The sequence below is a fragment of the Erithacus rubecula genome (assembly GCF_903797595.1).
Source record: "Erithacus rubecula genome assembly, chromosome: 4".
NCBI lineage: Eukaryota > Metazoa > Chordata > Aves > Passeriformes > Muscicapidae > Erithacus > Erithacus rubecula.
The window spans coordinates 56779582-57315247 of NC_136686.1; the positions used below are offsets into that span (position 1 = coordinate 56779582).

The window sequence follows — 535666 nt, forward strand, 5'->3', positions numbered from 1 at the left end:
TAAATTTGTATAGATAACCATAAAATGTTGTTTCTTCTCTCTATGTAATTTACAATATATATCTAAAGATCTGAAATACTGTTCAGGCCATGCTATGACAATTGTGCATGTATATGCATTTTTTACAAAAAAAAAAGACTGCTAAAAATAAGCCATGCCTGATTCACACAAGTCTTATTTAACATTTCATCCAGCTCTGACTACAGAAGGAGTTCATCACTTTAGCTTTCATAACCCAGCATGCAGTTCACATTTATCCCTCTAATACAGCGTGCACTGTTTATGCATAATATAACTTCAGCTGTAATTTGAACTCATGGTTATGGATTTTCAAAGCTTGGCTGGTGCAGAGGTTCCACAGACCTGACTTTAAGCAGTTTTGTGTATGAATACGTGTAAGTTATGTGCACTTTATGCATAAGTTAGGCTCCATTTGTCCAGAAAAATCAGATTTGTTACCTGGTGAGCAACAAGCCAATAATGATACACTCAAGAGAGACAGTGATTATTTATTTCTGAGCTGCACAAACTTGGGCACTTAGTCATGTTCCAGAAATCAAATATCCTAACTATCAAAACTTTAAAGTATTTATACATCTTTGCAAACAAAGGAGTTCGCATTCACTTCCTACAGGTTACAGAGTTCTCTTATCAATTAGTATTCATTAGCTAATGATTCGCTTTTCATGCTAATTAGTCTGCATGATCAAACCTTCTCTTCTTTTGGGTCTGAGGGTTTCTTGGCTCCTTGGTCACCATCTGCCCCTGCCGGAATTACCTTTTATCCAGCCGGAGCTGATTTAGCACAGTTGGCTTTTAAAGTTTTTTGCTTATCTCGGTTGTTCTGCCAACTGTCCATTGCCAGTGGTGTATCCCTGTTCCCAAGCCTTGTCAACCTCCCCCAGGTCTGAGATCATTTAAATGCCCTAGGCCTTAACACGACGATTCTACCAAATAACTCGTCTTTCCAACACCTCGGCACCACTTAGAGCTTGCTAGCCTTTCTGTTTCACGGATTAATTCTTCTTTCTGGTTGACTGGATTTTGCACTATACAAAGATCAAAGAACACCCCTTCTTAAGAACAGCCTACAAGTTTCGCATTTTGCAACACCCTCACGCCTGTCCCTCTGGGACAAATGCCTCAGCCCTGGGGTTCCCGCAGCAGCACAGTGCCCCGGCGGCTCTCCCATGGGATAACACAGGATATCCTGTGGGATACCCGCTGGGTAAAGCTCACAGTGCCCCGGCGGCTCTCCCTTGGGATAACACAGGATATCCTGTGGGATACCCGCTGGGTAAAGCTCACAGTGCCCCGGCGGCTCTCCCTTGGGATAACACAGGATATCCTGTGGGATACCGGTCGGGTAAGCGGCACAGGATCTTCCCTGGGATAACACAGGATATCCTGTGGGATACCCGCCGGTAAACAGCGGATTCCCCTCACGGCCGTCCCGCCCCAGGCGTGGGCGTGGCCATAGCGCATGCGCGCGGGCCGGGGAGGCGGGGCGGCGGCGGCGCGCGGCGGTGTTGGCGGCGGGAACGGGCGAGTGAGGAGCCGGTGAGAGGAGCCGGTGAGAGGAGTCGCGGCGGCCGGGCGGGCGGGAGGGAGGGAACGAGGGCAGTGAGGAGCAGACGGGGCAGACCTGCTTCTGCTCCGCTTTCCCAGGGGGAATCGGCGCGGGAGCGAAACCCGCCGCGGGCTGGGCCGGGAGCAGCCTCAGCCTCACACGCGTGGCGGGAGGAGCCCTTAGGGAGCTCCATGGAGGCCGGGGGTCGGCATTCCCCCTCGGCCAAGGCACGCTCGTGTCGGCCAGGACGCCTGTAGGGCCTGAGGGGACCCAGAGCCGTGCTAATCTCTTAAACTCAGTCATTTTTGTATGTCATCTTCTATGCTAGAATGTGGGAAGGGTGCCAGCTGTAGGTAATTTAAGACCAGTGAGTTGAGAGAAGTCCTAGTAAATAATGAAGTCCCGCCATGAAGTTTAGCTTGTGCTCCTAACAGAGTTACTCGGTCTCAGCTGCAAAGTGCTTTTTGCACCTTTCTGGTCTGGCTGGAGTCACACGTGCAGCCTTTCCCGGGCTGGAACATCCTGAATTCAGGCTTTGGCTGATACTTATCTTTGTGTTATCCTTGCCATTTAATCTAAGTGAATTGTTCTGTGAACGCGTTGCCCTAAGCACCCTTTCTCCTGTGAGCTCGTGGATGGTTCCCGTTGGAGATTAAAACTGCATAGAGCCAGTAGAGATGCAGGTTTTCATCCAGGGGCTGGGATGTTTGGTGAAAGTTGCATTTGCAGGGGAGTGTGAGAAGCCGACAAGGCAGGAAGGGTGCGATCAGCAGGCGATTTGTGCTTCCCCGGGGGGAAATTTACCTGGGAGTGGCCTTGAAAAGCTGAAGTACTTTATGGCTTTGGATGCATTTAGGATGCAGTCAAGCCCTGTTCTCATGTAGCCAGTGGAGGAAAAGGGCTGGCTGTGTTTTTTTCCTCGTAAATTTACAGAATTTTTTCAGCCTTTTCTAAAACTTTTCCTCACTTGCTTGTCTTTGTTTTTAGAGGCTCCTGTCATATTTTTTCTCTTTTTCATCCTTGGTATACCTAGGTAATTTTTTAGAGAGCAACCTTAATCAAGCTATTTGGGTTTTTGTGTTTTCATTCCGTTTTGAACAGATATCTGAATAGATACAGGGGAGAGACACACAGACCCATTCAAAGCTGGTAAAATGGGCTATTTGTATGATTTTCTATGTAGGAAATAGTTTGCTATAATACATGTAATTGTGGGAGCTTTTTGGCCCCTGATAACAGCATTACTTTGCTTTCCCATGCTTAATATGTGATTGACTTATAAATAAACTTATTTTTCGAATTACTTCAGACTCAGTTTCTTCATATCTAAATGTATTCCTTGTGTGTGATGTGATTATTTTCAAGTAGGTGTAATGCAAGTACTGAATTGCTTGTATTATCAGGGATATCCTTTTCTTCCCCCTCATTAATTCCACTTATTATTCTACAATTAATAATTCTACAATGCCAGCTTTTACCTCAGAAAACATTGAAGGCAAATTGTAAAAATAAAAAATATTTTCTCAAATCTATTTTTGGAAATACTTACGGATATTGGTCCCAAAAGGAACTCTATTTTAAGGTGTTTCCATAAATACCTTTATATTTACAAACCTCCTTGTACCCAGTACAAGTAACTGTCCTGTTATTGCAATCCACTACTGCATTTTTCCTTCAGAAGTTTGTTTTCCCTTTACCTTGCTGTTTCTGATTTCCTTATGCTAACATAATCTTTTTACCTGTGCTGTTGTACTTATAACCAGCATAATGTATTTGTCTGTAAATACTTAATATTTAAAATAGTTGAGAGTGCTTTGTTTATGATCTTTGTCTTGATAACATACAGATAATCATGTCAGTTGATGAGATATCTTTATTGCCTTAATGTAATTTCCAGACTTTCTTTTTGAATGTCTTGTGTTTGACTAAGTCAGAATCCAGCTGTTGAGGTTATTTCATTTGTCTCTGTGTGTTGTCTCTGTCACAACAGGTGAAAGTACCATCTCTGCAGCAGTTCTAGAAGTGCAGACAAATAATATTTTTGACTGAGGTGTTTTCTGTATTCTGTCACTAAAATCCAGCCTTTCCAGTGTTACAGCAATCCAAACCTTTGGTTATCCTTGTCTCATCCTTGTCTAAAAGGTAAATTAGCATTAATATTAGAGTTTTTTGTTACTTGTTTGGACTCCTACTATTTTTAAGGAGTATTTCCAGACTTTACCATCAACTGGATTTTCTTCATATGCCTTGGCTCCTTTCAAGATGAGGTTAGCAATCCTGTTAGCAGCCAGAGATCTATTACTTTGCCATTCTTATCTTTCCTTCTGTCCTACCACTTTCCTGTTGTTTGTAAATCCTTGTTTACTGACTGTTCAGGGAGGTGATCATCTGTGACTAATCTACTTTACTCATTTTTATTCTCTTGCTACTTTCAAATGTATATAAAACCAGAATTAAATGTGTAATTCTTCAGTTAACTAAACTAGGATAATTCTGTTTTGTATTGATTTGCTCATATCCTGTACACCTTTCCATTTTGATTTGCTTTTCTGGATTTTGTCTGGTGTGGAAATATCTGTATAAAGCCTTATATAGTTAAGTCCAATATTGCTGAAGTCTTTTAAGTCTATCATAGTTATACCTTCATCTTGAGCTAGAATATCTGTTTCGATTTTATGTCAATTTCCATTTCTTTTCCTTTTATGTGTATGGCAGCAAATGATAATGAAAACTTTTTATTTTTCAGATCACTTTATTTCTTGTCTCTGCACCTCAAAAGGGACGTGCATGTTTAGGTGACTAACCAGAGGAATATCAAAATGCCTAATCTTGAACATCCAGCATACCCAGCAGCTGACCTGCTTCGCTTGGAGAGTTTGGTGCCTTGTCGAGAGTCCCAGGTGTCCATGTTGCTGTCAATATTTGGCGAGGTGCTGCTCTTTGTATTCTTTGTTTGTATGGAACAAAGGTGTTCTGCTGTCATGGGTGGGGGAGGGGAAGAATAGGAATTTAAGGATGTTTTTGTGATGTCGCTATGAACGTGCTTTGGTTGCCTTTTTGATGAAGTTTTATTTTCTGTTAATCTTTTATCTTTAACATTAATTTTTGGCAGTAGGTTCTAGTATGTTGGAAGGTTGAAAGATGTCTTGCAGCTGGAGGACCTAAACAATCTTAGAGTTATTTGTGTCTTTGTCTCTCTGAACCCTGATTTTGCCACTCCTCTATTCTGTCTCTACCAGTTAGTAGCAGGGAGTTAAGTCTCTTCCTCCCGGACATAAAGTTCTGGGATAATTTTTTTTTTCAGTGTCAGTGTGGAAATTCTGTTTGCTTTTGACCTGTCAATCTAATATCTGAGTTCCTGAATTCTAAGCACATTAAATTGTTCTGATGTTTAGTAATTTTGTGGCTGGTCATAAGAGTGAGAAAGCACTGGCTTGTTAATTGATTCTGTTACTGCTTGACAAATCTGTGGTAAAAAGTAATGGGGATTTTTGTCTGCAAACTTACAAGCAGTTTGCTTGCAGAATGTATGCTTACATCCAGTAACAAACTGGAAGTCAGTATCTGTTTTCTGTCTTTAATTATGGATACTACTAATAATAACAAATTACAGTATTCAGGTTTTATGTATATGTTACAAGCGTAGTGGCAACAACTCTTCTTAAAAATCTTCAATTCTTGATCAATGTACAGATACTCAAACCTGCATGTCTTGCATAAATTGACTATTGTTTTTAATAAAAAGTTGTCAATTTTATTTTTGTATTAATTTTTAAGTCAATATACAAAATTCTTAGAAATGAAAACACAAAGCTGTGTTTTTATTTTCACCTGTGTGAAAACCTGTTCAGAATTGAAAAAAAAAAATCAGTTATTTTTTCTGCATCTTAGACAAATTACATGAAATAAACAGCATCAGGTCCATTAAATAAATAGATACATCGAATATTAGCTTGTGAAAGAAGAGCAAGCTTTACCATCTCCTCCTTCACACCATTTAATTATTTTCTGTTTGGTGCTAATGAAAAGAAGAGCAATTTGTAGTGTTTGCAGAAGCTAAGGGAATGTATGGTTTGCAGTTGTGCTTGCCAAGATTTTGTTTCAGCTAGTTAGCTAATTTGAATGAAGAGCCCACTGCTTTTCTGTATGTGTGTGTTTTTGTTGTTTGTAGTAGCAGTTTCACTGGCAGTTATGTGATACTTGATTCTTGCAACTTACTCTCCCAGCATTTCAGCAGAGATGTAACATAAAACTTGGTCTTGTTGATTTCATAGTAATTGGTGTATTTTACTTTTAGTGCCTCAGTTTAGGAGATAACTTTTCTTTCAGGGAAAAAGTTCATTGTTAAATCTTTTCATCTGTTGAATGAAAAGAAGCAACAACTGTTTTGTTTTTTTTTTTCCCCTTAGCGTCAGCATTTTAGTTTTCCATCCATCTTTATCTATGGACATACATCTAGTGGAAAGACTTATGTGATGCAAACTCTTCTAACTACCTTACAGGTAAGAATGGTCACAAAGGATATTGAATTTACAATTTATAACCGTGGTGCCTCAAAATAGCCTCTACTTTCTCAAAATGGGTTGGTTGTTTCCTCAACCATTTCTGCCTTCTTGATTCTTCTCCTCCACTTACTGTGTCATAAATGCATCACTCTGCTCACTAGGGCACTCAGGATAAAATGAGATAGATATAATATAAATCATAATAACTTTTTAAAGAAAGTTTTAGAAAGATAAAGCCTTGTCTCCATGGTTTAGCCTGAAGTAGCTCCATTGACTCCTTGTTTTAATTTTTTTCTAGAACATGTTTTAAAGTCCTAAGCTGAAGGGTGTCATTACAGAAATTTCTGTCTAGATCTGTTAATATCTCTGTCAGTCATGAAGTTCAGGCATTTAAATCCAATGACAGGCGCTCATTTCATGCCTAAACCATAAATTTCCACTTGCTTGTTTCTATAACCCTGATACTTTTGGCTTGTTCAGAGTGAGCTTATCATTTTATCCACAGGGCTTCAGGATCTGCAGGTTTTATGCAGAAACCCTCTTTATTTAAAGTTCTGCAGAGAAAGAAGAGTAGAAGGCAGAGGTTTGCAATCCTATTCCATGCAGTAGCGTTTCATGCCTTGCTGACAGCACTGTGCTGACCTCTCTCACCATATCTGAAGATGTGGCCAGGCCCTGGGGGCAGCTGGTTTTAGCATCTCTAAACTCTGCAGAACTTCCTTGTGCCATGCATGGATGGGTGCCTCCTGTCCTGTGGTGGTATGAATCACACCTGGGGTACCCAGCTTTCTTTCTGCTATGGAGCTACAGTGCTTTGAATACCTGGTTTTTGGTGATGTAGCCCATTCCTTTTAATGATATTCAAAATCATGAAAAAGCTTTTTATTACATGCTGTGTGAGTGGGTTGCTAGCATGTACCCACGCTTCCCCACATCTGCTGAATCATAGTGTATTTTAAGTAGGGAGACTGGAATGAAGTATTTGGATTTTTTTTTTTTTTTTGTTATAGACAACCACATTCCTACATTCCAGTGACTAATGTTTTCCAGAGGTTTTAATGTTCAGTGTGAAAAAGAGCATCTGCCTTACCAGAGAGTATGGAGTTGTGCAGATAAGCTGTGTCTGAAAAATAGGGTTGCTAGAAAATTCTTTTTTTGCCTTAGGTAGATTTGACTACTGGTGCTGTTTTATAGGTTGTAGTCCTTTCTATTTAAACAAAAACGACCACAGATTTTCAATATTACTAAGTTGATACTTATAATGTATCTCATACTCTGTTTTCTCCACTCACTCTTTGCTTTGGAAAGATCTGGTTTCCTGAAAATGTTCTGTGCAAGCATGCTGATGACATGAGCCTGATACAGAAGCTTACACTTTATCATTTGCTCACCAAATGAATGTCAGAAACATTCACAGTAATTCTGGGGAGTATGCTGGGGAGATTGCTTTCTTTGTAATGTAAGTTTGAGATGTCTGGGTTTTCTAGGTACTGTAATTAATAATGAACCATTTTATGAAATGTCCTACATTTGTCTAAATTTCTTTGACCTAATGCTGTTTGTTTTCTTTTTGTGTGTTGCTCACAATTTTTCAGCATAGTTAATTGATACATTGTGCTTCAGTTTTTGAACATAATTAGAAGGTATACTTCCATTTAGAGATTCATTAGCTCTCTTCAGTTTGTGATACATAATATTTTGACTAGGTACCTAATTGATCCTTTTTTTAACAAGTGTTTTTGGTTCTTGCTCAAGATTCTGTTGGCAGGGTATAGTTTTCTTTGTTTTCTCGTACGGAAAACTCTTTCTGGAGTATTTACACTGAAAAAGCCAAATGCAGTTGTATAATTTTTCTTGTTCTCTTCAGCTTCCTCATGTGTTTGTGAACTGTGTGGAATGCTTTACGTCACGACTTCTTCTAGAAGAAATTCTCATCCAGTTGCAAAACTGTTCTTCTGGCCCAGAGCAGACTTCTCCTGTGCATTGTGATACTTTGAATGACTTTGTTCGTCTGTTTAAACAAGCTGTGGTCAGTCAGGAGCTTCAGGATCAAACAATATACATTGTAAGTAATTTAATTTTAATGCCCAGTCCCATTCCTCCTAAGAGGGTCTGAGTAATGGCTGTTGATAATTTGTATGTGAAATGTGTGCTTTATAGAGCAGTTTGCACAAAATTTCTCCATAGACCTCATTCAGAATCTGTTGACAGATTCTTTCTGTTGTCTTACAGGCTTTAGGTGAGGTTCTCGATTTTTCCTGGTTTTAGAATTTTTTCTATGCAAAAACTGTATAGCATAACTAATAATGAACATAAATTATACCATACATTTAAATTGGGGATGTAATAGTGTTACAAAGTGTTTAAATATAAAGAGTCTGTATTTGTTTAATTATTAGTAAGTCATGCTTGTCTGTTTCCTTGTGAAAAAAGCAGAGGTGGGGAATAGGGCAGAAGGGAAGATGGAGGATGCAAATGACAAGGTTTAGTTGGCTAGTATAGAACTTAATGATAATATTAAGGAACTAAAATGCATAACTTCCTCTGTAAAACTGCTTTTGAGATCTTTCATCTTCAGCTACACTTGTGACTCTCAGATACAGGAGCTGTAGTTTTAAAATTAAGATAAAAAAAGACTGCAATGAAAAAATTGATGATAGGCGTAAGTGGACTAAACAGTAGATTGCATGAAAGATAATCAGAATTTGAGTTGTAGGGATGATTGAATTAGTGTAATACTAGAACATTAGGATTTAGTTTAGATCTTTGGGGTTTTTTTACTGTGGTAATCTTAACTACATAAGAGTCAAAATTTGCAGACTATAAGAGCATTTATTGTGCTGAGAGATGAGCATGGAAACAACTTCCAGTCATACAAGAGGTCTGAAGAAAGGACAATATGAAAGCTGTCATATTAGTGATGTGTAAATATATAAATATATTGTGGACCTGCTGAATATACAGACCAAAATTTTAAGCCAGCAGTAGGAATTAACTTTTTTTAAGAAGAGTTGAAATTGATTATTTAAGAAAACAAGAGTGTGTTTAAGATTGATAGCTGTAAGAAAAATGCAGAGTGACTACACAGGGTCATTAAGCTCTCAATGTGCCCATACTGCTTTGGGGCCTTTTTTTAAAAGTCAAACAGAAGTTCATAATTATACTGAACATTCTTCATTTTGTTTCACAGGCTACAGTTAAATATGCTTTACTCCCATTTAAAAATACTTTGCCACTGGGTTAGATAAACTCATATCATGTTTAGTGGAAACAGTTCTCTCTCGTAGTTTTGTATAGATTACAAGGTTAATAAATTTGACATATTTCTTAGAAGTGGAATGAAGAAAATAATGTATCGACACTTAAAACAGAGAAGAAGTTACAAACAGAGAAGTAGTTTAGCTTACTGTCACAAAAGTGATATTTGCATTCTTTAGCAATTCCATAAGCACAAAATTTATCTCTCAGATTAGTATTTGGATTAAAAACTATTCTACATCAGTAAAAAATTATTCATGTATTCTACAAAAATTGGCATCCCTCAGAAAACTAGGAGGTTCTTGAACAATTGTTGTAGAAAATAAAGCATTAAATGACTGCAAAGGTTCAATTGTATAATGAAAATAGTTGTTGCCTCAGAAGAATTAAATATTAAATCAGTATTTCAGTTACATTCTGCATGGAAACAGACAGGAACGGGAGAAATGAATTCGTGTTTATTAACCTTTGTCATCTGGATTTATTGTAGGGTGGTTTAAATTGAGACTGATGGAAGACTAGCATGCTGCTAACATAAACTGGCAATGCTAACTTATTCTATTTCATTTCAGTAGCAAATAATGTAATATTTCAGCTCAATTAACTCAGAGTAAATTAAGATAAATGTTTACTTTCAAGAAAAGAATTCTAAATGTTTCTCTTAACACAAGCATGGGTGCTGAATGCTTGTGATTATTTATGAAAAATGAATTTATTCATTGTAACTACCTGAAAAATTGGAGTAGATATAACTTGTAGTCATTCATACATTTACAATATTATAGACCTGGGGGAAGGCTGTTTCTGTGAACCACTTGACATTTTCCACAAGCCAGAGTCACGATGTATTTTTTCTGCTACAAGTAGGAACTGTTTTTTCCCATTTAACTAAAAAATGTGATCTTCTTAGGTCAAGACCTTAAAGCTTTGTGTTGGGAGCTGCTTGTCACTGGGTTCAATAAGCAGTATTTTATTAGTAAAAATGCATAGCCACTCTTTGGTCTGTAGTGTAAAGCAGTCTTCATTCCTGAAGTCACTTTGCATGAACCAAATGCAGGTATCGATATAATATATCCATATGTTGTAGTTCTAAATAAATTCCCAAGAAATATGAGATGTTGATGCAGACACGGGTCTTTCAGGTTTTGTGGTGAGATTCTGAAATAATATATTCAGAAAATGTTTGCTTGTCCACATAAAATTCTTTTTCCTTGTTGTGGGCAACAGAAATAATAAATGTCCTAAGATTTTGGTGGAGAGAAGATATATAATAGGATAAAAAAGACAATTTTCTAGGGACCTATAGTTTTTATCTCAACAGCAATAATTCTAAAGAAGTAATGAACTTCAGAATTTAGGTTTATATTGCAAGTAGTAAATAAACCACAGAAGAAATGTGTTTCTATTTCTACTTTCATTCTTGTCAAGATTTTAGGTGTGCTGGGAATACGCATCTTTTACCAAAGGTTAGCCATGCATGTCTTCATGCTTCTGTTTTAATTCTTCAGACTCTAAAATGTTATTATCTTAAGATGCTTCTTGTTAAAGCTGTTCATATGCTATGTATCTGTTACTGCTATGTGAGGTTTGCATACAGTAAATCCTGTAAATTCCTAGGCTGCAAACTGTGGCAAGAAAAATCTCTCTCAAAATTCAATTCAGTGAATTCTAGATGATAGCTAATTTTTTAAAAATAGCAGCTCTTTTTTGTTTCTGAAACATAATTTCATAGTAGGAAAAGATAACTCTCCTAGAGTAAGCATGTAGTTACAGTGCTACTGTGCTAGGTGTAAATCTGAAACATAAGAGGAATTTTGGGGAAAAAATGGGGTTCAGTGGGTGTAAAGGATATCATAACTTTATTCTAATATTCCTGACTGGACCTGTATAATAATTCTTCCTGCCATAAGGCGTGAGAATGTTGCTTGTCTAGGGATTGTGTGCTGTTTTAAATGTAGAGCTCCTTGGGCTTCATGGAAACACATTTGTAGCAATAATCTCTTCAATTCAGTTTCCAGCGGCTAAGAATTGATTTTAAGTCCAAGTGAGAGTAGGAGTTGACTTTGTCTGTATAATACCATTGTTTTGTTAAAAGGTTCTGGATAGAGCAGAACAGCTGAGGGAAATGGAAGCAAACATCCTGCCAGCATTTCTTAGGCTTCAAGAGTTGGTAAGTGTCTGGAAAGAAGTTATTGTCTGTGTCCTGCCTGTTGAAAGTACATGAACATGTGGTACCTTTACATCCAGGCTTGCAGATCAAGATAAGTAATTCTTTGGATAAGAAAATTGCAAAATTAATCCTCACTCCCCCAAAACAGTTGTCAAAACTAGAAACCAAACTAGAATTTAAACATGGGGAGATTTTTATTAGACTCTTTTTTTAAATTTTATTTGTGGTTAATGGTATCTTATTTACATTATCTGATGTGTTGTAGATTCTTTGGAGGCTTGTGTCAGCTATATAGCTATCTTTTCTAGATTATTTGTCTTTTTAAGAATAAGATTTTCAGGAGACTAACAGCTGTTTAATTTGGCTGGAGTTGCACAGCTGAGCAGCTGTGAATGTGCTTTGACTTGCTAGAGAGTTTTCTCACACTTCTCCTGGAACTGTAGATTTCTGATTGGAGTAAACCACAGTGTGCTTTCCTTTCTCACTTCTGAAGCATCAAAGCTTTTGCCTTGAAATGAGAAAAAATGGTACATTCCCTGAAAAGAAACTGAAGACAAAACCAGAAGTTGCTGGTACTTTGAAATGTCTGAACATGTAAATAGCTGAAATTATAGCTGTTATCTCAAAGCTTTTGTGTGATGTTCTTCATCTTCTGGTCACATTGATTTCTCTACTGAATAAAGACTGATTCACAGCTGTGTTCTTAATCCTGGCAGCTGATGCATTTTCTGTCTCTTTTTGTCTGTTCTATCCATGTTCTGGACTAGGCTGCTCCTGAAGCAGAAACAGCCTGTTCTGCAGAGAAGGGAGGCAAACTTAGTCTCTAATTGCTGTTCAGAGATCAAAACCCCATAGATTAAGACTTACATATGGCAGAGGAGCACTCCCAGATTCAAAACTGACCTCCAGATGAGTCTGTTGTCTTGAATGCTGATATTCCAGTTGCTTAAATTCTGGATTCTGGCCTGAGGCTTTCTAAAACAGCTGGTGTTGCAGAGCAATGTTGTAGGAGCAAATGTCTTTTATCTCTTCCTTTCCTGGAGTGAGAGGAGCCCAGAAGTGCCACCAGTAGTAGTGAAGGATATCATGGGACTGGGGGTGGCTGCTGAGGAATAGGTCATGGGTGCTTGATTTCTCTGAGGATTGTGGTCACAAGTACTGAAGTTCTTCATACTGGATGATCAGTCAGGAAGTGAACTAAACATATCTTAGTACTTCCCTCAGCTGAAACACTAGGAATTCTGGGAGAGGAAACCAACTGAAAGAAATGCAAAAAGATACTTTCCTCTTGGAAGGGAAAAAAAGATTTTCTCTACATTTCAGGGAAGGGAATATGATTTCAACATCTTTCAAGTCATCCACAGCACTGTCAATTCAATCAGGTTCCTTTTGTTTGTGAGGTGCCTTAATAGTTTTCAAATGTCTTTCTTGAAGAACCATATTTAAAAGCTACTTTGTTAGGTAGAATTTTTAGTATGGTTACCAAAACCTTTCAAAGAGGGAGAACATCTTCACCAATAGTTTTAGCTTCATATTAAGTAGCTAGTGTTTTGAAGGGTGACCAAAATAAAACCATATTGTTTCTAATATGAAGCTTTTTATTACCTATTGATCAAAATATCCAATCTGAAGCAGATATTTTGTCAATAAGAACTTGGTTACGAAAATATATTACTATGAACAGCCCCATTGTTGTTAACTAGTAAAACAGATAATATTACATTCTTGGTTTGGGATGTGTGTGTGTGTGTTTAAAGACCAGATTCCCTTTAAAATAAGGTACAAGATAGCTTGATTCCAGAGGCACTGAGATTTCTTTTTGCTTTTTTACATTTTCTGTTTGCTCTGAAAGTCTGTGTTTAATTACTAAAGTAAAATGTTCTCTTAATTTTGGGGTGGAATCTACTTGGTATTGTCTATCACCCAACAAAACTTCCATGTCAGTGAAATGGCAAGGGTTGGAGAGAAATATCATATAATTATGAAGATTTGCAAATGTATGAGCTGCTTGATTAGGCCAGCTGAAGCTTTAATGCAAATTACTAGCATAGTAATAAACTGTAAATTTAATGATTTTTGTGAAAAGGAAAAGTCACTATAATAATTTTTCTTGTTGGTGCTCTAACATGCACTTTTATTTCTCTGCCTGTCACTCTCTCATGGAGTTTTTTCTCTTCCCTGTGTAGACTGACAGAAATGTGACAGTTGTTCTGCTCAGTGAAATAGTGTGGGAGCTGTTCCGTCCAAATGTTGGGTGCTTTGAGCCATTCACTATGTATTTTCCAGATTACAGCATAGGTAAGATAATTTTTAATCTGCTTTTCAGAGATTGTATACCATTCTGTCAGAGAGCATTCAAAAGTTTTTTCCAGATTTTTCAGTTTGTCTTTTACAGAAACCAGAATATTTAATAGCTACTGGAATGTAGAAGTCTATAATCATACAACCTATAAAGCTCTTGTATTTTTCCACTTGGCAGAACATCTCAAAGTAATGTGTTGATTCCATTATATTTTCTGGTTCTTCAAAACAGTGTAGGTTTTGGTGGATTTTATTAGGTTTTTTTTAGTGAGGATTATTGAAATGTGGTTGATTTATTAAGTTGCCTTGAGAACAGCAAGATTTATTTTTGTTTAAACAGGACATCTGCAGAAGATCCTGTCACAGAATCATCCTCCAGAATATTCTCCAGATTTCTATGCTGCATATATCAATATTTTGCTTGGTGTCTTCTACATGGTGTGTAGGGACCTGAAAGAACTTCGGCATCTGGTGAGATGAGCTTCTTTAGAGTTGCTGTTTTGTTTTGGGATGTCTTTTTCCAAGTGAAAGTCTAGATTTATTGCTAAATATGGACAAAGAGAAAAATCAGATTATAGAATGGTTTGGGTTGGAAGGAACCTTAAAGGTCTAGTTCCAGCTCCCCTGCAGGGGTGTGGACACCCTGCATTAGACCATTACACCCTCCACTAGATGGCTCAAAGCCTCACCCAGCGTGGCCTTCAACACTTCCAGGGATGGGGCATCCACAGCTTCTCTGGCAGCCTGTTGCAGTGTCTCACCACCTTCATAGTTAAGTTTTCTTTATATGTAATGTAAATTTGCCCTCCCAAGAATGTGTTAGCTTAAAATGTAGTTGCCCTAAAAATCCATAACAAAGATTGCAATTATTTTTGTGGCTGTAAAGGGCTTCCAATGTTGTGTAGTTTTGGTAATAAATTGAAAGTGTTTGGAAAAAGGAGTTTTAACCATGTAATGTAATAGTAAACAACAGAAGAAAATTGAGTTACTTGATGGTAACACTTGCATAAGCTTAATAACCATTAAAAACTAATGTAATTATTATTAAGCTTAATAATAAGCTTAATCTAATAATTATTTAATTAACCATACTGTTTACAAGGAAATTTTACAAGTTTGATATGATCAGTGAACAAATCTGTGCTTGAGAGAGGATCTGAATGTTCTGCTTGTGTTTCCCTTGGGAACATGCTGCTGAGTTTCAGCTGAACTTACCTGTTAACCATACAGGTTTTATATGTAAATGAGATTGCTGGAGACAGAAATAGAAACCAGGGTCACAGTTGTTGCAGATGTGTACTTGAGTGGCTCTGCTTATGAGAATTTCATTAGCTTTGGATCCACTATTTGCTTGTGCAACACTACAAAAATACTTATGTGATCAGATGTTAAATTCTTGATGTGGTTGACAGGTCTATTCCATAGAAGATAGTGACAGACACACACAACTGAATGCAGGCTTCTGAACTCCTTAGTGTCTAATACAAACTCTAAATGTGTATGCTGTTATTATGTGTGATTATTAATAGTACATTCTGGAATTTCATTAGATTTATATTTGGAAGTTACACTCTGTGTAACACTGAGTTTTGTATATTAGCACAGAAATTTATTAAAGTGCAGTAGGACAAAAAGAGAATTAAATCTGAGGATTGGATTTTACAAAATTCTGTGTGATACTGATTTAAACATTTGAGAAGAAAGTCTAGATTATAGTATTGTCTAAAATCTCATTATCTTACTTTAAGCAAAAGGAGTTTGTTTGCATCTGGAATATGATAGCATATTTTGAAAATAAATAATTTATTAATAAATGTATAATTTCTTCTTGTGTTTAAGTTTGCTGAACGTCTCCCAGAATGGAAAGTTTTACCTGAAAATGAAGGGAGTAACAAAAGTTTATGTAAACATTTTTATTGAATTTATAATGATAAATTATGTTAGTTAAAAAAATGCAACCCCCGAGTAAAATAAAGAGATCTTGCTGAGCTCAAAGCCATGTAATCTTTGTTAGATTACTTCTGTTTGTATTTTATGGTGCAGACAGTTTGCCATGTCTGACAGTATAATGTTTGTAAGCAAATGCATAATTTTTGACTGAAAAAGGGTTTGTTGGCTTTGCAAAGGAATGAATTGCCCTGCTAGTTACACTCTAGTAGCTGATTCAGATAGATAGTACTTTAACATGTTCTAATGTTTGCTTTCTGTAGGCAGCGCTCAATTTTGCTAAATACTGTGAACCAGTGGTCAGAGGGGAAGGTAAGGCTGTGTTTTTAATTTGAGAGGGTGTATGAGGGAGCAGGTGCTGTTCAGTGGGTTTGGTTGAAGACTTTGCTCTGATCCCTGTGCTGTGGTGGAAGAGTGGTGGCTCAGGTCACAACAGCAGTGCTTACTTCAGTTGCACCCAGTTATTAGCACTTGCAGCAGAAGCAGCACATGGTGGTGGTGGTTTAGGAAACAAAGATGGAAATACCCTGAAAATTTTTCTGCCTTCTATAAATATTTTTCCTCACTCAAGCATCAGGACTTTGATAAAGTAATGGGATAAGTTACTTCTTTGTCAAAGCTAAGAGAAGATTGAAACCAAGAGGAGAGGTTCTGTCAAACTGGTGCAGATTATCTCAGAACAGACATGGAGAAGCAGCCTTGTGTAGCAGCATGTGTTTGCTGGTTGGATAGTGATGGTGCATCATCCTAAAACAGCATGTCAGAGTCAGGGTGTTAGACTATGTCATGCCTGTGACTGTTTGGGTGTCAGGGATGAGTTTTGGTGTTGTGTGAGTTAAATGTTTAACAGAGTTGATTCTGGCTTGCTGCAGCAAATGAACGTGACACTCGCAAACTCTGGAAAAATATTGAACCTCATTTGAAGAAGGCAATGCAAACTGTTTATCTCCGGGAAATATCCAGGTAATTTGGAGGGCATAGGCTTGTTTGTTTTGTTGAGGTTGCTGTTTTTAACAAACTTCCTCTCCCTGTGTTTCACTGCTAGTGTTTCTTTTTTGCCAGATGTAATCTCTTTTCTTTAATGTGCCTTTCTTTCTTGCCATGCACTGTTAGAAACAGCATATCTCAGGAGGAGATTTAAACAAAATGGTGTTTGTAGCATATAATAGATTCAGTAAGTAAAGCAGTGGCAGCAGGTTTTGTTCTCCTTTTCACTGATGCTAGATCCATTTTCTGTAATGTATGAAACTCCCAAGCGTGGGAATCCATCACCAGAAGATACAGACACAGCTTAAAACACACTGCTGTGGTTGTTACCTCAGCAGATAGTCACTGTACCAAGGATGTGTGCAAGCCACAAAATTCTTGAGACATCACAGATTTTGATTATCTGTGTCTCTTAGCTTGTTTGATAGAGCTAGGTTTGTTTGCTGTCTGTGCTTTCTGATCCCTTATTCTCTTTTCCAAGAGCAAATTTTTTCTTACATGGAATTGCCATTTTTGGCAGCATTAAAATCTGGTGTCCTGTAATACAATTTTTCTTGGTGCTCTTTTAGATTCCTTCTTTATTTTGTAAGCTGCCAGACTGCTAGAAAAAAGAATGGTGGTGTTCATTCACAGTGGTAATAACTGGCTTAGGTTTAATGTTCTCTCTGCCTTTAAGATGAGTGAGTCTTTTGGTACACTATGTAAAGAGAGATCATTCAGTATTGCTTGGTTTCTTTACCTTGGTAAAAACATACTGATTTCTTTCCTTTGAATGCCATTGAGGCTATAGAATATTCTAGTCACAACCTAAATGCGTAGTGGAAGTCTTTGCTAATGTTTTAGAGATGTGATCATTCCTTCAGGAAGAGAATTGATTTTGCTTTGCTCAGGCTAGACTTCACTGTACAATGCAGCATTTTTCTGTTTGACTCAAATATTTATTTATATTCAATATGGTCTTCATTACAGAGTCTACCCGGGATCTTCTGACTTTTTATATTGTGTAATTGCCTACTCTAATTAGGTTGTAATAAAAGATTATGATACAAAATAGCTTGTGGATTTTTTCCAAATAAGTAATTTCCCTCTACAGTTTTCTTTGATTATAAGTTTGAGTTTGACTCGATTTTTGTTATAATTCCAGCTTTCTAACAGTTCTAGGATTTATTTCTGTGCACCAGAAAATGCTTGAGGACTTAAAATCACTATATCACCTTTTCTGGGCATAGAACTATGAATACTCTGTGTTTTTTCTTGACCATGTAATTTATAGCAATACAACTTTACTATCAGCTTTTGTGCTACCTGAACTGAAAGGAAAATTAACCTTTTTTTCTGCCTATAAAATAGACATCGAATAAAACCTTAACTCATTGATGAGTTGTTTTGTCATCCATTGTAATTTAGGTATTACCTGAGCTCCCATTGCACTGTTTTTATAAGTTTTATGGCTTATGGCTGATAAACTCTGTTCATGAGGAACTTCCAAAAAAAAGCCATAAAAATTCCTTCAACAAACTTATCTTTTTGTAATCCCCTTATGGGTTTGGATCATACAAAATGATCTAAAATAGGAAATTGCTAGCAATGTAATTCATTAAGGGAAGTTTTAAAGTGAATTTTTTTACTATTGTTTAGGAAAACACCAAACTTTGGGATAATCCATCTTGATGACTTCCATTGACCTCAAAGTTACATTATGAATTATAATTATAGTGTTGTTCTCAGAAACATAAACAGTTACTAAGCAGATGGAAAAGAGTCAAAAGTATCAGTATTTTTACTGGTTTATGCAATTCTGCATTATTCTTGAAACTTGGAACACTGGATATTTGCTTACTCATGGTGGTTGGATGGGAAGAAATAGGTCTTTTACAATTATATCTTTTATTCCTTAATCTAGCTTTATTTCTTGCTTTTTAAAATCAAATACATAATCTGTAGATTATTAAAATCTATGTGTGAGATACCAAGACCTTGTATTTTTAATTATTCTTTCACTAATTGTATCTTAGCCAGTGTCACAAAATTAAAATATACCAAGCAGGTAGCTTCCTCTAAAAGACTATCAAATTCTACTTCTTTATATATTTGCATTATTTGTCTTTCAGCTCACAGTGGGAGCGTTTGCAGCATGATGGCGGAGAGCCTGGGCAATTGAAAGGTATCAAACAGTAACTGTGTAGGGGCTTGTAATGTGAAATGTGCTTTTCAGATAAGCTACTTGTTAGTATTCAGGTAATCAGTTACAATTCAGGTAATTGTGGTTTTTTTGAGAAGGTGTTCTACAAAGGAATATTCTTCCCCTATCATATATACTGAGAGTAACCTTTCCTAATATCCTTTGCAGGTAAAAGCAGTCTTTACTACATCAGTATTTCTTATACATCGGTATTTGTATTATTTATCATGACAAATAATTCCTTGAGATGAAATCCACTCATCAGAGTGTTATAAACCAGACTATGTTTGGTTTGTAATTGGTGAATTTTCAACATTTTTGACCAAAGGAGTTTGATTCAAACTGTTCTTATTAAATTGTCTCCTAGATAATAATGAAATAGTTGCATCTGACAACCCCATGAAGGGAAACTTAATTTAAAATGCATTTTTGTAGGTATATGTAGTAGGAAAAAATTCTTTTCCCTGTACTCTGGACCCTGAATCATAAGTTTTAAACATGTTTAATTATTTGATCTTTATTTGCTGATACTTGTGGATTAAAGCACAAGGATACTGGTGCTTCACAGAAAAAGAAACTGTTGAAGTAAAAAACTGTAAGCAAAGAGGGCATGAGAAAGACCCTTTAATGATATCTGTAATTAGCCAGCTGATGAAGGGTGATTTGATGATCCTATTCTCATGCATAAGCATGTAAAACAAGAGGAGGGGCCTGTAAAGGTAAAAAATACAAATTGAAAGTACTTTGAGTTCCCCTCAAAAAGGGGGAAGCAAATATTCACTAGACTGTAATTCATGTGGGTTTTAATATGTGTGTTTAATGTTAATGAGGCATATGCATTTACAAGGAAAGAAAACCAACTGGATGAAATTTAAAAATTTTAAAACATTTTCTGTAGGAAATAGAACAGTGGCTAAAAATCATTGATCACAGATCAACTGTTTATTGGAAGTGCAACACTGCTACTTTCTTCACCATGCCAGCCTTTTTCCTGGACAAGCACTTTGATGGTCTGGAGGAGTCTGAAGATTGAGTCTTGAGAAAATTTGCCATTGTATTTAAATATATCCTTTCATCTGCCTTGTTGTCAGGAAAATTCCCTTAAATGAAAGTAGCCTGGAATTATTTTTATCTTTTTCCAGGAAAATTTATGAATCTCTGATGCTTCAAGTACAGTTGCTGAGAGTGAAAAGGTTGCAGAATATTAGCTTTGTTTAGCTTTGTGTAGAGCTCTTTGGTCTTTCCCTGAATTTTTATCTGTGATAATGGGGCTGAGAAAGTCTTACTCATTTAGTGATGGCACTAGAGCAGGAGAGAAGGAAAAGAAAATGAATGCAGGGAAGTCTAATTTGAAATTCGTGGATATTCAGGCTGGGTTTTGGTTAACTTGTAAATTGTTTGTTTATTTTATAGGACTTTCTGCACATACCCATGTGGAACTTCCTTATTACTCCAAATTTCTTCTAATTGCTGCTTACCTTGCCTCCTACAATCCTGTTAGGACAGATAAGAGATTCTTTCTTAAGGTAACAAAATTAATTTCTAAGTGCTGTTAACTGGATTCCTGCATACTGAATTTTCTGGTTTAAAACTCTTCAACTATTTGTATTGAGCTCTGTTTCTGTGTGCACTTCATTTGATTTGATGAACAACTTTTCTGTAGATCACATTCTGTGATTGGTAATGATCACTAAGTGATTTAAATGTCTAATAAACCCAACTTCTTCATGTCAAATTATGCATCAAGCTGTTACATATAAGCACTGTTATGCATGAACACCGTGCTTTGCTTTTCTAAGTTGAGACAGCTTCATTTTGAAAAGATTTAAGTTGAGTGACCACAGTGTCCTTAGTTATAAGCCACTTTAATTTCCAGAGTAAGGCACAAACCACAACTTGGCCTTTTATGAGGTAAAATGACTTAGTGCACTGTTAGATATTTTTTTTTATGAATTTCTAAGTTTTTGGAACAGAAACATAAAAGCAGTTGCTTTTGCCGGATGTGGTTACATTAGCTGATGTGTGTTGTGTTGAAATGGTAGTAATGCATGTTTTAGGATGAATGTATTAATCATTACTACCAACTCCTGGGATAAACATCACTTTCTGTGAGTTCTTGCAATGTCCATGTTGATGGTTTTTTTCTTCCTTTTTCTGTAAGCTAAGTTGTGGTCATACTGCAGACAAGTGCTCTGGTGCCATTGGTTGTTGTATTTCTATTCCTGATCCAGGATCTTCAAGCTCCTCAAGCCTGCCTCATTGCCTCATTTTGAATTATTTGACAAAATGTAGGTAGAAAGGCAGGTATCAGAAAAGTGATCAGGTAGTTGGGCTTTCTGTGCATTTTACCAGCTGTATCAATATGTATTGATATATGTATGTGTGTGTAAGCATGTGGTATTGATGATGGATATAAGCAATTAAAGAAAATGAGGGCAAGACAAATTGTAAAAATATTAATCCCACTTAAAAAAAAATCATAGATACACATTTTGAGAAGTTACTGCAGTTTCTAGTGGTGAAATGTTAGTACATTTTCAGTTTAAACTCTGGTATGATCTTACTGAAAGCTATTGGTGTTTCACCCTTCTATTTAGTGTTTTCCCTGAGTGGAAGGTTACTTGTAGTGAGTGTAAGTAGACAGCTTTTCTTTATGGGCAAGCCTTGTTCTTTGCACTTGGCTGGAGCATTTTCTTTGTTAGAGATTTTTTTGTTGAAGAAATGTGTCTACACAGAAAGAGGAAAGCATGCAAGAGTCAAGTCTGCAGAGCATGTTACCAAAATGTTCCACATCTTCCTTGTGTTCACTGAACAACCTTTTCAATTTAGTTTTTTTCTTTCTCCTTTGTAGTATCTCTGGGGGAGTTTCCACTCTTGCACATGAACCGTATTAAACTTTTGTACAATAAACATGAATTTCTAAGGTTTTTGAAGCAGGGATCAGGAAGCTATTTCTATCAGTGCTGTCAGGTATTTTTTCCAGGAACTTTTTTGCTGCGTGTCATGTGGTATCAGTTGGCCCTTCATTAGGTCTAAAATTGAGCTTCAGAAATAGCTGCTTCTCAAAGTCCAACAAAACCAACATTTTTAAGTTTCAATCTGAGTATTCCTATGAGTTACGTGAACAGTGGAAATAGAATATAATTTTTATCAGGTTTGTAATGATGTTCAGAATAGATCACAGAAAAGTACCTTCTGGAGTGGTTTAACCAAGGACTAAAAGAGGATAAAGGGATGCAAGCAAAAAGATGGCCATTGAGCTGCTCATCTGCACTACTCTGTAGATGCTAGGCTATACTACAGCTAGAAGTAAAGTCACAGTTTGGTGCAGTCTGGAATGCTAACAGCCTGGCAGGGCAGGGAAGTGATAATTGACACCACTGCTATTGGTTATGTGAAATTCAAGAGTTTTGCATTAGATAGAGAGAAAAATATGAATGGTTTGGAAGGAAGTCTTTAAAATAAGAGAGATTATGATTATACATATATGAAGTCTTTATAGAAAACAGCATTAAAAGCTAATTAAAAATTAGCTCTGAATTTCATGGGGTTTTGTGCTGGAACAGAAATAGATACTATATATACCATACCAAGATCCCAGTGTAACCTGTGAAATGCATGAATGCAGTTTGTTGTGATGCATCCAAAGCTTACTGTGTAACCTCAGGCTTGGTCACTTTCCCCTCTGAAAGGTCATGGGTATCACTGCAGTCACTTTTTCAGAGGCATGATAAAATGATTACTTTGCTGTCTCTGATTGTGTTTGATCTGTATTAGCTGAATTAGCTATTTTTAAAATCAGACAAATCATATGAAGTGAACCTAAGCCTCATCTACCATTTATCTCTTCAGAAGTCAGTCAAGCCACGTTTGCCAAGATATTTTTGATATGACTGAATATTGAGGGCCACAAATAATAAGTACAAGATTTCAAACATTCAAATGAAAAAAATAATTATTTGAGTTATTTTTTCTTTGATTCCTTGAGCAGGCTTATAAGGTATATTAATAAGGTATACTTCTTATGGGTGTGGAAGAAGGAAAAACTCATCAGGTGACATTTTGAGAAATAGAACTTAACTGTGTTTAAAAAATATGGCACCTCTTCACTAATTTTATCACTTTCACCTCATCCTTCATGTCTCTTGGATTTTTTTCTTCTTTTTTAACCCATCCATTTGTAACATTGTTTACTATATTTCTGCCCTTGCCCTCACAATTTTAGTTGAGATCTGGAAGCACTTGAATATTGTCTTTTAGTAGTTCTTCCTTTGTTAAGATAACTTTAAATTTTGTGCAGCTTGAAATTACATTTGTTTCTTCAACACCCACCCCTATCCCTTCACTTTCCCCTCCTTTTTCCTTTTGTCATTTAGCTCAAGAACCTTCAACTACCTTTGTGTGGTATTGATTAAATTACTGGTTGTCATTCTGCCAACTTTTGTACCATCCAAATTCTAAAATAGGGTCAATAAAAGGTGAAAATGCTGGTGCATTTTATACATGGATACATTTTAAAAATTATGATAGTCATCATCTGTCTTTTTTATTAGATGATTGAGTATGTGAGGAGGATGGTGGCATGAAGTCATATTACAGACAAATTTTCACTACCTCATCAGTTCCCGATTAGATTTAAAAAAAGATAAAAACTTATGCATGTCACCAACAAATATTAACGTGTTGTGTTTTGGCTTTGCAGCATTTGGGACAAGATGAAGCAAGAAGCTAGGCAAGTGTAGTTTTAGGGCTTATAGTAAGAATGACTGGTATAATATCAAAGGCAAATACTGGAAGTGTAGTAAAGTTGATCTAGAGTTACATGCTACTATTTGTAGTGTATATATTCTTTATGGACTGTTTTAATTCCTTTTGTTCTTCTCTGTTGTTTGCAGCATCATGGGAAAATTAGAAAGACCAACTTCATGAAGAAGCATGAGAAGGTATGTATTTTATCCTTCTAAGCTGAGCTTGGCAGCAAGTGTTTTCTTTCCACTGTACTTGTGGGTTTGTATTTCATTTTGTGTCATTGATTACTGTAGAAATAGCAGAACTGCAGAAATAACTTTTGGAGCATTTGCTTTGTATGCTACAAGTTTCTGTGAGATACAGACATTTTTATTTCATTGAAACTGTAACATAAAATTGTCCCTAAGACCATATTTTTATGTACAACACAACATGTTTATAGAGCTAGTTAAAGGACATCATATGTGGAGTCGCCAAGTATCAGCATTTCTCTCAAAAACAATTTTATATTCTTTAAAGAATTTTTATAGAAAGATTTCTGTAATAAGGGAAATTGAAATATAAGGATAAACAATTTAACAATTAGGGATGTAGTGTTAAAGACTCATTTGCTTCAGCTGTGTGACAGTATATGTCAATATAGCTTTGCCTAGAAAAGCTTGTCTAAAGACTGATTTACAGATCAGATTCACCTAACTCTAGTGGCTGCCTGCATCTAAACCAGCTTATAGCCCATGCAGACTCAATGCAATCATTGCAGTGTAGGGTGTGATTTGGCTCATATTAAAGTAGATTCCATGTTCAGGCAGATGAATTGCACCACAAATTGTATTGATTAGATTTCTACTGGCTATACTTGGAACTGAGGAAACTGGTTTGGCTGTCTGTACCTGCTTGGCAGGGAGCTGACATTGGATGAAATAAATCCTTCCTTAAAAGTTCAGATATATCAAGACTAAAAATCTATTTTGTGATTCTTAACTGTGTCAGTCCAGAGGCTCTGGGTTTTTTTTAATTAGAAAAAAATTAATCTTGTGAATGAGGGGAAGAAACTGAGTTACCATTCTAGTAGTTGCCCTGTTGTTGATAAAAGCAGAATTTGTTTGGTTTCTTTGCATTGTTGGCCTGGAACAGTGCTTTTCCAGTTTAGTGACAAGTGAGAGATCTTCCTGGTGAATTTGTTTCTGCAGATGAAACTTTTTCACTTGTCTCTGTCAGAAGATCAAATGTGCTGGTGTGTTTTTTATTGAAAATGAGTTTATCTTATATATCTGCTTCTGTTTCAGCTTCAGTCTAGGATTTGTTTTGTATCAGAATTTATAGCTTACAGCCTAACATGCTTCATTTATAGAGTGACCAGAGAAGTTTGAAAGTGCTGTCTGCATTACAAAAAAATGAAGACATATCCTTCAGTCTTTAGGTACATGTTATAAAGATTAAAAATTCAGTCAGTCATGGTTAAGGAATTTCTTCTTTTTGTCCAGATAATTGAATTTGGGTTAAGCTTGTGTTCTGTAAAGAACTTTTGGGTTCTCATTGTTGTTGGTGAAATTTTGGATTGTGAATACACAGCTTGCAGTTCTGGGTTGGTTGGGGTGGTGAAAAGCTTAGTGATGGTGATAGAGAAGCTAAACAGAGGGAATATGAAATTGTCACTGCAGATAAAAAAGCATGAGCACACAGTGGCAACTGGGGAAAAGTCTTTCTGAACAATGAATGTTTTGCCTTGGTGAAAAGGTGATAGGGGGCATACAGAGTTGATTTGTTGGTTATAAAACATTCTGATTAGGTTTTCTGACTCTGGAAGATATCTTTGTTTTTGTTGTTGAATCCCTTGCATTTTTATAAATACTGTCCTGTGTAGCATTCTGCCTTATCTCCTTGCAGAAGATTGTAAAATTCTAATTCCTAACCATGTTACATTTGAAGAAATTTCTAAACCACTGTTATTCTTTCAAGAAGTTATTCTCTTAGAGTTAATTCTTCTGCTTTTTCTAGAGGGAAGATTTCTTTTAGATAACTTGAAAGTTTCAAACAGTCATCTGTCTAAATAGAGAAGAAATTTCTGAAGTAACTGTATATACTAAACAGAACTTCAGAGATAATTCCATGCTAACTGCATTTGTTAGCTGCTTGGAGGGCACTGATTTTAATTATTCTGCTTGTTGACACTAAAGAATAGGCATTACTGAACTGGCATGTGTGGAAGCAGAAGGGCAGGTAATCACCTACAGTTCATAACTTAGACCAATCTGCATTCTGACTGAAGATGCCATGCTAAAGTATTGGCTATGTGTTTCCATGATTTTTCACAGTGCTTGCTTTGTTAGCCAAGAGGTAGCTTTGGGAACACCTCCTGGATATGCAAAGTTAAAACATGTATTGGAAATAAATTTTGGTTTTGCAGAAGAAATGAGTGGTTGTGTTTTACTGATGACTAGTGCCACAGAGGTGCTGGTGTTGTATTTGAGGTGTTCTTTCCCAGAAGCATTTTGAAACAAAGTTTCCCTTAAAAATCCTCTTTAATCTTGGCTGCTCTGCTAGTAAGAATAAATCAATGTACACTGCAAAAAGGCAACTGGATGTCAAGTAGAGAGAATTAAATGCAAACTAAAAATAAAACAAGTATTTCCCTTGTAAAAACTTCTGGATGTGTGGGCCATAAATCTCTGTAGTCCTAACTGTGCTGCCTGAATTGGAATGCTGCCCAGTTCTGCCTTATAAACTGTACATCTCCTTTTTGCAGAATTGGTTATTTTGAAATACTTAGCATTGAACAATCAAGACTTTGCATTTCTTTGAATTCAAGTGAATGCAATGTTACTACATACAATAATCCATAATGCCTAAAATGGCCATTGGTGTCAGCTGAGGTGTGGGGTGTGCATGATACAAAAGAGCTCTGTAGATGTGAAGGAGAGCAAATCTGCTGTTCTGATAACACAGTTGCCTGTAGCTGAGCTGGTAGCTCATACAGCAGCTCCTCCCAGCCAAGAAGCAGACCTTGGGCTCAGCCATCTGAACTCTATTTTAGGCAGCTAAACTTGTGAGAGGCATGTGCACTCTGAGTCTTATACTCAGCACTCTTTGCATTGCCTCTGGAATACTTTGTCCAGTTTTGTCCTTCTTTGGAAGAAATCTTGAAGTTCCCTAGCAGCACAAGCCATTCTGTGGTTCTCTGAATGACATAAAACATGGCCTTTCCTCTTTATTCCTGAAACTGGGGCAAGGTCATTAGACAAGACAAGTTAATGTGTAAGTCTACTGGCAGGAAATTTGGCCTCTGTTACAACTCAAAAATGTTTCTGTTTATTGTGCAGTTTGAACACTTGTCATGTTAGGTCTTTCTGTATATGTCTTTTTCTTGATCAATAAGCATATATTCAGTATTTTCCATAATGTGTAAGTATGCTGTATGAAAGACTACTGTGAGTCATAGTGCCTTCCCAGAGGCCAAAAAGATAAGAATAGCATCATGTAGTAGTCAAGGCGATTAAAAAGTAGATTAAAAAGTGTTGTTTCTGTTGCAGACCAGCAATCACCTACTTGGGCCAAAGCCATTTCCCCTGGACAGGTTGTTAGCAATATTATATAGTATTGTGGACAACAGAGTTGCTCCTACTGCAAATATATTTTCCCAGGTGAGTGTGTACTTAATTTTCTATTTGCTTTCTAGTGTCTGGAATTCACCAAGTTTTAAATGTATTTTGTAAATCAGAATTCTAATTAAATGTAATGTGAAAACAACCACAACAGGACTAAATTTAAATCTTGCAGAGAAGAGTGAGAATTCTGTTTCACTAGATGGCAGCATAGCTATAGAAGTGAGCAGAATTAAGCCACTCTAATATTTTCTCAAGAGCTCTGGGTTTGTCTGGTGTACATTAACCAATTCTGTATAAGTAAAGATGATTTTCTACTATTAATTTGATTCTTGGATATAATTTCCACCTTAGAAATTCTCAATTTCTTCCTTCTTTCTAGTTGTAATTTACTTTAATTTACTGAAATATTTTCCACCTTTCCTTGTTAGGTATCAAATTTAACCAAGTAATATTTTAATTTATTGTCTGCAGTCATGTAAAGTTCTAGGAATGTATGTGTTTGTTTTTTAGGATGTTAGCTTTGTATTCTCTTACTTTTGGCTATCAAAAGCATTTTGCTGTATACTAGATGTGAATGTAATATATTAACAGTATTTTACGGTATATTTACAAAATTTGCATATTTAGCAGGCATTCCAGGTAAGAGAAACAAATGTCATTATTTGAATGTACAGTTAAGCAGTACTGAAGCCACAATTTGTACATAGTATAGTTCCACTTTAGACTAAATTACAGAATGAGCAAGTTCAGTGAAATGCTTTGTTCTAATTTAGAGTTTGCACTAGGTGGCAGTGTTACCTAAGAATAGTTGTAATTCTTTATTTTCTGAGGATCTGGAGATTAAGCTATAAAGATATTAAAAAATTGTATATAATCTTAGCCAGGTTAGGGCAAACAACTTGAAAAAAAATGAGTTTATACAAGAAATAAATTTTATAAATTTTTTAAAAATATTTTTAGTTATAAAGCAATTTTTACATTAAATCTTGATTTAAAATATTGAAGTGTCAAAATAATAAATACAATAGAGTTTAAAATATGTTAGGAAAGTAGTTTAAATGAGGCATAATATTTAATTGCTTTTCTTTCTTGAATAGTTTTAAACAATTTGCATTTCACCAATTTTTGTCATTGGTTGTTCTGTAAATATATTTTTCAAACAAAGTAAATATTTAGCTGGCTTATTTTGGCAGTATTGATACATTTTACTGTTAGATAACACAATCTTATATTTTTTGGTGTGTTCAGCATGGAAATAATTATAAAATTGCACAGAAGTTTAAAATGTTTATGTCAAATATTTGACTTCTTAATTGATTCATGATTAATTTTATGTACTCTTTAATTTGTAAAATCAAAGGCTGCACATGAACCAAATGCATATTAATTCTCTCCATGTACTATCAGAAAATAGCATGCCTTAGTTTTAAAGTTGATCAACAATCACAGTCAAGATTCAAGAAGGACTAGCAGCTGCTTTAAGATCTCTCACTTGCTGATTTTGTGATATTTCTTATTACTTCTTCTTTTTCTGTATAATTTCTATTCACATGAAAATTTTGGTTATTAGCTTTTCAAAAGTAAAACTTCTATACTAATGAGCAACAAAATTTCATTTTTCCTCTTAATGGTAGGTTTTATTGAGAATGTTCCATTTTGCGAAATAGATTTTCAATTTAAAAATTGAATCTTAATCTTCTGCCTTTTAATATTATACTCTTTAAAATGGTCTCATAGTTTTTTCAAACCAAGAGTTAGCATGCTTGTTTTACAAATGTGATCTTTGCAACCAATACAAAACTAGACAACTTCTGCTGTAACTTCTTCTGTAATTAGGTTACAGGAGACAGAATTTGGCCCATTAATTTTTGGTTTTCCTCACTCATTAGTACAAGAGAGTAGCATGAGAGGGGTGGGGGAAGCAAATTTCCACTTCTGCAAATGACAATTTTTTAATTAAATGTTGAAATTTCTCTTGGGTTTGTGTTCTTTTTAATCAGACTTTTCACACATCCAGTGAGGATTATTTGAGACAAAGTTAATGTAAGGTTCTGGAGATTTTAATTATAACTTCTTGATTTCAGTACATACATTAATTGCTTGTATTCATTTGAGAAGTTCATTTTTCTCCAGAAAATTTACTGGTTTTCTTACTAATTCATCATAATACTGGCTTTTTAACACATTGTGTAGTAGTATAACAGGTTACTGAATTTGTTTAAATTTATTTGCTTATTTTTTAAACCAAGAGGTTGAAGATTAGAGAGCTGTTGATTTCTGGAGCCTTTTGAGAGGACGAGTTCTTAAAATGTTTTTCTTCAGGTACAATTTTTGTGTAATAATTTAACAGATTGAAGATGGTATTGCAGTCACCAGTGGACAGTGCATTCTGTGCTGGGACAGAACTTGCACACTTGATGGTCTCTTTGGATATATAGCTGAGCATGTGGCCAAAGTGTTTTAAAAGGTAAAACATGGAGAAAATGGTGAAAAGATGCAAATGCACTTTCACACACTGCTCAAGACAGTGTGACTCTGGGGTGTGCAGTCTGCATCCTACAATAACAGAGAAGTCTTAGAGTTTCTTTACTTGGTACAGCAGGAACAACCAGGAGTGTTATTTGTGTTCCCATATGGACCTACTGTGCAGAATAGGAAATATTCATTGTGTCCAAGAGCAATTACAACAGAATGGAGGGATACAAAGAAACTTTGTAAGGCCTCCTGAAAGTACATTCTACAAAGGTTCTGAAAGTCTATTCAGTCCTGGTTTATATAAGAGTAGTATTTCATTTTAGACTTCCCACAGAAAATAGACAGAAATACAACATAATGCTCTTCATAAAAATATGCCTTAGTATAGGGCACAAATGAATTTATGCACAAAGCATTGGGTAGGAATTATCAGCACCAGTTTAATTTAAATGAGATCATTTTACATTGAAGAGGACAAGGGCTGTTCTTATCAGAATCAGTGAGCAAGTAGATATTGTTGTTATGGTTTGCAAGCCAAAATGAACCCATGTTTTTTACTCTACCAAAATCATTCAGTAATTGCTTCTTCAAGTCAATTCAGTTCTCCTGACCATTTTTCATTTTCTAGATATTTTATCTTGCTTCTGCTTTCTTGTGAAATAGCTTTTCATAAAGAGGATTGATTAGATCTACTTTTAGTTTTGAGCTATGATGTTATCTAAGCAAAAATGGAATGAAGACCTTTGTCTTGCATATTTTATACGTGGCAATACAACTCTGAATGTTTGGAAAAACATCTAGGATAACTTCTCAGAGTATATAATAGCTCAAAATTACCAAATAGGTAACTAATGTAATTTCAGTTCTGTTTACATTTTTACTCTAATGCACCAAAGTTAGGTCATCCCAGGTTTGGTTTTAATGTTACTCATTATATTTGGCAAATATTTTCAGACAGTTGTATAGCCAGAATTCACTTCTGACTACAGTGCATATGCAATCAGAGATTTCTAGGAAGGCTATTTATGATTATATGGAGGGACATCAGGTATGTTACACAGTCAGTATTTCATTTATTAGATGTTTCTTATCTCTTTGATGCTGGATCTGAGAAAAGCATTTGAATTTTCTTAAGAGTATCACAAATACAGAAGAAATATAGAACTAATTTAGTTATAAATTTGTAAGAATTTGGAATGAAGGTTGACAAACCTTTAATTTTTCAATCTGTTGTGAAAGCTAAATAGCATTGCAAATTGTTGTCCAAAGGGTAAGAAATTTTATCTGAAGTTAAAATAAATGCAGATATGAGATTTTGACTAATGTATTAAGTGCTGATTTGATATGGGATATGAGAAACACATAAACCACTGATGTACATAACATAGCCCCAGCTGGAGGGAGCCAGAGGAATGTAGTTTTCTGTAATTAAGAGAGGAAATAAGTGCCCTTTCTTGTAATGTATGAATTTGGAGAGATTTGTTTTCTTTTTTCTTGCTTTCTTATCTGCCTTACATTAATAGCATAGGAAATATCAAATGTTATTTATGTAAACTGGAACAGTATGAGGCAATTTACCTGAAAGATATATTTCTCTCTGTTGTGTTGGAAGCATACTTTGAGACTTTCTTTTTCAGATGACAATTTGATGTTTAAATTTTCTTTATTTGTAAATTGATAGCTATGGTAAAACTTCAGTTGCAAGATTGGAAAGATGCCTGGTTTTGTTATCTGCTTACTTGATTTGTATTTTGGCTTATATATGTCACAGCCTTTCTGGACACTAAATATCCACATCCTGGTTATAGTTCTAACTGTTACTGCATTATGTTAGATTCCCTTGATGTAGCAATTTGATAAAAGAGGAATTTGATTCTATGATTCCATAGTTCTGTGATTCAATTCTATGAATACTGTCAACAGTTTTTTTTTTTTTCAAATGTAAAACACTCCTAATACCTGTACAAGCTTACATTGTATTAATGTTTAAAATATGAAGTTTTTCATTCCACATTTGACAACTTTTGACAGAATAAGAATTTCTCATTTTTGCTAGATCAGCTGTATTGTGTTCCAGCTTTCCTTGCTGTTGCAGGGACTGCTCATAGGAACATTTTGTATCTGGTTTTAACACTATTATTGAAGAACGTTTTAAAAGTGAGCAGGTAGGTGAAATTCTACAGAAAAAGGTCTGGTTTAAAAGGTATGTTGTTCTCCACTATTCCCTAAGAGGTCATATTATGAAGCAGAACAAAGATAAGTGGAGCCATTTTTATTTTACCTTATGCAAGGAATACAGAACATATTCTTGTACTATCAGTACAAGATGTTATATGTCAGTAATTAGATTAATTTTGAATTTTTTAAAGATAAGCAAAATGCTGGAAAAAATGAAAGTTCCTGCTGATTCTGTTATACCACCTTTGTTTGTTTTCCTATTACACTCAAATTCCACAAGTGTTGTGCTTGTTCTTTTTTTTTGGCTAAGTGGATAGAGTTATTGCTAAAATTTTACCTGAAATAATTGAGCAGTTCATAGTAGACATTACCTATGTTGGTGTGGGGAGTGACTTTGGAAGAATGTATTTCTATCCTATTCTAAATTGAACTTAGCATTTAGACCTTCATGACCAAAGTTTATATTGCAGTGAGATTTCTTGTTGAATGTTTAAAAAAACCCTTTCTGTCTCATAGAAAATATTGCAGACTAATTCAAGACAAAATTGAAGTGTATAATGCATCTGATTTTGGAGACTAATTTAAGACAAAATTGAAGTGTATAATGCATCTGATTTTGGAGAGTGTCTTTACTGTATATGTCCATTAGGAAGTACTAAGATTTGATAGACTTGAACAGTTGTGGACAGAAATGTTGGTATGTTAGAATAATTTTATACATTGTTGAAAGGTGGAATCATTAAGTAGTGAACATTCAGAAGGGAGATGTTTCTAAAAGTTACATTTCTATTTGAATTGATTGTGTATGTAGATTTTCTCAGATTTGGTTTCTGGAATATAAGCAAATATATCCTCATGTATTTCCCTATTTTTATCACTTCTCGAGTTCTAAAATTACAAGAGAGGATGTTATCAGCCTCTGCTTCTGTCCTATTGATTTAACCTGAAAATGACTGCATTTCACTGTCCTCTTGCTTCAGAGGAAGGTACATAAAATTGCACAGCTTAATCTATTCTGACCACAGGAGTTGTCATCTCTCGAATGATCCTGCTATAATTCCATGCAGGGGGAAGCATTTGGTTTTACAAAAAAAAAAATTAACTATATGGAAAAGGGTCTTAAAAGCTTATTTTTTTCCCCCTTCATGAAAACTGTTTAGAATTATGGTATACCTCTCTATCTGCTCAGTCAGAAGATCTTTAGAGCTTCCCAGTGACAGGAATGAGCAAATAAAAACCGTAGACTCTGGGCTTATCTCATTCCCATTACTGGTCTAAATAAAATTCCCCTCCTCCTTCAGTGTGCAGTGAAGATACATAAGACACATCTTGCCAGCACAGAATGTCTGTTAGTATTCTATAATGTCACATGTCTCACACAGCATTCATATATAATCTGTATATCCCTGCATGTTTATTTTCCAAGTGGGTTTGTAGTACAACCTTTTGGTCCTGTGGCTTCATGGTTGCCCATTCCTAAAAGGTTATTTTTGTATTTTTAGAACATCTCTTTTAGTGGTTGTCAGTTTGTAGCTGTGGAGGATTTTTTAGACAATGTTATATTATTACTGTTGTATTTGGTCCTAACTGGTTTTCATCCTGTATCCTTTTATAGGTATATTATGCATCTGACACACTTTATTTTCCTGGATAGCCTATTGGTTAGAAAGTATAGTAGTCTATTGATCTCATTGTACTGAATTGTATTGATCTCAGTATTCTGTTGATTTTCTGTAGGTTTGGGAAGATGGTGATAAGAGGTAATAAATAACTCCCATTTTCTCATTTTCTGTTATTGGTTACTGGACTAATCTGGCAGAAATTCATGAGCTGAAATGGGAACTTAATGTGATGCACAGCATGGTGACATAGTTAGCACTTTAGCACTGACTATGGCAGCTTGAGAGAGCCTGCTGTTAAGCAAAAAGAAAGGAGAAAACATTACTTTTAACCAAATAGCTGACTAGTTTTTTCAACTCTGAGCATAGCTGTGAATAAAAATAAAAGTATTTTTACTTCATGTAGTACTTTCTAATTAAAGTTGTGAAGAGACTGATATATCTGATTCTTTCTTATTTAAATTGATGCAGAAAAGATCTTTTAGAAAAACTAATAGTGTTTTACCTATATCGTGTTGTTTGACCTAATTTGGTCTTTTTTGGAAATATATTGATAATACAGCTTTACAATTTCTTAGGAGGCTTTCTTTATCAAATTCTATTCTATTCTATTTGAGTTCTTTCTTTACAGTATTTTAAAGCAGAAAACTTACTTCTGTGAAGAGCTTATAATAATAGGTTGCAGCTTGGCACTTACTCTGTCTTAAAAACAGTGTATTTAAGAAGAAAAATTGTTGTGAATTATTGAAAACTAGATTTATGAAATAAATTTTGATTATGACAAGGGAAAGACTATTGAGAGGGAAAGGGGAGTGAGGACTTCAGATGAGATGAAGTTTATCAGGAAGATAAAGTAAATTTCTAAATATCTAAAACAGTTTACTAATTTCTAAACTTCCCTGCTTTTTGATCTTAGATTTTTTACTTGTGTGACATGTCCCTAAGAATTTGCTGACCAGGAAGTAGCTATGTTTAAGGGTTTGTAAAATTGATTTATGATAAATTTGTAATTTTCAGTATATAATTAAATAGAAATTCATTGAGGTAGGTGTGTAAATTTGCTGTGTGATGATGAAGAGTTTATATACTCTATGCATGTGTTAATAGCTTTCACAAAGTATTCTTGTGGCCCTGTGAACATAATGTTATATATTTCCGTGTGCTTTTTCCCATGTCTTGGATTGCATGCTATATAACATAGGGGATGTGTTGTATCAACCAACAGTTTCTTTAACTTCTGTTCTCTCAGCACATTATTTGTAAACAGTATTTGAAGCTTCAAGTCTTAACTTATCTATGAAAATGTGTTAGTATATGTAAAAAGTAAATACGAATTCATGAAAGACAAAACAGAGTTTTCCTCCTTCCAGACTCTGTCCTTGCCATCCATTTCTTTACACACTTACTTAGAAATTGGTTTCATGTACTTACTGGAAGGAACATCATTTAATACTCCAGGAACAAATTTGTGCTGTGTTTACATCAAGCAGTTGCAGCTGAAGCTTGTTAGTGATTGCCTCCCCAATTAAAAAAAATTCTTCACTGTGGTACATGAGCTCCTATTGTTTAGAGATAAATAATCAGCTCATCCCCTCTTTAGGGAAGAACAAAGAACATAATAGTACATCTGGTTCATGTGTTAAGACAGCAAAGATTAATTAAGCAAGTACTGCACAACCTCTCTTGATAATATATATATCTAAAACCAGCCTGTATAAGTTTTTTAATCGCTTTGCTTTAACCATTTAGTGTATGTAGAAAGTCTACCTAGAATCACCAGCTCTTCATGGAAATAAGAGAGGACACAATGCTGAGATAAAGCAAATTAGAGCATTAGGATAGAATTCATTAGTTCCCTCTCAAATCTTTTGTTTTAAGCTGATATGCCTAGAAAGATATGTTCAAGCCCCCAGGTGACATTATTAATACTCTTGGTAAATTCTGTCTTTCTCAGAAGTAATTTAGCTGTTTTCTCTCACCATTTGGAGTATGACCTGTTTGGGACAAAGAAGTTCTTATTGAGCATTTGTGTAGTAGAATCTGGTTAATTGAAATAAAATTTCAACACTAGAACTAAGTCTTGAAGTTAAATAGCTACACTGCATGTCATGTTTCTTCACATCCCTGGTAACTAGAATTAAAGTCTAATTCCAGCTGAAAGGCTGCTAAGGGCCAATTTCACTGCTGTACTTTTTGCTGTTACTGTCTTTTGGCTAAACCAGATTTACCAGCTCTTTGGTGTTCACTTCAGCAGGTTGTAGGGACACAGATATCCTGTCAAGATCCTCATTTGACAATCCTTTGCTTATTTAATATTTTTTACTTTTCTGCTCATACGGTAATGAATGCAATTGCAATTTCAGTAGTGGCAAGAAGCATGGCTCAGATTCACTGGTTGAAGGCTTGACTATGATGTTATATTCTTTCTGTTGATGTGCTCCTTGGACTGGTTATATGGTCCCTTGTCCTCCTGTCCCTGTCTAAAGCACTCTTACATCTTCCTACCTCCAGTTTGTCCTCCTTAGGAGGACACTGTGTGACACTCCTATCACTTCAGTATTAATTATTTTGCTGTATCACGTGTGAAATAAATTTGTAGCATTGTATCTGTTCCTTCTGCTTTTTAATGAGGTTGAAAAGTACTGAGACTGTGTACATCAACAATGTTAGAGCATAAGGCAGCAAAATGGTACATTAAAGAATATGTTGGATCACATTGGTGAATGCTTGTACTGTTTCTGCCCTGCCAGCTGCAGTCAGTTCTAGCTACTGACTTTGTGCTTGACACCCCTCCTCCCCTAAAGACCCTCTGCTGCTGGCTGTGTTCATTTGATAGCAGATAGTGGGGTTTGCTGCAGTATCTTGGACAAAAGAAGCAGCTGCATTGAAAGAGAGGATTTCAAAATATGAAGCTTGCTCACAAAAGAATGCCTCTTGGTAGATGAGGAATAGTTGGGAATTTACATAATCTCTCTTCTCCATCTATGGAAATGAAAACTGGAAAATATTTGGGGGGAGCAATGTGAAAAATTGGTAGCATGATGTGAGTAAATCTCATTTATAGAAAGTTTATATTCTTAGTAAATGTTGCAAATATTGTTCGTTTAAAATACAGAGAATTCCGAAACAAGGTGAGACAAATCCTACAGTAGCATAGAATTGGAAAAGCTGTTATAATGGTGATGATGACAGTGATAATTATTATGGCTAAATATGGTGCTGTATATCTGAAATTGCATAGGTGCTGCAAAAAGTTTCCATCCTTATGGCTGGAGGATGGTGGACAATACTAGAAATTATGTAGTTATTTTAGGTGAGGTTGTTTCTACCTACGTGTGTGTCTGAGCAGTAAAAGTACATCTGAGGTAGTCAGTGTGCTTTTCTAGTTAATGCAGAGAAACAGACGTGCACCCTGATGTTGATGAGCATCTAAACCCACTCTGTTAATGAAAAGTTTAAAAATCTATACTAGGTTTCAATGAGCTGTGTCCTGATGTACTGACTCCTCCATCCTCTAGAAATGGAATCAAGACAGCCTCAGATGCAAACATTTACATTATAGCTATGTAAAGCTATTCTATCCTGAAGGACTAAGAAGGGTTTTCTCAGTTTTCTCATTATTCTGGGTTTCTTATAAAACAGATGGAAAAGCCACCATCGAATATCCCTGCTTGGATGTCATATTCCTTGTCAAAATGTTTGCAGACTGGGGGCAGTGATTGATTTGTTCCCCTTCCCACTCATTCCTCCTGCAGATTAGTTGGGCTGTCACTGCAGTGAGTAGTTGGGAGGAGCATGCCCAGGGTTGCATTGCGTGCCTGGCAAGCTGGTGTTGACCTTGTCATAATTTTTTTGCTGGACTCCTTTTGACTTATTCCTAAGGACAGGGTGCCGAAACTGTCTCTTTCTGATAAAAACTTACTTTGCAGAGTTCTGTGATGATGACTTGTCATTTTACATCCTTCAGCTTGCAATCTGAACCCTACAGCTTTGAACTGTATTTCAGTTACAGCAACTATAGATTAGCTCAGTGTCTTGTGGAAAATGCTCTGAAAGTGATGTTTTTTGATGTGAGAATGCCAAATATGTCAAGAAAGGGTCTTCTACATTTGTTTTGTGAAGTATGAAGTAAAAAAAGGTTAGCTATAACCTCTGCAGTGCAAGTCATAGAAGATTTACCAAAAAAAAAGAAAGACTGATAAGTTATTTAAATTTCAGGAAGTGTTTCAGAGGTGAAATTTAAAAATATTACTGAGATTCAGTGTGGATTTTTGGGCACAGTTTAACTGAAACTAAAATTGAAATATTTGAAGACAGATCTGGTTCATACGAGCAGATGCTGATCTGTAGGTGTGTTTCACTAACATGTGATGGTATAACTTTAACTTCATTCAGATGAACATTCCTTACTCTGCTGTTATCCATGCAGAGAAAGGTGTTTTAAAAAAGAAAACAAACATGAACAAAAACTCAAAACCAAACCCCAAATAAACAGTCAAAAATCTGTTTCGAAAATTCTCTGCTTCCAAACTTATTTTAGGTTGTCTTGTTTTTCTAATTGTAGTTATTTATGAATGCGATTGAATTTATATATGTTGCCATTTCTAACAGAACATGATTCTAGCCTCCATAGCAGTTCTCATAGAATATTGAGAGGTATCTTTCTTGTGTGCATGTTTTTACATACTTCTTTTTTGTTTTTCCCTGCTCACGTTTCATAAATGTTTCCTGAAATAGAATATAAATGAACTGTGGGAGCTTCACCATCCTTTTGTGAACATTCTAAAACATTCCACTATGAGAAATAGAATATACAGACAATATATCTGTGTCTTCTGAAAAGTTCTGAATTCAGACTCTGATTAGTAATGAGTTTAAAAGAACATAGGAGACATGGTAGCTGGGATCCTTTTTGAAAGGCGTAGCTGGAGAATATGAAGAACCAGGTTGGTCTGTTTTAATAATTGAAGAGTGCTGGATGTCTTGTTGACCATCTGTGACCTACATAAAATGAACTAGTGAGTGTTCCATGTTCTAGATATCTGGGCAAGAAATATGAAAGACAATGTAAAAAGACAAAGTAATGAATTATATACATAAAAAAGCCGTGGTGTAGTAGATACAGACAGTAAACAGATTGACTCAAGAGATTACCACACAGACATGAGAAGAAAACTGAAGATTGTTGTTATAAAATGATCTTTTCCAGCCTTTTTTGTTTATTACTAGCATATGGCTTAGGAAGACTTTTTGCAACAGATATCTTCTAGTGTGGAATGGCCTCTAATGGATGTATGACACTGATGGTGTAGAGAAAAGCTTTTTAATAATTTGTGTGACTGTAGTGCTTGTGAAAGATGCTAGACTGACAGTCTAGAAGACTGGGAGTCTGAACAGATCTGTTCTGATTCACTGAACAGGTATAGCAGAGGCATCAATGGCACAAAATCTCTGTATTGCTTTTCAATTATATCCTGAAAAATCTACCTTTTGTTTTGAGCTGGCTGACTCTTAGTTAATAGTGACAGAGACCTACTACTTAGGTCTACTACTTACACCCTACTACTTAGCTCTTACAAATAAGCTTTTGACATAGGGAAGGTTTCTGTTTAATTTAGCAGCTTATGTCATAAAATGTGATGGCTTTCAGTAGAAGTAGTGAAGGGGGAAGGATGGCTAATGGGGAGCACATGGTGACTGGAAATTGCACAGTGGGCTGGTCTGCTGGTCATCATGTCCTTAGCCTGCATTCTTCCTTCCCTCCTAGACAAATTATTGAGACCTCAATGGTTTTAACCTTGTAGTAGACATTTTGTGAGACTAGTCTGTGGAATGCCATTTGACCAGTTGATTTTGTATGTTTTCCAAGCAGTTGTTACCAGAACCAGACCATCTCTTGATGCCTGGGAGAAAAGTTACAGATGGAGATTTGGCATGGCAGAATCTCCTTAGCAGTAAAGAAATCTACTTTTATCCATTATTAGATTAACATTCAAACCAATATCTTCTTTTCCTCTCCCATATCAAAAGTAACCTGAATTTTAATTCTACTCAGCATCTGGAATTCCCTAGTGTGAGCCAGACTCCAGTCCAATTTGTGGTCTCCATCTGGCTCAGGTGAAGCTTTTCTAACTTTACATTGTGCTGGGGCACAGGGGATTGCTCAGTGTGTTGGAGTGATGAGGAAGAAAGGTAGAGAAAGGATAGGGAGCCATCAATATGGCAGGAGATAAGTAATGCTTGAAGTCCTCATGTAATTTTCTTGTGAGTGAAAGTATTTATGCAGATACTAAAAAAGACAAATGCAAAGAAGAAAGGTTAATTATCTTTATTCCAAAAACCAAAGGTATTTCAGACTGATTGCCCAAAATAGATGGTGCCTGAAACCTGGAAAAAGACCCAAACATAAAAATGAGTAATGTAAACAATTTAGGCACTTATATTGTATTTTTAATAAGCAGAAATGCTAGTCTCTAGTGCAGGTAATTTCATTTTTTTTCTGTGATGGTTTGACACGAACAGAGAAGAGATTTGAATCTGATGTTTTATTAAAACTTATTAAAGAAAAAAAATAAACAGAAAAACCTACACATATCAGTGAAAAGTCATGATAAAGTGGTAAATGCAAGCTGGCATGCATAAGTGGATATGACCTGAAATAAAGCTGTTCAGAGAAAGGAAAATAATTGCAAAGCAGTAACACTTAAAAGAAGATGTAGGAATGAAGACTGGCAAAAATTAAAGGCTAGAAGGGAGTGACTTGTGAAGAAAGATTAAAGGAAATGAACACATGTAATTATTACTTATAGCTATCTGTGTGCTTGGTGATGTTCAGATGAAGAGAGATGATCCCTACACTAATTTGGCTAAATAACTACCAGGGGATGATGAAAATGTCTGAAGGTATTTATAGTCTTCAAGTGCCAAGAAAGGATTCATTTAGAAGAGTTCAAAAAAGGTCTAAGTAGGAGTAATGAAATAAGATGAGGGGAATCTTAGCTTTGAATACTATAAAAAACCCTTCTTTTGGAGATGCTAAAGTGTGTGATAGTCTCCCCTGAAGTTTTAGTGCAGTGCCCTGCTGCTGGAGCTATTGCAAATGACAGTAGACAAAGTATTCAAATACAGACTTGAAAGAAGGAAAAAGAGTTTTGCATTGGTGGGAGGAGAGTGAAGATGACTTAGTAGATATTTTCCATCTTTAATTTCTATGGTCTTATATGGTATAAATTAACAAAATAAGACTCATGGTATACTACTAAAACATAATTTATGTAAATTTGCTTAAGAATAGGCATTAACCTTGATCCTGACTTCAGTTCTGCATTAAGCCTTGCCTTTGATACAGTAATCTTAATTAAAACTGAATATTTGATGATTTAACTCCCTCTGCCTCATGAGCAGAACAATACTCTTATCTGTGTTACCTATAAAAGTGCAATCCATATAGAGTATCTATTGCATCAGATGGTAGGTTTGCTTAAGGTCGTTTTCATATGAATAAAAGTATTGACAAAGAGCAGTTTAATTTGTTTAAAAATTATTAAGTCTTATTTTACAACCAAGTGTTAAAAACCTAGTTAAATAATTTTTCATGCATGTTGAATTAGGAAATGTTGACCTAATAAATACTATGTTCTTTTGGAAAAAAACCCAACCTGCAGGAATTAGGAAAAAAGTAAGTATTGGCAGATGTGATGTGTGTCATCATGTAACTGTCAATCACTGTCATCTTCATAATACTTTTAACTGGATTAGGTTAGGTAGTAAGAGAAAAGCTGTTGGTTTTGATGTTAAATCCTAATATGTTCTAAAAGGAACAGGCAGGAATTTGAAATGGGCATGTAAGTTTGCCTGGTTTTTTAATTTTTGGAGGGTTTTTTGTTGTTAATGTTGGGGATTTCATTGTTTGTTTTATGTTTTTTTTGTTATGATGTTAGAACAAATAAAGGCTGTTCTGGATACACACTGGAACTTGCTCTCCTCTCCAGACACATGACCATGTGCACACATGCAAGACATATCCTTAGCCTGGGGGTACTTTGTAGTTGCAGTCACTGACACAGGACAGGTATCTTCAGGCTACTCACTGCTTATAAATATAGAGATTTGTGAAATGGCATTTTCCAGCTTGAAAAGATGGGCTGTTATTTTGTCATAATCTACAGTAGAAGTTCAAGGAAAGAAGATGTAGTATCAGCTGACAACACTTAATAAATTATATATATATATCTTAGTCTTAAAATATAGAAGGCAAGCAAACCTTTGAGTATCCATCTGTTATGAAAAAGGCCATCTTTTTCTGAAATTCTTTAATTCTTTGTTGAATTTAAGGTGTCAGACTAAATACTTTGGATAAAAAAGCAGCTGTGATAAATCTTTATCTGGACTGTTTCTTAACGGAGTGTCTGATTATAGTAATAATTTCATATGTGTCACTGGAATCTTTGGTTATGTGAGATATTTAGTGGACCCAGTGTAAGTCATCAATCTTTTTCTTCCAAATATAACTCTAACCTCTTAGTTGAATAATATTTGCCGGTCTCTGTCGTCATCATTTGAGTGAAAGTTTTTTCTTTGTTGGCTCTAAATATCAAGTTTCAGCTGTGGTACATTGGACATCCATGAAAATTGCATATATACTTATACCAAGAAATATAGCAGTGTGCATTTATTGTGAATAATTGTCATATAAATGAATTGATAGTGTAGTTTTGGGCACAGCAACCTTCTCATCAGTTCATTGCCTTGTTCAATTCAACATTTACAGAGAACCCAGGGAACAAATTTACAAAGTTGAATAAGTTTATTTGCAGGAGGAAAAAATAGAAAGTGAATAGTTGTTAATCTTATTTTTTACATTTCTAGTCTTCCCATTAGATCTTTATAGGAGAATGTAACACCTGATCACACTGAAGAATTTGTAGAACCATTTCCCTGCTTTTTTGCCTGTGTCATCTGGCATTCTCAAGTGCAGCAGGCCACAAAGAACATGGGAACTGTGGCTTCTCTGTGGGTCCCTAGCACCAGAGGATGTTGTGTGGCTGGATCCTGGGAGCCCAAAGGGTTAAATGCAGTTAAGCTTTTCCCCAGCTTTCTGGGAACCTGGCAGTGGCTTTCTTTCAGTTGCTTTGTAACAGGAGGAACAATACCTGAATTCAGCCTTGCGTTGTGTTGGAGAGGGGGAAGGATTCAGGTTATAGTGTCAGAGGCAGCAGTTGCACTTGGGCAGGACCAGCAAGTACTTCACCCTCTGGTTGAAAAAAGGAGAATGTTAACAAGGCAAGTCTCAGATAAGACCATATGTATGTAGGGTTTTGTTGCTTTTTAATCCATTTCTCTCTGCTTGTGGTTTTCTTTCTAGCTAAATTAATCATGCTGTTTTGAATAGGCTGCATTCTGCCACTGGGAACTGTAATTCAGGCTCTGGTTGGTGATGAGCCAGCCTAAAAGCAGGGGGACACAGTTTTTTTTGTGGCTTGCATTCAGGCAGGAGTTTGAGAGTCTTGTCACTTGGAAGAAAATAAGCATTTAGAAACTAAAAGTTGAACCCTAGTTGATCCTAGATGGTGAAAAATAACTGAAAATTCTTACAGTAAGGTATAATTCTATTTATCAACTGAAGGGAAACCATGTTTCTGAATTAATGTTTAACAGTTTATTTGTGAAGGAGGTGGTCCTGAACACATTTATGGCTACTAACTGTATTTCATCCATGATTTCTTCAATGAGCTACTGTTATTAAAGACCACCAAGGTGGTTTAGTCAAAGGAGGTTGCATGGGAATCTCATGATTGTTTCAATTTTCTGGATTTCTAATTTCTTTTAGATGAGAATTTGGATTATATCTCAAGGAATAAGACAAACACAGAATAATATCTCACCAGAAACCAACTTGTTAAAAGGATAGACATGCTGGTGTTTGATTTCTGAGTTACACATTTCTCCATATCCAAACATTGTTTTGTCTGGGACAGGAAGATGCAGCAGGAGTAGTTGAGGAGAGCTCTGTTAAGGCTGCCTCACCCAAGTGCTCAATATGTTTGAATGTGATGAGCCTTAGGACCTAACCAAGGCCCAGGCACAGGATGTGCAGCATCTTAGTCTGAAAAGTGGGGGAGCAGGAAGAGCAGGAGGCATGTAGAGAATAAGGGGATATATTGAGCCACAGCAAGGAGTTACTGCTCTACTCCAAGGCAATAGGCACAAACTGAAATATGGCAGGAACATCAGGAAGTGCTTTTCTTACTGTGACTGGAGTGCTGGCACAGGTTGCCCAGGATGGTGATAAAATCTCCATCCTCAGAGATACTCAAAAGCTGTCTGGCCATGATTCTGGGCAGCCTGGTTGACATGGCCTTGCTTGAGCAGGAGGTTGGACCAGATGACCTCCAGAGATCCCTGCCACCTCAACCAGTCTGTGATTCTCAGTTGTGAGGGAGGTGTAAAAGCTGAGGTTGTAAGGGACATGAAGAGAGGGTGTTAGGGATTTTTGAACTGGGGAAGCCTTCTGAATAGAAGTCTTTCTCACAAGATGATTTCATATTTTAGTCCATTAAAGTTTTAAGATTTTATCACATACGTTTAATTAAGCTAAATATTTTTTAAAAATACTGAACTTTTGTACACCAAAATACACAGCTTTTTAATAGAACAAGATTCAAGGAAGGCTCTGAGGAAGACTTCTGGCCAGAGAGGCTGTTATGTCAGATTCTGTCTCAATTGACAATGTGTATTTTTTTTTTTTTTTGTTTCAAGTCCAGTCATAAGGTTTTCAGAACACACCATAACAGAAAAACATTGCTTTAGCAATGTTTAACAGCATTTTGCAATGTTTCTGGTTTTAATAGCTTTTTTCATGAAGTAGTAACTTTTTTATGCATTTCAGACAAAAAGTGTGATTTGAAGATACAGTACTGCAGTGATTATTATTAATTTGAAATAGAACAAGTTTTAAATAAAGTTTTTCAACTAGCATGTGGTCTAAGGCTTCCTTTGAGCAACTAGCTAACCAGTTCATGTACAGAAAGAATTAACAGCAGCATGATGGCTTTTATTGGGCAAATTTGGCCTGATTATTTAGTGGCTTGTTAAATACTTTATATGTCCTGCTAATTCCAGAATTCTTACTTTTTCTTTAACAAAAACAAGCAAAAATGTCTCCACTGCATCAGTATGATTTTTGGACTGGGAAAAAATGGTTTCCTTACAAAAACTACTGGCAAATGCAAAATCTAAATGATTGTGAAAGGAGACATTATTTATATCACTTCTGCAGTTGTAAGATTCTTGGGATTTACCTGTTCTGGAATTTAACTGCTGTATGGGAAACACATCTCTAGTAGTGTTTGGTTTAGGAACTGAAATCTTGGTACTGATTATTGAGGGCTTCAAGGGAAGGGAGAAGCCACCTAAGAGGCAGCCTTCTTTAAAAACTGTAAGTTTTACCTGTTCAACTACTGGAATTACATTTTTTATCATTGTATATTTGTATATTTTGATATATTATAGTTTTATGTTAGAGCTTCATAGGGAGGTATTAAATAGACTCAGTAGTGTGAGTAGGTGTGTGTGAGTATTTATGAAGAACATACCATTGCAGCCTGTGTTTCAGAAAAAATTCTCTACCAAGGTGAGTTATATTTGGATGATTTGGGGAGTTCCAGTTCCATGAAGAAGATAACTTAGTGACTTAAGATTTTGCACAGCCTGGATTTATATATTTTTATATAAATTATTTCTAGTACCTGAAGATATCTTCTAAGAAATAGCCAAAATAAGCTGCACTTTTCATTGCTGAAATTGGTTGAGTGCAGTTTTGTTTCTATACTTTAACTCTCCAAGTTGTTTAGGACTGCAAATAAACAAAAAAAAAAAAAAAAGCAAGGAAGGTGGTTACAAGATCATCTTTCTAAGCAGCACTTCTAAGTCACTGCTTTAAAGTGATTTTTAAAAGCATGAATTTTATGCATCCCAAACGCATCCTCCAACTGTGAAAACTAGATTAAATTCATTCTTTAACATTTCATACGAGAGAGGCAGATGCACTGCAAATGAAGTAAAAAGATCAAAACTGGAGGTAAAATAATAATTTATCCAGCTAATATGTACATGTGATTAGTTTTATCTCATAGGCTGCAGGATAATACTGTTATTTTTTGTAAAGTAAGAGTTTTGTGAAAATCCTTGGCTGCTTTCCTAAGAATGTGATTTTCTTGACAGAATCACATAAATGTTTGTTGATATCTCTAAGTATCTACATGGTATTTTATTTCTCAGAAAACTTAAGTTTTATATAATACATATTCACTCCTTGAAAAACCTCCCCCACTGCTTCCAAAATGTCAAAGCTGAGTGCAGGGATTTAGCCATACAAGTTCTATTGAGATTAATTGGATTTGTATGGCTAAATCCATGCAGTTCTTCTGAAAATATTGCTGTTCCTTGTATATAAAATAGAAATATATGTTTACAAATACAGTATTACAGGAAATATTTGGACAGAACAGTAAAATCAGGTTTAATTTATGTTTGGAGATGAATAACTTTTGGTTTTCTATAAACTAAGGGTTCCTGTTTAAGTATACTGAGTGAATACTAAGCATGTGCTGTGCTTGCCTTAGGGCTTCATTTTTTTTAAATGCGTGAAGCATTTACATAGGAGTCTTCTGTACTTCACTCAGGAGGGGGAAGAGCATTTCTGATTCATTAATCCCTTTTTCTTTTCCTAAGTAACTGGGTCCTTCACATCATGCACTCAAGAGGTGTAAAATATACAAAGAAGTGGGAGGGACAGGCAAAATGATGCCTGGCTTGCTATAAGGTATAAATTCAAAATCTATTTCTCTTTGCAAGAAGAAAAATAGCAAGGGGGAAAAAAGGGTAGCAGTAAATTTACTGCATGTGCTTGCATGATATGCAGGTTTGGGATAATTATTTTCTCTCTTGTTCAATAAAGTGAGTTGTTACCATGGTAACATTTATATTGCACAGTTTCTGTTATAAAATAAATGAGAACTGTTTTAGAGTTAGAAAAGTCTTTGTGTGGAACGTTTTTTCTTTTCTATATTTTTAAGTGCAGAATTGTATCTTCAAATTTTCTTGAGATGCTGAATTTTGATAAAATTAGTCAGCTTTTAGCAGTACATAGTGCTTCTGCAGGACAAGATGTGCAAGATGTGGTTGTAAAATTGAGCTCAGCCATCAGGCAGATGCAGACTGCCCAGCAGCTCAGAGGAATGGTCTGTTTGGCCTGATCCAATAACCAGCTCCTGGCAGTGTCACCTTGGGCAAGATGTGTTGAGAACTTCTTAAAAAGCAGGTCTGAGTCTTCATTGGCAGAGAGGCAGGTGCCCAGGGTGTGTGTTTAGAACCAGACATACCCTACACAATATTTTGTGCTTGCTGCTGCTTGCAGTTCTCTAACTGAGGAGTAGCAGACTGATAGCACCACTTCCTGACCAGCTGGTTCTTTCTTAGGGCAGGTTTTTAACATTTACTGACTGCAATGAGAGTGTGCCATGGACTTTTTAAAATATTTGTGAGCAATACTTCTGTTTCTGCTTACTGAAGAGATTCCATGAGATAACCATGGGAGCTACTTACCCATTTTGTAAAGCTTATGTGAAAGGCTTCCATGAGGTGGGAAAATGTTCAGATATAACAGTTCATTGGAATGGCAAGTAGCTTTTCACCAGAACCTTATAGTCTTTTGCCAATCATAACTGCTTCTCTTTATTCAGTTTTGTTTTTCTCCTGTATTTTCTCACTACAGTAGGCATTTTAGCATGAGGTGACTTTTTAATCAGTTGAGATCAAAAGATTTCATTGTTAGCTTGATTCTATCCTGTTTTTTCACACCTTTTTATTGATCTCTTGTATGGATTTTTCAGTTTGGTGACCAGTATAGTACTTTTGGGGGATTAAGCTATTTTAAAGTAATTTAATGTTAGTATTCAAAACATCCAGGTTTATCATTACTGAAAATTATTGAAAAGTCTTGACATAATGATTATTCACAAAATAGAGTCACTATCACAACTCTCAACTATCAGCTGCAAAAATAAATAATTTCATTAGTCATGGAAACATGAGAAGTTGTTCCTTGATCCCACTGTATTCCACTGAAACTAGCATAGGTTACCTTGTGGAGGTTCTTTTATCCTTTTCAAATCATAGAATCATTAAACTTGGAAAAGATCTCCAAGTTCCTCATGTCCAAGCTTTGACTGAGCACCACCATGACAACTAAAACATAGCAATAAGTGTTATGTCCAGTCATCTCTTGAACACTTCCAGGGATGGTGACTCAAACACCTCCCTGGCCAGACTGTGAATGGCTGACCAAGAAATTCTTTTTGATGTCCTACCTGAACCTCCCCCTTGGTGCAATGTGAGGCCATTCCCTCTTGTCCTCTCCCTGGTTGCCTGGGAGGAGGTCAGTCCCCTTATGGCTTCAAACTCCTTTCTGGTAGTTGTAGAGAATGAATAAAGGTCCCTGCTGAGACTCAGCAGCCAGGAAGGTGCTGCACTCTCCTGCACAGCTGCCTACAGGAAATGCTGTACAAACTGCCCTGCCATCTCATTCTGCTGTGCCACATCCTGTCTGTCCTGTCCCACCCTTTTTGCTGTGCTGCTGGTCACTTGTGCTCCCCAGAGCTCTTCAGATCTCCCCCAGGTGCTCTGGCATCACCCTCCCCATGTCAGCCTCCCTCACAAGAGCTGCCAGGTGCTGCTGGATCTCTGCTCTCTCTTGGGTTTCCCATGACTCTGGGAAGCCCTTGCCCAGCTCCATGGGGTGTTTTGCAAGTGCTGTCACCACATGCCTTCCCAGCTCCAGTCCTGAATGACATGGAAATTGTCTTGTGCAGCATGGCACTATTTTAGACTCTTCCCCATACATTATTTGCAATTATGTAGGAGCAGTATAGTCAGTGTTTGCTAACTGCACAAATTTTAACACGTGTACATATAGCAAGATGTTTTTAGGACTCCTTGGAGTGGTTGTGTTGAATGTTTCTGTCTATCAAAATAGACAGAATTATCGTTGAATGCTGTAAAGACAGGAGAAATATTAACTGACTGCATGCTATTACTAAGAAATGTTTCCCTTTAGCAGTTATTCCCTTCCCACATATCCTTTGTTTAATGCATTGACCAGCCTTGTTGATGGGTGTGGCAGCACAGTTCATTGGTTGCCCTGGTTGGCTTTTTGTGTGCTTGCCAGACAGGAGTGTCAGAAGATGGTTTTTTCCAGGTTAGAAAAGCTAAGTGCTACGTGGCATAACTAGCAGAATTTCACAGTAGCATTAAAGGGTGATGGAAACTGCATAAAAAACAAGTGTTGTGTTAGAAGAACACAGTTTTTTGATTTACAGTTAATTGCTGACAGATGATGTTTCATGCTGACAGATGATATTTCATGCTCTTTATCTGATAAAGCATAATTGAATAAGAGGTGGAAAACTGGTAGTTTTGACCGCTTTGTAGGACATCTATGCAAGGGATATAAGGATATTTATAGATATCTTTTGAAGTTGCATCTAACATATTTAATGGGTCATTGAACCTAGATTTTTAATATTTTATGACTTTTCAATTCATGGTTGGCTGAAAGCTTTGCTTTCTCTAGAAATGGATGTTATGAATTTACAGCCTCTATTGTAGCACATCTAAACATATCTATTTCCTTAATGAAAACAACACTTCTCACTGTGGATTACAACCATCACCTGCTGTTACAATAGGGCTTGTTTTGTTTGTTTTCAAGCATCTAGAGGGCTGCTTGAGTGACAGTCTTCCCTGATCTTTCCCTTCCTTCTGGTGGGAACCAAATGCCGTAGATATACTGATTAAGAATAGAATATTCTCTATGAGGCTATTTGGTTTTCTGGCAGGCTCAGATAGGGAAGATTCCAGATATATCCATTTCCTACCAGCACAGGGTGACTTTCAGGAGTCCTCTCTTCCCTTGTGCTGCATGGTGACAGTTGGCCAAACTGGAGCTGAAACTTAAATTCATCCTTGGTGTTCAGTGTGCTCTCCTTAAGTGTGCCTGTAATCAAAGGTGCAGGAATATGTTAAATGTCCTGATTTTGTTAGGGAAGTGTTCCAAACAGAAGTGTAACAGTTCATCATCTCAGTTGCTGTTATACAAGAACTTTGTAACTCTTGGTTTATCTAGGCCCTGACATCCCTTACTAAATCAAATTCAAATAATTACTGTCTGATATGAAAGTAAATCAGGTGTTTGGGATTTTTTCTTCCTCTCTTGGATGGCATAAAACCTAGTTGTCAAAAATCAGCAATCTTTTTAGGTCCACTTTGACAATACTAGAGGAGTATGAAATGTCATGTTTCAACAGGTCAGATCCCTGTGTGTGAAGAATTTTATACCTAATTACTGAAGTCTCTGAAGTTAAGAACACTAGGACCCAGTATGTCAGGAAATTTTTCTTCCTTATAATTTTATTATACACTTCCCTAAGCATCCTTTGCTGCTACTTTCAAGAGGCAGCAGATTGAGCCAGGAAGGATGTTTGTTTTGTACCAATATGTTGTACTTGCACACTTAAACAATTAATACAAGTTGTTTCTATTTTTGTTTTTGCTACTATTTATTCCTGTAATAAAACCACTAAAATTTGCAGAGTTTATCTAGTCACAGTGAACGTGGAGTTGATTGCAGTCTTCTGCAATACATCTTGTGAGTAGTTGAGAAGTAGTTGAGACACTGTGGAGTGTCTCTAAAGATATGTTTTAAAAATCCAATGATTTAAAATCAATGTATTTTTAAATTGTTATTTTTCATAGCAGACTCCCATTTGGGACTGCAGTGTATTTTACCATTTTTCTAGTCTTGTGGTTAAAATTCCTAAGATCTGTATTTCAAATGTATTTGAGTCAAACATTCCTGGAGTGGTTATTTTAATTAAAGAATTCTTAATATCTTGTTTCTTTAAATAATATTTGGATCAATACTCTTAAAACAATTACCATAATAATCGAAAGCTATACTGTCCTTAAGACACATTGAATATCTTTATTTTCTTGAAGAAAGCAAGATAGTTTAGACTTAGGAAATACTCCCAAACGTCTGATTCTGAGCATTCTCTTTTAATTTCGTTATTTCTACTCTTGCCAAGTACTAAAGGATTATTTTTATCCTTAGGACAGGTTTGAAATCCTAATTGCTTGAATTAATTTTTAATGCAAAACTGTATTTACAAACAGAACTTCTTCATATAGCAGTAAAAGGCTGGTAACTCTGTGTACACAGTTCTATAATTTACTGAAATAGCATTAAAATTTTAGGGGCCTTCTGTAAATATATCAAGTCTTATCAGTATCACAGGTACTGGGTAGTATTTCTAACAATACTATTTTCCTGTTCTTAATAGAACTTGACTTGCAATATCTTGAAATGTTGCCATTGTGGGAAAGATGTAATAAATGAAGTGGGGGGGAAAAAGCAAAATTTTCTAGATTTGGGGAATTGAAGTTATATATTTAGTCAGTTGCACAAAGTTTGCTTCTGGAAAACAGGCTTTGTGTTGCTTTCTTATCTTCCTTAAAAAAGCCTGCCTGGAACCTGAGGCCTATGATGTAAAAATGAATGAAGGTATGGCAGAAGGATACTTCTGTTGGCTATTGCCTGTGCCTTGAAAAATAGCCAGCCTTTGTCTGGTGTCCACTTTGTGAAGCTACCTGCCTTAAGTAATCAGATTTACTGTAAACATAATTCCCCAAGTGTTCCTTTGACCATCTGTTACCATCTTCGGTTTCTCAGATTTTGGAAGTATGAACTAGAAAGGGGAGTACTTTTGAATTAACTATCTGTAACTTGTATCTGTAGTTCTTCTACTTAGGAGTTATGTGTTTCCTGGTTGTTTGGAGTAAATTAGATGTACACATCTTCAACAGATTGCAGATTCATTCAGATCTTGGGTTTGAATATCAAAATTAGCTCTTGTCATCACTTCCAGAGGTCTTAACAAAATTCTGAAAATATTTCCAAATAATCCTCAGGTACAGAAAATAATTTGATCCTTTCAGAAAACACCCCATTAAGCAAATTTCTAGCCTGCTTTTCATGCCTTTATGAAGTACTTTAATTGATCCTCAAAGTGAGGGAACTGACTCAGAAACACTGATTTATCCATGCATCACTCTGTAGAGTTTTTATACTTCTTTTTAAAGTTGATGAGCAGAGCAAGGCAAAGAGTGTTGTGAACTGCCTTTTATTTTCTTTCTTATTAGGCAAATTGATAAATGCTAAAGTAAATGTGCTGAGAGAGAAAAAAAATTAGCTTCTTCTTAATTTCTATATTGAATAAAAATAATGAAGAGAAAGCAAATTCATTAACACTTTGAAAGATTCCTTTAATAATAGTTCCCAAATGAATAAATTATTGAACTGCATTTAAAAAGTGATGTTACTGTAACAATGAGTGGGCAAGGCTAATCTGTGCAAATGCTTTTGAGATATTAGAAACATTTTCTGGAGATGGTGGGGAAGCAGGATTTTCATCAAGTGGGGTTTTTTGTTTTTACAAAGACTGCAAAGTATGGGGAGAATACAGTAATTCATAGTGAGATAGCTCTTGCCCAAGAGAAGGGTAAAAGGGTAGATGTAGAAGATGCAGATGATATACATTATCTTTGATGAATTCATTAAGTCAGACCGAAAGTGGGCTTACCCACCATTTTATTTCTTAGACAGTAAACTCTCTGACTGCTTCTAAGTAATACCAAATGAGCAGGAAAAAATTAAGACCAGAAAGCAGAGGATGAACATAGTTTGTGCATGTTACAACTTTTTATTAGCTGTGGCTTAAATGCTTGCCACAGAGGTGATGTTGTTTGCATTTAGCAGCCCATGGTTTTATTTGCTTACATGAATGTGGCCCAGTGGCTTTCTAATTCCTCAAAACTCTACCACTGCACTGACTTTTCAGAGACAAAGTGTGTTACAGATTAACTGCAGCTTTGGATGAAGAATACTTCTTTGTGGATTTCTTGTTTGCTTTTTAAAAGTTGCCTTTTTGGTTTCCTGGGATGATTCCTGGATCTCGATTTAGTGCCCCCATTTTAGAAAAAAATATGGTATGTGTTGTTTTTGTTTTGGTTTTTTTTTTTTTTTAATAGCAGTTTTGGGAACAGAATATGTGAGGAGTGGATATAATGAGAAAGTACAGAGGGGAGGTGAAAAGAAGCTGCAGTGATGAGTCAAGATCTGTAGCTAGTCAGTCACTAACCAAACCCTAGAAGACAGACTGCTAATTGAAGAGAAAGTTTTCTAAAATGTGAATAGAGCAAGGTTAGGAAGTGTCTTCTCAAAATAGAAAAATACGTTTACTTCTCTTGAGATGGAAAAGCCCCAGGAGAGGCCAGTTTCAGGAGAGTGGTCTAGTGATAAGGCAGCTTCTAGTATGCAGAAAGGTGTTCTGTGGCCTGAAAGACAGGAGAGAGGGCAGAGTGGTGCAGAAAGAGGAGGAGGAAAGGAAAAAGGCCAAAATATGCACATTTGTCTCTTGATTAAGTGTATGAAATTGGCACTGTTTCTTGTCAGGCATAATTTTGTATAAATGGGACACAAAAAGTGAGACAAGTAGAATTAGGCAGAGGTGGTAAACGGTGTTTATGCATTGTGTGAGAATGGTTCGAATGACCTGTAGAATAAAAACCGGAATAATTTTCTAGTAAAATTCAGTATTGTGTGCCTTGGGCTTAGTAAACTTTTCAGTTCTGAAGAGACCCAAGAAAACTCTTTTAGGTGGTGAGTATGATACAAACTGAATGGGCTTAACAGCAAGAAATTCAAGGTCATGTACTTGAGGGTAAATAAACATTTCTTCTGGATTGTCTTTTAGAGATGAAAGGAAGTTTTGGCTGTGTTAATAAATTACTGAATCACTGATATGATGAAGCTTTGAAAAAGCGAATGGAGTCACTTTTAAAAATCTGTAAATTACATAGATTTGCCTTGAGTGGAGTGAAATCAAGGTCCTGGAGACTCAACACGAAATAATGGAATAATACTTCTGTGACAGAAACATAAAACCCCCAGTCTAATCTGGGACAAAGAAAGGCATTGAATGCAAACATACATAAAAGAAACTGCAGAGCAGCCCAGATCACTGTGCTTGCCCTGCTGCATCCTGCACAGCCACCTACGTGTGTCACCAAGGGAGGGGCACAGGACACTGCCTGTGGAGCAGCACTGAGGCTGTGGCTGCATCTCTTGGTGCCTCTGTTAATGTCAAACATTTTAACTGTGTTCATAATACAGCTTAAAAAGAGAGTTGGATTGCTTTAAGCTGAGATAAAGGTAAAATACCTAGCTGAAGCATGTCATAATGAATGTTTGCTGTTGTATTTTTTTCATGCATTAAATCCTTGTACAAAATGCAATTCAGTATCAAAACCTGATTGTTTTGTATAAACATTCAGAAAAACGTTGATTTTTTTAAAAAATAGTTTTTATAAAGCCAATTTTGATCAATTGCTGTCTTCAATACATCTAGTTGTAATGTTCTATGGTTATCATTCTGTGCGAGCTTTTCAAGCAAGGCTGACATATGAGCATACTCGGGCTACAATTTTCATTGAAAGAATTTTGAGCAGGTTTTTTTATGCTCACATAATTTGTACTAGGGTCATTGAATTTAACTCCAGGACAGTATTGCACAGTAATTTTGACTGAAATGTGTTTTGTAGATGGTACCAGGTGTTCCAAGTGCCTTGTGGCATAGCAGAGGTTTTGCCGTGTGCCCGAGTGTGGCTGCTTGCATGGAAGGTTTTGATCAAGTGCACAGGCTTTGAGAGCCATGGGATGATGGTGCTGCAAAGCACCATTCATGTAACTCTGAAAGAATGTAGTACCCTTGTCTGATGGTGCTGAATATGGAAAGTTCCTAGTTTCTTCATAGGTTTGACATTCAGAATCTGTGTGTGACAGTAAGCCAGACTGAAGAGTTAGAATTAATTTTACATCTTGGGCAAGATAATTGAATATTAGAAACTGTGGAGATGAAAAAAACCACAGAGATCATTTAGTATATTTCTGCTGGTTTGAAATGATTCCTCCTTTCATTAATATTTTTCCAGTCCAGTTGAAAATGTACCCTTGGTGAGATTTCAATCACATCTCTGAGGAAACAGCTTCCCCTCCACCCCAAATAGTCAGCATTACTTTCTGTTTAGTTTTATCCTGTAGATTTGAGATATGTCCCATACATTGTCCAGAGTCTTTCCTAGACAGTCTGTCATTGCTTACCCAAGCTAACCATGCATTTCCCTGTGTCATGGGCTCTAATTCTGCTCATGTTTTACACCTCAGTGAGTATTTTCAGGCTTCTTGTGGTGTCCTTGGGAAGAGCCCGGCCTTTCTCAGCAGAGGCAGACAGCCCTTGCTTCTGGAATCCTTCTCACTTCCACACAGCCATGTGCTCACAAAGCCAGTCTTTGTGTCTGCTTGGGGAATGATGCAAGGCCCATCTGTTAGTCTAGGCTGATAGGAAAAAAGCTGCCTTGAAGGATGGCTTGTGGGTTGTTTGTTTCAATGTCCATGTTTGACCAGTGAATCTCCAGAAGCAATCTGAGCCGTCGTTTCCTCCTGGGAACAATTGTCTGCTGTGCTTTTATGATTATTTTCACGTTGAATCCAGGATTTCAGCAACAGGTTTCTCACACAAATACATTTCAAAGCAAGTTCCATCATCACTTATTTTTAAACATACTGGTAAAACCCATTTCTCTGCATCTTTCAGATCAGTAAGTTGGTTTTTGTTCAGATTTTCTTGTTATTCCTGTAGAAGATTTCATTTTGTTTTTAACTTTTGCCAGTATTAAATCATCACCAATTTAAGTAACTTTGCAAATAATTCTAGAATATTTCTTCCAGCTGTAATTTCTTTTGTTCAAAAGGTTCTCAATAGATAATCTTTCTTATGTCACCCACACAATTTTTTTGGCTTGTTTCTAGTCTGTTCTTGCAAGATGTTTCTTCTCAAGCTTTTTTTTTATAATAAAATGGAGCCACTGTACCCATGATATTAAAAAAAAAAAAAAAAAAAAAATAACCAGGATAAAAAATATTTCAAGAACAGTGGTGTATTTTTGGCTCAGAACTGCAAGTAGTATGGCATTGCATTCATATTTTTCCTGTCTGTGTTTCAAACTTTTGATGTATCTTAATTTAAAAATATGTTGCCTCCAACGTTTTACAGTACATGAACTTTTGAAGTAGTAGTTGTTTTTCAGTGCTTAAGTTATAGGTGACACCTGGAACTTAAGAGTTAACAGGACATGAGTATTGGTGAATTTTAAAATTATGCTACAAATTCACTGTCTTAAACCCAGTTCATTCTACTGTATCCTGTTTTACCAGGTGAATGCCCTAGGTAGACCCAGAGAAACTGCAATTTTATCCAAAATAGCTCAATTTCAGAAGCAGTTAGAGTGCATGTTAGGTCTGGTGATGATTTAATACTGTATATGGCTTTTTCATTCTCCTTCCTTTGCTCCCACCCCAGTTGTCTGTCAGACAGTCAGCAGAGGTGCTCAACCCTCTTGTGTCAGAAGGGATTTGAACCTTCTTTGTCCCAGAAGACTTCGGAACTGTTTGGTAAAGACAGTCACCTTTTATTTATTGGGTCTAGGTTCAGCAAAGAATATTAGAGAAACTTAATAACTCTCCATCTGCCACAATTCAGTCTTTTCTATCAAATTTATTGCTCAAAGTAGGTGTCTTGTCCATTTCTGTGGCTCACAGCAGCAGATTTCTCCTGCTATATTGTATAAAGCAAGAAAAAAATTAAGAAGCTATTGCTTTTTGAGCTCCCTTGCTGGTTTTGATTCTCCCTGAATCCACTGGAAAAGCTGTGCAAATAAAGCTCCAGTCTGCTGCCCCCTTAGCAGACAGGCTTTTGGACTTGTCCTTAGGAGATCTCAGCCTTTCTCCTTGTCCAGACCAGGCATCTGTAACTGCTACATGTTGCATTCTACTCCAAAGACTAACAAGTTTGATATTGTAGCTTCTAACAAATATTTGTCTGTCTGTAGGAAAACTGATCCTTACTTATTCCCCTTAGATAAATGTTTTTTCTCTTTGTCTCTACTGAGCCTCTTTGGAGATGAAACTGTTTCTTGCCTGCATGAATTGAAAATGGCAGTTCTCTCTACAGCTGTCTTTTTAAGTGGTCTCAGGGTCAGGACTTGCTGTTTCTGCACTTGCTCTCCTGTGATGACATTTATTAAGTGTTGTGAAAGAAATAAGTAAAAGGTTGCAGTTTCCTAAGTAAGTTCATTACTCAGATGATCAGTAGATTAATTTATCTTCTAGTATTGTGTACTGAATATTTGAGTTAATTTCTTTAGTCAAGAACATTAATGGAACTTAGTGTCCAGTTCAGATACTGTCTGAGCTTAGCTAGTTCAGATTTCTTGAGTCAGACTTTAGTGAAGAGTTTTACATTGCTGACCTCGTGTTACTCACAGAGCATTTAGTGCTAGCTGGAAAAGAAAATGTACAATTTGTTGAAGTATTGCTGTAGCATTTGTAATGCAGCAGCAGCAAGATCACTTTTACATCCCACATAAAACTGAAATGGGTCTGACTCCAGACTTTTGGCGTTTTCTGTGGTCATAAGGAATTTCAAGGAACCCTCCTACTATTCCTTCTCTGGTGATTTCTGAATGTGAAACCAGCTGCAAGTGTGTAGTGCAAAAGTAATTTGCCATTATTGATGCACCTGGGTGCAATTTTTACAGCAGATTCCTCCATAATGAATATGGACTTTGTTGAATGAAGAATGGAGAAAAATGTACTCTCATGAGTATTTTAAGAATATAAAATCTAACACATTTGTGGTTTACCCCAATCCAGTGATAGCATGCAAAGTGACTAATGAACTGAAATTTCAGCCATTTACCATGCACTGGGTTCAATTTTCTTAAATTTTGTCAATGCTAAAATTTGATAAATCATGTAATTTATAGATCTGAATTAAGTAAATGGAATTTTTCTTTGTGGCTATGTGTAGACCAGCATTCCTTAAACTCCAAAGGCTGCAGAATTTTGGCATCCAAACTATTGTCTCATGCCATATGAAAGTAAGTTAAGTGCAGGCTGTTAAAAAATTGCCTCATTCTTGTGTACCATATTTTTTTTCTATTCTCCACAGGTAGGTGTCTTTTTTTTCTATTATTTTATTCATACCTCCTACAAGCACTGTCACAAATTTGAAAACCAAGTATACTTTCAGCAAAAGAGAGAGGTTATTACTGAGTTAGGATTATTTTTTTATTGATACTGGTAAGAACTTGCTGATGCATTTTATAGCAGTGTGCTTCCTTGAACATTTGAACTGACACTTTCTTTCCTGATACATTTATTCTTGAGAAATTCCTTACTGTCCTATTATCATTACTCAGAAGTAGGTCATAGTTGGCTGGTTTTTTGAAAACGAAACCTGTGGCCAGATACCAGTTTTTCACAGAATGTAACCTCATTGCCCTGAATTGTCAGTGGTGTCTATTGCAAAGGCTGGGTAAAAATTTTCCTTTCTGCTTTTACCTCTTTCTTTCCTTGGTATGTGGGAGGAGATAAGGAGACAATGGAATCACTACCGTGTCTCTTCTTATCTGAGTCAGAATGGGCTGGCTGTTTTCAATGGTGACACCCTGTGACTGCACTTCAGTGGTACCACAGCCATCACTGGAGGAACAAAGTGAAAAATACGCTGGTGCATTGCTATTTTGGTAAAATAATCAATGGCTCTGTCAAGACACTGTATGTGTGTTTGTAGGCAAATTTCTCTCAACTCGGGCCCTGCTCTTTTTAAGCATACAATCTTCCAGCCTTTTCTTTCCAACCTTCAAATTCCTTTTTATCTGGAGTAGAGTGATACATCCATCTGTTCAAAATGTGATATGATCTGGCACAGGAATATCCAGCTTTGAGTGGTAAAGTTCAATAGGCGATCTCCAGGGATAAAGGAAAAAATTCCTAGTCCTTCTTGATTGTCAGGGAGAGATTTGGAAAACGCTCAGCTCCTGCCTATTATTCCTGTTCCTCTGATCAAAACTCCAGTATAACTTTTGATAAGAAGGATGAAGGTTTATCCTGTGTCTAACACTTCTAGTGCTGATGTAATGGCTAGATTTATGTACATTCCTGGGTTTTCTAGCTGCAGAGCTATGTGGAAGTGAACAAGGAGCAAGTAGGAGTGACTTTCCAGAGAAAAATGGGAATTATGCCAAATGTGAAAAAAACCAATCAGAAAAACCCCAAAACAATAAATTGGCCACTGCTGTTCATGTTAACAGAAATGACTAACATTGGTAGTGTCTCTTGTCCGTAGATCACCTCTCTCGTGACACTGCAGCTGTTATCCCTGGTTGGCCAGAATGACCAGCTTGATGGACCACGATACAAATGTACTGTGTCTCTGGACTTCATCAGAGCTATTGCCCGGTGAGCCTCTTACAGTTCATTTGCTGTTGCATGTGCTGACTTGGGAGAGACTTCAGACCAGGTACTTGCTCAGTTTATAGCTCTTTGCAGGCCAGAATAGAAAACCTGTGGATGTTTTCTAAGAATGACTGGATAAGTCATGTTATTTATGACAGGTGTTGTACCCAAGGTAAGTGTAGTCCATTCCTGTTTTGGAAAAGATTTATGTTACAGTGGCAGTATGTGTTACAGTAACTTACTGTCTTTGTGCTTAATAAAGGTCAGGGACTTCATGTGAAAATACTGCTCTAAAATGTCAGTCCATTTCATTACTGAAAAGCACATTATGATATTTGAATCTGAAATTATATTTGGTTCTTAACAGTGTTGTGTGCATGCTATTAAAAACTACATAGGTTATAAGAATTCTTGCACATGGACTATCTCATGTGATCTGCTATTGATACAAGCTAATTCAGTAAGTGGGTGTAGGTACATCAGCATCTTTGTTTATCCAGAGCCTTCAGTCATGAAGTCTGAGAACAGTTTGAGATCCATCAGGAGAGATGGCAATAATTTGCAGACAGAAATACATGCAATACAAAGGCAACAATCAGGCCTGTGTCTCATATTTTATCTGTTGCTGCCACCTTATTAGCAAGTCTTGGGTAAACAGTCTATAACCAGAACAGAGCCCAGAAATGGCCTGTGTCAAAAGCGAGAAATGTTCTCAAGGCCAGCTCTTCTCTGTAATTGTGGGGCTTCAGAGGAACCTGAGGTGTAGGCTGTATTCCATAACCTCAGTGCACATGTTGCTCTCCTGAGCTATTTAATGTCCGGTAACCTTGTCAGTAAATGCAACAGATAACATTAATTTGAATTTTCAGTTGGACAGGCCATAGAACGAGACTTTGTCTGGCTCAGGTCTGGCCGGGCCACCCTGCCAGGACCTCCACAGCTTTGCTATGTCAGTTTGCTATTCCCGGCAGTAAAGTCACTTGTGAGTGATGCCCTGAGAAAGCTCCCCCTGGAACCAAGCACAGCAGACCATCTGCTCAGCAACATGGATCATTGTGTATACAGTTATACATGTATCCTTGAATTGGGATACTCTGACAGCCCTTTCCTTACAACTTTGACATGCTTAGAAGTATCAATGCCTGCATTAAGGTTGCTGGAAGGTAGAGATGGCCAGAAAACAGGACCAAAATTTGTGCCATGGAACTCACACTTACTGGGGAAAGTAGTCAGAGACACTGTCACTTCAAACCTCAGTGCATGGTACAGTGTTTTAGCTTGCTTTCCTTTAGATCTTATGTGTGTATATGTGTATATATATGTACGTATATACATATATATGTATCCAAACTTCTTTTTCTGCATGTTGTGAGGAAGAAGGCTGTTCTTTTTGCTCCCCCTCCAAGTAGTTTGCAGGTTTTTATTTGCTGTCTAGCTAGGGCTGTTTAAATTTGATAGATAAATAGATTTGAAAGTTGGCCTGTTCTGCTTTATTCCTGTTTTTCCCTCTTTTTAGATCTTGCTTTGTTTCTTTTTTACAATTTTTATTAAAATATACTTTTCAGTCCATAGTATTTATTAAATCTTAAAGGAAGATCATCTGTGAAAAGACAAGGTTTCATGAATTCATTATAAACTACCTTCTCTCTTCTCTGGGTGGGGCTACTAGCTATAGGATCAAGGCTTGATCCTCTGTGCTTTTAAGAAATTTCATTTTCTATCTGTGCAATAGTTTTGGTTGTCTTTGTCACAGAGAAGGAACTACTTTGCAATTCATCCAAAATACATATCAAGTAAGCAGCCCATCTTCGGACTCTTCTTTCCCTGTTACTGCAGCAGTACTAAAATGAGTTTGTTAGTCACTAAAATCTTCAGATAACTCAGCTTTGTTACCATCTCAGCCTTGTTCCTCCAGCATATTTCCTAACGGAAGGCTGAGGAGTGCAAAGAATGGGACAGAAAAGGATGCTCCCTCCCTACCCCCATTCAATCTGTTCAGATTGTCATTTCATTTTCTGTGTTTTTTAAGCAAAAGTGAAATTTGCACTAAAAAACGCCACCTGTTTTTGGAAAAGAGTAAAAAACTTGTGTCTCTTCCTGGTGGCTTTTAACGTGGTAACTGCTGAAGTGCACAATGTCTCTTTATTACTATGAAACCTCATGTCTGGCTCTATTCTGTGGCATATACTCAGTCTTTGTGGAAACAGCTCTTAGTTTTTACTACAGAGTAGTTAAACATTTTGCTGAAAGTAAAGTTAGATGTTTCTTTGTTAGAAATAATTTCTGTTTCAAGGATTTCAAACCTAAGTTTTCATAAATTTTCTCTAACTGAAGTAGGGCTCTCTTAGTGTGTATTGAATATAATGGATCTTTTCAGAGAGTCTGTAATAAACCCAGTTGTTTTGACAGGACAATTCTGTTTCATGTAGTTGATAAGGTCAGCATTTGTTAGTGTGTATGATTTTGTTTCTGTAGAAAGCCTTGTAATTAAAGCACTTCTTGTGAGTGACACCATGTCGTGCAAGTCTAACAGTGGCAGTTAGTGTCTTTAAATTTGTCACTGGATTAATAAATAGACTCCAACAGAGTATTTCCTGTTATGTATCTTGGGGATTTCTAAACTTTTTCTCTGTCCAAAAAGATGTTTTATAAAAACTTTTTGAAAAGTGGGTTACAGGCTGATGCATGAACAGAGAATATTAAATGATTGTAGTCTAACAAATAAGAATTCAGCTAGTTAATCTCACTTAGTATTGTTAGCAGTTATTTTTGCATCATTAAATACTTAAAAGAAACTTTTAATTTTATACTTGTCATTATATGCAGTAATTTGCATTATTTATTCAAACAGTAAACCCTGAAGTCTGAGTGCTAGATTGTATAGAAGAATGAGTTTAGAGAAAAAAAATAATTATACGTTTCATTCTACTGCTGTTTCATTTTGCCTGCTATTAAAGTACAAAAGTGTACATTAAAATCTTCTATCCCATTGATTGGCATTCTTGGATTTTTCAAATTTAGCAATGAACATGGGTCAACTACTGTCAAAACTGAAAGAACACAGGCTCCAAATGAGTACAGATGAAGGAGTTACGTAGTATATGCTAAAACAGGTGGTTTGGGAGATGAACAAAACATTCAATAGCATAAAAGGTTGTTGCTTTGCATCACCAACTAGAACATCAAGTTTGCCATACAAAAATATAATCTTATTAATATTGTTATATTTCTACTGTCTCATTATTGAAATAAGAGTCTTCCTTTCTTTACTAGAAAGTTGCTATATTTCTTTTCTAGAATTTTACAAAGTTTAAATAATAATAAGAGAGGTATTGTAAATAATGAGAGAAATGAAAAATTCATTAATCCTTGCTTGCATTTCTTTTGGGGAATTGCTTGATTTTGATAGTGCAGAATGTCCTGCATGTGCTGTCTCCAAACAGGTTAAAGTCTTAGCACTGTTAAGATGATTGCTCTAATATACTGTGTTTTTGTTTATAGGACCGTGAACTTCGACATAATAAAGTACTTGTACGATTTCTTGTGAAAACAAGCTTCACAGCCATATGGACACTGTGACAATGACTAAGGAAGGCAAGCTGTGTTCATCTCTCTACTTAGCTGGCCAGAAAGAAGAGTATTTTGGCTCTTTTGGATTTGTCCAAACAGGTGCTGGCCCAGCATGGGACCTGATGAAAATACTCTGATTGGTCTGGGTGGATCTGAGCAGAGGACTATTTACCAGGGACCCTGGAGTATTTGGAAGCAATGTGTTAATTATAAACAGCAGGGTTTGAGCACAATCTGTTCTACTCTTAATGATGTTATCTTAACACTGAAATTGCCTGAAACCCATTTACTTAGGACTGCATTTTGCTCTATGAACTCTCCCCAGTGCTTTGAACATGGCAGCAGCCGTTGTTTGTATGCCCAGTCTTTTCACTTCCTCTCCACAGGAATCTTTGCAATTGCCTGCCAAAGCAGCTTTTCCTGAGGCCACCATTTTAGGAGAGTGGAGTAGCAAAGTATAATAAACATAAGAACATATTTAAAAACCAAGCTGGTACAAATTCTTCTTTCTCTTCAGTAGTATGTAGGCAGATTGTTAGTTACCCTGTTATATGGAGATCACGATGATAGGAAGCTCCCAGTTAGTCACCATACTGTCTTTTTCAGACCATTCATAAATGTTGACTCTGAATGTATTTTTACAGAGCTCTGTTTCTAAAAAATAACTGATTTTTAAAGTTCTATCCCTGTGGCAAAATTGAAATGTTTTATTTTTGCTTCAACATTCTATAGTCCTTCTATGCTCATCCAGTTACCTGAAGTGCTAATTAAAATACTGTATGGAATGAATATACTTTTAACATACATGCCATGTAATGGCTTTTGTAACAGCCTCTCTTCTGTAGAGGAGGATGGCACAGCTGCCTTTTTGTCAGAAAGGGAGAAATTCAACAGGTGACAGAGTCTTTCTGCAGCAGTTCCCCAAAAGTGGTGGAACAGTGAGTAACCAATTTGGTATTGTAACATAAAACTTTTTCCTTGGCAATGCCTGATGGAATACACTACAGTTGCAGCTTACAAGTAGAAGATATGCCATCTATGGAGCATTAAAATCCCCTAGTCCAGTTGGAGGTTATTGTCTTCATGAATCTGACTATTTCAGTAACCCTCTTGAAGACTCCAGGTCCCACAGGCTGTTACTCAGATGTTTTACTCTTGAGTACTCACCTTTGTTTGACAGTAAAAGACCACACCAGGTCCTAAGTTGAACATTACAGGTTTTTTTTCAAGGAAAAGTCATCAGTCACTCCCCCTTTCTCTTATATTTGTAATGATCACATACTCTGAACATGTGTTGTCTTTCCTCTTTTTTGTTTCTTTTTTTTTTTTTTCTTTTTGTCTTCTTTTTTTGTTGATTTCTTGTTTTTCCCCAATTGTGGATGTGCAGCCATACTTCTGGATTCAGACCCAAGTGGCAGAAGCATCCTTCTGGCCAAGCTCTGGCTTCCTCTCTCAGGGGAGTGTGACAGGGCAGCAATGACTCATCTCCGTGATCTGTTTTCCTTCCTACCGCTGAGCTGGATCAAGCCCTGCACCTGTCCATGAGGTGGCAACATTTGTCACACTTACTGAAATGCTTGGATGTAAATACATAGCCTGTTTCAAAAATGTTTACTACCTGCTTTTGTTTTTACTTTTAAATATGTCCATAACGTGAACTTTGGGCTAAACTTTACGGTGCCTTTCTCTCTTAGAGCTAGTGCTGGGCTGAGCTCAGCTCTTGTGGGTCTCCTGTATGACTACCTAGGGCTGCAGTTTGTAGTGCAAAGAAGTTTTGAGGTATTTATATGTCAGCTAGTCCATGTGAAACAGGAGCAGTAGATTATAGGGATTTGTAATTTCTGATCCAGATTAGAATTTGATATATGAACCATGATGGGACTGATACTGATTTGTAGGTGCTACTAAACTTGAGTCACTAAATTTCATTTTCAGTAACACAGATCATTTCCACTAAATAGGCCAGACCCTCAAAAGTCTTCAGCTCCAAATTTGGAGCACAAATTAGACATAAAAGAAAGGTCTTAGAAATTAAGCAGTGACAAACTTGGCGCTGCTGATATTTTTTCAATCTGATTTATTCTATACTAGGCTTATGAGTATTGGTGATTATTTCCAGCAAATCCAAAGGCTAAGGATAGTAATTTTTGTGGAATGTAGTTAATTTCACTGAAATGAGGTTAACTAGAGAAGCAGTGACAACTTGAGGATTCATTAGACTGAGCCACTATCCTTACTTTGAAGGCACTTTTTTGACCTTTGTGAAAGACTCCTATCAGTGAAATAAAATTTAAAGCTGAATCAGCAGAGTATGAGAATGAACAAGGTGACTGAAGTGCAGATGATTGATGTAGGCTATAACTATGCTGATGATGAATAGTAGGATTTATTCTGACAAACTAGAAATATTTCTATATAGCCATGTCAATGAGTTTATAAATTACTGCTGAGTTTCTTACTAGATACCTTAGCAATATTCTGTTCGGAGACCCTATTTTCATGCATGAGTCCTCTTTTAGCCTCCCCTGGGCCAGGATTTCACCTCTTCTACAGGTGGTTTTGAGAACTGTGCAAACAGTGTAGAGCAAGGCAACTTAACTAATCAGAAAACCTTCACTACCTTAGTGCTGCAGTATGTATTTTTAAAATAGTCAATTTTTTTCATAATTCCTGAGTCACAAAACTTTATAATAATAAAAAAAATTACGGACTTACAGTACTTGTCTCTAGTGGCTGATCCAAACATTAACAGGAGCTGGGGCTTGTTCTTACAAGGATAAAGAAATGCAGCTATCATCAGTTGTGAGGAGATTAGTGCCCTTGAATAGCTCTGGCTTCAGCAGCAGCTGCATTTTCATGCACATAACATGGAGATTTTATTTTTTTAAGAAGGCTTGTAAAGCTGCATCCACATGTAATGCAGTAGTTGATTCACTCTTTTTGGGCATTTGTCTTACTTTGGTTATCTCAGAACCTGCTGCTTCTACTCTAACAATTCCTGTAGCTATTGACTCCTTTGGGGTGAGATAAAGAAATCCATTGTTTGTTTCAGTACCTTCTGAGTTCTGTACACCATGTAAAAACACATTGATTCTTGCCATTGGTGAAATTTTTCCAGTATTCAGGTCATTTTGACATGACCATTGAGGCACTGTGTTTTCCTCTCATAACTGAAACTTCCAGCCATTCCAGGAGAACAGTGTGAAGGACAGGATTTCCAGCAGGAATATAGGAGATACTACATGTCTGTGACCTGTGGGCAAAATGTACCCAGTAAAGTATCTCAGGATTAGGTATTACCTGTGCACTTGTACTGGCAGAGATGGCAGGGAAGAGTGAGAAATGGCAGGTTCTTGAGTGCTGCCTGGAGGTTGGCAACTGTGTGTTCTGGTCAGCCCAGACAATTGGGGAGCAGATTTACTCCCATCTGGAAGTAAATCCTACCAGAGGTGAAGTAACTTCTCCTGTTTTCTCAATGACAGAGAAGAGCCTCATCATTGCTGGTAAATATGCATTGGGATAAAGATACAGCTCGATTAGCAAGTCTAATCATAGGTAATACAAATTTTTTATGAGTTTGTAGATACTGGAATGGCTCCACTAGAACATTGAATGGGAGATTAATAGCAAAAACTGTGTGTTTTTTATCTCTGTTTCATTGTGAGATCTGCTATGAACAGGCTCATTCAAATGAACGGTACAATACTCAGATAAGGATAACTTTTTGTGCATGTTTAGTAAAGCCATTTAAAGAATAAATCTGAAAACAATACAGAAATTGTTTGTGTATGCCAGCAGAGTTGAAACTGCAGAAGTACAGTCATTATAATGACCATATTCATGTTTTTCTGAAAACTTAATGTCTTTGAAAAGCTACAGCTCAATGGCAGTGTCTGTGCAAAACAAATCCAGAAGAATATTATAGTGCTTGTTATTAGATGTTAGCAATATATCAGCCATGTATTTGAATAACCAAGTGTCCACCCAGGTGTCTGATACCAAGGAGCTCAGAAGTATGGTATTGACTGACACTGTCAAGCAGCCCATGGATGGAGGTGTTTCCATGCTGTTGAGCAAGTAGGTGTCCAGCTGTAAGCAGGGAGTCTTTGCCAGGTAGTTAGGACATCATGCTCCCACTCAGACTTAATGTTTGAAGTATTGTAGTGTGTTGTACTTGGTACTTAGAGCACCTCCTCCTCCACCTGTGACCAATACCCCATTTTTCCAAAGCAGCAGAAGTATCCCTACCTCTTACTTTCATTTGCTTTAAACTCATTTCCACTGGTGTGTAGCAGTTGCCAAAAAGAATTTGTTATTCAGCTCTTCCAAGAGGGTTACCACTAACAGGCAGCAAAATACTGAGAGAAAATACATGTTCACTTCCTCGTGTTTGGGTAGGCAGCTGGGCAACTCCAGTCGGGAAACAGGCTGGGTTTTCATTTGAGATGTTGTGGATGAACTTGCCCTTGTGACAACTTTGATGTTTTGAAGTGTCCAAAACTGTACCAAACTTCTCTGTTTCTTCCTGCACCTTCCCACTGTAATTCTGTGTTATTTTTTGAAATTATTCTTGCAGAGATCTGCACCCGAAGCATAATGAGCCCCTGGGCTTGCCATGCCCCAGGGGATCTCCCACAAGCCAGCAGAGCAGGGGCTGTCTGTGGGCTGCTGTGGCTGTCTGTCCCTCTGTGGTGCAGGTGTGCATTGTTCAACTAACCTGCTGCCACATACTGCCTTCTGGCCTGCCAGGACTTGTTTGGATATTCAGAGAGGGGTCTGTTGTGTACTTGAGGGTGGGTGTTTGGCTTCAGCAAGGTCATTTTCCAAAACCTGGTCTGGTGTGTTGAACCATGAATGCTGTACTGTCATCTTGTACTTGGTGTTCGTATTTCAGTTTTGATGAAATGCTGATGAAAAGCCCGTGTCAGTCTCAGACTGATGTAGCAAATGTGATTTTTCTTAAACAGCACAGCAAAGGTGCAGCTTTGCCTAAATTCATTCAGCACATATGTTCCATTTTCCTGGCACATAGATTTTCTACAGAACAGGATTTCTAATATGCAAATAGTTTCTGCATTCAATTCTTATTCAGGGAAATACATGCTGCGCAATATTTCATGTACTTTTTTCAGATAGTTAAGAGGAATAAAAGGGGGCTGGGAGGGCAGGGAAACTGAGCTTTGCTAGCAGGCTTTCCTGGAGTCTGTGCATTGGTACTTCAGCAGCCGAGCACTTCCTGTGCCTTTTCATAGGTAAAGGGTTTTCACCATGTCAGAGAATAGTTGTGGAGAGAGAATAGCCAAGAGTGATGTAAGTAAACTCTTATTAAAACAACCTTGCCAGATTTCTACAAAATCCAGCAAAAGGAGAATGTACTGAGAGGTGGTGATGGAGAGCAAAGTTGTTTCCCACTCTGATGGCAAAAGCCTTGATATTCCTGCTGTTTGCATAGTTTCTCTTTAGTTAAGGAGTTTTTACTGTATTTATAATGGTGCTGTTTCTCCCTCTACCCCATTTCCATCAGTACAGTCCCAGCTGTGGTTTTTTCCTTCCTCTGCCATTGCACCCTGTGCAGTGAGAGTTCCCACCTGGGCCAGTAGTTTGTGTGGGGAAGTGAATGCCCTGCTCTGTGATGCCACCCTGGATGTGCCAGCCCTGGTGTTGCTATCCTAGAGCAACTGAACATCTCAGGCTTGGCATGGCAACAGCAGAGAGTGGTTGTTTTGTCTTGCAGGGTGTAGGAACTTCAGCAACACCCCTGAAAAAGAAAGACGTGATGTGAATAAGCTAAAACATCTACAAGGGAGGCAAATTATGTTATTTATGTGCAATTACAGCAGTTCCTGAATTCCAGCTGCATGGCTGAATGAATACCCATCCCATTTCCTCACATTTACATTTTTTATGCTGCTTTTGATTATCTCCTAAGGATGCAAATCATTAAGAAATAGCAAATAACTGGGAGTTCTGCTCAAACTTTCTGAGAACAGTGTCATGTTGAGATTTGGGAATTTCAGAGAAAATGAGAACAACCAAAGACAAATACACTACTTCTCTGGTGATGTAAATAAACCTGTAACTCCTGCCTCTTGGGGAGGGGAGCTTCCTCTGTCAGTTCAGACTCTTTCACTTGACGGAGCCTGGGGCTGGGGCATGTGCAGGAACCTTAAATAACTTCTTCAGTGCTACTCTTCACTTTGAGTAAGATAGAACATGTCTGGAGCTATCAGTAAAGAGGTGTGTTTATGTATCCTGAGTGTGTTGCTTTTAATGGCTTAGAATCCTTTACAAAAATCTTAACTAATGTCAAGAGTCAGGAGGGGTCTCTTTAGTTGATTATAGGAAAAGCAAATATGCTGGTTGTGCAAATAATCACAGTTACTTTCTGCAAAGCAATTTGTCCTCAGCAATGCCTCTGTTTTTCACCATCTGGTTTCTTCTTTTAAAGTCAGACTGCTGAAGAGACTGAAGCTGATCTCTCTGATCAATTTGGGTTGTATTTGCAGAAATAAGTAATCTTATTCCTAAAATAAAAAGTGGGGAAGCAGGGGATTAGACTGAAAATTCAAACTGCTCTGTATTGGGTATCCCTCACACTATAGGAGTCAGAAATCCTGATTTCAGAAGGCTACATAAATATGTGGCTGGTTTATATTTTCCTCAGATTGTACAACTTCATTAATTTTTGGTGTGGAAGAGAATTAAATGTGTGACCAGGAGCAGCTGCTTTCCATCAGTAACTGAAGAATAGCTCATCCATCAGAAAAGACAGCACTGTCTTTGCATGTACACAGCAAAAGAGATACAAAGATAGTGGAGGAAGTCAGGTGGTGCTGCTGTTTCCTTCTCAATTTCCCTTCCTGGGGAAGTGAGGGTGGTGAAAGCACAGTAAGATCATGAATATCAAATGATACTCTTGGTAAGACATGGATCACCACAGGTTTCTGATGATCCAAGGTGTGTGGCTACAGGCTGCCTTTACAGCTGGTGGATTCTCTTTGGGGATGCCTTCTTTGATGCTCCTCAAACTGCTGAACCAGTCAGAGGAGAGAGGGAGGACAGCTTTTCCTGCCTTGGTGCCAAGCTGCTGCTGTTGCACTTCTCAGCTGAGAAGGACGTGAAGTTTGGAGCAGACTTGGGCACACGTGTTTGGACAAGGAGATCTTCTAGAATGGCTACATGGATCATTGTGTGGAAGAGATCTACTCCTCATTCAGCTTGTTTAAATCACAAAAGAGAACAGTCTCAAAAGAGATTGGGCTAATACTTTTTCCTGTTTGTGTCAAACAGTCCTCACTCATTAAAAGCTGGAATTTCTTTTTGCATGAAACGAGTAAGTCAGGAAAGGCTGCTAACCCAATTCCAACTCTGACTGCTGAGAAAGTCACTCTTTTATTTTTAGCAGGTTTAAGGACCATCATCTATGCTAACTCTTTTTCTTTTGAATTCTTTTCTACAGATGCCTTCCAGAAATCTTTGGATGTTCGATATGTTACTATAGATATATAGTAAAATTTTGACAGCTTTCTTATTGCTCAAAACCTGAGGTTCCCTGCAGAGACCTTTTCTTCACTGTAGCCTTATTGCCAAGTTGTCAGAGCATTAATTAAACTAGAAGAATAAGGCATTGCATGTAATTTCCTATACTGGATGCCTTCATGTCAGAGACATATCTCCATGGTAAGAACCTGTATATAAACAAAAAATAAGCCTGGCAACAGTACAAAAGCTCATGCAGGCTTTTAAGTGAGAAATGTGGCAGAAGAAAATACAGAATTTAAAGGAAAGTATTTCTTGGGAAAATTAAGACCGCTAAATACTGCAGTCATTGAAAAGAACAAATGTGATTATTTTGTTTGGCTATTTGGAGTATTCCAGTGCTACTTTTAATCTCCAAATTTTAGGTATTTATTGGCTCAAATCTAAAAAGTTTCTTATTCTAAAGCCCTCTCATTTATTATAGGTAGACAATATTTCTTCATCCCTTAGTGGGATTATGGATTCTCTGTACCAGCACATAAAATTATGGATACTAAAACTTTATTCCCTATAAACTGTTAATAATTTACATACTTTTCATTTTGCTGCATGGATCAAAATCTCTTCATAGACTATACATCACCTCTCAATTTTATGTGCATTTACTCTGCTGTTTAGAAGCCAAAAAATACAGCCCACATGTTGATGTTTTTCCTGCAATAAAATGAATAGATGCTCAAACTATAATTGCAATCCACCGTTTGCTAACCCTGCAGGCAGAGCCAAAGCACTACAGTAAAAGGAGTAGTTTTTTTTCTCACTTTTTCAGGGCTGTAGGCTTTTGAGACTCTTCACAAAGTAAATTTGATCATTTGCTGCCAAACTGAAAGGAAAAAGAATATTTTCAAGAGCTGAAAGGAAAGAAAATTGTGCTTTAGGGATTACAAGATGAACAGGATAAAACTGTCTGGAGGATAAAACTGCTGTGGGTACACAGGGTCTTCCCTTTCTTCTTGGAGCTGTTCCTGAGGGATTACATACAAAGACTCTCCATGCAGGGGAGCACTGCAGCTGTGTGTACCTGGCTCTGCCACTGAGACTTGGGGCAAACAGAGGGACATCCATCACTTACAGGCTTGTTTGTGAGCTTGGCCAAGAGCACAGGAGAGTAAACTCTGCCACTGAAAAGGGACCTGGAGAGCACTGGGAGTGTCTTCCGTCTCAGCCAAACACAAGAGCACTGGCAGTCTCCCACATGTTCTTTGAAGCATTTTCAAGCTTGAAAAGTCCTGGCTGTTGTGAGGAAACTCAGTTTGCTCCATGCATGTTTCTGGGCTGGAGTTGTGTAGCTGCTCTCCATATCAGCCTTCACTCCTCCCCAGGAGCTCCATGTCCAAGGTGGGCAGTGTGGCCAGAGGTCTTGATGACTCTGGCATGACTGTGTTGTTGTAGACAGGTAGATGGAGGGGCTGTGCTGCCAGCAGCAAATGTAGTATGTTCCCCTTTTTTTGATGTCTTCGTACAATCACACTGTGTGCTGAGTTGGAAGGGACCCATCAGGATCATTGAGTCCAACTTCCAGCCCTGCAGAGAACACCCCAAGCGTCACACCCTGTGCCTGAAAGCATTGTCCAAACACTTCTTGAACTCTGTCAGGCTTGGAGCTGTGACCACTTCCCTGGGGACCTTGTTCCTGTACCCAACCACTCTGGTGAAAAGCCTTTTCCTATTAGCCAGCCTAAACCTCCCCTGACACAACTTCAGGCCATGCCCTCAGGTCCTGTCACTGTCACCACAGAGATCAGTGTCTGCCCCTCCTCTTCCCCCCATGAGGAAGCTGTAACTGCAGTGGGGTCTCTCCTCAGGCTGAACAGACCAAGTGCCCTCAGCCACTCCTCACACAGCTTCCCCTTCTTGCCTGTCACTGGTATTCCAGGTGCACATGCAGCAGCACAGCGTGGGTGCCAGTCTCCAAGTTACACTTCAGCAGAGCAGTTTCACACTTGTGCTACTTCAGTCCAGCGCTAAAACTTCCCAATAAATCCTCTAAGACACTGGCTGTTTGCTGGGGAGTCAGTGTCCAGGTATTTTACATCTCAGGCAGTCCAACAGCAATTCAAGCACACCCTGAGGATTTGGGGCCAGCCCTGTAGGGGTGGGTGTGAGGTCTCTTCCTTCAGCTCAAAGTGTCACCCCTTTGGACACTCTGGAGTAGTCAGAAGCTCAATTTAGTGCTGGGCACCCCAGGCACAAGCAGGAAAAGTTAAAGTTCTACAGTGTTGGACCATTCTCACAACCTCTGAAGTGTCAGTGAGAGCATGAGCCTCCTGCTTAGAAGAGGCAGGTTTTCAGCACAGCTTCTGTCACTGGGTGAGTTTCCCTGTGCCTGTCCTTGGAGCTGTGTCTGCCAGCAGGATGCACAGGGGCTTGTGTTCTCTGCAGAGAGCCCACCAAGGTAAGGGACAGTGCTGGGGTATCTCCATGTCCACTGTGAGGCTCCGTGTCCTCCCTAGCTCCTTGCCTGCCATCACCACTGCTAAAGCATCCCCAGCATTTCTCAAGCACTTGGATTTCTCCTCTTCAAAAAGCAGTCTTTAAAAATTATTCTTTAATTTTTTTCTGGTAAATAGAGTTAATCCCCTAAGAGAGGAACACTTTAGGTTGCTTAGCGGTGAGGATCTTTTATTCATGAGCAGCATACGCTATACATTCGCTCCCTCACTCAGGTCTCAAGCATTATTTCAGGCAGAAGAAAGCACATTGTAGGCTTTTGAACAATCTGAAAATGTGTAATGAAATGGCAACACATCTCAGAGACAATAACCTGCTGAAACATTACAAGCCTTTGTAGTCAGCGGGCATTTTAAAGTCCTAACTTGTAACCAACAGAACTTCGTTATTAAATTATTACTTTTATGTACACAGAACTTTTCTCCCTATGTGTATTGAGTGAATCCTATATGATAAACTACATCAGTGCTTTTTCTCATAAACTACTTGGTTTTTAACTTACAAGGTCCTAACATAATTTTCTGTATTACATCCAGTAATTCCCTTTCTTTCCTTTCTGTCCCAAAGAGAGGCATACAAGAGTTCATAAATCTAGTAAAAATTTATAACCTGCTGTTTCCCCTCTCAGATATGTTTTTTTTAAAACACAGGTGAAATACAAAGCCTGGGGAGTGCAAATGTTGGTCTCTTCAGTTAATTTAACAGTTGTCTTTATGGAAAAATAAAGCACAGATGAAAAGTCTATAGGAAAACGTGCTGGTTCAGTCTAACTGCCTGAGTTTGGCTACTAAGCGTTTTTGGTTATCAGGAGGATTAGTTCATTGTTGCTGAAATTTTTGCTTTGATCTCTCAGTATAAGTTTTTTAAATTCTGAGGATTAATTGCATTTGAGGGGAAGATCCAAAGAATTTTTCTGACTCCAGTGGGTTTTGAAGAAAGCCACCTGAGGTAAATGATAGGAGAGCCCATCTCTGCATCTTGATCCCTGGAAATGGAATTGACCTTTTCACAGCTCAATTACAGATCAGTTTATATAAATATATCTTAATGTTCGACCCCAATCTCCTTTGGTGCCCTGGTGCATTTGGCCTGTGAATACTGTGGTCTCCTATCAGCAAAAGGAGACTAGATATTTGTTCAGATGTTCAGAGTCAACAGCCCAGCAGAGGTGGCCCCAGCTGAGGCTCTAACTGGGGCAGGTTGAAAAGCATGGACCAGCTGTGTGGAGCTGAGCGAAGCTTTCTGCTTGTCACCTTTGGTACCCAGCCACCAACACTCCAAATTTTGCATTTAGCAGTATTTCATGGCTGTTCATGATTCAAGGATTTTGAATGTAGTTTCAGCTGTGCCTGGGGCAATCCAGCTCCCGTGGGCACCCTCAGATCCAGCACCCCTGATCCTCATGGGCTGTGTGAGGCTGGAGAGCAAAGCCCCGGCTGAGCATCTCCAAGCCTTCCCCATTACCCACAGAGAAAGGGCTCAGTCCCACAAGACTCAGTGACCTCTCTCCCTTGTCAGTGGGTCCTGTCCCCCCAGCCCTGTGCCCTGGACCCCTGCTGTTTGCTTTGTGCCTGTTTTGGAGCTGATCTCACCCCACTGAGACCCTCAACTAACTCAGCCATAAAAAGGAAAGCTACCTGCCATGTCTCAGGGATGGGTGAGAAGGTCAGACAGGGAAAGGTGTGCTTTGGTAGACACAAGCCATTAGGATCAGCTCAGCTGCTCCCAAAACCAAATCTTAAATGTATATGCAGCCCCTCCTGTTTCCCTACGTGGATGTTCCTTGCCCTTGGCCAGTGGCATAGCTTGGACACTTCTAGCCAGTGGCTATAGATAGAGATTATGATGTTCAAAAGTACTATTTAGGATTAATCACCCCCTTAGTCTTCCAAAGAGGGGACTCTGTATTCATGTTTGTGGTTTCTTATTTAGGAGCTGTGGACAAGCTTATGCTGCCCACATGCTGTACATACGAGACTACTAAACAGACAACACTAAAGCTATTAAACCTGCCCTTTTCATGAACTTCAAATTCATTGGCAACATTTTTTAAAATCACACTCTAAGAGAGCAGAGCCTCTGCTTAGGATGCTGCCCCAAGGAGAACCAGCCACCATACAAGGTGTCCTCTTGATTTATAGCTACATCAGCCTGAATTTCATATAACATGATAATATCCTATAAAGTCTCAGAGCTCTACACTGAGTCCTGCACAGATAACTGGTTGAGCAGTATGTGAAGACAGGATATGATAATAATGTCTTCAGCATGAAACGATGCTGTTTGGGATGCCACACTTCTTGGATGTGGGAGCTGTAATCCTATTATCAGCCATCAACAATAAACGACACCATTGTAGATATTAATTTTCTGGATGTGATAAAGAAGCAGCCTAGCCAGCATGCTGAGGTTTCACCTGCTATTTCCTTGCAGATTTTCTCCTCAGATTTCTGCAGATTTATATATTTTTTTAATCACTGTAAGTAAGAGGACATTTACTTCACTGGTTATTATTTCACACCACCAGTTGTATTTCAGCATTAATTGGGGGAATTCTGTTCCAGGCCTTGGGGCTGTCTCCCACGGCATTCTCCTGCAAGAGACAGGTGCAGAGGGCAGGATGGTTTGTGGATACATTGCTGTCTGCACCTATGGGGATGGGTAACAAAGAATAGCAGTGAAATCTGCCATAAATTACCTGAGAGATCTCAAGAAAGGTAAGCAGGTAACAGCCAGCTGACAGTGCCAAGCAAACAGATGAGTTTTCATCATCTTCATGCCTAGCCCATGCTTTCCAGCTATGGCATACTTTTTGATTACACTATGTTATTTTACAGCTAGTATGAAATATTTAGGGCTTTAAATTTACATAGTCATAAGACACACTGCTTTGCAGTACATCTTATAATTCAAATACAGGAGCTGTATAATTACATACATCCACAAAATTTTATTAGTGGAGAAAACATAATTTTACTCCTGTGCATTGTTGGAAATTATTTCTATAATGAAATCATAGGAAAAATTTCTTTAATTAAGTAGAAGTGTAAATGAACGGATTAGGTTATCCCTCTTTAGACTTCATGTGCTGGAGTTGCAGCTATTTGCTTTCCTGTCTTTAAGGAACCCAGAGCAGCAAAGCAGACTGAGAGGGAAGATGTCAGTGCTCACTATGCTGCCTATCAGGTGCAGATTTATGCACATCCAATTGCTTTGGTCCTTTCTTAGAAACTTGGAAGAACTGCTGCCAAGAACTGTTCATTGCCCTCACAGCATTTCTCGACCATCTACAGGACTCCTAACTGTGCACAGTCCAAGGCACAAGGAAGCTCTTCACAGACACAGCCTCCCCTCCTACTTCACAGCTCTGTGAGTAGGAAGGTTACCTTTTACTTTTCTCCTGGGGATGAGTTACTGCACTGCAAGCATGAGCTTTCCCTGTGACAGGCTGCTGCAGGAGGGTCCCTTCCCATCTGCCCCTCTGTGGTTTTGACCCATTTGCAGTAAGAGGTTCACCTGAATTCACCCAAATTCACTTCTACTCTGTTTTCTTCCCTACCTGCTTATTTTCCCCAAATTCCCCTACCTTCACATATGTACAAATACAAACCTCCAGCACCTAACTCTGGTCATAGATGATATTTTTGGGTCAGTGCCTAAGACGTGCTAGTGCCCATTCCACCTCTTCCACTGAGCACTTCCTCATGTGGGGGGGGATGTGGCAAAGAAAAGTGGATGGTGTTTGTCCAGCATGGAGCTGACCTTGGAGAAGAGCACAGAAAGAAGAGGCTTAGGCAATCTTCCCATGACTAAAGGGAGAGATGGAAACACTATTTCCAATGAGAGAGAGGTCCTGCTGCACTTCTACAGTGCACAGTTTTAGCCTTTTGCACATCCACTATTTCCCCAGCCACTCACCTTTTCTTGCTAATCATTAGCACAGATGTCAGAGAATTGCTCTCTCATTTGGAAGATGAACATTTCACACTCCTCTTGGCTGGGAATCGCAGGAGCTGCAGCTCCTTGCACAGCACCCCATGCCAGCACCTTTGCTGTGGGCTAGTTTACTTTGCTAAACCTTGCACTGGACACCTTACATGTTGACACAATGAATTCCTATACAGAATGGCTTTTTAAAATGGCATGTTTGTAAAATCAACTGTTACCAATCGTTTAAAAACACACATGGGATCAAAGTTCTGTTTATCCCAGGTTTAATAATTACCTTAGAAATGCAATGTTGAGCCCAGTGGCACAATAAAACTTCCTGTCCACTTTGACATCTTGTATGTTGATCTTGACTCATGACTTCAGTCACTGTTTACAAATATTGGCCTGGGATGTCCTTATAGATCAAAATAAATGATATTATCAGGAAAGTGAAAATGGACAAACCCTACAAAACAGGCCTTAATCTGATGAAAATGCCCTCTAAATTAAACAGGTGGTGGAGCTAAGCATCTTTTCCAGGATTTTGCTCCCCTGTGATCTATAGAGGAACAGATTTACATTTATTGGAACCTAAGGATTCATTATGGTACAGTTTTTAAATGCAACCTACAGAGCACTAACAAGAGGTGAAACCAGGGTCACACTTTAACTCATGGATCAATAAATCTTTTCCATCCTTGAACTGTAATGTCAAATGCCATTGCCTAAAAATTCCTCAACCAACACACCAATCTATACCTATTACAGCTCTATTTTCTTTTTTAGGATACAAAGAGTATGCACATCATCTCAGCTACACTTCCCAGATGTTCGTGCAAGTTCTTTTGCTTGCAGGCTAAAGCATATTCTAATTTCAACACCTATAAATAAGTAAATATGTTCTGATTCACATTAAACATCTGTAAGTTTCACACTGACAATGCAGTAATTATTCTCCAACTCTTCCATTTCTTAATAAGAATAAAACCTCCACAGTGACAACACAACGGTAACATCTTTGTAATTCAGATAAGCAAGATCTTCTTTAAGAAATTCAGGGGGAAAATATGCAACCTGACAGAACAGCATGAATCTTCCACATGAGAATCCTAGGAGAAAATGTCTACATATTTTGGAGTAAAATCAAAGGAAGCCATTATAAAAGAGCACATTGTCTAAAATGTGTTGAAATGAGACATGTATTTATTCTCTCCCTGAGGTAAAAGCCTGTACAACTTTGGGTTAACAATCCATAAATTATCAAGTCATTTCTCACTTGTGGCATAAATAGCATCCAAGAGTGTCTGCATCCACACATCAGCTGAAGCTGGAGAAAGCTGAATTTACAAAACATTGAATCAGAAGGTATGTGAGACCCAGTAAACAGCACAAAATTAAGTGACTACAACAAGCAATATTACAGCTAATCATTGGGTTTTTAACTTTTCAAGAGTTTCTGCTGCAGTTCATGGGGTGCTCAGGACCCCTCTGCAGAGCTTGACAGAAGAGAAGACAAAATCAGAGAGGCAGGAGGGTGTAAAGGATGGAGGAGCCAAACAGATTGGCAAGACCCAGCCTGGGCAGCAGCTCTTAGTTCAAACATATTTAATGAGGGATTTTGGGGCCACTAATGAATTTGGGATGGTCACAGCTGGTTGATGCTATTTGAATTCCTGGCTGAGCTGTGCCTTTCCCTCCCAAAGCCCAGCCCCCATCCTGGTCCTGTGTGGATGTAGCTCAGTATTCACCTGCTCCATGAGTCAGTGGTGAGGAGGGTGCTCACCTTCTGCAGAGTCCCAGGCTTAGAAGCTTGATGGTAAAAGCACAAACCAAAGTGTTTCAGTACAGTGTTCAGCAGCCTCAGCCCCCATCCCTTCCAGGTCCTGTCCTCTCTGGCACATTGCTTGGGCAGAGATTCCTGTGTTGGGATGAGCACCCTGCCAGCCAGCCTGCAGGGCACAGAGGGCTTGTGGCTTGCCACAGTGCACATTCAGTGCATATTCACATGGCAGGTCAGAGCACCTCACAGGAGGTGTCTGGCTCCTGCAGAAGCCCAGCCCAGCCTGGTGGTGGTCACAGTTCCCTGGAGCAGGACTGAGATGCTGCCAGGATAGACCCTGGACCTGGAGTGCTCTGACAGCACAGCTGCAGCATCACTGTGGACCAGCCCTGAATTTCAGAGCATGTCAGCAGCTACCTTCTGCCTTCTGATTAATGAACTCCTGGTCTCTCTGCATGTTTTTAGGGACAGGTATCCAGAGGCTGGAGCACAGGGTGAATCCTCCTGGTACTGAAGAAGTGCCCCTGTTGGCAGACTCTGGAGGAACCACAAGCCTGTGGAGGATTAAACGGGACCTCATCCTGCAGCACTCAGAGGGTGAGTGCTGGACCTCTGAGGAGACATGAGCTGGGCCAAGAGCATCAGAGCCAGAGATAAACACGAGTAAACACAGGCAAACAAATTACAGAGGGGAGCAAAAACCGACAAAGATGAATGTGGCAAATGAAATGTAAGCAAGTGTGTTAATGCGGGTCAGACAAAGACTTAAAAAATCTTGTACTCAGGATATTAAAATTGCACTCCCTGGTGTGTACCTACCTGCACCTCTCTCCTAAACATTATTTCTGCTACATTTGCCTTGAATTAAGAAAGAGGTTTTTCATCTTTGAAGCAGTCAGACCTGCAATTACACCGACCCAAGTTTTGCATGAGGTAATATTTTTTCCTGCCTTAAATACAATTTGTACTCAAAATGAACTTGTTAAATAGTCTGTCATCTTGCATTTCCTTCTGTAAAGAGCAGACAACACCTGAATAGTTAATGAACTGCAGTGCAGTTTAATCAGAGTGGGAAAAATACTATTTCAAACAAAGAACAAAATCATCCCCTCCAGTTTCTCCCACTGCCTCCAGCTTCCTGCACTAGTCACTTGGTTGCCAAGTCACTCTGCACATTTTGAGCATGTCCTGAACCAGCTAGCCCAAGCCCCAAGGGTGCATACACATTTTGGGAGGTGATGCTCCCCATCACCTTGCTTCACAAGCAGCTCTTTTCGTCAAGGTGAGGTGAAAAGCCAAGGCAGTGTGCCCCAAGTCATGGAGCAGCAGCCCCAGCCCTGTTCAGGCTGTGCAGCCCCAGTGCTTTAGCCTCCATAGGGGCTTAAAAGGGCTGGATGCTTTATTCACCCAGTAAGTAATTTACTATGACATGTTCATACCAGTATACAAGAGCACTGATGTGCCTCCAGTCATAGTGCTGAACCCAGAAATTTTGCTCGGAGGAGTCATAACCTGCAGGAGGAAACAGCTCTGGAGCTATACACTGGAGTGCATGTTGCAGAGCTCTGCCAAATGTGATATTACCAAAATAGCTTTTGTTCCAATACATTGGGCACATAGAACAAAAAATATTGCCTATTGTCTGGGTTGTAAGTTCCCCTTTGTATAAAATATGAATAACATTTCTTGACTGCGTTTGTGCAATGCTTTGTCCCTGGGCACAGAATCCACATACAGCCACAGCATTGCCGTTATTTATGACTTTCCTTAAGCACCAGGAGTTATGAAGATGTACTTTTACTTTGATCCTTCACAGACCCAGTAGCCTGCAGGAAGAATACAATTCATCAATGGTTTTGTTATGTGTGTCACTGTAACGGAGGGCAGGCATGAGATACAGCATTCCTCTGCCACCTGGGAGCATCCGCTACCCAGCAGCATGAAGGCATCCTCTCAGCAGGTGAACTGCGTGAAAACACAAAGAAATAAAGTGGTGATTGTGGCTGGGAAGTGGCCGTTAAGGAAATTTAATTCAGCTGACTGTGATGAGTAAAGGTGCCATCAATAGTTCCCGCTACTGGCCGGTGACTTATTGGATACGTGATTTCCACAATCTAACTCCCTTAGCACATTGCTATATTAAATCTTTTGTTGCTTTTGTTGTTTCATCCCTATAGAATATGAGAAAGGTGAATTGCTGACTTTCCACAGCTTGCTTTGGCTGCAAATGGAGCTTCAGCTCCTCAGGGCTTCGGCTCATGGGCAGTGAAGCAAACAGCGACGGCAGGTGAAGATGGAGCTGTCTCCCACCTGCCTGCCAGAGGTTACTGCTGCTCTAATGGTGTCAGCAGCAGAAAAAGCTGCCCAAGTCAGCTCAAGCTGGGGCACAAGGGTGGAGCAGCAGAGATGCAGGTGCTGAATCAGCTCTGCTTTGGAGAGCAGAGGGATGTCAGCAGCAGCACAGGTACAGGGCAGGGCAGGGGCCACTGCAGAACTTGTTTAAGCAGCTATGCCAAAGCCCACAATCATATTTCACACTTCTTTCCTCAGGATTATGTTTAGTTGGCCAATAATCTTCAAAAGAGGGAGAAACCCAATATTGTAACCTCACTATTACCCACATTAAAGGTCGTATCTTTCTGAGCCTGATGTTAATTTCATTACTGATGGGGCTGGGCTTTAGTAAGCACAAAATAATACTAAATCAAACAGACGCATCTTGCTTAAAACTCACTATTACACTCAAAAGAAGTAAAATTGCAAAAACTGAATGAAAATATCACAAGGAGTACCAGGAGCAAACTGCAATCCCTCTGGTTCAGTCCATGCATTTTTGGTGTGGGGAGAAGAAAATACAATAGACAATAGGGTGCCATGGGACAGAATAACACAGCCAGGCAGGGTCCCCATGACTCATACCCAGAAGATCTTTCCTCAGGAGTGGGAGTCATAATGATCCACAACAAACTATTGTAACTCGCTGAATGTCTCGAGTGTCTCTGAAGCCACATTAACTTCCCGCAGCGATGATTTTTCTAAATACGTGACATCATGCTTTGTTCTGCTCCCTGCCAAACACATTTAAAAGCACTACCTTGACTCCCCTTTGAGAGGTCTGTCTGAAACACTCATTTCTCTTTGTGTCTCCCCCATCCCCCTCCCCAGCACTGGGCGATGCTCTCTTCACTTCCAGGAGAAATGACAGCAGCATTCTGCTTCTTGGAACAATGTTCTGGTTTATCTCCAGGAGTCAACAGTAGGTGGTTTACTTTCTGGCATTTCTGTCTCTTTTTTGTTACTTTTCTAGGCCATTTGCCAAAGGGAAAAAAAAAAAAAAACAACCCCAAATACTATGCTTTGCATTTCTACATCTTCTTCCATTCAAGGCATCTCAAGTGTTTGACAAAAACCCTTTAATTTTGAGCCAGGCTGCCGGCAGGTGGATGCAGCCACTCTGGCTTCACCTAGGAAATGCTTCTCTGGGCCAGTCCCTGAGCAGGACACAGGTGCTCAGCTGCAGGAGAGCTGCAGATGTGCAGCCCTAACAGGGTAAAGGCAAAGGCAGCTGCAGGCTGAGATGAGTTTTCCCTCCTGCAAGCCAAAGCTGTGCTCATCTCACACTTGGACACAGTGGTGGTGGTTCCTCTGCCAGTAAAAGCCCTGTTGGGGGTCTCCAGGTCAGATGGCCATTGGTCTCTCTCCCTGCCCTGGGTGTAGTGGCTGGTCACTCAGTGAGGAGGGTGGCAGAGTGGACAGGCAGAGCTGGTCACAGTGCAGAGACCACCAGCAGCTCTGGGACAGGGCTGCTCCTGCAGCTGCACCTGCAGCAGTGTGGGAGTGACACCCATGCCTGGAAACACAGGATTTCCAGATCTGCGGTGAGGAATTAAGTCTGTGTGTACAGCTAATAAAGATAACTCCTTTCCTCTTATCTGACTGGAAGGAGGATCAAGAGAAAGGCCAAGAAATTAGCCAGATAGTGTTGCCAGGAGCAGTGCTCCGAGCCCCCTGTGGCAGCTGATAAAGGCTGTTGTGACCACGAACAGCAGAGACCGTGCTGTGCCCCCAGCCCTGCCTGAGAGCAACAGGGGGAGGATATGTGAGTTACCCAGTCTCCCCAGGTCACTTTGGGCACATCACCTGTCTCCTCCTGAGGGACACAAGCTGGTGCCATGTGCTCTTGTGTCACACGTCCTTTCAGAAAGAATTTTGGAGACAAGAAGTCCACACCCCTGAGAATTTCTTCCAAATTACACAAGTGTCTCAGGAGGAAGATCAGGGCACAACAGCCACCTTACAGTTCAGTTGCATGATGCAGGGGCAGGACAGGGCTGTAGGGACACACAGGCACTCAGGCTGATCATGGATTTCATTGTAGAAGGAGCTGCTGTTGGCTGGCAGAAGTTCATATGTGGACATATGAAGCTGAGCAATGGGGCTGCACTGGAGTTACTAAAGTCCTCTGTGAGGGGCTGGGACATCCTGGGGGGGTTCAGATGAACTTTGAGAAAACAGAATAAGTGTAAAGATGAGCAGGGATCTATGGGTACACACTAGGATTTGTTCCAACTCCATAAACACCCTTTAGAAATCTTTAAACCTGTTGCAAGTCAACACACTAGGTGCTGGCAGTGTATTTTAAGACACCACTTTCACAGGTTTCATCCCCTCCCCTCAGTGGCAGCTCTCCAAGAGCCTGCTCAGTTTTATGAGTGTTGTGTGTCTTCACACAATTCTCTCTGTGTCACGCATGAAATGAGAGGCCCCACATCTGTTGGGGATGCTGCTCTCTGAGAAATGCTTTTTGAGGGGTCATCAAGGTGTGGAAGAGAGAGCAGGGAGCTCACTGGACTTAGAGAGCTTGGTCTGCTCAGTTATCAGAGAGACAGATAAGAGGAGACCTCTTCACATCTGATGTGCCTTCACAGGGAGACACCCCTGCTGTGACTCTCTCTTGAAGAGACAGCAGTCGAGTTTCTGGCCAAAAAGCTCTGATCTGGAGCTCAGTGTCCCTGGCAGAGCCCTGTGATCCACCTCATTGTGCCTTGGGACCATGTCAGGAGCCCCTTTGCACCTAAAAATTGTTGAAGCAGACTCCAGCACAGACCACTTCATATCACTGTTGTAGAGGGAGCTTGGCAGCACTGCCATCAGTATCCAGCCCAGTCACACCCTGAGCCTGCTGCCTGTCCTGGGCCAGCTGATACAGTCCCAGTTAGAACTGGAGGAACAGATTTCCCCAAGAGAAGCCTGGGGCACAGATGGGAGCCTGGTAGTTGTCTCACAATGATTGGATCACTCCTTAGCAGTATAACCATAATTCCTCTTGGGGATAAAAGTGCTATGGCCTCTTTTATACTTTATATCATACAATACACTTTCATTGACAATCACTCTGAGCAGATTCTCAGTGACCTCCTTAAAGGGAGCTAGGAGGTATATTTGGCTCCTAAGTGATGAATTTTAGACTTCTTGTGGAGGATTTGGAATAATGAAAAAAAATCTGCTTATTCTATAATATTCTGGTTTATCTTAATACTTTGCTTTGCTGCTAATAAGAATTAAGATTATTTTAAATTAACCTATGAATCTGATTTTCCAACCAGTCTCATTTCGGTTGAAAAAGTCATCTTGTGGTTCACAACTGAAGTGGAAGTTCCATTCTTAACTTTCTTACTGTACTCACATCATCACTGTATGTTGGCCCTGTGCTCTATTGTCATGATGCATTTCTTGGACAATACTTGCTCTGAAAAACAACTAATTTTACAGCTTGAAAACAGATAAAATTAAATAAAAGTAGTATGACTATGCAGCTCTGGGAGTACTATGATGAGATATTTTCAATAAATTAAGTGAGCTGGGAAAAAGTCAGAAGTTACCCACCGGTTTTGTTTTGTTCATGTGTTTTCATCTCAGCATCACCAATTTCACATCACCCATTCCTCGGGTGTGCTGATATCTTCAACCTTGGGCCCACCTGTGTGTGGCTTTAGGGGTTCCTGAAGCAGAGACAGAGGGCCCAGGAGAGCACACACTCACACTCACACTCACACTCACACTCACACATTGTCACAGTCACACACACTCACACTCTCACACTCTCACACTCTCCCTCATCCCGTGTCTCTCTCTTGGTGTTCACCCAGCCTCTGCTGCTGTGCTGCTCCGGGGAGCCCGTTCAGGGCAAAAGCCAGAGCCAGGCTCCCACTCCCACCTCAGAAGATCCTCTTTAAACACAGAAAAAAGAGGAAAAAAAAAGAAAAAGGAAAAGAAAAAGAAAAAAGGACAGACGGTTAAAGTGCATATAAAGTGCAGTGATTCAGTCACTGAGGGTGAGCAGCACATTAACCCCTATGCTGACGGGCAAAGAACAAATCTGAGAATTCGGTGGCCCCTGTGACCGGGTCTCACATAAGTTACGAGCCCTGACACCCCCGTGTCTGTCCCTGCGGCTCAGGGAGCGGGGATGGATCCACCCTCCATCCTCCATCCTCCACCCTCCATCCTCCCCACGCCCCAGCCCGGCTCCCGCCCATCGGGCTCTGCTAAATTCGTGAGTATTTAAACAGCTTTGATGCAACAACCATTCAGCCTTTGCTCAAACTGTGTTTGCAGCTGCAGAGCTTTTGCGGTAGCCAGTAGGCAAACAAAACATATCCTGCAAAATGCTTGTGGTCCCAGGGGCTGCAGTTGTGTGTCTTAGATAAAAGGGTTGAGTCTTGTGTCTGCAGCTCAGGTCCACTGACATGCACTCACACAAACTGTATATTTTAAATACATTTTAAATACAGATAGGATAAAAGAAAGCCCTCTAAACTTGCAGTAAAATGTGTTTCCAGCTCTCTGCAAGTTTAGTGATTGCTAAATGAAAGAGAAGGAATCTATTTTCTGAGGCTCTTAAAGTTTAATGCTCAATAAATAAAGCAAAAGGAATATCTCTTATGGACATCCACAGGATTTACATCCCACTTTTCTTCACAAAGTAAACTATTAAAATGGTCCTGGCCTGTTAGCCCTGTGTACCTTGGGTCTTTGGGGTTACTGAAGTTAGAATACCAAAAGGGAGAGATAAATTAGGCAGTAAAATGGACTAGGAGTTTCTTTTGTGGTCACTGACATTTAAAAAATTCTTCAGATAAAGGCTACCCACGATAAATATTTGCAAGTTAATGAAAGCCTTGGAAACTTCAGTATGCAGATGTAACATGGTCAAATACCCATCATTTCTTCATGGAAAGCCAGAGCAGTCAGTGGATAGTAGGACAGAATACTGGACATGATTACTTGGTGTGGGAGATACCCCTTTATGCCAGATGTGTGTATTTAATGTACACTGAAAATCAGATTCTCAGAACAAGGTCAATTAGAATTGCAAATAATCAGAGCCAAGTTGAATTTCCTTAAATATACTTAGGGATGCTTCTCACAGAGTGCTAATAGGGCACAGCAGCACCATGGATCAGAAACAGGCAAAACTATATTCTTATGCCTGTATTGCATCCAGTGCAGTACATTAAGGGAAACATCATCCAAATTAGGAAAATACCAAAGGAAGAACCATAATGAATGTTGTGTATTTGTCTTCAGCAATTTTTGGTTTTATTCATAATAGATAATGAGATTAATTTTAAGCTCCGAGTCCCTCCTACTACCTACTTTTCTAACCATGAGCAGAGATTTAAATCTCTAGATTTACATCTCTAAAGAAATGCCATAAAATATATAAGATATTGAACACAAAAACTTTCTACTCTTTGAAAGGATTCACCTTTAAATGCTATTATTAAGCTAGACAATAGAAAGTTTTAAATACTTGTTCCCCAGTATGGAGTTATATTTAAATCTTATATTCTTTTTAATGGCTACAAGATCAATAGTAAATTTAAGGGTTTAGGCTCACCTATTTGATAGCATCAACAGTATTTGTAAAGAAATGTGTTTCTGAAAAAGAAAAGCCTTTTAATATTCTCTTTTATATACATACCTCAATAAAGTTAATAAGCAATACAGAAATACAAGTTTAAACCCATTTGAATGAAATGCACTAAAAGAGAGAGAGAAAAATGTGCAAAGTTAAATACTCCATTTTCAGATGAAATCATGAGATGTCAGTTTACAGAACGGTGCATATTGTAGCAGCCCACAGGAAAATGGAGCAGCCAAACAGCTGCTATTGTTCCTACCCTAGAAAAAATTAAGATCTCGTAATAACATAGGCATGGAAGTTGCCTATAATTTCACATTTAGGCCTTTGTTTAGAAATGACTTGGGCACTGCTTAAGAGCAAAGTTCATGAAACTGGCAAGGCAAGACTGCTTTATTATCTGACTGTGACAAGTCCTGTGCACAAAAAAGGGATTCATCCCAAAGGGTTATTTGGCATGGCCAAGGCAACTGCAGAGTGCCAGGCCTCTCTGGTAAATCCCTGCATAAATAGGAGAAGAAATCAAGAAGGCTGCATGAACTGAAGACTTTGTTTTGGAAGAAAAAGCGAGATCAGTTAGCTATTAATTACTTTTAACTTTCCTGTCTAGCATTCACAGGTCAGAGGTTTCCACTTTGCTGAAGCCAAACTTTACTTACACTGAAGCTCCAACTTCACTGATAGACTCAAGACAGGGGGGTCCATCTTACTTTAGCATGGTCAGACCCATCCTCCCATTTATTTTCTTGGCTGGGGTTATAAAGAAGCCCCACACACCTTGGAGAGCTTTCCAGCCTGCAGGAGAAGTGCACTGATGTACTGGCAGCCCACCTGCTGTGGTGGGCAGGAGAGGTCCTGCCCAACAATTTGTTGAGGTCTGCTTTGTGTGTATCTGATTGTCAAGGGGAAACACATACAAAGACAGCACTGAGGGCTGGTATGGATGAGTAGAGAATAAGGACTTGGTGGAAAAATCTGGCTCTGGAAAGTGTCCACTTCATAGCTTCATTAGTGTGAGAAATCAGAAGTGCCCCAGCTTGTTGTCCTGCTTTCAGATGTTACATGCCATACCACAATGGATAAATGATACATGCAATTTGGTGCTCCATGTCCCTTTCTTATTTGCAGCTGATTATGCAGGAACCCTAGGCAGTTTCCTTAAATTTTGTCATAGGAAGCTGCTGAAAGCAGGGGACAAGATTTGCATCAGAACTCTTCTCATGGTGACAGTGACAACAGTGGTTTTCTACATTCTTCCATAAAAGCTTTTGCCCAGACCCAAGGAGCTTGGACTAAGCCTCTTATTGCTCCATGTTACTTGAGAGTTCCCCAACCTGCCCATATCTTTTCAAAATCATCTGCTGTGGCCATGTTAATAAAGCAGCTACTTGACTGCTAATGTTTTTCAATTCTGCTTTTGGGGTGTGAGCTCACTCCCTGAATGAAGTGAGCAGCTCTACTGCCTGAATAATCACTTCCTTAAATTAATATGGACTGCAGCCATGTCCATCTGTGCTGTGATTTCCCACCACCATCCATGCTTGAAAGAGGCCTGTACCTTCTAAGTAATTATTTACATTCCACTATTGCATTCTACATTGCAGACAACAGTCTTTACTCAGGTCTCATCTCAATTTGTTCCTCGTTGTTTTCTGTGTTAAAAAACATATTTCATGAGGGTGAAAGCTCATGGTAACCTCCATCCTGCAGTATTAGGCAGGTCCTGCCTTTAACAGGGAATAGATGTAACTTACAAAAAGATCTTGAATCAGACAAGAGAGAAAATAAAGATTATTATGATTTTTACAAGCTTTTATTCCTATTCCAGTAGGGCTGGTCTTAGACACTCTTCTTAAATAGTTGTTTTGATGTCATTAATAATTACATCTTAGCCTTGCTCTCAGTGGAAGAGGTATGAAAAATTCTGGCCAAAGATGTTTCATAAACCCCTTGCCTTCAAAAATCAGGTACTGTATTTACTCAGAGCAGTGAGGGGATATGAAGCCGATGCAAAATCCCACTGGGAGGAGGCTGGCCCTGTGAGATGGGGCACAGCCTGAAGGGAGGCTCCCCCCATGCTCAGCTGTTGGAGGCTGCTCAGGGGCAGGGGCTGAGCAGGTGGGCTGGTGCTCCAGGTCATGGCAAAATCTTTCACCTCAAGAAAGGATGTGGGGTGATTTATGGGTAAATCATGCTTGTATCAGTGAGATTCTACTGGAGCTGGGCTAGGAGTAAATTTTCCTTTAGGGAAGGACTGGCAGAGTATGGAAGCTTCTTTTCCTTCCTTCCCCCCCAGTGCACAGGGCTTGGTCACAGCTTTGGCTCCATGCAAATGTCTCAGCTAATGTCTTCCTGCTATTGCAAAATCATTGGGTTTGTGGGTTCTGCAGTATCTTGGTTTTTGATGAAGGCCACTACTAGCATCACTCTCCTATGCAAAGATGAGCCTGAGAGAGTTTGGGGAAGCACTTTTGGACCTAGATGTGTAGGGTGTAAGAAAGCAGGTGTCTTGTCTGCACTGAAGGTCCATAACATTATTTCTGGAGGGTGCAGGAAAGGGGCCTTGAGGTCCCAAACAATCCCTTTGAATATCCCTGTGCCCTTGAATATTAGTGATCTGAGGTGTCTGCTGGATTCCCCACCAACAGGGCACGACTGTGGGACTTCCCCATCCTGCTCAGTAAAGAAGAGGTTAGAGATTTTCTGAAAGTGTAAGAAATTAAGGAAAAAGGACAGAGGAAGGGAATAACATAGAGAAATGTAGGATGGAGGTTACCAAGGAGAGGTGCAATGCCTTCAAGGGGAGCTGTTACATTTTCACTTTCTTTTACTGACTGTCCCCTTTTGGTAAGTGACACACATCTCCTAGAAGAAAGAGGTGTGCTGGCTGCACTAACAGTCTGGATACTAAGCTGCTGGAAACAAAGAAAATTGCGTAAAATTCATCAGCACTGACCCTATCCAAATCCCAGTGAGCCCCAAAATCTGCTGGCAGGTTAACTATCCCAGAGTCCCAAGATTATTTAGGGAACTATTTATTGAAGAAAAACAATGAAAAGGCTTTGCTGGAAACTGGTAGAGTAGCATCCTGACAGAGATGGATGGCAACCCCTCCTGCTAGAGCAGTGGGACCCCCTCACCCCCTTTTCCTACCACTTCCTTTTTGTACAAGAGAATTGGCCATGTCTAGCAGCCTCTTCCAGAATGACTGGCCAACTTTCCATGGCTGCAGGGCAGAGTAGGCATGAGCCAGGGTGTGTTTGCTCAGCTGAAGCCCCTCTGGCATGGCCTGGCCTCGCTGGCAAGCCCTTGCTGGAGGGAAGCAGGAGAGGAGGGAGAACACATCCCGTTGGCAGAGGTTTTACCAGTGAGCACACACAGCTTTTGCCTGCATGAGATTTTGGCATGAGAAAATTATATTATTAGTCTGTCACTTTTACAAGCATTTAAATTTATGGAGGAGGCACAGATGTTAAAAAATAACCACCAAAGCAAACAAATACCCGAAGTTGAAAAACAAATAAACAATCCAAAAGGGAAGCCTCAGAGCCAAGCTGACTCCTCACCAACTGCTGTCAGGCCCAGTTTCCACAGCAGTGGCCAGGGACAGCCACCAGCCAGTGGTGGGACAGGTGTTCCACCCCTGCCCCACTGGTGCCTTTTGTCTTTACAGCAAAGGCAGTGCATTTCTCCATCTGAGTTGAGGAGGGGCATCCCCTCCCTCCATCCCCAGAGAGGCACAGCCCAGCACAGGAAACACGGTGAAGTGTTGCTGCTGCTGTGGTGAACTCAGGCTCGGTGCAGAGCCAGAGGAAAAGGCAGGGTGGGCAGATGGCAGGGATGTCCCCAGGCCCCTGAGAGGCTCTCGTCAGCTGGGTGGGAGGTGGGCCAGGGAAGCAGCCTGCACGGAGCCAGGCAGCTGCGTGGTGCCGTCCCTGTGGCTTGCACCTCCGTGAGGGAACCTTTCCCTCTGGCACTGAAACCAATCCAGGAGGGAGCCCCTGGGCCCTGCCAGTTTTGCACTCCAAAAATGCTGGCAGGTAGGCTCTCCTTTCCAATTGCATCATGTCACTGCTGCCCACCCTGGCTGGCTCTGGCTGTTGGGCAGGATCCAGTAGCAGCATGGTGGATGATTTAAACCACTGTGGATTTGCTCCCATCTCCTGATGCCCTCTGTCAGTCCTGCTTTGTTAAAAATTTATGATTTTATGAATTGTTCGACTTGCCAGTGCTTTGTGTACAGTTTCTCATTCCCTTTCTGGTCTCCACTGAGTTTGCCCTTCTTGATGGGATAAAGGGCCTGGACACACACTCTTGGAGAGTTGAAGCCTCCTCCCAGGGACCTGCATTCTCCAGGGACTGACACATTGGCCCCCTCCAGAGCTGCCTGACCCACCTCTGGACTGTGCGTGCATGTGTATCATTTTGAAATGGCAGTGGAGAAGGTTTAAGTAGAAATCTCAGTTTTCCCCAACAGTGGGTGCAGGTTCAGAAGAGGCATGGCTGTGGCTGGGATGTGGACATGGGCAAGGGCAGAAGGGCAGGAATGGGAGCTGAGGCAGAGGGATAAGGGGAAAAAGATAGGGGATGGGCCAGGTGCATAGGAGCAGGGACAGAGGGACAAGAACATGGACAGGGCTAAAGGACACTGGGTAGAGCAGAGGGACAAAAGGATGGATAAAGGGGTAGAAGCAGAGACATTCGGGTTGAGGCTGAGAGACAGGAGCAAGGGAACAAGGAGGGAGCAGGATCAGGGACTCAGGTGTCAGAGTGGGAAGTAAGGGACAGAGACAGGGGCAGGGGCAGGCACAGAGATCAAGGCAAGGGCAGGGGCTGGGACACGGGAGCAGAGCCAGGGCAGAAGCTCCGTCGTGGGCGCAAGGGCAGGGGCAGGGGCAGGGGCAGGGGCAGGGGCAGGGGCAGGGGCAGGGACAGGGACAGGGACAGGGCAGGGACAGGGATAGGGGCAGGGACAGGGACAGGGACAGGGGCAGGGCAGGGGCAGGGACAGGGAGCCGGCGGCAGACAAAGGGCGGGCAGCAGAGCGCAGCTCGCAGCCCCGTGTCCGCGGCGGCAGCACCGCACACCGGCGCGCAGAGCGAGGAGCAGGAGGAGCGGGCGGCGGCGGAGGAGGAGGAGGAGGAGAAGGAGGGGAGGGACCTTCCCCTCCCTCCCACCCCGGCACCGAGGGAAATAAATTATTCCCAGCCCTCGCACTCCCAGCTCCGTGCCCCGCACCCCGGCAGCGGCAGGCGGGGACGGCGCAGACTTAGTCGGGCGCGGAGGGGCCGCCCCTGCCCTCGCCCAGCTCCGCTGCGCTCCCGCCGCCTCCCTCCGAGTCCCGCGGGTCGCGGCGGGGGGCAGCGCCCGCCCCAGCCCGGCCCGCCCCGTCCCGGGAGCGGAGCGGAGCCGAGCCCGGCCCCGCCGTGCCCTGGATGCCCCAGCGGCGCCGGCGGCAGCAGCATGGAGCGGCGGCGGGGCGTCCCCGGGGGCTGGCCCTGCCTGCTGGCCGCCCTGGGTGCCCTGCTGGCGGCGGGTCGGGCGGCTGCCCCCCGGGCCCGCTTCTCGCCCTTCTTCTTCCTCTGCACCCACCACGGCGAGCTGGAGGGCGACGGCGAGCAGGGCGAGGTGCTCATCGCCCTCCACATCGCGGGCAACCCCGCCGCCTACGTGCCTGGCCAGGAGTACCACGGTAGGTGGCGGCGCTCGGCGCTGCTCGTCCCGGGCGGCCCCGGAGTGTCCCGGGAGCGGGGAGAAAAGTGGCGGGGGAAAAGCCCTGGACGGTCTGTGCCGTGTCCCGGGCAGCCCGGGCGGGGCTCGGCGGAGCGCCCCGTCCGTGCGGGACCGTCCCCACCTGTCCGGGTACCGGCACTGCCGCCCGTCCCAGCGCCGCTTGCCCCGGCGCGGCTCTGCCAGGCGCAGCCCGGAGCTGAGGAAATTCCCGGTCCCGCTCCTCAGCCGGCGCCGCGCCGGATCCAGAGCCGCACAAGTTGCTGGCAGCCCGTCCCTTTTCCAGTTCGGCGGCTTTCGGAGCACCGAGCGCCTCACCCTGTCCTGGGGGGCTGCGGTGCCGCAGCTGGCGCTGCCATCGGGTCCCCGCGATGTGTCACCGCGATGTCACCGCGGTGTGCCCGGCACGGACGCGGCACTCGGCCAGCCTGTTGCTCCCTTGCAGGGGCCACGGGCGACAGCCGGGGGTCAGGCACTCACAGGTGGCTTTGGAAATCGAAGGTCGTGCCTAGAATTAATAAAAAATCTGCTTCATTTCAAGCGCCCAGGCGGAGATAATGAATAAGAAAGAATAGACAAAGTTGTTCACAAAGTAGCGTCTCTTCTCGGGGGCTGTACTGGGTGAGCGGCACAGCCCAGGGCTGAGCGGGGCAGGTACACTACTGTGGGGAGCTGCTGCTTTTCGGCTGCACAGTGCCCCTGGACACCAGCACTGTGCGGTGCAGCAGCCTCATCACCATCTCTCTGTATGGAAAACTTCCATGTGTGAAACATTTTTTAGTTCATAACTGTGGGAGACTGCTTAAGGCTATATTCGCTAATCCTTCTCTCTTTGTGTCTGTTTGGAGTTTGCAATGCTACAGAATAATAGCTTATTTAGCTACAGCTAATTCTGCAGTAGGCAATTGGAAATCGGAGAAAATGACAATAGATGTTTATTTAAAGCACCTTGCTCAAAAGCAGATACTTTGTGATAGTCCCTGGCTAAAGATGGAATTAAACTTCTGACTTTGACATGTTCCAATTCAAAATTTAAGTTTCAGGTAAATTATTGGATAGTTGAGTTATGTGAAGATTCTAATCGAATTTTTTACTTTCAAGACATAAACCCCAAACACATCAAATACTCATTTTCACACAATATAAGGCATCCTGAAGTTTTTGTCTATGTGTCAGTTTTAACAGTGTAGTTTTACCAAATTCATGGGAAACTTCTGATTTTAAAACAATAATCTTTCTAAAAACCCACATATGTAAGTTATACGACTTCACCAGACATTTTTTTTTTCCTTAAAACCTTAGATCTTTCAGCCCACAATACACACTCAGGTTATCGCATTCAACCTGCTGAACCACAGATGTGCAGAGAGAAAAAAGAAGCTGGGATTTCCATTTTGCACTATTTTAAATGCTGCATTTTTGAAATTATGTTTCAACCACGTAATTGACAGAGTCACCCCTTTCCTCGCTCCTGCTTTTTCCCCCAAGCCTTCCGCCCGTGTTTAACCCTCTTTGCTGGTTTAGGGATAGAGGATGGGGCGGGCGGGGCTGTCCGTCTGTCCTGCACGGTGAGGAGCAGCGGCAGAGGTTGTTTAAAAGGGTTTTGGATGTTGAAGCACCAGCTTGCGGAGCAGCTCCCCAGCTGCGCGCCCCGGGTGGGTTTTCTGGGTTTCGCGTCTGACCGAGCAGAATGAATGTTCCTGTGCCCTCGTGGGTTTCTCGCTATCGGCTCTCGGGTTTTGCTGCCCCTGCCCCGCCCAGCCCCTCGGGGAGCGGCTCCTGCCGCATCTCGGAGCCGCGGCTCGGCCAAAATCCGCCCGCGGGTCGCGGTCCCGCTGAAGCATCGCTCGGAGCCGCCGACCTGTGCGGGCGTCTCCTAAAGCCACCGCCTGAAGCAAGCCGAAAGAAACCGGACGCGTTCAGAGCACGAGCACAGAAGGACATCCACGAGCCGAACTTGAAAACTAACTTGTTTACACTGTGCAAGGTGTAGGTAAACCTCGGTGTGAGCCAGACTCCTAATTTATGTCAAACTTCCAAAGGTGATTTCCATTCAAATTCGTGCATGATTAAAAACCTACCCGTGCCAAACCGTGTCAAGAGGCACTGTCTATTTGCTATGCAGAGTGCAGCAGACCTATTCTTGAACTAAGCACATTTAATCACTTAGATATTTTGAAATAAGTGAGTATTTTTAAATATAACAATTATCAATGTTAAATACAGCACATGAAAAAAAAAAAAAAAAACCCAGAGTATGCAATCTGAAGAAATAATTTGAAGTAACATGGAATTTTATATAATGCAGTTTAATGATGCTGATAAATGCCAATCTGTACTGGTTGAGAATTTATTATTTGAAAATAAAACTTTAAAGGTGGTATTGCGGGAACACAGAGCATGATTATTGATATGCTGCACAGAAGCACAGGGCAAAGGAGATTTACATATGTACAGTGAAAATTCACCTGCTCAGAGAGTGTATTAAATTGCTCTGAATCTTTGCAAGTTCCAGTGAGGCCCTGTTTTACTGCCCCTTCATTCTACAGGAACAGGTGACAGCAGCATCCCAGAACATCGAGTCAGAGAGGAGGGAATTGGATGAAACCATATGCCAAGGGCTGAATGAGAAGAAATTCTGATTAAAAAAATCAGCCACTGACTTTCTGCTAATTTGTTCAGACGTTTCCTTGGGCGCTAGAGGGGGAGTCAAACCCCTGTGCAGCCAGTGGAGCTGTGGCAGGGGCTCTCAGCCCTCTGCCCAGCTGTCCCTTGTGCTGCCCAGCACAACGGGAGAGCAGCAGCATGTGTGGCAGGAGACACTTGCCTGGGAAGCACAAGACCTTCTGCAAGTGGTTTCTCTGGCACCCTGAATCTGGCATTTTATTCCCTGTGCCTTTGAATTTCATAAGTAAAATAAAGGCAATGATATTCCCTGCTTTGCATAGTTAAATTAGATACATTTAGCACTTCTCCCCTAATACTTAAAATTACTTCAAATTCGACCCTATTCCTGCAAACAGTAAATATTTAATCACTGATTGAATAGGACCAGACCCACGCTGCATACAAATACTCTCTTTTATACAAGAAGACTGACTTGATACATCAGCAAACAATTTTATTACCTTTGGCAGACTTTTATTCCTTGAATTAGCTTATTTAAAATGTAATTAAGTCCTTGAGCTGGCAAAGCACTTATGGGCTTGCTCAAATGCAAACTGACAAAGTGTGCACTGGCTTAATGTAGGCACCTGCTCAGCCTCCTTTCAGCCAAGGGGTGGCTGCGTGTTCGGGGAGCAGCATCAGGGCTCGTGGCTTTCCTGATGGATAGGGATGATCCACTTTTGGTTTTCTCCTGGGTTTTCCTATGTAATATGCAGAGTAGAATATTATTTCTTAAAAAAAAAAAAATCTAGCCCAAACCAATTACAAATTTTTATACAACTCCATTTGGGTTTATTCGAAATCTACAGTTGATTGTTTAATCCATGTCAATTCTCCTTCAGTGCTGAGAACATGTACAATGATTTACGAGCAAATAAGTACATTGGAACTGCATGAAAGAATAAGGATAAACTTGACTGAACATTGAATCTTTACTGACCTTAATCACAGAAAGCTCAAATGAACAGTCAGATTTGTAGTGTTTAAAACATACAAACAGATTATCTTTACTCTGTATTTGTTATTATCCCTTGAGATTTTTTTCTGTCACTGCAAACAGTTCTTTTTCCCAAGGTTTCAAATTTGGATCTTTTAAGAAAAACTTTGAACTGTTTTCCCATGATTGATGCTGAAACTCATCATTCTGCCCTTAAAATAGTTTTCCTTAATGGGACTTGAGTTTCTATTTCACCCTCCATTGTTCCTTTTTTTTTTTTGAGAACAGATTAACCTTCAGTCCCCAAATGTTATCAGTTTCCATCTATGACTGCTACTATTCTTAGATATACTGTATATTGTCTAGAACTGTTGCTGTGATAGGTTGTAAAAAAATAGTTTTCAACTATTTTAAGTGGTATTTGTACACTCTTTAAGCACTGATAAAAAGTTGTTTAAAGTCTGTCCAATTCCACCTTTGTTACTAACCACTGTATTTCAGAAGTACAGGTTGTGACTTAGTACCTATTTTTATTAGGATTACTTATATTTGTCATGGGTACTTTCGCTGTAAGTTCCTATTCTTCAGATCATTAAATACAAACATGTTTGAGTTTGATGTAAAGGAAGGGAAGAAAAAAAAAATCAACCTGAAATTTATATAGTGATGCTGGTTGATATACAATCAGGATTGTAACTGAGTTTCAGAAACTCAGGCATGGCTACTTTCTGTACCAGCTATGCTGAAGTGTAGGAAGCTTTCAGTGAGTCAGTAGAAGTAAATAATGCACAGGAGGTGGTGTTAGTGCAGTGGTAACAAGAGCAGATTTGTGTCTCTGTTTTCCAGCACCAGCCCAAGAACCAAATCAGCTTCTTGAGTCTTTTGCAGGCTATTTCCTCAAAACCTTTTGTCTCACCCACTTACCCCCTCCTCTGATCTCTGGAAGAGTGGAGGCTTCCATCATTTTGTGTTTAAAATTTAAAAAGTGAGGAAAAATTTTTGCTCATGGGAGTCCAGTTAGATGTTTAGAACTATTCTCTTAAGGGACCCTTAAAAACCTGAGTCTGGCCATAGGTAGCAATGGTGAGAGAGTTATTAGGATTGGGGAAGACCCTTGATCTTCAAGTCTTTTCTTTTCTCTGAGGTCCCTAGCAATGTATTGCAGCTGCATAAGGGTTTCATAGCACATAAAAATTTCATCTTGGGTCAGCATTTACTAAAATGCCTTCATCCACCACAGCCTCCAGAGTGCACCCTGACTCTGCTCTGCTGTACTTAGGATTTTCTTACGTTAAGTAAGCTTTGCAAAAGGGAGGTTGATTTTTGAATGCTGTGGCCTGTTTGAATTTCTCAGATCTGAGCCTTACTTAGTGTGCTGTTGAGGCAATATGAGTTTCTAGGTCTTGATGTTGACCAATGCATTGTTTATATTTCTGAAGCTTGTCTGGCCCCAAAGTTCATGTGGTGTGTTTGCAAATTTTAAAGAACTGTGCTTTTAGGATCCCTTGACCAGAAACTGATGAAGGGTGCCAACCTTAAAAGAAAAAGGTAGGCAAGGTCTCAATTTACAGACTGTGTTTTGCTAGGGAAGATGTTAAATTTCAGCGGTTTTGGCTGTCATCATTAATTTGTGGACATCATAAGCATCAGCAGATGGCCCAGCCAAGGATGTAGTCAGGCAGGATTGATGAAAGGAGGAAGAAGGTCCACAAAGGCCTAAATGAGCCTTTCTTGCAAATTTGCAGAAGAGATGTAATCTCCAGTTAAATCCTTTCTCCCCTCATCAGGGGGCTGCTCCCCCCTGCCAAGGAGACTTGATTGCCCCAAATAACAGAAATCAAAGCCAGCATGGCCTGCTGGTGTGACCCACATTTGGGAGGTGACATCTGAGTGTGGCACAGACACGGCATTGTTGGGATTGTGAGTGTAGGGCAGACATGAGAAAATGATCTCTGCCTCAGCCACTCACTGCCCAAGACCTGGAGCTGCCTGGAGGGGCTGGATGTGTGCATGAGCCTTTCTTATGGCATGTCACCCTGCACTGGAGTCAAGGAGTAAAAGAAACCATACTGTTTCAGTGAGAGTGTTGCACATATTTTCAGATTTCTCTGTCCAGAGGTATTTTCTAATATGCATAATTAATCTGTGGAATTCATTGCAAAAATCTGTCCATATAAATGGCTTTTAAGTAGAAATTTCTAACGTGTATTTTTCTTACAAATAATTAATATTTGTAATTGTACATAAATAGGTATATATATATATATATATATATATAAAACAAGAGAAAAATCTTCAAGATGAATGGTACTCAGTACGTGATTTCTAAGTCACTTACTTTGGCATGATGGTGTGTAGGACATTTCTCAATTTCCCACACTGATTATTCCACCAAACCTCTGTTAGTTCATTAAGTAGAACAAGTCAAGACTGTCAGACTGGCATAATTTCTCATTTTCCTTGTTGCTGCCTTGATCTGGATTTTTGGAGGCCACTTCTTTTGAAACTCTGTAGCTTTTTGTGATGGTGCAATACTACAGTATTTGCATCCTGACTGGTTGAAGTATGATTTTCAATGTGATAATAGCTGTGGTGATGCAGCTGGGATGGATTCAGATGCAACCTTTATTTGCATTGTGTGTCTCATGCCCTACAGCTGTGATTTAGATTTGTCATGAGTGTTTGCTGCATGGAGAGGGAAGGAAATGGCACTGTCTTACCTCTGAGAATAAGCAACCTTTCATACCAGCCCTTGTTATGGGAATTTCAATGGTCTCTGATGAAAGGTTCAGTCTTTTTAACATGCTTCCTTTCTTTGTCTTAACATTTCCTGCCTTTTCATTGGGCATGAAAGGTGCACAGAGTGCAATGTGTGTCTGGAATGTTTGTGTAATTCCCACCTTTTTTTCCCCCACCAGCTGGGACTCACCTCTGGGATAAACACAGGACAAACCCTGTAAGTGCAATCTTTGACATCTGCCCAAGCACACTAGCAGATTGCATGGGGAAAGACCTTCCTCGTTGTCAGGACCATGCCTTGCTGTTAGGCAGGTAGTCTTCTTCCATTCCTCCTTCCCTTAGGCCAGTCCTGGAAGCTGAAACCACAGCATGTGCCACACTATTCCTGCTGGGCTCTGCCAGTGGACAGTGGCATAATGGAGAGAGAGATCTGTCAGGTCCACACTCACAAGATCTTCTCCAGGTCCCTTCAGTGCTCAGATGTGTCCCACATTTTACTCTTTTCTTAAAAGGAAGAGAGGGGTCAAGGAAGTGGATTTTTTAAAAGACTGTTTTGTTTTAATGTATCTCTCACTAAACATTTGCCTTAAACAAGACCATGTCAGAGGTGTGCATGTACTGCATGGAGAAAGAGTACTGGGGTCTGTGGGGACATTAAGGTTTGTACCTGTTTATTCTACAGTCCAGGACCAGGCATTACTGTGTCCTTCTGCAGCTGGAGAGGTCCTGTCTGGAGCTGCAGATGGCACCCAGTGGCCAGGCACAGAGCCACAGGCTCCTTGCCATTGTCTCCTGCAGCCATCTGGAGTGGCTGCTGCCTCCATGGCATCAGTGTTTCCTGGGCAGCTTCAGACTGAGCCACCTGTGGGCTTGTGCTTTGTCTCACCAACCTCAGCATCACCTGTGTCACTGCAGACTCCCTGCACTGTGGTTGTTGGCCATTCACCCTTGTCCTGCTGCTGGCAGCATGGCTTGCTGTTTGGGGATGTCTTCCCAGGGAATCAGGACATCACTGACTGCTACCTTTTAGTGTTTCCTCATGTCCTAATGTAAACAATGTCTGTTATGTGAACATCTCAGTCTAGAAAGCAGAATGTGTCCTGGGGGATTGGACATGAGTGACCTGTGAAGTTGCTGGGGAGCAGGAAGGGCATTCAGGCACTTTCCCAAAGGCTTTTATACCAAAGTGAAGACTGTTTGTTGCAGTCTTTATAACACCCCTCTTGCTGTATTTTTCCATCATGGGAACAAAACAGAAGTGGCTGTTCCCTGCTCCTCTCTAGCACTTTGATATTAGTATTGGTTGTGAGAGTTTCACAAGCATCTTCTTTGGAAGGGAAATCGATTTCACTTTTCCAGACTATGTCTATTGAAGTTCAACCTGCAAGAGCCCTGAGTGACAGCAGACAAGGAATCCATCTCCCTTCAAGTGCAAGCTTTACCTCACATTACCCTGTCTTACATCCACCCTCTCCCCACTTTCTTTCAAACATCCACATTGACCTTTCTAAAATTTTGTGTGCTGCAGGTTTCTCTCTGTACTGTGCAAGTGCTTGGGTGCATGCCCAAGTTCTGTCCCAGTTTCCATGTTCTGGGGTGCCAAACATCCCAGTGTCTACCCAGCCCTGCAGAGGGACCCTCCCTGAGGGGATGCTTGCTCTGCTGCCAGCAGGGAGGTGTTGTGCCTGCCTGGGGACAGCCTGTCCCCAGCTCCTTGCTGAAGGGCAGAGGAGTATCAGATGGATGGTGTCTCTGCATGCCACCACTCCCATCACCCTCTCCCTCCTCAGAGGGAGCAGCTCCAAGGGACAGTGCAGAGTATTTGACTGAGATGCCCAGAATAAAATTTGATTTAGTTTTGCTAGATGAGAAGTGTTATTAATAAGCTCAGCCTTTTGGGTGTGACTGGGTGTTGGACACATTTGTGAAGCCGTGTGTAGAAGTGTTGCTGTGTCTCACAGGAGCAGAAGCCCTGGGGCATGCAGCCATGCAGGGTGGTTGCTGTTTCTCTTGCATTTGTAAGGTACAGCAGAGGGAAAGCTGGAGTGCCCTTGGTCTTCTGCAGTAGGGTGAGCAGATTAATCATCTGAGAGGGGGCTGGAGGTCTCTGTGTTCCCCAGAATCCTACTCACATGTACAGGTTTGTGACTGCTTGTTTCCCACAGGAGACAGGGCCCTGCTCACTGGCCTCTGGGAACTGAGCTATAAACCAGACTGAGATGAAATACAAAGAGCTCTTGCACCACACTTAGCAAAATTTTGATTGCCTCAGATTAAACAGTTATTTATTCCTCCCCATGTCTGCTTGAAGGGTACTTTTGTAAACAGGTATGACCCTAGAGAGCTGAGAGAGGAAGAGGGTCTGCCTGCCAGCCCTAGCTCCAGGTGTGTCTGTCCAGCTCTCCACTCCTGGCTGCCATGGATGGCTGGATCTGGCCCCTGTTCCATGTCCCCTTCCAGAGCCTGGCTGCAATGTGGCTGTGCACTCACTGGTCCAGCTGGTGAAAAGCACACAGAATAAGGGATCTCACTGTTTCTCTCTTTCCATCTCTCCAGTGTAATTTTCAAGAGTGCAGTTAGATAATCAAAAGTTGGCAAAGAAAAAATCTCTGTACAGGGAAATCCATCAAGCAAGCTCCCTTTCATGCACAGGCATTCATCCAGAAGCAAATGCTGTTTCCCCTCCTCATCCTGCTGCATCCCATCTGCAGGCAGCTCCTGCTCCATCTTGGACTTGAAGGGATTTTCATATTGGCTGTCCACAAGTGGCATATATCAGTTGCTCCTTGGGAGTGTGTGGGGCAAGTGAAAGTTGACTGTCTGTCCGTGTGCACATGACAGTGAAGAGGAGGGAAGGAAATGGGAAAAGAGAAAGCACACAGCACTCACTGCCCAGACTTGAAGAAATCTTGGAATATGTTTCTTTCAATGGCTCAGAGGTTTGTGGTTATATCATTCAACAAGTCTGGTGGAATATTCTTAAATGAGATAGCCAGGATGCAGAAGATCAGCTTTCCTGGGCAGGAGGCCTGTGTTCTTGCAGAGAAATACTTCATGGGAGAACTGTGTCTTCCCATGTGGATCCTGCCTGGGGGAGCTCTTCCTGTGCTAGAAATGGAAGCAATGGGTGGGTGATCAGCCTTTTTAACATCTGAAAACAGTGGTGTGACCCTCTGTGGCCTCTGCATGTCAGGCCCTGGGATGTGAGAAGTCATTCATCACATCACAGGCTTGGCAAGGTCTCTGCCATTTGCCTTCCACTGTTCCCACTGCTCTCCAAGACAATACAATACATAGGAAAGAACAAGAAATATAGATAATATTTATCTTTCTGGCTAAACAAGCTGTGGTTTCCAGCCCACAATAACCTTTCAGTGTTCCTATCTCACAGGGGAAATGCATTGCTAGAAAAAAACAACACTCTTCCAGAATTAGACACATTCATCTGGACACTGGATGAAATTATTATTATAGCAAGAACAGCAGAGACAAACAAAACAGCCAAACTGGCCAAGGCAAGGATCCTGCTTTAACAAAATGTTGCCCAGCCTTGCAGAGCAGCAGTTTGTGGCTATGCCAGGTGCCAAAATCAAAGAATCAATATTTAAAAGGGCTTTGAAAAAGTAGTTCCTAATATGTTTGGAAAAAAGAATCCCTGGCTAAAATTCAGTGTTAAACATTTTTGTACAGCAATTCTACCGAGTCTGGCCCAAAGCAAGTGTAGTCTTCAGAACCTCACTCAGATTAGTACTAAGATCCAAAACCTCTGGCAAATATTTTTGTGCTTTCCAAGTACTATAGTTCATTTGCTGGTGGCTGATACCCCTGTCAGATAGTTTTTCAAGTTGATAGTATTCTTGCATGAGGAATCCCAAGCACAAACATGGTCTGGGTGGAGAACAGATTTGGAGCAGCCTGGGGAGAAGGGCTTGGGGGTGCTGGTGGGTGAGAGGCTGGATGTGAGCTTGCACTGTGTGCTCACAGCCCAGAAAGCCAAACGTGCCCTGGGCTCATCCAGGGTCAGCAGGGTCATCAGGGTGTTCTGCCCCTCTGCTCTGCTCTCACAAAACCCCACCTAGAGTTCTGTATCCAGATCTGGGGTTCACAACATGAGAAGGACCTGGACATTTTGCAGTGAGTCCAGAGAAGGTCCATGGAGATGATCAGGGGGTTGGAGCACCTCTGCTGGGGAGACAGGCTGAGAAATGGGGGCTGTTCAGCCCAGGGAAGGGAAGGCTCTGAGGGCACCTTAGAGCAGCTTTCTGGTGTCCAAAGGCAGCCAACAAGAGAATGGGAGAGGGATTTTTACAAGGGCACATCAGGACAAGGTGGAATGGCTACAAACTGAAAGAAGGCAGGTTTAGATTAGATATTAAGAATAAAGAATTAATTATTTGCTGTGAGGGTGGTGGAACTCTGGAACAGGTTTCAAGGAAGTTGTGGATGTGCCATCCTTAGAAGTATTCAAGGCCAGGTTGGATGGGGCTTTGAGCAATCTGGTTTAGTGGAAGGTGTCCCTGTCCATGGTAGGGGGGATTGAAACCAGATGATATGTAATGTCCCTTCCAAGCAAAACTATTCTATGATTCTCTGAATTTATTTAGTTGAATTTCCGTGTTCATAGTGAATTAATTTGTAATTTGTTTTTGTCAAAGACAAAAACTGATAATATATTTGAATAGAATTTGGTAAAAGTTTTAATGGAAAATGGGGAGAAGTGAAATATTTGGAATGTATTACAGTTACTTTGAAACCATAGTTCTTACTTGTGTTTTGGAAAAGTATCTTAATTGTGAAACTGACTGTAAAAAAAAAAGTTACATGCATAATCAGAAAATGGAACGAGACTTTTCTGCTTGAACAAAAGTCTTTATCTAATTTTTTTGGGTTCATTGAAGATTTTCATATTGACCTAACTGATATTTTAATTTATTTTTTTGTGCCAGATCCCTCAGTACTTCCTTTATGTTGGCCCAAGCTGATCTCTTTTTCTTTCTTTTTTCTTTTCATTTTGGTCACTGAACCAAAAATGGAACAGTTCTACTTCTGACAAGTTGACCATTTAATTTCCGGCCACTGCACAGATCTGATTCAGACCACTCTCCTTGTGTTTGTTCCCAAAATAAATTGCAGAATCATAGTTCACTCCTTAAGGCAGCAAGAGCAGTTGGTCACAATAATAACATTTCCAAGGTAACAAACTCATGCTTTCTATAATGATACCTGTGGTTGCATTGTGGCTACTAAAGTGTAAGTTGACCACATTTTCTTTACATCTAGTCCTTTTTCAGTTTTCTTTTCTCAGAAATCTTTTCCCTCTTGCAATGTTTGGTAAAAAAGGCTTAGAGGAGATCTCTCACCTGCCTCCTTCTGCATGTCTTACAGTTGAAGGGTACTTCTGCTCTGATCTGGAAAACCTGTTGTAGTGCATCTGCAGAACTGTGGTTCATTGAACTAGACAAAGAGACCTTAATGTCTTAAAATGATCTCTAGTCTTCACAGAATAATATTTGCAGGGCTGTCCACCTCAAACAGAAATGAACTGCTGAGTGCAGGCATAAAAATTGCATTTGAGAAATGCAAGTTTATTTCCTTCAGAGAAGTGATTCCTGTGTTCTTTATTGCCCTGCTTTTCCTTGAACATGTGGCTAACACAGCTATGAAGTATAAAGGGGTTTCAGCAGAGCTGATGTGTGCAGGATTTGCCTCATCCAGCAGAGATGAAAAGGTGTGGGTTTGGCTGGAGCTGGCAGCACAGTCCCTCCCCAGCCTCAGGCAGCCTGGATTGCTCTTGGACCTTTTCACTCACAGAGATGGAAGTTTTGTTTCATCAAGTGGTAGCAGATGTTAGGGAGCCTTTATGCTGCTCATCACTGACAGAATGCCAGTGCAGTGGCATCTGGCTGTTTTCTTAGTACAATTGGTGTTTTTCAGCTCTAAACTGTCTTTGAGCAGTGGCAGTGGTGCATTACACACTGACTACTCTTCTTCTGGGACCTTGCCCAAAACCCCAATGAACAACTTCCCCACAAGTGCCTTTTGCCCAATTAGTGAGATTACAGTAGAGAGCAAATCCTCCTAATTGCAATATTTTCCATTTGAGAAAGCACATTGTAAAATTACTTACATTACAATATTTCTTTCTGCTTAATTTCACTAACTGCTAAGAAGCAGTAGTGAGTGCCTTGCACTGTAACTAGTAGCCTTTCATTCCAGATTTACAAAACCTGCACTTTTTGCAGTTACCAAATATCTTCTACATACAAAAAGTCAGAAAGAGGGAACATTTTGGTTCTGATTGATGTGTTTGCTCTAGAGTATGTAGATTTTTCATGAGGTGCAGAACTGATACAGATGCTAGTAAGCATAGTACCATAAATTTTAAGAATGGTCAAATAGTTGACAAACCAAAATTGCATGTTCTGTCTTGGAGTGTGCCAGCTTTTAGCATTCAGGGAGGTGAGGACTGTCATCACCATGGAAGAGGGTCAGTGCCAGCAAAGCCCACAGCTCCTTGATGCATTGTGTAATGTGAGTGATGAGGAGAAATCTTTGGATAGGAGGACAAGATTTAATTCTGCTCTCCTCTTGATTTACTCCTTGTGCAGCACATCTGGGTGGCAGTTTCCATCCCTCCTGGGGCAGTGCTGCACTGGGGCAAGGCTGACTGTGGCACCCAGGTGCAGGCAGGTGAGGCAGAGGAGATGACTCCATGGGAGTGGGGGTCAGACTTTCAGCTTACAGATTCCCCCCCTCTCTGGTTCTTTGTCAGAATGTTGGGCTTGTTGCTCAGAGATTTAGCATCCACAATTTCCATGTAGTGAGTTCCCCCTGGGAAAACATGCCCTGGTCAAATGATCTGGAAGAGGTTCCAGCTGCATGCCAGTCCAGTTCTCATCCCTTCTGCTGAATTTAACATGTTTTTGTTATGGTTAGCATGCAGAGCACTTGTAATTTGTTTGAATTAGAGGGGAATCATCCTCTGTGCTTTTTTTACATCAAGAACATGCTCTGGTATAAAGAGAGATTGATGCTTTGTAATTAGCTAGGCCAGAATTTGATGGCCCTTTCAATTTTGTATTTTGCTTATGAGTGTCTTGTATAGGTATTTACCTTTAAGACAAATTGGGAATGAATGATAATAACACACTGCATTCTCTCCATTTTTAAAATTAATTTGGAAATGTTTAGGTATAATTAAAGGATAATAATAAATTTCTTTTAATTATACACATAGCAGCATGTCCTATTATATTCTTTGTTAATGCCTATCTTACTGTTTCTTGAGCTTTTCTGTTGCAGGCAATCAGCTTGCTGCTAGAATAAGTAGTTACATGTTGGGTAGCTAAGCATTTAATGTGCTCTTCAGAATCAGAAGAGGTGCCACAAGGAAATATATGTGAGAGACCTTAATATATATTTCAGGGACCTGGGTCTATAGCAGCTGTTTATTATGTTTAATGTATGCACCATGGCAGGTCTAATGCAATGCCTGCCATGTGGCAAAAGATAGCTCTGCTGTCTGGTGTTTTATAATCCCCCTGTAATATCTCCCAGAAAGACCATGTTTCAGTGGCTTAGATCTGGCTCAGGTTTTGTATTGGTGGGGGCACTTTTTATGTGGTACAAAACTGGTAGTATATTGGGCAGGAATTAGGAATTACTAGGAAATCTTCCAATTCTACTTAAAGAACAGAAAAAGGGGAAAACAAAAGTAAAAAAAAAAAGAGTTCTGGGATATGTTTAAACATAAACTTCCTTAAATTTTTACCTAAGGGCTCAGACTCGTTTTTACTTTCCAAGAACACAAAACTTTGAAAGGATGCAAAGATAGTTCAAGTTTTTGTGACCTATTCACTGTAGGAATACCTTTTGTTGAATTTGTAGCCTGCAAAATCCTGTGTTACTTGAAAAGCTACAAACTGGAACATTTCCCTGTGAGAAATGCAAGAAGAAAGAAATGTCTCTCAGATTTAAAGCAGGATTTTTACATATTAACTATAAATATATTGCAACTGAATGCTTTTAAATAAAATAAAGCCGCTTGCTGTCTCTGCAGAAATGAATTGGGCAAAGGGATTTATCCAGGGTATTTCAGTCAGATGAATGGAGAGATATGTCCATCACCACTAACGTGATGGTTATTCCTTCTAAATATAAACTGATAATATTATATATTAAAGGCTTGATTATACCGTTAAGAAGATTAGTACATTTAAACAGAAAATGAAGGCTTATGTGCCCTAAATGTGAAACTAAAAGGAGAGGGTTTTAGATGTGGCACTATCACAACATTCAGTACTTCTGAATAAGGTGTTTTCCCCTTGGAAATACCTGTAAGGAATAATCACTGCATGCTGCCTCTGGGAATAAGTGGGATGCCTTAAGTCTAATCTCTTTCAAAGTGGTAATTTAAATATATGCAGGTAATAATCCTGGCCTGTTTGGGGGTATTTACTGGAGTAAGCATAATAATGGCATGTGATCATGTCCACAAGGCAAGGTTTCTGTCTCATCTGTTTTCTGTAAGTGTTTGGGATATCTTTCAATTGCAGAAACGGTGGCAAATCTATAAAAATACATATTAGAAGGGAAAAATGATTGAGAAGGGAAAGGAGATTGATGATGCCTCTGTGATATTTCTCTGAATCAGATCTATGAATTTAAAATATTTAACACATATTAAAGATTTCAGTGTCTCTTAATATTGTGCTTGACTTACACAGCACTGTCTCTAAGGACATTGTATCTGAATCTTCTGATGGGATTGAATTTATGACAATGAATTTAAGACTTTTGTGCTCATGTCATGAAGCTTGTTAGGTAGTGTTTAACATGTCTGCTTTTTAACTTTAATTTTTTTTTTTAAATTCTTGTTCTTTATAGCATAGTAGCTCTTCTCAGTGAAAGATTTATAGTGATGATGGGGGAAGACTTGCAGTTATCTCCTGATAGATAGCACTCCTTGATTTCCTTTTATGCATCTCTCAAATTAGATATTCTGCACCTTAATCACAACATCATCTTACTTACTTTATCTTTCAAGAGTAAAAGCACTACAATTATAAATTAACTTAGAAATATCATCAGATCTTCTGCCTCGGGGCTTGTCTTTGTTTCTGAGTCAGGCATTGCTCCATGGTCAAGTCCTGTCCAGAGAAAAAAGCTGTTTAATTGAGTCCATGGGGATCGATTTGAATGGGCTGCTCTGTCTGGGGGCAGAGCTGGAGCTGGTGTTAGCCACAGCCCTGTTTCCCTGGGGACTGGACACAGCCTGTGGCTCCACCAGGGGTGCCAGCAAAGGTGCAGGCACCCAGGGTGCTGTGTGGCTCTAGGTTAAATGCTTGTTCTTCAGAGGATTCACTTCTGCAAACCATGGAGTTTCAGACTGCTAGGCATGTTGGCCTCTAGGTCTGTGGCTTTCCCCCTGTTGGTTGCTCAGGATCCCATGTGGAGCAGTGCCAGCCCCCCTGGCCCCTCTGGCTGCTGGCAGCAATCCCCCTGCCCAGCACTGGCAGCGTTTGCACTGCAGGGGGATGTCAGCCTGGCCTGGGCTGAGATCCTTTGAATTTTCTGCCCTACTTCCCCCTGAGCTGGCTGGTGCCAAGGGAAGGGCTGCCTGGCCCCTCCAGGGGGCACAGCTTTGCCTGTCCATCTTTTGAGGCTGGAGGCTGAATATAGAACCTGGCCCTTCCTGGGGCTGGCCAAGCTTTTTGAACTGCCCGTTGGAACTTTTCAAACCCATATTCTCTAAAATACAAAAAGCCCCCGAATTTTGATAGCTTTTACATAGAGCTGCCATCCTTTAAACAGCCAAACCTCCCTTTACTCCCTGTGCTTGTTAGTACCATTGCATAGTAATGTCCCAAATATCAAAATGTCCCTGTATGTATTTTTTGCCTCTGTTGCTTTGGTGCTTTTATTGTTGGCATAACAAGATGTTGAGGAGCAATAAGCCAAATAAATATTCTTTACACTGCTGTGGTGTGGTTGCCTTTTCTGCATGCTTATGCTTGCAAATCAAGATATTTTTCCCTGAAGAAAATGTATGGGCACTTTCTTAGGGTCAGTACACTGTCTGTCCTCCTCCCTTTGGAATGTGTTGGTTAATGTCGGTCGATCAAATGTAACAGGGATACAGGTCTCAGAGATACAAGAGACCTGAAAGCTTGATGGAAATTGGTAGCTAGAAGAGTGAAAGAGTCATGCCATCACCAAAACTGGAGGCAGTCATGCCATCACCAAAACTGGAGGCAGTCAGGTGAGCTCAGCTATTTATTAGCCCTAGGAGAACACACAGAGAGAGGGGGCCCTGCAGATGTCCCAGGCACAGAAACTCTTTGGTAAGTCTCTGCTGTGCCCTACAGACACAGGGAATGCTGCCATGAGGGACTGATCCCCACTGAGAACAGTTTTCATTTGGCTGCTGAAAATAAAAACCATGGCTGTCCTGGGGCTTGCTCCAGGTCAGGATGGCTTGGGGAATGTGTGTCCCTGTCCTGGGTGAGCAGAGGTTGGCAGTGATGGGGACAGGCCTCTCCACATGGACGGGGGTCCCCAGGGTAACAGGGGTGCCCCAGCACCAGCCTCAGCTCCCACCATGGCACCAAAGCCCTGCAGCAGCAGGGTTTGGGCTCCTAGCCATAGATAGGAGATAATTTATTGTTCTGGATGCACCAGTTCTTCTGGTGACCATCAGAGGTCAGTGGCTTTTAAACCAAAGGTTGATCTGGTCCCTAAAGTTTTTCAACTCCTGAATAACGAGGAGCTTTCTGTAAAGGGAAGCTGCAAAGAAAGAGCATAGGGATCCCTGTGGGAATAAATTCTCAGAAGAAGCAGGATGAAGCCAATAGTACAAAGTCTCTGAGCACATGTGGGGCTGACCTGCAGTGGTGTGAGCTGGGTGGAAGGTGGCTGAGGACACTTGTTTGTCCCGTTGCCTGAAGGCAGCCTTGGGGCAAAGCCCTTCTCAGGCACAGCCCTGGCAGAGGCCAGTTCAGGGCCAGGTACAGTGAGACATGGGAGAATCTCAGCCACAAAAAGGCTTCTTTATTACCTTCAGTGAGATTTTTATTGTTATTAGGAAAGCTCTTCCCATGAGATCCCAACTTTTGTGCTGTGCCCTATGCAAGTGTATTTAAATATTAGATGATTTATTTCTGTATTTTCACTTGTCCTCCATGGAAATGACAAGGATTTTAATGTAGTACAGAAAATCCTTTGAGATCTTCAAATTAGAAGAGCTCTACTGGAATAGAGTAATTTTTTAAGCATAAAATTAGGTGTTTGTGATTATAATTGATTATATCCTCATGAATCCCTTGAGTTAAATAAAGTGAATCAGGTAAACAAAGTATTTTGTCTTGCTCAAATGCATTGTTGCAAAAACAAGAATAAAAGACATCTGTAACGTAATTAATTTGAATTTGTTTTACCAAAAAGAAACACTTTTACTGAAATGGCAATATTTTAATTTTGTGCATCATCATGGGATCACTTTAAATTAAATTAAATTAAATTAAATTTCAGTATGATATTTGCATTTGGGTCATGTTCTGTGGAAATGAGATCATTATTCCATTGGGTGAAATGTTACCAAAATGGTCCTGGTGAGTGGAGAATTTGGCCTTGGATTGATTCTAATGCAATTGTAGCAGACTATTTTTAGGTAAAAGCAGTGATGCCAGAGAAACATGCCAGCTTAGGTAATATTTAATACTTGCAGTCCAATGCTGATCAAGAACCACTTTCCAATTTCCCTTCCTGCAATCTGCCTGCCCTCTGCCAAGCACTGGTGTGTGATTAATTGACTGACACGAAGTCTGTTATTTACATTGCAGATATATTGTAAGTAGACTCCAGGTGAAGCTCACAGCATGCTGCATATTTACTGCCATATGTTCAGGAGGTTGTGAACAGAAAGAAGTAAGTCTAAAGCCAGAGGAGGTATTAGAGGACACAATAGAAAAGCTAATTATAAAAGCCTTCAAAAGCAGTCCCTGTTTCACCGTTTGATGTCCCAATATGTAATTACAGAGAACTAGGAAATAAGGGAAGATAATAAAAGAAAGATAATAAAGGGAAGATATAAAAACCAGGGCGTGCTAGTTTGTGAGAGAAGAGGCAAACAGAGCTCCCAATGCATTTCTCCTTGAGCTGTTGGGAGTGAGGGAGGGCTGTGGAGGGAAGATGGAGGGGGCAGGTGTGCTGGATGGGAGATGGGGGCTGTGGGCTCAGGGGCAGTGGCCAACGCTGTCAGAGCTGGGTTTGGGTGTAAACTGGTGTTTCACCCTCCTGAGGGGCCTTGCAGCAGGTGGGATGGCCAGAAAGGAGTGCTGGAGCTGGCAGCTGTGTCATCCCCCTGGGCAAGCAGTAATTTGTTCTCTTTAAGCAAGGACAGCATGGGAGGGAATCACCCCACAGGATGCTGCCCTTGTTTTGAAGCCCATTATGAACTGCCTGTGCAAGAAGAAAATCTTGCTCTGCATCTGTTACTATGTCCCCTACTAATGTATTTATTTTCCTAGCTATTTACATCACTTCTGAGTTAGGCTTCACTATGAGGGTCACAGCATGTCTCCTATTGCTTCACAGAGTGGCTGGTAGGGGTAGTTCAGTGAGGGTTATAAATTTTCATATAATAGAACAAAAACACGTGTCTGAATTAGCTTTAAATCTCCATGTATAGTAATAGTTCAGTATTTCTTAGAAAAACAAAGGTGCTGCCCTGCATTTCTATGAGCTACACATGTAGTAGGAGCTGGGGTCAGGACATTCTCTGGCTGACACAGGAAGGTGTAGGCAACGTGGGGGGCTGGAAATGATAGCTCTGATTTCCTCCAGGGCTGGAGGGAGAATGTTTTCACCCATGCCTCGAAGGGCTTTCCCCAGCACACAGCTCAATTATTTGGATGGTAAGCTGATTAGAGGATTTGAAACCAATCATCCACAAATGGTTGATGCCAGCTCCAGCTGACACATCTTCTCTCAATGAGGGTGGAGATGAGACACATTTCAAATTATAATTTTGTAGAAGGTTTCCAACACCTTCAGAAGGTGTGTTGTAGTGAGCAGGGAGAGCAGGCAGCAAGGGGCTCTCGAACATTCCTTTGTGTCAGTTCTGGTTGGTGCTGGAGGTTTGTGTGATGCCAAGTGGTGCTTGTGTGTCGCTGTAAGGCTAGGAAGCAGCTAAAGAATACAGCAACATGACTCCTCTTCCTAGCAACAAGGAGTGATTTACTGAAAATCCATGGCATTTATGTAAGGGAGATCATGAAAAACAAAGTAGGAAAGACTCATTGGTCAAAGAACGCAACACCTCTTTGAAAACATTCTCTCTGCAAAAAAAAAAAAACGAGACACTCACACGACTCGGTGGTCAACACCAGGTGTCCGTCTGTGTTTTCTTTCTACCTTCCCTTGTTTTGTCTCTGAGAAAGATCCCCCAGCCTGGGAAAGATTCAGGCTGGAATTGAGAAAAGTCAGCAGCCTGGGAAAAAAACAGATTAGGTTTCTCCATGAGCCTTGAGCAGTGTCCACACTTGTGTGCTGTGCCAGTTCCCCAAAGCTCCATGCTGGCAGGCAGCTGGGTTTTGGGGGCACAGGGCTCCCCAAAGCTCCATGCTGGCAGGCAGCTGGGTTTTGGGGGCACAGGGCTCCCCAATGCTCCATGCTGGCAAGCAGCTGGGTTTTGGGGGCACAGGGCTCCCCAATGCTGCCTCTTCTTTGAAGGCAAGAAAGGTGTTTGCTCATGAGCAGAAAATGGAAAAAAGAACTGTGTTGAATGAGAGGACAAGTTGGAAAAGGTGTCAAGAAGATCAGCTGCTTAAAGTATCAACTCCTTGCTCTCCTTCAAAGATCCCCAAAAAATATAAAAATTTCCAAATTCCCTCTTCTTAGCAAAATTTCAGTGTCTTAGCAGATTTGCAGCCTGACTTTGCAACACTGATTTACACAAGTAAGCCTGCACATTTAAGGGGAGCAGTAAGGTTTACATGTGAATGGAAAACCAGAGAAAGTGAACCATAGAAATTACAGGCTTTTAAAAATAGTATTTTGCTATTTATACTTGTCAGATTATTACATACATATTTGTCCATGATCTGTCGACAATTTAGTGTTTAAGACATATTTCCTTACTTTTATCATTCCATTCAGAATTGCAAATTTGTGTTGATAAAATCTTTTTTTAATTATATCCCCAACTGCTTAAATTAATGTACACTTCATTACATTTATTGCACATTAAATTTCAAAAGGCATTTTTCAATTGTTGAAAAAAAAGGAGCTAGAGAAAGCACATAGAATGTCAAAGCTGACAAAGAGACCAGCCCAGCCATGGAGGTGATGGGACAAAGAGCTCCTTTGCTTAGTGCTTGCACAGTGCTGACCACTTCTGCCTTTAGTTATCCTTTTCTGCTTTAACCTTGCTCAAAGCTGTGGCTCAGCTTCCTTTGCTGTTCCTACAGGGACTGCTCTATACTGACATAATTTGAATGTATCTTAAAGTATTTTGTTGTCTGGTGAGATTAAATAGAAGAGCAAAGTCACCCCAATCAAGTGTCCAAGATGTCAGGCTTGATGGGGACTGCCTCAGATTCTAAATGCCTATTGCATGTGCTGATGAGGTATTCTAGGGTTTCCAGCACATATGAGTGCAGAATAATTTAATAGGAATCCTGGTGCTCAAATCTTTGCAAAATTCAGATTTTAGATATTTCTGTATTGATGCTTGAAGACTTAGAGCAAACAGGGAGGGGAATGAAGGGGCATCTGATTTTTTCAGAGGATTTAGAGAAGCAGTAGTTTCCAGATGTTTACCTTTTGGTTGTGTTTAGTTGAAATCAGCTGGTGGGATCAACAGTTAGTGAGAGACATGTTGGGGAAACACACTTGTGATTCTGTTATGCTGTTTTCCATATGGAAATTAGACTTACCCAAATGTTCCTTGCTGGACTGCTTTCTTTGAAATGAGAGGAAGCAGAAAAGGAGAGAAGAAAACTCCTTAAGTTCAGATTCAAAAGGAAGCTGCAAAGGTAGGTAAATAGAATTGCAGGTTTCAAACTGAGTCTGTTCTGATGGAGCACACAGAAAACAAAGGTGGGATAAGGAAAGAGATTCCTGTTATCTGCAAATTACCTTGAAGCCAATAATACAGAAAAAGAGACATTAAGGACATTAATAAAAATTTGTGTCCAGAAGTGTGACAGTTTTACTTGTATATCTCATAGGAGGACACTGACATAATTTGAATGTATTTTTAAGTGTTTTGTTGTCTGGTGAGATTAAATAGAAGAGCAAAGTCACCCCAATCAAATTGCCATGAAAATTTGAGAGTCCAGATAGAAAATCTACCTTCCTCATCCTTTACCATGATGACTTATGCTAATGGAAAGAAATAATAATATTTTACTCAGCTATCAAATGGCCCTGGGCAAGTGGTTGTGTTTTACAGGCCCAGGTGAAGAATACTGAAGAGGAGCAGCTTTTTCATATAAGAAGCAAGATTACAGCCATTGAGGCAAGAGGAGAGAGAAGATGAGAATTTGACCATGTATAATGGCTGTATATATTTAAATGTGTTCCCTGAGATTCCTGTGCCTGTAGAGGCACAGATATATCTAGAAATAAAAATGTGGTTGTAATAGTTTTCCTTCATAGAATAGTGTCTGAGCTACCTGGTGTTTTAAAATCTGTTGAGGCTGTCTTTAGGACATTTTTCCACATCTTATAAAAACTATTTTCTAAGTACTTTTACCAAAGTGCAGATAATTCCACAGCCACTTGAAATACTCTTTCAGTGTGAAACTTTGACAGGGCAGTTTAAATTTAGCACTAACTTCATGATTTTGAAAGACATTTCATCCTTGTAAGTAGTTATACCAGTAAACCAGTTGACTGCAGGTGGTTACATTTGCTAATCAGATGGATAATTATTATACATTGGTAAAAGAAAGACAGCTGCAATTGCTATAGATGATTGTTAGGAGTTTTTTAGCATAACAATGGACTGCAGCACCTGCCATCCCAATAAATTTTACAGTTTTGCTACTGGTATTATTTCCTAGACCCCCCATAGCACAGAAGGATCTACACAGTGCTCTAACTTGAAGACATTTTCATTTCAGATGTGTTGTTGCATTTGCTTATAACTTTGCAACAACCTTACCTTTTAGATCAATGTTTATTAAAGGTTTGGTTTGTTAAAATGGTGCATAGATGTTTGGCAGATTTCTATATTACTATTTTTTATTACTCGCAATTTGAAAAAGATTTTCACTTGAAAAAAAAAAAAAGAAAATCAGGTTTCAGATCAGTAGTTTAAACTTGTGTGGTTCTGCATGTGTGTAACTCAGAGACTGCCTGCTGAGACCTATAGGTTTCCCCCACTTTTTGATGAGATCTGTGGCAAGTTTGAAGGAATTTATTTTGCAAGCAAGAGACTTAGTTATGCATAAATCACTGCAGTAGCTTAGGTATATCTTTGCTGTGCTATGTATGTGGTATTAATTTCCATATTTTTATATATATATGTATAAATCACATTAATCACTTTCCATTCTCCTTTAATTTAATTTCTGCCAATCCCTGCCTTAATATATCCCCTAGATACAGCAATCCAGCCAGGAAAGACTGCTTGTTTCACTCCTCACCCAAAAAGCAACACCCATCAGTATAAATTGGTGAGGATTAGTCTATTTGATAAAGCTGTGCTTTCATTGCTACCTGGATCTGCTTTTACTTCTTATCACTCTTCAGGTCAGTTTGGGAAGGGCACAATGAACCTGCTGTAACATCTGCAATGCTTATCCATGATAAAAGGTAATAAGTCTTTAAAATATCTCCATTTAGCTCTCTGCACCTCACAGAAAGCAGATTCTCCACACTTCTCTACAGTTTATGTGGTGTGATCCATTGCAATATAATTTATTTATGATTGTTGGTTTGGTGAGAGAATCCTAATGCTCACAAAGAACAATTTGCTGCTCCTTGCTTAAATGTAAAATCACTGAGCAGAGGTTCTCCTTTGTCCTTTCAGCTTTTCCACACTAACATTACATACATCTCACACTTGACCTCTACAACCACAGTTCCTATCTTTATTTTCGTTATTATCTTTATTATCTGTAGCTTTTTAGTAACAGTTTGCAAATGGATGGACTGCTGTCTCAAATGCACTGAAATTTTAGCAGCTAAGATTCCCCTGAGATTCAGGGCTTCTGCAGGGCTGAGTGACTCTTTGTCCTTTCTGCTGCCTTTGTGTTTCTGCACAGAGGAGCACAAGAGCACCACTCACAAAGGCCAGGATCTTGAGAAGCTACATCTCAATGCACCTGATTTTTAATATATTACAATATTGTTGTGTTATAAGGGTTTGGTGGGGCTTTTGCCATTCTTAAATCTGAAGAAGGTAGTGGATTATGTAATTCCTTAATTGTCTGAATCTCTTTCTCAAATTTCCATTGCTTTCAATCAAAACCTGTTTTCCTACATTTCAAGGAGACAAGTCATCTCCCCAGCCTTGTCAGCAACATACACAGCCAATTACAGCTTCACCTCTTAGTTTTTTCTCCTACATCTGCTGAAAAAATAGTGATGACCAAACCAGTATCCACTGTCCTTTCATTTGTAGTTCATGTTACATACTGGAAAATTTCCTTTCTCTGATACTGTTCTGCTAGTCCACGTTCACTTGTCTAGGCATGTGTGTTGTTCTATAATAATTTGTTTGGGTTTTTAAAAATTCTTTAATCTCTTTCTCAATGTGATTGCTCATTTGTTTAGGCCTGTGTTAAAGTATCTCTTTCTTAGCTTATTTCAAGTTAGTCCAAATTTTCCTCTGTTCTGTTTTTGGAAGAAATTCAGTCTGTGCAGTCAGGTCAGGCTGGTTAATTGGTTAATTAATTCACTGTTCTGACCTGAAAATTCCCCAAGTCTGCCACAGCTTCTCAGTAAGAATCCCATCTGTCTGTAAGGGACTCCCTGACATTTTTGGCAAAACTCAAATTTTTCTAGAGGTTATATTATGTTTAATAGCTTTTATTCATAATTTTGGTTTGGTTTTAAACTCTTTTGGAACTCTTGGTTGAGGGTCACTTGCATATCTTGTGACTTGTTTATTACTTGCACCTTTTTGAGTCAGTGGTTGTAATGCCCTTCCATTGAAAGCAGATCCATTTCTCAGGATTGTATTAATCACTTGCAGTAAGAAAAGAAATTGGTTTTTCTTTGATTATCTCCTCCTCATTCTAAAGAAGTCTTTCCTTGAATGTATTGGGACATGAGATGATCTCTGAGTGATTTCCTTGAGCAACATGAGAGAGTCTTTTTGGCCATGACAGGCCCTTCCAATCAGCTGAGTAAGTGTTTTGGTCTCACAGCTATGAGATTGTGCCCTTGCAGTTCCTTTCCTGCCTTTTCTCTTAATGTCCCCATATCTTCCTCTCTGTTTTTCATAAAAACACAACTCTTCACAAAGAAATTACCTGCAATAGTTTCATGTGTCTGTTTGCTCTTAGACACTGATGTTCAGCACTGGGAATGAGGGACCCACTCTTGGTTTAACAGGTTCTGTAAAGGACTCTGGCTGCTGCTTATGAGCATCTCACTAGAGGACAGAACCACTGCCAGATTTGGAGTTTTCTTACAGCAGCATTGTGAAATCAGGGAGGGATAATCTCTGGGGCAGGGCTTGTGGAAGATTTGGTTGTTTGAGGTCTCTGGGAGTGTGGGTTAGCAGATTCACAGAGTGGTGCAAGGGCTGAGCTGGGGCATCTCTGTTTCTTTTGCTGCATGTGAGCATTTGTGGCAGATTTGGTTATTAGAAAAGTAATGGTGTTAAAGGATGAGGCTTATGTTTCCTCAAAAACAAATGAATAATAAAGATTTGAGACCCCATCCTGATTGTTGTTGTTGTTGTTGTTTCGGGGGAGGTTTTGTTGAATTTGTTGTTTTAAAAATAACTCATATGGGAGCTATGCTGTGTCTTGGCTAACAACCTAGATATACTGATTTTTATGTGCTGTCTCTTCAATTATGATTGCCATGGTTTTCTTTGAAATTGCCATTCTCTAAACTCAATACCACTGAATACAGTTTTGTGGTCTGCAATGAAAATGCAGGCAAGACCATGCAGAATGAGAGCAGTTTATTGAATGAACAGGCTAAGAGGGGTTCAGGTGTTGCAGGGTCTGAACTCCAAACTGTCAAAGTGCTATGGAAATGAGCACATGTTCATAACAGAGGCTTTATGCTGCTTGTTGTCCTCTTACAATTTCCATCAAATCTCAACAGTGTTATAGGAATCTAGGAATTTTTGAAATAATTTTTACTTCATTCAGAGGTAACAAAGCAGAAAATCTCAGAAATATGTTTACAATCAAAGCAAGCTTTTAAATAATGGAATCAGCATCATATGTGACTCACTGTTTTCTAAAGGTCTTCATGACCTCATTTTTGACTTTAAATATGCTTTTTAACACTGTATTTTAAAGCTACACATACATTAGTATACAGTTCTTGTATTTAAATTTACCATTATTGGCACCAGCAAAAAAAAAAAAAACTATTTCAGAGTGCTTGCTTTTTACAGTGGGGGAATTTGTGGACAGTTAAATATCTCTATCTATATATATTTTTTGCTTACCACAGCTGGTGTTTTGGAGAAGATTTACTTTACTAACACACTAACATTAATATGCTGCAATGTCTAAAATGCCTTTAGCATGTCATTTACACTCATCTGAGAGATTTCACCAAAGTATGATATTAGTAAGCTTTCATGAGTAATCCATCATGCCTAGGAGACTTAATCAGATTGGACATGTACTTACCCCTGGCTTAATAATTGTTACTTGTGTTATTACTGCCCTTATTTCTGTTTCATCTGTGGTAAAAATATTCAGAATTTCAGTTGTAGTTCAATACATTATAATCGTGGTTCTGCACAAAACCTACAGTCACAGTTCTGATTTTATGTGTAGTAAAATCTCTTGCTATTCCTTTTAAAGGGCTATACAAAAGTTTAATATTTCTTCAGGAATGTTGAGGTAGCAGCATTAAATATTAAAGCATTTAAATGTGCAGAACTGATTAATTCAGAATATATCAGAGCTGCTCATAAATGTTTAATATCTGTATTTTGCCTGATTGGTTATAATTTAAGCTATGTGCTTCTTCCAGCACTCTAGGACCAGGTACTCATCTTTTATTTCTAGGAATGGTTTAAACATAATTCCTTTTATTACAGGTTAATATTAATGCCTCAACCTTCGGCTGTTATTGTTCATTCTTTTGCAGAACCTACTTCAAAATTAATCACCTAAAGTCTGAGAGCAGTTGCTGAAGTTCTTTTTAAATGTACCTTTGAAAGAAATACGGTTCAGTTAAAATTTGTACAACCTCTGTAGCACGAAAGCTGAAATTTTGTCTTTGCAACATTTATGCATTTCCTTAGAGAAGCAGAAGTATTTGGGGGAGGATTGAGACTGTGCAAGTCCTGGGTCTAGTCTGAGGTTAAACTTGGACCAGGTTGTAGCTGTGTTGGTTCATAATGAACAAATTACACTAAAAAGCTGAAGAATTAGTGTCAGGATCTCTGGAGGAGAAGGGACTGGCATGTTGGCATGTGGCTGCTGAACCACAAATTAATCAAAACACCCAGCTGCAATGGTGCAAAACACCATTGGCTTATGCCCCAATGCCTGTATAATTTATCTTCACTAATTTACAAAACCAGTGCTGTTAAAACTCCCAACAAACAAATCAGCAAATGCTATGCAGACAAATTCTTAATCATATTTTTGTTCCCCAAAAGCTGCTTACTGCAACAGTACTGTGCCTGGGAGTATTTCCTGCCCTAGAATTGGTACAATGAAGAGGAAGGGATGGATCTCATCTGGGAGGAAAACAAAAGCTCTGTAGGAGCACCTGTCCCAAAGTATATATGGTTTAGCAGCACTCACCAGGAAGCATGCTTAGCACACAGCATTAGCAGTGCTCCATACTAGTTCATTTTCTTGCTTAACACACTTCAAATTGTCTTCATTGCATTTACTGCTTTATCCTGATCTCTCTGAAGTTAATGGTTGAAGCACCATTGCTTGTAATGAGGCCCAGCTGCCTGAGAATGCCTAGAATATAATAAATATATAATAAAAGGACTGCCAAGCAATTTGCTGTGGTCCAAGGTAGAAACCTTGCTCTGATGCAGTGCTTTTCCTGTTTGAAGAGTGCTCCTCCTCAGTACAAAGCAGAATTCTGGTTGCTGCAGAAAGCAAACTTGCAGTTTAATAGAGAAGAGGATGAGCTCAACAATGGTACAGGTTAATTCCCTGTTGTGCATCCAAAAATATCGATTCCAAGAGTGTTTTCTTGACTTAAATGGCTTGAATTTTTTGCTGTCTGACTTTCTGAGGTAGTCAGGTGTAATCTATCTCTGTAGCACGTATTTTTCCTTGTCCTTGGAGACCTGTGGGAATGCAAAGGAGAGGAGGGAGCACACTCTGTCTCATTACAAAGATGTGGGACATGGAAGTTGTCCTTGAGTGAGAAAGTGGAAGCTTAAAACCAGCATATGATGTTATATAATATGACCTTTTTTCCAAGGGATTTTGTAGGTAGATCTCATCTTGAAATCTGAGACAAGTCCTGCAGGTCTCCACTAGTGTGCTCAGAGACACTGCCTAATGACAGCTTGGTTTCTTTTTGACTTTTTTCTTCAAGACTTGAGGAACTGCCAAGTTCTCCCTGTTTTTGACAGGATAATATAAACAGCAAAATGAATACATTGCCCAAACTACTTATGTATGTGAGCTCACAGGAAAACTGTGTTTAGTCATGTTTATTTCAGGGTTAGCAATAAGGAAAAATATGTCAGATGTGAAAGAGAAAAAGAAGTTTTAAGAAGTTTTTACAATACACTCAAGTGTATTTCAAGTGGCCCTTTGCTCTCTAGGAAATGGAATAAAAACAGTTCCAGCAGGAATCATTTATAATAGAAAATGCAGCAGAATGAAAACTTTACTTGGAAAAATACTACAGTTTTTCTTGACTTTTTTTTTTCTTTTTTTTTTTTTTTAATTTTTATTTGGAAAACAAAATTTTGGAAAAGGGGAGTTTGACTCAAATTAAATGGGGTTTTTGTACTTTTACTTTCAAGTTAATTGAACTGAATATGAAATTCACATTGTTCTTTGTCACCTCAAGATTAAATTGTATTTTTTGGTATGTAGTATCATGAAGTCTGTGGTTAGGATTTTACTGTCTTTATTGGAAGTTTGGATGTATTAACTAGATTGTAAAAGTTGGAGCAGAGTGAAGTGCCTCCCCGAAGGTGGAGGGAGCACCTGGCACTAAGTGTTTGGAAAGTACATTAAAATTTTGATTTATATTAAAATAGTGTTTTTTCATTTCAGTTTAACAAAATTAATTTAAATGCTCAATTTCAAGCTGAAATTATACTGGAGAAGATCAAAGTATCTGATTTTCATTGAAAATGGCATAATAAGAATATTGTACTATTTATGAATTTCTAAGCATTTCAGCCTCCTAAAAGCTGTTCATTATTCCCTCTTCTCATATTCAAGATAACAATAAATGTTCAAATACTACTGGCACTGCATTATTTCTATTATTTATTGAAGAGGCTTATTTAGCAAAATTGCAAATTCAAACTTTCTTAAGATTTTCGGTAGGAGAATGCATTTCCTTCTGAGGTAATGCAGTGAAAGATGCACAGAGGTGGATTCCTAAAACACCCTTTGTTGTGTGGCTTTTTAGATGCATTGCTGACTGCTGCCTGTTCTGTATTTTGAAAGTTCAGTGTGCAGTGCATCCCAGCTGATGCACAGACCACACTCATATCCAGACCCATCTTTCTGCACTCTGCTTATTTGATTCTTCTTACTCATTCTCAGTGTGCAGCACTGAGAGGGTTAGATAGATGTCAGAGTCATTCTTTGAATCAACTGTGGGGTTTAAAAGACACAAGTGGAAGAAAATATTGAATATATGTTTCCCCAGAAGCATGCTGCTTATGTTTATTTATGCCTAATTTCTTCATAGCTAGATCTGTATGATGTATGAAGTGGCATGACTTTTATTAGTGTCTGGCCATTCCTCTGTACTTTAATTACTTCATTAGAGGGAGACATTGAAGGTGATGCACAGACTTCTGCCCCTTTTTTTTTAAATGTTTGACATGTCAGAGGATTCAGCATCAAACAGCAGCAGTAAAACCAATGTAGTCTTCTCCTATGTAGAAAGTTTCTCTTATTTTCTCTTATTCAAGGCATTGCAGATTGACAGTGATGCTACTTGTTGAGACAGGAGCTAGAACAGAATGTTAAATGTTCCTCTTCTGTATTTAGGCACATGGTTGCTCAGAATTATTTTTTTTTTTTTTTTTTTTTTTTTTTTTTGTAAGTGTAGGTATCTGCTGATGAGAATACCTGGAGTATTTTCTCCTCCTAGTTATTCTGTGGGAAAGGATGTTGAGGTTTATACCCAACACAACGTACTGGTCTCACTTCTGCCTTGACCTTAGTAATTCCTGAGAGGAATCTGATAGAAGTGTCTGTCTAATTTGGCACTGGAACAGGGGTTGAAAGAAGAACTTCACCATTTAGGTGAGATGTTGACCAGCTGGTACATTTGCATTAATGGCCTATGTCATTATAGGTGTCTGGTGATACTGGGGACTTACTTGGTAACAATATTCATTCAGTGATGTAAAGACATGCCACAGAACAGGAGACAGAATGGCCAACTGAGGTCTATGGATTTTACTGTGTTCCCAGTGTTAGACTGTGCCTTATCCAGTCAGTGGAGTCTGGATTAAATAGTCTTTATTAACTTTGGCACTTGTTTGCTTAATTTGGGTTTTTGGGATTTTGGTTTGGGGTTTTTTTTGTTGTTGTTGTTGTTTTGGTTTGGTTTTTGTGTTTTGTTTATTTTTGTTTATTTTCTTCATTTCACTCTTAAAATTTTCATTGAGAAACTGATGAAGAAATGCTAGGAAGTTGAAAAACCTCTTCATTGTTTTTTTCTGGCAGAGATCTGCTAGTTATCATGGCTCTTGGCTAGCTTGGTCTCTTGCTGAGGATACCAGTACAAGTTATTCTGGAAATTAGTTGAGTTCTTCCTATTGCTAATAACCTCTTGCCTAGGAGAGTGGCTGTGCTGCTTGCACAGCTTAGCTGTCAGGTGACTGACTTTCCCTGCAGAGTAAGTGTGCTTTTTGAGCCTTTATAAATATATTTACCATTTTAGTCCTCTCTCTCTCCTATAATAATATGCAGAACCTCACCTATTGTGGAGGTACTTCTTAGTAATTGTCTCCTGTGGGACATGAAGACCTCTGTGGCACAGCAGTGCACAAGCCAGGGAGCTGCAGGCTTGCAGCAATCCAAGGCAGGCGGCTGTGGGATTTATTTTCCAGGGAGCCAAGTGCCTCTTTTTGTTCTAACAAGAATGAGTCATAGCAGGGACATGGCTGTGAATACTTATCGCTTTCACTGGGATGTGCAGAGCAGAAGGAATTTCAGTATGGAAAAAGGACATGAAGTGATTTGTTAAATACCCTTTATTTGCTAGGGGAATTTGTTCTGGTGTTATCTGGGATAGTTATGCACACCAGGGGCAAGAACCACGCTCTTCCCTTTTTTTTTTAATTTTTTATTTTTAAGGACAGAAAGTGACCACTTGGGAACTTGCTGTATTTATAAAGTATTTAACAAGCAACAAACAGATAATGACAAGTTCAACACAAGTCATTGTGCTGCAGTTGTATTTTTTTCTGTGTGTGCATGGTTTGGCTGGTTACCCAGTCAGAATGTTGGACTCGTTTGGTGAACATTTAAAGGTGGTAAAGTATTTGCTACCAGTCTAGAAACAGAAGTCTAGAGGGAACCTTTTTATATCTTCAGATCCAACCCTTAGCCCAAGCAAAACAGGGAGAAGGCACTTTGAGGATTTTTCCCCAGTCCTGTCACGTTTCATAATCACAATGTGTCCCAGTGCTCTGTGTTTCTTGTTCAGTAGTTGGCCATTATAACAAACCCAACACAAAGAGCCCACAGCTCTTGCTGAAGTGATGTACCTTCAGCCATACCCTTCCTGAGGATCCCAAGGATTCCTTGGGATGCTCAGCCTTTACAAACCACACAGAGAAGAATTACACTGTAAAGAATAAACATGTGTATTGTCTGACTGTCCCCATCTCTGCCTCTGACCCATTTAGCCACATAACCATAAAGATGAGACAAACAGATGCCACTGAGTTTTAATATTGCTCTTACTTTAGGAATTTTATTTCTTAAGTACATTATTTTCATTATTTTGACTCAATTTTCATTAGGTTTTTATACATGTCAGAGGACTAGTGAATGTTTTTCTAATTTTTTCAGATTCTTTTCCATGTTGTTCTGATTTGAACCTTTGGAAAGAGTTATTTTTTATTCATTCAACCTTGCAGTATTAATATAGAATGTGTGGTCAAAGGGCTGTATTAGCATTTGTTATAGCCCAGCCATTCATATGGCAGGATTCAGTACAAATACTGCTTTATATTTAGCATAAACCCCACTATATTTTCCCATATAAATCCTCATTTGATCCATTCTTTAACTTAAAATGTCAATCAATCTCCAGGCTATTTGGTAGTATTGTTCCAGTTTATAGATGGCAATAGAGTAGCTTTTTTTTTTTTTTTTTTTTTTTAATAGCATTCTGCACCAACTAAATGAAGGGCTGTACTTAAGCAGAATTATTTTGTTGCATGAATCATACATACAAAATTAAATCACATTTTTGAACTCGTGTCCGTTCCCATAATAATACAGCATGATGTATTTTGGTCCTCTTCCTTCTGTTCATGGTTCTCAGCAACTTTCAGTGCATTTCAGTCCTCACTTTTCCATGCTAATTTTCTTTATTTTCTCCCTTCTAATCAGAACATTTGTGCACTCTTAGCCCCTTGCTCCCAAGAATCTTTAGCCAGCCCTCCCAGAGCCTGACTTGGTAAAAACTGGGTCTGGACAGACTGCAGCTCAGACTCTGCTGACTGTGCTGGGTACATCTTTTGTACAGAAAGGGCTCTGACATGAGCAGTTTGGGTGAGGAGGATGATGTTTTCTGCATATTCCAGGCAGATAAATCCCAAGCCTGGTCTTAAAAAAATACCTGTGTGTCCCTGGGACAGTTGCTGTATTGGATGCCCAACATATTTAGACTGCAAAGCACCAGGATATTTAAGGTCTCTTATTTCTGCAGTCCATTAAGCAATCTTGTTAAGCTCTGGTTTAAGGAAGACAAGCAAAAATATATTAAAGATAAATGGAGTAATAAACTTTATTGCTCAGTCTTGTTCATGATCTAAACTATAAGATGATGTCAGGTTTCCCTTGAATTATATCACACAAGGAATCCACTCTGAGGAGGGAGGACTGTGGCTGAGGAGGAAGAAGTGTCAGTGTCATGTCTTGGGTGCCTGAAGTTAAAAGTGGTCAAAATGATAATGGGAACTTATTAGGAAGGTAACAGCATCATATACCATGCTGCTCAAAGAAGTAAAATTTAATACTGTATTACTGAAAAATGAAGGTGGTGGTGGGGAACAGAGGCACAAAAATAATGCAGAATATGTGGAACAGGATATTGGGAGTGAATTTCCAAATATATCACCTTGATGCTATGCATGAGTTAAAAAAAATCACCACCTTGAACCTTAGGATTTATGAGAAAAGAAGTGAAAAAACTGGAATAATTTTTACCACTCGGTGTGCAGTACAATGTTATACCCAGATTTCTGTGTCATGGATGAATCTGGTTTCCTCTGCTTTGAAAAAATATAGTAAAACTAGATGATGATGATGATGATAGAGAGAACATCTTCCTGTGTAATAGGAAGCTAAAGTAAGTTTCCTTAATTTTGGAAAAAGGATAGTTGAGAGAACTGTGAAAGTTGAATTCTGCTGATAAAGCCAATGCTTCACTGAAAAGACAAGAATTCAAATAAAGGAGAACTTAAAAATAAGGAAAACTATTTTCATACATTATGTAAATAAATGGTGGAGCTTCTTGTCTCCTGAAGCTATAAAAGTATAAACTGACTGTGAGTTCATTTGATCCCCTCACTCTGGTCATTGATAAAGATATTAAAAAGGAGTGGTCCCAGTAGTGGACCTGGGGAACACCACTTGCAGCTGGCCCCCACTCTTTGAGCTCAGCCATCCAGTTTTTCACCCAGCCAACAATGCACTTTTCTGAGCAATTGGCACCAGATACTTCCTTGTTCTCCAGCATCACTTAAACTTCTGCATTTCATAATATTTATTCATCATAATTCATGTGTCTGTAAGAGGATTTGTGTTATTTTAGCCTGAGGTAAACATGTTCAACAATCTGGGTTTTAGAGGGTGTGCTTCCTTAGCTAGAATTAAGACAAAAGTTCTTGAAAATGCTTAGATATTACTGAGTTATAATAAATTCCTAGTTGATAATTATATTTGCTCTCTTTTCAAGCCAGCCTTCATTTTTCTCTTTTAATGCTATTGTTAATTGTGTACTGAGACCTTGTTTGTCTTTTGAGGACAGCAGAATAAAAGGATTTACCAAACTCTTATGAAAATCTACACAGTGCAGAAATATTCAAACCTTCTAAATAATTTATTGAGAGCACAGCCAACAATATGAAATTTTCATGTATGAGTATCAAACAGGCAACCTCTCATAAAATTGAAAGGCATGAAAAATAAGGTTAGGCTTCAAAACAGGGGTCAATATTCTCAGGCTTAGAGTGATAAAAAGGTAATCGCAATAATGTTTAATCTGTTTTTAAGAAAAAAATTTATGTTGGTGCTTTTCCTATAAGCATGACAACATTTGGCTTCAAAACTTAGTAAGGAGAACAGTGTTTGCTGAATAAGGACACAAAACAATTCCAACATGCACCAGTAACCAGGCTTGTTTCATGCCCTCACCTAGCTGGTGAGGTCATCATCTATTCCCATCTTCTCCTGGCCTTTGAATAAGAAAAATAATATGCTACCATTGACAAAGTATGTGTCACAATTGTTTGATTATAGCCATCATGTAAATACTGTTAAAGCATATTTTACTGGCTGATAACCCTCATGTTTACAATCTTTAGTGCCCAGAGGTGCATTTCAATAAATAATATGATTTGGCTTGTGTTTCTTAAGCTGAAACTATAAATAACTGTCCTCTTCAATGATTACAGGAAATGGTATTTTGATGATTATTCTTGTTCTGGCTATGGCACACAATTTAATTTAGTGTTTAAATTTTTAGAGACATAGCTGATGTACGTTTTAGTGAAACACGTTTTGTTTCATATGCAGGTTATTGTGTTTACTGCTTAAGCTCCATTAATACTATTCAGGCCTGTGTGAATTATCAAATGGAATAAGAGACACTTGCTGATACCCTTTGGAGTGTTTTGGTACTACAAGGGCTTGCTAAGTTGCTAAGCATTAGTGATATGTTTGGCATAACACAAGAAAGAACATAAAGATAGCCATTGTCTCTGATGTCCTCGAGTGAGCTCTGGGTTCTGGGATGTTTAATTCCTGCTCAGTTCCCTCTGATGTGGGCTATAGTTGGACATTTTAATAGAAATTGGATAATTAAATTACTCTCTGTGAATGGCTCTTGGTGGGAATTATCTCAGTTTAGCCATTTTCAGTGTTGACATCTACAGCTGAGCTTTACAGTCTGGGCTCCCTTTATAGTCAGTGAGGAGAATCAGAGACATTTCTGGAGTGTGATTCATCTGGTCTGTTTTAAACATCAACATTAGGGTGAGATTTACAGCCTAAATGGGGTGACATAAATAGATGTGATGTTCTCTGGAGATTTATATAGCAGTAGCACATATTCCCTGGGCCACTGACTGAAACCTCCATCTCCTCTTTCCAAGAAGGCTGCCCCAAAAGAGAGGACGTGCCTCTCTGTGCCAGCTGGTATTCCCTTCTTCCCATACAAAATGCAATGCCTGCAGCTAAGGGACAGTGGCTGGGCCACACAGGCACTGGAGTTCAAAATATTTTAAAACTATATTTTATTGGGAAATTCAGATTTGAATCCTCTTACCCAGGTGAGAGGCTTAATTGCCCATCTGTTGATTATAAGCAGGCAGCTATGACAGCAGCCAGTCTTACCTCTCCTCTCTCAGGTCTCTGGGCTGTGCCAGCGTGCTTGGTGCTGCCAGCTGGAACAAAGCACCTCTGCTCAATCTGGCCAAGTTTCTGGTGGATTTGAATGTGGTCAGAAATGTATTTAAGTTAGGAGTTTTGGTACATCAGAAGTCAGACTCTTGGGTCTCACATTGGAAATCTGTTCACAGGTTTAACAATGGGACTCTTCATTTTTAGTGAGATGAGAGCTTTGAAGCATCTTGGACCATGTAAACAAATATGACCAACTCTTTATAGTTTAGGAATATAAGAATAAACACTTTTTATATTGCTGCTGATCTCATTGTTGCTGTCTTGTTATGAACTTTCAAAAATATAAGTAATGTCTGCAAATAGTTCTTTTACAAGGCTGATAGGTTACTTTTTGCATCAATGAAAAATGATGTCTCTGGATATTATGTTACAAACATCTTGCCACACATCTGCAATCTATTTTCAGTTCTCTGTTGCTCATTACCAATTTAGGAAAGGATTTGAAAAGCTATAAAGACACAAAGATTTGATAGAGCATGGGGCAGAAGAACTGAAACTATCCTGTAACACAAAGCAAGGCTAGATCAGATTTTTAGCTGTCTAGTACAAAGTTCAAAATTTGTGAATTTTCACTCCCCTCCATCCAAGAGTATTTGCTAACTGGAATTACTGGTGAGAGCATCACCGGTTAGAGATGGTGCTGTTCTGTACAAGAACTTCAAGGAAAGCTCACTGGTGTGTTATTGTGAATTAAGTGCTTTGGTTGTGGGCTTCAGATAACCAACACCTAGGTGAGAATGCTTGCAGTTGTAAGGCTGCACGTCTATTTACTTAACCATGCTGAAATGTCTTTTTTCTACTTTCTTCCACCTACTTGGGGAAAATCAAAACAAGTATGAGTAAGAATCCTGTGGGTTTTCTGCTTTTGTTGCTAAATGATGTGTAGACCTGTGATTCATACTGTTCTTGCATGTCTGTCTGGTGTTCATATTTGAAATAGCTTATAATTATGAATTTCTCAATTTTGTTTTCTTTTGAAAGCAGAGTATGTCTGAGAGCCATAAAAATTAGTTTGATGTCAACACGCATTTCAGTAGTCTTTAAAAATTTCTTTTTCAGTCATAAGGCTCTGAATGCAATTCAGTATATACACTTTCTGGATTCTCCTAACAGTGTATTCTCCACCATTCACTTACAAATACATTTATCTGCATATATAGTATTTGGAAAGCATACCTGTAAAGCTCTACCTGAATATTTATAGATTTCTAATCACTGTGGTGTCTTAACAGTTTCCTTTAAATAAGGCATCAGGGTTCTCTTACTAGCAATTTAATCTGCAGAAGGCATTTCAGGAATGGTCTGGTATTTTAAGGATTTGGAATTAGTATTATCTGTGCCCTGAGAGCACTGCATGCCTGGATGGGTCACTTGTCTTTGGCAATGCATGAGGGTGGCAGAAAGGCTCCATTGCCTGAAAAAGGGAACAAACTTGGGAAGGGACAAAGAGCATCTTCCCTGTGTTGAGGAGACTGAGGGGAGATGTAGCAGTCTGCAACCCTCTCAGGAGGGGCAGCAGAGGGGCAGGCACTGATCTCTTCTCTGTGGTGACCAGGGACAGGACCCAAAGGAATGGCCTGAAGTTGTTTTGGGGAGGGTGGTGTTTAGACTGGCTAGTAGGAAAAAGTTTTTCATCAAGGAGGGCGGTTGGGCACTGGAACAGGCTCCCCAGGGCAGTGGTCACAGCTCCAAGCCTGACAGAGCTCAAGAAACTTTTGAAGAATTCTCTCAGGCACAGGGTATGACTCTTGGGGATGGTGTGTGCAGAGCCAGGAGCTGGACTTTGATGGTTCTTGTGGGTCCCTTTCAATTCAACTAACTCTATAAATGTAGTGTGGTGTTCACAGTTTTTGCTTTAGTGATGTTAGTCTGCATTTGTTTTGCAGGATGCTGCAGCACTGTGAAGGGACACAGGCCTCTCTGAGCAGTGCCCTTGCACACCTGACTTGCAGAGACTGGTATATTTTCTTAGGAGTCAAAAGGAGCCAAAAAAAAACCCCAAAAGCATTACTTCAGTGTAAATAATTTATTTCCTAAGAGGATGGTTTCCAGCCATGACTCAGGTGTGTGATGATGCAATATTACAGTGTTATAGGGAACTGGCTTTGACCTTGAGAAGACTCTTAAGAAGTGCCTGTCATTGCTTTGATGCAAGAAAGCCTCATTTCAGGAAGTCCACTGTCTGCAGTGATTCCATGTCACATACTAGAATTATTTTTTGTTTTCTCTATGGTATACAGAAGTGCAGTTTTATACTGTGGCTATGTCTTGACTCACTTAAGAAGAGTGTGGGGCATCAAAGATCTTTGCCTTTTTCAATTCCTTCTTGTGCTCTGTGATTGTCATCAGTAGCAGCTGCAAATTCTGTGGAATTTCTGTAACTTTCAGCCCTCTTAGTGACATTCAGCTGGTGCTGAAGAACAGCCAAAATAAGTAAGACCTGTCAGTAGCAGCTGCCTCCTGAGATGATCCCCTTCCTCCACCTGGCACTTTTTCTACTTTTACAGTTTGGATGCATTGGCTATATTTTGAATATTTTGAACATCAGTTAAAATACAGCCTTTTTGGAGAGTAGATCAGTCCCTCAAGAAAATATAAGGCAATTTTTATGCAGTAACTTACACTGATTAATAGATTTCTATAATATGCAGTATGTGTGGCATATAGCACGGTAAAACAGTGAAAATTATGTTTATAAGAATAACATTAATTTCTTAAAAAGATTTCACTGTAACTACAGTTCAAACCCCATTTTGTCTTTCCTGTTATGCTGCTATCTCCACCTGTGGTATAATTTCAGCAGCATCTTTGCCAGCCTCCTCCTTCCTGACCCGCTTCCTCCTGGAGATGTGTCAGCTCCTGGCACTGCCAGAGGCTCTGCTGTTCCCTGTCCCATGGGAAGCACCAGCACCAGGGCTCTCACAGAAACCTGTCGTGCAAAATTAAAGCCTCTCCAGAAAAGGCTGCTGCATCCCCTGCCTTCCCAAGGAAATAACTCCAAAGCTTCCCAGAGATGGTGGCCTCGGCAGGATGAGGCCAGCCTGTTGTAATGGTTTGAAAGCAAAACCAGTGAGAGACTCCAAGTCAGAAATACAGTTTAATAGGGGGGGGGGAAACAAAAAAAAAAAAAAGAGAGAAAAATAAAATGCATGCAATAGTACAAAAGAAATAACCACTGACAGAGTCAGAATACAACCTGACACTTCACTAGATAGTGGTGATAGCAGGCCAGATGAAGTGGTCTTGTTGAAGCAGTGATGCTGTAGAAAGGTCTGATAACTCTTATCCTCTGGAATCCAGTGGGTAAGGGCTGCTTTGGTGTTCCAAATCTCAGGTTTTATCTAGGTAGGAAAGGCTTGGCTCCTCCCCCTGGCTGGAGCATCTCCCAATGGGATGATGTAATTTTATCTGTCATACAGTGGGACTCAATGGCCCATTAACAGGAAGTATCTTCTTGGGGAAGGATGGGTTGTGTGAAAGATAAAAAACATTGCCCCACCTTTTTAACAGCTGGCCCATTAGCAGAGGATATCTCCCACGGAGATAAGGATCACTGCCCCACCTGGTTTCAGCAGATGGTGATAGAATTAAAACATTTGGGCACATTTTTACATTGTAACCTAGGACTCCGTGCCTACCAAATCTGCATTGTTTGCAACCAAGCACAGCAGCAGATATGTGCTGAGTGTGCAGGGGCTGCAGTCAGAAACTCCCCAGGATTTTGGGTGGAAAACTGAACTGAGGGCTTCATGATTCTCAGAAACACATTTTTTGACCACAGTCATTATACAGAAAGAAGGGTAGGGCAAAACAGCACCAGAGGATACTTCCATGGTGTTTCCCAGCCCCAATATGATTTCTTTTTCATGGAGCCTTTTCCTAGGCCTTTACAAAATAGACTGGAGTTATTCACTAATCCATGTGCTCCTATCCATGTGTTTTATGGACAGGAATGTTTCATATACATAATACGAGCACTGTTCACTTGATTCAGAAGGTGGACTAAGAGGACACAGTGGAATGTTTTTGTGGCTGTTGACCAACATGTGAGGCTGACCCACATTTTGCTGTTGGGTTTTACACCTGGTCTCTCTTCCCAGTTACTGTGTGAGTCCCTCACACTGAACCTTTATAGAGTTTCCAGGCTGCAGGTGCAGATCCCATCTGCTTTCTAGCACTTCTCTTCGCTCCTTTCTCCATCTGTGGTCCCCTCAACCCCATCACCCCTCATCTTTTCTCCAAAAAATTCCCTATTTCCTATACTGGTTCCAGTCCCCACCTTTTCCATCCTAGTTCAGTTTTGCTCTCAGGTCAACTTTTCTGTCTCCTAAGTTTAAGATGCTGGTGATGGTATTGGCCAAACTTTCAGAGAAACATTTTTTTTGTGACATTTTGCACATCTTTAGCATTTTGAGAAGTGGGGTTTTTGATGAATTGATGTCCTCTCACAGAAAGTTTAGACTTTTGATAGAGATCTCTCTCTTGCCCCTTTTTCTCCAACCAGCATATATGACTTCTTACTTTAAAACACTGAGAAACTTTCCAGATCAAAACATCATCAGAAATGGTATCTCCACAAAGCACTTCCACTCCAACAAAGCAGTATAGCTGGATGGAAATATTTTTCATGGGACTTTTTTCAGTGAGTTTTTATTAGTCAGAGAGTGCTCTAAGAGTACTAAGTGAGGACAGAGTCTGCAGAAATATTTAGATACTAAAAATGACAATGTCTCTGTTGAGCATATGTGAACTCTGATTTTTATTTTTTTTTTCTAATGTGTATAAATAGAAAATATAACTTGTCCAAACTTGGAGGAACACTCTCACACTTCAGAGCAGAAGAGTTGATGAAAGCAAAGGACAGTGGAATTTTTTTCATCCAGGGCAACATGTTCTCCTCTAACCTCATCTCAGAAATTAAATGTTTAGACTGAAATTCCTTCTTCCTTAAATAATTAAGTCAGTCTGAGGAAGACACCATGATAAACCAACTCAAGTAATCAAGGGGGTAAAAATTAGCAAGTATTTCAGGAGCTGAAAATAGAAGGAAGTGCTAAGCAGCTCTTGAAGTTGTTACCACCTTTGCCTCTAAAATTTGCAGTGTGATATTGCCTGATCAGTAGGTTGTTCCAAAATACAACCCTCATGCATTTCTTGGGAAGATGTTCTCAGTCCCTCCTACTGGACTGTTTCAAAGCAGTTGAGGCTTCCTGCCTGCATCTGCAGCCTGGGTGGTGTGGGGTGGGGCAGGTGGAGCAGGATCCCTGCCTGTCCCTGTCCCTGTGCAGCAGCAGGGCTGGCACAGGGGCTGCTCTGGGTGGGTCCAGCACAGCCCTGCCCTGGGGACACTCAGTCCCAGTGGCAGCAAGGCCTCCTCAGTGCTCCACTCACCACGTTCTCCTCCCAGAGGAGGGTCTGGTGCATGGAGCAGTGCCTGCTCAGGGTGGATGGCACGGCTGTGCTGTCCCTTGGGTGCCATGGGGCAGCACTGGGGCACTGCCAGAGCCCCCCAGCCTGCCCAGCCCTGGCTGCTCTGTGTCCTTCCTGATGTTTTCCAAAGTCACAGTGAGTCATAGCTTTGGTCCTTGCTTCTGCAGTGCCAGGTATTTGACATCAACTACATCTGACATGAGCCAGTGTAAGGGCACAAACAAAGCCTGGTGGAGGGAAACTTTTTGTTCTTTTGGAAGAGGAATTTAGGACCCCACAGTAAGCCCTAGCCCTTATATAAAATCACAGTCCTATTGCTGGGCTGTGCATTAGCAAACCATCCCTGTTCTCGGTTATTATCACTTGGCATAATGTGTGTTTTCTTTCATTTTGTGGGAATTTGATGTATTTCACTGGTGGGTAGGAAAAAAAAATCATCACTGAGAATGTCGTGATTAATTTTTTTCTCTTGAAGAACTATGGAATTATTCTGAAATGTATGACACGTGTGTAATAACAGCTTTGTGCTCTGTTTTTAAAAAATGTGCTAGAGGCCTTGTGCAGTTTCCCAGAGGCTTAATGAGGGAGCCGTACTGTGTTGGAAATTTTTCAACAATAAAAATGGACCTATTACATGCTTATGTAAAATGAGGGTTGACAATCACACAAATATGTCCAAAGTCAAATACAGGCATTGTGAAATATCACTTCTTTCCCACAGAGAAACTGGTCACCTGTTCACAGTAGGCTTTTGCATTATATCCTATCCAGCAAAGAATAAGATGCTTCCCCACAGGGAAACAAAATGGCAGCAAAGTACTGGCCCAGTGCCCTTCTATCAGTGCTTTTCACTGACTCTTTTGCCAAGTCTTCAAAAATAACACATAGGCATACTTTTCAACATATGTTTTGCCTCTTTGTTGGTTTAAAGGCATAAAAGGAAGAAAAGGTCATGTATTATTCACCACTTCATCATCAAATGCAGAAAAAAATCATTGTTTGCTTATTTGATTTTATTTTACTCTCCCTAATACATCTTTTATTTTTAAAAAAATCTAGAGTTTTTTGCTGTTTTTTTTTACATCTATCAGAAGTAGCCTGTTCTTAAAAATGGAACATATGGCTCTGAACCTGCATCTGAATTCAGGGAAGTGTCTATTGCAAAACACTGAAATTTGGAGTCATGGGAGCAGAAAAGTTGGATTCAGGGCTTATTCAGTGTAGTATTAAATAATCAAAGAAAAGAGAATAATTAAATACAAAATGTTGAAGAATAAATTGAACATGGTAAATGCTGCTCCTCTGCTCAAAGTAAATTAAGCTACTGTCAACATTTTAATGTTTTTTTAAAATATTAAACACTAATTTTAAGCCAAAAGTGTACCACAGAGGAAACACTGACTATGAGGACTTAAGAAAACCATCAGTTTCTCTGTTGAATGTGTATCACCAATGAATGTCCTAGCAATCACCTTGGAGTACCTTGCTTCAATTTCCTGGCCAGTCACTGGCTCATGGTGTCCCCAGCAAAAGAGGGAAATGTAGGGAGGTAGAATGTGATTTAGGACTGGTCAGAGTTTATCAGCAATCCCTGACAAGCACTGCTCTCTCCAAGTTAAGGGAATAGAAAAGATTGAGGTGAAGCAGAATGAGTGTGGTAGCTGAGGTCTGGATGCATCTTCAGTGTAGGAGGCTACAAGTCATGAAACTCTTCTTCAGCAGAGAGAGCTTCTTGTTGTTTTATTGATCTTCATATGGTTGGTGACTGCCCAGCCCTCTGATTTGCTGAGGTCTCTCTGCAGGGCTCTCTGCCTTTGAAGGAGTCAGCAGCTCCCACCTGTTTTGTATCATCTCTGGGCTTGCTCACTATCCCTTCCAGCCCTGTGCCCAAATCGTTTATGAGGATGTGGAAGAGCACAGGATGGAGCCCTAGGGAGCCCCACCAGTGACAGGTCCCCACTCTGATGTCACCCCATCCGCTGTAACCCTTTGTGCCTGACCTATGAGTCAATGATGTGTTTATCCAGCTGTGTGCTGGACATCCTGTCCAGAAGGATCCTGTGAGAGGCAGTACCAAAAGCTCTGCTGAAATCCAAAAAGGTTCTATCAACTGGCTTCCCTTGTGGGTTACCTTGTCAAATGCACCAAAGTAAAAATTTGAAAATTAGTGTGTACAATTGAATAAATATGGCAAGAATTGTCAATTCTAACAAAGAATGCATAGATTCCAATATTGCTTTTAGTTGCTATTTGGATGTTTTCTGCTATTACTTAAGAATCTCTTAAAAATGCATTCCTGAGCTATTTAAATACACACAATGTGTAATGTCTCAGATGCCCATAGAACATCAATGTATAATACTATAACAATGATAACTGTAACTTGGCACTCTATTTAGATCTAGAAAGAACAGTACCATAATCCTGGTTATTTCATTGCTTTAATTTAATGTCTGGACAATTGCTTACAAGCCATATATTCCAGTGCATTATTGTCTAACTCATTGTGCATTTCATGAATACTGTAGTTGATGCTTCTGGCAAAGGCAACTTCCCAAGCACCAACTGAAAGTAAAAGTAGCATAAATATTGGGGGAATTCAGATGATTCACTGGACTGTATGATGGGATCTCATTCAAGAGCAAGAACCTGCTCACAAAACACGTATAGGATCTTAAACATAACATTTACACATATTTTTTTTTTCTCATTTCAGTGACTATTTCGACAAGTACCTTCTTTGATGGCTTACTGGTAACTGGGCTCTACACATCTACCAGTGTTCAGGCTTCCCAGAGTGTTGGTGGTTCCAGTGCTTTTGGATTTGGTAAGTCCAGTGTAATTTACCTTCTGCAACCCAGGGTAATGAGTACTTGATTGTACAGAAGACATCAGTAGCAACACAATTACTGGAACAGGTTAATTTACACTGAGTTATCAATAATACATGGAAGTCAGTGGGAGTCAATGAGATAAGGCTGTGGTTGCTTTTAGGCAGATTTTATTGCTTCTAGTACCACCTTCACCTTTGCTCAGCCCTGATCTTAGTATACTGAATAATATAAATTTTAAGAGAGAAGAGCCTCAACAGATAAATTGTTTTAAACAGCCATTTCCAATTGTGTGACATTTTGTATAAACTGAAGCATTTAGCCTAAAGCCTCTAAGTGTTTCTTGGGCTGAAAACCTGATTTCTTTAAGCTTATGCCAACCTACATTTCCATTCAGTTAATAGCATCTTCCTTAAAACCAGAATGCTAGTCAAGATATTTTATACAACCAAATATTTACCATGCCCAAAAAGCAGAACTGTAGTAAAATGGATACAATCGGCTTTGCAAAATTATGATTTATTCCAGGTTCTGCTGTAGCCTTCAGCAGTAGTAGCTGTGCTAAGGACAAACATTTTTAAAATAGTCCTTTCTAAATTTTTGCAAATAATTGACAGCTATACCTTCTGCAGTTTGTTATTTGGTAGCATTTCTTATGTCCTTACAAATAATTGTGTTTCTTGAGTTGGAGGAACTCAGTGACCCTAACAAGCAATCCATGGTGGAGGTACAAAAACAGGCACCAGTCATGGGGGACACCAACTGCACTGCTCTTGCACTGGCATGTTTAAATGCTAATTTGTCTGCTTGGGCCAAAATTCAGTATTTTCTTCATAATAACCTCTCATGGTGCTTACTTTTGTTATAAAGCATGTAGAACATGAGTGGTCTGGGCATTTGAGTGTCATCCAGCAGGCATACATTGGCTTGTAAATGAAAGAATGTAATGTAAATAGCACATTATTTAAAGCTGTACTGAGGGATAATTTGAGAAGGGCTTTGCTTCTGTGGGTAACACCATGGTTCAACTTCAGACTTTTTGCTCAGCCTTTCAAAGGGAAGAGCATGGCTGGCTCAAGTATTTCATGCTGTGGAAAAGGCACTGAAAAGTTCTGTTTTCTGGAAGAATTTGTTTTGCTGTTACTTCTTTCCCACTGTACTGTTTACAGGATTAATAGAATCAGATGGAGTAAGCAAGACAGAAAGAATTTATCAATGTGGAATTTCTGGGATGATCAAGTCACTGGCAAAATTGCTGTAAAATAAGTGTTTATATCATTGAGAGATCACTGGGCAAAGTATACTGGTCATATTTAATTACAACTAAGTATTTAAGAATAAGAATCAAGCAAAATTTTAAGAATCTAAATACCTCTGTGCATTTTCAAAGAATGTCTGTATTTTTTCCTAAATGTGTGTCTTCATTTGTAGGATAAGGCTGTTCCAGCTGATGTTTTATTAAGACAGATATTAAAGTAACAAGTGATGCATGACAGAAAAAACAATGTGGCCTTCTTTAACTTGCCAAAGGTCCTTCTCTACTCTCTGTGTGTTACTTTGACCATTCTGTCAGGATCTGTTGTAGGATAATCAACAATTAAACTGCTGGCATGTGTGTTCTGTATGCAAAAGAAGCTCCAAGCCTACAGGCTGGAAAAAATGTAAAACCAAAGTGATGCAAAAGCCAAAGTGATGCAAAAACAGTCATGCAGAGTTGGGAGTTACTCCATTTTGCTCATCAGCACAAATTCTCAAATATCATTCCCAGGGAGATCTGATGCTCTGTCTTGAGTGTGCTCCATCTATATTAGATAAAAAGTGCTGCCATCTCTGATTTTTTTATTTAACTTTCTGTGGGTAAATTGTAGGGTCACTTGTGTTACACTATTAGTTTAAAAATATTTTCAATTTTCTGTTTTTCTGTGCTATTTCCTAAGCTTGTATACATACTGGAAAAAGAAAAAAAAATATCTGAATGTTTCATAACAGATGATGCTCTTGTGCTGTGTCTTTGAAGTCACAATAAAAAATAAACAGTGAAGGGAAAATGGCAATGGCTTGCAAAAGCAATGTTATTAAAATGCTCGATCTATGATGTACTGATGGCTCCCAGGAATAAGAGCTACATAAACTTTTCCTATCTCTACTTTGTAGTGAAAGATGAGAAATCTGGCCTCTTCCAAAAAGCATTCAGCATTAAATGATATGCTTTTAAAAATTATTTGGTAGTTTTAAAAAGTAACAGTATTTTTAAATCTACTATTTTCAGTAGAAAAATAGAGCAGTCTCCACAGTATTTAATATGCTGTTTAGTAAAATAGCAGGTGGGACTGACATTGTTTTGCATTCTGAAGAAAACATAAAGCACTTTCTTCAGAAACCCCAGATCCATCTGTTGTGTCATCATTTCCAATCAGCAAAGAAGCAGTTTCTCCTTTGAGGGAAGTGATTGTGATATTCAGGTTTAGCTTGCTGGAAATTATTATGTTTTTAATGTTGAGGACTAGTCAGGTTCAGAGACCTCAATTCAAAGATTTCTGTGGTTTATCATAGATTAGATGGGGGGAGGGCAAAGCTGGGCCTTTAAAACCTGAAGATAGTAATATTCTGAAATTGGGTTGATAGTGGTTGCTTAGGGTGCAGGAAAGAATATTTTTCTCTCCCTTGCAGTATTACCATTGAAATGCTCTTGTCTGTCTCACACAGGAGGTCACACTAGATTATCATAATCTTCCAGACTGCCCAACAATTTGAAGTCTCCCCAATATACATGTATGTTTTTTCTGTGCTGTGAGCTACTGTGTTGTGACTACAATCATCTTTTACCAGTTTAGGGAGTTACTTGATGGAGACACAATCATTGTCAGTTATAACAGTTAACCATGTCAAGAAGCTTTGAAGAAAAAAAGGATAAAATATTTTAATTCTTAGGGTTATGTTTTCTTTCTTCTTCAGTACATATTGTGTAGGCAAAGAAATAGTTCCTGGTTTCCTCTGTGGGATTTCACTGCCATGGAGCACGTTGAAATTTTTATTTGAGAAGCCTTCTAACAATTTCTTGGTGAAAGATGTGTGAGTTTTTTGGTATAAAAGTTAATAGTGATTTTGTCCCAGGCTGAATCAGTTTCTGAGTTCAAATTAAGGTAAAACTAAAATTGTAAAGCTAGAATTAGAACTGGGATCAAATGTAAATGTCTTGAAACTTCACTAAACCAAGCTGGGAAGATCCTTTAGCAAAAAAACTAATCTTTAAAAGTAGCTGTTAAAAAACTTTCTTCTTTTTCTTTCATTAGACCCCCTGATACAACAGATATTCTCATTGCATCATTTCCACTCTCTTTCCTGATCAGTGTGGTGTGTATGGAAATGTTCCCACATCTTTCAGCATCCATGGCTGATGGGCAATCCCACTCTTTGTCCCCTCCTTTCACATGCCACACTGGTAACCCTCAGTTTATTCACACCTGTGTCTGGAGACACAGGACTTCTGTGGGATCTCTTTATCCATCTTTTTCTTTCTTCTGTTTTTTTCTCTGAAGCTTCTTGTTGGTGTTTGGCCTTTTTTTGACTGCTTGGGTCATCTGGCTGTGCTCTGGGATTTATCAGCCCATCAAGGCTAATCTGCCATGCAGTCATCTCAGGGCTCTCACTGCTTGGCTTAGTCCAGATATAAAAGAGGAAAATGGGAGGCAGGAGTCTAATAAAAAAAAAAAATAAAAAAAAAATTAGAAAAAATTAGAAACTACCAGTGTGGTGGTGGGTCTGATGGCAATGATTGCTGGCAAACAAGAGCAAGGATAGATGGTGTGGTGGGTGAGGATAGAGGGTTTGGGTGGGTGAGGATAGAGGGTTTGGGTGGGTTGAACCACTCTGCAGCTTGGCAGAAGCACGAAAATACCACACAGCTCCTCCAAAGCTGTGTGCTCTGGGAGCAGGATATCACTGCTACAATGACAGGAGGAGATTACAGCCTAATCCCTGGGCAGTGATAAGGAGTGCCAGAGCTGAGGACCCCAGTCTGCCTGTTACACAGGACGAGCCTGGTGACAGGCTGGCTGAGCAGGCAGATGTGCAGGGCTGTGCACATCAAAGTGCCTTTCACCTGCCACTCACACTGCACCTCCACACATCCCAGCTCTTCCCAAGGCTTTCTGGCTCCCTGGTAGCTTTTCAGTGATAAATACATGGTAAGTTACATACAAGTTTGGTGTAATTAGTTTTGTACAAGCTACGGTGGGAAACATGAGCCTTTCTAGCTGAACCCCCCAAAACCCTAATTTTAAGCAAAATCATAATGACTGATCTGATGTTGTTTTAACCTTTTAGTAAATGTTAACATTTTAAATAGCAGTTTCATGATAATATTTATATATGCATTAACCTTCCAACCTAAACTGCAAAGGTCCTCTTGCAAGTCCATAGGTTCTATTGCAGCAGAGACTCCAAGCTCTGATTACACTGGAAAGTGTTGCCATAGGCCTAATTGGATTACAGAAATTCTTTGTTTATATTCTGTGTAGGTTTACACAACTTGTAATTTGCAATCTTTTAAAACAGATAACTCCATTCTACTGGAAGGTCATAAACTCCTCATGAAATTTAGGTTTTGTTTAACTGTGTGGGCTACTTTATAAGAAACTAGGAGGGTGATGTTATCTGGAAACATTTTAGTGCCTGAACTTGCATCTTCTAGAAAGCAAAAAATAGAAGATGGAAGATGATATTGAAGTATTTTTTCTTTTGCAATTCTTTGTTTGTATACCATGAGGATGATCATACATATTTTAAGTAATACATTGACTCTGAGATCTAAAAAAATGAATAGTTACAAATATTTGAAATATGGTGAATAATACATTTCTCAGAGGAAATCCTGGAAAGAGCAGATTCAATATAATGACATTTAAATTATCTTATACCCTTTGCTTTTTACTATTCTGTTGCCTTTTGACAGAATTAAAGCAGCCCTCACATAATTCTTCACTGGCTATTTTGGTTACAAGTGTGATTGCATAGCCAACCAAAACTCCTCTCAGTTTATAGGGAAAGGATCATTTTGATCTGGTTCTGCATGGGTTGGGAGCTGGGGAAAAGGAAAGGAGTGGTTTCCAGCTCCTGTATCCCCTTTGGCTCTTAGGGCAGAGCTGCTGTAGGTGATGCATCTGATGCTGGTTTCACCTCCAGAGGAGGAGCATGGAGGGTGCCTGGGTGCTGAGGGACATCCCCAGTGCCATCCCAAGGGGTTCCACGGACAGTGCACCCCAACTCTGCCAGCACATGGTCTGGGAGCTGATCCTGGATGGGGTTTGTGGTTTTGAGCTGTCACAGGCTTGGTTTTGGCATCAGTTCACGCTCAAACACTGATGCTTCTGGGACAATGTTTTGCTTTCAGATTTTGACATAACAAGGAAAATATCCCCCACTAACACTGTGAGATGGGAAAAGGCCAACTGTTGCATTTTCTTGTTAGGTGAGCCTATAAAATTGATCCCCCCTGCTCAGTCTGCCTTTCTGTGCTTGCTCACAGCTCTAAAAAGTAAGGAATAGTCAGTAAATGGCAGCTCTTAAAAAAAGTTTTCAGCTATGTATATGCTACTGATCTTGAAGTGCAGTTTTGTAACTTACAGAAATTGCTGCAGATCCCTGGTTTATTTTGTGACAAGCCAAATGGGCTCCAGGACCCTCCCTTCACACCAGAGATATTTGCCAGAAACCAAACAGATGGTAAACTAGGAAGAAATGACCCTCGGCATTCTCATTAGAACAGTTGGGGAAATTTTAATAGGCCCCCGTTTGCCTTGTGCTGTATCTAATACCCTTTGAACTGCCACTTTTTTTTTTCTTTTTTTTTTTTTTTTGTTACAAGTCAACTACTGCCATGTATATTTTAATAGGGATTATCAAATACAATTTGCCCAGAAGATGTAACAGCCCTCCGCTGCTAATTAGCAAAGTTTAAATAGTCACTGAGTTCTGGAATAATTGGAAAGAAACAGTGATTTTTCTGCCAATGTATAATTACCAATTAACAGGAAGATAAAATATCTGTATAGCAGTCATATCTTGAGGAATTTGTTAACAGTCAATTAAATAGTCAGTTGATGCCAAACTGACATTGGTCAAGAAAGTTTACATTTGAGTTTTAAGATACTTCCACCTACAAATGATATGTAAGGAAACCATAATGATGGCAAAACTTTGAAAGTCTCCTTGTCATGATGTTTAATTACTACTTAATTGTCTTCATGGCCAAAAGTTGACCATTTCTACAAGTGGCTGGCTGTTATATGTGCCTTGTGGAAAGGGCTTTAGCTTTATTAATACAACATATATTCATTATCTTGGCATAGGCAGTAATTACCTGGCAAGGAACTGTCCCCAAGTATTTTAACTGCTGAGGAAGAAAAGTCCCCCCATGTAATTGGATAAGGCAGACCCCAATGCCCCAAGGTTGGAGGAACAAGCTAACTGGAGAGGAAACCTACACAGAAAATACTTAAAGTGGCCTTGTTTTAATCTAGATTCACCCAATCACCTGGGTGAAGATGACTGAAGATATTCATCCTGAATATCTTCATCCTTTTCTGCAACTGCTGCTGGACTTGTCAGGTTTGTCTAACTCCAGCCATGGAAGCAGCAGCAGCTTTTGGACATCAAAATCCAATTGCGCCTAATCTGCTGAGAAACTCTGAGTTGGTCCACAATTTATTTCAAATATCTTTGTAGCATTTAGAAGATGACATTAAAATACTTCAAGCTTTTAACCTTTTAAATATACCTGTGACTCCTGCTGTCATTGGTGTGGTGAGGGCTGAAAAGGAGAATGAGCCTCCTGAGAGGTGTGGCACGTGTGACATTGCCTGTGAGTGAGCTCTGAGTAGTGGGTGCAGGTGAGTGGTTAATTCTACAGGCAACACTTCAGGCTTTGCAGATGAGCTCGGGGTGATGACTGCACTGGAGACACTGAAGAGCATTTTTCATGTGCCAGTGCTTGTAAAGGAGCCCTTGGAGTTTTAAAACTAGAAGATGCCTTTAGAAATACTTTTACACAGCCAAAACCAGAGTGCTAATTGAAGTATTGGGGCCAATTTTGGTCCAATTTAGCAGGTTACATTTATTCAGTAGTGATGTTTTTTTTCAGGTCTTATATAAATTCTTTTTTTTTCCCCCCAGGTGACCAAAAAATGGTATGGGGAAAAGCTAGGGAATAATTTAATTTTAATGTGAATTTTTCAATTGCATCCTAATTTTTTATAAAATACATGTAGCAAAAAAACTGATCCAAAAGTCTGTGATTTGATCAGTGTTTTTGCTATACCTCATACCTCTGAGAATACTCCTGATTCCAATAAGGTAAGGATTTAATTCAAAATATATTAAGATGTTAAATATTCATTGTGACAGATTGGTGATTTTTATTTATACTAATGTTTATTGAAAGTAATTTGAAACACTTTTTTAACTGTGCAAATTGTAGCTCCTTTTAATAATGGAAAATAATATATAAATAGGCACACCCCCCCCATATGTAGACATATGCATTTATTCCTCTCTCTCCTTTTTTCATCCTCATTTCAAGTATCACCTTCAACCAGTGCTCTTTGAGTGCTGTTAACAAACCTATTCCAAATTTTCATATTTTGTACAAAAGCTGATGCCCACTGGAGAGGGATCTGGGGGTGCTGGTCCACAGTCAGCTGAGCATGATGAGTGTGTGCCTGGGTGGCCAAGAAGGCCAGTGGCATCCTGGCTTGTATCAGCAGTAGTGTGGCCAGCAGGACCAGGGCAGTGATTGTCCTGCTGCTCCCAGCAATGGTGAGACCACACCTCAAATCCCATGCTCAGTTTTGAGCCCCTCACTACCAGGAGAACATTGAGGTGCTGGAGTGAGTCCAGGGAAGGGCAATGGAGCTGGGGAAGGGTCTGGAGCACAGGTCTGATGAGGAGCTGGAGGTGTTCAGCCTGGAGAAAAGGAGGCTCAAGGTGACCTTGTCACACTCCACAGCTGCCTGACAGGAGGATGGGGTGAGTGGGAGCCAAACTCTTCTCCCAGGCAACAACTGACAGGAAAAGGAGAAATGGCTTCAAGTTGCACCAGGGGATGTTTAGATTGGCTATTAGGAACAATTTCTTCACTGAAAGGGTGGCTAAGTGTTGAAAAAGTCTCCCCAGGGAAGTGGTGGAGTTACTGTCCCTGGAAGTGTTCAAAAAATTATTAGATGTGTCACTTTGTGATATGGTTTAGTGAGCTTATTAGCATTTGGTTAAAAGTTGGAATTTATTTTGAGACGTTTTCTAACCTTAATGATTTCATGATTCTAAATCTTGCCTTAAAATCCATCTTCTCTGCTTTTTTAATGGGTATATCACTCTTGTTTGCCGTTGATTAGAGAAATGTCAATGTATGACTCAGTTCTCTTTTATAACTGTTTTATTTTCTTAGCAATAACATTTGTCCTATTTGTTCACCAACTAGACTGTGATCTCTCAAGCAAGGACTTTCTTCTTTATTATTCTGTACAGACATGCTGGCACAATACAACCTTACCTTTACTGTTCATTACTGTTATTATAATACAGATAATAGTGCAGAAAAGTCAAGGAAAAACGAATTAAGCCTTCATTGATTGCAATAACAATAACAAAATAACTTTCCAAAAGATGCTGTCATTGTGTTTTGAGAGCTACATTCAGCAAGACTGACAGGCTGGAGTTGCATGGTTACTTGTAGTAACAGAAGGATATCTTTGATAAAATAGGGGAAAAGGCCATCATCTAGAAATTTAGGGCCATCTTAGAATTCTGTCCTCTGTGTGTGTGAATGCCTCAAGAATAGCTCAAGCAGTGGTTCCCATGGCTGCAGGAACTTCTCACTGCCAGTGCCTGCCTGCATCTCTTCTTGTCCAGAGCCTGGTTCTTGATGCCTCACTGTCATGTGCTGTGCTGTGACAGTCAGTCAGAGCCCCTTCTCCTCACTTCCTGGTTTTGCCAGGCCTGTTATTTTCCTTGCATTTTGTGTTTGTCAGGATGTGATAGCACATTCAAGCAGAACTCACTGAGCTCTTGGACTTCATCAATTACGATGCATTGAAGCCTCTTGCAAATGTGAAGCGGTATTGGAAATTGTTTTTGTCACAATTTTGAAGACAAGTTTGTAAACTAATTTCTGGCATATTATGACAAACAAATGTCATCAGACTGCTTCCCCCATATCTGCCAATTTGCCACATTTTGAAGTAGAGTTGATTATAAGTGGTGAAAAATCAGGCTTACAGGAAAATGGAGCCCTCTGTTAAATCCTGATCATCACCTGTCCCTCCAGCTGAATTCACTGTTTGCTTGTCTCTTGTCAGTGTTGTGACTGATAATAATTTGTGTGTTTTCAGAGATGGTTCACAAGAAAAATCTGCTCCAAATCTGTTAAAAGGAATATCTCAATTTTCAAGAATACACCAGTGAAAGGTGACTGCTGTTTGTAGGGAGTGGTTGGTGGGGTTGCATCTTTATGGAGCTTGAGAAGGAGATTCCCAGGCTCATGCTGGCAGTGGGAGCAGGGCCAGCTCCTGCTCTCTTGGGGCACAGGAGGGAAGGGCAGAGTCCCCCCATGCTGCTCCAGCTCAGCTACTGCTGGCACTGTTGGCAGGTGGAGAGAAGGGATTCTGCCTTTGCATGGGCAAGGCCATTCTGACAGCTCAAGGGGTATTTGCTGATCACTGAGCTCAGAAAATGTGGGGTTGGTTTGAAGTGAAATTTGTAAAGTATCAAAAATGCATTTGCTTGTAATTGAGCATCACCTCACAGGAGCCTGTCAGTCCAGTCATTCTTGCTTTAAAATCCCCACAAGGAAAAATTGCAGACTTTCACATGGAGCCCTTGCTCTTAGGAGTAGGGTTGTTCTGCAGTTCTGCTCTGCTGGATTTTATCACTGAATGAAGTCCATAATTCCAGGATGGTCATGTCAGTCTGGGTGTGGCTTTGCACATGACTTTTCAAAGTTCTTGAAAGAGAGGAAGAAAAAAGATGATTTTTAATTTCTATAACAAAATTTGTGTATTGATACTTTAATAGTTCATCTGCTGTTTGAGTTTCATTGTTTATAGTGATATATTAGACATAGTGTCATTTGAACACTGACATTTTCATCTGAAAAGAAAGAAAATATGTCTTTTAGGCAAAACTATAACTTCAAAATATTAAGAAAGCCTTAAGAAACGACTTATTTAAATTTACCAAATGAGTCAATCTACTGTAGTGCAATTATTAAAACTGGTGCAGTTTGTAACCAGAGTAGCTGTATCTTCATAAGGCTTAGCTTGAGATGTTTGAGTGCTTGAAGGAAAATAACCTTTAGAAGAAATCCAGTACATGCACAAGTAGTCAATGCAGGAAAGTAAATATACCTTGCAGTTGTGTGAGAAGTTTGGATTTTTTTTCCAGATAGTATCAAATTAAATAGCTGAATGTTGAAAGATCTTGTGGTGTTTTGGGAAGATGTGATGTTGTACAAAAACACTTTCACTGATCTCTAGTTTATTTAACTAAAACTATTTAAATAATTACTTGACAAGGCTATTCTGGCAGCATTACAGCAGTGATGAAACATTTTACATAGCAGTTTATTAATAAAGTCAATATTTTTCTTCTCTATCACTTTGACATTTGCTATATGTCTGTTTCTGGATAAACTAGTGACACAAATATTTTGTGACACTGGAGTCATACTCCAGTCATATGCCATCATAGTCACCTTGACAGTTTCTGACATGCTGAAAGGATGATGTAATTATTAGAAGGCTGAATCAACAAATGCTGACAGCATCAGCTCTTAAGATGAAGAATATGAGCATTTAAAAAGTCTAGATTAAAGAAAAAAATGATTAAGAGCCATTTCATCATGCAAGTCTTAATTTTTAGAAGGATTAAGTTTAAATTTTTGATTTTTATATGAATAGTGAATTTCCTGAAATATACCATCTTCTTGCTTAGCACATGTATACATTAAGCTTATCATTTTCTCCCTGTAACTGTAATTTTGCTATTTTTAGATTCCATAATGAAGGTCTTTGTAGAGATTTCTCCTTGTTATCTACCGATTTAAATTTATCACTGAATATGTAATAACTAATATCAGAGGCAGTAGTGACCAGCCAGTAGTCATAATTCACTCAAACAGGCAGCTTTGTGATAACCTTTGCTTAAGGAGGGCAAAGATGTAATGAACTCTTTAAGAAAACCTTCAGTCATAATCTGCCAAGAGCTCAGCTAAATAAACTGGAATGTGCTTTAGCTGTGATTTTCCCTGAGACTATCAAAGAGATGTGTGCTAGCTTCTGATGAAAGTTTGGGTAATGATTTAGCATGAGTATGGAATTCAGATTTATTCTGAAGAATTTATCAGATATATATGATAATCTAAAGGACTTTTGCTTAGCATGGGACAAATAAATGTTTATTTGTTCTCCACTTAAATATATTGAGCAGGATATGTAAAAATCTGTAACATAGTCTATCCTGGAAACATTTATGAGAAATTTAGGTACTGATTTTTTTTGTTTTGTTTTAAAACCAGAAAAGTTTAAGGTTTTCTTCTGTGCTTTACTTTCGTTGGATCTCCTCAGCCTGTTTCTGAGCATCCTTGCATCAGGGATTTCATTTTTGCTGTGTATGGCTTGGGGACCTCGGTTGTCTGGCTCAGGCATTCACACACAGCCATGCCTTCAGGTGCCCTGTTTTCCAAGGGCTGAAATGCAAAGTACTTCTGGAGATGCAATTTTCTGATGCTTCAGAGTTCATCCAGAGGAGTTTTGAAAGACATCTGTCATATCCAGTTATGGCAGAGTGTTGTGGTGAGCATTTTACACAAAAAAAACCCCTCTAGATTCAAGGAACTCTTAGGGGTGGGACAGACAGGCTCATGGAGACTGAGGGACTTTGTAAATGAGAATATTTCACTACACAGGGTTTTGATTTAATAGTAGATGAAAGCAGAGGGCTTCCATCTGGTAAATCAATGATCATGGAGTCATCATAGAATGGTCTGGTTTGGAATGGACCCTAAAGATCCAACTGCTCCTGCCATGGGCAGGGACAGCTTCCACTAGACCTGATTGCTCAAATCCCCATCCAGCCTGGCCATGGACATTCCCAGGGGTTGGGCAACCTGTTCCAGTGTCTCACCACTCTCACAGCAAAGAATTTCTTCCTAATGTCTAAACTAAACCTACTCTAAGTTTCAGGCCACTCATCTTTGTCTTGTCACTACATGCTCTTGTAAATATTTTTTCTCCATCTTTCTTACAGGCTCCCTTCAGGTATTGGAAGGCTCCCATAAGAGCTCCCTGGAGCCTTTTCTCTTCTCTAGGCTGAACAGCACCAATTCTTTCAGCATGACTTCATAGGAGAAGTGCTCCAACCCTCTGACTATTATCTGTGTCCCTCCTCTGGACTTGCTGCAGCAGGTCCCTGTCCCCAGAGCTGGGTCAGCACTGCAGGTGGCCTCTCAGCAGAGCAGAGGGGCACAATCCCCTCCCTCCCCTGCTGCCCACACTGCTGGGGTGGCAGCCCAGGACATGTTTGCTTTTCTGGGCTGCAAGTGCACATTATTGGGTCATGTCCAGCTTTTCTCCCTTCAGCCCCCCCAAGTGCTTCTTGGCAGGGCTGCTCTCCATCTGTTCATCCCCCAGCCTGTGCTGATGCTGGGGATTGATTAATTACTTAGTTAATATCCAAAGCATAAACTTACAAATCAGTCAGAAGGAATGGACTGTGGTGCTTGTGCTTTAAGTGAAATTCTGTTAAAACTCTGGGTAAGAGTCCTTCCTGCCCCTTCCTTCCCCACAGAGGAGGTAAGGTCAGCCTGCAGCTGGTTAATTTTCTCTGGCTGATGAGACGTGGAGATTTAATGTCCTAAGGTAGACACATGTCCCATGGCAGGGCTGACCAAGACTCCTCACTCATGCACAGGCACGTCTGCATTGTCTGCACTTGGGGCTGAGTCCCACCCTGGCTGTTCTCAGGCTATTGTCTGGCCTTGGTAACAAACAGCTCCATAGTTCAGCTTTGGGAATAGCTACAGTGCACTGCAGCTACAGAATTCTTTAAACACAGCTTTGAAATTACATGGAGAACTTTTTCTTTTTTAATTTAGTAAGTGAATTTATTTAAGTGAAATTGTATTTAATGTCACCCTATTGGCACAGGGTGAGAAAAATGAGGAAAGGTTACTGTTAACACAATCTGGTTTTATGCTGGCTATGGAATTTGTGCTGTTGCAAGCCCTCTGAAGTACTTTCTAAAAAGCTGGTGTAGAAGTGTCTAGCCAGGACAAGTGGCTTTTCATGCATTGTTTTATTGACTCACATTTGATGGTTTCTCACATGTATTTAAAGGCTGAATTCCAGTCTCTAGGGAATGACTCAGAAAGCATTTTATTTTGAACTGAATTAATTTACAATTTCCAACAGAGGCATCTCTTACCAGTTATGAGAGGGTCTTGGTTCTTCAGCACTACCAATTGTAATCTTGTAGCATGCTTTATTTTGAGTGCTTGCACTAGGTCTTTTATTATAAATAAAATATAAATATCTTCAAAAGCAATGCCAATAATTTTCAAAATCCCACCCAAATATGATAGCATGTTTACAACTTGCTCAGCAGTGCTGGCTTTCATGAGCCATAGTCTAATAAAATTAAGCAAAGATCCTGTTTTATGTTTATTTTCATTGTCTTTTTAATTGAAAAAACTTTCTCCTTGTTTACTAGTAAAGGAAAATGTATCATATTCCTACTACTTTGTTTGTCACAACAACCCCCCTCAAAAAAAAAAACCCCAAAAAAACCCCCCAAAAAACCATCTTGAAGACAAGTACTTGCACCAGAGAAAAAAGACATGAACTCTGGAGTGGTTACAAATGGGATATAGTCAAGTGGATATTTTCAGTGGAAATAATAGCAGGCATGGTTTTATGGTTACATAAACCACATGAACAAGAAACCTTGCCTATGTGAATAATAATTATTATTAATATATTGAATTATATTATTGTTACTAAATTCAAACTGAATTCATTAAACTTACTAATAATTCTAAACATGAAGGAACTTGCACTTTAAATCCCCATCCATCTTATTTGCAGTTTGTTTCTTGAAGTGTTTGGTTTTTTTTTTTAAAGCAGTTCTACAGCTTTCATAACAACAAAGTGAGAAGCTGTCAATCTAATTAGAGCAGGCATTCAAGAAATAGTAGGAAGATATAAGTAGTTTAAAAATTATTCTAATACAAGGGGAAATGGCTTAGACTCTTCTTAAGAAGATTCTGTATTTTTGTGCCCTGAAGACAAATAATAAATCTGAAGGGTTTCAGGAAACCAGTGCAATTAAATGACCTTTTATGATAAACAGAAGGAGTTTGGAAAACAATGTATGGCCATAGCACAGCTACATTGCTATTCAGGCACTGCTTTATCACAAGAAAGGTACTTGCAGCTGGAGTTATTTAAACAAGGCAGGCAGCATTAAGCTGAACCACTGTTAGTGACTTTGTGGCTGAAGCCATGCTTCCTACCCACATAAAGTGCAAGAGAAACGGTAAATATTCTTTTTATATCCAGGTAATTCTTATTTTTGACAGCATGATCTAAATGCTGCCTTTTTGTATATGAACCTTGGTACAAGTCTGCTTAACCATGGCATTTTCAGTGTAATTTGAGCTTTGCTTTGGAAAAAACAAATGAGTGATCAGTTTTTAAAAGTAGATTTCTGACATTAACAGAAAACCTGGAAACAGGGCTGCTTGTAGGGAGATAAAATTTTCTATTTTTTAAGAGAAGGCAAGTTATTAAGATAACCTCAGGGCTCAATTAAAGCATGGTCACAATTTAAGCATGATGTTGGTTTCAGCAGGCCCTGCAGTTTGGGGTGGTTTGGCCATTTAGGTACATGATCCCTGTGGTGCCAGGGAATCATCCCCAGGAGGGAACTTTTCAATTTGGCTCTGGTCCCTGGTGCTGCAGGAGCTGTGACAGTGATGCTGTAGCCTGAATGTGTGTGGATTTAAGCTCCATTTTAAAGCTGGTTATAGTCGTTTATCTCATAAATTCCTCTTGCAAAATTGTTACAATGCTTCATTTGCCTAGTGATTAAAAAGGATCTAAATTAGAGTGAATTTATTCAAGTCCAGTTTCAACCCTTTGTTCTTATACCATGGTTGTCTCTTGGCTTAAACAGCTCCTTTACAGCCCTGTGATATTTAGTGATAGCAGTCATCCTCTCTCTAAACAAGCCCTTTCTGTCTCTTTTTGTGACATATTTTACATTCTTCTCATCATCCTAGTAGTCCTTCTCTGCAGCTGCTCCAGCCTAAGTTAATCTTTTTTGAACACAGGCGTTCATAATTACACACAATAATTGAAGTGATGTCTTAGCAGTCCTTTACCAGCACCATACTAATACTTCCCCCATCGTTACTAGAGATAATTGAGCTGATGAATTCTAGGGCAGTGTTTGTCTTTTTTCACACTGGTAGCTTATTGTCAAACAGTGATTGACTAATGTGAACTGAGCTTTCTCCTCCTCAGTAATTTCTAGCTTAAAACTGAAAGTATTCTTGTTATTATCTAAAGTGCATGACCTTACATGTTCTACAAGAAGTAAAGAATTCACTTTGTGTACTTCTTTTCCCAGTCATTAATCATACTCTGTTTAAAAAATGTGCCTCATTTATAATTTTAATGCTTCTCCTTTGAACTTCCAGGAGCTGTTTCTTGTTGTGTCTTTAGCATTTTATCTAAAAGTCCTTTATTAGGGGATATTTTCTTTACATTAGGGTAATGTATCTACTGAAATCAAATCACTTTTAAAATTCGAGAAATAATTTATAACCAATAGATACTGAACACTGATGTAAGGAATAATTTTTATATCTAAGAAGAAGATATAAGGCAGATTAGCATTTTTTTCCCAGACTTTGGCAATCTTCAACTTTCTTCTAAAATTGTGAACCCCAGCAATATCTGTTCTTGTACCCTCAGTTCATGGAATCATAGAATGGTTTGGATTGGAAGCAGCCTTAAAGATCAGCTGGTTCCAAAGCCCTGCCATGGGGTTTTTTTCCCCTCCTTCCACTAGACAAGGTTGTTCAAAGCCCACCCATGGCCTTGAACACTTGGAGGGATGGGGCAGCCACAGTTTCTCTGGACAACCTGGTTTAGGTCCTCACCACCCTCACAGCAAAGAATTTCATCCTAATATCTGATCTAAACCTACTCTCTTGCTGTTTGATACCATTCCCCCTTTTCCCATCCCTGCATGCCCTTGTGAAAAAATTCCTCTCCATCTCTTTGTAGGCCCCTCTAAGGTTTTGGAATGCCACTTTAAGGTCTCCCTGGAGCCTCTTCTCCAGGCTGAACAATCCTAATTGTGTTTCATGCCTCTAATTAATCATTTTTGTGGCACTCCTCTGGACTCACTCCAGCAGGTCCACGTTCTTGCTTTGATGTGAGCCCCAGATCTGGGTGCAGCACTGCAGCTGGGGTCTCAGCAGGGGCAGAACCCCTCCCTTGATGTGCTGCCCATTCCTTTTGATGCAGCCCAGGTACATTTGCCTTTCTGGGCTGCAGCTGCTCGTTGCTGGGTCATGTTCAGCATCTCACCCAGCAGCAACCCCAGGGCTGCTCTCAATCCACTCTGCCCAGCCTGTGTTTGTCCTTGGAATTGTTCCAGTGCAGGTGCAGGACCTTGCACTTGGTCTTGTTGACCTTCATGAGCAGCTTCATCCTCCAGTTTCCTTAGGCTCCTGGATGCATTTCACCACGTCCCACAGACTTGTGCACTTTCAGGTTCCCTGGAGGGTCTCTACCCTGACTTTCTCCTGCAGCAGGGGGTTCTTTGTTCTGCCCCTCCCTGGCTTTACCTTCTGACACTTGGGCTGTGTGGCTGGAGCCCTTGCTAGTGAAGACCAGGGCTGAGGCACCAGGTGTGGCCTTGGGTGAAGCCTCTTTTTCTTACAAATTTCCTTGTTCCTACAATAGGGCGGATAGGGGATGAGGAAGGGATTGTTTTGATGTTTTTAATGTTGGCTCAATTTACCAAATAGTCTGTTCACCATGTTCCATGTAACTAACCTGACTCACAATTTGTTGCCACCTGGCCAATGTTTATATCATCAAAAACTGTCACAGTTGGTGATTTCAGATCTTCCAGATTTCTGATGAAAATTCTGACTAACATTTCATGCCAATACTCATGAAGGCGCTATTTAGTGATGATTTATAAGGAACAGCTTGCCTAAGTGATTCAAGCACTTTATGCCTTATATTTTGTTATTGTTTAGGACCACTTTTGAATACAGGGATATTGCATTTTTCATTGAAGTGCTTTAGGAAAGACTAAAAATGGTATTCTGAAACTATATTAAAATTGAAGATTAAAATTAAAGTTTCAGAATATTCTGGATACAAAAGTATTCTTTCAGTGAAAACAGATTATATTATTTTTCTGCTCTGCTAATTAACAATGGAGAAGAATAGTTATTATCTGAAATTCCGTCAGTTAAACAAGAATTCACTTGATTAATACATGCAGAATAATACATGTTAGTCAAATACTGTTTTCCTCTGAGATCCCATTAAAAACTTGATCAAAGTTTAATTGCAACATAGGCCAATTATGTTCAGATGACACTGAAAGCAAGCCCTTCAAATAATGGGGATGACACAAAGAGAATCAACAATTGTCATGAGCCAAACTGGAATTCTGCAGATTTCAGCCAAATGGATGAACAACATAGGGGAAGGTGCTCTCTTGGTGACAGCACATTGTAATGAAATGACATTTTTCATTCTTTGTGGGTTGTTTTATTTCCAGAAGTTCCATAAGGATTTGAAAGGTTTGTACAGAAACTCTTGGATTTTGTGAGCATATCATTGTGAGAAAATCAATGACAGAAAATACTATGACCAATATATGCTGTGTTTTGTGAACCCTGGGGGTTTGCCTTGGAATCAGCAGTTTGATATTTACTTAGCTCCACTTCTTCTCAAGAGGGCAGGTGAAGATAGCTCTGTTCTGCTATCCTGTCATAAGGACTGTAATTTGAGAGCTACTTGAGGAAAGAGATGGAAGGGATTGGTTGCAGAGAAAATCTGAACAGGGATGTTTGAGGTCTACACACAGTGTGGAAAGAATGGGATGGTGGAGAGGTTGAGGGGAAGGATCTTTGCTAAAGCAATGGGAGTGAGGGAGAAATAAGCATGAGACCAGAGTAATTGCCTGTTCAAATGAAGCTGTTTAAATCAAAATGTGAGAAATTAGCCCAAGAACTGAGATGTTGAGTTTGGTTTGAGTTTTTACAAAGAGTGTAAAGAGTTTGTAAGTCAGCCTTCAATTCACAGTCAACACTCCTGGAATGTACTGCAATAAGTGGCATAGCTGCATTTTATAATTGAATGCAACACAATCCATTGGTGGCCCTTCAGAAAGGAGAGAAGAATAGGATGTTCTTCCTTTGTGTAGTTATGAGGAAGAGCTGCATAACCATGCCATTAGAGCTCAGTGGAGCTCCATGGGAAAAGCAGAAGCCTCAAAGCTTGGACCCTCTGACCAAAGAAAGGCTTTTCTTCAGGAAATATCCTCTGGACAGAAGTCTCAGAAGCTCTAAAATAAGTTTTTCTATGATATACTGGATTTTAAGATGTATTTTATACACAAAAAATAAGTACTGATGGAACAACAGGAGCTCCAGGAAGGAAGCTGTGATCAAACTGGTGTATTCTCTAGCAGAGATCCAATTCTGACAGGATAAAGATATCTGATACTGAACTAACTGATTCATTTTTCCTGTAAGGTGACCTATACTGATGTGGAGCACACTTACATCTACAACCACACTTGTACAGATGTAGTCATTTAGCTGCTACTTTCTTGTCCAAATGCTCTGAGACATTTTAGGCTCAGCTTTGAATATAGCCATACATTCAATTTTTATGAATAAAACGTCACATTAAAACGATCCCCTTCAGCAGCAAAGATTTGTCTTGAAGGTTATTTTCAAACTTTCTCTACTAATATAGCATCTTTTGTTATCTTCAGGATTTCAAAGCACACCAGAGAGCACCAAAACCAACCTGCCTCACCCACTACTGTTCAGAGATCTATTATGGCCTCTGTCCAATTCAGCCTTTTTGTTAATACAGTAAATCTTACTTTTTTCCCCACTTTAAAAGTAAACCTTATTGAGGTAGCTATCCCTAATGGAATGTTTCTCCTGAAGTAATCTACACATTACATGTCTTTGAAAATTGCCATTTGCACAGTGAGTAGAATTAGTTATAAAAAGGTTTAGAATTCTGAATGCCACATCTGCAGTGAATATTGGGAATTTGTTTCAGCTCACAGGCTGTTATCTCTATCAAGAGTCCTTTTTTGATAGTACAATAAAAGGTGCCTAATAAAAATGCTTATTTCCTTCATTTCTTGGAGTATATTATAGGGCTGACTATGGGGATCACAATCATTTTGGTGCATATATTAAGTTTTTGCTCTCTGTAATCCTTATGATCAAGGAATTCTTGAAAACTGACTGGGACTTAAGCTCTAGGTAGCTTTCTGTGGAGCCCATCAGAAGCACCCATCTGTCCATGATGTTTATAAAAGGACTGTAAATCATTTGCTGTGTGAGGACTGGCTCATTATGCATCCAAAGTTCAAGTGGTCTGGACTCTTCCCGTGGGAGTTATTAGGGGCTCAAGTGTTTACTTAGTCTTTATATAAGTTTTACAATTTTTTAAATTCCTATCAGTAGCTGATGTAAACTGAAATTAGCTGAAAGCTAATTTGGAGCTGCTCACAGGAGTCTAATTATTCAGAAAAGTGATAACCAAACTTAACTATCTCAGGATAGCTGGTTCAAGAGGCATAAGTTGTTGATATGGGTTGAACACATCTGTGCTTATTTCATGCAATGTGAGGATCTGTGTATTTGTGATGAAAAAATACTTTATTTTCTTAATTTGCTATTTTAAAGGATCTCTTAAGTGTATCATTTAGGAATGAACAAGGCAAAAAGAAGCATTCAAAAACTGGAAGATCATATTGCATATTTTTGGTTTTTCCATCATCACTGTGCCTCTATGTCTATCTATTTGAGGCTTAGATGTCGTTTCCAAAGAGCTATCTGCACTTTTTACAACACTGCATAGACCTGTATAAGGGACAATAAAACTGGATATATCACCCCAGAAAAACAGTACACCCATATACACAGTATTGGCAGCCCTGGAGCTTTTGATATATTGCCAGGACAACCTGCAGCTCCAGTTTTGCAGGACTTATATTGCAAAACATTTAAATGAAAAATGGGTGGAAATACAAATATGGAAGTTATTTCAAAGTGAGGGATGGTGATTTGTTGAGATAAATTGCAAGATAAATACCAGGCAGTGTTAGAAGCAGGGAATACATAAATTCATTACAGCCACAATTAGTGATCACTTATGTTCTATGAATATTTTTTGGGGAAGCAGGACAGAGGCATTCCCCACTCCTCCTTGTCTCTTTGTGGACTTGTGGACGTGGAGCTTCTTCCCCAGGTGGCCACCCTGGTGCTGTCTTCAGCTTCCCTCTGGAAAGCCTCTGGCACCCTTTGGATTCACCTGTGTGACATGGCTTCAATCTACCCAAGAAGCAGCTTAAGCCATACAATATCCTTCCTCAGTGAATTTTTGGACACTGCACAAATAACACTCTCTGAGTCAGCTTTAGGATGCCACTTTGTTCCAGATCACACTGTTTGGCATATTTGGCCCATAGCTGATCAACTCCCTCATCTGTGCAGGTTTGGTAAGCATTTATTTACCAGAAATACCCTTTTATATACTATTTTATCAATGAGCAACAGGATCCAGAAGCACTATCTCCATTCATAAATCAGTAGATGCCTTCCAAGATCAGTGCCAGGTTAGAGAATATGTGGAGTGATATTTGTGAGAGCTGATGTTACAGTGTGCAACAGCAAAGTTACAACTGCAAAGTATCTGGAAGTCCCAGAAGAAAAGACCCCAATTAGCATGTGGGGCAGGGCTGCGATTAATGTGAATTAGGAATCTTCTCATTTCCAAACTGCTAATCTGCCTTGAACAAGAAAAAATGCATTTGAAACATTGAGATGTAACATTTAATTTCTCCCTGAGTGAAACACACACTTTTTTTGTTACAAAACAATCATGAAGAGGACAACTTCCCAGTAGGACTTCAGCCCTTCGAGCTATTCTTCTTTTTAAGTGCAGATAAGCACGTCAAAAAGCAGAGCCATGTTTTATCTTTACATTTTTAGCCTTCTCTTTACACATTAATGGAACTGCAGCTCCCTAGTGTAAGTCCCTTGGGTGTTGCTTTGACTTAGCATATTTTTTAAACCCTTTTTAAATCCACAGTAAAATGCTGGAATATTTATCCTACTACAGCCACAGTGGGGGGCACCAGCTGGGAGAGGTGAGCTTTCAGCTAAGTGTTCATTCATGGAACTGAAGCAAGCAAGGTTTAGGATTAAATTCAGGCATCTAGCTGATGCAATAGGAGCACCTGGGATGCTCTGCTCACATTCATATCCCACATCTGGAGTCCAAATATTTTTTTCCATTTCCATCCCAAATTCTAAAATGCAACCCAGACCTTTTTACACGTGATCTTTAGTTTGGTATTGTCCTCATATTTCCATAGGTCTGGATAAAGCTTTCTTCTTCTCAGCAAAACCATTGAGTTGATTCAGAAGTCATGCAGTGTTTATCACTCTTAACTTTCATGCACATTAATACATTGGCTGCTATCACATGAACCTTGATTAGGCTTCAGATGTGAGTGTTGTATTCTGTTTTAATTTTGTTTTCTGTAAGTGCATAGGACACCAAGCACAGGGGCTGCAGCTCCATCAGGTGTGTGTGCCCTGGGGGACCCAGCCCTGCCTCTGGGCCAGCCCAACTCCAGCTACATGGCAGCACTCTTTAAAAACTCAATTTAAGACCCTATATTGAACATGAAATGACTGCAGGAGATCAGCATTCACCATTTGGTCATAAAGTGCTCTTCTGAGGACACAGGCTTCAATAACTGCAGTCTTTTTCCCCAGGAATTTCAGTTAAATTGACTGATAGTTTATAAGGGGGTTACTGTTCTTGTTAGCCAGCTTTTATTTGCTACTCTTGTATCTGATCTGGAAGTTCATTTGCATGTTGAGGATTGATGATGTTTTGTCTAGAAGTAAGTTTCAGGCAAAGGAATGAAATGCAGCATTTTTTTCTTTGCATTCTTGTGACTCTTGACTGACTGTATGTGTTGTGAGATAGAAACAAAACTGCAGTGTTACAATTTTCTGTCTATGGTATGTATGGCTTAATATATACCATATGGCAGGGGGCACTGTATCAGATTTTTTTTTTCATGGCTGATTTTTTTTCACTAGAGTAAAAGTAGTAATGTGAGAATGAATTAGTAAAGTAATTTACTCTACTTCTAAGCTTGCTGGCTGTGATTATTTTTGCTTCTTTTGGTGTGTAAAACTTCTTTTTTTAGGTTTTGTTTCCTGAAAAATTTTTATGTTGTTCGTGTTTGTTAGCTTGCAATATATTTTTTGAGGAGTTTTCTTCTTATGGGTGCCATTCTTCAGTGGGCAGAAGTTCAGCCTGCTGACTGTGCTGCCCTTCCCTTTGTAATGCTCTCAGCACTGTGGTCCATTGCTGACCAGTGGGGGAGAGGCATTATGAAACTGCAAAGAATTGCATCATTGCACTATTTAAGATAACCCAGGAGGCAAAGTAAATTACTACAGATTCATCTCTCCTGCCATCTTTCCAGAGCAGATGGGCTTTTGGGAGGCTCAGCTGCCCCAAAAGCCTCCCAGAGACTGTGGGGCTGGCAGTGCCAGGTCACTTCAGTGTCCCAGCAAGGGCACCTGGGGCTGCAGCAGGGCTCACCTGGGTCACCCTAATGTAGGAATTGCTGAGGCTGCTGCAGCCCAGCTGGGGGAAGGGGATCTTGGGACCTGGAGCACCTCAAGGACTGCTCCTCTCAATGGAAAGTGCCTCTTGTTCCAGCTCTGTGGAGATGTTGCCATTGATCCTGGTGAGGGACAAACCATGGCTTTTGTACACATCATAGTTTTGCCCCAGACTCCAACTACAGGGAGCCACTTTCCAACCCCCTCCCCACTCCATGGGATGGGGAAGAGAATCAGAAAAAGGTAAAACTCATGGGTTTGAGATAAATAATTGAGATAAAGTAAACTATAATAATAATGAAAATTAGGAAAAGGAGAGAGGAATAAAACCTAATGGGGTAAAAACCAAATAGTGCCCAATGCAATTGCTCATCACCCACTGACCAATGCCCCTCCTGTCCCTGAGCAGAAATTGGCAACTTCTGGCCAACTGCCCCCAGTTTATAGACTGGGAATGACATCCTATGGTATGGAATATCCCTTTGTCCAGTTTGGGTCAGCTCTCCTGGCCATGCTCCTCCTGGTTTCTGTGCACCTGCTCCCTGGCAGAGCATGAGACACTGGGAAGACCTTGATTTAGGGTTCAGCACTACTAAGCACCAACAAAAAAATCAGTGTGTTATCAATGTCATTCTCATATTAAATCCCAAACACAGCACTAGGAAGAAAAGAAACTCTATCCCAGCTAACCCAGACCACACAATATGGTTTCAAGTTGACTTTCAGATCATCTGAGATAAGGAATTGGGGGATAAAACAGGATAACTTTCATAACAACATCACTCCAGAACAGGAAGAGATGTCTGCAAATGATAAACACTCCATCTGGAAAGATTTATATGGAAGTCCCTCTGGTTTCATTATGTAGTTATCGTTATTGATTGGTTTGACTGACTTAATTTGCCTTGGAGGAAACTATCAATTTTAAAGCATCAGAGTTCAGCAGTAATGTTGATAACAGAGATGTAAGGAGTAATTAGGGACAGTGCAAGTGCAACCAAGATACGAGGTGCTGAGTGGGTCCTGCAGTGACTGAGGCAGTGACAGCAAATGCAAACGTGGGCAAATGCAAATCATGGCTGCAGGCAAAGGATCAAAATAGAGGAGATGTGTGACAGGGCAGACTGCTGCCAGAAACTATTAAGTTCATTTAAAATAAATTAAAGACAGGCTTAGGATTTTGTAGGTAAAGCCATTATTCTAATTAGTCATGCTAGGCTATAGAAGAGCAAGCAGGATACCAGGAGGTGCTACCAGCAACCACACAGACAAAAAGGGATGTCATCACTGCAAACCACTCAGACCAGCCCAGCTGAAGACTGCTTTATTAAAAAAAAACAAACTTGGTGTTTTGTAGATTCTTTATAGATCCAATCAGGATGCATATGTTTATAGATGAGTGTTGGGCAGTTACATTTTTACTGTTCTCTGCAGTGACTTTCTAGTTATTGCACAGGAATGTGCTGTTTGATATTCCTTGCTCTGGTCAGCAGGGAGGTCTGGTTGGTTCATGGTTTGTTTAGATGAGCAGGTCAGGATGGTGGTGTCAGTCAAGATTGCTGGTTCACAGTTTCACCTCCACTAAAGCAAATTCAGGACAATTCCAGAGGCTGCAGTGCTGCTTTGGTGAATTGTTGCTGCTGCAAGGAGAAGGATGTGGTTACTGCTGGCTCTGGCAATGAGTCTGGTGGGAGCAGATATCTGGTGTGATAACAAAGTGTCCCTTTGTCACATTTGTCACTGGTATAAGCCCTGTCAAGCAAAGTATCTGATGTTTGGCTCATGAGACAAAGATTTATGTTTGCAAAGTAAAAGATGCAGAACAATGCAATATTTTTTGGAAGTTGTACAAGAGCTGCTCATATGGATGAGACACCAGTCAAATACAGTAACAATTAAAAAAAAAGTGGATGCACACCAGGGACAGTTGCTTTCCTTCAACAGAATAAACTGGAATTCTGTGTTAAAATAGAAACTGTGAAAAGTAGAGAATGAAGGTGTTGGTCTAACAGGTCTATGAAGTAATATATATAAGTTATTATCATAAAACATGCTGGGACTATTAGAAAAACATTTTAAATAGATTTTGGCTCAAGCCTTTGGAAATAGAATTTTTTTCTTCTTCTGCATTTCAGCAGTGCAGTAACTTATTAGCATTTTCTATTTATATTACTGCTGGTCCCTGTTTACTGTTGCTAAATCTACTTGCCTTGGAGCACTTAGTGCCATGTTCTCTATGGAGCACTTAGATTCCAGCAGTAAATTGTCTTCTCATCCCTTCTGACAATGGCCTGAAACCACCAACACTCTGCAGACCAGGGTCTCACCTCCCCATTCCCCTGGCTCATGGAGCCAAATCACACATTACACAAGGGACTCATTCTATGTGCTGGGAATTATGCTGCAGAAAGGGGACATTCTCTTCCCCATGCTACACAATTTCCATTTGTGTAGCTCCTGTTAGGTTTAATGAGACTGATACTCATAAATCCCTAAGATGAAATTATAACCCTAAGTGGGTCCTGACAAAAGGCTGCTCAAAAGTTTTGAAAGAATCTCTTTAAAGAAGAACATTAAGAGGGTGATTAAGTAAAAATATATCCCCTCTCTCAGAGCAAATTTTAAAAGATCTGTTCATTAGTGGTTCATTCTTGCAAACCTGTGTTTCTAGTGAAGGGTTTGCTTCAGTAAATATTCACAAATGTGAATATAAAGTGCTTCTCTTGTAAGCAAGAGAAGCACTAAAAAGCTCTAAACTGAACTGTTTCATCCCTGAATCCCAATGTGTGAATATAATTCAAATGTGGACTTGCAATAAATCATTGTTTTCACAACTATAAGGAAAATACATTTAAATTTCACATATGGAGGAAAAGGTTATAAAACCCATGCTTCTTATCTCAAGTGTGAGTCACTTCAGCACAGAGGTAGCCTCTGAAGAATCAGGTTGCTGTATTCAGGCTCTGGCTGTCTCCTGACCACAGAAGGACTTATGGATTTTAGTGATAGAATTTATTAGGCTGTTATACATGTATCTGTTTTTTTTCCCCTGTGTTGTGATTAACATGTGGATGATATTTCCCCCCAGCATTGCAGATAGTGAAAGGATTTATTATTCAATAGTGAAGTTGTAATAATAATAATGAAACAAACACCTGACTTCAAGAAAGATAAAGGTAACATATTGCAGGGTGGAAGAATGTATCTGTCAGTTGCTGGTCTTTTCTTTCTTCATACTGTTTAATAATTTATCAAACCATCCTGACCCTTAATTGATCACAAGGGCTACCAAGTGCTTTAGCAGTCTGTTACACTCTGTCAAATGAGATGTGTTATTTCCTGTGAAGCAGAACAAAATCACCCCCAAAAATCAATCAGCAACAGAGCATTTCAGTTGGGTGGGTGCTGTTCACTTAGGGCCAATTCTGCATTTTTACTCCAGTTGAAAGGAACTTACATGTGTCATTTAGAAACCTTTAGCTGGCTACTTGCTTGGGTAGAAACTTCATAAGCTCATAACTGTACATTTGTGTCCATGCTTTAGAAATTACAGTTACCAGCTCCAGATATTTCTTTATTCCCAATGGTCCCTTTTGACGTGGATTATTGATGTTTTCCTTAAACATGTTTGGGATTTTTTTTTATTTATTTTTTTTTTTAAGACAAAACCCACCAAAACCAGGAAGCAATTAGATATTCTTCCCATCACTAGTTCTAAAATTTTAAGACTTACATTGCAGGGTCCTGGGAGGAGTTCATAACAGCTTAAGGACGTTGCTGAAATATTCTTCCAATAACTAAAACTGTGGCATTATTTCACTTACTGTATCATTCTGTGAAAACATATATTTCATTTTGACATATGTTTACAGGTAAGGCTCAAAAAGGTCCTTTAAACACTGAAGATACACAGCACAAAGGGAGATTCCTACCCCTGAAAGAGTGATCTGAAAGCTGCAGCTTTAGCAGCTGTAAATAGCCTTTTATGTCTACATGCATTCAGATTTTATCCTAAAATTTTCCTTCAGTTCTCCACTTGGCTGTCTGTGATTTCAGGTCTTGCCAGCCACCAGTCCAGCTGTGCTCAGCCTCTGCTGCACCTCAGATAATGTGGGGAGGCAAATGGTTTCCTCTGAGCTTGCAGGACCTTGGTTCTGCAGCAGCCTGCAGACCTGTTGTGCAGGGATTTTCCTGAGGAACCAGGCTCCTTGTTAGAACCCACAAAGTTGTCACTTGTCCCAGCACTCCTGCCTCTGAATGGTGTGTGTTCCATGTGACAGGAGAGGGGGGCACCTCTCTGCATGACTGACCTTCAATCTCATAAAGAGGATGTGCTTCTGGAAAGTAGAGACTGTGGGCATAAGCTCCCTTCAAAAGTGATTAATGGATAAAAATTAAGAAAATAGCTACCAGCATCTTTCCACTTTGGAAAAAAAAAAAAAAAATCATCCTACTTTTCCCCTCAGAACACATCCCTGATGCTGCATAGGGAAAGCAAGTAACAAGCCCTGGTTTGGCCATGGGATTCAGCACAGGAGGTGTTTTCAGGCACAGTCCCTTTTGCATCAGTCCCTGCTTTGTAACACCAGACAGAGCTGTGCTTACCTTGTGGATCACCCTTTGAGATGTAGAGCCTGGATGGAGAATGTAGACCTCCAGCTCTGTTTCCCAAGAGAAAAGATGGTTCCTAGGACTAGGTACTTTGTTTTCACATAATGCAAAATCTAATTTGAAAATGTCTGTTTATGACTCAAATTTATTATCTCCTAATCAGGAATTATTGCTTTCTCAAATATGCCAGAGTTATTTTGTTAAGAGCTTTCTCTTCCTAGAATTTCATCAATATTTTATGTTTGGCATTTTGCTGTCACACATATCTTTGAAAATGGAAACATGTAGCAGATAATCAGTTTAGAAGCAGCAAAAGCCAAAACGTGGTCATTCATTCTACACCTGTATTTAACATTCACTATCTCATTAAATATCATACTCAATTTATGTAATAAATAGGAAATGTCATGCTAACTGCCATCTGGTTCATCACTGGAAATTCTGTTGAGCCTTAGCTTTAATGAAGGATTTACCAAGGACTTTGACATGCAGATGAGCTCCTTGTGTGAAGTTCTGGTTTAGAAAACTGTTTTCTAAGAGGACATGTCATGTTGTAATACAGGAAATGATGCAGTTACAGAACATAGAGTGAAAGTCAGAGGTGTTGCAGATCTGTGTTTCTCAGACTCACAGAGCAGAGAATGATGTGACTCTTTCCTGTACCTGGTATATCTGTACCATTAGATGTTTCCCAAGCTCTAGAAGTAGAAAAGATCATCTTTTGTCTTCCAGGGGCCCAAATGGGAGAGTGGCTGCTATAATATATGGTTCTCCCTTTAGGAGAAGCTACACAAGAAGGTGGAAGCAATAATGAGTTCAGGATCAACACCTGAATTGGGGCATTTCTGGAGCACCATTTTCACATCTCACTCAGCTTTGTGTGTGCCATCTTATAAAAGAAGCAAGATATTTCCCTGAATTGGCTGCTACAGCCTGACTAGTGGTTTTGACTATCAACAATTTTAAAAATTTAAAGATTGAAGTTATGTATTTTTCATCTGACTTTACCTAAGCTTTTCCTTCTAATATTTTTCTCTATCCCTGCATTTCTTGTATTAATTTTATCCATTGAAATTACCTGTCACATAGAAGTTCTTTGATTCAGTCACTATAGATAGTGTATTGAATAGAGCTAAGCATATTTTTTCAGAGTTTACACAATAAAAACAGCTGCTGAGTTCCCTCTTGAGAGGGACTGAGAATGTCTTGTTTCTCTCCTAGCAGTGCTGTTGACAGGTACAAAGCATGTCTGGGATTTGAAAGGTTGTAATGGTTATACTGATTACACTGAGACTCCTAAAGCCTCAGAAATTTTAGGGGATGGAGAATCTAGAAAGTGCAGATGTCTGAATCATGTCATTATGATGAATGCATGCTGTAAAAACCAAGGCAAAAGGGGTTCAGAGAGATGCTAACAGCTTCTTTGCATGCAGCATGTTTTAGAGCTGTGGGCGGGTACCTCTCACAAAACTGAGCATTTCAGTATCCATTAACTCTCATGGAAGCACTTCATTTTTTGATAAAGTGTTTATAGAGTTTTATACAGGAAGATCTTACAATTTTGCTTAAATACTGTCAGTTTGAATTGGACTTGAGTGTGTAGTTTCCCTGGTCACCAGGGTGTGAGGGAGATGCCCATACACAATATTGACCTGAGCTGCTCTGAAAACGTCAGAGGCACTCACAGGATCCAGTTTTGTTCTTGGAGCTGTATAAGCTGTATAATCAAGTTTTTCTCAAAGCCATTTTCATTTTTTATAGCAGAATGTTGTTTCACTTTTGTTCTTTGATTTGCTGAGGGGCAAACACACAGTCTGAGAAGCAGCTTACCAGTTCGGAGAGGGGCTGGAGGGGAAGGGAGGAGTTGCCTTCCATTACAAGGGACAGACAAAAGATGGAAGCAAAAAGATGACATAACGTACTTTGCCCTTAATTTAACAGATTCTTAGTATCAATTGAATTTTCCATTGTTTTTTGCATTTTAATTATTTTTATGTTCAATTTGGAATTTAAGCATCAAAAAGATTTTTAATATTGCTGTCATTCACTGAAGTTTCAGTATTTAATTGTTGTTAAATCTTCTGAAGGCTCTGAACTCCTAACTGGAGTCAATATACTCAGTAAAGGTCCAGCAGATGAGGAGAGTTGTTTTTATTGTAAAAATATAACAATCAATTATTAATAAAATATAAAGATAACATGGGGTGATAAAATTATAAAATTGGGATTTTGAATGACTGTTGTACTATTCATTGACTTTTTCTGGAGAAAAAAATTGAATTACTTGTTTTCTTTCCTCGTTTAGAATTTATTCTAGTAACTGCAGAATTGTTCTTTTTTTAAACTGCAAATCAAAGGAAAAAGAAATTCTCCACAGATGTTATATGTGTTTGATGTATTAGACACATTTTTGCAGTCTACTGCCTGAAACCTAGGGAATTCATTAACTCACAAGTTGCTGCCAAGGAGGGAAACAGTCACATTTCCCAAGCTGCTCTGCCTGTCCCCTGGCTGGGGGATTGTTGGGGCAGCCTTTGTCCTCCCTTGTATTTGGCTGGCTCTGGAGAAAGGGGAATTTCTTCGAGCTGAAGGGCTGTTCCTGCTTCTCCCCTGACAGGATCTGTGATTTAATTACCCTGATAGTCTGAGGTTTGCTGTTCCCATTGCACAGATGAGAGCTGTGCAAGCAACAGCCCCAAGACCCCAGCCCACAGCACTGGAGTCTCTGGCTTTAGCACAGAATTCAGAGAGAGGGGCAGGCTTTGGGAAAGAACCAGAGTTACCACCTGACACCCTGGGCAAAGCAAAGCTGTTGCCTGAATAGCATTTGCTCTGTGAGGGACCTCTCTGGGCATGTTTTTGGACACTGCAGGCTGTGAGCCTGGGCACCAGTCAAGTGGCATTCCTTAAGGAATCCTTCCCTACTGCCACCCCCTCAATTAGCCAAGAAAGGTAAATAGAGCAATACAGCATGGCAAGTGGCCAAACCTCATCTGTATCCAGTCTCTTGCAATGGAGAGGAGTCAGGAAAATAGCATCTCTCTGGATTTCCCTACTACTGATCTCCAGAAGAGAGGCTTCATTCAGGGGAGCTTGAGCCTTCTGTGGCTATCCTGACATGATGAGCTTCAGCATTATTTGGGGATTTGAGCTGTGACTGTGTGAATGACAGAAAAATCTCATGTGGATTCTCAGTGGGGAACTGAAATACCCTGAATGAGGAGCTTGTGGTTGTTTGTAAAAGATACAGGCATCACTACCATCACCTGCTGCCTCCTGTCACTCCTGGGATGGATCACTTAAATTCACTGTGGCTCGTTTCTCCCCCCAAAAACTGAAGCTGGTTTAGAATTTCATAGCCTGAGGATAAATAACATCCATAACCTTGAGCTATAGTCTGTCATCCTCACTAGTACCTGGTTGGGATTTCAGACATTGCTTTTTGTCTGTAAAATGTGAAATGGTTTGCTTGGGGGACAGCCCCCAGTCCATGCCAGGTGCTGCTGGCATCCAGTCCCTGGAGACACCAGGTGAAGCAGTGTGTTTGCCTCAGGAAGGATTTATCCCCCTCCTTGATGTGAACCTCTCACTTGCAAACTCCTTCCACCTCTGGATCTGTGGGGGCTTAGGAGAAATGGCTGCATTTGCATTACAGGAGAATTACCAAAAACCCAATAACAAAGGATTCTGAGAGTCAGAGGTGGGTTTTATTGCTCTATTGCTGTTTGAATTGCAACAAGCAAATCTGGGAAATACCATCCACTATATACTTTGAGATGCAATCACCAAATATCTGACAGTGATCTTTTTGAGCACAGTGGTGCCTGCTCCCACTGCCTTTTCCTTTTGATTCTGTTGGCAATGTTTCAGCCCATGTCACTGTTTTCTGAAATGAAGATTCAATATTTGAAGTCACTTGGAACAAGGCCTTCTCTTCTGATACTGCATTTAAAAGAATAGTTTCATCATTTCCTCTTTCATGTGCTAGGAGTAAAGGTGTAGTGATCCTTTCTGGTAAGATTGCCTTCCTTTAAGCCAAAGGGTGTCAAACAAACAACCAAGTTTGCACTACTTTGTAGGAAACTACAAAAGGGCTCCAAGGGGAGAAGGATTGCTGTCAGACATGTTTTATATTAAAAAACACAGTTCTTTTGTCTGATGATGAACTGCAGTGAATTCCAGAGGGAGGCATTAATAGATGACATTTACATTCATTCTTTAAAAAAGCAAAGGACTGTATACTGGTAAAACTGTGAAAGATTGCTGCTTTTATTTCAGATCAGAAGAGTTCATGAATCCAGAGTTCATCTGATTTTTCCAAATAGATGTCTACTAAGAGATAATACCTTTGTCTAAGAGCTTTGTTTTTCTTATTAAAATAGAACTTTTGTTTTTTGCTTCAGGTGTTATTTTATTTTAGCTCTGTCATGGGTGTAAATGAGGTAATGGAATAACTGATTTACAGAAGCTGTGATCCAGCTCTTCCTTCAAAAATGCAAATAATTCCTCTGGTATCAACCTCATGAAGACTAATAGCAGTAAACACACAGAGCCTTGCAGTAGATGCAAAGTCAGCCTTGGCTCAGGCAAAGGCCAGCTCCAGCATTTTCATTGGCATTAATTCTAATTACTTGATGGGATACCCCTGGGGTTTTTCATTCTGTGATGAAACACATGGCAGATGCATTTCTCGGTCTGTTAGCACCTTGCAATGAGCCATTAACACGTGTTACTCTTCCCTTCCTCTGTGTCTTTCTCCTAGGAATTATGTCTGACCACCAGTTTGGAAACCAGTTCATGTGCAGCGTGGTTGCATCCCATGTGAGCCATCTCCCAACCACAAACCTCAGCTTTGTTTGGATTGCTCCACCTGCAGGGACAGGCTGTGTCAACTTCATGTACGTATGCACAAAGCTGTGAGCAGAGAATCCCCTGGAGATAATGAAATTATAACCTGCCCACACTGTCTGCATAAAACAGTCAGTGCACTGCCAAGTGTAGACTCTCATTCAAGAATATCGAGTTCTTCCTGGCTGAAGAGTTTCTGTGCATGTTGGGACTTCTTGTTTGCAAAGCATTAGGAAGTCTAGCAGTTAAAAGAAATGGATTCTTCTTAGTAATTAATAATTTCATTGATCCTTTAAGTATATAGCCCATTCACACTGACACAGTCTTATAACTATTGCACTTAATACGAGTTGGAACATCACACAAATATATTATTCATATTGTAAGCATCAATATAAAATGCAAGTGTTTGAGAGTAACTTTACTCATGTATTTACTGTTCCTAATTTTAAACACTCTGCACTTCTGATGAACCAAGAATGACCAAGAGAGGCTTTTTGGTAATTGTTTTAAAGACAGAAGTTATAATTTGTTGATTTAGTACCAAAGTTCCAACAAAATAGCTTAACTTGAATTTTTAGCATATATATTACTATCATTTACTTTCAAGTAGTTTCTAATTACTTTTCCCAGAATTTTATAGACCAGATTTGAGAAAATACACTGAGAATGCAGTCAAAAGTAGAAAATGTTTCAAGTTTGACATTTTCAAAGAGAAAAAAGGCAGATGTCACCCTAATTCAGTAAATGAATAATTGCAACATTTCAGAGACATGTTTCTGTGTTTCTGTGATTGTCCTGTTGTCAAAACAAACTTTTCCTTTCAGTCCATAGCAGGTAAGTGCCCCACATAATCAAACTATTTGACGGTTGTAAAAAATAAAAATGAGTGACTTCTTTGAGAACATAAATTGCTGATGGTGAGCACAGTACCTATAGATTGATTTGCCTGTGACTTTGATTTTCCCCTTACCTACATAATGCCCTTTTTCTGCCTATACTGTCAGGATACATTATTTATTAGCTGTGATGACAATGTCAAGACATTTTTATTTCTAGCTCTTTCTTCTTCTAAACATCTAACAGTAAATTGAGAAATAATAGTTTTGATGATTGGTAACTAAATTGTGAGAGTGTATTTGTTGTATATACAACAGTTGTATAAAACTTGAGGAAATCTGTCAACTATGGGGATTATACAACCTTTGATTCCTTTTTTAAAATAGCTTCCTTTGTTGATAAAGTTGAAGCAGCTAAAATGTGTTTGAGTTGCCTGTACATCTCTGTGTACTCCTGCTTATTCCCTTTCTTCCTTGATTTTTTTTTTTTGGTTTTCCTGGTATTCAAGAAATAATTGCTGAATTTTCAGTCCTAACTTGCACAGTGACAGTGAATGTATTTGTTATGAGATGTGACCCTCCATTGTGAATTTTGAGTTCAGTTTCTAACCAGTCATTGATTTTCCTGTGGGTGATTTTTTTCCATGGTATTTTGCATTGGGTTTTTTTTTCCACATGTGCCATTGTTGAAGAAGAGCTGACAAATAACTCTGCAGAAATACAAACTACTATGCATGCTGATTCTCATTTAAGTGAAATTAAAGGGATATTTTCTAAGGGTATGAGTGCTTGTCTATCTTGAAATCCATGGAAAATTCAACATGTGGAAACAGAGTTAGACCAGCACTGAACAGGTTTGAAAATCAAACCTGTAATTTCCCTGTTTAAGTCATAATCCATCTCTTTGGCATTAGAACCCCTTGAACAAAGGTGGAGTTCACACTCTGTTAGTGAAGTCCTTAGCCATGCAGAGCAGAAATCTGAATTTATTGTTGATTAGGTAATTTTCAGCATGGATGTAAACCTACACCTGGCGGGGCTGAGTCTGAGCAAAATGATGCAGTTATATCAGTTTGCTTCCCCATGGAACAAATTCAGACCAGAGTGGGAAGGCTCAGCTTCTCTGGAGTTGGTGTTTACTCCAGGATCACACTTGTGTGCAGGAATACTGGGTAAACATGATCATCAGTTGAAGGAAATGTAAAGAGGAGAAATATGTTTTACCTCTAATCCTCCTCCTCAATTTTTCTTCAGCTGCCCACACTTTCTTGTCTCAGCTGGTGGTTTTCCTGCTTACTAAATCACAAGTTGCAGTAAACAAAGCTATTTTTGTGGTATAGTGTTAGTCTGCCTACCTTACCCAGTTCCCTGAATACAAGAGCTCCAGAGGACTCTATCTTGTTTGTCTCCCTTTGTGCTTTTATGGCAAATAATAAACAAGGGCTTTTTAAAACACTTTAAATTTAATATAAAGTTTAAATTTAATATAGATTAAATAATTTTTAACTTAGTATAAATAAGATAAGATTCACTAAAGATACATGAATCTATAGACTCTGACAACACTTCAGCATAGGTAAGAGCTTCCTGTACTGTTTGTTGCCAATATGGCTGTGATTCAGATTAGCTCATTTGTCTTTGACCTCTCTGGGGATGGATAATAAGGTTATTAATTAGCATTGGCTTTGATGTGTGATTTTTGTGTTGATATGTCTCCCTGGACAATTCTCAGGAGGAACTGGACAAAGGCCACCAGGAAAATCTCTCAGAGGCCAGACAGCTTTTGCCATAGATGCACAGATAGCTTTTATTAACTGCACACACTACTGACCTGTTCTGGCTTCCACTGAAGCAGTGGAATCTGTGGATGTGGCACAAAGTCACAACCATGTGACATTATGGGCAAAATTCCCTTTCACTTCATTTGTGCTTTTGTTGTGCTCTTCTAGAGCTCAGTCCTGAGAAAGACAGAAGCCCTAGACACGAGATTTGTGCAATGATGCTGTTCTTCCTTGAAGCTCTTGTATCCATTGGTAACCAAATAAACATGACAAAGGGGTTGAGATATTAAGATACGAAATTTCATAAAAATCAGTAGCCAGGCAGACAATTTATAGCTGTAAATTTAGACATTTCCAGCAACAATTCTCCCTTCTACAGTGTGGTTAGTTTATAAACTGCCAGAAATATTCCTGGCAATGTGTAAATGTGTCAGTTCCCAGCCCACCTTGGATTTCCCAGTCATGTGAAGGAGGATGGCTCCTGGCCACACTGAGGCCATTGAAACAACCAGTGAGGGACACTCAGGGTATTGCTGTGCTGTGGGAGGGATGTGGGGCACAGCTCTGCAAGGAAGATGGGCTGAATGGAAGATTTCTGTGCATGTCAGATGCAGGGGCACAGCAAACTGGGATTCACACCAGCTACAGCACAGCATTCAGTTTCTTCCAGCCCCATTGAATATTCCTGATCTCTGCAGTTTGATGCAGTCCAGTTATTTCCATTGCACACAATGCTTTGCCACCTCTGGATTTAAGTGTAATTTTACCTGATGGAGCTTTGCATCTTTCTTTGGCTCAGTGTTTCACTCAACAAGCCTTCTCCCCAATTTCACCAGGAAAAGGATGGTGTAGAGCCCTGTGCTTCATGCTGGAAGGTGGCTGGAGGCAGCCTGTTTCTGTGCAAACTGAGGCAATAGCCAATTTTTTACACTAGCTGTATGCAAATTTACTTTCACACTTTTTCCTTAAAGTACCTTATTATGGCTACTAAATGAATATTAAAAGTACTTTTTAATGAAATACACATCTAAGAGAAACACTGAGTGCTGCTGGTGTTCCTGTAGTACATCCTTTAGTGTGTTTTCACCATAGATGCCTCCAGCTGACTTGAAGAAATAAAAGCTAAAATGCATCATTTATTACAGAATAGTTTTCTTAGCAATAACTTAGGACTGTGTTAAACAGGTATTGAGCACAGGGTCTTCCAAGCAAATTGCCAGGATCTGTAAATGTTCTTTACCACCACAAAATAGTAGGTCTTCCTTTACACTAACAAGTAATTTCTCTGATTGTGTGCCAATTTGTAAAATGTTATCTTCATAATCCTTCAGCTAGGTTTCATGGTTTGTAATTTCTGCTCTAAGCTCACACTAACCTAGTTAAAGCTCAGCCTGACAGCAGGAATAATAATGGCTGTTAAGCAGGGTGGCATGCTGGGCTGCATCTTAGGTTGTTAAGCCTGTTGTTTTATAGATGGCTTAACTTACTAGTTTGCAAAAGTGATAAAGCTGACCTAAATAGCAAAAGCATATTGTGTTTTGACCACCAGCAGGGTTTATTGCAGAAGTTCCAGCTATTGTGTTAAATAGAATTGTAGGCTGTAGAATGTACCTAGAAAAATAAGTATTTTTCTTATGTAACCATTTGTGTTAGTCACTGAATAGGTGTTTAATAATTATGATTGTGTCTATATATTCACTATAATTTATCTTAGCAGAAGACTGGACTCCTATAAAACTATCTGCCTGAGTCTGTAGGCAGAGTCTAATAAGTTAAGGCCCAAATCACATATTATGTGACACCTAATTAGCACAGCTTATGGTGCAAATGGCTCAGTAGGAATGGGAATAGCTGTGGTGGTGTCTCTGTATGAGACAGAGCTAAGGGAGCAGTGGTGGCTGAGGAGGGCACTGGCACATCACTTCTGTGAGGCAGGAAAAGGGATTCTCAGCACAGCTCCTGGAAAAAGTCTGGGACTGAGTGCTGAGGCAAACAGCTCAACTGTTGGAAGAAATTTTCAAGAAAGGAGATGTTTTTCCCTGAGAATATACATCTTCCCATAATCAAGTTACAGCTTGATAAGTTGTAACTGAAGTTACAGCTCCTTTCTGGGAAGTTCGAGGTACCTGTTCCAGAGCTGATCTTTTCATGCCCATGTGTTTAAGCCTGTTTTAGGAGCTGGCAATGGTGTTAATGCATGAACTCAAAATGCCATGCTGTACAAACACTACAGAACATAGTCTGTGATTGAGAGACTTGGTTACCTATTTAAAGCATTCATAGAAAACCTATGATAATAATTATGGAAATATTGAATAAACATCCAAGAAGATTATATGCTTTACTATGTTAGTCCTCTAGCCTGGGTGGGAAAGGTCTATATTGTCTGAAGGAACCACATTCCCCTGGTAAACCACTTAGCTACACTGCCATTTAAGATTCTGTTTACTGTGGCTTTTTCAATTGTTTGAAAGAAGTAAAAAGGATAATCTTCAAGATTAAGTACAGCTATGTTTGTACACAATGAAAACACACACAAATAATATGAAAGTAAACAGAAAACAGTGTGTTTGTACACAATGACAGTACACACAAGTAATAACATGAAAGTAAACAGGAAACAGCATCTATCAGAATTGAGGTCCCTTAAGTCCCTTGCATTTATGTATAATCAACTCTCAATTATATGCTCATGTACGTTTTTATCCCTCACATTCTTATGATGACACAGAATTGTACTCTGAAATACACTGTTGTTCACAGCATTCTAGTTGCTGCCATGATTTGAAATTTGTGCATTCAGTTGAGGAGTGTGCCATAACACATATGGAAACCTTAATGTACAGATAGCCTTGACTTTGGGGTTTTGTAAAGAAGCTCCCTGCTTCAGTACGTGCTGCATTTCTATTCCTGCTCTTTACTGCAACAAAAGGGTGAAGCAGGATATTTCATAGCACTCTTTGTGATATTGGTGTGGACTCTGAGTCAGGGATTGTATAAGCAGCACCAAATAAGAGACAGTAATTTCTTACAGTCAGAGTAGTTCTAATGTTAGCCCAGTGTTGCAGTAATTTTTATTTTTCCATATTGCTTATAATTTATGCCTTGTATAAAAAAAAAATCATCAGTAATTGTTCCTTGCTGGTGTGTCAGTCTGGTGGAACTATGAAGAAAAATTACTCCCTTGCTTGGTTTTCCACTTCCCTGGGTAGAGGCATTGTTGTGCCGTCAATCAACATTATGTGTAATATTCTGAACATCACCAGCCAATATTTGATTCCTATCTTGGCTCTGCTCTCATTTTGATGTGGTGCCCAGATTACCTCCTTCATCTTGTGTGTTTGTTAATTTCCAGTGAGATGCAAACGTTGTGCATGGAATCATTGTGGCTCCTCTAACTATGACCCCGACAAAAGGACTCATCTGACTATGCTGAATTAGATTTAACTTGTCTGTTAGTTTTGTCTACTTTGTGTAAAGCAGACAGAGGTGACTAATGAGAAATTGTGGGTGTTTTCAAAAACTTTTTAAACAGAAGATACTAACAAAAAGAGTGCTGTGATGGTGAGAACCCAAAAGTGCTCAGAGCAAAGAAAGGAAACCATGAGAGATGATTAAATCTGGTTGCACCTAATTGTCCACTCCTGAAAAGGGGTTTTCAGTTGTTTCAGCTGGATATAGGATATGTGCTTATCTCCAGGTGGGTGTTCATGCGAGCTGTGTCTGTAATTCCCCTGAGAGTTAATGGGTGTGCAGTCTGTTCCATTTTTACCCAGGCCTGACATTCAGTTCTATGTCTAGGGAGAGGTACCTGCAGGAGGGGAAGGTCTCTACTAGCTTCCTTAGGATATTTCAAATTATTTAAATATTTCTAGGCAGCAGAATTAAGATCTATATCTCCACTGACCAAAATGGATCACTAGCTACATAGCTTGCCTATAGACCTTTACATAGGCACATATTTTGAGATTTTTTAAACATGAGTTAGAATCCCACCCAGACAGACTCTGCTGCCTAAACATAAGCATCCTGTACCAAGTCATGAAAATGAATTTTTCATCCCCACCACCCTCAACAATAAGTAACTGTCTGTGTCAAGAGTTTCCCATGAGTGGGCTGCTCAACAGTTGAAATCTGCTGAAGGGTATGAATAAAAATGGCAACTCTATAAAGTTCATTAAATCTTGCAACTTTTTCTTTTTTCCTTGTAGGTCAAATCTGTTGTGTAATATTCTCTCAGATGACTGATATTCCTACTAAAATCCCAGTTTAATGAGAGGATGCCAGAATAGAAACTGCAATGTTATGCAATATTAGGATGGGTTTTTTTTCTTTGTGTGATGCAAATTTATTATATCACATAATGTATGATAGCAGAAGGAAGCTCAGTATAGCTTTTGGCTTCTCTATTAAGATTTTGTTGTGGCCTCATATAGGACTCTGGCACCTCCTGCATGAAATAGAATAAAATTTAATAATTTTCTACTGGCATTATCTAAATAATAAAATGGTCATGGTGAGAATTACTTCCCTTGTCACAAATCTTCATTTAGCAATTCTAGAAGCAGAGATTAGATTTTACTTTCTTCCCTTTCTGCATAACATTCTCATTATTTTTGTGCACGAGACCATCAATTCACAATCTGTGAATCAGTAATCAGTAGTTGTGTTTAAAATTCTCTCTTGAATTTTGATAAAAATATCTCTGAAATTTAACGATTTAATTTAATGATTTTTCATTATGTATTTTACTTCATGAAGAGCATAAACCTTTGTTTTATTCAAACATTTATCTTCCCCTTTTCTCAAAATGGCTTAATTTTGAAAACATGACTGGAGTACAGAACATATTACACACACTCCCAACACTGTTTCCACTAACAAGTTTTCCTGTGTATCAGATCAGTTGAACGAAATGTCTTTTACCTAATACTAATTGATCAAACCTTTCAAAATTGTATCCTAGAAGAAATGTGCTGAATTAAATAGCCACAAACCAGTTTGGGGGAGTTCTTTTGCAGATGTTAGCTGCAGAAAAAGTGAGCACTAAACATTCATGGAACCATTATCTACAGGTAGACAGGGCATAAAACACGAGTGCAGGCAAAGGCACAGGACAATTGTAAAAGATGTTTTAGGAAGATAAATTACTGCAGCCAAGCCTGTACAACTACATACCAAGTCTGCATGGAAGCCCCTGGTGGCTCTGGAATGTCTCCTGGGGGTCTCCTGATAGAGCCTGGTCATTTCAATGCCAGCTCTTGAGCAGATAATGTGTGAATGAGCTGGAGTCAAGTGCATTGCGGTGTTTTTGGGAAGTCCTTGACTTCTTGCAAGGGACTATTGCTAAATGACTTGGTGAAGAATTTGATGTTTCAGGGTGCTGAGCACTGCCCTTGGTCCAGCAGAGCAATAGGTGTGTTCATGCTGTCATCAAAGGCACAGGAAACACTTTCCAGATTTTTTACAATTCATTCCTTCACATTATTTGTATGAATTATGTTTTGTTTGTGTACAGGGGCAAGGACATATAAAGATATTCTGAACATATTCTCAGTTCACACAAAGTATCTTACTTTTCTCACCTTGTTTGTTTGGAGGAACTTCAATAGGGTGATCTACAAAATATTATGTAGACATGCAGCAATATTGAGCAAGGAAGAAATTCTCCCTTTGTCTGTATAACAATGGTCTCCTCATGGTGAGCTCTAGCAAAAGTTTAAAAACAAAAAAGTAAGAATGCCTAAACTTGAAGATAACAAAAACATTTCATCAGCTTTTGCTGCCCTCCTGCTGGGAAAATTTGATTTTGAGTATTCAGAATGACCATGGCCTCAAATTATCTGACAGAATGAACTCTGTTGTATAGCAGAGTTATCACCTAGAAGAAGACTTGAAGATGCTACAGCAATTCAAATAAGACATTTTTATTTAAAAGCATATTATTGAAGTATTTCACATACTGGTTTGTGTCTCTTGGTGATTAATGGCTGTTTTCATTACATATTTTATAGGTATAATGGCACTGTAACATTATGTTTTAAGGTTGATGGCGTGTTTTTTCTTATTGTTTTGGAGTGGTTTGAATCTTTTTAGTCTTAGTAGAAATGTAACAAATACATCTTCTCTTATAACCTTCCAAATATCCCTTTTAGATCAACATAAGCTGTTTAGCTCAAGTAGTAATGTACATTCACTTGAGCCATTTTCTGTGAAAAATGCATTTCTAAAGTCTTAAAGAATAAGAAGCTCTTCAGCAATCTCTGTGATTTCCCACAGAAAAAGAAAGAGTTTAAAATAACAATTTAAAAGGAATGAATAATGGAAGAAAGTAGTTCTCTGTCTTTATTTTCAGTACTTCACTAGTCTGAGATCAAATTTTGCCCACATTAAACACATTGCTGCAGCCAGGAACTATAAACATGCTCCAAAAATTCAGACAGCTCCTATCACCATTAGTGTTTATGCAGATTATAACTGATATGAACAAATTACTTTGCAGAACCTACTTACACGTTCAAAGAGCAATGTCCTAAACATCCTAAAATACAAAAAAATAAACATTACAAACATTCCCAATCAGTATCACAGACAGTTTGGCAAAGCAGTGAAGATGTCAGGGCTGTAATTTGAATGGTGGTTTTAACACACAAATAGACAGAGAATATGTTAAGCTGCATAAAGCTTTTCTTCTAAATCCAGATGTAGGCATTAACTCACATATTGGAGATGGCATGCTTATTTGCTAAGTGCAAAGATGGCTAGAAAAAGGCTTTCCCCACTGATGATAAAAGCTGGAGTACTCTTTAATTTTGGTTACTGCCAGGCTTATTTCAACAACCACAATAGTTATTTGGCTTCATACCAGAAAGTGGCAATATAGTACTTACATGTCTATGGATCAAAATTAGATGAAAAATTGCTGTTTCTCATCTCCAAAGCCATTTGCCACACATTTTATAGGCCTCAAGATGCCTTTTGTAATACGTGATAACAGAGCCAACTGAAGCATCTGCCTGGGAAGAGATTACTTTAATTATGGACTCAATGTCCTATTTTCTGCAAGTGTTCCCCAGAGAATTTCTTACTGCTGGATGAGAGGTGTTATGATGCACATTAAAACCTACAAGTCAAACAAAAGAGGTTGTAAAAGTGAGACAAGGACACCCATAGAGATCCCAGTCATGTATTCAGTGGCTAAAAAAATAACCCTGAATTCTGTCATGATGACTTTTAGCGAATCTAATACCTGTTAAAATAAATTTCCAAAATATATATATATGTAAAAAAGACTGATATAAAAGCTTACCATTTTTTCCTTATCCTATTATGTTCTGTAAAATTGATTGATCTATAGAAGTCTCAAAAATGTTCATATTTTCCTTTTAATTTTTTCAGTACAGTAGTTACTAATGATGTAATGTGAAAAATGCAGTAAAGAGGTTTCTTGTTAGCTTCTATTTTTGTTACATGCAAAGTTTCTTGTCATTAAGAATTCATTTGCCTTCTGCTGTAGCATCATTGATCACAATTAACTCACTTGATATTAAAGTGGATGTGCTGTATGCTCCTATAGAAATTCTGAGTAAATCACCATTCATTTAGCACAGTTTAATGGATACTTAAAATATTTGTCATTCTCTCTTCATCAATTAGAAGAAAGCCTAGAAATCTTCATTAGCAGCTGCTGCAGTGATGAGCTGAAAGTTTTTCTTTACACAAAATATGATGGAAGAGCTGTAAAGATGGCTTGAAGATGCTGTGACAGCATGTGAAGTACTGGGAAACTTCCTTAGAATTTGGAAAAATGCCAAAATTAAAAGGGGAAAATGATATCTCTAGAAAATACTGAACTTTAAAAACAAAACAACAACAGACCAAATACACCAAAAACTGTTTGAAGTATATTTAAAACAGAGGGTCATAACTTCTTCTTTGATTTTGTACATTAGAAAGGTTTATTCTCATAAAACATTAAAGTGAAAGCAATGCTTATACTTTATCAGTAATATTGACTAATATTAGGGATTTTTCAGTTTGCTAATTTTATAGCAATATTATGTCTTCAGTGAAGTACAACCAAGTCTGAAAAGAATGTTAAATGGTCATTACTCCCCTGGTCTGGGGGAAGGTAGTGTGGAGATTTCACAGCACAGCAAATGAAAACTTGGCTACCCCTGCAGCATCCAGCCCCAGGAGGAGCTTGGCAGGTACTGGTCATCACATGTGTCTCTTCTGCATGTTCCTCATTTCAGGTGCCTGGAGAATAAGCATTCTCCAAACTTGGTCTCTGCTGCTCTGTTGGCTAACTTTATAAAGTCACAGCATCATGTGCTGGTGCCTGTGGCTCAGAGACACCTCCCCTGCATCTGCAGGGTTGAATTTGGGGTTGGAAGTGGTGGCACCTGTTCTGTCTGGGCTGTGGCTGTGCTGATTAATTCTCACAATGCAAGATTTAGGAAGTGGATGGAGAAAGCTGGAATGCTGTAGGTGGCTTTGCAGGAGCCATTCTGGGTTAGGAGAAGGAGCTCAGCTCTCTGCTGTGTAGGACACAGAGACACATGGCCTCTGGCCCATGGAACGATTAAGGATTAAATATTAGATCCCTTTTCTATCTTCTAGGCTTTTCATTGTTGTTATTTGGGGTTTTTTCTGCCTCCTTCCTCTGGCTGTAAGAAGCTGTGCAGATCCAGGGTTTAATGGAAGGTTTTAGCTTGTGTATAAATGGGAAAAGCCCTGTTCTGTGAGGGGAGATCCTTGGGCCAGCCCTGCACCAGGCTGGGAACTGAGTCAGTATCAGCTGCTTCCAGGCTCAATGCTTTGCCTTTTGGTTTATTACTGACAAGATGGAGAAAAGGGTCATGAATATATATGGCTTAGTGAAGTGACTGAGGCCACTTTTCTTGGTCCTGGATTCAGAACACATGGACACATAGGAACAGGGTCAGTTACTGGTGTCCCTTCTGAGATTTTGGGAGAGACCCTCTCCCTTCATCAACTGTGAAAACTACCTGTGCCTGAACCCCTGTGCCTGGGAAACTCCAGGGAAGCTCCCATATGCATCTAGAGCTGGGCATCCTCAGCTGCTCTCCCAGGCTCTTGTGCCCTACATACCACCAGATGCCCTTGAGGCACTGGAATCATGCTGAAAGTCATGTAAAATTTCAACTGTGATTTCTGCAAGGGCAAACATTTCAGCTGTGACACTTTAACTTGCCAGAAGCCATGAAATCTGTTCAGATATTTTCCTGCTTGCCAGGGAGAGCTGACCTTTCCTTCGGGTGAAGTGTCCAGCTTTGGAGCTGCTGTTCCTTTGCTCTTGGAACTGGCACTGTTTTGTGGGTCACCAGTGTTCTTAGCCAGAACTTTGTATTTTAAATAGTATGGGCAATTAGGTCACCATTCTAATTATTTATGTGCAAGTTGTTGCCTTTTTTGTTTTAAAAAATATTCCAAAAGGCCAGAGCTCTGCTGTTACTTAACATGAAAAAATGTCATTTAAGAGTGATGTGTCTCCCAGTGGTTTTGAGCCCTGGGTTTCTTATTCTGTGGGGATTTTAACTTCTTAGGGAACTTTTTTTTTTTTCTGATTGTTCTCAGCATCAAGAGCCCCATAGATAGGTGGGTGAAGGCCTGTAAAAGACAGCTCTGAGTTGCTCCTTGCTCTGTCAGCTGATGTCTGTAGCTCACACCTCTGTCCTGCTTCACCTGGCTGTGACTGTAACTGCTGGAGGGCCCTGCCCATCTGCACTGGAGGCAGCAGCTGCACTGTGGTGGCTCCTGACTCCTCCACCAGAAGAGATCTGCATCTTGGATTGCATGGAGAGGGCATGGTATTCCAGTCTTCCTCTCTCTTTCAAAGCCACATGAGGCTTTTTCCAGTCCCTTGACTGGAAAACATTAGTTTATCGTTGTGAGCCACTGTCTGTGCTGATTGATGAGTATTTCTCCTTGTCGGCATTTTCTCTAACATAACAGTTTTTTGTTTGTTTTTCCAACCCTTCCCCAATATTTCACAGAACGTCCATGTCAAGTGTGTTCTCCTTCTTATGAGGTTCATTCTTAGCTCTGCTATGTCAGCAGCATACCCATCAATACTGAAAAATTTCATAATCCTGGCAGAGCACTATGGTCTCCATGAGTCCCACTTCAGAAAAGTGCAAATTATTTAATTAAATTAAATTTCTAAAAATCATTTAATTCCTCATGTATCAATACACTTGTTTGTGCCTTTAAAGACATAACCATTGTGACACTGAAATCACATCTAAATCTAACTTTGTGTTGCCATATGGCACAACCTGTACACACTAAGACTCTGGGAATTCATGTATTAGGTTGCCAGACTGATGTGGTGGATAAGTAGATTGTCATAAAAGTAATTAGTTTCAGTGTATGTAGATTGCACTTGGCCTTTTTTGTTGTTAAGCTTTTAAGGATTGATCTTTTAATGCTTTGCTGTGATACAAAAACAAAGCATCTCACAGGAGGACAATCTGCAGTTAAAAAATTTTAGTTTGTGTTTGCTGAACGGAATAAAAATAAAATAGATCTCACTCATGCTAGTGTTTAGGATATGTCAGGAATGTTTACTTGTATTTGTAATGATATTTCTGTTGTTCATTTATAACCCACCAAGGATCTAACTAGTAGGTGGGTTTGCTGGTTGTGACTACATTCAGAGCTCTGAAATACTTTTGGCTACAAGCCCTGTGAACTAGGAAAAGAAATAAAAAATAAATTAAACAAATAACAAGCAAAGACTTCCTTCTAAGGCTGACTGATGTCATGCAATGTGACAGAGATGACTATTAGATGGCTATTACAGTGGTCAGTGAAGGCAGTTTAGTGCAGTAGTTTAATTTGCTAATGGTAATAATTTTCATCAGTAACTCAGTGCTCTTGATGCCAATCTATCTCACAGGTAGTCAAGTTGGATTTCAAGGCTGGGTTTTTGTCTCACTTTTGGCAGCAGGGATTTGCTGTTGCAGGATGTGACTTGGAATGTGAATTCCCAGCTGGAGCTACCAGGGAGTGCCAAAGCCAGGACAGAGCAGTTAATTGACCTGAGAGCCTGTCCTGGAGCTCTGCATGCCCTGGATCTCCAAAGGCTGTAGCACATCTCGGGACTCTCAGCTGCGTGGAGCTTTTTGTGTGAATCTCAAAGGTTCAGAAGCACTGAGCACCCAGTGACAGAGAGAAATGGAGGGATACAAACCTCAGCCAAAACAGGGATATTAGTCAAGTTTATTAAGTTTTCATGAGTTTAATTAGATTTGCAGACAGTAACAAAATTACAGAATAAGCAAAGCTCAGTGTTCACAAGTGCTGGAAGCTTCACAGTGCTTTAATAGTATCTTTAAATTTGCAAGTTATGCTTGAAAAATTAATAAATAAAATTTTAATAAATCCTCTTTTGTTTTTTTTTTTTTCTTTAAATTGGCAAAATCAAGTCACTGGGTCTTATTCAGTCTCTGAAAGTGTGAGCACAGAATACATTTCATGGTTGATTTATGAGCTCCTTGAAAATATGGTTTATAATGAAATGCCGACAGGCCCTTAAAAAAATTAGCATAACAAATAGCAATGTAATAATACCTTTCATGTCTGTGCATTCCTGCAGATTCACTGGCAGTGAACAGTTGCCAAAGAGCAGAGCTCTTCCAGCCAGGGCTGGGCTGCACACCCAGACCATGCACCCCCAGAAAGCTGACTGCCTGTGCATGGATGTGGAGTCAGGGATTCAGAGTCTGCATGGGCAGAGTTAAACCATCTGTAATCCTAGAAAAATAATACCAAATTAAGAATAGATGTCTTCAGCTACAGAGTTATTGCTGTCATTACTAGTTGTTATTAGTTGCTTAGTTTAAGGCAAAACATGAGAAGTGTAACTTTTACTGCTGGCAGTACTTAATTTCAGGGTTTTTTGAGAATTAGGAAATATAGCTGAGGTAGTAGCTAGAAGACCAGTACTGGCTTGCTCTGTCATTGTCCATATAGAAAGTCTGTATTTATACTTTAGAACTCTATTTTGATGAATTTTACAGTTGAGCCTGGTCTCTACAGACTGGTATCCTGTGCCTGTGTCTAATGTTTGCAATATATAAGTTTCTGCTGATGTGTTTCTTTGGAACATTTTTTTTTAAATAGAATAACCTGGGCCAAAGCTGGATAACTGGGTCAGAGTCAGTATGTTTTTATGTAGAAAAGTCTGGGCTGTGGGCATCTCAGATTTAATGTCCATAACACGAGTGGCTTGCCACTGGCAGTTTTGAGGGCATTATACTGACCTCAATCTGCTCACACAATCACTGAAACAAATTAAAGAGCAAAAGTACTATGCAGCTGTTAGTATGCAAAGGGATGTTGGAGGCTGTTGAAATCAGCAAGAGAAAGACAGTGAGTAGCATAATCTTTGGTCTCCCAGCAACTGATGCACAGTTATAGATAGATGAAGCTAAATTTTAGCATTGAGGTTCATCTATAAAGAATATAATTACATTTTTATACTAAAAATGTCGTTAAAACAATGTTAGACTAAGTGGTTTCTTTTCAAAGGAAAAGTTAAAATGGGAGATATAATTCTAGATGAGATAGTTAGAAAGAACTGTTTACTGTGTTTCTCACTGGCATATTGTTAAGATTATTTTGGGAAATACAGAAATGGGTGGGGGCAGAAAAATAACAGTCAGGGAGGTAGAAAAGAGCAGTGAACTTTTGGTGAGGCAGCAAAGCTCATAGGGGTGCAGGCTAAGCAGGCCTGGGAAGACTTCGTGCAGAAAGTCAGCACAGAAATTTGGGAAAAGTGAAAACCCTTGAGAGACAACTTTGTTATTCATACAAGGCTGTTTTGTTTAGTTTTAGTTGCATGTCTGGGCCTGTGGCAATCCTCAAATTTCCACTAGCCAAATGTCAGGTTGGGAGATGAGTCAGTACTGGAGATTCCAGTTTACTGGGGAGAGGAGCAGGGATAGAGGAGCCAAAACAGTTTGGGGAAGCCCAAACCAAGTTTCACATTGTTGTAATAAATCAAGCAATTTTATTTATTTTATTAAGCACTGTTGGGTAACTAAGGTAAAAAGTGATCTTGAAAAGGTTTTATCTTCATTTATATATGGGGACAGTGTCCATCTGCTGCACTCAAGCCTCAGCCTTCAGCTTTCTCACTGTCATTTTTAATAGGACAATTTGCCCTTTTTGTTAATAGATTAATGGAGGAATAAAACAGTCACCCTACGTTCAGTAGCATACAAATTGTCAGATTGCTTTCTTCCCTGTTTTTTGGCTAGCCAGGCTAAGCATCCTGAAAAACTTGGGCTTCAGTCAGAATGGTCAGTGCATGGTCCATTAACCAGATTTTTTAGATTTACAGTCTTATTCTTGTTAGCACAATTACTTTTATTTCATCATGTCCCTTGTAGCCCTTAGCAGATCCAACAAGGAGGGAGATAAATGATTCCCAGGGAATCAAACTGCTACTTTTATGTTTGTTGCATTCATGACATTGCTCATGACAAGAGGATCATAATCCAGCTCTACAGTTGTTGCCTCATGAATTGTAGACCATATGAATTTGAGTCGCTAAAGGATTCAAAAATTTTAACCAGTATGTATAATTGGAGGTTGCTTTACCTTTCTTAGACACAGACAAAAAGATACTCAACTGATACTTGTGCTGAGGAATTGGAGAAAAAACAACACTTGAAATATAATTTCCTCAAATATCTCAAAGTAGACCATAAGAAACAAAATTACATGGTTTCTCTGCCATAGCAACTCTTAATAATCTTCAGCGTTAAATGATGCTTAAATGAATCATTAAATTAATTCATTGCCCTCCAATTTCTATTTTCTCAAGGAACATGTTTCCTAATCTCAGTTTGACCAGACTGTGCTGTTTTCAGTCCCGTGCACAGGATGGGGGTGTGGGCAGTGTGAGTATTGCTGCACACAGGGGACATGGGAGCTTCCCGTGGGATACAGTGCTGATAACTCACAGGGCAGGAGCTCTCAGGGCCTGGGGCTTCTCACTGAGCTGGAGAGATGCAGCTGCACTGGTGTTTGTGGGGAGAGTTGCCTGTGCAGGAGCACAGGAGTGTCAGGATCTGGAGAATTACAAGGATTAAATGAGGTGCTGGAAGCAGTTTGAGGGGTCTTGGGCTGCCTCGAGGATGACTTACCTGCTATCTTGATTTTCCATCTGTGCCTTGTTTCAAACAAAGGAGTTCTAATACAAACCCACTTAATTTGAACTCTGATATCTATGTTGTGATTTGATAAAATTTTTGGTCAGAAGTTTCACATTTTTATTAGAAATGGCAGGTATTTATAATTTGCTGCACAAGTAGTTTTCATGCTTTAGCATAATTTAGAGTGAATTAATGGCTTGTTATTTATTGCCTAATGCTCTGTAGGAGTGATTTATAAAGCCATACTCTGCACTGCTTGTTACTTTGTATTCTCTGCATTAGGTGTATCATCAATATCATTAAATGAATTCACAGTGACATTGCTCTGGAACTATGGGTTTTGATACAAGGGTAACAGAACATAAATCAAGAATTATGTTTAATTCATAAGAGGCACCAATCTCTCATTTAAGTGTAGGCTGGGCTAGATGGTGTCAAAAATATGCTTTACAATACCTCTTCTGATTGCATTTCAGACCCTCTCTATATGCCCTTATGTTCTCTGCAAGAATAATAGATAGCAATACAGTGCAGTTTGTCAAGTGAATAACATTTCTGGTTTATATATTTGGGTGCAAATGCTATCATTATTTTTGCCACAAGCCAAAAAGGAATATATTTACATGAATATACTTAAAACTATTCTTAAGGGAATCTGTAAATTTAAAGACAAGTTTTGCCTATTCTCTGCAATAAATACAATTGTATTCTATATAAATTACACTTTAAAAATCCAATATTTTGTAGTATTTCTAACTGTTATTTTTACTCTTAAGCAGAAATATAAATAAACTTCTATTTTAGTCTTTCTTTTCCTAACTCTTTAAATTTGTCTTGAATTAGTACATTGGAATCCACAAAAACCTGTCAGAATACTTAACTAGTATCTGTTTACTTTTTTATAAATTTTATGTAAATATTTATTTTCCCTTGGGCTTTTGTAAAAAAATTATTCTTACAAAGCCTAAATTTAGGATTGGCACTGACTTGAAAATGCACTTTTCCCCCACTATTACTCCAAGTACATATGAACTCTTGGCAGTATCATTCACATATGATGGCAATTTTGAAGCAAGAAGATTCAAATCTCTGTGCTTAGGATGCAGTTTATTGGAAGTGTTAATTATGCAGGATCCAGGGCTGTCATTTGCTAGAAGTTTTCTCATCACCTTGCTGCAAGAAGCAGGACAAATTCTCTTTGACACTTCTTGGAGTTAACAAAATAGTCATCATGTATTTTAACTGGTTGGAAGGAGTTACATTCATGGGAGAATACTAATGTTTACACATAAATCCAAACTAGAAAAAAAAAAAAAAAAGTTTTGTGAAAATTAAGGAATTTTTTTTTTCAGTATTTTAAACATTTGTTCTCAGTGGAAACAAAGGACAGTAAAACAAATAGCATATCTCTAGAAGGAGAGAAATCAGATTTCAGGGCCTTTTTGTCCCAGCTTTCATGCCATATCCTGTGTGCCCTTTCATTAATATTTTCTAACACTTGTTAGAATAAGAGAAAAAAATCAATTGGAATATAAGATGGAGTTTAGTACAGAAATCTGAGAAAGATTGTTGGGATTTTTAAAAATTTTCACTTAAAATTAGGTTGGAATAGGACACTGTGGATAATTCTACTCAGTTTGTAAGCAAAACTTAGATACTGCTCTATAACAAAAGGCACCTGTATGTGAAAATTAGAAATTCTCATTAGTGTTTTACCCAAATCTTCCAAAAATGCTTAATCAAGCAGCCTTCTCTCCCATTGTTGTGCTGGGTGGTGTTAAGGTGAGTTTTGGGCTCTGAGGGATTCCTTGGTTTCAGGAGGTTTTGGCCCAGGTATTTCCAGGTCTCCCCTCCAGCCCCTGGGGCATCTCTCCACCTCTGCTGGCAGCCATGCCCAAACTGCAGCAGATACTTTGGGGCACCTTCTGCTCAGTTTTGCAAAGGAAATTGATGTGTTGTTAGCTGTGGCATCCTTAGGCTGGGCAAGAGGGTGCTCAGCACAGAGCTGTCATGCACCTCCTTAATGTCATTGATGTGCTCAAGACCACAGAGCTCATCTAGGATCAGAGGGTAATGGTGCAAGAATTAACTGCAAGCTCATTTCATTTACTAATACTTCTGAAATAACCGTGACCAGGGTGATTTTTATTCATTATGCTGTGTGTCCTTTGGTTAGGAGGGTGCTGTTCTTAAGTAACTGATGTACATGGTGACACAGTCCAGATCCATTTGCTGGGCAACTGTCCAGTTTACAAACAGTCACTGATAATAAAATTTTCTGTCACCACTAATAAAGGTGCCTGTGTCAGTTAAAAAAAGAAAGTCAAAACACACAGGGAAATTCAGTTTAATGTAGCATAGGATGTATTTCTGGAGTGAAAATGCTGCTTGTCCATCCCTCTTTCTCTCTGCATTAATTATTTCTGAACTTCTAGGTCCATTTCAGTGAAAGTTTACAACAACTTAAGTGTCTTTAATAATATTGTCTTGGATGTCTGAATATAGAGGACCATATTGGGAAGGATTATTATATAAATATGGAGAAGGACTTGAGGAAGTTCAGGCTTGGCAAGAAGCTCCAGCTGATGTTTTAGCAAACTCCTCCTCAGCCAGGAGGGGATGGAGTTGGGAGACCAAGAGAAAGATGGTGCCAAAGTTCTTACAAGTGATGAGTTTTCTGTGGCTTAGAAATCACTTCTCCTTACTCAGGTGTGGAATGACTGTGTACACACTCCTGCTGTGTGGAGGGGCACAGGAAAATGCAATGAGTTAAAGCAGTACCAAAGAAATCCATTCTTGTAGTGAAGTCATGAAGCAGCATCATTGAGCATAAATGACACCAGGAGTGCAGACTGGATTCCTGAGTTCCTTGAGGAATGCAAGGCTTTAAAATGGATCTTTTTAAAGTATGTTCCCAAAAAATTAAAATAGCATTTTCTCATTTATTTTTATACAAGTTTCAGAAGTGTTAATTGGTATAAATGTTTTCTTCAAACCATGTGTAGTATTTTAAAGAGACTATTAAGAAATGTAGGTGTGATTTATTTAAAATCCCACTCAACAAGATAAATCTTAGCATTTGAAAAGTAAAGACTTTCTGAAATTTAATGTATTTTGTTGTGCATAACAAAGCATATGAAATAGCCTGGGGAAAAATAAAAACAGTTTCATTATTGCTTCCTAAAACCAACAGGTAAAAATTCTTTGCCATGTTCCTATTTTAAACACCTCAAAAGACTAAGTACCAGCATTAGAAATACTGAAGAACAATTTTCCTCAGCACTACTGACAGCTGCAAAAAAGGAAGGTATTTCCCTGCAGCAAGACAATATTTAAATTTTTGTGGTGAGCACAGATCAAAAGATTTGTGAATGGAAATCCAGAAAAGATTCATGTTCTGGCTTACTAAAAGAATCTAAAATATTTATAATGTTTATAATTTATAATGTTTTCTGTGTCTCTTCGTTTATGAATTATGAAGTCAATAATACAGCCAGAACAATGGTCAAGTGGAGTATATATTGAGAGATAGAAATAAATAGACCATTTGAAATTCTTAAGCTAAAAGGTACATATTAGCATGTCTCCACTGAGTATTAACAATATGTAAACCCAAATTTTTAGTTTAAATGCAAGGGATTGGCCTCTGGTCAATAAAATTAAAAATGTCATTAAAATATATATTTATTTTAATTTTCTTTTAAGAAAAGGGCAGCAATATCATTCAAGAAATGCAAACTTACTGTGAGCTGTTTAATAGAGGGATCCTCAGGAATGGATGCACCTGGAAGCTGAAAGCCACAAATCAGGAGCTGTATTTTAAAACATTTAATTTGTTGTTTGCAATATACTGTTTTTAACAGTCTTTGTACAGAAATAACATAGAGTTATCTTTGCCAGTGGATGAAGTCTGCCTGTTATCTTAGCCTGTGCCAAACAAGTGGTACAGAATAGTTAGTGTTGCTATTTTTGCAGCATTGTTTTTAGATGCTGTTCTCAGATATGTCTTATTTTCTTCTAAATTTATAATTGTATTTCTGTCATCCACATACCTTTACCAGCTAACAGTTTATGGCTATTTGTTCCATCCCTTTGATGGGTCTTGCTTAAATTCTTTTGACTCACTGCCACATCCATCCCATTCATAGCAACAAGGTACCTTCTGGCTTATGTTATATTGTTTTTCCATTGTAGTTTTTCAAGATTTCAGCCATTCTCTGTGCAGACATGGGATTTTTTTTTTCCCAGAGATCAGCAGATACCTGATGATCATTCAAAATGGGGAATTGCTAATTACACTTGTAGTTCCTTTGTGTAACTTCCCATGAAATCTAGTATCTGCTGGGATTCCATCCTCAATCTGGTCAGTTTTACTTAGGTTGCACTGGGAGGATTTATGTCACATATGGGATGCCACTGCTTCCCATTCCAGGGGACTCTGTCTGGAGCCATACTTTGGATATTTTTGACAAAGAGAATCCTCAGAAAACAAAGGTTTTAGAAAACCTGTTCAATTTACCCTGACACTTGTGAATTTATCCCAGGCAGCTCATGGGGAGTGTCCCTTCCATAAGGGTAGAGGGAATTAGATAAATGCAACAGTCCTACTAGTCCTACAGTCCTTTGGAACCTACTACCCAAAGTTCCTCGGTGAAGAGGAGAGATATGCAAGAACAAACCCATAATTTTTTCTGTTTTTGTTTACTTGATGCAGTATTTTCACAAAAATCTTAAAAACTGCATGACTCTGAAAACCCCATCAGAATAACAGTTATGATAAGAGATCCTCTTTTATCGTTAAGTGTTAGCTTGAGTTTGATGTTTTATTAATCAACCATAAACTTCTTAGCTACACAAATTACAGATGAATTTCTCTAATTTCCAGCACCACTCTGTTGTGTGCAGCAGCAGATGTGCAAGTCTCCAATGAATGCCTTCATCTGTAGTACTTGGAATTTGGGATTCCAGACAGGGGAATTTGAGCTCCCAAGCAATATCACATGTAAAAAATGCAATAATTATTTGTGTGTATTTCAAAAGTTCACCTTCCTGGCAACTTTACTGAACTGAATTCCCAGTGTATTCATTTTGATAGGAAATTGTCATTAGCAAATAAATGAAGAGTTGAAGTCTGGTTGCATGTCACCCATATCACCATTTTTTTGTTCACCAGGGGCATAGCAAAGACAGTTTTGGTGCTAAAGAATCTCAGAGCATCACAGGATATTTTCCTCCAAAGATTAATTCTAGTGTTGTGCTCATTCTGCCAGAGACTTCTGAAAACAAATCTATGCTCAGGAAAAATTAGCCAGTAATAAAAAAGCAAGAGCAACCATCTATCCTGGAAGTACTTACATTGTTGCTTAGATTCTGTTACTCAGGTTTTTTTCAAGGTTAGGGTTATAAATCTCTTCATTATTACTTTACTCTAAGAGAAAGGTTTTAGACTTCAATGTCTTTTTTAATAATGGATTTAAAGAATTATTATCCACACCATATCTAAAGGAGATATTATAGCAATGTAGCTTAGCAGGTAATTTTTTTCTGAGTAAGACAAATCATGGATTGTTTCCTAGTGAGAAACGGACTCAAACTCATTATTGCTGGAGCAGTATATTATATGGGAGGCTGCTGTCCAAATGAGTTGTAAATTCAGGATATTTATGCCTGTGTCAAGTGACTGACCAATTCAAGGTGAAGTTCAGATTTTATTAAACATAATTTTGATAATCCTTTTATTATTTTTTCATGCAAAAGCATTCACAGATGCCAGAACTGTGAGCCTTGGTGTGCTCTTAGGCAATGTGGCAGAAGGTATAGCAGAGCTGATTGTGTTTTATTAGTGTAGTTGACTCTGCTTCGAGCAGGAGGTTGGTCTGGAGACCTCCACAGGTTCCTTCCAGACTGGATTTTCTTAATGCTCCTCTCTGGGGTGAGACATGAGTCTGTGTGCAGGCCAGGTGGGTCCTGACCCCAGCTGTGGCTCACAGAGCTCCCAGCCAGCACCAAGGGATGCTGAGCCATTGCTGACACCCTGCCAGGGGAGCTCAGGGCTTTGCTCAGCCCTGAGAGCTGCTAAAAGTTGCTGGTTTGGAAAGCAGGGCTGGAGGACAGGACTATTGTGGAAGGATACTGAGAACAGATTTTTCTCTTTTAAATTCCATCTCTCTGGTTGGGAAAGGCTGGATGTGATTTAGGCATCCATGTGTCTGATTGTCTCTTATTCCCAAACCTAAAACAGCCTCTAAAGGGCATCTCTGAAAAAAGACCATGTTGAAGAAAAGCCAAACTGTACTGTGAGCAGCAGAATCCATGAATCCAGGTTTCCTACACCTTTGGACAGCAATCCCCAATAGCACCCCCACCCCAGTACTTCCAGGGGCTCTCACACTGCACCTCAATCTTGCTTTCCCTACCTCTGAGGCTCCCAAATAACCTCCTTCCCTTCTCTAGTACAGCCAGCTCCTGCCAGGGCTCCTCATCTCCAGTTTATGCTGTGCCCATGATGCCATTCCACCTGCTTCTTTTGTCTGGAGTGCTGTGATACTTCACAGATCTTTTTTTTCAGTGGCTGATGGAATTAATTATTCTCCTAAGGCAATATTTCACCTGCCTATTTCTATTTGTAAGCTAGTATGGTCTTCAGGGATATATGCTTTCTTCCAACTCATAAATCAGGATGAAAATTAAAAACCATGCAGGAGAAATAACTGTCCTTTTTATGATTAGTGACCCTGAATTCTTTTTCCAGAGGTTCACCATATTCACAGAAAAAAAAACCAATTCCTCACTAACAAGTGTATCAGGTTCTCTCTTAGATTGATTTATCAGTCTGTGAAAGATTACCATGTTTCATTTGTTTTTCAGTCCTCTGAAAACATTTAGGTTGGTGAGAATAGTGCAAAGAAACATTAGACATGTGTAATATTAGACAATTGTAATATTTCATTAGACAAGTGTAATATTTCAGAATTTGGTGAATCTTTAGGAAGGGAAACCTGCCTCATGTGCAGTGGGGTGTGGTCTGTGGAATGTTTGATTTTTGATGCATTATTCTCTAGCATTAGACTGCAGAGGCAGGTTTTATCCTTCCCTTGCAAGCTGACGTGCACGTTGTGGAGGCATCAGTTACAGATCTGTAGTTAATAGTGAAATTAGTTTTTTTTAAGGAAGGGAATTATTTTGGCTATTGAAGATTTATTTGTGGGGTTTGTGAAGCAAATACAGGGGATAAGGTCTCAGATTTTTTTGTGGTCCAGCTCATCCACAGCTAGTGGCAATGTCCTTTGGAAGCAATGGGCAGCTAAATCAGGATAGAGCAGACTGGAGAAACCTTTGCTAGGAAATGGGTAGTGAGTGCAGATGGCATGAGAGCAGTGGACTGAAAACGTGGCATTAAAATCATCCTTTTTCTCATTATTTAGGATCTTCTAAAACTAATGTTGTTTTCACCCCGGCATCTCATGTGCTGTTTCAGACTTTTCTATTCAATTTTAAATTAAAATTAAGTTTTCACTTTGTTGGCTGAGTATGTTATTTATTATGAGCTTTCATTTAAAAATGTATCACATCAGAAAACCCCAGAGCATCAACTACTTTAAACTCCTGATTTTCTGGGATCATGTAAAACCTTTGGCACTTCTGGTTGGATACTCTGAGATATCCAGCCATAAACTCTTGATTAGGGAGAATCAATATCACAGATATTTATGCAAAATGTTAAACATAATGAATTGGTTAATTCTTTTGTTCTGTGAAAATCAGTCCTCAAGTGATGAGTAACCTGATTAGATGCAAACCTTGCTTTCATTTCTTTGCTCTTACCAGATATGCAAAACCTTAGAATTATGTGCTCCAGCCCAGACCATCTTTGTGGCCTCTGCTGAACTCCCCCCAGCTGATCAGCACTGCCAAACTTAATTAGGACATTTTGTCAAGAAAAGGGTCATTGTAGAAGCATACATTGACTGCAAGTCCATTTACTTAATACCTCTGTGTTAATTTAGAGATGTCAAGAATTTAAAACCTACAATAACTGCAACATTTCTTCTTTTCATACTGGAAAAGATGAAGTTCTGTTGTTCTTGAAGGATGGTTTAGGTGGTTGAATATTATCTTCATTCAGTATAAGCTTTAAAAGACTACACAGGAAAAACTTAGGAAAAGCAGTATTTTTTAGAAAAAAAATGCAATATATTCGTTAACTTAGGGGTAAATATGGATTTCAAATAGTTACAAATATTCAATGCATTAAAAACCTAAAATTCATCTAATCAATGTTTTGCTAAATAATCAAGTACAATAGAGTGCAAAACATGAAGCAAGGACAGAGTCTTCTCCCAAAGACTGAAAAAGGTGGAAAACAGGGACCTAGTTGTTGGCACTGTGTCAGTAGAGAGACAATGGATGCTTGTTCAATTATTTATATGAGCTCTCTGCTTGGCAGATGCCACTGCAATAACCCTTTATTCCAAGTATAGAAAAAAATAGAATTTGCTTCCCTTTATAATCACAGAATGCAAAATACTAATGAAAATGCTGGATTTCCTGTAGCTGAGAAGAAAGTATTGTCCTAATCTGCTTTCAGCTAGCAAGAAGCTCTAATCATTCCAGTCACATAAAACTAGACAGAATTTTTAAAAACCCACATATTTTTATTTATGGAGACAGAGAAGGGAAAATGAAAGTGTTAATATAGACTTTAAAATGGTATATTACCTCTTTTATAAGGTACATACCTTGTTATGTTGTATCATCTTTTGTACATGCACCTTGCAACCAAACAAAATTTTGGTGTTCTTTAGGACAACAAAAAAGGGTTCTTATAAATTGCAATGTGTAGGGGCTGGAGGTGCTTGAGCACCCCTCTGTTTCCAGTGTTGTAGTCTTAGATCCATCTCTATAATATGGTCCATAATTATAGAATCCAGAATAGAATCAGAATGGCCTTCCTGTTCCAGTGCCTCACAGTAAAGATTTTTCCTACTATCTATTTTAAACCTGCCCCCTTTCAGTCTGAAGTCATTCCCTCTTGTCCTGTCCCCACATGCTCTTGTAAGAAGTCTCTCTCCATCATTCCCTTCAGTGAAATTTCTGTAGGCCCCTCTCATTTATTTTCTCTTTGGGAATGTTTGTTTTATTCAAATCTTCTCCAAAGAAAGTCCTTAAATGTTTATTAAATCAGTCTTTAATCAACCTTTAGGTTGAGATGAGTCCTTTTCCCCACATGTGGAGTCCCCAGAGATAAATTCTAAGACAAAAGACAAAGTCAGGTAACACTTGTTACTTTTGCATTTGCCCAGTGTGAAGGCTCACCCATGAAGTAAGTTGTAAGCATAATTTATTCATGTGAACCACAAACTTCAGCTCAGGACAGCTGCCCCAAATTAAATTATTGTTCTTTGCCCTCTAGCATACACCCTGACTTTTGCTGGCCATTTTAGTCCTTTCTCCCTGAAGAATTTTCACCTCTGATTGAGGTTTTTAGAGCAAGTATGCTAATTCCAGTCTCCTGAACAAATGTCTACATAAGTAATTGCATCTTACTTGCCAAATTTCCCTGACAATTTCAGCTGAATATGGTCAGGACAGATGACTTTCTCTGTAACATCTCAGTGAGGAAACTATTGGGGACAGGGAGAGAAAAGCAGAGTCAAAATGTGTATTTCAGAACACACAGATCTCATTTCTGCTGCTTTAATTAGACTGCACTTGCATGTCAAGTGAAAACCAAAATAACAACTCAGAGACATTTAACCAGCAGATGGAAGCCTCCCTCCCACCCAAGTTCCTTCTGGATCAGCAGCCAGAGTGCTCTGGGCATTTTCCCTGCTGGCCCCAGCACCAGAACCAGGACCATCCCCAGACAGGTTTAACATGTTGGGCTGACTGCTCTTGAAATTGTCACTGAAGGTTCCAGCCCTGGTAGGAAACACAACCCAAAATGCACCCCAACCTGACCTCACCTACTTCCACTCTACACAGAGTAAATGGTCAATAAACCAACTTTGAAGGGCACTGGGAGAAAATGGTTCACACTCCCACCATGAAAACTTGTGCCCAACACAGCCCCATGTTCCAGAGGACTCTTCTCCATCGTGCTTTCAAGTTATTTTCAGAGTTTTCAGGTTATATTCAGAGATCCCTTTATCAGGTGGTATTGTTGGAGCATATATACATTTTTTAAGACAGTGCGTTAAACAACACAACCCTACAGAGAGTATCATGCAAATTTAACAATGCATTAAAAATCAACCCATTTATTTGCATAAGCAGGGCAGCTACCCACCTCTGGGCAGTGTGGCTGTGTGTCCTTTGCACAGATGGAGCTGGCAGAGCCAGGCAGCAGAGGCAGCACACAAGGGTCAGTCCCATGCAGCCCCCTGCCTGTGCTCTCCTGAGCCAAAACACTCTCTTTAAAATGCAACCTGTTAACAAGAGCATGTTAGCCATCCATGTGAAACCAGTGTGAACTGTGAGATACTTCAATTCCAGCAGCAGTCATTGGGTATGCATCATTTTCTGCTCCAGCCCAGGCTCATAACTTGCCCAGCATCAGCTGTGTTCCCTGCAGTGCTGGGAGGCAACACAGTCTCTGCTGGCATCAGATCTGATTTTGGGGGGCACCATTGTGGGGTTGTGGAAGACCAATCTCAGTTTCATACAGTCACTCAATGATTTTCCTGGAGCCAGTGTAGTGGATGTCACCCTGAATTTCCTCCAGTAGAAGCACTAACTATTAGCTGGCAGAAAGCTGAACTCTGCCAGTGCAGGTATTAAATAGCCTCCTTTTCTTTGATCCTGTGTATGTCATGAGATGAGGTATTTTGCTGCAGGGCACCTGAGCCTTTTTGAAGCCCCTTCTTGCCTGAGTGTGTCCCAGTGCCTTCCCTCACCAGGGAAAGGTGCCAGGGCAGAGGGAGCACCAAGCCTGTGAACCCCAGAGCTCCAGGCCAGGCATTCTGCTTTTGGGTGCACAGCTCTGCCTGCTGAATCCAACCAACAGCAGGCAGGAGGAGGAATCTCCAGGGTGTGGAAGTGTCTCTGCTCCTCCCATATCACCTGGAATGCCTTGTGTCAAGAAGACAAATTGATACCACTGAGGCTATGTTTAGAGGAGCTGGCAATACTGCACTTAAAAAGTGTTTTTCAGCTTGGTGGCACTTGGGCAGGGTGGCACTTCAAGCCCTGTTTCACAGGTTACATGAATTGTAGATAAAGTATTATAAATAGTTCAAGTAGAGAATCAGCAAGTCTTTTTCTTTTCTTCTTTTTCTTTCCTTGTTTTTATTTTCAGTGACAGATAATCTGGAAGTCCTTATTGGCATCTGATTTCAACTCAAATAGTTGTGGTTTAGGAAGGAAAATTCTTTTAAAAATTTATGTAATTGAAGTATGGGGTTAGCAATGCCTTGAACTGCCAGTGAGCCTTGGCCCCTGATGTAGCCTTTTTGTGTTCAGACCTCTTTATTCCTCTGTAAGCAGCTCATCCCCTCTTGCATGGCCCCAAGCACACAAATACATCTAGGCTAATGGAAGAGTGAGGTTAATATAAAGAGGAACCTTATTACCTCTAAGTTGTTTTTCTTTCAAAGCTCTCACTTATCATGTCAGGATGTTCCTGTTCTCTCCCATTTTTCTTTTCTTTCTCATCCCTTTGGAAAGATTAATTCCTACTTGGAATTATCTCTGGGGACATATGGAACATGCATCTTGCCTTTTGGCTGACTGACACATTAGATCTGATTAGTCTCTTGCCCTTTAGCTGGGAATAAATAGACAATTTAGTCAAAGTGGAACTATAGACTGGTGTGGAGTAACATCAAATAGGAGTTAGTAAATGCCCTTCCTCTGAGCAATACTTAACTACATTTAAGACAGCATAAAACTTTTCAAAAAAGCAGAATATTCAGTTACTGGATATATATATATATATATATATATATATATATATATATATATATGTCAGAAAAGCAAAACCCCAGAGTAAATAGTTGAACAGTTTTCCTTCCTTAGTAGAGTCTCTTTCAGGCATTGCCAGTATTATCTTTGTAATAATTATCATAAATATTATGCAGTTTTTAGACTGGAGTGTGAATATAGGAATTAAAATTAGTTTAGATATGTTACACGTCTTTATAAGAAAATAATCCAAATTCATGATCCTGTTCTGTGAAGGTAGGAGCATCACCAGCAGAGAAAGTTCAATACTGAAAATGTATATTTTGAACTTCTTTCTGGAAGTAGCTCATTTCCTGCATAATTGTGCTGCATTATTTTAATTAATAAAGCATAAATACAGAGAAAGTGGAGCAGATTATGCTGTAGAGTGGCAGTAGCAGCACCCTTGACAGGTCTCTGGAGCTGTGCTGCCCACGCTCATGCCCAGGGCAGGACAGATCTGATGTGGGCACTCTGCAGCAAGCAGAGCCCCTCCTGCACTGCATCCTGCCCTAGGGTGCAGATCACTCCTGCCATGGAACAGTAATAATTGGCTCCTAGTCTGCATTATCAAGCAAGGGATGACAGACACAGAGAGATGCTGATCATTGAACTGGTTGCTGGATCTCTGCCCAAATCCCCTTTTTCTCACACGCATGCAGAGATCCAGTGAACAGCACAGAGTTTGGTATTATTGGTATTACTTGGTATTTGTTTGCATTCAGACACATGCTCAAGCTCTCCTCTGCATGTGGTCTGTGTTCCAAGAGTTTTCTCTGCCTCATAAAGGAATGCTCTTGTTGCCATCATTGTTGTGTACATTCTGAATTGATCCTGGGCTGTCACATAAACAGCATCCCTGAAGTCCTGCTCCACTGCTAATAGAAGTTTTCTTTCCCACTGTCTGCAAAGAGTCCTCTCTGACAGACAGTCAGTCCCTGGCAGCTTGGGGGATAGAACTGTTGTACAAAACACCTTCTTAGATGTGGCTTTTTCTTGTGTGTTGAGCCAGGGAAGCTCAATACATGAAATGCCCACAGTGAAACACATATGCAAAACGTGTCTGTGGGTGCTGCATTGGCCATAAAGCTGGCTGTGGGATGCCCTGCCATTTCAGCTGCCACAGGAAGTCACCAGATCTGGTCCTTCTAAAGAAATCTGGGTGTGTGTTTGATTTTGGAAATTGTTTGGTCCAATTCTGACTTGCATGACTGAATACACCTATGTGGTAAATTGCAGAAATGTAGTGATCATAATTTTTGCATATTAATCACAACAGAGCTTAAATAAATGCTTTCATTCATATTTATAAATGGGACTTAAAGCCTCAGCTCTCTTGTCATCAGGAGCAGTGTATCTGTTTTTATTTTACTCTGTACATAGTATGGTCACTGGTCTTGTCAGCAGATACAGAAATGCTAATGTAGAGCTATTGGCATGAAGTTCTGCTGTTTTATGAAAGCACTGAAAATCCTAAAATAGTTTCAGTGGGGCACATGGTAAGGAATGCAACCAAAACCTCACACTGGTAATGTGATCTTGGAACTGTGACCAAAATACTGTCACTGCCAGGTGAGGCAAGGCTCCAGCTTTACATTTGCCTCTGGAAATCCAGGATGGAAAAGACAATACAGCTCTCCTTCTTCAGGCAGAGGAAGAGAGTGTCTAAAAACCCCAGGAGCATCGGGTTGCATTTCAGGACACACACACTGGTGTAAATAGAGCTTTCCTATGTGTACAGAAAGGAAAGTAGATCCCAGAGAAGCTTTCCTTTTACTCCTATTTGAGTCTGGCAGTTTTACCATGAGCATCCACTGCATATGAAAAATTTAGTATTAGATGTGTTTCTTTAATCTTCTTCCTTTTCAGGGTAACTGGCCTACTGGCCAGTGTATATATTTTGACTTTCATTTTCACACCATTCCTTTCCAGTCTTTCCTGACATTTCATAAGCAAGTTAGGCATGATACATTAGAGAGGGCACACTGCTGGCTGAGAAACTGCACTCATAAAGCAGATTTCAACAACTTACTGTTGAACTGAGAGGCTGTTTCAAGGACTTCACATGGATCTATACTGAGCCTTAATATTAATTAGAGAAAGGCTAAAGAACATGTATGAAGAGCGTGTGTGAGTCTAGACAGATATTGGAAGAACTTTGGCTAAAGGAAATCAGACTTCAAATACAACACTTGTAAATGCTGAAAGGTTTTGAAATCTCTGAGAAAAAAAATGATGTTGTGAAGTACTGCACTTGGAAAAGAGGGATTAAATGAGCAGCTGGAAAGAAAGATGATTACTGTTAGCATAAGAGCTCTGTATTCTATACATTTAGACAACTACAAAGAACACAGAAAGAAAGCAGAATAAGACTTCTGATTTCATCAGTGATGCATAAAGATATACATACACATATACACTTATAAATAAGTTTATATTATTTATTGTTGTCTTTTTTATGTTCACAGGGCTACAGCTACTCATAGGGGCCAAGTTATATTCAAGGATGCCTTAGCACAACAGCTGTGTGAACAGGGAGGTAAGAGTCACCATCATTCTAAAAATATCTGGCAAATGTGATTTTCCAGTGTACCTGCATGTCAATGCTAGTCTCCATGAAATCTGTTCTGTGTAAAACTTTGTATCAGGATCTTATTTACATTCTTGAAATGGAGTTTCTTTGGCTTCATACTTGACATCTATCCAGGAATCCCACTTTTCCTCTCTGCTAAGTATGGGGAACATAGAAAACTTTCAGTAGCATGATGCACATGCCTGAAATCAGCCTGTAATACCCAACATTTTTTTTCTGTCAGAACCACAGAGTTTTAACCCTTGCTGTATTAACATTAAGCATTATGGCTGCAGCAAAAGCTTTGTTTACTCTCCAACTCACACATGTCCTTGTGAAAATTCTACCTTCCCATTTCATGGAAGTAGGCCATTGAATTTTTGCCTGTCATATACAACATTTGATCATTTTTATCGCTGAACAAAATGTTTGACTTACACAAACTTGAAAAATCTATTTTTTTCACAGCTTACCCTTTCGATGAATAACCTAAAAAAAAAATGTCCTGCTGTCATCTGTTGTCTACAAAGAGTATTTTGCTTTGAACCTGCTTCATTAAGACAGTGAGAAGTAGAGAAAGTATCCATCATTTTTGGTACAGGAGAGAAAGGAATTTCAAGTTATATCAGCAAAATTCCAGTGATATTTCCATGTGAAAAGAAACAGTAAAACATGGGTCAAATGATTTAAAATAAAGATTTTTAAATTGAAAATGTGTTGTCATATTAACACACAAGAGAAAATCCCATAAAACACATCTATTGGAGGAATTAGAGCTATAAGGTTGTTTGGGTTTTTTTTCCCATGAGTTTGAGAATACAGCTTTTGCAATAAAAAGCTGTTGACCATTATTTCAGGAACATAAATTGAGTTATTCATATAAAATATCAATAGTAGTTCTGTGATAGTAAGGGGAAAATATTTCAACTTTCGACTTTAATATTCAAGTATTCACTTTTGTTGCAGTTCAATGGAAGTAGGAAGAGGGATTCAGAGAGGTGAAAAAATGTCAGCTAGCAGGCTAGGATGTTGGGTATACTTTGGAGGAATTAGAAATAAGTAAGTGCTGGCAATGAGAAGGGAATGTTATGGTGAACTGCATAGAAAGTGATTGGGCCAGCCAGGTTTGTGCTGTGGGGAAGGATGAACATCTGGAGAAATTACCAGGAGGTAATTGTGCACCTGTAATGGGGTGTGGAAGCATAGTGTGGTGTATGGGGACCTGGAACAGAAGTGTTGGCAGGATCACTATTTGGGATGTGCTGAGGAGGATGGGGAGGATATCTCCCACAGGCTGCTTGCTGGATGGGTGTGAGTCAAGAGTGGAAAAATGAATATGCAGAGTAATCAGCATAAAATCAGCACAAAAAACCTCATAAACAGATTAAATTCTCCAAGACATAACCAGAGAGTGAGCACAGCACAGTCAAAGGCAGTCTGGGGTAGCCAGAAGAGGTGGGGAAGGGAGAGGGAAGTAGGAGTCATATTGATGGCAGTGACAAAGATCTGGCAGTGACCAGGATGGTGAAAGCTATGCACAGGCAAGCTGAATGGAAATCCATGACTGTCAGTGTCAGAACTGGCAACATGGTCAAGGAGAATGTGGGCAAAGCAACAAGATTCCTCCCTGCTAGAAGAAAATACCAAGTCCTTCTTCAGACATGCTGTTCCCTGAGATTATAATAGGAGAGCTGACAAAAGAAACTTTTATTTTTTCACCCCGCCCTGCTTTGCAGTTCTGCAATTTTGGAGCATAACCTAACCTCAGATCAACATTTTAGCAACACTTCTGTTGGTTAGAACAGTAAGTCCTTATGTTACTGTGTGCTGTCCCTGAGTTCAGAGGAACTGTGCAGAACAAGGAGAAAAGAGAATTTGGATATTGATTGTATGCAGAGAATAAAGGATGCAGAAATGTCCCACTGGCTGCTCAGCTGTGACAATTCCTTTGCTGCCTCCTCCTTCCATCCAGCCACTGACTGCCATGTCCTGCACCAGTTCCCTGAAAGGGCCTTCAGTTTCCCCAACATGTCACAGTCTCCCACATCCTTGTAACTTTTGTGTTTGCCATGATTTTCCCATCAATTCTCTTTGCTTTATATGCAGTCACTTCAGAGACATCCTGAGTTTATCATCCCCAGGATGTATTGTCAGTGCAGTACCTCTGCAGCCATTAGATTTGGCAGGGATCACCCAGAGGTGATGCTCTGTGAGCAGTGGACAGGGCATGACAACTGTGGCAGGGATCAGATTTCCCTGCAGGACTGATGTGCAAGCTCCTCAGTTCTTCTCTTGGCTCTTCTCCCACATTTAATCCTCACCATGATTCTCTCCCCTTGGTTTCCTAGCTCAGGCACAGTTCCCTTGACTTGGATGTTCAACCATTGCATTGTCCTTGCTCCCACCCCTTCCAGGCTCTCCTCTGCCTTTTGGTTCTTATTCCTTCAGCACAGTGTGCATTGCATTAGTCTCTAACCACTGCATACTATTTTCATCCTCATACAATTAGAATTAATTTTCCTATTGAAAGAAAAGAGGCTTTCTTTGAAGTAGACCTTCGTTCATTTATTCCATTTTCATCAAAACCACTCACGTGAACAAAGGATTCTTTCAGGAAGAATTAGTGAATTTATTTAGATGCAAATATCATATTAATATATATGCAAAACAGCAAGATAGATTGACATAAATGAGGTTTTATAGTCTGTTTCTAGCCCTAAACATTACTATGCTGAAATAGTGCACTGAATGATGCGACATATTAAGTAGAGAAAAATAAAACCACAGGGCAACTTCACAGATTTATTACAGGACATCTTCTTAATAAGTATGTTCACTAGAGGTGATTTCAGACTTCCTAATGTCTAGTCAAAAGGATATACATGAAGATATGAAAGTAGCAAGGAATCTCAAAAATCATGTTCACTGTGGTTGTCCACCCTCAGATGTACATTAATAAATCCTAGTAGAGTTAATGGAATTTGTGCAGTGAAAGGAAAGTGATTTTTTGTATTTTGAAGAGAATTAGAGGATGATAAAGGGAAGTGTTAAGGGATGGCAATGCCATATGGATAATGAAAATGGAGTAAGAAATGATGCTGTAGGGGAAGACACCAAAGAAAGTAAAACAATTACTTAAAAGGCTCTGTGTTCAGAATAGAATACACATTTTAGGAAACTAGGGATATGTTTGAGAGCTGATGTAAGCTTTAAATTTTATGAGAATTATATTGAAGAAAGGAGACATAAAAATTACCATAGAAAAAGTTAATCTAGTACAAAGAGGAAAAAACCCAAACAAACAAAAACTGTATAAGAGAAGCTAGATGTCCTGTAAATACTTGAAAGGATAAATAAGGATCATAATGACTGATTATATTCTTGCCATTAAAATATATTTAATTAATCATATATTTAACTCCTTGATGTAATGATAAAATAAATAAAAAATAAGGTAAAATTAGTATTATGGATGTTGATCCATATTTATTTCTGACTTGAGTAGAACAAAAATAATACATTAGTAAACAGTGGCATAACTAAAATGGAGTTGACAAGACATCAGACCTGGCTTTATTGCACAGTAGAACACAGAAGAGTTTAGATCTCTAACATTTCTGCATGAAAATAAAAATATTGCTGGGAGGAACAGCTTGTGGTGCACAACCCCACCTGCCTTTGCCCCACCAAGTGTGGTGGTGTCAGTTAAGGAGGCTTTTCCCTGGTACACTGTTACTCCAGATCAGTAGCCCATTCTTTGGAAAAAGGATTTTAGTGGGAGATTTGTGTGCATTTTAGTTCTGAGTAGCAGAGAATCTCAGAACAGTAAAACCTAAGGGATGGAAAAGATGAAGGGAGCTGTTTCCTCTTAGTGCAATATCATTCCCTTCTGCTAATTCCCAGAATTTTATGCAATCTCATGCTCAATGCCATGGGTAATAGGACTGGACTTCCTTTCTTGAGAGACCCCTCCACAGTCTGACAGGTATCTCCATACTGGAAACAAATCCTGAGAACTGGCCCAGACTCTTATTTGAGAACTTTTGCCTGAATGTTTGTGCAAGACCTTTTAGGTGTGTTTTATACCTTGTAAAATTTAGGAATGCTGAAAAAAAGATGCAAAACAGGTTTCAGGATCTCAGGCTTGTATTTTACAAGCTCTCAGAGCAGTATTTTACAGGGCAGGGACTGGAGTGCAGAGCTGGTGTAAAGTTCCTCAGTTCATGTGTCAGCAAGAATAACAGAGCCCTGGGCAGCTCACTGACCCTCCCTAAGGGATGCTCAGCTCTATCATTCAATGGCAACTTTGTTTACCAGCAGAGAGAAAGTGTTGGAGGGAGTCTAAATAAAAGCATTTATTTCCTTTTTAATCTTCATCTGGCTGCTCATGACAAGGAGATTAGACTTCATAATCTGAAAAACAGAAGCTACCTCCCTCCACACCTCATTTGTCATGAATTGAAGAGCAACAGCTGATGGCCCCTGGCTGTGGAACTGAGCACAGTGTTTGTTTGGGAGCATGTGGCATTTGTGTAACTGTAATTCACTTTCCTGTTATATTAAAAAACCCACAAAGTTCAGGATTCTGACAAAAAAAGTAGGTATATTTTTTAGTGGGTTTTAAGAATATTTTCTTATGCTGTATTTTCTATTTATACCTATACACAGTCCTGACCCCAGAACTCTGTGGAATATGGGTGCCAATAATACAAATGGATGTTTCTGGGATGTTTCATTTGCCTTATGCTTGCTCTTAAATCTGAATAGGGACTAGTGTTACTTAACAGGTAACTATTACAATGTTTAATTATTTTGTTTCATATTTTTTTTCACTGACAAGACCACCACAAACAAATTGTTGCTTTCCTCCTCACATTCCAGTTTCTAGAAGATGACATTCTCTTCTCATTTCTTTCATATTTCCAGTTTAACCAAAAAGGGGCATATTTAAATTGTCTTAACCTTTCACTAGCCTTGCTTCATTCACAGAAAAATTTAACCTTTTACTCCAAAAATGCCTTCATTCTCCCTCATCCCATTGACACAGAGCCCACAATGTCCCCATTGACTTCTGAATTCCCCATTAGCTTCCCCAAGATTCTCATGCTTCCAGTTTGACTGTGGCCTTTCTCTCTTTGAGTCACTTTGTATTGCACACTTTCTTTGCTTTTTCTTGCCAGAGGGATTGTCGTGTAAGACAAGGCAAGCACTCTGCATTTCCTCACATTTTCTCATATTGTATTTGCTGATGCCTTAGATTGTGACCTCAGTTGAGCTCTGCTTCCATTCTTTGCTCAGTATAATTCATCTCTTGAAAAGCTCTCTATATACCCAGGGTGTAATAAATTCATTCACTTTACTTTTTAAAAAGGTACGACATTCTCATTCAAGCTAAGATGCATTTTGGAGCCACACAAATACTGATTCTAAATTTAAAACCATCCAACCATGTGCCTAAGGAACATCTAACAAACTGAATAATGGTTTAAAATATGAACTGAGATGGTCTTTCTTTTTCCCTCTCAGTCTGAAGTATTGTATAATTTCTTTTAAATTATAAATTTATATCTTTACTTTATATAGCTACTCTGCACTGAATAATTTCTTTCATATTGTACAAAAAAACTGCATTTGATTTTAGCCACACTGTATGGCTTATGGAAAAATCTGTGTTCTTTTAAAGTAAGTAGTTCTATAAATTGACTAGAAAGGGAGATCTGAAAATATTTTAAAACAATTACATTTAGTTTTGTGTTATGTTTTTAATTTCTATTATTTGTGGGCCTTAAATACAACACTTGAAGATCAACACAGTGCTGTTTTGCAATGAAATATAAAATGTAATACAGAAATTAATTATAGAGAGAATAAATGTTTGCCGCTCATTAAATGGTACCTTGATAGTCTTTTGTCATGCAGCTCAGGAATTTGAATCAGAATACCTGAGGCAAAAATACTTGGGCTTCTTAGATCCTGTGAAGATTTAGGAAACATAACCTCTCCCCAGCTTAAAGTCTGTACTTGTAACAACAACCTTTTTGTCTAACATGAAGTGTTTGCTTAGTTCCTCCTCTAATTTTTATGTGACTGATCAGTAGCATTAGTATGCACCTGCACAATTTCCTTCCTTTCATTCTGTTGTTGAGCAGTTTTTGTGGAAGAACTGTTTCAGGAAAAAGTCTCAGATCTCAAGTCTGTATTTTTTAATCACATAAACATCCAGTTTTATTAAACAATGGTTAAGTCAAAAGAGTTGCAAATGTAAAGATGCCAAGTTTGTGCTATACCTGTGCCTTTTTGCTGAATGCTGAAATTTTGCATAATAACTTCAGGAAGGGTCATTCATGACTGTGTGCATCCTTGGCTGGATCCCATTCCACAGAAAACCCCTTTCAAAGATCCATGCCAGACAACCTGGGGTCAATGGTAACACAGTCCTTTGTTTTTATCTGGAGGTCTGAACTTTTCTCCTTGGAGAAGGTGTCTCCTGCAGCTGAGTTACTTTCAAAGGCAAATGAAATTTCTTTGGGCAAGTGATGAGTCTGCCCATGATGTGCCCTGGCATGGCCATACTCCTGGCAGGGTGGATCTCAGCCACCCCTGTGCTCACAGCTGATGACCCCTCAGCACTGCTCTGGAACTGCTGAGAAGGAGGTGTTCAGAACATCAGGGACAGAGATTTCATTTTAAACCTAGCCTCTTAGAGCAGGAGTATTACAAATCCCATGCCCAATATGCTTCTTTTCCTGCAGACAAAATACAGAACAGTTTGTGTTGCTCAATTTGGGAAATAATTCAATTAATCCAGTTCAATCCATTTATTTGTGCAAATAATTTTTAAAAGGTTTCTGGTGAAACTTGCACATTCCCATGGAGAAGAATCCCTGGGGCTGCAGGGGACAATATGAAAGCATGTACATATATGTGTGTGTGTGTGTGTATATATATAGGTATGCATGTATTTACATAAGGTTAGGGGAGAGGTATATATACACACAATATGTATATGTTTATGTGGTCAGTGGTTGGTGTAAAATGTGTCACTCCTCTAATTGGTAAGTCTGTTAAATCACAGTTTTCTGTCTAAGGTAAATCCAGATTGCTTGCCATCATTTTCTGGTCTGCAGATATCTTATTTGTTGACTGCTCAGTCTTCATCACTTACTTCTCCATGAAATGTTGCAATTTCCTTACAGAATGGCATGCCTCTTTGCAAACCCAGTACTTAAGGACTAAGCAGGAAGAGAAAAACAAAATTCTTGAGATCTGTATTGGACTTTCTATTCAGATGACTATATGTGAGAGCTCTACACAGATTGCTGCATTCATTTTTATGTTTATTTTTAATCTATTTTTAATTTGTCAGATGTTATGACAGAAATTGCAGTACTTCAGTATTTTATTGCAAATAAGCTGAAGAATTCAGGAGTACTGCTACAATTTATGTCAGTGCCCAACAAAAAACATGGAATCATCAAATTAATCCTGGCTTCAAAAATTCTCATTTTTTGGGTGCTTTTATTTTTCCAAAGTCCAAAAGCCAGCTGGAAATACAGGTCCATGGCTGAGGTGCTGTTAGACAAATAGGTGGCTGCTTCCCAGGATCTTGGTTATGTGCACCCCTTTGGCCTTCATGAAGGAGATGTAACATAATTTGGATTTAAGATCCATCAAGGCTATGGATGTAGTAGCTGCCATGGAGTATCTAACACACTCTGTAGCCAGTTTCTATATTTCCCCATATTTTAATGTAGCTGTGCCCCTTCAGACACAGTCTGGTTCTGTTTGTGTAATGCTACACCAAGAGTCCTGTTTAATAAACTTGTGCCATTTCACATGTGCCCCCCATGCAGTTCTCTTTACAACACTCTGGAGTTTCCTGGGAGGCAGAGACCAGCTGGGGGATGGATCAGCATTGCCTGCTAAAACATGCTTTGATAGAAGTGTTTGTTACTGTGATTTTCAGAGTTTTTCTGTTATTTGCTACCCTAGGAATATTTAGATTAATTCTCCCAATAATATGCCCAGTAAAATGTTGTTCAGTGCAGTATGAAAGATCAAAGTATGACATTTTTTGCCTCTCCTAGACTATTTCTGTTGTTGAGCCTAATTTCCAGTCTTTTTGTCAGTCCTTGAGCTGTTGACTCTTAATCCAAATTATTTTTAATGATATCTCACAATTCTAGACTAGAGTTGATCTTTTTATTTTACTATAAAACCAGTAACTGACTTTCATTTATTTTGATGCTTATTTTAATTAAGACAATAATTATTTTTTTTCCTGTTATATTTTTGTAACTTTTGGGTTATATCACATTTTTCACAATTAACCTCCTGGGATAGCTGATTTAAGAGAATATATACTGTACAATTTATTTTAAGCTGACTTGATTTTTAATGCTGCAGTTGAGACCTGTTCATAAAAGATATTAATGCACTGTGTGTCTTTGTTTTCCACAGCCCCAACAGAAGCTCCCTTACATCCTCACCTAGGTAGGTGATTCATCATTCTTACTACTCAGAATAACTGACTTTATTATAATAAAAAAATCTGTAAAGTCACATGAAACTAGGTCTGAGAAATTCAAATAAAAATCAGATTCCTATAAAATGGGTTGAATTATGTCTAATTCTGATTAGTTGTTTCTTCATTGTGGCTTTTATTGCTCTCTTTTGCCTTTGACTCCTTGCAGTGTGAGTATATCATGCTGAAGACCCTTTGGTCCAAGTTATGTATATTTGCATAACATAACTCACAGTTTATGTTTCTTAAGTTGACCTTTCCTGCCAGATCTGCTGTAGCACACAGAAATTCCAATGAGCTCATGGCTTTTTGCTTATCAGTTGTCAAAATGAATCCTCTGACTATAAGAGCTGTACTATACTCGTTAAGACTTCTCATCCATTCTTGTGCCCATGTTTGCAAAATCTGGATTTGAAAGGATTTTTTTCTGAACATTTCAGAAAACCAACAATTTGGAACAAAAGTTCTTAAAAGATTCAGTGTGTATTTGGTGACTCTGTCTTTCCATAGCCAGCACATTTTCGTGATGGGGTCACTTCTTTATTTTTTGTGGTACTATGATCCATAGTAAGCAAAAAGCCCTGTAACTAAGAAACCCTGGCTCTCATAAGTAACATAATCTAAAAAGCAGATTTTTAGATATCTAAAACACATTTTACGCTGCATTGCTTTAGGTAAGGCAACATTTAGAAAGCATAGGATAATTGCACTGGGCTTTTTTTCATATGCTGCTTTGTTTTCTTTGCAGCTGAAATGCACAGTGACAGCATTATCCTGCGAGATGACTTTGACTCTTACCATCAGCAAGAGCTGAATCCTACCATGTGGTGAGTTTCTGCACTCCTTTATCTGCTTTTGAGCAAATGAAAACATTGTATTTATTGAATGAAATCAACTATAAACCAAAGTGTGAGTCTGCTTCATTTGGAACTAAATATTTTGGTTTATTAATTAATTTATTAATTAGTGACTGAAAAATTCTAAGTACATTGAAGTGGGTGACAAATTCTTGTTGATTTCAGATTTTTAACTAATCCAAAAATAGGAGGACTAGAGCTGAGCTCAGTGAATATTTATGAATGAAGATTTTGGTTTCCTGAAAACACAGCTTTTCATCAAAAAGGAGAAGAATTTCAATAATTAAACTTTGTTGTTTCTTTTTTTTTTTTTTTCATGTTGTACATGCTTTTGGTGAAGCTAACTATAGCAATAATTATTTCCAAACTGAAATGAAGTGCTTCCAAATTATTTTAAAAAATCATAAGAACCCCCCCCCCAAAAAAAAACCCAGTTGAAATTAAATACCTCTGTCTTATTTCCATGTGATTAAAATGCTTGAGGTTGAATTTTTTCCTTTTTTCTTTTTCTGTGGAAGGCACACTTTTTCAAAACTTTTGTTTTGTATAGAAAGGAAAACACTTCACCTTTCAGTTCTGTACAGCAGCTCCCAATTGCTAGGGTTTGGGGGGCTTTGGGATTCCTGAATAGGGTCATTCATATTATCACAGTCTACATCTGAAACAGCCAGCACAAGATGCTACCATCCTTTAACCAGTAGATGCTATAGAAGAATCTCAACCTTCCCATGCATAATAAGGCAAGTACAGCTTAGGACAGGTCAGGCAGCAGCTTTGTGAACTGTGACCATAGTGAGAGAGCTCCCAGACAGTCTCTCCCTCTGCTCCCCCATCCTCTGCCAAGTGATTGCAGAGACCCAACCCACAAACCCACTGGTTCAGAAAACAAGGGAAGAGTTGAGGAACAATAATCACTTCAGTAATAAAGTCAAATATCAATCCCTGGGAGGGGTAGACTCCTTAAGTCACTGACAGAGTCCTCAGCTGTCCAACATTAAATAACAGAACATTGTGGAGAGATGAATGTTGGTGGAGCCTGGAGGAGCAACCCACCAGTTCTCCCTTAGCTCAGCAGAGGGGAATTGGGAACAGTGGCAGACTGTTAGCTCTTAGTCAAAAGGAGTGTTCTTTTAGCAAAGATGAACTCTTAGATAGACCTCTGAATCTTAAATATTAATAATTTTACCACCACAGTGATCATAAAGATAGACAACCATTTCATATGTGTACAATGTCCCAGAAGAGGAAGTTATACATATCTCTTACTACAAACTGATTCTATTCTGTATAGTGAGTATATACAGCATATAATACCCAGATAAATACATCTCTTGGTCTAAATATGAAGTTTTGAGGGTTGGAGCCTCCTTTATTAATATAAAATTATTTCTGAGTTTTCTATGTCTTTCAATCATATTTCATAAATTTAACTAACTTTATTGTTTAATTCATACAAGACACAGAAATATTTTACTGGGTCAGTTTATCTTGTTCAAATAAATCCTTGATGAGCATTTTAGCACTTACCTGTGTTTGTTAGTTAATACATTCAGTCTGTGACATTTGACTTCATTTTCCTTTTTATTAAGGACTGACACAACTTGCCATCTGTGCAGGTCTTTCATAGCTTAACCATCTTATGTAAAAACTATATAGTTCACAGAATTTTATGCATATTTTTATTTTGTAAATACGCATTTTAGTAGTTTTTAATATGTGCCTACAATTTTTGCTCCTCTTGTTCCTTTTGTATTGGCTCTTTAAATATTTTTTCTGGACTAGAGGCATTAAGAACCTGCAATATTATAACATAAAACCCCTTCTTTCTTTATGGGTATGAACAGATCAAGGACTCTTAATGGGTTGCAGAATAGCTGCCAAGGTAGATAGCTTTAGCAGCAGTGTGTTAAATGGACTTGAGTGGAAAGAAATGGGAAGAGGCATTATTTCCCTGCAGATGCCTCATAACTCACAGAGGGATTGTCTGTTGGGAGCCTCCATAATTTATTTATCCATTGCTCTCAACTTTAAATTCATCCTTGCTTATAGAAGTCTCAACAGAGAAATTTCAGATTAAAAGAGCCCCCAGTCTTCTGCTCCTTTTGTCCCCAGAATATGGATTTGGTCCCTCTGGAATAAACTTCACCACCTTGCTTGGGGAGTCAGTGCAGAGAGGTGGGTGCTAGGAGAGTGTCCCAAAACTCACCACAATCCTGAGACAGATTTTCCTGTAATAGCAAAAAGCCACATTTTCAGCAATGCTAAATGGAAGTGGAGCACAAATAAAAGACAGCCCATAATGAGGTATCATGAGCTTTTCAGCACAAAGAATTTCTGCAGTAGCTCTGCCTCCAGTGAAGACCCACTTAGTGGCACAAAGCTCATTCTCATTTGATTGTCTAGTGGGAGTAAAATCAGGAATTATTAACAGTTGTTGCCATCCACCCTAAAATTGCGTTTTTTCCCCTGGCAGCTGCCAAAATCCCATCTTTACACAAGCAATTGCAGTGAGTGCTGGAGCAGTATTTCCAGCTCTGCTGGGTCTGCTCTGTGTGGAGCAGCTGCCTCATGTGCACACCCCAGCAGGGCTGTGCCACGGGGGCACTTACACCCAGCCACTCTAACCATCTCTGGAGCACTATTTGTGTACAGATGAAAAGAGAAGTCTTTGTCTTTTCCTCCTATCTTTTCTTCCCAAATCCTACATAACACTGGCTTGGAAGCAATTAATATTTTCCCAGTCCTCCTGATTGCCCTTCTGGCACTTGCAGCTCTGGCAGAGATGGACTGTCCAAGTTAAGCACTTTATATCCCCTCTGTGTGTCCAATTTTATGAGTCCCAGCAGAGCCTGTGTCACTCCATTGCTGGGAGAGGCCTCACACCAAATAACTATTTTGCACAAGAGCACTGTGTGATTTGACAGTGACTGCTTGCTCTTTCAAATGCATTTTAAGACACATCCTTCCCAGCAGCTGTCTGTTTCTTTGGAGGCTCAGAAACAGGGAAGGAGGAGCTATGAGTGTTTTTGGGGCTGCAGATGGAAGAGAAAGGGAAGGTTTGGGATAAGGCTCTTTGTTAAAGAAAAGTGACAACACCACAGTTCCTGACCTAAATCAAAATTTGGTGACTGAAAGAAAACAGGAAAAACTGCTAAAGTGAGAAAGGGACAGGGAGAGGAGGAAACAACCAACAGGACACATCCCTATGTGAACATAGAAGAAACTTAGAACAAAGAAGGAGGATTTCTCTGCCTGGAGTGCGAGAATGGGAGTATATCCCATCGTATTTCCATGTGAGAATTTGCTTGTGTGATGTATCCAACTAATGTTCATAATCTTTTCTTCTAGTCAGAAACATGGTCATCCTCAAAGTTCCCAACCCATAGGCAAAAGCCTGCTTACTTTAGCAAAGATTTCCTCATTTCTTGGGTTTTATTTGCCACCAACCTTACAAAGATCTCTTGTCTCATGAAAAAAGTACACTTCACACAATCATAAATGTCCAATGTATTCTGTATCTGACAGGTACTAGCTGTGGAAGGTAAGGTAGGTAAGGGATTCCCACACCACTGTAAATGTCCATGCTCAGCCAGCCACTGCTGACTGTTGAATTAACTAGAAGTGTTTAGTACATTTTTCAATTAGAAAATTGAAAAAATAATGTCCACAAGATTTTCTGAAAACTGACAGATCAGAAAGCTCAGGAGCCATGGAAGAAACTGATATCTTCAGTAGTGAAAGTGAATATACACCAGGTATCACTTGCCAGGGAATGGCTAGATGAGTAGAGGTCAATATGTCAATATGATCAATGTCTAGGTCATTGATCACCTGTTCCTCTGAGCCTGTTGCCTCCATGTAACGTCATAAAACTGCAGTGGAGAGCATAAAAAAGGTGCTATATAAGAACTAAACTAGGCTAAACAAGAACAAATGGGAAAAAAATATGTTTAATCCTATGATAAATGATCTAATGTTAAGGAGATACATAAATGAGTAAAGAAAAAATGTTGGCATTAATGCATGTTTCTGTGCCAAACAGTTTTAACAGTAGGACTGGAGAAAGCAGAGGATTCAGTACTTTTAAAGGAGAAAGCCAGTGCAGAAGGGTATTGCTGGCTAAACTCCCCTTCCCAATCTGATGTCATGTTTCATCTCAAAGCCTATCAGCACACCAAGCAGCAGTCACTTATAGAAGGTACACTTGTCAAAGATGACATGAAGAATAGCTGAGCATGTACAATCAATCAATAAGAAATAGAAATTCTCTTGGTCATCACTTCTTCATGGCATATGAGAAATGTACAGGTACAGTGATATTTCCAGTGGCAAAGAGGTTGAGGAAAGCTTTGTGACAGGAGAGAGAGGTCCTAAAGTGGTTTCCAAATTGCACTAAAACTGTGGGATTAAACTTCAGAAAGATTTATGTTTTAAAATCTCTTGGCAGTTTGAGATGTTTATCTTTTTTATGGTTCAGACATCACAAAAGACATCAGTCAATATAACGTCCACACACTCAGGTATTGTAGAGGGAAAAGAAATGACAAATAGGGGTGGGGAAACAGCAGATGTTTCCCCTTCAGCAAAGTGAAGAACAATAGCAGAGAGGTGGGACTCTCTGAGCCAGAGATGAGAGAGTTGGCAGGTCTGGGGAGAAGTCATCTCCACAAAAGTGACACGTGTCAGCAGTGGCAGCGAGGACCAGCTGTGAGGAGAAAGCTGAGGTGATTTTAATGTGCTGAGATTTTAGATCAGGCAGGTGAGAAAGATAATGTAGAAAGCTGCACCCAGCCAGGGCAATTAATACTGTCTTCTGTTTGTATAAATAGAAAAGAAATTAACCTTCCTGTCTGCACCAGGAGAGGAGCAAATTGGAACGTTTCTAAACACGTAGTACTATGATGATGATCTGAGGAGCAGCAGATCAATTATCTTGCTCTTCATGCATTCTTGTCAAGCTAATGAGCAGTTTATTGTCGAAGGTAATGCACTTCAAAGAGAGCACAAAGGTTTGAATCAGGATTACCAACAGTCATCCAATTTTGTATGAGAGGAGTCATCTTAGAAAAGGTAACTGATTATTAAACTGCTGTATTAGCAGGACAGTGCTTCTTGATTTCCAGACAATATTTCATATACCACATTACAGAAGTTGAACAGATTAATCACCTTTTATTCTTTGAAATATGAGAATTGCTGAATTAAAATATCTCTTGGATTATGTAACCTGACCTTTCAGGAAGGACTAAGTGGTTCCTACAAAGTATTCATGCAAAGTTCTCCTGCCAGGCCTGTCTCTTTGCACATATCAGGAGTCTGGGTAGATGTTCCACTATAAAATTCAAAGTGTAGGGGCAGACAATGAAACTAATTTTTGTAACAGCCATAATCCTACAGAATCCCAGGAATTCCTCTAGTTCCTGTGCCCCTGCTCTTCAGTTGTCAGAACTTTGGGATCAAGTGAAATTTAAATAACAATAAAAAGTGTCCTCTGTGAACTCTGCTTCTGTGCTTTCTCTAAAAGTACCATTTTATTCACTCATATGCTCTCTTCCTGCCTTTATTGAGAAATAAAATTGTTTGCTGACTGTGACATTTGTAAGTAAATATTAATTCACTGAAGTTGATTTGAACTGTACTACTACTATTTTGCTGCTTAAATTCAAAATCCTAAATGCTATCAGTGTGAATTGCTGAATTACTTCACTGGCATGCTCATACAGGAAAAATAACTCAAATATTTTTATGTCTTTTTTTCTGAAGTGTTTCCCTGTAGGTTTGATGTTTAAGTTGAGCTTTGGATGCCCAAAGGCAGTGTTGGTCAGCACCATTGCAGGCTTGTTGGGGACCAGGAGTATATCTGTTTTTTGGAAATGTGGTCTTAATGCCAAGATCTAGAGGATTGGGGAGGCAGCCCTTACCCTATCCTCTGCAGTCAGTCTGCCCACAGAGTCCTTCATATTAAATTAAGAAGTATCAGGACAGATGTAATTAGTTGTCTCTGCAGCACTTACTACTCTGCGAATTTCTTCATAGTTTTTCTCCTAAGTGGTGAGAAGGGTGGCAACTCTGTCACTAGGAATATGGGATATGACAAATACAAATAGAAGCAACAGCAAATGCCATGTTACACTGCAGCCTCAAGCCTGGCCTTTGGGGAAATAACCCTGCAAGCAGGAGGGGGCTGATCCCAGCCACTTTTCCACAGCTGTTCTTTATGGTAATGCCATGATGGTGGGTTTGCATATGGTAAATCAAACGTTCACAAGGATTTTGTAAGAAGAGTAGCTTCAGGGTAAATTATATATGTAAGATTTCAGCCTGGTTTCCCGTGGTGAGATGTTTTGCATTCAATGAGCAGGGACACCCCACTCTAGAGGAGGGGCAGTTTGCAGAGAGCAGGTGCAGCATCACCAGGGCTTTCACCAGAGGCAGCTCCATGGACCATGCAGCTGCCCAACCTTCATGTTCAGCACCACGACAGCAATCAGTCCAACCTGAGCAGCAGGTCACAGCAGTGTGCTTTTCAGCCCAGGGTCTCAGGCATGCAGAGTGTGATGTGCATTGTGAACGGGTGTGCTGTCCCTGCAGGTTGGAGTGCAGCACCTGCGAGGTCGGGGAGCATTGCGGGGTGATCATGCACGGCAGCGCCGCCTCCTTCTGCCAGCCCTACGGCCCCAGGGAGCTGGTAAGTGCAGGCTGCCCTCTGCCAGGGCTCTGCCAGCCTGGGACAGCTGCAGGCTGTGGGCTGCTTTGGAATGTTGGGATTTAGCAGAGATTGCTCTTGGGCAAGGTGGTAGGTCCATAGTACACCCAGCAACATCCCAGTGTTTGAAACTGTCAGTGCTAACCAAAGGTCATTGGGATTGTTGGAAATTGATGGTCTCTTGATCCAGCAACCAAGTCATTTAAAGTATCTCTGAAATACTGAAAAGTCCAGGACAGAGAACTGTGTTTTCCAGCTGTATCATTCTCTTTTTATATCCAACGATTAAATAGAAACAGGGTTAATTTTTCTTTAATTATTTTATTAGTCTTGTCCCTTTTTTTTTTTTTTGTTCCTGTTGACAAATGTTAATTTGATTGTAAAACATCACTTGTGAACAATGCATCCTACAGACTTAAATGCAGCCTGGAGCAAGCACCTGCCAGTGGCAGGAAGTGTATGTAACAGATTGAGTCATGATGAATGGGACAGAATTAATTTTGTTGGGGGGTAGTTGGGTCGTAAAATTGCTGTAAGAAACAACATGGTGCAATTTGCATTAACTTGAGGTCATCGGGGTGTGGAAAATGAATTGCAATACATAAACCAGTGCCCACATGCTGATGCTGAGCAACTAGCTGCAATGATGTACATAAAAGGGGAGCTTTGGAGAGAACTGAAAATTAAAAGGCCACATCAAAGCCCATGTAATTCAAAATTAATTTTCATGTCTTCAACAATCTTCTGAATGGAGGGAGAGGCTGATTAGAGCTATTTGAAGAGCAAACATGGAAGAGGGCCATAAAACAGAAGTGGTTTTGGCCAGGCATCTTCCCTTCATTTCAGACACTGACAATTCTTTTCACAGGGTTAATTTTACATCCTTAACTGGGACCAGAATTACACAAATGCAATGTAGATATTGCTGATGTGGTGCATAAAAATCATAATCACATATAAAACTAATTTAGAGATTTTACAGATAAAGAAGAATTTCCCTCACAGCCAGCTCCAGACAGGGAATCCTGTCAGGGATCCTAAATGCTACTTCACATCCTGTTTGAATGTGCTGTGCTTTGCTAACTGCCTTGAGAATGAATGCATTGATTTATGTCCTGTGCAAAAGGGAAGTCACACATTTAACAAACCCAGGGTCCCAGCACTGGGGGTTTTGAACTGTCATTCATTAGCTGTCTTCTCTCTAATGACATGCAATTTATACTACCCTAGGAAATCAGGAATTGGCTTCAAAATCCAGTCTTGACCTGCATTTGTCATATTACTGAGTGGTAAAGTAGCACTACCATGGCACCAGGAATTTGGAAAAAAAGATTTTATGCTACCAAAGTGGTATGATTAAATCATAACACATAATAGATAAAAGATAATAATCTGAAAAAATAATCACATTTCTAAATAGTTGCCAGCCTAAAAATGAAAGTATTTCTAAATATTATGGCAGCATTGCAGAAAAATCAAGTGCTAATGTCTTAACATTGTGAATATAAAAGATATATACATGAGTATTTGGGCCAGAGGTGTGGTCTAATTTTATTTCTGAGTATGGACATACATTTAAATACCTATTGTCTTAGAACCAACCTGTTTCTCATTTGTAGTTGTTTTGACAATTTCACAACATACCTCTTCCTGTCACAAATTTTAATACCTGTTTCATTTCTCCATGAATTTTAGCAGTCCTATTCTGTCCCTGCTTGAAATGGATCATGAAATCTCTGTTCCTGTTAATGGCTCTTTAAATGAATTACTGCTTTAAAGTACTTAGTCAAGAAGAGTTGAATTTGCAAAATATTTTACATCAGCAGCTCTAACAGCTGCTGATTTGCTACCTTGACCTCCTTCCTTTCTCCTGATTTCCAGCAGCCACCTGTTACTGCAGGCAGAGGTTTTTCTAATATCAACTGTCTCTGTCTGTTGGTGAGAATTTACTGCTGGCAAAGTCCTGGAAGGATGTACAGCACCAGAGAGGTTGCAAGCAAAGGAAAATATCTACTAAAGGTCCCTAGTGTGCTCTCTGCAGTGTCTGAACTTAGCAGTCCCATGCAGAATTTTAAAAAAGGTTTTAGTAGTGTTTTTTCCCAAAGCCCTGCTGAAATGATTCACAACACAGTCTTAAGTCCACATGAACATCTCCTCTCTGACAACTGAAATGTTTAATTTCTTGGTGATATGAGCTACTGAACCTCAAGAAAGGTTTTGTTTTCAAATTATAACTTGCACAACATAATTAATTGAATGAAAACTAATGTAATGGGTGCTGCTAACTCAAATCAGAAAGCAATCTGCCATTTGGCAGGAGAAGTGTGATATCTAATACTGAATCAATCCTGGCAGAATGACTTAAATGGGAATGTGACTGCATTTTTAAGGGGGTCATGTAAATGCAGCTTTCCTATTCTTGTTTAAAAATTAAGATTACCTTTTAGGACATGTAGTGTTTTTGTCAGCTAATCTTCAGTGCATTTCAGTGAAGATCCCATTCCTTAGTATTTATAAGAGATTATTTTCTGTATGTAACATGTATGTAGAAAAAACCAAAACACACCAAAGCTTCATGCCAACTCATGCAGATCTCCATCCATTATTTTCAAAGGCATGATTTAATGAATAGCTCAACTAGGTGTGCACTGGCACTGGAAGAATTCCAGTCCCTTTTGCTCTTGGATGCTTTGCTTGTTAAGCAGCAGTATTGTTAAATCCAACTTTCGAAAGAAATTGAAAACAATTAGGTGACCTTCACAACACACCAGGGCATTTTATTTTATACTATTTTCAGGAGAACCATTCTAATTTATACTGTGGAAATATGGAGGCATTCAAAGAAGGGAGGAAGAGAGGCCTCAGAGGAGGGTGGTTTGCTGAGTACAGGGTGAGCTGCTGGATGTCAGCAGTGGGTACATTCTGCTACTGCATTGCATACTGTACATACATATGGTATCACCAAGGTTTTTGTTTGCTTTGGAGTGTAAGATTTAAGTTCCATTGTTTCCTCTTAATATTTCATTATTTTAGGGTTAATTGGTGTCATTTTTATTATTTATTTATGGTTATTTTTAGTCCTTGTTCTATGCTGGAAAAAGTGAGAACCATTCCATATACACAGATTTACACTAAGTTGACTGTAAACCCCAGAGTTCATTTTTTCAATCTTCTAAACACTGGTCAAGTGACCTTGTTGCACATAAATGCACTTTCTTTGTAAACATAGTATGGTGGGGAAAAAATCTGTCTTTGACATATGATGAGATTTCAATAATCACAATGACCTACCAAAAATGCTCACGATTGCTCAACCTGAAAGGGCTGGTGATTACCAACTGGAGATGTTGGTGTCTAGAGATTTTCCACTCTTTCAAAGAAAAACAAGTGATGAATGTGTTGTTTTGCTGATCTAACAGAAATATTTACTTCTCTTCCCATAGACCACCACTGGCCTTAACACAACTACTGCATCCGTCCTTCAATTTTCCCTTGGTAAGTTTAGATTACACTTTCACCTGAGAAAGTGCAAAAAGTTGTTTCTGAAATGGAAAATAACCTTAAAGTTCAGGGTTACCTTTTTGTTTGACATTAAAATCAACATGAGTGATTTAAAAATACTTTAAAAACTGCAATATGTTTATTAATCTCCTGATATGGAGCTAGTGTTTTAAATTTTGGAAATTAAAAACTCCAGTGGATACTCTAATGGATGAGCCTTGTATAAGTTCCATTTTTTCTCCTAGTTTATAGCCTGATGTTTAACATTATAATTTCTTGCTCTGTCTCTGAAGTGGGATTATAGTTTCTAAAAAAAAAAACTGAAAAAAGCAGGCTTTTATCATTTAACCCCCCTGATATATTCCAAAAGTTACACCTAGGTAGTTCTGTTTTAACACATTTGTATGAAGAGAATAGGCAGGGCAGATGAAAGACTAAATGCTATTAAGTCCATTTTATCAACAGCATTGTTGTATGCTGTATTACTTAGAATACTGTGAGTTATTGCACATTTCACTGTGGCTATAAATTATGGTAGAGGCTGTGGCTGGGACTGAGGGCAAATTTGGAACACACCTGATTTGTTAACTCATATCTCAGAGTTAAAAATACCAAGGAAAAATTTTCTTTTTATAGAAATGGTTCAATAAAAAAACAAGCAGGAAATATAGCCTGCTTCCTCTGTGGACCCCTGGATATGTGCTTCCAAATAATATTCCTATTTTTAAAAAAGTAATTCTCTAAAACTATCTCAAGAGGCATGTGATTGAACTCTGGAAATCTCAGTTGAAAATAAGAACAATCATGTAGCTTGGAAAATAGCTTGGGTTTTGAAATTGATTGGAAATCAAAATCCTAGAAGGCTCAGAAATACATCATTTAAATTTGTTTTTTACCTGAAATTGTTCATTTGAGTTTAGGAAGTCATCAGTACCTGCAACCGACTGCAATGTTAATACATCTAAGGACTGGTATCTATCCTTTTATTTTGAATTACTGGTTTCAAAAAGTCAGAAAAATGTATCCAATCCTCAAGTGAATCAGTGCATAAATATCAGGTGCCTCAGATGAAAACCAGCTTGTTGCTGCCCTGCAGTTTCATTCAGTGAAGGGTAGCAGCTCACTTGATGCACTGGGATGTTGTTCACTGACAGAAGCACAGGGAGATGTGGCTTCTATAAAGCTGCAGGTTTGCAGTGATGGAGGAATTTCACTTTCCATTAAAATCTGCAAAAAACTTCTTTGGATTATTGTTGCAGTGAGCCAGGGTGGTTAACAGCAGGGTGAGGAGATTGGGCTGGTAGGTGAATGTTTGCTGTCACAGCCTGGTGTCTGCTGCAGGTGAGGCTGGTGCAGGCTCCCACAAGGCTCCAAATGAGACTCAATATTTCACTAGGAGACTTGTGCCTAACACAAGGGAAAGGTCAAACAAAAAAGGGGTAGGAAAAGGCTGAGCAGGAAATACTCTATATGAAAGGATTTTCATACATCTTAGGAATACCTGAACCCATACCAGTAGGAACCAGTAAAATCCTCAGTATGATGGAGCAGAGTGGGGTGGATGCACATCAAAATCAAATTTCAGCCTCCAGTTGAAAATGTATCATATTTCCCCATGTGCCTGTGTTGAGTTTGAAATACAATGCAGATTGGGTTTGTAACTGATAGAAGCCAGCAGGGGACTGCTGCTGAGCTCAGCAATACTTGGCTTTAGAATCCAGTTTCCAGCTTATTCCCAAATGTCCGATTTAATCATAACCCTATTTAGGGATTGATCCAAGGGAATTGCTTTTTTTCTTTCTTCAAAGAATGTTTACCACTTTCTATCAACCATGGAATAGCTTAAGCTGTAGCCTTTTGGGGTTTTATTTATGTTAAATTTGTCACATAGCTTTGGCCTCATTAAAGAAGACACATTTTCATTTCTCTAGCCACTAATTATCAGATGGAATTTTGTATTAGCAGGTATATAGGCAGTAGAGAACTAGGAAATTAAGCTAAAAATTCTGAAGCTAAATTCTGGTTTCACCATGAATTCCAGATCCTTTTAACTCTGTGATCAGGAAGGGTAACAGACTAGTGAATTTTTCATTAGTTGATATTCTGTGTGGTTTCCTTCATGCATCATGTATTTGGTAGTTTTGCTCCTTAAAAGCCAAGGCAGTTGGAAAGGTGCACTTAAGAAGAAGGCTTAATTAGGATGAAAAGGTAATTAGTAAGACATTTTCAGCACACAGGACAACAATAATGTGCAGTATTTATACTCATGCACTCTGTGCCCAAGTGTGCAGAAAATTTTGATTACTTCAACTGTCTTAATCATCCCTCACTATATTTCTCCAAGACCCAACACTGACATGTCTAGCAGTCTCCTTAATGTTCAGTGGGATTGTTAATTGAGATATTTAAAGCAGTGCATTTGTGCTCTCTCAGGCCAGAGCATCTGATTCAATAGCTTGGGAATTGCAGGATATTGCACAAAAGCTTCTGGACTCAGCTGCCACACAATATTAGTCTGATTCATTAGCTGAAATATTCTCTGTTTCTCACTCCAAATCTGAACCTTTTCTCCTCACTGCATCCCGGGGCTTCCCCAGGGTTGGACATGATCTGTAATTCACATGGGCCACTGTAGTGGAAGGTGATTCGTTGTACTGAGATTAGCAACTAAATACAATTATTTACAACTAATAACAAATAAATAGAGGAAGAAAGAGACATAAAATCCCATGGGGAGGAGAGGGAAGGCTTTAAGGAGCAGTGGCAAGGTGTGAGGTGTGCAGGTTGTTGTTCCATGCTAGTTCTCCTCAGCAGTGCTCTGGTGTCCGTGGGCTCTCAGCACTGGCAGGGGCTCCCCATCCCTCCCTCCCTCCCTCCCTCCCTCCCTCCCTCCCTCCCTCCCTCCCTCCCTCCCTCCCTCCCTCCTCTGCTGCAGCTGGGGATGCTGTGATCAGCACCAGCACCAGCCTGGCTTTAGGGCAGCTGCTCCTTGGAGCCATGGGTGAAAAAATGTGAAAATTGCTAATGGGAAATATTGCCTTGAAAAACTTGGTGTTCTTTGTTCTTGTATTACTAGATCATTTCTGGCTGTTTAACAGTATTTGAAAATGGGAATGGTAAGGAAACATCCAACTTTCCAGCTTTGCTAAGAAAATTCCTTCACATTCCTCTGAAAAGAGGATGCCTTTGTCAGTATCATATACTGGATAAATACATGATGTTTGTAAAGCACAATCCTACTTTAAAATTGCTTTCCCTGCAGCTTTTGTGCCATTGTCACAAAGATCCTTTGTCATTACTAGAGCAAATTAGCAATTCTTCTTCCCTCAAAATTTTCTAAAAAAAAATCTAACTTCCCTACTATTTTACATTAAACTAAAATTGGTTTACAGAGGAGAGGTTTGGGGTTTTTTATCTTCTGAGAAGGAATACACCTTTAAATATTACAAAAAATTTGGCACTTCCACTCTGTTTCTTAAGGATCAAGGCATTAGTCTTACAAACAAAGAAATAGACACAGGTTGATTTTTTTTTTCGTTTTATTTTGTTTTTCTTTATTTGAATATAAAGCTTGGCCTCTGCCTTCCAAAATATTATTACAACAAACTTTTTCAAAAGTTGGGTTCCCAATCTGCCAACTTTTACTTTGAGTTAACCATTAATCTTTATTTTCAGTTCCCTTCAAAACTACATTTATATGGCAAACACATGACCTGCAGAATTTTAAAGTTGTTTGTAATGATAATAAATAATAAATCATCTTTCCCTAATTGATTATGAGTGACCTGAGTTATGGTCACTTCTTATGTCTAATATTGATCTATTTGCTTATCTTGACAAATGAAACCTCTTTAAAGAATCTCAGTAGGATGCAAAATACTTTTCCTGCAATAAATAAAATAATAAAGCCCGTTCCCAAACTTCTGGTGGCCTCTGAGAATACCACTGAGCTGGCAAGGAAGGAGCTGCTCTCTGAGAGAATTGTTTGCTGATAACATCAAAGACTTGAAGATGCAGGAGCAAAGGTGATCTTCAGTGCCTGAAGGCAGTCAGGCCTCAACACTGGAAATTCTTCTGGCATCTTCACTGCATGGGTCATATGGTTAATGCCTTAGCTATTGCTGAAGAAAAGACTAGACATGAATCAAATCTAGCACATCTACCTTCAATTAAAAGAGCTTTCAGTGAGGTTTTAGTGCCAGGCTTTAATCTGTGAGAGTCCTTTGTGATTTTGCCAGATGGACTCTGTTTGTCCCCTCAGGAAAATCCCAGTAGATATTACCCAGAAGATGGGTCACTCATATTGTGATTTGCTCACTGTTCTGGAACCACAAGCATTTGGACCTTACTTGTAGATTAAAAATGACCCTTTTCTCCTGCTGCTTCTGGGATAGGACAGGACAGGACAGATCAGGACCATTTCAGCTGGAAGGGACCTACAATGATCATCCACCCAACTATTTCAGGGCTGACCAAGAGTTACAGTTTGTTGTTGGCTTCTTTAACATCTTCCAGTCACTTCTCTGCCAGCCATCTACTGCTATTGTACCTTCCATTGTTCCAAATTATTTGACCAAGTTAATTGTTGATTACAGCATTTGACAAGTATTCCATAGAGGGTTCCACATGTATTAAATTGATCTATTACAATCACTAACAATACCTGCCATCAGTTTATCAATGTCCCTTAGTATCTTTCTAATGGAACCCTACAGTAAGGGCAAATGTGTGTATCTATTGGTTTTGATATGGTGAAAAATATTATTAAGAAATATTTCTATTGGTATTCAACTGTTCAGGACTTTTTGGTAATTCAAGGTGCAGAGATGTTGCTAGGGGTGATCTTCATTCTATAGTACCCACTTTTTCCCCATTTTCTATCTTCCTCTAAAGGAAATAAAATGCCAAACTCTCTGCTTTTACATGCATAAATATTTTATTCACAATCTTACAGTATAATCACTTAAACCAGTAACAGAAGTAATGATTTCTCCAGTCTTGTTCAACACACTTTCCACTCTTGCAACTTTATTTTCTGGTTGAGTAATCACCCTTGTCTTCACTTCGAATTTCCTGAGCTTTTAAAATCCATCAGACCATCAGCTGTACTCAGGTGCAGAGTAATTGTATTACCTGTGATGACTTTACATTTATTCTGTCATGTTTTTTAGGTGATGAGGTGCATGTGCAATGCACATACCAAGGATTTCTCTCTTGCTTAGTTTATTTACAGTCTCTTTTTAATGCTGCTGATTTCACAGTCTTCTGTGACTGTAATTCAGAAAACTATTTAAAATCTGGTATTGATTGCTTTAATTAGTATATGAGTAAGGGTCACTGATTTGGATGCAGATCTTTGACATAGTGATTCCAAAAGGATTTTCATGTCATGCCCTGCTTCACCCTAAAACATCAAGTTAGTGAATCAGCAGACTTTATTTCTCTCCCTGAACTACCAAGGTCACTAGGATCTATGTAGAAGCTGTTTTACTCAGAGAATACCATTGCATAATTGTCTTGGTGATGGTTGTTGAAGACAAACCATAGATAGTATTCATCTTTACAAAGTAAAATTAAATTTTTTCAGGCTTATTTATTCCCCTTTTTATTTGTAGTGGCAATTCACCTTTGTTACCAGTGTAGTCTTGCAGAATTAAATTTTAAAGTTTATTTGTTTACTTGACTATGTAGATAATAGAAATATTATTTTATCTTGATGTGTGATCAATCTACAGATTATTATTATTAATAATAATAATAATTATCATCATCATTATTATTATATCATCAGCATCATCATTAGAATTGTTGAATGTGCCCTTTGGATTAGTCCTTACCTGAGAGGATTCTGTGCTTCAGAATTCACATTTACTTCTCTATTAACCTCAGCAAATAGAAGATTATGATGAACAAAAAATAATCCCACAAAAACAAATGGTGCAGCTGATGACTGAGCTGCATGTATTTCTGTGGAGGAAGCAGCATTCTCTCACTGCTGGGCTGTCCCCTAGAGCAGCATCTGCAGAGATGTGCATGGGCTGATGATCCCTTCTGCTTCCCACCAATACCCCAATTCCACTTTGGCTCAGCCATGAGAACAATGATAACTGCATTTGGCCCCATGTGACAGTCTGAAGACATTTATAATTTATGTTCTTATAGTGATTTGATTCAGATCTGGTGGCAGCTGTTACACTGACAGTAGTGTTTTTATGCTCTTTATCCTCTGCTTGAATTCAGACCATTCAATAGAACATTTCCAAACATGTTTTGCTATGTAGGTCTTAGCTTTGGCTGAAAGGAATCACTGCTGATCATTTTTATTAATTTCTGGTTTTGTTCAGTCATTTTTACAATTTGCAGAAGTTATTGGATGACTGACAAATGCTGTAATAGCATTTTCTGAGATAGTCTCAGCAGAACCTGATAGAGATTTCCTTCAGGTTTGCTAGGAAAATTCACTCACACATCTCTAAAGAAGTACCAAAGTGAAAAATAAATCCCGTCTGAATTTAGCATGGAGGAGCACTCGATCTTGTAAATTCATCACTGTCTTGTTAGCTGAACAAAATAAAAGCCTCATAGAGGAAGCTCTGATGCCAAATGTTTTGGGCATGTTGAGCCACCTCCTTTGCTTTAGTCATGTGCATGGATGATTTCCCTCAGTCACAGTAATTTCTTTCTGCAGTGCCTTCCAGGAAGCACCAGGGCTGCTGTGCAGGCATGGCACATCCACAGAGTTGTGTTGATAGTGGTACCAGTGGGGAAGGGCAGTTCTGGTGGCCACAGATTCATTGTTACTTGACTTAGATTCTTTCCCTTCTAAGCAACAAGAGCACAGCATTAAAATAAAACCTGAGGGTTGTTTTGTCCTAATTTCTTTCCTATACATTTGGGAAAAGCTTGAGAATTTAGTATAACATAATTCTATACCAAAATTGGTGTCATCCACCATCCTGCATTTTTTCTGCTTGCTTCATTTCCCACTTCCCCCCAATAAAACAATGTTGTTGTTGTTTTTTTAATTGGCTACCCAAATTGTCATTTGCTATTGTCTGTCGTGAAACCTACTAATTTCCCTTTCCTGGTGGAAAAGCTCTTTGTGTTGATGCATAGGTTATACCTTACATCTAATGTGAAAGAATAAGACAATAAGTAATATCAAATACTCTTCACATAGCATGTGGAAATATTAGGTGGTGTTTATTGATTTCACTGGATTTTACAAGAGGAGCTGCCTAGGTATTGCCTAGATTGAAACCAGGATGTAAAGTTGATGCTGTACTTGAAAGACATTTTAATGGCCTTGGGGCAAAATGATTTGTGTTGTTTTGGCTAGCCCAAGGTTACAATGAAATATTGTCTTTATTACTTCTGTACCAGGGCTTCTCAGCCACTGCTGGGAATTAAAATGTGAGTGTTAAAGATTTACTACATGGAGAAAAGCAGAAAAGATAAAGAGCCTGAGGATTCAGATCCAGGGCAGGTGGCTGTGCCACCACCTCACAAACATGGGCCATTATGGAATTGGTCATTGCAAATAATAGATGCTGGATTACAGACTCATCTTAATCCTGCTCATATCATTGTATGAGGATAACACTTTTGTATGATTAAAAAGGTCAATTTTTGAATTAAACAACAAAGCATCTGTAGTTCCTGGGGTGGGGGGGAACTGAGAAGCCCCCATCTCAGCAAAACAGTCCTGGCTGTTCCTCCAGTGGGTGAAGAACTGAAAAGAAAAAGCAGATAAAAATAGAGAAGCCCATCAGGAATTGCAATGACTAATTTTTACCAAGCTGAAAATTATCTAATTATTACATAATTACTGCACTAATTATTATCTACCTGTATAGACATTTAAAGGCAGGCAGTCAGTTTTACTGGGTTTCAGAAAAGAGACACCTCAGTGCAGAATTGGTATGAGAAAAATAATTGCCCAGATTTTCTTGATGTCACAGAATTTCACTAAAGCAGCCAAAGAAAGGACTTTGATATTTGTACATTCAAGATATCTGCTTTTACATATCAATTTTCAGGACCAATATGTGTTTTTTACTGCCTCTTTAGACTGGACTGACTGTAGGGATCTCAATAAAACTTCATGTATTTTCCTGCAGTATTTTAATACCTTTGCCAGCATCTTTTTGTACTCATTTTCTTGATTATAAACCTCCCCAGTTGACCCTGGCTGCTAAGCACAGCTACACAAAGCATCTCTTTCCATTTACTGATACGTGTTAGTGCACTACTGAGCTACCTTCACATGGTATCATTTACATTTTGCACAGCTTCCTTGACAGGTTGCCCTCCCCCTTAGAGGACCTCCACATAATTTGACATTGACTATTTAATGGCAATAATGTTGAAGTGTAGAATGTAGGTACCCCAACAGAAAATGCTTCCTGAACACAGGGGTTACTATTTTGTCAGACATCCAAGAGCAACTGCAAGTATTTTGGGAGCATTGATAATGTCATTGTTTCAGCAGCTACAGTTCCTGGGTGTCCATTTCAGCCAGGTTTAAGCAAGTTTGCTCACTTTGCCTTCAGCAAGGTGTTTTGTTATATGATGTTGGTGCACTTAAGAGTGTGGTTAAATTTAGAATCATGTAATTATTTATTTGGGAGCAGACTTATTGCCAAAGCACAGACCTGCTGGCTGTATCTCAGAGACACTGTAAATAGCTTTACATCAGAATAAGTTGGACACTGACATGAGGAAAAGACAGCTTTCTGCTTGGTTTATTTTTCTGTCCTTAATGTTCTCAGCAAAAAAAGCGATATGAATTGTGATCTGAGCTTGTTCATTAGAAGAGAACAAATTTGTGTGAGCGCAGGAAGCACATCAGAACTCTGAATATAAATAGAATAAGAGGAAGTTGAACTAGATAAGTATTTCCTCAGACTTCTCATCTACAGGAAATTAGCTGCATTAATTCATGAAAAGTACATTTGCTGTTATTGGGAATCCTGGCAGGAGGTGGATGGGAAGGGACCCGTGGGTGATCACCTGCTCCTGCTCCAACCAGGATCACACCCTGGGCAAGGACAGCCTGCTCAGAGCCCCATCCTCCCAGAGTTTAGCCTCAGATTAGTATTTAGGACTTCATTGATGAAATCCTAATTATTCTCCTCATCTTTTACAGTTTTGTAGTGGTGGCTTTTAGCCAGCTTGTGAACCACTTAATTTTATTTAGATGTAAATAACTACCCAGTGTTTCCAAAATGCCAGTGGAACAAAAATTAGCTGCTCTCAGAAACCTGCAGAAAATAAATTGCTGAGACTTTATATTATAAAATTTTCAATTCTCACTAATGCTAAAGTAGATCTGATTTTTAAGAAAGGCAAACACCATTGGCATTTTTTTTCTAGTGCCAGATATTTATTTCAGATTGTTTGTCAGAACATGTGCAAGAGTACATACAGACAGTCAAAATCCTTCTCCCACAAGGGAAAGAAAATCAGCCAGCAATAAAAATATTTTTTCAGATAGACTATGATTACAAAAAAGAATGCATTTCCTACAGTTTTTAATTTGAATACTTTTTTACACCAAAAATACCTCTTTGTACTCTGATAATGTACTCCATAAATAAGGAGAAGCTGTTTAAAAATCTAAAGACCCAAAATCTCATAATTAAAAATCACATTTGTAACTAAAATCAAAGTTGTGACTTCAAAGAAAAATCAAAATGCTCTTGTGACCTTCTCTTGAGAAAGTTTTCAGAAGCAGAATGGAATAAAAAGTACATTGCATATTTTTGTACCAGTGCCTCTCATATATCCAGCACTAAATAATCTGTATTTAAAAATGGTTAAAACCATCTTCTTCTTGATCAAAAGCCAATATAAACATACACCTAAAAAATACCAGAACCCATGGATCATTAATTATACCAAACTGTATGGTTCATTACTTTGGAAAAAACTATTAGCAAGCCAGCCAGATTTGACCAGTAGTAATTTATATTATCCAGTTTGACTTAATTCTAGTGATATCACAAAATTATAATCCTTAGCAAACACTAATCATTATTCATCCCATTAACAAAATTAATAAAAGTAATCTTGCAGCATTAGATAAAAGGGATTCTTCCCAGTGCCCTTTTGTTTTTCAGACTGCATTCAGGACACAATTTGAAGCCTTCTGCACAATTTTTGCGTGGATCTTTCTTGTGCAGTCCCCATTAGACTCATTCTCCTTAGAGCCAGCATTAGGGATCTCATCTGCTTATCCACGGAAGCACTGGCAGGAACTATCAAGAGCTTGTCAAGAGGCAGAGGACGTCACACTCTGTAAGGAGCAAAATACTGCTTCCCTTGCAGATGGCACCAGTTTTATCTCAGCTAAACACCAGCTTCTGATCAATGTTGTTAAGAAATCTTAGAGACCAACAGCTGTAAGACGTGGGTTTCTGCAAAGCTGACACAGTTGGAGGCAAAGCCGTAGTGAGAATTAATTTTGCCATTGTCAGCCTGGATACAAGTAACTGAATACCTGGATACAAACAGCTGATATGTGGTGCCTTCCTAACATCTCTCCTGAAATACTATGCCCCTAGTGCTGATACCTGCATGGCATTTAAAAAATAAGATAGGTAAAATATTCACCAGTACTTTAGATGGTCAAAATCACTAATCAAATTTAAAGACAAAAAAAAATAAATTATGGTTTCAGGTGGATGTGCTGAGAGTGGTCAGTGCTGGTCAGGTCCTGGCTATGAGTTACCTGTCCTGTGAAAAAAGCAGCAAAACAATTGAGAAACATACTTTTGTTTCACTTTTCTATGCTTTCCTGTTTAGCTAAGCAGAATTAACCAAGCATTTGTCAGGACATGTTTAGCAATGCCATACTCTGCCAGTCAAAACCCTCTTCTATTAGCATCAGTGCCTGGACTCCACATGGAGAAAATTTTCTTTTATTGAAATTTGGCTTTAAATAAAAAAACCAAATATGTAAAGCACCAGCCAAATAAATTAGTGTTACAGAATATTCAGTATATGGAAATGACGGGGTTTTATAACAGAAGCTGCTCATAATTTTTGATAACAGACAAAATTGCTGTCTGAGCTTCAAATGTCTCGTTTAAAATTAAATCCACAAAGGTTGTGTCTACTCTAGCTTTTCTCTGAAAGTTTTGAAAGTCTGTAAACATCAGACAAAGGTCTATCAAAAGGAGTAAAATAACTCCAAAAGGGAAAAAGTACTTTGTTCCTGAAACACAAGGACAAGCTTGCCTGATATATATGTAAAGAAAAAATTTGGCTGTTTCTGGTCGGAGGCTGGGTTGAGGTGCCCCTGCTACCAATGAATAATTACACATGCAAGCCCTTAATATTGAAAATATAATACTGACTCTTAGCCAGATTTATCCAGAGATAACCTCACCAAGGCATCAATCTTGCTGTGACATATTCAGCTTAAGAAATAAACAGCATTTTTTCTCTAATGCAGAAGCTTACTAACCCAGACTTGCTTACAGCAATCATCATGCAGGTATTGCTACCCATTTTCAGGGCTAATTCAAATCCTGGGCTTTCCTGATTTAAAGCAAACTGAATCTAATCTCATTCAAAAGGTTTTATGTACAACTTTTCCTTCAGAGGATAGGAAGGTGTGAATATTTATGGCATGATATCCTGCCCCTGCTTCTCTGCTTGGAGCTGACAAACTGTTTATTGCCATTTCTGGGAGCAGTGGGAAGGACACCTCTCTCCTGAGCTGAACTGGTCCCCTTTCCTGTGATGCTTTAGTTCTGCTCACATATTTGTTCAGAAAGTCAGAATGTAGCTTTGCTGGTCAAGGTAGAGGCAAACATCCAAAAAAGCAGATCTCTATTTTAAATAATCCTAGTTTAAGATTACTGAAATAACAGTGATATGGACTAACAGCCATATTATTAAGCAATATTGAAAGTAATATAGAAAATTATATTTAAAAGCAGTGACTTGCAAGACCATCTCAGTAAACCCTGTCCTGTAGTGCAAGTGCATATTCACCCTTCTCCCTTTTCTTGGGGAGAAATTCTTAATGCAAACTAGGATGTGCATTAGTTTTGTAAGAGAGTCAAGTACCAGGTCAATACTTTTTAATTGTTTTTGTCAGTTTGAGTTTTGCAGAATTAGATAGGTACATGAAAAATAATCCTACTATCTTCTGATTTTGAGTCAAGAACATACAAAAAGAGGGTTTAAACACTGATAAAAAGACATTTGTCATCGCAGCCAGTAATTGCTGCTTGAGGACATTCCCAAACTATGTTTAATCTTAATACAATCCACCCTGCTTGTTAAAATAATAAAACCCAGCATTCATCTCCCCTTTTTTTTTATTGTCTCCACTGCTCTTTTTCCAGTATCAGAAGTGAAATATCATACCTACCTTGCAAAGCCATATCTGAGTGGCCCCATTTCTTTTAAGCAACAGCTTTGATCTTCATTGCATAGTTGAGGGTGTTCAGACCTATCAGACAACATTTTTCATGTTGATTGTGCAGCAAATCTGGCCTTTTCCCCTTTTTAAGCAGCATATTTTGACTTAGCTTTTTTTAAGAGCACTGTATCAAAAGTTGATTGTAACACTAACTGGGATGGCACATGTTATAAAGTCTATATTGCTGTTTATTTTTACTGTTTATGTTCTTTTAATTTCTGTCTGACATAAAACTCAGTATGTTGCTGTTTTATCTCACAGCCTCTGACTGGCCAAAGACATCAAACTGGCTGTAGTTTCCTCATTTTTGAACTGAATTCCTCTAAAATAAAATGAACAAATGTGATTAAGGGTTGGAACTCCTAAATTCCACAGAAGTAGGAATGACAGCAGATGTCACTCAGTAAAGTAGACCATCTCAGCAGATGGGCAAATATGAAACGCAAAGGCTTTTCCTGACATCATTTGGTTTTAATATGATAGAAATAAAATGCCTTGTCAGTAAAATATAACCAGACAGTTGCTTTGTAGTCATTTTGGATACATGGCTGGTAATTCAAAGTCCTGCTGCCTTTGCAATATTAATTATTCTGTGCCTCTTTACAGCAAGAATACGTGTCAGACCAGCTGAACATGCCACATGCAGCTGTAGTGGCTCGGGAGTATCTGTTACTCTATTTGCAATTTAACATTAGTGAAGGATACAGGAGAATTTTGAGGATCATTTCCAGGAATCTAGTTGATGTATCAGACAAAATTATAGACACAGGACTTAATCCCATGTTTTGGAGTGGCTTTCCCCCTGTAGAGGTATGTGATGTGTGTCTCAGAGTAGAAAAGCAGTTCTGTAGGGCTGAGAGCTGTGAATGTGAACTGCCTCAGGGGAGTTGGGGCTGCAAGCTTTGTGCTTAATGACATATGTTCCCATTAAAATGTGTAAGTTGTTCTCTTCTACAAGTGGTTAACACCTTTTTAATCAGGCTGTTTATTTCTTTTACAAAAATAAGCACCCCGGGTTGGAAAATGATAGTATTTTATTGTCAGGAGTGTGTATATACATTTATACATGTATTAAAATATGTATTTACACAACTTTCAGTGTGATGGAACATATCTGAGACACACATAAACATAACATATCACTTGTGGCACATACAATACGTACTCATAGGGTGAGCAAAGCTGTGCTGCTCACACAGTAGTACCCTGATCCCATCAGAGATGCTGTTTAATTGAGAGCTGCTTCTCTTAAACATGGAAAGTATATAATATCTGCTGCTTTGAATCTCACATGCTTATGAAATTGTGATCTTTGGAGCACAGCCTGTGCTATGTGTCTGATTCACTGAGCATCAAATTTTCTGAGATGGATGAATTATCTGGTGTCTGAGGAAAAATAGTATTTTTAGTGTGTTTAATTACAACTCAGGTTGTTTATCATGTTTTCTGAGATGAATTTATCAATTCTGTTTTTGTGTTATTTTGACTGCCCCATGTATTAATTGTTAGGCTCATCTTTTGTGACAGCACCCAGAAGGCACCCTTTTATAAATCAAAAGTAAATATATCACCCTACCTTGCAGGGGTGCCATAAGGCTTAATTAGTTCATTTTTGTAAAGTGTTCTGAGATTCCCAGATCAGCATCAAGTGTTTGTTATTAATTATAGGATATAGGGAGTATATTGGATGATTTCTTAATTTAATTTCCTTCAGGCAACCTTAAAATAACTAATTTTGCAACATCTTTGTTCTTTTAAATTCCTAAATCACATTTGCTCTTGGCTTTAGTAATTGTGTATATATTTTCCTCTCGCTTACTGTATTTTTATTTCTAGAGTTTTTTATTTGTACAATAATATTAAAAACAGTCTTTCACTGTGAATTCTGCTATGTGGATTATTCTCTAACAAGAAGGTTTCGTTTAAACATTAGATGGTGGGTTTTTTTCCTGCAGTTGGGGGTGTTAAGTAATTTACTCGGCTTCCCCTGGGAAATTTGCAGAGATTACATGGCACTGCTGTGATTTATCATCTCTACTTTATTTCTGACTCATAAAGCATGCATTATTTTGTGTTTACTTTCAGCAACAGATCACAGGAAATTTCATCATCAATCAAAGCATTTTAAAATGGGGAGAAGTGATAAGGTGACAAAGGCACAGTCAGCAATTGTGCTTGTTGGGGAATCATTTGTGCTGCATTGTGTGGTAACTTCTCCTTTTATTGCTTTCCCAGGATCGGGTTCCTGTCGCTTTAGTTATTCAGATCCCAGCATCACAGTGTCCTACAGTAAGAACAGCTCTGCAGATTGGACTCAGCTGGAGAAAATTAGGTTTGTTACAGCTTTTTAATAATTTTCATGTTTTCCAGCTGAGCAGGTGGTGTTTAAACTTGGCTCTTTGAAAATTTGGGTTTTTTTGCTAACTTTTCAGTTCTCCTTGTTCATACAAAATATGAGGGGTGAAATTCCTGGCTAATTGCAGATCTGCCATCAGCTTTGGTAAATCACAAATTTATCCATTGAGTATGTGGGAAGTGAGGAAGAGAATCACTTCAAACTTAAAATGCAACTCCAATAACCAGCAGGTTCAAGTGCCTGAAAAAATAAAACTCGGATGACTTTTCACATTTTAGCAAAAAGTTTTTAATGTCAAAAAGGGCCATATTTTATAATGTTTCAAGTTTCTACTTTGGTAGAGTAAAATGTTCAATAAAAGCATTTTATAGTTTGATATGAACACTATGCTCTTGTAATACACACTCTTGTAATAACAAGATTATGGCAAATAGTGCCTTGCTTTTAAACCAACTGGTGTACATGAGAACACAAAGGATTATGAATAGAAAATTTAAATCTTTTCATTGCAATATCCACATCTTTAAAGAGAGAGCCAGAGTCAGAGATGGATTTCTCTAAGAGAACGTATTTTATTAAGGAATAATAGGAAAGGCATTTTGTGCAACGGTATAAAAACATAATTAGACAACTGGGGAAGAAAAAGCTGTTATTTATATGTAATGTGCTCATAGCATCTCAGTGTGCCTTCCTGCTTAACCTGTGTCAGTGCTATGCAAGTAACTTGCTTGAGCCTATTTTCAGTCCATTGGGGCAATTTGTAGAGCAAAAGGGTATTTAATTTCTGACGAATAATCAAAACTCTACCTGCAGGATTGGATATTTCAGCTTTTCATCTTCCAACTCCTTGTGGGAGTGGGACTACAATTTCATTGGAAAAAGAGAAATTGTGTTCAATTTTAATAAAACAATTGGTGCTAATTCTTATCTCAGAAAAATATAAAGTGAGACTAATTCATTGCAGACACTGAAGTTGCCTCAGAGTAACCCCACAATACATTCTATTTTTCTCACATTGATGCAAAATTACACACCTAGTCCACAACATCTGCTCAGCTGCTCTCACAGCTCTGCAAGCCAGGAAACTTAGGAGTTGTGAGGATGCAAACACAAGCCCTTGAGACCAAATTTTTTTGAGGTTGATGAGCATGCAGTTTGACCTCTCTTTCCTCAACTTTGATGCTGGAGCCAGCAGTAGAAAACAGGTCAATAGAGCAATGTCGTGCGAAGTGGAGAGGATGAATTATGGAAGGGTGCTCCTTCCCCATCTGAGCTGCAGCTCATTCCAATGTGCTTCAGCAGATTTCACAGTACTAAAGGCAGCTCCAGGGAGCAGTGGGAGAGCTGGGGAGGATGGGAGAGGAGGGCTGCTGTGAAGGGGAGGCTGTATTGTGAGTGGATGTCAGCTCTGGGCTCGGGGAGGGAGGGCAGGGGTCTCTGGGGAAGGCGAGTGCTGTGCGTGGGCACTGCAGGGTGACAGACACTGTGCAGCAAGGGCAGGGACATTTGTGGGGGCACATCCTGGGTGTGAATATGGGACAAATCCAGTTGCTCCTCAACATTTTGCTCTGCTTTCATAAGAGAAGTTCCTCTATTTTTTTTTGCTATAAAAGGAAGCTATTGGTTCTCTTTTCCCCTAAAAGCTCTGGATTGTCTCTGACAAACTATTCGCTCTTCAAAGCATCACTACCAAGGCAAATACATCATTGACTAGCTGACATCTTGAAAACCTCAGTTTTGTAACTCCTTGCAGCCTGAGGTTTGAATACAGCTGATCCACTTGCTGGGTGGTTGTTGAGGTTTAGGCTCACCTGGCAGCAAAGCCCCACGCAGACACTCTCTCACTCCTCCGTCAGGGGGACTGGGGAGAGAACTGGAGTAGTAAAAGCCAGAGAACTCCTGGGTTGAGATAAAGACACTTTAATAGGAAAAGCAGAAGCTGTGCAGACAAGCAAAGCAAAACAAGGAGTTATTTCATTGCTTCCCATGGGCAGGCAGAAGTTCAGCCATCTCCAGGAGAGCAGGGCCCATCACATATGATGGTGACTTGAGGGAAAAGCACCATCACTGCAAATATCCCCCAAAACCATCACTGCAAACATCCCCCAAAACCATCACTGCAAACATCCCCCCTCCCTCCTTCTTCCTCACTTTATGCACTGAGCATGGTGCCACCTGGTCTGGAATATCCCTTTGGTCAGTGGAGGTCACCTGCTCTCATCCTCCCATGCATCCCCAACTTCTTCAGGGTGAACCTCAGCCCTTCCACAGCTCTCTGAAGAGCTCAAGGCCCTAATCATTGCCTAATAGTAATGCTCCAGGTCTGACTCTCCACCCCTCATTCTCTATTCTCAGCAGCAAGAGAGGACAAATGGATTGTTTCTTCTGCATTGTTCTTGAAACAGAACATGAAAAGAAAGACAACCTGGCCACAGAATTATCCTGACGGCAGATGTGTGGGATTGGAGGAACATGTTTGTCAGAGGAAATTCCTAGTTTCTTTCTCCAACCATGCTGCTCCATCCAAATCTTAAGAGACCAAGTCAGCAGATTATTTTGATGGAGCAAAAATCAGATGTTGTGAGATCTCTTTTTGTAATGAGCTTCCTTAACATTTCCTTTTGGCCATGCCTTCAAAACACCTGACAATACCCAGTCACCATCTGTGACCAGCACTGAGCATGGACGTGGTGCTGCTCTGTCCTCCTGCTCTGCAAACATCTGCAGTGATCTGTTGTTTATTGCCTTAGCTTGCACTCTCTTGGAAGCCAGGCTGCCTGTTTGGGCTGGGTGTGCACTCCCTGGCACAGTGGGACTGCCTCAGGGCAGGTGTTTTCTGATCTCCACAGAAGCTTTATCAGCATACAAGGCATGTCAGCACAACCATGTCACACCTAGGAAATGTGTTAATTGAGGGAAAAGTGTTCCTGACTGTGGCTTAAAATTGGTCTAATTCCCTATCATTGTTTTTCAGTGCCCCTTCCAACACCAGCACAATCATCCACATCTTGTACCTTCCTGAAGATGCTAAAGGGGAGAACGTCCATTTTCAGTGGAAACAGGATTATGTTCACGCTGGTGATGTCTATGAAGCCTGTTGGGCATTGGACAACGTCCTGATCATAAATGCTGCTCACAGAAAAGTTGTGCTAGAAGATAACCTGGATCCTGTGGACACTGGAAACTGGCTTTTCTTTCCTGGGGCTACAGTTAAGGTTAGTCTGATTTTACATGACTTAATGTTATTATTACTCTTGTAAGTAGAAGAAGACAGTAGCATCTAACCAAACTGTGATTACAAGGGTGTTCAGGCAACTCCATCTGCTTCGAGCACTGGGCTCTTTTTAGCTTTGTTTTCACCCTTTCTCTATCCCCTTGGGGCTCTCTATGCAACTTTTCTGCCATGATGAAAACCAAAACCAAAACCATGGCAATTTATACTGCCATGTCAAAGATCATGTAACAAAAAATAGCTTCCTTTTAGCAAAACATTGCAGTATTTTTGAAACAAATTCAAGTTGTCCTGTTAGATATTTTAAATACCTACTTTTTAACTTGGTCTTGTTCAGCTACAGCTGCTCACTTCACAGATCACCACAAAAAAATAAGGTGTACCAATTTTTCTGTCTGTGAATATCCCATTTCCATTCCAGCATGCATTCATGTAATGGCTGCTTCTTGAGATTCTCTTTTTCAGTATGATCCTGTTTTGGTATGTGAGATACAGTAAGACCAAGATCCATTCTACCTTGAGAAAAGCTCTAAGGAGCCCAACAAGATCTCTGTGCACAGAATACCTTCACATGCAAGTTCTTCAATATTGAGAAAACAGCTGGATTCTTGCTGTCTGTGTTTCAAAGCAGCCAGAAGTTCAACAGCTGATGACTTTCTGGTTTTATCCTATTTTTATTCACAAAAGCAGTTTTGATGTCAGGGTTCATTTATGATGCTGTTAATGGTTTTGGCAATTGCACAGGAAACAGGTGTTGAACACTGAGGGCCGTAAAGAGTTTGGTTTTGGCCTCATCCTTTTCCCACAGAACCTGATACAAATGGCTTCAAATTGATAGTTTGAGAAATAAATATTCCCACTAATCTACTAATCATGGTGCTATCTTATTAACTCTTTAAATTTTTTTTCTACTTCAGCCAGGTCATTTAAATTACATTGCCAAAGTTTTTATAGGAGATTTTAGAATCAAATAATGTCCTGCATATTTAATGAATATTATGTGATTGGTTAACACTTCTTGTTTTGTCAGTCTTATCTCTGGATTTTGAAATCCAGCCCACATATGTGAAGGAGTGAAAGAAAAGCAAGGATTAATGTACCACAGGCACCTTTACTTTTCTCAGTTGTCCAAGCCTAAACACTGCTTTCTCTTTCTGAAACATGTATAAACAACATCTAAACTTTAGCAAATAAGCCTCTTTTTTGTTGCTGTTTATGATTTTTTTTGTTTGGTTGTGGGTGTTATTTTGAGATTTGTTTAGTTAAACTCATCTAGTTTGTGCCAATGCACAACTAGGCAATTATGGAAGACAAAGGGCCTACAACTGGAGAGTTTCTAGACAGAAATCCCATAAAATTCAAACCTTGTGTGTGACATGAGTGAGGTTTCACCAACCTGCCATTCCTCCAAGCTCATCTTCTACTTTAGGTACAAGTGCAAGGTGCAAATGCCTGTTTCCAGCTGACCTCTGAGTGTGAGTAGCCACTTACTCCAGGCTGAGGCTGTGTGTAGGACTGTGGTGTAGGCACACTGGGTTAAGGCTGTGTGTGAGGCAAGCCTTTCATTCTTCATGGGACCCTGCAGTGTGTCTTTATTGTCACCAGAGCACTTCTTCACTCATTTCATTTTTAGTTCTTGCTGCAGTCTTCCTCAGATTTTCAGGAACAATCTTGCCAAATATAATTTGAACAGATTTTGCAATGTGAATTTCATGTTATGTCAAAAGTAAGACTATAAATTGGGTCAAGATTTACATCAGATCAGCATAAAACCTGTCATAGCATTCTAACACCAAGAACAATTTTTGACAATTTTTTTTCTTTGCTTTTCATGTTTGGAATATTATATAAAATTTTACAAAGTCATTTATTATTTTCTTCTAAACTTACCTTTAATCTCAGTTCATCACAAACATAATATTTTTATAAGTAGAAGGTAAGAATCCTTGTAGATTGTGCTAATGACATTAAATATGACATAGAGGAAGGCTACAGGAGATTTCTCTATCGTAGCCAAAGTCATTGGCATGCAGAATAATATCTGAGAAACCCTAAGAGTGTTACAGGGGCAGCTTCCATCACAGATAATTCTAGTTTCCTTTTTTCTACAAGCCTTTTTGCTTCCCAGACAACAAGGACTTGCTAAATAATCCTGATCTTTGTTCACGAAGTCTGTATAGCAATTTAATTTTTTTCTTTACATTTTTACTAGGGGATCAGTAAACTGTGGTTTCATAGCTGTCTGCAGCTTCCTCACAAGGGGAGCAGAGGGGCAGGCACCAATCTCCTCTCTGGTGACCAGGGATAAGGTCAGAGGGAATGACATGAAGCTGTGTCAGGGGAGATGTAGGTTGGCTGTGAGGAAAGGGTTTTTCTCTCAGAGGATGGTTGGGCACTGGAACAGCTCCCCAGGGCAGTGGTCACAGCACCAGCCTGGCAGAGTTCAACAAGCATTTGGACAATGCTCACAGGCACAGGGTGTAATCCTTGGGCTGTCCTGGGCAGGCCAAGAGCTGGACTTTGATAGTCTCAGTGAGTGCCTTCCAACTCAGGATATTCCATGATTCTATGAAGTTTCATTGCTGTATCATGCTGCCTTTTATAACTCTCACCTATGTGCTAAAAGTTCCCATACTCACTATCACAATGCTGAACTTCAGTCCAATCTCACAAGACCTTTTCTCTGATACCCAAGCCTGTTTGTGTCACACAAGCTCAATTCGTATCCTCCCATCCTCTCTCAATTTGTATTTTAGAAAAACTAGCCCTAAGAATATTTTTTGAGGATCTAACATGTAAACTTAGACCATTAGACCACTCTCTGTTCTTGACAGCAGATAACATAACAGAGCTTGCATCCACCTAGGCAGGTGTTCTCCTCCCAGAGGAGTGGAGTTATCCTTGCTGCCTACTGAGTCCATGGCTCATCTTTGAGGGTACATCCCTTGAAGATAACACCACTGAAGTGGGCAGTGACAGTATTACTGGGAAATTTGCAGCAATGTGTTCACTCCAGTTAAGTGGGTTTGGATGCTGTGTTCTCAATAAACACTGTGGGAACTTTCCTGTGCCCAGCTTGGGAAGCAGTTTCTCCTCCTCTCCCAGTCTGCTCAAGCTTGGCCCAGGGATTTCCTTACATTTCTTGTTGCCTTCAGCAGCAGTTGCTACTTGTTTGAAAGCACATGGCTGGTTGCAGACGCAGCTGGATCTGGCTGCTGAAATAGGATGCAAGCTGAGAGATAAGCCATTGAGTTTGTGCATTTTGGTTCCAAAGAAGACAGCAAAAGGCAAGAGAGACACTGTTAGCAAGGCCAAGCAACCCTTAGGAGATTAATTGGATCCACTGGAACGTGTTTATCTGTGTTGGACTGTGTGGAAGGGTGTTGAACAGGATAAATTCCTGACTGGGTTTCAATATTTCCAGTGACAGCTCTGAGCATGAGCATGGTCTCACAACTGAGCATGATTAGGATGTTGCTCTGGTGGTTGAGATTGCTGAAATGCATGAAGACTGCTGTGCTTTGTCAATAATGCTCCTTGGATCTCTACTGCTGTGGAACAGAAAAGTGATTTCAGCTTTCATTAGGCACTTCATATATATTGTATATTTGACCAGAAATTGCTGAGCTTTGAGATACATTTGCAAGTTCTTTTGTTTTCTCGGATTGCCCTTCCAAAATTGGTTGTGCAAGCTCTAACACTAATTTAGAGAAGGGAGACAACCTCAGTAATCTTAGAGTTTATATTTCTGCAGTGCTTTGATTACACAAAAGTAACATTGAGACCAAACCTCGTGTCTCTGGAATTTTTCCACAGTGGAAAAGAGCAGTGTGTATGATCAGAGACAGCAGAATGATGATGTATTGGTTGTGTGTTAACCCAGTGACATTTATCATCTTTGAGAGGAGTCAAGTTACAGGATTGCTATCTCACAGTAGTTGCAGCCACTCTTCATTTGGAGGCTGGAGGCTGCCAGTCAGCTGGATAGCTCAGTTTGTTTGGTCTGCAGGGTTTGGACTACACCTGAGGCTGTTGGTGCTGAGTTCTGTGAGTGCAGCCTTGCATGGGATGGGCAATGGGTGCAGCTGTGTGCCAGCCTCACTGAGCAGGTTGGGTTTGGGACTAGGGAATGGTAACTGTTCTATATTATTTACTACTGTGGGCATGACCAATACACCCTGAAAATATTCCAGTCTCAGTATCCTGATTCAGTAAGCCCTTTAAATAACAGGTCATCACCATTCAGCTAATTTTCAATTCCCACATATGCATGCCAGTGTAGCAGAAGAGAAAGTTGCATGAGAAAAGAGTGGAAGAACTAAACTCTCATAGTCAGAAAAATATGCTGAAAATATGTGTAAAGCACTGTGACCTTTTGCCACACCCTGAGCAGAGCAGGCTGTGCACATCCTAGATCTGCAAGTCCTTCCTGAACCTGCATTGTTGTGTGTTGCTCAGCAGAGAAGACATGCACACAGGCCTGGGAATCTGGCAAAAAGAAAGGCTGATTAAGCTATTTGATCCTTCCTCATTCCAGAGTAGATTTCCAAATGTCTGAATACTCTGTTAATTAATGGAATGGCTTTGGATAGTCTTCTAAAACAAACATCCCGATCCATATATATATATATATCTTTTGCGTTTGTTTGTGTTAAAATAAACAAGATTTTTTTTTCTTTTCTTTTGCTTTTAATTCTTGCTTTAACAAGTATTCAGGTATCCATTTTCTGAATCAGTTCAAATGTACTTGTTTGAAGGAGGGGAGATGATATTCTATGTATGCCAGTGTAAAAATGGTAGACTAAAATTGCTATGACCTTATATTGGTCAAAATTACAAAGATATCGATTCTTCTGACAAGATTCCTTTGTTCTTTGTATAATATATAACAAGGCATTATTTGGCCTGTGGGCCAAACCCAGCCCTCTTAGCCAGCTGCTTTGCCTTGCAGGAGCCCTTATCCACCACATCTTCCTGGGAAGAGATGGGCAGACTTCCTGCTGCACCTCATCTGAGAGACATTCCTGCTTCTCTGTGGGTGGAAGGAGGGGTGTCAGAGGGGAGGAGAGTTGAAGAAAGCAGTACAGGGTGCACACAACCTGTCTACTTTCTCCCTTTAGATTGTGGCCATTCTGAGCTGTGCCCATGAAAAGGTATTTGTGTATCCATAGGGCTGGATCTATCCCATAGATGGAATTGCTCTTACTTGCTTGGCTTCTTTTTGTTTGGTTGGTTTTGGTTTGGCTTTTTTGGTTTGTTTGGTTTGGGTTTTTTTTCCCTAATAACCACACTTGTAATTAAAATAATAATACTTAGATACAATGCCTAGGAGTTCATTAGAACTGACAGGTGGTCGGCTGTAGTGCTGTGAGTCATTTGGGCAGCTGAGAATTGATGTGGGGCAGCAATGCTGAACCTACACCTTTGTCCATGCCAGTTCCCCATGGTTTGGAAGGGTTGGGAGGGATGGCAGGGAGCCAGATTAGCTCTGAGCTGGTGTCAAAGCACAGGGGGTCTTTCCTGCCTCCTAGAAAGAAAGAATTTGATCTTCACAGGTCACTGTGAGATGCACATCAATAAAAACAGCATGAATTGACCCATTAGGTGCCGAAGAGTAGAAACGACTTTGCTTGATCCTTTCTCACTCTGATTTTGCAGTGGTGTGAATGCACACCACTGCTTTCAGAAGAGCAGATAATGCTCAGGGCAGATTGCTCAAACATCAGTAGCTCCTGGTAGCATGGAGGAACAGTTCAGATCATGCCAGTTAATGAGTCATGACTCATTAAGGAAACCGGTCATCGCCAGAGTGATCAGTGTTGTACAAACATCATGAAATGTCCTAAAAAACTAAGAACCATATGAATCATACAAATCACTCATAAACAAGCAAAATGTTTTGAGCATTATCCTTTGAATAATAGTCTATAATCAGAAATGATGAGTGAAAACACTTTATAAAATGTTCCTTGCTACATCACAGGACAAGTTTCATCCTATTGTTTTGGAAAGGGAAAATGTACTATAACCCTCTGTGTTCCTGGTCTGCTTGTTCAGCCAAGGTTTTTGTTCTGTTTAGCCTGCATTAAATGATGTAAAAATGTAGCACATGGGAAAGCCTAAAGCTCTGTTTTTCTCATGGGAAGTTATCCTAATCACATTGTATAATTTCCTTTGGCTAAAGAAGGGATTTCAGACCAGGAGCATTAACAACCAAATCCACAGAATTTAGAATTTCAAGTTGTCCATAAATTCTGTCACCGTACCTTTGCTGACTGAGACATTGCATACAAACGATTTTACCAGGACTTAATCTCTCCTTGTACCTACTATCATGTAAAATTTTAAAATTTCTAAAACCTGCATGACTCATTTCCAGAAAGACACAATATCTAATTTATAGCTCCATTGACAATGCTGCTTCAATTAATTTTCTTCATCTTCCTTCTTGTTCCTCTGCTTCTCATATCTCATCTGTTTGCATTGCCTAGATTTTAATTAAAAAACCTCTCCTCTCTAAGGAGCAATCTGAAGTGGCAAAAATAATCACTTAAAATATTGCAGTCATTAAAAAATTGGCTGCGGTCAAAGCCACGCATTTTCAATTTGCCGACAAACGATATTTTAGTTTCTTTTTAAAGTGCATTTTGTATTGGAATAGCAAACGCCAGCCAGCCTGGCTATCAGACATGCTCCTCCAGCTGGGTGGGCTGCGTGACAACTCCTTAATGGGGGAAATTGATGGCCCTCTGCCTGTGTAGAGGTGAAGGCATACTGGGCAGATTTCTTTCCATCTGCCGTCAGCCCTTTGCAAGCTGGCACTGCCCAAATGCCCAACACATTCATCCCAATGCAAGAAATGTCGCCAGAAAATAAATTCTGAGGCTACAGCTGTCTGAAAGAATCATCAGGGTCATTAGGCCCAGGGGAGATAATATGAAGTGGAGCATCAGTGTTCGTCACTGATAAAAACCTAATTAAATGATGGTAAAGATGACTGTGGATGCTTTAAAGGCATAGAGGTGAACAACATTTTCGTGGAAGTACAGGAATGAACCTCGGGAAGATGATATGCAAGACCTCAGCCAAAAATCTGTTACACTGAGGAATTTCACACTAGTGTTTCCTGTTGATGCTTTGCCGAATGGCACAGTTGTATCATTTAGTTGCCCTCTGTTCCACTCTCCAAGTAAAGAAATCCCATACTGTAAAGCCAGGAGGTATTTATTGATTCACAAGTTTGACTTGAACAACCGGGACAGAAGCTGGCTTGGATGAACTTTGGTGCCTCTGTTTACATTCCTAATATTTGTCTTTTGAGTTTCTAAAAATCTTCAGGGCTGTGTACTTAGCTGCAACTCTGACAGAAGCTGGTCTGGTTGAGGCTTGTGCTGCTTCCCATTGCAGGGTGAATTGGAGGTCTCCAGATTCTCCTAGCCAAGAGGTCACTCTGAGGGTAGCTGATGTCTCCTTAGATGGTGCTTGCATGCAAGTTGTTAAAAATATGGAGATTGTTCAGACATGTTACATGATATAGAATCCCAGATCTCACCTGGGGCCCTTAAGCCATTTGGATGCTACAGAAAGTGGGTCAATATTTAGTTATGAAACCTTAAAGAGGTCCAGCTGTAAAGTGCCTGATTCCCCAAATCTGACTTTCCTGTTTTTGCTGACCAATGGATTTGAGCAGTCATAATTTAAACAATTCTGCTTCTCATATGATCAAGAGGCTTTCCTAAAAGAGCCTAAAATCTAAGAAGTGCAGTGTAGGATAAAGACCATGGCAGGCTCTTGACAAAAGTTTGATTTTAAAACTAAGCATTGATATCTCCCCCATTAACTAATGTCTTCATAATATGTTGTAGAAATCTCATATGAATTAGCAAGACTTGCTGGGTCTTCTAGACAATTTGGCTGAGAGCTGTACTGATGAATTGGAAATATTCATAGACAACAGCAATTTTAGAGTGAAAATGTATTTTTTGTTGTGGTACCAATGTAGCATCAAAGAGCCATGATCAAGGAATGTACCATTGCTGTTTCTCCAGACACAAACCAGAAAGAGAGCCTGTGTCCTAGGACATTGCCATCCATTTATAAAATGGAGTAAGCTGGGAATGGGGACATGTGTGAGTAAAAGGAAACACTGCAAGAGGGGGAATGCTCATCCTGGTCATCAATCATTCTTCAGTGGAATCATGGATAAGTCTTGCTGAAGAGCACTAAGGAAGTGTCTGAAGGGAATCATGTGGGAATTTGACAAGAGCAGTGGGCAGATTGGGCAGAGGCGTGCAAGCTTGGTCTCACCAGCACACAAAGTGACAAGCATTGACAGTCAAGGAAAAGTGGCCCCACAAGATGGGGCATGTGGGAAATGGTGGAGAGAGGTGAGGATGAGCCATGCAGGGCCTTGAAAGTGGGGAAAAAGCAGTGATACCATAACTATCCAGTAAACAAACTTCAGAAACACAGCGAATTCGGAGTGAAGATTAGATTGAAAGTAAATCCAAGAATGTTGAGATTCAGGAATACATCAGCCAATTTTAATTTTGTCCTATTCTTGCTAAGCAATAGCTTAACAATTAGAGCTAGTGAATAAGGTGGTGCCAGATTAAATTAAACTATTTTTTGGTTTTTTGCATGTTTTTCTCTTGGGATCACCACAGTCGCTGAACAGAACCTGGCTTCCTTCCTTTTGGCAACAGACAGGAGTTGTTTATTTAGGAATACAACAGTTTACTTCTGGCAGGCTGATATTCCCATTCCAGCTGCAAAAAATGGGAAACAGCTACTTTTGTGAAGTACTTTTCATTCGAGAGCCTGTGTCTTATGTTCTGGTATGTGTAGGTGTTCTGGGAGTAAACTTTGTTAAATCATGTTTATCATGTTTATCAAAGAATTTACTCTCTAAATTAACTTTTTCTTACAAATGAGTCAATGTTTCAGTGTTGTAATTTTCACAAGGACACATTAAATATTCCATATGCATTTAATCCCCTTTAAACAAAATTGAACAGTGCTTGAATTCTGGACCTACAGCTGATGCTTCCATGGTAACAAGGACAAATATCCTACAATTTTATTTCGTTTGGCCCTTTTAGTTACAAACTTTGTATAGCAAGGTAATTTCCTCTTATTTGATAAATTATTTAAATGTAAATTAAAATTATCAGAGAACAAATTTAATCTAGAATTCATAAAAGAGAACCCTGCAACTACATAATCCAAGGATCTACAGTTTAGGGAGAACTTAATCCAGACAGTTTTAAAACTCATTATGTGTCCATTCCACATTTTAACCTCCTGAGAATAACAAAATAAACACTTGTGAAATTCAGTCCTTAATACTGGAAGTATTTAATTTGGGAAAGAGGTAACACTATGTGTATTGTACTTTAGGGGTTTTTTACTAAAGACTTGAATTCAAATCTAGAGTTGAACCCAAGAGAAAATGAGTCTATTGGTTTTAATTCTTTAATCTGTTCAAGCCCTACTGCAAACCCACAAAATAACCCAACACATTCAGCAGCCTCCTGGATGCTGAACAAGACTGGGAAGGTAGCTGGGGGCAATGCTGTTGAGGGACCATCTCCTGCAGAGCTTCTTTTGCTCCTGGAAAATTTGGCTGAGTGCTTTTTGAGATTTTTCTTCCCTCAGCAGCCCACTAGGTGAAAAAAAGAGCAGTAAAAGCAGTGAGAGTGACTGTTTGGAGAGTTAAAAGAAAAAACCTGAGGGTGGTTGTTATACAGGCAAGGTAAATGTGGCAGGTAGAGAGAATAAATAAGATCATGAGTGTAGGAGCCTTGGCCCTTGCTTGGGCAGCTCAGCTCGTGGAGCTCATCCACATCTGCCTCTCCCATGGGCAGGTGTCCAGGTCCCAAATGGTGGCACTGGGGCAAAACCATACAAGACAATGGTGGCACTGCCTCAGAACTTCTTTAAAAGCCACACCTGTGTTTTGAGCACGCTTCTCTTTCTCACTCTTTTTAAAGGCCATTAAGGTCATGAGCTTCTTCTACGTTTCATAGGTATTTAGAATAACAGGGCATTTAAACCCCAGTCTGAATTTCTCCTGTGTGTAGCTGTTTCACAGGAGCCAGAGCTGACATGAGCAGATTGTGATTTGAGCCATACGTTGTGCGGTTCGTTAACACATAAAATATGCATAAAATACATATTCATAGATACTATGGAGCTGTGTGTAAATGCATAAATATAGCTTTAAAGAACTAATTAAATATATTATGATTTTCAGCTTTTGTACAGGGTTGATCATACACCACTGTATAAATAATTATTTATACCCTCCCTTGCCAAACTGCCCATTTATTTATCTTGACAACCTAAATGAAAACTCCATTCAATAAATATTCCTCTAGACAGCAGAAGGATGTACAAATATTGAAAGATAATGGGGTTGTATCTGGTTTGTGTTTATTTTAATAGATGGTTCTCATCAGGCAAGAGATTACTAATTACATACCCACTATCAAATGCACACTTACATATAACTTAGCACCTAAGATGTAAGTTGGACTTATAGAGGATTTTTCAATGCTGGTATGCAATTCTAATATCTAGCTCAGTAGAACCTATTTTTCTATTTGCTTTCTGTGATAAAGGGTTATGTACAAATTTGAATAAAGTTTTAGCCTGAATATTTCTTTTTAGTGTATTTATTTGACTGCCTGCTAATAAGAGTTTTGTAGCAGATTGATTGGCAGATAAAGGATACTTAATTTGTGTTTAGCAAATGAAGAAAATTCTTAAACTCAAGAAGCACAATAAATAAATTATCCTTAAAATTCTGATGTTAGCAATGCCAATGAGTGTGAAGGTTAAAATCAGTAAACAAAAGCAATTTCTCAGTCCATTATAAATGACTGCATAGTACAACTGCTGTTTTTCAAAGAGAAGATATAAAACTGTCTCATTAATTTCTGCTAGTTATAATATATTTGATGTGTAAATTATTCTGTCTTTTCAGTGGCATATATGGTGTGTATGCTGCATTAACAGACCAAGGAGAAAGGAGACTTGTGGCAAAATCTATTTAATTTCTGTGATAAATTATCAACACTTCAGGATCTTTCTATTGCTTTGACCTTTCTTTGGGAAAAAAAAAAAACAAACCACTTTAACAGCAATTAGTTTATTTTAGCAGTTGAAACAGTCTTTATGTTTTTACAATGTGTTATATTTTTGCATGATATTTAGTCTGTGTTAATAAACATAGAGCTGTTGTCATTCAACTGTAGACTAGGAAGCCTCTATACAAAAGTCAGATGACAAATAAAGTTTTTTCTAGCAATGTATAGGCAACTCTAGAAATATAAAAATTATCTTCCTCTATATAAATTAATTGCTAAGGTGCTGACAACCATATTTGAAAGTCATTAATGAAAAAATTTCAATTATGTCACTTTATTGCATTGATAAACAAAATGTTATAGAATATGACAAAATGTGTTATTTTGTACTTCGCTCATAAAAACCCGTAGATAAAGATGTACTGAGCAGTTTTCATTTCTTGCCCCACCTTTCTCTTTGTTAAAAGTCTAATTATTCCCTTTTGTGACACTCCCATGACCTTTTTAAGTGCAGAAGATGTGATTGTCATATTTTCCCTTGGCGCATTAAGAAGGGGTTCAGAGACAAGAGGGCACTGCATAGGCAATACTGAAAAGGTCAAAGCAATTTGGCATTATTGGATCTCTGTTTTGAATACTGAAATGTTGTAAGAATGCAGAATTATTCTAATTAATGATTCCTTAATTCAGCTTCCAATTTTTAGAAGAGTAAGGTTACACATACACACATGAACAAAAGATGTCTGAGAGAATTATTTTATCAGTATTTTTTGTAATATGAACAATTCAAAAAACTGCCAAATGCTCAGTTTACATTAAGACAAAGTAGATCTTCTTTAGAAGCTTATAGTACCTGTTTTTGCCTCACACATTTGGCAGACTGTCATTTCATCAGACACACAAGATGGCAAAAGTGGGATGGGAGAAAGAAGAAAATCCATCCTGTAACCCCCTCATGCACCTCACAGGCAGCTCCTTCCAGACCAATACTCCTGGAGAGTTCTGGTGGTCATGGCATGCTGGGGGAGACACATGACATCATTTGATGTGCCTGAGGTAGCCTGTGCAGAATTGCAGTAGGAAAAGCTGACACACTGGGTTTGGGAGCAGCCTCAGGATCCCTGGGATTGCTCTCTTACAAGAGCTTCTTCCCTCTAGGGAGATTTGTTATGCAATTTGGACTAAATATGGCAAATACAGCCTTTTCACTCATACACTTGAGGCCCGAAGTTTACTGTATGGCAATGCATAGCAATTTCACACACAAATACCTCTTTTGGCAAAAATTCAAACACAGAGATCTGACATGTTTCACAGCACAAAACTCTTCCGCCTACAAAATCCCCATAGCAATATTTGATACACTGCTGAAGTTATTTGCAGACACAGTTGTGTGTGAGCCAGACATAAGGGCAATTCTTTAAAAGAGAATGAACACCCAGAATGTGGTACATGACTTCTCAATGCAAACACAGTTTTACCGTGGTCTGTAACGGGTTTGTAGGGAAGCAGGTACAAGATTAGGACACAATAATTGTTGGGGCAGGACAAGAAAGATACAACATGACCATCTGGTTTTTATTTAGTTCCAGGCATCAGTGAGTCCTTAGATAAAGTGCAGCTCACACTGAGATCTGACAATGTGTGAACAGTGTATAAACCAGTATAACCTCAGCCTCCATGTGCTCCTCCTGCCCACAGCACAGCTGCCAGTCCGACGGGAACTCCATCTACTTCCACGGCACCGAGGGCAGCGAGTTCAACTTCGCCACCACCCGGGATGTGGATCTCTCCATGGAGGATGCCCAGCAGCAGTGGGCAGAGGAGTTTGAGAACCAGCCCAAAGGGTGAGTGTCCCCAGCTGAGCAGGGCTCTGCACAGGTGAGCAGCATCGCTCCAGGGATGAGGAAACAGGAGAAACAGAGAATTGCATTTTATTTTGCTGTGTAGTCAGGGAAGGTTGTGACTAGGATAAATAGCAATACTGTAAATAGCACATGATTGCAGATTTTAGAAAGAAACAAGTCCAGGAAGCTCAGGAGGAACAGTTTGTCTCTGGACCATCCTGTCACCACCATTTGTAATGACAAAAACCATGTTTGTGGCTTAGGTAGCCATTCTAAAGAAACATATGATGGTGATCTGTTTAATTCATATCAGAGTGTTGTTAACAATCTCATATCCATGTGAAATCAAATTCCTTGAGAAATTCATCCCCTCTGGATCACTGCTGTGGGCCTCCCTTAGCTGAGAGAGAGCTCCTGCTTATGAGACACTTTTAGGTGATGAAGGAGAAAGAGGAGGAAAAGGTGGAGGCAGGAAAGCTGAAGCAACAGTCCATTCTCATCTAGCAGCACCAAGAGCATAGCCATACCCTCTGGGCAAGAGCTCAGGGTCTGGCTGATAATTTACTCTTTCAATTTTGAATATATACTTTGTGATTCAAAGCCATTCAGCAGGGACTGCTGCAAGGATGCAGAAAATAAAACTGTCTAGGACAACAATATTACTACTCTTACCAAAACATGAGTGGGCTTTAAAATATGTGTCCTGATAAAGAAACTTCATTTTATATATCTCATTGTATCAATTATGACAAAAAGTGAAAACTTAAGTTGGGTCTTGATTCTTTTCTATTGTAAAAAAAAAAAAAAAAAAAAAAAAATCATTACTGGCTGTAACCCCAGGGTATTGACAAACATACATTGCTAATTTATGGGTCTCCACTGAGTGAAGATTCTAACCTACAAAGTACTTCAGATCAGTAACAACTGATTCAAATGCTGCCTATGCTGTGCTGAAAGTAAGGAGCACCTTTTATGAAATACATGCTAAATACATGCTAATATGTCCTGTGGACATGTGGTATATTTGGGGTTTACAGTAAAAATATTCATGCTGAGCTCTGTCCCAGTTCAAATAAACAGCCAATGGCTGCAGGTGCTGCTTCAGACAAAGGGAAGAAAATGACCTCGTGTGTGTCGTGTTCTATGTGACCATGTGGGACACCTTTGAGATGTGCTCTCCATCTTTTTTCCATCCTGAAAAAGACAGGATGAGAGTGCTGTCTGTGGGCATCTGTCTATTGATCTACACAACTGGGTGTTTAGTTAAGATAAGTTAGCAAGCTGGGTTAGCAAACATACAGTTTCTTGTGAATTAGGAAAATGACTTTTCTTATCACCTGGTGCCCAAGTCCAGCTGCAGGTGGCAAGGGAGGGTGCAGCCCTCCTTCAATTCTGTCATTCTGTGTCCCAGCCACCAGGCCTTGATCTGCCCCCTCTCTGCCAGCCCAAGGCCTCACAACCTTTTCCTATTTTTTTCTTTGGAAATTTTACTCTGTGTTAGAAACTTCCTTCTTTCTATTGTTCTATAAGAATGGAGATTTAAATTGCATACTGCCATAAATAAACACTGAACTTGGGTGATGTTATGGACTATGTCCTAATCATATAAAATTGTCACCACTACTGTTCCTCTTTTTAACATTTCCCTGGAATTTGTGGTGAGAGCCGTATATAAATACAAATACATATGAATTTCCTTAATCACTTCTTAGAGAAATATTTTAAAATGCTATTTAAACTATATTTGAAATACAGATTCAGTGTAATCAAACAGTCACATAACACTGTATACCTGAGAGAGAGAGCTTTCAGGAAGTTCTCAGGCACTTGCTCTTGGTCACATCAGCTGGAGCCTGCCAACTCTCAAGGGGAAGGCATAACCACCCCTCATAAGGGACATCAAAAGGAAGCTCAGGTACAGGGGTCACCACCAAATGCTCTTGGAGATGAGGGCAGAGGAAATCATCACTGTTTTTAATAAGAAGTTGGTTGGTGTTTTTTGCATGTACCACCTAAAGTGTGAGGCTCTCTGGATAGGACTTGCTGTTGTAAATACCACACATATTTCCACTCCTGCTCTGCTTCTCTTTACTTTTGTGAATTAGAGGCTGATCCTAAAAGTGGACAGATCCCCACATCAGGCTGCCTAGCAGGCACACTGCTGCTTTGGACTTCCATGTTCAGTTGGTCTAGTTTAGATCCATAAATCACCTGTTTTATAAAGAAGATTCCAAGAGTCATGTGAAGGACAAATTAATTCAAATGTAAATGTTAAATCATGCCATGACCCACGATCCTTCTCCATTTTCTTTACTGGCAGTAAAGAAAACTGTAAAACTTTACTTTACTTTACTGTAAAAGTGCCTTTTTTAAAAAAACAGATGTAGAATTCTCTGTTTTTCATTCCTGATGGTGCCTGAAAGGAGAGGATCCCTGGAAACATCCATGATCTGCATCATTCATGACCCTGAGCTGTTTTGTGGGTCACTACAGAGAGTGTTTTAATTGAGCTAAATAGAGCATATGAAAGATCAATGGAGCATTGTGAGATTTTTTTGTGTAAGTTAAAGTAGGCACAACTGTTTAATTCTGTACTTACCTTGAGCCCAGGAGACCCATTTTCGAAATTGTGTTTTGATTATATTGCACATTAGCTTTAAAAAATCTGCACAATAGAATTAGGGTTAGATTAAACTGTGCTTCCATTAAAATATTTATATTTATATCATAAAGCTTTTCAGTGACATTAAGCTCGCTAATTCCTGTGTAGATGACTGACAGGTTTAAAGCAGGATTTCCAAACAGGCATGTCACCAGTCTGTCACAGCTTAGGTCCATGGGGAAACTGGCAGCTTTTAAGAAGATCCTAGAAACACATTTTGAAGTCACTGGAATGGTTAAACTAATAAATACACTGTTTAGTTCTTGAAATGGCATTTTTTGAAATTGTGATATGGCACATACCTGCTAGAGGTTGTCTCTGGTGGAAGCAGACAGGAAAAGACTTTGCCTCCTAGAAAGGTTTCTGAACTTCCATGTTTTCTCATTCCTCCTGAATTGTGCTGGATAGTTAAATGTTTGGATTGTCAGGATTTATTGGTTCTAAATAATTTCATTGTTTTATCAGCCTTATAATTCTTAATACTTAATTATGAATTTGGTCTTCGACATGACTAATAATAATGTATCAGACCAAAATAATGCACAAGTTTTCAACACTTTTAATTATTTCAAAACATTTTGATTGAGTTTTAAATAACCATCACTTTCATGATGAAAATGTAATTTCAATGTAAAATATTTAATTGGAAAATTCCGCAACAGCTCTTTTAATTATCACTGAATAAAAATAAGATAAAATGTACAGAAAAACTGAGAAAGATCATATCATCACATACTGGAAACACAGCAGTCTTTTTTCATACTCTGTTCGTGTGTTAGTTAAAAACTGTTACCCTAAATGCTCAAAAAGATGAAAAGACAGCAATTTCAGCTATTACCTACATATTTAATATTTGTATGACAGATATGGTAGACGTGTCTTTTCAAGATTCATTGATCTATAAATCTTTTATTATTCAAAATTAATTAGAATGCAGTTATATTTTAAACATTTTAACACCAGAAAAAATATTAAAAATGGTAGAACAATACAACATTACATATTTGGTAACAGCATTCATTAAAAGCCTCATTTTTTTATTAATTCATGCATTTCTGCCAAATTCTTTTAAATATTTATGTTAACTTTGCCTTAATTGAGTCAACTGAGTTTAAAAGCTAACATTGAATATGCAAGTAATGGCATAAGGATCACAGTTGAAACACTGCATTTTTTGGCCTCTGTAAGAGTAGAAACAGCTAATTTTGTAAGTACAAATGAACCCCTGTGGCAAGTTTTGCATGAGTTTATCAGCAGTGAGCTACTGCACCTTCTCCTGTTGTTGGCCTCTGCAGGTGGGACATCTTTGGAGCTGTCATTGGTACTGAGTGTGGAACCCTGGAATCTGGCTCAGCTATGGTATTTCTCAGAGATGGGGAAAGAAAAATATGTACTCCATACATGGACACCACAGGCTATGGCAACTTGAGATTTTATTTCAGTATGGGTGAGTATAAATTGCTAATGTAATACAAGATGTGAAGCATGTGAGATTTACATTATTCAGTGTTCCACAGTTTAACAAGTCTCATGTGGAGAAGCATCTTCTTGTCTTGTATACACTAATTTCACTCAGTGCCCCTTAATCCATACTTAGAAGAGATGGTCATGTCTTTTAGAGGTTTTACAGGTACCTCTCATATCCTCCTGTAGCCATGCCCATGTAGATCCAGGAGCTAGAGAGGTGCACACAAGGATGAGATGGGAGTAGAGCACAGCACAGAGGTGGGGCAGCCTTCCCTGATGGACCCATGGAATAGTTTCACCTCAAAAGCTCTTACTCCATTCATAAAGTCCTCCCTCTGCTGATATGCTGGCCCAGGGTGAGATTCACACAGTGCCCTGGTCTTGGAGGAGGTGTGTTCTACATGGGACATCCCTCCTGAAAAGCACTGCTGTGGTGCTGGCATCATCTGTGGACCTTCTTGACAGGGTCAGGTACAACATCAGTCATTTAGCAGGGCCAAGAAAGCAGCCAAGAGCCAGCCTGTGCTGTCACTTCCCCTCCCTGCTGTTGTTGTCAGTGCACTGCACTATTTGATGTTGGAACAGAACAAAATCCCCATGAACGTGGCAGTTATTGCTCACAGTATTTTTCCAGAAAATTTATTTTGCACATAAAGGAAGTTCCACGAGGTGATTCTCTCAACACCATGTTGAGAGAAAGTGAGGATTTTTTGCCTAAAAGAGAATAATAGAATAATAAAGGAGGAAGCAGAGAATAAACCTGTGACCTCCACAAGCAACCTTCTGTATCAACAAGAACAAACACACTTTATTTAATGAGGGGAAAACCTCATGTTGTTGTCCTAAATTGTTGCACATCTCCTCTGTGTTACATGAATTATGAATAAAGCACAGGAAAAAGAGGATGCATTTTCCCATTTCTTCCAAGCATTACAACGCCTGCAAGAGAAACAGGAAAGAAATTTTGTCAACCTTCTGAACTTAGAGGAGAAGTTGTCAGCAGATGCAGACACAGAGGACAGCAGGATATTGTTTGAAAAATGTAGTCTGTGCATATTTTCAAATTAAATAAATAATTGTTTAAACTTTGATGCAAGGAGAATATTTGAAAGGACAAATGTATTTTTCTTATTACAATCTAAAACACATTAAAGATGCACATCTTATCCAGTTCTTTGGACTGCTTTTCCTAGTCCTTTATAAGAACTGGCTGGCTGTAGCAAAACAAAACAAAACAAAACAAAACGCCACCAAAAACAGCAACAACAACCAGGAAAAAAAAAAAAACACAGAGAAAGTGTTCCCATATGTGCAATCTTTCTACTCTGCAGTTTTTTCAAAGCAGCTTCTCATTCTGTTTTTATTTCTATTTTGGAATTTTTTTTTAAAATATCTGCAGTAACCATACTGTACAGGGAAACAATTGATTAATAATTCCTGTTTCAAATACAGAAACTTTGTTTTAAAAACTTTTTTTTTCCAGAATACCAAAGTTGTGTGATGATGTTCATCTCATAGCTATAATGCAGAAAGTAATGCTCATATTTGCCAACACATCCACTCTTTCACAGAAGGTCAATGAGTATTTTTGGTTCTACTGATAGGAAGATATTTTAAATGCTGCCCTGTTCCAGTTGGGCAAGCATACCACACTGTTTTCTGTGGTACAATAGATTCCATCCAGCCAGCCATCCCTTTTAGGATATGGTATAGATAGTAGAAAGAGCAGCACAGCAAATAAGGTACACACAGCAGTCTTTCTCACTTCCTACTTAGAAAAAGGTCTCAGCTGCCAAACTATCAGCCAGGAAGTATTTAAGATAGTTATGTACCTACATGTGTGACTGCATGAAGTGTGAGTAGTAAATAGCAGTGTACTGATGACAACTCAAAAGCAGAGCATTTCTATATAAATAGGATTTAAAGCACACAGATAGAAGCATTGCTTGAGGCACAGTATTTTCTATTTAAATTGTTTTGATAAGCTGATTAAAAGAGGTACTTGAGGTTTTTGTAATCGTCAACCCCCTTGATCTCTGCCATGGTGTGTCTGATCAAACAGTTCCTATACACTGTGTCCTTAGGGATGGTGTTCTTTTGTTTCAGATCCCAAGTTAAATAGCATCTGACTGTAATTATTTTCATAATTAAGGCTGCAGATATGATTCCACTTTCCAATAACAAGGGCTTCAATTAATTTTTTTCTAACTCAAATATGTGTTGTACAGGGGGAACTTGTGATTCTGGAGAGTCCCATGAAAATGATGTCATACTATATGCCAAGATTGAAGGCAGGAGGGAACACATACCTCTTGATACCCTGACCTATGCTGCTTATAAGGTAAATTGTTGTAAACAAAGCAGGTGGATGGGATGGACAGATAGTCTCTTTTCAAGCCATCACAGGAATGTTGTGTGTTGAATTCCCCAGGGACACTCAAACATGACCTTCCCAAACACATAAATGATGTGCAGACCTGGGATAATCAGACTTTTTCAGCAGAGCTCTGCAGTTCCTGGTGGTCAGTGCAGCCCCAGGCAGGGCTGTGCAGTGTTGGCTGGGGCTGGGGAAACAGGCAGGCAACGGGCAGAAATTGTCAGTATTAGCTGAAAACTTCAGTGGTAACATTTCCTCACAAAACATTATTCCTATTTCCACTGAAACTCATTCTAGCACAGTGTGATACTGAGGAGCAGGGTCCTGAGAGGGTCATTCATGCTGGGGTCTGGGGCTGGGATGCTGGAGTGTGCAGTGATGAGGGCTCAGACTCAGCCATGGGAGGCAGCTGCTGGCACAGGCAACATCTCTGCCCAAAGTGCAGCTTCCAACCACATCTACCACCCTCAGGCAGGCCAATAAAGACCTTGAACTTGCCTTCAGGATCCTTCCTGTCTTTGACCATGCCTACCCTGAATAATCTAGTCCTGAGGTTCCCTTATTCTGCTGCTGCAAACCATCTACTTTTGGTGTTTCATGCATGTGCACATAGATGTGCTAGATATTGAAATGCAGTGTGCTTACATTGTCTGAGGGAAGTTTGATGGTAAAGATGCTGCTGGTTTCAAGCACAGGTCTGGGTGCATTTTGTCTGTAACTTTAGCACTTAGAAACCAAATGTTTACAATAGGGTTTGGCCTGAGTTTTGTTGAGTCACTTGCATTGTTTCATTGTGCACGGCTTCCCTCTTCGTCTGCTTCTGTGTGAAAGACAGGGTAGAACTTTTGTAAAACTAAGGAAACCATAATTGTAAAATAAGAAAATATTAATTAGGGAACTTGGGGAGAGATAGGATCTGAAACTACATGGAATTCATTGTGGAGATTTTTTTAAAACAAGCAGTTTTAAAGCTGACATCCTCTTCTGACATAATAAAGTTCTAATTACATTGCTTTAGGACAAAGGCTAAGCTTTGTGAGGCAGTGCTTTCATTTATTTCAGCTACATAACATCCTCCCCACTTATGCCTGTGAACTCCTGCTGTTGCTCCATTCTCACGTATCCAGAGCAGACATGCCACTAACCCTGTTAGCTCCTGTGAGGCTCCAGGACAAACATCACCTTCCCTTCCCATCTGAAAGTGGCAACACGAACTTGCCCTTCTCAGAGCACAGAAGGTGCAGTCTTTTCTTCTGGGCCTTTACAATCTGATCCCTCTGAAGTGATAAGCATCACTGGTACCCAGGGTACTAATAACTATCCACATACTTGTAGATTATTTTTTTTGGGATAAATAAATGTGGCAAAAAATGTTAACAAAATTAATTAAGAAGAGAGAATAGCATGTTTGATTCAGCACAATAGAGTGATTGCTTTTTAATTTTAATTGGTATGTTGTGACCTTTTAAACTAATTTAAGCCTTATTTAATTTCTTTTAAAGGTGCCATCTTTGGTTTCTGTTGTCATTAGTCCAGACCTGCAGACTCCTGCAACCAAATTTTGCCTGAAGCAAAAGAGTCACCAAGGCCACAACAGGAATGTCTGGGCTGTGGATTATTTCCACGTCCTGCCGGTGCTCCCTTCCTCGGTGACTCACATGATCCAATTTTCCATCAATTTGGGTTGTGGAACTTATCAGCCTGGTAACAGGTAAAACTAGCAAGATCATTCTTTTGGTAATCAGCTTTTTATATATTTTGGTTTATAAAATCTGTGTTAGGATTTGTAAATCTTTTATAAGTAATGACAAATATAAGCCATTCAAAAGCTACTGTTTCTCCAGATCTTTACAGACCCAGATTTATTTATCTGCAATAAAGAGTCATTTAATAGCTTTCCAGGTCAAAACTTGCTTTTCTTACCCCATTATTCCAAAATATGCTCATAATTTTCAAGTGACTTTTGCTTCAGTTTCTAATGGATATGAGATTTGCTTCTTGCTTAATACTGTGTAAGGAGGAAAGCATTAAAGGCAGCAGCACAAACCTGCCCTGATGACCTCTTTGAGATTACTGATGCCACAAGCATATCTAATTCTTGTAAGACTGGTGATAAATGACCCTCATCTTAATGACCATCAGTATGAGGATCTCACTGTAGGCTGATCACAGAACACTTTTTCTGGCTTTACTTCTTCAGGACATTCAGTGTGCTTTTCCATGGAGAAAGGAAAAAAAAGGGGAGTAATTTTAGCCTCCATGTTTTATAAAATCATAGAAAACTTGGTTGGAAGGGACCTTCACAGGTTATCTTGTGAAACCTACTGCTGCAGGATGGATTGTTACCTGGCAGGTCAAATATGGCTCTGCCTATCCATGACTTGAAAATCTTCATGTGTGGACACTGTACTCCCTCTCTGAGTGACCTGCTCAAGGGCAAAAGTGTTTCCTAATGTAGAGTACAAAACTATGAAACCATATCTTTATGATAATTGTCCTTTGTAGTGTGCCTGACACTATTGAGGGGAGTTTGACCTGATTTCCTTGGGAGAAAGGAATGATCACAGGATGCTGTAGCTCACCCCTCCTCACCAGGCTGAGCAAGCCATCTCCTCAGCCTGTCCTGGTTTAGGGCAAATTTGGGAGCACCATCCTAGCTTGGTGCTCAGAGCCATGGACATCTTGTCCATCCTTTATTCTGCTCTCAAAATTCTTTACATCTTTCTCAAACAGTGAGCCCAAAACCAAACTGTTCACTGTTCCTCTTCCATTGCATACACATGAGAATATTTATCTTGATATTTTATGAGGATTAAATTACTTTGTATTTTGCAGAGTTGAGAGTTTAAAGTAAGAGACTATAAGTGCTTTTATCTGTGTCCCATGGCACCTGCTTCCAGCTGGAAAGATCTGCATTGACACTGACAGCTGTGTCCATGCAGGGTAGCAAAATTCAAAGGGAAGCAAAAATCAAGGCACTGCACTTATATTAGATAGGAAGAGAAGGCAGCAACATTTTCCTACATGAAAAGTGAAAACATTGCCTGTAAATAAACACTTCTGGACAGTAAACATGTTATATAAAGTCGCTGTCTCAGTCTGTTTTCTGATGGAGATTAGTATATATTTTGCAAGACTAATATTTTTCCTTCTATTTCTGAAGGAGAAGTGAATTTCTTCATAACTGAAGAAGCATTAGGTTGCTATTTTTCCTGTTTGTATTTCCTAAATACTGCAGCATTTCAGATCTCCCAGTCTGCAGCATTATTCATAATGCTTTCATTACTGCAAATGTGAAACTCATACTGGATATATGCAGTAACTGTGATCCTCTAAGGTATCTGTACAGCTAAACCTGAAATAAATTAGTCAAAACCTCCATAAACTGTTTTAATAGACACGACATCACAGTGATGGTACATTTTAAAATAGTAATATTGTCGCAAAATATCATAAAAATAAAAATTCAGAGTCCAGTAATTTAATATTGAGGAGATGAATTATGACTTTTATAATGTTTCATTACTTAAAATAAAACAGAACATTACAGACTAATTATATGGAGGAAATTACAAGAATGATTTAGTAAAATACTAAATCTGTAGTAAATAAAACATTTTTATATTACTTTTTCAAGGTCTTTAGAGTGTAAGGCATGTAAGTATTTCCTTATACTGATAGGTTGTAAACAATTTGGAGGTTTTTTTTACCCATGAAAGAGACAGCCCATGCATGAACAACTCATGGCCTTTTACCACTGTCTGCAGATGTCATAGTCAGCAGCTGGCTGTTAGAGGTGTCCTGTGCTCACACAGTGCTAGCTCTGATTAATCCAAGGTTTCTCCTCATATCTGAAACTATTTCAATATGAAATGTGAAATATAAAAGTAATGCAGTTCTTTTAACAGCAGCAGCATAAAAACACTGGGTAGGTGGTGGCCCAACATGAGCTCTGTACTCAGGCAATCCTCAGTCTAAAAGCCTTTGGGGTTTTAAACACTCATGAAACTTGCTCTCATGTTTGCATTTGCAGAATTTTTTATTTTCAATTTCTGCTTAACATTGGTTGGATATTAGGAAAAAGTTTTTCACAGAAAGAGTGATAAAGTACTGGAATGGTCTGCCTGGGGAGGTGGTGAAATCACCATCCCTGGATGTGTTTAAAATAAGATTGGACGCCATGGTCTAGTTGAGATGTTAGGGCATGAGTTGTACTTGATGATCTTGAAGGTCTCTTCCAATCTAGTCATTCTGTGAATTCTGTAAATTATTTCTTCTTTCCTCATCAGTTATTAGAAATAGCAGATTTGATGGTTTCTCAGTGTTGTTCCTTCTACATTGAGATCTATGCCAGGTACCCTCATGGTGTCTTTCTCCTTTCTTCCCTCCCACGTGTTACCAGTGTCAGCTTGGAGTTTTCAACCAACCACGGTCGCTCGTGGTCGCTGCTGCACATGGAGTGTTTGCCCGAGCTCTGTGCCGGGCCCCACCTGCCCCACAGCACCATCTATGCCTCGGAGAACTACAGCGGGTGAGACACCAGACACCAGACGAGGGAGGGCACTGCAGGGGGCAGGAGAACACTCTGTGCCATCATTCGCTTTTGGCTAAATGGGGACTGGAAAGGAAGGAGTATTCAGTGCTCCCGGGCTTCCCAGTAATGAAATTTGAAATGTATGGGGCTGCTTCTGTGATATAATAATAATTTTTTGATACTAAAGAGAAATTATAAAAAAAACCACTTGTGGGCGGCATGTTGATAAGAAGAAAGCTTTTACCTTGGTCAGAAAAAAACCACTACTCACAGTTGTTTTTACATCCTCAGACACATTTACTCAGGTGGAATCCCATTACTGAGTTACAGTGAAGCTCATCCTCTGCACTTCTGCAGATGGAAATGGTTTTAGTGTCACTTTCTTGTATCAACCCTTCTCAGTATTAAGTCTCTTCTCTACTGTTCTCACTGAAAAATGAGCTGTGGCATTTTGCTGCATAGCACAAAATCCCTTGGTATCCCAACTTCCATAACACTTACAAAAAGAAAATGCAGTTGAAGCACTGCTATGATCTGATGACACACAGCCCCTATTCCCATTCGATTTTCATGGGAACCATTACTCCTGGTGTGTGCAGGAAGTGTAGCCTCTACATGATAGATGATAGAGAATGATGGCCCAGACTGCAGCATGCCAAATCCTCTGCACCACTCCTCACCCTCTGAGGGCTTTCACCAGAGTGCAGCCCTGCTGGAGGGGCAGTTTAGGGGATATTCATGGGGATGGAGAAGCTGCTACAGCAAAGGAGCTTATGGTCTTTGTGTATTCCTGCAGGGGGGAAATAGCGGGGTTTTATGAGATTGAGATATATATATATATATATATATATATATATTTATAAATAACTAGCATTCATATATTATATGAAAATACAGACTTCTTATTTTTAATTTGTATTTTCTAAAGCTGCTGTAAGTTTGTGCTTCATTTGAGCAGATTTTTAAATAAAGCTTCTCACAAAGCTTCCATAATACATAAACACATCTGCAAAATATACAGTTGCTTAATAACTATCAGTGCAAAATGCTAGAGTCTGTGTTGCATTTCTTTCAGGTGGAACCGAATAACTATTCCCCTTCCCAATGCTGCACTGACAAGTGACACCAGGATTCGATGGAGGCAGACAGGACCAATCCTTGGAAATATGTGGGCAATCGATAATAGTTAGTATTCTTATCCATGATGATGACACATCAGAAAAGTAAATTTTATATGCTGCTCTAAGTAAACATAGTGCTTCCACAATCACAAGTGAATGAATTTACGGTTTGTTAAATTCCTGCTCTGCTCACTTGTGTTTGGTAGCAGGTGCATTTTGAAGCTAGAGAGAGATTCTACCATTAGAAAAGACAACAGTCAAGTAGATTTTTTTTTTTCCATTTAATTGAGTGCTTTCCAGGAAAAAATACTGGTGGCAGGGACTTAATATAACATTTCTTGTGCTTAGTTCTAATTACATAAATGGACATATACTGCATCAACCTAAGCAACAGGAGCAGCATCTGGGACATATTTTGCTTCTGGACATAGAAGAACATCTTCAAGCAATGCTGCTACCAAAGCACTGACAAAACCTTACATTGTTTACCATATCTTCAGGGGAAAGTGCCATCTGTTTTAGGGACCTGTTCTTCTCTTAGAAAATTATTTTTCACGTACTTTTTCTTTAAATGAATGTGAAGATCTGGAGAAGTTTATATTGATAAATAGTTATACGACTTATTACAGAGGAAAACCAGGACAGGAATTAAAAATAAATACTTTAAAGGGCAGTAAAAAGTATTTAGGAAGACAGGATTAAATGTATGAAATGCAGAAACAAGTATGACTGAAAGGGCTAACGAAGAAGAACCACAAATTTTTTTTTAGCTTGATCATTAGCCTTAAATGATTCGGAACTAAGTAAGCTACATTCAGAATTTGTTTGGTTAGATGTATGAAATGCATAATTTAGAGATTGATATACAATAGCCTGTGAAATTTTGTAGTAATTCCCAGTAAGGCTTGATATGGTGCCTAGGAATGGTAAATATTTACAATTTGCAGAATTCTTAAAGTATGTTGATGCCTAGCATTGACAAGAAAATCTTGAAGCTGTTAAGGTAATACCATAAAGGAAATCTTGCCAGTAAATGTAATGAAAATTGTTCTCTTAATCTTATTAGGAAGTAGCATCATCTTGACATTCTGGATATAGTATTAATGCTTCTCTTTAGGGATGTGATATACATCAAAAAGAAAGTAAAATCAAGTTAAAAGATAGGTATATAAAATGAAAGGATGTCTGGAAGTACCTGCAAAGATGACTTGCTATCTGAAAAAATGCAGACTCCACATGTTGGAGACACTCGTGAGGTTCACAGAAACCACAGCAAGATGAAATCAGTCCAAGTTCCAAGTTCCTTACAACAGAACAAAACAAGATTTTGAAAATCATTTCACAATTCATTTATCTGCACAACCTTTGCTTATAGAACAAAATACAGCTCCATGAAAGGATGCTGCATGCTCCTGTGTGCACAGTCTCAAGAAAGGGTTTACCAGCCATCTGCCTAAAAAGTGCCTGCTCTGAATTTGAGGTGCAGAACCATCACACAGAAATCAAGTCTTAAAGATATATTTCTGAGGTTTTGGATGTCTCATTTGTTAATTACTAGTGACACTAATCTTTATTGCAGAGAAAAACTCGTAAATATTGGCAAGTCACTCAAATTCTTGAAGAGAGGAAGATTCTCAAAGATTCAGCACTCTGACTTTTAGCTTCACAACAGTTTCCTATGTGAATTAAGTTTTAAATGAAATCTGGAAGCTGGCCATCTTTCAGAAACCCTGGAAAAATGCCAATTTCCTTAAAGTTTTTTCATTTTGAATGACATCATTACATCTTTAACCTTTGTACTTTTACCACCCCCTCAAAAGGCCTCAAAAGACACAAAAAAGTCAAACAGACAGAAAATAATTTTTGCACCCTGAGAAGTGAGAAAATCTAGAAATCACATGAAATCTGATGAGGATTTAGTTATAGGGAGTAGCTAACAGGGATTTAGAGTGTTTCTGCTGGGGAGAGCTGACACCCTGCTGTGATGGGCAATATAATAAAACTAGGAAAAAGAAGAAGTACTCCTTCTTATAGATTATTTCATATTGGTGGCTATTTCTTCCAATTTCATGATGCAAGTGGGTAACTCCAAGCAATAGGAATTCTTCAGCAGAAAATATGTCATTATTCATGGTTAAGGCCTTTTATAGTATATTACATTATACTTAGTATATATATTATACTTAGTATATTGTGTTGAAATAATATTGCCCACAAGTTACGACATTTCTTTATTGTAGTGCAAGAGATTATACTGATATTTTCTTATCTTTCCATCCTTCATGTTTTTCATAAAATATCCACACTGCCAGTTAGGAGTCATTGGAGGAAGATGAAGCAAAAGAGTAAAACAAGTCTGTTGTATTTTTGAGCACTTAAGATGAATTTTGTTCCATTTAAAAGAATCAGTGAAGGAGTATGATAATTAATAGTTACTTAAGACATATCAGGGCAGGTTCTTGTTCTTTCTCCCCTCTGTCCAGTGAAGTAAAGTATGCAGATTTCAATGGGAGAAGCAGTGACATATATTTTAAATCTACAACACTGCTACTGAAATGTACCAATATATAGATTGGATTACATTTCCAAACTAAGATGAAGGGAATGTCAATGAAAAATGATGAAAATGGTCAATGCCTACCAAATTATCTGGTTTCATTCACAGACTTAGCAATTAAAACTCTACTGGTGGTCACAGTACTGTGTCTTTAGCCACAGATGGACATGGCACATTACATAATAAATAATCCCTGACTATCCTTGACACAGTCAAATGCTTTATATCCTTCCACAGACCTTTTCCAGGTAGTGGGATTAAAATAAATACAATAATTGCATGATCAGGTCAGTAAACTTTCTTGTATTCATCATATTCTGTTATCACATGGCATAACCTTCAATTTAATTGATTTCTCTTCTCTACAGTTTATATTGGTCCATCTTGCCTCAAATTCTGCTCAGGGCGAGGACAGTGTACTAGAAATGGCTGCAAGTAAGTGTTATATTAGTATTCATGTTCAATTTCTGTGACAGAGTTCACTTGGTAGTGTGAAAGTTGAAGTGATTTTCATTTCAGTCCTTACTCTTTTAGATGACTAAATATAAAACTAGCGTAACCCACAGAATTCATAAAGCTTCCTGAAAAGCTAAAGATCAATCTTTCTAAACAGCAGCATGTCTAATATTTTTTTTTACTATTTTCTTCAGGTGTAGTGTCTAACTTCCAGTTCATCTTAAAATGTGCTACAGAGCACGTTGAAATGTCAGGGATGTATACTTTATACTGGTTATAGAGGTGATTTGTGACTTTATCACTTTTGTATTAAATGTTGGGAAATAATTAAAATTTTAATAGTTCTAATATCCCATAACCTAACACACCTCAAGGACAGATGATCAGCACTCCAGTTTTTTCTGATAGTCTGGCTTGTTAAAAGGGTTCCACTCTGAAAAATAAGAAAAGGTACTTACTCAAAAGCAGAAAGCACATTCTAAGTATTGGTGTAACTGCATTTAGATATTAAAGAGTGTGTGACCCATGGGGCATTCTCCTTTATAACTTAATTTCTTGTAACCACATCTAGTATGCTACAGATAAAAGCAAATTTGTCATTTTTCATATGAATAACTGTAATTATGTCAGCAGGGTTTTGTTCCAAAAATTAATAGAAATATTTCCCTAATGTGTTATGTGTAGATTCATGGGGTTTTCATAAATACATTTTTTTTTAATTTGAAAAGTAAATACTAGCTAACAGAAATCATTCACTATGCACTTTACCTAAGTAAAATTCAAAGAAATTCTTGGCCTTAGAATTGAGAGGGACCTTGTGGGTATCCTCAGTCATGAACAGCTGCACCCACCATTTTTATTCACACCTGTCTTGGTTTGGAGGACAGGTGTTTGCTAAGAAAGGCAGGAGCCTTTGTAAGAAATTGAGAAAGTAAACCTCCTCCCTCCAAATTGTTATCATTTTGAAATTAAGGGGCTCTCAGGCAAAGATATGGGAATTAGGAACAACAGTTCTTTATTAGGAAAATTAAAATAGAAATACAGTATTACAAAGAACAAACTTAAAACACTGACAGAGTCAGAATACAACCTGACACCCCATCAGTCAGGGTGTTGGTAGCAGTCCCATTAAATGGTGGCTGCATCCTCCTGCAGTGACAGATGTGGTTCAGTTGGAACAGTGGAAGGGTCCAGGGATGATGTGAAAGGTTGATTTTCCTCTGGAATCAAGTGGAAAGAAGGCTACTTTGGTGTTTCAAATCTGTTTTTATCTAGGTAGGGAGTGCTTGGCTCCTCCCCCTCTGTGAAGCATCTCCCAGTGGGATGATGCAATTTTATCAGTTATGCAGTGGGACTCAATGGCCATTAACAGAATATAACTCATGGAGGAAGGATGGGCTGTGGAAAAGATAAAGAACATTGCCCCACCTGGTTTTAACAACTGGCCCATTAGCAGAGGATACCTCCAAAGGAGATACGAATCACTGCCCCACCTGGTTTCAGCAGATGGTGATAGAATGCACACTTTTGGTCACATCCTGTATTGCAACCTGAGACAACACCAGGCATAGCCAAAGATGGGTCACCCCTGGTCCCTTCCACCCCTGGTGCCTTCCACCCATGGTGCTTTCCACCTTCCTGCCCGCAGGTGCGACCCCGGTTTTTCGGGGCCGGCGTGCGAGACGGCGTCGCAGACATTCCCCATGTTCATCTCCGAGAGCTTCGGCAGCTCCCGCCTCTCCTCCTACCACAGCTTCTACTCCATCCGAGGGGCCGAGGTCAGCTTCGGCTGCGGGGTCCTGGCCAGCGGCAAGGCCCTGGTCTTCAACAAGGACGGCAGGCGCCAGCTCATCACCTCCTTCCTGGACAGCTCCCAGTCCAGGTGAGAGGCAAGGAGGAGCAGTGAGAAGCAAAGACATGGGGGAGCCCCTCCAGCTACAGCCTTGGCTGCTATTAAAGTGTTTTTAGCAGGGAAAAAAAGCCTGTAAGAAACTCCTAGCTCCATGTTTTAATGGTGATTTCTTAGCCTTGCCTTTTTTCCCTCTTGCTTTGTGAACAACAGAGTCCAAAATAGACCGGAGGGAAGTTATTGTACAGCTTGGACGGAAAAAATGAAATGTTAATATCAAACCTGAGTGTCAAAGCCAAGTGCTAATTAATTATTTATAAGGTTGTGTTTATTTGACAGCTTGTGGCAACTGATTAGATCCATTCACTATCTCTCCCTCCCCTTCAGTGCCTAATAAATAATTAAATGCAGTAATGATTGGCATTTTTTTAACTATATGTGCCACAATGCATTACTTGACAATAAAAACAAATTACACGTACAAAACCCAAGAACTGATATTTGTCAAAATTTGCCTAGATTAAGAAGATCTGAAAACAACCTGGCTAGGGAAAAAACAAAACCAAACCAAACCAAAACAACAACAAAAAAAACCCCATGTGTGAAAACAATACCCTGCAAATGTTTGTGTAATTCTGGTGCAGGTTCCTGCAGTTCACGCTGCGCCTGGGCAGCAAGTCAGTGCTGAGTACCTGCAAGGCACCTGACCAGCCTGGGGAAGGAGTGCTGCTGCACTACTCCTATGACAATGGGATCACCTGGAAACTGCTGGAACACTACTCTTACCTCAACTACCACGAGCCAAGGTACATGCACAAATACTACAGAGAGCATCATTCACATGCAGTGATGATGCTTGTGGTGGTCGCTGCAGTGTGGAGGCTGAATACGTGGTGCAAGAGGGAATGATGAGATTTTATTGCACACTGGAAGTTACCACCTTTCTTTAAAATTTTGCAGCTGTTCTAGGCACTTCATATTTTGTCATTTTGTAAAAATGAACACATTGGTTTAATGGCTGTCAAGTCTCAGGTGATACAACAGAACAAGCTGAAGCAGTGCAGGATGAGGGATAGGAGTATACTTCTGGGAAATAGGGGCATGTCTCTTCCCATGGAAGCCACCACTGGTAAAGAAAAATGAGCATAAATTATTTGTAGCATTGAAGCTATAGATACCCTCACTACACCATCCTCTGGGATTGGGAGTTTGCAGGCAGCACAGGACAGCTGAGACAGAATGTGATTGTGAGGATCTCTGCAGGATTGTGAGGATCTCTGAGGTCAGCAGGGAAACTGCACCTGCTCCACTGCTCCACTCTCAAGGTTATTGCATGACTTCATGGCTGTGCCTCTGCCCTGGGCTGGGCTTGGTGCCCAGCTGGTGACTGTGCCTGGGACTTCACAAGTCAAAAAGAAGTTGAACAAAGAGCTCATCTCATCTAGCAGCACCTATGTTTGGTGTCAGATGAGAGAGGAATGTATCTCTTGCATTTAGAGGTGGTGTTCCTTACTGACACCATCCACCAAATGTAGTAGCACAACACAAAATCAGGAGTCTCCATGAGCATGCCTGTACCAAAAGCCTGAAACAGTCTGATCTATGCAAACCCTCTCAAACCTGCAGCAGCCACCTCCACAGGGTGCTGCAGCAGAGCCAATAAATGCCAGTTAAAGGAGATGCCCTGCAAAGGGGCCCAGAAGAGGCAGAACTGACAGTGGCATCACTGGAATCATTCCAGCTGGTCCATTCCCTGCCCAAGGGTAGCTTTGACCTGAGTATGGCCCTATGTCTGCTTCTCTACCAAGTTCAAGGAAACATCTTAGTCAGCCCCAGGGGTGGGACTGTAAATAGACTGCACTTTATGTACACCTAACTTTTATTATTTATATTTATTGAGCTCAGAGAAGTGCTTTTTTAAAAACAAAAAATAAAAATAGATTCCCACATCTTGTCAATAACTCAGTACCAAATTGCAATATACAAAATTGTGATTAAGAATGTTCTAATTAAAAAAAAAAAAACAAAACCCTTGTAACATTGAAATTATTTCCTGGGAGCTACAAGAAATACTCAAAAATGTGAGAGGAGGACTGTATACTGTAGAACTATATTGTAGACTTTAATTTTTGAAGTTCTAAATGTTTCCAAAGGAAAGATGCTACAGACTGGAACACTTAAAAGTCTTCTTCAAAGTTTCCTTTGTCTGCCTTTGTTATAGCCACATATATATTTTAAATGGGCCTGTTTCTAATTCTTAGATTCCTATAATGTAGGAATTATATTTCCCTAAAGGTTTTTAAGATATAGCACTATGAAATTTTTATAACAAAGGAAAATACATATTCTGGTGACTGATTTTAATGAAGTTTAAGATATAAATGTAATAAATTACATAGATGCCAGAGACTTTTTTTGGTTTTTGAGTCTAGGAATGAAACACAATTCCTGTTGTTCTGACAAGAACAATACACACAAGTTAGAGAGTTTTTTGCCTAGATAGATAGATAGATAGATAAATATCCAGTCCACTGTGGATGGATAGAAAAATGACATACATACAAACCTTAAGCTACTGCTGGCAGTAATTATGAACAAAGCTTCACCTTTTCATATTATGTTGCCTGAAACTATCAGCATTTTTAGTAACATAGATGGACTGCTTCAAAGTTTGGCAATCAGTCTGTATCCACGAATTTAATTAATCTTCAGTCATACAAAAAAATAATTACACATTTAATGTTCTGCTGAAAAGGTGCATTTAATCTGCTAACATTTGACAGCTGCATTTTTCTTCTGAGCAGAACAGCGGTGGCTTTTCAATATTAGGTATGCGCATAGCTTGGAAGAATGAGATCAGAGCAAAGGTCTCCCAGCTGGTTTTTAAGAAATTTAATGGTGGCTGGTAATGTAAGTAGGAACACTTTTCTTCTCTGCAGCAGAAAAGTCATTAGCAGGAATCCCCCTCCCTCTCCATCTATCTCCAACAAATCAAAGGCAGACAGGAGAAGTTGTTACAACCAGAGGTGTAGTCAGGTTCTGCATACTAACACATGTGCCATTCATGGTGGTTTACACCTACATTTAAAATTGTGTTAGCTTAATCCCCTGGGATGGGGAATTTATTTTAACATGTGTTAAATATTTTAACATCTGGTATGTGTATCAGTGTGTATGTCATGATTTAGGATTTTCTGTATATTACTGTCTGTGAGAATTAGTGTCCACGTGGGCAAGCTTACGAGAGTTAAGAGTGAAAGGCAAGATACAGGCATCAGAGACAGGCACCAGCAGAGAAATGTGCCCTGGATTATGGCAGAGCAACAGCTCACACAAGTGCCAGGTGCTTCTCAGCACCCACAGTGCTCCTCCTAGCCAGAGTACCAGCTTTCCTCAGCTCCTGAATCATGGCAGGAAAAAAAACATCTTCCTTTTAGCATCAGTAGCAATTTCTTGTCACTTGTGCCTTTAAAAAATTAACCCAAAAGGTTATAGAGTTGCTTCTTGTGAGGGAATCCTTGGTAGAAAAGAAGCCCTTGTGGTTCAGTCAGATGTCAGAGAGCAGCCTTGGCCTGGTGCTTAGTCTGTCACTGAGAAGGGTATGAAGTCATTCAAAAATGTTTGTTTGAGTGTAAAGGAAATGTATCCACCGTACATGAAATGCTGTGTCCCATGCCACAGGGACACAGCCATGTCACCTCTGACTCTCCCTCCACGCTTCTATGTCTATGGATGGCAGAGGGCAGCTCCTAGAAAAGCCAGGCAGGACTTTTTGAGTGCTTCCCACCTTTTTAGACAAGCTATTTGATTTTTTTTCTGGCTAATGGATTAATGTATTCTTCTTTAAAATGAATGTGACACCAAACAAGAGTATTATAAATATACTCTTTACAAGGATGTAGGAGCAAGTCATTTTTAACAGTGTGGTTTTTGCACTAAGAGGGCCACAGGCACAAGACTCTTTCATATGCAGAGAAAAAAACATTATATAACAGGAAGCTTAGAAAGCCTTGAGTCTGAAAAAAAAATTTATGCTGGAGTATAAAAAGATGTTTTCTGTTTACCTGGTGTGTCGTTTTATCCATAGTTCCTCTAACAGAGAAAGAAAAATTACAGCTACATGATGAACTGGCTGAAAACCCTTTAGCCAGCAAGTAATTGTACCCCAATGGAGACAAATGTCCCTGTTGCCAGTCTGTCTCACAGTTGATGTGGCTGTGTGGGGTACCATGGTCTTAGTGATTTATGGATCTTTCAAGAAGGTGTCATTGCTGTGGCAATTAATGTGTACTCCCTCCTGCAGTGTATGAAAATTGCTCCTGGAAATTAGATAATACTCTTAATTTCCTTTGCAGTTTTTCAAGTTTAGGTGTGTTGACATAGCTGCCATGACAAATCAGGTGACCTTGCATACCAGAAACACCTGGGACTCACCTCCAGTTGCATCTCTATGCAGCTACAGAAAAGGAGTGTCTGCCAGAAAAGACTACACATAATCACACTGTCTGACAAGATGAACCTTTTCCACTTGACTGTGGCAATTTACAGGGATGGGTTCTTCTAGGACAAGAGCACCATTAGAATGATGTGAATGATATGCAGGAAATGGTGCAGATGTTTACAAGATGCATATCTTGAGATCAGGATAAAACCCACTGAGTCTGACAAAGGGCATCTGGAATTCTTAAATCCTTATCAGCTCATCCTTCCTTTGCTAATTCACACCTTAAACTTACTGAGAGCTCCACACTTGAAGTAAAAATTGCAAATTCAGTAGAAACTCTTTCTGGTGGCTTTTGCACATGATTGGTTTTCATGAGCTGATTAAATGAACTGATTACCAAGAGAACTAACAATTTCCCTGTCCCTGTCACTGGTAGCAGCTATACCAGCAGGTGCTATGGTATGGTAAATCACTCCATGATTTTTAGGGTCAGTAAGGACCCATCCCCATTGAATTATTACAAACAGCAAAAACTGTCAATAACAACTTTGTCTTGTTTTCCAGAATAATTTCAGTGGAGCTGCCTGAAGATGCAAGGCAGGTTGGCATTCAGTTCAGGTGGTGGCAGCCATACCACTCTTCTCAAGGCGAAGATGTGTGGGCAATTGATGAAATCATCATGACCTCTGTGCTTTTCAACAGCATCAGTCTCGACTTCACCAACCTGGTGGAAGTCACACAGTCTCTGGGATTCTACCTGGGAAATGTTCAGCCCTACTGTGGGCATGACTGGACTCTCTGGTGAGAAATATGTATTCTTTCCTGTTTTATTTTTGTTTTCCTTGCCTGTTCATCCTGCTAAGTGACTGCTGCAAATGCATTTTTCTAACAGATATTCAGACTAATAATGTGTCTCATCCTCACATTGTGGACAGAAATACAGTCACTAATCTCATAGCAACTAGCAGTAAGTTTTTCACCTCACTGCACAGATTTGTGTTTGATGGGAACATTGAATGTAGCATTCTTTTTCCATGAAACGTTTAAAAATATCTTAATATCAGATATTTATATCTTAATATCAGGGTATTTAAAGAATATCCTAATATCTGAAATGTTTCATAATCTTCTCTTAAAATCCAGGCAGGGTAATATGGATAAGCAGGTAATGAAATAATCTTTTAAGCACAGACTGAATATTTTGTAAGTGATGTTCAGATCTATGTACACAGCCATTATATTGTAATCCAGAAAGCAAGGGCAGCAGAATATAGGCAGAATGACATTATCCATTTGTAGTTGCTGGTATTATATACACTTAGTCATTTGCATTGTGATTATGACATATTGCAATTAGGCCTCAAATGTGCTGTGTATTTAGAAACAAAAGCAAGAAAACATCACACCCTCAAAGGAAATAAAGGCAAGACAAGCAAAAGAAGGGAAGAAACAAAGGAAAAAAAATTTAGAATTGCATTTAAAAAAAGCTTTTTTACTAAAACATGAACATGCTTCACAAAAAAAAAAAAAAATCTGGAGCACTTGAGTGTAACATTTGGAATTAATACAAGGGAAGCTCGATTTAATCTGTGTGTTTTGATGAAAACCAGATAACAGTTTCATGCTAGTCTGATCAACCTATAAAGCCAGTATAGTTTTAATTGGCATAGATATATTTCTTTGGAGAAAATACAATCACAGTAATTATAGAAAACCTGAAGAAAATAAAATAATTTTAGCGTCCCCATGGACACTCAGAGAAACACTGCTGGAATTTTATTAACAGGTATCTCTGATATGATCTGATTTGACTTTCTGATCATCTGTCAAACTAAAAGGAGTTGGCTTAGCAGTAGGAACAATACCAAATGTGTCCTAGCACTGATAATGAGGCAGTAGAAGCCCCATTAACCACTTTAATAAGGACAAGGAAGGTACTCTCTGCTCATTAAAATGAAACAACATGTTAGGGCTCAAACTGTTTGCATCTTCCTCATCAAAGAGTTGGAATGAAAGCCTTTTAATGACATTGTTTTCCCTCTGTGCTTTTAAGACCAATTTATCATGGGGAGGAGAGCAGATAAGATAGCAGAGGTTCCTCTTTTTTTTTTTAACCATGACTCTAAATCAAAATCAAAATAATAAATGCTAAGCTAGATTCTCCATCCCATATGGAGATGGACTAGGATTTGTACTGCTCAGTCATAACGGAAACATTGAACTTTCCATTCATCAAATAAAGAATCGAAACCTTCCTCACTATTTATATCTAAGTATTTTTCATTATCACTGGAAAACATGAACTCTATCCTTCACTGACCTTGCTTCTCTCAAGGGAAATTTTTAAACTTACACAAAGTCTGTACAAATGGTTGCTAGTTAAATTAATTATGGTTGGGTTTTCCCAGCTGTGAGTCCATTTGGTTCTCATTTTCTAACTCATGAGTTTCTAACTCATGAGCAGATCTTGCAGTAGCACTGATACCATCCTCTTGAGAACAGTCTGGCAACAGCTTTTTCATTAGTACAACTATGGGAAATACACTATCAATCATTTTACAGGGTGTCATCCCCAGGCCCATTTTCACAGTATTGCTTTTAATTGTCTGTTAGGCCTCCATTTCTGTTTTAGAACCTGTAAACCTGAAACATTTATCCTTAAAATTGGAAAAAAATTGAGGAAGAAAATTTAATTTTTTTTTTCTAAGAGGCTTCATTAAAAAAAAAAAAAAAGTTTGTTTAACATAGCATATGTATTGATCAAATGTGATTTTGGAGTATTTTCATGGTTTATTTCTGAACACTCATTTTATTTGATTGTCATCATCATCATTTGGTTTCAGAATAGATCCTTAACTTTATTACATCAAGTCTATTGGTTGTACTGAAAGGACTCTGGAACACTTTAAAATGAAGTGTTTGATGATATACATTAATTAATCACTTCTCCAAAATGCTCATATTCAGGCAAAGCCATGAACCAAATGTCTCTGCAGAGCTACAGGCTATATATAGCCACTTGCTGAAATTCATTTAAATATTGAGAAGGCTGCTTATATATATATATATATATATATATATTCCCCTGGACACAAATAAAATAGTACCTATAAATTTATATAAATAAACTGTCTTCAGTCAGATTACAGCATTATGATTTAACTCAGTGTAGCAAATGATGGAGAAGCCTGGGGGAAGACTGTTCATGCCTTGTCATGAACTATCTTTATGGAGCAATGTCATCCTGTGGTACTACACCAGCTTGGTCATTTACCAGTGTCTTAAGTGTTTTGTCATTTAGAGTAATTATTACTTTGTAACATGAATAAAGTTTCTTTCAGGTAATCAGCTTAATATATTAATGATGTTAATACATTCAGGAGTTGTTTAGCAAAGTAGGTATGATGTGATGCAACAAGGCACAAGCATCCCCTGCTTTTGATGGAAGCAGAGTCTGGTGTGAGCCTTGGGCCACTGTGTCAATATTTTCAGTCAATGCAGCTTTACAAAACAAGCTGCATCCATGTGGCTTTTCAGTATTCCTAAAAGTACCAGCCTTGAATATATGGTAACTCTGGGGGTCTCAGAGCAGTTTGGAGCAATGCAGGTTGGCTGACATTGACTGTGATGCTGTTCCCAGAAGTACCAATTAGTTGGCAATGCTTGGAGGGAGAGTGATTGTTCTGAGGGCACCTGTGGGTATTGTGTTCCTGTGCCTCTGCAGGTCTAATTAACACGTGCCAGAAACCCACTCACAGCAACAAATTTATACAAAAATGGAGCCTCTGCATGCTCATTTCTGAAGATTTTTAGTTAATTATTGTTACACCAGGGACATTACTTCATCTTTTCAAAATTGAGAAAGGTATTCCAGCTGTGTAGCTCCCAGAACAAAGAAAATATTTGGTATTCCAGTAAAAGAGCATACCTCTAACCACATACAACTGTAGAGCAAAGAAGTGACAAGTAAGGTGGAGTCCACAACTTTAATGCTACTTGTGTTCAGCTGGAGGCAAAATGTGGATGATAAAGGAATTTATGTACCCGTAATATGATTTCCTTCCCTTAAAAGAGCTTCCTATAGAGCATCATATATTGTCTGCATCTCAACATTAGCTTCCTTTTCCACATTTGTTTAATAAGCATTTTAAAGAGCAGGTTTGACTTTTTAACTTACTTAATATACTTACTTATACTGTGTACAATATCCAGTGGCTAAGCTATTAAATTAAAATGAATATTAGATTTAAAATACTTTAATCATTACCTGAATGCTAACAGTAAGAAAATATTAGAGTTTAAGACTTTTTTTCCCCTCATTTTATTTAGTAGTATTGAATAAAGTGAATTTTTGTGAAGACAAGAGAAAACAGAGTAACATTTAATTCTTTGCCCCTTTTTTCACTACAAGTCCTTTACATGTCTTCTATTACTTTTTGAAGACAGCTTCTGGCAGATGTTTCATAAAATTGTTGAGTTTCAACTTTTTTTTCTGTTCAGATAAGCTTTAGGTAGCTGTGATGTGCTGCTATGCCCAGGTTTTGTGTGCAATGCCAAATCCTCTCCCAAAGCAGTGGTTCCCATAACTTTCAGCTGATGACACTGCACAGGTTTGACTGGTACCTGAAGAGCCTGGTTGTATTGGCACAAATTTCCCAGGGCTTCAGCCTATGTCAGGTCAAATAAGCATTAGCTTTTAAATTTGTGGATTTTTATTCATTTTGTAAAATACAAGATTTCGATGTAAAATAAATTCAGGACTTATCCACACAAGTTCTTCTGGGATGCATTCAGATCTAACCACGAGGCCACAAACCATAGGTTGCCAGCTGGACTGCTGATGAGTGTACTTTATATCCTCTGCTCAACTTAAAGTCACCCTTCCTACTGAGAAGAAAAGCCCTGCCAACACCAACTGAAAGAGCAAACAGTTCAGATACAGTTTTCCAAGACTCCTTATGGCCTTCCAGTCCAGTTGTCCAGGACAGTGCCCTTGTGCCCTCCCAGTGCAGGGAGTGTCCATCCACAGCCACTTTGGACTGCTAAGCAATAAGACAAAGTGAAAAATTTCATATAATGTCATGAGCTGGTTCATCCTTTAGGAAATCAAGTCACAAAAATTAAGGTCAGAGAGTAGAAAGCAGCCTGGATCTTAACTTAGGGCAAGTAACAGAAATTTGGTAATGACAAGACTAATGTAAGCTTTCAGTAATTTCTTCTAAAGCTTTAAGGTAGGATGCTGACATGTATGGCTTAAGTGCTCTCTCTGGAAAGGACTCTATAGAAAACAATATAGGTCAGTGAATTAATTGAAAAGAGTCCTAAGTGACACTGACTTGTATTCCTTGTCCTCACACTCACATTGTCGTGACCTTGAATTTTACAGGAGTAGAAGCTAATGTGCTCTACTGTATTGTATTTAAAGATTATGATTTCTTATTTAAGATAATAAACTGTAGCTTATTCAATCATAAGAGCAACCTTGAAACAGATTATTCTCTTCATCACCACTGTATTGAATGTAGTTTGGTTTGTTTCCATGATGATTTGTAGTGATTTTCTTTAAAAAGAGCCAATCCTTTTTCTATTTCTAAGACTATTTAAGAATAGTCTTAGAAAATATTGAAGCTGAAAGGAGTACAGTATTTCTGAATACACTAAGTAAACATCTCAAACTATGAAGAGGGAGGAAATTTTCATTCTATATGGACTTTCATTAAAATACCCTGTTTTGAAGGCTAGTGAGCAGGATTCAAAGTTTAAATTGTTATTACTTCCTCCTTATGCCTCTGTTGCATTTGAGGTTTTGAGTTTGGTTGTTTCCTTTTTCTTTTGAAGAGTGCATAGAAGAAAAACCTGCATTTGAAGTGAAATAACCTTGAATTTTCAGACTACAAATTGTATTACTGGGCACCATGCAACATATATATCTATATGTATGTTCCAGGCATTACTGTTGCTCTCCAATCTATTGGAAAATATAATTCTTACATCAGTACATCCTACAGAAAAGAAGCAGAGGATAGAAGATTAATTCTGAAACAGAGTCAAGAGTCATGAATAATTGCATACTGGATCACTTGAAAATCAATTAAATGAACAGTCAATGAAATAAGAGTATTTTAAACTAGAATCAGAGTTTCTTAACTCAGTATTAGGATGAAATTACAGCTCTGACTGTGGCATGACCTTAGGCAATGGACACTCCTGGAGAATGAACTTTATTTATGTTGTTTTTTTCCTTATGTTGCCCTTTCCTAGATCCTAACTTGACCCTTTATACAAAGAGCATACAGTAAGAAGTAACAGAATAATTCAGTGTTTCGCATTCTGGGATGCATCAAGGCCATCCTGGTAATTTGCAGAAGTACCAGCAGAAGGATTCTTTCTCCTGTACATGGTCTCCTCCCACATACCAATCTACAGAACAAGGAAACACCACTGTATTTAACTCAGAACCATTCATAACGTTCTTTTTTGAATTGTTTTGAGGATCCATGCTGATTCTTCCTTTACATCTCCCAGTTTCACAGGAGATTCAAAGCTAGCTTCCAGCATGCGCTACGTGGAGACGCAGTCCATGCAGATTGGAGCTTCCTATATGATACAGTTCAACTTGGTGATGGGCTGTGGCCAGCCCTTTACTCCTCATATAGACAACCAGGTGAAGCTGGAGTACTCCACCAACCATGGCCTCACCTGGCATCTTGTTCAGGAGGTGAGGCTGTCTTCCATAAACTCTGCTTTATATAAAAATAGTCTGAAATACACTTTTGGCTTTGAACAAAGAATGATGTTTTCCTTTTTCACCTTTCAATAAAGAAATACTTGTTTGTAATCAGTCAAAATTACTAATAGAGGTGTTTGGACTGTTCCTCGTAATATTTGGAAGAAAGAAATCCTGAAATACAAAATTGTGACAGGAATGGACCAAGGCCGAGAAAAAAAATGGGCTACAGTTAGAACTACAGGGTAATGGCTGAGATCTTTCCTGTGCTATTGCTTTGTTTTTCAAAGCAAAAGGCATCTACTGTTTCCTGGAATTTAAATGGATAGAAATGCTTTCTGCCCTTGTGCACAGCCATTTCATAAATGGAAAGCACATTCCTTCAGGGGATTGTAATGCAGAGCCTTTCATCTCCCAGCCCTGGTTCAGGCTCAGTGCAGGGCTGGGGTGACCGGCTGTTTCCCCTCTCTGCTCCAAGTGCAAACAGCAGCCTTGGCTGCTCTTTCCCTGGTGGCTCAGTGCTGCCTCAGCACAAATGTGAGCAGCACATTTCGCCAAGTTCATGCTCTTGTTTTCCCTCTTAGATTGAAAACTGGACTTTCCCTGGCCTCAGGGTGAACCAGCCAAGGTCCTTTGGCTGCCTGTGAGCAGGTCCAGAGGGTCAGGGAACTTGTCCTTCTGCCTTTTCACTGCCTGCTCTGCAGGCTCACCAAAGGATTTATATGTCAAGTTCCACCTTTATGAGCAATTAAACCTTTGCCTGGTTACCTCTGCCATGTTGTGTTTTGCCACATTTACTTTGGTGGGCATAATAGAGAAATGGCAATAAGTTAATTTTTAAACTTTGGAAATCCAAATAATGATTTCTCACCTTAAACAGGATTCAGAGGAAAGCTATAAATCATATATTTCAATCACTGCTCCTGTCTTTTATACCTAGCAGGCATCATCATGGTGTCCAAGAATAGTTCCCAGTGGTGGGTGTTTGGAGTTTGTGCTTGCCATCAGTGAAAGATACATCACCTTCAGATTTTAGTGCTGATTTCCTTGCTCAGTAGAGCTGAGTTCAGAGACAACATGCAGCCAAATAATTTTCCTCACATCACCCATATTGCTGTGATAAAAGAGTATTTGTAGTATATTTCAAGGACATAATCTGGCAAATAAACAAAACACTAATTAATTAAAATGTTTGAAAATTTTGTTTGCTTTGCAAGCACTGATCAGATCTTGTTTTCTACAATCACTTAGAGAAGATGAATCAAGAAAACATGTTTGAAAATTGCTAGAAAGGAAATTAAGCCTTTAGGAAATCTACTAAAAAACACAAAAAACCAAAATAAGGTCTCAGATCTTCATTTAATACTGTAAGATATTTGAGCAATAAATTTCTCTGTAAAATAATATATTCTTCCTTTCCTCATATTTAATACATAACTATTACTGTATAATTTAACTATATAAATATTCTTAATTGCCATAACTTCTGTAGAGAGTTACCACTTTATTATTAGTTTCAGAATAGTCACAGTAGGCTGCTTGCATGAGCAGGAGTCTGTTCTCTTGTCCAATACCCTTCATGGGGGTGAGCACAACAGTGGCCAGTGAAATACTCTTGGGCATTGGGGATGGTCAGGAGAAGCTGTGCTGTGCAGGGAGGGGCAGAAGGGACTCTGTTGGTAGCTAGAAGAGGATCATGCAGGTTGGTAGTAACTTCCAAGCATTTTATTCATACTCATTATGCCAATTTTTTGGGCACTGTTCTGGCAAAATATAAATAAATTAATGGAATATTGCAAAAAATTAAGGTAACATTGGAAGGGCAGTGCTGGAAAACAGGAAGAAGGAACAGACTTCATTCATATTTAATATTAAAAAGATGTTACCATTATAATATTTTCTGAATTTTAAATAAGAATTTAAAATAAGTGCTAAACTCTTTAAAGAGATTTGTATGGCTTTCTTCCATCCTCAATAGTACTACTAGTTATTTGAGAAATTTCTCCACATCAAGCCAGGATTTTTCCCTTCTGGGTCTTTCCCAAGGTCTGGAGCCAGACAAGCTCCTGGTTCTGTGAATGTTTGACCTTTGTTTCTGTTTCCAATTATTCCTCAACATTAAACCTGGTTTTGAAATGTTTTATTTTAAGGAATGTCTACCCAGTATGCCGAGCTGCCAGGAGTTTACATCAGCAAGTATTTACCACTCCAGTGAATTTACTCAGTGGAGGAGAATCACTGTTCTTCTGCCACAGAAGACTTGGTAAGCATTTATTTCCTATCTTAATTTCTTCTTTTTTGGGGGTGGGGAGTGAGAGGATGGTGCAGGCAATTTGTCACATCAATTGCTGTGACAAAGATCAAGTCCTCCACAGGTCATACTCAAGCCAATAGATGGGGTGGCAGGGCTGACCCAGTCACAGGTATTTCCCATAAAATGCATTCCTTACATAATTAGAGAATAAAATGTTGGTGAAGTCAACAGAAACTATTGTTCAGGATTGTTTTTAATACATACTCTGACTCTCCTAATAAAGTTCAGACTTTTCAAAAATAGTGGCACTTGTCTATAAATGCCCTATTGGAGGAAGGCTTTATTTGGATTGGTAATTTTTATTTTGCACATTCCTTATTGTTAACATCTTCAGACCAAAGCCTTGTATAAACAATAACTAATGATTCATTTCTGGGAATTTTTAAACTGTTGCTTCTTTTTATAGCATGTCTTAAAAAATAACATTCTCTCCTGAAAAAAAAAAAAAAAAAAGAAAAGAAAAAAAACTATCAGAAAGCCTATTAATCTTCTTGTAATCAAACTTGATTTGCCTCCTCTAAAATTTTTATTTATTAACTAAACTGTTTCTTTCATTGTTTATTTTTAAATCTTTATTATAACATACAAATAAAAAGTTGTCATAAATCCCAATAATCTTCAGGGCATCTTTAATTTGAGAATTTAATTATTGCAATTAGAGTTACATTTTGATTATGTTTGACCTGAATCCAACACAGCAATTGCAATGAGAGCCTGCTCAGATTAAGTCAACATTGTATTTCTCCATCCTTCATCATTATTTTTTTGCACTCTGCATGGCCTCAGCACAACCTATTTCCATCAATCACACCACAATGATACCTTCTTTCAACACACAGGCCCTTTTTACTGTACAGGCAATATTCAGAATTTCCTATTTCTAGGCAAAACATCAAAGGCAAATATTGAATCCTTAGAACATGTCATATCTGATAATACCAAATGGTGCAAGTAATTCTACAAATAACTGCTTTGTAGTTAGATTATAATGTACTAAATCTTACATACTATTATGTGCCACCAGCTGCAAAATCTGTGGTTCACATAGGCACTTAGGAGTTTAAAAAGCATCTACAATTTTTTGGGTTACAGTCTAAAGTAAGCTGTTTTTCCTAATTTATAAAATATATACTATATTCAAAGTTATTATACACTATTTTATGATGATAACAATATTGTGGCCTCCTTTTTCTTTAGGATCTACTAATTTTTGGCAGCACATGAGTTGACAGAACCATTTTAATTTAGGAGACTGTGGGGAGAAATTAGGATGAAGTAATAGCCAGGTTCCTGTTCTATGCTCTGCACAAATCATAAATATTTCACACTCTGTCTTGTATCTGAAGGGATTCCGTCTGTTAGCAGAGATTTGTTTGTAATTAAGGTACAAATTACCACTGAAAATTTCTTTGCTCTTCATAGAACACATTTTCCATGTTGTGTTGTGCTGTGGTGCTATCAGGGTGAAGAGCAAGGGTGGCTGCACGTTCCCCACCAAACACAATCCAGCACAGCACATGCATCTCTCCCTCACCACTTCCCTTCTTTCTAGCATTTCTTTCACCACCAGGAGCAGGCTAAGGGCTCAGCAGCTCCTTTGGGTTCAGACTGGGAGGGGATTTTAGGGGTTTTTAGAGCAGGCTTGAGAGCAGAGAGTAAGGCTTTCCAAAGCCTGGGCATTGTTGGTGACAGTGGGATGTGCAGTTCTCAGCTGCCAGCCCAGCCACACAGAGAGCATTGCTCCAGTGGCTGGTAGGGAATATGCTCTGCAGGGCTCCTCTGGGGAGCCCTCCCTCCTTCTGTCCCTGCATCCACTGCAAACACCACACAGCAAAACCCTAGTGATGGCCAGGAAGAACAGTGCAGGGGCAGAGAGCCAGGTCTCCCTCCCAAAACTGAGGTGAGGGGGAGAGGTCTCTGACCTTCCTTCTCCTCCAACCTCACAAGACAAAGGCTGCCAGATACACAGCCCGCCCTGTGCTTGCTGCACAGGCAAACAAACACCTGAAGGAGGTGTCAGGAATGTCTCCTCAGCCTTGTTCTGGCCCTTGGTGGCCTCAGTATGGCCTCACACAGTCCTGCTGTTGCTGCTGGAGCTCTGCATGCACAGCTCTCAGCTGAGGGTCTGCGCCCTGGGCGTGTGCCTGTGGCACTGTGCTCGTGCAGCTGGAAAATTGGTCATAACAGCACCTATTTCTCTTGTAAAACTTTCTGAGTGTGCTGGTATTTCTGCAGATCTGTAGATGTTCTGCATCTGGCAAGCATGAGTTTACAAGGTGCCCATGTTATGTGAGATTTGGGATGGTAGAAAATCTGCTGAAAGAACGAGACTTGTATTGAAGAAATGTAATGTAAGCACCTGCTGACTGAAATTGTATTGTACTTGAACTGAACATTTCTCCACTGATGAAAATTAATTTCAGTTTTATGCAAGGCATTTACATATGAACAGGCTTTAATGAGATACAAGCAGCTGTCAGTTGCTGACTTCATAAACAAATCAACACCTAATGACTGAATGAGAGCTTCAGGATAATTGGGTAAATGTAATTATGGTAACTCAGAAGGTAGCAAATATAATTTTATCAGCCACAAATTTGCATTAGATCATTAAGGCTTTTAATATCAGGAGGGAAGGCAGTGATTTTATTTTAGCTCACATATCAGAAAATTTTTCTAACAGAACATAATTTCACTCGCAGTACTTAGGGGACACGATTTCCTTGTGCTTATGTAAAATGTCATACAACAAAAATGACTTTTATTTGACATCAACTTGACTTAGATATAATATTATTAGAGAGCTAGATTTCTTTCCAATAAGTAGCATTAAAAAAAAAAAAAAAGGAGAAACTATGAGGAACTAGGGAGGTTTATTTTGCTTGTAAGAAATGCTTTCTAGCTCCTCAGTGCTGCACTTCCCATTTCAATAATGTCCAAATGGTGACTGTCTAGAAAACCAGTGTTTTATCACTGAGAATGCAGCTGACACTCATCTCCTTGTTCTCTTTTTTAAATTAACATGGCTTTTTTAATGGCTGATTACCATTTTTAACAGCATAATCCTCTTAAGCTGTTGTTACCTTGAGATGCAGAGCAGCCTGGGAAAGCTTTCAAGAACAGTGATCAGGGCTGGTTTTTCAGCAGCATTGCTTTTGCAATTGTCAATTCAGCCTAGCACACATTATCCCTCACCCAGGAGGAATCTGAATCCATAGTTTTCCCTGCCCACAGCAGTGTGACAGTGGCATTACCCCCTGGCAGCAGGCTGGGAGGGAAGGTGAGGACAGCCCCTTGTTCCTTGCAGCTCAGGGCAAAGGGATTCCCGGGATTCCCATGATGGCAAAGCTGTCCCCAGGGGAGAGTGTCTGTCTGCAGATAAAAATAACTCCTCCTGACTGGGATGTGGCTCCCTGAGACTGTCCCCAGCCTCCAGCTGCTGCACACGCCTGCATTTGGGCCACATGTTCCTCTCCAGGCAGTAATGAGCCTCCTGCCTTCCTCCCCTCCCCTCAAATGAAAGAAACAAAACCTCCTGCAATCCCTGCATTCGCCTGGGGCAACTTCAGAGTGAGAGTGGAGCTGAGTGCACCCTTAACTTGACGTGCTGCCAACATCTGGAGCTGAGGAGGCAGGTGGAGCTTGCACCTGGCAGGGTAGAGTCCCCTGCAGCAGGAGTGGGGCAGTGAGATCCTCCAGGGATGCATTTTGGTGAAAGCCACATGATCCCAGCAAGGGTCTGTCGGCTCTGGTGCAGCCCTGTGCCTTGCCATGCATGCCCAGCCCTGGAGCAGCCCCAAGGCAGAGCTGCACTGGGATCTGCTCAGCTGGGGCTCTGCCATTGCACAGGGCTGGGCTCTCCCCACTCTTTGTGGTGGTCAGGTGTGAGTCTTGTGCCCTGAACCAGCCCTGGTGCCCCTGCACAGCCCAGCCCAGCCACCCTGTGGGGCCATTGGCACCTCTCAGCAGCCAGCGAGTGGCCAAGGCAGCGCCATCAATGCCACACCAGCTTTTTTTGGGGCACCATCACTTGCTGGGCACCATGAGACTTTCTTGACATGGTGAAAATGCCTCTGTATCACTGTAGATCTTCCCAGTTTGCTGTAATTACCCTGGAGCTCCAACTCCAGCCATACACCCTCCCCGCTGGAACACAGAGATGCCTGAACACGATGCTCTCCCTCCTGCTACCTGGGAAAATAACAGGACACTGTTTTACTGTGCTGGGAGTTCACAGGGGGTGTGTTTGCCTGCTCTAACACCATTCTTTGGTTTCAGTATTGTCATTTTCCTCAGCACACATCTGAGTTAACACCAGTCATTACAGCTCTTTCCAGAGCCTTCAGCCTCTGTCAGGGCTCTCTGTGGTGCCATTGATGTGAACATGAACCTCAGCACCAAAGTGATGTGCTGACTTCAGAGCACTCCAACAATAAACAGTAAATAATTGCAGTCAATATTGACTGCCCATTGTGCCTACACAAGCTTAGGAGGTCCTTTGTGTGCTGATTACTAGCATTGCACACTTTTAATGGATAATTCATAGCTCTTGTAATGTAACCCATCAATACATTATATCCTGAGGGAGTATTTAATCAGCAGATTTGCCCCTGCAGATTAACTCTTAGTGCTGTAAAAATGCTTACAGTATTTGCAATATCAAACAGATACTTAAAACAGGCAACAAGGGTAATTTCAATTAAAAATCAAGCCCTTGGGCAGCTTTACTTATTTTTAAAAGAAATTCAAAACTGGTATTTTAAAAATTTATCCTGCATGTACCAAACTTCTCATATGTGCCAGAGTGGCTAATTGCTCTGCCACTCTGTCCTCTTCAGTTACACAGGCCTGCACTATTCATTTTTTCACTTCCATACGTGTGAGCAGGTGGCTCAGCCACCTTTACAATATTCATTTTAATAAGCCTTATTCTACATAAATTATTGGGGGTGGGGAAAGGGCTTTGTATCTCAAAGTAGAGTAACAGCATTATATCCTGTGCCATCATAAAGTAACCATATGGCTTAGAAACAAGCTAGAAAAGAAGCTTCTAATAGGAGCCGTCTGCTTCTCATCCTCAGCACCCCCAACCAGCTCTTGGCCAGACACAGTCCTGTCCCATTTTAAAATTGGATTTTTAATTCTCTTCAGTCAGCCTTGCTTTCCCTGTCCAACCCCTCCACAACAAGGCAATCCAGCCTTAGTGCCCACATTTCCACCACCACCCATTTTTACCTTCTGCTCCATCATGGTGAAAAAATTCCCATCTTTGTTTTGCTTCACATGTAACATATTTTTCTTAATCTAATAATCTAATAATTATGGCTAGCAGAAGTCATTCCCATGGAAAATGTCAATACTGCATTGGACAATCTCCTACAGGGCCAACAATAAGCATTTTTTAATGTATAATATTAGCTGACTTCACCACTGTAAAGAAAAACAAGCTTTGAAGATAAAACTATTTAGAAAAGAGAAGCTAAAACAAATATCCAGATCTTAATTAGGCAAGAAATTTAATTTGGTGATTCCTCACCACAAACCTTGGCTGTTACAGATTTTGGGTTGTTGGCCAAGAGCAAGCTATTTGCAGTATGGAAAAAAAATAGGTGTGATGAAACAGGATCTTTGTCAAAAACTTGTGCTCTCAATGTCACCAGTGATATGTGAGCAAAATCTAGTTTAGAGTCATCCAGACAAAAAGAAAAATTATACACAAGAAAAAAAGTCAACTATTATTGAATGGAAACAGTTGGTATTCACTTATACTCAAGAGCTTTAATAATTTTTTAAAGTTATAAATATCAGGAGAAACCTCTTTACACAGTTTTTGACCTATTAACTGTGACCAAAAATATAAAAATCAAAGTCATGCCCTCAATGCAGCTTTCCAATTTTGTAACCATAACACAATAAAAATCCAGTAAAATTCATAGCTAGGCTTACCTTAAATAATGCTCAAAATCCCTGCAATGTGCTCTTCCTCAGAATTATCATCAATCACTGGAAAGTCCTTTAATAGCCTCATGCAGCCTCATCTAGGAAGTTAATTTGCAAGAATCTGTCTTTGATTGTGCCAGCCTTTGCAGCCTAGGCTGTGATGGGAACACTAACTTCATTTTTCATTTTGCTTACATTTTACCTCTTTTCCTGCTGTTCTGTAAAGAATCAAAAATGAATGCATTGTTGTGATTTTAAGGTCCAGTGCCACGCGTTTCCGCTGGAGTCAGTGCTACTACACAGCCCAGGACGAGTGGGCCCTGGACAACATCTACATTGGCCAGCAGTGCCCCAACATGTGCAGTGGGCATGGCTGGTGTGACCACGGTGTTTGCAGGTATGGAACATTTATCAGTCCCTCTTAACACTGCTCTCCTGTGGTGGAGCCCTGGAAACTGGGAGTTCTGAACTTTCTGTGCTGTCAGGCATTGATCCCCAGGAAAACATGGCTTTTGAACTCAGGCTGTGGAGAGGGCATCCAAAATTCACAGAATTCACAGAATGACTAGGGTGGGAGAGGCCTTCAAGGTCATTGAGTCCAGCCCTTGCCCTATGAGTGATAGAATTAGGATCATGGGTGTGTAGTTTGAATAAAAGTGAGTAATATCACATGGTGAAAATTTTAGAATTTAAGGTCTTAGGATAAAGAAATATAAAGAGAGCAAGATGGAGGTTTTAGGGCAGAGATTTTGTCTTTCCTCTTCATCTTCTTCTTCATGGGTTTGGGTGATTTTTTGTGATGGGATAGAAAAACCTGCATTGCAGATCACGGGTGATTAGTTATTGGATTAAAAGTAAAAATAATTTAGGTGTTCATTCTTAATTAGACCACTTGGCCTTAAAAGGCCTTATAGAGAAAGAGATACACCTCCATTTTTAGCTCATTAGCTAGAAGTGCTGTAGAACTCACTGTAACATCGATGAGAATTAATAAACATCTAAGTCTGAACAAGAAATACCATTCAATCCCGGCCTTGGCAAGAAAAAGGAGATAAAAAGTGATATCCTGATATTTCAGGTACCCTACTATTTTCCAAACTTTCCTTTTCCTGGCTGTTGCTCTTTTTTTTTTTATTAAACATTAAAAAAACCAAAGGACTATGAGGGGTTGACCATTCAAGCAGCATTAGCTGCCATTTGCTCCACACCAGTCTGTCCAAGATCTGCACCCTTGGCAGATCCAAGCACTGGAAGAGCTTTCAGTGGCACAGGGCTGCCCTGCTGCAGGTGTCCTGGTGGTCCCTCCAGCCCTTTGGCAAGAAGCCCAGCTCAGGGCCAGAGCTGATTCACTGAGCTGGGATGCCAGGGACCAGCTCAGCTCTGCTTGGCAGCCACTGCCCAAATGGGTGCTAAACCAAGGACACAGACTGCTGCTCCCTGCCAGCTGCAAACTTTCTGAGCACCACAGGAGTTAAAAAAAAAAATATATACAGGGTTTTCCCATTTTCCAGTTATTTTGGTTTGTTTCCACAGTACAAAACTGCAATCACAGAATGATTTGCTATTTCACAGCAAATTTCATAAGGTCAGTGTGCTGCCTTAACTAATTGTTAGTGTCAGATGAATTCCTTAAAACTTGTTATGTTTTTATTTCCTTCCAGGTGTGATTCAGGGTTTCGGGGTACTGAATGTCAGCCTGAAAATCCCCTTTCTTCAACCATCATGTCTGATTTTGAGAACCCAGACATCCTGAAGACAGAGTGGCAGGAAATTATCGGGGGAGAGATCGTCAAGCCCGAGGAGGGCTGTGGGGTCATCTCATCAGGCTCCTCACTCTACTTCAACAAGGTACTGCAGAGGGTTGGGGGATGATAAAGGCACATGCTGTAGGTTTCTGTGGAGCATGATGTGGCAAAGAAAAGGGAGATGGCAGAAAGCTGCACTCAATATTGGAAGTGCATTAAACAGCACAGAGCTGCACAGCTGCCCTGCAGGTAAGGAACAAAGCAATCAAAAGAGACAGGGAAAAATGCAGACACTGTGTATTCAAGAAATAGCAGCTGTAATGAAAGGTAGTGAATTGTCAGTGTGCTGGGAAGTGTGTGTATTCACAATGTCTTACTTGTACATTTTCTTCTTTAAGACTCATTTCACAGCATCCATTAGCTCCCATTTGTTTCTTCTGTACTGTGCTGGGTAAGAAATGGGGAAAGGTTGGCTTTCCAGGGCACAAGCAGCTTAATTTGAGGTCAGAGGAACAAAACTGTTGAAAAAAAACCTTTTTTTCAGGCTTTTAGAAAATGGTTCACCTGAAGGAGAATATTCTTTTGTATAACTTGTATACTTTGCAGACAAAAAAAATAATAAAACAGTAAAGAGATGTAGGGAATTCTAATAATTAGTAGCAATTATAGCTAAAATAAAAAGAGATCTTTATTACCAGATGTAAGATTATGCATTGTAATCACAGATTTATTTTTGTATTGTTGCTCCTAGTACTAAGGGTTTTTTTGTTCTTAATTGAAAGGAAGAGTATAAATGCAGCTATGTGCTTCTCTTTTAAAGATTTGATCAAACTGCCACTGCTGTCATGAGAACCAGATTAGTCCCAGAAGAATAGCCCAATATGCAACACTGCAATTGTGTGTTGTTTACCTCATTACAAAAATCTAACCTGTGAAATAATTTTCAGCACTCCTACATAGTCTCACATCCAGCTCCCCTGGAAATAGAGCTCTGCACTGAAAATTTTATATTAGACCAATCAGTATAACTAGCTAATTGTGATAATTGGATTTTTATACATAATTGTCTTCCCTGTTAGATGCTTTTCCTTCTGGCTCAGTTCCTTATGCCAAGTTTCTCAAAAGTAGTTTGCTAAATTAGAATTAACCTGCTATGATCTTTCTTCTGATTCCTGCTAAGGAGGAGTGAAAAACTCATTTAGAAATTCTTGGCTTCTTTCTATTGATCTCTAAGGGTTATGTTATCACTCATTTCTTGAGTAGCAGCAGTCTGTGTGCTGTCAACAGAAGGTGGTTTATTTAATTTTTGTTTAGATCTTTCTCAAGATGTCTAGGGACCATACTGGTAGATAATAAAAAATTATTTTTATAGTTGCTGAACAGTTCTGTATTGTTTTGGGGAGCTCATATTCACATTTCTTTCCATTTGCTCCAACAGACACTTTTTATTTGAACATCTAATGTTTGCTGCCATAATCAATTACTGCCAGAATTAATGTTGGCTTTGTTCTGACAACCCTCTATCTTTTGTTTTACAACTCATTTTAATCAATTGTAGGTGTGTTCACAATTCAGAGCTCTTTCAATTAGCCCCTGCAATTTCCCTGAGGCTTTGTGCCCTCTCTCAGTTAACCTGGTTCTGTGATTACCCCTTTGGCAGGCAGAGCTGCAGTGGGGTGTAGCTGTGGAAAACCCACCTGTGATGGTTTTAGAGCCAGAGCCTGGCTCAGTGCATGTCAGCATGCTGGGTGTCCCAGGACACACCAGCCCATGGGACAAGGGAGTTTGCATCCTTATTACCCTCTGCTGGCTTGGTCTGATGGTGGCAGTTTCAAATCCCTGTGTCTCCAATGAAGCAGTGAAAGCAAATTCCCCAGAGATTATCACTGTCACCTTGGCCAGCATGAGCCACGTGGGGCTGCTCCAGGAAGCTCAGGGCTGCTTCCAGGGCTCTTCCCACTCCCATGGCACCATCCAGGAGGGAATTCCCATCTCAGCTGGGAATAAACAGCCAAGTAAACCAAAACAACAGGAACTATTCCAGACTAAATCAGTAGGATTGTATCTTGTATGAGCTTTTTGAGAGTCAAAGGATTCTTCACAGGTTTTCCTGCCTTGTCCTCAGTGGTACAAGCCAACAAAACTTCAGACTCCAGCTGTATCCAGCTTCCAGAAATCAGTCTCACAGTGTGAGGTGATCTATTTGGTAGGGTCTACAAATGAGCTCAGCACCCAGGCTGTTACACCAGCAAAGCAAAATATTCTGAGGAAGAAAGCAGTAGACATTTATCTCTGCTGGGTTTACCCTCAGCTGTGTAGAAAGAAGAAAGAGGTTATGGATGGAACAGGATTTAAATTCACCTGTCATCTTATTAAAAAACACAGATTATGTTTTAAATCTTAGCTCCTAAATCTTGTTACTTGGGTTCAGTTAGATCACGTCACTTGCTTATCTCATTTTTGTTTGGAAATTTATCATAAAGATCCTGAATGTGCAAGTGAGAGAGAAAAGCACAAACATTACTTAAAATATGGGTGTCATATCTTAGCTTTGGTTTTCGTTTTTTATACCTTTTTATGCTTGCAGTTGGACAGAACCACAGTTTTTTAGGGGAATTAGAAACAGTAAGCATGATGATAGTCCTGGTCCATTTTTTGGGAGGTGGTGCCAGGTGGTAGCTATAATAAATGCAAACATATGGTCCCTGCTGTACACAAATGGCTTTGCCCTGCCTATGAAAGCTTGTGGCAGCTTGATGCTGTGCTGGGGCAGGGCATGCAGGTCACCTCTCTGGGGACACTGCTCTCCTCCTGTGTGCTGCCTTGTCACAGGCAGCCTCATATTCCACATCAGCACCTGCAGGCTTGTTGATGTGCAGGTCCACAAGCTCAGCCTCAAGCCCCAGGGCACAAAGAGAAGAGGGGTGTGGGATAATTTCACTTACAATAAAAGGGTCTTAAAGCTATTTTTTTTAAATTAATATGTTCTGTCTTCTGAATATACACTGAGTTGACCTCCTAAATTCAAAAACATACTTGAAAAAGCTGTTCACTAAATTTTGCAAGGCTATTTATTTCTCTTAGCTATGCTTAGGTAAACTTGAAACTAAATCCACAGGTTTTAGTCGAGACATTCCTGATTTACAGCTTACTAGGAAAAGAATATAGTTTTGTGTTGGAACAAATCTTATTCAGCTGAAGCATGAAGAGAAAATGCCACTCCCTGGTTTTTGAGTAGGAGGTGGACTTTGAGCAAGGTGTTATAGCAGCTGATTTCAGGTGATTGGGTAGCCTTGTACAGTGCAAGATTTGGCCAGGGAAATAAGACTAGAGAAATGGCCTTTTACTGCTCTATGCATTATCAATAGAAAGCTGAATACTTAAAAATTTAGCCCGGGTTGATTCAGGATATCCAGCACCTGCTCCTTGTCCTCTGAAGTCACTTGGGACCATGGGGGAATGAGATTAAATTTTTGCATTGTTGTGAAGTTGCATTGTGTGTTAAATCTAATAATAAAGTTCTTGTGAGATCAAATCAGAGTGACATAAAGGATGGCCAAGCAGAATAATTTAAAGACAAAAAAAGCCAAGTTGACCCAGAAGTCAGTGTCCTTCATGTTGTGTAATTTTGTGTGTAATATTCATTGTGAAAGTGCTGTAATTAAAATTACTATTGTCCCTCTGTTCTTTGTATTGTAGGCTGGAAAAAGACAGTTGGTAAGCTGGGATTTGGATACAACATGGGTGGATTTTGTACAGTTTTACATCCAGATTGGAGGAGAAACATCTTCATGCAACCAACCTGATAGCAGAGAAGAAGGTGTGCTGCTGCAGTACAGCAACAATGGTGGGATCAACTGGCAGCTACTAGCAGAAATGTATTTCTCTGACTTCAGCAAACCCAGGTATGATTTTGATCTAAATTAACTAACCATATGGCATCAGCTTTTAAAAATATGTATTTCTCAATTTTTGAAAACATGAATAATAGTTTAAGGTTATAATGCTTAGAAGTCATCATTATATAAAAACTTTTTCTGGCTGGCACAGTAAACTCCTGTAATTAGAAATGAAAAATGTAATGAAAGCAGTCCTTAAAGACTGTAATAAAATATAAAATTTCCTATCATTTCCCTCCTATGTGAAATATGAATAAAATGCTAATATCTGCAAAACATTAGCAAGCAAATATAGAACTTGCCCAAAAGAAGTGTAGAACTCTTCTATTTCCTCTGACTCTGGTTTTAGATCTAGTGAACATGTATTAATGTTATATGAAGCAAAAGTTACTTTAAATAAATATTTAAGGAGGAGAAGAAATCATGTTCAGCCATTCACATTTGCTGTCAGATACCTTGTTGGTGAAATTTTAAATTGTATTTATCTGCATATGTGTTAACATGACTTCTATTGTCTGTAGTCCATGTCTTTCATCATACAGATAATTTTATCTTGTCATTTTGCATTGCAATGAACAATGCTTTCAGAAGGACTTCTGTAGCTTGGCTGACTGTTCTTTTTCTAGAGGTGATCTAGGCACTTGGAAGTATAAAACTCTTGACTAGAATAGAATAGAATAGAATAGAATAGAATAGAATAGAATAGAATAGAATAGAATAGAATAGAATAGAATAAAATAGATTTATTTCAGGTAGAAGGAACCTACAACTGTGCTCAGTGTTTCTCCATCCTAGATGAAGAATCAACAATTCCAGTTGTTAAATTTTATCCCATGAACCAGTCCAATCTGTCAAGATTCCTCTGCAAGACCTCTTGACCCTCAAGAGAGTCAATAGCACCTCCCAGTTTGTATCAGCAGCAAAAGGGTGCATTCAACCCCTGTATCCATGTTTCTGATAAATACCTTGAACAGGACTGCCCTGGGGCTGGGCCTGAGGAGCACTGCTGATGACCAGGCAGATGTGACCCCATTCCCTAGAGCCCTTGACCTCTGTCCTTCAGCCAGGCCTTCCCCCAGCATGCTGTGAGCCCACTCATCCCACAGGTGGACAACTTGTCCATAAAGATGCTGCAAGGTACAGTATGAAAAGCTTTACTAAAATCCAAACTACAGCTACCCCCTTCCCTCATCTACTGGGTGAGTCCTTTGGTCTCTACTTGGTCAGAAGTACAGGACACACCCAACAAAGAAGCTAAATAATGAAAGCTTCAGTACTGGACTATCCAATATACTTTTAGACAAAACATTTGCCCTTCTGAGCAATGAAGAGTGATGGTCCTTACTGAACATAGCTATGCAGATTTATTTTTCTCTTGTTTAAATGTGGTCCAGATCTCATTTTCCAATTCTTATTCTCCAATAGTAAATCTAGAAATTCTCTGGAAAATAGCTGAAAAACAATTCCTTCTTCTCTCTATGCCTAACTGGCAAGTGAAGCAGACTGCATGGTCCAAAAAAAAAAAAACCAAAAAAAAAAAAAAAAAAACAAATATAAATATATAAAGATATGAAGAAATAGTTTGGATGTATAAAGATTGAATGTATAAATGCATATATATACACTGTCTGAAATAGGACTAGGCAAGTAACTAATTCTTGTACTTTTTGCCATTAGTATGAGTAGGCTTGAAACTTGAACTTTTATTTGACATTATTTTTGTAAGGTGTTTTTTCAAGTTGAAAATAAAGCAAACTGAGCAGACTTGAAGTTCTTTTACAAAGATCTGCATAGGAGACCTGAAATCTTTTTACCCAAAGAAAACTGCTACATAATCTATTGCATTGTAGCAGAAGGATGCTTTTGTCTACAAATAGGACCAATCAGCAGAAGAGAATGAGAAATTAATTTTGCTAGCATATGTCACTATTACTTCCTGGCATGAGAAAAACATTAAGTTTTGCTGAACATGGATCAGCTGAACAGTTTAATTCAGAGCTGGAGAGCTCAAATCAGTTCCTTATTGTGCTTGGCAATATAGCAATAGAACATTAAAAAAAAGACATTGTCTTGAAGAGTTTACATTCTCCACAGACCAGAAGAACAAAGAAGGCTTCTTGATATGCAGTGCATAAATAGGTGTCTAGATATATGGAGAAACAGAATAGTAGCATCATAGAATCATTAAAGCTGGAAAAGACCTCCAAGATCATGAAATCCAACCTTTGACCCAATATCACCATATCAACTAAATTACAGCACTAAGTGCCATATCCAGGGGTTTTTTTAAACACTTCCAGGGATGGTGACTCCTCCAGCTACTTGGGCAGCCCAAGGAGCCCCAGTGCCCAACCACTTTGTCAGTGGAGGAATTCTGCCTGTTGTCCAACCTGAACCTCCCCTGGCAGGGTTTGAGGCAATGTACTCATGTCCTTGGTTGCCTGGGAGGAGAGGCCAATTCCCTTCTTACTACAACCTTCTTTCAGGTGGTTGTAGAGAGCAATGAGGTCTTTGCTGAGACCCCTTTTCTCCGGACTAAACAACCCAAATTTCCTCATACGAGTTACTCTCTCAGACCTTTCCCTATCCCCATCGCCCATCTCTGGACACACAAATGACTTGTACACATTCAGACAGATGCTGGCTGTCCTGCCTCTCTTCCCTGCTGCGTGGTGTGTTTCTCTGAAGTTGTGCTCCCTCTGTGTTGCTCAGGTTTGTCTATCTGGAGCTGCCAGCTGCAGCCAAGACCCCTTGCAGCAGGTTCCGCTGGTGGCAGCCCGTGTTCTCCGGGGAAGGCTACGACCAGTGGGCCATCGACGACATCATCATCCTGTCAGAGAAGCAGAAGCACATCATCCCTGTTGTTAACCCCACCTTACCACAGGTAATGAGCAAGAGCAGGCTATGGCATCCCCATCAAACAGGAGCTATCCTGTTAGGAGACTTGTTTGGATACAGTTTTGTTTGAAAATACCGGGTCTGTTTAAAGAGACAGCTGTAATGCTTGCAGCTGCATCTCTGCGTGGGAATAATCCAGGTCCTAATAATCAGGGAATTACATGGGCTCCTAAGGTTTGTGACAGAGGATGTAATGATGTATCTCTGCAAAAAGTCAAGACTGAAGTTTTGGAAATGAAAATATTTTAAGAATTACAGAAAATAAAAATTGCAAAATTTGGAAGTTCATCGTTCTGGGAATTATTATGAAGTCACACTGCAAGGTGATAATACCTCTGGCTTTCCTTTTCATTTCTAACAGAACTTTTATGAAAAGCCAGCATTTGATTACCCTATGAACCAGATGAGTGTATGGTTAATGCTAGCCAATGAAGGGATGACCAAAAATGAAAGTTTCTGCTCTGCCACCCCCTCTGCGATGCTCTTTGGTAAATCAGATGGAGACCGGTTTGCAGTGACTCGAGATTTAACTCTGAAGCCTGGATATGTCCTGCAGTTCAAGGTATTCCTTAAACATAAATCTGTGAAGAATATCAGTAAGACTGCCTTTAGCCAATGCTTGGAAGATGCCCCTGGGGCCACAGTTCAAATGAAGGTGGTAAATTAGACAATTGTGTAAGAAGGTGTGAAGAGCACAAGTATGAACCCATATAGAACAAAATGCCATCATGCTTTCTAGAAGAATAGCCAAAACCTTGGTGCAGGAAAGCATTTTAACCTGTCTGGAGAAGTTTTAAAGCTTTTTGTTCTTCAGCACATTTCAGAAGTGGGTTGAAGTGTCTGTCATTATATTCAAGTCAGTACTGGGAAAGGCTACTGCACTGTCAAGTGAAAAAGGATTTATCCCGTCTGGGGCTTTGTGAGAACAAAACCTCCAATGTGGTTCGGGGAAATTTTTTGTATTTTAAACTATTTAAGGACTTACAAGCTGCTCTGTGCTCCAGTGTAAGTTTTCCATATAATTTACTTTTATTATGTCAATGAATATAGGCTCCAATTAGCATTTTCTTCTTTAAAGAGCTTACAAAAATTTCAGTGGTCTGACAATACATCAGAATACGGGCTCCAAAGAAAGTGTATTTGCTTTGACAAGCTCTTGTTTCTGAACCCTAATCAAAATTTTATTGAGTTTATAATGAAATCCCATTGGTGAATTCTAGAAGTTGGTTGCAATGCAATTTTAATGAGCTCCCTGCAAATACATGGTCCTTACATAATTGGTGGATACAGACACTGAATAATTTACAAGTGGAATTATTAAAAAGATCAGATGTTTACAGGCAGCTTTTCAAATATAATTCCCACAGTTCTATAAATAGGAAAGTTCATTAGAAATACTGGGATGTGTAAAATAATCTAATTTCAACTTGAATAAATGCTAATAAAATCCCATACAAAATGGAGGGATTTCAGTTCAATTTTCTTGTGAGTATTGCATGTAGTTTTACACTTTAAACTGTCTAAAACCCAAGGATATCTCAATATATAAATGCCATTTAGCCTTGAAAAGATGCCATTTGCCTCTTCACCACCTTCCTGTACTTCACTGACTAAGTGTCCATTCTCTAGGTTTGATGATCAACAGCAATTAAAAAATTGTCTAGGTTAAAAAAAAATCAACACCTAAAAATGTTTCATACAGCTTCCAGCACTGAAGCCCTTGGCAATGTAACATAACTATACAAAACACAAAAACATGTCACAGAACTCACACTGTGAGTACTTTATAAAGTCTGTTATTTAAGGACTGAATTTATACTTTTTGGAAAGCTTTTCAGCCTGCACATAAATGTGTTAGTCCTATTTGCATGCTTTCGTGAGTGTGTGAAATTTCCATTTGAAATAGCAGACTGGAATAATTTTGCATTCATAAGCTCAAAGACAGTAATTTGTTAGAATTATTTCATTTTACATGAATGATTTTGTTGTACATTTTACATTCTACAGCTCACATAGAATTTCTGCAATAAAATTGTGAAAACTAATGTTTTTCTGCTTGAAGAACGAGACTGAAACTTAAAGTCAACAGTCGATCTTGGCATTTTTGTTTCACATTTAAATGAAATGTGAAACATTTTCTTCTTAATCCAAATTTTACTCTGTTCTGGGGGCCCAAAGTGCAGTGCCAGCTCCCAGGCATCATTCCTGCAAGGCCAGTGGGTTAGGGCACAGCGACCCTTAGAAAGTTCTTTGCACCTTTTTGTCTGCTGAACTCAGCAACCTTGATGAAGGAATGGTGAGGGTTTTTACTGACAAATGGCACATAAGTACAGGAAACAGACTCCAAGCACCAGTCACTGTCTGCCAGCAGGGCTCAGAGCAGGTGCTCAGCACAAAAAATCAAATGTGGTGCGCAGCCACAACAACAGCGCGGGTTTCTTCGTGTCATTCCTGACTCTCTGCTTCTTTGCAGCTGAACATTGGCTGCACCAGCCAGTACAGCAGCTCTGCCCCCGTGCTGCTGCAGTACTCGCACGACGCTGGGCTCTTCTGGTCGCTGGTGAAGGAGGGCTGCTACCCCGCCTCCCCGGGCGGCAGGGGCTGCGAGGGCAGCGCCCGCCAGCTCAGCGAGCCCTCCGTCTACCACACCGGCGACTTCGAGGACTGGACCAGAGTTACCATCGTCATCCCCAGGTCCCTTGCAGCCAGGTATGGTGCACTGTGAAGTAGTGATGCCACTGGGACCCGTGGATTAGCTGATTTAGCTGCTTCTAGAATGGTACATTAGGAGAAAGTTGCAAAGCTGTGAATAGAGCGCTGTTAAAATATGGCAGATCTGGGGAAAATATACTATGCTGCCCAAAGCAGTGAGAATTTTCCATTTTGAAGGTGTCAGAATGGTCTATAATAAATAACTAAATTACAAAGCAGCACTTTTTAATTTGACATCAATCCCTTCATTGTATTTATCCATGTCTGCTAGGTCAGAGGCAAGAGAGTAATAAGTCACATGAATTAAATAAGCTATTTGAACAGGATTGATTTTAGTTACCACTGGGCAAAGAACCTTAGTTCCTTAGTACCTTAGCAGGTACTTGAGCTGATGCATAATGTGCTGTGTCACTGGAGGCAGCTGGGACAGCCAGAGGCAAAGGAGGGTAGAATCTTAGTAGAGACCATCTGCAAGTACACCCTCAGCATCAGATTAACACGAGTGAGAAAACATCAGATGGTGGAAGACACAAATAAGCCTTGAAATCAGGAGGGTTTTCTCAATCTTATCTGGATTTGGCTGAAGTTTCTCACTCCCCTTGCTCTCTGTTTGCTCCATCAGTAAAACAGCCTGATCTGATTTGTTGCATGTACAGAGCGCTGCCAGCACAACCACCCTGCCAGGTCCTGGCCATGTCCCTCTGCCTCCTGCCTCTCACCCTCCTGCAGCTTCTCTAGTGCTGCCTCTGGCTTTCTGACCCATCCTCCTCCCTCACCTCATACTCATTGAGTGTGTGGTGTATTTTGTAGCAGGGAAGCCAGTGCCTCTGCTGCAAGGACTTGAAATAGTGGTGTGTACCATAACAAGTTTGTCTTTTCTTCAGTAATTAGCCAATAAAAGCAGGTGCCAAGTTGCACAGATCTGACACCAGCTGATTTGATTTACCCAAAACAAGCAGGGCAGAATCAATAGCAGCAATCTGTTTGGCATTATGTTCAGTAATGTGATCAGGAATAAGAAGCTCATGCTAATACATCAAAAATGTAAGTATTGTGACTGTAATGAGTGTCTTGGCATGTTAAGGACTGAGTTTATTGAGGGCCATTTAGGAGATCGTGGTTCATGGGTTAACCAGAGAGCATCCCATTTCATTATTTGGTACTGAGCATGAGCATGATGATCACCTACCTACCAAATCCCAGTGCACAGCAAAGAAGAAAAAGCAATAGGTTTATTATTGTTTAAGCAGAGTAGCAAGGAAGATATTAGTTAATCCATTATATTGGCAATGAGATTTTAAATCTGTTCCCCTCTCTGGAGCTCCTGTACAATGATTCAACTAAAAGTTAAAGACTGGAAATTAGAAATTAGTAACCAAAATATGTTTTCTTCAACAAGTTTCCTATGCAGTGAGTTAGAGTTGTTGGCAGAGTGGGATCTTCTGACGAAGTTTATTAAAGAAAGCCTTCCACTGAGTCATGAGGTCAAAAAAGGACCTCACTGCTTTCTAAGCTCCTTCTCAGAGTGGGTTGGGTACAGCTCTAGACTTTGTCAGTGGTTTATGTCTAAAGGATTATACAGGTACAACTGAATCTTTACACAACTTTGTCCTGCAGGATTAAGGATGGCAAACTAGATATATTTATATTAATATGTTTATTTATGATTTACTATGGTAACAATTAGACAAGAAGATCTTAATCAGAATTATTTACTATGCAGTATTGGAGCTATAACAGCTATTATAATGTAGTGCCCTACAAATGAACGTTGAAGCAATTGTATCAAAGCAATTGAATTAAAGCTAGCCAAAACAATTATTAAGTAGAAGTTGATGTTATTCACCCATAAAATGACTGTGGGCAAATTTCTTGCTGAACCTCAAAGATTAATCTTTAGAGGCATCCCCATCAGTGGAGTAATCTGCAGCCACTCCAAGAAAGGGTATGTCAGAAGACCTTGCCATTAAAATTTGGGTCTAGAGTCTGAACTGATGGGTTGTCAATCATGTCTCTGTATCAGTTCAGTAGCCTTAGATAAGTTATTAGTGATATCACTTGTTTGTTCCTTCATCTGTGTTTTACAAGTCTACCACATCTCCATCTCACTGTCAGGATTTTTAACTTTGGGATTGATGAGTCAGACTGGTTATTTGCCATTCTATTTAGAAAGTGGGTTTTTTTCTTGTATCCAAATAACTTAAAGGTTCTTTACTCAAAAGTCTACAATCCCACAGTAAACTCTGCATCACTGAGTTCCTTTCAAAAATACTGCAAGAAATTAAGTTCTGGGATTTTGATACATAATTAGGAGTTCAGGTTGGACTGAGTAGTAAAAAGCATCTTCCAAGTCATGTCTAATCATTCACTGTAGTTGATAAAACCACATATTTGTTCATTTTCTCACACTGATGGATACGGGCCAGAAAAACAGAGGAAGTCAAAATACAGCCAAAAAGTCTGGAAGAAATATCCTTAAGCCATGTTTCACAAACGTAGCGTGACAGAAACCCAGGCATCCAATTTGCAAAAGGCTAATTTGGGGGAAGCTCCCTTTAGCCTCAAGCAGGGAGCAGTACCTGCTGCGGGCAGCAGTAGCAGCGCCCTTGTTTTCCCTGTGCAGCAAGACGCGGTTCCGCTGGATCCAGGAGAGCAGCTCCCAGCAGAGCGCGCCTGCCTTCGGCTTGGACGGCGTCTACATCTCGGAGCCGTGCCCCGGCTACTGCAGCGGCCACGGCGACTGCGTCTCGGGGGTCTGCTTCTGCGACCTGGGCTACACGGGTGAGCAGCCCAGCACTGCCTGCCCCCCGAGGGGGCTCTGAGCCCTGCAGGGTGCCCGCCGCTCCTGGGGACTGCCTTCAAACCCCTGGGGAAAATTACCGTCACTGCAGGAGGAATTACCAGTCACAAAAAATAGTAGAGTATAAATTAGATTGTTAGAAGAGTGAATTTTTAGAAATGTTTATATTAGAGGGGTTGAAGGTAATATGGAGGATTTTGGGTGTGGCATGTCTTTTCTTTCCTCTTCTTCATGCCATCCATGCTAAGTGCCAGGCTGGCATTACTGGATTGGTTTGGGACAGAATTGGACAGTGTAATAAAATTGTCATGTATTGGAAAGTAATTGTAAATATTAGGTACGTAATTTATAGTATAAAAGATAAGTCCTGCCCCAAGGACAGGGCAGTGTGCCGTGGATCTCAAACTGGGCACTGTTAGCTGGAGAAAGAATTTCGTAGATAAGAAACAATAAACAACCTTGCAAACCTCAGAAAAGAGCCTCCTGAATCTTCTTGAGTGACCAGCTGGGAAAATCTGAACTTTGAACCACCTGTATGTCCTGCTGTGAGGATCTCAGGCTCAGGAGACCTCACAGACAGGGACAGGAGCACAGTGGGCACTGCCTCAGCTGAACCTCTGAACCTGACTCTTGTTTTTCCTCTCCAGTATTTCGGGAAAATTCGCGATGGCATATATTGGATGGGCTGCCAAGAGGAATCTTTCTTGTTTTGTTAAATGAAATTCGGCACAGGCAGAGCGGAGCAGCTGAAGGCAGAGGACACTGTTGATGTTTCTGGCAGCCACAATCTTAGAACATCACCATCTGTATGAATGGGAAGGGACTAGCAATAAAAGAGAAAACAAAATAAAATATTATAAACTGAAAAGTCTGCCTAAAAGCCTTTGGATCATCTTCAAAAGAATTGTTGCCATTTTTGAGTCCCCTGGCCATCAGATGGCATGGGACCAGGAGGGAACATATGTTCTGACAGGCCCTTCTGTGGAAAATTCTGCTCACTTGTGGTTTCAGGGGCTTTTATGCTGAAATAGAAAAAAAAAAGCAAAATGCAAACCCTGTGAAAAAAAAAATGATTGACACAACTAGTTGCATACTACAGTCTTTTCAACCCTCAACCAACAAAACAATAAGCTAAGGTCTTTTGTTCAATTTGTTTAAAATTAAATAAAAGGATAGTATTTTTCTATTTGCAGAAAAAGCCTTATCAACATAAGCTTGGCTGGTTTTCACTTAGTGAAATAAGCCATCTTAGAGTTTAGAGAAAGAGGGCTTATTCTTCCTACAGAAATTTGTAAAGTGGGTTTAAAAAGGTACAATCCAGTCATCAGAGTATTTTTTTAGAAAAGTCTGGTGCTTTGTCACATATAGAACTGTGTGCCAGTGTACTGTGCCTGACCCTTACTGTTCAACACAGTTTCACCAAAGCATCTCCCTCTTTTCTTTTTTTTTTCTTGAAGCATCACATGGAACCTGTGTGGCTAATGTGCCTAATCACAGTGAGATGTTTGACAGGTTTGAGAGGAAGCTAAGCCCTCTCTGGTACAAGATAACAGGAGGTCAGGTTGGGACAGGCTGTGGTGTGCTCAGCGATGGAAAATCTCTGTACTTCAATGGACCTGGCAAAAGGGAGGCAAGGACTGTTCCCCTGGACACCACGAATATCAGGTCAGTGCTCAGTGCTGCTTCTCACAATTGCCTGTGTATTCATGCTCTCTGTTCTGCCCTGTTGCAAGTGTGGATATAAGAAGGTGGGAAACGTTTATTTTATGGTAGTCATAACCTGTACAAGAACTCTAAAATATAGAAAAAATACATTTTTGTTCATTCTGGTGTACTGTTTCCTTTTTTTTGAAAGAGAATACTTAGGTTAGAAATAGTGGAATGACAGAATAAAATAAAATAAAATAAAGTAAAATAAAATAAAATATTAACTCTTTATCTTTCTGAGAAGATAATCTGCATTGTATTCTAAGGCAGAAGACAAAGCCTTGAGAATGCACAGAACCTAAGGCTGCCCATAGCTGGGGAGAAAAGCTCCTTTTCCTCTGACTGTGTTGAATTGCGAGCATGAGGGTGGCATAGCAAAGAGCTGTTGTTTACTTGCCAGATGTTGTGAATTACTCCACTTGTCAGAAGTGCAAAGGAATGGGATGTGAATTGTCTCTGCACAGCCAAGAGGCTAACAAGCCTTCACCTCTCTCCCTGCTGCTACTGAATCTGCTACACTGGTGGCAATTATCCTCTTCTCTCAAATTGCCTAGCTGATTAATGCAATTAGGATGGACAAAGAGCTGTTAATTTAATCACTATTTAGCTGGGAGTTTGCTGCTGTTTTGTCCAGTCTCATGAGAGAATAAGCACCTGAAACCTTGAGCACCCTACAATTTTGGCAGTTAGCTTAGTAAAAGATATTTCTCCTGACAAACACTGCTCTGAGAGTAAGTAGTGCCATGATTTGCTCCATTATTGAATTTGTGGGCTCACTCAGCAAGGACTGGCCAGAAATTAGTGTGATCACAGCTCAGGCAAGCAGGGCTCTGTAGGATGGTGTGGGGGCTGCTTGGGGAAATCCTCAGCTGCTGCCTGGCACTGCACAGCACTGCACCAGCCACCTTTCTCCTGTCCCCTGCCTGTCTGACAAATGTGTGTCATAGTCCTGTAATTATGTAAATTAGTTATTAATTAAGCTAATTAATTGTTTGACAAACATGCTTTGGACAAGTACATGTTTGCCCTGGAACTCTGGGAAGATGTGAGCATTTCTCTTCCATTGTCTTCAAATCCTGTGTTATTAATCCTGGGAAGCATTATATTGGAAGTAGTCTAGACTACTTCCTCAAGAAGTCTGCATTCAAAACGGTGTTTTTGAGTTATTCCTTCTGTCATGGAGAAATCTTTTTATAAAGAAAGCTCTTCCCTTTAGTTTTAATATTACTTTGAAAGCACTTTTAATGCCAGATATTCATATTTATAGCTTTCTATTTTTGCAAAGTTTGAACCATTTGAAAAGCCAAAAGACATTTTAAAATTCTGAGCAATGTTCTTTCTTCATGTTTTTAATATACTACTCTTTCTGTTTTGCACAAGAATATAGTTATCTTGCATTTTAAAACTGCCTCAAAAACATAAGTGGCCAGAGAGACACTTGGTAAGAGCAACTACAATCTCTCTTCTGGCCATGTACTCACAATGTGAGCTGCTCTCCTGCTGGACTGCTGGAACTGATTGCTATGTCAAAATAAATCAGCTTTTTCTTTCATTGTTTTGGTTTTGGTTAGGTTTTTTTTCTTTTCAGAAGCATCACAGTGAGCATTGCAGGTTAACTCCCTTGAACAATTCACCCTCCAAGCCACATCCCTGGGCTGTTTGCTAGGCAGAACATAGTGGTCATCTCAAACACTAATGGGACTAATGTGGATTTTTTGCTTTCTTCAGTGTGTGCTCAAAGGTAGTAGCCACCTGATGCTGCCTGACCAGAACATGGACTTTTTAGACTCCAGCAGTTACCCCAGGCTGCTTTTGTGTTCAAGGGAGAGAATAACTGCTTCAAAAGGGCAACACAACCCATCCTAAAAGAGCAACTGGCCAGTGCTTTTTCTTCTTCAAACACATATTTCTTTCTTTCACAAACTGTAAGGCAGCCTGAGTTGGCCATGTATAACTTAGACATTCAGCTTCAGACACCTTGCTCTGAACAGATGCATCCCACTTAAATGTTTGAGGCCATCTGTAACATTAACTCTGTCTTTTTTTTCTAGAAAGAAAGGCACATGAAGTTTGTGAGAGTGTGAAGGGTTAACTGAACGGCCCATATACTAAAAAGAAAGTAATTCCTCAGCCTAGAATTTTTTTTTCATTATTGGAGCTAAAATTAATGTCACTTGAAAGGGGAGATTAAAGGGAAGTACTTTTTCCCATTTTGGTATTACTTTTTGCATTCAGTAATGCCTTGCATAGAATTCAGTTATCTTATTAGGGGTCATTTTAGCCCTTGCACAGTTATCTTTTATTTTTGCAAGGGTTTTTTGATTGGGGAGTTTGGTGACTGAGTAAACAGCAGGAAAATATTCCTTGAAAGACATATTGTTAGATATGTGGGTTGAGGGTTGTGAATAGGAAAGCTGAAACTTCTGCAGTAGATTTTTAAGCTGCTTATTTTTCAGGTTAATAATGTTTTCCCAGACCTTTTAAGATCTTGTTTTGTTAAATCATGCATGGAAGAGCCTGATAGAAAAAATTGAAAATATTGCAAGATGCTAGATTTTTCTTTTCATTCTGAATTCCTGCAGATCTACCTATGCATGTTCCCTGCCATCAGTTACAGATTTTTGAATGTGAAGTGTAAATTTTTATGTAAGGAATATACAGATTTTTTTTTTTTTTTTTTTTTTTTTTAAGTACGAGGACACTTTTCCCTTTCACCCTTCTCTTCCCAGCAGAGCATGGTCCATGGGGCTCAGTGTCCCTGGTTTCCTCTGCTCCAGAGAAGTTGAGATTTGCCAGCTTGGGGTGTGTGGTGCTGCCCAGGGGAGCAGCCCAACAAGGCACCACCACACCCAGGTGTCACACTGAGAGCATTTCAAACTAAAGCTTGTGCCTGGGAGCCACTGACCATAAAAACACATTCAAATTTTAGTATATACTTTAAGTGATATAATAATTTTAGCTTTGTTTGTCCTATTGCCTCCTTATTCCTTTATATGAACGACTACAACTTTTTCCCCAGATATTAAGCAAATGTCACATAGCACTAAGAGAGCTGTAAGTGTCAAAGTTCATTTCACCCAGACCAATTTTTTGCTCTAGACTGCAGAAACCCCCTGGAGTCTCTGCATTCCTTCCCTATTCCATGGCCCTACACACCAAAGGCACAATTTCACTGGCAGTATTTCCACCCTTCTGACTGACAATGTGATACATGGATGCATTTTGGTTTCTGATGAGCTGCTGCCTCCCATTCTGATGGTCTGTCCCTTATGACATTCTTAACTATCTCTTTAGTGGGACCATTTGCACACAGTGCCTACCTGGCATCTAGATAAAAACCATGGAATATATGTATATTTTTTCCAAGTGGTGACATCTGGCTTGTTAGCTGACTTGGCTCCCATCTGCTCTGCAGACCCCACTGCTAATGATTGTGTAACCATCCCAGGGAGCTGCTCTGGGTCAGACACTTGGAGATCAGATGGGCTGATTCACCCTTCTGCAGAAAGGGCTTTTCGTTCTTTGGTTTTGCTTTTTAACCATCTTCACATTTGGCAAGAATAAAAGAATTTCATCACAGGACTGTTAAGCTATTCACCTCTGGTGCTTCTGTCTAGAGTTTTATTGCCTGAGTGATGTCTCCAGCAGCAGAGGTGCAGCAAACAAATAGAACCTGCCTGGCTAAAGGTGTAGTACTGTGAGCCTGACTGTCTGGAACTATCTTAGCAATGAGATTGATGAGGATATTTTGGCTTGTCCTAGACCCCATGGGTATACAGCACATCTCAGACAGTAGACACGTATTTTGATAACAGAACTGGAATGTGGCTGGATTTGGAATCAGGATTTAGAGGATTATGATATTGTGTATGTAACAGTGGATGAGGGAAATTGGAGTCCTGTCTGCATTTTACTGGCTTTGGCTGTAGTCATGTAGCTTGTCTGTGATTTTACCAAAATGACCACAAATTAGGACTAAATCCTCTAAAGTAAAAAGAGTTATCCTTGTGGAGAATTATTTGAGTGGCAAAATGCACTTCAAAATTATATTTTAAATAAAGATGTTATCAGAATGCAGTAGAATAAATGAAGCCTGATTTTCTATCATCCTAATTTAAAAACTGGCCAAGAAGCAAAGAGAAGAATGGCATTGCCAACTTGCAGCATGCAAAATCTCATCGTGAGGTTGAGTCCAGTTTCTCTGCTCTGCTCAGGTGCTGTTTTTGGTGTGCAATGGGGACAACCTGTGAAGAATGTGTAGGTTAGGGTGTGATGGCATTCTGAGTCATCTCAATGCTCTTTGCCTTAGTTATGACCCAGTAGGACTCAGATGAATGCCTGAGACACGCAGTGAAATTTGGGCAGTGAGCAGCAGGACATTAATTGAAATTAATTGTTGTATAGCACAATAGTGTGTATCTAGGAGAAAATGTAAACTAGTCTAAAACCACAGAGTCATGATAATAAACACAAACTCAGCAGGGATACTGTGGCATTACTGCAGATTGGGCAGGGGAAGAAATCTAATATTTTGGAGCACAAGGATGGAATAATACTTCATTTAAATATCAATAAATAGGGATGTTCCAGACAAATTCAGAGTTCTGTCAGTAAAATCTGTCAAAAAGTTTTGTGGCATTAGAAGGGTTTGCAGAAAGTCGTTTTTGGGAAAATTGAAGACATGGAAATGTGTTCATACAGAGACTCTGATGCAACAGTTGCTGTGGTTTAGAATAGAAAGGAGTAAGAGAAGGTAGAGAAGTGATAAAAGCACTGACTACAGGGCAGGTTGCAAGAATAGCAGCTCAGGAACATTTTTCTTCACCACTTCATGATGTGAGAACAAGATAATATTCAATGAAATTATAATATATAGGTTCAAAATCAAAGGGTTTACTTCACAAAATGTTCAGTGAACTAATTTTACTGAAAATTGTTTTTATCAATAATTTAAAAGGATTGGTGGCTTAGGAGGTTATAATAATTTTATTACAACTCTAATGCTGTCTTTTAAAGTTTCACCTTGTTTCTGGTTACAATAGGCCAAGGTAAGATCTGATATAAGGATATATATCTGATATAAGCTTTGCCTGCTTTGGAGATTTTGCAATTTTTGTGTGAGATGGAACTGCTAACTTCTCATACTCACTCAGAAACACATTTATTAGACACAAGATTAATAAACCATATCACTTTCTTCTGTCTTGGGTTCTTCACTGTCTACCATGCCCATGTTTTGTTTCTTTGGGAATATTACCTAATCAATAAACCTGGAGTAATGACCTAACTGAAAATGCCATTAGTCAAGAGATGCAAGTTATCCTGACTGATCTTGTGCTATTGGAAGATGATTACACTTCTTTTCTATTCTGTGTTTTTTAAAAGGCTAGTTCAATTTTATGTACAACTTGGAAGCAAGACTATTGGTAACTCCTGCAACAGACCAAGATCCAGGAATGAAGGTAAAGCCCTTTCTCTTTATAACAAGCCTTTTACATTTTGCATCTTCTGTGTTTTTTTGCCTTTTGCTGCCTTTACAAAATGAAGATTTTTTTTTTTTCATTAATCAATTACCTCCTCAGTTTTCATAAATGTTGGAGAAAGCTATTTACTTTTGATGAACGTTTCTAGTTATAATTACTTACAGCAAATCTAATGATCTGTAGGAGTAACTGTGGGATCTATAACGGTCTAAGAAAGACAACATTTACAAAGCAAGGTGTAACAGGTTGTATTAAACTATTTGAAAACATAGGTGTGAAATAAAAGGAATTAAATTCAAGTTCAGGATGAAGTGGGCAAACTCCATTTCTGACCTGAAGAAGAGTTGTGTACCTGAGAACTTGTTCATCTTCTCAACTATACCAGGGGGTCTAATAAAAAATTGCCTTCCAAAACAAGCTTATGAATTATTTACCCAAAGCACAAGATTATGAAGTTGCAGCTGAAAATTTATTTGGTCTGAATAAATTCATCTCTTCCAGATGTCTCCTCTCAGATTTGACCCACATGCTTAAAGTTGCTGTGGTAGAGGACTGATACTTGTGTTTGGGAAGGACCAGCATTCTGAGAGCAGGTTCCTATGTAAAGTGGTCCAGTTGCTTGAAGACAGACCACTGATGAGAGATATGGGAAAATTTAATTTTCCTCTCAGTATAAAGCATTTAACACCAGTGGATTGTCTCCTGAAATTTGGCATTTACACTGACTTGCTCATTGAGGAAAGCTGTCATCCTGCAGCACAGATTACACCAAGGGTTTGATTCTCCACTCATTTGCACCAGTAAAAAATCCATTATCTTTGAACATACACCAGTATAAAAGTTTTAAGAGAAGAAATATACTCAGGTGCTTCTTTCTTGTATTATCCCTTTTGGTGAGCTCTGCTGGGTTTCTGTTGTGTCCTAGTATTTGCCATACTGTGTGCATGATGCAAGGAATATCTTAAATTTTCTAAATATTATGATAATTAATTTTAATTTCCTTATTAAAAGGAAAGCTGTGAGCTTGCATACACAGCAGAAAGATTAATCCTTGCTATCAGAATTATAACTTAGACTTTCACACAAACTGCAAGGATACCCAACATTAAATAAACACTGCATAAAGAAAATCACATTATTCCTATCATTTGTATGGTATGATCATTAGTGTCTCTGAGGGTGTAAAGTATTAGATCCTTTGAGTCTGGTGAAAACAGTCAAGATAGCATGTGGCAGCTGGTGACCCACATCAGCTTTGCAGAAGGACTTTGTGCACACAGTGCCCCTGGACCAGGAGCTGCCCATGGGTGGGACAAGTGTCAGAAGGCGCTGGACGGGAGCTGGCAGTTCCAGAGCACAGGAGCTGCCCCTCTTTGCTCTGCACAGTCACACTAACTGCTTTTCCTCCTTTTCAATGCAGGACTTGTTGTCCAGTACACGAACGACAACGGGATCAGCTGGAGCCTGCTGCGCGAGCTGGACTTCCAGTCGTACCTGGAGCCGCAGGTCGTGTCGGTGGAGCTGCCGCGCGAGGCCAAGAGCGCGGCCACCGCCTTCCGCTGGTGGCAGCCCCAGCACGGTGAGCTCCGCTGGGCAGCCTGGCACAGCCACGGGCACTGCTGCTGGCACAGGCCTGGGGAGCAGAAACAAACAAACAAAACAACTTAAATAAGATCAGTTTTTACCTAAGTATAGAGTGACCTGGGATCCCAAATGGCTTACACCCTTCATCTCATTTTTTCTCTGTTTCAGAAGTGTAGGTATAACTTGGCCTTGAATCTGCTCACCTGGTGGCTCCCATCTCACTCTTTTAATATCTCCACACTCCAGAACAGGAGTTCTGAGTCTGACTGATTCCTACAGCCACTGTGAGAGCCCCCACGTCACGTAGGGGCATATTGCCACTACTAAGAGTGTCCTGGTTTAGTCTTACCTTTGCAGCTCCTGGATCAGCAGGAAATATAAGGCAATATTCAGAAATAGAGCAAAGTGCATTTCAACAGCAATTCCTTGGGGAGCAAAGCATGCAGCTTACATTCAGATAATTGTGGTATGCAACTTCTTAGACCTCATACATCATTTTGATGGCTGATTCTCTTTGTACATTTTCCTGTATGTGCTGGACTTAATTGTCCTCAGCAGGCAAGAGAATGGGCAAGACGAGAGGGATGTTATTTATTTAAGGAGACAGTTCCTTTGGTAAAAAGTGCTGAGCAATGACTGGTGCACTACAGATCATCATTCTGTGATGATCATTTGCCTTGGTGAGTGGTGCAATATCCAATCTGTTGCTCTCTATTCTTGCTTGGTGGCACCTGGGTAAGATCTGTCCCTGCTGAGGGTCATCACTCTTAAGGCCACTAATGGCAGCCCTGTGGCTCCCAATATATGCAAGGTTTTATGACTGGAAGTTGATCTATCACCTTCCACCCAGTGCCTACAGGTGACAGCCAGTTCTGATTAGAGATGTTAGTTCCTTCATGGACTGTCCTCTGCCATTCCTCAGTGCAGAATGGCCCCATCAGCAGTGACCCACATTCCTCTTGATGGCAAGGCAAATGTCCTGGCACATTGCTGCAAGCTTACAATTTATTGTAAAGGCTTTCCTTCCTCTCCTGTGAGGACAGTAAGTGTGCAGTTAGATGTTCTTTTCAGCATGTCAGTAGAAGGGTGAATTGAAATGAAGGCCAAAGAAACGGGCTGGAGATGATGAAAGTGAAATGCCTGTGGGCTGGAGAGCAAGAGGAGGGAGATTTCCAGGAAGGAGAACAGCACTTTTCTGAATATGATCTATATGCAGAGCCTTCAGCATTTTCCTTCAAGTTCTATTTACTTTCATACAAAAGCTATTTTGGGAACTAGACAGAGGCTTTTCCAGCTTAGCTGTGGGGAATAGCAGGAAGGTTGTGACCCATGGAATGAAAATCTCCAATCTAGGGGCTCAGGGAGTGTCTCATCCAAACAGAGGGAGAGCATATGATGGCAAGGGCACTGAAGCTAAAGAAGTGAAGAGGGAAATACCTGTGTTTATCTGTAATACAAACATGCTCTAGAGTTCAGGTGCACCTTGAGCAATGTTTTAGTCTTGTTTAACAGCACTCAGTCTATGTGATTGAGCACTGTTCACTGCGTGAACACAGCATATGGGCATTAAAACAACTTACAGGGACTCCACTAACCTGTCTGTTCTGGTTTTTGTAGGGAAGCATTCAGCTCAGTGGGCTTTGGATGATGTGCTTATAGGAATGAATGACAGCTCTCAGACTGGCTTCCAGGATAAATTTGATGGAACTGGGGATTTACAAGCAAGCTGGTACAGAATACAAGGAGGTCAAGTAGACATTGACTGCTTGTCTATGGATACAGCTCTGATGTTCAGTGAAAACATTGGTATGTGTCATTAAACTTTGCTACATTTTGTGTGAGTTTATTTTATAAATTATATAAGGATCAAGTTTTACAAGATGGGAGATATAGACAAATCCAGATATTTAGTAATCTGTAAGGAAGAGAAGGCTGGAAAAAGATGGAGGTAAAACATTTGAATGACAGTATTGAAAGCATATGCTGAAGGTACACTTTGTTGTTGTTGTATTTGTTGTTTTTCTCTCTTTTATTAGGAAAACCTCGTTATGCTGAGACTTGGGACTTCCACGTGTCAGCCTCCACATTCCTGCAGTTTGAGCTGAGCATGGGCTGCAGCAAGCCATACAGCAATTCCCACAGTGTTCACCTGCAGTACTCCCTGAACAACGGCAGAGACTGGCACCTGGTGACAGAGGAATGTGTCCCCCCCACCATCGGCTGCCAGCAGTACACAGAGAGCTCCATCTACACTTCAGAGCGATTCCAAAACTGGAAGAGAGTCACTGTCTACCTCCCACCCTCAACCAAGTGAGCACTGCTCTTCTGGCTCTTTAGCATGACAAAGGTTTTGCTGATCTAATTAGAACAAACATCCTCCAGCTTGGGAATGTTCTGCATGTCTTTTAAATTTTTAAATGTGTGTTGTCACGCCACCAGAATTTTAAATTTCACTTCAAAATATTTCATCAGCTAGAATGTGAAGTGTAGTTAAGGAAGTTACAACTTTGATGAATGAATTCTTAAGTCTTGCCTATAATTTATGACAGTAAGAACAAGAATGCTAAACCAGCTTTTCTAACATTTATGCAATAAGAAGCAAGAATAAATACCCTGCTCCATTCTTTCCTACAGTAGTGTTTTCTGTTATTGCACATTAAGTTGTCATCCAACATTCAGGCATGTTGGCCACAGCATTCAGCAAGCCAGAGCACATCAGTGGATGTGCCACCTTCACCCTTTGACCAGGAGGAGAGTTCTGCTGACCTCCTCAGGATATCACAGGCTGTAAATGGACGTGGGCTGGCATCCATCTCTCTAAATAAAACCATGCTCTAGTTTAGGAATGACTGGTAATGATGACATTGCTTACCACTGTTCTGAATAGTTCTGTAATTCTTCAGAGCACCCCACACATTACCTCTGTACATTTCATCACGCAGAAAACACAGTGGTAAAAATGGACACAGTAAATGAACTGGGTCTGGGGTTCATATCTTGGTTTCCAATTCCACAGTTCCCTCCAGAGAGCCATACATCATCTTCCAAAGTTTTTTTCTTCTCAAAAATACTTTCCTCATTGAGGATAACAAGGCAGTCAGCAGTGACAGCAGTGTGTGAGCATGTGCATATTTGTGTGTATATATTAATACATTCTTATACATATATATGAACATATATAACCATTGTTTTTCTCTTTATGCAACACTTAGTATAAATGAACTTTCATAACTTCTTACTTTATTGATGAAATTTTATTTTTCCATTCTACTAGCAACACATGGAGCTGTCAAATGCTAATGCAACTACTAATTACTGCTCAACCACATTGCTGATCAGCATCTCAGCAATATTCTGATTATCACTTCGGGCACCTTCCTTTAGAATATGCTGGAATTTTGCCTAAAAGACTAACCTGAGAAATTTAAACTTCCAGTTTTCACTAGAATATTTTCAAAATGAGTGGGCCATGCTTATTAATATGCTTTTCTTTGGAAGTCTGTGGGATTTTCTTTCTGGATCAGAATTCTGAATCCTGAAATACATTTCCTCTGGTTTTAATAGCTCTCCCAGAACACGGTTCAGATGGATTCAGTACAACTATGCTTCTGGAGTTGATTCTTGGGCTATTGACAATGTGGTCCTGGCTACAGGATGCCCCTGGATGTGCTCAGGGCATGGCATCTGTGATTCAGGTCATTGCATGTGAGTAGAAAACTGCTTAAGCTGCTTCACAGAAAGAATGTGTTTTACCCAGATGGATAATACCTTTTCTTCCCAATGTGTTGCTAGGTGTGACAGAGGCTTTGGAGGTCCATACTGTGTCCCTGTCCTCCCTCTGCCATCTGTCCTGAAGGATGATTTCAATGGTAACTTACACCCAGACCTTTGGCCTGAAGTCTACGGTGCTGAGAGGGGAAATCTGAATGGTGACACCATCAAGTCTGGAACAGCTCTCATTTTCAAAGGGGTCAGAGATTGCTTACTTTGAAAAAAAATGAATGAAAACCAGTAGAGTTAGAAAGTAAATTTTCTCTTGTTAGCCCCATATGTTTATATTACCTTCTTCTGGCTAGAATTCGACAATTTCATTTTTCTTGTCTTTTCCTACCCTAAATATACGCAATGTTTTCCACAACTTTTTTTTTTTTTGTTTGTTTGTTTTAGTTTTGTTTTGGTTTTTTTTAATGAACAAATGGGTTTCATCTCTTGGTTATGTATTATTTTGTTTGTGGTATAACTCCTCTTTGACCACCAAAGGAAAAGAATTAAACTCTACACTGAGATTCTTGAAGTGAACTATTTGGCCCCCACAATGGTACACATTGAAATCATCTTGAAGTCCCCTGATTGGCTTTTTAGTATTTTGAATAATACAGATTAATCAGGGCTATAGTCTGTGTAATCAATATTTATGTAGTTTGCCTGTATTTTACTCAGTTCTATCATTTTGATGTTTTCTAGTTCTTTAAAGACTTGTTTTTGTTGATTGCAGATTTCAAAAGGCCAGGAAATATATTTTCTGAATTTTTCAGTTCTTAACAAAATGAATAATAGACTTTTGTTCACAAGCACTCAAATTCTCAGCTCACACAAGTCTTCATTTGACACTGTAAACTCAGGTGCCCCCCAAAAAGAGAAGTTAAATAATGGTTGGTGTATAAATTAATTATTTGAAGTATTTATTTGCAAAAGCTTGACTCTAGTTCAACCTCTTTAGATGATTTAAATCCCAAATCACGAGATGTGAGTTGTCTAAAATTTGCACTGCTTGTTCCTGCAGATTGTTCCCCTGGGGAATGGGTCTGAGAAAGGGGGAAGCTCTGAGAGGTGGTTTGCCAGATCTCTGCAGAGCAGGACTGGCTCTGGCCCAGGATCCACAGCACTGAGCTCATCTGTGGAGCTGGACAGGGACTCATGTCCCTGTGAGATTTCCTGTGTGCTCCTTTTCCTTACAGGTTAACAGGATGCCCCAGAAGTATAAAATGTCTTGAGGTACAGAGCTCAAAAGAGTTCCTGGAGAGGACTCCCTGCCTGGATATTAGGATGCTTGGCACCTGTACATTTTGCACAAAAAATGAGTGTAGTAGCTTGGACTCAGTGTCTCAGTCAGTGCTGCAGATCCCGTCACATCCTAGGGGTTCAGAGCATAAACTGAATGAGCTGTAACTGAAACCTGACCATGTAGTTGTGCCTCTGTCATATCTTGGCTCACTTTACCAAGGGTGTCACTGTCCCCGTCTTCTGCCTGGGAAAAGGTGTGGTACAGAGAACTTCCCCTCTTGCTGCCACCAGCAGTCAGCAGCAGCCAACATCCAGACAACAGTGAGCTGCAGAACACACTCAACAATGGGAACTGATATTCACATTGTGTGTTCTGCATTTGCAGGAAGGACTGAGAATGCTTGTGTCAAGAGACCTGGACTGCACTAATACAGTGTACATCCAGTTTTCATTTAAATTTATTGCCAAAGGTAAGATCACAGTTGATTTACTATCACTTCTCTAGCTTTATTGTACATAGCAGCAACACAGAAAAGAATACAGATTTATATTTTCACCTTCGGTGTGTGGTAGTGATCAACAGTTCATGGTAGATTATATGGGAGCTTGTTTGAAATTTTGCATCATCCCCACCTTGCTGCCTGCCTGCATGGCTGTCTGTGCAGTTTCTAAGGAAAAAGTGGACTGCAGTATCATCAAAAATAGCATAGCTAGTAAAGTCTTTGGGCAGAAAAGGAACAAAAGAGCTCAAGATTTTCCAGAGATTTCCCACTATGTTGGCAAAAAAATATTTGTCCAATTTTTTTATGTCATAAAATGGTGGCTAGAGTAAATTACTTAAGGGACTAATAATAAACTACAGTATTTTTCATTTTCAAGCTTCAATCCACTACATTAAAATCTCTTACCATTTGACTGCCTAGTACATATCTTAGAAATAACTGAAAACCCATAATTCTATTTAATTGATAGGAAGGATAGTCAGACTTTCCAAGACAAGTTTTACACATTGTTGTAAATAACATGTCACTGTTCCTCTAGTACAAGGACTTTTAAGCCAATCATTCAGTCTTACCCTGCTCCAAGGCCCTGCCATCCTTGACTTCCAAAATAATTATATCCAAGTCTGGAGTGACATGATGGAGAACCACTAAACTGATTGAAGGTTTGAGTCACTCCCATGCAATTTCAGAAGTTTTCCCCAAATATTCTGATAGGATTGGCACTTTCAGGCTGAGCTCTGAATGTTGAAAAACCCCTCTCAATCTGATATAAGGAAGATGACCATAGTTTCTGTGCTCTGGGGCTGGACCCTAACTGACTTAACATTTACCAACAGCTTGAAAATAGTTTTGAACCCCCTCTTTCTTCCCAAATAAGTGTCATTGCCAAATCTGTGTATGGACAAGTGAAAGTATAGCTCTTTGTGAATTATTATTGATTTTCCTTAATGGGGATTTAATCATATATATTGGTTTATTTATTACTAGGTTGAGTACTTTAGAGAAAAGAGAGAAAGAGAGAAAACTAAGCTAAAAATATAACATGCCCCAAAATGATAACATGCCAAATATTTCATGTTTATAAGCAAAGTCTTTGTGATGACTTTACAAAATTATTCCTTGGTAATATTTCTTTGTATGACCATTGCAAAAATATTGAAAAAATATAGAAAAATAAAGTGAGTAAAAATATTGCTCTGAAGGCGGGAGTAGCCAAAGGCTCAAACCTGGATTTTGACCCTTGACCCTCAAGGAGTAAGATCATGAAACTCCCGGAGAAATTGCTAGTTATTGAATACTGTTGGATCCAGGACTTAGTTCCAGCAAGGTCCCTCATGTTGAATAGAGATTGATATAGCTGGGCTTATCTCTCAGCTGTGAGTGTTAAAAGCAGTGTGATGTTTACTGTTAATTGCCACAGATAAACTGAAATCAGCTCCTGACTGCAAACAGCTCTTCCCTGCTCTACTCCACGGCCAGTGGTTGAATACTTAGCACTGGAGCAGGAGCATCACACACTTGGGTTTCAGCAAATGTGGTTAATTTAAGAATAGAACAAGGGAAAAGCCTGCACAGTAACACACAGTAAGTCAGAGATGAAGAAATGTCCCTTAGTCCTTTCCTTCTGTTGGTTCCTGACTGAATTTTTAGGGTCATGCCATCAGCGTGCCACACCATGAAGGGAACAGAGAGTGTAAATTTGTCTAAGTGAGACCTCAGCTCAGAGATACCATCACTTGGACCTGGTTTTCCTGGGCAGCAAGTTAGGCAGAGGCCAAATACAGGCTGAGTTTGTGTATGGTAACCAGCATCAAGAATGGGTGCTGGGCTCTAATTAGCATGTGTTAATAACTAGGGCTGTAACGAGCTTTTGTTTTTACTCTTTAAAGCTCCAAGTAAAAAAAATAGGAGGAGCTGATTGTTAGAAAATGCAAATTTTACTGTCAGTTCCACTGACTTTTAGGCCCAGCTTAAAGCACAGAATATTGCTTTGTTGTTGTTGAAGCATGCTAATAAAGATCCTCAGTGCTCTCCATCAATTGTTGTTTCTAGGCATGAATATCCTCATCCCAGTGTCTGCAGTGAGAGCTACAAACTCATTAATTTATGTGTCTTCATCTGCAGGTGCTACAGATGGTGATGATAATGTCTGGTACCTGGACAAAACAAGCAAATAAATACTGTATTACTGGAATATGTTTGTAGTAGAAGGAGCTGGTGTGTTCTAACCTGAAAAAGTCTAACACTGAGATAGTTTCCTATCTAAGTAATTAACTATGTTCATATGTATAATGAACAATAATGTAAATTTAGGCCTTATTTCATTTGCATTTTGCAGACAGACAAGCAAGGGAAAGTATAGAAAGATGCATGTGTACAATGTGTAAATAACATCTCAACAGCTATTGTTAAAGGAAGCCCATATTTTGTAGTGGATGTGACAGCTACATAATTTCATTTATACTTGTTTGAACTTACTGGATTTTAATGAACATAAATCCATGTCCTTTATGCTCCAGGCACCCCTGAGAGGTCTCATTCTATCCTGCTGCAATACTCTGTCAATGGTGGCATCACTTGGCACCTGATAGATGAGTTTTACTTCACCCAGACCACAGATGTGCTCTTCATCAACGTTCCTCTGCCCTATGCAGCCCAAAGCAACGCAACGAGGTTCAGGCTCTGGCAGCCTTACAACAATGGTGAGGAAGAGACACACCCTGGGAATCAGGTCCATGCTTGCACAGCTCAGCATCTCTGAGAGTGATTTTTTTGAACTGAACAATTAGACTCTTAAATCACAAGCGTTTTGTGTTTGAACTCCTTCAATTAGAATTACTGCAGGATTATGTTTACTGTTCTTATAAAGTGGTTGAATGCTTTAAAGTGAAGTTCCTTCACTTGTTAGCCCTGAATTGTGTGCAGAAAAGCATCAGCTTTGGGAGATCAAGCAACACCAATAAAGTTAACTTCACTCAGGTTCTTCTCATTATTTTTAATGGACATGATTCTCACTTACACTGCGCCCCATTAGGATGCTCCAATTATACAAAAGTGTCCCAAGTGTAAATGGGAACTGGGCCTACCTTACTCAGAATTAACTAGGCATTAAAAACCCATTTAGAAATAGTATGTAGTGAGCAGTTAATCTTTTGATTAAATTGTAAAGGACTGGAAAACCACAAGAGGAACACAGCTCATTCCTCCCAATTACAGGAGATTTGCCAGCTGAAGGAACTCTGCTCTCAGTTACTCTGAGCACAGTTCCAAGCAGAAACTGACATTAACAGCTCTAAAGAATTCCAACAATCATTTATATATAGTGATTCAGCAACAGTTTTTACCATGTAGGCAAATTCCTAGCACACCCCTAATAAAAAAAAAAGCAAATTCAAGTCTGGTCCTGACAATTCTGTTCTAGGTCATTCTTCTGATGTGACCTGCCTAAAACAATTATCTAAACTTTTCTCTGATGAACTGAAACACTTCTAGATAAATGAAAAAATGTTACACAGAAAATTTGTCAATTTAATTCTTCCCCTTCAGTTTGAGAGTACCAATTTTCTGACGTATATGAATACATAATCTGTTGGAGGGAAGGAGTTTCAGTTTCTTTCTCTATTGAAGAACTCCTCCCAGGCAAACACAAGCTGCTGAATGCTAGGATGTGGAATGAAATTGCACTTTCAGGCTGCTTTTTACTCCATAGCAACTGCTCAGTTAGATGATTCTTAATTTAAGAAGGCAATGACAGAATTTCAAGGTAAATGTGATTTAAATAGAAGATAACTGTTCAACACCCCTTGCTTTTCACTCTTTGTTCTGCTGTGACTTCTATAAATTTTAGAGAATAAAAGTTAATTCCATAGAGTCCAGCTGCAAAGCTGTATGAGAACTGTTTTCATGGAAAGTGAAAATAGTGATCCCACAATTTTAGCACCCTCTTCACATAATCCATAAATACTGGCTGCTGTTCTGCCCTCTAATAATGTTAATATTAGGTTCTTAATAGGAATATATCCATTTTCTTTGTAGGCAAAAAAGAAGAAATCTGGATTATTGATGACTTCATTATTGATGGAAATAACCTAAAGAACCCCATTATCCTTTTGGATACCTTTGACTTCGGTCCCAAAGAGGATAACTGGTTTTTCTATCCTGGTGGAAACATCGGGCTCTATTGCCCCTATTCATCCAAAAGAGCTCCGTAAGATTCTCTCAGAAATACAATAGAGAGAAGTGACTCTCTAAAGTGAGCCTAAAGCACTCCTGTCCTTGATTTTCAGGGAAGAAGATTCAGCTATGGTATTTGTTTCAAATGAAGTTGGAGAGCACTCCATTACCACAAGGGACCTGAGTGTGAATGAAAATACTATCATCCAGTTTGAGGTACTTGTCCTCAGAAAGTTATTTTGCCTTTTGCTTCATGTTCTTCTGCTCTGGTGTATTTGCCCAGCTGTTCTGAGTGCCAAACAGAGAAGCCTGTCTAATTTTTCCTCTAATTGATTTGACTTTACTCTCCCTTATGTGAATGTATCATGATGGCTTTATTACACAGATAAGGGAAATTTCTGCCTCAAAGTCTTCTACTTTCTTTCCCAAATTACTGCTATGTCCATGCCTATATACTTGCACTGATAGCATGAAAATCCATGTCCTATGCATTGGACAGTCACAACTGGCAGGCAAGAGGATGAGCAAAATATAATGAGGGTCCAAATTGCTACTTCACAGCCTGCTCGAGGTAAGAATGCAGCATTTCTCCAAGCTGACCAGTGGAGAGCTACAGCTCCATCTGTGACAGTAGAAAATAACTTTTCCTACCTGCTGGCTTAACTGCACTTTCTCAGAGAGACAAGCTTCTGCATTCCTTTTGCTTCTGCCCACATCATAACCAATCTAGATGAAGCTGGTTTTTGACTTCATGGTATGAAGTCATCCCATTTTAGGGGGTTAAAGAAAGTTCATGAATAAGGAGCATATTTTTGTGTTTCATATAGTCAGTGGAAACAGTTACCCCAGTGACAACACAGTCTAAACTAAACTGTGTTTCTGACTTATCCTAGAATCTAAACTGTGCACTGGCTGGGGCAGCTATTGATGGGAGTAACCAGTTAGTATTTATTATTTTAGAGAGGTCATTATATTGTCATTAAGAAACTGGAAAAGAATCTGGCACATAGATTGCCATGCCACAGTTACCAGGCTGCTTTTAACAACAGTGTGGCACATTGTTGCCTTAATATGAGCTACATAATAATCAGCAAAAGATATGAGTTTATAGAAATTACTAAAATGATGCTAAGGGTTTTCCAAGAAAATTAGGTTTAGCTGTGTACTCATGCACTCTTCAATTTGTCATGCACCTAATTCATAAATTTTTGAATGCAAACCATTTTCTCTTTTAAAATATAGATTACAGCCTGTAGAACAAAAATGTTTGAGGTCACTTTAAGATATTCATAAGCCTTGATAGTATTAACTCATAAAATCTACATGTTTACTTCCATATGTGGTAAGAACATCATTTTCAGCTCACGTTTTTGAGAACATTAGTGTAAATGAAGGAGTTATGCATAATGCAGCAGTTTCTCTCTGTGTCTCAAGAGTCAAAACCTATATTGGGTCAAGCATCTCTCTATGCTTCCAGATGAGTAGACAGCCCTTCTAGTCAAATGTAGGTTGATGGGACTCATGTGCACTGAAGAGTGATGAAGGAAATTTGATGTAGTATACACTTTCATCATTCATGCACAGTTCTAAGTACTACTGCATTTTAGAAACAAATAGATTTTCTTTACAGAACAGCATGGTACAGAGATACTTTTCTTTGCTACAAAGATGCATAAAAATATTAAAATGTTACATAGTTTCATACAGGCTTTGTATTTCATCAGCAGTTGGTTTTCATTTGTTGCATGGTAAGTACAGTACAACTTATTTTATATGACAGTCATTCTGTAAAGAACTGATTTGTCTTATACAAAAGTAATTTGAAATTATGAGACAATCTAAATATCAGTGTAACAGGAAAACAGTAATTTGCACTGTTTGTCTCAGATTCTGTATTAAACATTCTCTATTTCTTTCAATAGTTCAACTGGTTTTCATGTTCTGCCTTTTCTACTGTTTTTTTATATCAGGAATCTTGTAAGCACATCCTGAGAAGTCTGACACTGCCAAACTAAGACACTGAATTTAATTCCAATCCAGCTATGATTCTCTAGGGTTTGCCATCATACATGAACAAATAGGTAGTGAGTGTGATAACTGAACATATTGAGGTGATAAGTTGCTTTTTTTTATATGTAACGTAAAAGAAGATCATAGTGCAGCTCAGCAATTAACAGCTCAGAATTAACAAAAAGTTAATGGTTGCACTTTTTGTTTTAATTTTTCTGCTTTTAGTAATGCACATTTTCTTGATGCTGATTACTTCGGTACCTGCCAGAGGGCTGCAAGAGCTGGTGCATTTACTCCAGCAATGTTAGCAGCTCTCCTTTGGGATTTGCCCAATTAACTTCACAGTTTTCTCTAGGTAGAAGTTGTTGGGGATTTCTTATCACATTCATTTTATCATAACCTGTAGGGTGATACATTCATGGACAGGAGAGCAGTGTGCAAGAGTTCCTGTTCATGTGCTTGTTCTGAGTGCATCATCCCTGTTGTTAAATGTATTCCCAAATTACCATTTTCCTGGACTAAACAAATGCCATACCAAATGGGGGAGGCTGACTAAGGTGAAGAATGACTGGGAGTCCCACAGTGTTCCCTGTGTCACCTTCTGTGTTGGATGCCCCCAGATCAACATTGGCTGCACCACTGACAGCTCCTCTGCTGACCCAGTGAAGTTGGAGTTCTCAAGAGACCTGGGGGCCACCTGGCACCTGCTGCTGCCCCTGTGCTACAGCAGCAGCAGCCACCTCAGCTCCCTCTGCTCCACCGAGCATCACCCAAGCAGCACTTACTACGCAGGCACTACCCAGGGCTGGAGGAGGGAGGTCATTCACTTTGGGAAACTGCACCTCTGTGGGTAAGTGTCCAGCTTCTGTTCCTGCCCAGCTGCTTGTTGCTTTGCTTGTGTTCCTGTTTTTCACCCAGCACAAGAGTGGTGCATAAGAGCTGCAGCACTAGAGCAGACCAAATGACCAGTTTTTCTCTGGTTTTTGCCCTGGATGTTAGCGTGTGTTCAGGTGATTCCCCAAGTCATATTGTGCCTAATGCTGATATAGAGTAACCACAGGCAATTTCCTATTACCTATATATTTAATTAGTGACAATTCAATAGAAAGGAGTTGCTTGGTGAAATTAATGCAAAACTGACTGTTCTTAGAGTGCTCTGAGAGTCCTTAACAGAACTGCATCAGCCATTTGAATTCACTGATTATATTTTGCATGAAATTTGAGCTTCATAAGAAAATGCAGTAAAATGTGAGTTAGTGTAAGCTTGATTCCACTTCAGTATGAAGAAATGGTTTGATCTAGAGTCTCAGTCAATCAGGTTGGAAGATAACAACATAGAAAAACAATATGTGCTAGCAGGCATAGTAATGTGTAACTTTTCAAAGGAAAAACACTACTGTTTACTTTTTCAGGAATAACTGTCATCTAGCATCAGCTCACTTTATGTAAAATATCCCACCATTAATGATTAAACTGTAGCATGTATGAAAGAAAATGAGCTGTTCAACTATGAGACTTTGAGTCTATGCAGCTATAAGACTGAGTATTTATGAAACTACTGCAGCCAGTGGGTCCTCCACTAAATAAAGGACCCCATAGGTGTTGCCTCTGAAAGTATGAAAAGACCTATATAAGAAATAAGGATCAAGGCTGAAAAGACTGAACATTTAATAATTTAAGGAAATGTTTAAATTTTAAACTTGAGTTTTCTGGTTTATGACAGTTAACATTTCAAGGAATAGGTAACCATCTCTTTCAGCAGCTCACTTGTACTTCCTGTTTTTGTGCAAAAGAGTTTGTTTACCCTTTAGCCAACCATCAATGCATGTCTCCAAATAAAAATTTTGACTGTGCAAACTCCTAATTAGTTTAAACCTTCTAGGATTTTGATTTAGTCTTCTTCTCCTGAATGCTTCTATCCCGTTTTTCTACCTTCCCTCCTATTCCTTCCCCAACACACCAGGCCAGGAGCCATTGCTGACAGCCAGTCAAGCCCAGCAGTGCAGAGTAGCTTACATTCAATGCATTAAATCCTTGGGCCAGAGGGCTGAAGGGGGTGAATTTCTCCACTGGAATAACAAGAAAAAAATGCAAACCTTCCTCCTTGTGTAATTCTAAAAAAATCCCCCAGCCTTTTCATCCCCCAAGTGTCGAGTGGTTATATTTTAACTGAGGATGAAGACATTTTAAGTTACTTCCACTACATATGTAATTTTAGAAATGAATATATGTTCTCAGCAGACAGCTGTAAGTAATAATTATTATTCCAATTATGTCCTGAAGGAAAGGTCCAGCACCCATTGAGCCAGAGAAGAAACCCCAAATAAGCAGTGGTTCACTCTCTGCTTCAGACACAAGCCGTGCTTCACCCTCGCCAGGAGCAACCCTGAGAGGAGGATCTGACATGTCTCAGGAAAAAACCCAGCCTGTGGGGCAGAGGTCTGCTCCCAGGAGGAGCTTACAACACCTCCAGCCTCACACTTGTGTCCTTCCCCTCAGGGCACACTAAAGTCAATGATTTGACTTCCAGCAGAACTCTGGTTCTTGGGCATGTTTCTTGTGACAGTTAGTAGTGTCTCCACCTATCAATTACTGGTTGTCACCTAAATCCCCTCCCCTAAAAATTTCTTTTTAGCAAATCAAGGATAAAAAATTTGTCAGCTACAATTACCTATGGAATTGATTTGCCTGCTGAATTTAGATATCTTTAACAAGTCACATTAAACACGCAAGGCAATTAAGTGCTTCTCCCTTCTCAATCTTCTGGTTTCCTTCCTCCCTTAAAACGTTTTCTCAACTGGGAATAAAATTAGTCTCTCAAGTATTTTCCTCATCTCAATTTGTTTTCCCTCCTTCCCCAGTTGGTTCCTTTTTATATGCAGCATTGATGCGAGTAGCACTTAGGAGATGAATTAAAAATGACAGGACAGCACTCAAAGGAGAATATAGTTTAAATTAACAGCTTGCAATATCAGCCTGGTTAAGATTAAGCTGCCTGAAAGCAAGCTGAATACCTGGTGACATGACAGATCATGTTTTCTTTCTGGGTAATTGAGGGTGAGATCCTACCACTCCACCCCTACAGGTGGTGTCCCTGGGGGCACAGTGGAAGCACAAGGTAGAGTCTAACTCTCCAGGAGAGAGTGAAAGTGGCCAGGTCTGACCCTCACACTATACACCAAAGCAGGAGGGAACCCACCAGACCCCAGCCATTCCCATAAATGACCAAGTTAAGAGTAGCTGGATTTTAAATTTTAAGATCGTGTCTGCCATTCAATTTAGGGATTCCAGCGAATGAGTAATGTTATTTTTATTTCTGTCAGTACTTGGGTTGAACATCAACATAAAGATGCATGAGGTACTGAAGGAATTAGATCTTGCAGTCAGTTTCTAGAATTAAGCCAATTCCAACAGAAAGAATAATATGTATGTGTATATAATGGTATATGTATAGAATACGAAAAAGGTGGAACCGTTATTTAAAATAAGTACACTTCATGCCATTTTCAGGCTGGCGAGGTTCAGGTGGTACCAAGGGTTTTACCCTGCTGGATCCCAGCCTGTGACCTGGGCCATTGACAATGTGTACATCGGCCCCCAGTGCGAGGAGATGTGCAACGGGCACGGCAGCTGCATCAACGGCACCAGGTGCATCTGCGACCCCGGCTACTCGGGGCCAACCTGCAGAATCAGCACCAAGAACTCTGACTTCCTCAAGGATGACTTTGAAGGTATCTCTTTTGGGAGGGCACATCTGAATACTGCCTGTCCATCTCAGTGCAACCCAGGGTTCAAGGGATTAAGCAGCAAAGCTTTCCTCACCCCTGCATGCTTCTGGTCAGAATTTACAGACCAAGTAGCTCAGATGCTGTTTACAAGTGCAGTTTGTGAATGCCTGATGCACTGTTATTGCTTGAATACAAAATCTTCACTGAAACAGAACTTCCTGAAGTTCTACATGTAGAAAAGAATTTTGGAAGCAAATTGTGTTTGACTTTAGCACAGGCAGAGCATTTGCAAGTGAGGCAAACAGCAGAGGGCTTTAAGGTCGTGTCATTTCTCACTACAAGGGAAATCTGACTCACCCTACTACAGCAAGCATGGTTTCAGAGCAGACCAAGTGTCTCAGCAGTGGTAAGAAGCACTCAGCAACCACAGCAGACCCCAAGAGGGGGAAGGCAGGAGGGAACTCAAAGCCTCATGCATGCCTGGGCACACACAGAATCCATGCACACAACTGTGAGACCCTTCGAGGCTTCCCCCAGCAAGCACAGCAAGAGGAGCAGGTTTTGATAAAGCAGCACCTGTGGACCAAACTCATCCCTTCACAGGCGCTGCTGTTCATTTCCAATTTTGCCAGCCCTTGCTTGCATGCTACCACAGGGAACACCAAGTTTCTTTATACACCTGAGTACTTTGTTACCTTAAGATAAATGATGAAAGGTGGAAAACCTAGTGAACAAGAGCAAACGAAGATCCCAGGTCTTATTTTCTGTATTTTGTTTTGATTTGTGCCAGCTTTCTAGAATACATGGCATCAGAAACACTGAATATTTCTCAGTGTGTGATTTTTAATTTATCTCTCTTCCTCTGGAAGTAGCACTCTTGCAGCAGGAGCACTTCAGAGTAAATCATAAATATGTATTCACTGTGTATTCAGGTCAGCTGGAGTCAGATAGATTCCTCCTTGTGAGTGGAGGAAAGCCATCAAGGAAATGTGGTATCATGTCTGGAGGAAACAACCTTTTCTTTAACGAAGAAGGTTTACGAATGCTGATGACTCGAGACCTGGATTTGTCACAAGCCAGGTAACACCCTTTCAAAAGTTCTTTCAGGATTTCATCAGGGAAATACCATACTGAAGAATAATACATATATGATATTTCTCTAGTAAAAGCAAGCTGACATATCCTGTGGTCCTCACACTAGCAAATGCTCCATTTTAACCACTGTCACCATGTTAAATTAAATTTAAATTGAACTTTAATTGCATTAACCATTTAAACGTTGCTTTTTTTCCTTAAATAAGAATTCCAAAAACTGATGCCACACCTTCAGTAGTTCATGCAAGTTTTTGTTTCCTAAATCCATAACATGAGAAATGCTCTGCTTTTCTTACAGTCTGGTGTATTATGAGCCATGGCTGAAGCAGGAGTCTGCTGAGAATACAACTCTCACATTTGTCATCTCATTATTCTTTCATTTCTGAAGCTTGTTTTTTTCTTCTTATTGTGCACATTTGTTTGCAATAATTCACTGAGAAATTCCCATCAAGCTGTCACCAGCTATTGAAAAGCAAATATTTTAGTGTATTTACAGTTTATGTTGTATCTTTATAGCCTGCAGAGGAGACATGTGATGAGTGAGACATACTAAGCAAGCCACATTAAAAAAATTTACACTATTATGAATTAAACTCCATCCCAATTGTGAGCATGCTAACAAATGGGCTTTGTTTTCTAATTTATTCTGTTTTTAGCCGATATTCTTTTATTATTACTGTGGAGAGACTGCATTTTCTCCAAGACTTTTTTTCACTGATCTTATAAACACGCTACTCCTCTCTGATGTTCTGTGGGAAACATTTAACAGATATTTTATCTACGTTTTACCTGTCAGCAGGTAAAAAACTTTAAATAACAGTGTAATTGAAACTTTAAATAACAGTGTAATTGTAAAGATTCATGGTGAGTAAAAAGGCCTAATATCTAACCATTGTTTTTAGATCAGCACATAGCTAAACCTCACTGATGTGTAATATTAAGGACCCCTGTAATTTGTAAAATTCCTCACAGCAAAGTTTTTTTAGAACTTGATGAAAACAATCCCCAATTCTCAGCACTAATTTTATTCCTAGACTACTCTGAAATTAAAAGATTTTTTAACAAAAGATACAAAAGATCTTGTAAATTGCTCCATTAGACTAAATTATGTTTTCCTTATTGCTTATGTTCAAGGCACCATCATTTATCTCTTCTCCATGTTGGTCTGTAGCTATATTTGCAAATATTGACCTCAAGGTGTTATATGGAGATAAATTACTTCTGTCTTAGGAAAACGAAGCTGAACATTCAAATTCTTGTATATATGATTATGAAAAATAACAGTTATCAACAAATAACTGTAGGTTCTCATCTGAGCAGCCAGGCACACTGCAGTTGTGCTGCTGGGAGCTGTTCTTTTACAACCTAAAGTATTGCAGTGGAATTTTCTACATTTTGACTGACTCTGTCAACCACCTGCAAAGCACAACAGATCTGGCTCTGACAGAGATGTTCCAAGTTCTGCACAGGACTTGGGGAGAGGTTTCAATTTATGCCAGGAGTGATGAGGACAACTATTTTTTGAAGGGTGCTAGTCTCAGTAGTCACATTGGAGAGGAGATCCCCTGAAGAGCACAGGGAAGCAGCTGTGCCTGTCAGTGCTGCAAGCCACACTCAGCACCCAGGGATTGAAATAAATGCACTCTGCAATCCACTGCCACCACATCTGTGTGCTAAAGAGTTTAACAGGGACAGTGTATCACCATCATGGTGATACTGGTAGCTGAAACTGCACCACATGAAATCATTAAGAAGAGAATAAATCCCTTTAAATCCTGAATTACTAGAACATCCACACATTTTGAGTGTTACTGGTTTACAAAACACTTTGCTTCTCCATTTCAAAATAGGCAGAGCCTTTGCAAAATATCTTTAGGATAAGAAGAGAAATACTTAAAATTATTATTTTAAATAATAATGCTAGGCATTGTTACCTATATTTGGGTGGGTTTTTACTATATTAGTAAAATCTGAGCTGTAAGAATAGCAATGCAAAGAAACCAGATGCAACAGAGACAAGGTCACCTGGGTTTATTTCCTTTGAATTATGTGGTGAATGTTGGAGTAAATCTGAGGAGGCAGAAAGAGTTGCCAGCAGTGAAGCAAATTCATTACATTTGATATGCTGATCCATGAGGGGATCCAGTGCTCCTTTACAGCACAAGCAATATGTTATGTCTGGGATGTGGAGGTGGATATAATCTATAGCAAAAGCAGTTACATATAGTAGCAAGAGAAACTGTGAGTCGCAGTGAGGACTAGAATTAATTGACTTGTAGGTCTGGCATTTTATTGGAGCTTTGTCTGCCCAGCATCTCTGCAGCCTCCACTCCCAGCAGATCTGTCTCTAGATCAAACCAAAACAAGATTTTTGATGCAAAACTTCTTTTGCACCATTTTGTTTAACCGTGAGCCAGGCAGCACTAATGCAATAATAATTAGAATAGATAAAACACTCTAAAGCTGTGCAAACATGAATTAATACTTGTAATATCCCTGAAAGTCCAATAAGTAAATATCATTACAGCACGGCTCCCTCCACTCCAAGTGCACAGTGGAGCTATTTCTGAGCGTCGGCTGATGGGAAGGATTTCTCAGTTTGATACAAGTCTATTGTGCAGCTTTGGAGAAGCCAATTAACTGGGGGATGAAAGCTCTGCTGTCCCTGGGTGGCTTGGGCTGGCTTCAGGGAAGCCAGCACATTTAAACGGTGTAATTTAGACAAATTTCCCAGGCTGACAAAATGGACAAAATGATCCCTGAAAGTGAAATGTGCTTTGTTCTCCCGTCCAGATTTTCTCTGGTTTATGCCAATGGAAAACTGGAATGCTTATTTTGAATTTAAGCATTTCAGCAAATTTGCAGCAAATTATGATCTACTTAGAGCACAGTTGCTTTTCTGCCACTAAAATCTGTACTCATGGGATACAGGGATAAAATTTTCACCCAGGATTACGTTTCTAATACTTGCAACACCATCTGCTATGCAGACAAAAGCCGAAAACATAAATGACCAGCTTTGTTCAGCCTCTTATGCCTGGCTAACTACCACACAGGCAAAATGAATTTTTGTCATACCACCTGTCTGTCTAGTTATATTCCAGAAGCTTTCGAAAAAGGAAATCATAAGATTTCTCTTACAGCTAGAAAACACAGGGCTAGTCAACAGACAAACTCCAAGCGTCTCTGGTTCATCGTGTAGGATGTTGTAGAAATTTTTCCTGTTAGATTTGTGCAGTTCTTCATGAGACTGGGATGTGGCAAGGGGGTGCCTGACCCCAGGAGCCAGCCTGTGCTGCTGCAGTATTCACTGAACGGGGGCCTCACCTGGAGCCTGCTGCAGGAGTTCCTCTTCAGCAACTCCAGCAACGTGGGCCGGTACGTGGCGCTGGCCGTCCCGCTGAAGGCGCGCTCCGGCTCCACGCGGCTGCGCTGGTGGCAGCCGTCGGACAGCGGGCACTTCTACAGCCCCTGGGTGATCGACCAGGTGAGGAATCCTCACAGCCTTTCTTCTCTCAACACAGCCTCAGACAGCACTCAGTCTTAATGCTCCCCCTTTTTTTGGCACGTGTCATTTCACTGAGAAAAGCAAAAATGTTTTCGTAAAATGATATTTAGAGCACAGTTACTGTTTGCTGCACTCACGGTTTTAATGCGCCGTTGCCATGTGGGGCACTGCTTGCCCATTTTGAATCTGGGAAAGTCTTTTATACATGTATAGAGTCTCAGGTTCATATTGCAGGAGGCCTTACCACGCAAAATGCAAGTCTGATTTCAAACTTCAAAAACCTTCATTAAAAATGCCCAAATATGTAATTGACATGACATAATGTAACAGAAAAAGTCTATAGAAAAGTATAAATCTGTATGAAAATAAAGTTGCATATTTGGGATTTTCTGCTACAAATTTTATTATATTTCTTTGCATGACTTGGTAAAAATCACAAATTATTTCTCTCTAAAATTATTATGCTCTGAGTAGTGTCATTGGGTTGTACGAGTACAATTTGCTTTAATATTTGTTACTTTTTTTTAAAAGATGTTAGTTCAGATTGTTAGGAGAAACCTAACCAGCCATTTTAATGTTATGGTCACAAAATTTAACTTCCCATCCCGCTGTTTAGAAATTAAAAAGTACTCATTGTTTCAATATCTTCATTGGATGTAGTTATATTTGTTCAGAGCAATCAGAAACTGAATTCAGAATAACAAATGGAAAATAATTCTACCTTGCTTGCTGTTGAATAGTAAAATGATGATGTTTTATAGTCAATGACAAATCAGAGGCTATTTCCCCACTTTTATCAGCAAATGTAATCTGATAGCAGTGCACTAGATGACAGAAGAGCTGAACAATCACTAGGAAAGTGCAATCACTTTGTCTCTACTAACACTTTTTTTATGAGCAGTTTTGCTTCATTGAGATTGGAGGTCACCTCCCTGAATTTTAGATTTGTACAGCTGAGCCAATATCTTTTCTTTACAGGAAAGATACACTCCCCTTTCTCATAGCCTAAACTCCTTGCTAAGTAATTTTGTCCATTTTGGACCAGCAGAATAAATACACATAGTCTGGTATATCTCTTCCTCCCTCAGGTTGCTATGTCACTTGTATGTTTGTGAAGACTTCTAGACATTTTCCTTTTCAATAACAATTTCTTTCCTAATGTTTCAGATTCTTATTGGAGGGAATATTTCTGGCAATACAGTACTGGAGGATGATTTCAGCACACTGGACAGTAGGAAGTGGCTGCTCCACCCTGGAGGAACCAAGATGCCAGTGTGTGGCTCTGCTGGGGATGCTCTGGTGTTCATTGAGAAAGCCAGCACCCGCTATGTCGTCACCACTGACATCGTTGTCAATGAAGACTCTTTCTTGCAAATCGACTTTGCAGCTTCCTGCTCTGTCACAGACTCCTGTTATGGTAATGACTTCTTAGTAATTCCTGCCATTCCTCTTTCTCCACTGCAGAGGAAAGTTCACTTGTTTTCTGGTTACATTATTCATCATAACAAGAATTGAGAAACAAAAGAAAGCTGCATGTTTCTGTTAGAAATGTCACATCAGCTTTTTTATTCCAGGTGTCTGAAGCCTAAGATAAACTAAAGTAGATTATTCCTTATGAGTATCTAAGTTGCAGTTCAGTCCATCTCAGAAAAAAGACTAACAGATGCCTTACTCAAATCCATTTAGTAGATAGCATCCACTGCTTGGGGTGGTGGTGTAAAAATAAACAGCTGTGTGTTCCAGCGTATGTTTCTTGCTTTGTGGTTTTGCATTTTCAGTGTAGTCTCAGTTCTGATCTCACTTGTGCCCATATATCTAAGAAATCATTTATACCAACGTACATCTGTTATTTGCTAAGGTAGCAGCAACTGCAAAAATTTATATCATCCATATGAAATAATAAATATATGTATAGACCTGTATGTTTCTGTGTATGAATGTGTGCATACATACTATATACGTGTATGTATCTGTTTAGCATACATAATGATGAATTTGTAATTACCTAGCTTTCTTTTTCATAAGATGTATTTTGAGTGCAGAGCCAGCTTTTATATGTGTATATACACATATATACATACAGATAAATAAATAAAAACATGCTCTGTACTCAATACACATCACATGGAAATTAAAAATTGGTTCATTATGTGAATTTTAAGGCACACAAGAAATAGGTTTTTCTAAAAACAAACATTTTAATGCTTGTTTTACAAATCCTCAGAGCAGGGTTTTGAGGTATAGATGTTTTTAATGAGGACAAGAATACAGTTATGTATGTGTTAATTTACTGGGTTGCTGACTTTTCTTCTACAATTCCATATAAACATGGAAAAAGATTTTACATGAAGTCCCAATTTAGCTTCTCTGATTTTGCTAATCTGAAGCTAATCACATGCTTAAAAGTTTTTCTTTCTTTTGTTAAGAATACTGTGGAATCCTGAGATTATCTCTGCTAAGTTTAGAAGCATTTTGGCACCTGAGCCACATACTGGCAAAGAAACAGATCCTTATTTTGTTGGGGGGGTGGGAGGGGTGTTTGTTTCTTTGTCTACAACCCTTATCATTAACTTCATATTAAATTAGGCAGGACTCTATCTAATCATGCTTCCAGTCATGATGAGCAAAGCATTTCTTTCGGTGAGGGAAATTTAATACCAAAAACTCACTTACCCTTGCTCATATCTACTTGTCCTTGTATTTCTATAGCACTGTCTTCTGTGCTGAAACATCAAGTAGGACTGATTGGGTGATTAAGGGTCATTCCCTGTGCATGAGGGTAGAAGAAATGGGCCTGTAGTAATCAAAAAAGATCACAGATTTATCACCCTGTCACTGCAGCCAGCTCAGCCAGAATACCTGTCAGCTGGAACATTTACTTCAAGTACCAGTTCTGCACCTATTATTATTTACTTTTTCATGGCTTCATGAAAGTTTGACTTGAAGTATTTAGTGAGTTTGACTAATCTTTAATTTTTGTAATAAAAGTTTATAAGCCATAAACATCAAAACAATGAAAATGCTGATTTTCGCTGAGGAATGAATACATTAGTTTAATGTGGCTAGACTGTGTTTGAATGGAAACAAGCTCACTGACTAACAAACTCAAAATTGTGCTGGATAATGAAATGAGCTGGTCTGCAGGAGGGGTGGAAGGCTGACTAAGCCATCTTGTGACAGAGCCAAAAGTTTGAATTTGAATGTTGTTCTGCTTTGCACAGCAATCACATCCAGCTGAATCTCACTCTTCAAGCCTGAAAAACAAAGTTTGGTGGTCGTGATGCTGTTACATCATTTTCTTGCATGCTGCAGCTTGTCTTGATTGTCTTGACTTAATCCTTGCAACTTCATGTTAGCTCTGTCTTTTCATCTGTGGTCCCTGGAGTTAGGTGGCAGGTGCAGAGATGTACTGCAGACTCCACCTGAGCTGTACCTGCTCAGCAATATGTAACACATCCTCCCACACTGCCACCAAAGGAGGTGGCTTTGTGCTTCTGACACAAGGGTTTGAAAAGTTCTGTGTGGTTATTTTGTCTGTTCAGACTTGTGATACTGTCTGGGGGTTGCACTTTATTATAGGTCTATGGATATAGTCTCTAAACTAAATAACTAACCATCTTTTCACCCTTAGCTATTGAACTGGAATATTCAGTGGACCTTGGGCTAACCTGGCATCCAATTTTGAAAGACTGTCTTCCCACTAATGTGGAATGCAACAGGTACCATCTCCAGAGGATTCTCATTTCAGACACTTTCAACAAGTGGACCCGGGTTACTTTGCCTCTGCCTCCATATACTAGGTAACTCCCTCTGGTTTTTTGAAGAATAAATCTAAAAGCATAACTAGGTATTTATAATGTCATGATACATTATAGAGTTTAAGCAATTGTTCCTTGTCCTTTTTGTTTGGTCCATGTAAATAGCAACGAACAAGTAAATGAATCTCTATCCTATAAAAATTGCAAACACTGGTAGCAAGGGCATCAGGCTGTCAGCACTATTTGACTCCACACCTTTGCTCCTCCTGTTGAGCCTTATCTACTCACATAGACATAGGCTGAGCTCAGAAGTATCAAAGCACAGACAGAGCCTTGAGATGGTTGTTATCAAAGATGCCACCAAAGGCACATCTGTTTCAAAACAGAGACCTTTATTTTTTTAGCACTTGTACCAAAAGCACACATCAAGTTGATACACATTTTGACATTAGTCCATGTTCTGTTATGAATAATTTAGGGCACCTGGACTCTATCTTCAGTTCAGTTACATCAAGTTATAGCACTTTTTAAGGACTTCTTCCCAGCATTAATTTTCTGTGCTTCCTCTTTTGTGCAGCTTTGCTACATATTGTCAGCAAAATCCATTACCTTGTCAGTTCTTCTATAAAGATTGCAAATTTGTGTTCACAGTAGTCTTTCTGGGGTTGAATGGGATAAATCAGAGCTGGGATTGATGTTCCAAACCAATTGCATTTGGACCTGAAAGGAAGCTACCACATGAGATAAACTCAGATTTATAAATAACTGTGATTTTAAGACTAAAGAGTTTTTTGAGCAGTATATGTCACAAGAAGTCTGATGCCCTACTGAGCCAAAAATTGCACTTCTGTCCAATCCCATAATTGTATTTTTTTGGCTCAAGTAACACCATTTCCCAAAGTTATTAAGATAGGCATTCCATGAAAGAGGTTATTACAACCTTATCTCATAAGCAAGAGAGATGTTAAGCTTTAGGATAAGAACAGTGCAGCTAATAGGCCTTTTAGTCTATGCAATATAATTTTTATGCTGTTTTATTATCTCAAGCTGTGTAATAGTGGGTGTGTGTCTCCAGTTGTTTGTACCTGTATGGTTTAGGCACATGCAGGCTGCTGCCTGGTGCTCACCACCCATGTCTGTGTAGCCTCTTAGGGCTCCTGCTCTCCAGAGCACTACCTCACCTCTGGCCTCGAGAACACAATGGGCACTTACATTTGACTTGGAGCTGAGTTTAAAATGCAAATGCAAATACAAAGCTTCCCATAGGAACATTAGCTCCATTAATTGTTAGTGAAGTGCCCAGCCAAAACAGGCAGTGTAAAATATAGGTGCTTGTCTTTATTCTGAAAGGACTCCCTCACAATTTTTATATCTTTTTTTAAAATTCTGCTTGGTGAGCAGCTGAGCTGAGCTCAGAGCTGTAAATTTCTCTTTGGATAAACATGTTACTTATTCAGCTCATGCAGCATTTTCGTAAAGAAATGGTTCATGGAAGAGTAATGACCTTATCATATGAGGTCCATTTTGACACTGAATATTTTTTGGGGAGTTTGCTCTTTATTTGTTTTTGGTGTTTGTAATAATTGTGATTTCTCTTTGAGTATCAAAAGAAAACAGACTACAAAAAGTTCAATGCTGCCATCTAGTGCTGTATCACAAAACAGGGCTTGGCTGAATTCATAGTTCAGAAATTCATCTGCTCAGAGCTATTGACTCACAGTCCATACCTGCATGAGCTGAACAACTATTTGCTGTCCCCTGATTTAGATAGGTTTTCATCATCTGTCTTGGGAGCTGAGATACATAATTCACATGTAGGAAGCTAAGCCCATTTTAATTAACAAAATTAATATAATTTCCTGAGTAGAGCCAGGATTACTACAGATAATTTCTTAGCATTTCCAGCCAAGCCCTGGGGTGGAGGGGAAGAAAGAAACTGCAAAGCCAGGATCATTCTGCAAGCCCTGCATGGGCTTCTTACCTGTCCCTAGCCCACTCCCTAGAACTGCTCTTACCTGAGTGTAGTTGGGAGAATTCATACAGAAAAAGTTAGGTAAAGTTGTTAATTTATTGACTGGCTCAGGATGAAACTTGGGGAGTTTGGATTATTCTGGCTTGATCCTGCTCCTGTCTATCCCTCAGGTTTGGATTTGTGCTGTGACATGGTTATGGCTGGCCTGAGTTTCCAACTGGCAGTACCACCTTCTTCCTACCTTCCTCTCCACTGCACCAGCCAAATCCAGCTTGCTTTGCTTTCACTGGTGATCCATTTCCTACCTCTCACACTCTCAGCTTGATAGCAAGCACCCGTGCTTTGTTCTGCTCTCAAAATGTGGGCACCTTTTCTTTGGAGGGATGTTGTCATTGTCAGAAACCAGCCCTGGGTCACACTGGTATCAAACAAATCGTTCAAGAGCAGCCTAACCTCAAGACTGACATTTCCTTTCAGTCAAAACAAAAACTGCCTTAGCTAGAAAATACAGGATTCTGTTTTTCGTCCTGTCCCAAGGTCTCAAGCGACTCGTTTCCGCTGGCACCAGCCCGCTCCTTTCGACAAGCAGCAGACCTGGGCGATCGATAACGTCTACATTGGGGACGGCTGCATAGACATGTGCAGTGGCCACGGGAGGTGCACGCAAGACAACTGTGTGTAAGTAACACCTGTTCCCTGTCCTGCCCAGGGCTGTAGCATTTCATTCCCTCTCTGTTATTCTCATGAATTTGCAGGAAAAACTGTGATTCCATTCTACAAAGGAAGGTGGATTTTGTGTTAAAATTGAGCAGGGCACTGGGACCACTTGGGAACAGAAGTAACAAGGGAACTGCAGGGGTTGGCTCTGCCAAACCTCTGACTGTTCATGCTCCATGGCCAAAGCAGACAGTCCTTTCCTCAGTGGAAATGCATCACCTCTGCTCTTGCCTCTGCTCCCTCAATTCCCCTCCCACCACACAGGGAGAGGGTAGCCTTGAAAGTCCTGGAGTTTCCCAGAATATATTCTCCTTATTCCCAAGGGATTTCACACCTCATCCCTGTGCTCCCAGCCTGGTGCTGGATGCAGAGAACCTGGGCTGGAGGTGGGACATATCCATTAAGCAGGATGTATGCCAGTTCCTCACAAGGCCAGATTTTGCTTTTTGACTGGTATTATCTTGATGGCCTGCTCCATGGTAGGTTTTGCCAGGAGAGGCAGACTGGATTGATCCTCAAACTGTTTGCATAACAATCCACACAGAGTCCTGCAAAACTAGCAAACAACAACCCCCAGATTTGCCTGTCTTGGCAAGAGAGAAATACCTTCCAGATGGGTGTATTGCTTTTTTTCCAGCCACAAATGGCAGCAGAAATGGGAGAATGGTTGTATAATTGCACTGTGACTGTATTTTTAGAAATATATTTCACTGCAGAATAGACATATTATTGTGTTCTCCTCTATCCTGACAACGCTGAAGTACCAAGACACAATATCCCTGGTAAAATCTCATAGTAGCAGAACACAGTTCCAAGCTGTTATCCAGTCTTTGACACATTATAAGAACATTTTTCAGAGGAAAAAAAAGGGAGATCTATATAAAGATAAGAAAGCACCATCTACTAAAATTTTACAGAAACTTGAACTTCAACATTAGCAGGACATTTTTAGGCTTGGCACATTCTGTTGGTTTATTTATCCAAGCACAATGCCTTTTACAGCTTTTACTGTTTGGGAGTGTACCCTGCATTAGAAGCTTGAATGATACACAATACTAAGCCTTCAAAAAAGTCATTTTTGTTTCATATTAACTACAAAACGCCAGATGTTCGAAACCCCCACATACCAGTTGTGCACCAGTAAATGATGCCTCCAGCAGAATAAGATGGTACCTTAATAACAAGCACTGATGAAAGCTCGGTGCAGAGCCTTTGCAGCTGATCTGTGCATTGTTTTGCTGCGCAGCTGCGACGAGCACTGGGGTGGGCTGTACTGCGACGAGCCAGAGACGCCCCTGCCCACACAGCTGAAGGACAACTTCAACCGCTCGCCCTCCAACCAGAACTGGCTGACGGTGAACGGCGGCAAGCTGAGCACGGTCTGCGGGGCCGTGGCCTCGGGCATGGCTCTTCACTTCAGCGGGGTGAGCATCCAGCACGGCCACCAGCCCGCTCTGTGTGACACCACAAATGGGGCTGGTTTCAAATGTTAAATAGCAAGGCTGTAAAAAAATAGCAGCATAACATATTAGACATATAAAATATTTTTTAAAGCTAAATCCTCTGCCTGGCTGAAGGTCAAAGTCAAACAAGTCCTACACACTAGGGTTAGCCAGAAACACTCCAGGAAAGTTGATTACGTGTTCCTTCTATGCTGCAGCCAGGAAAATGAATGTAGTGTGTGTGGCTCCTGAGAGGAGCTGTACAGGGGCCTTCAAAAGTGGAGCTAGTAGGTTAAAGCACACTATAAATTTCTTCCTCAGACCCTCCTCATAGCACTTAAAACTTCCAGACCAGAGTTTGAGTGGCTTCTAATCAGACTGCAGAGGTAAATTAATAACTAGCTATTTGTACTTCTATAACTTGCACATGGTCCTTGACACTACAGAGCCACAGAAACACAGGATGGGTTGGGATGGAAGGGGCCATGGGGATCATTTGGTCCAATCTCCTTGCTCAAGCAGGGTCACCCTAGAGCACATTGCACCCACGTGTAGCCTTAACCTTCAGATGTCTCGTAAGTGGGTGTTTTCAGAGTAAACTCACAGTAAAATTTCCTGTGTTAGCTACATAGGTAGGTATATAACCCTCACTGCTGCTAAGCTATAGTTTGCTAACAGGTAACCTCAGGATTATTGAAATTACGAAATAGTATTTTAGAAACATGTAAAATTTACGCCTGTAGATCCATTCTGTCAAATTTATAACTACAAACTGATAAGTTTTCTAAAATAAACTAACAGAAGCATTACATTTCCACTTCATTCCAGTAGGACTAAGTAGACACCAACTAACAGACTAAGCAATGTGAAATATATAAGTATTGTGGAAAACACACTTACTAAAATTGCTTTGCCATTTGATGGTTTGCAAAAGTTGAATCATTAGCACATAATCAGTGATTCATTAATTCTGCACAGAAAACTTCATGATTTACAATGGAGACATGGATTTCTGCAACTTTTGTATTAAGAAGAAAGGTAAATACACAAATGTACAACTGAAGGTAAAAGTAGCAGCGTATATAAATACACAACAGGAATTTTTAAGATGAAACATGATTAAAAGTATGTCTTCAGGAAAAACATACATATGTAAATATATATAGTTCTGTTGTAGCTTTACCTTTGCAATAATAAATACAATTTTTTTCAATTTTAAAATTTTGCAACATGAATCCACATTAATAGTGACTGCATAGTCTAACACTTTCTATGAATATAAGTTTTGCCAGACTACACCAGCCAACATATTTTTTTCATTGCTTTTAAGGGCTGCAGCCGTATGTTAGTTACAGTGGATTTGAACCTCACCAGCGCAGAATTCATCCAGTTTTATTTCATGTATGGATGTCTGATAACTCCTAATAACCGCAACCAAGGAGTGCTGCTGGAGTATTCTGTGAATGGTGGAATCACCTGGAGCCTCTTAATGGAAATTTTCTATGATCAATTCAGCAAGCCTGGGTTTGTAGATACCTTCTTTCTGCCTGTGTAAATTTCTCTGCTAAAGTCAGGTGGTCTTGAATGTTTCACCAGAACCTGTGGGATATATTACTGCTGTGGTTTGGATGCCAAGTTCAGCTTGTACAGTCTTACATGTGTTTATGAATGGCCTTGATGTATGCATTGAGAGCATTGGCATTTGTGCAGCTCCTAGGCCAGAAATACAAGAATAGCCAGGAGCCTGTAGCAGTCTGGTAGATTTGTAAATGTTTGCAGAAAGATAAATTAACAGCTACTTTAGTGATATCCATCCTGTTCTTAAAGTTGCTAATCTTTGCAATCTATTTCCTTATTGGCAAGATCATAAAATCACTGATTATTGCAAGTTAGTTATAAAATGGTGTGGAGAGGAGAAACTGCATTTTTTCAGTTATCCATCAAAAGGATGGATACACTCAAGTCCTACTCTCAGATGCCTGTGACATTGAAAACATGCATCTATTTGAGCTGACCTTTTTCTCACTGACTAATTTAAAAGATTCACAGAAAATGGGGATGTGAGGGACCCATTATTTGGGGGTATTTTTATCACACCAAGAAATCACTAGCACTTTAATTGGACATGAGATTTCAGTGTAGTGTTGTCTACTGTTGTAGTGGAATAGATAAAATTGTACTGGAACATTGCTATCTGCCGAATGGCTCCAGGTTGAAAAAAAGCAATCTTCATTTTATTTCCACATTCTCCTTCTTAGCACTTCCCTTATTTAAGACCTTATGGCCATACCCTGCTAGTCCAGACCATTGCATTTGGCCCCATAAGGACAGGTGGAGTAAGTGAGGCTGTTCAAACCATGCCACAGTCTGGGTGCTGACCCTTCCCACTTCTCTCTGAGCCCCTGTCCCAGGGATGATGTTGGGAGTAATCAGAAAGATTTTCTTTCCAGCAATATCTGCTAGAGGAATACAGGCTAGACCAGTCTCTTTCCTTTCCCAGATTCCATGTATTCTAGGAAACATCGTGAATGGACTTGTTCAAAGCACAGAGCATTGCAAAATGTCCTCCTCCTGCAGCTTTCCTCCAGCTAACTCCCCCCTTTCATTCCAGCTTTGTGAACATCCTCCTTCCCTACGACGCCAAAACCGTGGGGACACGCTTCCGCTGGTGGCAGCCCAAGCACGACGGGCTGGACCAGAACGACTGGGCCATCGACAACGTGCTGATCTCGGGCTCGGCCGACCAGCGGACGGTGATGCTGGACACCTTCAGCAGCGCCCCGCTGCCGCAGCACGAGCGCGCCCCGGCCGACGCGGGGCCCGCCAGCGCCGCCTTCGACGTGGCCGTGGACGACAAGACCACAGGTGAGCACACGCCTGGCTCCCAGCTGAGCACCAAGAACCCAGGGATTTGCAGATTTGCTGAGCCCCTCAATCTTTGTCTCGCTTGGTGGTGACCACAGGCAATCCCATTGCTGTAGAGACCTTGTCTTTTGGTTTCTGCACACAAAAGGCAAAATGAAAAGATATAACACAGCTTTTTAACTGCATTCATTTATTATAAGGTTAATTTACTTTTAAAGAAAAAAAAAGTAATTTTTTAGAAGTGCCAGTTCTTATCCTGAGTGTCTCTTCCCTTCTTAAACTTCTCTTTTGCGAAGTTAAATTACATTTTACAAATGAATTTTGTGGAAGACGCATTTCTTTATGTTTATAAGGCTTAACAGCTACCACTGATGGGGTAGACTTTGTGCAGACATGTAGGCAACACCCATTAAAAAGCTCTCTCAAAATGTTCAATGCAATAGAAGTTGCTTTTTTAAGTCTCAGATCCTTACTTCTTGAACATTAAAAAATAATGCTGTAATGCTTATGTAAGAGAGTAGTAAGAGGTGCATTCAGCAATAAATATGATAAATGTAATACATATTTACATGGGAACAATGGGCTACTGACATTCTCAGGAGCAATACTAAATAATTCTCATAAAGGCTGAAATATAAACTATGAATCACCTTTTGTGGTTAAACTACTCCCTGTTTAATTTATATTGCCACTGTATATTACTGACATTAGCCTTTATTTTCAAGTGAATGAACACTGGTTATTCCATGATGACTGCTCAATTGAGAGATTTTGTGATTCTCCTGATGGTGTCATGATCTGCGGGAGCCACGATGGCAGAGAGGTCTATGCAGTCACCCACGACCTGACTCCTACAGAAGGCTGGATTATGCAGTTCAAGGTAAAATCTCTCTGCAGTATAATTATTTCAAACCACATTTTGTTCCAGGTCTAAGTAGATCTTTCAGGAAGAAGGATGTGTAGGCCTACACAGGAGCCATTCCCTGCTGGGAAAAATGTTACTAGGCCATCCTCATTATTCTCACTTACTCTGTGTTGGTCAGCTTTAATACCACAGGCTGTTCTCAGAGGTGACACAATCTTCTCTTCCAGCACTGCAGTTCCATGGACACCATGTAATAAGGACATTGCACATCTACCAGGTGCCTCTTTTGTTGCTGGTGAGGGAAAAGCAGCTCCACAGTAATTCACTCTGCTCCTGTGTTGTCATGCATTCACATCAAACCTGCACCCAAACTGGCCTTCATACACCCCTTTACCTAAATTAAGGAAATAACCCAGCAATATATAGGAATTACAAAAACCCTTTGTACATCCATCCATAAAGGTGGTCTCCCTAATTTGTGGCTGCCTCTGAAATATTAAAATCTCAGGTTGTGTGGAAGGGGACATTAACTTAATTTGTTATGTGGTACTGGGGTTTAAGGCATAAGTGTCAAAATCTGGAAATCAAGAAATGTGAGCTATCCAGAAGAAAACAAAATTCATAATATGGTGTCTGTTTCTCAGTCTTGAGTATATCAGAGATCTGCAGGTGACTTGGTACCATACAGGCACTGTTACTGCCATCATCATTTCAAGCAAAATTCTGCAGTCTGTTTTCAGGCTCACTTTTTTAAAGCCCTTCACCACAATTAATTCTTAATTACTGATGGTCTCTTCTTTATTAGGTTTCTGTTGGATGTAAAACCTCAGAAAAACTTGCACAAAATCAGGTCCATGTGCAGTACTCCACTGACTTTGGTGTTAGCTGGAGTTACTTAGTACCTCAGTGCTTACCAGCCGATCCAAAATGCTCTGGGAGTGTCTCTCAGCCATCTGTCTTCTTTCCCACAAAAGGATGGAAAAGAGTAACTTACACACTACCTGAAAGCCTTGTGGGCAAGTAAGTACAAATTTGCTACTCATTTTGTCTTGGATTGAGTACCTTCCTGGAAGGAAGGTACAGGACATCTGTCTATTCATTTTCTTTCAAGGAAATTGCAGAATAGTGGTGTTCATGTTCATTTCATTATGGATATGTAAAAAATAAAACAATTTCAATAGATACCTCCACTACTTGTGGAAGCTCACAAGATAATACAGTCATGATTATGTTGTGTTTAATCACCTCTTTTTCAATTAAGCAAAGGTGTTTTATGCATATGTTTGTTTTTCTTCATTCCTTTATATCTAGTCCTGTGAGGTTTCGGTTCTACCAGAAATACTCAGATATGCAGTGGGCTATTGATAATTTCTATCTGGGCCCTGGTTGTCTGGAAAACTGTAGAGGTCATGGAGACTGCCTGAATGAGCAATGCATCTGTGATCCTGGGTATTCGGGTCCAAACTGCTACCTGACCCAGACACTGAAGGTAATTTTACTGCATGTTTTAAATAATGAATTTTGGCATGTGTTTGACTGGGAAGGAAAGAGAGGACAGATTGAACTCACTGGAAATTTAGCTTTGATTCCTGTCAGCCTGAAGACAGTCAAATCCATTTTCAGCCCTTTCATCAGTTTTTTAACAAAACTATTACTGCATTATTCAAGAATGGATTTGTTGCTTTGAAAATAACACTTAGCCTGAAAAAGCTGTGATAAAGTTCACTGTTCATCTCTTAATCATCATTATAGGATGTAAATCACCCTTGCACATATGGTTGTATTTGAACAAAATAGAAAGATTGTCTTTACTGTGAAAGAGCTTAGTCAAGTAGGGAATAAAGAAAAATGGTATAAAATTAAAAAATTAATTCACTTGTCTGTTACCCATGTTACTCAATAACAAGCAAGTGGACTGTAATCGGCTATTGATAATTTAGAGGTTAAAAGTAAGTAATTAACTTGTCAGTTATGTCATTTGAGTTATTATTATAACCTGGTTTTCATCTGAACAAATCATCATTGTCTGTCTGCAATTTTTAATTAGTAATTTATCCATCATATTAAGGACATTTTGGATAAAATTGTAGCAATTTTAGGAAGTCTTACTGCTAACTCCTTAATGCCAGGATTGCTGGTTTTGCTGAGGAAAGGTACAGAATGTTTTTCCTCCCATGCATACAGAAGTTCCCCTCTGTTGCACTCTGCTATCAAAACCTTGCCACACAAACCCAACGTGCTCATTCACTTGCAAATGCCAATTTTAATTTGCTGCATTATCTCCCAAATATGGTAAAATCCATCACTAATATATTTTCACATTTAGCCAATTCAGTTCAAGTTCGAATATTCAGCCAGAAGTGATTATGTTCAGTCAGCCTGAGAAAAATTTACAGTGTTCTTGAGCCCTTCAAACATGTTTCAGTCAGTTCCAGCTGTGGTTATCAAAAGGACTTAAATTCTTTCTTACCGGTGCTTCATGCTAAATACCTAAATACTTACAGACCTTCCTGAAAGAGCGCTTCGACAATGAGGAGATCAAACCAGATTTATGGATGTCCTTAGAAGGTGGCAATACCTGCACCGAGTGTGGAATTCTTGCAGAAGACACAACTCTGTATTTTGGAGGTGCAACTGTGAGGCAGGCTGTCACTCAAGATCTGGACCTGCGGGGCGCAAAGTAGGTGGTGGCTCCATGTCATTGTCATAGGGAGCTCTGTCACACCCTGGCAAAGCAGCAAGCAGCAGGGCTGGTGGCTCAGGGAATTCCCAGGCCACCACAAGAATAGCCCTGCCTGAGGCAGACACTAATGAGATTATGATTCTCAGGGCACTGGTGCTTTCAGATGAGTCACAGAGAGCAAGGCTCACCCTAGCACAGTGGAAAGGGTCTGACGTGTCCCAGTGAAGCAGCAGGTCCCTTGTCCAGGAATCAGCAACTCCTGTCCAGCAAACAGTCACCAGGGCACCAGCCATGTCTCTCACTGAGTTCAGAGCAGAACCTCTGCTGGCTGTCCTCTTTTGGGTGCCCATACAAGATGCATTCCACTTCTGTGCTGTTGGAAAGGATGACTTACCAAAAGAGCAATGGAACTCTGTCAGTTTAGACAAGCCAAGGACATGACATAGTCAACTTCAGCATCATTTCTCTTGACCATATGGCTTTTATGAAGCCACACACTCTGACTTCTGAACTTCTGCAAGTTTGCTGAATTACAGGAAGGAAGGGGCCTCAGGGAGTCTCTAGTCCAACCTCATGCTTAAAGCCAGGTAACACTGAATTCAGGCCAGTTTGTCCAGTACTTTTTCCCATTGGGTCTTTGAAAACCTCCAAGAACAGAGATCCTACTGTCTGTACTGGAACACTTATACTAGTGTTCAGTTATTCTCAGAGTGATTTTTTTTTCTTGTTTTTTTCCCCTGTTAAATCCAATTGGAACTTCCTATTTTTTTTCAGTGTATGAGCACTGACTCTGAGCTCTGGTGACAATCATTCCAGTGTCCTCCACTACCCTGCCTCAGTTTATCAACTTATTTTATGTCCTTCATTGATATAAGGGCACCTTAACACATGGTGAGCTCAATTCCACCAGGACTCTCAGGCAGCCCTAAGCAAAGTAGCTCCCATCCAGTCTGTCCCTAGCTGGTATATTTGCAATGAGTTAATCCCTCCCAGGGGCAGTTCTTAGCTGAATTCCATGAGGTTCCCATGGAAATTACTAGACAATGCTTTTGGAAACCTTTGTAGTATTTGTGCATCAATGTTACTTACTTAAAAACACCAGCATTTGGAACAGTTTCAGTATGTCTGTTAACAGAAATCAACCTCTCATTGTGCAAGTCTAATAGATGTGATTATATACATTTACTTTTAGGTTTCTACAGTACTGGGGGAGAATTGGGAGTGAAAACAACATGACAACATGCCACAGACCAACTTGCAGAAAGGAAGGAGTGCTGCTAGACTATTCCATTGATGGAGGCAAGTACATGCTGTATTTACAGCTGAGCTACAGTCTGGTTCTGTATCCATCCACCATGAATACTTGAAAAGTTGTCAGAGATCCAAAATAAAAAGCTAATTCTTAATCGTAAAGCTATTTTTGTCCATGTAAAGATTTTTTTCCCCCATCTAAAATTTCCATATATTGCTCAGAAGTTTTCTGTAATCTTCCTGCCTTATTTCCTTAATGAGTGGCTTCCACCCAAGTTGATTATTCCATTTTACAATTACAGGATTACTCTTGCAGTGAGTAACAGTCACCAACAATCCTTACAAGTTAAGCTCTATCAGAAGACCATAGATATTAATTTTATTTCCGATTATCTTACTTCAATCCATTAGATGGTTCTGCCATATGCTTAGCTCTATTATTAAACCTGCATCTTTTCATTGCAGGCATATCCTGGACTTTGCTCCATGAGATGGATTACCAGAAGTACATCTCGGTGAGGCACGACTACATCCTGCTGCCGGAGCGCGCGCTGACCAACACCACGCGCCTGCGCTGGTGGCAGCCCTTCGCCCTCAGCGGCGGGATGGTGGTGCCCGGCCCCGACAGGGCACAGTGGGCTCTGGATAACATCCTCATCGGGGGAGCAGAGATCAACCCCAGCCAGCTGGTGGACACCTTTGATGATGGTAAAACAGGCTGCCACCGCTCAGCTCTTGTCTGGCATTATCTGTTCTTGTCTTACCTGAGCCCTGTGAGCTTGCAAGCAGACTTTCTTTTATTTGAACTCTGCACATTTTTCATTTTGTAGACTAATGCTGTTTATATGCTATTCTTCATGCTATTAATAGAAGTGTGCAAATATATATATATATATATATATATACACACACACATACATGTATACTCAGATGTGTGTGCGCACATGTATATACACAAAAATTTTTATTTTAGTCCAACTAATTTCATCTAAATTTCTGGTATTATGCTTTTACCTCACCATATTATTTAAAAGTACCATTATTTAAACATTTTAATTACCTCTTTGGCAATGAGGTTCTTTATTATGTCACTTTGTAGCTTACTGTGTGTCATTACAGATAGCATAAATGTAGTGTCCATATCACTGTCTAGTGATTCTGTGGATTCATTACTAAGCCTTGATGTTTACCAAGACAATGCAGTAATTGTATTTAATTTATCTTAATAGAAGGCACCTCTCATGAAGAAAACTGGAGCTTTTACCCTAATGCAGTCAGAACTGCAGGGTTCTGTGGAAATCCATCATTCCATCTCTACTGGCCAAATAAGAAAAAGGATAAAACACACAACATCCTGTCCTCCAGGGAGCTCATTATACAGCCAGGATACATGATGCAGTTTAAAGTAAGAAATGTTCTCTCTCTCCAAAGTAAAGAACAAAATGAAAATTCATCTAATGTGTCTCCAGGAATTATTCTTCTTCAAAGTAGGATGCTCAACTGGATGAATAATTAATACTGACTTTTTACTAGCAATTATAGGAAAATATGAAGTGTAGGTAATGAGAATCAGAAAGGTTGCATGAATGTAAAATGTCAAAACACTCAGACTATCTGTGTGCTTTTGGGGTTAGTCAGAGGAATGGGAAGTCTAATATCTTTTTCCTGAAATTACTGGATCATCAGATACAGTAGGAATTATTTTCTAAGATGAGAATAGATGCCATGCAGAATAAGTTAATGTCCCCTAATTTGTGAAGGAACAGAAAAGGTAAGGGAGAAGAAGGCTGGAGAAGAATGTCATATGGAAAATGAAAGTAAGCTCAAGTAGAAGCACCCCTTCTGCTTCTTGTGTCATGGCAAATAACCTAAACCATCAGAGAAACATTTCTGAGTATTTTAATTTTATTTAAGGTAGAATTCTACACAGGGCCAAAGGCAACAAGTAGTTGTTTTCCAGAAATGTTCTTGGCCATTCCCCAAGAACCCTGTCTTAAATAAGCCAGGAACTAACATGAAAATAGGGTTATCAAAATACTAATCCATTTTCTTAGTATGTTTTTTTCTTGGTCTTCTGTTTGACAAGATAGTTCCAGAATTTTCCATCTTCCACTGATCAATATTTTCACTTTTTCTCAATGTCACTCCCTATTTTATACTGACTGTCTAATATAATCTCTAAAGCACTGCTTCCCAACTCACCATGCCAAAGAAATGATATCTTTAATTTTTTACTACTGAATGGCAAGACTGCCTCCAAAATGCATATTTTACCCAGCCTATCATCTTTTTCCTCTATTTTAAGACCAAAATTACGATAACCCATCAGCATTTAGTTGTTCATAATACTAAACCCTTACTGCAGAGTTTTTCTTTCCTAATCTTTTCCTCGTTTTTCTTCACTGCTCACAGCAAAGATTTTATTTCTAAACTAAGAACTCAGCTCTATCATGGCTTCTGTTTGGTTTTGAAATTTAGAATTGGATTATCAAATCAGTAATATACACTGGGTACTACAATCTTTCTGCTGTAATATGGAACAAATATGTCTATTGTTTTAAATATTCAGAATAATTCTGTTCCTAAACTGGACTGATTTAAAATTTATGTCCACGTGTTTATCATCATGAATTTTAAATTTCATAGGTGCTTCGCTCTTGGAAATGCCAAGGAACTACTATATATCTTGTTTCAGAAACTATGTTTGTTCAGATATTTAGTTTGGACTCTAGAAATTAAGTGTTGGGATTCTGTAAGGAAATTACACTAGCAAGGAAGCAAAATTCTTTAAGTAAAAACAGTATCTTAAGTACACTGTCTTTTGTTTTCCATCCACTTTTGATGGATTTTGCCCAAGTTCTAAGTTGACAATCACTCATACACCCAATAAAGAAACAAAAAAAGGAGAACATAGCTTGATTATATATCACTTTAAATGTCTACCTCTCTTGTTATAGCAGTTGATTTTATTTGTGCTATAGATCGTGGTTGGCTGTGAGGCAAATTCTTGTGGGGACCTTCACTCAGTGATGCTGGAGTATACAAAGGATGCCAGGTAAATGACAGCAGAATACACAGACCTGAAAAAAAAAATAGTATGACATTGAAAATATAGAGAGTTTCTATTTATTAAACCAATTGCTTTGCTATTCATGTTGTAAGAGAATCTGAACAAATCCTGTGTGCAAGCACTGGGATTTGTCTACATAACTCCCATAAATTCTCTTTATAATTTATGCCAGATATTTGACAGATTCATGGCATTGAGCTTGTAGTTACAGTCATGAGCATGTTCCTGTTAAAAATGTGCTCACAGGAAAACACATTTGTAGGAAACTCTTTTAGTAGGATACAGGATCAAGCTGTAATGAAGTGGGAGTTACTTAACTCCAAATTGGTCGTTTAACTAGCTAACAATAACACTGCCTCGTGCTGTAGAATAGCAGCATGTTGTAATTTGTAAAAATTAAGGTATATTCTGTGCTCAAATAACTGTGGGTGAAAAGGCAGCAAATTCTGTTGGGACTCTTCTGACCACTGTAAGAAAGAGGTTAAGGAGCAGCCTCCTAAATAACTCCTTCTGTCATGCAGCCCAGAGCAGCTGTCTGTACCACCCTGCTGGCAGTACCCCACCAAGGGCTCCACAACACTCAGACATCCTCCCTGGCTGCACCTGTGCTTTGGCCTCTCACCTCTTGTTTATTTGTGGCTTCAGAGCATGGAAACTATTGCTGACAATCTCTCATGTTTGTTTAGTAAGACAGGCAATGTCATGGCCCTTAGAAATAACCTGTTTTCCTTTCATTATTTTTTCAGTTGTTCCAAAACATTTTTCTTTTTTTTTTTTTTTGCTTCCTACAGGACAGACTCGTGGCAACTTGTCCAGACACACTGCCTTCCTTCCTCGTCTAATAGCATTGGCTGCTCCCCATTTCAATTCCATGAAGCTACCATCTATAATTCTGTCAACAGCTCCATGTGGAGAAGAATAACTATTCAGCTGCCTGACCATGTCTCATCCAGGTAGGTTACTGAAAGGTCAGCTCACTGTGGACCTATAAAACAACAGCTGTCTTGCTGGCACGGTTTATTAGGAACAATTGGTGAATTAAAAATGATTCCTTATTTGCAGATTTAGATTTGATGCATAACTCATGTTCTTCAGAAAGCTTTTTGTTAATAGAAGTCACTACTGCCAATGATGTAGCAGAGTAGTTCCAGTTACTGAAGTCACAGCCCCCTCACATTACATTTTTGGTTATATTCGCTGCTGGTGTATTAGAGATGTGTTAAATTGCTATGTATCCTAATACAGTGTTTGTATTTTCATATTTGCAGTGCAACCCAGTTCAGGTGGATTCAGAAGGGAGAAGAGCTAGAGAAGCAGAGCTGGGCAATCGATCACGTGTACATTGGGGAAGCATGCCCAAAGCTCTGCAGTGGCCACGGGTATTGCACAACTGGAGCCATTTGCATCTGTGATGAAGGATTCCAAGGTTCCATTTCTTCATTTCTCTCTTGTCCATCAACTACAGTCTAGTCTAGCCCAAAATTAAACAGTGATACAAAGTGATGTATCATGTCCAAATTTTATCACTGGAATGTCTGAGTAACAAATTCAAAATTAATAATTTGTCAGGGCTCCAAATAACAACTTTCCCCTCTCCTTATTCTTTCCATATTGACTCAGAAGTCTCTCCCATCTGTTACTGTATGTAAAATCCATCCAGCTTTTACTGAAGGCAGAACATGGCTACTTGATGCCAGAATCGGCTTCCACCCTGTGCTCCTTCCAGGGGTGCATCCCAGAGGATGTGCAGATGGGATCCAGATGTTAGTGACTGGCATCTGTAAGGGACTTTGTGCCCCATCAGGACAGAGTGTTCTGCTCTAAGCCCTCAGTGCAGCTAAGCACATGCCTAATGGTACCTGAGTGCCCTTGGAAAGCTCTAAGTGCTTTGTGGGAGTGGAGCCAGTGTTTAATGTCTTCCAGGAGAGCTTCATAACTTCAAAAGATCAGATATGTTCTGAGTTTTTAGACATATTTGCCTTCAATCAGCAATTTGAGGTTTCTCCTGTTGGCATAATTGCAAAACAGGAGAAACTGTATTGCAGTTCGTGTAGTTATGCTGCTGTAAAAATTAGACTCACAGCCTCAATTTTGTAAAAATTACTGCTGTATATCAATGTGCACATTATTAATGGATCTGCTGAAATAGATTCAGGCTGTCCTCACACTGTATATTGAGCCACAACCTTGAAAGGAATTATAATGACCTGTAACTCAATTTTCTTCATTCTTTCTATTTTTGTGTGTTTTACAACTTCACTGTCATTTTTAGGTGATGACTGCTCTGTTTTTAGCCATGATCTGCCAAGTTATATTAAAGATAATTTTGAATCTGAAAGAGTCACTGAAATAAACTGGGAAACCATTCAGGGGGGAGTGATAGGGAATGGATGTGGACAGCTGGCCCCCTATGCCCATGGAGATTCACTCTATTTTAATGGATGTCAAGTAAGACAAGCTGTGACCAAGCCTCTGGATCTCACCCGAGCAAGGTAATAGTTCGAGCCTAAACAGCTATTTTAACAATTCATGAGAAAGGAAACTCTTAGCATGTATGTGGGCCAGTACAGATGAGGATGGACTGATCTGGCTCTGCCATGCAGTTGGATGTGCTGGCAGAAGACATTAGGGCTTTGTGACTGATTTGGGAGATGGAGAGTGAGGATGTCAGATGAAAAGGTCAGATGTTTTCATCATGCCCAACAGAGCACTGTCTATGCAAGCCAGCACTGACAATGAAGCTGTTGGCAAAGACTGGACACCAGACTGCCTGGACTGGTGCCTGATCTGATAAGACAAATCCCATGTTTGTATGTGCCTCCACAATGGTTATGACTAAAGATGTTATTTAGTAATTACAGGATCATTTTCCCATTTCAGTTGTCAAATAGAATTATATTCACCTGGCAATGAACAGGAGTATCTTTTTCATCTCTTGAGCCTCTTTGGCCATGGAAAAATAAATGTAAGCAGCCTGTGCTGGCTCTTAGCAGAGTGACAGCTTTCATGGCTGGCTTATATTTAGTTGTCCAAAGCAAGATTAGAAATAGGATGAATTGGCCAATGAGCCAGATATAAATGAGGCTCTTCTTTTCTTATTTGAACACCCAGGTAGAATATGATATATATATTTTAGGTACCTTTTAATATTCGACCTTTATTTGTCCCTTTTAAACTTTTCATACACTCATTTACATTTGCATTTTTATCCATCTCAGTTTTGTGCAGATATATTGCAAAATTGGATCCTGCTTGCAACAATAGGTTATACATAGTAAACTATTATTTTGAAAGGAGAGCTGTGTTTTAAAGATAAGAGAACAGTTTATTTTGCATATTAAAGTAACGATTCTTGAAAATGCTACAAGTTTTGATAAGGTAACTGCAATAAACCTAGAAATACTATTGTTCCTGTTTGAATAATTTTGCATATTGAAAATACCTTTTCTCTCTGTGTTTTACAGCAAAATTATGTTTGTTTTGCAAATTGGAAGTATTTCACAAACAGACAGTTGCAATACCAATCTGAGTGATCCTAACACTGTAGACAAGGCAGTGCTCCTCCAATACAGTGTAAATAATGGAATTACATGGCAAGTAATTGCACAGCATCAGCCAAAGGACTTTATACAAGCCCAAAGAGTGTCTTATAATGTTCCCTTGTGAGTACCCAGTCACATTTCATTGCCTCTAAGTGTACAAATTACACTTCTGCTAAAAAATAACCCATCTTTGCATTTTCACTGTTGAAAAAAAAAGGTTGATGAGAGGGTAAAAAAAGAAGCAGATTTAAGGGGAAGGCTGATTAAGAAATTCCAGGCTAGTGTTTATCAAAGCACTTAAAATAAATACAAAAAAAAATATTTGTTTTGAAGATAAGGGGAAAATCCTCCCTACCTGTGTGCATTTTTAACTATTAAGTGTTTTACACGTTGATGTTCGTTGACAAAGAAACTATTTGACTTTGCTCTTAGTTCTGTTTGGGGATAGATAAGGATATGCAACACAGCAATAGCCTGGAGCTCTCACAGACTCTTGTGTTTGTGTGACAGGGAGGCACGAATGAAAGGAGTCTTACTGCGCTGGTGGCAGCCCCGTCACAACGGAACAGGTCATGATCAGTGGGCTTTGGACCACGTAGAAGTCGTCCTGTGAGTATCAGCTTTACCTCATCCCACCCCACCTCAGAAAGCACTGAACTTTCTCCAGCATGACATGAGTATTAAGCACATTAAGAACCACTGTGGCCCAGGGAATCCTTTCTCAAAGGGAAACTTTTAAAATCCTATCTTTCCTGATGCTCTGCCCTGACTGCAACAGTCAGTAGTTAAGATGGACACAAAGTAAGTGTCACAGCAGGGGGGTGTGTTGTGGATAGTGGAAAAATGCAGGAGGGAAAGTGGGGCTTTATCACCTCCAAGTATTGCAGTGGTCCTGTAATGCAGCAATGACTATTAAAAAACTATTTTGCTGGGACATAAGAAAGGATATTCCTGTTCAACACTGTGCTGCCATTTAAGGCTAATCTATATCCTTTCAAAGATAAAAAAAAAATTCTTCTGTATTGTTCATTGCACAAAGTAATGTTGTTGTGCCTCTTAAAAATTTGTGTTAGCAACTAATGCCTTATTCATTTCCTTTTTTTAGTAAGAAGGATACTGTTCAGAAACAGGGTTCACTATATCAGGTTCCTATGGTCCGAGCTCTATATTCATCCCCTTGTCAAGATTTTATCAAGTCTGCACCCTCCTGATTGTCCCATTCTTGAGATGGGTTTCGCTGGCAGCTTACCCGTTTTTCCTGTGTTGCATCACGAAGAGATGACCTGCTCTTTCTCTAACAATTTAGTTCCAGTAGAAGTGAAATGCTAGTGGCTTCCCGGGCAGGAACTCATCGCTGGCAGTGGTTGGCAGAGAGAGGCGAGCCTGCTCCATAGATAGGTTCAAACATTCTTTTTATTGAACAATTTAAAAACAAGCAATGAAGAAATTAGGCTTAGATAACCTCCAGACTGTGTAATTATAGCTATGAGGTTTCTGAATTAGCAGAGGCACTGCAAGTAATGTTTTGTAACAATAGCAAAGTGAATTGTCTGATTGCTAGTTAGTCCTGCTCTTCTTTCCACCAAGAAGCACCAGCTTGCATGGCACTCATATCAACCCCAAACCAAACTGGTCCCAACACTGAGTAACTACACCCTCCGCTGCTTTTACACACCTTGCTGGGCTCTGCTTCCATAACATTAAGCTTAAAACTGGAGGGAACAGAGGAGAGAGATGGGTATGACTCCTGTTTTAGTTAATGAATGGCTGTATGATGCTGCATCAGGAAAGATATGGAAGAGTATGAGCCTTCAGGAAGTTCACCATGTTTAGGAAACCATGGAAAAGGGAACTGGTTATTCTGAAATATTCATGTCTTTCTACCTTAAAAATAAAATGAACAGAACACACCATGTAAGAGAAAAAAAAGCATGTTACCCATCAATCCAATCACTGAATTAGTGGCCATAAGTAGGAATAGAACAGATCTTTAAAAAGTTATTCTGAGGCTGAAATGTGGAGAACTTCTCTGACAAGGAGATCTGCCAGGCTGTAGACTAGAAAACACCCAAGCTGAGTGGTAACAACAGATCATGTGAGATATGTTATACTAGAATGGCCAAAGCAAGTAATCACACCTTAGAAAGAGAAGGAAAACCAGGCAGGCAGACAGTGTCTCCTCCCTTCTATTATTTTAGTCCTGTTAAAGAGCTTTAAGGCTCCTCTGAAAATTGCCCTAAATATCAGGCTAGAGACAGAGGATTTCCACCCTGTCCAAGTGACATCTGGTACAGTCCACAGAGAAAGACAGACCAAACTGGACTGACTGCTCCCTTACCAAGTCCTGTGAAATACAGTGCCATGACATCTGACTTCCCAAAGGGCAGATGTAGAGTTCCAGTCCCTGCTAACTGCAACACATGAGACATGCTGCTCTCAGGAAGGGCAGAATTACATGCCATAGTGCATCTGCTTCCTATGCTGGCATGTGCTCAGACTTGACATGTGCCTTTAATTCCTCTGTTTTGCTTAAGTTCTATCTTCACATGGTAATTCATCAAAATATTCTTTAGGCATCCTCAAATTTATTTGCAAGTAACCTGCAACTTCTTTATCAATAAATGTTCTCACCTGGGTTTTTCTGTAACTGCTATTTCACTTGGCCTCCTCACACTGATAACTTTACCCCCAGAACTTCAGTTTCTTCACCTGTTAAATTATGAAGACACTTAGTCACCTCCATGGTGACTTCGGAGTATCAGAAGGGATCAAGGATCAGTATTTGTTAGTACTTACCCTAGATGATCCTGCACACATCAGGGCTACCAGAAATCACACTGTGAGTATTAGGGATAAGACTTGGCTTTCATTTTTAATATTCCTTCCTTTTCCAAGGGTACAGAAGGACTGCCTGCTCCTGGGAAGAACAAGCCCCCTTTCCCAGGCAGCTCTCCAGCAAGAGGTGAAGAGGCAGAGTCCTCTGGGTGGTCTCTCTTCCCATCAAGATTGCCAGGGGAGAGCTCTGTGGGCAATAGCCACCCCAGGGCTCTCAGTCAGGCCTGCAGAGAGGCACAGCCTGAACTTAACCCATTCAGGGTTCTGTAATTACCTCTTCCCTTCCATACGGAATTGGTAGAGTTGGTAGGCTTTTATCTGGCTTATTCATCCCAAAGCTGGGATACTTTATGAAATATCTGTGCCTTCTAAATTGGAAGTAATTTCTGTTGGAACTCTGGCCTGGTCTCAGACAGCCATGCACATCCTTAGATTAAAAACCTGCTGATGGTTCATGTCCAACAGAGTCTGTATTCAGTCCTCTTACAACCCTGCATTCCACTACCCACCTGGATGAGACCCATACACCTCTCCAGATCAATAAAATTATCCTCACTCTCCCTGGTTTCAGTGCTAGATTTTCATGTTTGTGACCTGTGTACTCATGTTGATGCAGCAGGAAAACCCCAGCCTGTGAGGTGTTAGAATGAGGAGCCAACCTACACTGGGAGGTGTGGTTTGGGACATCAATTCCTGGCTTTCCACACATCTCCTCTAGTGGTTTCTTCACTAGCCTGTGGACTGACAGAGGTCTGATTTTCCCAGCCTACATGTTGGCTTGGCTGCTGCACCCCCAGGTGCACCCCCAGGTGCTGTGCCAGCTTTTCCTCAGCCCATGGGCAAGTGAACCATGCTCTCCTAGAGCAGACTAAGGGCTGGAGTAAGAGGGCAAGCAGGGAGGGCACCTGCTAACAGGGAGAGCTGATCTGTAGGAATGTAAAGCAAATAAGAATTTTCTTGATTTTATTTCCCGTCCAAAATAGAGGATGTCCCTGCTCCTGCCTACAGTGCTCACCCCAGGGGCATGTCTGTGAATATATGCATTCATGGCCCAACTCTTCTCAGCAATCCAAAGATTTGAAATCAATTCTGTCACAGGCCTAGCTGCCAAGTCGTAGTACAGATACTCTACAGCTGACACATAGCAGTGTCATGACACTGTTCAGTTCAACAGGTTTCTGAGTCAAGGGCCACCATCCTCTCACCAGCAAACATGCCTTTCAGGATGCCATTTCTTTGATTCCCTTTTCCTCCCAAGAAAATTGCTGGGGGAAAAAAATCAACCTGCAATTTATACATGCATGCAAAATACCTGGCAGTGATAAAACTGGCCAAAGATGGATGCTTCTGTACCTTACTTAAAATCATTCCACTTTCCAATGATCTATTTGAATTACTCAATAAAAAGCAGTATTTTTAAGATTGTGATGCAGCTGCAAATGGTGCTTAAATTGAGCACCTATTTTAAACAGGTGAAACCAAATACCTGTGCTGACAATGTTATACATTAGATTGGTCTTGCCCAACTTAGCAACAGTTGATATCTGTCCTATGGTGGGGAGAGGATACAAGTTATTAAGTTGTCCCATCCCTTTTATAGCTAGTGCTGATTATTCCTCATTAGTGCAGCATTTTTTCTCTCCATTTGTAAAGAAAGCTTTTCTCATGTGTTCCATGTGGATCTTCTTAGGATAAAAAAATATTTTATCCCAGTCTTAAGAAAGAGTGTTTTTTCTGTGCCCCATATTTCTGCCCTAAGAAGAGCCCATGTCCAATTCTGCATTTCATTTGCACATTGTTTTTCTCTGGAAGCACAGCTCTCAGCCTGCCCACTGCACACACACCTCACACTTCTTTGCATGTGCATTACACAACTGCCATTGCTTTGTGTATAGGGCAGGCCCTTAGAGACATCTCATTAACTTAATTCAAAGTCAAAGGTACCAAGAAATAAAGGACAGTTATAAGATGAACACTAAGGGTCTGATATTGTTGTCTTCACCCCAAAACTTGTTATGTGATCCAAAGGAATTTACGTTGTACAAGGAATGCAAGAAATGTTATCCACACCTACTATTTTATGGTTAACTGATAGATAACAGAATGAATCCCTCCATAGCCATCACTCCATGCTCTTCATTTTTGAGATATTCTCACATTTTTGGCACAAATGGTTTAGTGAGAAGTTATATTGCATTTGATGCAAATAATGTTTATCCCTATTTTGGAATATTAAAATGTAAATTATATATTCTAGATTTAACAAGAAGTGCTCATGTGGAAAAGCATTTTTATCTGCTTCCTTTTTTTAGTAAAAAGCAAAGATTTGGAAAAAGCATTTAAATTAAAAATCAATATATTTATGATAAAGAACATAAGTAGTTCAAACACTAGGTGACTATCTGAATATTTACAACATTTATGCCAAATTTAATACAATGCGGTTTGTGCTTCTATTACATTTCTATTATGTTTCTAAAATGTGCATGCTGAATTTTATAGAAAATAAAAATCTAAACATTGATTTGAAATCTGAGGAAATAATTTGTTCAATTTTTATTTTCAAAAGAGATGAAAAGTCCTATATTGCCTCTAAACCTCATCAGGGTTTTATGACTAATCACAGTGCTGCATGCATTGAAAGGCATTTTCTAACTTGTGTTGTATTTCATTGTTTGCTGTCATTGGTTTTACACTAGAATAAGGTAAGTACTTTCCCTGAATCAGTATTAAATGTATGTTTCTGTTACAGCTACAGCTCTTTGATAAAGTTTTGTCAATGGTGGGTTGGTGGAAAATCATTTATGCTCTTGAGATGTGTCACAGCTCCTGAGGGCCCTGATCCTGCAGCACTTCCTCAGTGAGCACTGGGAGGAGTTAAACTTAGCAGAAATTGCTCAGGAGATTGTGGGAATTTCACCAAGGCTGTGGTGGGAAGGACTTGCTCCTTTTTCTGCTTCTGATAGGGTACAGTGAGACCTGTCAATGGGGGCACCCAGAGCATTGTGTGGGCAGCCAAGGGGGAATTCCCTCATTTTTCTTCAATAACTGGCCACAGAGGTGCAGCTGCAGTCAGGCAGTCCATGTCAGTCAGTCTGCACGGTGGCATAGCCACACCTGCCCCTTAGACACAGAACCAGTGTCCCCAGACAGAGCTTTCATTTCATCTAACCCTGCTGTAAGCTGCTTTGTGCTGTTGCAGTTAATAGATACCACTAACCAGTGTAGTTACTGAGCTCTGGGTTCAAGTGTTGACTCCACCAAAGCCAAATTTGCCATTGATATGAGCCCTCAGAACTTCAGTCAGAGCACATAACTTTTTTCATTACAGTACCTGCCTAACAAAGCATTTGTAATTCAACAGCAAAATTTACTCCAAACCTAGTCTTGAGGGATTTACTCCAGACCTAGTCTTGAGGGACATACCTTTGCTGTGTTTTAAGGATTTTTTCATATTTAATTTTGTTATCCAAATATTTTTGTTCCTATTTTGATCCTGTTTTGTGCTTTGTCAATTAAAAACACACAAATAATGAATGACACTAGTATCAACTGGGGTTAAGTACTGCGTATTTTTCATTCTGTTTGGCTGTGTTCCATTTTCATAAACTTTAAATTGCAGCCTTGTAGTTAAAATTGCAATTCAGGAAACATGCAATAAACATAATGCTCTACTAAAGACTAAAGCGACTTTAGTCCAGAGAGACTCCTTCTCATAAATTACTTTATTGTAGGTATTCTTTTGAACATGCCCTAGATAGTTTTGTCTTTGGTCTTCTGTATTGGCTGCATACTGCTTTCATCCAACTAGCACAATTACAGGTAGTTCATTGGAACATTTTTTAGGGTTTCCTACATAAATTAAAGCAGTATTAATTTCTGTTTATTTTTTAGTAGTGCACTCAAAACTGTCAAACAGATTATACAGTCAGCCAGTGGCAGGAGTCACTCCTGTTAATTGCTTTTTTGCTTTGTACTCCATCAGTAATACATAGATAATACTTTGGATCTGAACTTCTCTGATTGACTGATGGTTCAGTGAATGCAAAAAAAAAAAGACAGAAAGCTCAGCAGGTGCTGACCAGTCCATTACACACAAAGCAGTCTTCAAGTTGCCACTGATTCTGAAAACCACACCCTTCATTATGGAAGGATCTATTCCTAATACAGCTTGATGCTGCCCAGCATATTTTGGGTGTTCTGAACAAGAAAACAACAGCAAAAGTATGGTGAAGCCTTTAATCATTCAGTGTAAATAAAAATTAAAATCAAAATCTCTACTAGTATGAAAACATTTTTGCATCCACAAAATGCAAGGAATGTGCAAGTACTCTTGCAGGCTATATTATATAACTATTCTTGTGATTTTATAAAGCATTATTGATCTCTTATACAGCACTTGCCTCCTATAAAAATGTATAAATACATACGATATATGAAATCAATTAAAAAAATATAAATATAGACCTACTCTGATTTTGTGGTGCAATATGATTCAATACTACAAAGCATAGGGTATACACCTATGGAAAGAGTGAAAATCATAGCATTTCTACAGCAGATATCAAGTTTTTCTGTGACATCCAACCAGTAGTTGAAAAGTCTGTCTCATGTCAGTGAGGACAAGTCTGAACTACATTAATGCAAGGAAAAAAAAATATTTAGTTCCCAAGAATATAGATTTCTCTTATTTTTCACACACCACACTGCTGTGGTGTGTAAGGCATGACTGTATGCTTCTTTCTAACACCTTAATCATCTTCCAATGGAATAAAATTATATACATTAAAAAAAAAATAAAACCCTTCTACATTACTAGGTAAGCATTTCTTTGTTCCTTTTTTAAATTCTTTGTTTTCCTTTCTTCTTTTGTTCATTCTTTTAAACATCTTCATCATCCTTTTAAGGCCAGATAAAAAAATGGTTTGTCATTCAAAGTGAAATAGTGGCCAGGTGCACATAGCAGTGTCCAAAATGAGTCCTGAACATCTCTACTGAGCTGTTGCTGAACATTAGCAGACCTAAGGCAGGATAGAAAAGGCTCCTGGACCAAGGGCTGCAGCTCAGCATGTGCCCCATCTGTCCAAGTCTTGTCCAAGCTGAGGCTCTTAAAACCAAGCTCACTCCTAAATTTAACCAGGTCCAGAAATGGCAGTTTTTTTCTGGCAGGCTCTGTTTGGTCTCATGTACCCAGAGCAAAGCTGCTCAGAGTTGGGCTGTGCTTTCTCCAGGCCCATCTGTTGTATTTTGGCTGCAGAGTAGCCTTCTCCCAGCAGATAGGTGCTCTATCCTCACCTCATGGTTAGGATGCTCTCCTGAGAGGTGGGATGTGGCCTTGAAGGGCCTGTGTCTGAAGAACCACCCACTTTCCAGGCAATGGGAATTAAAGGGAAGGAAAAATTAAGAACTTCAACTTTCATGACCAATGGCAGCCACTGTCAGGAGTGGGTTTGGGGCCATAATTTCCCTCCTGCCTTCATCAGTGACACATCTGGCATTGGAGTGAGGGTGACCTTCTACCCTGATGACTTCAGGACCAGAATGAAGACTGATGTTCAGTGCTGCTTTCCACTCAAGCTACCAAGTGACATTAAAGTTACATAAACTCAGCACTATCAATCTCTCACACAAAACAAATCAGGACAAACCTTTCCTTGAATTTCACTTGAATAAGTTAGCATGAACCCCTCTCTCAATTGCCACATGCTCTAGAGCTCCACCTTACTATGACAGTGCCAGAAGTTGTGCCATGTGTACATTTGTTTTCTCTCATTGTCTCCAGGAGCTGGTCTTTATTTCATTCTTGTATATACATGCCAGTGGGGAAAAACAAAAACAAAACAAAAACAAACAAAGAAAAACATCAAAAAAGAAAAAAAAGGCCAACCTAAAAATTGCAGAGCCCTGGAAAATTAATCAGGAAATTACTTGCACTTGCTTAGAGGTTTATAATTTAGATTTTGACATGACAACTATTAATCAATTTAGTCAGTTTTGTTCAAGATTAGCTTATGAAAAGGGCATAATTCTGTTAGATTGTTTTAGGTTAAAATAGATTGCTACAACAAAAGCTGGTTTTGCTTGTGGAGAATCATATCATAGGTATTTTGCAAAGCATGCAATCACTCCTTTTTCCTAAGGGCCATTTTCACTAAAAATAAGTTTCTGCACTATAAAGTATGACTTACTACATTGCGAGTATTCACTTCTTACTCGCAGTCAAAATTCACTAGTGAAAACATTCATTGAACTCACAAATGGGAGATCTGACAGAAGGGTAACTGGAATATAAAACCCCTGTAGAGAAATGCTATGAAGCATCCCTACAGTTTTAGTGAATCTGGCCCTAGGCAGCACCAGTTTTCATTAGCTGAAAGCTCTTAACCTTTCCCTAAGACAATTATAGTAAATGGAAGCCAAGTGGGACAGATTCTCAATTGCCTTGCACCTTTTCAGTTAAACAGAGTGTGCTTCACATCAGTTGGAACAGACTTGAAAAGTTGTGCAAGGACAAAGAAGAATTGGTCCCACTAGCTCACTGCTACAAAAAGTTAACACTACATATTAAAGAAACTGACACTCTTCTTTCACCCTTTGATTTCAACAGCACTCGCAAACAAAATTACATGATGAATTTTTCACGGCAACATGGGCTCAGGCATTTCTACAACAGAAGACGAAGGTCACTTAGACGATATCCATGAAGAAATGAGAAATTTATTTTTTTTCTCCCAACATGTGATGTGTTGCTTTCCATTCATTAAATCTAGCACTGCATCTGGTATCAGGACTTTTCTGCAACTGGCTTGATGAATAACTGAAAGCCTTCTTCAAGACAGAGTGTACACCACTTTTTCGCACTGTGAACTAATGAGAAGTGACTTATTTTCTCATAGGTAAATGTTTTAATGTTGATGTGTCTGTGAAAATTGTGATCTGTTGTACTATCAGTTACAGTGGCAGTATTGGAAGTAAGCAACTAACTCTGTTTAACAGGACAAAAAGTTTAAGCACAAAGACTTTTCAGATTTTTTGTTTATAAAAACCTACGTACTAAATACAGAATTTAACATTGTCACATAGTTATTTAAGTGCACTGTATTTCAGCTCTGTGTCATTTTCTATGATTAAGTTATCATTGTTTGTCCTCTTTGTATTATCTTCTACAACATGACACATTGGCACTGTATTTACTTGTTTTGTTGTTGTAATATTTTTGCTGCTGATTTTTTGGGCTATTTACCTTCTTACAAAATGTATTAAAAAAATCATCAAAGTACCTAATCCAGAAGATAATTGCAAAAGTAGTTGTAAAGGCGTTGATATCCTTCGGTCTTATTCTTTGATATGTCTGTTGGTTAGCATTGTTTTGTGGATAAAAAAAGAATGCTTGGCATTAAACCTTTTTCTACTAAGGATTTGTGGATTAAGCCCCAAACAGAAATTCCCAATTCCCTGTCTAAATGTAGTCAGTTCTATGAAACTGATTTACTTACAGTAACTGCCATTTGGTGTCTGTAGTAATGAAGTGATTTGTAAACAGTGAACGTTTCATTGTGTTCTCTTTGGTGTTTGTTTCTATTGCGGGTCATGTTTGTATCTTCTGATAAAGTTGTATCTACACCAGCAACGTTATAATGCCCCTATAGCCCTAAACTGTCTATTATCATAAATAAAATGCTTCACTTTATGGTGAACCAAGCTAAAGATCCATGCTTCAATAAAGATAATGTCAACAAAGAATTCTGATGTTAGACTTTTCAAGCCATGTGGGCTTTACATGAAATCATAAACCAAATTCTTCCACTAAATACCTAGATCCTAAAGCAAATGTTAATGTTAGTTTAAATATTTAGCACATCACACTTAACACCGAGAGATCTCCCTGTGCCACCTATGGGCATAACATGGTCCTTGGAACAGGTCCTGGCACAGTGAATGAAATAGGACCACAGACCAATACACACTCTAGCTTTATCTGCAAACAAAAAAATGTAAACCACCATTTCCAAGCTCTGAGAACAAGAGTGTGGCACATAAGGAAACTTGTTTCAAGCAGAATAAGCTGGCAATTCTTAAAATCATAGAACTATTAAGTCTGGAAAAGACCTTTAACATCAAGGCCAGCTGTTAACCCAGCAGTGCCAAAGCCTGCCACAAAACCATGTCCCTAAGCACCACATCTGCACACCCTTTTAATAACTCCAGGGATGGTGACTCTGCCACTTCTCTGGGCATCCTGTGCCATGCCTGACAACCCTTTCAGTGCAGAAATTTTTCATTATATCCAATATAAACCTCACCTGGTTGCAGCTTGAGGCCATTTCCTCTTGTCCTATACTTTGCTACTTGGGAGAAGAGACTGCTGCCCACAGCCTTCTTTCAGGTAGTTGTAGAGAGCAATAACTTCCTGCCTGGGCTTCCTTGTCTTCAGGTTAACCAATTCCAGTTATCAGAGCTTCTCCTCATCTGAGAAAAGTATCATATATACCACTGAGCTCTTACATCCTGCACATCTGCTTCTGGACTAGACCTGTCTGAACATGAATTATGTTTGCTACAGATACATGTTCAGCTGAATCATGTGCTTAATTTTTAGGAGGTTTTTTGATCACAGGTACCTGAGCAGTGCAGAAGGAAAAAAAAAAAAAAAAAAAAGAGGCTGTTCAGTGACAAATTAGTGAACATCTTAGCTTGGTCAAAATTATGTGACAGACCTTTGGATGATCTGGAAACTTGCTGCAACAGTCCAGCCTCCTGCAAATTCACTGCACTGCTCTGGAGAACCAGTGGACTTTGTGTACTTTCAACCCCTGAAAAAAAGATAATGGTTCAATACAGAGAAATAGCAGGGAGACAAAACATGAGGGTATTAAAGAAAATAACAAGTTAATATTTGGGCAAGCTATTTTAAAATATTGTAATAAGAGTTTTGCCCAGTTGAACAAACAAAACCACAAGATCTGAACATTCCTCTTTTTCAGATAATTTTATTTGCTTTAATATGTCAATAGAAAGGCGATGGTTCAATCTAAAATGCATGAGCAACTAATGTGCGTCCAGGAAATTAATTTATTTTAAAGACTTTACATACAATGAGGCACTTTGCCTGACTTTTCAGGCAAGAGATCAGCAAAACCAGAAAAGCTGCTTCTCAGTTGTATTTATTTCCTTTGAATAATGTATGCAATCACAACCACAGAGGAATATTACAAGGCATTTTATACAAACTCTGCACTGGCTTTTCTCTTCCTCACTGGAAGATTCTCAAGTGGTATTATCATCTGCCCTTTCCAGACTCCAGGAAGTTCTTCCTTAGACTTTTTCCAGTCCTACAACACCCTACATAGCATACACATATGGTACACTCAGTAAATGTGGGGTTTTTTATTTTTCCTCCCATATGGCTGAAAGCAATGAGTCATCTGACAGTAAACAGTTGTTAAAACAGTAAAGGTGGCACAAAGGATAATCAATGGCAATAAAAATGCTATAAAATATACTAATAAGCTTATCTACCAGTGTAAAACTTTCACAGACATGTCTATGAAAAACGACTTTTAGTACTTTTAGTATGGCTTATAGTCTTCCTCATTTCTCCTATCAGCTCACTAAGTCGTGTTCCAGTAGAAGAAGAACAAAAGAGAAAGGAAACAAAAGTACAGAAAAATGAAACTCTGATCTGCTGGAGTTCCTGAAATAAACAAAACCTGAAGTTCTCATAATTTTGCCTAAATGTTTTCCTCTCGAGCTTGCTTCATGCAAAGATGATAACATTTTCTTAATGGGAGGAAATATGCAGAGCACCAATATTTTGAAGGACCAAATTCAGCTTTGTACGATCTTGACAATATACAGAAAAGGGTAGTAATTAAATAACACAACAAAAAATTCAAGGACAAGACACTGTCAAAGAGCAAGATGCCAACACACAAGGCAGGCAAATACCAAACTAGACAACGGAACTATAGAAGTAGAATCAACAGCATAAAGCAGTTTTTAAAAATGCTATTTTGCATTGCATCAGTGGAAGTGTTTATGATAAAACACAGTACATATAAATACGGCTGCCAGTGCTGGTAAAGTTGTCAGCTGTTGAGCCCTTCACTTAAATACAGATGTAAACAAGTTAGAAAGATTGCAAAGTACTGCAGCACAAACAAGATCCTTGAACCCATGAGTTTCCAAGTAGAGAGAGTTGTTTAGTCTAGAAAGGAAAACATTTGGAAAGAGACATGACAACATCCATAAACATGGTTCTATGTTTTATTTACTTGCTAACCCTTCAGGGCAAATGTTACTGGGTGGAAACACTGCCACAGCATCACCTCATCATTCATCTATTAGTACTCAATGGTGTTGGTTATTATCAAAGCAGGAGGCAAGTGTGAGGCCCCAGATAAACTCCAATTAGATCAGCTCTGTAGTGAGGTCTAGCTAATGACTCAACACTGGAGGAACAGGAACAAGGCAGCTGCAGAGGAGAGCTACCTTCACCCTGAACTGGAAGGGAGCCTCAGAATGAAACAGGGCCAGTAAAAAGGCTTGCCTATGTTAAGCATGGCCCTAAAGAGCTGTTCAGGGCTGTTAGCAACCCAGAGCAGCTGAGGCCATGAAACCACTTGCAGTGCTTCTGTGAAGGAGCAGACAGAGCTCTCAGAGGTGCTGGATCTGTTGCTGGAAAAAGGACCACGAGGTATGAGCATGCAAGCATTGTACAGGTGACATGTGGGTGAACTGTTCAGTGCTCTTCTCTGTTGATATTTTCTGACTGTTGCTTTTTCTTCCCCATGCTAATCCTGGTTTAGCTAAAGGGACTGAGCTGGCAGCAAGCCTAAAGGCGTAGTCCTTGTGTAGCTAATTACTGCAGAGCTGATGCGGAGAGTTTTAGCTGGCACGCAGCAAGGTGAGGCCAAGTAAAAATGCTGCTCCAGGAATGGAAGAACACCATAATGGAGGATGATAAATGCTAGGTTTATAGACTGAAACATATTTCTTAAGCTTCAGTGGTTCCCACTGCCCTGTCCCCTGAGAGCCAGCAGAGCCCCCAAAGCTCACACTGAGCTCTCTGTCATCACACAGCTCCAGTGGTGTGTGTGCACCCTTAACTAACATTCCACAATTACCCTCCACAGGAGTGTTTTACTTTCCTCAATTGTCTATACTGTTTATTCTGTATTAACTTGCCCTCCTCTGTTTTGACCAAAAATCCTCTTTTCATCTTGCTGCTACTGAGTTAAGCACTATATTAATCCCTGTCCTTCTCCCAGAGCTGAGGAACCACATCTTTTACCATTTTAGATAATGCTGGAAAGAAGCAATAAAAATAATTATTAACCTTTGAGTGTGTCATGCTAAAATGCACACAATAAATTAAAACCAGCTTGTATTTTAAATGCAACCATTGACACAATTAGTCTAACAGAATCCTCAGCATTACTGGGACATTCAAAATGCTTTATACCTGGGTGGAATTTTTTAGCAGGAAATTTGCTAATCTGTGTTTGTTTGAGGTTTTCTCTTCTCCTTTTTCTTTGTGCAGGGTGTATATGCTGTGGTATGTTACTGCAATGTATGTTTTACTGGCAACAAAGCATGTCAGAATTTCACTATCAGGCCACACCCTCCTAAGTGAATTACACCTGCATTCTAACACAGGCTATAGATTTCCAAGTTCAGGAAAGAATTAGCTTTTTGGATAAATAACTGAATCAACAAACATGCCTTACCCAAAGAATCTCCCCTTACCCAGCTCTGTATAACAATGGAATCAGCATCAGTCCACACAAAGTCTGATGTATGCAGCATTATCTATCACTGAAATTTTTCAACAAAATGCCTTTTTGTTACAGCCTGTTTTGAGTAAATTTCATATTTAAAAGCAGCTTTAGAAATGTTTTGATCTTGAAATTTCTGTTTGAAAATACTGAAATTCAAAGTGCTGTGTTTCACCTTAAATTCATTTATATTTTATTTAAGTTACTCTTAAATTCTGAGGGCTGCCATGTCAAGGAATCATTTTAAGGTTTTCAAATAATACTGTCCTGTAGACAGACACCAGTTTCACAATTTTTTCTTGTTCTTAGTATACAAGAGTTTCTAAGTGGGGAAAATAACTTCTACAAATTCTGCGCACAAACGGAAGTCTGGGAGGTGGGAAAATATTTTTGTCTTGGGCAAGAAAGAGCTATCATTATGATGGAAAACATTATAAACCAAGGACTGAAAGATGAGATCTGCAAAGGCATTCCACTACTAATTCCTGCATATTCACAATAAAATTGTGAAAGGATGTTCAAGGACTGTCCCAGCCCCGCTCACCCCACGATCGCGCGGCTCTGCGCTCCCTCAGAGCGGGCCCGGGCGGGGCCGCGCCCGCGCAGGCCGCACCGCCGGGAGCGCGCGCGGCCCCGCGGCATCCTGGGACTCGTAGGCCGCGGCGGGGACGCGCCCGGCGGGGGCTGAGGGGGGGACTACGAGTCCCAGGCGCGCCCGCGGCCGCGGGGCGGGAGGGGGCAGGAGGGGGCAGGAGGGGGCGGGGGCCGGCGGCCGCCCGTCCGCGCCTCAGGGCTCCTCACCTCGCAGCGAGCGGCGGTTGCGGCTGCCGGGCTGCAGGAAGGCGGAGGGAGGTGAGCGGAGCGCGGCTGGCCGGGCTGGGGTGAGCGCGGAGTCAGTGCTGGGTGTGGGGAGGGGGTCTCCCCCTGAAGGGAGCGAGCCTCGCCGCTAGGAGCGTCGGTGGGGTCGGGCTGTCCCGCTGCCTGTGGCTCCCGCTCGGTCACCCCGGCCCGGTGGGGTCTCGCCTCATGCCGCTCCCATTTCCTTCGCCCCCGGCGGAGCAGCAGGAGCGGTCCGGAGGTAGCGTGCCCGGGGCAGCGCCGTGCCAGGGTAGCCCCGGTCCGGAGGCAGCGCCCGTCTAGGGCAGTGCCGTGCCCGGGGTAGCGCCGGTCCCGGACAGCGCTGTGCCCGGGGCAGCGCCGTGCCAGGGGCAGCGCCGCGCCAGGGGCAGCCCCGGTCCGGAGGCAGCGCCGCTCCGCGCCTCCCGCACACCCAGGGGCTCCCGGGCAGCGGCGGCGCCCGCGCTGCTCCGTGCTGAAAAACACGCGCAGCACCCGAGGGGAAACCCGAGGGAGGGCGTGCGATCAGTCATTTCCTCGTGTTGAGGCTGCGCCCCTCCGACTGTAAGCTGCGGGCTGTCAGTTTAGGTCGGATTATCCCAAAAAGTCTCGTAACAACAAAAACTAGCTGCTCTGCGCTTTATTGCTAGCTTCAACCAAAGACTTTCAAAGCCTTTCCAGAATCTCGATTAAACTATATCCCCCCCATGCACCTTCCTTCATGCCCTTCCACTTTTCAGGCGAATAAGAAGGTTTTTCCTTTCCCTATGTCAGTGTTTTTCAGCTTCACGGGCTGTGGGAACATTTTGAACTCCTTACAAGGGATCAGTGAAAGCAACTAGGAGAAACCAGCCAGAAAAGTAAGTAGGCTTAAATTTGCTGTGCTTGTGCCCATTCAGCTATTGCAAAACTTGTAATTGTCTGAACATTGAAACATGGTTGAAAGCTGGTTTTGGGATGCTTCGAAATTTCAGAGCACCCAAGTGGCTGTTGCAGCAGGCATTTAGGGATAGTCCAGTAGTAAGCAAAAGAAAAAACAATAGATTGCTGCCATTATTTCTGCTGATGAATCAGCAGAATATGTGTTCAGAATTCTTCATATCTATCACAGTAATACAGTTATACAGTATTGGTTTCTATGTCGATGACTGGCAACAAGGGTCTATTTTGATTGGAGTTTTTCCAAAGGAAGACTAAAATCTGCAAAAAAACCTTTAAAATTTCTCTTACTAAATGTGCAGTAACAGGTATTTTGGGTTAACAGGTGTCTTGATTTATATTGCAGAATTTCCCTAAGTAGGATGCTACATTACTGCCACTGTAGAAATAGAAAAACTAAGGTAATTTACTCTTTCAGAAGCAAGCACATGCAAGTGGCTTGCTCTGAATTAACTCAGTGGGAATCACTCTTGCCTTCCTCAAGGGACAGTAATCACACTTTGAAATACTTGGTTTCTGACAGTCCTAAGCCTTCCTAAGACATGATAGATGTTTCAGTTCTGCATTTAGCAGTATTTCCAAACTGAAGTGTTTTGTTAATAGTCTTTCACTGTATTGTGAAACTTCTCTGAAATGTAGTGTGGAAAAGGTGTAGGAAGAGAATGGAGTTTCACACATGCAGGGCTGCTGTTGGTAGCTGATAAAGGATATTAATTTTCAATAGGATTTACTCCCTTGTATAGGCTTGAGGGTATTTAACTCATCAGTCTCATTCTAAAATCTTCATTGTATTTAAAGGTATATTTATGTGGGGAGTTGGGGCAATATTGAGTTATATTCAGAATCAGATTTCAGTAAAAAAAGCTCTAAGTCCAGTAGAAAACAAGCCTGCTGTTGCATCCATGCTTGGGTTCTAAACTTAGCCAAACTTTATTTCCTTTAAGTATTTTTTTGCTCATACTGTACAAACTCTGTGTGCAGGGTAACATTTTGGTTAAAGGCTGACATAGTTTTTAAAAGTGCAGATGATTGAGCATGATCTAGGTAAAAGGCATAGGAAATGATGATGTTTTTAGCCTCTGGCACAAAGAGAGCCCTTTTTTCTAAGCTGAATACTTATTAAAATGCTCTATTGGATTCAGCCATCAGATCTTACAACTTGGAGCACTGAACAGCCATTGCATCTTACCTTTTGTTTGGAATTTCTAGTCCAATTTTGTGGTTCAAGTAATATCTTTAACATACAGCTTTTCATGGGTACAGTAGTTTGTCCCAAAAAATTCAGTGTTTTTAGAAATTAAATATTCAAAACCCACATTATTATTTAGTGTGATGCTAAAATCATGGAAAACAGGCACAGATTTAGCATATGGCTGTCACACTGTTGCTTTTTTTAATAACTTGAGAAAGAAGAACTGAGCATATGTTTATCTGCTTTAACTGTTATAGTGTATAAGCAGTATTATCTTGACCTCCAATTAATTTGAATTGCAACTGTAGCCTCTGTAAATGTAACCAAAACTTCTGTGCAGCCACTGGGTTGCTTAGAAAAGCTCAGGGTCCTCCTCTGCCTCTCTCTTGGTCTCTATCCAATGAACTGCTGACTGCTATTTTTTTTCCATTTTATTCCTGATGTACTTTTTCTGTAAGATTTGATTTCCTAAAGCTTTCTTTTCTGTTTTTTTTCTATCTGATTGTTTTGTAACCTGTAATTTGCAGCACAAGAAAACCATACTGAATCTAAAACTCTCAAGCTCTAATTAGTCTATTGATTTCCCAGTTAACTATAATGAGTTAAACATCATTGTTATTCAGGTGTTTCTTTCCCTAGATCTGTTAGGCAGCAGAATGTTGATTTACTTTTTCTCTGCTTTCTGATGACATTTGTTTCTTTTGCATGTGTTCCTGAGAAAGAAAGAAATGTTCTTGCAAGAAGAAATCATCAGAATGTTGTCCTGCTAGACAATATTTCTTGATAGTCCTTCTTGATAATATTTCTTCATATGACTACAAGACCTGCCATTGCTGTTTTTTTATAATCACTTATCTATAGCTTTTTGCTCTTCAGAAGTGTAAGCAGCAGCAAAATGCAGGTCTTGTTATTTACCATGTGCCCAGGTATTGGGAAAGCTATGCACAAACAGACAATGTCAAGTATTTCCATGGTTTGAAGATATGGCTGTAAATTTGTACAGGCAGTTGAATGAGTTTTGTAGGTCAGTTGCATTGATAGGATTATAAGAGTACATATATGAACCATTGGTCTATGCAGGAACTTGAACTACTCTTCTCAAAATGTTGCATTAACTATTTATTTTATTTTGTGCAGTAACAAGCTGAGAAAACCTTCCATGTGACAAACAAGAGTGTGATTGCCTTCCTGGGAGGTTTTTGAAAGTCTGTATTTTTACTGCTTGGGTACAATCTTTTTTCTCTCCAGCCTTCACTGAAAAGTTACTGGTTTTGCCTAGACAGGGAATCAGGTTTGACTGCTCTGCTTTGACTGTTGCATACCATTTTGTACATACAATTCTGTTTGTGTTCTTGTATTGTTGTGGTTATTGGGGAGGGCGTGGGTTAGCTAATTAATAGATTTTAATCTGTTAATTGAAAATCTGAGATTCTGACTCATAGACTGGGCTAGAGCAAAGATCAAATTGTTCCTTTTAATTTATTTTATGGAAATTAGATTCTGAGGCAGGGCTGAGACTAGAGAACTCCTCAGAAAACCTCTCATCCTATGCTGGGTGGGGCTTTGAGCAACCTGGTCAAGTGGAAAGTGTCCCTACCCATGGCAAGGGGTTGGAACAAGGTGGCCTTAAAGGTCTCTTCCATGATTCTAAGGAATTTTCCAATCCAAATCAATGATTGCTGTGTGTCTGTAGTTTGAAATATCCTTTTTGAAGTTCAGTCTAGTAGGGGCAGATCAATTAAGTTCAACTAAGGATTGAACTGTTTAAGGTTTACAAAATTTCTACCTGGTTTTCATGGAATAGAATTTAAAAGTCCATACCCTATGCAGGAGAAAACTTGGATTGCTACACAGGGAGCTGGCCATTCCTATTCTCACAGAGCTCTGCTAAGCTCATGCAAATCTGAGGAGTTGCATCAGGAACAACTCTACAGATCTTTCACAGATACGGGCAATTGGAATGTCTTCTCTAATTACAGAAGTTTTGCTGCTGCTACTTTAAATTTATATCATAACTTTCCCAGAGTTCATTTACCACTTCAGCATGGTCAGCATCCAATCCTGCATATCATGCTTTACCAGGTTCCTGCCCCAGCTTCACAGCTTTGATATAACACTGTTTTCTAAGCCCTTGAAACTTCTTTCAAGTTTACCATTTCTTTATTGACTGTCTCCAGTTAACTGCATTTTCCTTTTTTGGAATTTTGCACTGTACTTGTTGTTTGCTTGTTTTCAGTTCTGTATCATATGATTCCAGTTTTATTTCTTTGCTAGTTTCATGTTTAAAATCAATATACATTATATTTTTTGGTGGTTCATTTATGTTCCTATAGCTGAACAGGTAATCTGAGCCAAACTACAGTTGTAATATGTCTGATTTTACTTTTCCTCTGCTTTCTGATGACATTTGTTTCTTTTGCATATGTGTTTCTGAGAAATAAAGAAAGGAAGGTTCTTGCAAGAAGAAATCATCAGAAAATTACTCAATGAACCTTTCTCCATTTCATTTGATGCTCAGCTCAGATACCCTTCTTGCTCTTCCAGTTCCTTCATCAAGACACCCTGTTCTAGTGTAGCTGTTGCAGGAATCCATTCATGCAAGGTTGTTCTGCCAACCACTCTTGAAGGGTCATTTGGAGAAGTTTTCAGCTCTCTGAGGGTTCATCATTTTGTTTGTGCAGTTAAGGACAGACATGGGGCTGTCTCACATTAAAATTTCATCAGCCACCAAAGAAATGTGAAGCCACAAGGTGAGCTGCAAATGAAGCATGGATTTGCTGTGAAGTACTTCTTTGAGAAACTTCTCTACACATTCTTTGCTTACAGTGTATTTTAAAATATTTCAAGCAAAAGCAGCGTTGGCCTGTGTTTCCTGTGCACTCATGGCCTTTAGGTGAAACCGTGGTATCAAAATGTTGAGGAAGGTTTTTCCCACTGTCTGGCACTCACCTTCAGATCATGAAGCAACACTCAAGTGCATAGGAGACAGGAGAATGCTATTGTTTAGATAACAACCAAGCAACAGTTGCATAAATGGGGACAGGATCTATCATAAGACATGTTCTGCTTACTGCTCATGTAGGATTTGGTTTGATACATAGTGCAGGAAAAAAAAAAAAACACAGAAAATGTTTTATAAAGTAGCTTCCAAGAATGAAATGTTTGCAGATCCTAACATGGATAGGGAAGTTCTCAGAACCATCAGGAAGAGAGTTGCAGCTTTGAGAAACAGTTAGCACTAATACTTTCCCAAGCAGTGGCTGCTGAAGTTCTGTGTTACCTTTCAGTAGCATCAGTTTTTTAGGAATTTCTTCAAGCATGTCAGTGGCTGTTTTGCAGAGGAACAGATCCTTTCAGAAGGTATTAGAGAGCCTTGTAGAAGATCCTTGAAGAATTTTCAAAATCTCATGTTACTTAACTAATGTAGTTACTTTATGTTTTCAGCAGTGAAACTGGAATATAAGTTTTAAACACATTTAATCACATCCATCTTTCTTCCCTCTCTACATCCCAGTCATTTCTTTTTCTGATCACACTTTTAGTATCCTTCAGTTTCCTCTGTGACTTGAGAGGTTTGCACTGTAAACATGATGACTGAAAGGATTTTGGTTAAAATATCCTTCTATTTTTTGTTGTTTACTTTTAGCTTGATGCAGCACTTGAGAGAGTAGTGATGTGTGTAAAGATTTGATGAAGCAGATAGAGAGGGGAGAATTCTTTTGGTGGCTTCTCTGCAGCAGGATATGTATCATAGAGTGAAATAATGTCTTTCTGCACAAACACTTGTTTGATCTCTGCATGTTCCACTTTGCCTGAAAAAATGAACCAGCTGCTGGAGATTGCTGGTGCACTGAGATCGCAAGAAGTAAAGAAGTTGTTCTGGCTTAGCTTGGTGCATATGCATGATCTCGATTTATGTTATCTCCTCTGATCAACTGGAGGTTGATGTTTTAAACTGCTCCAGCAAAGTTTTTGGCAGTGGATTTTCTCTGGAAAATGAAGCTGGCTAATGATTACTTGTCTCTGAGGTGGTATATGTCCTTATCAGTTGGCTTAAGCACAGTAAAGGGGTCATCAGCCATGGTACCATTTTAACTGACTTACTGATTCCATTATCAGTAGCTACTGCTTTTGGCAAAGGGAAAGAGGATGGCAGACTAGGTACCAAGGTCACTGAAGTTGCAAAAAATGGGAATAAGAATGATCATATCACCATGGGTTCTCATGGTCATCAATGTGTTTACACTGGAAACAGAAGCCATCTCTTATCTATATCTCAGAGAGAAGGAAACCAATGTTCTACTGCATAAAGTGCTCCAGGTGTTTGTCTTATGTGGAATAAATTAAACAGATCAATCATCATAACAGGTTCCTAAAACATTCTGTTGATGAAAACAAACATAAGATTGCTGCTTGATAAGAGATACTATTAAGACACTAATGAATTCATTAGTCCATGTAGTAAACCTTTGGGGACTTAAGTATTTTTTGGCAAGGAACATGAAATATAAATTACCTCTTAACAGTTACATAATCTTAATATTTTTAAATATATATATTTAGGTATATGTCTAATTTTTTGCTATTTTGAGAAAAGGATCTTTATGCTCAATTGTATTATGCTCTTTTCGGTGGCTGAGTTAATGAAATATATCATACTGAATTCAACAGCCTGAGGAAAGTGAGGCTGCTGCTGCTCCATGTCCCCAGATCCAACCAGTACCAAGGCAGAAGATGTGTTTCCTATAAGCACACACACAGAGAACACACATACACATGTACATTTGTACATGGCAAGTTGTGTGTTTCAGAGAGGCAGCACTGACAGCTTCATCCCCTCTGCTCTCTAGATAAGCAGGATGGAGGTCCAGTACTGAGAATACATATACATATGTTGAGATCCAACACTCATCTGCAAGGTGGATCCCTCCAGCACACAGGCTTATACAGTCTGCCTTGTAGCTCCCAGTCTCCCCAGCTGACCTGAGCATATGAGCCCTCAAGGCTGTAGCCCCACTCCAGCTGTTGGTACAGACTGCTCCTTGTGCATGTGTGTGACTGGCCAGGGCTTCCCAGGACCCCTTTTGCTGCCCCTGAGTGCTCTTACTCTTAGACATGGGCAGATGCTTTTCACAACCAGAGCTGGCAGGGACTTCCTGGGTCCCAAAGGTGACCCTTGCATACTACTCTGAGCAATGATAGACTGATGGCTCATGGTGGCCCTGGCAGTAGCCCACCAGGGTGTTATCCAGGTTCTCCATCCTGCTGTTGTTCTGAGTAATCCTCTAGGTGTGTGGAGAAGTTTTCTATTACATAACCAAACACAGTTCATGTAATCATCTCACCTTTTTAATGAATTGAGTGGAAATTTTGCCAATCTAAAAGCTATATAGAAATTTAAGGTCTTGATTTATTTTTTCCCCAAAGGTTTCCTCCTGGAGTGTATTAGATTAGGGCCTTCACAAGGAAATTTTTTTTTTTTGTTTCACTAGTTACTTCTAAATTTATGAAGTTTTATGTAAAGGTTTCAGGTTTAAAAAAATCTAGTTGTTAGTGGATTTAATGGGGGTAGTGGAGGGGGAATGAGGATGACGATAACTGTCCAATAAAACCAGGAGAACACATTCGTTATGACCCCACCCAGTCATTTTACCTTTGTACTTATGTTAAAACCAGCTTTGTCTCTCAGGGTGAAAAGTGGAAGGGCATAGGGTACTGGGGAATGAGGACAGAAAGAAAGACATGAGCCATTATGCAGTTCCTGAAATCTCCTGGTTTTGTATATTGCCTCTTCAGATGTAGGAACAGACCTTGCAGTAACTGTGCCTTTCAGTGTACATTTGGGAGAACATATTTGACATAGAGTGGCAGTATTTCCACCAGCCCTTTGGCAGTCACCTGTATTTGTAAGCTTGAAGACACAAAATATTTTGGAGACTTTTTAGTTTGTGATCAAACTTGAAATTCTCTAGCAGATACTGGTACTGTCCACCTGTGCTTTTCTGCTACTTAAAGCAATTTGTGCTCAGCTTCCAAAAGTAAGGGAATTTACTCTTTTAAAACAGGCAAAACAATGGATTTGCTGTTGATTCCCCCATTTCCTTAGGTGGCCCAGACACATTCAGGTTATATATATGTGTTAGGAGAAAAAGTGCCTGTTAAAGCTGCAGGAGTCACATGGTACACCATTCTTAACGTCTCCAGCTTCTTGCTTTTTTTCTCCACATAGTTGTATTTGGAATCTAAGAAACAGCAGTCAAATCTTTATTCCTATAAATTTTATGGTTGCACTCTGATTCATGTGATTTGGATCAAAAATTATTGTCCTCTACAAGAATCAGTGCAAATGGTTTGACAGACCTCCTTTATCAGCTAAGATTGGGAAGAGAAAGTGCTAATTTATTAGTGATAGTGTTATAAATTTGTTTGCTTCACTTCTTTTTTTCCTTTAACACCTTCAATTTGATAATAGCAGTAAGGACATAAGATGGGCCTTTATCAGTCAGATAAAGAATTGCCAACTCTTAAGTCTTTTGCATACAGGTTTTAACTACTTCAACTCAACTCTTATCTGGCTGATAAGATTAATGACACTGTTTCTTACAGCTTTTTAACTTTATTCTTGCCATGAAGTTCAAAGGTTCTTGGAGAACAGTATTCCACTATCCACCATTACCTTTCTCTTCTCTGGATATGGGTCTATGAGTTTTCATAAATCATAGCAGTAAGCTTTCTTTTCATGAAAAAGGAGGCACCTTGCTCTTGCTCTTCTTCTGAGCCTTGGATAGATGTGTTGGCAGTTTGCCATACAGAAAACACTTGGAGAGAGGTGGAACCAGTCGTGGAGTGTTACTGTTTTGCTACTCTATGGACAATGTGTATCATCTCTCATAAAGAAAAGCATCTCAGTCTTGCTCTCTGAGTACTTTTGCAAAAGAGCAGGATGATATCAAAGACTTTAATTGTTACTGAAGTGTCTACATTTTAGTATTTTAGGTGGCCATTAGGGAACATACTTATGCAGGGCTGTTAAGACAAGTTGGTGACATGACATGGAAGAATTGAATGTGATATATTCAGCACTAGTTGTAGGTGGATTTAAGGTCTCTTAATGACGTGTGATTTGTTTTCCATGTTCTTGTATCCAGTGTGAAGGTAAAGACAAGATCCTATCCTCAAGTCACTTTTGTTTTATCTGATTCTCATGATGAGTGCAGTGTAACTTCCTTATTCTAACAGAATCACAAACATTCAATCTGCAGTTTAAAAACCTTCAGACTGAGTGATGGTGAAACTTGGGTTGTGACCTCTGGTAGTATTCCAAGCTGACACTTGCCATGATCTGGATAACTGATTTAAAGTTATGCTTGTGCAGTTGGTCAAATACACCATTTGTATCATTTATTTTACTGTGAAAAACAGAGGCAGGATGGAACTTCTGTTGTTTTCTATATGCTCATAGTACCTGGAAGAGTTGGAGCATGTGTACAGAACTGGAGATCTCCAGACCTCTCCAGGTCTAGATTATATTACAAGCTCATGTGGCTCTTCCATATATTAACCAATCTACTTGAAGCTGAACAAACCAAAAGGTGGAAATTCAGGACCTGAATTGTTTGGGGTTTGTGGGCACTGTCTTGTGTTCTGTCCTTTGTAGCAAAAAGAAGGCAGGCTGCATGGTTTTAAAACCTTGGATAAAATTGTTTGGGTATTGCATTCTCATTTTCTTGGAGAAGTTTGGCCAAAACCAAGTCATTGAACTGATTTGGTTTGTGTCTTTTGAATGCAACTGCAGTTTCTGTTCAGATTTGAGTGGATTTTCTCTTTAGGACTGATTAAAATTGCTTCTTAATTTGTAGATAGAGCCAATGTTGCCAGAACACATCAATTAATTACTGGAAAAGATAGATTATATGTGAATAATGGCATAAGGGACCATTATGGATCCCAGAGCGGTTAAGGCTTGAATGGACTTCTGAGGATCATAGATTACAACCTCCCTGCTCAAGTAGGATTGCTTTTATTTCACACAATGAAGCTGAAGTCTATCTAGAGTGTGCAGCAAATAAAAAGTACAATTTTAGTAAAAACATGCTTTTGTGGCTGACAATATAGGAAAAGTACTGCTTACAAAATACTGAGAACTGAGGAGATGTTAGGCTGCATCAGTTGTAGGAGATAGAGACTATCAAGACCTGAGTGGAAAATTCCAGCACTTTCATCAGAGTGAAGGCATAGATAGCAATATTGGTATTTTGCTGATGGTCTGACTGTATTTGCTGAATCAGAATGTTGGACCAATCATGGTTAGCTTTGTCTGAGTGTTTAGGTAGCAATTTGTTTAATTTCTGCATGGTAACCCTTTCCCAGAAAAGTATTGATGTACAGCTAAAGATGGAACACCCCTGGGTTAGCACCCTGGGTTGAAGGCAAACACATGCTTAAGTGACTTGCTGGACTTGAGCCCAAGGCCTTGTTCACAGTGATGGCTCTGTTTCCCACAGCACTCCCGTTCTGTCATCGAATGTGGCACTAACCAGCATCTCTGCCTAACAGCATAGCAGTCCTGTCACTTTACTCAGAATTGAGAGTTGTGTTTCTTGCCTGGTATTTCTAAAAGCAGCAAAGATGGGGCACTGGAATTAGCAGGGTGTCTTTTAAACATATTAAGATATTTGTGGCACTGAATCAGACAGACAAATTAAACTTTACAAATGTTCTGGCTAGTTTTAAAACTGGGCACATCTCCTGATTCCTGTTTTAGTCAGTGCAGACTGAGAATAGCAGTAAGTGGCACATCCACTGAAATAATAACTGTTTGAAAGTAGTGAATTGTTTATCCTTGAGATGCTGTTTGGAAAAAGAAGCTTCTGAAATAGAGGGGAAAGCAGGTGGATGGATGCAGGAGGCAACTTACAATCTGGAAGAAAGAAGTGGGTTTCTCAGTGTCAAAATCAAGAGTTCTGTCACTAATCAGTTTGTGAGTAAGCAAGAATTAACTCAGTAATAAAGGAATCTCCCTCCTGCAGTGACATATTCTTTAAAAACTGAGGGAAAATCCTGAAAAGCATGAATGTAACCTTCCAAGTTCATTTCAGCTCGTATTTACAAAGTAATTAATGCAAAAGCTTTCATTATGCATGAGAAGCGTAGATTAATACCTTGCATATACTAAAGACTGTGTGATTTATTTTCTTACTTTTGTTACAGACTAATTATACTGCAATCACAGTTCTTGTCTCTAGCTTGTCAAAATACATTATTTGAAAGGAAATGCCAAATCTGAGGTTTAAATGGAAACCAAACTTATTTTGTCTGCAACCAGGTTTTTAGGTGGAGATCGTGAAACTGCTCCTCCTTCACTGCTGCTCTGTGAGATCAACTATGGAAGGTGCTCAAGAAGAAGCAGCATGTCTTGAGCAAACCCAGAGGTATTGTGTGCAGAGACCAATATACAACCAGGAGCTCCTGCAAGGCCAGCTGCACAGGCGACAGAGAACCCCTCAGACTTTAGGGCAGAAGATTGCACATTCTTGTCGGTAGGGGTTTTTGTCTTTATTGGTTAGAAATATTGTAATTCTTAATTGATTCATGCTCTTAGCTGGTAATCTCTTCAAAGAAACCTAAAAGATAAAACCACTAATTCTACTTTGACTATTCAGCAAGACTGGGAAGAAACTGTGTATGTGCTGCTAATGTGTAACTATGGTAGAAAATGTTAGATAAATTAGTTGAATTCCCTTCATCAAAGTCCAAAAAGAAAATATGCAGCATAGGAATGTTAAGTATTAGTCAAATCACGTGACATGAATTCGTAAGACCCAGAAAAATATCTGTCCTTTTATGTGGAAATATTTATGGCCAAATTTGTGCTTCACATGGTCCTTTCACAGAAGAAGGGAGATGTGTAGAAATCTAAATTATTAGTCTAATAAGAACTTACTAAAGGCATTCTCTAGCTTTTAATTAACTGCCTTGGAATCATCTGGTTAGAAGTGAAATGTCTTTATCTGTGTTTCTCTTGCTGTGTGGTACCAGGGGATTTAAGTTCTAGTTAAGTTCTCATTAGCTTTTTATTTATACATGCTTCATTTGTTTTTTTCCCATTTCCTTCTCAAACCTTGCTCTGCTGGACAACAGAATTGGTTTTCTATAAAATATTCCTGTTCACATGATTTGACATTTGGAGATTTGCTTTGTTTTATGGAATGATTTCAATGGTAAAGACACTTAATTCTACTTCAGAAAACTTAATCTGTCCTGAATTAAAAAAAAAAAAAAGTGGATCAAATCCTTCTTGTGATACATCTGCTTAACCATGGAGAAGTGTGGATGACTCTCCCACTTGTAGCAGCAAGCTTCTTCACTGTGCAATTCAGAAATGCTAACAAATCTCCACAATGCTCTTGAAATTCCCTACACAGAAAAGCATAAATTATACATTCCCTGTGTTACATTTTTAGCCAAGTTTAAACTTACCACAGTACAATCATGGTATGGTACAAGGCAATACTGGATAGAGATATATGTTTGCTGGCTCTATTCATTTGTCATGAGTAGGGTTTCAAAAGGTTAATATCTCTGCTAAGAGCCACAAGGGTCAGTACTGCTGGTTTCAGTGCCTTTTCTTTCCAGGTGAAGAAGGGTTATGTTCTCAAATAGCCTGAAAATGGGTCTATCAGTACTAGTAGTGATAGTAATAAGTACTGGTTAAATTAATAGATTTGGTATTTTTAAAGCATAGTAATATATAATGTTATGATCAAACAAATATAAAGCATGGAACTAGTAAATGGGAAAAAAGCATTGCAAAGTACGCTGATGAATGAAAACCACTATCAGGAAGCAAGTTATGCTCAGGGGACTGTTACTAGGAGTGATCTCAGCAGAAGGTGGTGTGTACAGGAACAGTTTTACTTCCCACTGACCTCCAGGCACACAAGACTTTTGTTCTCTTCTCCAGTTCCCTAAGGTTTGTGAACAGCACTATCATGTGATTAAGGGCTAATTAACTAGAGGTGTAGTTGTTTGTGTTTAAGGATGTCTGAAATTACTGTCATCAGGAGTCTGAGCCTGCCTGTAAAGGAGCTGTTTTCTTGTATAGGGATGAAAGAGAATTTTTGCAACCTGTTTGTCCCCTGCTAGTATCTAACTTTCTGCTTTGTATTTCCAGTTGTTCTTCTAAGAAAGCCAAGTCCCATCTTTACAGTTTCTTACCAATTTTAAAATGGCTTCCTCGTTACCCAATGAAGGAATACTTATTGGGAGACATTATCTCAGGTGTAAGCACTGGAATTATGCAGCTTCCTCAAGGTGAGTGTACCTCTTTATTTAATTTTTCCTTCCTTGCTTTTTCTGTGTGTGCTTTTATGGCAGTGCTTGGCATCCTCAAACAGGTGCTCCTGAAAGCAGGATGTGTATCTCAGGGCTCTGTGTGGAGGTCAGCATGGATTCTGCAGACCAGCCCAGAATTGTGATTCTCTTAAAACTGCAAGTCAGTGATACACACCAAACTCTGAAAAATGCTCCCTCTCTAATCAATATCTCAATGGCAGACCAGTTTTTCAGTTTAAGTTCATGTCTAAACTTTTGCTGAATGTGCTGTATTATTTACCAATCACATTGTCCTGAAAGTCATGGCAAATTTCCTACAGAGTAGCACTATCTAACAGACATATAAACATGATGTTTCAGAGAGCAAATGGGATTAAATAACCAAACTGAATTTAATTGGAGAAGAACATGCAAGAATTCAAAGACTAATCCCTAAGGCTAGAAGTCACCAGTTTATGCTGGAACCATAGTGATTTATGTGGTGGAAATAAATCAAAAGTACCGTCTGTAACAAGACTGAAAATCTGTGGAAATTTCTATAAAATTACTTGGAAGTGTCACCCTAAGTAGAGCCCAGTCCTGAAGCAGGAGCAGGCTCTGGAAGACAGAGAAAGCTGGTATTCACTGTTCTGTTCAGCTCCTGGTGAATGGACCAGTAGAATCTTTTGTTTAGTCTGGCACTTACCGTTAGCAGTCTCAGGAGTGTTCAGGAGGTTAGAAAGCAGCAGCACTTCTACAGAAATATCAATATCAATCCCACTGCTCCGGGAATGGCAGCTTCACAATAGCTGCCACAGTCTCAGTAGATTTTTCTGGGGGGTCTTTGAGTCAAGGAAATTCTTTAATTTGTGCAGACCCCTGTCAAGAGGGTGTTGTAATTAAGTATATGTAAGTTTACTTCTGTGTTGACTTATTTCACATTTGCACCTCATTTGTTCCACTTTAGGCTGAAGCAAGTCTGAAAAATTCACCTGTAAATCCAGGATTTTAATAGGTGGTAATCCATTGAAATAATTAAATACCCTAACTTAGTCTGTGCAGATAATTTCTTTATTTTTGTATTTTCCTGGTTTTGTGTAAGTTTTATGATTCCACACATGAAAGCATCAACTTCTCTTAAACTGATAGTTGATGTGGTTAACTCTCAAGCATATCTGTCATGTATTAGAAACAAACATTGTCATAATTTCATAAATTATGAAATACAATTTATGTTGTGACCTGAAAAAACACTAAAATGTAAGTGGTCAACAGTGAACTTTATACTTAATTTCATGACTCTCTTTTAAAATAAACACTATTCATTTGGTGACTCTAAACATGCCTTTAAACTGCTCCTAATCTTTCCATTTCTAAAAACACAAAAGGTGAACTTTCATTTTTCTGTAATGAATATAATTATAGCAAGCATGAGTTCAAAGAAACCTGGGAATTATTCCAGGCAGAACTACAATGACCACGGTGTTTAAGCCATGGCCGCCTATCAAGTCAATATCTATTTATTTCCTTGGCAGTGACACTCTTGAAAAATGCCAGTACAAATGAAAGGGAATAAAAGGGTATTCAGATCAGGAACTTGACACAGACCCACCCTCCCAGTTTTGAACACTGATTTTCAGTTCTGGTTACTTGTACTGATAAGCTCATCATCATATTAAAGGCCAGGCAGTTCCAATACAGGGTATTTGAGAGAGGTACCCCTTGGGTGAGAGAATATATGTGGGATGAGTTTCACTTAATGAAATGCTTGTTTGAGCAAAAGAATAAATGATACCATCAGTCCAGTTTTGGGGAGAATATGAATTTTTGGCTAGGACTCAGACACTGCTCAGGGCAAGGCCCTGTGAATTAATACACTGCACAAGGCCACTTGGATGGCACAGAAGATCCCTAAAGTTTAGCTCTTTTTTTTTGGTAATGTGATGCTTTGGTTCCCTATTTAAATTATTAGGGAGAGGTGTTTTTGAGTATCACTGACCATCCATGGTGGGTGAACCATTGCTTCTGTTTGGAATTTGCACTGGCCCATTGAGATTTTTACCCCTCACTTGGACCAGTCTGCCCAAGTGTGGCAAGAACACACAGGTGTTACTAGCCTGCATTTGTAACAGTGTAGAACCAAGCCAAGCCAGGGTACAGTGTTTTCTCCTTGAGGCCCATTTGTTCTATTCTGGTGTCAATTCTCATTAACATAGCTGTGCAGAACTATTGTTTTGGCTGGAACTGCTTGGGACAGTTATGTGCCATATCACATGGTGTACACCACTTGCTTGTAAGCCTGGTCCCATGATAAGCACACCCTGAGTCACACAGAGGGTGGGAGATATTCTTCCCTAGTGTCCTTTAGAGCTGTTCTCCCCACAGCTCCATAGTTGTGATAGGAATTATGTGGGAGTCCAGGGTATCTCCCTGTCTCCTCTCACTGCATGGAACTGGACAGGGCTTAATGACAAAAAGGACTTTGTTTTTGGGAAGAGTACCAGACTGTATAAGCTCTGTGACCTTAGAGATTGTCAGAAATTATTCTCTGCTTCTTTTTCATTTTGAAGCATGTTTTGTGGAAGCATAAACTGTTACATCATCCCAGTCATTCTGGGGTGAGGGAGGAGGAAATTGTTTAGCCAGTTATAGGTTGCCATGAACACCATGTCTGATCAGAAAAGGAAGAGAAAGTCAAATGTGTCCCACTTGTTATGAGGGTTTGAGTGTTTCTAACTATATTCTTCTGCAGATGAAAACAAAAACAACAGAAGGCATTTGGTGGCCATTAAGGAATGCTTCCACCCACAAAGGCAAAACACACACACACAAGCACACACACACCTCCAGTGCCTGTAATTAGAGACTTTGGTTTCCTGACTCAACCATCATGTTTCTAGGCACTGCCCCTAGAGTATTATACATTTTAAAGACTGTTCCCTGAAAGATCTCCTCTTATTTAAATCCAGAAAAAGTATCTAGATTTCCTATTAGGTGTGTTCAGTTTTAGGCTTAAATCCCTTTGCTTAAGATGGTTTATTTTTGTTGTTTACTTAACATACATATTTGTGTCTGTTTTCTAGGTTTGGCCTATGCTTTGCTGGCAGCTGTTCCCCCAGTATTTGGGCTATATTCTTCATTTTATCCTGTTTTTCTATATACTTTTTTTGGAACCTCAAGGCACATATCAATAGGTATGTCTGTATGGATAACTGAAAGTCTGTCTATGTGTGTTTGTATGTTTAATAAAGCTGTAAAAAATAAAACTGGAGAAATAGAAAGTGTAATTGTTTTTCCATAAATTAAAATTTAAGTGCACAGGAGAAACAACAAATGCATGGAACATAAGCATGTTCCATTGTTAGTCTATCCATTTTACTTAGGAAGCAGTAGAAGAGCATCTTAGATTAGATTTAGAGATGTGTGCTGCAAACTCCTGAACTATGCTTTTCATTGCTGCAGTCAGCTGTCTGTGTGGCCAGGATGAATCTTGAATTTGCAAAATAGAAACTGAGATAGGAAAACATGATAGTGTTTGCCTACTGCAAAGGTGTATGTTCACCATCTAACTGGCTTTAATAGTGCTCAGTACTGGAGCAGATTTGGGGACTAAAAATATATTACTAAGGTAGAAAACTCATTTTAATTTAAATCTACATATCTCAATAAGAACCACTCCTAAAAAAAAAAAATCTTGCCAGGATTTTAAGCAATTACTTTCCTCTCCCTTTTATTTCAGGCACTTTTGCTGTGGTTAGTATGATGATTGGTGGTGTTGCTGTGAGAGAAGTGCCTGAAGAAATTATTCATCAGGACTTTAATTCTACTAATATTACAGATGTCCTTGAATATTACAGTGCTAAGGATACCAAGAGGGTGCAGGTAGCTGTGGCTCTCGCCTTTCTTTCAGGACTTATCCAGGTATGTGCTCACAGTTTGCTGCAAGGGCAGCTGCTGCTAGACTTGCAGGGAGTGCTGGGTCACAGTGGATCCCCTGTAACCAGACTTGTGCTTCTGCACTGCTCCATGTAGGACACAGGCTGCTTTATGGCAGCCACCTAACAGAACTGGGGATGGATGTGTTGGAGGCAGAACTTTATCTGGCATCTTAGCTGGACTGGAAAAAAAATGGGATCTTCTCCCTTTTCAGTTTTTCTTATCCCATCAGAAAAACTCAACTGGTGTTCTCTAATCTGTCCATCAATGCATACAAACATACCTATATCTCACACTGGACCTGCCATGGAAGTGCCATGGAAGATTGGATGTGCTGATGGCTGCTTACTGAACTGTGGCTTTAAAAAAGCCAAGTTCAGGATTGTCTGATCTGGCTTGGGCATTGAGGAAAGGAGAGGGGGGTGTGTGTGCTGTATCCAGGCTATAGTGGGAGTGACATACTTGACACTTCTGTTTTTCATTAGTTGTGTTTAGGTTTCCTTCGGTTTGGCTTTGTGGCCATCTATCTAACGGAGCCTCTGGTGCGAGGATTCACCACTGCAGCTGCAGTTCATGTCTTTGTTTCCCAGTTAAAGTATCTCCTTGGCATCCAGACCTGCCGGTACAGTGGGCCCCTCTCAGTTGTATATGTGAGTAACTGCACTTACTATTCATGCAAATCCTGTGTTGTCTAGTTTCTAAGCTTTTTTCTGTTTTTATGTATTATTTGGCACTAAGTAGAATAATCTTCAGTATTGAACACTGGGTATAAGATATTTAAGTACCATAGCAATATATTAATATCAGAAAGTGCAGCTCAAGTATGACTTGATAGATCCATACAGTCTGAGATGGGCGGATTTTGGAATTCTGTTGAATGTAGTTTCCTAATGTGGACAGATATTGTTCATTAAGCAAGTCTCTTGTGCCCTAGGGGGAAATGTGCTCCTGAAATGCTTCACTGTAAATCAGGCATGTTCTGCAAAGCTAGGACATGTTACTCTCAGAATCTTTCCACTCTTAAATGGAAGAAAAGGGAAGATCTCATTTGTCTGTGAAAACTTAAGCTTTTGAGCTGATTGATGGCTCAGCAATAATGAAGCTTCAGGATTTCATCTACATGTAGAATATAGAAAATACTTTGTGGGAATCTTTTTGTATGTTTGTGCAGATATAACAAACCTTTTGCAAACAAGTCTGCATTAATGATTAATTCCAAAATTTGCTGTTCAGTTCACTAAACTGGGAACCAGTCATACTAACTACCAAACAAATAGAAGGGAAGTTATAAATTCAGGATGTGTACTACCAGGACATCTTGAATGTATAATATCCTGACAGTTGTTGCAATTTTCAAGCTGCATAAGGAAGAGTATGCTTGTCTTCTTTCCAAGGTCTCTCTAGAGGTTATTTATTTATTTTAATGCAGTGGAAGAAGGAGGAATAATCAGTATGGGGAATTATTTACCCTCTGGCAACTTGTGTATTCCAGCAGGACTTTTTCTAACTCCCTTTTAGTAAGCGTTTTTAATTAAAAGGTATTTGGAATAATGGCCAGTTCAGCAGCATTGCAGGGATCACTGTTATTTAACCATATTGTTATGGCAACCTCGATAGTTCTACCAGCAGCTTTATTGTTTTAGAATAGTTTATGCAGCTCTAAGTAAATGTGACTTGCCAAAAAATATTTGAAGGTATTAGAAGGAATTTGCAGTTATTGCTTTCAGGTAGCTTCCACTGAAGAATATGTGTGAAAATGCTGAGAATGAGAGACATGGTTTAGTTTCGATTTTTTTTTACCCCTATAAAGTTTTTCTCCAAATTTTTGCCCCTTTTGAGCAACACTGATATTGTAAATGATTCAAGTGCATTTCTCTCACTGAGATATTCAAGTGTTCTATGTTTTGTAGGAATAATGGGTATTTTGGTGAGGCCCTGGTTCACTGTGGTTATAAATTTAGAATGAAACCACAGCTGAAAAGCAATGTATAATTTGCTCTTTTGTGGCAAATCTCCATGAAGATTCTGTTTTCTTAAGAATAATTATGATGCTTCTGGTATGTTACAGACCCTAGCTGCCGTGTTTACAAAAATAACAACAACCAATATTGCTTCACTGATTGTTGGATTAACATGCATTGTTCTATTGTTGATTGGCAAGACAATCAATCTCCGGTTTAAGAAGAAGCTCCCAGTTCCTATTCCTATGGAGATCATTGTGGTAAGCCAGCTGGGAAATTCTATGGCTAAATTATATTCTAAAGCTGTGGAAACTATCTTATGTTCTACCTATTCTTACTGAGCTTGAGAGTAACTTCCATTGGACATAATTCATTTGAGCCTTAATCCAATTGAAGATTTGGATTATTTTAAAATTAAGAATTGGAATTCCCATATGGAGAGCATAAAGTCACAAAGAAAAGTTGAAAAACAATTTAAATACCCCCAGTCCCCTATAGCAATGGGTAGATATATATGTGTTGTAAAACCTTCTCTATCGAGAAGTTTGGACACCTGATTGATTCTCTGCAAGACAATGCAGAGTGTCTTGAGTGCATTTCCCACTTGGAGTCTAAGAGTGGCATTTCCCACTTGGAGTCCAAGAGCTCAGAACCCTCAGACTGATAACTGGCTGCAGCACTGATTCTGTTTCAAACAACTAGTCTAAAATACCTGTATAGAACAGACTGTCATAAAGCCTACAGCTCAGACAACCTTTGGCCTTTAAAAGTGATTTGGTTTAAAAATGAGTTCTCAGATTACTGCAGCTCTCAAAAAACCTGCACATAATGGAATCAAGAAAAGGAATAATTGAGGCTACAAGCTCAATCTAGATAGAAGGAACAAAGAAAAGGGATGCCAGTGAGAGATGAGGGAGATGGTATAATAGAGTATTTTTTGATAGACAACAGCAAACCAGTGTTCCTTTCTTTGCTGTTGCATCAGTTCTCTTTACAGGTAACAGGCACATGCAAATAAGGCAGTGCACACAGGCAGGAATGTCTTTGCACTTAATTTTTCCAATACACTAATTTGCCTGAGCTTGGCTTAGGCAAAGGGAATTTGAGTGATTCATATCATGCCATATAGCATGTTCCACTTAAATGTTTACAAAAAAACTATAAAATCAGGATAAGTTGGACATGATGAATGGAAAGTCATGATGCTTCCAACTTTTTGTCTGCTTTTTTAGCCCCAACTCATAGAAAAGTGATTGACAAATAAATGTAACCCCTTGTGTGTATTAATCATTGTCAGCTAACCTTTATATCTCTTCAGGTGGCTTTATCTCTTTTTAGATAATGTTTACAAATGTGTTTGTGGATTTTTAGGTCATTATTGGCACAGGAGTCTCAGCTGGAATGAATCTGAATGAGTCATACAAAGTGAATGTTGTTGGGGATATTCCTCAAGGGTAGGGATGATACATTCTTATTTAGACTCTGTCTTTTCTGTATTGCATTTGATTCTTATCATATTAATATTTAAATATTAATTTCATCTCCAAGGTTACGTGCACCAGCAGTTCCTGAGATTCAGCTAAGCCCAGCAATACTTGGGGATGCAGTAGCAATAGCAATAGTTGGATTTTCAATGGCTGTGTCAATGGCCAAGATCTTTGCCCTTAAACATGGTTACAACATCAATGGGAATCAGGTAAAAGTAGCAGGGTTGCTTTGTTGAAAATTCTTGGTAGCATCTTTGTTACATCATTAAAGTAGAGTGTGATATTGGCAAAAATGAGGGGTTTTTAGTAGAATAGTGGAATCATGCCACATTTAAAGGCCAGGAATTAGTTCTTCTTCTGGCTGTGTTTAAATAACAAGTTTCACTTTTAGCTTAATTTTGGGAAACCTGCTTCTGCTATACTTGGACATGCAGATGAATATTAATTTTTGAGATAGACATTACTTGGTCATACTGTCTTCATCAGCAGCTGTATTTTCTCTGCTTTCTATAATAAAGCAAAGCATAGAGGTCCCATGCCATAAATACAGTACCTTATGTATCAAAGAACTCTTGTCTAGAGTTTCAAAATTCCAATTATGTTTTATAGTTTCTTTTTATTCCCGCCCATTGCAAATGGGCAACTTGTAATTTTCTGGGGCAGAAATTGGCCCTGTCTGTACTTAGAATTCTGAGCATGACTTGAGTGATAAGGACTATGTTTAGGACTCCCTAAAATGAAAATTATGTGCCCTCCTTACCTACTCTGGCCTTCCTGTGCAATTTAGAATCAATACTTCAACAAGGATATTGGTAGATATCCTTGTGGTGTTAAGGGAGACAGAGTTCCTGTGCTGTAACACATCTAAAGCACACATCTGACACAGCACAGATCAGCTCTTCCCCCCTTATCAAAAATATTGCCTTCCTCTGAGAGAAAATTAAGTTTCCCTATGGAGTTTTACATCTGGTCAGGTCAATCTCATCCTTTATGTCATTGTGCTCTGTTACCCAAAGACAGCATTTCTTTAGAAACTTTATTTAGCATGCATGTGCATGTGTGAGTATAAGCTACAATTAGGTTGCTCATTCTCTACAATGATATTGCTAGAAAGCACTGTAAATAAGATGTGGTTGTTAATGTCTGTGGATAGTTCCAGCTTGGTACCACTGCTAGGTATAATTGCTTTTGGCTTTTTTTGGCTTTATTGTGTAACACAGGAACTTATTGCTTTGGGAATATGCAACTCTGTGGGGTCATTTTTCCAAACCTTTCCAGTCACGTGCTCAATGTCTCGGAGTCTTGTCCAGGAGAGCACCGGTGGAAAAACTCAGGTATGTAGAATGCCCAAATCCTGAGCCAAAGGATGTTTACTCCTTGGAGCTCCAACAGTAAAGTCTGAAGCTTTTCCAGATGGCTGTGCTTCTCTGCCTGGGCCAGAAGAAATAACGAATTTCCCATGTTTCAAATCCAGACTGGGTCAGGATAGAAAGCAGCGCGATAGGCAAAATGGGTGAACTGAATGGAAAGAATCAAAAGTCATTTGAACAACCAGCATTGTTGAAAGCACAAGGGGTTAGCTGATCAGTAGTATTTCTGCTTGGGGACACTTATAAATAATCTCTGGCTTTTTTTCCTTCAGATTGCAGGTGCACTCTCTGCAGTTATGGTTCTGTTGGTAATTGTGGCTATTGGATACCTTTTTGAGCCACTTCCTCAGGTAAGAAGGTTTTTCATATTAGGTATTGCATTGACTGTGAGTAGAGGCCCATGACTATTGCTATAATTTGAGATTGTGGGAGGGTTAGTAAACAACAGTTAGGCTTTGATCTGGAAACCTTTAAATTTTGTATGCATTTTTGCTGTAAATTAGCCTAGAAATAAATAATGTTTTGAATGATCCAGCATGCTTTTTGTTGTTGTTGTTTTTTTTTTTTATTGAATATCTTGGACTCTGTCCTTAGAACATAAGAATACCTTCAAGCAATTCCTCTTTAGAACTGTTTAGGTTGGAAAGGACCTTTAAGATCATTGAGTCCAGCTGTTATCTCAGCACTGCCAAGCCCACCACTGAATCACGTCCCTAAGTGCCATATCTACTTACTTTAAATATCTCCAGGGATGGTGACTCAGCCACTTCCTGGGTAGCCTGTTCCAATTCTTGACAAACTTTTCCATGAAGAAGCTTTTCCTTGTTTCCAGTCTAAACCTCTCCTGGCACAACTTGAGCGATTTCCTCTCATTCTGTCACTTTTTATTTCAGAAAATAGTCCAATCCCCACCTGGCCACAACCTCCTATCAGGCAGTTTAGAGAGTGATAAGGTCTCCTCTGAGCCTCCTTTCCTGCAGGCTGAACACATTCAGCTGCTCCTCATCAGACTTGTGCTCCAGACCCTTCCCCAGCTCCATTGCTCTCCTCTGGACTTGGTCCAGCACCTCAATGTTCTCCTTGTAGTGAGGGGCCCAAAACTGAACACAGTATTTGAGATGTAGCCTCACCAATGCTGAATACAAGGGGACAATCACTGCCCTGGGCCTGCTGGCCACATTTGATTGCATCATAGGAATTCTGGGTTGAGGTTAAAAAGTTAAAAGCAAGTCACAGCTTGGCTAGTAGAATGCTGGGGCTGTATGATGGCTCAGCATGATGAGTTGGGTTTGCTGCTGTTTATACTTATTTGTATAAAAATATATTTATATGAATAAGTGTATTTCTGACTTTAAAAAGAAATCTGTTTCTGGTGATGTGCAAAGGATGATACACAATTCCTGTTTCTTGTTACAGGAGTTGGAACTTGGTTTACAACTATATGAGTGTTGTAGGAATTGTTTCAGTATGTTGTAGAGAAAACATGAATTTGAGATTATAGTCTACTGCTTCAGGCACTGTAAGTGTAGCAGCATGAAATGTAGGAGCATGTGATTCCTCTTGCTAGGAAAGAGTAAATCAAACTGGACTGAACTGGTTTGCCATTTCTGCAGATGCAGTAAAAGCACATGTCCACTGAACTACCTGAAAAATTGTGGGTTTTTAGATAGAACATCTCTTCAGTGGACTTATATCAGTTATAAAGCACAGAAGTAGTTAATTGTGATATTTTTTGAAGTTCTTACTTGGCATTTTACTTCTGAAAATTGCACTTTTGTAATGTTCTTAGGCAGTGCTAGCTGGAATTGTCATGGTGAACCTAAAGGGAATGCTTAAACAGTTTAAAGATATCTTGCGCTTCTGGAGAACCAGTAAGATTGAGCTGGTAAGTATTGCTCAGCTCACTGCATATATTTTACACAATTAAATTAGTTGCTCTCCCCAAAACAGCATAGAAACTTACCAAGGAGTTACAAATTAGTGTTGTATTGCAGATAAACATAAGACAGGGAGCTGGAAGTACCCTGGGAGAGTGATCTGTTGGAGGCAAGAATATTTTTGTTGTTGCTCAACAATCTTGTAACTCAGGTCAGAAGTAGTTTGGTTGCAGTAAAAGCAAAATTCTGGCAATTTTGCTATAGGAACTGCACTGAAGGCTATGGGAAGGTCTGAGAAGAATTTGAAAGCAGAGTAATGAAGAAAACCATTTGAAGGTATTTGCAATCTTTTAAGACAAACCAAAAACCTGGCTGAAGTGGACCAGAGCTAAGAGTGCATTGGAGGGAGCATTTTGGTGGCATTTCTCTCCTGAATGAACAGGTTGATGGAACTGAGTTAGAGCTACTTGCAACCCTTGAGTATTATTTTTTTATCCTAAGGTATTTGGAGTCTGGTCGAACAGGGTTCCTTGGAGAACAGGACATAAGGCATTAATTAATATTGTGACAGTCATATGTTAGAATACCTGCAGCTTTTATGCCCTTCTGAAAGGTTAAGGCAATTCCCATCTGGCATCATGATGGGTTACATTAGAGCCTGTTCCTGATCAGAAGTGATACATAGATTTTGAGTTTGGATTATGCTGTTGTTTTTGGTTTTTAACAGGAAAGGATGCATAATAACTCAGACCTTTTCTTTGTTTTAGGCCATCTGGGTGGTAGCTTTTGTGGCTTCTGTTTTCCTGGGACTGGACTATGGTTTGCTTACTGCAGTAACATTTGCAATGATAACCGTTATTTACAGAACACAAAGGTCAGATTTCTTCTTTATCAAAATAAGTGTTTGCTGATCTTCTATTTGGTTTTGTTTAAGAGGTGCAAATAAACAGAAGTCCATTCCACCCTCTTCAACTGCATGCTGTATGGAATTTCCTTTCTAATACAGGTCATGCCCTTTGGCTCTGACCCAGGGTTCATGGTTTCTGTTTCTGAGAATGAAATTTTTAGAGGGCATGAACTTGCACTCTTAGTAATAAACAAAAGATTTTTCATTTCTCATAGTGGTTAATCTTGTTTAATTTTTTTAATGCTTAGAGTTTAGAATTTTAAATCTTCTTGTTGCCAGTTTCAGTACATGATTATGTTTTGTGTGCACTAATTGTCATGGACAAGCTGAAGTTGTGTCAGGTTATCATGGGATGGATGCTTAGGTATTTTAAAGAAAGTTCTAATTTGTAAAATACCATGGCTGTTCTAGTATTCAAGTCACTTCTTCCCATTCAAAGTGACAAAGCTCTTATTGTGAAGCTTTCTAAGTCTACAGTGAAATGATTGCCTGTGTGGATAGGACTGGCATGTGAGGCTTTTGAGCTTAAGGTCTGGGACAGGTGGAAACTGTGTACAAGTCTTGGTTCCATCTGCCTTGGAATGAAGGTAAATTGTGAGATTTCCACTCTGCATAAATAAGAGAATTTTTCTGCCATCTCTATACTGTTTTATTTCAAACAGAACAGTAATGTACTTTGCTATCACAGTTCCTGTGAGTTGAGAATATTCATCTGCTTAGGCATTGTCCTGGGAGCAGAGTGGCTCTTTGAAATTAAAACATGTTTTCTGCCAGTATGAGTTTGCCTATTTGCAAGACAGTCAATAGAGTTGCACCAACTGGTGCTGCAGAGCATTTGCCCTGTACTTTTGCATGCTTTGACTCTTGCTTTTCCTAAATAACATTTCAGTGCTAAGCTTATAAATAGTTTTTGCACTGACAGAAAAGATTTTAATTGTGGTCTGCCATAAACTGCTCACTGCATTTAACCATGTTTAGATAATCCTGTACCAGACAGGCTCTGCAGAATGATTGTTTAAAATAAGTTTCAGTCTGTATTAAAAACTCAGGTTTCCACTTTATAAGTGATAATATAGAAATATTTGTTTCCTTTCTCTCTAGCCCTGAATACAGAATCCTTGGTCAGATTCCTAACACTGACATCTACTGTGATGTGGAAGAATATGAAGAGGTAGGAACATGCTCTTCTGCATTGAGTGGTGTAATTCAGTGGAGCAAAGACAGCTGTGGCAATTTGCTGCTTTACCCTACCACACTGCAGCCATGTGCTGGGCTGGCTGCTGAGCATTCATTCACCTGTGTTGAAAGGAAAGAAATAAATTTGGGTTTAGTGGTAAAAGTTGCTTTGTTCAAAATGCAAGCTCTTTGTACTGCATGTACATTTACCAGGCAGTGATCAAAAGTACTTTTATGCTTCCATTGTCCAAGTGTTTTGGAATACCACTGCTAATCCTGCTGTGCACACAAGTGCATACCAGGCCACCTTCTTTATGTGTTTGGCAGAAGTGCATGGAATCCATGGAACCCAGGATCCAAACTGATATGCTCTTAATTGCACAAACTGTTCAAAACAACATCTCACCTATCCCCTGCTCATTAAATATACATGATTAATGGCACAATTGCTCACCATGCACTTAGCTGCTCATAAATGCAATTTTGTTCAACAAGAAGTTGATGAAAGCATTGTTATCAGTGTGATGGATATAAGCATGCTGTATTTATTCTCAAACAGCAGCTACAATTTTCTGCACTCTCTCCTATGTTCTCAGAGATGCTGCTATGAAAGTTACATCCTCCTTTACTGAGGAACCAGTCTGTAAAAACCTCTGGAAAAAGATAAAGCAGTTCTGCTTTAAATATGATGCAAAACAGGAATACGAGTGCACACATTTCTATCAGTTTTCAAAGAAGAGGAGACTCTGTTTCTGTTACTCTGAATGCAGTCAGCATTTCCTCCTGGGTAAAGGTGGGGTTGGCAGCATATGGCAGGCTGGGTCTCTGCTGCTGGCCAGGTCATTTGCATTCAAAATGTCACAGTTCAGCCTGTTTAGAGATGACTGCATTTAAGGTAGGGGAGAGAAGTGAATATCAAGACCTGTCTGAAGGTCTGGATAAAACCAAAGATATGAAAGGTTGGTTTTCTTGGTACCTGGGAAGTCAAGGAAAAAAAAAAAAAAAAAGAGAGAGGGAAATAAGTTCCTTATGCCTGTAGAAAGGGAGGCTAAAAGCAAGCAGTTCTAGGAGTGCATTATACCAGCTGCAAATAGCAACATCAGAGAACTGCAAATATTTAGGGTTTATTTTTATTTTTATGGTTGTACATTTTGGTGGAATATAGAAGGAGAAATGTTACCAGGCATTGATAGTGTGCAGTTTTACACTGGGAAAGGGAGAGGTTCTGATCTCCTGGTTGCCTTTGCTCACAACAGTGCCAACCTTCTTTATCTGGCACATACTGAGAGCCGTCCAGGGTTGGCTGTTGTACTGCTGCATGTTCATGTGTCTTGTGATCACACAGGGGCTTTTATTCTATTTAACTGTGCATATCCAATATTTTCCTTAGGTTAAAGAATATCCTGGAATCAAAATATTTCAAGCTAATTCATCTCTTTATTTTGCTAATAGTGAGTTGTATAGAAACACACTGAAGAAAAAGGTGAGTAAATTCTTTAATGTCTGAATTCTTTAGTGTCCTGAAAATTCCAGCTGGCTTCTGAAACATGCTCACCTTTCAGCTCCTTTAGTGTAGCCCAGCACAGTGTTTCTCAGCCTGCAGCTCCTGGTGGTCTGTAAAATATGAGAAGGTGACTCTCCAGCCAGCTATAAATTATCTTAGGAAGTGACAAGGTGGTGGGAGGGAATAAGCTGACAATATAGCTTCATACTGACTGCTCGTGAGTGGAAAGTGGTGGGTGCAGAGCACAAACTGGTCAAACCTTTTTTTTCTCTTTTCAGCAGGAAACTAGTTGCTGAGCTGAAAACAAAATGGGAATAAAAGTTTTCTTGTTGAATAAATAACTTTACTAAGTGTAAGGCCGTGGAATGCTGTGGGCATTTAGTGCCTCTCATGACAGATGACAGGCACACAGGGTGTGCCCCACTGCCTGTGTCACCCGGGCTTTTGCTGGGTTCTAGTGGCAACAGCAGAACCACCCAGTGACAACTGTGCCTGTACTAACTTCTGAAAAATTTTTCTGTAGCTCCTGTGGAGAGTCTTATACAAAACAGGTGGGTGGTACTTGCCCTCACAAAGCAAGAGAACTTGGTGATTGTTGTCCAAATGCACTTCTCTCCCCTTTGCTCTCTGCACTCCAATCAGCATTTGGTTGAAACACGACACTATCTGATTTCAAGAAAAGAATGAGATGCATCTTTCCCTCATCTTGTTAACACAGTGCTTGCCAAGATGATTGCTTCTTTACACTGTTCTCAGCCCCACTAAGGGAAGGTGGAAAATGCAGGCTTCTTGTTTAAATTTATGGTAGTGATTAATTCAGTGCAAATTGATACTCCAGTGCCATCCTAACAAGCTGAATCTCCTCTGATCATACTTTCTTCTCCTGACAGACTGGAGTGGACCCTAGTGCCTTATTAGCAGCAAGGAGAAAAGCCCAGAAGCGCCATGCCAGCGAGATAAAGGCAGCAAATGAGCACAGAAAGAAAGCTGTGCTGAGGCTCGTGAGCTCTTCGGTAAATATTTACCTCTGCTTTATCAGCTTACAGGCTGCTTTCAGGTGTTACTGTTGTGTTTCATACAAGGTGTGCTGCTTAGGGAGCAAGTGCTGTGCAGTGGGGACAGGTAGCTGAAGGAACAGTGTAAGGATCAGAGGCTCACTGCTGTATTGGATAGTTGTGTTGGACCTTGATTTCATTCAGGTAGCACAGAGTGGCACAGAAACTCTTCACACTGTCATGCTGCCTCACCAGTGGTGTTGGCAGAAATCAAAGGGATCCTGCCTCTACCCCTCCCCACACATTTGGAATAATAATGTAGAAATAAGATACTATAAAATTAATTCAAATTAGCAGCCCCTGTAACAAGAAGGTGCTATCCCCTCTGCTAATCCTGGCATGGCCAAGATACACTGAGAAGGGTTATTTGGGATGTGCTTGTACTTTTATGCATGTTTAAACTTACTGCCATGGTTGGAGATGATGTGTGATTTTACCGTGAGAAACCTAAAAAAGGCCTAACTTGGGAGCACAATTGCTGTTCTTTATTTTGAATACATAAGTCTTGATGGAATCAGCCAGGGATAAGACAAGGAACTGGAGTAAAAATGTGTTAGTAAAGATGAACAGGTGTCAGTGTTTGAAGGAAATGGTAATTCAGTCCTGAGATAACAGCTTTAATCTGCTTGTGTGTGACTGTAAAAAGGCTGGGCATAGGGAACAAACCTTGATATACAGAAGAAATGGAAGTGCATGTGCATGTCAAGCCAGGTTCTGTACGACCAAGAGCTGTTCACCTTTTAAAGACTTCAAGAACACACTAGTGAGGGGAGCAAAGGGATGTACATTGAAAAAGCTTTGACTGCCTTTGATCTTTATTCTCTTCTCTCCCAGACAAACGACGTAGAAGCAAGTGCAAAACATGAGATAGCAAGTGATGACTTACCTGTGAATGGAAAATTTGCAGATTCTAGTGTACAGGACACGACTCTTGATGAACATGAACACTTTGTGGAGCCCAAAACGAATATTCACTCTTTAATTCTGGATTTCACCCCAGTGAATTTTGTGGATTCAGTTGGAGCAAAAACACTAAAATTAGTAAGTAGGTTTTTTTTCCACAGAAAAACCCACAGAAAACTTTTCAGATACTTAATGAGGAACCTGTCAGCATGAAATATTACTGCCTGCTTAAATACAGTCCAATATCTCACCTATATTGGTTTTATTCTTGTAAGTTTTAGCTGAATACTAAGGAATGCATACTGTGCAGATTTCTCATTATTTGGCTTCCAGAACTGTGATGTGTATGATGATGTGTTATCTGCATTTAACTTCAGCTTAACTCTGTTGTAGATCATAAAAAAATACAACGACGTTGGTGTCTATGTCTGCGTTGCCGGCTGTAGTGGTGAGTTTTCTTTTTTTTTGTGAGCTTTATGTGAGAGATTGTGTTTTATCTCTTTCCCTCTGCTCTGTAATTTCCTGCTGCCAGTTGTGCCTCAGTAGTATCAGCATTTTACATAAAATGTAATCATAGTGGTAATGTAATAAGGGAAAAAGCTTGAAATGTTCCAATATCTGATATTTGGGACTGTAGCATCTTCTGCTAAGAACAGGCCTCTATGTCTGCATAAGAGAATTATTTGTTTGGAGTAGAAATAGCATGTGATGCACCTAGCTATTTCAAATTTTTTAGTAACAAGTAAGAGGACAAGTTCTCTTCCTCCTGGAATGCCATTGTCTTCCATCTTTGTACTTAAGTGTATGCACTGATGCCATGTTTGGGTTTTGTTTTGTAGACCCTGTGACAAATGAGCTGACAAGACTGAATTTTTTTGATAAAAGTGTAACAAGAGAGTTGCTGTTTCACAGTATTCATGATGCTGTCCTTGCTTGCCAAGTGAAACATGGGTCTGCTGCACAGGCTGACTCCAACCTTTGAAGAGTGGCATCGAGCAGAACGGGAGCCAGATATATACTGATGGAGACTTTCTGGATATTTAATTTGCACAGTTTGAAGAGAGCCTGAAGCTGTTTGTATCTACGGGTATGGGGTGGTGCTTATTTTTCTAGGAAGAGTGGATAAGCAGACGGAAGCCTTCAGCTCTTGAATTTTTTCCTTCAATCAGGGTATAGCCTTCTAATAATACACAAGCACAAAATTATGCAAAAAAATAAAATTCAGTGTATTCTGCTGCAATCAGAATCTGGCGGACAAGGTGACATTCCTATTCCTGGTGAGAAAATGGGCACTTTAACTCACTACAAGCAGGATCTTGCAGGAGGTAACTCTTCTGCAAGTGCAATACATTGTACCAGTGTCTTTAAGTTTAAAGAACTTTACGACTTTTAAAGCCTGATGTCAACATCTGCATACAAAAGATTTGTACAATGTATAATACTCTGCCAGCTGGATTAATGAATTCACACTGGTGGCATTTAGCTGCTGCTGTTTTTAAATCTGGATGGTACAGTTATTTTTTAAAAAATACCTAACCTGTCTCAGCTATACTCAATTCTTCATTTTTGCTCCAAGTGAACTTCAAGTCAGAAACTCATTGTTTAGTTATTACATTATAAGATGGTATTTGCACTGCCAAAACTCAGGCTTTCTAGAAAACAACACAGCTGATTTTAAGCTAAACTTAATTTAGCTTCAAAGTTTTGTCTTTAAACTGGTTTAAGACAGGAATGAAACCTATTTAAGAACTGATGCCCTATATTCAGTCTCTAGGAATGAAAATTTAAGCAAGATCTAAAGTCTCAGTCTAAAGGTTCAGCAGAAACTTTTCTGTTTCCCATCTTCCTCCCAGTAGTGCTGCTTCTGCCTCAGCTTTTAAGTGCTTTGAGAAACAGGGTTCAATAGAACTTAAAAATGGTACGTTTCTTTTGTCAGCCTGGCCACTATGGTACTGCCTCACTTCAGGTGTGAGATGAAAACTGTACAACTCATGCAAAAGAAATCTTCAATGCACATTTCCCTCACAACAGTCACTGTGAAGCTCAGCAGAGGCAGGAACCTAAAAGTGTTTCTCTCTAGATTATTTTGACAGTACAGGGCAAGTAGGGCATCAAGGATGTTTCATTCAGCACCCTCAAATCACAGCTCCTGTGCACAAGGAATTCAGACACCTTCCTCACCTCTGGTCACAGAATGTAATACTCTTATTTTACTTCAGGCTCTGTTGCAGTTAGGGATTGCTTCAGGTAAACTGTTTCCAGGAACCAGGGAAGGTGGGGAAGATACTTTATTTCCTCAGACTCCCCTACCCATTGGGATAGGAAGCTTTCTGCATCAGAAATTGCTGCTTAGCTGGAGTTCAAAGGATGAAGTGCATGCATGTCAAGACATTGTGTGTGCTTATTTAAACAACTCTTGGTACATTTTATAATGTTCAACAAGCCTTTGTATCTACATACAGTATATTTTTCTACTTTCAGCTTGTTGCAGCTTCAGTTTTTAATTCTGTAGTCTTTTCAGTTCACACTGAAATCCTGTCAACTTCCAAAATAAAGTGATGTCAGTTGTCAAAATTTTCCACTTTGTCTTGGTGAGACTCAGTATGAGGGACAAGCTGAGAGCCCCAGATCCAAAAGTCTGATGCCAAGGGCAGGGCCAGGAGAGGTTTCCACCTCCAGGCAGGTCTTTCCTACTGTGCTGGTTACTGCCACCTCCATGAAGCCCTCTGGGAGTCAGGCCTCACAAGACTAGAACTAAAGCTGATCTCCCATCCTGGTACAAAGAGCTGCACTCCCTGGAGAGCTGCTGAAATGCTGGACTGAGAATCTTTGCCCAAGAAATCCCACATTCCAGACCATGCAGAACAAGTGCTCCTGCAAACCCCTATCCGTGCTGGTAACTCATAGAACAAAATTTAAAGCAGCTTTGCTCATCTCTTCCTGTGCTTTGCTGCCACCAGCTGAAACACTGCTTCCTCCTGGCAGCCTGGGCCCACCCTTTGAAAGAGAACTCACTTCCTCATCCCTGCACTGATTAACAGACTGCTATCTAAAAGTTAAATCCTATCTTAGGCTTGTCAGTGCCAGAATAAACAACCCAAGGTCCTTTAATCTTGTAACAGGGCTCCAGTTTGTCTGCAGGGACAGAGGAGCACCTCCTCCCTGGCTGCTGAAGCCCCACCACAGCAGATGGTAGTGGATGGCCAAAATCTGGGTCAGTGCCTCATAATAATCAGGGTCATGCTCCTTTCACCTCCTTTTTTTGCAAGAGCACTGATGATAATTCAGGATACCTGGTAAGATCCAAACTCTTTCTCCATACTTCACTTACCCTTCTCAATTAAAAGCTACACTTGATTTCAAGTGCTGCTCCTGGTACACAGAGATGCTTCCTGAAAATGAGAAACATACTGTCCCACCAATAAACTCGCATCCTTCCCTAAAATGTTCTTCCTGAAAAGACATACAAGTATTGAGATTGCCCAAGTTTCCATATCAAGATACTGACACCAGCCAGAATCCTAACCCAGTCCATGGCTGCATACTCTCCCTAATGCATGCATTTCCTAAGCTTGATAAATTGATGGGTCTCATTTTGATGCAACACTTAAAAGGAAAATGGAAGGCTGTTGTTTTTTGAGCACACCCAGCTCTACAGGAACATGTCAGATGAATGAGGATTAACCTTTCAAGGCTGCCTGTGGCCAATAACTCCCAGCCACTGCTCAGCTATGGAGCATCAGGACCCTGTCAGGGTCATCCTGTGTTGCAGCAGCATCTCAGACAAGTCATACAAGGGATCAAAGTGCTCACTACCAGACTGATGTCAATTTACAGCAGGATCAGGGAAAAGGAATTTTCCATCCCTTAGTAAGAAATTACACCTTCCTCCTCCTTGACCCATTTACTATTTTGTAGGACACAGCAAAGAATCTCAGCAAAAGGGATAGAAAAACCACTGAAGATAAAAAAAACAAGTTGTGATGGTACCAGAGCATTCACCAAGGAAGGTAAAATGTTCTTTTGTATTTTCCCTAAGCTGGACAATGACTCAGACCACCACACATGCCTTCCCCATGGCAGTTCTGTTTTCTTGGGACACACAAGCATTTCTGAGCACACCCAGAAACAATGGAGTCACTCAGGGGTCTTCTAGCACCTCTATGACTCAGATTTGAAGTTTTGGGGTGCAGATGGTGACCAGAGATCTAAGCTTGGGATGTCTGCCATTGCACAGGCATCTGATTTAAAACTACACGTGGCCTAGGTGGTGCTGCTGTGACCTGAGATCTTTTCCCTACGGCAGCAACAGTGCACCGGAGTAAAGTACTCACAATGAACACACACCTACGGTTTGGAACACCCCATTTATTTCTATCTTCCAAGAACAAAACGTGAATCACCACACTTGGGTTTTTGCTGCACAGAAGTTTCGTGGGAAGGACAGGAGTTCCCAGGTGCTAGTTGTAGGTCATGTAGCGCGGGGTAGCGCTGAACTTGGCGTACGATTTGATGACTTTGTTCACTGCCTCCAGGAAATCCTTCTCGGTGGCGATCTTGCGGCGCGCGCGGATGGCGAACATTCCTGCCTCCGTGCACACGCTGCGGATCTCAGCGCCTGGGACAGGCACAAACCTCAGCACTGACTGCCTGGGCACAGAGCACACACGCAGCTTTCCAGGAAAGAAATAAAAGCTCACAGCTTACCTGTGCTGTTAGGACACAGCCGAGCCAGCAGCTCAAATCTGATGTCCCTCTCCACACTCATGGAACGAGCGTGGATCTTGAAGATGTGAGTTCGCCCCTGAAGAAAGGGAGGAAGAGAGGTGTTCACAGCATGAAAGAGGTGGTGACTCCAGCCTGCAGCTGTGTCCACAGCACAGGCAAATGGAAAATACATCTTGTATTTGCTGCTCAACTATGGTTTCCCATGTCTGGACTGGAAGTGCCCATGACACTAAAGTAAGAAAATAACTTTAAAAAGGGCTTTCATCATAGAAGTAATTCAAGAAATGTCTCTTAGAAGAGCCAAACAAAACATATTCCAACTTCTGAACTAAACTGTGGATCTGGTTAAAGGATTTTTTTCTCTGTTGAGGCAGGAACATACAGTGATTACAGCTACTTACTATGACTTCTTGGCCAGGATGGAATCTGTGAAGTGTGGGAAAACCTTTGGCACATCTTTAACCCTCCATATTTCCATGCAGTTTCACAAAACTTAAGAGTGATGCCTTTGCTGATTTTCAAACTTCCAAACAATAATTCCTAACTGAAGAAACACTTTGCTATCTGAGCACACTTGGCAGTGAAATTCTGAGTTCTCACCTCAAGATCAGGCAGGCTGAACTCTATCTTCCTGTCCAGCCTGCCAGGCCTCATCAGTGCTGGGTCCAGAGTGTCAGGTCTGTTTGTGGCCATCAGCACTTTGATGTTGCCCCGGGGGTCAAAGCCATCCAGCTGGTTGATGAGCTCCAGCATGGTGCGCTGCACCTCGTTGTCACCCCCGGCCCCGTCATCGAAACGAGCACCTGGGGAGGCCAAAGACACAGAGCTGTAACAGTGGCTGCAATACAGGACACCTAGTAAAATTATTTTAAAGTGCATACAAGTATTTGTGATGAGTTAAAAAGGTCCTTAGTACAAAAGGGCCTCTATCTCCCTACCTAACAACTGGGCAAGCTGCTGGAATTTACCCATGTAGTTTGTTTGTTTTTGTCCCTCTCTCAACCAAAATCATTCTTCTCCCCTATCTATGTCAAAACTGTTCTACTTTCAAAGGACCTAAGCACTTTAGAAAGAAGAATAGTGTTAAGGAAGTAATAAAGATGTGGAGTGTAGTCCAGAAGCTGAAAGGGGTTTAAGTTAATAAAATTTTGCAAACAAAATACAAAAGTTCAAATAATCTGGGTGTTCCAAATGTGCAAAATGGCTTCTCATGTGGGCTATATAAACCACTTCCTGACAGCTTCCTGGTCACAGGGTGTGCTGGGACTAGTTTTGCTAACTCAGTGTTTACAAGCACTTTTCTTGAAATGTAGCAATCCAGATACAGAACCACAAGAAAACCTGGAAGCTCTCAGAGGAGATTAGAACTACATATATATATATTGGAATATACCTCCAATGGCATCAATCTCATCAAAGAATATAAGGCAAGCTTTTTTAGTTCTGGCCATTTCAAAGAGTTCACGAACCATTCGAGCTCCCTGAAAGCAAAAAAATCAAGACTTTGTTAAAGATTTGAGGCACATTAAAGGAAAACTATCCAAACCAAACTTTTCAGGCTTCCAAATACCTGTAAGTTTCCAACGAGAAAACTCTTTTTATTTGTTCACATATATAATGGGACAAGTATAAAGCTTAAAGCAATTTATAAAGGAGAGAAAAATTACTGCTCTTAAACTCAGTTCAGATGAAGTAATTTACCTCAAGGCCAACTGAAAAATAAGTGGCAAAAATCCCTCTCATCAGTGACAGCAAAGCTGAGGTCATGTCACCACTGCCTGACCTGCAGTGATTTGTCTGACAGCTCCTGCCTCCTGCACATGCAGCTTCCAAGTACATCCATCCCTTGCCCCCACTGTTGTGTCTGGTACCCACAAGGGGAATCTGCAAACCCCTCCACACTCCATCAAGTACTGCTCTTACCTCTCCCACATATTTCTGCACCAGCTCAGATCCAATCACTCTGATGAAGCAGGCATCAGTCCTGTTAGCCACAGCACGGGCACAGAGGGTTTTGCCTGTGCCAGGTGGCCCAAACAAAAGCACTCCTTTGGGAGGCTCAATTCCAAGGTTCACAAATCTTTCAGGCTGTAACAAAGAGAGCCAGAAGGCAAGGTTATGTGCAAATTAAGAATTATGTGCATCAAAGCATATAGGCAAATTAAGGAACTAATGAATAAAGAGCAATATAAAAGAGGCTGGGCTGGATTTCACTTGGTAAAACCTGACTTCTTTCATTAAGCTGTTTACACTCAGTGACATTGTCTTTTCTTGCTTTTTCAGATGCTAACAGACAACCAGAATACTTCCAAAATAATAGAAGCTTCAATCTGGAGGCTACTTACATGAAGCAGAGGGGTTTCAACCACCTCTCTCAGCTTTTCAATCTGCTCTTTACAGCCACCAACATCACTGTAAGTGACATCAGGTTTTTCTTCTACCTGCACAACAAAGAGGTGAGTCAGCAGTTACCAGCCAGGTGCTGTAAATCTCTATGGGCTTTCAACAGCCCACAACAAAATCCAGTGTAAGGATTCACAATTACAAGATTAAGTAAGTAAAGGCAACTCTCACTTGCATCATGGTGACTGTGGGATCAATCTTTGGAGGCAAAGGGATATGAATTTGGTACTTGTTTCTGTCCACCCTGGTGAGGAAGCATAAAGACTATTATTTTAACACTGGTTAAGTAAAGTGTTATGTAGAAACAACTGTGGAAATGAGAAACTGAATTCTTGAACTGTTCCTTTCTCTGGCAGCAAGAGAGCCCAGCCCTGAAAGCTAATAGTCAGGTAGGGTAGGTACTGGAATTCTTTCTGCAGAAAATTTTAAGGTTTCCAAAACTACCAATTCCAAAGTATTTTGAAAACTAAATTTCAAAATATCCCACAGAGCAAACTGGCAAAATACTTAAAGTATTAATACTTAAAGTAACAGTTTTTATGTTCTCAGTGAACATTTCCTGGCTGCCCTGAGTGCAACTGCAGAGTGCTAAAGGAGCTCTCAAAGCTGGGACTGCTGGGGCTCAAACTGAAAGGTTTCTGTCCAATGACACAAGTTTTGTCAATCTTTGTCAAAATAACATCAGAATAAGATTCCAGCAAAGCATACAGGTGAATTACTGTCATCTGAGAGAAAGACAGCATTGGTGTAATTTCAACCACTGCAAAAATTGGAAATGAGGGCTTGCTGACCTGTCAAACGACAACATGAGAACTCAGAGACAGCTTATGTAGGAAGACTCACAAGAACACAAAGACTTTGCATACCCAACTCTCATGCCTTCTTCTATGTCAGTGGGTGCCACCTGGTCACTGAGATCCACCACGAACTTGGCAAACTGCTTGACATTGATGATGTACTTGGGATCCTCAGAGTCTGCATTGATGATCTTGGTGCACCTAACACACAAACACAATTGCACCTCCAGGCAGACAAACTGCTATCTGCATAAACATCAAGAGTCACATTTTCCAAATACACCAAAATACCTGTTGTACTTGTGATTAAACCATTACAGCACCATAGAATGACTGCAGGAATAAGTACAAGTATGAAATACATCACACAATCACAGTTCCTTTATGATTCAGTGCTAAAAAGCACTTTCAACATGCACAACATGAGCTTTATATTTTAAAAGAAGTCCACACATAAGCTATAAACCAGATTTTTAACAGTACAGAGCTCTAGTAGAAGGATAAGAGCACTCCCACCTTGCAACTTGCAATGGTTGCTCACTTTGGAGAGTCTGTTTATCTGCTGCCAGATCCCAAAGGGCAGGAGGAGCCAAGCCTGTGTCAGATTCCTTGATCCCTGTGTGCAGCACAAACAAGCTGAGAAGAAAGCAGCTAACTGGGATGTCAGCCATCCCCTTCCCAACCCAAAACCTTAGAGAGAATGCTGCAGGAAGTTTTGAGAGACCTCCAAAACAATGCACACGTGCTTTTGATAGATTTCCTAAAAAACAGGTTTCCTAAGAAACAGCCTACATGATCATGCCAGCTGAACATTCAAATCCCAGCCTGGCCACCCTCTCAGACAATTCATTATCTGGTGCCAGAAAGGGGCATTTGTTTCATGCCACCATTACATACAAAAACCACTGTTTTGATTAAAAATGTGTTGTACAAAATCAGATGTACAGATTAGTCCTGCCCAGTTGAAAAAAACATCATCTAACAAGCAAAGATCCTCATGCTAACAAATAAAGAACTGGGTTATTCTGAGAAAAATAACTAAAAAACAATGCAGAAGTTGTTGAAAATCAACCTCTTACAACTCTAGTTTTGGTATCTGTGGCTCTTCTATTGAAACCTTTCTACAACAAAAACATACCAGTGAGCTCATTGATTTTCTTAAGGAGTTGTTGAATATCATCTTCTACTTGCTTGATCTGCCTTGAGTACGTGCTCTGGCCCTGGAAAAGGAATATCATGTAGATTTCCTAAGTCAAATTATCTCATGCTTAGGAAAAAATTACAAGAGCTGCTGCTCATCAAGATGTTCAACAGACTGTCTTGGTACAGCAGCCAACCATTGATGACAGCCAAAATAGACAGAATTAACCTCCAGTAACAGTATTTCTGTTTGCAGAAGTGAAGTGCAGCTACACACAGCTGACCAACTGGGAAGGTGGAAATTTTCCATGTTTGTAAACTTTAATAATTTGTTTTTCTTTTAAACCTGTTCAGCCTTACTTTTTCAAACTATTTCTCCTAAAGTAAAATCATATATACAGAGAATTCTGAACACACTTTCTGAAAACCACCTGTACAAGTGTTTTAACTGCCTTACCCTACCTTTCCATCATCCACAGAGGACAGCAGAAGGATCAAGGGGCAAATCAGAATTCTTGCTCATGATAAAATGCTTTCTTTGATCCAGATCTGCCTAACACAGACAGATTCAGACTTGGATTTGCTTTACAATATCTCCTTTGTAGACCAGTGGCAACAAAAAAAGAAGCTGTAGTGGTTACAGGCTGAATTTCAGAGCTTTGTAAAGAAGTCTTGGTGTCAACAAAATTCAGACTTCTGCCAAACATTCCTAAGCTGCAAGCTTCATCTTTCAAGAATCCTTTTGCAGACCCACTGCACTTCCCACTAGAAAGGGAAATTAAAGGCATTTTAAGCCTTATTTTCTGTGGAAAGTGCCTCCCAACATTATGTTCTTTTAAGATGATGGCTAAAAGCAAGTCAATTTGATGGCAGGTGGGGTCTTAACATTGTTTTTTGTATCAACCAAGAAAACTGGCCAGTGAAAAAACCCTAGTACAGTCCTGGCTGTTAGACTCCTATGGCAATCAGCAATGAGATAAAAAACAAAAACAGAGAAACAAACCTTTAATTACTTTCAAGTTAACAAACCCAAGATTATTTTTAGTGTTGCAGGCTGTGGCCTTCTTATTGGAAGGTGAAAAGGGAGAGAAGGTTTTGGCAGGAGAGAAAAGCACTAGGAGAAGCAGAGTTACTCTCTACCTGCCAAGTGCACACCCCTCCACTCCTGCAGTGTATTCCCCAGAGGAATTGCTTTGTGTCTTTAACACTCCCACGTGTGTGTGCTACTTACATATGTTTTCAGCAAGGCAATATCTCCTTCATCAAGAGCTGAAACAAGACAGAAGAGACTTAGTTTCCAGTTCTGAAAACAAAGCCAGCAGTATTAATTCTGCTTCTAAAAGATCAAAAACATGTATTCTGGAGAGATTATTTTGAGTTTCCACTTTTCATTGAACCAAAGTGGAAGAAAAAAGGACCAGATAAACAAGAAAAATGAAACAGGGTCTCCAGCTACTCTCATCAGGCCAAAAACCTGCACCACTCAGAGCTCACAGAGAGAAAGCCACTTCAACTCTGCTTCACTCAGAGTAATTTCCCAGTCCATGACTTTTCAAAAAAGGGATGGGAAATATCACAACTTTATCTTTTTAACTTTTTGTTTCTAGATGTTCAAGAAAGCATCAATGAAAAACTGTCACCACTCTCCATTAGCACAGTGCTCTGTGCACTCTCCTCTGCACAGAGGTGGCTCCAGTGCCCCCTCTCCATTAACTATGAAAAAACACAACTCTGCTGGTTTGTCACTCTTTGCCACACCACTCTCACTTCTCTTGCCATTTAACAGACTTCAACACCCCCTCTCTATTCCCACACCTGTTTCCTCTCTTGTCCAAGTCCACTCTTTCCAAGACAGATGGAGCCCAAGCCACACAGCATTGGTGATCTGGGTGCAGCATGTGCTACACAGGACTCTGAAGACCTTCTATGTTAATCCGTATTTCTTTCCTGGCTATTCGTACCAACCCATTGATTGATTTTTATAGCTACTGAACACTCTGTTGCTATAATTTAGAAACCTTTCTTGAATGGGAACAGTTCAAAGTCCATCACTGATTACATTTTGTACTGCTTGTGCTTTCAGATGCTTTATTAAATATTTACTAACATTAAATAAAAAAACACAATAAGTTAAAACACGAGGGGCAACCAGCATCTTCCACGCTGTGCCGGTATCCTCGGAAATCTCTGCCACCTTCCCTCTCCTGCTTCCCCGGAATTCCGAGTGAAAGAGGCAGCACACGAGCAGCTCTGCAGCGCTCCCCCCGGCAAGAGAACGAAATTATCATGGAATCATCACGGCTGGAAGAGATTGTAATGACCGCCAAGTCCAACCGTGAAGCCAGGCTTGTCCTGTACAGCTTGCACAGCCGCCAGCTCCAGGCGCCTCCCGAACCCCGCCAGGACGATGGCTCCACCTCCCTGGGCAGCCTATTCCAGGGTCTGACCACCGGAACTGCGAAATTGTTTTTATAGTATGTAACCTGGGTTTCACCCTCCCACCTTTAGGTATTTCCTCGATTTCTCTCCCTGCCCGGCACAAAGCGCAGCCCCCACCTCACCACAGCCTCCGTCAGGGAGCTGCAGCATTGTTCTATCACGTTTTGTGGGGTATTTTAAGTATAAAAGTAACTATTGAACCACAAAAGGCATGTTTTTGGTTTGTGTTTTTTTTTCTCTTGCGAAGAGGAATCTCGACATTTTAGGAACCTTTAGTCAAAGAAGCAGATCTAAAATGCGGCTCCCAGGCCCGGCGGGCCCGCTCCGCTCCCGCCAGGGCGGCGCCGCCCGAGCGCAGGTTCGGCCCGGGCATCGCTGCGGGGCGGCACCAACGCCACACCACAGACCTTCTAAACCCTTTCCAGTGCTTTATTCCCCCGCTTCCTCCAGCCCCGCCGCTGCCGCCACCGACATGGCCGCCGGCGGTGCCGCCCCACTCCCGCCCCGGGCGCTGCGCGGAGAGCGTCCTCGCCATCGTCCCTCACCGCGGATGGGTTTGTCCTCCTTCTCCTCCTCCTTGGTTTTCCTCTGGTCGGCTCCCAGGTAATCCGGCATCGCGCCCGCCCGCCTTACGCAGCACCGCGCCGCTTCCGCCCGGAACGCAAACCAGGGTGCACCGCGGCCCGTGCGCAGGCAACTCCTTTCCCCCCGGCGCCGCGGCCGCCGCCGGGAGTTCCGCGCGGCGCCGCCGGTTCATCCCGCGGCCCCGGGCGGCGCCGCCGGTGCCGCCCCGCGGGAGCCGCTCCGGCCGCGGGGGCGGCGCGGGGGTGCCGGGGGCGCGGCGGGGCCCGCGGGGCCCGGGCGGGGCCGGCCGGGCCGCTTATGGCGCCGCACGCCGCCGCCGCCCCGGAAGCGCTGTGCGCGCCGCACGCGCCGGTGGCGCGGCGGGCGCAGGCCGCGGGCATGGCGCTGCTGCGCGGCCCCGCGCCCCACGGGCAGCGCTCGGCCGTCTGCAGGCCGCTCTCGGCCGGTAGGTACCGCCGCGGGGGCTGCCACCCCGGCCGCTCCCCCACAACTCTGCTGGTTATTTGGCTCTGATTGTCTCCGTCCCGTTGCCGTGCCTTCGCCGGCACCGTTTCTGCCCGTGTGCAGCAACAAGTGCGGGTTCGCTGCCGGAGGGAGTGGCCTGGGAAGGGGGAGCGGGAGCCATCGATCCGAATTTAATATCGCTGCCTCCTCCGTTGCCCAGAGGACTGTGTTTAATACACGTGCGTTCCTTTAACCTGAAAGCGCCTTTCCCGATGGGAGAGCACGGCGAAGCGCTGGGAGGCCCCTCACGGCACTAGCGCTGGCTCTTGCACTCTGGTGTATATGGAGCCAGAAAGGAGATTTAGCGATGTGTAACCTTGTGTGATGCTGTACTTTTTGTGGGTTTTGATGGGGTTTAATTAAAAAAACAAAAAAACGTAAACCACAAAAGGTGAAGTTGCTTTTATGTTTTTGCTTATAGCATCAGTACTCTGTCAAGTGGAACCTGTGGGAAGATGGTTTGAAGCATTTATTAAGAGGAGAAACATAAATGTTTCTGCCTCTTTCCAGGAGCTAGAAGATGAGAAGGAACTTTCTGAAGAATCGGGGGATGAAGAACTTCAGCTTGAGGAATATCCTATGTTAAAAACCCTTGACCCAAAGGACTGGAAGGTATTTAGTCAGTACGGGTTACTGGTTACTGTTAACTAGTTTTGCCCATCAAGGTTATTTGCCGTGCCCAGGTGCTAAAGATCTCCTTCCTCTTCCCCTCCTACACCCATCTGAATCGGTTTGTGTCCCTTGCCATAATATCTGGTGTTTGAAGGCAAACACATCAAGACAAGATTTTAGTTTTGAGCTGTGGCATTTTGTTTTACTGCCTGAAAGTATTGTCTCTCCTCCCTGTCACCACCTCCTTTATTCTGGAGTTACATTGGCATTCTTAATATTAACAGCAGCAATTCAATTTTCCAATAACTGAATCTTCTAATTCTTCAGTCCAATTTAGATTAAACTGCTTGAATTTCTGTGACAGTAGCTTAATTTATTGATAATCAGTTATTCAGTAATTATTCAATAATTTATGACAGTTGTTCCTGTAGTCTTTTCCCAATGATTTTTGAGAGAGGGAAGAATTCTCCTCCTTGCCTTTAAGAGATGGGAAGGAGAATTGATTTTCTGCATGCGTTGTGGTGTTTTATGTTGTATTTAGGAGTGTTTATTAGGGTTTGTGGTTCTTTTCTCTCAGAATCAAGACCATTATGCAGTTCTGGGACTGGGGAATATACGATACAGGGCTACTCAGAAACAAATCAAAGCAGCTCGTAAGTACCTTTCCCTCATAAACATAACCTTTTTTTTCAGATGTACACAACTGGTTTCCAGTGGAAATACCTGCATGTTGTGAACAAGGCTTTTTACTGTTTCCCAGGCCTAAAAGAGTGATTTGTGTTGCTTACCAGCCTCTTAAATTCATATCACAGCTCTGAAATCCAGAGGCCTAAAGATAGGGAATAAAAAAAATTCACATTTCTGCTTTCTGGCCTGTGTTTTTTGTCAACAGCCTTGAGACTGTAACTATACATTTTTATATTTTTGCATCTGCAGTCAGTTATATATAATATATATATATTATATATATATATATAATGTTAATTCTAACTTTAGTGTTAAATCAAAGAAAATTTATTAACTTCTGTTTTCTGCCAGATCTGACTCTTTGGTTTGTATTTTTATTTAAGTTTTGAATTAAAGAAATGCCAGTTGGAATTACTGTATTGCTTTGTAGTTTGAAACTGTTTCTGATGAAGCATTTCTAACTGTAATGCATTCATGTGTTTAGATAAATCCATGGTTTTGAAACATCATCCAGACAAACGAAAAGCTGCAGGGGAACAGATAGGAGAAGGTGATAATGATTATTTTACTTGCATAACTAAAGGTAAGCAATAGATCTCATTTGTTGAATACTCTCTCAATCTACTTGATCACCAGAAATATATTTGTTGTGCTTCATTAAGATTTTAAAGGAATTGTCAATGACTAAACAGCTGGGGAAATTCTTTCTCCATTTTAGAAAATTACATCAATAGATCACATTAGGTGTAACTTCTCAGTGGGTAGAAGCAGGATGGGAATGCAGCCATCAGACATTTGGCTGCTGTGCCAGCTGGTGACAAATGTGACACTTGTAGCAGTGCACACACAGATGAACCTCTGGAGGTGGGATAAATCAGTGAGCCAAGGAGCAATTCCCCACAGGAACCAACAGCAGTTGTAAAATGTGAATTCTAATGTGCTTGCTCTGACAGCAAAACATGTGTTGTTTTGATCCAGGTCATCAGTTTCTTCAGCTGCTCATTTTTGCCCACAGATGAGCCAGTGAACTCAACTGAGTAGCATTTCCCTCTTGCCTGTAGTGGTGGACTTGGCAATGCCTGGACTCTGATTTTAGAGGTCTTTTCCAACTTCAATGATTCTATGATCCAGAACACCACTGCTGGCCAATTCCAAAGCCATAGAGGCTGTTTTAGGTGAATGAGTTGCATCTCCAGAAATGCTTGAGAGCTTGGCTTTTCTGTTTATTTTAAACAAATTATTTTACACAATAAGGTTGAAGCAGGAGAAAATCTTGAAATTTGTGTTTCTAAACGTCCTTCTCTGAATGTCTTCTTACACATACTAGTTAGTGTGAGGTATGTTAGACAAACTAATGTTTTCAGCCTCCTTTGGAGTTGTCAGAAGGAGGAAGGTTGCCAAAGGAAATAGTTTTTTTGTTGCAGTTCTGTCAGAAACTGTCAGATATCTATGATGAGAGCTACCTGCACATGAATTCAGGAATATGCTCTGTGTTGTACCTGCATTGAGCAAAATATTATAGAATCTTCCTTCTTAACTGCTTACAATCCAAGTTTGGGGGTAAACAGAAAGGAAAGCACAAAGTAGCAAAGAAAAGAAATAATGCTCCCAGGTAGCATTTTGGAGGAAGGAAATACTAAAATGGAATTGTAGGAAAGGAGGACCTGGAGTAGGAGCAAACAATAATGAAACAGTGAGAAGAAACTTGGAAAGGTGGGAGAACCTAGGTTGGATTCAGAACTTGTTCTTAAAAGGAATGCATGGGAGATACAGAGAGCCAGGGGAACTGAGTGTGTGGGAGTAGAACTGGGGATCTGTAACTGGAAGGGATATCTCTCAAATGGAAGAGGAACCATTGGATATGCACAGAATTTCCTGCATCAGGAAAATAGTATGAGGGTTAGTGAGGCAGGATAATTGGGGTCATTTGGAGCGTTGGTGGAGGGAAGTCCTTTCCCAAAGGAAAAGGCAGACTGGCAGACAGCAGCTCACTGGTGCCCACTGTCATTCCTTCCTCTCTCCACTGACATGTGCAGTGGGATCAGTTTACAGAACTGCAGAGCACCAAGGTCTCCTCCAGGTTATCACCTCCTACATCCAGCCTTCATGGTGCTGTGTCCTCTGGCAGGAAGTGGCAGAGGTCCAGGCACAGAAGTCCATGAATGATTGCAACACAAATTTGATTCCTTTGACTTTTCATTCTCACTGAAAAATAGTGGTCCTTGTAAAACTCCACAGTTCATTGAGAAAAAAGAAAGAGTACTGAAGCTACAGTTTGTATGATTTCCAGAATATAAGAATAGTAGTGTGATGCTCCCCAACTGCAGGGGTGTAAGAGCAGGAGAACAGGGAGTGTTTGCATGTTTTGGAGAGTTAGTGTGGAATTTTATATTCCATCCAAGATTCAGTCCAACTTCATTATGACCTGCAAAAATTCTAATGAATGGTTGCTGTTCTTGCCCATTCTGACAACACATTTCAGGGACTGCCTTTACTCTGTGCCTTAGGTAGACCATTTTGTCAATTTATCTGCAAGGATCTGTGTAGGATAACAGTTTGAAGATGACATGCCCAAACTCCCAGTGTCTGAACAAAATTTACTGCTGTGAAATTAAATATTATCCATTTTGTTACATCTTAATGGTTAAACATGTTCTTTTTCATAAATGTTTCCCTCCCACTTAGTTTAATAGGAATAGACAGCAACACTTTTTTGTGTCACTAAAATAAATATCAAGCTGAACGAACACTACAGATAGATCAAACACACATCTGAGAACATCTTTTTAAACATTTACAACCTTATGTCTGGTAACTTTCAGCTTATGAAATACTATCTGATCCTGTGAAACGACGAGCATTTAACAGCATAGATCCAACTTTTGATAACTCTGTACCTTCCAAAAGTGAAGCAAAAGAAAACTTCTTTGAAGTTTTCTCACCAGTTTTTGAAAGAAATGCCAGGTAAGCTATGTCTGACTGCCTCTGCTGTTGCTGGAGAATCAGCATTTGCAAACTCTTTTGACATTGTGATTGTAACAAGAGATATATTAATTTGCTAGAAATGTAATACAACTAAAATAGTTGCAATTATGTTTTATTTAGTTTTAAATTAACCTAAACTGTTACATTGATGGTGTTGAGTTTGACCCATGCAATTTTAAAAGTTCTCAGCTTCATATTGTCTACTGTCCTTTTAGTACAACTCATTGTTTCATCTTAAAATTACTTAAAATACCAAATGTTTTTGTGCCGCTGACTGAAAATTTCTGTTTTAAATTATTTTCTTCAGAGAGTGAGACATTAACAGAAGACAGTTATAGTCACAATTTTGCTGGTTAAAGATAATTGTGACTATCAATATTTGGTGGTTCTCTTACATTTTGGGACTTTTTCTGCATTTGATTAATGGTTGATAATTAACTCGGTATTAAGGATGTCACGATAGAAACCTGTCAACATTTCCCTGTATAAAAGTGCTTAATTGCATGAGCACTTTACAACATTCTGAACAATTATTATTTCAAATAGTCTTACTGAATCTGTCAAGTATTCCATAGACTTCAGACATTGATCTGTGGTTGTCAGATGAGTCTGTGCAATGCAAATGGATGCTGTGTCATGGAACAACAAATTCTAGAGTCTGTGTAAGATTTCCCTAGAAAAAATGCAGTAGAGGCAGAGTGTGCATTATTCCCTTGTACTCCATTAGAATGTGTGAGGGACTCCTGTACCCCACCACAGAGCTGAGTTATTCATAGAGCACTTTTTGTCTACTTTCTGTAAGCTCCTCTACCAGAAGAATGTGCATGGAGAATTGAATATCTACAGAGATAGCTTATGCTCCATCAGCTCTTCTTGAGGCACAAGACAAAAGGCATTCAGGCAGGAGAAGGTTGCTTTTTTGGGGAAACTCCCCAAAAATGCCAAGTTTGGAGGATACTTAGGAGGAACTCTCCTGTTCTGTTCCTCTTTCCTGGTGCCATCTCCATGTTGGTAGGAGGGACCCTTGGATTTTGCTTCTGTACTTAACCAATGTCATATTATGAAGATTGTATATATTACTTCTTGAATATATCTCTGTATTTTCAGGTGGTCAAATAAGAAAAATATACCTAAACTTGGGGACATGAACTCCTCATTTGAGGAGGTAGATGCATTCTATTCTTTTTGGTAAGTTAGCTGATGCCTCTGTTTCTTTTCACAGTGTTCAAGACATGCAATATAAAGGGCTTGCTGACTCTTTGGTGTGTGGGTTGTTTGCTGTGGGCTGTCACAACCTCATAATGTCACAAAATTACCCCACAGCTGTTTGTGCCTTTCACAAACTGAGCTGACTTTCTCCTGGCTAATCCATCCACTTGTAAATTCATGGTTGCAGTGGGAATTTCTGTCCACAGTTGCTGAGAACTGAACTGACCCACAGACTGGAAGTCAGGTTTATCTGTGTTTTTAGTGGAGATGTTGTAGGTGTTTAAGCTCCCTTAGTAAAGGAAGTGTGTTCAGTCCAAGAAAGTCAGTAATGTTTATGGCTTGCCTTACCTGCTAAATATGGGTGCTCACACAAAGATTAATTTCTCTGTGAACTCTACAGACTGCACTGCATTTCCACTGCCTATGATGGGAGCTTAGACAGCTGTAGACATTTTGAGTGGGCAAGACCAATGCCATCCTGAAGCAGACTATGTCCCACAGTGCAGAGAGGTGTAAATCATATCCTGCATTAGGTGGAACACAGTGGAATCGCTGTAGGTGCAATATAATTGTAAATTATGTATTATTAACTGTAAACAGTAGTAGAGTTGCCTACAAACACATAACAGTAAAAAAGGTACTTGATTTTTAATACATTTGCTGTTTTTTCATTCACTTTTTTATTTTCTTAAATTTACTACAGGTATAATTTTGATTCATGGAGAGAGTTTTCCTATTTAGATGAAGAGGAAAAAGAAAAAGCAGAATGGTATGTAAGTAAAAATAATTTTGACAGGAGATTGAGAGATTGATACAGCAAGATTTTCCAACTTTCTGTTAGACTGTCAGTCATAGGAAGAAAGGTAGCTGAGCCAAGTCTGAATTCCACTCTCCCAGCTTAGGGGTCAGTCATGGACCTAAACTGAACTTACTGTGGGATTTTTCATGTAAGTGAAGTAGTTCCTGCTTGCCTCACAGAGATATATCTGAGGTGCTTTGAAATGTGTGTTCATTTAAGTTCAGACATGCAATTCCTGCCAGTCCCAAGCACAGGTTGAACCTGGAGCCAGAACAGAGCGGATGAGCATGCAGGTATTGTTTCTCTCTTTAACTTGTACTGAGAAAGTGATACTTCCTAGAATTTTGAGAGATGAGTTCTGATGTTAATAAAAATTATGTATTTGTTGATTTAGTGATAGTTGCTGAATTATTCAGACCATGTTGCCATTGGAAAACCCCTTCTACTTATAAACGCAGTTCAAGCTGGAGCACCAAATCATTTAGTCTAACACACATTTCACAAACCTTACACTTAGTAAACCTTGTGAGACCGTAACTTGCATTGTATGAATCTCTTTTTCCAAGTTTGGCTAGGAATCTGGTTTGTATTTAGATTCAGTGGTTGGCTTTCTTTGTGCTGGAAGCTGCCATATTTAGCTGTAGCTAGGCATTTCTCTTCTCTTATGCCTCTTCCTGCTGTTGAAGTTCTTGAGCCTCACCAGACCCACTATTCTCTCCTGTGAAGATTCTGTGAAGGCACTGTAATCAATTCCCTATCACTTGTGCTTGTGGTAAATCACACAGGTGAACCTCCAGGCTTCTCATTGGAAGGATCTTGAATTATTTGCACAGCTCTTTTTTTTCTGTTCATTCCTACCATTAGTGTCTTTTCTCAAAGGTGTTTAGACAATTGGTACCTAGTCTGCTGTACTTAGTAGAGAAAACTACATTACAGCTGCTGTTCAGATGTTCTTGTCAAAGGTGATGTTGATTGTGTTTTAAAGCTTCAGTCTACTTGTATTGGTCTCCTTCTCAGTTATGGGAATTGTTTTCTTGTTCTGAGGTATATAGTGATTTGAGTTGGAAGAAGCTTTAAGTACCACTTAAATAGTTCCAATCTCCCTGCTCCCTCTACTATTCTCTATGTGATTGTGTGGATGGGGCTATAGACCCCCACTAAAAATTTGCATCTTTCTTGACAGCACTGGTAAATATTTCAGATTATTTACTTGGCTCACCTATAACCTGAGCTGTGTTTTACTGGAGTGAATCTGGCATAACTACCCAGAGTATCATGCTGCTTCATAGTGTGTTGTTTCTATGCAGATGGGTTTACTTGACATGACTATATTCTGCAAAACAAGATAAATGTGGCATTGCTTATACTGCTGTCCTTTAATTAAACTGTATGCTAGCATTTCTGTTGTTTTGCTTGAGTTTAGTGTTAGGTAAGCAAGTGGATTGCATTTTGGAAATAAAGTCCATGATCTCATTCCCTACAATGGCAATAAGCAGCTTGGTTTGTCAGGTTTATATAACTATGCAAACACTTAGCATTTTTTACATGTGCATGCACTCAGGGTCTGGAACTTCAGTTTTTGAAGTCTATTTTTGAAGTATTCACAGAAGAACATCTGTGTGGGGGAAACTATTTAAGAAGCTTGTTGATGAATTTCTAACAGTGGCACTGTAAAGCATTAGCACTGAACTGTGCTTTCCCTTTTAGTCGAGATGAAAGGAGGTGGATTGAAAAGCAGAACAGAGCTGCCAGAGCATTGAGGAAAAAAGAAGAAATGAACAGAATTAGGACTCTTGTTGGTGAGCACACAAACTGCTGTTCTTTAAAGAGAGATGATTAGTTAACTGGAAATCTCCTGGTTGTCTTCGATACATGATGCTTCCTTTCTTCTGCCAGACAATGCATACAGCTGTGATCCCAGGATAAAGAAATTTAAGGAGGAAGAAAAGGCAAAGAAGGAAGCAGAGAAGAAAGCAAAGGTAGAAGCAAAACGAAAAGAACAGGAGGCAAAAGAAAAAGTAAGTGAAGTACTTTACTTAGGTTGAAAAATTGCTTCATTCACACCTGATGCACTGCTTCAGGTTCTAGATGTGTCAGAAGACTGTTGATGGAATTACACTCAAAATACATTCAAAGATGTGTTGTTTTTGATACCTGTGCAGCAGGCAGTGCAAGGCTGGCAGCCTTTGGAGAATGAGATGGAAACAAGGAATGCAGATCTGAAACAAAACACCTTTGAAAACCAAGTTCTTTTGTTGCATATGCTTCCTCTGGTTTCATGGCAAGCATTAAGTGCATAGAATGGATATGTCTGCTTGCCTGGTGTGGTTTGTGAATGGTTGTTTGGTATGAAATGCTTTGAGGTAACAGAACATGCTTGATAAATATGAACAGTTTGGAAAAGATGGCTCTGAAAGTATAGGAATAAAAGGGAACTGTAAGGTGCAAAAAAGTAACTTAAAAGACATTAGAATACTGCAAAATATGTCAGTAATGATGCAGGAGAAATATTGGACCACAAGGTTTATACTCCTGAGGCAGGTGTAGGAAATTACATACAGTTTTATATCTGGGTTGCAGAGAAAGCCAGGATTCATAAACTGAGGGTCCTCACAGTAAGTACTTGACTTAATGCCAAATGGTATATGTTTCATCAACTTCCCTCAAATTTCCTGGAAAACCAAACATGAAAACAAAACTCCACCCAAACCAGAAACAACACATTTTGATATTGGATGACTGAATGAATGATCCTGAATGTGACTTGTACGATTTTTTTTACTTGGATTTTTTTTTTCTTTTGATTGCAGCAAAGACAAGCAGAATTAGAAGCAGCACGGTTAGCAAAAGAAAAGGAGGAAGAAGAAGTTAGGCAGCAAGCTTTAGTAGCAAAAAAGGAAAAAGAGATACAGAAGAAAGCAATCAAGAAAGAAAGGCAAAAACTCAGAACAACTTGCAAGGTATGTAACTATTATTACAATGAAATACAGGTTACATCAGACAAATTACTGCTTGCTTAGATCAGACCATATCACACGTTTGCTTGTTCTTAGGGCTAGAGATGGGTATGAAAAGTGGGTTTACTAAAAAACCAAAATACTGAAACACATACTTACATGGGTATGAGTTACAAGTAAAGCTGACCAAATAGGTCCAAACACAGCAGTGGCTGAAGAATGCTGTGTTAAGCCTTTGTCTGAAGGAATAGGACAATAAAGTTCAAGAACTTTGTAGAACATGTATTTCTGCTTCCAGAACTGGAATTACTTTTCTGATAATGAGGCAGATTGTGTTAAAATGATGGAGGAGGTGGAAAAGCTTTGTGATCGTCTTGAGCTAGCAAGGTAAGTCTTCCTGCTGCTGCTTTCTGCTCGTTTTGATACCCATCTTTCTACTAGCTCTCCATTGTAACTTAATAATTTATTTTTAGTCTGCAATGCTTGAATGAAGCACTTACATCCACAACAAGGGAAGGAGGAAAGGCGGCTGTAGTAAAACAGGTAATTATGCTGAGTGTTGAATCAAAATAACAGAATAATTTGTGAAATCAACCTGTCTGAAGTAAGATACAGCATAGCTGCTGTGGAGTCGTGCTTGTTAAAACACAAAGACTTGATTTTCAGAGTCCACAGGCAGAGGGATCTGTGCTCCATTTTACATTGTGCAGTTCATGGCTGGTCAAATTAACAGGGCCAGCCAAGAAAAAAATACACATTTTTATCTGTAAAGAACATAAAACCTACCTCTTGTACAGTATACAGAAACAATAGAGGAATTTTGCCCAAAAACGTGTAGCAGTTACCTTGAGGGAAGGAGGGCAGTCTTAACCTATTCTGTTACAAGAAAAATTCTAGTCTAGTGTCTGTGATTGGGGATAGATCCACAAAAGGACTTAGGTGTGCTGCGGGCTGTGGGCACTAGAAAGGCTGGTAGGTTGGATACCAAAGAATGGGAAATGCACATGGAATCAAAATTTACCAAAACTCAGCAAGGATCTGCCTATCTTTGCCATTGGGGAAAAGCCATTTGAACTAAAAGCTGAACCTACATCCTGCAGAAAGAGTAAGATGCTTTCTCTCATCCACTTGGATTCAAAGCTTTTTTCCATGGCAGGGAATATAATCTATCCCCATCCCACGGTCAGGTTTACTCATCAGACAATTTAAGACTGAAATGCCTCTTGTTCTACAAGGGACTGAATTCAATATTCTGTTCTCCAGGAGGGTGTTCCAAATGCAGGGCAGTCTCCTTTCTATCTGTTAAAAGTATTCCACTAAAAATTATCTATCAGGTAACTTTCCTTTTGTCAGGAAGGTTTTATGAAATAGGTTTCTTGTTCTTGCCTTTGGGCATCCTGCCAACAACTGTAAGTGCACAGCTCTTCTAATATTGCCAAGATTGGACTGGGCACACTAAAAAGCAGATGATTAAATATGTGTCACACCATAGTCTTGAGATGTGAATACAGGTTTCAAAAATGTGCAGTGGGTTAAACTTAAGTAGTTTTTAGCTTGTTAAAAAACTACACATGGCCATCTAACTCTGAGTACATACTTAGTTACTAAAATCTGTTCATTCTAACTTAGAAGTCCTCTGTTACTATGGTTGTACTGACATAATCAGGCTTAGATACCAGTTAGGCTGGAAGATTGGAGAATCAGTGCATGTTTAGTTGCCCTCATTGGTCTTAGTACTTTTGTGGATCTGTCCCTCTAAATCCAGTGTTAACCTAGACATCACACAAGGTTGAAAACTTTTGCTTTAATTTGGGGGTGTTCATTTTATTTCCTAGTGAACCTGTGATGGATTTCTGCTATTAACTCCTAATCTTTAAATCCTAAAAATATACATGGAGTGAAGGGAAATAATACTGGAACAGATAAGCTCCTCTGTTTCCTTTTATATAATATACAGAACAGAAATGAAGCAAAATCCACGGTTCAAAGCAAATTCAGAGAGGGGGTTGTGTCACTGTAAAATGTAACAATAATTCAGTAAGTAAATAAACAATGCTTATTTACAATCTTTAGATAGAAGAAATAAATGAACAAATAAGGCGAGAGAAAGAAGAGGCAGAAGCTCGTATGCGCCAAGCAACGAAGAGTTCAGAAAAGTCAACCACTGGTGGTGGAGGGGGAAGCAAGAATTGGCCAGAGGATGATTTACAGTTGCTGATTAAAGCTGTGAACCTCTTTCCAGCAGGGACTAACTCAAGGTACTTTGTGGGTTTGGTGCTAAAAGCCCCAACAATTTTTAATTAAATAACAAGTATAATGAAGCGTATTTTCAGATCATCCCAAGTATTTTGTCAGTATTAGGACTTCTTGAACATCCTTTGCCTTGACTCACAAGCAGCCAGTGGTTTGTTTTTCCTTGGTACCATGTTCTGTGTCACTGGAGTTAGCTCTTGCCCTGTTATCTTGTTTCCCCCCAGATCTGGGCCTCATTCCATTGCCAGGATGGTGCTGAGGTGCCTGTTTGCACAGGGCTTACTCTTGGGTAGGTTCCAGTCCTTAAAGCAGACAGCAAAACCCCACCAGTGACTGGGGTGCAGCTGGGTAGGAATACAAGTGTGTGAGCTACTTTCGGGGCTCCACAATGAATGTGAGGCTGGTTTCTCCTCTACATGAGGAAAATATCCCAGGATAGGAGTTAAGGGCACCGGCTTTCTTAAGAGCCAGGGGAAAAGGGAAAGGCAAAGATTGACAGTACACAGCACAGGCACTCAGCTTAGTACTAAGCATCAAAAACAGGAGCACACTTTGAATACTTTTTCCCAGGAATCAAATGCCTTCTTCCATTTAGAATTACAATGATTTCAAACCTCCATTACAAAATTTGGATGCTTACTGGAAAAAAAAAAAAAAAAAAAAAAGCTGCCATACTCCATGGAGGTGATACCAGTGCCTCTTTCTGCAGCTCAGCAGTCCTCAAGGCTCCTGTCTGATCCTGTATGGAAGTACATACTGCCTTCTATTTTCTAAGAATCCAGTAGGAATAATCTTGAAGCCAGGGCTGTTACAGCTCTCTCCTGTTTAAGCCCCTTTACCTGATGTTTAGGCTTTCTTCTGGGAGGCAGTGGACATTGGGTTAGTAACTTCAGTGCAACCTGCAGTATTTAATGACATGGTATTTAATGAGGTGTTTAGGGAATTCAGGAAAGCAGCAACTAAACAGAATTTTGAGGATTAGAGGTTTACACTTACCTAAATTCTACCCCATCCTTTTTCTGTATTGGGAACCAGTAAGTTCACCCAAGCTGATTGAATTCTTCAGTTAGTGACTGAATCTTTCTGGAGTTGATAAAGTGTACAGGAGCTTGACTGTAGCTTGTGTAAAGGTAAGGTATTGTGTAATGTGCTGGTTTATCCTTTCTGTTCTTGCTTTAGGTGGGAAGTTATTGCCAATTACATGAACTTGCACTCTACGACTGGAATAAAACGGACAGCAAAAGATGTCATCAATAAAGCAAAGAGTCTTCAAAAGCTTGGTATCTATATTACCTTGGTTTTGTAATAACATGGTCTGCCTGCTTCTGTACAGCTGCCTTTTCACAGTGGAGATGTATTTCTTGAGAAAATCCTCTGTACAGCCCCAAAAGAAATGTAGTTTAGATGGAAGATTTAGAGAAGCATTTATGTGAGTCAGTGTTTTCATCTTAATGGCTCTTTTGTAAGTTATTACCTCACGAGCAACTCTCAGGAACTCTCTTAGTGTAGATTGATGCTCTGATGTCTGGGGCACATGAAATCCCAGGGTTCAGAGAGGCATAAATGGGCCTCTCAGAAAGCTCCCTACAAAAGGAGGCATCTAAAATAAATGGAACTGATGAAGCTGTAGAGGTACTTTAAAAAAATTAATGGAATCCAACACCAGAGTAAGACACCTTAATGATTGTGGCTCATTTCCTCTTCAAAAATGAATATAAAAATGAAGCCCAGAGAGCTCTGGAATAAGGTCGCAATGAAATTATACATTTCACTACAGAAGGAAAAAAACACACTAGATTTTCAAGAAGTTTCTGCATTACAAACCAGAGTGGCATAAGGAGCACCTGGATTTTCCAAGTTCCTGCCTTTCTGACATGGTCATACCCTGGGCAATGCATGAGTTTTGTACCACAGCCCTTACTTGAGAGAATAAATCCCTCTTGGTTTTGGTGAAGTTGCAGATTCAGGTTTAAGATTATATGGAACAAGTATTCCTCTGAGCACTATAAACTAAGATAAGGGTTGGAGAATCTGACATTCTGAGAAGTTTATTGGACCCTGAATGATTTTTTTTTTTTTTTTTAAATCTACCACCCTCTTTACCATCATTTTAAAATAAGTAGGAATTGGGTTTTATGATTATGTGATTATTGTAATGAATCTGCTACAGAATGTTGTTATTATTACATCTCTTTAATATTCTTGCAATAATTATTCTCTTTAATGTTTGTTGCTCATAGACCCTCATCAAAAAGATGACATAAACAAGAAAGCATTTGACAAATTTAAAAAAGAACATGGTGTGGTGCCTCAGATGGACAGTGCTGCCCCCTCAGAACGATTTGAAGGTAAAGGTGAAAAGGGAGCCCTTCTTGTGCACTTGTCTCCCCTGGCTCTCTTAGGAAAAAAGTAATCCAGAAATTACTCAAGATTTACTTACAAACTTTCATAGCAAGTAAGTGATCCACGCTTTGGTGCCAGATTTGAGGGTTTCTGGTACACAAAATACATCCCAAAACTGCATGGATTTTTAAATCAACTAGAATAGTTTTACCATATTTTCTAGGCTCTTTTCAACATATCCTTGCTATCATTTTTTGCATGTAAAACAGGATCACCTCTAGATTCATCCCCTTGGACTACAGAAGAACAAAAACTTTTAGAACAAGCATTGAAGACTTATCCAGTAAATACCCCTGAAAGATGGGAGAAAATAGCAGCAGCTGTTCCAGGCCGGTCAAAAAAAGACTGCATGAAGCGATACAAGGTAAGGACCCTCACCTCCTCCTGGGACTGGCACTAGTCCAGGTCTTGAGAGAATCCTTGACTTCTACTGTTCCACTGCCTCCCAGAGACACAGGCAAAGTTAGGGAGCCTTATGGGAAACTTCTTATTTTTAGTAACTCAACCCCAAAAGAGAAGGACTAAATGTTCCTCAGTGAAAGCAGTAGCTCTGGAATCTGGGAAGGAAAGTTGGTGTCAGGAAATTCCTCTTATTTGACAGCAAGCTCTAGCAGATGGTGAAGTCCTATCCCTAGGGTCCTGTAGGTAAAGTTCCTACATGAGCATGACCTTCCATCAATTGATTAGTTTCTAAGAGAAAATGCTCTACAGTATCAAACTATGTAGATTTCTCATTATGTTGAGAACTAGAGTGTTTCACAGTGAATGTATGTAGTGTTCAAAAGCACAGCATTGTTCACAAGTCAACATGTTAAGTTTATTTTTTCCCCACCTCTTCAGGAACTCGTGGAAATGGTCAAGGCAAAGAAAGCTGCTCAAGAACAAGTGATGAATGCTACTAAAGTCAAGAAATGATTCTTACTGACAATCCTTATTTTATAATAAAAATTCAAATACTGTACATGTTTCTGTTCCTTTCTTCATTATACAGACACAGAGGAGGGGCTGGTTCTTGAGTTTTAATCTTCTTAGAAGCATCTCCAGAGTTTTAAACAGGGGTGAAGTTAGTTTGTTGGATGTCTTTTGTTGTTTTCCTGTTTTTTTAAAGCTAAAATATACTCGAAGTTCTTGATATTCACTACTCTCAAAGTCAATTCATACCACTGCAGATTTTGCTATACTCTGGAAGTTGTTCAATTGGACCTGGAAGTTAAAGAAAGTTGGCCATGACACATGCTCAACTCACAGCAAGTGGTCTGGGTGGGTTATGGGAGGATGGGGAAATTTATACCACATACCCACGGCAGCAACTGCAGGATGCTTATCACAGATGTACTTTGTGCAGATTTCTCTAATAGTCTGGGCATCAATAGCCTAAAAGGGGTAAAAGAAGCATCTTTGTTACAATCCCATCTAAAACCTTTTCTGATCTTAATTTTGTAAAATCCAAAGCAGCAGGCAGCAAAACACTTGAAAGTTTTCTTAGTTGGAAATGTCTTCTCAGCTGAACAAGAAATAAACTTCTATACTGTTATATTCTGCAGCAAGTAACTTTCTTGATTGCCTTTAAAAGTTGCAACATGAGTGCCACTTACTTCAATTCTTGCCTCAAGTTCTGGAATTGGGATTCGTCGCTTGTAACACAGCATTTGTCTTCCAATGTCTTCACAGATTGGTGTGGACCCTAAAACGGGGAAAATGCTTCAGTTATCAGCCTACAGCTCCACAAAGAATAAAAAGTTCTCATAAGTCTCACCATCAAGTTGTAGCAGCATATTAGTCTTCAGAAGATTTTTTGCTCGAGCTACTTCATTTTCTGTAACACTCGTGCAAAGTCTTATCCTGAAAAACAGTTTAAATCCAAAGGCATTAAATAATGGTGGTCTGTAGCACACAAGGTTGTCTGTGATAAGGAGGTGTGTAGGCATTAGTGCAGCTACCAGGCACTACTTTTCTGCAGACAAAGGTGGTAAGACAGCTTGGAAAACAAGCCATGGATACAAAGCAGCAGCCTAAGTAAGAGTACAGTTTTGGAAGTACACCAATATACCCAAGAGCAAGCTTTTCCTCTTTAGAAGAGCTGTATTTTATTTCATTAAATATTTTGAGGCAAGTGCAGTCTGTACTTGTTAACTTGAGAATGGATGTTGCTAACAAAGTAGGAGCCAAGCAACTGGATAAGAGGTAATTAGCCAGAAGGCAATCCATTCCTGGCTCCTCTCTTGGTGAGATAATGATTTCCCACACTGCCTACAGAACATTTTGTGTGGAGAAGAGGATGCATTAAATAGCTTAACACTAAATTCTTATCCCAGGAATCGTCAATATCTTCCTTGCAGCAAACAGAACCAAAGTGATAACCTTCTTCTCCATGACTTAACAGGGAATTCATAGAATAATGGTATATGAGAAGTGATTTATGTGATTAAAGAAACTCCTCATTTTCAAGACTTGTTTCAACTTCACCCACTTCAAATCAGTGCTCTTAAGTAACATATATGTGTTTTTAATACCATCTACAGTTGCATCTATGGGCATCCTTCAATACAGATTTAAGCCCCAGATGAATGAATACTGTTGAGAATCATAGGTTTCAAAATTCCATATGTAACAGCTCAACTTTCATTTCCCTATGTATTCACTAGAGCTAGCACTAGCACCTGGTATAGCAACTGCAGCAACTGCAGACTGGGTGAATGCTGTCTGGTAATTGCACATTCATTATTCTCATCCACACATATTTACTCTTTCATAGGTGGCACTTGCTGCTCACTGACTGAGTAGTGTTCTAAAAGGTCTGACAGTTTCATAACTTCTGCCATTTGCCAATAAAAAAAAAAATCCCTGCCTTGTTTTCTTGTACAAAGAACAAAATCTACATCTTAAGCTATTCACTCCAAGTAAGGGTGCCAAAAACTGGGTATTGGGACTTGGCTTTGGGTGCCAAAGTTTAGAATTTGATGTGTTTTTTTCTTCCAAGGCAAGCCCATGGAGAGAAAAACATTCTCTTGAAATACTTTGTTCTTAGTGGAGGAATACAATTTAAAAAGAATCTTTTCAGCTAAACACTTGGCAGCTTACCATTCTCTCTGAACAAAGTGCACCATGTCCTCAATAGTGGATGGCTCACAGACCATATAGAGTCCCCACAACCCTGTGTCAGTGTAGCAGGTATTGAAGGACTGGAAACTGTGACATAGATTACCATGGCAGGCAGTCTGAGCAAGTTTACTGGACAAATTCTGCTGAGGCAAAATAAAAGAATATTACTTCATGAAGTTTTATGAAAGCTTACTAGTCACCTCCATAATTCCCCATTTTCATTTCAATAGTGACAGAACATGCAGTAGTAGCTACAAGGTTAATTATCAGCTCTTCATTTCAAATGTTTTGTTCCTTGCATGTAATAACACATTTCAAAATAACACCCCAGATTTGATCCAAAATCATAAAGACACTTAAGTTCAAGAAAGGGACAATTAATTACTGATACTCACAGGTTCTGATGACATACAGGTATAAAATATCTTACTTTCCATGAGAGCTGGCAAACCTCAAGTTATGTCTATTTTGGTAGTTTAGAACCACCAGATTCTCCTAGGTCCTGGGTAACAAATTCTCTCAGACTCAGAACTAGATCCCCTTTTCTGTCCTGGCAATGCCCAAGTCCCACCAATCTCATGAATAGCAGGATGGTGCTTGCAGGTTCACTCACCACTCCTCCTCCAAAGGACCGATCCCAGTTCCCAATCAGAGTGTTGGCTACCATGAGTGGGATTGTATCTGGGTCTGCCCAGCCAGCTGCTTCCACAGCAATGGCCAGGTGTGCCAGGGGCATCTTGTCATCCCTTATCCGAATCTGGAACACAGGAGAGCAGCTCTAGTGCAACCTGTACACGCTCAGGCATAGGGCAGTTAAACAGAAAACAGACCTTTCCATTACAGCTTACAGATTACAAAACATGCACTAAAATTAAACACATGAAGATTCATTTAACATCTGGGTGTCCCCTGGGGCAATTTCAGATCACTCTGCCAACATACACAGAGAGGCCATTACAAGTCATTTTATGACTACCAGCAGAAAGGAAATCATGAATTTGTACAATCTGAATAGAGATGGGAACAGAACATGGACGTCTCAGTTCTCTGCCACATCCTTTAAATGAGTGATTATCAGCAAGTGGAAATGCTCCAACACAGTAGTCAAGAGGATAAAAAAGGAAAGTAGGAGCAGGGATGAGGAAATGATGAGGCATAAAAAATGGTGGCAGTGAGGGTTGTCCAAACAAGGAATGGGAAGAGCTTTGGAAAGCAGCTACTCCACTGCCATCACTGGGGGCAAGAGAACTTTTCACGTGTTGAGTCCATGGCAGAGCACCCTTTCTCCTCACCAGAGAGCACATATCAGGGGATGTAAGGGCCAGCTCAAAAAGCCACTCAGCAGCTTACCTCACTACCTGTGAAGCTACAAGGTGGCAGGGGTGGCAGTCCTCCTTCTGGAGCAGATGGCAAGTTACCAAAATGGCACTTTGCCAGGTCAAGCAGTTCATCATGAGAGACCCCTGAATAAAGGTATTTCACATGCTTTGTGATGTTACTCTGTGAACAGTTAAATTAAGTTGCTGCACAGTTTAAAGACTCAACCAAGCAGTAATTTTTTGTGCCCCTGCTTTAATACCCCACTTTCAGATTCTTCCCACATTCCCTTTATACAGAGCAAGATCATCATGATTCCCCCTTCTTGGTTCTCTTTAACAGCCTTCCATCAAAGCTCTTTGCTCTTTGCTCTGTTTCAAGCCTCAATGTTACTTCTTTCTCTCTAAAGTCCTTGCTATTGCCCTCTTCACACCTTCTAGGACCCTTTTTTCCTGCCCACAAGGAAGAATGACTTTGGCCTTCACTTCTTGCTCCTGATTTAAGGTTTCTGGAATATTATTGGCAGGAAAAGGGAACAAAAGCTCAAAGGGCATGAATGCACAAAACACACAGGGCTAACAACAAACAAGACCTACTGAACAATGGGTAATTCATCATATTGTTCCCACAGACTCAGGCCATGGTTTCAAGAATAGTTTCACATGATCAAGGGTGAGTATCCTACACTGACCTCCAGCAGCAGCCAAGACCATTCTGGGTCCTTTGTAATGTGTTGTTATGTACTCCACCAAGTCATTACGATTTATGGATCTAAAAACAGGAAAGGAGACAGCACTACTGTGTCAGTAAAGTTTATTAGAGTAAAAATAGATAAATGTATGTAACTATACAATATCAAAATAATTAAAAGTGCTGCCAATGTTCAGAGCAGAGGCAGAAAGTTAAAATAAGGGTGACTTTCTAAAAAGCAAATAGGAATTGAATAAAAAGCTCTTCTAGCTTCCTGAGAAGAAATGAGAATTCTAACTCAGTCAGGTGGAGACAGGATGTACTAATGATCTCCTTCAAAGCAGCACATTTAGCAGTCCCCTGAAGTATACTGATCCAAACAAATGCTGAAAGAGCAGTGTAAACACCATGCACTTACAGTAATGCCTAACATGTGACCTGCACGAAAAAGAAGTATTTCCAATTTTGTGTCAGATGCACAGAAGTGCAGGGAGACAGGAGAAAAATGTGGCCAAAAAACCCAAAGTCACACACAAAGAGAACAACAGTTCACATAGCCTTTGATGCCTGCCTACAGGGAAACTAAGGCAACACAAGGGTTCTACTTACAATTATATTCAGTGCAGTGTCAGTTGCTCTCCAGTGTAAAAATGAAATCTGACACTGATCTCTACATTTTCAGATAAATCTTTCTCAATATATAAAAGTTACCACACAATTAAAGACAGATGTAGTTTTGGACATACTTGATATTTTCAGTGGGTCCTAAAATGGTCCGTCCCAGGGCTGTATTCTGGTAGGCAGTGGCATGAAGGTAATCAAAGACAACTTCCTGCAAATTGGTTTCAACCTCTTGCATCTCTCGAAGAATAACCCCTCGCTCACGCTCAATCTCTGCCTCTCCCAGGGTACTGTTCTGAATTATGTCAGCAAGAATTTCCACAGCTAATTGCAAACAGAGATGGAAATGAAGAAAGTATTTTCAGACTCTTAGAAAAATCTGGTTCCAAAAGTGAAACCCACCCCAAAATGCCAGTGCTAATAAGACTAGCAAGGAGACAAGAAGAGAGAAGTCCAAAAGGTCTTGGACTCTGAAGAGAAAAATATTTCAAGAGAAATATTTCAAGAAAAAAATATTCCAAATATCAGCTTCCCTGCTAGATCCTTTCCAAACCTGTAATCTCACATTCTTGTGAAGTTCAAGAATGGACTTTTCACCTGGCAAGGAAGGGCCTGTAACACTGCAAAAGCATCATTCTGTGTCATCTCACTGGAAGCTGGATAAGCATGTTGATCTTTGCAGCTTTACTGATGAATGAGAGCAATTACCTCTAGGTAAATCTTTTGAAAAAGCCTTTGCATAATACACAGTTTGTTCCCTGGATGTGTATGCATTCAGATGAGCCCCCATGTTCTCAATCTCCAGTTCGAGGTCTAACTGAGATCTCTTCTTAGTTCCCTGAAATAAAACAATAAGAAAATCACATTAGACCCTTCAATTCATCTACTCATCATTACTACTTCTTGTCTGGAAAAGTCATGATAAAGAAAAAGAAAAAGTGTTCTGGAATAAAATTGGCATATTAATCTCACCAAGCTGTAAAGTCAGATATAAATCCTACTATGCTCCCAAGTGAAAGTAAAAAACTGCCTAAAGGGTAACTGTGTGTCTTCTAAGACTATAAGAAGGTAAAAATGAGTTAAAAATTAGATCTGTGTAATCCATAGTTGTGTAACAGTTACACAGAACTAGGATTTTAGTTTCATTTTCTAATAGACCAAAGTCTTAGTTGTTCAAGTTATTTTTCTCATTTCAATTTGGAAAACTTATTTATACAATTCTGGCAAAATTTTTATCATTGATCTTTAAAGACAAATAACTTAAAAATCCATTATAAATGTCTACATCAACATTCACACTCACCTTGAAAGCCATATGCTCAAGAAAGTGAGCAGTTCCATTGTTCTTCTCATTTTCATACCTGCTTCCAGCATCAATCCAAAGTCCAACCTCAGTGAAGAAAAAAAAAAAAGTTATTTTACCAGCTAACAGCTTTGCTATGGCTTTTTCTCAAACAGAGCAGTTTTTCAAGACAAAGAAAATTGATCTTCACAAAAAAATTTAATTACAAATCGACAGAAGTCTTAAGACTTTTATGTCCTAGCTTAAGTTCTAGGAAGAATTGTTAATAAATATTGAAATGCAAATGCAATACAGTTCCACGAGGAAACGAATACACAGGAATAGATTCAAAACACCCTTCCTTTTGTAAGTTACTTACTGTGCATGTTGAGAGGCCAGAGTCTTCAGAAGCTACTTGCAAGCCATTTTCCAAAGGACTCACCCTAGTTTCAGGGACATTTAAGATTACTTCTGTTGCTGCTCTGGAAACTGTGAGCCTCCCAGTTCCAACATGCACACACTGGCAAGGAAAATCATCAGTCACACTCAAGATTATTTAGTTATATCCAAGGATGCTTTTCTGAAAAATGCATTGCTGAACTTAAGCATTAAGTCTGTGGATCTTTCTTAAAGCATGCATTTATAAGAGAAAGAATTCAGGACTGCTATTCACCACTACTTCACATAAGCAGTAACCTGAATCTGAAACAAACCCTGAAGACAACTCCAAGTGAGGAGATGCATCTGCTGCCCTCCAATCTGACACAGGAGCTGTTGCTCTCATCAGCCAGCCACACTTGTTTCCCACTTCTGCCAGCAGGAGCCTGCAGGACCTTTACCACCTGGAATTCTCATGGGTTTTTCTTTCTAAAGTGAACTGAGATATAGCTCAAGGGCCTGTGCCAGGACTGCAAATCCATCACCCATTCATCAGAACAGCACAATCATGTGGCAGACAAAGAACATTAAAATGAGAGTGAGGTAGAAAAGAAGGAAGTTTACTACAATCATTTTTCAACAACAAGAAATTAAGATATGTGTCCCAAATTCAGGCAAACAGCTATCTCAAAAACTGATTTCAAATAAACAAAGATTTCTCTCCCCATATAACTGCCCTATATGAAAGTATATGAAAGCACAAAATCCAGCCCTCACCCATTCTCCTCCTAGAATAGGTTAAATCTCTTAAAATTCACTTATTTCAGAATCACAGCACAATTTAGGTTTGAAGGGTCCTCTGGAGGTCCAGGCAGAATCAGCTTGGTCAGACCACTTTGCTCAGGACTTTTTACGCCTGGGTACTGACAATCTCCCAAGAGGTGAGAAACTGCCCAGCTCTGTGAGCAGCCTGCTCCAGATATGTGACCTGACTGCCACATATCCAGTTTTGACTCTCTTGTTTCAACTTACACCCACTGTCTCTCATCCTGCCTCACTGCGACAAGCCTGGTTTTATCTTCCCGACAACCTTCTCCAGGATGCTGGCACTGATACTTCTCACAACTCCTCTCCAGTTGAAGCCATGGCTTCTCCAGCCTGAACAAGGTCCGGATCCTCAGCCTCTCCTCGCAGGGCACATGTTCCAGCCCAGTTCACCCCTGCTGAACATCTCCATTTCACTGACATCCTCCTCACACCGCAGAGCCCCGGACCAGCCGCCACACACAAACCTCCTGACCAGGGCAAACTGATCGCTTACTACACCTCCCGCCGCGCACCGCGCCGCCGCCGCGACTACAACTCCCAGCATGCACCGCACCCCACGGCCTCCAATTCCCCGCGTCCCCTCGGTGGCAGCCCGAGCACCAGCGCTCGGAGCCATCGCGGCGCCCACGCTCCTCCGCCTCGCTCTTCTCCGTTCCCCGGCCCGCCCTTCCGCCTCACCCGTTGCGCCGCGCTGGACGCTCGCACCAGGCGGGCGGACCAGGGCAAGAGAAGCCGCCGGGCCGCTGAGCGTGCTGCAGACGCCGCCATCTTGACGCTGTGGTGGGCGGGGCTGGCGGCCTTCGGAGGCGCGCAGGCGCGGGGCAGTTCCATCCGCCCCCGCCGGGGGGCGCAGTGGGGCAGCGCAACCTGCATTGCCAGTCCCAGGTGAGAGTGGGGAATGTCCCGGGGAAGGGACCCGCAGGGACCATCGAGCGCAGCTGCTCGCCCCGCACAGGACGAGCCCAGCGACCCACCGTGTATCTGACAGCGCTGTCCAGGCGCTCCTGGAGCTCTGGCAGGCCTGGGCATTGGTTTTAACGGTCCAGCGCAGGTCAGGAAAGCCGTTTTCCTGGCGATATCCCATTACAGCCAGTTCAGTACATTAACACAAAGCGCTGCCTTCCGGCTGCCCCGTGAGCTGCCGTGGGCACCGCCCGCGCTGCGGCTCCTTTCGGCAGCGCTGGCCGAGGGCGGGACAGACCCGCTCTGACTGGGGAGTCCCGAGGCTGCAATAACTGAGTCCTCTTCTGAGGCGTGTATGAGCGGAGCTGAAATACTTGTTATGGCCAGGAGGGCTGCAAGCACAGCAGTAAATTCAGCGCTCTGCCGAGGCTGTGCCAGCGCTGGTGAGCTGCCCCAGCTCCAGACACAGGACTCCAAACTGCTGGGAATGGTCCCTCCCATTCCCAGGGGCTGGGAAGGGCGTGTGGGAACGCTGCTTGACAAGAGCCAAATTCGGGCTGGGAAAAGTTCTGGAAGTGTACCAGTGAAAGCAACTTCATTTCAGTGCCGAGGAAAGCTGTACTACTTATGTTGAGGGAATCACTGTTTCTAGGTTCCATTGTCCCAAACCGGAGCGCCTCAGACGGTAGCACAATACTTCTGACACCCTCTGCCTCTGTACAGACACCACGAACCTTCCCCGTCTTGCCCGCTGTCGGGTGAGGAAAAGGGCTGGGCTCTTGGCACAGATCAGGAGGAAGAGGCTGGAAATGGTGGGCACTGAGAATGCTTCTGCTCGGGATGATCTGTCTCCTGCAACTGCCAAGGTCCTGCTACTCAGAGGTGATTCTCGAGAGCTGTCACAAGTGTTGCTCCCTTCCCCCGAAACGTTATCAGCCACACGCAGATTTTGGGTGACAAAAACTAACGTGACTCTGGGAATTGTTGGTAGTTCCTGAGCTGGCTCAGATGCTGAAGTGAGAAGGCTCGGAGATGTAGCTTCTCAGCCTCCAAAACATGGACCAATTTCAGAGACATCCACTACATTTTAAATGTATATCTTTTCGGGGCTATTTTGTGTATACAGGCAAGTTCTTACTCCCTTGGCACTTCCGAATGAAATCGCACTGAGTGCCCTAACAGGTTTGCACTGCCAGTTCATAAGCTCCGTGCTTAAACGGCAGCTTAGTCCTGCAGCTGGGCTTGTCCAGTTCCTGTCAGGAGGAATGTAATTGCATAACAATAATAAACCCCCAAAGCGCGATGTACTGCATACAATTGAAAATTAAAATGATTCTTTTGTTAACACATAGATTGAAATATAAACCTAAATGCCAAGAAATCAGATGCTTCCTAATTTGACAATGTGTGACCTAATTTGACAATGATGCCTTGGCCACATATGGAACTTTAGATCTCTCACTGAAATTGTTACTGTTACTTTGCTGCCTGTACTATTTTAGTGCCCCTATAGCCTATGTAAGAAGGATCTTGTAGCTGCAAAGCGTGCACATCCTTTCACCAGAGAATTTACATTGGAGTCAAATTAGTTTCTATGGAATAGAAAATATAACCTTACATTAAATTAGCTACTTTTTTTTTTAAGTTTCATTTCTTTCATTTAGTTTATGCATATTCAAAAGATCCATCCAGTTCCAACATTTTTAAATTTCAAATAGAGCTCTGTCAAGTTGTAAAAGAAAAAAAGCAAAGCACCAAACTGTACAACTGAAAATTAAAATTAAGCTTCTGTTCCATTTTACAGCTAGATCTAACTGATCTCATTATGCTGGGATTTATCTCAAAGATGTTTTACCAGATTTCACTAACCCATTAGCCATCCTACTAGCTATCCTAGAAATTTGAATCCTTGCTAGACATAGAATTACATCTTAAGATAAACTGATTATCCCCATAACATGTCTCCTACTTTACAAAATAGGAGTGTCTCATATGTAAATGTAATCTAAAATTTAGCATCCAGAAAAGGTCATGAGAGAGATGCAACTCTAAATTAAGAAATCTTATTAGCCAGCTAAAAATACAATAAAATAAAATAAATACTGGTGTGCTAACAGTAGCAGCTGAATATGTAAATATTCACCACTGAACTTTTCTAAAACACTTCTTTTTAAATGGTTTTAACAATTTTTTTATAAATACAATGAGATTATTTAGCAATGGGTTATTATAATAGGGAATGCTCACAATATCCCTCTAATTTAGGTAAACAGTATTATCTGCAACTTCCAGATGGAGAAAATTAGACCTTTCTTCATAGTCGTTATGTGTCCAATCTCAAGCAACAATGGAATAGAAAGGCCAAGGCTAAAAGAAGGAAGTTCTATATAAATTATATCCTTGTCATCAGCATGATAGATAAATCGTTGCTGATTTCAAGATGCCACAGACCCTTTGAGTGGATTATGTAGGTGAGAGTCTCAAGATGAAAATCTGGTTCCTTGAAATTCAGATTCCAGATCTCACCTAAGCATGGGAGCTTTGTATTTCACACTAAGTAGCTATTTTAGGTCAGCATCCCTCCTAAAGAGGTACCTGGAAAAGGACCAAATGGCACTTTCAGTTTTTAAGCTTAAAACTTGTCAAGAACTCCACTGAAACCAGTAGTAATGCACAGTCTGAATTGTACAATTCCAACTGGTTTTCTGAAATAGGGTTTCCATGTTCACTTCTGTAAAATATCAACCAAATGACACAGGCATCTCACAGAAAAGGCCATCCCAGGAACCACCAGCTGAGGAGGTGCTGCACTATCATCAGCTCACACATGGGAGACACTCTACACTACCCCCTAGGAAAAAAGATTCAGCTGGCATTGTGCCAGCACTCACAGATCTAGCCTGTTGCTTCTAGAGTAACATTTCTACTTTATAAAACATGTGGTAGCAGTGATATAAATGAGAAATCTGTTTATGCATACCTAATGTATGTATAACCACATCAGCACAGGGGATTAACACAACACTGTGAAACCAACACTTCTATAACTCTGACCTTGGATAGCAATCTTGGTATGACCAAAGAAAGCATGATCTTGAAAGGTTTTTCTTTCAATTGTATACGAAAAGTATTTCTTCTGAAATAAAGTTCATATCAGCAAGACACACTATCATGACCAGTTTATTACAGAAGTACTTGGGAACAACTATCCTATTACAGGCTGATCCAGCCCCAGAGCAAGAGGGCAAAGGAACTATGCACTAGAACAGCACTGCTAAGGAAAAAGACCTTCAGAATTGCTGAAACCATCACACAGTAAACATTAACAACTGAAATTGCCTTTGGCTAAACTACTGCTTAATGCTGTGTTAGCTTTTTGTAGAGTCATCGTGTTCATTGCTAATTCACAGTCTACTATCTTTTTAAAGCAATGATACAGTATTGCCTTTAATGAATATGCTGAAATCCAGCTGCCAGGAATTGGCTTGATCTCAGCCAGGCAAGCAGAATTCAAACAAGCCTAAAAACATGGGCTCAAGAAACAATATATTATTTTGTAGACTAATGGGTTGGAGGGCTTTTTGGGAATAAAGCTGTTTTGAGAATACAAATCAAACTTTACAGACATTATGTTGTCTGATTTTCACGCCAGCTGTTCACTGGCATCTAGCTGATTATTTTTATCAGTATTACCTAGAATTTGCCCTTCAGCTAATTAAATTGCAATAGCTTTTCTTCCCCATAGTTAACCACTGGGCAGCAACTGCAAAGGCCTACAGACCACTGACACTGCTCTTTTGTACTCTCAAGCTGCAAGGAAGACTGTCTAAATTAAACATAGAGGCTGTTGGCTGAATTTATAACATTTCAGAGGCTCATTAACGGAGCACTCTTTTGAAGCTGTTGATTAAAAGCTTTCTTCAGGGAATATTACAGTATTCTGTCTGCATGCAGCTCTCTTTTTTCTTGTAAGTATTTATGCAGTGAAATAAGTAAGTCTGTAAGTGCCAGACAGCCCACTACCTGACAGCTGAGGGCTTTTATCAGAAAGATAAATGGAAGGAATTTGGATAGCTCTTAACAACAATTTTTCAAGAATAACATGCCAAACAAATGATTCTGCCTGATGTAGTAACTCAACAGGAAATTCCAGAGGTAGATTAATCTGATTTAGCTAAACAGATAGGTTTCTCCTTGCCCTTTAGCACACACTGCAGAATAAGGATCAGTCCTTTCTTATTGCTTTTGGTTGCATTGTCATTTCCATCCTTCCCTGTGACTATAACCACATACAAGTTCCCTGTTTTAGACCATTATTCTGATTTGATGGTAGATGATTTCCAAAACTCCAACATTTATTTCAGTCTTTTTCTCATATTAAGAAAGTGAATATTTTCTCCAGAAAATAATTAAGAAGTCACTCGAATCTCCGGTATGATCAACTAAAACTAACACACTGAAAACTGAAATTAATGCAGTTACTGAAAATATTAGAATTTTACACCTGTTCAGACAGCCAAGACAGCCACCATTCTTTGATTCTGATTCATTCCTTCTCTGTTCAGCATTGTTCAGGTAGCAATGCTGTGGGCATTTTTCAACAATCTGTGAAAGTAGATTTTCCATTATCCAAAAATGCTGCTAATGCTACTCATCACAGTTTATAATACAGTAAATGTACACTTACATGCCATTGCAATATCCAGATAACTGAGTTTTCTCTTTTATTTCCTCTCTTAATCACTCTTTAATTCCTATAATCTCACTAATGCTTGTTAGTCCACACAAACTACAGACCATGTAGTTTTATACTGATAATAATACAGTGTGATTACAGACTTCCCCAAAATAATAATTGATCCAGGGCAGATTTTGTTTAGCTATTGGGCTTCCCTGTTGCACTCCAACTGTGGAAACAACATATTCTGCTCTATCCTCTTCCTACTCGATTTCCCAGCCTGGCTGATTTGCCATCGTGCTGTAGACTTTTAGGGTTCATCACACTATTGCAGACTGGCCAAATTTGGGTCCAAACTCATATCTGTGTGCTGTAGGGCCTCCCTTGTGCTCAGGTACAAAAGTTGTATCACTCATCACACCTCAGCTGTATAAAACTAGCCCTCTGTGCTCTTTCAATATTTAGTGGAGGGAAACAGGCACGTCGACTTTTGGGTTATCCTTTGTACTCTGGACATGTTGGGTGGTTACCTAGAAATGTCTCCTCATGGTACCTCCCTCCCCCACTGATTGTAGAGGAATGAGGTACTAGTTCAGCAGACTCAAACACCCAACTTCTAGGCAGCTACCTTCAGGCAAAACAAACCTTATCCAGAACTTCAGAATAGGAGCTCATTGCATGCATCTAAACATCCCTTATCTAAATATCACATACATCTATTTCAATATGTTAAAGGATATTACAGAGATTATAAATGCATTTTCTCAAGGGCACAGCAAGTTGAATTTATATTCTGTAAGGGCCTACAGCATTTTAATCCAGGAGGCTGAAAATTTTGCAGCATCTTTACATAGCTTTAAATACTGAGTGCTTGCCGTTAATGAAATATAAATACATTAATCATATGAGTATTCCTTGAGTTATTGTATATTACAAAAAAGTTGTTTGGTTTTTTTTAATGCATGCACATATTCAAGGTTCAAGACTATGTAGCAACTGGATTTTGTGCTGATTTTAGTGTGATGAATGACCACAAAGTAGAAGTCATCAAGGGACAACCTACGAGTGTTGACAGATGGCTGGGAAAGAGAAAGCTGGGGATTTTATAAGCTGAGAAGCTGTCAGAAGTTTGGAAATGTGGAATATCATTGGTCAGATATTTCTGCTCACGTAAGAGGCTAACTTTTTAGAGCTGATATTCATTTAAATTTCAACTTAATGATCTGATTGCACTGAGTTTAGTTGCACATTTCGCTAAACATTATTTTGTCATACTGATTTCAGATTCACTGGCCTTTTTTACAGTCCACTGAAGGAAAACAATTTCTGAAGCTTCTTAAACCCACTGCACTCTCTGTCCCAGATTGATGCCTTTCTCAAATCCTATTATAGGCCAGAATGGCAGACTACCATTTTTATGGGAGACAGCTGCTTTTGCTAGTCATTTTCTTCCCTACCACTTTTCTACATTTTTCTTCTGACTTCCAGATTTTTGGCAGCCAGTGCAGTGCAGTTATTCCAAGAAAGCTTCCAAACATCTACTGAACCCAGACAGTGTGCATGCACAGGTTTTCTCTGTAGCTGATGTGCACTGTGATGCTTTTCCCTCACAAAAGCTGTGCAACTCAAGGCTTGTAGGCTCAGAAAACCACCAGGTTTGCAATGCAAGACTTGCAGTGCATGTGTGTTAGTAAGTTGATTTGTAAATAAGCTGTAAGTTTGCAATGTCCAGAAGACAAACAAATTGACACAAACACACAGAGATCCAGCATACCTTACTTACATTTGCTTCCATGTTTGCCTTTGGAATTTCAGATGCTGAGTGTGAGGCATGAGAGTACCTGTGCGCCTCTGAAATAGATTTTTTTTTTTTTTTTAATTTGGAAATTGCATTTAACTAAGTATGTAAGAACTGGGTTAATATGAGAGGCTTAAGAGATCCACCTAAGAGGAATTTTCCAACATGACATGGTCTTCATAGCAGATAAGCTATAGTATGTCAAACAAAGTATGGTCTGGAATAGGAATCCAAGCCATTACTCCTAAGAAGATCCAAGGGAATTAGGGGATGGGCAGTTACTCTCTAGCTGATTGCAGTTACTGCATTGATAGTATTGCATAGGGATTGCACTAATTCAAGCATTAGCCATAATCTCATGTGTTTCTGACTGTGCCTCAGTCATCCTGCTGGTCTATTAATGCTGGCAAATCTACTTTTGTATTATGCAATGAACTTGTTTCCAGCTGCACAGTGCACAAAATTTCACAGCTATTCCTTTTGTTTTTTCCACCTTTTTTTTGCCACTATGATAAATCTGTATTTTTCAGTCTTGATATTCTAGAAGTGAAATTATCTACTTCTCAATATTTTTTTTTAGAATTAGAAGTCAAGCATTATAAGTAATTTTTAGTATAATTATACATATAATTTGATCATAAGGGATTTACTGAGACATTCTGAACACCCCAAATCTTCTTGGAGCTATTCTATTCCACTATTTTCCAAAGTTTTCGGTAGCCTGGGGATAAATAAATGAAAAACTATGTGGCATTCCAATTTTTATTTCATCCATATAAGGTACTCAAGCATTTTTCAGAAATTTATGGATTAACCCTCTCAGTGTCCACATAAAATTTACCCCAGAGAGGTGTGGACTCCCCCTCCCTGTATGTGTTTGAGACCAGGTTGGGTGGGGCTCTGAGCAATCTGATCTAGTGTACCCATCCATGGCAGGAGAGTTGGAACCAGGTGACCCCCAGGGTCCATTCTATGATGCCACTCCCAATCATGTATACTTGAAAAAAGACAACACATCTACACAGTCTACATTACAGCACTAGGAGCTATGTGCATAGTTGAGACTTGCTATCTGATCTTTACAGCCAAAGACTAGATCTAAAGTCCCAAAATAAAGTTCAGCAGAGTCAATGAGACCTTCAACTTAATTCAGAGTACTTGCCTTTAAACAGATTACTTGACTTGCATATAATAGTGGCTGACACAACAATACCATGGAATGGAATGGAATGGAATGGAATGGAATGGAATGGAATGGAATGGAATGGAATGGAATGGAATGGAATGGAATGGAATGGAATGGAATGGAATGGAATGGAATGGAATGGAATGGAATATTTCAGATGGAAGGGACTGACAATGGCCATGTAGTCCAACTGCCTGACCCATTCAGGGCTGACTGAAAGTTAATGTGTGTTGTTAAGGGCATTGTCCAAATACCCTTAAACACTGTCAGGCTTGGGGACTGACCACCTCTCTAGGAAGCCTGTTACAGCATTTGGCCACCCTCTTGGTAAAGAACTATTTTCTAATGTCTCGTTTTTAACCTCCTTGCTTTGACTTCTGCAAATGCTCATGTGGGATGGCTTGCTTTCAGTTGTAACTTAGAGAACAGAATAAGACTTCAAGGTAGGAAAGGGAAAGAACAGATAAAGACAACTTAGATAAATTAAATGTTCTAAATTGTGTCAGCCTGCTACAACCTGTAACCATTCTCTACTAGTACTCTATTAAGGAAGCAAATGTTTCATTTGCTCTCTAAATAAGGAACACGTAAGTTAAATAAGAAAGGAATTGTCAAGCATACCAATGGAAAGAGAAATCTAAAACTCAGGAATTCAGGAAAGGTAGTTATTTGCCTTTTCACTACTACTACAACAACAATTATAGTAAGAACAACAATATTAACAACAACAATAATAACAACAGTAATAATAAATAATAAATAGTCCTAAGCATCTATACAACAGCCAAAAGGAAGTTATCAAGAAAATGGAGCCAGACTCCTCAGATTGCTGTATGGTGAGAGAGTGACAAGTTATAGGAATAAATTGAAATGTGAAAGGTTCAAGCTAGATTTAAGGGAAAACATTCTCACCATGTGTCAGTCAAGTTGTGGAAATGGTTATCCACAGAGCTTGCAAAGTCTCTGCTCCTGCAGGCTTTCAAAATCCAACAGGATCAAGTCTGATCTGAACTCATAGCTGACCCTGGTTTCAGCAGAGGGTTGGACTAGGGACTTCCTAAGGTCCTCTTCAAATTAAATTATCCTGCAATCCTGTGGTGATAAATAAGAGGCAATGTGGTTTTGCCAGAAAACAACCTATTAAAAGCAACATTCTGTAAAAAAAAACCTCAACAAACAATAAAGAAAACTTCTGAATTCTCTCCAATAAAGAAACCACACTAGAACCATGCAATTTTCAGAGGTATAAAAAATGTAAGATTGTGATAAGAGGTAAGATTGAAAGAATTCATTTCTTTAGTTTAACAATGAGAGGATTGAAGGAAAATATATCAAATATGTAGAAAGTATTGCAGAAATACAAAGTGTTCTTTATGTCCATTGATATGGCAAGAAGTAACAGCCTTAAATTGCAACTTGAAGATTTCAATTATATTTTGAAAAAAGCTTTTGAACTGTAAAGAATGTTACACAATAGCTGACTGTAGAAAGATCTGAAGAATCAGTATAACTGTAAATTTTCAAGGTCAGATTGAATAAATATCTGTCAGGAGCAGATTAAATGGAGCCAATTCTGCTCTGAAGCAAGAGGATGAACTGGAAAAACCTTTAAGACCTCTTTCTTTTATCATACCTAAAGAGGCAACTTCATTGTCATTGGCATTAAAAAATGAAAAAGTGTACTAGTGTCACCTCTCTAAATTTTCTTAAATTACGCCAAATATTTTTTTCTACTTGTTAAACCCTTCCTTCCTTCTCTCTCCCCAGCTTCATGTACTGAGCATGATGCCATATGGCACAGAATATCCCCGTGGTCAGTTGGGGTTGATTGTCCTGGTTGTGTCCCCTTTCTAATTTCTTGTGCACCACCAGCCCATTTGCTGGTGGGGTGGGGTGAGAAACAGAAAATGTCTTGACTTTGTGTAAGTGCTGCTTAGCAAAATAAAAAATATCCCTAAATTAGAAACACTACTTTCAGCACAAATGAAACATTTAGCCCATACCAGCTACTATGAAGAAAATTTTCCAGCCAAAACCAGCATAGTTAGTGGCACAGGTACACAGACACAGAAGTCTTCCAGCTAGGCTTGAAAACATATTCTTGATCTGATTCATTTCACAATATCACAGAACAGCTTGGGTTGGAAGGGACCTTGAAGATCATCTAGTTCCAACCCTTCCATGGGCAGGGACATCTTCCACTAGTCCAGGCTGCTCAGAACTCGATCCAGTCTGGCCTTGAACACTTCCAGGGATGAGCATCTACAACTTCCCTGGGCAAACTGTTCCAGTGCCTCACCACTCTTGAAGAATTTCTTCCAATTATCTAATTTAAACCTATTGTCTTTGAGTCTGAAGCAGTTCCCCCCTGTCTCGTCACTACACACCCTTGTAAAAAATCTCTCTCCAGCTTTCCTGTAGGTCCCCTCGAGGTACTGGAAGGTGCCCTGAAGTCTTCTCTTTTCCAGGCTGAACAGCTCCAACTCCCTGAGTTTCTCTTCATAGAAGACGTGCTCCAGCCCTCCGGTGACTTTCTCTGGACTCACTTTAAAGGTCCACATCCTTCTTATGTTGGGATCCCAGACCTGGATGCAGTACTCCAGGTGCAGTCTCACCTTTGACCTGCTGGCCATGCTGCTTTGGATGCAGCCCGGGATACATTTGCCTTTCTGGGCTGGGGGCGTGCATAGCCAGGTCACGTTGTGTTTGTCATTTATGAACATCTCCAAGTTCTCCCCTCCTGGGCTGCTCTTGATCCCTCCCCTGCCCAACCTGTACTTTGCTTGGGATCTCCCTGACCCATGTGCAGGGCCTTGTATGTGGTCTCACTGAACTTCATGAGGTTCCCACCTCACACAAGTCACACTGGTAGTGAAGAATGCTGAGATCAGCCTGACCTAGCAATCCCAAAATTTAACATTCAGAGGAAGAACAATGTTTCCCGGCAGAAACTGGCACCTCTGAGGATGTGGCAGAGTTCCTGATAAAGGAGCCAACAAGTGATAGCACTGATAATGTAGCCTGGAGACATGTGACTGACAGTCAATCACTTTGTACTGTAGAAGCTCAATCCCACTTTTTAATGACAAGGTTTTCTAACATATCCCTTCTTGGAGTGTGTGTGGAGATTCCTCCCGTGCGTGGGGACACCCCTCAAGGTTAATCCTCGGGGCTGAGTAAGAGGTTTGCCCACAGGTATTGTATGGGTGAGTAACATCAATTTCCATAATTATTTTGCTAGCTTTAATCATTGTTTCAATATAGCTTCAATATTGAAAGTGCACCACATACTGCACCATACTAGTAGTTATAGGTACCTATACCATGCACTAAATAACTCTGATTAAGGTCTTTTAGTCTTTTCATCATGATAATCAATTTAAAATTCTTACCTACTTTATTCATATACATATATTTGGTTTGCCACCTTTAATCCTGTGAGATAAAGTTGTATAAAGGCTCAAGTACACCTATAGAATACTTTAGAAATAAACCATTGAAAGCCTGGGACTAGGCATGGATCCAGCTCCACCCAGACTCTTTTTTGAGTTTAGAAAGCAAGAGGGTCCTTTCTGCAGCTTGTAACTCAACAGGTCAGGGGGTTCTCCCCAATAAACTTTGTCTGAAGCTCCCATTCTGCCCCTGACACTCTTATAATAATTACCTTTTATTAAATAATACAATTATTTTGTTATTTGACTCTAAAAGCATTTTCTATGGAAGAAGCTTACCAGTGTGCAGCATTGTAATGTAAATGACTCAGCATAAATACCTGAGTCATTTGTCATTATTAATTTTTAAAAGAAAAATCAATCAATACCAGAATACTTAGAGAAGCATCCATCATTTTCCAAGTTTAAATAACATATTTAAACTTGATATTTACATTCCCTGTAGAAAATACAATGGCACTTTCTCACCTTTGTTACCTTCAGAGAGTTTACATTATCAAGAACCCACTACCAATAATTACTTACACATTTTAAGTAAAAGTTTTGCATTTCTGCTCCACTTTTGCCAAAACTAAAAGACTCAGTTCAGATGCATCTGTTTTCCAGTGACATCTATGATTGCTTTCTTTCATTTATTCAGTGAACCAGCTGTGTTGACTGATGTCTGAGAAATCAAGTTCAGTCACAGAATAATTCCATTGTAGTCAATTTAGTTGCAGCAAAGATCAATTTGACCCATGGAGCTCTGTATATTGTAAAAGGTCATGCAGCCTGTCAGTAGTTCAGACAGGATTTAAATAGAGGATCCTCCTGAATCCCAATTCAAATGAGATTCTTTTGACATCATTATAGTGTCTACATATTCAGCCTGACATTTTGTCACTCAGAGCACTGCTTATCTGTTGCCATACCAAAAAGTGACTGTCATGGCTTCAGTCACTTGCCCTCATTCTTTATTTCCAATTATTTATAATTCTCTCCTCTATTCAGTGCCAGCTGTTAAAACCAATGTGGATACCCTTTCTCTCTCCCTCCTGGGAGCTGTGGATGAAGAAGAGGTTTCAGACACATTTCAGAGAGCAGTAGCCTGGGAACCCAGCAGTTTCATTAGTGCCAGAGCAGCAGCTTGGCAGCTGAAAGCAGCTCCACATAGCACAGAGCATGCCTACATGGGATGCTGACAGTTACAATAATACTCCAACTGTGAAAGACCCTCCCTGAACGTAGTGGTTTGGACAATGGAATTTATTGAATCCCCTTCTAGTCCTGTATTTGTATGATGTTTGTATTATAAAGCTAAAAAATTTTTATGGAGACAAGGAAAAGGATGGTCATCATTCTGAATATTTACAAGCAATGACAAGGAAGCTCTGACTTACCTCATTGCTATACAACTTCCTCATTTATGATTATTTCCCTACAGTTACTTTATATGACTTAGAAAGTAATTATTTGTTCTTGTTTTCCCTTTTCACAATGTATTTTTCATTGTCATATAAACCCTAACTTATTTGAAATTATTAATTATGTCTTTTACAATATCATCATCATCTGATTTTAGCCCCTTTTCTCATTAAATCATGCTCTGTGCCTTCTCTCAAACTTATTGGCCAATTTCAATGATACATGAAAGAAGGGAAGAAAGATTAGGATGGATGGATTAGGGGGATTAGGAAATCTTAGAGCATTCCCATCTTTCTTAGTAAAGGTGGAAAACTCAGCTGCATCTCAGTTCACATGGTGAAGAAACCTGGACGTGTGTTTGTATTTTTTCCTGCAGCCTGGTTTTCACAGAAAGTAAACATTACAAATTTGCATTTGGTAGGATATAAAAGGTGCTGCAAAGGCATCTGTTCTGGACAGACAAGGGACCAAGGCCTTGGAGTGATGCCTAGAGAAGCTACCTAGAACTGAGGTTAGATAGTGTTAAAGGAATAAAGTAGGTATTTATCAAAAAGCCTTCAAAGGATACACTGTGGGCAGCACAAGAGCCCAGCCATGGCTACAACCAAGATGGACAGCATGTCTTAAATTTTCACACTTTTATAAATTTTGGGGTTAATTGTCCAATTACAGCTTCAGGTTATGAAGTCCAATCCTCCCAGACTGCTCTCCTCAATCTGCTGTTGTTTACACTTTTTGGGCCCAAAGCTGCCACAGTGTCCTGGAAAATGATTGTTTTGTCTAACTAAACTGTGAAGAGAACTGGCTAACACTTCATATGAAGTTCAGAGTTCCACACTAATGCAGTACAGAATCTGGAAAACATGAAAGCTAAAACTTAAGGCATCAGGAGCATCTCAATAGTACTAGTTCATTACTATTGTTTAAATATTATAAATCCTTGCTTACTTGTAGTAGGAAGAGCAGGGGTAATAGTATATGTCTGAAGTAAGCCTAATATAAGCCCAAAGTAATTAAGTTCCTATATTTTTTTTTAACACCAGTATCTGGATATAGGAAGGAGACTCGAATTAGTTCCATGAGTATGGGAAACATAAGCAGAACACAGCAGCATGTGTTATCTGAGCACAAGCCAGTTGGCAGTGGGCAGGCATAATGGCTGATGGTACATATGACTCACTGGACTAACCACAGCACTCACTGTCTCTTGCCAAAAGAGATGCCATAGAAAGCATGAGAAGAAGTGGGCTTGGATTATTGCACTGAGAGGGTGAAACAGCAGTAAACAGAAATGGACACCAAGCTTGTTTACAATTTCATTCTTTCTACATGATTTTAGGTTTCTATGTGGCTTTGTCTTTCCACATGTGCTCTGAAAGTATGAGAGTAAATGGCAGCCCCAATTCTTCCATGATCATCACAGGTTTTATTCTACATTGTTATCAGTGGTGTTATACCAACTTTAGAATCAAAAATGAGAGACAGTGAATTCATCAAGTTGCTTCAATCCTAGGATCTCCAAAGAGGTATGCCCCTTTTTAGTAGAAAATAAACACCTGTGAACCTCCAACACTATTGGATTTGGAAGGTGTTATGTTCATATACATGAGAAGGGAGAGACAGTTTTAACACCCTACAGCTTTACAAACAGCTCCTGTAAAGCATATAGAATAAATGGTTGAACTGACCTGTCACTTCCATGACTGTATTGGTGCACCTCCAAAATCATTGGGAGATGAATCTATTTGGGATACTGTTGGTGAGAACTCAGGCCTGTGCACCCCATGAGCATCCCTTTGAGGCAGTCTAGATCTGTCTGCAGATGTACAGAACCTGGGACAGCCCCAGCACATCCACAATGAAGTCCCTAAGACTACATTCTTCCATACTCTCATACCATGCCTCCTTCCCTTCCTACACATTTGCATCTTGTCCGTATCAAAGGACATTGTAGTGCTGCCAGTGCCAGTAGCCTTCTCATTTTCCATGCCAACTGTATACCAAACAAGGAAGCACTATCTTGACAGGATGAATTCCCCCCCTGCCCTGCATTCCAGGAGACTCTGCTGAAGGGCAACATTCCCAGCCATGAAGGCAGCCAGGCCATCTTAAAGACCCATTGAGACCCAACACCAGCATTGTCAGATGATGTGTAGCTGTCTAAAAGCAACCTGTTTGCTCTGTGGTGAATAAAGACACAGAGCTAGAGACAAATACTTCTTAGAGCCATAAAAAAAAAAAAAAAAAAAAAATTATATATATATATATAAATGGCATGAAAATAAGGATCATTGCATATTCAGACAGTGTCCTGGTCATATCAGAAATTAAAATTACAGGGTATAGTTAAGACCTTCACAATTGCTAACATTCACATTCAAGTCATGGCACTACGCATGAGAAACACTCCCTTACACAAAGGACAATTCACAAACTCAATCCATTTTAGTATCAATCTAAAAATGATAGGACACTCTTCCTTCATGGAATGCATTTAGACACAAAGAAACAGTTTGTCAGCATCTTGCCTGCAATGAAAACAGCACAATGTTCTGCAATTTCTAAATCACAATCAAAAGTCAAGACATTCATATCAAGACATAGTTCCTGTGTTAGAAGCTATTCTACATATCCTTAATTTTTTCTCCTTTGTAAATCCAGAATGGGTTTTTTTTCTGTTTACTAAATATGTTACCCTACCTTGTGCTCAATTACAAATTCAATTGCAAAAGGGTGAGGATTTTTTATTTCTGAACAATGCCCCTCACAAAGAAATCTGGATCTGATGCAGCCTTTTAAACTCTGTAATTGAACTTCCTAAGTAAATTTTACTGATAGCAATTTTGCAAAATGCTATGCAATAACAATACAGTGTCAGGTACTGACTGTAATAGCATCATCTCATAGTAGTGCTTGTTCACAATGACACTGCCAAGCTTTACCAGTTTTGGATACAATGCTAAAAACTTTCATTTCTTCTGAGACACAAGGTTAAATCTCAAGATCAGGTGTTGTCTAGGCTAGATATGTTCCAGTAAATTACAACATATGGTGGACATTACTTCTCTTTAATAAGCAATAAATCACTACAAAGTTGCTACCTGAGTTTTGCTGAATAGCATTTTTCCACCTAGTCCCCAAGCATCAGGGATTAGTGTGGGCCTGGTAAGACTTTTAACAGCAATTCTGATACAGCCAGCTGCTCCTCAGGGCTAGGAAGGTTTATCTCTGAGAAAATACAGGCATTGGAGAACTTAATGTCAGGGCAGGAGAATCTTCCTGGCCTGTTAATGGTTTAACACAGAGTTATCTCTGTTATAGTTCCAGTTTATTATCTTCCCCAGTTGTGTTCCCTAGGTAGGAGTTAAAGTACACCAGCAGGGCATCAGAGAGTATTTCACGTAAAACAAAACAAAACGTGCTTTTGAGCATTAACTGTAACTCATAAGTTCCTTCTCTACAGTCCTCAAAAATTTCAAATTTTCTCCCTCAAGTTCCCTCCTGAAGAGGGTGGGTACTTCTGCACACTGCAATTAGAAGGGCAAGGTTAGGCTTTCTAGTTATGTCCCAATATGGGCCAGTTTTGCTAGAGAGGCTTTTATTAGTCCAGTAGAATTTCTTTTGGTGCTAAATTTCTATGTTAGTAAAAATTCTTGTATGGCCAATATTAGAGTGATGAAAAATGTTTTTGCTATAATAGTTTATTTCACTCAGATATCCAGCACAAACGGTTCCAGCAAGTGTGGGGCTTTTTCTGCAATAAACTGCATCTGTGCTATAACAGTAAACATTACCTAGTATATAGCAAACCACAGCCAAAAGAGATTTTGGATTATGACTTGATATTCTAGGATGGAGTGAGAGATGGCACAACATTTTTACTCTGTCATCTAGGAGGATTTTCAATTAAGTTCAGACAGTTCAGTTATAAAGCTATAAAATCTTAACTGTAAGAATTTCTATTTTTTTTTCTTGCTTTAGATTGTGCTTCAGTTATTGGCCAAGACAATGAGTATCAGCTTATGTCAACCAACTAAATTAAACTTTGCGAAAAAGACATTAACACTACACTTGAGAGATCTAAACAAAATACTGATAAACTTCAGTTTTGAAGAAGATTAAATCTTTCATCAAGAGAAATTTTATAATCAAGTTAGTCATGCCCATGATTGATGTGTTATCTCCATGGGAAGGACACCACTGCAGATAAAATTCATGAAATACTAACCATGCGATTCTAATTAAGATACAGGTTGTTGTATTAAGCAAATTAAGCTAGTTTAAGGAATTTATCCTTCCAAGTAGTTAATGAAATGGTATACCCCAAAATTTTCAATTAAAAATTATTCTGTTTCAGCTGTTCAATTTCACTGTGAAGAAAGAGAAATGCACTGACCCCTAAATAACCCACTCTCCTATCCCTCTGTATTTGTGCCTCTCTGCAGTACAAAGCAGCTCTCATAACTTTTCTACTTTCATAAACTGAGGACAATATATAAGGTCAGTCTGAGTAGTGAAAGTGCATGAATAGTCAGGAGTACGTCCCACTGATGGAAATAAAATTATTATATCTTCATTTCTTAAGACTAGATGCCAAGCAAAAATTCTTACCTCATGCACAGATGGCTGGAACCTTCCCATCTGTTAGTAACTTCTGGCTTCCAACTCCTGCAAGATCATAACATCAGTCCTCTAAGCATATTAGTATGTCTGGGGAATATTAAGAACCAGAGAGATCCCTGTTGTGGGTTTACACAACTACTTGGGCACAAATATTCCCTTGGGATTTTTCCTCAGTTTAGATGTGTTTGTGTGCATAAGACATTGAAAAATCAAATCCACTAAAGAAGAAGGACTACACTGAGATCTCAGCTGGCTCCAGGGAATACTGAAACAGGAAACTAGTTTAAAATCCTGGTTTTGTTGAAGAGCACCTCTGGAGTGGAATTTTCTCATGTTGTGCATGCTGGTGTGGCACAGTTGGCAATACACTGATAGACACTTTCTAGCAGTGTTAGAAATTACTTGAACAGCAAAACAGTATCATTCTTCACCAGGTATGTTTCCTTTCAAGCTGAAAATTGCATGCTTCACAGATACCAGGTGTCTTTACTTACAGCCTCCAACCATTGACATCTGTATCTGCAGTACAGACAAAATGCACTTACTAAAGCAGAGCCTCCCAAGCTGTGGCTTTGTAGCACTGGTGATACACAAACTACTTCCACATCACACATGGAGCCAGGGCTGCCTACTTAGAGAAACTCAGTTGAAGTGTAGGATGAGCACCCCAAATCTGCTACTGTTGGCAATCAGCTACTACCAGCCTGGAGGCACTTACCTAGTGGCTTACACAGATTTCTATACATAGACAGTAATTATTAATGTTAGTGGTCATTGATCTGAACAGCTTTATCATCTAATCATTCAGGAGATCTTAGACTCCATAATGCTGCAGTAGAAATAACTTCAATATAGATTTGTGTTTAATAATTATGAGTTAAAGTCATTGCTACAAGGCCAGGTCAGCTTTAAGCACAGTGGTAGATGAAATAATCAGGAAATGTCTGGTGAGAAGCGGCAGAAGTAAGAAATAAACTAGGAATTTCAACTGGCAAAGATCAGCACTACCAATATATATCTGTATCAATATGTAAAGAACATAGAAAACAGATACCTCATACAGAACAAGGCAGCTTGATAGTTTTATCATTCCTTTACCTTAAGAAAACTAAGAGAAACACAGGTAACAAAGGAGTAAGGTCCATATTTCTAGTCTCCCAAGACACGCATAGAGAACTTTGGCCTTGAACATAGACAGGATTTCTTTACCTATGAACCATAAATCCAGTCTCAAGCTTCAAGATAAACATGTTATCAGCACTCCAGATAGTCTTAGATTTCATATTGCTGCTAGATATGGAGTGTTTTTCACATAGCTTTGTTCTTTGCCGTCTATTGTCCTTAAGGAAGCAAGGAAATATTTTTAAAATACACATTTATTTCAGAGAACCCAGTTCCTCTGGGTTGGGTGCCTCAAAATGCCTCACTTCTCACACCACAGTTTGGAAACTTCTGTCAGATATGAGCAGAGGGTGAGGGAATGGTTGTAAGCCAGCATGTGAAGTGACTTGGACACGAGTTTTACCTTCCCAAGGCCGCAGGGATACAGCTATCTGCAGGGTGGGCTGTTCTGCCGGAGGGTGGCCTCGCCCGGACAACGCATGAGGGCCGGTACGGGGGGATGGCGGCACTGCCCCGGACTGCTGAAAGAACCGAGCCCAGGACACTTCCACCGCAGCACCTGGCGGTCGGAGCATTCTAGTGCTCCCAAACGGGACTGCAGGCAGCGTTTACCTCCCATCGGAGCACAATTGAGCGCCTCCTTTTCCCCGGTGCCGAGAACAGTCCGGCCTCCAGGGGCGGACTGTGCCGGCAGCCCTGACGCTGTCCCGCCATGGCTCCGGGGCTCCCCGTACCCCCAGACACGGCCCCCCGCCGCCATCTTGTTAGCGGCGCCGCTCCACGGTGAGGGGCCGGCGGTGTGGTGCCCTCTGCCCGCCACGGTGAGGGGCCGGGCTGTGGGGAGCCCGTGCCCGCCACGGTGAGGGGCCGGGCTGTGGGGAGCCCGTGCCCTCCACGGTGAGGGGCCGGGATGTGTGGTGACCTCTGCTCGCCACGGTGAGGGGCCGGGCTGTGGGGAGCCCGTGCCCTCCACGGTGAAGGGCCGGGATGTGTGGTGACCTCTGCTCGCCACCGTGAAGGGCTGGACGCCGCGGAACCCCTGCTCGCCATGGTGGGGCGCCGGGCACTGTGGAACTGCTCCCTGCAGCTCGTCACGCTGCCTTCGGCAGCGGGCTGGTCAGGTGGAATGCCGCAGCCGTTCAACATCTCCTACCGGAGACCTGCAGAGCTGCCGCCGTGGAAGGGGTGGAGCGGCACCATGGAGGAGGAGGAGAAGGAGGAGAAGGGGGATGAGACTCTTCAGGGGCGGCAGCAGCAGCAGCCCAGGAGGTGAGCGGCGCTCCAGCGGCAGCAGCGCTCTGGGGCCGGGGGTCTTTGCCCCCGCGCCTTCCTGTGGGCAGGGGGGAACCGGAGCGAGCCGAGCGGCGGCCCCCGCCCCGTGCCCGTCCGGAGGGGAGGCACTGCCCGGACTGCCGCTGTCAGAGCCCGGCCGGCGGCCGGAGCAGCGGAGCACCTGCCCCGAGCGCGGCAGCGGGGCTCTCCAGACATTCGCGGTACCGAGGCCCCGCCGGTGAGTGTGGGGGGCCGGGCTGAGCCGCTGCGGGAGTCGGTGGGAGCGGGGTAGAGCGGGCGCGGGCACCCGCTCGGAAAAGTTCGCGGGTGGGCGGGCGAGGTGCTGTGGCCGGCGAGCCGGGGAGGAGCGGCATTGCCGGGCTGCCCGCGGAGCTCGGCGTGTGCCCTGCCCCGCTCCCTGCCTGGGCACAGACCCCGACCGCCGCCAGCCCCAAAACCAGCTGCGACCGGGGATCCGTTCGCACCGGTGAAAGAAACCCCGCAAGAAAAAGGTCCTGCGTTCGCTCCCAGCGCAAGGCTTTCGTTGCTGTCAGTTCACAGTAAACGCTGCAGCAGCGCTCGGAAAGAAACAAGTTATATAATCACCCCAAAAAAAATCCGCTTCATAGTGTCGGGGCTTGGAGAATGTTTTCTTTTGAAGAGGAAGTATGAACAGATGTTTATTGTAGTGAAGGGGGGTTCGCATTGTATAGTGCGAAGTAGAGGATATTAAGGAGGTCATTTAATGTAATTAGTGCAGTCAAATAATCTCAATGATCGTCAATTATCTCTATCAAGGGTTTGGGGAAAGTGTTTGTTGACTGCATGCAGTTAAATAAGTGAACTTATGCAGAAATGTTTTTTTTTTTTCTGGTGACGATTATGATTTCTTCCATTTGCTAAATGGCGATTATGAAGCAAGTTTTTATTTTAAAAGGAAAGTACTATTTCTACTTCAGTATTTTTACTTTCATTTTCAAACTGCACTGACTAAAGTGGCATCAAAATTAAATATAGTGGCAGGAAAACCACTTTTTATTATTATTCATAGTAGCAGCTGTATCAGTTAAGAAAGTAGGAAGCTCATCTTATTTTTAGATAACATTTTGAGGAAGACAAGAATATTCTTTTTTCTTAATAATCCAAGAATTATTGCAACAATTGTTTTCAAACTACCCTACATTATCTCAAACTGAAATACCTATTATAAAAAATAATGAGAATTTTTAATACCCAGAGGTTGGAAAGCCCTGTTTGATTTAGTTATGATAGAGAGTTGTTTTTGGGAGATGAGGAAGTGAAGGGTGACAGTGAAACTGTTCAGATATAAATAACAGTTATTCAGCTTCTGCTTGGCCTCAAATCAAAAGAGATGTGAAGCCTTTTTAAGGGGAAGCAATCCATTAATATAATTTTATTCACTTGCATTAACTAAGTAGATTTAAGGTATAGCCAGGAGAAATATGTTATTTTCTCAGCCTTTATAAGCTCAAGATTGAACCAAAACTGTTAATTCTTCATTCAGAAATAGCTTTTAAGCTATTTTCTGCAAAAAGGAAGGCAATTATTTTGTCTGTGATGAGAAAAACAGAAATACTGCTATATTAATTAGTATCTTCATACGTAACACCTGCAGTGAAATTAGTTTTGCTTTTTGTCACATCTGTGAGTCCTTTCCTGATCTCCCTTTAATTTTTTTCAGTCTATTGCTTTAACTTTATACGTTGCAGTGTGAGCCCTACTAATACATAAAGAGCCAGGACCATGGAAAATCACTTGATCACCCTGTGCCTAAAGATTTGAGTAACAAGGATTTTTCTGTAAACTAAATGTTGCTCTTTAGCTTAGTTTAAATATTCTTAGAAAGTCTAGGTAATAAGGTTTGTGTTCTATACTCTTGGCATGTAACATCTTGGTGTTTAGCAGTGGTACAAGGAAGGGATTGTTTGGGTTTGAATAGCCTAAAGCTGTGCCCAAGCAGGTAACCCTGGCAGAGCTGCTCAGGAAAGAGAACTGGGCATTGCCAAGTGACACTGTGAAAACTCTACTGCCATCGTGCACCTACTGTGAAAAACAAAGCTTGATAAGATGTGTGAGTGAAAAATTGGGTGTTAAAGAATTTCTGTCAAGAATTACCCCTTATGTAAGACCTTTTACTGTGGTTGGAGCTGTAAGTCCTACTGCATGGTAAGGCTTATGATAGGATAACAGATTTTATTACTTAAAATATATGGAAATATTTTTAACATGCTTTGGACTGGTTTTTGAGGGAAGGTTTCGGTGATGTTCAACTGTTTCTGGTAAGAATGTAGCAATAGCATGGTGTTTATTTGTGTCTATTAAGATGTGTTTACATGAAACACTTTGTCTCCTTAAAACACCTACATATTTAGGATGGTGCCTTGAAAATTAGTAGATGGCTCATGTTTGTGTTGGAAGTATGCCTTGACTCTTCCGTGAGAAGAAAAACCCAAACCACACAGAACTTCTAGTATTAAAACTTCTGTTGTTGACTAACAACCAAAACACTTTGTGTTTTGTTTAGAGTACATGAAGATATTGTAATCTAGAGTTGTGGGGATGGAATCAAAGGCCCTTTATATATAGGAAAAAAGGGTGTAATGAAAAACATTTACGTATTGTGGTGTTTCCAGTTTCCTTGAGTATTGATATTTTGCTGTGTCTGTGTACTGTCCCTTGGAATTTCTTCTTAAGATGGGTGTGTTTCAGTTAAAGAACTATAAGGGTGCTGTATTCAATGTGTTTTCTGGCTTTCCATATGAAGATTGGATATTCAGATCTTTAGTTATTTGGAAAGGCTGGTGACCTTTTGGCTTAACTTACATTGAAGCTGATCTTTGAACAGGTGCATTCAAGAAAAACATCTATTTCAACAAAGAAAGACTTTTCACTTCCTTATCTTAGCTGACCTGGAAATTATTTGCTTTGATTTCAATACATTTGAATTCAAATGTTATAAATAGTTCTGTAAATCCATGTATATATGGGGTGCATGTACATACACAGAGTGAGAGAGAGAATGCTGTTAGGATAAGCAAAAGTTGATTTTATGTTGAAAATGTAGTAGGAGAGAAAGAATTTAGGGAAGTATTTTCATGTTGCAGAGAAATTACATTGGACCCAATGTGCCTCGACTTTGAACTCAAAAGAGGGAATCAAAATAGACAAGCCTTTAAATGAATATAAACAAAATTTTATGACTGTCTATTAACTTAAAAATAAAATGGAGTTCTTGGGTGTTGCTGCACTTCCTGGACATCTGGGGTTTTAAAGGATTATTCTTGGTGTGAGTCTAGAGGAAGTTTACATAGGTATTTGTTCCTTTCTAGTGTGGGAGACAAGTAAAAATAAAATTAAAAGACTTAATAAATGAGGTGGAGATAGCAATTGCATACATAAAGTGCTGGAGTTGATGATAAATGAACTCTGGATCCTATGCATCAAAGCTTTAACATGATTTCTGTGCCTTTTTATGGAAACAGTTCTTACATTGCCTTTCTAACCACAAGCTACAAAGGAAATCAGTTTTCTCCCACAGCATGTTCAAGTGGAACCTTAATTTCATTATGTGTAATAGCACTTGGGTTTAGTCATATCTAATTGACATCAAGATGTTAGATGGAAAACCTTTACCCTTAGGATGGAGTGTGAGCTTGTAATATTTTAAAACATTTTCTTAATTAAGAAAAACATGCTAACAGCTTCAGTGGCATCATAACTTAAACTCCAAGATGTAGAGGCTGGTAACACACAGGAATGGCTAAAATGTGTTTTTAAATACTCAACTTTAAAGTTCACCAGATTTTTCTAACAGTGAACCCCATCCTGGCAAGGTGTTCCTCTGTCGTTGACTGGAGTCACATCAGTAACCAACTGAAACTAATGAACTACTTGTTTGCATAAGTAGTTACACAAGTGCAGCTGGTGCTAGAACACTAAAGCTGGGCTCTGGATCCAGGAGCTGGGTTGGTACAAGTTTCATGTTTGCTCTTTTGGAAAAGCTTTATTGAAATTCTGTCTAAGTGTGAAAGGCCATCCGTGGAAATTGTAATTTCTGTTGGAATCCATGACTTACCTGAACAGCTGTGTGCATGTGCTATCTGCACTTATTTTTTTGTTGATTTAAAAATTGACTGCATTTGATTTGTGACCTGGGTATTGTCTTGTGCACCATAACACAGCTGTAATGCACAAACCTTGCTTCTCTGTGTGTCAGTCTCAGTCCTGCAGAGCAGGTAAGAAAACTTTGATTCTAGCTCTTGTTCTTTCAACATTCTTCCCTAGTCATATGAAACTAGTTGTTTAAGGAGAGCAAAGGAAAGCAATTTTCTTTCTGGTGTAGGGAGATTTGACTCCAGCTTGCCTTTGGTGACTGCTTCAGCAACACCACAGAATTACACTGCTCTTGTGCTTAATCATAATGATAGTCTAGGCTGCTCTTTCAAATGTGATGGCCAGAAGCCAACTTTTGGGCTCTTTTATTCAAGACTGCAGTAAAAGATGAGGGTAGAGAGTAAAATAATATATTTTAAAGGTCTGTATTGCTAAAGAAATTGGCTCCTGGGTCTGTCATCTCTGTTCTGCTGTGTGTCCCCTATGGACAGCCACTGTCTTATCAGGGATCACAACCTAAACAGAATATGCATGTAACAAAAACGTTCTGTCATATTATCTACAGTTCACAGACATGTTTGGGGACTTCAGAATGCTCATATTGGACAGGGACAATCAGCTGGGGCAGCTGGAAACAAAGGGAAAGTAGTTATGTATTGTCCCAGATCCAGGATCTTTATTCAGTTGATACAGTGCCTGCAGCTGGTCAGATTTAACCCAGCACTGAGAAATAATTGGCTTCAGGGGCTACTGATGGGCCTGACTCTGAGGCCTATTTGCATTTGTGTCTGGAGGCATGCAAAGGTGTAGCTGATAGGCATGAATAACTTTCTGTTGGTTTAGTTCCCCTAATGAATACCAGCAAAATAGAGGTGGAATGTGTAGTAATGGGAGTGGGCTGCCTTGTGGGTGGTAGGTAGCTATTGAATGTGCTTGGTTATAATATGAAACATTAATATCTAAGGAGATAAATGGAGAGTTGCAGCATCATCAGTACTAAGCATAAATGAAACCTTGGAAGGGAACAGATTGAAAATGAAAGAGTAGGAGGAATTGCTGAACTTAACTTGGTGGTACATGTAACTGAGCTACACAGAGAATTCTGAATGGAGGGTATTTAATTTCTTTTTTTTTTTTAGACCAGTGCTGGCATAAGTAGTTTTTGTTTACAACAATATATTCCTGTTCTCACCCTTCCCTGTCCTAACCAGTTTGTTGATATAAACACATGCGTGGTTGCTCAGTGATGTAGGTGAAAATTAATGCTTCTCTAGGGATGGTAAGGTAAAAAGTGACTGTCAGCTAGACTATGTTCACCATGTGGACAAAAGTATTTGTTTTTGCAAACCTGGGTGAATAGTGAGGGCAGAAGTGGATTGGCTCATGGTAGTGGCTGCTTAAGTAGTACAGCTGCCAAAGAATAAGCCTAACAACAGATGACTATGGGTAGATGCCTCACTTTTTTTTTTTTTATTTGTAAGTAATCTTATTTTTCTCCATGATGTCTAAATAAAACTTTGCTTTGTTTTACTGTTGATCCTCAAAGCTAGATATGAATGATAAAGGAGTTACTCTAATTCCATGAGGCTCTTTATAGAGAGAGCTATTCCTTTTTGTGTCATCAACTCTTATTGGTCTTTCTTGAATAGTACACAAGGGCAGTGTAGAATCAGGACACTTACAGATCTGTTGAATGAAAATTTTGGCAACACTAGGAATTTTTAATGTGATTCAAATAATGGAAGTACTCACATGCAAGCTTGAGAGATCTTTGGGTGAAATCCTGCCAAGAGCATCTGGAATAATTGCTGGTGCAACTGCTGTGCAATGATAAAAAATAGGTACAGTGAAAGAAAACTTCAAGATGTGTAGCAGTGTACAGTTCACAGAATGCTCAGGTTCTTGTTCTGGTAAGTCTACAGTGGTAAGATGGAACAGCTTGAAGTACTGCACAATAAAAGTTTAAATGCATTCAGAATTTTCCAGTCTCAAACTGTTCATTAATTAAAGCAGCCAATTTCAGACTTGAAGGAAAAATAAAAGCAGAGCCAAAACTTAGCTGGAAGTCATTTGATAGTAAAGCTTGTGGGAGCCAATTACTTACATGGTCCCTAGCATTTGCAAATACCTCCCCTTCTAACTGAAACAATTTTTTGTTTTATTTCAAGCCAAAATGCATGCTCTTGCAGTCATTAAAAATATGTATAATGAAAGAAAACTTCAGAGTTGTGTAGCTGTATATGGAAAAAGCTCAGTCTTATTCTAGTAAGGCTGCAGTGGTGTGAGTTTTCTGGGAATTGTGTACTGTCTCTTCTAGGTGATCATTAGTGCAGCCTAGTTCTGGATGTAGTTTACACAGAGAGACAGTGATTAAAAATGAACCAAACCCTTTACTTCAAAAAAGCAGAGAATTAAAGGTATTTGGGAAGCTATGGCATGTTTACCAGGCAATTGTAAAGTTTTGTGGAAGTTGTTGTGTTCCAGTGAACTATAGCTTCATAGTAATTCTTAAATTTTCAGGCCTATGGATTTGTTAATTAAGGACGACAGTTCTGTGTAGAAAAGAAGTGTAAGTCTGTTTTGGCCATCTTGATGCTTAGTAGCATGTTGTGCATGACTCTGATTAGTAGGGAGAACTGCATCCATTTCATTTATGGAGCAGCAGATGCTAGAGGAGACTGGGTGGAGGAAAAGGTGAAGACAATATATTTTATGCCTATGTTCAAGTAACTTGAGTTGAAGCTCTGCTATGTTTAAAAACCATTTGAAAAAAAAAATTTAACAGCAGAGTGCTTCTTGTAATGTTATTGTATCCTTTTTCAAACCTTCTTCTGAAACAGAGAGTATTAAAATATTTAGTTAAGGTTTTGTTATTTTCCCAAATAAATACAAGGCTCAAAGCCAAAATATTTGTATCCAAATTTTCAGTTATATAAGCAAATCTGAAATAAACCTTTTACCCAAAACCTGTTGTCCTAAGGGCTATATCCTGTTTACAGGTGGAAGCCAGTTTAGTGGGATGTCAGACATGGATTTTCCATTCCACATCTTGCCAGATCTACAGATTTGCTCTTCAGAAAACCTGATGTGTGAGCTCTGCATTTTGATTCATGTTATTTTGTCTGATTCATCAGCTGGTAGTGTTCTATCCCTCTGTCTAGAACACTTTCTGGCCTTGTGGATTTGGCATGACTAATGTCTTCTTTAGGAATTTCTATGTCTTGGTCCATTTCCTCTTCTGAATTCAGTTGCAAGAGCAAAGGATCTCTGAGAACAGAGAAAGGGTGGTTGCCGTGTGTTTCTCCTGAGCCCCTCTTACAAATAGTGCACTTGCCCTCTGTTTAACAAGAAATATTTACCAGGGATGTGATACCTCCTTCTGTCCCTCCTAAGGGAACAGAATTCTACTCCAGTTTGATTTCCATTTCTCTATAGCTCATAATTTTTGCCACCATTCAAGAGCTTAAATTGGTTTATTATTTTTGGGAGGGAAGAATTTAGGAAAGCTGCCAGAAAAATCAACTGATTTGTGATTGGGTATTTTCTATTATTTAATGTATACTTGCCAAATCTCCTTATCTGTAGTGGCTTTCTTCTGCAAAAGCATAAGAATCTCCTTGGAATAATAATTGGTTGAGTTTTATTTTAAGCTAATGATTTCTGGCTTTCAAGAAATTATAATCTTCCTCTTCAATATAAGAAAACTATGTCATGAATATTGTAGGATATATTTAATCAATTTAAATGGAGCAGAAATGATCTGGCAAGACTGATACTTCAAAGGAATCTACAGTTCATCAGGAATACTTTAACTGATTGTAAATGTCTCCCTTTCTTATGCATGTAAAAGTTTTAAAGTATTCTGTGAGCACTGAGGTCTTTTATCCCTTCAGTTGCTTATGAGAATACTAATGAAAGTAATGTATGTACATCATGTGGAAAATATGTTGGCAGACAGATAGATACCTGCAGTGCCTTAAATGCTTTAGCATTGTCTTTGTTTAATCAGCATAGTCGATCCCTGCTTCCCCTAGGGGTTTGTACTTTCAGAATAAGATCAAAGGTTTATATGAAGGTTTAAGCAAAAGTAAAATTCACTTATTTTAGAGATGAATGAATAGATAAACAGAAGCTTAAAAATAAAACTTTACGCACCCTGGTCTCTAATATAAAATGTCTTGTAGAAGCAATAATTATGGTAGTTATATATATTTAAAAAATCAGACATGTGAGATGTTAAGAGAATAATTTCCTGGAATTAAGTACCTATCTGATTAAACTTTTGTGATTTGCTTTTATGATGTTTTCTAAAAGAGTAGCTGTTTTATGCTGTGTCTGTGTGCTTTGCTAAATTAATAAACTGACTTGGCATTGAAAATGCTCTTTGAGGAATGTAAAAGACAAACCCCAAACCCAACCCTTGAGTTAAAGTAATAGTTAAAATATCCAGTACCATTATTTGGGTGTTCCACCTGCCTTTTTGTGACACTGATACATTGTGTTACCTTTTACGTCTGCTTAAAATGCTATAGAGCAAGTTGAGTGTTTCATTGAAGGCTGATTCTGGTAACCATTTAGTGGAATAGAGGAAAAAGCCTAGAAATATCAACAGTTGCATTTAAATTATGATGGAGATACAGTATCCTAATGCTAAATAGGAACTACATAAGTGGAATGGTTTCAGTAAAATTGCAGGGAAACAGGAATACAAAGCAATTGCATAAAATAAAATTGTGACTGGGGTAAAAAAATTTCTATCAGCTGTTTTCTGAATGCTGTTCATGCTTTTTTATTAGAAATTAATTTTGATGTGTTGGTATTTTATCTCTACTGTATGGCACGATAATGATTATTTTGTAATAATGATTAAGAAAATTTCACTATACTTATCAATAGTTGTATTCTTTGCAGCTGATACCATATTTAGTGTTTAGTCATCAGCTGCTGCTGAAATAGCAGAAATGGACTCTGCATTGGAAGTTGGAGCACCATCAGCAAATGCAGTTGGGTTCAGTGCTGACACGTGTAATATCTTAGCTGAAATGTTGCAGTGAATAATATATTTAATTTTCCCTGTAATTGAGCTTACAGGAGGCAGAGTGACTTATGTGATTTCTAAGAAATCTGCGAGCTTCAGTGCTGTTCTCTGACAATGATGTTTGCTACATCAGCCCAGTGCTTCTGAGTGTAGAGCTAAGTCTCTGAGTATTTGAGTTAGTGAAAGAGTATATAGGTCAAAACACATGGTGGACAGTTTTCCATAGGACAAACTTCACAATTTGCTAATAAAAATTATTACTGCAGCTAAGCTATAAATAGTGCTATCTGTTCATTACTAGTTATCTTCCATTTTTAACCAAGTAGAATTTATAAGTGACAGAAAGTTGTGCATTCATTAAATCATAACCATTTTTTTAAAGTTAACAGAACAGTGTATTTACTTTCAACATTTCAGTTGAAAGTAAATAAAGAAATTGAAGCATTTAGATTCAATTGAATTGCATTGGCAACTTCTAAAATAAAATAGAGATATTTGGTTTTTCCAACTTGGGTATAATTTGATTATATTTGTAATGTCTGTAACATTTAAGTGCAGTTTGGAATAAGAGCTTTGACTACTGAGTTTGTAGTTTTCTAAGAAATGTACCAGAATCACGACTTCATAGAAGTAAGTTTTTCTCAGTTATTTTTCTCACTTTTCTTTATTTCACAATGGAATTAAGAGTGAATGTTGCAGCTGTGATTTAAAATCTTTCAATTTCATGTGGCCTTTCACCAGTCAGTTCAGTTAAATGTGCATCAAAACTGTATTTGAAAGTTATTTATCTTTATTATGATAAACTTTTCATTTATTTTAAACAAAATATAAAACAGTATCAAATATCTTTTGTGTTCTGAGTTTCCTGCATGTGTGTTGGTATAAGTAAAGTGTTAGTTATGCTACACAAGACTGCTGTTTCTACTACAAAACTTAAATCACAGTATAGGCAAGTCCTAAGGTACGGTGTAGTTCCAGTGTCTCTTGCACAGACTTGCAGGATCATATTACATCCGGCACTAAATGTCATAAGTTTCAGGAGGAATGGCTATTCTTCTAAAATGTAAATTAAGGAACCCTTCCCCCTCACTTTTGCAGTTGGTAGATAATAGTGTTAGTATCTGAAGCTGTGCATTCCAGGGAGTAAAATTCAGCCTGAACTACAACAAGCCCTCACGTCTACTTGTCACAGCATGTTTTTAAGTCTTTTGTGTAACAGAAACTGTTTTAAAAGCATATTTTGTTGATTAAAAAAATACAGTAGATCATAAAACAAGAAAGGCGGGCTTGTTTCTAATGTGTGTGAGAACATTCAGTCTTATGCATGTTGATGCTAGACCAAGAAAATATTGATTAATTTAAAATTTGATTTAGTTCTCCTGAAAAAGGTATGGATAAGAACACAGATGAAGAGCAGCCTTCAACTGCCTGTAACCAGTACCCTAAAGAAGCAGTGAAGAAACGTCAGAATTCGGGTCGAGGTTCCGGGGGCAATGATTCTTCCAGGACCTTCAGAAAAAGCTTCAGACTGGACTACAGATTAGAAGAGGATGTAACAAAATCAAAGAGAGGCAAAGATGGGAGATTTGTCAACCCCTGGCCAACATGGAAATCACCAACCTTACTAAACATTTTGAAATGGTCCTTCATGGAAAAAAATAACAGCAATGTGCCACGCTCAAAGCAGGTGAATACTTCCATGTTTTACTGTTGTGATTAAGACTGCTTTTACCTCTGCTCTAATCAATAAAATAGGACAGTTTCTAACTAATAGTCATTAGGCATCTTCTGGAGAATTTTCTAAGTCTTACTTTTCTGATTTTTTTGATATCTTATTATTTTCAAAAGGTGGGTTAATACTTTCTACCTTTTCAATTTTTGTCTCCTTGCTAGTTCCACATGCTTTAATTTATACAGTTCGGTTTATATTTATAAAAACAAAAATTGGCCCCTAGCTGAGTCATAAACCAGTTACAGCCATTCCTTTTTAATATGTGTTGCCTGATGAAGCATACTATTAATTTAATTTGTGTTGCATGAAATAGCTTATTTCATGACATATCTAATATTTTAAATTTTGCCTTTTTTTCCAGATGGCAATTTAATACATATGTTGCATCTCTTGCATAAAAACGTAATGGTTTCTGTCACCTGCTTATGAGAATACTTACAAATCTATTTTTAGTTTCAGTACACCAGGAGAAAAAATTGCATATGTTAAAACTAACCTGACCAAGTATTTGTACTGAAACACTTGAAGTACAGTGGCAGTTTACTGGTTAACACTGTGACTTGTTCTGGGTGAAATGTTTTTGTCAGGTATTGTATATAAAGGAGGAGACAGGAGAAGCTTCTTTTCCATGACAAGTAATGGATACTGAAAAGCCATGGGTTATCTTTATGGTCACAGGTGATATGAAGATGACTAGGTTTTGACAGAATTACTTCTCAGTGCGTTTCTGATGTGTTGACTGTACTTCAGAAATACTGTGCTGAGGGGTGCACAAACAAGGACAGTATTTGTTAACAAGCAGGTGTTAATAATGCTTTTAAGCATGCAGGAAGGTATGCACAAGCTATAAATCTCACAGCCAGTATTTAGTAAAGAGCTTTCTGTTTTGTCTTACCTGAATTACCTGTGAAGGAAGGAATTCTATCAGTTTTATGGGCAGGGCAGCCATGTTAGGCATTAATGCACGATGGTCAGAGGTTTGGGGATGCTTAAAGAACAAATCATCTTGGCTGTAATTTAATAATAATAATAAATACTTAGAAACACAGCAAACTTGTGTCAGTTTGATCCCTTCCAGCAATTTACTTTTTAAATTTGTTGTCTTCCTTGTGGTGACAACAGTTGTGCCAGTATGTACAGCTTTCTAGGCAGTGTGCTGGCCACTTTTTCATGCAGTTCACATCTGGATGTGTTCAGTTGCCTTTGACTGCTGCCCTACTTGGTATGTGTAGAAGAGGCTCCATGGCTTCCCAGTGCCAGTCAGAAACCTGGGCAGTGGCTGAAGTCCCTCGAAGGCAATGCTGAGGTGTACTGTGGAGTGCAGAGCACACAGTGCTCTGATGGAGTGCAGAACTGCAGCACTCCCCTTTAATTTACAGCTCATCCCTACAATAGAGGATGATCACAAAGAAATCTACAAGGTACCTGTTGAAAAGCCATCTCTCTGACCCAATTGGGATTAACTATGGGCTGACTCTATTTTTTGCAAAGGAAATCTTTTAATTAAGTGCCTTTAATTATTCAGGAGTTTGGTGAAGTAAATCAGAAACAGCAAACTCTAGATAGGGATCAATGAAATGCACTTCTGGAGTCCTCAGCCATTTTGATGTCTGTGAAGTGCATCTGAACTTGTTTAAAATTCAAACTAAGGGCTCCATACTTCATTTATCACTGCTAGATGGCATGTCCTTTGAGCTTCAGTTGAAGCTCCTGCTCCAGTTTCCAAATTGAGTTAGACTAGTGATGCCCTGCTATGCTAGGCAGGTTGAGTTTATCTGTACCTAGTGCTTTGCCTATGTAAAAATGAGCATATTATCCAGGATATGTGCTTGTGCTTCACTGTGGAAAAGCTATATGTATTATAATCATGCCTTCACAATGAGCCTGTATCATTATTCAGAATGCATGGCCTTCCTGTATTTTCATTACAGGCTTTATTAATAACTTTATTCAGTGCTATTGGAGGATCTTTATTAGTTGTTGTATCAGCAGTTAAGATTGTTTTCATTTCTGTAAAATCCTGTGGTATTCCAGTATGCACTAAGCACCAAAAATCCCAAGATAATCAGCTAGTCCTACCAAAGTCTGTCATGTGTTTTTTCTTGTTTTGCATTAGAAGGGAAAGAAGAACAAGGAGGGGGAAGGGACACAGCAGGAAGAATTTTTGTATTACTTGGGTAATGAAGATAAGACAGTATTAAGCACGTTTTACTTCTGTTGGTAGCTGATTTGACATAATTGCTGTATTTCAAAAATCTGTTATAATTCTAGTTTTAATATGTTTCTGGTTAGTCTGACAGAACAAAATGTATTATAGCAGGATAGAAATTCCATAAGATATGTATTTCATTCATTATATTGCTTTATCCTGTTGTCTGAGTTTTAAGTATTTTATGTCAAGTATGCTCCCAATAGAACTTGTATTTTAGTTTGAAATCTTACGAATTGAGTATTGCTTATTGCTTTAAAAGGTGATTTTGATGTGCTTTTGTAAAATACTAAAGAAAATCCCAAAACCAGACAATCCCAAGCACAAATTGCATGCACTGAGAACATGCCTGGTTTCTGATCTCATCTTCTGAGGAATCACTGATTTGGATCAGAGGCCTGTGTATCACAAACCTGAACAGCCCAAGCTCTGTACGAGATCCACAAGTTACACTGCCTTTGTGCTCTTAGTTTGTCTTGAATTTTTGTTCATGGAACTTCATTTAAATAGGTCAGGATAGAAGTTGTTTGGATTGTCAGTCAATCTATCAGTCTTCCTGTCTGTGTGATTTTTACAAATGCTTTTTATAGTGATTAGTTCTACCTTTAAATTGACTATTCTAAACACTTGATAGCATCAATCCCAGAGACATCCCTGTCAAGCCTTTATTAGTAGTGCAGATGTGTTGTTGCTTTAGGCAGCCAAGTCCCACTCAGCTGCTCACTTCCACCCACAACTGCTTGCACCCTAGTGGAATTGAAAGGGGAAAAATCAGATAGCTTGTGAGTTGAGATAAAGACAGTTCAATAGTTAAAGAAAAAAATGTATACACAAGCGAACTAAGAAATTTATTCTCTTTGCATGAGGCAGGCAGGTGTTCAGTCATTCCCAGGAAAGCAGGGCTGCATCCCATGTAACAGTTACTTGGGAAGGCAAATGCCATTCATTCAGAATGTCCCCCACCTCCTCCTCCTTACCCCGGATTTTACTGCTGGGTGCAATGTCACATGGTATGGAATATCTCTCTGGTGGGTTGGGGTCAGCTGTCCCAGCTGTGTCCCTCCCAGCTTCCAGCTGTGCCCCTGTCAACTGGCTGAGATGCTATGTAAGCACTGCTCAGCAACAGCAAAAGCATCAGTCTGCCATCAGCACTGTTTTCAGCACAAATCCAAAACATAGCACCATATGTGCTACTGGGAAGAAAATTAACTGTATCTCAGATAAAACTTGGTAGAATATGTCAGAGTCCCACTTAAGAACTTATTGTTCGCATTTGCCAATTGGCCAGTTCCTCATCCATTTAATATTGTTTATTAGTATTGCATAAAGCTAATTTAAAAAACCTAATTTGTGCCAAATGCCAGCAAAAATAAGCAAATCAATTTGTTTCTGAGAAAATTTGTAGTCTAAGTTAAAACCAGCTACTTAAAAAGAACATTTTCCATTAAAAAATGTACTAACTGACCTAAATTGCATTGTAGCAATTTATTAAGTTCTATATCTGAGTTTTATTTCTTTGATACAATCAGATTTGTTGATTTAACCATATGTAATTTGTTGGTTTATCCTAATTTCTGTTTTTGAGTATTATGTTAGTTTTGCATATCTTTCTTGTTTTGTAAAATTGAAGTGTCATAGTATTTATGCTTTTGTGGTTTTCAGATTGCTGTGGCCAGTGTTGTTCCCATGTACTTAAAATGAAATAGAGGTGAAAAAATGATGCTTCTTTCTTGGAGAAGCCTATTTATCTCAGTATAAGACTCCTATTTTTCTTATATGAGCCAAGGGTTTGTATTGTACTAATCTTATATTCAACTTTATATAAAGTTATCTATTTCTCATTCCTGGAGACAGTAATGAAACTTCTTCAGTAAGCATGTCTTGTCCATTAGCACTCAGAAAAAGCAATTTCATGAATATTTTATTATTTACAGCAGAATTGCAGGGAGATGGAGATGTGCATGCTTTGGTTTTCCCAACATATGCCTTCCAAATCAATAAAATATTGTGAAGAAAGTAACTTCCCTGAAGCTGTCAGGACTGGTTTAGCAAGGCAACTCCTGGAGTCCTAAACTGTCACAGCATCAGCTGGACTTTTAAAGGAGCCCAAGGTCAGCTCTGTATAAACTCACTGATAGTGCTAATCTGTGCTAGGCTGAGAGAATGAGAGCAGCAGCCATGGCAGGCAGAACTTGACTTGGAACCAGAAGTGCTGGGACACTTGCGATGATGAGGGAGGGGAGTGTCAGGAGTCCAGAAGATGCCCTAGCACATGAAAATTCTTCTAAAGCAATGTGAGCAGCTCAGACCGTAAGTGTTGGGGAGGAGAGCCTTAGCCATATTGTGACCAAGGTGGAGATGGTCAGGAATTCTGAGAAAATTCTTTAGTGGGTTGTTTGGGTTTTTTTAAATAGGAAATCTCTTATTTATTACACACAAAATTTCTGCATTAACACTTCAACCAAACCGCAGTGAAGAGCGTAACTGGTTCATAATGAGAGAATGAGTGGTGGTTGGGCAGTGAATTTCAGTGGGTAATGTACAACCATGGCCTCCTTTGTGCCAGTTTGAGGGTACACACAGAGTCAAATTTGAGCTAATCAAAATGAGAGCTGTGTATTTTTTACCTCTGGATTAATGTTCAGCCAGATCAGTTCTCTGACCTGTCATACTCAAGTAGGGACTGTAAAACTTGTTAAGCTGGAATAAGAGAGGAGGTGAAGGAGCCTTTTCATAACCAAGCATATCTAAGTACCTTAGGTATATCTTAAAAATGATTTTATTTTTATGAATGTTCATTATATTATTGGCAGGATGGGAAGGCAGAATTGTAATAGCTAACATTAGCTGAGTGAGATTAACCTTTGTATGCTGCTTCTAGATAGAGTGAGGACAGAGAGAAGGCCTGATAAAAGCTAGCAGAGCTTTTGTGGAGCGTGGCTGGGGAACATGGCATTTTCTTTCACCTGTGACTTACTTGTGCTAGGACTTAACAGGATGCATCATTTAGTTGCATAAGCTAAACCTGAGTGATTGTTAAGTAACACTTTGTGTGTGTGTGGATACATATTCTTTTTCAGGTGGAGGAATTCCTTCCTAGGATGCTGTTAGTGCCTTGCAGTGCTTTCATTGCAATGCCCCCAGACTCTATCAGGTCTCCTGGCCTAGTGAAGTACTCTCTTCTCTTTCTGGACAGAAAAGTGTAAATGTTGCAGAAACCTAGAATGAAATTAGGAGGAAGTAGCTGGGAAAATGGACATTAAAAAGGCATCTGGTGTGTGTTGTTGTTCTCTGCATAAAAGCACAAGCAAAGTACAAGTATTGACTGTATTGGTTTGTGCCTTGTATGCAGTTTTTGTTCCATGGCCAAGTACATTCTGAAATCTCTCATGCATATTATGTTCTTTTTTGCCAGGAACTCGACAAAGAACTTCCATTGTTACAACCTTACTTTATTCAAACGCCAGAAGATGCTGGGAAAACAGGAGCTGGTATGCGAGTCACGTGGCTGGGACATGCCACAGTTATGGTGGAAATGGACGAACTGGTATTTCTTACTGACCCAATCTTCAGCCAGAGAGCTTCCCCCGTTCAGCTGTTGGGTCCCAAGCGCTTCCGAGGGCCTCCGTGCACGGTAGCGCAGCTGCCCAAGATAGACGCGGTGCTGATCAGCCACACCCACTACGATCACCTGGACTACAGCTCGGTGGCCAGTCTGAACGAGCGCTTCGGGAGCGAGCTGCGCTGGTTTGTGCCTCTGGGGCTCCTGCAGTGGATGCAGAGATGCGGCTGTGAGAATGTGATTGAACTGGATTGGTGGGAGGAGAACTGTGTCCCTGGCCATGATGCGGTAACTTTTGTCTTCACCCCTTCCCAACACTGGTGCAAAAGGACTGTGACAGATGATAACAAGGTTCTCTGGGGCAGCTGGTCTGTCTTGGGACCTTGGAATAGGTTTTTCTTTGCAGGAGATACTGGATATTGTTTTGCTTTTGAACAAATAGGTAAAAGGTTTGGACCTTTCGATCTTGCAGCCATCCCCATTGGAGCTTATGAGCCAAGGTAGGAAAATCAGTTTGAGCAAAATGAAATTATATACTGATGACAAAAAATGCACACAGAAGTTAAAACTATAGGTGTACTTTATTAATAAGTATGTGTATCTGTGATGTTTCTGGATACTTTTTACTGCTGACTTAAGGATGGCAAGGATGAATCAACATCCCTTTCTTTCCTTAAAAATGTTGAGTAAAAATCTGGAATTACTGTGTGACTTTTTTTCTGAAACGGCATCATTTAATCCAGCCCATTCCAGTGTATGTCACTTGATGCATTTTTATCTTGCTTCAGTCTTAACCCTGATTTCACAACTTACCTGTACACAAAGATGACTTGGTTATAGAGTATAAAAGATCTGTTTGCTCAGAAGAGCAAGCTTTTCTCTTTTTGGAAAAAACATTTAGGTGATAGTACTCATATAAAGCTGGAAGGAAAGCATATATGGGCTGGGAAAAAACAATGGGAATCCAAATAGCATGACAAAACTTTGGTATCTTTCAAGAATTGTCAAGTTCTCTCTTCTGTTTTGCCTGTTCCCTAGGGCTATCTGTGAAGCACATGCTTTTTGGTGTGTACTGCTAGCACAAAATTTTTTCGGGGATGGATTTAAAGTTTTGACCTTAATGCCTCAGGGCACCAGTAATATGTCCTTACCCTATTGAAAATAGAGATAAGGAAAAAAACCTTCAAAAAGAGAGTACAACAAATGAACTGCTGTTTGATGGTATGTTGGTATATGTCAGTTTCCTCATCTTGAGTGTTCTGTATGTTGTCCAGGTGTATATGCTTATGATTTTTTTATTAGGCGTGCATATATATTTCTTTTTTTCTTTGCAATGAAAGTAAAGGAGAAATCTTGCACTGAATTAGGTGACACAAAAAAGTGGTTCTTTGTTTTGGTAGGTGGTTTATGAAATACCAGCACGTGGATCCTGAAGAAGCAGTAAGAATCCATATTGATGTTCAAGCAAAGAAGTCTGTAGCAATTCATTGGGGGACCTTTGCTTTAGCAAACGAGGTAAATTGCAACACTAAACATGAGTTCAGATTTCCAAGGACTAGACAGTCATTAGTGAAGCTTTGCTTGTGCAGTGTAACTTACATATCTGTAAATGTAAACTTAAAATGTGAACTTTGTATGAGTGAAAAGTTGTTTCTATATATACTGCTGTTCAAAACAGTGGTTAGCTTTTCATAACCAATTACATAAAATATTTCCATGGTTAAGAAAGTACAGAGTTATTGAAGCAAGTGTGGAGGATTTCTGACATCCAGATGCTGAGGAACATAATAGATGAGGACACAGGGAGTATTATGCATTACATTATGCAGAAATAAAAAAGAGTGGTGCATCACTTGGAGATAGTAAGAACTGCATGCCTGTACGTCAGTATGGTATTTATTAATTATGTTTGTCTAGTAGATATATAAGCAATGTTTTTAATAGTTGATTCAAAGTTAAAGCCAGAAAGGATATGAAAAAATTGAATTATTCTGAGGTTTTGATGTTTTTTTAATGTTTTATTCCCCTCTACCTTCCCCCCCCTCCGAGTCGACAGGTCTTACAAGGTTACCCAGATAGCTTCACAGCAACTAAAAAGGCACTGAATAGGAAATATCTACATTTGCTTCGATATTGTCTGGTAGCTGTTTTTCAACTTTTGTTTTTGCATCAGTGGCACCACCTTATCTCCTAATTCAATCGTGATAGTGTGATCACCTGATCTGTCAAATGTCTATGCTCCCTCCCAGCTCATCGTGCAGCTCCGTGGCAGAGCATGGAGCGAGCATAAAACGCTTGGCTAGAACATTTCCTGTCCCCAGTATTTCCAATAAATTGTGTTACTAGTGCCCGCGGTACAAATGTTACTGTGTATTTAGGAGCACAAAAATTGATGATTGCTGCTTGACGAAGCCTTTCGAAAATGTACCAAACAGACCGCAGTAACTTGAGAGGGAGCCGAGCGTTCAGACAGGAGCGCGGGTTCACAGAGCGAGGGGAAGCGCAGCTGCTGGCGGCCGGCGCTTGCTCCGGAGGGATCTATTGCTGACAGGCTGAGCCTTGCTAGTTACTCTGCAGCTGTAAATCCGCGTTCTTATCCTTCAAAAACTTAACATGAACCCAAACATTTTGACAAATATCCTTCTCCTCCCCCCGTTTTTTAGAGCAAGGATTTTATTTTTTTCCCCCCCTCAAAAAATGTTACAGTGGTATCTTTTCCCTCATATTATTCTCTTTTTTTTCAGTATTACTTGGATCCTCCGGTTAAATTGAATGAAGCTCTTGAAAGATATGGCTTGAAAAAAGATGACTTCTTTCTCTTGCACCATGGAGAATCACGGAATTTGAATAAAAATGAAAACTGAAACCATGTCAGTTCCTTGTAAGCTCTGTTTGATTTGAACTAGCAATTAATGTTACCAACTATAATAATGTATGTACACAATAGATTTTTTAGATTGAATTGGATTTCTAAATGCCAGGTTTGTCTTTGTTTCAGAACTAAAGCTTGCATACCAATTTAATGACAAATTTTACTAGCTATATTGTTTATAAATTTAGAGAGGTGATCTAAAAGTGGTTTATATATTAAGTGTTGTCTGGGAATAACTTGCTCTGATGTACACCACTGATAAAAAAAATATTTTTAAACTCTTCATCTTACCTGCAGCAGCAATAATAACTTCAGCACAGAACATATTCTTAAGATAATGGCTGACTTGAATTATTCCTTGTTAGACTGTCATCTCCAACCTGTTAGTCTTCAAGTCATGCCCTGTACCTTGATAGCTTCACTGTATGTTTTGTGGGGTGCAGTCTTCCAGTACAGCTGTGTTATTAAAGCACAAGCATGGTAAAATTGTTTCACTCTTCATATATTAATGAACCACAGAAGCTGAATTTTACATCAAAGAAATGTGCCTTTTAAAGAGAGAGATAGTTTAATATTGCATCATGTATGTGTAAAACTAACTGCTGGCCAGAGTATGCACACTTTTATTGTTTTGTCTGTGTTTTTAAGTTAGGTCAGAATGTGTCCATTGCAGCACATGAAGAGGAACAATCTCTTAGTGTCGCTTGTCCTTGCATTAACTCAGCCTTTTTCTAAGTACCTTTTTTTTTTTTTCTTTTCAGTAGAAAGTCTTAAGCAAGGGCTGTGGTATTTTTTCTAATAGCTTCCCTATAATTTTAAAGTTGAATGAGAGATTACAACATTGTTCAGTGTTATAAAACTTGGCCAAATGTATCTGTATCAAATTGTCTTGCCAATTTACAGAATTAAAGCCTATTGTTGCCAATAAAAAAGGTTGTTATTCTCCTTCATAATTTCATTGACAAATCATGTTTTGTTTACGATTTCTTTTGGTCTGTGGGATATGTGGGTTGGTTTTGGGATTTTTTTTTTCTCTAGATGTAAATTTTAGTTTCATATTCCACAAAGATAAATATATATAAAAAAGACAAATTATTCAAAGGTGTGAACTTCTGGCAACTAATGAAAACTAGGTAATGAGATTTCACAGTAGGAACAACTGAGGTAATCTTTTAACTGTGGACAGTTAGCTAAACTGGTTTAAAACTACCCTGCTATTCAGCATTGAGGGTGTTTCAGAGGAAGTCTCTGGTATTTACACAACAGCTTCAATCACAATTTGGGTGATACAGTGGATATTATCTGTTTGTAATTTTGTGGAGGATACCAAGCTGCAAGAAGTTTCAGTAACAAGTTTAAGGTTGGTTTTGTTGTGGGATGTTTTCTTTTCCTGTTTTTATAATCATCAATAGGTTATTCTGTAAAATTATGTACTTTAGAAAGAGTAAACTAAAATAGAATACCTAGATAAGCAGCCACAGAGCAGAGAAATACTGAGTTACATGGATCAGAAACTAGATGTCAGTAATGACATGTTTTGGTTTAGTTCTGTTAATTCACAACACTTGTACCTAGAATGGTGACCCTTATGTTTTGCTTGGTACTGATAAGATTTTACCAAGTGCGTGGAGTAGGTGATAAAAAATGAGACATCTTTGCATAAAGGCACATTGGAAAGTGTTGCATGATTTCAGAACATGACAACAGCATTGCTCTAGGAAGAAAGCTTTTAAAAATAATTCTTTCTAGACCAGAAAAAGAAAACCGAGATAACACTGTAGTAAGCTGTCATGTATTTTTAGAAAAGGTCACTTGTTTCCCTCAGCTGTCAAAGCAATGGCTAAGAGATCAACTCTATCAGAAAGATGATATTTGAAAAACTTATTTTTAGGTTGGAAAACATGGAAAGGGACATCTAGATATCTCTGTTGTTGAGCTTAAGAAACTTAGAACAGACTGGTCTTGATGTCTTGTTAGTAGAGGAGAGTGGGTAAATTCTTAGTGTCTGGCCTAGTCTTTATTTTTCTTGGAAAATTCAGTAGCAGAAAACATTAAATCTATAAAAAGTTGCAAACATTAAGTGATTGTGGTGTAACTTGCTTATTACAATCTACTGTGTTTTAGGAGCAGTGAGAGGGAGAAAAGGAAGTTCACTGTCAATGTAGCAATTGTAAAGTTTCTGACTGGGAATCATGCCAACTTCTATTTCTGCCTTAACTGTATTCCTGGTGCGTTAAAACTACCTATGTGGATAAATTAGATATGTGTAGCTTTACCCCTGTATTGATCAGGGCATGGTGTGTCACAGTTTCAAGGTCATGCTTTTCTTGCAGTTTTAGCTATTTACAAAGTGACCTGAAAATAAGTATCTATTGCATTACAAAAAGAGAAGATAGTAATGTTTTCTTACAAGCAGAGTGAATATACTAAACTAGAAAGATGAAGCTCTTGGTAATAGTTTAGGTGATGCAGTTCTGTTAAAAATGGAACAAAGTGGAAAACTTTCCTAGCCTTTACAGGTGACACAATTTTTTGTTTCTCTGTAGTGGAAGTTTTTCAGTAGTTTGGTTTTAGAAGTATTTTCCAATATGTTTTCTGTTCATCAATGAAACTATGTTAAGGTTCTTTTACAGCGATGTTTCTATGGATTCCACTTCATTTTGAATTAATGCTGGATTGATGACTAAAACTTTATGGGACCTAATTCTGCAGAAGTACTCATTCCAACAGTGCTCCAGTTGCAGAAGAAAAAAGGAGTAAAGACCTCCAAGGAGAGGAAGCTCATGGCTGTTACAGAACTGGAAGATTTTTAAAAATATGTATGATACTACTCTTGTAAGACATTTTTCTTAATAAGAATGAGAATGTCTGCAACTGCAATTCAGCAATCTTTGACTCCTAATAATTTTTTTTTTAATGTGTCTACTTTCCCTAAAGTGACAGTTTTAAATCAATACAAAATCCTTTCAATTTTTGTTCAAGTGTAGAAACCTTTCACAGTTGTAGTTAATTGCACTGCAGTTTGACTAAATGGAATGAATATACTAAGCACACAAGAATGGAGGTTTTAAATAAATTCCATACAGGTAAGATGAAAAAACCTAGGTTTGGTGACTTTAGCATGCAGCTTTCATTGAAGATAATAATTCTGTAGGAAGCCAATGACAGTTTGGTATTGTTTTTATTTAATAGTATTTTGTAAGATTCAGCTGTACTAATTTAATAGATAGAATAGTAAAATATAAATGCCTAATCTCCAATTGCTAATTCTTTAATGCACAATTGTAATGCACAAATTGTAAATTATTCAACATGTATAAATACTTAAAGTAAAAAAAAAAAGTGTTGAAAGGATATTTTCATTCACTTCATTCATTAATTTAAAATGTTCACTTTACATTATGAATGTTTTCATGTTTTAAACTGTTTTCCCCCATTGCATAAATGTAACAACTGTGCAGTGGCTTATCTGTAATAATTAAGCTATTACTTTTCTCTTGTTTGTAGAAAAAAATCTGTTATGTTCTCTATATTAAATACACTGCATTCTCTTTTGTAGTAAATCAGTTGTGCCTATTAAAATGGTAATATTTAGGGTAGAGTTTTTTTCCCTCCATCATTGTTGTATTTTTTAGTTGTTGCAGGCCTTTATAGCATAATATTGCCGAGATTAGATATTTTCATCAGGTCAGTCTGTTTTAAGAAAACAACACTATTGTGTTAATATTCTCACAACTTGTTCTTTCACTTCTGTGTCAGGGTAAAGCAGCAAAGATGCCAGTCTCTGAGTGAATGGTGCAGAGTCCCTGCAGAGTGTGAAGAAAATTGAGTTTTCACTGTATTCTTCAATCATGGTGCCTTCTTCATCATTCATGTTCTTTTTCAAGTTTGCTGCAAATGTCAGGGCTCGAACCAAAATATCTCTGTTTATACAGTTGTCAAAAAGTAACACCAATGATGGCACCTAAGATATTGAAGAAATATTCCATACTTAATCACCAGCAGTAAGTACATGTAACTTCAGAAAATAGAAAATAATGTGCATCTAAACCTGAAATTGTAGAAAATCCCAGAACTTCATATGAACTCCTTGTTCAGTGCACAGTGTGCAAGTTTTAACTTTCTCTCTAGAAGACTGACTTGTGCATCAACAGGCTAATAAATGCTTTGTATTTTCAGTCTTCAAAATGTGTCTGTCTGGAAAACTCCCATTTGGAAGAGAGGCGCTGCTTTCCTTCTGAGCCACATTGATTTTGCCCTGAATGTTTTTGTTCGCATATCCAATAAATGAAAAAATGATACAGTTAACAGAGAACTGAGTATTTAGCTACCCTAACCCTGTTTGAAAAATTAAAAGATAGCATTATCTAGACTAGCTTTGCTCATGGCAGATAGCTCACAAGTAAAATCCACTGCATGTTTAAGGTGAGGGAAACAAGGATGCAGCACCATTCCAGCCCCTGACTCTGTTTTGGTGGGAGGAAATGAAACTGAAAGAAACCTGTGTGCCAAGGCCAGCACAATAAATGTCATACAAATATCTCCATGAAGAAATAAGTAAATGCACTGGGAAAGTTCACTTAGAGGCAACAGTTTTATGGGTACATTTGAATAAAGGGGTGGTGATTCCAGTGGAATTTTGTTGGGTTTGGTCCAGTACACTGGCTATAGAAACAGCAGTTGAGAAGGATCACTTACAGTACTGGTTCTATTTGATGGTTTTCAATCTATATACTGACTATGTGTCTGGAAAAGAAGCTTTGGGCTCTTTTTGCACAATATAAACAAGTTCATGGTATTACCCCTTTGGTGGAAAGGGAAGGTTAGAACAGGTTACTGCAAGTTATCATTATTTGGAATGGTACACAGAAAGTACAACCAACAGTCTCCAATTGTACAGGCCTTGTGCCTCTCCCTCTGGAAGTACAGAATCTGTATCACACTACCCTCTGGAATAAAGCCAACCCATGGAAGAATGTGCACTTAGATACTGATTTTAACCAACCAGCGTCTATAATTTATTCTGAAATTGCATATATATTTCTAATTCTTCTAGTGCATGCAATATCTAAACTGCTACACATGTATACCTGCTAAAAATAAAATTAAGTAGCAAGAACCTTACTTGAGCTCTGAGAAGATGTCTTGTCATGGCTGGGTTTGCAGATAAGTTCACAAGTACTTTCAAAACTTGAATCTGAAGTGAGGAATATACAAATTCATTAAAATCTCCAAAACAGTAAGTACAGCTGTAATGGGCATCACTGTCAAAGCTGGCTTGGGGAGGAAAAGGTAGAATGGGTTAACTAACATCTTGAGTATTTTGGTATAGGAAGAACCAAGATACAGACATGTTAGAAGCAAATTTAGATTGACTTCAACATCAAAATAAGGTAAAACCATAAAGAAATCCTAGTAAGCCAAATGCAGAATATTTTTAAAATACAAAGAAGATGGTTAAGTACTATTTAAAATGATCCAAAGCATATACAAATACACCATTGTGCTTGTCTTTAAGCACTAGGAAAATACCATATTACTTCCCGTACTTAAGTACACTAGGTGTGCAATGTTTAATGGAAATGTGTGTTTTGGAAAACTGGTTTTAATATGATAGAGCAACCATGTATACTGATAGTACCACAACATTTGAATAAAAGCTGAGTGGGGTCCCTAACTGAAGCTTGTTTCAGTATGGCAATAGTTGACAAATTAGCATGATTTCCAGTGTCAGTCACTAAGATTGCCAGAGATGTAATAAGCATAATGGAACAAAAGTCCATAACTTAGGATCACTGCTTGGCATGTTTCCCTACAGAGACTACTCGTGTGTCAGTGAAGCCTTTTCCATGCAGGTTCTCCTTGCTCTTGGATGCAGTAGCAATGCTTAGAGTGGAAGAGAGTTCTAGAGTTGCTATGGCAAAGGGCAATCACAATGCACCCTGCATGGCTTTGGTAGAGCTGTAGTAGCCTGATGGTTGCACTACCAAGATTCCCTTCTCTTCCCCCTTTTTGAATTTATATTGTGAAAGTAATATTTTAGTGCATAAAATCTGTATCATTAATGAATATTTGGGTTTTCTTAGCACAATCTAAATAATTTTCCTAAAATCAGTAAAAAACAAGGCAAGTAAAACAGCTTCATAAATGCCTTGTAAAAATAACCCTCCCCAGTACCTGTGTCCTTTCAGTTCCTTCTGAAAGCAAACGAAGAAAGCAAGGAATGGAGTTTTTCATCTTTTGGTGGTAGTCACTGGTAACAGACATATTTGTCAACAGCCTAAGTCCAGCTAGCTGCACATCAGAGTTCAGGGGAGCTGACTCAACAGTCCTACAAACTTGTGTAATAAATACCTGTGGAAAGGGGGGAGGAAATAAAGAGAGAACAATTTTTGATAAAAGCATATTTTCTGTCACAAATAGTATCAATGGCCTAGCTACAGTAATATTAATACTTCCTGAACATTGCTGGCTGAATGGTGAAGGTTCTTGGAAATAAGTACCTTTTTGTTTTGAGTATTTCAAACATTCTAGTGGCATGACAGAAGCAGACCATACAGCATTGTGCTCACTAATCTTCCTGAAACATAACTTGCTTTGAAAACTTAAATTGCTTTGACTCCATCTCAGAAGTGGCACAGCTGCTTTAAGGAGTTGTTTTAAAAATCACTTACAAGTAACTAACATCTTCAATATTGAGAACAAGATAAGGCCAAGCTTTGAAATTAAATCCTTTCTCCCAACCATGTGGCCAACTTACTGGAGCACAGTGTAGGAACAGTGATGACAACTGACATTAACTATTATTTCTACCAATTTTTCTTCTGTATGACAGTATACAATGAATCTTGGAGTCCTAACTGAGAAAAAAATAATTCACCCTCACCAAAGGAGTTATTTTCTAATTACACACCGAGACAAATATTGGCAAGCACTATTTAATAAAAACTGCCTATTGCTAAAGATGCTGCAAATTACCACATACAATCACACTACCTTTTTACCTTTTATTTTACTGAAACAAACTAGTAAAAGTCATCAAATCTGCCTCAGCTCACCACTTGGACACTTCTTGATCTATTGATTAATCAGATAGATTTCATTTTTCTTGATGTTTAGTCCTTTCCTATCCGTAGCATGTACTGTATTTACCAGTGGAACTTCTTATTTATACACACTTTTAAGATAAAAGTATTGCCTGAAAAATTGGTCTCATACAAACCCAGAGGCTCAATTATCTTTTCTTCTCCCTCACTTAATGAGTCCTGGCAAGTTCAGTCTGCAATCCATTCTGTTAAACAGCCACTGGTGATGTTCTAGGCATATTTGGAAATCATCTTACCTCTCATAATTTTGCTATAATCTTAGCAGCACAATCTCTGGTTAATAGTATTTTGTGAAAGCTGAACATAAACTGCATATGTTCCTGTCTTTTATTTTAAATATAAATGCCAGCAAATCAATGCATTTCTTAGTTATCCTTTCAGTCATCCAGATCTGGTGACTTGTATATCTATCATCAAAGTATTTAGGCATTCTGTCTTGTACTTAACAAATACAATGACCTGTACTATTTCTTTGCCTCAGTTACTTTGATTTTTCCCATTAAGAATCTTACCTGTATCTCTTCCTGATTTTTAATATTCATACTCAAATTATTAAGTGCATTTAGTGCCTTTTCTTTAACTTTGGGAGTGCAGTTGGAGAGCATCCCTCCAATAACAGAAAGACCATCCAAATTTCGGATTATATCCTGAAATACAGAAGATATTTAGTAGGTGTTTTTAAAAATTCAATTTAAATGCTGAAGCATTCCCTCAAAGTCTCTATATTGACAAAAATGAAGTATATAAATAAAAAATTCCAGAGCTGATTGCTCTGCTTAAAGAGAGTTTTAGCAATACTGCTTTATTGCTTCTACTGAAACAAGAAGGAACAAAAAGTATTAGGTATTAGTTGCTATTATTTGCCAATGGCACATCACCTTTTAAAACCTGGTCTGCAAAGCATGCTTAAAGCATTTTAGATTACAAAGAATAAAATTAAATTACTGGATAATAAGTTTATAGAATAACTCTGCCAGATCGCAGTACCTAAAAGTCCTGCTTCAAAAGGACAGAATTTCAAGATGCAGCTTCATATTATTATAGTAGAGATTTGGAAACTTTTTCCATTACACTTGTTTTTATTACTGTTTTAATCTTTCTCACTGAGACTGTAACTGTCTTTAAAAACAATTACTGCTTTAAAAAATTTTTAATGGACCAATGGGCTTTAGGCTCCAGTTGCATTCTGTACTATGAGATTTATATTAAGAAAGCAGTTTTGAGAAGCCAGAATAGACAGCTGTCATAAGTAGGAAAAAGGGTGGGACCTTGGAGGTTAAAAAAGCATAAAAATCGACAAAGGTTTTCTGCATTCTGTATTGAAATGATTTGGAGATACCTCAATAGTTGTAAAACTGCTAATGTGCAAACAGCATACAACTTTGTGAGGGGTAAAAAATATAGTTTATTTCACTAAATTTTAGATCTGAACCAGAAGCATTTAACCTAGTATTCAACCTTTTCATTAACATTACATAATTGTAAGCAACAAAAGATATATTTACAGCACGTTTGAAGTACAGGATTCTGTACAGACTTCAAATGGTCCAAACATTATGATTGAATAAATTCTATGAAGCTGGTCATTATATTATTTGGACTAGCAGAAATTAAGGCAAGACATGACATGGATTTTAGAGCACAAGCTATCCTAGCTTGTGTTACTCTTTAGCAAAGCTCTGTCAGATTGGCTGGTATTGGACTTTGTTGTTTTCTACAGAACAATACTCACTTGATTTACAGAGAAGGCAGCACTGTTGCTGAGAGTGATTAAAGCTTGCTCCTGAATTAATGGATCATCCGTGGCCTGGAGCAAATGAATGAGTTTCTGTAGAGCATCCACATCCATGGTAGGAGTTGACACCGGAGGACTGCAATCTGTTAATGTTTAGAAATTAAACACTTGATACTAAGTTTGAGACATTTCACTCAGTTGCTACAAACTGAATTTAACTCTCAATTGTAGGACACATTGTTCTAAGGTTGGTCCCGACCATCACGTCATGGTAAAAAGACTGTATTATGACACTAAGATTTCCATCCTTTTCCTGAGTCCTCTAATTACCTCTTTTGAAGGTGGAGAATAAAAGGAATACACGATTAGAGGTTGAGGCATGTTACTTCCTGGTTAACCAATAGCAATTTTTCTCTCCAAAATTAGTAGGAATATTCACCAAACATGGTTTGAGGAGCTTTTTTTGTCTCCCCAAAATGAAATGTGGAAATCTGTCTGGGCACCGTAGGAAACAAAACTTCCAGTTTAGAGACTACTTCCAGAAATTATAATAATGACACTTTGTAGTATGCTTTGACAAAGTAACAGCCACAATGTTAGGAACACTGATCATGGATGGCAATAGAAGGCTGCTTCTGAGTCAGGGCGATGTTACCGAGTACCTGGCCTTTATAAAAGGGCAACAAATGCCATCAAAGGCTATTTTCAGTCAGGTTGGAGGCAGAACTATTTTAGCCAGCTGAAGGGCAGTGACACCTGATCTATGACAGCTGGACTAGTCATAGCTTACTAGACATGACTTATGAGAAGCTCCGGACTGCTCCAAACCGTCGCAGGGCTGTGCAGGGCCGGCGCGCAGGGCGCAGAGCCGCCTCCGGGCCCCGAGCCGCGCTGCAGGGCCGCGGGCAGGGAACGCCCGGGCCCCGCGGAGCCTCCCCCGGCCCCGCCGCGCACCGCAGGGCCGAGGCCCGCCCTGCCCTGCCCTGCCGTGCCCCTCACCTGCCGCCCGGCCCCGCGCGGCCGCTGCCCGGCGCCCCCGCCGCCCGCCCGCCGCCAGCCGCCACAGGCAGTAGCAGGCGCCGGCCCCGAGCAGCAGGGCCGCCGCCGCCCTCACCGCCGCGCCCCGCGGCTCCCACATGGCCCCGGCCGCGGCTGCGTCGCCCGCCGAAGCCACAGCCCCATCCGGCGCGGCGCGGCACTTCCCTCGGGCAGCGAGCACGGGCCGTGCTGGAGCGGCTGCAGGGATGCCGAGCCCAGAGCTCCGTGTATGGGGCGCGGAAGGGGCCCCGCGCTGCGTTACAACAATGCGATGCAGTTTCTGTTTTACGGGAAGGAATCGCCCGCACTGCCGGGCCGGCCTGCTCCCGCAGCGCGTTCCCGAACACGCTCCCCGCTCGGGAGGCGGCCTCTGGCGGGAAGGGCGGTCCTGCGCCTTGGCAGCCGCTGAGGGGGCACAGCATCCCCAAAGCGGGGACCGCCATCTCCGCCGCCGCTGGCCCTCCGCCCCCCCTGGGTGCCCAGGCTCCCGCTGCCGCCGCTGGGACCACAAACGCCCCGGTCGCTCCCGCGGCACAGAGCCATCCGCCACCTTCCCCCGCGGAGGATCCGCCTCGCCCCTCGGCAGAGCTCGGGCCCCGGCTCCTTGTGCATCTCGTACCCCTCCCGCTGCTCTCCGCTCGCCCGGGGCATGATTCTGTTCTGCTCGTTTTGTCACTAGCATGCTTCAAACGATTTATGAAAACTTTAAGAACAGAAACAAGATGGAACAAAGCAATTCTGCTTTATAATCTATATTAAAATGAGGATTGAAATGAAGACGAACCCGGTGAACTGCATCGGCACTTCCCCTGATGCATTTAATTTCTTCAGTGTTAATTATAGAAAAACCTCTAAATTCCAGCCGGGTAATTCCTTCCTCATGAGAGCAGTGGGTGCAATCCCTGTTTTCTAATGGCCTGTCAGTCATAAAGATGACACTGGGTCATGATTCAGGTACTGGTGGATTAGGTATTCTTGTTGGCACAGGACTAAACAGACTTCATAAAATGTCAGAGTAAAACTGGCACAGCATGAAGGACTGTGGGGAAAACAGGGTTGGTAGGTTTGCCCTCAGAATTTGTCAGGTGATTCTCTGTGTTTCTATATTTTCCTCTCTGTTTGTCGTGTTCACTCCTGCTTGTAACCAAATCTGCAGCTGCTGTTTTTCAGTTTCCTTTAAACAAAAAAAGCACCATGCACAAATGTAATTTTAAGAGATATTCTGATATATTCAAGCTGCCAAAATAGACCCCATTTTCCATCAGCTATTACAGCCAGGATTTCCATGGAATTACTAATAAAGAAATTTTGAGCCAATTACAATAATTACAGAGCAGTGCTGCCATGTAGACTGAATATTTCTCCTGGGAGCCTGTCTCTAGATCATTATTTGTTTTCTCACACAGAAAAACAGAATACAAGATGTATTAGCATGAGGTGTATTTCTTGATTCAGCACTTTAAAAACAGCTCATGTCTACACTCCCAAGCAAAAGTTATAGCATTATAGCTATAACAGCATTATAGCTATAGCAGCTTTATAACACCAGTGACATTAAGTTAATGAACTAAAAATGAAAGAATTAAGGGTATGAATTTAGGGTAAATGAAAGAATTAAAGATTGAAGGAAGACTCTTTAAAAATGAACCAGTTAAAAATCAGCCTGTGTAATACATTTTTGTCCTTATTTTTCTTGTTTTTTAGAGGTTGTTGCTTGCTGATATCTAGCCATATTTTTTATTCAATTTGGTTATATTTTAATTTCTTTATGAAGTTGTGGTATGCTTCTGTGAAGATAAATTAGATGATACTTGTTCTTTTATTAAGGAACATCAAAGCTAAGATGAGACCTTTGAACATTTATACACATAGTCTCAAAGTTAAGGATATAGAGTTCTAAAATGGCCATTTGCCTAAGTCTTTTTAAGATGAGGTTGTGGTTTGGACATGGTCCAAACAAGTTGAATTCCAAATCTTGTCCAAATAATTTAGGATTCTCTGCTGCATCTGAAAATTTTCTTCCTGTCTGATTTCTGTCTGTTCTCATTCAGATTTACTTTTAAACAGTATTCATCAAAAGCCAGGCAAATTGTAATCCTGCAAACACTCTGGTGTGTGACAACTTCACTGTAGTCAGTAGCTGTATTCTTACAATGTTGGAATTAAATATGGATGAAGAGCTGGCCTAAGATTTTTCTGCCCTGGGACCCAAATTAATTTTGCCATGAAGGGTAAATGGCTAAAGTGGTATTAAGAAGAATGTGTGAAAACATTGGTGATGGACTCTTTCATATTGCTAGAGACTTGTAAAAGTGTAATAGAAAGAGTCAGATTTTTACAGACCTAATTGCTTGGCATAATTGACATAATTGTTTCCAAAGCATTACTGGAGAGTACTTGAATGAGCATTGCAAGATGAGGTGTTGCAACTCCTTCCTTATTTAATTTTTATACTCAAATGTTAAGCAGAGGAACTGCATTCCAGTATATCACTGGATAGACTGGATTTCTTGTGTTGTAGAACTTTCAGAACACCAAAGGAGAAGAGGTTTTCTGTTTCTTTGAAGAAGGGAGGGGGAAAGACAAACCTTAATTGAAATAAAATATGGCAGTCACATACTGGTTTATCCAGCAGAGGGAGTAGCTTACCAATATTGGGAATGGCTTTGGGAATCTGCCCATAGGAAAATTTATGATAAAATCCATTTTGCTGTTTATTGTTTAAAATATTGCATGCCATGAATTACAATGATAAGTTCTTGCTGTATGTGAGCTAAAGGTCCAAAAGTAAATGATCCATGTCCTTTAACTGAAGATTGCTAATGGAAAAATGAGAAAAAATGCTTTGCTGGTTGCTGCACATTGTTACTAAAAGATAACATAAAATTGTATAAAACAATCCTGAAAAGGAAATATTTTTAGCTGCATTGTGTTTTCAGTATTGGTTACAGGATCAATTTTTGCCCAGCTTCCCATTCAACATATTCTTGACCTCACAGTTATAACTTGTTTTAGATTCTGTTTTTTATTAAGCAAATAAAATGATCCAATCTATATATATTCTTTTTTTAAAAATCACATTAAAAGCAATGAAATTCTTAGAAGGAATTGCTTAAGGAATGCCATTTATTTTACTATCCTAAAGTCAGTACTTGGAAGTCTTGCAATGGAATTATGCTGATACATGCACTATTACCTTTAAAAATGTAATGATAGGGAACTGATAAAAAGAATTGCCTCTATTTTGCAGTACTTTGAAAGTTTCTGGTAAACTGTTGTTTATTTTAACAGCTTCATAACTAGATGCTACTTTGCTGTAAATACAAGGAATTAATTTGCAGTTTCTTTTTGCAGGTGCTGCTTTGTGGTGCATTTATTGCTCATCCAGAAGATGCACCTGCATTCTTAGAAGAAAAGCTCAGAGAAATAATGACAAAGGAATTAGATATTTTCTTATGATACATACTGAATTATTGTCTCTGTGTGTGTGTTATGTAAATTGTAATATTGCAATTGGACTTTTAAAATGTGCTAATGGTACATCAAATACTGTGTAGACTGCAATTTAAATCATAATATTGTTTTTTAAAATATTCATGGCATATGATATTGCAAAACCAGTAAGACGATATCTCTAAAAACATAGAATATATTTTATTCTTTTATCTATGGGATTGGGGGTGTTGGGGTTTTGGGGTTTTTTGTGCTCTTTTTGTCTACAGAATATTTAATGAATATAGCCTCCACTCAATGCTTGTAACTGTTTAGTTGATTTATGGAACTTTACTTTTGTGATAATCCAAACTGAGATGATGATGTTAAGTGTTTTAACTTCATTGCTGTCTACAGTACATTTACCTATATGGGATGTGGCCTTTTAGCACTGCACCATTAAGTGAGGTATTTCTCTTTTTTTTTGCTCTCTGTGTGTTCTTTCACCCTTTTAAATGAAGACAGCACAGCATGAGATAAAAAAAACAAGGATTTAATTTTGTTTATACTGGAATCTTAGAAAATAATGTGACATTTCTGGCTTTAGTATTCTCTGCAATTTTCTGGTTGAAGTTTTCAATGGGATGTGAGTAATAAATCCTTAATCTTTGGATCCACTCACTCAACAATTGAGTCAGTAAATTGGTGTGTGGTGTGACGGGATTTTTCTCTTGATTATCTCTGCATGGCTCCATGCAATTTTGTCTTCTGGTAGTACATCTGTCCTGAGTTCACAGCAATTACATTTCAGCTGTTTTCTCTTTTGCTAATTATTCAATTAGTATTCAGATTAGTCCAAAAGTGGAATGCTTGATTTATACAGTACATATACACAAATGCAAACTTACTGCAGTCAAATCCTCTCTTAGATATTCTCAGGAGTAAGAGCAATACATGAGATAAACTCCAGTATTTTCTGAGGCCTATTGCTTTTTGTACTTTCAAAGAATCATATTTTGTTTTACAGTACAATATTTTTAGCCCGTAATCTTACACAGTTTTGGTTCTGTAGAAATTCAGACAGGTTTATTAAAATACCAATTAAAATCATGTGGTAAATGGCTGACATAACAATGGGTCATGAAACAATTTTTGTGAAGAATAACTATAATATTTAGTATGTTAGATACATTTATTAGCTGAATACAGCTGATCAATAAAAGATATGAGGGATGAAAGCCTGAATTCCAGTTATTGAGCTTTTCTTCAAGCACACAAACAAATTCTGGTTTGTATGTTAATTTAACTTTTTCTTTAACTTCTCTGTGTAAAAACATTAGTGTCATTTGGTAGTGAAGTACTTCTAACTATACATTAGAAATATATACAGAATATAAAGAAAATTATAGTTGAAAGTTCATCACTTCAAATTAGATCCTTTAATTTGCAGCTATCAACATGGAAAAGACAAGATGTAATTTTTTTGTGTGGCTGAAAACATTTCTGAAACAGCACTACTTTGTGTGCTGTCATAAATTATTTTTTAGATTACCAAAGAATTGTGTGAAAAAGAATGGGACTTTCATGGCAGAAACTTAATGAAGCTTTTTTTTTTGGTAATTATATTTATTTTGTGCATACTTCAGGAACATCATAAGAAAAATCTTTTACCAAAGCAGTATTTGTGTTGTCCCTTTGTGTGAAGAACAAAGTTTTGTTTTAACACAACCACATAGATTACAAACTTAGATTTGGTATTAATTTTCTTTAATGTTATTCTATGTTAAAACTTGCCAGTTTTGACTTTACTCCCATTCCAAACCTGACATTTCTGTACTTTAATAATCTCTGTGAGAAATGTGGTGCTATACCAGAAATAAGAGGACAAAATTCATTTAGGTCTGAAAGTAAACAATCTGTGTTCTCTTATGCTCTTTCTTTGGTTTTCTGTGTTTGGGATTAGGAAGATCATACTTTATGTAATCCGAATTTTCCTGTGACAAATGGGGATAATACCTTGATATGATTTAAAATATGATAATCATAATAAATAAGCACATCCACTAGTTTCTTTGTTATGTATATAAAATGTGATGATTCTCTATTTAGAATTATGTAAGGTGGACTATTTTGTTTTGAAAAGCATACAGTGCTTATTATATAGGAGGTACAACTGTGCTAGGAACACTGGGGTAAATCCTTACTAAGGACCACAGAACAACAGAATTAGCAGGGAGGTGAATGTTTTCAAGCAGTGCTGTGGTTAACCTTGGTGCAGATTTGTCCAGGGTGTTTTTAGTAATTTTAAATATCACAAGTGTTGAGGCACACCAATCTCAGCAGACAGAGTATTCCAGTATTTCCTAATCCTTTCTACTAAAAATATTTTCCTAATAGAGTAGCCCTTCATTTAAAAAAAAAAAAAAAAACAAACAAAAAAAACAAAAAAAAAAACAAAAAAAAAAACCAACTAAACCCAAACCCACCACCTTTTAAAAAAAATCTTATTATCCAATACAATAGGGGCATGGAAAATTATTCATTCTTCTTTCAGTGCAGCCTTTCTAAGATTGTCGAGGCTAAGAGTTTTGTTATCATCACAGACATTGGACTGGAACAGAACATGTTCCATTTATAATTTCTCCCAAGGACGTGAGGTTTTTTTTCATATGAAATGAAGGAGATTTTGGCAAATGAATGTAGCCATGGAAATTCATTCATCAAGTCTGATACAAAGAAATAGTGTATTTTAATATATCAGCTCATATATGACTCATTTGAAATACATTTTTGTTCTGAATCTAATTATTTCTTATTGCTTAGCCTGCAAGGAAAATGGGACTTTTACCAAAGGTTAAAATTGGTAAGATATAAATTGAATTTGCATTCTGTTACATTGGGGTCTTTTGTATTGCCAAGGAAATATGAATAGCACTTAAGTAAATGCATGTATCTAGCACTTCTAAGTTATTTTTTATTAACACTCAAATGTACTACCATAAATACAGATCTGTATTTTAGTGAAGTACAGATGAAAGTAGCAGGACTTTATGGCAATAGAAGCAAGCGAATTTTCATTGCTTGATACTTCAGAAAATTAATAACAAGTAGAAATTTTATTAAAATGAGTGGATGGATTGCTCCTGAAAAATATCATCAATGTGTATTTTATTTAAATTATAAATAATAAACATCAGTTCTCTTCAGAAGTTTATAATGTTGAGCTTGACTGCTTTGAATTTAACAGCAAATTGCAGAGTTTTGTGGATTTTACTTCAGATCAGAAACTGTATTAAATTCCTCACTTTGTTTTACGGTTCAGAGGATGGATAAAATATAATTTGCTGAAAAGGAATGAGAAAAAAGCCAGTGGAAGATGGCTGTAGGATAAGTCCATTATAATGTTCAAATATTAAAAATTATTATACATAAGTGGAATATGTGGGTGCAGACTGACAGGGAAAAAAAGACACATAACTCTAGGTAGCTGGTCTGCATAAGACAAAAAAATACGTAATATATAATCAAAAGTTGTGCTGTATAAATTAAATATTTTTGGTCCAACAATTTATCTAGCTGTGTTTTTGCAGGATACCATCCACTGGTTGATGCCATGAGTGCCTGGAGAGGCAGGTGCCTGTGCTCTTTGCTAGGACAGATGGTGCTGGTGCTCTTCTCTCAAGACTGAGCAGTGATGCTGGTTGGGAGGTGTTAGGGAAATGGAGTGAATGTCAGAACTGTGGGGTGGAAAATGTTGGGATGCTTTTCTGGGTGGTTATGAGTGCAGTGATAGGGTTAAAACAGGACTCACAGACTTGGAGTCTTAGCTTTGATCAGATGGAATACATGATGAGAGGTGAGGATGAAGTGAAAATCAAACTAAGAAAGTCAGAAGACAAACTGCTGTCTTAAAATACTTCAAATTTTAGTCTGACTAGATTGGGCTGGCTAAAGATGTCCTGTTTCTGGAAGGTATCATGGCATTCTCTGGAAATAATAGTCCCAAATTCTGTCCATTCTTAATATCAGTTGCACTGATTGGTTACATTTCCATAATTAAGTTAGAATGCATATAACTGAGTCATTTTTAAATCGTGTATATTTATATTGTGTGCACTTTTGTAGACATTTTGGGTCAACTAAGTAACCTAAAAACACATTTCTAGTGTAATTCAGCATGTCCTGGGATGTATGCTGGGAGCTAAGGCTGTGGAACTTTGGGACAAGCTACAAAATAATGGTTTTATTTATGTGTAAAGTGCAGAGGGAGCAAAAATTATTACAGAAAATCGGGAAGCCTACTGAAATGCTTCCATTTTGTATTTAAAAGACTGCAGCTCCCTTGATTCAGAGAGAATGACAAATCTATGTGGTTGTCACCTGGTTTCTTTTTCTTGAGCTGTCATTATTTTATTTGGTATGGGAAATATAGAAAGGGCTCTTCTGTATAGAAGACAGAGCAGAGGTTTGCTCTGGCTTAGTGCCTGACCATTTGCTGCAGAAAGCTCTTTCTCTCTTCCTTTCTCCCTCTGTGAATCCTCACATTCTCTTTTTGGTGGATACAGAATGTAGATACAGTCTCCTTCAACAGGAGATCCTTACTGGATGTGGTCTGGTCTCCTCCAGGCCAAATACATGTTTGCTCTGAGCATTCACAGAGTGTGGAAAATAAAGCATGCCTGGACTTTTCAAAGTTCTGGAACTTATGATTAGTGGCCTTTATTGTCTCTGGCACTGTAGATGGTGTCTGGTGAAGGGTCATTTCAAAATTACAGGGTATTTAATAAATATAATTATTAGCACACTATCATTTATTGTGGATTTCTGTTCTGCTCCTGTGCCAAAAAAATTATATGAGTTTTTTCCTTATGGCTGAACAAGATCTGTCCTCAGGGCCAGCTGGAAACCATTTGCTTTTTAAATTACAGTTTCCTAAAAAAGGTCAGTGGTACCACTGTACCCTGATGTTGAATTATTGGCAGAAAATGATTGCTGTGTTTTAAATGTGGCTGCTGTGGTCTTGATACTAAGTTTTAAATTAGGTGGAGTTTTGACGTTAAGGAAATGATCTACATGTCTAAATTAAACAGATTTTTGGTTAGAGAAGCCCATGATGATCCAACTATATTTATCACGGATGCAGGTCTTTGGAGAGATGCACAAGAAGAATTTGATATCAAAAAGGGCCTCCGCATTTTTATATTTAAAAAATCTTTGTAAACCCCAACTGCATTCTGAACCAGATAAATATCTTTAAAATGAGTATGACTTTAGCAAGCTCCAGAAAGTCTGTGATAAGAACATAAAGCCAGAAAACCTGGAAGAAGTTTACATGAAGTGAACAGAGACAGCTTGTTGAACAGCAGCATACTTTGAGGAGCAGGGAAATTACTGATAATGTGTCTTTTCCCACTAGCATTTAATTGCTTAGGTAATACATTCAGGTAATTTTCCTACTGATTTTTCCATTTCTAGCTAATGAAATTATAGTCTATAGAAAGTTTGTAGCTAATATGGAAATACCCTTCTATAAACCACAGTGGCATCTTTGCTGTGTTTTCACGCTGATATCTTACTATTAACTTACATATCTTAAATTCAAAGTTCTTTGGAAATGTGTAAAAAAATATTCTCTTCAGTGACAGGATATAAAATTAGGAAGTGTTTTTGTATTTTTGCTATCAGCAATTACCATATCAAGTTTAAACTGTTGCATTAGTTAATTATTGAGCAGTTATAAAAATAATTACATTAGAAGCATAATTTTTTTCTTATGTATAAGTTGCTCTAGGAGAATTGATGAGGGACATTATTAACTGTGTTCCTTTTTGTTTCTTCTTCATACTTAGAATTGCAGATTTTAGGTGTTGCATATCAGATATTTCAGCATGTTATGGTGTAATTCAGTACTGCAAATGGCTATGGATATGTGACATTTTACATACACATGTAGAAAATATTATGTAGAAGTGACATCTCTGTGTGTTATGCTTAAATCCTTGAGGCTGCTGTTCTTTTTACTGGCCTAGCTTTAAAGTATCAGTAGATACTACCTTTCTAGGAGCCCCCTGAGCCTTCTCCAAATGAACAGTCACAGGTCGCAGCCTTACAAATAGGGAATATGCTCCAATTCCTTAGCCATCTTTTGCCCATTGTTGGACTCTCTTCAGTGTGTTCATGTCTCTCATGTACTGGGAAGCCCAGAACTGGACACAGTACTCCAGGTGTGGCCTCACTAGTGCTGAAGGGAAAAATCACCTCTCTGGATCTCTTGGCAGCACTCCTAATGCAGCCCAGGATAGCACCCATCTTCTTTGTGGCAAGGGCACAATACAGCCTCAGGTTCAGCCTGGTGTGCAGCAGGACCTCCAGGTCCTTTTCTGACAGCCTGTTTTCAAGCTGGGCTTCCCCCATTGTGTTCAGGTGCCTTGAGCTGTCCTTCCCAGATGTCAGATTTTGCATTTCCTGAGCTACATGGGTTTCCTGTCAGCCCCTTTCTCCAGCCTGTCAAGGTCCCTCTGGATGGCAGCAGGACCCTTTGGCCTATCAGACACTGCTCCCAGTTCATCTGCACACTTGCTGAGAGCACACTCTGTCTCATTGTCCAGGTCATTAATGCAGATGTTAAACAGGACTCACCCCAATACTGACCCTGGGCTACACTGTTAGTTACTGGCCTCCAACAGGAGACTCTCTGACAAAAAAAAAAAAAAAAAAAAAAAAAAAAGAACCAAAAAATAACAACAACAAATGAAATTAAAAAAAAACCCAAAATCTAACTGAGGTCCCAGATATTTTAATGTGGTGCTCACAAATAATCAGTACTTGATTCTATTGCCAAATCAAAGTCATTCTAGATACAAAAAAAGTATCTTAGTTCTTCCTGATTCTAGGCATGTAAGTACATTTGACTGAGGTTTTGGAGGTTAATTCCCTTTGTGACAGTATTTTCAATAGTTCCAGGTCAGTAATATTTTTCTCACTGTGGTCATATGCTCCAAAAAGCAGAGAAGTGGGTAGGAAAACTAAAAGCCCTTATGATCAGTGAGAGGTTTAGTCCTAGTGTGAAAGTGTACTTGATTTGTTAGGAATCACCTGCATCCCAACTGTTACTCAACAATTTTATCATAAAGAGTCTGAAAACATCTTGGAAGTGCTTTCATGAGAAGAAAACTCCTCTGCTACAACTAGGCAAGATCTCAAAGGACATTTTTGATTCCTGGCACAATATTTCTGATGCAGGAGAATGTTACTGATTGACTCATTTCAAGCCTACACTTTAATTGAATTCAAATGCATAAAAATAAAAGGTTTGTTTTAATTTTCAAATTTAAGAAGTGTTTTTTATGTTTTGAGGCTATGATGCATGTATTATTTAATCAGATAATACATGATTAAGTTGTTGATGCAGCCTATAGCAATTTGAGTGATTTCTTTTGTTTTAGAAAATGACTGTGTAATTATGGGTGAGAACAATTTAGTGTCTGGATTGATGAAAAAAAAGATCAATTGGCTAAGAATAAAAAGTGTTTTGGTCATGCTTTTGTCTTTTATATCACAGGATAAAATAACATTCTCAATGATGCCAACATGCAAATTGTATAGTGACAGAATTTAATCCAGTATCATGATGAATTTTGGGAACTAAAAAAAAAAGAAAGCAAGGCAAAAGAAACCATACACAGCCACATCACCTCCTTTATGGGTGTTGTACTTAAAAATGTTAAATCTTTCTGTGATTTTTTTCCTTATGTATTTGGGCACAAAACTAAAATCATCATGTTTCTTGTGTTTAGAGCTAAAAAGTAAAGAACATTTGTGATAGAATTACATCTGGTATGCACACAGCCTTTTCTGTCACGTTATTTGACTGATTCATACCTAGTGTTGATTATATCAGCTGGAGTATCGGTGTGTTGATTGCCATCCATTTTCATTTATCTTACATATCAAAGACACTAAATTCAATTATTGTCTCTAGAAACCTTACTTTTTCCATTTTTGTTGGTAATGAATGTTTTCTGTAGCCTCAAAACCAAACATTAGGTCTATTTACATCTACTGAGTGCTATTTTAAACTAGTTGTGATGAATCATATATGATTCTACAGGGGCTTTTAGAAAACATTGGTTTATAAAGTTGTTTCTTCTAGCTTTGAAGATACACATTAGTTCTGTATAAGCATGAAACACATTTAAATCAGTATGCTATTGATATTTAGATTAATTACATATGTTTTTATGTTGAAACTCACTGGCTATATTTATCACATAGCTAATTTGTGCCATTTTTTGAAGCTCTTATTGATGGTTCAATGTTGCTGTAAAACTATCTTCTTTTAAAAACTGAAAATCATATTGAGATTCTTTCCCTTTGACATTTTTTCAGCTAACAAACTGAACTATCTGTTCAATTCACAATTGAACTATCTGTTCAATTATTGGCTACAGATGTGATGAACCTTTCCATTCAAACTTATCCTAGCTACAGTGCTGACCTCAACTTTCCAAATAAATCCAAGATTACACAAATTTTGGCAACATGCTTTTATTGTTAATGTTAAAAAAGCAATTATACTAACTGTGGGTTAGCTCTGTTTGTCTGACTAAACATGTTTGTGGGGTTTTCTTGATAAATTAATTATCTGCAATTTTAAAAAATTGGGTTTGTGTACTCTAATTTTGGCTTGGGGTGAATTCATGAAATAGCAGTCTTTGTCTAATATCTGCATGTGAATGTTAATATGATTCCAGCTCAGACTGTCTGGCAAATCAGTGTTACTGTGCCAGAGAATATGAGTGTGTGAGATGCATGGGTTATGGCTCAGCTGTTTGTGGTATTCCTCCACCTACTCAGTGATCTTGGAGAATCATTTGTCTTCCATGTGTGACTGGGAACTGCCTTTAAGTATTAGTATTCATAGTGCAGGAGCTAAAATTTCCTCAGAAGCTTTTGAAGTGTTTTATTTCCAGTATTGACAGACATATGCATTTTTCCTGTATTCTGTCATGGAAAACATGGAACAAAATAATATTTTCTGTTTTGTGTGGCTGTGCAGAGAGAGGGGCACTGCCCCTGTAGAGTGCTGTAGCTCATCCCTTAAGGCAGTGCTCCTAGGACATGCACTGCATGTCAGGAAGACAAGGCAATTGTCTTCATGCAATTGCATCATGCAATTATTTCCTGGCTGTGGACAGAGAAAGAAGGGAAATCAAGAGAGAAGTTACTGAAAGAGACTTAAAGAGCTTGTAAAAGAAGAGGAAGGCCCATGAATTTCTTTTAGACATGGAAACTCTTCTGGGGGGTGTCTGCAAATGACAACATACACAATATCCTGGTGTATTTCAAGCTAATTTTTCAAGTTTCCCCCAGGCACACACACCTTCTTTTTTTTTTTTTTTTTAATTATAGGAAACTAAATCACCACTTGAATATTTTTGTGCCTATTTTGAAACAATTCTCTAGTATCATTGAAAAAAATTAAATGTGCAATAACATCAAGCAGTAAGGAATAAAATTATAGTGCATTGTAGTTAAAATAATAGAATTTCCAGCTACTCCTTGAAAGCTCCAAAGGCCATCTAAGGAAAACAGTATCAAAGACAATTCCAGCATTCAAAACTTCAGGCCGTTTTTCATTGCTAGAAATCTTTTTGTTTGTCTAATCAGTCCTGCTCTTAAGTACTGAATTCAATTTGATTTTGTTGCACAAGTGTTTCTTTCATGGAGCTTCTGTGCTGACACTATTTTCACAAGGTCATATGGAAACCTTTATTTGGAGGATGGTTGTTGAACCGTGTTCCTTGTTAAGATGTCCCTCCCTCACTTAGAGATTTCACTTAATTGCTGTGGCCAAGCATCTTGTGCTGTCAGACAGAAGCAGGATGTTCAGCTCATTCCCCTTGAACCTTCAGCAGGTACAGCACTTTCTGGTGCCACTGCTTGAAACCCTGAATGATCACTCCCCTCCCTTCTACTCTGCCGCCTACTGAACAATCATCCCAATAGGATGTCTGTGTATCACAGGTTTTAGCCTCAGTCCTAAGAATTGCACCCATGATCTGTTTGGGAACCCCCAGGGCCTATGAACGAGAGCAATTAGGCCACTGCTTGTGCTCTTCAGTCTTATCCTTTTTCAATTGGTACTTTTTGCTGACCAGAGATAAGAGACCTCTCACACAGATTTTGTCTTATATTCTTCTCCAGGATTGTCTTTTCTACCCAGATTTAACCTGCCTTAAGCTAGTATTTTTTTTTTTCCCAGCACTGACTCTTTGCAGAAATTAACATAACATGGTCTATAAATGCATTTTTTCCTACTCAATTTTCACCATTTGCTGTGCTGCCAATAACAGCTGTTCTGCTGTGGTTTCATTGCCTGTCCTTTTCAATCATACCCAGTGGTTCTGGATTGAAATAATTCTCCAGAATTTGAGAAAAGGAGGACAGCATCATTTAAGGCTTGCTATTATTTGTGGCAGACCTTTTTTTTTTATACTTTTGGCACTTTTAATTTTCCAGAATATGCTGTATTTAGTGAATGTTACTGGCAAATGGGATTTTCCTTTCTGTTCCATCTTATCAGGATCAACTTGAATACTTAAGATAATGCTTAAGATTTTTCCAGGAACAGGAATGAGTCAGATACTGTTGTATTTTTGCTATAAAATATTTGAAGGATATTGTGGATGAAACAGTCAACAAAGCACCATTAAATATATTCATATCTTAATAATGGAGGACATAAAGGAATTCAAATAGTAATGAGAAGTGTTTGCTTTGAGATTCTTTGACCACCCTTAACATCTCCTGATTTTTTTCCTTTATGATGTTCTTTTATTTCATGTTAACACCAAAGCACTGAGTGCTTTATCTTGTAAAACAAATTGCACGACCTTTAGGACTTGGTTAAAGCACCAGAGGAATGCACAAACACCATAATTGTCTCCAGATCTTTAATGGATCAAACTTTCTCCCTGGAGTCTCCCAGAACTTCTTCCATGATTGTCAAGAGAAATTTAAAGTTTTGGCCCTGAATTTCTACTCTGCACTTAAACATTTCTTAATGATCTAAGCAGATTATGTAGCAAGGCATTTTTCTTTAGAGCTATCTATTTAGCTGAGGCATTTGTACTACCCTGTTATGTGGTATTGGAATGGTCACAGGTTTTAATCAATGCATATTCACATGCATAGTTGTTTGACAAGGAGGTGCTGTAATATGCATTTTACAAACGAACTGAGAGAAGAATGGACTTAGAGAATGTCCCACATTTCTGAGCTCTCAAAGCATGCTTACCTTCAGTTTGGGTGGGAATGTGCTGGATGCAGACCACAGCATCCTCGTGTGATCCTCATCAGGTGGTGATGGCATGGAATCTGTGTCAAACTGACACAACAACCTAAAATTCTTCCCAGAAAGATTTCAGCACTGCCTGCCTCAAAACCCAAACAAGTCAATTATGAGCATGTGGAGGTGGATCTTGGGAGCCAACCATGTCTTGGCTGTTTATTGTTTTAAGGCAGCTCAGGTATGCCAGAGGCAGAGGCTGAGTTATTCCTTCAAGACTGAGGAGGAACACTGCTAAATCAGGAAGTGGAACTCACCTTCTCTGTTTGAATCCTAATTAGTATAACAACTGTCATTTGCCTATTTCTACTGTATTTAAGGTTAGTCTTAGTTTTGGGGGGTTTTTTGTCTACAATAAAGCAACAGAAGTCGATATAAAAATCTTAGAAATATTTTCTGGGAATATTTCAGGAAACTGATAGATACAAAGAATTGTCAATACATTAAAGAAAAATGCTTCTTGGTCACAATCCTGTAGCTATTTCTGTGTGAACACATAAACTGTGTTCATACATAAGACATCTTCTCCCCACCATATTATGTACATTTGTGTCCATCTGTATAATTTCAAATATTTGCCAAAATATTTCACAAGACTGTCCAGAACAAATGTTCAAAAACAATTACTAGATGAAGGATGCTGTTGAACTAATGTCATTCTGTAGTTATTATCTGCAGTAAAGAGACATCTTTGTAGGCAGATAGTCCTACAAACCAACAGAAGACTTAGAACAAATGAAAACAGCATGTTTTTCTTTTCCAAAGACTATCTAATTCTAATAAGGTAAAGAGTTCTCAGCCTATCACAGTGACAATTACACCATGCTTCTTTACTGTCTGAACTGTTTGCTCTTTGTGTCGTTCCCATTCCTCATCATCTTTGTCCAGATCAAAAGTTTCTGGATAAATGGGAAGCTTGTCTTTTGGGCATTCCTCATAATAACTTCGAACATATTTTCCAACAGACCATCCTTTGTATTCCTCAGGCATTTTGCATTCTAGGCCATTGTAGTGAACATTGTAGTGATGCTTCAGCCAGTAGAAAAGATAATGTATGTTGTAATCACATCTCCAAGGATTCTCTCGCAGCCACAGTATTTTCAGAAAGTAAAGATCTTCCAGTACTCCATATTCAAAATTCTGCAAGCTGTTGTTTGATAGATCCAGCTCCTCTAAGTTATTGAGGCCTGAAAAAGCAGCTAATCAACAGAAAAATAGTTATTGATACCTTATGAAGTTAACTTAGAGAAAAAAGCCGTATCTGTGACAGGAAAAATATGCATATCCAGAACAGGAAAAACAATTTTATGATTTTACAGTTACTGGTTGGGGTTTTCTTTTGACAAAAGGCTACAAAAGGATTTCTCAAACATTGAAGTGAGAAATACTAGGGGAGTTGCACAGCTAGTGCAAAGCTATAAAACACTTCATGGGTCTGTCTGAGTGTAGAATAGACACAGTGAAAGTGGATGAGTGCCTGATTTGCTCATTGAATCCTACTGTAATTGTCATGATACAGAAGTAGGAATATGGAAACGTATTAGTAGACAATGTGCAGGACCAGAGGTTTTTATATGTATATAGATATTTCTGTGCATGTATAGAACCTTCAAATTAAGGTTTTAAGATTTGGAATGGAGTAAACATGGAGCTTCATAGTAGTGCTTGTGAGTTACATTTCAGAGAGGAGTTCATACTTCTTGCAATACTGTTTCCTTTAATAGCAGAAGTCTTAATTTAAATAAATTAACAGTGTAATGTTAAAATCATTACTACCATTTAGCAATATTACCACTTTCTGATGTTGTTTAGTTGCCAAGATGGTGCTAGATAAGGCTCTTTTAACTTGATTAATTTTCTCACCTGATTTATGGCTGCTTTTGTAATAAAATCTAAATGCACATAGGCTATATGCAAATGACCAATAAGGGCACTTGATTTCTAATAAGATATAACTTAAAAACAATTATATGTGGTGATTTTTAGCCAAAAAGAGTTTAAATCCTTTAGATTTGTCTTTTATTGTACAATATAATTGAAAAGTAGCCTTCTTATATGACATGTTTTGTTAGATGTGGCAAAGATACTTAAAAAATCATTCAACTACTTAGCATTTTGAAAAACTGTTAGCCTCCAGGTTCCAGAATTACCTTTTGCACTCGGGAAGTTTAGGTTTAGAAAAGGGAAACTGAAATTTGTCTTTCTGTATTGATTTTTGTGATGAATGTATTTCAGTGCAAACATTTACTCTAATAATTGAAAGGTTCAAAAGGTAAAATTTTCACCAACCTCTAGATTTTTAAATCCTTTCCCTCTTCTCTCCCCCACCCCCAGTTTATATGTGATAGAGATAGTATTTATAAATGTGAAATAATTTAAAATGAGTATTTAAAATTATTCTTACCAGGATCAATGTATACCATTCCATTACTGTTTAGATTCAATATCTTCAGTTCACTGACATCTTCAAATTCCTTGGCTCGTAGCTGTCTAATTTTGTTGTTGGACAAATCAAGTTTGGCTATATCTGGAGGTATGTTACCTGGAACTTTCTTTAAATCTTAAAAAATGAAAAAGACATAACTTGTATCAGGTTTAGATCATTCTTACTGCTTAGGTATCACAGTTGCATGCCAGAGTATTGTCAGTCTAACATTGTCTCTTGTTTTCTTCCCCCTTTTCCCCCTCTACTAGTGCCACCATATATTTTCAACTTCAGAATTTCGTTCTTTAGTTGCACCTTTACATTTCATGTGTTTTCTTCATTAGTGCTTATAGTATAAGACTTCTGTAGTTTATATTTTTATTTTAGTAAAACTTGACCATTCACATAGGAATAAGGTAAGTAGTGAAGATACTATATTAATATTGAAAATGTTTGTGTGAAGGGCTTGACTGCTTAAAGAAAAGAAACCAGAGTAACTATATAAAAACACATCCAGGCAGCAGAGTGGCATTGTCTGCTTCTCTCTCCTACTTCTATCATTGCCATTTCCAAAGTAGCCAACGACCTCTCAGTCATCAGTGTTCAAATCCTTCACAGAGCTCCTTGCAAGAGCTCCAGAAAGAGCAGCCCCTACTCCAGTAGAAGGGGCCCATGCTTGAGAAGTGCAGACTGTGGTTTGGACCCTCTCAGGGAGGGTAATGTTAACAAATCTAATCTCCAGGATTATTATATTTGCTCAATGAGTGTTCTAATCCTGCACTGTCATAACAAGAAAATGCAGTGTCTCCTAGTTGACCATCTTTGAATGAAAGCAAGTAGTTTCTGGATCTGTGCTGGAATCTGTGTAGCCACTGTACTTCTGAAGTTCTGAAGATATCTAATGAATCAGGTATTTTTGAGACTAAAGCAACATACCAGAGTCTTCCTGCCCTATATCAGATTATGAGCAGAGCTTTGGGATTATAAATACATAGATATTATAACTACTCCAGCCAGCTGTGGTTGGATTATTTCCTGCTTCTGCAGATGTCAAAGTTTCAGGGTCTATTTATCACCAAATGAATGCAAACAATGCTTGAATTTAGAGACTTGGAGAGTTTGGCAGTACTAGAAAGCAGATTTTTTCCCAACTGTCTTTGAAAATACAAGTTCTTTGTAGAAATGCAAACAAACTGTGCTTTTTCTTTTTTTTTTTTTCCTAACAGAATCAATAATCAAGGGCATAGGGTATTTCATTCTGGAGTACCACAAGGTCTGGCATATCACTTGTTTTATCAGATATAAATAAGTTATTAAAAAAAAAAGAGAACATACACATGGATAAATGTATTTTTAAGATGTTTTTTTCATGAGCTTTCTGACATTAATTGAAAGCTCCTGACCTGTTGTCATACCTCTTTAGACATACTTAGTAGTGGTAGAGCGAGTGCTTGTCATTCCATTCCCTCCACTGTAAAGGAATAATGGATTGCAGATTGTCATGTCATTTTACTGATTTAGCAAGTGATGCACTTTTTTTCTATTCTGAATTCTTATCCACACAGATTTAGAGAAATGTTTGTATTTTCCCTGGATTTTGTGTGCATTACACTCCTATTTCTGATGAAAATTCCAGTGAAAATATGCATTTACTGTGCAATATTCATATACAAAGACAGTAAGTACAATGCTTTCATCAAAGATTACCATATGTTCAGAAATACCAAATATCCATGGGATATCCAGCTGTCAAGCATATGCACAGTAGATCTAGTACTTCCAAAAAAGTATTGAAACACACTCAATGTGTCCATGCTAGGCATGCAGGAAGTTCTGGACTGATATACTTAGTTCTTGACCTGAAGGAGTGAGTCCCTGCACCCTCTAGTACCCTTGTGTAGAGGTTGAAATAACTTATTCCTCCATCATTAATATTAAAGGTAATAAACCATGTTTTCAAATACCATAAACCTCTTTGAAACTCCCATGAAGATCAGACCACATTGAATGTTTCTATGAACTTAGAGAAAAAAGGAAAATTCTTTTCCCAAGAAGTTTTTGGGTATATTTGTGCATTCAGCTCATCTCTTTGATACCAATAAGTGGGGAGAGCTATAAAGTTGGTCTTTGCTTATATTAGGATCATCACTTATGCCTGGGTTTGATTCAATAACAGTTTACTGTATAGTAATAGTGATATAATTAAGATCCTATGAAGAATAATCAAGATCATAATCTATAATCTAAAAATTACGATCCTATCTACAAGGAAAGATAAGTGAATATTAAAAAAAAAAGGCAGCATAATTAATTAGTAAAAAGATTTAGTAGCTGCATGGTAAAAGAAAGAGAAAATTGTCCCAGAGGGACAAGAAAGGAATTTACAGGGTGAAAAAAAGTAGAGAACACAGACCATTTTAATGACATACATAGTAGATAAACTAGGAATCAAATACTGAAATAATTAATCCTTGATATTTAGATACTATCTCTTTATACTGCATTCTGAGCTTTTCTCTGGCACAAAGGAGCAAGAGTAGGAGGACACTGAGGTTTTTACACAAAATCAAGTTACTCTTAAAGCAAACAGAAGTTCAGCTGAATAAAATATGCAGGCTAAGCTCTGTTAAAATTGGGGAAAAAGTCTCACAATGTCAGCTGCTTCAAGCAGCTTCTTATTTCAGAATTGTTATGTTAAAGAATGATTCTCCTCTGAATTGTTTTTTTGTTTGCTTTGTTTTTTTCATGGGATAAAATATGGGAAATATAAAGGACAAATAAATGTGCATTTTCATGTTGATATATACCCCATCTGGTTCACCCTTAAGGCTTAACTGTGGCTCTTAGGGGCCTGAGAAAGATTTAGAGATGGAATGAATCCAAGTGTCTGAAAAACATTTCTTGAAGTCCCTTCAACTTTGAATTGTTTGCTGAGTGCTGGGAGGAAGAACACAGAGGAGGTATTTCTTCCTGAACAAAAACATTCCATTTCTTCCCATAGTAGAAGAAATCTTGTCCAGCAAATGTGAGGATGCAAAGCCTTTGCTTTGCAGTCAGGTTCCTCTGGGTATTGAAAACGCAGCTGGCTGCTCCAGTCCTGCTTCACAGCTCGCTTCTGACAAAGTTATTGCTATCTTTGTGTTTGTACAATGGAAGGAAGAAAAGATACTCTGTGCCTTTCTGTATCAGTTCAACCGTCTCAGTACAGCTGTAATTTGACTGATTAGTATGTTCATAGTTGTACAATCAGGCTAGTAACTTAAGTAATATGCTTAGTTTTATTCCTGTTGATTTCTGTTAGATACTCACATTACTGTACTAAGGAATGTCTGTGGAATTCGGGCTGCAGAGCAGAGGTAAAATGCAGGAAGAATTCCTACTTATTGCTGGTAGTTACAAGAGAAAAACAATTAACAATTTCAGTTTAAGTAAAGTGAGTACTGATATTAAGTTCATTTGCAGTAAATAATGTGTCAATAAATGTGGAAAGCATTAAATAAGAAGAATATTCAAATCATTAATTGGGTTATAACCACAGATACAAACCTTTTCTTTTGCAGTTCAGAGTTGTCACAGGGAACACATACATGTGGCACAAAGAGGAATCAAATTCTGGTTTGGCAGATTCAGGCTTGTCACGTTTTATGTTTTTGGGATCCTGCCTGTCCTCTTCACTACATAGCTGATCAGCTTTTATCTGCTTTAGCTTTTGATTTTTCAGTTCTATTGGGTACACACATTTGGCATAATTTCCCAGATTCCTGTTTGTTGGAACCTGTAGCATTGTAACAAGAGTTTCTAGTTCACAGCTGCAATGCCAGGGATTGTCATAGAGACGTAGGTAGTTTAGACTGGGCGTGTAAATAAAAATCTCCTCAGATAAAATCTTAATTTGGTTATGCTGAAGTAAGAGTGTGGTAAGTTTACCCAAACCATAAAAAGCCTCGCTCTCAATTTTTGATATGTCATTCTGTTGTAAATCCAGACTTTTCAGTACTTTATACTTGGAAAACATATTGTTCTTTAATTTTCGAATCCTGTTTCTTGCTAACAGCATGTGTTTTATATCCTCTGGCCAATCAGGTGCCACAAAAACCAATTTTCTTTCCTGACAGTCTAAGTATTTCTCATGAAGATAAGTGTAAATATCACATGTTAGGCTTCGGGCATTGCGCTTGACAGTGCTAGATGCTCTCCTTAAGACATTTTCCCTTTCATTGTTTCTCAAACTCCTGTTCCTTGTCCTCTTACAGTCAGATGCATTACAGAGAAAAAGTAGTAGTATAATAGTTACTACTTGCATCCTGACATTCAGCTGACCCCAGTTCTTTTCTGTGACAGCTGGAACAGTTGAAATTATTGGATAGTCCGAATCAGTGTTGTACAGATCTGGGGAGGCACAGCTGGAGTATGTGGGATCCCTGTGTTGGAAGAAAAGTAAAACATTAGAACAGATGAAATGGGCATTTCCATGGAGGGTTGTATATAATATGCAGTAAAGTATTTGATCATCACACTAGTTGGAACTTCACAAATATTTTGAAGATTTTATGTCCTATCTCTTTTTGTTTGTTAGTTAATTTTTACTAAGTCTGGTCTACTGTTTCTGATTATGATTAAACATGGGAAACTATATAGACCAATTTCTCACTGATCTTTATTAGGAGATTCTCATGTGCTCAGGGAAACAATATCAGGCTGGACCTTTGTGTATTTAGGTTAATCTTGGAAGATGAGGTCAAACGAGGAGTTTGAAGCAGATCTTTCCTGACTTCCTGAGTGCTGAACAACTGGAATACATACAGAGCCAGACCAGGGAAAGCCATCCAGTGTCCATCAGAGTCCCAGTTTCAGTTAGAGCTCAAGGGTGGGCTTGTTTTCAAGTCATTTTCTCAGGACTGTTTACCCCAATTTTTGGGGTTTTGTGCTTTCATCTCAGAAATCTACTGTGACCATGGTTCAGAATATTGGCCCAGATAAATTGAACCTGTATGAGGAAATCTTACATTTATGTCATACACTGAGAATTTGAACTGTTCACCTTTAATATGATAGGTTTTTTGGATTGGTTGTTTGTGGGGTTTTTTGGGTTTGGTTTTTTTGGAGGTTTCTTGTTTGGTTGGTTGGTTAGTTTTGTTGTTTGGTTTTGGGTTTTTTAGGTGAATTAAAAAATTTGCAAGACTTACATATCTGTAAGGGATATCCCTTGCCAGGGATTAAATATAAGAACTACAAACTCTTTCTACAAATTCTAATTTATATCAAGAAGAAATATTTTTTTCAAGTGCTGTGGATATTTGAGTTGCAAATCTTTCTGACAAAAAGTAGAGACTTGTGTTCTTAAGTACTTTGAAAATGGAGTTTAGTAGGATTCAGAGATAATCAGTGAAGTTCCCACTGGTTTTTACAGTACAGGGCAAAATGTTATATTCGATCTCAATTGATTTTTATAAACAGGTTTCAAAACTTCACCCGTCTGGGAGGAGGGTTTTGTTGTTATTATAAGCTTGGAGTTATCAACAACACTTTTTACTCTTGTATTGTTTACAACTTCCTTTATTCTTTCAGTGGCCACTTGGGCTCTAAAGATGTCTCACTAAATTTCTTGATATTTAGAGCTCTAATTTGAAAGGTGTCCAGGAATGCAGTCACCATTCTGTATTTGTCACTTTTTATTCTCAGTTAAGAATTTTTAATTTTATCTTGCTTCCATTAGTTTTCTTCAATTTTTTTCATTGCTCTTCCTTGATGGAAAAACAATGTTTGACTTTGTTTTAATTAATAATTTCTTAGAAAAGGCAGTGTGATGTGCAATTTTTTTTATTAGAAAAATTAATCTAAGAATAACATTAATATTTTCTTCAAAAATTCTGTTTCTTAATATATTCATCCACTTATAGGCCATTTCTAGTGTTAAGTATATAAAAATTATTTTGTATTATTTGTATTCATTTTTTAGTAAAGTCTACATTCAGTGTTCTAGCCCAGAAACCTCAATATTTACACACAAGGTTTTGAAAATTAACATAGGGAAAATACAGCTTAAGAACTTCAAACAAAAATGGTTTAGGATAGTTAAGTTAGTGGTGCAAGGGCTGCTTTTCTCCCCTTATCAATAGATCTAGTAATTTCATCATAGAAAACTATCAAATTAATGAGGAATGCTTTGCCTTTCATAGATTCATGCTGGCTGTTCACTGTCACTTTTTCATCCTTCATAGGCTTGGACAGGGCTTCATGGAGGATTTGCTACATAACCTTCCCAGGGCCTCAAGTGGAGCTGACTGGCCTGTAGTTTCTTGGACCTTTTTCCATTTTCTGAAAATGGATGTGACATTTCCTATCTTCCAGTCATTAGGAATCTCCTCTGACTGTCATGACCTTTCAAAAAGGAGCGAGGCCTCTCAATGACAAGAGACAGCTTTCTTCCTCTTGGATGCATCCTGTCTCATCCCATTTCCTCAGGTGCTTCCTGACATTCACTTCTTCTACAATGGGTATTGCTTCCCTCTCACAGACTGTGCTCACAGGCTCCAGCCAGGCACCTGGGAAACCTTCAGACAAGGCTTAGCTGTAAAAACCGAGGCTAAAAAGTAATGGAGTAGCTTGTCCGTGAAGAGTAACCACTTCTCCTGGGCCCTTCTGCCCTCCAGGGCTGTCTGCCTTGAAATCCTGTTAAACAGATCCCTAAACTAGCCAAAAGCTGCTAACAAGTTCAGGGCTTTTTCTTTTACAGTTTGTCCAATTTTCTCATTTTCTCATTTTTATGGCTGCAGTAACCAAAGCCATTCAAGTTCATTCAGGATGACATTCACTCAACTTCACATTCCTTCACCTGTTGAAGAACACATTCCCTAGACCACTTGTCAGTCAGCTGGATCAAGAAATTGCTTTTAACATATTCTAGAAGTCTCCTGGACTGTTCACGCCCAGCCATATTTTTTGACAGCAGATATGGCTAAAGTCTCCTGTGAGTAACCAGGATAGGCCAGAATAAGGCTTCCTTCAGCAGCCCAAAGGTTTCATCCACCATCTCTTCTTGACCAAGCAGATCAAGAAGTCTGCAGCAGATCCCTACCACTATGTAATGCTCATAGGTCTGGCTTCTAATCATTACAAATAAGTTCTTGATTGACTTGTCACCCATTTCAATGCAAAGTTCTGTGCATTTGTGCATGGTTTTCCATAAAGTGAAGCCCATCCTCACCTTCCTGGGCTGTCATTCCTAAATATTCTGGAACTTTTCATAGCACCCCTTCAGTTGCATGTGCTATTTCTCTGCATCTCTGGAGACCCAGTGAAATCACAGCTCTGTATCTGTGCATGGACTTCCAACCCTGCTGGTTGATTCCTCAGCTACAAGTATTTGTGTTCAGACACTTGAGATTTTGCATGGAAGGTTTCAGAGATTTTCCTCATTGCTATTCCCCCCAGCATTCTCACTGTGCCTTCACTCCTTTCAAGGTTATGGTTATCTTCCATCTACATACCTGTTTTTACTGATATATCTCTTCTCTTTAATCCTTGAAGAAATATATTTCAAAAGCGCAAACTTTCCACTTTAGGATTGATTGGTAACAAATTTCCAGTTATCTGGATGGTCCTTTTGCCTGATAACTGAAATAGGGAAAAGGTAATCACAACATGGAAAAAGACACAGGCTCAACTATTACATTTTCACATACAAGTACTGACTTTTTGCCTTTGTATTATATTGGCATTTATTGTGAAACATTTATCATACTAGGAGATTTGTTCCCATTATATAAGAATGAAACAATATAAGTAGTACCTGTTCTGCAGGTAAATAAAATATGGAAGCCTTGTAATTACTCAGGTTTAATGTTCCACCTAGAAGGTAGAATTAAACAGGAAGCATTGTGTAAATTATATTGTATTAAATAATATTACTGCTTAGAGAAATGTACCAGTGTTTGTGGAGAAAATTCACCAATGGTTTTGGCTAAGAGTAATCTTGGTTTAGCAAAATGTGTTAATGTGCTAACCTTCAATCATTTAATAAGCCCCTTGTGCTCTGCAGGACTGTATAGTATAGGTATCCTTTAAAATGATAAAATGACCATACTTCAAGTTAGTAGCATCATATCTCTCAGTATTCTACTTTGAGGCTTTTCCAGAGAAAATGGCTGAGATGTACAGAAATGATTATGATGATTTAAAGATACTCAGATTTTTTTCCCTTATTGCTTACAAATATAATTTTAATATACTTCTGGGTTGTTTTTCTTTTTTTTATTCAGACTGTTTAAATCTATTTAAATATGTTGTACAGAGATAGTACTAATGGAACTCTACAACTATTGACAAGGTAAAATTACAGAAAAATATGAAATTGTGTTGGTTTTAATCTTGCAGGAAATTTAAAGGTATGTGTAATATAAATATTCTCTTTTGAGTGATTTTAAGGATTCTGTCTGCTATACAAAATGAAATAAATGCCCTATACATTTCCTTTAGATAGCAGTTCTTTTCTCTTTCCAGTATAGCTAAAAATATATTCTAGATTCCCTTATGCATTGCAGAGCTTCACAGAAACTTTTAAAAGAAAATACTATCCAAAAATTTCTTGTCTATATCCAGTTCCTCATGATGATACAAGAAGTTTGGAAGTTAAGTATGTTTTAAAAATATATTTTTGAAATAGAGGATTGTGGATAGGTGCATTGTGTGAGCCAAGGCCTTGTGTGACAGCTGCAAGAGAAAGATTTATTCCAAACTGATATTTAGAAGATCAGTGAGCTAAAGACAGAGAATTCACAGTCTTACAAAAGTCTACCATTCCTGTTTCAGAGGTATCCCTAGAGACTCAAGGTGTGCCTGGCAGGTAGAATTGCTGGATTAAAAGCTGCCATGGAAGAAATGAGGTGAGCTGTTCACAGCAGCAGCCATCACAAAGATGTGTATGGATTTGAAGAATAGCTCTACACTGTTTCTCTTTTCTATGAGGAAAATAAATGTATGTCTTTCAACAACATCCCCATGAAGTTCAGAAACATGTTTTTCTTTGGCATTTGCATGATACATTTTGGCTTTTGTTTTTCTTAGTCTGAAATGCCATATCCTCATATAACTAACATCTGTTTTGGCAGTTTTGCATTAGTGCCTCCAATGCTACTACTCATCTCATCAGTATTACTTTTATTATAATCTGTGTTTTTTTCCATGTGGAGTGATATTTTGTCTTTTTAGATTTCCATATATTTTTGCTGAAGTTTGGAACATCATTTTTTGGATGTGTAAATAGAGAAAAATTCTCCACTGAAAAAAGACCTTTTGCAGTTACCTTGTACCTTGTTAATATGAAATTTTCCTAGTCACACATGATGCTTCTGATTTAAAACCATAAGATTACACTCTTTGTAGTCACAGTTTTTAGACAAAAAGTAAAGTTCATTGTTTCTCAGATTATGGGGAAGTACAAAAACCTGCTGTCCTGTAAAAAATATGATAGCAGGCAGATTTCAGGAATATTTCACATGGCAATCCCAAAACCATCAGCTCAGCACAGGTCCTGTGTTCTATGGTAACTAACATGAAGTGCTCAGAGGTGGCAGTATTGCATTTCATAATGCTGCATGTGAAGTTTGCTGTATCAGACATCTTTTATTGGAACAAGGAGTTAGGGAAGTGTAGGAGTAATTTTTTTCATTCTCTCATACTATTCCATACAAGCATTTTAGTCTCCATATGGCACAACAGAGATAATCAGTTAGAATTTCCCTCTGAAAACTTCTGTTACATGTGGTAGACATGAATATTAATTAATGAACATCAGGAATAAATGTCAGAAGGTGAGTTAGTCAGATTGCTTTAAAACAATGGTCCTGAGATTGCAAATGGCAAAATTGATTGAAAAATCAGTATGACAGAATTCCTGCAGAATTTAGCTGTAACACAAAACAAGGATCTTTGGCAGTCTGTGTGCTCCTTGAGTTTTAAGGAAGATGTCACTTTAAAAAAATGGAAAAAGAAAGCATGTGTTAAAATTCCCAGATCATTAAGAATTAGTCATATGATCAATAAAGGAAATCAGAATCTCTTCACAATTATTGTGAGGTTTTGATCACAGTCTTTGAAATGCAGTAAGAAGGGCTTACCTGTATCCTAAACTGTGCAGCCTTGCAGCAACATATACATTAAAAAGACTCAGAGCTACCAGATTATTTACCCCAGACTCTTAATTTATTATCTGTTTTATCAGATACGTTTCAACTTCTTAAAACTTCTCCAAGCTTTATTTTTCCCTAATCATTTCTGTGAGATACCACACTAAAATGCAAAATAGCTCAGGCTTCTACAAAGAAGGATACTTTTACTTTTGTACTTAATATGAATTAAACATTTCCATTAAAGAAAAAAGACACCACAAATAACACATACCTTTATATTCTAACATCTGATTCTACTGCACATTGTTGGATTTTTTCATTAAATGTAATCTTACATTTAATTTCTTAATATTTTTGAATTTTTTTTTTCAACAGCATTCTTTTTAAACTTCCTATCTCTTTGTATTTGTGTTCAGCATGTTTCCCCACTCTATATTGAAACCATAAAGTCAGTTCCAAAATTCAGTATGCCACTCCTTAAGCAGTCAGCTCCACAGTGGGAGTTCCCATCTTCTCAAAATGCCTAATTTTGCTGACTTGCATGACTACGATTAAATGTCTACCAGAGCAGAAGATCCTAATTCTAGGTTTTGATGTTCTGTATGCTTTCATTTGTGGTGCTTGTGGTAATTGTTACTTACTCCAGTTAGAAATGTAATTCAGTCAAATTAATAGTTTTCAGTATGATATAAACCTGCAGATGAAAGTTTAAGTAATTTCAGAGCATAGATTCTTGATTTTACAGAGTGCTGTTGATTAACATTTTCCGCTTTCACAATTTGCTTTTTCTTAACTAATGTTTAGCATAAAGAAATGTTTCCAAAAGAACTGATCAAAACCTAAAATTATATGACTCACTTTTGTAGCTCTTTCAGTTTTTCAGATTCAATAGTACTCTTCTAAATAATTATGTTACTTGAGAAGTTTAAACTACACATTTCTGTTTTTAATGTCTTTTGATAGAGATCTGGTTTTCATTTCCAGCAGGCACTGCTTGTAAAATCAATGGCAAAAGCAGCCAACAAACTTACACTGAAAAGTCATACTTGCAAAGTGTGCACAAAGAAGTTCCAATTAGTTTAAAAATTATGCTTTTGCAGTTGCTTAAGATAACTTTACAATGGTAGTGGTTTCATATGGTGAAATATCTTGCATAATAGTGCTATTCCCCACTAATTTGCAATACAAGAGAAGAGGAAAAACTGCAGCAGAAGAAAGGGACTTTCAAACTTCAGCAAGTAGATAATTCTATTTCATTTTTAATATCTTTTCTTTACAGTAATTTTCAGAAAACTTTATCTATGGTATTTTATGTTCTTTTTGATTCTGTATCGTTCCCTTGTAGCAAATTGCTCTGTTGTTTTTTGTGGGTTTTTTTACAAAGCTTCCTCAGTTTACAGTAAATGAGTTTAGCTCACTGCAGAAAATTCACAGACAAAGGTTTTCCATACCTGGACTCTTGAAAAGGCTGTCACAAGATCATCTGTTTGGAAATTCCAGGTTTCATTCAGGTTTGCAGTTCACGTCTTTCTTTCATAATGTGAAGCAGAGGATCCTTTATATGACTGGCAGCATCCTGCATTCATGGTATACTGAGGTTGAGCAAGCACTGCAGCAGCCTTCCAGGGTTTTGAATTACATGACTACAGCTGTTTAAGTTTTACTAAGGAATAATAGCACTATAGGTTTGGATCACTTCCAGCAAACTGTCAGATCTATAAACAGCTAGTACTTACTGCATAATGAGAACAAGGCTTGCTTTTTGTAGCCATAAATAGACTAATTGTATGTCATGATTAGTTGGGGGGTTTATATCTAGAGTTTTAAAATATAGTTTTTGCTAAGATATAAAAAAAAAAAATGACTCTGTGCTGGAAAAATATACAAATTTACAGCTGATTTCCTGAGAAGGAAATTAATTAAAAAGTGAACTTTTGGTGGAGTTTTACATTGTTTAATATATAAATTGAAGTGGTGTTTATAACTGCAACCTAAAAATAGTAGTGTTTTGGATTATTTTAATATCTTACTAAACTTGTAAAGAAAACTAAAGTTTTAGAATGCAGTACAATTTTAGAAGCTTTCAAGTATATACTGTATCTTGAAACATATTCCAAAAGCAATATGAAATACCAAATTGTAAGACAATTAATGTTTAAGTAAAGACTCACACATAAATTTCTTTGTACGTTGAGAATATTCTCCATATAACAAAATACATGTGAAATGATAGAGGTGGAGTCTGAGGAATGTAACAGTTTAACTTTCCATCTGACAAAACCTCTTCAGAGCAAAGGATGGGGCAGATGGGGCAAGTCCTGTTCTGATTGCTCTTTACTGTTTCTTGTTCATGAGAATCATGCTGAGATTGTTGTGCAGTGACAGTGTGAAATTTGAAATGAGGGCTGAGGTTAGAGGAAAGTTAAGAACTACCTACCTCTGAGTGACTTTTTCAAAATGCCAGTAATTGGTTCTGTTTTCCAAAAGCATCATTCCTGCTTGCTTAGAAGTGTCATCATGAGCTGTAGGGATCTGCCTCTAGAAAGCATGATCTAATAGTACTCAGGGAGAAGTGATCATCATCAAAAGGGAAAACCACAATCCTCCCCTACCAGAGGACACTGGGTTTGCTTGCCAGTGTCTTTGAGAGCCCTGAAAGGAATTCCACAGCTTTCTCCATTTTTGGATTCTGGAACAGTGCTTAATGATTATGACCAAGTACTTAAGTGAACAGTTAAAACAAAAAAAATATCAAATTGCATCACAGCTGGATAAAGGATTTTAGAAACATTTTTTTTCCCCTCTCACTGGATGAACTAAACCAAAGGGAAATTTTGTAAAGCTGACACTTCAGAATGAATTGGAAAACTGTAGAGGAGTTATACTATCAACATTGGAATTATGCTTAAAATATTCTATAGAATGTGTATTTTTCATGGGTTTCTTCATGTTTCTTGTTTTTTTCTTTCATTTTAACATTACAGTTCTTTTTATATGAGTTGTTCTATTGCCACTACTTTTGTAGGATTTCCATGTTTATTTAGAAAGTCCATCAGCTAAAGGTGTGATTATGTTAAAGATTGTGTAAGTAGCAAATTAAGGATCAAAGCATTTAATTAGCTCATTAAAGCACAGGCAGAAAAATGAGAATTAAGCAGACATTTTCTTGTCCATTGTTACAAAACAAAGCAATCTTTTCTTTGACTATCATATTCATACATGGTAATAATATTGGATAAATTGTTGGCATGGGGGTTTTTGCATAAAGTCATGGTAGTTAAGATTTTATTCGTATGGCACAGACAGTAAATATTTTTGTTGATGAGCTTCAACATATTTTCATAAAAATATTGAGATTCTCTTGTGCCTTGTCCAAAAAGTACCCTATTGTACCATTGACATTCCCAGAGCCCCACCTAGAAATCATAAGATCTCTTTGTTCTGCTTCTGACACTCAACAGTATTGGTGGAAATTTTTCTGCTATTAGACACAAAACTGGAAAGAATGAGAGTATAAATCAATTGTGTGCCATGCCCAAAATGTGTTACAGCAGTCTGTCACTTGCTGTAGTAGGTTATAACAGCTGGATAAGAGAATTAAAACCACTGGGAAAAATAAATTTGTCCCTTTCATTTCTTGACATCTCCTTTCAGGGGCGTCAGAGAAACCTACATGTAGACTTCACCAGTTTCCACCATCTGTGTTCCCCCTGCTCCAGCTTCATTGGGAGAATTCTCATTTTGGCAAATTCTGACTTGTATCAAGCAACAAAAAAGTGGCCATAACCTGGGGAAAAAATCTGAGCTGTGTTCTTTATTTATTGAAGAAGAATATGATTGTTTACATTTCCTGAGTACAAACTTTTGTAACTGAAGAATACTATAAGTTACAAATGCTCTCTTATTTATATTAGAAAAATGCTAATTCAGGAACATGTTAATATAAGCGCTTTTTTTAGGACAGTGGAAAATTAAAAGAAAAATAACATGTGGAGTCAAGCCATCACTGTAATGTGCCAAACATCTGAAAGGATGTCACAATTCATTTTATGATTCTTGACAAATACAGGATACAAAAAAATAGTCCCATGTGCCCCAGAGAGTACTTCCTCAATTCTGAATGTTGATTTTCAAATTTCTATCCTCAGTGTATTGCCAATACTGGAATCACAAGAGTGTTTCTTCAAAATCCCTTCTGTGCTGCAGACAGCATTGTGTCTTGCAGGCTGGATTCCACAAATCAAATCAGTTCTGGGAGAAAGACAGAATTGTAGAGTAGTGTAGCAAAAAAGCCAAACCTAAATAAAAAACCTGTGTATTCCTATTCTTCAGAATATGAAACTATAGAAAGATTAAACTCAATGAACTTTGATATTCTTATAAGCATTTCATAATTTCTCTGCAATTATTTTCTAAATCTATGGGGACAGAACTTTAGCTGTGGTTTGCTTCATGTTTGTTTTGTTGTACTTTCATTTCAGATCATAGTATACTATTATGCAATCAAGAAAAAGACCCAAGACAGTCATTCACATATTAGACTGAAAACTCCTACAGACAAGGAATTATATTTTATTTGTTCACCTAATTTTATTTACATTTATAATTTATATGCAAGAAAAATAAGACATTTGTAGAATGATTTTACTGAGTCATGCACAAAAAGTCTGTATTGCAGGATTTTGTAGATTCAACAACCTTCAAAATAATCTCCCTCCCAATTGCTTTGAAAGATGAGGTTTAAGTGGGACTTGACTCATCTGGGGCAAAGAATAAATTATCAAACTCCATATGTATCCTAACATTGATTTTCAGGCCTAGCTGCTCACTCTTGAGGCAAACTATTAAACATTGAAATTCCAAGTGAGTTGATAAAGCAATTCTTTTACTAAAATGTGCAAGAAATTTCTTATTTCAATACCTTAGCTTTGCAAGTGCCTGAAGTTACATAGAAAATCCATGGAGACTTAGAAAAGAAATTAAAGATTTTATTGTTCTAGAAATACAGGAAAATAAGAGAAGTACATGCAATTGCAGTAAGATCTAAATGTTGATTAATTTTATTTAATCTTATTTGAGTGCATATTTCACACCGGAACTTTCTCAACCTGATGCCTGAGATACAATATCCAGTTTCAAGTTAAAAACCATTTCAAGTGAAAAAGAAATTATAAACAATCTGTACAGGGGAGTTATTATTAACTACTTCCATATAATTTGGTTAGGCTTGCATGGAGGAAAACACTAGATTTCTGCTATTTGTGGTATCAAATGTCTATGTAAAGCAAACAGTGGTTTTCCAGATAGAGATTAAAAGTCTTTTAGCCTGCATTTAATATTATGCAATCCTTACTGAATTCCAGAAAGAGTCATGCTATTTCTGTCAGGATTGCTGAGTTTGATCTGATTACCTGCTACCTACAATCTCTCCTTTTGAGAATGGGAATTTCACTTTATTTTAGGCATCTAAGATAAGGTAGTGCCTAGAAAATTAACATATCTATATAGCAATTAACGAGTGGGAGAGGTCTCCAGAGGTGATTCAGACCTGTCTTGATCTTTGTTGCTCTTTGCTGTACAGAGATCCCAAGATTCATGTTTTTCTGTTGTGCTGCTTGAGAGCAAACAAGCAAGAGACCTGTTGCAGAGTTAGGTAAACTTTTGCTTGAATGACTTGGTGAAATTGGTGGTTCTTGACCAGCAGAAAGTGGAGATTTCCCAGCACATCCCTCAGGCAGCTGCTTGCGTGATATTCACCATTAAGCTACTCCCTTTCATGCATGCTGAAGGTTTTGGGGTGAGGAAATGAGATAGGATTATGTCACATTTCATATACCAATAGTGAGTACAAAAGTAGAATCTGGACAACTGAATTTCATATTCTATCCTGAGAACTTGCACACAGCTTTCTCCACTTCATTTTCCCTACTTCCCAACATTTATCTTCTGATGATTGCTACCAGTACAAAAGGGGATTGATTGCCTTTGCCATAATAGCCCTACACTGCACCTGGTTGTTTTGCAATCATTTGAGGTGGGAAAATCCAACCTATCCATGCTGATGGTGAGGTCTGCAGTGCCCTCTGCAGATCCTCACTGATGTGTTGCCCACATCAACCACATTTCCAAAGTCACACTGTCCTTTTCTCCAACAGACATATCTTAGCCTGGAATGCACCAATAGGCTTTACGTGCTCTGACCAGGTTGTGGTGATGAGATGGTTCTTTGTTTATAATCCCTCTCTGCCACCTCCCCTGCAGCTTCACAAGATTCTTTTCCCTTCTTCATCTGCTTCTTAGAGTATAGCTGTTCCTGGAGAAGCCTGATCCAGGGTAACACAGCTGAACCATATCAGACTCCACCTTGAACAGCTGTCAGAAAGATGGGACTTGATGGGATTTATATCTCCATGCATTACCAGTAAAATATTTCCTCTATTTATTTTGATGATAGGATTTTCATTCTGTCATTTTTTAGGCTGTTACAGACCCGCTGTAGAAAAACAAACATGCTACACTTGTCCTGAACTCAAAACATACCAGACTATTTACATCCACAGTGCTAAAAGTGACAGTGTGTATTATGAGCCACACCATATTTTCTGTCTGTCTGTCTGTCTGTGAGATCTGCACAAAGAGTTTAAGGCTAAGAATGCATTTGACAGACATGAAGCCAGTTTCCCTCTAGGGCTGGCATCCCTCTGCACAAGGGAAAATGTGCAGAGTGCCACAGTCCTCTATGAAAAGACATTTAACATCAAAGCATTTAACACAATTGACAAAGAATTTGTTGAAAAGGCCATTTCAGCCTGAAAATAAAGAACAAGCCAACCTGGGCATAAGTTAAAAGATGAGGCATTATGCCAGAAAAAGAAAAGACAATCTGCCTTGATTATAACTTAAAGTCCATTAAAAAGCACCTCACGTGTAAAAGGATCCAAACATAAAATTTTCAGAAATAAGAGCCAGAAACCCAAAGTGGGAATCTCCTCACTCAATGTAAGATAAAAGTAAAGCAGCCTTGATTATAATTTCCACTGATAAGTAGTAGTGGGGACCAGTCATGTGCTACAAATGCTGGAGACTAGAAGTTCAAGAACTGGGAGCACCTCCTGGTGCATTGTGAGGTGTGATGGGTGCTCAGCTGCTTCTGGCTTGCTTTTCTTTGGCCACCTCCTGTTCTAGTGGTGTCCATTGTCAGACAACATTTCTACCCTAAGCAAAGCCTGTGCCTTACACTGCTGCTCCTCTTAGGCAAGGTAGCTAAGCACATCAGGCTTCTGCAGCAGCTGGAGAGGTGGGACACAAATTCCTCCCAGTATATTTATATTGCAAGATATCTTTGGATTCTTCTCTCCACAGGCCTTATTTGGTGCCCAGGAGGACATGCCAGACTACTTTTTTTTCTGTGTTTTGCAAATGAATTCCTGGGGTTGTAGTCTGAGCTGCACAGTGTTAATATAGAATCATATAGTCATTAACATTGAGAAAAATCTCTAAGAACCCCAAGGTGTTATATTACACCTTCAAAACCCTGGAAAACAGTGAGATCTCTACATGTAAATATCAGGGGGACTACTTCATGGGGAGGAATCATTCACTTCTATGTTTTCTGTAGAAGCTAAAAAGAAACTGTAACATATGTCAAAAGAAACACTTTGTATGCTCGAGTGTGAACTGACATCTATTGAATTTAAGCAGTTAAAGAATTATCTGGAGTGATAGAGGGAATAAACTGAATTGAAAGATCCATCAGTCCATTTGTAATTTCATTGAATATTATTTCACTGTTAAAGTACACAAGTTGTTGTAGTGGTCCTGCATGAAGGATTCTGTAGAAGAGTTCAGTATTATTGTGACTGCAGAGGACCTTTCCTTGTAGCCCCTCTGAACCTTACACACATTTTACTGTGGATCTGGAAAAAAACAATGAAGATATTTTGTTACACTCAGAACTTGCTTCAAACTGAATTTCAACATCTACCATAGGTGAATAAATCATAAGGTTGGGAAAACAAAGGTAGAATAATGAGGCAATAACATTCTCTACCACTTCTATAAATGGTGTCAGCTCTAGAAAATGTTGAACCTGACTCTTGTTTGGTTAGAGGACACATTTTTTTACCAAATCCTTTTCCTTATGTTGTTCAAATTTCAGAATAATACATATGGCTTGTGGATCTGTTTTTCTTTTAGCAAGATTAATGCATTTCTTGTTTTAGTGAGCATCTAGGTGTCTATGGTAAGATGTTAAAGCATTGACATCTCAGGCTTTCCCTGTGCTGTTTTTGTCAGGATTGCTAAGACAAACATTTAATTTCTTTAGTAAATCTGAGCTGATGCCTTCAGAAACACTGCCAATGGCTACAGTTGGATTCAAGATTTGATAATCAGCAAAATATTAACTCTTACAGATAGATGTATTTAAATTAGGAACTGAAAATAAACTGCACTTTTTGAGAAACTTTATGATCTTGGAACTGAGTTATCCTGTCAAATGACTTTAAAGAAGTAAGAATCAATTAAAGAGGAGGCATTCTAAACAAAACAATTTTGTACAACTATTATCTAATTATGCTTATAAATCTTGCTCACTTGCAGTCACTGTCAAAAAACATCAGTTGTCTTCTTTTTTCATTGGTATGTTTGAATTATGGTCTTCCAGCTTATAAATGAGAGCATTTAATTTCTTTCAGTGGTAAAGCAACTATAATATATAGGAACAGCATTCTACTACTGATTTTGCCCATCAAAAAAGAACTTCCAGGATTCTGCAAAAGTGATTGTTAACTATATCTCTGTCTCAGGTGTCTGCCATACTTCATGGAGAATTTCAATGGTTTATGTGCCACTCACTCTCTGGTAGATACTGTTAAGTGGATTATAACTATTTGTTTGAAATTGTAACTTTTTGGTATTATATGGAGAACATTTACTTCTTTTTTTTTATGTGACAGCATGGGCATATGAATGTTTTATTTCACTTTTTTTCTTCAAAGACTCTGGTTGAAAAATGCCAACAAGTAAGGTTTGTTTTTTTTTTCTTGACTTGCCAAAACTTTCTGACAAAACTCTTATAGCCCTTGCAGAATGTAAACTTTTGAAGGTCACCTTTGAAGGTTAGTATAATGATCAAAAAATTATTAGGATTACGTATTTTTACAATTCACTCAAATAATTTGAAATAAATCTTTCAGCTGATTTCAGTGAGTATTTGGATCATGCTCTTAATGTATGTCAGATGTGTAACTTGCATCTTAAATATTTCAACAGGGAATAACTAAAAATACTGATTTAAGTTTCAAGCTGATGAATAAATGCTGCCCATACATCAGGCACATTCATGTGGCTGATTGCCAGAAGATTACAGAAGTTGGTGTTAAGATGATTGCACCATTTAAACATATTCTTGTACTGAATATGGCAGACTGCATAAGGTACTAGATCACATCAGATTTCTGTAACCATTGCAAAGGGATTGTACTAAAGTTAATTTTACTTTTAATAAGTTCTGTTAACACATCTTTCAGTTTTAAAAATAAATTCTTAGAATGTAAGTTAGATACCTTAATATTTTGAAAAATATTTTATACATATAGTTTTTTGTTCCTGTATCATGTTTTCAAAAATCCATTCATTGTTATTCCAGTTCAAGCAAAAATTTTAAATGTAGATGTAGTATCACTTAGTAGTCATGGCATATTATAGTGCTAGAATGTGGCTACGAAAAAGAATATGATCACCAAAGAAAATTCCATTGTCACAATTATCAGGAAACTTGGGTAATAATTAATTTTGTGAATATTGAAGTAATATTTTATTACTGTCTAATACTAAGATATAAATATAATTGCTGATTTTTACAATTATCAAAAAAAATTGTAATGTATGGCATAGAGGAAGAATATATTTTCTGTAAAGACTTGTTTTCCACTTAAGGTGCATCATGTACCAGTGGAAACAAAGACAAATGGAAGGCATTCCAAAGCTGCACATTTGATCACTGTTTTTTGGCACAGTGATAGAGTCGAGGGTGAGAGAGAACAGAGAAGGCAAAACTTAAAAACATTTCAAAATTAAAATACCTATAAAATAATACAAAGAAGTTAGAATGGCTGTTGATCCTAAAGTTTCTGACACCAGGAGAAGGTTTAAGGATTCTGCTTTAAAGTGTAACAAAAACTTTTTTTGTGCCTGCTGGCATTTATCTGATAATATTGCCTGTAGGAGTACTGAAAAGTGCTGGAGCAATACCACATTATCCTATTGGTAATTTAGCAGGGAGAGCTGTCTGCATTTTCTGGTTTAACATTTAGCAGGCTGGGTTTTCCAGTCTGTCAGCCAAATCATGGGCTGTGAATGTCTTTGCACGTGTCTACTGCTTTTACTGCTGAAGAATGGCTGGATTATGCTAACAAAACATTTTAAGCATTAGTAAAGGTATTGTAGAAATCCTCACTTGTTCTATTGCTTTTCCAGATACTTTCAAATGTCTCATCATAAGCAAAGTTTCAGATTTTAACACATCTAAACTGAGCTCCAGGTACCTACCAAAGCTGCTCTACCACTTCAGTGGACAGGAGAAAGAAAATACAGCAAAGAGTTTGTGGGTCAGGGTAAGGACAGGGGGATATCAGACACCTGCTGATCACCTTCACAGGAAAATCAGGCCTGGAGGGAAAAAATAATATATTGCCAATCACATCAGAGTAGAGTAATGAGAAATAAAATCAATCTTACAACACCTTCACCCCACCCATTTGTTCTTCCTGAGCTCAACTTCACCCTTGAATCCTCTGACTCCTCCCCTCAGTGACTCAGGGAAATGGGGAATGGGGGATTTCAAATCTACCAAATCAGAATTCTTAAATAACAAGAAATGACTACATCTGAAAACTGAAGAAAGAAAATTAATAAATCATAATTTTTAGAACTAAGAGATGTGAGTAAAAACATGTCTAAAAATTATCACAGGTCATGGCTCATCTCCCTTGTTCCAGTTTAGGAATGATGGAATTCTTGTTCTCATGTATGACAAAGCAGTGCATGGCCTGTGTTGTCACATAATTGATCAGCTGTGTATTCATGTCTTGATTATTTAAAAATTTGTAATGTGGCCATTTCAGCTCTCAGTGTGGTTACAGCAGATTTACTTTTTAAACTCAGTTGGGTTTGTTGCCAGGCTTGGCATTCCTTATGGACTTTATGGAAGTTAGTTATTCTGAAGTTGCATTTCTTAATTTTATCTGTCCTCTTGAACGAAAAGCAACTGCACTGTGAAATAACACCCAAACTGCCACAGTGGTTGAATTATTGCAGGGGGACTTTATGAATTCTAGCTTCTTCTGTAGCTTGGGTCACACAGTGAGGCCCTGTTCAGGTTATCAGTTTGTTATAGTGCTGGGACTTTGGGATTTGCAGTGATTCTTTGTGCTGCAACAAACTGTACAAGCCAAAATATGATTCTGTCCTACAGAATTCTGGAATTAATTTTTTATTCATCAGGGAACACAGAAGAAATACTGGGAATGCATTGTAAAGCTAATTGTACAGTAATGTTAAACATACCAGAGATCTGAACTGCATTGAAACACCCAAGCTGTAGCTTCCAAATCTCTCAACTTGGCTGAAAGCATTTTTATCTTATTTTCATTTTTTATAACTTCTGTGTGTGTTATAAGTTAGCCATGTGCAAGATATGCAATTGATTAAGTGAAACACTCTGAGGAAGGACTCAGATTAACTCTTGATGCAGGGTACAAAACAGCTACTGCACACAAATGTGCAAATGACTTTTGCTGCTGCTGTGTTAGAAGATAATTTTTCCTTAAAATTATTTAAGTTCCTTAAATTAGAAAAATATATTAGTAGAAATACTGCGCTGAAATGTTTAAACAGGTTCTGATTCTTTATAGATTTTTTTTTCAAGTTCTGTCTTCTGGAGTGGTGATCATTTCTGAGTGCTGGAACTAATGGAAGTTCTCATTATCTCCAACAGACTTTTTTCCAGAAAGCTCAGTTTTTCAGCCATTCTAGAGGTCAGCATTTTTTCTAATTAAGCTATTAATTATTCTGACTATTTTGGAGTTTAAAGGTCTAGTTTAAAAATTACCATTATTAATTTTTGCTTATCTTCAATGTTGACTGCTAAATGCAAATCACGTATTGACTCGTACAGATTAGGAAAAGTAGTGATTATAAATATTGCCTACATTTCTCTTTTAGGAACAGTGGTGGAGTGTAAGTGGTCAGTGTGAGGCCATTTGTACAAGGTTCTTCAGGAGCTAAGCTGAGAGAGCTGAGTGTAAGCTCCAACAGAGGCACTGCTCTCCATTGTGGTCTAGAAAACAATTGCTAATGAAAGAATTGTCAACAAAGTAACTTCAGTATGCCAAGCTGCTAAAACTGGAAAGCAAGAAACAAAAAGGCACTGAGGGGTATCAGGTTAAACATTAGCAGGTCCTGCCTTGTGAAAGCTGCTTGTTTTACTTTTAGGACAAACTTGTTGCACTCAACACAGAAATCCAAGAGACAAAAAAAACTTTCCATAGAGACTTTTCGCTCAGTCACTGTCCAAACACTATTCTGACTAAAAACCTCATTATTTGGCTCTAACACAAAGTTTGGGGAAAAGAAAAAAAACCCCGTGAAAATAATAATTATAATGCCTGTATCTTTTATGGAGGCCAGAAACTTAAGCTAAATAAAGAAGCTAGGGAATCCAAGAAGACTTCACTTAATGTCCTCATTTAAAACATCACAAAATTATATCTGAATGAAATATATGCTGCCTTGAACTTAGTCCCACAATGTTACAACAAAAATGTTTTCTTTGTCTTTGCCTGTCCCAGCTAGTCTTTTAAAATGCTGTGTTTCTCCTTATTCTAGTTTTCACATAGTACAACCCATGACCTCGGCAGCAAGCCAAGCTTTTTTTTGCTTACACTGCGTTGCTAAGGCTTGCAGTTTTCTCTCTCCCACAAGACAGATAAATTGACCATTTTAAAATTTGTAATTTCTGACAGCTATACTAGGAAAAAAACCTGTGGTTTTAGCTTTTTGCTGTATTTAAGCATGTAAAATTAGTGCACATATAAAATAAATATATTTAATATTAAATACTTTTTGTAAAGTATTGATAAAAGGAAATCTATCAGTCTGCTCTTTAACAAGCTACTATTTTTATGCTTTGACTTTATATTATACATTTTATTAGCATATAGAGGAAGTCATACTACGATCTCTTTCAACTTGGGCTTTCTAAGTATTGATTTAAAAATGCAGCAGAGAGCACAGTGTTTCATGTACAGTAACCAATACCTGTAGGCTATGTTAATTAAAGAAAAATTGTAAAGCTCAGGTGCTTTCCAGCAGCCTGTGCAATGGATCTCTCTTGCTTTTCCTGTCTTGCTCTTTAGTGTTTAAAACTTAGAAGGTGCAAGTTAGATTTGCACTACACAAGAGAATTTTCCTTTCTGTTTTTTCAAATGACAAGAGAATAATTCTGTCCTTCTAAGCAGAGCAGAATTTCTTGCAATAAAGATGACACATATTTAACATAGTGGAGAAAAGATACAGTAGGGCCATATTTTCTTAAATATTTGTGTCTCAGGTATGACTGACAATCCAAATGGAAGGTTTTCCCTCAGTATTGGTGCCTTTCTCTTCTGTTGTTTCTTCAAACATATACATTAAAAGTCTAATGTTTGGAGAAGTTTATTATACCTTTCCTGAGCCTACTTCTCAACTGAAAATTGGAAATTGAATAAAAGTAAACACTGCAAATGTTCAGATTTTGATATTGCATAGAAAGTTGTACATTTTGCATGAGAAAAAACATACCATGGGAAACTTGTGAACACTAGCTAGAAAAAGGGAATTAATTCATGCCATGTTTAAGTTGCATGTGTGCTTAAGTGTCTTGGTAAATGAGACCATTCATTAATAAACCAACTATGAAATGAAAAGGAATTGAACTCCAAGAGCATGTGAGGAACTGCTGGCATAATGAATTTTCTGTACTTTTCTCATTAGGGCTTGGACTATATTACTCTTACTCTTGGAAAATATATAACATTACATTAAAAACCCACACAACTACATTTTAAATATTAATATTTTTTAACTCTTTAATTCTAGCATTCATCCTTTTACATTTCAGAAAATATATCCTTCTTTATTCAAAATAGATTTTTTAAACAACACACACTTTTAAAATCTCATTATTATTTTTGATAGTAGAAGGATATTTGGTTTTGTCATTCTTGAAGTACTCAAGATTCATTTCTTAAAATTATAGAAAATTTAAAAGAATCTTAAGAATGAAAATATTAGCAAGTTTGAGACATTTCTTTGAAAAAAAACAACAACAGTGCAATGACAAAGCAAATATGTTGAGTCCTTTGGAAAAAAAAGTTTAAAATCTTTGAGAAAATTCCCTTTTTTCTAACTATCCTTCCATCCCTCATTGTATTGCCTCACATTTTTCTCCTCTAAACTCCTTGCAATAGGGACTATAGTGTTTTAAATTGGGAGTATTGTGAATGTGTTCATGATGTTACAAATATTTTAGACATCATTATAAAATTATTTACAGTATATGCAAGGGCTCTGAGCTTCTATTGCAGAGATGGTCACATTAGCACTTAGGATCAGAAGCTGTCTGTATTATGGAAGCAGACTGCCTGCAACTGCTGCCATGAGTTAGAGAAGCAGTTCTAGTCACAAATTGTATTCTCACACTCTCTGTATGTTTATTAAAATGTTTGGATTTCTCCCCAATGTCTGCATGACAAGGCTCTGGCAGCTTTGCTCCAAGGGTGAGCCTGAGATCCTGCAGCTGCCCCTCTTCCCTCACTCCACAAGCTGCTGATGCTTATGGCCTGGACCACCCATATTCCTGGGACATTAGAGAAGTAATTCAGTATTAAACTGTCAGGATATTTGAAGAAAATGTTTTAGACAAGCAGGATTTAGACAGAAAAACATAGCACAGAATAATAAAATAATCTTAGTTGACTCCTGAGTTACAAAAAGCATCCTGCAACAAAAACAGTAGATGCTCTAACATAGGCTTAGGCAAGATAATATCAGGGGTGAATTATATGCAGTGCAATAACTAGAAAGAAAAAAATAGCCTGAAACATAAAAAAATAGGTACAATACTTTAAAAGTGGGAACAACTTTGAAACACTTCTGAAATCAAAGATAAAATGACTGTCATGTGTTAAATTTTCTGTTGTAATTATCTAAGGTCTCATTTTCTCTTCTGGCTGAATTGCTGCTGTGTGTGTAGTTACTGTTTGAAGTTGCTTTGTAATCACTGGGTACTCCAGAGTAGAGGTTATATGAATGTATAAACACTTAGCTCCATTTTTATTTCTTATGTGTTAATGATCTTCAGATCCTGACTGGTCCTGAAGACCAGGTGGCAACATAAATATTTACTAATATTTTAATAATAAGTTTCTAAATAGGGACCACGCTCAAACAAAAGTGGCATTTTGATTTCCACAATAATTTTTTAGCCTAATTTTTTTAGTCTTATTTGGATTCTGAATCTGCAGTGACTTGAATCCATAGACTGGCTTTGCTTTTTGGTCTGTTAGAAAATTAGGCCAGTAGGACTGAGGAATAACCTTGCAATGGTTAAGAAAAAGATATCATTGTGTCTAATAGATATAACCAGCTACAGACTGCAAATTAATTAGTTGCATTTGATTTTCAAAGGAAAGGATGTAGCAAATCCCACACATTCCCAAGGCAGGGAAAATAAAAAAGTTAAAGTGTGTTAAAGTGGACTCCAAATTCCAGTTTGTTTAGAAGAATGGAGGAAGAGAGAATTTAATCTCGAGACTTAGAAACTTAATGCTACATAGAAATAGGAAATACTAAAAAATGGGTCATTGTTATCAATACCAGATGTTCCAGCACCTGGAGCCCCAGTGGAAATCAGCTGCAATTAAAAGTACTCAGCAATGTGAAAATCAGGCTTGATATTTTTACAGGATTTTTTTTGCAATGGAATCCTTATCATCTGGACTGTCTCAAGAAACATTGACAATCATAAGCTATGATCTAGTCTAACCACAAATGATGTAAGGTATAGAAATTAAATTTTATGGCATGTGTTATACAGGGAGATATCTACACTGCAATAGAAAAATGTCACTACAGTTCCTGAAAACAGATCTGGCCCACCTTTATATTAGCTCAGGTATTAGAAACAGTACAGCTACATTTGCATAAGAACTTAGCCATTTTCCAGGAGGTTTTTACTTTGTGAATCTGAACTTTGTTCTGACATAAATGTATATTTTTTTAATGGCAAAATGAATCTGCATGGTAGGAATTGCATTCATCTCTTCTAGTGTTCAATCTGTGACACTGATGCCTGACTGTGGCTAATCTGTGCAGAAATCTGAGCATTTTAGAGAATGAATTGAGTCATTTTATGGTAAATGGCTCAGACATGGATGGTGGGAGACACCTCTTCAAAGCTGTACAAAAACTGGAGTCACTTTGGAGTCAATCTGTTTGGAGTATGAACAGGAAGTAACATCTGTATATCTCTGGAACACAATGATACATTACAGATGCTGACCTTGAAGGCTGCAAAGAGATATGTGAACAGAAATCTCAGAAGTTGGAAGTACCCTAGCACACAATTATTGTTAGTGAGAGACAGTACATTCATTGCAGTCTGCAGTAGAAAGGTAGAAACTTCCAGCATGAGAATATAAATAATGAAGAGTTACACTTTGGTATGGCTTTTGACTCTAGCAAGTGAAGGCTCTCACCAACTTGTATAGTCAATACTCATTTTCTCATCTACAGAAAACATAGTGAAATAATAATAAATTATGATCTGCAAATGACTTAGGCCTTATGATATAAAGTAACTGAAAACCAACAAAAATGTAAAAATTACTTGAACAAACAAGCTGTTAGAGAGGATTAATAAGTTTCTTTTAAAATTGTTTTCAAAATGGAAATTCTAATATGCTATAGAAGAGATGCTGGACAAAGTATTCCCTTTCTCCATAACAATGGAAGATGCATCCAAGATACAGGAGTCATTTATTGACACTAAAGGAGAAGTAGGAATTTTGAGAGTGAGTGATCCTAGTCTGTGTGTTGCACAGTATTTGTTTTGCCAGCTTCTGTTTCCAGGAGTTCCAATACAATCACTCCAACCACATCTTCCATAAATGTGAGGAGGTTTAGTACAGAAGATTAAATTTTCCAGAAACAGGTCAATATCCTCGATGGCAATCCCTGACATTATTTATCAGGGAATAAAACAGGAAGTATAATAAAATGGGTGATGATTGACTCCTTTGTATGTATGTTAAATACAAAAATAATAATTTAAAATTTCATGTAGAGTAAGCTTCCTTTATAGAGAAAGGAAGAGGTTTCTTTTTGGAAACAGGAAAGTTTCATAGGTTTTTTTTAATGCAATGTCCCAATGACATTCCTTGTCTTTCAAGTCTTCACTGTTCTTCTTAAACTGTAGTTACTAACAAAATAACTCAATGTAGACATTGATTAATTTATAAAAATATTTTTTCTGTGATTTAATGTCACTTTAGTCATATAAAATGATTGTAAATTAACTTTGAAGTGATAGCAGCATTAATTGTCATGTAGCAAAAAAAATCTTTATTATATTCTTTAGTATTTCATTAGCAAGTGCATTGAAGGTGCCACTTATAAGTAAAGAAAAATGCAAGAAGAAATTATGTCCTTGAGGTTAGACCTTCAAACCATCAGTTTTTGCTGTAAGAAATTCAAGTTCTGGCATAAACCCATTTTAGGTTTAAGCACATAACTATTTTATTGTCTTGAATAGGAGTACTTTGGCCAACAAAATTTGAAATCTAGATTTTCACAAAGCTGTTGAAAGCAACTTTCACGAGATAACTGCATCTGCTGAGAAAAATACAAAAGTTTGTGTTTTCATAAGTAGCCATAAGGATTGGAAACTTCTTTTGTTGTTCCATTTTTTTGTGTCCATTCAGCTTGTGAGATCTCAGGAATCTGCAAAATTTGAACTCCAGCCGCACTCTGCAGCATTATCATGACAGTGTCCACATCTGGCTTCCAGACACTATCAACATCTGCTTATTTTATCAGGATACTTCCTCTTTGCCTACAATTAGGCACTGCTGCTCACTGTCTAATTGCAGATAACTTATTAACCATATGGAAAAAAGTGGTAACGTTTTTCCCCAGTAAAGTTTACTTTACTGATATGAAGTGCAGATATATTCTGCTGTGATTATCAAAATGAATTTTACAAAATCGACATTTAATTCTCCTTCAAATTAGAGCATTTAGCATCAGAACATTGCCCAGATTCCTGGTGTAGAACCAGTAAAAATCACAAAGCATCTTTATATCCTTTTGCAGTCCTGACATGGGAATTTACCAAAGTTTTCATCTCCTTGTTGTCTTGAATATGGGGGTTATTTATACACTTTTGGGTGTGACAGCACCATTTCAAATGTTGTCTTGTGCTACAGCTGTAGCCATAAAACCCTTAATGGTAAGGCAGTAATTTTAAGACATTTAGTCTTAGCAAGTAGTATCTTTTTCTTCCAACAAAAAACCCCAAATAAACAAACAAAAATAAACAACACCCTCCCCCCACCAAAAAAAAAATTTTTTTTTTTGAAAAGTTCTTCAACTTCAAATTTTGGAGATCTGTAAATGTGTTTTGCTGGTGGAAGAACTTCACATCATACTACCTTTCTTCAGTTTCTGTTTCTCAAGAGGTAGGAAAATAGACTTTCCCCCTTTCTCTATTAATTTTCCTGAAATTTTTAGGGCTTGAGAGTACTTGGCTGCCATGGAAAAAAGTTGGAACTTTCTGTATCATAGAGCAAAAACTTCAGTGACAAGAGGATTCGGGTAAAATTTTGTCTTTTTCTTGGGTGCTCCCTGGAAGCCCCCCTAGTTCATTAAATTAACTATATCCAAATCTGATTTTATTTTGTTCTGTATGTAATCCTGTATTCCCCATAGCTCCATTCTACATCAAAAATTCTACTCTTTCTTTCCTACACCTCTGTATGCCTGAGATCTGTCCAATTGTGGCTTGAAAAGAATGAATAGGGGGCAGTTTTTTCTGTTTACTTCCATGCAGAATGTAGTGGGCATGAAATCAACTCAGTTTGAAAATTCAAAATGAAGGGGAAACGACTGTTTACAGGATGTATAGATAAACTGTGAAATTCTTTGTCCTTGTCATAGGTTACTTGAAGTTTAGCAAAATCCTTATGGAGATTTTACAAACTCATTATGATTACATAGATTTACTTTGTATTTCAGAACAGTAGGAGAAATAAGCACTACTGGGTAGCTTTACAGTAGTAGAAAGAACCATCCATCTTGTTAGGAGCTGACATCCAAATAAGAGCACTTTTTTGTGTAACTGAGAATCATTCCTAACTATATATAATAGAAATGCTTAACTCATATATTTTTAATGGTATCAATTTCATGCCCATAAACAGTTGCAGATCATAAGGCTGCAGGTACAGCCAATGCCATCCCATAATCCCAGTCTTCAACTTCTACATTTTTTCCATTATAAATCTTCGACATCCATCATTTTCCAGCCATATATTGTAAAAATGAGTCAGTTATTGTACCACAAGAGCTGCATCTGGATTGAATCTTGTTGCCCAAGATATATGTCAGGCCATTTGCATCTCTAAGAATAATTCTGACTTGCCTTTCACGAATGTTCTGTGTAAAGTTCCATGTTTTTAATATTGACCAAGTATGTACATCTTGTGTACCTCATGGAAAGATGTGTGGTGCTGGTGCTGCTGCTCTCAGAGAATATTCACTTCTGTGTTGTGCCATGCCCATGGCTAAGAAGCTATTTCAGTGTCTCATTACACAAAGTTAAAAAAAAAAAAAAAAAGACTGTTAAAAAGAAGTGTTTCTACTTTCCTTGCATGCCAAATGAATTTGAACTTTTTGAGGAAGAAAGCAGCAGCAGGGAGCATATGTAGGAGTTGCAGAAGCCCTGATTTCATGGATCTAGGGAAGGCAGGAGAAAGAAGAGATACAGAGTAACTCAAAACAAAATGACAAGTCCTTTTCTGTAAATTTAAACTAAGGATACGATTTTATGGAGAATTTGCAGAGAATTGTAATCACACTGCCTGTTCCCAGGCCTTATAACTGTGTAAAAACTTATGAAATCCCATATTTTGAAAACAGGGACTTCACTTAATGAACAGTAATTTAGTATTTGACCCTCTCATTGATTTTTGTGTGTGTCCTCAGGCCTTATTTATACAGAATTAAAATTGTGCAATTAAATTAGAAAATTACATTCTCTTCATATGGTATTTGACTTTTTATAGTGACTAAATGTCTTGCAAATATAATTTACCTTCACAATCTCTTCTGCTATTTTCTTTGGAGACAAAGAACCAGATACAGAGATGAAGAGAGCAAACAAAGCTCCATCTCTTTTGATTGCAAATATAATTTGAGTGCTATTTGCAAAACCATGTAAAGCTAGACTTATGAGTAAATTCAGACCCTAACTTTGAAGGATATTTTAAATAAGTATTTAGACAAGCTATGCTAGTAAAAACAAGACAAACATATCTGACAGGCATTGAAATCTTGGCTTCAGATTGTGTTACATACCCTAGTTGAGAATGTAGCAATTAAATCATCACATCTGAAACCTAATTCTGAAAGGAGTGCAGTTTCTCTTGCACATGGATGAAAAACATTTAGTTGCTGGATGTAGAATGCTTCTGTATTACAGGTGAAAAACAGCCCATAAATCCAAGACTGAAATAGGAAGGGTAGAGAAGCCAATTAATATATATTCTGATTTTCCATTTTAGCCAGTCCTAGGTTCTAACATTGATACTCTAATATTCTGCAAAATAAAATGAGGATCTAAACCCCAAGAAGAACTGCCTTGATATAGCTGTACCAATAGACAAAAGAAAATGAAACCAGAATGAAGATACAGACAAAAAAGAAAAAGAAAAAAAAAGAAAAAGGAAAAAAAGAAAAAAAAAAAAAAAAGAAAAAGAAAAAAGAAAAAGAAAAAGAAAAGATAAAAGAAAAAAGAAAAATTATTATGCACAAAAATGGGCATTTGCAGAGAGCAGTAAAATGAATGTATTTGGGCCTGATTCTCTAAGCACAACATTTTATATTCTGGGTTGTCATCACTTTAAAGAACCCAAATTCAACATATATATATATATATATATATATATATATATATATATATATATATATGTTTTAATATATATAGTGAAACTTACATAAATGTTAGTCTAATTAACCCACTGTATGATACATAAGCAATTGAAAATAGCCCCTTAATGCATCTTTTCTTTTTCTAGTGACATTCCCAGTCAACAATAGAATGACTTCACTACTGATGAAGGTACCTAGAGAACTGAAGTGTCTGAAGTGGATCAAAGGATTGATGTACATTATTGTAATTGAGTTCTGTAAGGGCACAGAAGATCTGGAACACTGCCATGTCTCTTACTGCCCTCAGCTGACAGATGAAGCTGCGAAAAAAATGGCATTTCACTGCCACAGTCTGGCATCTGTCAACACAGGGGGTTGCCCAAAGGTATCTATAAGAAATTGGGTGATAATTCTGGGATTGCAAAAATTACTATTTCTTTCAGAAATTTGACCTGCTGGCATCATTCATCTGCTTTTCTGCAAGTTTTAAGATTTGAGACTTGGCTCTTGGGAGTATTTGGCATTCTTCTAATTGCAGCTACAGTATAAAGGTGTCCACGTTGCATCAGGTAAAAGTTTTTCTCTCCAGGGATTGATGTCTAAAGGATGAGAGAGAAGAGCTTTCACATTATTTACCACTTCCTGCAAATACTCTCCCAGGTTCTGGTGTTTTGGGTGCTTTGAAAGGATTGTGGCTTTGTTTTAATTACTTTTGATATTTTCATGCTTTTTTCCCCAGTGCTTTTTCTGAACCCAAGTAATGCATAAACTGGGGCATTATAACTTAATATCTGTGTCTTTACACAGCAAGACAGTGGCTACTTTGAAATAGAAGAGGTGCCTAAAAGTTGAAGAACTCAGGGTTGAAATTAAATTATCTAGATTAAATTCATCTATAGTGAAATTTAGTTCCTCTTTACCATGAACTTCTATTACAACATTTTTGCTTCTTGTATTTTCTGTATAATTTCTTGTTGACTAAAGCCTTGCATCTCAGTTATCTTTTTGCTGTATCTAAATGTGTGTTCCCTTTTGAAATTATTGCTGTTAGGAAAGCCTATATGCTTTCCCTATACTTTCTGACTTAATGCCTCTGGCTTTTTGCAAATGCAATTTTTATAATGCTGATTTCATTTTTCGTTTAAATTTCATGGGAAAAGTTATAATGTTGCTTCTGTCACTATCACATGACAATGAACAAATTTATTGCTACTTTTGGAAATGTTCATTTTGAACTATCCTTTAAAATTTTGCCACTCATTGAACCAGTTTTCTTCTTTTTTCCCCACGGAAATGCCCATGTCCTGTTTCCTTGCACAATAAGTCTGCAGCCACCACTTGTCCCTGCCTTCCTCCTCACCAACACCCATCTCCATCATCCTTGACTACTCTTTCAGTCCTCCACACATCCCCTTGTTCCCTGCAGTGGCTGAACAGCCTCCTGAACAGCTAATTGGAGATTATTAGGACGACTAATTAGCCAGCTCTAAATTTAGTTATTCTCTGATCAAGTTATTTACCTTCCAAATGCACATAAGTTTCTCAGCCTCCAGACCAAAACTCACTGGCTGTATTTCAGATCTGGGAGGCCACTCTCCATCTTACACTAGCCCTTGGTTTATATCTTACAGATACCTACTGTACATCAATAATTATTATATACATGGGTCTTAACCTCCTGCATCCTTTGGGTTTAGATAGATATTCAGCTATTTTTCCACAATGACAGTGATGATAGAAGTTGTGCACACAGGTCTTCCCAAAGCAGTTGAAGTTATGTAATGCTACAATCAGTCCTGTCTGCCATGTTTGCCTAATACATGACATACCAACACAGAAAAACAAAACAAAACAAAACAAATGCCATAAAACGTCAATAAATACATTTAGGCTCAAAATTGGGAGATTTTTTAGTTATCACAGCAGGGAATTATGAAACAGCTTTCTGGGAAGGGAGATGGGGCTAACTGTTAAGGAATGTTAGTATGACTCTTGGTAAGGGAATGGACTGGGTTGGATTTTGCAGTTCTTGCAAATGGGAAAAATGAGTCAACTCACTGACCTAGTAATCCCCTCCCAACACTTTGTTCCTAGATGGTATCTTTTCTTTAAACAGTTATAAAGCCAATCTGTTAAATGCTAATACCCTTCTATTTTCAGAAAAGAACATTGAGACTCTTCCCCATAAACCTAGCCATAAGTTTACAAGTCTTTGTTTGACTTGGATCCAGCTTGTAGCTCCATAAAATGAGATGGGTACACCTGTGGATGTTAAAGCTAATGGTCTTACAAATCCTTTGGCAATCTGTAGTGTAAATTGAGGGTATCCAGCTGCTAAGTAAAGAAATATTTTCCACTCAGAAACTGTATAAAAATGGTCAAGAGATTAAAGTCAGAATGAACCTGTTCCAAAGGATATATGTTAATGTGTCCTGCAACATCAGGTATCTTATTTTTCAGAAAAAATTACTTTAAAATTAATATATAATATTAAAATATTAAATTAGTATAGAAATAGATGTACATTAAGAATATTTGGAATGTGCTATGCAGGTTACTTTAAAATTAGAAGAGTTTATCACTTTAATCCTATATTCTGAAGCAAATCAATTGTCTTTCAACAGACTCCAGTGATTTCAGTGGAGGTACTGTGAGTCTCCATGTCATGGTTCTGTATACTTAGGGGAGATACAAGTAATTTTGCAAAGGCTAATTGTATGAAATATTCAGCAGATATGTTCTGAGCCTTATTCAGGGAATAATCCTGATTCAAGGGTTAATTCTTATTTCATCGGAAAAAAATGAAGTTGCTGTGGGAAATACTCTACACATAAAAAAAGTACACCAAGAACTGAAAATAAATATCTGCTTAAATGAATTGGCCTTTTAAATAGCTAAGTTCTGAAGATACAATAGAATGAACAATGAATTCTGTCATTCAGTCCTCTAAAGGGAATAGGATCCGCTGTATGACAAATGTAGATTTTTCTAAATGTGTCTGATACCAGTTACTGACTTCAGAGTCAGCAACTTATTTTTAAAAAATAATAGTATTAATCTAAAATCTACTTAACAATATTTTGATCTATTTATTAATCTATTGCAGATCTTAATACTGAGCATATAAATAGATCTGGAATAGCAAAGCACATGTACATTCCTCTACATACCAGGGGGACTATCATGAGATATTGTGCTAACTTTTGTTCTATTACCCCAGGCCCCAGATTTATCTTGCCTCCTTGTCCCTTATAGATTCTCATGAGATTGACTATTTAGTATAAATGAAATCCTCATCTCATTTTCTACCACCCTGCTCCAGTGATTTAATCAAATGTCTTTAACAGGCTTTTACTGTGTTCCCTCTTGATTTTTGGTCCTGAATGAACAAAGTAATTAAAGTATGTGCATAATGTATTCTTGACTGCTCCCATTAAAGTCAGTGAAGCAATTAGTAGGCTGCTTATGTACCTTGAAGACTCTGTGTGTCATGTTTTCTTCAAATGCAGCTCTCGGCAGTAATGGCAATGTGTATCAGTTCTGAAAAATGGACTTGTGAGGTGAAACTAAGCAGCTGTGCTTCAGAGCTAAAAAAAGCTGTCACACATTCAAAAAGTCTTGGTGTGAGACACTCATTGCAACAGAGAAGTGAGTTTAAAAAGTGATACAAGTTCATCCTAACAATTTAGAGAGAGCAATGCAATACATGAATACTAAAGGCTTCTATGAGCTGCATGCACATATATGGGTGGGAAAGTTAAACCATTCTCATTAGGTGAAAAAACTCCACAACATTTAAAACTAGACTGGAATCACAGTTAACTAATATCTAATATTAGAAAGTGACAGTTTCTATGAAGCCTCTTGCAGAGATTCAGAATTCTGTTGTGCCAGAAACCTTACTTTAATTTTAAAACATAGTTTTCCTACCAATCAGACACTAAAGTTGTGCTCTGTGGGTGTTTGGTTTTTTTTTTATCTATTCAATAATCTTCTAACTTCTTTGTGTCTTGTTGCTTCATTTACAGATGATTGATACATGTATCCAATACTTGGCTGCAGTCTGCCATTCTCTCTCCATCTTGTACATTTCAAGTTGTATTCATCTTACTGATAGTTCCTGAAATATCTTTGGAAAGGCTGTGAGCAACTCCAGATTCTCACAACACTGTGCTGTGGAAAAATTACCAAGAAAATATTTCCTAATCTTAATTCAGATGTGGTTGCAAACCCCAAAACATGAGGTTCTTTTCTTCACTGGCATTATGGTGCTGTGCTAGGGATGATGGCTTGAGCTGTCTAGCTTCTTTATCTAGGGGCTAACACATTGGTGCATGAGGATTCCTGTGGTCTGGTGGGGCTATAGACATATTCTAGTGTCAGCCAGAAGTGAAGAGAAATGCAGAATCCATCTCTCTTCATGGCAGACAATGTCCTCTTAGGGAGGTTTCTGCAAAGCACACTACCTCAAGGACACATGGGAACCTGAATGAGAAAACCAGGTTGGGTTTAATGCTGTCATCCATCACTCTGTGTCCTTGAGCCAAGGGCTTGTGGGGCCTGTTTCCCAGTGGCTGGAGGTCAGTGTATGGCAGCAGTGTGCCTGTGCTCAGAACACAGCATGGGTACAACGAGCCAGTCAAGCTATGCTGCTGTGACCACTTTGCAGATTGGTTTTTACTGACCAGCCTTGCAGTAAGGAACCTTTTCTTAAAGTTCAATCTGAACTTCCCTTGACACATCTTGGGTTATCACTGGTCAGCACTTCCTCCTCAACCTTCCTTTCTCCAAAGGACAAGTGACATAAATCACTCCTTGTAATTCTTGTGCTCAAGATATTTCACTGTCTTGGTCACCTTTCTCTGGGTGGTCTCTAATAGTTTAATGTCTTTCCTACATTGTGGTGCCCAAAACTGTCCCTAGCAAGTGAAGTGAGTGTCCCAGCTCAGAGCAGAGGGGACAATCCCCTCCCTTGCCTGGCTGGTGATGCTGTGCCTGAGGCCCCCAGGACACAGCAGTATCCTGGCTGCCAGGGCACTGCTGGCTCACATTTAATTTGCCATTGACCCAGATTCCCAGATCCCTTTCTGCAGGGCTTTTCCCCAGCCTTTCTCCCCCCAGTGCATAAGTATAACCAGGTTTAACCCATCCTAGGTGGAGAATTGAGTGTTTGCTGTTGTTCAGCTTCATGCAGCTGGCAATTGCCCAGCTCTTTAGTCTCTCTCAATCTCTGTAGCTCCTTTCTATCCCGCAGAGAGTCTTGTTTAGTATCATTGGCACACTTTACATTAAATTCCTGCATCCACATCATTTATAAAAACATTACTAATAGAGAGCACTGGTGTCTGGCCACTAACCTGATATAACCTCATTTACTGTAACCCTTTGAGCCCAATCTGTGAGCCAATTGTTCACCCAGTGTATTATGGACTTGCTCAGCTGAGTGCTGGACAGTTTATCCAGCATAATTTTGGAGACACTGTCAAAAGCTCTGCTAAAATCCAAACCCACCACATCTACTGGCTTCCTCTGGTCAGCTAGGTGGATGACCTTGTCATAAGAGGAATTAAAGTTGGCTAAGCAGGACTTCCCTGTTGGGAATCTATGCTGGGCTGTTACTGCATTGTCTCCCAAATATTTTTCAGTTATTCTTAGAATAACCTTCTCTAGAATTTTACCAGGCACTGAAGTGAGACTGGAGGGTGGGTAATGGCCAGATCCTTCCTTCTTACCCTTCTTAAAAAATGGGAGAACTGAGCTGAGAGTTGATTTTTCATCTGTGAGTCTCAAAAGATGTGGGTTCAATGTCCACCACCCTTCCATGGGGCTTAAGAGTATTTTAGACCAGGA

At 39.2% G+C, this 535666-nt stretch overlaps 10 protein-coding genes and 1 long non-coding RNA gene across 22 annotated transcripts; 6 read left to right on the forward strand and 5 right to left on the reverse strand.

Annotated features, from left to right (window-relative positions):
- The first annotated feature begins 1497 nt into the window (after nt 1–1497).
- ORC5 (origin recognition complex subunit 5) lies at nt 1498–63287 on the forward strand. 3 transcript variants are annotated; one of them, XM_079303176.1, is made up of 15 exons: nt 1498–1560; nt 4317–4500; nt 5980–6072; nt 7943–8140; nt 11429–11503; nt 13690–13801; nt 14145–14275; nt 16015–16063; nt 16624–16714; nt 18850–18902; nt 20334–20446; nt 23816–23863; nt 27200–27310; nt 58911–59023; nt 62522–63287. In XM_079303176.1, exons 2-15 carry the CDS (start codon nt 4390–4392, stop codon nt 62565–62567), a joined length of 1344 nt encoding a protein of 447 aa, XP_079159302.1. In that variant the 5' UTR covers nt 1498–1560; nt 4317–4389; the 3' UTR covers nt 62568–63287. The 3 variants fall into 3 exon arrangements, with proteins under 3 accessions (XP_079159302.1, XP_079159303.1, XP_079159301.1); XM_079303177.1 differs by lacking the exon at nt 1498–1560 and adding an exon at nt 1579–1877; XM_079303175.1 differs by lacking the exon at nt 1498–1560 and adding an exon at nt 3561–3712.
- A 28148-nt stretch (nt 63288–91435) lies between these two features.
- On the forward strand, nt 91436–362192 carry RELN (reelin). Its single transcript, XM_079303527.1, has 64 exons — nt 91436–91909; nt 135686–135796; nt 168161–168296; nt 199464–199534; nt 208028–208060; nt 208840–208918; nt 215540–215636; nt 219098–219149; nt 233827–233923; nt 236922–237162; nt 249971–250116; nt 254074–254225; nt 256474–256586; nt 258125–258333; nt 261025–261153; nt 262232–262341; nt 265203–265269; nt 266939–267172; nt 267784–267945; nt 272148–272384; nt 278109–278301; nt 280461–280573; nt 286824–286961; nt 288226–288412; nt 292009–292214; nt 294921–295092; nt 295468–295668; nt 297580–297815; nt 300442–300599; nt 302076–302283; nt 307711–307787; nt 309229–309387; nt 311010–311198; nt 311429–311702; nt 312957–313097; nt 313185–313362; nt 314782–314866; nt 317419–317601; nt 318935–319106; nt 319186–319288; nt 321703–321932; nt 324593–324813; nt 325743–325890; nt 329134–329392; nt 330581–330830; nt 333045–333213; nt 335681–335821; nt 337107–337284; nt 338633–338826; nt 339914–340167; nt 340893–341047; nt 341838–342052; nt 342344–342521; nt 343537–343712; nt 344908–345014; nt 345432–345674; nt 346196–346371; nt 347948–348021; nt 348828–348989; nt 349305–349462; nt 350309–350528; nt 351501–351698; nt 352089–352187; nt 361021–362192. Exons 1-64 carry the CDS (start codon nt 91681–91683, stop codon nt 361115–361117), a joined length of 10380 nt encoding a protein of 3459 aa, XP_079159653.1. The 5' UTR covers nt 91436–91680; the 3' UTR covers nt 361118–362192.
- A 4742-nt stretch (nt 362193–366934) lies between these two features.
- On the forward strand, nt 366935–398455 carry SLC26A5 (solute carrier family 26 member 5). Of its 6 annotated transcripts, none has more exons than XM_079303157.1 (21): nt 366935–367042; nt 367802–367887; nt 371703–371817; nt 378484–378697; nt 380332–380471; nt 383555–383665; nt 384211–384392; nt 384893–385057; nt 386476–386628; nt 387740–387822; nt 387917–388064; nt 389076–389189; nt 389498–389575; nt 391015–391110; nt 391870–391976; nt 393111–393180; nt 394576–394668; nt 395580–395702; nt 396579–396785; nt 397041–397095; nt 397487–398455. In XM_079303157.1, the coding sequence occupies exons 4-21, from the start codon at nt 378543–378545 to the stop codon at nt 397627–397629; spliced, it is 2223 nt and encodes a 740-aa protein (XP_079159283.1). In that variant the 5' UTR covers nt 366935–367042; nt 367802–367887; nt 371703–371817; nt 378484–378542; the 3' UTR covers nt 397630–398455. The 6 variants fall into 6 exon arrangements, with proteins under 6 accessions (XP_079159283.1, XP_079159281.1, XP_079159284.1 ...); XM_079303158.1 differs by lacking the exon at nt 371703–371817 and adding an exon at nt 368313–368367 and having other exon boundaries at nt 366942–367071; XM_079303156.1 differs by having other exon boundaries at nt 366942–367071.
- A 2079-nt stretch (nt 398456–400534) lies between these two features.
- On the reverse strand, nt 400535–408804 carry PSMC2 (proteasome 26S subunit, ATPase 2). The gene is made up of 12 exons (XM_079303181.1): nt 408700–408804; nt 406947–406984; nt 405714–405795; nt 405092–405191; nt 404645–404776; nt 403950–404022; nt 403721–403816; nt 403299–403463; nt 402769–402856; nt 401976–402178; nt 401355–401451; nt 400535–401265 (listed from the first exon to the last, which is right to left on the reverse strand). The coding sequence occupies exons 1-12, from the start codon at nt 408767–408769 to the stop codon at nt 401108–401110; spliced, it is 1302 nt and encodes a 433-aa protein (XP_079159307.1). The 5' UTR covers nt 408770–408804; the 3' UTR covers nt 400535–401107.
- An 86-nt stretch (nt 408805–408890) lies between these two features.
- On the forward strand, nt 408891–424109 carry DNAJC2 (DnaJ heat shock protein family (Hsp40) member C2). 2 transcript variants are annotated; one of them, XM_079303163.1, is made up of 17 exons: nt 408891–409184; nt 409665–409855; nt 410433–410508; nt 411027–411125; nt 413365–413506; nt 414635–414715; nt 415440–415505; nt 417243–417334; nt 417432–417553; nt 418346–418495; nt 418791–418879; nt 418966–419035; nt 420566–420750; nt 421925–422025; nt 422986–423093; nt 423358–423512; nt 423989–424109. In XM_079303163.1, the coding sequence occupies exons 1-17, from the start codon at nt 409037–409039 to the stop codon at nt 424061–424063; spliced, it is 1950 nt and encodes a 649-aa protein (XP_079159289.1). In that variant the 5' UTR covers nt 408891–409036; the 3' UTR covers nt 424064–424109. The 2 variants fall into 2 exon arrangements, with proteins under 2 accessions (XP_079159289.1, XP_079159290.1); XM_079303164.1 differs by having other exon boundaries at nt 409064–409184; nt 409754–409855.
- On the reverse strand, nt 423959–432190 carry PMPCB (peptidase, mitochondrial processing subunit beta). 2 transcript variants are annotated; one of them, XM_079303166.1, is made up of 13 exons: nt 432045–432190; nt 430540–430680; nt 430182–430268; nt 429587–429716; nt 429004–429202; nt 428259–428338; nt 427601–427713; nt 426864–427007; nt 426230–426390; nt 424905–424990; nt 424744–424832; nt 424447–424522; nt 423959–424351 (listed from the first exon to the last, which is right to left on the reverse strand). In XM_079303166.1, the coding sequence occupies exons 1-13, from the start codon at nt 432132–432134 to the stop codon at nt 424299–424301; spliced, it is 1449 nt and encodes a 482-aa protein (XP_079159292.1). In that variant the 5' UTR covers nt 432135–432190; the 3' UTR covers nt 423959–424298. The 2 variants fall into 2 exon arrangements, with proteins under 2 accessions (XP_079159292.1, XP_079159291.1); XM_079303165.1 differs by having other exon boundaries at nt 426230–426393.
- Nucleotides 432191–447888: 15698 nt separating this feature from the next.
- Nucleotides 447889–451184, reverse strand: LOC306800819. The gene is made up of 3 exons (XR_013773924.1): nt 450936–451184; nt 449399–449455; nt 447889–448015 (listed from the first exon to the last, which is right to left on the reverse strand). It is a non-coding gene; the product is annotated as an uncharacterized lncRNA (long non-coding RNA).
- A 263-nt stretch (nt 451185–451447) lies between these two features.
- On the forward strand, nt 451448–472283 carry NAPEPLD (N-acyl phosphatidylethanolamine phospholipase D). The gene is made up of 5 exons (XM_079303174.1): nt 451448–451801; nt 462351–462663; nt 468333–468979; nt 469880–469994; nt 471224–472283. Exons 1-5 carry the CDS (start codon nt 451581–451583, stop codon nt 471341–471343), a joined length of 1416 nt encoding a protein of 471 aa, XP_079159300.1. The 5' UTR covers nt 451448–451580; the 3' UTR covers nt 471344–472283.
- A 2230-nt stretch (nt 472284–474513) lies between these two features.
- Nucleotides 474514–481584, reverse strand: ARMC10 (armadillo repeat containing 10). Its single transcript, XM_079303185.1, has 6 exons — nt 481192–481584; nt 480190–480335; nt 478970–479104; nt 477529–477705; nt 476477–476548; nt 474514–475315 (listed from the first exon to the last, which is right to left on the reverse strand). The coding sequence occupies exons 1-6, from the start codon at nt 481328–481330 to the stop codon at nt 475064–475066; spliced, it is 921 nt and encodes a 306-aa protein (XP_079159311.1). The 5' UTR covers nt 481331–481584; the 3' UTR covers nt 474514–475063.
- Nucleotides 481585–495500: 13916 nt separating this feature from the next.
- Nucleotides 495501–511196, reverse strand: LRRC17 (leucine rich repeat containing 17; the record flags this gene model as incomplete). Of its 3 annotated transcripts, XM_079303179.1 has the most annotated exons (6): nt 511005–511196; nt 510019–510143; nt 505928–506054; nt 501984–502858; nt 498417–498572; nt 495501–497211 (listed from the first exon to the last, which is right to left on the reverse strand). In XM_079303179.1, the coding sequence occupies exons 4-6, from the start codon at nt 502738–502740 to the stop codon at nt 496808–496810; spliced, it is 1317 nt and encodes a 438-aa protein (XP_079159305.1). In that variant the 5' UTR covers nt 502741–502858; nt 505928–506054; nt 510019–510143; nt 511005–511196. The 3 variants fall into 3 exon arrangements, with proteins under 3 accessions (XP_079159305.1, XP_079159304.1, XP_079159306.1); XM_079303178.1 differs by lacking the exon at nt 511005–511196 and having other exon boundaries at nt 495987–497211; nt 510019–510181; XM_079303180.1 differs by lacking the exons at nt 505928–506054; nt 511005–511196 and having other exon boundaries at nt 496808–497211; nt 510019–510181.
- On the forward strand, nt 509817–518011 carry FBXL13 (F-box and leucine rich repeat protein 13; the record flags this gene model as incomplete). The annotated part of the gene is given in 6 exon segments (XM_079304476.1): nt 509817–510027; nt 510031–510078; nt 517567–517602; nt 517605–517686; nt 517841–517848; nt 517850–518011. Coding segments are annotated over 6 exon segments (393 nt in total). The 5' UTR covers nt 509817–509970.
- Nucleotides 518012–535666: the final 17655 nt, after the last annotated feature.

Coding starts and splice junctions, on each gene's coding strand:
- ORC5 (XM_079303176.1), top strand. CDS start 4,390: ATGCCTAATCTTGAACATCCAGCATACCCAGCAGCTGACCTGCTTCGC. Junction 16,715..18,849: donor TATCTCCGGGAAATATCCAG/GTAATTTGGAGG, acceptor TTTGTCTTTCAG/CTCACAGTGGGAGCGTTTGC. Junction 20,447..23,815: donor ATAAGAGATTCTTTCTTAAG/GTAACAAAATTA, acceptor TGTTGTTTGCAG/CATCATGGGAAAATTAGAAA.
- RELN (XM_079303527.1), top strand. CDS start 91,681: ATGGAGCGGCGGCGGGGCGTCCCCGGGGGCTGGCCCTGCCTGCTGGCC. Junction 272,385..278,108: donor GGGCATGACTGGACTCTCTG/GTGAGAAATATG, acceptor TACATCTCCCAG/TTTCACAGGAGATTCAAAGC. Junction 335,822..337,106: donor TGCACGCAAGACAACTGTGT/GTAAGTAACACC, acceptor TTTGCTGCGCAG/CTGCGACGAGCACTGGGGTG.
- SLC26A5 (XM_079303157.1), top strand. CDS start 378,543: ATGGAAGGTGCTCAAGAAGAAGCAGCATGTCTTGAGCAAACCCAGAGG. Junction 393,181..394,575: donor ATGTGGAAGAATATGAAGAG/GTAGGAACATGC, acceptor TATTTTCCTTAG/GTTAAAGAATATCCTGGAAT. Junction 396,786..397,040: donor GAGCAAAAACACTAAAATTA/GTAAGTAGGTTT, acceptor ACTCTGTTGTAG/ATCATAAAAAAATACAACGA.
- PSMC2 (XM_079303181.1), bottom strand. CDS start 408,769: ATGCCGGATTACCTGGGAGCCGACCAGAGGAAAACCAAGGAGGAGGAG. Junction 402,857..403,298: donor TGCAGAAATATGTGGGAGAG/GTAAGAGCAGTA, acceptor TTTTGCTTTCAG/GGAGCTCGAATGGTTCGTGA. Junction 401,266..401,354: donor GCTGTGTCCTAACAGCACAG/GTAAGCTGTGAG, acceptor TGCCTGTCCCAG/GCGCTGAGATCCGCAGCGTG.
- DNAJC2 (XM_079303163.1), top strand. CDS start 409,037: ATGGCGCCGCACGCCGCCGCCGCCCCGGAAGCGCTGTGCGCGCCGCAC. Junction 419,036..420,565: donor AGGCGGCTGTAGTAAAACAG/GTAATTATGCTG, acceptor TACAATCTTTAG/ATAGAAGAAATAAATGAACA. Junction 423,513..423,988: donor ACTGCATGAAGCGATACAAG/GTAAGGACCCTC, acceptor CCACCTCTTCAG/GAACTCGTGGAAATGGTCAA.
- PMPCB (XM_079303165.1), bottom strand. CDS start 432,134: ATGGCGGCGTCTGCAGCACGCTCAGCGGCCCGGCGGCTTCTCTTGCCC. Junction 427,008..427,600: donor GTAGCTTCACAGGTAGTGAG/GTAAGCTGCTGA, acceptor CCTGTGTTCCAG/ATTCGGATAAGGGATGACAA. Junction 424,833..424,904: donor TATGCTGCTACAACTTGATG/GTGAGACTTATG, acceptor TCCCCGTTTTAG/GGTCCACACCAATCTGTGAA.
- NAPEPLD (XM_079303174.1), top strand. CDS start 451,581: ATGGTGGGGCGCCGGGCACTGTGGAACTGCTCCCTGCAGCTCGTCACG. Junction 468,980..469,879: donor ATTGGAGCTTATGAGCCAAG/GTAGGAAAATCA, acceptor TTGTTTTGGTAG/GTGGTTTATGAAATACCAGC. Junction 469,995..471,223: donor CCTTTGCTTTAGCAAACGAG/GTAAATTGCAAC, acceptor CTTTTTTTTCAG/TATTACTTGGATCCTCCGGT.
- ARMC10 (XM_079303185.1), bottom strand. CDS start 481,330: ATGTGGGAGCCGCGGGGCGCGGCGGTGAGGGCGGCGGCGGCCCTGCTG. Junction 480,336..481,191: donor CGCGCGGGGCCGGGCGGCAG/GTGAGGGGCACG, acceptor AAACATTAACAG/ATTGCAGTCCTCCGGTGTCA. Junction 476,549..477,528: donor AAGGAACTGAAAGGACACAG/GTACTGGGGAGG, acceptor TCCTCACTTCAG/ATTCAAGTTTTGAAAGTACT.